Source organism: Bombus affinis, chromosome 7, assembly GCF_024516045.1.
Source record: "Bombus affinis isolate iyBomAffi1 chromosome 7, iyBomAffi1.2, whole genome shotgun sequence".
In the NCBI taxonomy this organism is placed as follows: domain Eukaryota; kingdom Metazoa; phylum Arthropoda; class Insecta; order Hymenoptera; family Apidae; genus Bombus; species Bombus affinis.
In genome coordinates, this window is record NC_066350.1 from 4,127,271 (window position 1) to 4,568,032 (window position 440,762).

General features: G+C 38.3%; 13 protein-coding genes across 22 annotated transcripts; 8 read left to right on the forward strand and 5 right to left on the reverse strand.

Annotated features, from left to right (window-relative positions):
- Positions 1-575: 575 nt before the first annotated feature.
- Positions 576-374,444, forward strand: LOC126918522 (semaphorin-1A-like). 2 transcript variants are annotated; one of them, XM_050726525.1, is made up of 15 exons: positions 576-993; positions 34,407-34,586; positions 144,694-144,790; positions 151,979-152,030; positions 208,679-208,849; positions 308,163-308,250; positions 336,455-336,559; positions 338,009-338,097; positions 338,488-338,629; positions 359,157-359,505; positions 360,068-360,150; positions 360,233-360,331; positions 360,744-361,028; positions 371,814-371,957; positions 374,100-374,444. In XM_050726525.1, exons 2-15 carry the CDS (start codon positions 34,490-34,492, stop codon positions 374,414-374,416), a joined length of 2,118 nt encoding a protein of 705 aa, XP_050582482.1. In that variant the 5' UTR covers positions 576-993; positions 34,407-34,489; the 3' UTR covers positions 374,417-374,444. The 2 variants fall into 2 exon arrangements, with proteins under 2 accessions (XP_050582482.1, XP_050582483.1); XM_050726526.1 differs by lacking the exon at positions 371,814-371,957.
- On the forward strand, positions 374,444-385,935 carry LOC126918541 (protein PFC0760c-like; the record flags this gene model as incomplete). Its single annotated transcript, XM_050726557.1, has 1 exon — positions 374,444-385,935. A coding segment is annotated over one exon (777 nt), but the record flags the coding sequence as incomplete, so codon positions are not given.
- On the reverse strand, positions 385,921-388,865 carry LOC126918539 (sorting nexin-24-like). The gene is made up of 3 exons (XM_050726555.1): positions 388,515-388,865; positions 386,989-387,182; positions 385,921-386,496 (listed from the first exon to the last, which is right to left on the reverse strand). The coding sequence occupies exons 1-3, from the start codon at positions 388,665-388,667 to the stop codon at positions 386,331-386,333; spliced, it is 513 nt and encodes a 170-aa protein (XP_050582512.1). The 5' UTR covers positions 388,668-388,865; the 3' UTR covers positions 385,921-386,330.
- Positions 388,866-389,651: 786 nt separating this feature from the next.
- LOC126918538 (adrenodoxin-like protein 1, mitochondrial) lies at positions 389,652-391,213 on the forward strand. The gene is made up of 4 exons (XM_050726554.1): positions 389,652-390,205; positions 390,332-390,383; positions 390,505-390,752; positions 390,978-391,213. The coding sequence occupies exons 1-4, from the start codon at positions 390,097-390,099 to the stop codon at positions 391,079-391,081; spliced, it is 513 nt and encodes a 170-aa protein (XP_050582511.1). The 5' UTR covers positions 389,652-390,096; the 3' UTR covers positions 391,082-391,213.
- A 124-nt stretch (positions 391,214-391,337) lies between these two features.
- LOC126918526 (sprouty-related, EVH1 domain-containing protein 1) lies at positions 391,338-399,971 on the reverse strand. 3 transcript variants are annotated; one of them, XM_050726534.1, is made up of 7 exons: positions 399,812-399,971; positions 398,149-398,523; positions 397,029-397,350; positions 396,748-396,916; positions 396,474-396,499; positions 395,857-396,407; positions 391,338-395,637 (listed from the first exon to the last, which is right to left on the reverse strand). In XM_050726534.1, exons 2-7 carry the CDS (start codon positions 398,166-398,168, stop codon positions 395,481-395,483), a joined length of 1,245 nt encoding a protein of 414 aa, XP_050582491.1. In that variant the 5' UTR covers positions 398,169-398,523; positions 399,812-399,971; the 3' UTR covers positions 391,338-395,480. The 3 variants fall into 3 exon arrangements, with proteins under 3 accessions (XP_050582491.1, XP_050582490.1, XP_050582492.1); XM_050726533.1 differs by having other exon boundaries at positions 396,474-396,535; XM_050726535.1 differs by lacking the exons at positions 398,149-398,523; positions 399,812-399,971 and adding an exon at positions 397,471-397,810 and having other exon boundaries at positions 396,474-396,535.
- Positions 399,972-400,069: 98 nt separating this feature from the next.
- Positions 400,070-402,187, forward strand: LOC126918531 (cyclin-C). 2 transcript variants are annotated; one of them, XM_050726541.1, is made up of 5 exons: positions 400,224-400,509; positions 400,581-400,687; positions 400,873-401,079; positions 401,202-401,453; positions 401,535-402,187. In XM_050726541.1, exons 1-5 carry the CDS (start codon positions 400,478-400,480, stop codon positions 401,738-401,740), a joined length of 804 nt encoding a protein of 267 aa, XP_050582498.1. In that variant the 5' UTR covers positions 400,224-400,477; the 3' UTR covers positions 401,741-402,187. The 2 variants fall into 2 exon arrangements, with proteins under 2 accessions (XP_050582499.1, XP_050582498.1); XM_050726542.1 differs by lacking the exons at positions 400,224-400,509; positions 400,581-400,687 and adding an exon at positions 400,070-400,189.
- Positions 402,182-405,036, reverse strand: LOC126918525 (general transcription factor IIH subunit 4). 3 transcript variants are annotated; one of them, XM_050726530.1, is made up of 7 exons: positions 404,019-405,036; positions 403,742-403,866; positions 403,417-403,622; positions 403,160-403,333; positions 402,999-403,085; positions 402,598-402,813; positions 402,182-402,531 (listed from the first exon to the last, which is right to left on the reverse strand). In XM_050726530.1, exons 1-7 carry the CDS (start codon positions 404,530-404,532, stop codon positions 402,525-402,527), a joined length of 1,329 nt encoding a protein of 442 aa, XP_050582487.1. In that variant the 5' UTR covers positions 404,533-405,036; the 3' UTR covers positions 402,182-402,524. The 3 variants fall into 3 exon arrangements, with proteins under 3 accessions (XP_050582487.1, XP_050582486.1, XP_050582489.1); XM_050726529.1 differs by having other exon boundaries at positions 402,182-402,506; positions 404,019-405,034; XM_050726532.1 differs by lacking the exon at positions 402,182-402,531 and having other exon boundaries at positions 402,611-402,803.
- A 744-nt stretch (positions 405,037-405,780) lies between these two features.
- LOC126918516 (cleavage and polyadenylation specificity factor subunit 1) lies at positions 405,781-411,927 on the forward strand. Its single transcript, XM_050726498.1, has 20 exons — positions 405,781-406,044; positions 406,118-406,332; positions 406,441-406,748; positions 406,827-407,077; positions 407,165-407,346; positions 407,429-407,719; positions 407,795-407,968; positions 408,064-408,201; positions 408,285-408,434; positions 408,493-408,654; positions 408,736-408,971; positions 409,151-409,361; positions 409,459-409,625; positions 409,694-409,937; positions 410,058-410,243; positions 410,316-410,564; positions 410,633-410,962; positions 411,033-411,306; positions 411,376-411,505; positions 411,590-411,927. Exons 1-20 carry the CDS (start codon positions 405,876-405,878, stop codon positions 411,774-411,776), a joined length of 4,254 nt encoding a protein of 1,417 aa, XP_050582455.1. The 5' UTR covers positions 405,781-405,875; the 3' UTR covers positions 411,777-411,927.
- Positions 411,928-412,398: 471 nt separating this feature from the next.
- On the forward strand, positions 412,399-414,264 carry LOC126918536 (dynein regulatory complex protein 8-like). 3 transcript variants are annotated; one of them, XM_050726549.1, is made up of 4 exons: positions 412,399-412,755; positions 412,871-413,111; positions 413,229-413,439; positions 413,612-413,745. In XM_050726549.1, the coding sequence occupies exons 1-4, from the start codon at positions 412,746-412,748 to the stop codon at positions 413,735-413,737; spliced, it is 588 nt and encodes a 195-aa protein (XP_050582506.1). In that variant the 5' UTR covers positions 412,399-412,745; the 3' UTR covers positions 413,738-413,745. The 3 variants fall into 3 exon arrangements, with proteins under 3 accessions (XP_050582506.1, XP_050582507.1, XP_050582505.1); XM_050726550.1 differs by lacking the exons at positions 412,399-412,755; positions 413,612-413,745 and adding an exon at positions 414,104-414,264 and having other exon boundaries at positions 412,796-413,111; XM_050726548.1 differs by lacking the exon at positions 412,399-412,755 and having other exon boundaries at positions 412,796-413,111.
- On the reverse strand, positions 413,744-415,761 carry LOC126918528 (delta(3,5)-Delta(2,4)-dienoyl-CoA isomerase, mitochondrial). Its single transcript, XM_050726539.1, has 7 exons — positions 415,405-415,761; positions 415,083-415,233; positions 414,923-415,011; positions 414,726-414,853; positions 414,354-414,634; positions 414,126-414,252; positions 413,744-414,041 (listed from the first exon to the last, which is right to left on the reverse strand). Exons 1-7 carry the CDS (start codon positions 415,451-415,453, stop codon positions 413,943-413,945), a joined length of 924 nt encoding a protein of 307 aa, XP_050582496.1. The 5' UTR covers positions 415,454-415,761; the 3' UTR covers positions 413,744-413,942.
- A 1,722-nt stretch (positions 415,762-417,483) lies between these two features.
- Positions 417,484-419,125, forward strand: LOC126918533 (ATP synthase subunit b, mitochondrial). Its single transcript, XM_050726544.1, has 4 exons — positions 417,484-417,645; positions 418,008-418,172; positions 418,271-418,623; positions 418,787-419,125. Exons 1-4 carry the CDS (start codon positions 417,618-417,620, stop codon positions 418,961-418,963), a joined length of 723 nt encoding a protein of 240 aa, XP_050582501.1. The 5' UTR covers positions 417,484-417,617; the 3' UTR covers positions 418,964-419,125.
- A 786-nt stretch (positions 419,126-419,911) lies between these two features.
- Positions 419,912-422,905, forward strand: LOC126918524 (golgin-84). The gene is made up of 7 exons (XM_050726528.1): positions 419,912-420,161; positions 420,341-420,783; positions 420,856-421,303; positions 421,380-421,584; positions 421,658-421,897; positions 422,016-422,237; positions 422,397-422,905. The coding sequence occupies exons 1-7, from the start codon at positions 420,010-420,012 to the stop codon at positions 422,454-422,456; spliced, it is 1,770 nt and encodes a 589-aa protein (XP_050582485.1). The 5' UTR covers positions 419,912-420,009; the 3' UTR covers positions 422,457-422,905.
- Positions 422,906-423,327: 422 nt separating this feature from the next.
- Positions 423,328-430,288, reverse strand: LOC126918534 (uncharacterized). Of its 2 annotated transcripts, none has more exons than XM_050726546.1 (3): positions 430,262-430,288; positions 429,076-429,403; positions 423,328-428,713 (listed from the first exon to the last, which is right to left on the reverse strand). In XM_050726546.1, exons 1-3 carry the CDS (start codon positions 430,271-430,273, stop codon positions 428,394-428,396), a joined length of 660 nt encoding a protein of 219 aa, XP_050582503.1. In that variant the 5' UTR covers positions 430,274-430,288; the 3' UTR covers positions 423,328-428,393. The 2 variants fall into 2 exon arrangements, with proteins under 2 accessions (XP_050582503.1, XP_050582502.1); XM_050726545.1 differs by having other exon boundaries at positions 429,052-429,403.
- Positions 430,289-440,762: the final 10,474 nt, after the last annotated feature.

Sequence of the window (440,762 nt, forward strand, 5' to 3'; positions counted from 1 at the left end):
CGGTATCGTATTATTTCAAGAAAAAGAGAACGTCTCCAGGTCAAAAGGATCAAAATTATACGTGTCGTATATTAAGTAAAATATCGTTTTCTATACAAACGGTTTTAAGCAAAATTTGCTCATGATAATTACAACGTTAAAAGCACATATAGATTAGTATAAGTACTACTATTTGCGCACGTGTAAATGTTTTTATGAATGTAAATAGACGTTAGAAACGATTATCTTTATAAAGACAAATAGTCGTTAGATAGCGAATTACACGTATTACGTGCGAAAAGCTTATCGTGTAAAATTAATTGTTTTGACGTTTAAAAATTTTCAGGTTGCGCGTGTGCTTGTATTCGTACGTTCGTGACAAGTGTCTGTAGGGTCTTTGTCGCGTAAGTACATACTATTGCGTGCAGGATAGGTATCGAAGAATCGTCGAAGGCCGAAGAAGGGACCAAAGAATGGTCGGAAAGGATAGGAGCAGCAGCAGCAGCAACAGCAGCAGCAGCAGCAGGGCAGAGGGGAGAATGGTTGACTGCTAGAGAAAGATGGTGGGGATCGCGGGAGAAGAAGTGGGGTACAGCGGGAAATAGAGTCGGTAGTGGCGGCAGTTGCGTCTCGAGCAGCGCGCGTATTGTTTCGTTCCGTCCTATTCGTGTACCCTCTCGTGATAGCTACCGAAGCTTTTACGTGCCGATCAAATTCGTTTCTTTTTTTTTCGTTTTGTGCTGCGACTCGCGCCCACACGGCATCGCCAGGGAATTTATAATTACGTGGGACGTCCTATTAAAAAGGACAGTGAGTTCGGTGATGTTTTTTCAGTGTTATTTTTCTGTGTTTAACGTTCGTTTATGGTAGGGAAATAGTTTCATCTCGCGTAGGTTTTACCACGAAGATTTTTCACTAAACACCCATTGGGATTTTTTGTGAGTTACTTCTACGCGCCGAGGGTTGTCCCATACTGGTAGAATACACTTTGTACCGATCCAGACAATATTTCTGGTAAGTTTGAAAAACATGCACTTTTGTTTCCGGCCACATAATTCTCGTAGGCTCGAGTTAGTTGTTTCAAAAGCGTCATTGAATCGTTGATCGTCGACGCGAAGTGCCGGTGATAGAAGACCCTCGTTCCGCCTTAGGGTCTTCTATCACTGTTTCGAAGTTTACGAACGCTCGCAGTCACAGAGTTAGAGTAGGAGGAAAGTGTCGTGAATACGAACCGTTGTCCGGTGCAATTAAGAATGCTGGTAGCGTGCGAGAATCGCATGGCGTTTGGCACGAAGTGCAATAACGGTTAGTTTATTCTCGTTCGTACAACTGCTGTATCCTTTGTCATAAATAGTAAATACACGTGTGCAGAGACGACGCCAACGTCGCGTCGTGTTGTGATATGTGTCAAGTGTTGGTCCTAGCGTGCGTTACGCCTTAGAAAACCGATTCCCCACTCCCTTCTCCCATTATCATTCCCTTTTCAAAGGAAAAGCCTTTTTCTATATCGTTTCGGAAGAATTGGAATAGGCATTTTCGGAGATACGCATCAAGCCATATAAACACGATACATATATACTTGATCTGAACGCTTTCGAACATTTTCATCTCATTTATGAAGGGTGATAAGATTCGCATAAACAGTGTGTTGTCATCGTTCAAAAACATTCTTCGTTTCAGTTCTCTCACCCTCGTTTCTTAGAACTTGTGTCCAATACGATCAAGAATGTAAACAAATAGAGATGAGTGCTTGGAATCGAACGAATATTCGAGTTTATTTGCATATTACTCCGAAATAAACGAATCAATGAAATTCTTAGTTTCATCGTGTCCATAATTTTGATATACATTCTTATATTTGTTTCATGTCGTTCACACTCCATTACGGATTATTGTAACAGGATAGTATAGTATTTTCGGAGCTAGACACTAAACATGCGCGCGTAGCATCGATGGAGTAACCGTTTAACGAGGTAAATTCTTTTGGAACGTTTTCACCATGACACGTCGACGAAGAAAAATGAAAAATAAAGTGCACGGTTTGAACGTACGCGTCTAGGTATACGCGACGGAAGTTTAGAAAGTTGTAGCGAGTCGTATATATACATGCTGACCGGCTACCCAGCCATTCTGTACGCTCAGAACCGGTTTCGAGGTTTTCGCCCGAGGGGCCCCACGATTCGAACGTAACGACGCGTGGTGTTCGAACACGATAAGCTTGTGGTCACGTTGGGCCTGTATCAGGCTACAGGGAAATATCCCAAATTGTCGATTGTGCCGACTATATTTCTTTATATAATGTATGATCGTTATGACGATACGAGAACATTTTTATCAAAAGTTTTACAGCGTCTGCAGTTAAAAATACTAATAGCAGTACGCTTACAGTGTATAATAACATATAAATCGGATTAAAATGTTTGAAATATTTTGATGGTTATAACAATTCGATTACCGGGACTGTAGCGATAAAATGACACTTTAAAAATATTTCCAACAGTAGGAAATTTGTACCGTTTCCAGGTGGTTGAAAGTATGCACAACGATAGTGTCTACAAGTGACACCTATGATTTACAGGCGTGCGCAGTTCACAAACATAAGTTGCGTTTAAATAGAAATAAACGTCGCGTAATAAGATTCGTGATAAGATTTGTGGCAGTGTTTTCACATTGATTACTCGTGTATTGAACCTTTGCATTCTATTTTAATATTCACGGCAAGGGCATCGTTGGATACTGTTGCGTTGACCATATTTTTCACTTTTCTGTACAAATCTAAATTTAGTTCGAAGCATACCAATTATATTCCACGCACTGTACAGTAATTACTGCGTTTGTAGATTTTTATGATTATATGCTACGCTACATTGCCATGATTCGTTATCTTCGTTAGTAAGGGCTTTCTAATAAAGCATGATCTTTATTCGATATCTTTCATTGTGTTTTAATGACAGTCCAGTGGCTGGGAACATCCATAATTGTCTGTAGCAAATCTAAATCGATCGCTACTATAACGCCTATTATTCGAACGATGGCTGGCTGTTGTTCACAATAAGCGAATTATTTTCTTTTGTAATAACTCGAATGATTCGAAGATCGGCGGCACGCTCTTCTTGTTTCTTGCTTGAATTGCTCATCGAGATATAACAAGGTCCATTTAGTATGCTCGATGAATATTTTTAATTTAAATGAAATTTGAAATTTAACTGATAAATTCCTTCTTTAGTAGGTATATATGCTTTCTTTTTTTCTTTACCAGAAATTGAACATTACTTTTACGCAAGCTTAATTTTAAATGAAAATAAAGGACAGTTAATACAAAAGCAACTGGAACTGAAAATTAGCGTTTGTAATTTTGGATATCTAAAAATGCTCGCGTATATCATGGTATTAATAGCCAACTAAATTTTTGTTAGGTTTCCAATTGTGGAAATATGATCCGTTGTTTCAAGTAGGTTGGATGAACGGTAATTCGATAAACAACGGTAATGGAGTCTTTTGTTCTATTTTATATTACGAACAATTAATATTGTAAAATTAATTGGAATGCTGGTTGTACAAAATGAATAACAAGATACGATACGTGTTTGTATATGAATAATTGGAATAAAGAGAGAATGTTTTACGGTTATTTATTAGCATATTTTTCAATGTTTAACGGGTAATATTTTATTCTTTCGCTTATTAGCGATAATAGAATATTACGTATGTATATTGATATTACTAGGAGACGAACTTTTCTTTCATTTGGTCACGTTTACTGTTTCTTGACTTTGTACCGTAAGAAAGAACATGTCGGTAGATGTAAACACGAGATGTGCATTGGGATGAGTAAAGTGTGTCATGTTTGTTAAAGAAATATGTACAGTAACCTTTTGCGTGATCCATGAACTTTCATCAAACATTTACAGACCTCTTCGACGAGAGAAAGCTGTAAAAAAGAGGTATTTATGGAAATATATACATTGCTTTGGATGGATCCCTAGCGAAAAGAGAAAGTAACGATATATTGTCTAAGACGCTGCTTATATGTAAATGCGCGTATATAAATGTACTTTAGTCGAAATATGGAGTTGCACTTCGTTTGCCGCAATTGGTTTTTCGAACATTTTTCAATGTGGACGTTTCGTCCTGAATTATGTCAATTACAACTTACGATTCACATTTTACTATATAAATATCTATAAAGTAGGAAATTTGTGAACACAGCAACAGGTTATAGTTAGTAAAGCTTGTAACCAGTGATCGAATTGTTTTATTTGCACAGTATATGGCAAGTACGTAGCAACGAAACAGGATAATCTATGCTCGCGACTTTCTTAACACTAGAACTACCGATAGTTAACACGAAGCTATTTCTACCAAAACCAGTGAAAATGACTGGTCTTTAAAAAATACGTAACGATAGAATATTTTTATATTTATTGATCTATTACTTTCTTACGGAAGCAATTTCATGTTATGTAGTACATTTTTGGTATTATTAATCCATCTGGGACCATAATCCCTAAACGAGGGTTGGCACATTTATAAAATTGTAGAACCACTTATTTTCACTGGTGTGGTATTTCTAGTGTTATCATCTAGCGATCTAGCGATCGATCCGGAATTTTCCTGATAACTGATATCATCATATCGAATGATACGCAGTAAAAATTTAAAAAACGTGCGGGAAGTTGTACAAAACGAGGAAACTGGTTCATTGAGGTTGGATAAACAGATTGCGGGACCCTTTTATACTTCGACAAGCACCAGCCATTCTGACCGATGTTGGTATAAGTAGCCTTGATACAAAATTATTTTCAGTTTGAATACATAAAAAACAAAATAAAATTCATTATATTATTCGTTTAGTTATCGTTGCGAAAGTCATTACATCACTGCGGGAAAAAAATATAACACGAAGTAAGAATTTTAAAATAAAACTGTAAAACCGGTCGATTTGACTGGTGTGGTAGTTCTAGTGTTAATCGACGTTTCAACCGACCGTTTTCCTCGTTTTTTTAAAACCGAATGTAAAGCAAGAGAATCGAGGATTGTTTATTTAGATGATATTTTCTTCGAGCTGAATTCTTATACGCAACTTTTTCCATTCGTATCGATGCGTAATGTACGCCAGCGATTATTCAGGATATGCCGGCGTGCTCGACAATCTTAATCGCGTAGCGCAAAGTTGGCATTATTCCATTCTGGTGATTTGTCACGAACGAGAGTTGATACCGGTAGTGCGAATAGACGATTCATGTAAATCCACGAACCGAGCGGTTTTCATATTATTCTAATTGGCAAACTTTGACTTCTACTTACAATTTATGAACACCCTTCTTGCTATGGTACACACGTATAAATCCTGTCGTACAGCGATGATTTATCGCGTCGAGTCTTCTTATGCTTGCATTTATTAAACTCGTCCGGCTAAAATACCGAAGATAACGGTATCTCGTCGTCGATTACCAGTTTTCCGAATTATCCGAGACACTCGGTGATTTATCTACGAATAAGTTTAACCGTATAAATAGCAAATTGCGTATAAGAAATTTGACCCTTTTGAATGTCGTAAAATCTCAGAGTTGCGTTAATTTCTAGAAAAAAGAAGATGAAAGATCGACCAAGAAAAAGTCAGGTCGAAATGGTTAATTCTTAGGATTATACAGCACATCACGACACGATGCGCCGTGATGTTTGGTGGTGACGACGTCGTCGATTATTCAGCTTTCGAAGGTGGACGACGACGTTGCTCTTCTCCGGTCATTAATGTCATCGGGAACAGTTGATACCACAACACGAGTAGACTATTCGTGCTAAAGCTGAGAATCGTGTAGGCAGGCTCGCGGAAGAGAAAGTGCTGGTTTTACGTTCACATATTATAACGTCGAAGTGGAAGTACACAGCGGACATTCGCCAACCACGACCACCTCGCTCTATTCTTTTCGTGTTCTCGATTTTCTTCTTGTCTAGACAAAACATTCCTTCTTCCTTTTCTCTCTGCCTGTTTCTCTCCTTCTCTTTGTTCGTGTTGCTATCTCGATGGATGCCGATGCAAGAGTAAAGAGACAAGTGGAATATTCGGAAGCGTGCCAAGTAGATATTTATACGGTAACGAGAAACGTTGGGCCTGTTTGTGTCGCGTCGTATCGCATCGTGTCGGACCGAATACGAGGCTACGGTTCTTTCTCGCAAGTTGCATGTCTTAAATCCGAAGCGTAGAAAAGCGATGTTTGTAACGAGATGTCGTTATCCTTTGTTTCTTATTTTCAGTGTTTCTCGCTTGGATTTCGTTCGCCATTCATGGCTTACCATTCGCGTCTTTCTCGCTCTTTACTTCGCTTTCTTTCTTTATTCGCGTGTATTTTACTAATTTGCAATTGTGAATGAAAATTTCTGATTTCAGTATTCTCGTTTGGAGAAATAAGATGGAAGTTGAAATCGTTAGGATCCATCGCCGAGTGAATTTCATTGCACGCCGTACAGCGCTAAAGTACTTTCTTGCGTGCTGTTTTTTCCTTCATTGAATAAGTATGAGGAACTATATCTATGGTGTTCGGTAGCTGGCTGCTCGCCGTATGCTTCACGGAATAATATCGATTTTCGAATAAATATTCTTGTTTCTCTTTATGCTATCTGGCTTGTATCTACGATTATACGATCGTTACTTGTTTCCGTATCTTATTATTATGATATTCATAATAGTGTGCGATGTTTTTCCATTTGTCACGTCATGCTTTCGTGAAAAGTTTTTAAGAATTATTATGCAGTCATTATGAACGAAGTTGTAGGTTGTAGAGAGTACAAGGCTCGGTCGGAAGAAACAAACTCGTCTCGTTGTTTCCTTTGTCCAGTTCTACGATAAAACCTGTGCTGCTATAAATTAGGAGGAACGAAATTTTCTGTCTTTGATCCCTGTAATGAATAATATCGATGTTTTTGAGAAACAATAAATTGGTTCGGCTTTGATTAATTGTTAATTATTCATCAATTATTCAATTATTCCGATATTTTTTCATTTTGTGTTTCCTTTTCATTCGTTGTAGCGTGCGTAGAAAATGTCATCTTATACGTTACAGAAACACGTCGTTGTATATTTTTAAGAAAAGATTTTATATCAGCCCTATTCTTCCGTTCTCTTACTTCGTTCTCCATCCTGCAAGTATTCCGTAATAATTTCTCGCGGTTTCACATTTTCTCCTCTTTTTCTGTATATTTTCAATCAGTCTCTGTGGACTCAACCGCAATACGAAACTGTCTTACCATTTACCTTGGCTAACGTTTTTATTAGGTCGTTTCATAGATACCGTCGTGTCTATCGCCGTTTAACTCTAAAACGTTCAAAATTTCGAAAAACGCGAACGTAATATTATAGTAATATTATATGTTATTTTCTAGAACCACTAGTCCATTCTTCGAACAATTTGCCAATCGGTCTCTTGAAAAATTGTCAAGTAAATTGTAAATGTTTCATCGATTTCATACTATTTATTTCATTTTATAATTTCATATTAATTACGAAATAACTTTGTATGTATATATTCTGGATGCGAACCTACTGTTTACCCTGTTTTACGTTGTTCGCAGGAGAAAAATTGGAACACAGGTGGTCTGTTGAAAAGAAAAGAATCTGATAGTTTTTCATTCATTTTCGTACGTATTGTACGTGCAGAGGCTTGCGAGTCGTTCTTTTTCGTTGGCTATAATTTCCATTATGGAGTGTTTGTCTCGCTCGCTCCCTCTTTAATGGTGAGCAAGCAGGCGAAGTGAAGAAAGAACGAACGAACGAGTACGGCTACGGGTACGGGTACTTACTAGCAGCTCTGTCATCGGTTGCCAGAACGGTCGAGCGTGAAGGTAGAAGAACGGGGTGGGAAGAGACCATTACCCACCGAGAGTAAGAAACGGGCAGCGTGGGCCAGGTACACTCGACCCGAGAAATCCTCGTACACGTCCTACTACCGTCGAGTGGACCGAACAGCTTTATATTTCCCCTCTACTCCTTTTCTCGCGCCTTATTACATAACGTACATGTGTAGGAACATGTAAAATGATAATTTCAACAGAAATCGTCGAGCGCGCGTGTCGTCCGTATGACCGGATGGTTGAACGTCAGGCGAACGTTTTCGCGACTCGCAGCCTCGCATAATTATGTAACACGCGTGGTTTGAGCTGCGTTATATCGTAATAACGCGACCACGGTGATACGGAATCTACACCTCATACGTTACACGTACTCAGGTACCGGCTGCCGCGTATAGTTTTCGCTGGCATTGATTTACGGAAGATTCCGGTTTTCGAATGTGCTGCGCTCGTGGGCGTAGTCCCGATCGAGACGTCGAGATTAGGATTACCGCGCGAGGCGTATAACGAGCGAGTTTTCGCGCCGGATAATTAAGGCAGAGATATCGGGGGTAAAAGTAGCGCAACGGATGGATAAGGTTTCCTTTACAAGATTCGGGACACGCTTTACACTCGATACTTTGCAACGCGACGACGTAGTTGCACCATGTTGCGAAACAAGCGTGTCCCGATCGTGAACGCGATCGTCGAACAATTTCGGTGTTTAACCCTTTCGCATCGAATGCCGCTTGTAGGCGGCATTATTTATTATTTATAGGCGATCTCATATATCCGTCATTCAAATGATACATATACAAGTGCTATCTGTAGACAATAATATATTTTTTCGTTATCGGCAGAACATTTTCTGTTGATTTTATTGACATATTGGATTAATCACTTGTTAAAGTTACTTATCGTTGAAACAACATTAAAACGTTTCACGCAATATATTTCAAACATCCAAACGATCGTATACTGTTTCATGCTAAAAAATCTATTAAATCCATTGACAGTGAAACGGTATTTCATATACGGTTTTTACAAGAATTATTGTTATTTAGGACTTAGGAAAACGTATATACAGCAACCACTCACACTGTGCGTATTTCCGGCGCGCGTTTCAGTACTTCGGCGGACTGGGCAGCCGAGGCGAAAGGGTTAATTCCGCGAGACTCGGCGCCGATACGAGATCACTCGTCTACGTTACACGATCTTCCCTCTTCTTCTTAATCTGAACGCTTTCTCGGAGAAGGCGATACAGATATCGTTCGATGATGAACAATCATCTTTCTCCAAGTATCGACTTTCACGTACGTTTATCGTGCGTAATTGGCCACTGGATTAGTTTCAGCAGTGTCACGCGTTTACTCGACCAGACCTTCGCAAACATATGCCTTTACGTAATCTTTTACGATTGGATTGGATTGGATTGGATTGGATTCGATCCGTTTCCCACCAGTTTTCGGCCACGTATTACGTAGCCGCGGCTATGCACGAACCTCCGGCCGAACGTTCAACTTTTCCTCCAACCACCTTGCAACCACCTACATCCGCTAGTTCCGTGCTCACTTTCCCTCTTTCTCTCTTTCTCTCGTTCGCTGGTTCGCATTCCAACAGGTGCGAAACGCGTCACCGCGCGCTCTGCCAGAGAGGGAGGACGAGCTTTTATCACGTACAGACAGACGCATAGGTTGCACGTGATGCCAGAGGGATCGACCGTTCCTACAAGGCTGAACAAATCCTTTCCTTTGTATTCGACGGCATGGAAAATTCCTGGTTAGTTGCTAATCCGTCGAATCGTTGCTTCTGGACGAACAATTTTCCATGGAACTTGCGGTCCCGGCATAGTTATGCAAGCACACGCGTCACTCTTACTTTTGTCACGCTTTTGGCCATATTTTCAGAAGCAAATGCCTTCGTAGACTGCGACGATCTTCTCCATGTGCACGGATAGAACAGCGATTTCAAAGGACTTCCTTTCAAAATACAGTTCTTGTTTCGAAAACTTTCTTCCAGTTGTCCCATCCTTTTCGCGATGGAATAATCGTTGCACGGTGTGCACTAATGTCGATGTCGTTTTACCAACAGTTCTTCGCAACTTGACTCGAAAGTTGTTGCCAGGCGTTCTTAGACGTTTTTTTTTTTTTAAATAAAAGGCGGCTTTGCCGTTCGTCAACTTGGCCGAATATGGGAACATTCTGAACTCCAACGTAGAAACAGCCGCGTACAATCGGAAGCCGGGTTACCGTTGACACAGAGTAGTGTGTATTGGAAAATGAACTTTTATCTGAGAGTGACGTAATGTAATTTAAGGAAGAAAGAAATATAAATAGATATATGGACAACTAGAACATAGACAAAACATTGACATTAGTGTCGAATATTATTATAATATCGTGTAGCATAGTATCATGGTTGCCACGTTCATCGAATTATTCGTTAAGACGATTAATACTTTAAAAGCTTCTTACCGTTTTAAACGAACGCTGTTCTTCTTTTCTTCTTCATGTTTATTGTCCCTTTGCGTAGTTTGAAATTGCATTTCTTCAAGTGATAGCACCGTGTAGTTCGAGATATAGCACTTGTTACACAGAATTGGTGGAAATCATACGGAACTCATCTTGTTCGCGAGTGTTGAGAGAATTTTATATTTTATTTAATAATTTTCGTTATGAATTAGCAGTATGTGCTTGTTGTGACCAACTTCACCAAAAATCTATATTACTTTGAAACAATGTTTGATCTTTGTTTCTACTCTAGTGCCAAGCAAAATGTAAGAAAGACAAAGAGCTTATATCCCATATCTCATGCAAATGAGATAGGCTGTATCTTTAAAATGATTAGAAAGAAAATGAATGGTGTAACGATAAAATGGAATAGTGCAGCATTATCTTACATACTTCGTTCGAATCGTACGGCATTCGTTTGGGTTAAAGATATAAAGTTAGTTACTTAGGAGACTATTGAAATGCTTCTAATTTCTATACATATATATTTATGCATTTATAGAGAAATAAACATAGTACATTTCCTATATATATATATATTATATCATTTTCAGTGATTTTTTAAACGTTTCAATGAAGTCACAGTATCGATTTCGTTGTGTATGTGCAGCTTTATTACAACAAGATGTATATTTTACACTGACGAGTTTCCACTATTCACAACTGACGTCGTCTCGTAGGAGTTCCGATTATGACATCGATGCGGACGTAAATTAATATAATCTTGTACCGTTGACGTCGACGATACGGTGAAACACACGAACCGTCCTTTAACTGCTAACTCATCCCTCAACTTTACTCGCACACTGTAAACCCGCTTCTGCACATATACCACGGGTATAACTCAAATTGAACACGAGTTTACACAACCATCCCCTGTAACGTTCAACAAATTTCAGATGCATTAAGCTAATTTCATAATTCGAAGCGTTAACCTGCCAACCTTAGTGCATCAAGCGAGTGCTTGCAATCAGTTGGCGCGACGTAGGATTTGTAACACGGTGCCCTCCGGTATCTATCGCTATCTTGACGTTTTAATCTTCTTTACACCTTACAAGATGTAATATCGCGAACAAGATCCTTCCACTGGCTCGCGAGTAGTATCACCGCGTTCCCATGTGTGTAGATATCGCGTTTGTACGGCTTTCAGGCAAAACGCGCGCGTGGAACATTTTCATGATAGGGCCGCTGCGCTTATGGCTGGACTCGTTGGTAATTTATATCGGGGACTGTACGCAGGCGAACGGTTAGCCTTGAAGTTTACTATAGCCAGGACGGACACGACGCGGAGAGTTGGTTGATGCTTTCCACCATCTCGTCCTCGTCGCTCGCGTAGTAGTACAACACTGGCTGCGGGCATTTTATCGTGTATCCATACGTTCCGTTTAATCTTCGAGAGACTCTGGTGGTATTATGAAATTTTTCAGATCTCTTTCAAACTTACCATGAGAAATTTTTGTCGCCGCGTACGGAGAAAGTCGAAAATGCGGGTATGCTCGTACATTTCGTAGTGCAATTTTAGGATGAATTCCTTGCGAACGAGTATTTACGTTCGCCCTACGAGTCGGTAGAGTCGCTGGAACAATGGCGCGATATTCGTTTGAGTTAGATGATTTCGTTTCATTAGATTGCAGTTAGAGAAGGTAGGGGAGAAGCGTGTTGGAATTCCAATCGAGTTTCTACGATACTTTCGAATAGAGGAATTATTCGTTAAACGAAACACGTGATCAGAATTTTATTTCTCGCTTGTTATTTTCTGTCGGACAAAAATAGAAATGTTTTATAATAGTTGAAATAGATTTATTTTCAAATTCAATTCCAGTTATTACGAATGTTTTATTTAATCGCGCTCGCTACTTCGTTTACAAAATCGAATCTGCTTGAGCCGAGTGAATCGTCCGAGTAAAATTATGAGAGGAGAAGTTTGTATTTGTATTCTCTTTTTTATCACGGATATTCTATTTGTATGTTGGAATATATAATCAATTTCATCTTTCTCAGTACAAGTTAAGCAAACGCTCATTTTTTTTGCGTATATTTATGTCGCCAGGCAAACACATAGGTTAACGAGTATCTATACCCTTTGTTTTACGATATATGTTAGCAAGTACCAAGTACAATCACTTTGTACGTCTCGAGCTCAAGTATGGATGTTCAGATCGGACACGTTGTTCAGCTACGACGTAAGATACGTATTGATCCATGGCGTGGATATGCAATGTGTGCATATATACACACGCCGACACTCCTGTATTTTTCTTGATGCTTGCTCAAGTAGCGTTTAACTTTAGAAGAGGAAATCCATTGTTAGGTAAAAATGGAATTTGCAAACGCGATGAAATAGCTTACGGAAATAGCTGACGTTTCAGCTACTGAGCTGTCATGACTGATTTCATTTTTCAATTAACGTCTTTTTAAATCGTATCCACGTATCGAGTCGACTTACGAAGTTACTTTGCGATATTATAAATGTTTAATCGGAAGAAATCTTTTTCATTTACAATTTAAATCGATAGCAAAATAGCTAATATACATACTTTTATCAAATGTCTTAGTTCTCGGTATGTAATGTGTTATTTATCGAAATTTATTTCATTATTTTCTCGTAAATTCATGTTCGTTTTTAGTTCAATTCTGTAGGTATTTGTCGTCTGTGTGCGTTCCGTACAATTGTCGTTATTATATTTTTATTAATTACTCGCATAGATAACATCGTTTTTGAACGAGAAGGTATTCCACTTTATGCGAAGGCACATTAACGACAAATAATATCGCGCTGAGTCAAAGGAATGATTAAACGCAGGATGTTTATGTTGGAAATAATTCACGTAAAATGCTTGCGGTGTCTCTGTATTAAAGCACTAAGCGTGTTTATTTGAGCGTATAAATTGCAGCCGCTGTTGTCCAAGGTGTTTTCTTATCATGTTGTGTGACACTAATTGTAAGAACGTTATGAAATTCCAGCTGAATTGTCGTTTGTATCGTTGCCTAAATCGTTAATGACCATTTCGACACGTACTTTCTCTAAATCGTTAATAAATAATTACCAGATATGTATACTGTTATAATGTTCATCTCGCTCGAATACAGTATACGTACGAAATATCCAAACAACAGGAATTTTTCTTCAGGACACGATTAAACGTCGCTTCGATCTTTTTATCAAAAGAGACTTCTCATATTTTTCGAGCTTTTAGTAATTTCAGCAATCCATCATATCGACGCAGTTACAGACGTTTTTCCATCTCCTAGCTTCGTCATACTAATTCCAAGATAATTGATTTCCTCCTGACCGTTGCTCGGTATTCTTTGTATTACCTTCTGAATTATTATTATTAATATCGTCGTAGATTACGAGAAAAAACGTCAACTATAAGTAGCAGTATAGTAGTATGTATGCTCAACTTGGTGAAGTGAACCCATATGGAAGTCCATGTAATAAACGTACATCAACGATATAATATCCAGTCTAAATTGATTCCAAAGGAAATTTAATTCGACTAACAGGTTTTTTTTCCCGAACTAAGCTACTTCAATAAAAAGAACTTCTCATACCTTGGGTAATTCGTAAAGTAATTGACTGTGCATATTTAAATTACGAGAGGAACGAAAGTAGCTACTATGTCGATAAAAAGTATCTTATTGGGTGATATTTTCCACCGAACGACCTGCTGCAATAATCAATCCTTTTAATTATTTCGTTGGATCGTTTCAAGAACGACAACGAATCGTTCGACTTGTTTCCAAAGAGCACAGCAACTACGAGCATTATCGTTGCAACAACGAAGCTCTTTACTGTTTATCGTGAACGCAACGTGTCGTTTATTGAGTTTCCCTGGACGACCTTATTCCGGCATTATTACGCAAGATGCCAAAACGTTATCTTGAACGGTGTGTCTCTCGTTATTCATTCATGGTTGCGAGCAAATGCCTGTGTTAACACGTGCCACCTTCTCCAGGCTAGGTATACATATATCTAAGAAGCAAAGCGTAGCAACAGCGCTCTCAAGAAAATACACAGGGTATCTCGTAATTGTTCGTAGTGCCGTGCAGCTCGTCCTCGCATAACAAGGCAATGGTTTTACGTCGAAAAAATTTATCGAATTATTCCGCTGCTTGTAGCAGAAGTTACAAGATCTATATAAAGTTGAATGGTTAGACGCAAGCTACATCGACCTGAAATCTGGGATTTAACACTTGATGAGTCGCAGCCCGGTATTCTTTGAAATTGTTTTTTCTTTTCGCCAATGTGCGCGTGTCATTATCCATTCAGGTGGTATCGCAGGGTCTTTCGTTTCCCATCGAGTCGACCTCGAAGACAGAGGTAGGAAGAAAAAAATATGAATGGTGCTCAAGGCTGATTCGACGAAACTCGCAGAGAAGGTATCGGGAGCCCAAGGAACTCGAGAAGAAAATTCATGATCATAATTCGTACCTTCGATGATTTCGGAGATTTCTGAGATTGAGAAAGAATTAAAAGATCACGCGCAAAGGCGTACTATTTTTTTAAACATAAATAACATGGGAAATGCTTGGCATTAACGGTATCAAATTAATCATAGAGGAATTGTAGATTGTTTGTTGGATGTTAATATTTTTAAAAGTTTCGCAACGCTGGAACTAGATTAACTGACAAATATTTACGCGTAATTGATGTTTTTTCAACGGAAAATATTCAACTGAAATCGACTATCATTTTTGGATGACTTTTTTTTATCATCTATCACATTTTACGCGATTATACCTAAATTTTATTTTTTATTCGATCCTGTTTTTCGTAAGATATCAAATTTAGACGATAAGACAATTTCGAGTTAACACTTTGACTGTTACGTCGAAATCACATGTTTCGCTCAGGACGCTACGGGAGTATTTTTATTATTCAAAGCATATAATGGGAAAATAATAATAAATTGATGATGTAAGACGACATTCTTCCCCAATGGACCGTTTATCTTATTGGTGGTCACGGGTGACCACCGTCGCGCTTTGGTAACAGTTGATAGCGACGTATTATAACGAGGTTTCGTTTATTTCAACAAACTATTCGCATTCGTTATTTCGTTGTAAGCAAAACGTGTAGAATATATTGTTTAAACGCGTAGAAGATATTAGGCTGAAATGATAGAGGTCCGCAAAGAAAATTATGTTTGTGATAAACCAATGGTAGTGGTAGATTGCAACAGAGGAAAATGTGCTGTAGATTTATCAGATCAAATGGTATCATATTCTACCCACATAGAAGAACCCTCAAGTAGTAAATAAAATTATATATTGTTATATAGATCAATTTCAAACGCGATGATACTCTATAAACAAGCAACAAAAATAAAAATCAAAGTATCAGATTTTAGAATGGCACTCGCAATGCACCTTACACAGTGCCATTCACCAGAGCCGTTAAATATACTTATTCGACAAAGATTGCGACACGAAATGCAGAAGAAAGAAAGGCAAGCGTACTTGACATGAAAGTTTTGCAAGAGTACTATAAAGAAAATGTTAAACAGTTAGGATCAAAAATTGCTAAGAATCGGACCACCTATTGTCCAGATTGTATTGATGAGCCACATTTATGTTTAAAGTGTTTTAACACAGTGCACAGTTAGATGCAATTGTTTGATAGATTTGTTCTCATTTGTTTCTAATTAATATTCTAATAAAAATGTTTAATTGTTCAATGGGGCATTTTTCATTTCGAAGTATCTTCTATTTATCGGTTATATTCAAAATGCCCTAACTGTCAATTTTCATTCAATTTTTACAATTGTAAAAAGTCAACGGTCACCAATGACCACCGTGGCGTCACAGGAGAAACCGTTGCGGGTCATATACGATCCATCATAGATCTAGCAAGAAAGCCAGATATTTGAATTTTCCGTGATTCGTGAATTACAACGAGGTAATAATTAGTTCTCGTTGATAACCGACATTTTCGATACGTACAGTTCGTAACTGATTGTCGGTAGCGAAGCCTGTTCACGGGGAGAGATTGTACATCCATCGGTGTACGGAAGTCTAGCGCGAACTCGAGAAAGTTTCTGCGAACGCAGAAGACTACTACGTTGAAGTTATTACCTAGACACCTACTCTAACGCGTTTACGCTGCAGGCAGGTTTACGGAGGTGGATATGGTGCACCGGCTTCTATCGTGCAACCCTAAGCTCGTTACGGAAATTTCCGACGTTGGCGACGTTTGACGGAATTTGAGGTCGTGCAGTTAGTTTGATTCGTTTTCTTGTTTAACTTTACCCTTGTGTCAGCTAGGAGTAGCGCGGCGCGCCAGGTCCACGCGTTGCTAGTTTTATCCTCGCACGCACCGTCACCGCGTCTGTTTCGTGTTTACCTTCGCCGTTTAAAATTAAACTGCAAACGACCGAATCACCAGAACCTTCTGTTGTCTTTTTCAGAAACGACCGGCAATTTTATGAAACTCATGTGTGTTTTGTGATTGCGGGTAGTTCATTTTTATGAAAATCCACCGAATCATTTTTCGGATTAAAAGAGGTGTTTATAGATGCACTTGATCTTTTACAAGTTCGTATTCGAATAATTTCTGTTACCTACCCGCATTATTTGATAAGAAATTTCAGTTAAATTCTCTGTCGAAATTTGGCAAATTTTGTAGATATATTCGCGAATTTGTTCTGTGTTGAATTAAAATTTTTATGTTTCGTTTCTCGTTTTCAAGTTTCCTTCAATTTTTTTTTTATACATTTATATATATATATATATATATATATATATATATACATGCATACTCACAGAAACTTTGTCTGTCTGTATTTCTCTCTCTCTCTCTTTCTCTCCTCTCACTCTCTCTCTCTCTCCTCTCTCACTGTTTTGTTCTGCTCGTTTATACATAAAAGATTTTAATTTCTGCATATTTTTTTACAACACATTTTGATATTGTTTCAACAAGTGCCGTAATAAAGTTATATTGTTACAGCACAGCTTGTTTGATTTCGAGGTTTTCGTGAAAATGTTTTCCCGAAATATTGAAATACTACTACAAACGTAGCGTATGTATTCTTCACGAGTTCGCGTACACGCGTCGTTCAATCTAGAAAAGTGTTGGCAATCCTGTTTGTAATAACGATAAATCGATTGACATTGGCTGCCATGCTCTTTTTGTTTATCGTATCCTGTTGATTAGAATGCCACGAACATCTCGATCGTGCAAATTATTATAAATTACGATATATAAGCGCAGCGAATGGGAAAGTTTGTAACGATAATTCAATTAAATGATCGCGATCAAACAAGAAAATGATCAAATAAATACGTAATTAGGTTCGATATGTTACTTTCTTATATTACTTTCCTCTCGCATGGAACAAAATATACAAACCGTAGAGGCGTTTCTTATTCTTTCTTAATGTCTTGCGTATCTCTCTGTAATCTTTATAATTATTTTTCTCTTCGATATCCCCTATACTAATCTTTTTCGACATTTGACATTTCCAAGTCTCGTCTTTAGCGATTCGTGTAGTTTTTACATATTTCTTCAATTTACAAAATATCGAATATCACGTTTATCCGAAAGTTCTTCTCTCCATATGGCAATTTCAAACGAGCCAATTCAATTGCATACATATGTATGTATATCGTTTGAAATTAGAAAGGAACAGCTGTGTAGACGGCACCGACGGAGATGTAAAAATACAGGAACATAAGGAATATCTGTGAAATTATGGAGGTTCGCCTTGAGAGTTGGAGTCCGATTACGACAACGGTCTACGATCTCCGATAGAATGATTAGACGACAGTCGCAGGAGTTAAGCAACCAAGCTCGAGGAACAGAGGGCAGAAAACTGCAAGCACGAACTCGCGGTTAAGAGGAGAAGAGTAGAAGGACGATGGTATACCGTTAGACGTACTTACTTACGGCTGTAGCTCGGTTGTTTCCGGTCTTTTACCGCGGTTGACGGTACGGAGAAAGATAGTCTTCGCGCTTCGCCAGGAATGTCGGCTGTTCGTGTTAAATCATTCGAAGATCGAATAATCGACCTTCCTTTTCCTAGCTTCCCTAAGAAGAATGTTTTCTCGGTTGTTAACGAAGAAACACGTCGAGCTAACTGTTAAATTTGCAACATTAAATATGTACATGTAGGTACCTGTCAGATACATCTGGGTGATTGATAGTGGTGAAGTTGGCGGTAAATACGATTCAAGAGACGAACATTTTCGCTGCCGATAGAATCCTATTTGTTTGCTGAAATGAAGTTTATCGAATTATCGGAATCGAATGAATTTTTTAGTTAGTTCCACTTCTCTAGTATTAGTTTAGTAATCTGAAGAATAGTGAATGGAGAGAATGATAAACCGGCCGACCGATAATCATTTACTTTGCAGCAGTTTTCTCGAAATCCCGCCGGATGAAACGTTTGTGACTGCGCTTCTGTCGTTTTCAAAGCTACGTACATCGATTATTTCGTTATCGTCTTGTTCGCTTGTTTCTGTTTCGGTTACTCGATTATAATAATTTTGGACACGCCTTTTTGGCTCGTTTCTCAGAATTCCATTCGTGTTGCATGGGAAAAGAACGGGTGGGCGGATGGTTTAATCGTCGCGCGATCGATTCTGTTCACGACAAATCCATTTTAAATCGAGACGAGCATCCTAAAGCAAAGTTTTAAAACAGTTTCAGACTACGACGATCGAACAAACTGTTCCGCCAGTGGGTTAAAAATTACGGAACTCATCGAGAAGGCCGAAACAGCCGCAGCTCGGGAAAGCTGCACTCGTTACCATCGATTTATCGTTGAACGTAAACTTGCCACTGTGAAATATATACGTGGACGGTTCGCAATCAAAACGGACCAAGTCCACCGAGGTGTCAAATTAAAATAAAATAAGACCGCGACAAACACGACGGGCCATCAATCTCTGACCGAGAAAAATATCCAACCGTTTTATGATCGATGACACACATATATAACACCGTCCACTTCCTTAAATTCCGCTTCGGCAAATATCGTTACAGTTTACCGGGAGAAGACTCTGGCGAACCAGCCTGCGAACCAGAAAGTTCGATAAACTTTCAACGTACCCTTAAACCTCGCGACGTAGAAGAAACACGGTTTATTATTCGATGCGAGTAGCTTGGCGAGAATCGTGGCAACAGCATCGTCGTTCTCTTTACGAGCTCGCGTTTAATTCGTTTCGATCTAGCACGAGCGTGGAATATTCAAAGGTTAAGAGAGAAAGAAGAGAGGGCGGAAAAAATAAGCACATTGCTAGCGGTCAGAAGCTGTTGTTAAATAATTTCAGCCCGTGGTCCACACTGGCTGGCCGTTTAGAAAAGGAAAGGGAAAGATATGAAAGGATAGAGGATTTCTTTGAAAAAATCATGAATGGATGTAGGCCCCGCGTTTGCGAAGTGTGTACTTTGAACGAGTATCTCGAAGAAGAAACGACGGCCGGGAGCCCTCGATTCTCACAGCGATTCCACAGCGCCGCGCCGGCGTGCCGTGCCATGGCGCGCCGGCTCTCTTACATTTTCTTTTCCCCTGTTTCTCGATCTGTCTTTACGACAGCCTCTTTACCCCCCATTTTCTTCTCTGCCCCTTCTTCATTCTTGTTGTTTCCCTTTCGCTTTTGTTTCTTCCTGTCCCTTCCACAGCTTTCCTCTTTCCTCTTTCTTCCTTCTCGCTTTCCCCAGTCATTGAGGTAGAAGATAGGCTAACATGAACGTACGCCAGCTGCCAGTTGTATCCCTCTCTGTTCGCGTGTCGTGTTGCTCCAACGACTGGTTTTCCCTGGACATTTCTCTCTATCTCTTTCTCCTCTTTGGCCACCCTTTGGCCGCTGCTTCCTCTTTTTTCAATCTTTTCTCTTTTTCCCCTCGGTTTAACGGCTGCACACGGGTCAGATCATGCTGCAACCCGGCTGCAAGGAGCGTCGAGTGCTTTGGACTGAAAAGCGGCTGATTTCTGCACGCTCCTGTGTCTTCTCTTTCTACCTTTCGCTTTGTACAGCGCGCCGTTCTCTCTTATTCGATTGCAAACGTGCGTTTGAACGAAACGCTGGTAGAGCTGGCCGCACGAGTCTCGTCGAAACTAGGTTGACAAGAATTTCATTCTCGGCGATTCCGCAAGTTGTTGCGGCCAAGCCAGCATCTGTACCGTATATAGCTTATATACCGGGCATAAGGACGCGGGGATGGAACATTATCTGGATAATACGATTATAATCAACGAACGTATTGCATGGGGAAACTATTCCAACTCGAGAGTATCGATTTATACCATCTTCGACTTGCGTGTGGTGAATAAATATTTGTAGAGGCTATTACAGGTAATGTTTGTAACGATAAACGCGCGTTTACGACTTTTTAAGGAGCGACACATCGAAACATTCGAGTATACATACAGTACGTTAAAAATACAAGAGTTACCCACTTGCAAGAACCTGTTAGTCGCAAGAATAGATTCTAGCGGGTAACGTAAAGGCAGCAGAATTTTCTCGCGTTCGATCAAACTATCGGAAAGGCTCTTATTTTGAAGCGTTCCGTGGACCTAAGTTGTTATTGCTTCAAACTAGGTTCGTACACGGAATTTCTAGTTCTTAGCCGATACAGAGTCGTTTAGTTGTAGAAATTTGGCAAACCTTGTAATCATAACGTCGACCAACGGGGTTAAAGTGTATGTATCTACATACGTGACGCCCCACGACCGATAAGGTGCCCTTTCGTTTCTTGGTTCTACCGCACAAACAGATCACGTATATCGTAATGCACCTCCGTAAACTAAGAAGCAGAAAACCACTCTTATCGTTAGCGGAACGTTATGAATATGGATACACGCAGAGTTAGCTTTGGCGAACTAAAATAATCGTATAAATTATACAAGGCAAGTTATACGACGATTTATTTGCGCAGCGATATAAGAAGGATATGTATTGTATAAGAAAAATTTGAATATATGTGACGCACGTATCGCGAGGTGTATCGAGGGCTCGCGTTCCTTTTCATTTAGAATTTAGAATTACATAGCGATTACATTTTCCGTCAGCCGAGTTTTCATTAAAGCTCGACGCATCGCGTTAGATACTCGGCATCGGATAAACGGGCAGATGGAATCGCAAGGAAACAAATACGCGCGCGCTTCTAAAATATCGTTGGAGATGATAAAACCAGAGGCAGAAAATTCTGTTCTACGTGTAAGATTTTCTTCTATTCTTTGAACGCGATTCCCGTGCTCGTAGGGGTTGCCCTCGTTATCACATGGTTATACCATGTGTGCTCGTTAACAATTCCGAACACGTGCCTTTGTGCAAAGTTGGATCGGTTGATCGTAACCAGCCGGCAATAGTCAAAGCAACTCTGTACCGGCAGAGGAACCGTTAGCCAGGTTTCGTCCAACGAAGAACCAACTGATTAACGCAACGATTGATTGCGAATTCGCTGATAATTGACTAACTCGATAATCACAGCGCGTTTATCAGAGGCGATGTAGCACGTGTGCGCGCATCGATTCGCGTGCCGTGGATGCGGAAGCATAAATAGTAGGTGGAACAGTGGTTCGACCCGGTATCCCATCCAAGGAAGAAGAATATGGCTGGTTCGGCACGCTCGCGCTCCCCCGAACCTTCGATTTGCTTAAGCACCCCAGGGCGATCACGCGCCCTCCCTGCCACATCAGTTTAAATTCAGCTGACGGTCAGGAGAAGGAGGAGGGCGAGGACCAAGGGGTGGGAATCCACGATTACCCAGCGGCTATGTATCTATACGTTAACACACGGGGGCACCAACCACCGCGGGACGTGTGCAAGGTACTAGGGATTCGACCGTATGAATATTCAGGGCTTGCCTTCACGGCGATGAAAATTCGATTGCCCCGCAGCTACGGCGTCTGACGACGATGACGGCCGACGGGGAAGGGGACATGTACCATCACTACCACAGCTTTACACATATATAGCGACAGTGCGAGTACCAGTGCGAGTACCGGTACTGGTTCTGTCGTTGCTCTGTCTCCTGCACCGTCTTCGAGCGTGCTTCCGCTTGTGGAAACTGTGCACCGGCGATCGATGACAATCGTCCACAGGCGTGTGAGGTACTTTGAACCAGCCGGTTCCCACCTACGCCGATGTATAGTATACACACGGTCATAGGCGGCGCTTCCCGATCGAGCATGGAAGACGCCAGTGTATGGCGTCGCGTCGCGTCGGCAGGATAAGCTACCCCGACGGAAATTGCAGCACTGGGAAGTTATGATGCATTTGTTCCGAGAGATCGGCGGGATTGAATTTTCCTTATCGCGGAGTAGGTCATGGGTCGAGGCTGGTTAGATGGGTTCATCGATATGCAAGGAATGCGGCTGACACGTTTGGACAGCGCATTTGCCAGTATGATAGATGCGCGTGTGTTTAACGGTACTTGACGCTCCGTTAGAAAACTTTGATCTCTTTTTATCACCGCGGGACCGATATATAGCTACGATTAGAAATGGAAATTCGAAAAAAGGAAAGCGTGGAAAATAGCGCGCGCGCAGTATGTAAGGAAGTTGTTCGATGCACAAATATTATACGTAGATCGCTACACTTATCTATGTATAGGTAACGAAAATTGGATGGCGAGCGAACGCGTTAAGACACGGTGTCCGGCGCCTATGTGCGTAGCTGAGAGAGCAGGGTGCAGGGAGCACCTCCGTGGCACGGACACCTGGCGTATTACACACATTGGTCACGGTGTGTGCACCGCGTACGCTTGTACCTACGTACGAATCACATATCTATAGTTTACCACATCTACCTATATCCATTTATTGCATCGCACGCCGGTTGCAATCTTCTCGTCATTCGTTTATCGGATTGCGAGCTCGTGCTGAGGAACGAGAAATATCGATTCGTCGTCGCTGTCGCGATAAAATGAATTTTGTAGCGTGACGCGAGGTAAACGAGAGAGCGAGAGAGAGAGAGAGAGAGAGAGAGAGAGAGAGAGAGTGGACGCGTGTGCGCGAGATAAAACGGACAAAAGCAAGGGGGTTAGGAATTCGGAGGAAGAGGCCAAGGGAAAAACGAAAGAAGGAAAACTCTGCGATTTCGATAGGTTTCTTTCGTAGCGAAAGAAAACGTACGGGTTGAATAGAACAGTGGCAGAAAGGTTCGTAGGAACGTAGAAATTGAACTTGTTCCGTAGACGTGTTCCTTCCTTGGTTTTATCGCGTTATCGTTCCATCGAAGGGGCGAACGAACGATCCTGTCGCGTTGCTTCCGAGGAATCGACGGGGCATCGACTCGTGGAATACGATTACGTCCTTGTGTACGTCCTACTCTGGACGCGGTTCTCACATTAGGACACATTGTACGACGATGTTACGAGATGATCCACTTTGCATTGTTTTAGCAAATTACAGCTCGCGACGGCTGCATCGAGGATCGATGCGTTGCAAAGTTACAAACGTGTTTTAAATCCCAACTAATCGGTCGTCCATCTAAAGTACGCCTACTTAATGCGCTCATTGTTAAAGACATCGTGAATTTTAAAACCACACGCTGCCGCCTTTCTGCCTTCCTCTTATCTAACGTCACTTCCAATTCGAACAACGGTAAATGAATATACCTAGATGGTAATAATTTTTCTCGATACCGTAACTGGTAGAGCGGCTTTCCAACAAAAGTAAGCCTTTGAAATTCTTCTTGCGGTTTTCCTTCCGCGGATAGACGATCGCGTATAACTCGCCGTTATCTTTCCTCGACAGGAAAAAAACTTGCGAATACCGATTTCCGAAAAGTTACCCCTTCTCAGGTATTTTTTTCTTTTTCTCCTTTTTTTTTCTTTGGCAGGGAAGCGGCGGAAGTTTGTCGCTGCGCGCTATAACTTTTCGATGATACTTATCCTCCAGACTCGAGAAATATCATGCCGCGGAAGACCTCGCGTCGACGAAGAATACCTGTACGTGGGTGAATTGGTTAACTAACGGAAATTACGTGAAGCGCACTAACGCGGTCGTGTTCGCTACGGTACATTCGAGAAACTGGACGCTAAAGCACGGCGAGACAACGTTCCTCGATCTACCTCCTTTTCACGTCGTTTTTCTTCTATCGTTTTTCTCCTGCGTTGACGCTTGGTGCACGCGCGTCCGTCTCGACTCGCGCGGTTTTCGTCTCCTACCGTTAACGCCCACCGTGTATTAATGGTGAGAATTATCCGCGAGAACGCAAACGTAATCGTACGGCCGAATGTTCACTTTTGTATACAGCATTGGAATTCTTCCCCAAGGAAATTACCGGTAGTCGACGAGAGTGGACCTCTTGCCATATACGGTTAACTATACGCGACTGCGAGCTGATTACACGCTCGATTCTCGTTGCTTGTTATTACGGCTTATTATTACGGCTCGCCACCGTTTTCAATGCTACGTTTTTACGCGACAACATCTAGTAAGCTTAATCGTTCTGTACCTATTTTCCTATCGGGCAAAGAAGGTTCGAAGTGGACACTGCAGCGGCGATCTCATACGGGCGATGATTACCTAAGAGAAGTTGAAATTGCCGCGAATAGCTATCGAGGATTTTGGTGTAGCGGAAGATTGGAATTCTTATTATCATGGTATTTTTACAACATCTTACATTAAAGTTACACCGCGCGAATATTTGCCGAACGAATCGATCAAATATTTGCATTTCGAAATCAGGTTCAACGTATTTTCCAATGTAAATTTGGACACTTTGAGGCAGTGCGAGTTTCTCGTATGGATCAGATATGATTTCCATAATTAAACATGTGACTCTGGTTGTCTCGGAGAAACACGGGAAGCAAAGAAATCGGTTGAATCAACTCGATGAAGATCTATGTTCGTGTCGCGGTACGAATTTACGCGATTTATTTCATCCACGCATTATGTTACGTGGTGTTTTCGTGGATGATATGACACTCGTGAGCCGCAGCAGGATTGTCGATACGAGCGAAAAAAGAACTTCGTCGTATATCGCTGATACAAATGGAATAAAAAGAATCTATTGCTGGTTCTGTCGCAATGCGATCTTTTAAGGTTCGAATTGCGACGCGACAACTCGCGTCTCGGAATAGAAAAACGAGAAGCGGTTGCAAAACAGCCTGTGAACGCGTCACAAGTATTTGAATAGCGTAACGATTCTGACTGGCGATGAAATGGTCGAAAATGTCGTTTGCAGGTGCTAAAGTTATAGTCGAGCAGCCACGGTAACGGTTATCTTTGGACGACCTGCGAGACCTATACTCGTAAAAAGCTGTTATAGCAGAGGGTATAAAATTATAGAGCGAACTAAGTAGCTGTGTTAACTTCTACACACGTTTCGCACTTTGTCTTGAAAATTAGAAAAATCGGCCAGTTCGTTATTATACTCGTTGAGCTTTAATAAAGACGTGAATTACCTTATTGCTGGCTGTTATCCTTGCGAGCATCACCGGTTAACACCGTAAAGTAGTTCGATGCTGTTCTCTGGACATACACGTTGGACATTTTTTAATCCGAAGATTAATTATTGTTTTTTTTTTACGCTTCTCTTAATATTCTCTTTCATCAAAGCCCATATCCGATCGCCGTTTTTAACGTCTCGCGCGTATAATATATTTACTCTGTTTAGGTAATTTGGTAACGTTGCTTAAACGTGCTTAGGTAACGTTGGAACGTTTCGTTTAAAAATAAGCGACAAGTTGTTCGAGGTATTCGCTTGAAACCTAGAAGGATGTAAGTTATTCGAACGATAAAGTTTTGAAAACATTGTCTTGGAAAGGGATCCGAACGGACTACTAATGGTGGTTTGGGCTACCGATTCTCGGTATCTACTATGCTGTCAGAAGCAGACTATTTCACTCGTAAGAATGATACACGTTGGAACGTCGGTGAATGCCGGGCGATTAATTATTTATAAGCAATTGAGATTCAGACGGGCTGTTCCCTAAGGGCTGATATCGAACATAACAACCGGCATAGGTATTTGAACGAGCGTAGACAACGCAGTGATTCAAGGAGGCATTAAATTTCCACGTTTCCTGCGATCCGACGAAGTGGAGTTGCGACGTTGGACGACGCGAGACGACGTATTCTCTCTATGCAACGACAGTTGCGAAGAAATTTGCAAGGGGAATCGCGGTTTTGGTTACACTCTTTTACATAGTTTGGCAGTCTCGATCACAGGCATTCGTAACGAGAGTAATTTGCACAAGGACGACGGTAAGAGGGTTGGGATCTGAATATTCGCTGTGATTTGGACCATTTCACCTGGTCGTTTCCACGAGAGGTCACCTGGGGCAGGAAGACCACGTTCTCTGCAGTTTCCGTGTGCTTCTGAATATTCATTCGCGAGAGTTGGCTGGCCCGTTTAAATAGCCCGCCACGTTCTCCAGCTCTGTCTCTTTCCGCTATCACGCGCGGCTCCATCTCTCGATTTCGATCTCTCTCCCTCCCATCCCTTCTTTTCCGCCGTTTTATTTCCCTGCTTTCACGTTCGCCATCGTAGTTTCTGCCCGGCCACTTAGTCTTCCACTTCTCTCGCCCCGATAATCCGCTGGTATCGTGCATCGGCGACTTTGTAACACGACGATTTCGCGGCGGGTCGTTACGCTGATAAGTAGCTACACGGAGAAATGGCGCATAACCGTTTTATCTGTGTGTACCCTTTCACCTGTACGATATCGTATATCTTCGATCATACACAACGCCATCAAGATACTATACGTACTTACACAGCTGTATTTGTATACCGCGAGGAAATGGGCTGCGACTCGATAATTCGGGTATCGGCGATACGCTTCGCGTATCCGAATTACAGATATCCCTGGAATCTGCATACGCGGTATATCTAATCGTCGGGGGTCACTGACTCGCTTTGTAGCTTCGTCACGTTGTCACTCGGATTATTTACCGTTTGGGTGTTTGCCGAGCCGTAAACACTCGCCCACGAATCTTAGCCTTTTCCATGCCGACATGCAGTACACTCGGATGATTAAAAACGTTCGATGTCCGACAGACGCCGGGTACAATTCTTGCCCCATTCTTATCGCGGTATCGTAAGATAGAGAAAGATAGCAGTTATGACGAACCTTTGAATAATTAAGACTTCAGTTCTATTAGCGTATAATTCCAAAAGAACAAATTATTCGCGCGATTGTAATTTCCTTGGACATTTTTTCGATATCGATTCTTTCGTCCATCATAAATAAACTTTCGAGACTCGTAGATAGTAATATTTGTTAAAGTTTAATAACAAACGTCACTGGGATAATGAAGGTAAAAGCAACGATTAGATTTAATGATTAGCAAATTTAGATTTCTTCTAGTTAGAATTATCGACATCGAAAGATCTCAGCTGTTATTGGCAACCCTTTTGACCTGGTTTTCGCGCTTTCGATCAAACGTCGTGAAATTTGCACAAAAAATTTGACAAACGATCGTTAAATATTCTCGTCTATCAATTTCGTTGGAGAAAGTTCAAATCGAAATATCGATTTCCGTGGATGTTGGATCTTTACCTTCGATCGATATCGGCCAACTGATGAAACATTCGATAGAACGTAAAAGAAAAACGAAGAACAGAAAAATAGAATTTGGTGTGTACATACCATGTTGGCACTAGAATTTGGCACACAGTTAGTTTGATCGGTGCGTTACACGTTTGTCGGGCCTGGTTCTATCCATCAGCCGAGTATATTCTGTTTAATTTGTTATACAGTCAGATGGCATCGGGTTACTTGGATCGCTACTTAACTTGTCTCGCTCAACTTCTTACTCAACTTTGGTTTCGTGATGTACTCTGCGAGACACGCGAGAACATTTATTTCCGAAAAATTATTTACACTCGACTAGCTTGCCAAGAAGCGTCACACACAGTCGACTAAGGTTCCGGAAACTCCACCTACTTTAGCCAAGATCGACGTTACTTATTAATCACAGCCTGGTTTGAGCTTCAAAGACCGTTGGTAGACTCATTCATCGGCCTCGTCGCGCGGATATCTTGTGTACTTCTTTTTGGCGCCTTTCATCTACTAGACTTATCACTCCTACCTTAGCTCCCTCGGTAGCTTTTCTACTTTTACAGCGGCTTCCGCACGCTACCCCATCCCCTGACCCTTCTCTCTCTCTCTCTCTCTCTCTCTCTCTCTCTCTCTCTCTTTCTCTCTCTCTCTCTCTCTCTCTCTCTCTCTCTCTCTCTCTCTCTCTCTCTCTCTCTCTCTCTCTCTATCTATCTATCCTGCTCTTTCCTGGCTTCATCGAAACTTGTCGCTGCGAGCGCAATCTTTTTCTCGAAACTTGTCGCAATCGAAGGTAACAAATTCCATTCCTAAACGACCGTATACGGTGAAGGTATTGCGCACAGCGAGCCAGAGAGTCGACGATTACACTATAGATACGACGGTCGGCTAACGCGACCCGTTGACAAATTCGTAACAACCCGCTGTGAAAGCCTATTTATCGGGATTACGTTTGTAGAAACTACTGTGCACTCGTGATTACGTTTTCTCTGCTTTCGATCGATCGTCGCGGTGCGTTACGCCAACCTCGTCTACCTGCCATTCCCTAAATTTGTTTTAGCGAATGTTTTAATCCTTTTAATTCGTTTTGTATACCTTGAGAAATCAGAGAAGGATAAAGTACACGTAGAACGGGTCATTAGAATCTCTTGATAACCTTCAACGCTTACATCAATTTCTCCCAAATTTGTTCTCACAATTCGAGGCTTTTACGCGTAAACTGCATCGCTGTCGGTGGAACAAAAAATGCGAACATCTAAGTACCGTTTATTAGTTATTACACGATCGGACGAGCGAAGCTACAATATTTCGTTTGAAAGATTTCTTCGGAAGAATCAACTGGATGAACGTTAATTTCTTCGGTGGCCCGTTTCGAAAATTAATGTTTTTGCTGTTTGTAAAGGAGACGTAAATCGTATACCAGCGAGCGATATTTGTTTCTTCTACGCGATGCCAACGAGAAGCTGTTGCAATTGTTTGTTAACACTTTGACTGCCACGTCGAAATTTCATGTTTCGCTCAGGACGCCACGGGAGTATTTTTATTATTCAAAGCATATAATGGGAAAATAATAATAAATTGATGATGTAAGTCAACGTTCTTCTCCAATGGACCGTTTACGTTATTGGTGGTCACGGGTGACCACCGTGGTGCCTTGGTAACAGTTGATAACGACGTATTATAACGAGGCTTCGTTTATTTCAACGAACTATTCGCATTCGTTATTTCGTCGTAAGCAAAACGTGTAGAATATATTGTTGAAACGTGTAGAAGATATTAGGCTGAAATGATAGAGGTCCGCAAAGAAAATTATGCTTGTGATAAACCAATGGTAGTGGTAGATTGCAACAGAGGAAAATGTGCTGTAGATTTATCAGATCAAATGATAGCATATTCTACTCACATAGAAGATCCCTCAAGTAGTAAATAAAATTAACTTTAGAGTTATTGTTAAATATATCAATTTCAAACGCGATGATACTCTATAAACAAGCAACAAAAATAAAAATCAAGGTATCAGATTTTAGAATGGCACTCGCAATGCACCTTACACAGTGCCATTCACCAGAGCCGTTAAATATACTTATTCGACAAAGATTGCGACACGAAATGCAGAAGAAAGAAGGTCAAGCGTACTGGGCATGAAAGTTTTGCAGAGAGTACTATAAAGAAAATGTTAAACAGTTAGGATCAAAAATTGCTAAGAATCGGACCAAAAATGTGACCACCTATTGTCCAGATTGTATTGATGAGCCACATTTATATTTAAAGTGTTTTAACACAGTGCACCGTTAGATGCAAGATTTGTTATCATTCTTTTTTTTATTGATGCTCTAATAATAATATGACACTCGCGATATTCATGTTTGGCCCAAGTATCTGGTCGCGAGTCAGACTCGCGATATTCATGTTTGGGCCAAAATCTTCATCGTGAGTCTGACTCGTTAAAGTACGAGAACGAGTTAAGAGAGAAGGAGAGTCCTGATGAAACTTCGAGGTTTCGCCAGTTACATGGAAAGCCTCGATTATAACGTGCATTGCTTTCGATCAGAGACCGTTTACCATTGGTATTTTGGCTGCGAGTTTGTCGCGAGTAAGAAAAAGATTGAAGCCACGACATCTAACAAACTGCAGAATCTCCCGCCAAGATCGCGACGTAACTCATTTTAACATACCGTATATCCTGGTAAGAGCCGATAAAAAGGTGCAAAAAGTTGGTGCTCGGCGAGAGAAAAGTTGGCAGCGTTTATCGACAGGTAATGCTTATGGATATTGATATGCAGTGAAAAATCGGGCGTAACGTAGTATATGTCTGTGAATTCATGGACCGCGAACAGCGCAGCAGTGCAATAGTATTGTTCGCTGGACTAGGTAAAAGTGAGAACATAGATGGATCGCGTCGCTGGGTGACGATCGCACCTTACCGATTTAGTGATCAGATAGATATCGCGATACTAAGACGGAATACCGAACAGGACGCCATACGACGATATAAACGCGTCGCTAGAAATAGAAAAGTTTCGAAAAGACCGTATTGTGATAGTGCAGAAACAAGGAAGAGGAGAAAGGGCGCGATTAAAAGGATACACGCGCTTTCGTAAGTACGTAGAAGCGGAATCGTTGCTTGAAAGTGTCGTCGCTACGAGAGAAACAAACAAACAAGCGATCACGAAAACCATCGAGAAATCGCGAGCAAGATGCGATTTTGCTTCGATCGTCGGTTCGTTGAACCGCGAGAAGAAAAAAAGGAAAAAATAATAACTCATCTCGAGAAATTACAGAAACAACCTAGCGAAAGTGAAAATCCTAGGTTTAAAAGTAGTTTGGGATTGACCTAGTCGTTCTAAACATCGTTCCAAAATATTATTTCGATGTCGTACTTAATTTAGGACATAATTTGTGAAAACTGTACCCACGTAAGACAATGGACATTTCTCTGTATTTTAACAACAATAATATACAGCATAGTTGATGGAGGTGATTGTCGTTGCCCGTGAATTTTCCCTGGCTCGTTTCGTCTCTTTCGCTTGGTCGTTGTTTCCCGCCGAAGCGTTTCGTCAAGCCTCTATTTCCTCTGTAATCTCGCTCTCGATTTTCTCTCGTTTTCCCATGGTCGTTTTCTCGTTGCGTTTCTTGGCCTGTTTTTGGCCCGAAAGCGTATAAACACTATAAATTGATGGTAGATAAGGTTAATGTACCGAAAGAGCCGATCATGTCGTTAAAATCACGTTTCGTTCGAACGCCATTTGGAAACACGTTGTGGGATTGCGCCTGCAGCAGCGTTTTCATTGTTATCGCGATTCTATGGCCCTTTATACAAGGATTCGCCTGTTATTGTTCTTTTTCCTCTTTACGGAATAGCTGCGTTTAAACGGCATGAATAAAAGGTGTCTTTTGTTTTCTTTTTTCGTTTTACGCTTTCCCTACGTTTAGCCGATTTATATGAAGAACAGAATTTGCCCTATATTCTCACGGTTCAACGGCCTGATATTTTTTTACAGACTTGTATCGAAATTCGATGAACGCTATCACTCGGCTAACGTAACCAGTCAAAGTTAACCTTTTCCGGTGACTCTACGTGATTTCTTCCACCCATGTGATGCACGTGGCCGTAAGTGAATTTGAAAGAAAATGATCGAACCGAGAGAAAAAAAGAAAGGAAACGCAAGGAGAAAGAGACGCACGAGTCACCGTGCCTTAATTTTCTTCCGATTCTAGCGATTCACGTTCCGCATCTTCGATTATGTACTTTGCTCCGACCGCGCTCGTTCATCGTGTACGCGTTTGCCTACACATAGAGAAATCTGCCCTCTTTACTTTAAGGCTTTGGAATCCGTTGAACACTGGATTTTTCCAACGTGACACCGATCCGGCACCGATGAGGAAAATTAAATCGGATTCTTTCCTATCTCGCTTAGGGTTTCCGATCGGATCGCGACGATCGTATCGATGCCGATGGCTCGTGATTCGTGACTCGGCCGACGTAAGAGAAGAGAAAGTCGGGGCAGCGTGGCGCTACCATAATCGCGCGGGGAAACGAAGCCGACGCTGGTTGGTGGTGTCCACGATGCTGGAGGGAAGTAAGTCTTGATCCACGGCTCGTCTCGTGTCTCTCGAATCTGGAAAGTAGGCCGAGCCACGCCTAACGGTGACTCGCTCTTTCAGATGCGTATAGCGCACCTTTGTCCGCCACATTTTGTTCGCGTTGCGCTGCACTTTTCCCTCCTGTTCGACCGATCCTCCGCCACCGTTTTGCGAAATCTATGGTCGCGCGGACGAGAAGTCGCGCATCGTTGACGAGCGATTCCTGTCGAAAACGATCGTCCTTGTTTGAGACACGCACCCGCCCGACGAGTTAAATTCGATATCAGATTTTACATTGTACGATTTTTGATTCGCATCGACAAATCTCGTTATACCGATAGCATTTGTCACGAGAGAATTGTAAAAGGAAGAATATAGAACCGCGACAAGTGTGATCGATGTGGAATCCTTAAGCGGAAATTTTGAATAGTAAGCGCGAATTCAGATACGACAAATGAGTGGTAAGGCTGATTTTGCATAGTCGAAGAATGGAAACGAGATTAAGCCGTACATTTTACTCGCGATATACGAAATGGCTGGTATAATGGTTGGCGGCGCGTTGTTAGATACGCGGCACGATTCAACGAAAACCTTGTAGGTATAAGTACCTACATACGTATGCATAGGTGTACATCCGATTTGCCACCTAATCGCGAATGTATTCGAAGTCGTAGCAGAGCAGCACTGGCTGCTGCGAAAGCTGGGGGACAAATAGAAGCTTGAGCTGGCGACCTCTCTGCATAATGCATACCATCGTCGCCTTCTTCATCGTCGTTGCCGAGCTCGTTCGAGTCGGCAGCGGTCTTCTACCGTTCCTTCGTTAGCCTTTTAGCTTGCCTGCTGCCTTCCTTCTCCTCTCCGTTCTCCTTCCTTCCCCTTCCTTTCCCTTCCTTTCCCTTCCTTTCTATTCCTTTCCCTGCCTTTCTCTTCCTTCCTCGATTGCACCGTCTCGGTTGCTATCGTTGGCTCAGCTGTGTAAGAAGTCGCGCGTATAACTTGTTCACGAAAAAGAACAATGATATGTACCGGTGTTTCTTTTTGTAACATTGTTTCATCCACCGCAGCCAGCCTTTGTTAAGAACTGGCATTTTTAACGCGATCGCAAAACTTGTTTTTACGACGGTGACAAACAAGATGTTCTCGGTCATTCAAATATCGCGAAAGAATGAAAATTCTTTGTAACTTTTGCACCATTTCCTACCTTGACGAATACCCGTTTCTTACCTCTTCTTTTACTAAATCGCAGAGAATTAACACCAGAACTACCGATAGTTAACGCGAAGCTATTTCTACCAAAACCAGTGAAAATGACTGGTCTCTAAAAAATACGTAGCGATAGAATATTTTTATATTTATTGATTTATTACTTCCTTACGGAAGCAATTCCATGTTATGTAGTACATATTTGGTATTATTAATCCATCTGGGACCATGATCCCTAAACGAGGGTCGACATATTTATAAAATAGTAGAACCAGTCGTTTTGATTGTTGTGATATTTCTAGTGTTATCATCTAGCGATCTAGCGATCGATCCGGAATTTTCCTGATAACTGGTATCATCATATCGAATGATACGCAGTACAAATTTTAAAAACATGTGGCAAATTGTACAAAACGATGAAACTGATTAATTGGGGTTCGATAAACAGATTGTTGGACCCTTTTACACTTTGACAAATACCAGTCATTTTCACTGGTATTGGTATAAGTAGCCTTGATACAAAATTATTTTCAGTTTGAATACATAAAAAACAAAATAAAATTCATTATATTATATTCTTTTAAAATAAAATTCTGCGAAAAAAAATATAACACGAAGTAGGAATTTGAAAATAAATTTGTAAGATCAGTCGATTCGACTGGCGTGGTAGTTCTAGCGTTAAAACGCACGCGTTAGTATCACGGTCTGATGTCTTTGCTATTGCTATCTTCGTTAACGTTGTTATTGGTTCGTCCGTAGGGATTTCCATATCTCAAATTCAAATTTGTTTCGTCGGGCTTGTTCCTTTCTCAAACGCGAATGGTTTGTTTGTATTTTTTCAGGAATGACGATCGGAGCGGCGATGACGAGGATTGAAAGTTACCGTTGACTCATAGGATACCCTGCAGGGCCACTCGCTACCAAAATGAGCACATCCCTGCGAATTTTGGCACTGATCAGCTTAGTTGCGCAGAACGTGGCTTGGCCGCAAGATCCTGTTCCTAGGCTGCATGTCAAACATCGTGAGTAACTTTGCCTGCATAAGCGTGTAACAAAGGTCGTGTTATTTTATATAAAAAGCGATTGTTCGTCTTATACAGGCGTTTAAGCGCTTTGAAAAAAAGGATGGAACAACGGCTATTTAGCCAGACACATTTTTACCGTATAACGTCGTTTAACGTGTAATGTATCGCTAAATTCGGTTCGTCGTTCGCCTTTGCGTGCGAAAATTTAATGAAACGAAGCCACACACTCACCACGCTATTTTATACCTGTATCGAATTATTAAATTGATCCCGCCCGACATTTTAGGATATATGTATGGATATGAAATTAAAATTAAATCAAAGAGCTATAGCCAAATGGATCTTCCATGCATTTTACGCAAACGCGCGTCGCGCATTCATTGAATGTCATTAACTGCGATGCTGGAAATAATCGCGCGTCGCAATTTACTCTCTGTAGAAACGATCGTCTGTAACCATTCGCTTTCTTTTTCTGCTTTTCCCTTCTTCTTCTTCTTCTTCTTCTTCTTCTTCCGTACCCTTTTCTTTGGCCGAGTTTCTTATCATTTGTCGATCGAGTAAATGCAGTTCAACTAAAAGATGTTCTTTCGGCTGGATCCGAAAACGCCGTTTCACGCCACGGAAACGCAGAGAAATTAATTCCGTGGATTAACGGCCGCGTTCCGTTATCCCAAGAGATTCCCGTTGAATTCGTTCCACTTAATTACTATAACGCGCGACAGATTATCTGGAACAATAAGGCACGTTTCACGGCGAATTCGATGGAAAAGCTTGCTTCGACTCGTCCTCCTCGTTCTCTTTTGTTCCTGGTTCGCGGCCGTCTTTCATCCGCCGAAATCTAATCTTTGTCGCGCAAGAACTACGGAAGAAACTAACAGCGGCATTACGATGACCGATGAATCGATGGCAATGAAATCGGCTCGTTCTCTTTTCCGTTGGTTCGCCCTCCTTCAGAAGTTAATTTATCCCTCGTTTTTGTCCACGTTCCAGTCGTTGCCTCTCGACACGGTTGTGTGCACGCGCTAGCTTACCGAGAACAATAACGCACCATACCGCGACAATTCGCCGATAAGAAAAAGTTACTTCTCTCGCATCTTGTCTGATTCCGGCGCTTCTTTCACGCGGATCTTTTCACACGGGAAATTTCATTTCCTTCGCACGAGATAAAGACATCGGTGACGGCGAGCACTAGCTCGCTAGAAATCACACGTTTACCGATCGGTAGGTGACGCGTCGAAGGTTATCGCCATGTGAATCAAGAATCCTTTACCTGGAAGAACATCATCGAAAGAGAACGAGGGTCAGAGGAAGGGCGAAGCAGAACGCCGGCAAAGGGACTAGGCGGGGTAAAAGGAAAGGAATTGTATACACAACATGTAGAGATACGTCGCGCTTTGTCGCCGTCATCGTCATCGTCGTCGGCTGTTGTTGTTGGCCGTGTTCCGTCGCAGTCGATTCAAAGGCATTTCCGCGCGACATGAGCACGCTTTCGCCGCACCTGTGGATTTGGCGGTCTCGCACCACGCCACGCCACGCCGTTCCGTTCAGTTGTGCAACTGCCGGTATTAAACGCAACACGCCGATAACGCTTCATCCGGCTAGAGACCAGGATAAACGCCGAGCGGATGTCGATGGAAAAGGATAAGAAAGTATCGGGGAAGCGTGGGAAAAAATCAAAATACATTAGACGCTGTCGGATGTTTGAACATGTTTGTCATTGCTGGCAAGTACAAAGCGGCGGTGAAAAGTTAATAGTTAAACGATATTTCCATCTGGCCTCTGTGTATTTATTTCACGGTAGTTTACGCTCTGTAGTTGATAGAACTAGTTCGTTTCTATAGTTGGTGGAAGAGGTAGTATTATACAGTTGGTTGGAGCAGCTAGAAGATTACGTTACAGAGAAGTAACCAGCTGCGAGACAAATACCTCTCGTTTGTGTGCTTAATCCACACGTTCCAAACGAATAATCCAATTCGTTTAATCGCTGTATTTTCATGCTTTTAGACGATTGACTAGCGCTCTGGCTAAAACTCTAATTGCTTTGAACGGTTAATTTAAATAGAGGAAGGAGAAGCGATTGGAAAGATCTGCGTAGGATTGCTAGCAAATGCAAAGCAAACTAACGAATGCCGAAACACACAACTAGAAAGTAATCTATCTCGAAATAATATCCTTTCTCGTAGAAACTGCAACAGACGTAACTAAATTTATTTTCCGAAATAAATTTATCTTGTTTATTTTTACCGCGCACAGCGATATATAACAGCGCAGAAACGTTGGAAATGCCGCAATAATTGGCATATTGGGTGATCCGATGAAAGCAGAGACGTTACACGTGCGACACGAGCGATCGGTTAATAGAAGGAGACAAGCAAATTGAAAACGAAAATTCAAGTCGAAGACAATGAAGTGGAAAGAGGCAGAAACGTAAAGGTATAGAACAATAGTGGGACAGGTGGGGAAGGGAGGGCAGGTGGTCGGCGAGTTTAACGACCCTGCGAAATCCGCGGGTGAATCTGCCTCGAAAGCTTCGAGTCGAAGCTTTTGACACGGATCAAATATTGGCGTGTGTCGTGTCGATCGACGCGGCCACCGCGTTGGTCCGCTTTGGTAAATCCTATTGAGTATTCAATTACGTCGGGAACGACCGGGATACATACGTAGTTGGCTGACTCTAGCTCGGTTCGGATGAAATTGGACGGCCGTGCCGCGTACAAATCTACGGCATGCGATCGTGTGCTTCGTGCTTTCGGATGCATTGCTCCAATTGTGTATATGTATATTATGAAAATATACTCACGGATAATCGGACTATAGTTATCTAGGGCAGATCGAATTTTAGCAGTTTCTTATCCCTTTATTTAAGAGTTTCTTTTTGGATGGAGCGTAGAGTTTAGAGGAAACCGAGAATGGCTGGATGAAAGTCAAGTAGCACGGGCTTTTCGTCGCAACGTCGATCCGATGTTTTTTCAAATGTTGGACGAGTTTCAAGTAAACAGCTTTTTTAAAAGTACTTTTGGAGAGTTGTGGTTGCGAGATTAACTTTTTACGATACCTGACTTTGTCGCTTTTAACAGTTGCCACGCACACCTTGCTCTCGTAGATTTCTCCAATATTTCCAGGCAAATAGTTGCATGTAGCAGCAATTTACATTGAGCCTGTGAGTATTACATCCAACGAACAGTCGTAAATATTAGCTACGTTATACACAAGTTACGCAGAACCATCTAATTTTCTTTCGCTCTAACGACAGTTCCGTAGATATTTCCATAATTCTATGAAAAAGCATCTCTTCGCAGACTGCGAGGAAAGAAATAGCGGGGCTAAAAAACGCTGATTTTTCGCTGAGTCAAGTTACACGATGCTAATTACCGATGATATCGCAACGAGAATTGCTTTACATCTGAAGCTAGTGTTGAAAATTGTGGATCTTAATCGTCGAAATAGAAGTAAAGGAACACTAAGATTACACTTAGAATTTACATTAAAATAGTTTTAGATTTAAACGATTTGCAGGATCTTCGTCGATATACATTTGCACGTGTCTCAACACTCTCCTTGTCTCACCATCTTCTACACCACACTGCTAACGGAACAGTTACATTCATCTGTATTTTGAGATACTCCGCACACACATACTTCCATACACTCATATTCACATACGTGTGCCACTACTTTGTGGCTAATCTAGTTTAGCACACAAAATTATACATATCTCAATAGCTAGAAATAAGGTATCCACGAAAAGAGGAGGCAAATTGGTCGCAGGAACGTGTACTGGCCGCGAAGGTGAAAACGTGGCATTCGATTTATCGGCGTATTATCGTTTCATCGGAAGATGGGAACAAGCGAAACGCGGTGCGGTGGTGCAAGATTGGGCAAACCGAAGACGCTGCGAGTGAACAACCTTGAGGGAATAGAATATATTGTCACGCTTGGTACACGTACATACAGGTAGCGTTCATTGCAGCGGGAATCGGGTGCAATAATATGACGGTATGTAGGTTAGCCATTGCATCGCAACTAAGGAAGCCATACACTCGAGTGGCTTTTGCCAAGAGTAAGCTCGTTAGGACTCGGAAGAAGTTTGTTAAGCTGCGAGAACGCGCGTAGTCGTCAATGGTCGTCCGAATATGCGGCTGTCGCAGACTTATACAGTCATCTCTGTGTCTATATCGCTATAACCATTTCCGATCATGATCATGAAAGCATCTTAACTAGCTTTCATTGGCGCGCAAAGTTACACAGCATCGGTATATTTTGTATCTGATCGAAACGATCGTTCGAACAGCGCCGGTACATTTTGTACGCTTTTCGAGACTCTTTGGTGTAAGATTTTTGTTCGCGTAGAACGAAATTGTATTTAATACTTAGCCAACTAAATAGGGAGATCTCTCCTCTGTGAAGAAGAAGAAGGGAGATCTCGCTTTTTGACTTTAGCAACGTGCTTTCCTTTTTCGTTTCCGTTTTGAATTGTTGCCAATTAATTGCGCCACTTATTTTACTTTCATAAAGTATAGTATGTAATAGAATACAGCAATTTAGTGGTGTTAAAATTAATTAAAAAGTTACACATCAATTATGACTAAACAAAGTTATAATCGAACGATAGCACACTGTAAAAAAGTATTAAAATGCATTATGAATTTTTCATTTTACGTTCAAGTAGTGTTATTTATCTTTAATCATCTTTAACACTAGAACTACCACACCAGTCAAATTAACTGGTTCTGTAATTTTACAAATGTGTCAATCCTCGCTTAGAGATCATGGTCCCAGATGGATTAATAATACCAGAAATAGACTACATAATATGGAATTCCTTCTGTAAGAAAGTAATAAATCAATAAATATAAAAATATTTTTTAAAGACCAGTCATTTTCTTCACTGGTTTTGGTAGAAATAGCTTGGTGTTAACTATCGGTAGTTCTAGTGTTGATGTTTTTAATTTTACCTAGATTTTTTAATATATACTTTTAATTTTGATGTTTTGTATAAACAATATGTTACATCGTTAAATAAAGTCATTACCGCAAAATATAACTAATCATTTAAATAATTTTTTGATTTCTTTGTTCTTTAAGTAGTGAATATTAGTCCTCGATGCTTGGAGAAATGCGCGGTGCAAACGTATAGCTCGTTGTGACACGCGCCATTGGCTAAATGTTAACACAAAAATATCTGAGAAAAGATATGCACGCAACGCCGAAGAAAATCTCTGGCAGAGTTCCAAATAAAACGACATTACCAGTGTTCTATCGTTAATTGGAACTTGCGCATTTCCCTAACGAGTGTCTTTTCGCCAAGAAATTAATCCAACCGATTGTCTTTAAACTTGCCCGGTTTCTGAATTTGTAAAGGGGTTGAAGTTTCTAGGAGTAGACCAAGTCTAGAGAAGCGTAGTTAGACATGGTAGTTTGCATTCACGAGGTATTGTATTTGTTCGATGTTGGAAATTTGTGACGGTGATACGGCCGTTAATCATTGATACATTCATCAATGTAAATTCAAGCGAGATATTAATGCACGTTCGCGGTGCAGTGAAACTATCGCGCAACTAACGGAACTGTCTTCGAACGTGATTCCAACAATAGTTAAATATTAACGCAATCAGCCATAATAATCGGCCGCTATCTTTGCTTGTGACAACGGTTTTGCCCACCGCTCGAATCTCTACGAAATTCCTACAGGTGTACATTTGAAACGATGTTATGTTATTTAGACGAGTAAACGTTCAACGTGTAGGTTGTATTCGCATTTCGATAAAATGACGCGTGATTCATATTAGAACATCTGTAAGCAAGTGGATAGTCGAACAGAACTGGCGCGCGTGGAATGATTTTTCTATCGTTTCGCAAAAAATGCTTCCGATATTTATTAACGATCTCGCGTAAACGTGCTCGACGCAAACGTCGATCGAGAGTTTTATTCCGCGCGTGTATGTACATAAGTACACATACGCTGGCTGAACGAGTATGACGCATGGTACAGCTACAACAGGAACATTTATCCTCGTTATCCAGGGCCAGGCTCGCGCCAATATCGAGAATGGAAAGGTGAAACTACCCTGGTGTAACGTTGAATGGTCACACCTTTCCACTGGAACTCGTCCTATAAATGCATTATCGTTTTGCAAATCTTTTCGCCAGTCTCTCCCCGTGGATTTTCTTGCAATACTACGGAGCGTATTCCTTCTATTCCGTACAGTGTACGATATTTCCGTCTAAATGGCGCAAGAAGTCGTATTTTAAAATGTAAGTCAGCACGACGACGGTTTATACGAGCCGTACAGATGTTTATTCCGATGCAATTCAGCTGCATGCATACACAACGCGTGACAGAACAGGTAGCCCGCTTCTATTAACTGTTCCTGTGTGTAGCGAGCATAACGACCGCGTTGGGTACCTGGACTCGCTGTTTATTTATAGTTGAAATTCAGGTACAAAGCCGTCGACATGCTCGAGATTTTAACAATTATTACCCCGGCGTACAGGCCGAGTTAATTCATTCACGGACCTGCCGCGTCGCTCGCTCGCTCGCAGCCGCGTCTCTGTGTGCGTGTGTCACGTTAAAAAAGAATAGAAGCGAATAGAAGCAGCCAGTAAGATAATTAAATTCTTCGAATCTTGCGTGCAATTCGGAATAATAGATTTAGACAACGCGGTGCCAGATTACCGTTGAAATTATAATCAGACTTTAATTAGTGGCGAACGGTTCGCGCTATGTAACGACGTATCGATCGCCAATCGTGTGATATTTAAATCCGAGCGGAATTCTTGGAAAAATAGCATTCATGGAATCGTGCATTGTACGTTCTCTCGACTAATCCGGAAATAGCATAGTGATCGATGGCAACCGGGCTAGCTTCGTATTTCTACTTACTAGTTAATCTTTCGTATCGCGGTTTAAGATCTCCATCGGAACAGGACCTGATCTGACAGAAGTTCGCAAGTTCTAGCAAGTTACACATGGCTCGTACATCTGCAAATCCACTTTCCTACCGATTCGTATACCGTGTTATCATAACTCGTGGGCTACGTGTTCCGTTTCACTAAGGAATATCGTCGATTTCGTTCGCCAATAGCTTTTCCACGTAATTACCATGTTAGTTAAACGTTTATCGATCGAAGAAGTCATCGATTTTAATTATTCCTTAACTATCGATGAATCTATAATTTCTAGAGTGCGGAGATAAATTTTATAGCGGATACTGCTGGTTGCTAGGCTGCCATCCTTTCTTCCATTTCACAGCCTATTTTCGAGTATCTATTGTTGCAAACAGGTGGCAAAGAATATCGAGAACGAAAGAAACGGTTTGCGAGTTTCAAACGATCGCGAGAGACTCGAAGGAAAACTCTGGCCAAGCTGATTAGATCCGATTTAACTAGAAACCTTAGCCGAACACAGTGGTAACGGGATAGCGATTATCATCGAAAGGGACCGACCGCATCGTGATTTCCATTTGCTTTTTGATCCGGTCAACTTTGACCATTAACAAAAGCGAGCGTGGAACTACGAAGATTCGTTTCGCTAGATTAAGTTATCTCTATGTAGTTAGAGAGTTGATTTAGTAGCTGGAATCGTCGAAGTGGTAGCTCCGTTTAATAGTATCTAAATAATAGCATTTTCTGCCTCAACTAAAGTCTTACGTAAAATGAAAGTGGCAACGAGACGGTAATTATCGAAACTGTGTACTAGCTTTTATCAAAAGCTTTTAGGGCTTTTATTAAAGCTTCCAGTGCAATCTTGCTAACGGTTTTAGTGCTCTCACCTACGGATAGTATCTTACGCGCATATTCTCTTATAGTTATAACAATTATCGATATTATTTCAACAGGAGTTTTTTTAAAACCTTTATTTGTTTGCCATAAAACGTGGAAAGGTTTTTATCGATACGTGGATACTTTTAAATTGGAAATATAATATTCTGCGAGCAAAATGTCAGTAGAATTAACGATTAGTTTTATTATTTATAGGAAGATACGTCACGGAGATATTTATCGACTGGAATCGTTTTAACGCTACTAATTCAGTTTTAAAAGCTCTTTTTCACTATCAACGATTTATGGGCAATTTTTTTCGTTACCGACAAAATTATTTCATTCTATTATATTTGCAAACTTTAAAATATCGGCTTTATGCCGAAATCACAAAGCGTCACTGCAACTTTTGTTCGCGTAAGAATAAATAAATGAAAAATTTGTTTAACAATATACATATTATCTTGATTATCCTGAGATATACCATGCCGATGGTTAAATTAATCGTAGACCGAATTGTCACGGAATTATTTTTTATCGACAAAATTACAAAGCCGAAATTTCACGCGATACAACGATATGGAAAGGTAAATAATTGAATTTTTCGACGCCGAAAGGTTCGTACGCCACATACCCAGGCACTTCATCTCGAAATTTTAACGCACTCGTCCATCAGCCGTATCTTTAGGATCAAAGGTACGCCGAGTTTTGCTTAAGTCGTTGTTGCAACGAGCTTTCACTGTCAAATAAATAATAAATGCGACTACGTCGATCGCTAATTACACATAACGTAAATATGGTTGATTCTACGGAAATGAGAATTATTTGGCAATGATTTCGTTCGTACACTCTTTCGTTCAATTTACGAATCGTAACAAGCTGTAATTTTATGGACGGAGGACATGCTATCAAAGCGCCAACGATGTATACCTTGTAGAAAATCAGCTTTGTCAAAAAACTTGTCAACTCTGTACGAAACTATGTCTAGCGAGAAAAAGCTGTTTATTCCATAAAAGATTCACATTCGGCTAGAGCTTACGCATTGACGGTCAACCGCCGCGGTGTTGAAGCGGAAACGATCGAGTTTTCCAAGTTGAACGAAGCAACGATTTCTATGGATAAAAGAAGGAAAGGAGGGAGAAAAGGAGAGAAAAGGAAAGTAAAGGAAAGAACGGTTTTCGAAGTGATTGATCGTCCCGCGAGAACGACGTCGCTTTCGTCCTGTGAGCCGCCCTGAGAGCCGTCCGAGCGATCGTCGCGTCGCGTCGCGCCGCGTCGCGCCAATCCATGACCCGCACACGTTTCAGGACGCCGTTTCGACGGATAGATTTATTAATGTCCGGGGATAGAATTCTCCGGTGGCAGGACTGACGGGAAATCAATAAGACGCTGCCGTGATAACGTTATATTAAGAATAAATAACGATTTACGAGCAGCTTAGCCGTGGAGTTGGCGATCGACCGATGGCAATAGAAAAACGCAGACATTCACGTTCCACGAAGATCGTCAAGCGTATTAAGCTACTTTTTCTTATTTTTCTTTTTTTCTTTTCGCATATATGCCATAGGCGCGAGATACGCGTGATACCGAGGCTGGAATTTGCCGATAATCAGCAAGCAATAGGAAATCGATCGATCGGTAACGATAAAAGAGGCTATAACGAAAATAAGTATGTATCGACGGAGGAAAATAAAGTTTGTAGTGTCAGAGCAGTGTACTTGGAAGCGGAACGACAGGACCATGTTAACACTAGAACTACCATAAGGATCAAATTGGCTGGTTTGACAATTTTATTTTAAAATTCTCACTTCATGTTACATTTTTTCTGCAATAATGTAATGACTTTTCGCAACTGAAAGAATAATATAACGAATTTTATTTTGCTTTTTATGTATTCGAACTGAAAATAATTTTGTATCAAGGCTACTTATACCAATACCAGTGAAAATGACTGGTACTTGTCAAAGTGTAAAAGGGTCCTGTAATCTATTTATCGAACCCCAATTAATCAGTTTCCTCGTTTTGTACAACTTTCCACACGTTTTTCGATATAACATTCGATATACATTCGATATAATGATATCAATTATCAGAAAAATTCCTGATCAATCGCTAGATGCAAATACTAGAAATACCACACCAGTCAAAACGACCGGTTCTACAATTTTATAAATGTGCCAACCCTCGTTTAGGGATCATGGTCCCAGATAGATTAATAATACCAGAAATATACTACATAACATGGAATTCCTTCTGTAAGAAAGTAATAAATCAATGAATATAAAAATATTCTATTATTACGTATTTTTTAAAGACCAGTCATTTTGACTGCTTTTGGTAGAAATACCTTTGTGTTAACATGATCGGTAGTTCTAATGTTAACTAATCTTGAAATCTCGTATTTATAACGTAGGCGATTCGACCGTTCCATTGCGGGAAATATTTCGACAAGAGAGAAGGGTAAGAAGAATGTTAAATTTCGTACTTGATATGTATTTACGTTACGTCGTAGAACGAACGGAAAGAAGACGTCTAGTGGAAAGTCGCTTTGAGAATCGTCAAGTTATATCAAAGAAACACACACATATATATATAAACGAATAATAGATATGGGATCGTTCCGAAAAGGTATCGAGTTGCAGATATTCGCGTTCCAGTTACGATGGAGCGTGGGTGGTGGAAAAAAGGGGCTAGAGACGAAGACAGGAAAGATCTAGCCTTGTATAATTCAAACATTCCTCTTGGTAACATATCGATTAAGCGCGAAATGGCAAAGCTGCACGGCAAAATAAATATCCGGTGAAAAAAGACCGCCCTAGGAGAAAACCCGGCCTTTTACGAACCTCTGCATGTACACGGGCAGGCGCGTATTTCGAAGATAGATAACTGGGAATATCGAGGTACAGGCAAGCACCCTCTCTGGTTGCTTGTGTGTAAGTAAGCCACGGTCCGAAACATGTAGTAGCAAGCAGTTACGGTCGTCTATGCCAATGCACCGACACGAGACACGAGACACGTTCATAGATATGCACGTGAAATAAGCGGGGATAAACGAGAGGAGCGTCGTTCACGGGTGATAGTACGCGATCGCATAGGTGTGTATAGACAGCTGTGTGAATGGTTGGTTTGGTTGATGTCGGTGTTGGTATATCCAGCGCGTTGCTTTGTGGTAGCTCGTCAGCGACATGCTTCAAAAGTGCCATCGCCACTCGAAAATTTGCAAGCAAACATTTAATCGATGGCTTTTGATATGCTTACTTTAATACACTTCCATTATTCTCTGTGCAATCGTGTTCGACCAATCGATATTTATTATCTTTTCTGTTTGACGCGTTTAGTCGTTCGGTTGGACCGTTGATGGTTTTTAATCGAACAGCTTTTATCGGATATATAGTTTACGAAGCGTTTACGTCGCATCGAAGCGGTTCCCTGATTAAAAATCCTCGAATATATTTGATTTTCGCATCTGCCGTGTGAATTGAATTTTCATGGAAACCTATGATAAGTAGATTTGTAAATAGTATCTCGTGTGTCTCCTCGGAGAATTCGTAGGAATACCAGGAAATTCGTAATGTAGCGTGAATGAAAGAATACCGACAAAAGTAAACACGGAGCCCGTAAAAAGGAACGAGGTGGAGGTAAAGAAACGTCTTCGCGTTAATCCTGCGCATTTCCCAGCAACGTCTTTATCTTTATATCCCCCGCATTAACATCTACCAGCATGAAAGAGATCAAAGTGAATTTTCTGGTTATCCGTGGGCCAACAATCGCACGATCGTAGATCACAGGGAAAATTACGGATGCCATATGGTTGCTGTCGCGCACAGCGCGATGCTAGTTGCGACTAACGATATAATAGCCCAGAGACACGGGTTTTTCTAGACACACCGATGCACAAAATAAAAGAGATAAACGGTACAAACGTGCGATACGGATGACTATGTACAGGTATATGGAGAAGAAAGTTTAGATAACATTGGGTGGATATGCAATAAAGGCCAGAGGCTGATAACGAGCGACGAGGCGCGGTTGAATACAAATTTTCGTTCGGTACCGGTGTGTAACGTGGAGCAGCGCTCGCGTGATAAGTTTGGAAAAAAGAAAATATCACGCGCGCCGTGTCGAATAAGTTTCGATCGGTGGACGATGCAGATTGGTTGGTGAAACAATTTTATTAAATTATTGTCGCGTCCAAGCGTGTTTGCGCGACATGCACGGAGAAAGGAAGCCTTTCGTTTGTCGAATAAACCGCGGCGGACATCGGCCGATAAATATTCGATTATCGGCACGAGGCATCGTACAGGAGAATCACAGTCGAGCGTTAGCAAATATTTGCAAACGAAAAGAAAAATATGGAATCGCGATCGGGCTTGAAATCGCGTGATAATACATAAGTATTTGCGATCGGTCCGTGGCTTGACGTCCAGTTAATTTAATGAAACTCTCGGTCGAGATATTTTTCATTGAACGCTCGACCGACGAGAGATTACGCGTCGATGCAATCCGCGCGATCTGTAAACCAAACGATGGGAAATTGAAAGCTGTACTTGTCTGCTGTACATTGGATTACGGATGTTTCGAGTAGAACGGCATTAAATATGATTCCGATCTTTCTCCATGTCGTCGCGTTACGTAACTCGTGACAAATCAGTTCCTATGATAATTTCCAATTTCTTTTTTACCAAGGAAATGCCGTGTGTCGAGTGTCACGTCGGAGACACAAGAAATCACGAAACCGATAGATCACCGGTGATCTCTTCGCGTCGCAGTTCGAACGTTTCACGAATAAGGTGAAGAAATTGAACTTTGTATATGATAATAGAATTTATTATGCAAATCCAACAGAGTGACGGTTCAAAGTGTTACAACAGAAAGATTCAAAATGTTTTAACAGACTGACTCGAGAGCTTATTTTGGTGGATTCTTATACTGAGGTTTTAGTCCCTTTGGAGGGGTTGTCGTCTGGTGTATCTCAGAGGCGCCTATTTCGTTACTATTTGGTTATTGTTTCGATGGCTGTGGTATGCAGAATGTCTAGCTTATCCTATTACTGTTTCTGAGCGAATGGATGGTTTTCTTGAACGTGTGACACGAGCAAAGGACTACTGGTACACAGAGACGGTGGAGATGATCAAATTAGAAAATGTCAGCGAGTGATTCTGCGAGTTAAACGATGGAAATTGGGTGATTTTTCAATCCGTTGCGTTGACTGCTTTCCCGTCAAAACCGTGTGCCCTTTTTCTCCCCAATTTCTCAACGAGCATCGCCCACTTTATTAGAAGAAGGTAGACGTTCCTCAGTGACAGCGTGATCAACAAACATAATCGCGAACTGTAACGTTGTAAATATCGAGCAAACTTTCTTCGTTCTTTGCGATCGAATCAAGAACGGACAGTGAAAAAGTTGCTCGACTAAATGCTGGCTGCCGTTTAAGTCACTGGAATATCGTGTTGTTAAATGCGGAAATAGGCATTAAGCTTCGTAGCCAGTCAAATTAGTCGCATTAGACACGGAGGTTAATGAAGTTAAAAGCATGACCAAATTCTTCGGGAAAATTTATGTTATTCGAGTAGCATTTTTACAAGTAAAATAAATTCGTATACGTTTCTACGTTTGAAAATTACATTGTTGAAAATTAGAGTCGTATCGTGCGTTACTTTTCTCTTTTTATTTTTCTCACAAGGTTTCTATCTTGTAGCTGTATCAAAATACAGCTACGCGATATTACGAAGATGAAAGTTTTAAGTAGTTCATTTTTCTTTAGAAAATGGTATCGAATGGTAGCTTTTGATAAATCCGTTTTAAGAGTAGATGTAACAGTTGATAGCGAAACTCGTTAATTTTCATCCGACCGAGGCAATTTTGAAAGAGTTACGTAGGTGTACGACAAGCACGGCGAATTTACGAAGTAATTTAATTATATTCAAACACACGGCAAGATTAAAACGTAAAGAGTATTCTAGAGTATACTTGGTGAATTGGGGAAAATTTCACTCGACATAGAAAATCCAAAACGCAGAGGTGCCAACTCCGGCGAGGAGTTAAAATAACGCGGTGAAACAGTGCGTTCTTCTACGTCCACGATCTTATCATTTCATCGAGTTGTCAGCTGGAAATTTCATGTCCAAGACAAAGATTAGAATATCTTTGAACGTTACGTTGTACGTGTACAATCTCTTCGAAGAAACGTATCGTTACCATCTCCAAACGCATGCGCGTTTAATTTTCTGCTTTACTTTTATTAACATAATTAAATTATATACGTCCGCACGTTTCCGGCAAAAAGCAGCGCGTACTCCGATATAATCAACGGTAGTTAGCTTTACAGAAGGAAAACGAACAGATGAGACAGAGTATCCAAAGACCCTTTCGAAAGGTAAAATTTGGCTGGACGTTAAAAATTGCGCAACGAAATGCCGCTAACGAAACGGTGTTGAAATTGTACAGCCGACCCAAGGGGGAAATCGAATACGAGATGCAAATCAGAAATTCTGCGTTGTATTTTACCGGAATGAGAGCCGCGCCGGTTTAAATCGTTGAGAGTATACAGTGTACAATGTACTTTTCCTGATTTCGCGACCAGTGCTCTCCAACGTCACGACGCTACTCTTCTCCAGTTCGTGGACGACAACGAGCATAATCGGCCACCGCGACGAACTGGTGTTGACGTCTTCGTAGTTTCCCTACAATGAAAACTCGTCCCTTTTGCGAGGCAATTTACCCTCGCGTTCAGAGGTGTATCTCCATTAGCGAAGAAAGCAGCGTATGTACGCTTGGCTGGCGGAAATAAGAGAATTTACAATTCACGCGTGGAATTTCAGAAGCTTCGTTACACGCTTAGGTTATATTCTTTTCTCTTTTCCATTTACGAGTCGCGTATACGTGTGTCGAGGATCCTACTCTAGTCGCTTTCTTTTCTTCCTGTTTCTTTCTCTCGTTTTGTTTTGCCGCAGAGTGAGCGAAGAAAAAAGAGGAATAATCGGTACATGTAAGAGGTAGATTTGTTTTGGCTCTTTATACCTTCGTTTCAGTTTACTTGATAAAACATATTCCGAGCTCCTACCTTTCGTTCCCATGAAAATTTCATATCTGCGAAACGAATTAGAAAATTCTGAAAAATTTCTGCACAATGTTCCTATTTCTGATGACATAAGGTACCCATATGTTTCTCGAGATCAATAGATTGGTTTGTCGCGGCATTCATATTTATTTGGGTCAACTTTTACAGAACTTTCGCAACTACCTTTCTCTTTATCGGTACAGTTTATTTTAAGATGGATCATCGATCGATGATTTTGTTGAAAATGACAACGTGAGTTCGCGCTCGCCATCCATATGCAGATGCGCTAGTTACAATAAATAGTAACTAAAAGATAGTTTTAGATACAATCGATAGATTTAATCGCTAGGTTTAAGTTGTTCTTTTGTTTTTATCCCTAGTCCATGTAATTAAGTGCAATAAAAGTTTTTCGGCTCAGTATGATAGATTTATTCAAAGAATAAAATAATAGCTATTATGATCCTACCTCTGAATACAGAAATAACAACAGATTTTTAGATTTGTAGAGCTCGCGACTGAAATTGATCGCGTGAAATGTTAAGGCGATTGTTTTCTCGGAAACTGGAAATAATGGGTGAGACGAACACGTGTCATTAACACTTTGACTGCCACTCCGAGATCACATGTTTCGCTCAGGACGCCACGGGAGTATTTTTATTATTCGAAGCATATAATGGAAAAATAATAATAAATTGATGATGTAAGACAACATTCTTCCCCAATGGGCCGTTTATCTTATTGGTGGTCACGGGTGACCACCGTGGTGCCTTGGTAACAGTTGATAGCGACGTATTATAACAAGATTTCGTTTATTTCAACAAACCATTCGCATTCGTTATTTCATCGTAAGCAAAACGTGCAGAATATATTGTTGAAACGTGTAGAAGATATTAGCAAATAGTATTTCACATTTCTAACTTCACATATATGATTACAAAGCAGCATTTACGATTATTTTCTAAGGTGTGTTTATAATAATATTCGTAGATTACCCCTCAAAGATATGGATGCAAACACAGTGCATCGTTAGATGCAAGATTTGTTTTCATTTTTTTTTTATCGATGTTCTAATAAAAATGTTTAATTGTTCAATGGGGCACTTTTTATTTTAAAGTATCTTCTATTTATCGGTTATATTCAAAATGCAGTAACTATCAATTTTCATACAATTTTTACAGTTGTAAGAAGTTCAAGCGCTCCGGTTTCAAAGACCACCATGGCGTCACAGGAGAAATCGTAGCTTGTCATATATGACCAACGTGGCAGTCATTGTTTGTTTCTAACGAAGAAAAAAACAAATTATGTCATATCACATTTTTCGATCTGAATTTTTCAGGAAGTAAATTCGATGCTTGGTTTTTCGAATGGAAGTCGTATTGAGATAGATGCAACAACGATGCCATATGTTACGGGGTTTCATTGGGAAACGTGCGAATAAAACGTAATATTTGTGCATTTTGGCCATCTCTTTCTGAGAAAGGTCATGTGCAACTTGTACATATATCTGCGCATTCTCTCGTTTCTCAAATACGGTAACATGTTTTATTTGTATATTTTTCAACAAACTCCGTACAGCGTGCGACGTAGTCGATATTGTTATCGTTATACAGGTCTATAGTACTCTAAAAAAGCACGCGGGTTCTATAAAGGATAAGTTTAGCAAAAAAAAAAAAAAAAAAAAAAAAGCAAGAAACGAAATTCCATAAACTATTTAAAAGTTTCACAAATCGTTTGGAAGATTAAAAATAATATTAGGTGTATCAAAGTCACGTTGATAAGGTTACGTACGATGCGTTTACACATACACAAACATATTTATTTGTTTCTACATGGATAGAGAAAAGTCGAGTCGAGGTTGAACTCTTTATAAAAAAAAAAATTGTTTCAATCATAGATTGGGTATTAAATCGGGGAAATCCGTAGGACGAGTAAAAGCCGTGGAAAAGTTCTCGAAGACGGTCGGAGAAAGAAGCTTAGCCGCTTTTTCGATTAATTTATCGTTGGGATTTTATCAGAGAAGATCGTTGTTGCTCTCGTGTCTAAGCTCGCTGCATTCGGGTTACGCTGTTGCACGTGTATAGGCGCACATCTACTTCCCGTTTTTCATTTGCTTCCGACGTGGCATGGTAATTATAAGTAGAGCCGGGTAACGTACTGCAGCTCGTGAGAGCGACGCCTTAAAGCACGCGAGAAGAAGAAGAAGAAAAGGAAGAAGAGGAAGGAGATGGAGAAGAGGCAAGGAAAGAAGAGAAGAAGAAGAAGCAGCCACTCGGTTCTTTAAGCGGCACCCTCGCTCGTATACGTATAAGCGTTGTTTGAAAAGAGGCGCGAGTAGCATGGCTCTCCACTCTCTACTGCAATTGTAGATACATACGTAGCTTTTCAGTTCAATCTCGAGTGCACTTCTTTCCTGTTGTACGCCACGCACGACGATCGAAATTGTTATTAAGTGGCTTTTCTCGCGACACGCTTTTCCTTCCATCACTCCCTTTATAAAACTCTCGTTTTTCTATGTTTTCTGCCTCTCTCACTTCTCCTTTTCTTCGTTTATTAATTTGCCAGTTCGTTTATCCGTTTACTCGTCTCTACGCGCTTTTTCCATTTTCCATCTTATGTATCTGTGTATTTTACAAGCGATTTTTTGATAGAGAGACTTCTTTCAACGAACGCCGAAGTTTCATCGAATCGGTAGAAATCTCGCGATCTATCGCGATTGAATTCTTTGTACGGTGAGCTACGAATAAATTTTCTCTCCTATAAAACGTACTTTATTTTGACGCCGATCATCCGATGGCGCTTTAATTGAACCAAACGCGAGAATTCACGCACTTACATCCTGGTTGCTGATTATTTGGACACGGACACAGACGTTAGTAAATCAGGTACAGTTGAAAAATAAAGTTGTTAGCAAGCTATTGCGACTATATCAGCAACTTGTCAAAATTACGGTTTCCTGCAATAGAAATTGCAACAAGTGCGAAGGTTTTTGTTTGGCGCATATTCACCGCGTCTACCGATCAGACACGTTCGTCGTGGACGACTCTCTCTCGGTTCTCCGTTGCTCTGGTTTTTAGGCGAAAAGAAAGTGGTGCGACACGTAGCATCTTTCTACCGACTTTTTATCACGGGTGAACGTTTCATTTTTTCTTGGTTTTATACGTTATTTCGTGATACAGTCGATGCGAGCAGAGGCTATATACACGGCGTGTTGAATATAGAGTGGTAAAAAGTTTAAGAGGGGCATTTCTAGCAGATTTTTCCAGTCGTTCTGTGTAAAACGTTGCAAAGGAAATACTCGCAACATCTGTAAAGTTTACCGTTTTAGACGCGAAGCGTGTAAGCGTTACTTTAAGGTAAACAGCGAGCCGCCATTCAGTGCGTTTCAGTACGTTCGTATACCTTCTTAACTGTTTTATAAGGCTTCTTAGCATGCGCTGCTTGAACCGAAACGAAACCGTCGCGTTGGTGTGCTTGTGTATTTTTCTATCGCCACTCGTTTCGCTATGAAACACTTTCTTGTATCCAGTGGCGCGTTTTCGCAAATACTCTCGGTCCGAACTCTCCACCCTGTGGAAAACGTACACGTGCGCGTATGTTCTATCTATTAGGTTGTCCAAAAAGTGTCTTTCTTTTACAGACACGTCTTTTGCAACAACGCATCTTTGTACAAACATGAAACCTAATCTGTCGAAAGCTGTGATCTTTATTTTGATAGAACCAAATGGATCATACGTAATTCGATAAGATAATATAAAAGGGAAAATGTTGTGCATCGATTATTTCCTTACAAAACGAAAGAAACTTTTCGGACGATCTAATATAACGCTGTTGTAAGCGTTAAACGCCAGGAAATTCTTTTCCCACGAAAGGACGCTGTTTTCACGGTTCTCGTCTCGACTAGAGCTATTCTTTTCTCGTCGTTGTTTCCATTCGAGAATCTCGAGGCTGATTACGTTTCAAAAGAAACAGAAATATCTACGTGCTTTTTTCAAAATTCCGGCCATATCGAGCCGTGAGAATCGCCATCCTCCGTCTCGAATAATATCTGCCGACTTCCTATTCGCGGACTTTCCACTTCCGACTTCCGACTGCTATTTCGCTCACGCTAGAGCTTCCGGCTATTTAATATTATTACCGACAGTCAGTGGTTCGCGCACCACATATTTTACCTTTCTCCGTGGACCCTCGATTCACGCGGACGATTAAGCTCCGCGTGTATACAGCGTGACGATCAAATACTCGCAATAGGTGGACTAAACTTTAATATCTCGCCGAAGAACGAGAAAGAACCATGTCGTATGTGTTCGCCAAGGTCCGACGAAACTATTTCTTCTCGAGATATAAACGCTCGTTACGAGCTTCGAGGTTCTACGAGACTAGTTACACTTTTTGCGAGTTATTACTGTTATTATTAGGTTGTCCGAAAAGTTTCTTTCGTTTTATGAGGAAATAATAGACGCACAACGTTTTTTGTTTCATATTATTTTGTCGAATTACGTACGGTCCATTTTGTTCTCTTGAGATAAACACCGTGACATTTCACAGACTTGGCTTCACGTTCGTATGAAGCTGCACTGTTGTAAAAAGCACGTTTGCTAAAGAAAGATACTTTTCAGACAACTTAATATTATTATTATCATCGTGATTAGAATTCTGGGGAATGTTAACCCTCTGCACTCCGAATTTTATTTCAATTTCATTAGCAATAGCTGCCAACGCTTTTAAGTGTTTTTTATTTGAAATTTACTTGAACTAAAAAATAAGACAATTTAAATAAGTAAAGGAAGAAGCAGATTCACTTAAATACCAGTTTTATTCACAATATTGTTGTATTTTGTAATTTTCAAGTGTATGATATATCTCGAAACAATTTCTAGGATGCAATCCTAGTTTCCTTTTTACAAGAAAAGGTGGGATTGAAAGAATGTCGAGTGCGACTCGACAAAGGTGCTCCTGAGATAAAAACTGATGTCGAGTCACACTCGACATAGGAGTGCTAAGGCTTAATACTTTAAGCGGTATTAAAATATTAACTACTGTTAAATATACGGTAAAAGAAGCAATGGACACTATGAACGAAACGTTATAGGAGTGTTTTTACATTAGATGCTTGGATAATACCAAACTGTTATCGGTGTATTCGATGTAATATTGGTCGCTTTGAATCTTTCGCAATCGCTTGAAAAACACCTGGGAATTCAGGTTGTATGGTTGTCAGAGCAGCCGGTCCCCAGAGTGTTAACGGGGTAAACTTTGAGATTATAAAGATGCGATGCAGGGGAAAAGACATTACACACGAAAATATATAGAAAAAGAAAAGAAAGAGAGAAAGATATACACGGAGGTCTGAAAGTCACGAGGAATGAAAACTAAAATTCGTTTTAACACTTTGACTGCCACGTTGAAATCACACGTTTCGCTCAGGATGACCAGGGAGTATTTTTATTATTCAAAGCATACAATGGTAAAATAATAATAAAATGATGATGTAAGACGACATTCTTCCCCAATGGACCGTTTATCTTATTGGTGGTCAGGGGTGACCACCGTGGCGCCTTGGTAACAGTTGATAGCGACGTATTATAACGAAGCTTCGTTTATTTCAACAAGCCATTCGCATTCGTTATTTCGTCGTAAGCAAAACGTGTAGAATATATTGTTGAAACGTGTAGAAGATATTAGGCTGAAATGGTAGAGGTCCACAAAGAAATTTATGTTTGTGATAAACCAATGGTAGTGGTAGATTATAACAGAGGAAAATATGCTGTAGATTTATCAGATCAAATGATAGCATATTATACACCACATAGAAGAACCCCCAAGTGGTATATAAAATTAGCTTTAGAGTTATTGTTAAATACATCAATTTCAAACAAGCAGCAAAAACAAAAATCAAGGTATCAGATTTTAGAATGGCACTCGCAATGCACCTTACACAGTGCCATTCGCCAAAGGCCTTAAATATACTTATTCGATAAAGATTGCGACACGAAATGCAGAAGAAAGAAAGGCAAGCGTACTTGGCATGAAAGTTTTGCAGAGAGTACTATAAAGAAAATGTTAAACAGTTAGGATCAAAAATTGCTAAGAATCGGACCAAAAAGGTGACCAGCTATTGTCCAGATTGTATTGATGAGCCACATTTATGTTTAAAGTGTTTTAACACAGTGCACCGTTAGATGCAAGATTTGTTCTCATTTGTTTCTAATTAATATTCTAATAAAATTGTTTAATTATTCAATGGGGTACTTTTTATTACAAAGTATCTTCTATTTATCGGTTACATTCAAAATGCCCTAACTGTCAGCTTTATTCAATTTTTACAATTGTAAGTTCAAGCGCTCCGGTCACCAATGACCAACGTGTCAGTCGTAGTATACAGAGCGATATAACCATAAGGTGGTGCCGTAGAAGAGAGTCGTTTCTCAGCGATCTGCGAGTACGTGAAGAGAGAACAATGGAAGGATCGTGCTCTGAATGTCGTTGATATACGAATTACCATACGAAGGCCAGATAATACTTCCATATTCCAAAATAAATCCAATCAGCTGACGATAGAGTACTCTGAGAGTGTTAGTATTCGGAAAGAATTTAGAGACCTTGCGAATAAGTCCCAAAATGTTAAGACTATGAAACATATTACCGTAACGAACTGTAAGTGACAAGTTGGAATCGAAAGTGATACCTAAATCTCTGCTCAGCGTGGACAACGATATTCTATTTATAAATAGTACAACTATTATGGATTAAACTATCTTCCTCGCGCTTGTATTTAATGACACGGTATTGGTCGAGTCGAGTGACAATTTGTTTGACACATATCAATCGCAAAGTCCATTAAAATCATTCTGAATTAATCGGGCACTGTGATAAAAATTTAACAGGAAAGTTTGAAATATATCGTTGACAAGTAATAGAAAGAGTGGCGGATGCAAATCCGAGCCTCGAGGAACACAAGAAGTAGCCTTAATTTCTTTCGAACGAGGACTCGCTAAGCTAACAATTTGTATCCTGTTAGATAAATAACTATTCAGCTACGAGAGCAAACTACCATTAACTTCTAGAGATTTCAGTTCGCCAACTAAAGTTATTAAACTAACCGACTAACCGATAAACGTTATTTGTTTTCGGTAAAAGCCAGTTGCAATTTTAAAGGAGGGGCATCCTTCGTTTCATAAAGGCAGATTATTAGCGCTACAAATAGCAGAATACGAGAGGAAAGTTGGATTAGTTAATTTCACGCCACCCTGTATGCATATACGCGTATAGAAATAGATAGACGCGTGGAGTAGTAGATATCGGAGAATTTGCTGGCGGCTCGCTAGCTCGCTCGCTCGCCATTCTCTTTCCTGCGGTCCTTCCTGTTCGGTCGGCCAGTCAACGGGAAACTTTACGAGTGGAGCAGAAAGGCATTTCGCCTGGCGCGCGTCACTTTCCTCCGTATCGAGTTTACGATCCCTCGTATTTATACGATCGTCGCTTTATACGCGTGCAAACTTCTTACTCATACGCGGACACCGCGACTACGCGAGAACAGGCTACGCGGAAAACGCGGCTACCTACGACCGACAGCTCGAACGAAATGGAATAATAAGAGGTGTGCGTGAAGTAAGAGAGATCTCGCGGATGGGCATAGTTTACAACTCGGAATAACTTGTCCCTTTGGAACGTTAAACTCGCGCGTACGCTAGTTTATACGCGCGTTGCAATGTCACATATACGCGTGTAGTTCGTGAACCACGACCGTTACTGTTATTTTCCAGCCACGACAACCAGACGAACGCGTTAAAAGGACGCCACCAGGATAAACGAACGCCACGACTCTCTAGATCAGAAAGGTTAATAGACGTGCACGTGCAGCGTGGAATAGGTAAAGGTCGACTGGTATTCGAGGTGGAGGTTCCAGTGCATCGTCGCGCCATTGATGCGCACGGGGGATATATCGTTGGTCGGAGAATAGGTTAGGCTTAATAACAGCGATGTCGAGCTGTTGCTGTTGCTTCTCGGCGCAGCAAGGAGGCGTAACTGAAGACGCGATCGCAACAATGATCTCTCGCGCAAGTACTAGTGGAAAGTGCGCAATAGAATTTTTTGTTATCAGACACGAGTTCGTTGTTGGAAGAAGAACTCGCTGCGAGAGTTTCTCAAGAGTACCAGATAAATCTTACGTTTAGTTTCGTCTTGTTAATTTTCTCCGGACTTGCCATATAAATGGACGTTTATAATTGAGCGAAACAAAGTTTGCAAGCTTTCGCTACTTCGCTTCTTTTTATATCGTATCACGAGCAAACAGTTTAAATCCTCAACCGAACAAGCACCAAATTCCTAATCACGCGGAAATCTTATCTCCCTAGATTCGTTCCATTTACCTTTCGTATCTACTTTATTCCAGAAACGAGGCTTATTGCGTGGGCACAGCCACGGGTAGAGGAGCAGATGCTTAATGTATCGAAATAATCAGGCGAAGCGTACGAGATACGGTGGAGGAGACGAGAACGAGGATAGGAAAGGCGCGAGAAAATTGAAACGTGGGTCAAAAAGGGACAAAAGGCATCGATCGACAAAGCGTCTGCAACATTTTCAACTTTAATTTTACCCTCGGTTCGTTTTGCCGCCTATCGAACGCTATTCCTTCGAATACCGCCCGATAGAAACGCCTTAAAACGATTTCGAACTGGATCTCCTTTTTACATTTCATCGGTTCTACGCGTTCCATGTTTCGCTTTATCGCGAAGAATCGCATTTCGAGCTTCGAAGGGAACAAGATCGTATACGATGTTCTCAGAAAATCGTTCCACGATCGCCTTGCGCATTTTTTCGAATGATCGAGCAGAGAAACAGACAGACAGACGGATAGACAGACAGACAGAGGTGGAGGAAATTAAGCGAGACGTGACTTGGACCGAGAAGGCGAGTCTCGTTGAATTTTCTGCGTGCCAGAGGAGCGGTGTTTAACGATTCTAATCAGGATAAGGGGAAGCAACAACAATGCCTTCGAACGACGCATAATAGCGATGTATTACGTCAACGCGACTAATTACGAAACGCGAACAGCGGAAAAGCAGATCGGTTAGACGGGACGAACGCGAAACATCGATTGCCATAAATCGTCGGGAGCACGGTGCGAAGTTACGTTGGCGTATTTTGTTGGGTTGTATAGCGTAGCAGCGGGAACCGAGAGTACGGTGCGATTAAAAGAAGAGAAAAAAATAGGAAAGGGAGAAGGATGGAAAGAGAAAGAGGGCAGAGATCGGAGAGTGGAGTTTGTTAGTTGGAAAAAGCAGAGACTCGATGATCGCATTCGAGGGAACAAAGCGTGTCGCGAGGTTGCATTCAAATGCAAACGGAGAAAAGTTAATAGGATTTGGCGACTTTACGTCGGTGAAAGTTTGGCGAACGACGGTCGTTCCAGCAATGAAATGCGCCAACTAGAGACAATTTTTGATAAATTATACGTCGTCCGAGGAGTAAAAGAAAACGAGGACGGAGGAAGGGAAACAAGCGCGGATAGAGAAAAAGGGAGACAGGGTGCGTTGTTGGCGGAAGCTGTAAGGCGGAAGCGAGACGATTCTGTTCTCGACTCGGTCGTTTTTCCGTACCTTCGTCGCTGCTTTTTCTTCCGGATTTTCACCAACGCTACGAATCCACGCGTCTCCGGTATGTGCGTACCTACCGAATGCGATTTAATATTAGCGCTGCTGTCTACGTACAGTTGCGTTTACTTACACGTACACACACACGTAATTGTAAGCGTACACGTAAGCGGAGGACCCCGCTTTGCATACCGCCAACTCGTCCGCATTCATTTACACTAATGCACCGCGATTTGCGTTGCATTTGTCGCGGTGCGCAACGTAACGCGGTACGACGAATGTGCGGTCTGCCTTTTATCTTCTGCATGCTCGTAGTCGCGTGCTTTTACCATGGTATTTGTCGGTTACCGCGTGCACGTATACGAATGCGAACGCGCGAAACGATGTCCGCGAACCGAGCAAGCCAGAAACGAGCCGGAAATTGCCATAGTAACGGAAGAATCCGTCGAATCGAGGACGCTTGTTTTCCCGTCTACAACGTTCAACCGATCCGTGGTTGGCCATGTCGAATGCTCAATCCGATCCATCCGGTCCAGCCACGGAGTCAAAGGGACGCACAATTGACCGTTTGAGAATGTCCTCGTAGTTGTGTCGTTCTGTCTAAAAGCGCAGAGATTTTGTTGGCGCTGACGACGCTTTGTTCGCGTAATTATTTTTCCAAGCAAGTATCGTGCGGGTTTTACTTGTCACGATTCGACGATACCCGCTTAATTGGATCTATACGGAGGGGTACGCCATTTCAAAAAAGAAAACGGATTTGTCGCGAAAAAAATAAACGAAAAACCAAGTATAACGTTTCTTCGCTCCAGGCTTTGCTTCCCTTTTTTTCTCTCTTTCGCTCTTTTGTTTTTATTTTCGAGCGGAAAGTGGTTTCAAAAACCCATTGCACCCGTGTTTTGTTAATTGCTATCGCTGCTGGTCGGCAGAACACTCTGCGAACTATTTCCGCTTAAACTGTAGCCTTAGGTGTTGTCATAAACCTAGAAATCTATTAATAGCGGCGATGCGATCGAATATCGTTCGCAACTTTCCGCTGGCTGCTCTTTCTATATCATTTTAACGAAACATTTTCGAGGCATTGGAGAATGTTGAGACGCAGAGTGTTTGATTAATCTCATTTCGGTCGACTGTTGAGTTACAAAGGTAGCGTCGAACCTGAAGCGAGAAGTCGACGTTTCGGGGATAATCGGGACATCCGTCGGTGCAAGTTCTTGGTCGCTTCGTGCAAGTAACTACGAAGGATCGAACTCGAAGAAACTAATTTCTTTTGGTGCCGAGGTCCGATATTTGCAACTGCACCGAACTCGATGAAAGGACCGTGGAACGGTAACGCGTTTTCCTAAAAGTCGATAGTCGGTTGCCAAGCAAGTAAAATGATTTCAAGCAAGTCGATGCATTAAACTCTTGAAACTTCAAAATCGACGATAATCACTTACGTTTCTAGAAATATACGTTTATTTTCAATGTATAAAAATCAAGAGCCAGACGATTAGTTGATATCAAATTTAATTCTGCTTTTATCGTCGCGTTTCTTAAGAATGTTACATATACACAGGCACATGCTATAAATAGCGTGAACTGGATAGGAACGAACCCTCTGTTCATATTGGAAAACTAATTATCTGCGCTTTATTTAACGATAGCGCTGCAAACTTTTATTTAATTGTACTAATCGATCCGAATATAATGTTTTTGGACGCTGGTAGCTTTAAGGGTTAAAGGTCAACACGGTTGCGTTAACGTCAAATCTCATAAAAAATGTAACCTATTTCCTAGAAATAGTTGGTAACTGAAAGTTTGATCACGCACACAAAATTACTCGCTCGTCGTTAGTCGCTCGTTGCAAATGGAAAATATATTTGATAAGACGTACAGTGTTTGTTCGTAAGTATATATAAATAGTAAGTGGCGGCAATTTACGGTGCGGTTAAGCGTGTGAAAGAAGGGTTGAAAAATCATGGAATCGCTCGGTCATGGAATAACAGCAGGGCCTGGGTCCGATTAACCACCTCCTGCTGTATTAATTAACCGTGAGCGCGGGAGTTTCCTTGCTCGCGTCTAATTTGCTCCTGGCCGTTTCCTCCCATTGTGAATATTACGCGCGTGTGCGCGCGAGCTGGCTTGTAGAGACGCGTCGGGGTCGCGAAAAGAGGTGCAACGCTCTCGCGCGACGATTCGCGCGCGTTTCTCTCTTCCGGTGGTTGGCGCGCGCGAACTCCACTCGCTCGGTCGGCCAGCGGTCGCCTAATAGTTGTAAATCATCTAGTCAACGCAGCTGGTTGTATTGGCCGCCGCAACTCGGACGTGATTATACACCCAAGGGTCGACTAAACGCCGCGCTACCGAACGTGCTGCCCATGACGATGGTAAACTGGGAAAGCCTCGTTACCGAGTTAGTAATCGCTCCTCTACCCGCGTCCGGTTGCTTCGAGTTCGTTCGCCGATTCTCGCTGTGATAGACGTTGAAGAAACTGCGAAATTGCTGGCTTTCTCCGCGTGTTGCTCGCTTTTTCCCGTGATTTTCTTTTGCACCGAAGAAAGTCAGATTCTACGAAGAAAGGAGTTTCAGGGAAGTGCTATGAAAGATTCGACAGGTGGAAACGTAGAGACGTTACTTTTCGCTGCGACCACGATTTCCCTTTGTTTGCTAATTTATATATTTTCATCTGTTTTTCTGCAGAAGCTTTGAAAGAAGCTTTCAAGATGTCGTTAAAAATTGCCGCGAATTATCATTCGCGTGCAGGTAAATGGCAATTGTTTCAGATCGAGCGCAATTAAATGCTAATTACCGGCAGTTATTTGTTATCGTACTCGAAAACGTAGCACGGCAATTGTTGCAAATTGATAGATGGCTACAGATGCGCGGCGGACGACTATTTCATTTTCCTAGTTTTCTATCGCATGTACGCGATCGTTGCGACGGTTATCGATTGTAAAAGCCATTAGATATCACTTACGCGGAAGCAAGTTGGTTATGCTTGGTAGATGCGTCGAATACGATATACATATTCCTAGCGTTGCAACGATTTTACGACAGAGAAGTTGCTAAACGGTGGAATAATCCCGTGACACTGGTGATTAGTCGTCGATGTCGGACTCGGAGTTGCACGCGGTTGATTTTTCCTTTCGAAAAACTGCTGCATCGTGTTAATTCGCTCGGTTATTCAGCCACTTGGTTTCCCGTTCACGGTCGATCTGCCCGTTTAATTATCTGACCGTGTATTTACTTAACTAGCCGACTAATTAAGATTTTCTTTTAATCGGTACCCGTACCTCGTTTTCTCCGATATCTACGTACATACGTATCCGAAGAGTCTGCGGTTAGTTTGTTTGCTCGCCTAATTACCCGGTCGCGTATCTCTTTATGCATCAAGCCATGCTATTGCAAGTCGCCAAACGTGTTTGTCAAGGCGGAGAAGGAAAACTCGAGGTCCTTTCTCCTACGTTTCGAACGATGGTGTATGGAGTACTCTGTACAGAGCGATGGTAAATGTCGTTTATTGCGAGGTGTGGTGGTCGCATTGTGACAGCCACGTGCACACAGAAACGTCGGAGAAACGACGTTAAACCCGAAGCGGCGCGATTTGCGTCATTGCTGGCTAACATTCGATTTAACTTTGCGTGTTAGATAATCAGTATGAAAAAATTGTACGGAATACAGGGGGCACGAGTCAGACCTTGAACATACCTACCTACGCATGATAAATGGATTCTATTTTCATACGATTTTACAGGCGTTCGCTTAAAAATAGACTACTCGATGCGAAAACCGTGGTGTCTGGCGCTTTCCAAGAGGATTCCCGTGATCGTCGAGAGGCGTTGTTCCGATATTATTTTTATAACGACACGCAACGAGATTATCGTTGTTACCAACTGCGTGTAATTTACCACGATGCTCGATTTCGCTCGGTTTTAACAAGTGCGATTAAATTAATCATTTTGCGCGTGAATTCGAAGAATAATGGGCGGCGATCGAAAACGATTTTTCGTCGAACGCCGCTGGAAAATTACCTTTCACGGTATCGCTCGGCCACGCTATAAAATGTTAAATCAACGCGATATCATCGCCAGACATTCCAGCCTGTACATATACGTACGTATGTAAGTGTAGGTATATATGCGATTGTAAAAGGAAGCGTTCATTTTCGTTCTGTAACTAGCCGACGATATCGTTGATCGAAGGTCGGATAAAATCTTGATGACTCCGGTGCATACGGGTTTTGATCCGGCGTTACTTTTAAACTGGCCGCGGACGTAACAGCCGCCAACAAAAATAACTAAATGCCATATTATTGGCAAGAGCGACCCATTTTCAGCGAGCTCCACTTGCAGTTCACACTCTCCTCGCTTACCTAATCATTATTTTCAGAATGCTACCCACCACCAGCGAAAGAATTTCTTGCCTATTTCACCATGCGAATGAAACAAGGGTCTCGCGTTAACGACACAGACAAGATTACACGGTCGAAAATCCCCTTGGTGGATAAGCTACTCTCGCTGTTGAAGCGAATCGAGTTGGCCGACACACACGCACACGCACACGCATACGCACACGCACGCACGCACGAAACCTTAACCTCGCTAACCTGTCGGTTTCTTCTTGGCCGAATCTGGTGAAATTCAACCAGAATTCCGGCGTAAAGCGGACCGCAAGCGCGAACCACGCGCACTGTGGCAAGGATGGTTCGCGCAACCATAGTTGCGTAAATATTATGTAAATAACCAGGAGGCTCGTGGACGATGTTTATACCTCGCGTCGCAGTATGTTTCGCATTGGTCTGACCGCACCACTGGCAAAGTGTCGTTGCTTATATCCTCTGAGATATGCACGACTCGCGTGTCTCCCTTATCACTTGCCAAGATAACTTGCACTTTGCATACGCGGCATAATTCAACGCCAAACCTTCTCACCCCTGCCCGTCTGCCATTCACGGTTCTCTGCCTCGTATCTCTGCGGCCCTAGAACCTTTATCCCTCCCTCTCTCCTCCCTTTCTCTTCCTCTCTCTCTATCTGCCTGCGTCTCTCCTTTTCTCTCGATTTAGCTTCGCGTACCCCCTATACGCCCGGCGCTTACGCTTCTTACCTTCTCGCCTAGCTTGTCCTAGTCGGTAGGCTAGCCCCCTTGCGACCTCTTCCCCCGACGGCGTCGTTTCTCGTCGACGTTTCTGCGCAGTTCGATCTCTGCTTGAACGCGCCTCTAGCTTGGGAAACGAGTTGGGCTTAGGGAATGGGTAAGGAGAAGGATGCCAGGGGGAATGGCCGATGAACCTTGGGTGTATCTGCATGCTCGCAGGCCACGGTATCAGCAAGCCGGAACGCGCTCCAGCCGTCCTTACATTTTCGCACAGCTATCCACTCGCAGCCTCCCTTTTCCGCCGAGTCTTTTCATCTACGCGCTATCTCGAAATTGCTGGAGAATATATATGTATATATATACGTACCTATCTATCTGTTATATAGCGCGCGGTGCATTACCGAGAAAGAATCGCGATAAAGTCGTTTACGCGTTGAAACTCTGTCCGAGCCGTTCGAATTTAGGCAAAGCGACTTTGAGCGAATATTCACGCGGAGCCGAGTGAATCGATGAAACGAGGATGACGCTAGAGGCTGGGAAGTATATTTTTAATCAGATAAATACGTATTTTCTTAAATTTAGGCAATCCGAACGAGGAATCACGACGATGCGGCAATAAATAGGGGAATGACGTTTGCACGGATGATGGCCGAATTAGGAAACGGCGGAAGCCGAAAGGATGCCGAGTTCTTCGTTAATATTTTAAATCGTTTCGTTTTATTCGTGTGTTGAATTGTCTCCGTTGAAGCAAACTCGGAAGTTTCTCGCGCAGCCTTGGAACTTTGTTCCTGTAACACCGGCACAAGTGCCGCGCAGCTTTCAAATTATAAATAGAGATTCAACGAATTCTATTTGGTGCGCTAATAGAACTCGTCTCGAGAAACTTGGTCGTTTAAAAAATACAACGTATCAATGTTCTCGCGGAGAAGCGGTAATTTATAAACGAGGGTAGATTGGAATGTAGAAATAGTAATCGCGCTTATTTAAAGCAGCATTTTAGATCGAATTAACGGTGAGATCTACGTGGGCGTTGGTGCGCTCGTCCGCGCCGTCCAAGCGTTCGTTTAGCATTTCCCTCGGAAAAGTCTTTGTATCTTCAGCGCGGAGCCTATTTAGAAATTAGCGAGTACCAGGAAAGTACCGGTAGAGTGATTCAAATATCTACGAGAAGTAATTTTGCAGCAAAATTTACGATATCGGTTGGAGCAACGATAAAGCAAGTTAATTATTATTTGTCCTCTTGTTGTTAACACTAGAACTACCGATAGTTGACACGAAGCTACTTGTACCAAGACCAGTCAAGATGGTTTTAAAACAAGTTTTTAAAAAATACGTAATAATAAAATATTGTTATAGTTATTGATTTATTACTTTTTTACAGAAGAAATTCCATGTCATGTAGTTTACCACATTTTTGGTATATTAATCCACTTGCGACCATGATCGACCTAAAGGAGGGTTGACACATTTATAAAATTCTAGAACCAGTCATTTTGACTGCTGTGGCATTTTTAGCGTTAACATCTAGCGATCTAGCGATCGATTCGGAATTTTCCTGATAACTGCTATCATCATATCGCATGACACGTAGTAAAAATTTAAAAAACGTGTGGCAAGTTGTACAAAACGAGAAAACTGGTTAATTGGAGTTCGATAAACAGATTGCGGGATCCTTTTATACTTCGACAAGCACCAGCCATTCTGACCGGTGTTGGCATAAGTAGCCTTGATACAAAATTATTTTTAGTTTGAATACATAAAAGACAAAATAAAATTCATTATATTATTCTTTTAGTTATCGTTGCAAAAGACATTACATCATTGTGGAAAAATATAACACGAAGTAGGAATTTTAAAATAAAATTGTAAAACCAATCAATTTGACTGGTATGGTTGTTCTAGTGTTAAGGATTCATACGTTTTGTGTTGTTACGTGACATTCGTCGTTCGAATAAATAAGAATATTTTATAAATGGTAAGTAATTATTTGTAGTCGCGTTACAGGATCGGACTTTAAAATTTATTCCATCACGCGATCGATACGATCGATTAATTGAGCGAGTTTTCCAGTTCTCGTGGTTATTTTATTTCTACGAATATCTACCCACGATGAAATATTTCGAGATAACAACTTGGGTAGCTTAGTTGCTCGCGGTCTGTAGAAGTTCATTGTGAAATGTATTTTTAGTTCGAAGGTAGATTTTAGTTGAGAAGACGGACCAGCGTTGAGCGAAATTTTATTCGGCTAACGGATAAGCAACGAAAATAAGTTAAAACATTGAAATTTTATTCGTCGCTACTGAATAAACATACAATCGAACGAGTATTTATTCGAACAAGAATACGTGATGGACGAAGAAACATGCTTAATGTACCGAATGTGAAACACTTTTTCGCACCTTGTTTCACAATTCTCTTCATATTGGCCTTTCTAATTAACGTTTTTTCCAAAAGTTAGGTCTGAAAATTAAGTAAATTTGTCATCGACGTATAATTAAATATCGCTCAAATAATAAATAAATTGTACGGTAAACGGTCTTACACGAATTTAACGCATTGCGGAAGATTTAATTAGTAATAATTATAAATTTAATTAGTAATAATTAATAAGATATAATTAGTTTTTTAACGACTAGATGAAATTACCTCGACGAGTATTTATAACTTGTTATTTAACAGAGCAATGGCCTACCGAAAGTTGGCGCAAACTCGGCTCTCCAAGTAACTCGACCAACAGATTTTGATAGTACGCGTTCGCGCAGAAACAATCGGTGGACGGAGATGTAACGCGTTAGGAAGACCGATGTCAAGCGATAAGAAACACGCGAATTAATCTTGCCATAAATTTCCGTTTCGCGAGTTTGTTCTCCTTTGAGTAATTAGCCTTTGATAATCCTCTCTATTCACGACGGAGTTTACGGGAAATGTTTCAAGTCCCCTTTGAGAATGGTTTCGCGTATTCGATGCATTATGAATGTCTATGCAAATCAAACGAATACGAATTAAACATCTGTTACGATTAGTACGATTTACGCAAGAAGACGAATGGTTCTTTCCCATTAGAGAAAAAAAATAATTGCAAGTTTCCTCGAATCATCTGGAAATACGATTTAAAGAGGAATAGATTATTTCCATTTTTCTTTTTTTCTAATTTCTTCGTGGAAATTTGATCGTCCTTATACTTATAAATTAAATAAAGTCACTCGCTTTTTTGTATGCAGGTTGTTTGCGACGTGAAACGCGTGCCTTGTAAACTGTATCGAAGAAAAATAAGCAACGATGCAAATCGGAGATAAGATTGCCGCGCTGGAATTACATGATCGTAAAAGCGTGTAATAAAAGTTTAATTGGTTAGATTGATACGTTCTTCTTGCAACGTTCACCGATACTTTTACGGATCGCGTACAACGTTCTTCAGTGCGATAAAATTTACTATTTCATTATTAAACGTTTCGTCTGTTAATTTAGATAGAACGACGATTTAATTCCTACATATTTTTCCTATTTGTATTATACGGAGGAAGTGACGTTATTGAGATATATGTAATTTCGTGTGCTACACTGGATTAGCCGCGTAGTAGTGGCACACATATACGAGTATGAGTGTGTGTGGGAGTACGTGCGTGCGCAGCATCTCGTAAAACAGAAGAATGCAACTGTTCCGTACGCACGGTGAAAAAAAGATGGCGAGACAAGAAGGACGCCGAGGCGCGTGCAATGCGTATCTACGAATATCTTGTAAATCGCATATTAAATAAATATGAAACTATTTTAATATCACTTCTACATGTAATCTGAGTGTTTCTATACATTTATTTTCGGCGACTAAGATCCTCAATTCTCAACGGACGTATTGGCCAACGTTCAGCTCAAGTACGAGTGATTTCGAGTATTTATCCAACTCTCGGTTCCCTTCTTTCCAGGAAGATTTCGCTTTTTTCGACGTTAAATTTAGAAAGAAAGATCAGCCAAAAGATTTCCGAGTATTCGTTCGATGAAAGAATTAATTTGGATAGGCTGATGATAGTCATAGTCGCTTTTAATGCGTTACAGATAACGTTCGTTCGTTGTTAAACAAATAGTCGATAAGCAGTGGACGAAGAACCGATATACACCGATTAGCTATTGATTTTGACTCGCGTTCTTATAATAGTTTCGTCTAATTCCTCTGGATCTAAAGCTACAGATACAAAATACTGCTATTCTGTAAAGCGTACTAAGGGAAGATTCTATGCAAATTCCTCAATCGAAGTTTTAACAGAGAAACCAAAGTATCGAGGGAATTGTTTCGCGACGAGACTCGAGTGCAACGTTAGAACTGCTCGAGTGAATGTTTTTACTTAAGTACACAAGTTTTCTACGATTAACGAGTAAGCTACCTCCTTTGGATACGGATGCAACTCGCATCGAAGAAACTTCCGTAACAGCGACAGATGTAAGTGGAACTGGGCTATCGAGTAGCCGGTACATTTATGGTGGTTTAATGTAAATCGAACGGAACCAGGGCGAGTAAGTCGAATAGCAAGTTCTACGGTTTAGTTATTTGCAATGTACCGCGGTAAAATACAAGCGGCTTCCTGTCTAAGACAAACCATTTGCATTTGTCGATACGCTATTACGTTATACCTCTATACTATTTGTCTACCGATAAATTGTTGGAAATAGCGGGAAACCATGTAATTTTAGGATACGCACGCGCGTAAGGAGTTTGTCGAACAGCAGAGACAAAAAGAGAGACAAAGATACGAGAAGCAAAGATGCGTTGGAACGAAAAAGCAAGAGATCGAAGGAAGAGAATTATCTCGGGGAAAGAAACCGGTACAATTCGTCGAGACGTTGTTACGCTGTTTTTGTGGATAAAAAATAGCGGTAGGTACAGAGTATCTTTGAAAGAGGGAAGGAAAGGATAAAGGTAAAAATATGTTAAAACGTAAAAACTTTGAAACTTTGTGGAAAAAGAGAGAGAGAGAGGACCATTTTTGAAAAAAAAAGGCATGCAATTTGTCTCGTTCACCGTTTATTTCCTTCGCTTCCATTAACTCGTCGAGAAGCAAACGCTCTGAATGCGCGTTACGAGCGCAGAAGAGAAAATGATAGTTTAATGATTTCCTTTGCTCTTTAACGTTGGAGCTAAGAGATCGTCGTGATAAAACCAAATGCCGGTCGTTCCCGAGAAAATTCAAACCGAACCAACCATTCCTGAGAGAATTTCAAGTAGGACCACCGACCAACGTTCGCAGTTTGTGCTCGCCAAAGGGAGAGAGAGAAAGAGAGAGGAAAGAATCGTTGGGAACGAACGTATCCAGAGATTCGCCGGAATGCACGGTCTACTACTATTGTGTACGACATTCCAGCAGGCACGGTTTCATGAATGGAGGGCCGGTAAAAAGCAGCCGGTGGGTCAACTCGTACCAGTTGACTCCGATAATTGCGAGACTCGAGCAGAGATCAGAGGGCAAAACGAGTCGACATTAGCCTGTTAGCCTATTAGTCCGAGCGAGTGCGCCCACTGCGCTCTAACACGCAGCACATCGGTCAGCGTTCAGTCACTCTGCCACTCTCTGTCATCCGCTCGTCTCGCGATTCAGCTTCGGTTGCGTAGTAGCAATCCGATGCGTCGCCGTTGCACCTCTTTCGTCACCATCGCCACAGCTACCCTTGTGCAATTGCGTCGCGTTAACCCTTTTCTAGTTACCGTGTTGTTCGAAGCATCGAAGTGATTAGGTGGTTAGACGGCTACCCGACGTTCCTTTCTCTCGTTCTTCCACGCTTTTCGTCTCGTGCTCGCTCTGCTCGTTCACCGATGGCTCGCGAATGCCATTTCACGGCTACTATTTCACTTTACCTTCTCCGCCTCTACCCTTTGCCTCCTCCTCATTTTCTCTGGTATTGCATATACGGTTGTTGCTCGCAGATACGCGCGGCACACGCGCGGTACACACGCGGCTGCAACGTACGAGTAATGGCTGGGTGCATTAGAGGAGTCCGAGGAGAAAGCAGAGAACAAGAATGCGCAGCACGAGCGTATCTCGCTAACGCACGGCATCCGACCTCTCTGTCTCTCAGCCTCTCTCTGACAGCGACTGCAAACGCGTCTGATCGCACGGCATTCTCTCTGATACGCCACGCGTTTAGTATCTTCTCTCAGAGACACGAATTGCGCTGCCCCAACGCTGGAATGCACCAGGGTATGGGACCACCGCGAAACTTACGGATAATAGGGTGAAATACCGGTACATGCGTGCACCTGCGCTTCCACCAAGGTCGAAATAGCGAGCTGTTTCAACTTCTATCGCGCTAACGAGACTTCCAAACGGTACAGAAACACGGTCTTTAAATTGCAAAGACAACGTGTGCAAAGGCAAAGTGTGCGTGTAACGTTCCCGTGCGTAAGCCTACCGAAAGCAGTCGAAGAATAAGGATGGAAAAATAGGTTGCCAGAGCGAGACTTTGACAACGTTATCGATCTAAAGCCGGCTGCCTTTGGCTAGAGGGTTCAAGCGAGTGGAGTCGTCCGAGTGTGTCCCCTTGTGGCAGTAGCCCAACTCGACCTATCGAGATTATTAAACGGAGCTTTGGCAAGAACCGCCAATTTCGGACGGAGCCACTTTCATCCCCTGCAACACGTTGTGGAGAACACGCGCGCGTCCGCCAGCGCACCAGCCCACTGCCTTTACCTCCTTTATCCGTGAGCGGGTTCTACCGGACTTTGTTAGACCAACGATGTCTGAATGCCTCCTGGGTATACTACCTATGCTCGTGCATGCATGAGTCTGTTCCTCTTGACCATGCTCGCCGTTATCGAGTGTCCCTATATTATATATAAACAAATAATTTGGTATTTACGCCGGCTACCGTTTTCTCTACACGTGCGTGGATGGTCGATGCGTATGTTAAATTCTGTCGCGTACACTCGCACGACCGATCGTGTCTGTTTTTTTAACTAGAGACGATATTTTCGAAATTGTACGACGAGAAAACAGATTGAGGCTGAAGGAAGAAATTGAGAAAAGTACGTCGTGGGATTATCGACAACTGATTGTTCGTATTGTTTATACTTTTTTTATACTTATTTTACGAGTGTTACTCGAATGTAAAATCTTTTAATTTACAAGACAAACTCTTCAATCGTTTGATCTTATTTTTGCTTGCTTTTCGATCGTTGTCGCGATTAATCTTCTGCTTGCTTGCCACGACTATCGTAGATTTTCTCCTCTGAGATATTTCTCGGCACCACGATAAACGATTGTGAATGATGGTAAAATTTTTTCAATTAGTCGTAAGAGGCCAGTATGGTATAGAGTTTCGTTCTGATTTCCCCTAGGTATTTCAAAAGAGTTATTAAACGAAAACTGCTTTCGATAATGCGATAATCACGTGCAGATAGGAATGTACATCCTGTTAATTACGTATTAATTTGCTCGTCGTTATTGAGATTGCAAATTTCCAAATCAATTCCAGCTTCTATTGATAAACTTTATCCGGTGTGCGCTTTAACATTAGTATTAATATAGTTTCGTGATTGTTAAATCAATAGTGTATGAACTCGTTGCAACCGTTCTCGATATCGATGCCAAAGGATGGTATTTGTTACGTCTGCTGGAAAACCAATGTACGAAGCCTGTATATTCTTAGCCTATGAACGTCGATCGAGCATGTCGTTTACGAATTAATTTCTCAGTGCTTCGTGATAATTTCTCCACGCTAACGCAATAAAACGTAAATCGTCGTTGATTGCAAATACAAAGTGATAATCGGTATGAACAAAGAATCATCGCACAGTGTAACGATATGACAATGCAGAAAAACCGTGATTCACACGGCGTTACAGAATGTTGAAAGGCGTCGCCTTGTTAGAAGACGATTCGTCATAGGAGTCCGTCGAGTTATCGCAGCTACGTACAATAATACGAACGACTAAAACACAAATGGTAACTTTAAACTACTTCAACGTTTCGGACTAGCCTTCCCATAAAAGAAAAAAAGAAAGAAAATCTCGGAACGCGAGTTACGATTTCTCCCTTACGTCTTCTTAAAACTCAATTTATTATACAGGTGCGTTAGGTTACAATAGCTCGTTTCTTGTAGAACAAGAAACGTTCCCCGCCGGGAATCTATTATCACGTCGAACGAGTAGTAAACGCGAATTAAGCCGTGTACACGAGGGAGGAGAAGTCATCGAAACAACGGCGTTACGATGCACGCGACGATCCGCGAAATTTGCATTATTTAACTTCTCGCTCCCGGGACGGATTGCCACGTACGTATCGACGTGCATGCACGCGGCTGTAGATTCGTGACGCGCCAGAGTCTAACGACTGCCATTACAGCGTGCTTCTCTTTCGCCGTAAAGTTTGGTTTTTCTTCTCCCGAGTTCATCCGGTTACGAAGGAGAAATCCTTGGCGCTGCTATTCGTCTCGGTCTTCGCTGGCAAACGAATCGCACCGAGTCGGGATAAAGACGACGCGAGACGAGCGTAGCCGGGCCGGGTTACGCCATCGTCGTCGCCGCGCCACGCCGCTCCAGTTTTTTCGCGGACAAGATCGAGTACGGTCATTCGAGTCGCACCGGGAAGGCTAAATTAGTTTCATTTCACGGCAACTTTCTTCCGCGTGTTCCCTTCTACCGCTATAGTTGACCGGATAAACTTTTCCAAGATGTTTCCTCGCAATGTCGCTGCATTCGTCACGAGAGTCCCAGTGGAGGAAAAGGTCCGAGTTCCTCGCTTGAGAAACGACTCTGGGGCAAGTTTTCTGCGCGCGGAATGTCGGTCAATTAAGGACAGGATCCTGATTTCTAATCGCCAGCAAGTTGCTCCTTCGATTCGTCGAACGTGGAAGATGGGAAGATGGATCTTGATCGATCGGTGCCGAGTAGCAGCGCGACGGCAACTTTATCAAAGTGCATTTGGCAACGAGCCGCCGATATTGCACGCATCGCGAAGAATTGGACGTACCGCGCCAGACGCGCACCAACTTCCCAAGTAATTGGAATTTTCGGATTTCACGCGGTGCGCTTGGCTCCAGTCGCTCTTCCACGTCGTATGGGCGAGGCTCGTCACGTTCAAACACTTTCATTATCGGGCTCTTGTTCATAAATTCGAGTATACCGAGCATTCAAATTGCAGGAAGCGTTCGTTTTATCGCGATAAAAGTTATCATGAAGTATCTAAAGGTTGTGTGAAAATATATCGATCTTCTAATACATATTAATTAGCGCGTAATAAGTTATCTGGAAAATGCATTCCAACGAAACAGCGCAATTATTTATGCACTTGAAAGAAATTAAACGCGACGATCACGGGAATATCGTGTGCTAACTAGCAGCCTGGAAGGTCTTGCTAGAGTCGATTATTGTAAAATACGAACGAGAATGCAGTGGGCTCGTTTTCGGAGACGATAAAAGATAAAGGTGTTCAATCATTCATCAATTTTGGAAGCAATTTTCTCCGACTTGTTTCTTGTAAAATTAATTATCGCGTAATTACCGTAATAGCGTAGCTTCTCCACTAGCCATGAAACGTTCAAGATGAAAAACTCGGACGGAAGATGTAAGTTTCGTCGGATCGATTCGTTACGTCGACTTGGAAATCTAATAAAAGCTTATAAGATTATAAGAAAGTTATAAGAAAGACAAAGCTTGGAGCAAATACGCGTGGAAGTAGGTAGATGCTGCAAATTAACGAGCAATGTCTATCATTGCCAATATTGGCAACGATAGACATTGGTGAACAGATCGTGACTGGTTTGATTTGCGACTGAAAATTTCCCGCAGGTTGGAAAACCACGTACGTATGAACGCGTATATCGCGTCGCGTAATTTCCTCGATCCCTGGAATCGCATTTATCAACCATAACCGTATCGCGCGTGGTAAAACCAGCGAGTCCCCTGGGCTTCGTTAACTCTGCCAGTAATAGCCGGAATCGGCTTCGTTGCATCCTGCGTAAGGGAGTACATAGCTACATAGTTTCGAACAGAGTCAAACGGTTATCAACTCGATAGTATAGGATTTCCGTGACCTGTCTTTTACGAACGCGTTCGCTGATGTCGAGCACGTTGACGCTTAATTCACGAGGAATTCGCACGTTTCGCGATTCGTGGCGGCGTGGCGTAGCGCGGCAGAACGAATGGCGCGTGAGCGAGCGCGGACCAGGTTGTTCGGTGCCTGCGCACGTATAAACCCGTTTAAACCGGCGTTTAAATTTAGAGGCATTACCGCGTTCGGCTTCTCTCCGCTCGCATATAACTGTGTATGGCGACGGGGCTAAGGCGTTACAATGGGAACTGCTATTAAACCCTGGTCACGGTTCCGTCCAAAATGTCGGCCGGTTGATGTTAAACGCGGACCGAATAAAAATTTTCCAACCGGAGCGACCATCTTTTCTATCCTTGTATCGACCCTTTTTCCTTTTGTCTTCCTCTTTTCTCTCTGTATCTCTCTCTGTATCTCTCGATCCTTTACTTTCTTTCTCCTCGACCATCTCGACCGTTCACCTCTCGATTCTGTATATTCGCACGGTACGACGATCCGGCCTTGCCATGACGTTTTGCAGCGTAGCTCGTTGGCCGAGAAAGAAGCTGTTACTCCTTTCCGGTTAATCGAAGTCCAAGCCGGAAATATTTCTCGTATCGATGTACTCCCTGAGCTTCCTTCTAGCTACGAACGTGCAGGGGGTTAACGTCGAGCTGCCGGATACGAAGAACGTTTCTACTCTGCCACTCTCCCCGGAGATACGACGAGAGACGCGACGGTCACGAAGGGGATGGCTAGAAACTGACCGCAATCCTTTTACGACTTTAAGCGGCAAATGAAAATTCTTGGAGCAGTTTGCACGACTTGCACGCCGCTTTATCCCATGCCGGTCATACAGCCGGCAATCTCCGGAGAAGAATTTCTCTAAGGTTTGATTATCGCTGCGATACGATGCCACGCCACGCGACTGGACAACGTGATTTCAATTTTCGTTTAACGAATATCGATGTCGGTGGAATGTTTTCTTCTTTTTCTTTCTTCTCCGCGCGTCATTCCGTTCGATCGATTTCCCTTCGTTCTCGTGTCTTCGATCGTCGATCGCACGCCAAAAATTGAAACTGTTCCTCGTTCGAGCCCTCGTTCTCCGTCTCTCGGGAATGTTCCATTTACCCACATGGAAGATGTATTTTCCGAATTATTATGTGTGTCGTTCCCATAATTTACATTTTCACGCCTTAAACGATTGAGAAAAGGCAGCGATCATCCAGTAAGAACGTATTGATTTCAGAAATTAAAGATCTGATGCGTGTACGTTACGTTTGTAAAGGAACTTTTCTCTTAACCTCTTAGGTACGATCCGCCACTATAGTGGCTTTCGCGAATGTCATCTTATATTACAACGCGCCACTATAGTGGCTCATTCTACTACTCATTCGCTCACCGTTTCAACTAAACGATCTTTTTCATTTGTCTTGCTTCATACTTTTCTTGTCCTCGCAACGTTTTATAATAACGCTGACAATATACAGACAGAATATGTAGTCTTTGTTTTTGATACGCCAGTGTCCGATATCAATTGTTGCTTTCACTTAACACTTTGACTGCCACGTTGGTCATATGTGACCGGAACGCTTGAACTTCTTACAATTATAAAAATTGAATGAAAATTGAAAATTGATAAATAGAAGATACTTTGAAATAAAAAGTGCCCCACTGAACAATTAAACATTTTTATTAGAATATTAATAAATAAAAAAAAATGAGAAGAAATGTTGCATCTAACGGTGCACTGTGTTAAAACACTGTGGCATCTTGAGCGAAACATGTGATTTCGGCGTGGGAGTCAAAGTGTTAAAATAAATATACCATTATTAGATGCTCTTTTTAACATGTCTATCCGTGTGATTGATGATTTTTTAGAATCTTCAAGCTGAAAATATCGCTACAAAATAGAAAACAAAGAGCAATTTGAAAAACACCATCGCGCTATGAGTGTGAAAATTGTGACGTGGGTGTATGTGTCGTACCGTGTTTTAAAATATATCACACTCAATTGTATTATTAATTATTTAAGTAAATTATTAAAGTTCAGGTATATGCATGATACCTTTAAGAAAAATTATAATTTAACTATCAAAAACTTCATTCCAATGTGTTTGCGTATAAAACAGCATTATCCGTCACACATTGCAGTGCTGTATCGTTTACGCGTAATTCGCGTCAAACTCTGCCGTACAGAGAAACAGCCTCGCACAAAATTCAACCGTAACTAAGAGATTAATAGCTAATGATGATAAAGAGGCAGAGAATGGGGGAGAGAAAAGGAAACAACACGGTTCTTGCTATTCTTAAAGAGCTGCTATAAAGCAGTGAGTCGCGCGGAAAGGGAAGGAAACGTTACCTTTTCTACGGGAAGAAGAGTTCGACAAACGAAAAGGATCGAAACGAACAGGGTCACAGGGGATGAGGGTAATAGGAGGACACGCGCCAGTACTCTTTGATAGTTCTACGTATCGGACGAGCACTTTGCGAGCGGTTTCTCTGATTTATTGCCATGTTTGTTTTCCGCCCTTATCTCGTCCTGTTTCCTACTGTCTCGGTAAAGAACATTAACGACGAGCTTTCCCACGCCGAGTATAATGAAACAATTTTATTAGATCGACGAGAAATAAATGGCATCCCTGCCGTGCCGACGTTCTAGCGTTCAAACGTCATTCGTATTGTGAAAAATAACACGAAAGGCTATACATAAGAAGTACATACTTACGGACCAGCTGGAAAATGCTGTTTTTCGATACGCTATCGTATAACAAATCATTCGCCGATACGTAATCTTGTCGTTATTTATTGGCAGCTTGGAAAAATTAGTTTATCGGTGCAACGTTGATTCGTTGATTAAAGCTACGACAGGAACAACGAAGGAAGCAAGTAAAATGTAGCTTTGTAAGTTTTCGGGATTTGCGTTTCAAGGAAGAAAGAAAACTGCGGCACGGATCGCGTTAAATCGTTATTTCTTCCTGTGATTGGACGAAGAAGGAAAATGGGCGATGAGGAGCGGAAAAAAGACAGCTTATAAGTAGTTGTTGGTCGTTGCACGGTACGCGAAAATGAAAATTTTCTCGACGAGTTTTCGCGATCTCGCTTCTTATTTCGACCACGTTACTTATTCTCGTTTCCTGGTTACCGAGGCTCGCTGTCGCAAACTCAAACGTTAATTCTGTTCGCTTGCCTCGTGACAGTAGAATTTGTAGTCGAAACTTTTGAATTTGTCGAGGTACGAGCCAGTAACTCCGCCTTGACCTGATGAAAAGATTCTTTCTACCACTAGTCGATACGACGCGAAGAAGGACAAACGTATAACAGGAAAGGAAACCAGCCAAAAGTACATTTAGTATTCGTTTTCTAATCTGAAGTCCGTTTCAACTTTTCTGCTTTATATTTCGTGTTTGATTTTCGCTTTTCCATAATCTGCTCATTTTTCATTTCTCCTGCGCTCCAAGTATATATTCTACGAGATATATCTCTCTTCTATCGTAATCTTTGAAATATAGTAAAAATATCGATGTTTCGATTGGAATGCATCAAATGTCCAAATATATTAACCTTTTGCACTCGAGAGGCTATTTTTCGTCACCACGGCGTTCCGTGTGGCAGCTCGAGAGGAGAATAAGAGACGATAGTCCCTATTTACGCTAAATTTCGTCTTCTCCAATTGATTTTCTCTCAGTATTGGTTCGTAAATAGATTCCTTAACTCTCTATATTGTTTGTTACGAAGCGTGAAGTGTTACACTTTAAGATGAAAATGAAATATTTATGCTGAAATTATTCCGAAAATGTGGTTCTGGCAACGTCTCCGACGTTAATTCAGATTCGACGATCGTTGCACAAGTATTACAGTTTCGTAAATTTAGAAGCTCTAAAAAAATGAATTTGGAAATTTGTTTAATTAATTCGTGTATTCTGTAAAAAAACGGAAGAACGAAAGGCCACCTAACCACCTGTGATTTATAAAAATTTTAGTAGACCAGCTGAGAGGAGATATTTTTCCACGTCCACTGCAGATTGTAATGAAATTCGGTTAAATGGAAATCTCCATGTATTGTGTTGGCGACTAAGTGATTGCGGATTTTGTCAATACAATAGTTAGTTGCCAACACGATAATTTTAACAGGAACAAAAAAGGATTGTAAGGTGTGTTCTTATCGAAACAAAGCAGGACACGAAACAACTTATCATTGCGATACTTGTCCCGACAAGCCGAGAATGCATCTTGGCAGATGTTTTATAAATTATCGTAAGAAAAAATGTAGAAAAGATATCAAAAAATGATATGTTCAAATATGTATATATGTAGGAATGTTATATTATTTGTTTGTAGGTAACAGTATGATTAATACAATATCGTTCGCTCTCGCACGAAATCGAATATAATTTCCCGTTTCACGTATTCGTTACTCACCGCTTCTACGACACTACAACACAAGATTCTTCACTCGACAACTAAATATTAAATTCAACTCTGACTCTCTCAACTCTCGTTACAACGTTTTCCACGCTCACTTTTCTCTAACATCCTTTGGTAACACTCCCAACATTCTTTGACAACGTTAACATATCTTGACAACGCTAAGAAACAATCACCCCTCACGCCGTCACCTCCTTCCCTGATGTTACCCTATCCCATATATATATATAGATTATTAAAAGATAATATTTTTTGAAGTTAATTTTTGTATAAAATCAATTACCTACAAGACACTCGTCACATACGCGCAAAATCACCTTGAGTTGCTGTTACGCCCGACCGGAAAGGCCATCGAGTACAAAGGGTTAGTAGAGAACGTTCGATCGTTGCGCAAAGGATCCACATCGGAGAAAAATTTTGCGAATCTTTTCGAACCGATTATTAATTAGCTTTATTGTTACGTTGGATTATAGCTGCCGCGCAACAGGAAACGAAATACCGTGGTGGGGTTGCTTCGGTATAAGCGTTGGCAAAAAGAGGGAAGCTTGCCTGTCGTGTAGAGTGTAGAGATATACAGACGACAAAGAAGAAGACGAATGGAAAGGAAATAGATCAAAAGAAGTCTGAAGAAAGGGAACAAAGAAAATCGTATACAGTTTTCTTTGTCTGACCGGGAAGGGAACGGCTTCCGTCTGCATTGATTTCTCATTTACCTCGCTGTTTGTTCTTCGGCTCGTTTCTCTCCACGGCATCGGTACTTGAAACTTATTGAAGTTTCAATCTATCTCACGCGAGCCAACTTCCGTTGTTTAAACATTACGAAACGATCTAGCCGAAAAAGATTAGTCACGTTCGCGAACTGCAAGCTCATAAGCTGCCATGTGAAACCAATTGCCTCTCTCGTCGCTTTTATCTATTTATCTAGACACGGCACCACTGATAACGTTTTAATTCAAAAGGAAAAATATGTTGTTCGCGTCTGTATCTTTTCTTTTTTTTCAAAAGTTTCTTCCTACATAGGGTGGCGAAAATTTACACTACCTGTTAATCGGGTCAAATAGGAAAAGGAAAATTCATATAAACTTAGGTCCGAAAATGCTTAGTTCTAGAAGTTGTAGAAAGAGTTACAAGCGTTTAAAGATTTCCGGGAAAGTTGCTCTTACGGCTCGTTATACAGAATCGCAGACAGACAGAAATGTATTTACTGCTGTTTCTACAGCAGCAGCAACGTTCGAAAGAGTTTTCGACACTCGTTAGTTGGACGAATGAAAACCTGTATTTTTGCTGAACGAAGAAATTTCAAACGTTTATTACAACTGCCAGGGCAATTGAAAAAAATGTTCAAATGCTCGTAACTCTTCCATAAACCATTTTCGGACACAAGTTTGTGTTTACTTTTTTTTTTTTTTAACTATTTCACCTCGTTAAACACATAGTACAGTGTACAAATTTCGTCCCGACGATTTCGTGTATTCTATTGGGTTGGCAACTGATTGCGGATTTTGTCATTAGGTGGTATTGACAAAATCCGCAATCACTTAGTTGCCAACCCAATACATTGCAACGGCATATGCGTCTTAGGACGTTTCGATTTGAAGATGCCTCAGCGGATTAACACTGTACGACGCACATAATGTAATAAACAAACTCTGGACGAAGCAATTTCGCTTCAACGTGCAATCGACAACCGACGACAAGTTCAAACCTTCTGGTACCCCCCTCCCCTCCCGCCGACCAGTATAAATAGACGACCATGTTCTCCAGACAGTCAGTCGCGCGAATTAATATCAGTATCGAGTCATCCAGATCATCGAATAAGTATAACAATTAGTATCAGTACCGCAGTATCGCACTATCATCAAGCCAACAACGCTTGCGATTAACTTTGTATTTTACATTTTAAAATACCTGTAAATATAGTTAACGAAATTAACTCGTCTCGCTATTAATTTAACCAACAACACGTCTCACCGTCTACCACAACGTATTCTATTTCACCGCAAAGGATCGCAGCGGCTTTTTACGCGTATTACATATTTATATTACATTTTACATACGTTATCTCTGCTCACGAATCGCTTTTACGAAGAGAAGCAACCTCGTTTTCCTTTATCGTCTTCCTATCTTCTTACCTTTGTCTTTGTCTCTTACACTCGCGCTTATTCTTCCGTGGCACGCGAGCAATCGCAACACCTTCCGATTCTTTTTTTCGCTCCAATTCTGTCGCAAAATTTTCCTTTCGCTTCTTTGAGAGAACGCCACAACGATACCAAAACGACACGGTACTAACCCTTAGACTCTACCCCCACCCCATTAAAAAGGATAAATCGTTGGCCATCGGTTTTGGTTCCGCGGTCCGAAGAAGTTCGGTTTACGCTGCAAAGCGAGGAAAAACGTGTCCTTCCGTCGCGTCGCGTCGTGTCGAGATATTCTCTCGGTCGAGCAGAGAAAAAGGAATAGAAGAGAAGGAAGCAGAGCGGTAAGGAAGTAGCGGAAGGGAAAACGTGCACCGCGTTTCTATATAGAGCCAACTTTACCTATTGGAGTAGGCGGATACTTACATGGCGCGCGGCAGTGGCACGCGAAGGTACGATAAGAATTCCACTCGATAAAAAACAAACATCGGCGAGGCAGAGAGGAGAGGAGCGATGGTTTGCCGAGGTTGGCTAGAAAATAGATCTCCCCGAAGATTTTCAGCCGCAGGAGCCACGTGAATCCGAGCGTGACGGGGCACGCTATAAACGAATTCAAATGTATGCCGAGCAGCCACATTTCTTCTATAACTCGCAATCCGCCTGACACAATTGTCTGGCTTCTAGCTCTTTTTAAGTAAGGTGACTTTATCGTTGGAGATCGCGACACGGATGGATCCGGAGGGACACAGCGAGGAGGCTATCGTCCAACGTGTCATTTCTCCTAACGACGTTCCAGTGGTTCGCGTATGAGAAATAGGGCTGTTGACTCTGGTACACCGTGCCACTGGCCTATTGTTTTCTTGTTTGCCTTGGACACGCAATGGGTGGGACGACGGGGATCGTTTTTCCCGGGTGGGATCTTGTTACGTTCTCTCGCGGATCGTACTTTTTATCGCTAATCGCTCGCAGGAGTTAATTTGTCTCTCTTACCGTAAAAATCCTGGAATTGTTCCCTTAAACTTTGTGGTAAATTGTCGTGGAAAAATTGGCGTTGGTCAAAGCGGCGCTTCTGAAAAAAAGAATTTACCTTTGTTTTTTTTTTCAATATAATTTCTCGTTTTAGAACGATGCCAGTGCTTTTCATCGTCAGCTCAATAATAACCCTAAATTTTTTCGATTCCAACGCTTCCATTGTGAAACGGAAGAACTGGCTCGTGATATTCTGTTACGTAGTTTATGGAAAAATCGGTCGTCCGCTGTATATACGAGAACGATAACGATGCTGGTTGAGAGGCTTTGCAGGCGGGTGTTTCGATAAAATAAACTTGGTTTTAGAGCCCGAACAACTTCCCGTTAATTCATAGCGTAATCATGCGTCTATAACAGTTATTTCATTCTCTGTTCGTTTTTCCATACTCGTAAGTGCCCGCGCGCTTTTCCAAAATGGCAATTACTCTAATAGAAAGCACAATTTCAAAAACTACGCGTTAGCGTCGTTACATTGTACGGAACAGACGCAATAAAAAAAAAAGATTCTCTTTGGAAACAATTAATATTCTCAATTTTGTACTTGCGTCTATATCTTTGAAATAGGTTTGAAACGCATTATCTTGTATATTTATTATCGCCATATATGTAATATGTGTAATAATATATGCTTGTAATACCTGGCTATAGAGCGTTAAATAATTTGGATGCTATTATTCATACGTATTTGTTAATCTTAAATAATCTGCATGCTTGATACGAATATTTGGGTAATTCAATTGTACATATATTTGCAAGTTTTATAATATAATTCTGACGCTCTATATAATTTTGCGTTAGGTTCTTTCCTCTTGTTCTGCTCCTCGTTGTTCAATAAGAAATTTTCAATTTTAAATCTAAATGAGAAATTACTATACGCGGATTAATTCATTTTTCGAGTACGAATAAAAGTGCACGTAAACAAACAACCAGTTCCTTAGTTTCTATGTGTTTTCCAACCACGCGTGTTAGCGTTGAGTATTTACTAATCGATTCTCATTTCAACCTACGGAATAGATGGTGGTTGTTCGTAATTTTCGACGGTTGAGAAGCGAGTCTAAAGCTCTCGCTTCGCCAGAAAATTGCTGTTAAATCCAAGCCGAGGATCGTTCCATTTAATCCCGCGCGTAACACGCGGCCGAGTAACGTCGACCAGTAACAAAGATGCCAGGCGGTGTTTGGCCGGATGCACACGTCGACAGAGAGACGCGATTACGCGAATTCGAATGCGAGCCAGCGACGTGTCCTCGAGTATCACCCCGACTCCAATCAGGCTGACGCGAACCGCTGCTGCTTCTTTTCTTTCAATTTTAGCATGCGGCCGCGCGCCGCCGTCTCCCGCAAACGGCAGGCTCGAGGAACGAACCAACGAACGAACGAGTCTGGCCGTCTGCCAACTCTTGCCTAGCGTTTCACTCCGGAGACGTTGCTCCACGCCTGTATTTATTTCGCACGAACACCAGCCGACCGACCGCTTTGTGTAATTCGCATCGACGTGTACCTGTCCGCCTTTCGCATTACGCCGAGCTCGCCTGTAAATTCCTGCGGGCACGCACCGCCATAGACGACCGCTTTCCTACGGTTATTCGAGCCAGTGCCTAGCATCGCGTTCCACGCGGTATTCATCTGGGATCTATGTTTTCTTGCAAAGTGCAGATTCAACGTGCAGACCGATGCTACACCGTACGAGTTCAGAGTGTAGCGTCACGGACCGTCAGCAGCCAAGCGTATGGTTTGAAGTGTAACCTCGAGGCCGATGTAGCATTTCTTTGTACTATCGAACGCACGCTCATACGATATAGCGTAAGTTCAAAGTCACGCAATATGGCATTTCTGCGTCGCATAGCGTAAGTTGAACGTTCGCTGATGATACAGCGCCGTACAAGTTCCGAGTGAAACGACGCAGGATTTCCATGTTGCAAAACGAACATTGTACGCGAGCTGATGCAGCGCAGCATGAGCTCCCAGCTGCGTGCTCTGCATTGCAAAACACAATTTCTGTTTCAATTATCGCGTAGTTTCGAACTACGGTAAAGAACGTATGGAAGACGGTACTCGTTTGATAAACGTGCCGCCTCGTGTTTAACGCGTTAACGTCGTGACTCGGTCGTTTCACCGGAAACGTTGATAATCAGCTTGCAATAATACGATGAAAAAATGTTTAATTCGGCGGTAAGACCATGTTTGTCGAAATTTATAGAAATACAGAAAAGCGAGCGCTAGCGCCATATTTCGTCCGTATTTGAATCATTTTGAATGATTGCGAGTCTAACGTAGCTGTTCGTTGCGTCATTCGTGTCACGCGATAAAATGCGGCGCATACGTAGGTTGCCTGGTTTTACAAAAACCTGCACTGCGCTGTCTGACCCTGCGTTTAACGTCTGCTCCACTTGCAAAGTAGTCTAGTCACGATTACCGAAAATAACGCAACGAAGATAAAATGAGAATAGTCGAAAATAAACCGTAAGTGGAATACAGAAGCATCATGCGAGGTCGGGATCGATCGTCCGATTTGGCAAAAGGGTAGTTATCGATATCTCATCCACCTCGCCGATTTCGATCATTTTTAGATACGTCGTAGAAATCAACGTCTTGAACAACTCTTTCCCGAGACATTTGCAAAGAACTGTTTACACCACTACAGTGAATTCTGTCTATAATTGCGTGACAGCGATGACAAAAGCCATTTTCTCTTGCATTAAAATAGAAGAGTGCAGGTCTTGGTCGATAATTTTCAAAATACGAATGAGGCAAATAAATACACGCGAGACTCGCAGAATCGACGTAGCTTCGAAACGAAGGCAACGAAAAACGCGCGGAAGTTACAGCAAAGATTGGACAGGATTAGTCGGGACTACGTGCATCGAATATGGAAATCTCGCGTTGACAGTCCAAACTATCGCGCTACTAATCCGGCGAGTGTTTACTCTGGCACATAGCAGCCACTAATAGCTCCGAGGAACTTCATTAGCCCGCTAATATCCCGCTGAACGCGATAAATCTTCTTACTGGAAGAAACCCGGAAAGAAGAAGGAGGCACAATTATCCGGCTAATAGATAGCCGCGCCCAAGGGATCGCCGCGAAATAAATAGACCATCTGGATTTAATTGTACACTGGTGCGCGTCGATGATTCTTGGCCTCTGTCCGACGTCGAGCTTGTAACGCGGTCAAGATGAATATTACGTGCACGTTAAGAGACGGATAGTAAGCTGTGGAGACGCGTAGTGCACAGATTGTGGCTCGTGTTTCAAATGTAACTGGAGCTTTAATGTCCGCTTAGAAGCGTCCAAGTATCGTACCGTACACGTACACGTACACGTACACGAAGGTAGGTAGAGTCCGATTCGAGTAAGCAAACTCCAGCCGAACAGCAAATTTAAATACATATTTTTCTCGAGGAAATCCGCGCGGAGTAATTATACCTACACAGGAAGCATGTGAAAAGAACCAGCCATTGTTTGTACGTCGTCGTTTGAATTTCGAGAGGCGAAGAGCAGCCGGCGGATATTCCTATTCTCTTTCTCCGTGCTTCCGTTTCTGTCTCCGGTGGCTCCCGTTGGCGAGATGCTGATTTAATCGCCACATTAATATTTATGTCGGTTTTACTTTATTCGTAACAGTTGCGTAACGTAGAAACAGAGTTGCAGCAAACAGACGGGCCGGAGCAGTTGCTCGAGCTTTCAGATTCACCAATTTCGTGGCGAGTGTCGCGGTAACTGCCGATCGCGAAAGAAAGCGCAGCTCTTGCAGGAGATCAACGACGCGATTGCACAAGATCGTTAATGGAAAACAGAATTTGTTTATCCTTCGATGACGTGGAAATTCTCGCTGGTATATATGTAAATTTCTGGTGAAAATTACGAAATTACGAACCTCTGTTCCATCGAAGAGGAGACATCTTCACGCTTTCGTAACGATCCTTCTCAGGTATCGGACGTTGAGTTTGCAACATTCGTAGCTACAAGGAAACGATATTTCGTTCACAATTTACGGAAGGCAGGGAAAAGTAGAAGAAGGTACGCGGAAGGGAAAAAGCGACTTCGTAATATTCCCGATGACTTTGAAAACGAAATAAAGAACGTATCGTTAGTAGGTGGAATAGCATTACCTCGACAGTTAAAATTGCAAATTCGATTACGCGCTTTGCATACGAGCGTAGACGCGCGTGTTCTCTTACATGCATTGCGTGTAGATTATACAGATATCCGTAATTATAATATACCAAGCTGTTTATCTACATAGCGATATTCGTAAGGTAGTGAAACGACGCGTAATCGATGACATTCTCGAGTTATTATTAGAAAGTGAAATTGAGGTTACGCGTTTTAGGAACTGGACGAAGGAATTGATCGCGTTGCTCGGGGTCAAAGGAATCGACGCGACTACTCGATCGCGTGTCTTCCGCTTGCTAAGACGCACGACTGTGAAAATTGCATTCGAATATAACTACGCGTAAAGGTAAACGTCGGGTGCAAAAGTTATTTAAAGCGAGGCAAACTCATGACTGATTCACGCTGAAGTTTCGGAAATTGGTTACGGGCAACGGTAAACGAAGATAAATCATCGGCACGGAAGTTTAGTCGATAGGGGAAGAGTGCGAGTACCGCAAGATAAACTACCATCGCACAATACCCAACTCCGATCACGCTTGGTCACATGCGCCACTCTCCGTGAACTCTGTAAATTAATTAAATTCTTCAGTTTTATTCGCAGACACCGAATAAAACATCCGGAATGAAAAACGAAGCGACGCCACGTTGCGACAGCGATCAAATTAACACCGCAGCACCGGTTCGCCCGCGTTAAACGACCCATAGAGGAGGCTTGTTTAGAATTTTCGTCCAGCTCAAGTAGCTAGAGTGCTATGGGCGCGTATATGCGTCTGGCGAAAGCTATCGGTGTGGACTAAGGACGCATATATGCGTTTGTCAGTTTTTTCCGAACACCTACTCAGAAGTAATACTATTACGTTTGTGTGAGATAAATATAAATGCATTCCTTAGTAACGGCGGTAAACAAATACCAATAATGCCTCGTTATAACAGTTGTCTACCTGTTTCGCGGACAGTCGCATCTAATTATCAAGAAGAAAATGTGTTGTTTGTGTGAAAAATAAGAGAATGCAGAAAATGCGATGTCGGATTATGTATCGATAATTGTTTTGAAATTTTTCACACACAACTGAATTATTAACTCGTGTTATATTTACTAAATTTAGTTTTGTAGTTTATTGTTTTCTAGTTTATTAACCAAATTCTAGTTTATTGTAAATTTCAATGTTTATAATAAATAATTAATACTAAAAAATAACGCTCTTGAATCATTTAATCTCGTGCAAAAGAATTACTATAACTTATTACGATTTGCGCTTTGAATAGTCAATCAACAGAGTTCAGTCTAACGAAAAAGTATTCCGTCCACAGCGATCGTCAGCGCTAGCCGCGCGCCGTCCGTGCGAACCGCATAGGCCGCGAGTATTCAGTACTCTAAGGGTTAAGTTGTCCGAAAAGTGTCTTTCTTTTACAGATACGTCTTTTACAACGATGCATCTTTATACAAACATGAAATCTAATCTGTCGAACGTTGTGATCTTTATTTTGATAGAACAAAGTGGATCGTACGTAATTCCATAAAATAATATAAAACAGAAAATGTTGTGCATCCGTTATTTTCTTATAAAACGAAAGAAGCTTTTCGGACGACCTAATATATAAACCTTGCTAAAATCAGCTCTCGACATTCTCTGTTCTAACATTCTTAACTGTCACTCTGTTGGATTCGCATAATAAACTCTGCCAGTATATCTAAAGTCTGACTTCTTTTTCTTACCTTGCTCGTGAAACGTTTAAACTTACGCGAAATCATTCGAACGTCGCGAGCAAACGACCAGTGATTTTCTTCATTTCACCACTGCCCGTGTCTCCGATGTGACAGACGGGGCCGCTCGATGAGCGAGCGTCGCTCTGGACGAGACGTATTGACGGGCGCAGTTGAGGAAATGTATACGTTGAACGTTTGCGTTATAAAAATTAAAACTTTATTTAACCACTTGCGATGTATCGATATTCGTTCGATAGCCTCGCATACGAAGCGTGCGAACTGGAATGCGCAGCGTCGATCGCGGTGTCATCCTTGTCCCATTGTTTGCCGCGGCTAATTTTGCAAAGGGACTCACTGTCGCTTGTTGGCCGATAGCTGAAATCTCGATCTTAATTATTTATCGCGAGTAGGCGCGCTTTCCAAGCGGAACAAAGTTCGTTTCCTTTCCGAGAATGAATTTTAATTTCGACCGATTAGCGAAGTTCGTGTTTGCCACTCGCCGGGATTCAGGCTCGCGGATATTAACATACTTTTCTCGTTTGCTTCCCAACTGATTAAAAACTTTCTCATAAATTTGTCTCTGTAAACGAGTACCGGTCGCTAGGGTGGTGTAGCTCTAATTCAATTAAACCAAGTAACACGGTCCATTGATTTAAGATTCCAGCCGAGTTTCGCAACGTTCTCTCTCAGCTCATCCCCTTGGCGCGCCGCTCTCGCAGCTCGTCGCACCCGTTTCTTAATATCGTCCCTGGTTCGTCGCGTGAAAGCGTGCCAGCTCGCGAGATCGACGCGTCTGCAATCTACGCTCCAACACTTGCACGGTAATTTCACCGGTTAACCGAAAAGAACGAGTTGACTCGTCGTTCACCTCGACGGTGTATTCGTATCGAGACATCTTCCGGTTTTGCTACGTTATTGCGTTCCTTTCATATCTCCTTGTATCTCTTGTATACTTTATATCGAATTTTAACCCTTAACGTTTCAAACGAGCCTCTCAAGCATCACCGATATGCGGCGATGTACTCCAAATGTATTTTTGCATCGTTATCGGTAATTGTTTACAAATAAAAAATAATACCCTTCAGTGAATACTGTGAAACCTGTGAACGCAAACCCGGTTTGCAACCCAATGAATGTTTTAAAAAATTCCACACATTACTCAATTATAGTTAATATTGTAGGATCTTACTACAATTAGTTTATTTAAAATGGATTAAACGGATGTTGGTTAAGCAGGAAACGATGGTCGTTTAACGTGAACTAAATACAATAACGTATTATAATTAAGACAACTAAATAGTTAATTTGAAACTTTCGTCACCGCGGTTCCAATGCTTTCACGTGGACCACACTCTCTCCACAACGCAATTCTCGCACTCTCTGACTCCTCAACTAACGCTGTTAATTCGTCTCTCTCCCTTAGCATCCCTTTGTCTTTTCTCTTAGCCCCAGCACGCGCGTGTTCCTCAACCGCTCGTGGCCAAGGTCACACAGGCCTTTTCCGCGTAACTATTCGTTTGAAGGACCGACGATACATTGATGGACCTGTCGGCACTTAGGCTTTCTCGCGATATTGTTTATGGTTGGCCCGATATCTCTTAAGCCTTCCGTCCACGATACTACGCTATAAATATTGTAATCAAAATTATATTACTTCTGAGATGCATAAATTGTTGACTGTTTCGAATGATTTTAATATTATTATTTACACGTCATTGTAGCATTTAAAAACTTGCAAATCGAAGTATGATGAGAATAAGTTGGACTTGCTGGTTGATATTCACAATTAAAATTAGGAGCGTCAACCCCTTAACCTACGATTTACGTTCGAGAATTTTGGGCCGAAAATGTAAACAAGCTCGCGCAGCCTTCGAGTCATTCGCACGACTTGTGTAATACAATGACCCGTACTATGCCCGTAATATTTACGTTTGGCCCAATCATCGTAGTATGGGCTATGCCCGTAGTTGTAGGTTAAGGGGTTAAGGGTTAAGATCGTTGCGAGTTATTTCGAATTCCTTGTCGAAACTGAAAGAGTACTGCGATACTACTACTAGTAACGAAATTCTACCTATTCTTAGTCTCTGCTTGCGCTTGCAGAGCAAGTTCTCACCGTGCGTTGCTTCCTCTTCTGTTCGTCGGATGCATACTCCTCCTTTGTTCGCCGGAGAGAACGACAAGATCTCCATGCGAGGTCGGCTTGCGTGGACGCGCCGTAAATAATATATGGAAGAGTCTGTACGGCGATAAAGCTTCGCTACGCGTTATTACTATATTACACGTGAGGGGCGCAGCGTTCCCTCGTCGTTCTCGTATTTCTCTCTTGCCCATCGTCCGCATGGTTGTTCTCCGACCAACGACGACGACGCCGTTCCTCCCTTTCACCGAGCCGGTACGGCGCGGTCCGGCGACGCAACGCGGTCTCTCGTTCTTTACACGGCACCGCCCCGGGAGAAAGTAGAAACGAATACAGCAGCCGTGCACTAGCCAGCGCGAGCGTGCGTGATCCGCGTCAATGTCGATCACGCGATCTCGCGTGCAACATGTACTCTTTTACTCCCTCTGTCTCTCTACTCGATCACCCCCGAGCTAATATAGCAACCTCCGCTCGCATCTATCCCTCCTTCCACTCTCTTTTCCTCTTTCGCCAGACGCAACTTGCGTATACATCCGACGCGTATCTATCCAGCACATAGAATCTATGACGAGAACCACTTTGCAATCGTTTCAAGATTTCTACTTTATCCACGTTTCGAGATACCCCGTATAAAATTTCTCACTCGAACGTGTATCTTCCGTATGTGCTATATTTCCATTTCGTTATACGTACGTCTTGAACGATGTGTTTTACGTCGTCCAATGAATAATCTTAGATCGAAGCGAACACCGATAAACGAGACGGAAGGTGAGTTAAATTTTTTAGCGTAAAAGAGGACAGTTATTTTTCTGAAAGATCGACCAAGTGCTCGTAACCAGGATCGCGAAAGAGCCGGCGAGGCATCGGACCAGAGAGCAGAGGCGATTATTCGCAAATATTTTCCTTTAATACGAGGCACTCGTGGGCCTCGCGGCGATAAAAGACAAAGGCTGGGAAAAAGTGTTTTCGCAGTTAGTAGGACAGGATTCTACGCTTGTTCGAGAGCACGGTTTTCATAATCGCGTGGAACTGGTTGGCGAATAGTCGCGCACCAACGATTTGCCACAAAGTCGAACAATATGGGTTCATTAGAGAGGAAACGTTACACATGTTCCTGCTTAACGCGCCTCGCGCTTGCCGCCGTACACTGTACAATATACATACATATACTTTCCCTTTCCATGCCCCTCTTTCTCTTTCTTTCCTTTTCTCTTTATTCTTTCTTTCGCGGCTACGAGTACGGGGTGCTAGCGTTCAACGATACCGGTGCTGTTCGTCTAACGGCCGCTCGTAACCACAAGCGTTTTCCGCTCGAGTAAAAACAATTTCCATAATGGAGGGGACACTTGGGCCGAGCCACTGCTAATCCCGTCGGGTTATCGTGTTAGCGAGCTCTGAATCGGCGCGAAGGGTTCGTGCGTCGCGTAAACACGATCCCCGTGCTACCAGCGAACCGCGTATAACACGTGAAATCGAGCCCACCGAACGAATTGGATCGTCCAAGTCGTATGTACGTCGGTGAATCAAATTACGTCCGCTGAATCTGTCGGCAAGGTTCCCCCTTCGTTCGCGCGATAACCTCGGGTAACGCGTAACGCGAGGCTACTGATTTTACGATCGCAAGAGTTTCTTTCGGAGATGGGATCTGACAAGATTCGAAGTATTAGGTTGTCTGAAAAGTTTCTTTCGTTTCATAAGAGATGAACAAGAATTTCTGTTTTATATTATTTTATCGAATTAGGTATGATCCATTTCGTTATATTTTTATTATTATGTTCGTGCATAATTCAATAAACTAATATAAAACAAAAAACATTGTGCGTTTATTATTTCCTCATAAAACGAAAGAAGCTTTTCGGACAAGCTAATACAAGCATCTCGCGAGTATTTTGAAGAAAAGGAACGAAGGAAAAAGCTGATACTTTCGAGTATATTCGAACCTCGACTAGGAGTTTCTCTCGCGCGATAATTATCTTGATCAATGTAACAACACGGAGTAACATCTACGAGTAACAAGCAAATATTAGGTTGTCCGGAAAATGTCTTTCTTTCGCAAACGTGTTTTTTACAATAGTGCACCTTCATACAAACCAAGTCTGTGAAATGTCGCGGTGTTTATCTCAGCAGAGCATAATGAACCGTACGTAATTCGACAAAATAATATAAACCAAAAAACGTTGTGCGTCTATTATTTCCTCATAAAACGAATGACAACCTAATACATATATTCGTACGTTTTGTAGCCCAAGCTCTAGTCTAGAAAGTCTTGGGTAAAATCGTTTTATTTCAAACTCGAAACGAGAATGTAGTATCAGGTGAGAGAGATGCCTATTGAATGAAACGCGAATTTATCACCACACTGTGGGTATTTTATCGCAGAACGTGGTCCGGAAAATGAGTTAACGGAGTCAGATAGACAAAGGTAGAAGAGGAGAGGACATTTTCGGGTTCGTACGAATCATTTCTGTGATAGATAGGACTGTGTCCTTTTAACCAGCCGGAAGTCAGCCGATGGTAATACATTTTTCGATGAAATATTTTTGGTAAACCACGATGTTGAGTTTGACTGATAGAAGAACTAATGAATGAATTTGTAATAGAAAAATATATTGAAATAAATAAAGGTATAAGTATAATGTATGCTGATCCAGATCATCACTCTTATAATGTTACAATACAATAGAAGAAGCTATGATAGGGAGCATGTTCATATATTTATAGCAAAGAACATTACCAAAAAGTTAACCTTGTAGCTCTTTAGCTGAAGGCTACAAGAAACAGCAATAGAAATCTACTTACAGTTCCTTCGTTTCTAGACCTTGTAACCCAAAACATATTTTATATTCAAAAGCACAATAATATGGACCTCTCCTTATTTCAAATTTTTTTTGTTTCACTAAATTCTATTCTCTCCGTAACAGCGATCTCCAGGTCACCGATATACAAAATTAAAGATGTAGAATTTTTTTTAAGTAATTACTTCAACACACGAAGTACAGAAAAGCGAAAGAAATTTTCGTAGGTGCCAACGATAATTGGAACAGCCGTGTAATTCTTCGATCTTTCTTTGTACATGGTACGCGTATGCGGGTCAGCAGAGCGGGTCGCAAAACGATGAGAATTTTACGACGACTGGAAGGAAATTGCGCGATACTCGCGTCTCTTTTTCCCAATTACTTCCGCTCGTTCTGATTTGCGCGATCGTTCTCCGAGAATTACCCATCTCTGCACGCGTGACGGCGAATCGGAAGGATGCACATTCAACGAACATTTTCCACTTAAGCTTAAGCTAAAGTGCCGTTTTCGTAATCGACTTTGCACCGATATATGCACCCTAAATGGGTAATATCGGGGCAATATCAATACGTGTACAAATCCTTCGAGTTTCATAATACGCATACGCCTGCGACTCTTAAGACGACACGCGGTTCCAAATTTTCTAATAATCCAACGTCGATTCAGCCCGCACGCCTTCTCTTCCCATACTTTCATCTTCGTGCTTCGTTACTCGTAGATTACTTGGAGATTGTCCGGTCGACACGCCGTGTCCCAACGTCCGATAATTTCACGCCACTTGCTGAGCACCTGCGAATTTATCGCTAATCTTTAACGAGTTGCTTAATCTCATCGGTACTCTCGTTTACCTCGACATGTTGTCATTTGCATCGACGAATAAAAGCGTCCGAATTTATGGTACTTTGGAAAAGATGCGATATATATACATGCGCATATATGTTCGGAATTTTGGGTGGCCGTCTGTTTAGGCCCATTCCCTTCTTTAAGAAATTCCAAATTACATGTCCTCCCCGAGCTGTAAACCTAATGACTTCGAGGTTAGGTAAAAAACCCCGGGAAAGGACCAGCCGGAAAGGCACGATGGACAGACGAAACCCAACGGCTGGCAGGGAGAATCAGCAACGTAGAAGGATAGTTCATCAACAGACATCGTACCGTGCGGGTGAAATACTTCACTGCCAACATCCTACCACCGTGTTCATAACATCAAACGTTACTTTTATGCAACAAGTGTAAAGTGCTAAATTACACTAACACTCGATCTATTAAACTTCCTTCATCTTGAGCGTTAATTCATTCGAGGTATGCGATATCGACCGATCGGTTTGACCTGACCGGTTGCCCTGTAGTCGAGAATTCGCAACGATATATCTTATTTATATGATACACATAAATCGAAAAACTTGAACACAACGGATTGTCGCGTATATTCGATTTCTTGAACTTCGCAACAGATACCATTCATCGTCGCTGTTGCTAACGCAAAAAGCCTTATCCTGACTACGCTTCCCTGCGATGTAAAAACGTATCCAGCAATCGCTACTGAGTAAATCCAGATTGATATTACCCCGTAAAAAGCCAGACGACCCAACTCTTCTGCCTGCAATAACGCTTTTCCTGCCCATTTCTTATTCGCGTTCTTCCATATTTCATCGGGAAAAGTAAGTACCTTATCTTAATTTATTCCCTAGACTTCGAATCGCTTGATACTTGCGACGATCTACAGCGCGTCTGTTGGAGCACGTGGCAAGGTCCGCCGATACGTGGCACACCATGTCCCTCGTAATTAAAAGTTTTATTCCGACAATGACGCGTACAGCAGCCTGACGCGACAGTCTCGTTAAAAATCAACGCGCGATTCGCGGAATATGTAATGTCAAGCCTATAAAGGTAAAGGTATATATGTACCTATACCTGTTTGATAAATGATCGCACGATCGGTTCTTGGCTAGAACGGTACGGTTATTATATCTGGATTATATATCTGGCACATCTCATGACCAGAACCTCATTTCCACTCGCTTGGAATTATAACGTCACGATATATTATCCGAGGCGTATGATATACGGTGGCGGTTATTTTTCGTTTCGATCGGAGCATTCTATTCGTAGTGGAAGTCGACTTTTTCGTTATCATTCTCTCCCTATCATCCCCGCTGACTCGTCACGACCCTGACTAATATTGGCGACCTTATCGCCAAGCTGTAACTCGGCTTTTTTCGCCCAAGATTTCGCCAAGGTAACCCGCCGAACAAACTTTTAGCGACTGCTTGCTCTAATATTTCAGCGCGTTTCCCTCTGCTTTCGCGAAACTCACGCCTTCCCCGTGCTGTTGCTTAAAGGCGGATAAGCACCAAAAAAGGTCCATCTTTTTACATTCGCTGAAACACGTGCGCGTTTCAAAAACCTTCTCTCTTGAACCTTAGAAAAAGTTCGTAAAAAGGTGCGGGGTTTCCCGGGAAGCGACGCAAGGTTCGCCATCCTTCCTCTCGTTTTCCTAAAGTCGACGATCGCACGATCACGCTGTGCTTCTTTGTTCGACTATGCGTTATCACGCGAAAGCGAGTTGGAAAAAGGCGCGACATTAGCGGAACGATTACCCGCGCGGTGTAAAATTGATATCACGCTGCCAGTCACCGTTAAAAACCTCTCGTCCGTGACATCGATCAACCTAATAACACGTACACGGCGTACTCGTTCGAATGGAAGCGGAGGAGAGATCCGGCCGCTAATGACAGCTCCTTTCGGTGTGTCGAATATGATCGAGTTCGCGTTACAGAAATTCGCCAGCCCGCTCGCACGGATCTCCCGCTAACGATCGGTGCTTGTCGACTGTGGCGCATTCGCCGACACTTGTCACCGGAGAAAATCGGCCGCGTTTCAGTGTCGACTGCACCCGTCGCCGATCGAGGAAAACCGAAGTAGCACGTATGTTTACCGCGGTCAGGATAAAAAGGATATACACGAAGATGTATAGCGGATACGAGAAATGGACGCGAACGATGTATGTTTTTGGTTTGAAGGAGGAATTGCTCGTGATCGATACCATAGATTTCGTAGATAGGACGGAAACTTTGCAAGAACTCGGCTTTTAACACGTTGGTCGCCACGTTATACTTCCGTGGGTGCCCTGTAACCCAAATATGGGTGACGCTCTTCTTCTTCGAGTTAATTAAATATAGGATATTATATATAAGATATACAACATAAAAATATTCAAAACACATTATACATACTTTTTATTAATTTATATTGTGGATAAAGTATTACATTATGCTATGTCGCATGGTATTCGTTAGAACATTCCAAACACATTTGGGTTGATTTTGGACACATCGAACAATATGTTTTACTTTTTTTTACGTTTCTTCTCGCTTCTTGGCGTGCGACACTGTGCCTCTTCTTCTCGTAACGTAGGGTGCACATCCTTCTTATAGGCTTGCCCTGCTGATTCTTGCGAATCTCCAAATGGTGGGACACCTTCTTCGTTTTCTTCCCATGGTTGTCGGGCACAGTATTTTCTGAGGACACATCGGACCACTCGGAAACGAGAATTTGCCGAAATTTTCTTATCTGTATTTTTTTGTTTGTGGCTGTTTGGTATTGTTGTACAATATGAGCATTTACTATAGTTGTTCCTAAGAATAAATGCTAATTTCCTATACCACTTGATGCTTTTCCGTATCATAGTGACATACGAGACCATCTGGTCACTTCTGTCGATACCAGTTTTTCCATTATTGTATACTACTCTTCACACTTTCAAATATATTTTCACGCTGTCTACTGAACATTTTGAGGATGAAAAAATCATGATGTGCGTCTCAAAAGAAGTATGCTTTTCGATTAATACGTTACCAGTTTACCACTACGAACTCGCCAATTCTTAAACGCACAGTTTTCTATCCCTTAAAAACGATCGTCGAAGATCGATTTTATTTGCTGCTGTATGTGTATTTTAAATATACTCAGCATACGTATTATTAGGTTGTCCAAAAAGTTTCTTTCGTTTTATAAGGAAATAATAGACGCACAATGTTTTTTGTTTTATATTAGTTTATTGAATTATGCACGAACATAATAATAGAAATATAACGAAATGGATCATATTTAATAAAATAATATAAAACAGAAATTGTTGTTCATCTATTATCATCTTATGAAACGAAAGAAACTTTTCAGACAAACTAATACTTCGTTGCTGCTATTTTAAAGAAAATAATTGCCATACGATTCGTATCTGTCGATGAAAAGGATAAACTGGATTTTGAAATATCGTACGAAGCAAAGGTTTGAAATGGGCTGCTGCGACAGATCGGTTGGTCGGTTAGTGACTCTTCCGAGTCACGAGCTGCAGAAATATACTGGAAGACCACAAAGCCATTGACGATGCGAGGTAGGATGAATCGTGGTTTGCACTCAGTCATCGCCATCGCTGAGCCGCGACTGCTCCAACTTGCCTGGCGAATCGTGTCGGACGAGATTGTGGGATTAACGTAACCGGTTGCGATTGCGAAACTCGCGCCGGCACGTTCAAACGCGATTGGATCTCTTTCTTGGCTGCGACCCTTTTTACCGCTTCTTTCGCCAGCGCGTTAGCTCTCGGCGAAATTAGTCGATCGTATAGAGACGAGACGTCCTACCGGTTGATGGCCCTCGTTCCACTTCCTAGCAAAACGAACGCTGCCTACTTTTCTGTCGTTTCTTTATTGCTCTTTTTATCGCGTATATAGATTCGCGATCGAAGCGTTTGCCGCGAGAAGGGAACGGGTTTGACTTCCGTTCTTGTAGTTTTTAAATCGTCTAGCTGGTTTTTACGCGATTTATTAACGCAACGTTCGTTCGAATAGGGCGCGCAGTTACAACCAAGTGGAAACAACTAACGACAAGAGACGAAAGTTTTGAGACGTTTCGCCCGCAAGGAAGCGGTGCGTGCTCGATTGCGGCTACACACTGTGAACGCACGAGTTTCTTCAGCAACGAAAATTATTTCGATGTTGTTTTGGATATCCGACTTTCGAACAGCGAATATTTCGACGAAATCGAAATCGTATCCTGAGAAAGTTTGTTTTTAAGTCATTATATTCATATCGTTTTAATTCACTCCTGATTTCTCGAGAGGTGCTTAATTATTTAATTAAGAGACGATTAACATTTTCCCTGATTGTTTTCTTCTTTTTGCTTCTCGCCAGCAGCGATTACTTGGAAACTACTGCCAAATAACGTTTCGTCAAACTCGTTTCGCATTTTCGCTCTACTCTCTTTCTCTTTCTCCTCGCTTTTAAACCTAAAAGTACCTAGAAATATTTTCCAGAAATAGGTACGTTTCATTACCATTATAAGACGCGATTATTATAGCGATATAAGAGCGATAGCACGCATAGCCCACAACTATCGTACAGTGCCATGCGTACAGCTTTACTCAGGAAAGGTAAAGCTCGTGAGAACATCTGCGCCAGAAGAGCAAAAGATACAGAGTGATTTTTAAGATATTCTCGTTCTCGCCGATCGGTCAATTGTAGAGCGAAAACTCCGTAATCGCAGTCGATTAAGTCGATGAAGAGAATCAGAGGTGCTCTTAACCAAAGATAATACGCGAGACGACGATAGAGCGGTAAAAGCCAGCTCATTCGGCCTCCTCATTCTTTTTCCTTTACATATGCTATGTATTAGGTTGTCCGAAAAGTGTCTTTCTTTCGCAAACGTGTTTTTTACAACAGTGTACCTTCATACAAACCAAGTCTGTGAAATGTCGCGGTGTTTATCTCAACAGAACAAAATGGATCGTACGTAATTTGACAAAATAATATAAAATCTATTATTTCCTCATAAAACGAAAGAAACTTTTCGGACAACCTAATATTTAGCCTTCTTGGCGGAAGTTCGTCTAATCGTCTGTTTCGCCTTTTTTCATCTGAAATCGCGGAAGAAACAAAATCGCGCTGCAAAACTGATACACGTACTGATAATGTTCGTTTTATGCAAACAACGCAAACAACGGGTATTCAGTTCGAAAGGCGGAAGCCTAATTGACCGGACTGTAACGAACTTGTATAGCCGAGGACCATTCATCGCGATTGCATTTCTGAACGAGTGTTACTCGTGTACAGGTTGGTTGGAAGCGTGGCCGATTATCGATCGGTATTGCGCCAGGGGAACGATACGTTAAATCGACTTTGAATAATTCCGTAGTTTGCCTGTTAATCTCCGTTTTCACCTGGATGATGAAGAAAAGGGACAAACAAAGGCAGGGGGAAAGAAAGCGGAAAAGAGGGACAAAAAAGAAGAAAATATGGGAGACAGAAACGAGGTTCGAGCAAACGAATCCTCATAGAGACTAATCGATTGGGATTTTTTGGCGATCGAAAAAACCGCGAAACGTGGTCCGAGAATGGATGGCCCAATTTTCCTGGCTGAAACACGCCAGACGTTTGGGAAACCGTGCACGGTGACACGAATCACGTAGGTAAACCAGATCTCCGCAGCTTTTACAGGTAGGCCGCGTGTTGGGAACGCGACAGACACAAACACAGAGAAATACAGGGAAGGAGATGGAGAAAAGAGCGGCAAGAGGAGAAAAGAGACAAACGGGGACAGGACGAGAACAGAGAGGAAACTGGTTACGGACCCTGACTCGACTTCGAATGCGGCACAATGCATCGCGCGTACGTGTATGCGACATGTACGGAGTGTACACGAGGAAAACAAGGCAATTCGTGATACGGCGCCGCGCTACAGAGGCGCGCGCGGACCTCGTTTCGACTCTCTTCTCTTTTCTTCACTTTTCTTCCCTCCGCTTCTCTTTCGCTTTCCCTCCCTTTTCCACCATTTTCTTTCTATCCCGTGTTTATTTTCTCCGCGGTCCTGTATCTCATTCTACAGACATAGCGTCGTTTCGTCGCGACCATAACGAGAGCTGCTGTTTTTCCGAGATCGCGATCGTTCTATCGCAGGGGACGAGGACGGTGCGTTAGTTGCACTAACAGGAAATCACGCGGTGGATGCGACAAGAAGGATGCTAGGAGATGCGATAAATAATGCTACTGGGAAGGATTGAGGACTGGTTGTGCCGTGGCATCGCTAACCTTCCATAATCTCGCAAATAAGTAAACTAAATCGATTATTGTTCAAAGATGGTTCGTGATAATTTATTGGAAATTCATATTTTTTATTTAACCGCGACATTCGCTGTCGCGAATTCTTAACTAAATAGCGATCAGTCAGGTTCAACCAATCGGTTGATATCGCGAACCTTGAGTGAATTAACGCTCAAGGTGGAGGTACATTAAATATATCGAGTGTTAGTATGCAGGGACGAGTTTAAAAATTTTGCGGGACCTGAATACACATTCAAATCTTACGCTTAAATTTTACAACGAGGAACTATTTATTTACAAATGCTGTTACACGTTATATATTTCTTATAAGCAGTTTTTTAAACAAATCCAAGTAATATCTTTTCGCATCCATAATTCGCTTTCAAGGGGCAAAAAATTCAATGAAAGTACAAACTCTGTAATCATGTATGACTTTTGCAAAAAACTATTAATGTAGTTTAATTTCTCTAAAAAGTACATTTCTATGAAAGCGCTTGGATCTTTTTATCTAAAGTAGTTTCCAGGATATGAGGACTTTATGGAGTTACACTGAACTTTGATGATTTTTCTCACTCCTTTAAACTGAATCATTGCTACTAAAAAAATGTCTTGCATCTGTTAATAGTATCATTCTGTAAAAAGTTAATCAAAATCGGTATTTTTTAGTTGGGTAATTTTCGTAGACCGCGGGACCTCTTAAAACGCGGGAGCGGATTCCGGCGAACGCGCTGAACCTGCCTTGCGCCGGCCCTGTTAGTATGGTTTGGTAATTTTTCCACTTTTAGTATACACGCAGAGTTCGATGTTCTGATCACGACGGTTGTACGATCTTGTTGAGACCGAAGACGGTGTAGTAACACGAACAATACGAAGCTCCGATGAAAACTGTGGTAGGATGTTGTTGTTACTCTTACCAGAAGCTTCGTCTCGTCTTTATATCCTGACATTCCATCCCCGGGTTTTCCATCGTTTATTGTTCTCTCGTGGGCGCACATCCTCTGGTATTGCCAGCTGTTTACCTTTGCCCTGAACCATTGGGCACTTAAGGTGTTTTTAGCCTCTTAAATCAGGTCCACATCGTGAGGTTACAGCTTGGGGAAGTAGGCAGTTCGGACTTTCCCAAAAAGGGGAGATGTGTTGTCCGAGACATAAACTGACGGCCACTCGAAATTCCGAACACTCGCATGGAGGCAAGCTACGATGCGTGCTAATACGTAGCAGCGTGTCGAGAATGGGTAGGTAGGTAGATAGGTAGGTTCTAACCCTTCGCATTTGAGGACTTTTTCAGTTGGACGTAGCAGCTACTCCGGATGATTTAGCGTATACGTGACGCGTGTCTTACAACTAGCGTGAAATGATTTTATATACAAATAAACTTAGAAAAACGTTATATTCTAATAATTCATCTATATTTACATCTTTGAAAATATGATTTTGTAATATTAATTTTTGTATTTCTTTTGTATGATAATTTGCAAAGCATTCACCAAAATGCATTCGTGAATATAATTGACCTCATTTTTCAACAGTTCCAAATCAAGTTCATCTTTACTTCAGCTAATTTCACTTCTGAAAACCATTTTTTTTTAGGGTTTCTAAACCATAATACTTTTGTCATGATCGTCGAATTTGAACTAACAATAGTTTTGGAGGCATATGGAATTAAATGTTTTATCTCCATTTTAAAGTCTAACACTTTACACTTCCTTGCAATGAACACAAAGGGCTAAGGAACCAATTTATGAACCAATATTGCACTCTCATCAATTACAGATGTCGAAATCTAGCATGAACAGGCACAGTCGCCTCTCGCTCGCCACTGGAGTTGCAGCACGGAACGCCGTAGTGACTGAGAGTCGCCTCTCGAGTGCAAAGGATTAAATGAGATGGTTATAACGTGCAGGCTAATTTAACACATTGTTAATCGGAAATTTTACTGGGAATTTGTCTCATATTACTGGCTATTATTTCGTAATTGGATATGGAAGTAAAACAATATAAATAAACTTCAATAAATTTTATTATTCAACTTTTAATATACATTGAACAAGATGCAGTTTATCAGAAAAAATGCTAATTTTTTGGACAACTAAAGTTTTTCGTAAAATACTGCTGTTCGCCAAATACTGATCTGCACCATCTACCCCTTTCATGTGCTTATTGTATTGTAATATGCACGTAGGTTTAATGATATTTTAGTGGCCTAATATCAGATTCACTATCTTCCGATGCAGTATCATTTTCCAAGTCACCACAATTTGATTCACAGTCACTCGGACAATCAGATAAAACTTTCGCGTATAATACATTGAAGGATTCTTCATTGGTACGTTTCGTCATCGTTGAAATTTTGTTTACAACAAACGCACTGTACAACAATTGCACTATATCATCTGCAACAGCGCACTGAGAAAACGACGCTGATGCGAAAAAAAACGCATCACGAGTTTACTCGTAACGTTTGGCCATGAGAACACGAGTTAACTCGTGACCGGTCAACAATGTGTTAACACTTTGACTGTCACGTCGAAATCACGTGTTTCGCTCATGACGTCACGGGAGTATTTTTATTATTCAAAGCACATAATGGTAAAATAATAATAAATTGATGATGTAAGACAACATTTTTCCCCAATGGATCGTTTATCTTATTGGTGGCCACGGGTGACCACCGTGGTGCCTTGGTAACAGTTGATAGCGACATATTATAACAAGGCTTCGTTTATTTCAACAAACCATTCGCATTCGTTATTTTGTTGTAAGCAAAACGTCCAGAATATATTGTTGAAACGTGTAGAAGATATTAGTAAACAGTATTTGCTCATTCTCTATATAATAGTAAGGTATGTGCACACTTCTAGCTTCAATTATATGATTATAAAGCAGCATTTACGATTATTTTCTAAGGTGTATTTATAATAATATTCGTATATTACCCCTCAAAGATATGGATACAAACACAATGCACCGCTAGATGCAAGATTTGTTCTCATTTTTTTTTATCGGTGTTCTAATAAAAATGTTTAATTGTTCAATGGGGCATTTTTTATTTTAAAGTATCTTCTATTTATCGGTTATATTCAAAATGCCCTAACTCTCAATTTTCATTCAATTTCCGGTCACCAATGACCGTGGCGTCACAGGAAAAACCGTGGCCGGTCATATAGGACCAACGTGGCAGTCAAAGTATTAATAAAGTAACGAGTGGATGAATTTGTAATAATCCTAATGTATTAAAATAAGTACAAGTACAGAGATAACGTGTGCCGGTTTTAATCGTCGTTCGCTCAATGGTACTATACCAATCGAAGAAAGGATAGTCATATCATAGGAAGCACGTTCATACATTTACATCAACGAACGTTACCACGAGAAACAGCAATAACAACCTATTCAAAGTTTTTTTGCTTCTAATTCTTGTAACCTACGTCTTGTAACAACGTTAGTATTCAAAGGTATAACAATAATATGGGTCTCTCCTAGTTTTGAATTCTCCGTTTTAACTTGAAACTTTTTCTATGCTACATAAGTATGGGAGGATTTAAAAAGTTGGAATCGTAGCGAAGTGTGACAGGCAAGGAGATGTATATCTTCCTTCTGATGTAAAAATGGCCTATCTTGAAAATTTAGAAAGATACCCGCGACTCTTTTCAAGTAACTTCAAAGCGATGGCAGAACTTTGGCGACTATTTCCCCTCGAACCAAATGACTGCGTTATATTCGATGGAAACCGTGACACGATGGACGCTGATAAATGCGCGATACGCGTCGCTGAAAGCTTAACTCCGTCTCTTTTATCCTTTCGCCTATTTTCCTCTATCGATTTGATCGTGGTCGCGGACACGCACATGCGATATCGTGTCACCATGAACCGTACACCATAGTACATACATACAGATACAGATACGCGATTTATCGCGAGTAATCGTTACGGCGATTAACAGATTAGAGAACGATTACACAAGACTTTAAAGTTACGTCGAATTCGTTCAGGTTTTCAACATTCTTGGACGAAGGAAAAAAAGGTCGGAGGACGAGATATACCTATTGTATCTTTAATTAGCGCATCGATCGGTGCTGCGATACTTTAAGTAGCGCGCAACGTGTAACGGGTAACGCGAACATCGAACACGTCGCAATGAGAATCGAAACGAAATCTGGCTTTTCGTTTTGTACGATCGTCTTATTATTTCAAACTTCAGCTATATGCAAAAATTAAACAAATTCGTGGAAAGAAGCAGAGCGAAGAATAAAGATTAAATCGCTTCTTACAATCGATACACCTATACTTTTATACTTTCGTCGATACATGAATTTTCTATCTTTACATTTGTGTTGTGGAGTGCGACAATGTAGCAAAGAGATAAATTCTATGGGGTTCGTAGATTGCGCGAGATGTTCGTACTTTACCTAGCCAATGATAACGCAAACATTGTCGTAGGGATCGATGGAGCTTTGAAAATATAATTAAGCCGAAAAACAGGAAATGGCAGGAACGTACCGCGTCGCTTTCAATCGTCCTGTGACGTGTGATGCGAACGAGCTCTGAACAAAACCTACCGCATTCCATGTCCTGCGCGAAAAAATAATTCACCAGCCGCTTAATTGAGATTCGTGTTTATGTCGTGTCACTGCAGCAAAGCTAAATAAAGCAGAAATTTTCCAATCCGTCGGAGCGCGTGTGCGGCTGCTTCGAATATCACGTAGAAAAAACCAGCGAGATCAATGCATCGATGCATATTCAGTGGTTCGCATTCTGATAATTACGTGTATTTCGCAGCGTTAGCGAATCGTTCGCATAACCTGGCATCGGATCAACTCACGCACCCGTGAACGAATAAATTAAACAATACGTCTACGTAGATCTCTTCTAGGTACGATCCTTTTCGATAATTCTAACGATTCTTCTTACGCCACCGACTACTCCCGATAAACTCTTCGTTAGAGGTGCAAGGGTTATTAACATTAGAACTACCGATAGTTAACACGAAGCTATCTTTATCAAAATCAGTCAAAATGACTGGTCTTTAAAAAATACGCAACAGTAGAATATTTGTATATTTATTGATTTATTACTTTCTTACAGAAGCAATTCCATGTTATGTAGTACGTTTTTAGTATTATTAATCCATTTGGGATAATGATCCCTAAACGACAATTAGCACATTTATAAAATTGTAGAACCAGTCATTTTGACTGCTGTGGTATTTATAGTGTTATCATTTAGCGATCTGGCGATCGATGCGGAATTTTCCTGATAACTGATATAATCATATCGAATGATACGCAGTAAAAATTTAAAATACGTGTGGCAAGTTGTACAAAACGAGGAAACTGGTTAATTGGAGTTCGATAAACAGATTGCAGGACCCTTTTACACTTTGACAAATACCGGTCATTTTCACTGGTATTGGTATAAATAGCCTTGATACAAAATTATCTTCAGTTTGAATACATAAAAAACAAATTAAAATTTATTATATTATTCTTTTAGTTATTTCGAAAGTCATTATATCATTGTGGAAAAAATATAACATGAAGTAGGAATTTTAAAATAAAATTGTAAAACCAGTCAATTTGACTAGTTCTAGTGTTAACGATTATATCGTCGATGAATTATCGATAGCTTGCCGATGATTTTCATCGGAGCATGATGGAGGAAGAAGGATGAAGACAAAGATCGAGGAGTCTCGTGAACGCAGCACGTTGCTACTCGCGACTTCGCATTGCGTCGCCTGTACAGCTGATTATCAATCAACACTGTCACACGATACTGTTAATAACTTTAATTGGTAGCGGTAATTAGGCTGTTGAAAAGCGACGTATCGACGGCTATGTGAATATATAGAAGCACAGCTATATCGTAACGAGCATTCACGTGCAAGTAGCTTCTTATCTGAAAGTATGGTATAGCGAGCAAGCACACTAATACGGTTCAGCGGTATAGGTAAACGACACTAAGGTTACAGGCGGAACGCGAATGTAATTAGTTCTGACCATCATCGGGTTTCCGGTTATTATATACGGTCACGTATCGGCCGGCTTTTACGCAGGTCGACGATCGTTGCGAATGACAGCGCCCTGCAGGTAAAAAAGCAGGCGTGTGTGTGCTAGGTGAAGGAGGAGGGGCAGGGAGGGGCTAATACGTGTATCGATTTCACCTGGATTATGGTCGGCTACAGATACAGCGTGCGGCTGACGTACCACGGTCGATGTTGCGAAGCAAAAAGTGAGAGGGAGTTGAATAAAATATCAATGTCGCCGCCAAGTTGAATGAAATTGCAGCGTGGAGCGTGGGGCGTCGGCGGTTACGGCTACGGCTGCGGCTGTGGTGTTACCATGAATCCGATGACTACCGTGCGAGATAACGATCGCGCCGTTGTTACTTATTGTTTAACGGAGATACCGACAGATATATTTCGTTAGTATGTCGCAAGTGACTCTCGGTCGCTAGTTTCCTAAAAGCTTGTTTATACAAGGCGATATAAGTTTTCAAACCGGCTGTGCCCATTGAATCTCTTTCTTTTTTTTATGCCGGATGGTGGTTTTGAAAAATGATTGATTTTCTCTTTCATATTGGATTTCGAAGGAATTCGATATCGTGAAAAAGTAAAAATATCGCTTTGGCAAAGAAGTACTGGTCGTAAAACGATTCGATCCTAAAGTATTCGATTGTAGGGCCACTGACTGATTGATCGAGGCGCTTGTAAAAAGAACTTTTCATTAATTAGCTATCTATAGCTGTCGGAAATTTGTTGGAGCAAAAAGTTAACTACCAATGGAAGGCGAATGTTACGCACCTACTTACGTGCAAGTATGTAACGAACGCAATGATAAGATTCTACGAGTATTTCGTACTTCTACGTTACTCTTTGTCCGAATATTTGAAACGGTGCTTAGAATGCTGAAAAATCTCGAATTAGATCGTACTAAGTATGATGCTGTTAGCTCGGTGCTTCTGATTGATTTGCTGATTGAGTTTGCAAATTTCTACCCGGAGAACTTGCAAAGGTTGCCCCGATCGGTTGATGCAACGAAATAGAAGCGGTGGCAGTAAGGTAACTACATATGTGGAAAGTAAATAGCGCATAGTTGGAAGTGCGACTATACGTCGAGTATATCGAGGATTTCGACAGCTGAAAACCGTGGAGAAAATTGGAATCAAGCATTTTCCAATTTACGTACAAAGTCTGCTCCTCATGGCTGCCAGTGGTTTTGGTTTTTCTCTTCTTCGCTTTAACCTAACTTTAATTCTTTTCGCAAATGCAAATATGACGTGCTTTTAATAGAAATTTAAAAATCCGCTAAAAGAAACCGAAAGATTCAAAGTTTGCACATGTGTTGTGTATCATAAATATGTATATTATTTTAAGTTTTCGACTTTCTCTCAACTGTGTGTTGGTCATCCTAATTTTCTCAGTCGTAATGTTTCAGAACAAATCGCTCGTAAATCGGAAAAGAGAATTAATATAATTGTACGTGAAGTTTTTGGCGGAGAAATATTCGTCAACTATTCTCGCTTAATTTAATTGGTAAAATCGTCAGCCAGATATCCACTAAATCGATTGCTTGAATTCGATTAAAAACCAGACTGTACATTTATTTATCGTGTTGATTCAAGTTTGGTATCTCGCGAGTCGACATGTAACATTTGTCAAACTGTTCTATCCGTAGGCGACAGTGGTTTTACTTGTAAAATACGAAAAGAGGGTTCGTCGATAATCCGATCGACTTAATTGGAAGTCGAGCCACTTGACAAGCGATAAACATAAATTTTAATTTTACCTTTCGATTACAAGGTAAATCGACCGTCCACACGTTGACGAGTTGTCGGGCTTCTAAATTCGATAACTGCAGGATCGAAGGTCGAGCTTGCCACGTAGTTTTATGTTCTTCCACGTAAAAAGAGCACAGATCTTTCCCTACTTCTAAACGAAATGTACCAAAGTTGGAAAATAGAAAGAAGAGAGGAATCTCGGACCGATTTTCCGAAAATATTCCAAACTTTCGTAATACAATTCGTAAACCGATAGAGAGATACTAAACGTAGCAAAGACTACGCGTTAATACGACGCAACCACTGCATATGATCGCGCGGAAGAAAGAACGCAGCCAGAGATGAACGCCGATCTTACCTCGAAAGGAATAAAAAATATTTTGCATCGCGCTCGTCCAGTTGATGGAGCGTTCCGCAATGCGGCAGCATTAAACCGCAAGAACCGGAACAACAAAAGCGCGCGATACGATGGTGACCAGCGAGCGGTCGAAAAAGTCGGATCAGCAAGCCAGCCAGTGGTCGAACAAGAAACCGGAAGGCGAACGGAGAAAATATCCAACAATGAGACACGAACAACGAACAACTAACGGTGCTCGTGCTAGAAGAAACGACAGGAAATTAAAGCAGAACTAAACTGATAAATAAGACTCATTGTGAATCATCAAAGCGAAAGGGGTCGAAGAGACGAAACGAGGGGATTAAACCGGGGGTTGAACCGGGCCGTCTATCAAAGAGGAACGAGGAGAGAGGCCATTGCCACGAGTAGGAAAACCTTTAAAAAATAATAAAGGCGGCAAGGACAAAGGGCAGAAGGTGGAGGAGAGTTGTGGCCCGGCGGTAGGGAAACGCAGGGAAGGAAGAACGGTCGGTTTCTGTCTCCAAGGTAAGGTTAGGATAGGTTAAGGGAGAATGGCACCGGTTGGTACCGAGCTGCCACGGTGGCCGACGGTCGACGGCCGACGGTGCAAAGAGGGTTCGCGTTGGTCGCGTGACCCGATGATTCACCGAACCCATTCTCTCGCTATCTTGCTTTCTCTGGTCGTTTCGCAACGATTGCCCTCTTCCCTCGACGCGACGGTGTCCCTGCCCTTCTTCCGTCGACCGTCCGCCGGCTCGTGATATCCCTACGGGCCATTCACCAACACCGTCGCGTCGTTGCCATTTTCCATTGCATCGGCTTCTCTCTCCGCGTTTCTCTCGTTCGCGACCTAATCACGAATTCATCGTTACCCTGAACATACGCAGCTTCCCGACAGCAATATATTTTTGGCAATGCGTATGCGCGCTCACGTACGCCACTCTCGTCGTGGCGTTCGATAAGATGCGCTGTCGCAAATTTATCATGCAGCCGAGTACTTCGGGTGATGGGCGGCGACCCGATTATTAGTTGTGGCTGTTGCGAAGGAGCGTTTAAGTTTAGGGCTTTGCAACTGAGTACATCGAAACCACGCAGCAGCAGCATTTTTCGTGCGTTGTTCGCGCGGTTCGCGAGTTTCTGCGAGATATCCATCTACAGGCGGAATGAGCGATCTTCATGAAGTTTATTTTTGTATCAGCCTTTCACGTAGCTCCTTCGATCACCGAAACAGGTTGACGTAATTATAATATCGAAACACGCTCGTGAAATGAGTTAAGGCTTGGAGCGAATGGCGGGCCAGGTCATTTCGTATTCATAGAACAAACTTTAAGTTTCAACTGCGAGTCTTCGGATCTAGGATCGTTAAGCATGAACGACGTAGGCGATATCTCGATATTTTATGCGTCGAATACGATAACGACGCAGTAGATTACAACGTTTCACCAATGGACTGCAAAATAGAGTTTGTCCAATTATTCACACAGAGCTCGTGGTCACGAATTAAAATTTAACCGAGAAATGGACGCCGTGATGGATGTTGGTAGGACGATCCGCTGGCTCCTTATCATTTCTAATAACTTTTTTAAATATTCGGTGAATTATTCAGTCCCATGGCTGTTCTAGGGCAATGACTCCCTTAGGATTTTATTTTACGAACCGTCTGCCGCTCTCTCCGTACGTCATGCATGATAAACCATGATCCATGAAGGGGCATAAATTCACCAGAAAAAGCACTTCGATACGCTTTTAGGATTATTATAAAAACCATAAACGAATAAACATCGTAAATCATGCACACTCGGTTCGATCCCCAGCTTGTTGTCCCTTAAACGATAATCTCGTAAAACGTTGACGCGAAATTTCTCGCGAAAAACCTCATCACCCCCGGAGCTGTTCTATCGCGCCGGCTGGAGACGACGTGTTTTCTTGCAACCGTTGGTTCCTTGTACTTTTAAAATTCCGAACAAGTCTGTGGCAGTTGTCGTGGCGCTGCAAAAATTTCGTTAATCGCGGCGATGTACGATAGTTGGCGAGTCGATGGACGCGTTGGGCGACGGTAACACGTGGCGCGCTTGGTCGTGCACGTTATTACGTGCGTGCAGCTTCGACGAGCGATGCCACAATCGATGACAATGCCACAAATTCTACGGACATTCCGGTGGCATAACAACGGGCACCGCGCCTCTGACCGCTATGATTCACCTAAACGCTGATCACTGATTCGATGGAATACCGTGTCGCAGTTTACCCATTAGACTCTATGATTCACGTAAATACATCGGTAGTTTCCGATCTCGTCTTGTTCAATTCTCACTTCTCTCTAACTTGCATAAATGCTCCATACAATTCGTCTTTCGCTCCTAAAGATCGCTACAGATAGCGATTCCTTAGCCAATGCAAAACGTTTGCCGATCAAATTCCTCCGAATATCTCATGATCGAAATCTCGTTTGCTCGTAGGAAAGCAGATTTTTAGCAAACGAAATTGTATACGGCTAGCGTATTTTTCCGTGACCCGCGTAAATGGTTTTCTGTCTCGGCCGAAGGATACGATTACTCGAAGAAGAGAAAGATATTTCCTTTGAAATCGATGGCCGACACAAATTACATAGCGATGGGTCGAGCACACGAAAATCAGAGCGATACGAGCCGATACATTAATGAATTTACGCGTACGCGAAACGTGTTGGAATCACGGACGCTGTTATTTCAAGCGTGTCCGAGATATATTTAAATTTGCCGTGCTACTTCGCGGCCGGATATTACTCGAGCATTGGAATGCCATTAGCCCCGAGCTACGTTTACAAAGTGACGCGAAACAATTCTGCGAATATTCAAGCAAATAATGCGATTAATGCGGTTGACAGTGAACGGTTGCATCTAGCGAATCTTCTTGGTTATACGGCTTAGCTGCGATACATCTCTGGCGAATTAATCTATTCCAATTCTGCGTATGGAATAATCGAATATAATACGATTATGAATTAACAAGCTAGTTGGATTTTCATTAAGCCTTGTTCTTATCTTGCTCTCCGGTTATAGATGGCTTTCAATTAACGTCGAATTTAACGAATCTTTCGTCGCGACGTACCTATTTAATGCACGGCGTTATTTTACTATTTATTAACTATTAATCCTTCTTTAGGGCTTCGCGAACTTCCTTCTAGCACGTTGACTGCCACGAAACTCGTATTCGGGTGTCAGCAAAGTTTCTGGTAAGGCCATGTCACCCGTATACGGGTGTCGCTTATTTGACTACTTGCGAAGGATCGTCGTAAGTATTTGAAAAGATATCCCAGAGGAAATAATAAAGCTATTGAATTGTTGTAAAAGTAAGACAAAAATGGTTTATTAAAAACATTATTTTGAATGTAAAACTTTAAAGCATTCTATACATAGCCGAGGTTGGTCGGGACAATTTGGACAATAAGTTATTGTTTTCTTCAAATTCTTTTGTGTCTTTGTTCGGTCCATTCGACGTCTTTTATTTGCATTACATAGTTTGCATGCGTGTCTAATGCTTCTTCCAGAATCATTTTTCCAAACGGCGATATTATGCTAACTCCGTAGAAGACAAGGATGTTTTGTATTTTTAGACAAACCTAATAATTTTCCAGCTAATAATTCTCTAAATATTCTAATATTTATATCCTTCCTTATTGCAATTTTGTAAACCGCTAAAGTGTTTACAATAGAAATTTCCAGAAGGAGTTGAATGCCAAGTTTTCTGTACAATTTGATTCCTTTTCTAATTGTGATGGCATAAGAAACCATTTTGAATGATCGGAATGATCTATACCGCACTTTCCTTCATTACATTCAACAACAGCTAGTGGTTTTAATATTGCGATTAAACGAAACGAGAGATCATTCTTGAGACCACCACTTGAGCGATTCACTTGGTACTGCGGTACGCGTGGCCTGACGGCGACTTCATTGAAAACACGCGTGGCAGTCAACGTGCTAGTAGAATTTAAAAGTAACGCGTGAATTTTCATGACGGTTATCCCAGCGGCTTTGAAACTCGCCGGTGTCACGTCGGAGACGAGGAGTAGTGAAATTAAGAAAATCACTGGTCGTTTCCTCGCGTCGTTCGAATGATCTCGCGTAAGTTTTTAGGTGATTTTGGTGTAGGATGTGTATGGTGCCAAAGAAATAATCGGCGGTGTTTAACAGTATATTTGTTGGATTGGCAACTAAGTGATTGCGGATTTTGTCATTAGATAGGATTGACAAAATCCGCAATCATTTAGTTGCCAACCCAATATTAACACATTGTTGACAGGTTACGAATTAACTCGTGGTTTTTAGCCAAACGTTACCGACCGGCCACGAGTAAATTCGTGATGCGCTGTTCCTTCGCATCAGCGTCGTTTAACTTTAAAGTGGTCCAAAAAATTAGCATTTTTTCTGATAAAATGCACCTTGTTCAATGCATATCAATTGTATTGTATTAGATATATTTGCAAAAGCTGTTGGGTACCATTACACGTAGGTGATTATTACACTGTTTATCACACGAAAAAGAAATATTAAAAGTTGAATAATAAATAAAATTTATTAAAGTCTATTTATATTGTTTTACTTCCACATCCAATTACGAAATAATAGCCGGTGACATGAGATAAATTATCAATAAAATTGTCGGTCAACAATGTGTTAACAATTCTCTCCAACTGACTCGCACTTCTCGGCTACAACTCAACTGTTTTCTTGATCCAATTCCTTTCTTTTTGTCGTCTCTGTTCGTTAGACGTCCGCGACCGTTGCCATGTACGTCTTCTTCCAAATATTCGGCGGAAGAACCGTAAGGTATCGATGGCTCATTAGGCTTGTCGACACTTATGCTTCGGTGATACATTAGGCTGTCTGGAAAATGTTTTTCTTTTGGAAACGTGTTTGTGACAACGATGCACCTTCATATAAATGTGAAACCAAGTTTGTGAAATGTCGCGGTGTTTATCTCAACAGAACAAAATGGATCGTACTTCGGCGAAATAATATAAAACAGAAGACGTTGTGCGTTTATTATTTCCTCATAAAACGAAAGAAACTTTTCGGACAGCCTAATACTTGTTTTGTAAGTTTTGTTGTCGAGTGCCGCTACAGTTTAAACGTTTCACGAGCAAGTTAAGAAAAATTCAGACTTTAGATGTACTTGCAGAGCTTATTATGTGAATCCAACAGAGCTACATTTAGCACATTGCGTACGAGTCACGAGATATCTCGTTTTTAGCAAGCCGAACGTTGTGGTCGGGTGACGAGATATGTCGTTTTCATGTTTTTTCGACTGAATCGATGACTTGAGCAACCGGAGACAAATGTTTTTGTTACGTTACCAGGGTAATAAAGCCTTGCACATTCCTGTGACAAATGATTAACAAAACAACTGAATGTTGACATTTCAAGCACGTAAAAACAATCATTCGGTATAGCCAATACATCGGTAGATCTGTGCCGATCGTCTACCGTGTCTTATAAAGTGTTTTATTGTTGTACATTTTGTTATTTCAAAGTTTGTGTTTTAATTTGTAACGAAACAGCTTTTTAAAAATCATTTATATCTTCAATCTGTTACTGATAATTTATAACAAAAATTATTTTATGAAATAGGCCCTAATTCTATAAAAGTAGTCTATAAAAATGACACATAGATGTAAAAAAAATGAAAGTCAAAGTGAATTGTTGTTCGATGATTTATCTGATACACGAAACAACACTTGCGAAAATGAATTCAGTGATAGCAGCAACATTCTTGAATTAAGTGATGCGATTAAACATAGAAGAAGACTGAATAAAAAATATAATACCAAATGCAAATTAAAAATGTGCATATATGCATCCTATTGTTTGCCATGCATGCTTCTGCAGCGTTCAAAAATGTTTTTTTTGTTACTATTAATTAATTTGTACTGTACAATTTGTCCAGCTGGATATTTGGTAAAATTTTCTAACTTAATTGCTAAATAACATATGGATGGCTACCCCCAGCGGTATACCATCTTCAAATTTGACTATTTTATTTCTTCAGTGAGGTCAGTATTTTCTTTTTAGTCTTCTTTCTGTGAGAGTTTTGCTCGCTTCAGTAGCCAGCTGGTTTGGATGTGTTGCCATTCTCCCCTTGTATTTTTCTACGTACCTGCCAATTTCTTCTTTGACTCTTGGTATTTTTAAGGCTTTGTGTATATGCTCGTTTCTGGCATACCATGGGGCGTTGACTATTGTTCTCAGTATCTTTGATTGTAGCGACTCTAGTTTATTTATGTGCTGCTATCCCTCATACTGGTATTCCGTACGTCCAAATTGGTTTTATTATCGTTTTGTATATTTTTAATTTATTTTCTATGCTGAGTTTAGAATTTCGACTAGTTAACCAGTACACTTGTATTCTTTTTATCCGTATTTTGTCTATAATTGATTTAGTATATTGCTTCCATGTAAGTTGTGTGTCTAAGTGGAGTCCTAGGTATTTAACTTGCCTTCTTTGCGTTATGTGCGTGCCATTCAATTGAATATTTGGTGGTTTCCGTTTTCTTAATGTAAATGTAATATGCTTGCATTTACTGGGCTTTGCTTTTATTTGTTCATCTCGTAGTCATTTTTCTATTTTTGTGATGTCCTCTTGTAGTAATGTGGCTGCTGTTTCTGGATCAGTGTGCATGACTGTTTAAAAATGTGCGAGCCCTGGGAGCGCCGTACGCAATGTGTTAAGAATGTTAGAACAGAGTGTCTGAAGAGCTGATTTGGGGAAGGTTTATATACCATAGGTTTGACTCTTATGAAGAGACTGTCGCCGGAGGTGTCGCCGGGGCCCAGGTCAGAGGTGGCCATGCTGTTACTGTTTTCTGACACTGGAACACTCTCTACGTTGTTGTTTCGATGGCCTGCGGGGTGTTCGTTAGACTCCCTTGGTTTCTCTATTGCTAATTTATGGCTCTGTGACAAAGTTCTATACTTGTTTCCTTAGGAGACGTTAAGTTGACGAAATGTGCGTAATTGTTCCACGGATACGATAAAACGATGAAAATAGAATTAGCAAATGCTCGTTAACCTAGTTTACGAATGAATTGGGATAAAGAGGAAAGTAGTGGCGGAAAGAAGTTACGAGTCGATAAACGCGCTATAAATCGAGCAACATGATCGGCAAGCGTTATCGAAGTCGCAAGTCGAGCGTTTATCGGGTAGAAATTAATTTCAATTACAGTGAACGTTCATCGAATCCGTGGTACGCGCGTTTCGAATCACGCTCGTGTACACTTTCGATTTGATGAAGCGTGCGATGCAACGCTATTAATAAATAACGCGATATACCCGGGACAAGAGAGTGGAATCGCAGCTTATTTCTCTTCCCGTTCGATCAGCAGCAAACCAGTGCGAGCAACTTGGATGATACAAATGATAAAAAAAAAACGTGATTCGAATTCTTCGGACGCCTTTGACGCACAGCGATTATTCTTCATGGTTCGCGCGAAACTTTTTTCGCTGTTATTGCACCGCAATGGGCGAAACGGAGAAAAAGAGATGCGCGATCTCGTCGTCGAGGGAAGATGCAGCAAGGTTGTTAGAACGTTACGTTATAATTTCCTTGATTAAGTCGCGTTTCAAGTGAGATCGATGGAAAAGTGGCACGAGGGAAAAGAGAGGAAATAGAGACAAGAAGAGATAAAAAGGAGAAGAAGGTTCTATCGCTTCTACGCTATCGTTTACAAGTGTCTCGATAGTTTGCTCAATTTTTACCAACGACGCGCCAATCTTATTAAAATGTACGAATTATTAGCTTACCGCGTGATAAACGCCGACGAGAAAAATTTGCGATATGTTTTGTATAAAAGAAAGAAAAAGAAGGTAAAATTATCGTTAGTCTTTTCGATGGAAATTTTTGTATGGAGTAGGATACTGTAAAAAATGAACGAGTCTTGGGATACTTTTGAAATATAGCTTGTACGTATGTAGATGCGTGTACGCGATGGAAGCGGTGAATACGTAGAAAACGCGGTGTACACGAACGTCGGTGAATTTATGCCAGGCGCGCAATAGAAGTTTTTATTTGAGGAAATTGTATCGAAACGGCGGTTGATAAAATCACTGCACGTTTCAGACGTGTTTCTCGGCCACATGCGCCGATAAAAGCTAATTACGTAAATCATGCGTCGAAACGAATACGCACGTAAGTTACAGCGAGTGTGCGTTGCTCGCCTGTTTCTGCGACAACCGATCCTCCTCATTTCTGCCTTTACAAAGATTGGCAAACTCTAAAAGAAATTGTGAAATTAGAAGCTTCTTCCACGGTTCTTTTTAAAATCAATAAAACAAAGACGTGTGTGCGAGAAGAAAGAGAGAGTGTGAGTGAGAGAAAGAGAGAGTAAGAGAGAGAGGGAGAGTAAAGAAACGGAAGAGAATGATTTAACGTTTAAACACGGCCGTGTTTAAGCGTTTAAACGTAGTTCTTTGGAGGGCAACGTTCGTGAAAGAGAACTAAAACGCGGCTAGCTTGTCGATTCATTCTCCTTTTCTCTCGTTTTTGTTTCTTTCTTCTTCATTTTTTCTCCTTCTCTTTTTCTTCTTTTTTGTTTAGTTCGCGCCTTCTTTCTCCCCGACGTTTTTCAATTATCGTATTTCGTACAATAATTAAAACGAAAATATTTCCAATAGGTCGGTGAAAAATACGTACGATACGTATAGTTGGATAGCTTTTAAGCGATCGATTCCGTGATTTCGACCGCGTCTTTTGAAACCCACACACGAACAAAGGTGCAACTACATACATACATAGCTTTGCGTGCAGTGTATTAAAAAGCAAAATTCGATAATGTACACTGACCGAAAGAAATTGCAAAAGAAAACCATTGTCAGAAGGAAACGGATGCGAGTAAATAAATTACGTAACTCGTATTCGACGTTTCTTATTTTAAATACTCGTTGTTTTATTCCGTTCGCATTGTGTCTTCCAAATTTTGGGACACTCGTATACTTACACGTATCAATAAAGCGAAGAGAAGTTTACGTTCGACGCGACGAAGCGATTTCTTTTTATATAATTTTTGCGCACGTTCAGACGGAACGAATCGGCCAGAATTAATTCGCAACGAAACACGTGCGTTTTTCATTAATCCTGAAACCAACGTGCGCCGAACAATTTTTACGCCGCAAAGACCGTGCAAATTATTGAAAACCTACACGCCCCGTTCATCGTTCAAATTTTCAACAATGAATTTTTTATGAACGAATATCGCCCCGCCGTTGTACCTATATACAACATCGATAACATTTATTATTGAATTTTCATTTCGCCCAGCAAATATCAGAAAGTATATTCGAACCGATTGTTTAGCATTCGACTCGATGAAAATTGTACGAGCCATTTTGAGAAACAGCTTTTTTTCATAAGAAGGGGAAAACCCATACGCAATAATACGCATAGCCATGGACTCGAATCGGTGGGTTACATGGGACTAGCAAAAGGTGTTATACGAATATATCAACTAAAAATGTTTCATGTTTCGAATGTTTCAACAAACATGATTTACTTTCTTTAACATGTTCTTTTCATCGACCACACGAGCGTCGACTCGATTATAAACGAAGGTCAGGCGGATCGTTAGCGATTGCAATGCACATCGATTAAATCAGTTCGATTCGAATTAAATTACCTAATTTCGACAAGAATTTTAATTGGCATTCGGCTACCTAGAAACTGCGATAATTGCCACTGACGATCTTTCTCTTTGAAACGTGTACGAGAGATCCTCCGATCTCGATGAACATTCGATCTCCGATAGGAACCTTAGACTGCAGCCAGATAAGATACTCGTGCAGATACCGGTCGCTGATACCGGAAATCGATAGGATTAATCGAAGGAAGGTTAAACGACCGAATGTGTATACTGTACCATCTTTGTGCTACTGCACATAGCGCGGTAAGCTATTTGCTCGATGTCGATCAAAGTTTACTTTACGACGACTCACGCCAAAAGAGAAATATAAGAAGGCGTACCGTGAACGGCGTCGAATGACCCGCGGAACAAACGAATCGGCCCTAAGCACCGCATCGAATTGCACCGCTGCGATGTAGGTGGCTGAATACACGCCACGGAAGCCATGAAGCACAATGGTCGTGCACGGACAAAGCCAGATAACAAAGAAGCTGGCTCGATAAGAAGAAGCGAAAGGAGCGGAACTTAGTAACGGGTTGAGGCAGCAGCCAACCCTGATTTCGGCTTGCATCCAGCGTAACCCATTTAACCGCGATAACGAAACCTCCTCCTTGCTTTTTCCTGTTGTTCCTCCGACCATCCTCCTCTTTCTCTCTCTCTCTCTCTTTTTCTCGCGGCCGCGCACTTGGCAAACAACTATTTAAAAATACATTTATCAGTTTTGTTACCGCATATTAGCCGTTAAAAAGAAATTTTGCCGCGCTCTAACGTTCTACGTATTATACGCGTTCGTAACGACGATAAAAGCTAAAACGTTGGCAGATCTCTTTATCCGCAATTGAACCGGCATACTTTTGCTACCGAGCAAAGCTACTTTGTCGTACGTGGAATCTTTGGCGGCGAGAAGACGCGGTGACGGTTCGAAAATTGCGATTTTTCGAAAGTTTTGCCGAAGAAGCGTGTCAACGTCCTCGATTTCGCCTGGGAAACTTCCCTCTTCTTGTTGCTTTCCTTTTGTTAAACGGCTCGGAGAAATTGAAAGCTGTACACGCGCGGATCGGTTTTTCATTTCGTCGAAGATTTTCTTCGCGAGGGAAAAGGATAGCATCGATTTGATGTTTACCGATAACGTTCGCCCGGTTCTCCAAACGGGAGCTGTCTCGGTTAGGACGAAACGTTTTGACAGATTCGATATCGACTGCAGTAATTGATGCGTGACAGCGAAATCGGCGATGTCGCCGCGACGCGACGCGTCGGCGTGCTAGCTGGATTTCTTCGCGAATGAAACGCCAGTGAAATATTAATCGGCGCCGATTCGTCCCGTTTGTGTGCTTCACGTCATAGAATAGAAAAAATCGAAGGTGGATCGGATGGAAACGTCGATGAGACTATTCGATCGAAATATTTGGCGCGCTAATTTATAAGTAGAATTGTGTCACAATCTGATTCTAATCAGGAAATTGTATTCCCGCTATAAAAATGAAAAGAAATAACAACGCGTACAGTGTTTGGAGCAAATTTTCTACAACTACAGTTAAAACCATGCAACTTTTATGCCACGAGTAGTTGAGAAACTCAAATCGTTACTTTTTCCAACGTAGATATTCTCAGGAATTCAATCTTATATTCTGTTTTATCTTTGCTAAGGTTAAACACGCGTTTAATCTTTTTGTCGCGTCCGTAAGAGTTTAAGTTTCTAACGCAAATATATCAAACCGCTTTCTCTGTTTTTACGTATAATTACGAATATATTGTTAGAGTATACGTAACGAATATCTTTTTACGTAATACGAATATTAATACTAGAACTACCGATAGTTAACACGAAGCTATTTCTACCAAAACCAGTGAAAATGACTGGTGTTTAAAAAAAAATAGAATATTTTATATTTATTGATTTATTATTTTCTTATAGAAGCAATTCCATGTTATGTAGTATATTTCTGGTGTTATTAATCTATCTGGGACCATGATCCCTAAACGAGGGTTGGCACATTTATAAAATTGTAGAACCAATCATTTCGACTGTTGTGGTATTTCTAGTGTTATCATTTAGCGATCTAGCGATCGATCCGGAATTTTCCTGATAACTGATATCATCATATCGAATGATACGCAGTAAAAATTTAAAAAACATGTGGCAAGTTGTACAAAACGAGGAAACTGATTAATTGGAGTTCGATAAGCAGATTGCAGGACCCTTTTACACTTTGATAAGTATTAATCATTTTCAATGGTATTGGTATAAATAGCCTTGATATAAAATTATTTTCAGTTTGAATACATAAAAAACAAAATAAAATTGATTATATTATTCTTTTAGTTATCGTTGCGAAAATCATTACATTATTGTGGAAAAAACACATAACATGAAGTAAAAATTTTAAAATAAAATTGTAAAACCAGTCAATTTGACTGGTATGATAGTTCTAGTGTTAAGAATCGTAACTTAATTGAAAGCATTTGCAACGCGAGCATTTTGCAATTATTTGCTGCCAAATGGAAGTGTTGGTCAACGGTGTTTTGCCACGAACAACATACGACGTTCCAAAAAATTATCGAGTGTATTGTATTTTCAAATGTTCTGATAATACATTCGGCTGGTGTTGAAACTGCGCGAAAGTGTACAGACTACGATCGATGGATAAGTTATATGATATTGTTATATGATAATATGATATATATAACAATTATGGACAGTATCTGTTTTATCAGAAAACTTTTGTTATAAATAAACGGTTGTATCCACGTGTGTTTGTGAACACGTGGCTGTGAAACCACGGTTCGTCGCTACTTTAACTCGTTGCACTCTGAATTTTATTTCAATTTCGTTAGCAGCAGCTTTCAACGCTTTTAAGTGTTTTATTTGAAATTGACCTTGACTAAAAAATAAGGCAGTTTAAACAAATAAAGCAAGAAACAAATTCACTTAAATACCAGTTTTATCTACACTCTTGTTGTATTTTGTAATTTCTAAGTGTATGATATATCTTGAAACAATTTCCAGGATGCAATCCTGGTTTTCTTTTTACAAAAAAAGGTGGGTCTCGAAAAAGGTGCTCCTGAGATAAAATCTAATGTCAAGTCACGCTCGATATAAGAGTGCAAAGGGTTAAGAAGGAAGAGAAGGACACCTGCTTCGAATTTCGGACAACCAACAACAATCAGAGAAGAAACATTAAATCAAATGATAAATCTGCAGTTGATGGCATTTTCCTATATCGTCAGGAGGAATATGGAGCGGACAGCTTGTAACGGGGTTGGCTACAGTGTACACTGTACACAATGTAATAGATGGGCACACGAAGATTGTACCGGCTGAGGAACAGAAGAACTTAATCATTTCCGATGTTATCGTTGTTAATTCAGATTAAGGGCAATATATAGTAGGTAGTGCGAATAAGTACGTGGAGCAAGTAAATTTATTCTCCGATTCGTTGCTAGGGTGCAAGAAAATCTCATTGAATATGCTTTAAATTTATGTCTATGCTTCTAAATTATACTTATATATATATATATATATATATATATATATATGCGTGTGTGTATACATGCAGTTGACTAAACTTTGTACAGCAATTCTCGTCTGAACAGCAACGTTATTTTCTATCGTGCATTATTTTACACGTAGAGGGAGCCATAAATAAGACGAAATTAACGATCGTATAGTGTATACGGCTATACTCATCCCAGCGGGCAAAATCGCAAAAGGTACAATGGTCATTTTAAATACTAAAATAAAATTTCTTCGTTTTATTTAGTTTGCTTTTTGCTCGTTACGAAAGTATGTGATAATGATACAGTTTGGTCTGTACCATTTGCTTCATTAATTGCAAAGCTATAAACCTAGTTAAGCATAGTTAAGTATGTGGTTTCGTACAGGTTGGTCATACAATGTACAAGTACTAGAGCCGAGATATTTGTCTTTTACTTACTATCGTTCACTTGTCGACTTGTATATTAATTTTACAAAGGTAGCTTCACTGAGACGTTGAAGTAGAAGTTCCTTGAATCCTCTTGGTTCGACGAGACTTTCATTTGATCGTCGTTTCTCGGATTTTTCGGTGTATCCAGCCAAGTCTGATTATCCGACTGTCCAGCCGGAACGTTAACGGTGCTGGCAGGCCACCAATTTATAGCTACCCATTCAAGAAAACTCGCAAACGTCGTTCGGTATCTGTCGCGTTATAAAAACACTTAAGTAATTTTCAAACCAATGAAAAAGTTTGCGACTCGGTGCTCGATCGCGTGCGCGTTGAATTTTTATCGTTTAAATTTCACTAAAAAATTTTAATCGATGCTGATCTCTTTTCTACTTTAAGCGAACGAAATTCTGGTTACCGAGGATTAATTTGATCTTTCGCTGATTCGTTAGAATACGACACGGATCACTCGAAAATCATCCTACGAACGATATATATCGACAACGATTCGGGTTAGGAAGCTGGAATTTCATAGACGCGAGTGAGCTTTATGCAGCTAAAGCTCGATGCCTCGAATTATAATTCATGAAAGGGTGCCTTTGAAACTACGGACCAAGTATTTGTCGCTTTACAAATGATCCTAATTACCCGAGGGAAGCGCGACGCGACGCCGTCTGGTACAAAGCTGCGAATTAATAATTCGACTAATTTATATCGAGGAAAGATTTCATCGGGTATTTGTCATGTGCCTCGTCCTCGCGAACGGCCACGCGTTTCTCCAAGTAAAACTCGATTGGGCTTAGGTTATTATTCAGGTAATTTGATAAACGCGCGTATGACACGATTCGAGAATCGTAACGATACAACATCCAAGTGTTACGATAAATCAGAATCTACGATGACCGAGAAAATATGTTATTGACGTAACAAAATTACAATTCAACGGTGTATAGATATTTATATCGTTAGTTAGTCGAATTAACGAACAGGATCGATGGACCAATTTCCAATGGTAATTCATTTCACGACGTAGACTCGTAGGATAATGCGAAGGTATTACACGAGCTGGAGCACGCGAATTAATTACGTTACAAACAATTTCGCTTTAGAAAAGAGCTGCCAACGTGTAAAAAGGACCACGTTTTGACGAATGAACGCTCGATCCAACGAATTACTCTTCGCGATAGAAAAGATATCGCGACGAAGATCGGTCTTTACGGCACGCTCCATCGAGTTATGAGAAGATCTTGGACGAGTACGATTCGCGTAATAAATGATACTTGAACGTTGATAATCTAGACGATTCGTGTCGGAAAGGAATTTCAGTAGGTCTGGTCGAGCGGTTTATTCCCGGCAGCGTTCGATGGTTGAACGATTTATCACGTTCGGTGATAAAATGGCAGCGGATACAGTGAAAGAACGCGCGTGCTCTAGCAGAACAAAGAAAACAATTCGGATTGTTTTATCGAGATCTCGACGAGCGCCGCTGTCCGATAAAACTGACGTGGATTCGTCTCCGGTCTCGGTGCATTAGAGAGATGGGGAAACAGTAGCCAGCGAGAAGCAGAATCGCTTCTTCGGTGAAAGCTGTCGTGAAAGTTCGCCGGCTTTATTCCAGTTGATAGAAAGCTTTGAAACTCGCTATCGTATGGTATAGGTTGCCGCTGCGTTTTTCCAAGTGACTGGAGTGCAGAAAGGTGTCTGGAAAGCCGCGCCACTAGAGAGCTGCAAAAGGTTACCGTGTCCATTCATTGTGGTGCGACAAGCCGCGGTTGTGGCCTCACCCTTTCCTTCCTTCCTCAGAGAAGCTCACCAACGAGGGTGCTCGCTTTTTTCCCTCCCCTCTTCGCCCCTTTTATCGGCCGCGTGCACTCGTTGCGCCAACGTTTGAAACAGGCTTTTTAACGGCTCTGTACTGCGAGCTTTCTCGCGAACGAGCCCGTTTACGCTCGTCAGCGATCTCTTTAGACTCTGGGTTTTCGTATTCCGTGCTCTTCGACATAGACGGCCGATAAATCGTGACATTGCGCCGTTAACTCGAACGCGCGGCAGACGTTTATCCGGCATACGAACGACACGGACGTGACTCGTCGTCCTGACGTCTTCTCGACTCAATCTGCTCGTTCCATCCGAGCGGCAAGAAAATATATTTGTTGTCTAACGCGACGGCGACTATCTTTCGACTTCGTTGCGCGCGTATTCGCACGTTATCGAGTTCTTCGTATCTTTGCAACGGTTAGCTCCGCTCGGATAAGTAAAGTAATTGCGATTAATAGGTTTCGACGAATTAACGAACGAAATAGCAATTCCATTAGTTGAAATTTCTTCCAGCAACGTGCTAGCTTCTTCTTTAACGTACGCAACGTGCGTACGTAACTTATGTAGGTGCGTTTGCACGGGCACAGATCGGCCGGAGTCATCGCGACGAGAGCGTAATCTCATCTCAGCTGGAGGCGTGTTCGCATACATGCTTGATGGAACTTGCATTGTATTCTCATGAAGGGACAACGGTGAGAAAGCAGTATTCTTGTGGGAAAACGTAGGTAATGCCAGCCGCTGAATTTTTTATTCGTTAGTTCATCCATGCAACCGCTATTGTCTCTGTTTTCTCGTTGCGAGTAAATTCGCGAATATCTTCGTTCGCTTACCAACGACAAGAATGGTCGTCGTTTCTTGTACATCGCTGTTTTATGCGCGGTCCTTGCTTTTTCACGAGCGAAACTAATTCTTCTACGCGATACGCGCGTTTCACACGGCACTCGATTTTCCTTCAATTTTTCTTCTAAAAGACACGCGTAACAACGTGCCTGGAATTCTTTCCTCGTTTCACGACTAGCAATATAATTATACGTTGTATGATTTCACAAGGACTGCGACTGATCTCATGTCGACGCGTACTACGTTCTCGAAAGCAACGATGCGAAGAGTCAAGCACCACGTGATCAGCGTTTCGACGATCGACCCACGCATCGTATACGACATTTTCTTTCCTTTTTCTGCACTTCGTGACACGCTATTCACGTGACCAGTCCCCGCACGAACACTCGTTTCGAAAGAACAATACACAATGCTCGATTTCGCTTATCGTTCTACGCGAGAGAACACCGAGCGTAGAAGATTTAATATCGATATTAATATCGGGAACTTAGGTTTTCCGCGATAGGGAAATCGTTCCTTGGTAGAAAAGCTTCAACGCAGAAATCGTAATCGATCAAGTCGTCGTACGAAAAGTTCTAACAAATTTAAATTGCTTCGAAACGAAGAAATTGCAAAAGCAACGTTCCAAGAACTTTTCAATCATAGAATCGATTACTTTTACAAGCAACCATTTTAACACCTTGACTGCCACGTTTTCTCCTGTGACGCCACGGTGGTCATTAGTGACCGGAGCGCTTGAACTTTTTATTATTGTAAAATTGAATGAAAACCAACAGTTAGGGTATTTTGAATATAACCGATAAATAGAAGATACTTTGAAATAAAAAGAGCCACATTGAACAATTAAACATTTTTATTAGAACATCAATAAAAAGAAAAAGAACAAATCTTGCATCTAACGGTGCACTGTGTTAAAACACTTTAAACATAAATGTGGCTCATCAATACAATCTGGACAATAGCTGGTCACCTGTTTGGTCCGATTCTTAGCAATTTTTGATCCTAACTGTTTAATATTTTTTTTATAACACTCTCTGCAAAATTTTCGTGCCAGATACGCTTGCCCTCCTTTCTTCTGCATTTCGTGTCGCAATCTTTGTCGAATAAGTATATTTAACAGCTCTGGTGAATGGCACTATGTATGGTGCATTGCGAGTACCATTCTAAAATTTGATACCTTGATTTTTGTTTTTGTTGCTTGTTTATAGAGTATCATCGCGTTTGAAATTGATGTATTTAACAATAATTCTAAAGCTAATTTTATTTACTACTTGAGGATTCTTCTATGTGGTATAGAGTATGCTATCATTTGATCTAATAAGTCTACAGGACATTTTCCTCTGTTGTAATCTACCACTACCATTGGCTTATCACAAACATAATTTTCTTTGCGGACCTCTACCATTTCAGCCTAATATCTTTTACACGTTTCAACAATATATTCTGGACGTTTTGTGTACAACAAAATAACGAATGCGAATGGTTTGTTGAAATAAACGAAGCTTCGTTATAATATGTCGCTATCAACTGTTACCAAGGCATCACGGTGGTCACCCCTGATCACCAATAAGATAAACGGTCAATTGGGGAAGAATGTTGTCTTACATCATCAATTTATTATTATTTTGCTATTATATGCTTTGAATAATAAAAATACTGCCATTGCGTCCTGAGCGGAACGTGTAATTTCGACGTGGCAGTGTTAAGGAAATTACGTATATTCAGGTGAGATGTGATTTGTAACGTACCTAATATTTCTGTAACAAATGAATTCTGTTACATGTATATACAATAAGAAAAGAATATAAATAGAAACGTGTAAATTGTATCTAGGCACGCTATTATATTTTCCGCACAACGTGTGTATAAAGACAAATCGATGAACCGAACGTTCTCCTTGTAAGCAATGGCCGTGGCTAACGCGGCCGAACTTGGTCGATCAAACGAGAAGCAATGCTTCCTGTTCGGTGCTGTGGTTTGCTTCTTTCTTCGACGTTGAATATTCGATATTGAAAAATTTACAGCTTTCCGTTGCTCCGAAAATCGTTTACAATGTACGTCGTTGACGTTTGGTCGTTCGTCGATTCATCTGCATACTTTATTCGTGAAACGTTCGTTAAATGAACAACGAACCATGTTCTCTTTTTTTTTTTTTTTTTGCTTTACGGAAAAATACATCCTCGACCTACTTCGGATTACAAGGGAAATTTGTAACGTTATGTCAAATTAAGAGTAGGATGGTGCACGTTCAAATGTAAGGAAAAAGAGATTAAAAGGCGGAAAATAAAGAAGCTAAAGACGTGCGTATTTTCGCAAAGCGTTCGATACAGTCCGCCTAATGCAAAAATATTTCGTTTCACTTACCACTTGTTATAAACAAATAACGAAAAAGGGAGCAACGAGTCGAAGCTTAAGCTAACGAGTTTTCCAGCTTTCGACTTGGCTGGAAAACAAAATTTGCTGGAAATGTCGAAAGCAGCAAATATATTGGAAACAATGAATTCTTTACCTGTATCTCTTGTACTTTTCACATCGATATTTCTTCGTTTCAACGAAGATTTTCGAAGTATACGAGTATGTCTAATCTTGGATGTTTCAAGGCGGCAAATTTCATTGCTAGACGAACGCGAAAGGATAAAATGCGATTACATTTGCGTAACGAAATAATTACAAATAGCTGTCGTAAAGTTAAGTCCTTTGGATGGAACAGGAAGGACACCATCTCTTCTTTCTCCTCGCTTTTGCATTTCCACAAATGCAAATATTTTGGCCAAACATATCATTATCAGTCGGCTGCTTGCTCGCATATTGTATCTTTGCCAAAAACAATGGCGAATTTCATTTACGAGTTTAATTTCTCCTCCGTAGATCGCAGTTTTCGCTCAACCGTATTTTCTTTCCCAAACTCTTTTTCTTTCGCCGTTTTAGTTGAGATTCAGCAGCTGCGGTTTTCTTGCGGTCTCGCAATTTTACCCTCGGAAAAATAAGACGATATCGCGAGATTAAAAATCAATTTTCTCTTTTCTTTTTTTTTCATATTTATATATAACACTTAAATAAGAAGATTTCAGGTGAGTTTCAAATATCACGGGAATTTAAACGTTTACGAGATTCGTGGGGTTATCGGAGCGTGTAAAATTTCAGGTTGCACAATTATCAAAGAAAGTGTGGCAAATCGAATAATTGGACCAGCGTTATTACACCGAGCTGGGCACGGAGAACGAACGTTATACGCGTTCGAAATTATTCGAAATCGTTGGAATTGCCAGGTGAAAACGTTGGATTTACGACGCGGCGAGAGATAGGCAGTTTCTCGGCTCTGATTTCGTCGTTATTTTTATCGAGGAATTTTCGATCGTGGAAAATCATCAACCGGTAATATTGAACGATAGCTTTAACGATTCTCGGATGAGGATCGGTGAAAAATGACTGGTAGTGGAATCTCAAGCGGATAAACTAGCTCGAGGTGGAATGGTACGCGGGGATAATAGTTTAATGGATTGCCAGACTGTTTGCAGAGGCCGCAAACAAAACATTTCTCCGTGCTTTCTGCCGTTTCGATACAAATAGCGCGATAAATCACAGTACATAACGTTAATAGGATCATGTCGCAACAGGTCTGATTTATTTGTCATGGCCGAAACGAGATTTTTGGTGTTACCAGTGCTCGTTGTCGCGACATTTTCACGTCGAGGATCGTTTCTCGCTTGGATAAGGTCGCTGCTTCTTTCGAGACACCGTTGTCGAGATTTTCCACGTCGAAGCGGAAATCGAGGGAACCGGTAGCAAACAGCCATGTCCCACGATATTAGAAATTCACAGAGAAATAAATTTTAACCACCGTCATTTTCTCCAAATAAACGTTAGAACGTCGAATTATTCAAATTTACTTGATTATCATTCTATTTATCGCCTGTATCGTTTACCGCCGTATGATTATTCAAATTTATTACGAAGGTATAACGGGGCTAAAATTACGTATTTTTCGCTCGCGACGGATAATTTTGACGACAAAAGCGAAAATATATTTACGTCATACACCGTGGCTAATCGTTTTATAATTACGTGCAACAATCGAAACGTCCTATCGCGAGATCTGTAACAACTTTCAATAGTTTCCTCTGCTTAGCAGAGCAACGGGTATTAAACTCGGTGTACCAACAGCAGCGGATATTTTATTGTTAATGGAATCGAATCGCCTATAGCGAAGCTCGTTGATCTAGTGTACTTTAGGCGAAGTGAGTGAGAGTATGACCTTACTCCACGTCAACTCGAGCGTCTTCCAAAGACGCTTTTATTCTTTTTACGCTCATCAGAGACTACGCTTTGCGCTTCTTTTCTTTTACTTTCGCCTCCGCTTTTAAAGACCCCTCACTTCTGTTTTCTTCTCCGCCACCTCTTACTTCCACTCGTTTACCATTTCTAATTGTCACCGCCATCCGATAACCCGGTGAAACTTAACGCCGCGTCGATACGACGCATTCCAATTACAACGAAGTTTTGTCATTTCTTCGATCTACCGATCGAATTAACTCGGAAAACGCGTTGCGTCTATTGCGGTTAGATTACAAAAGGAATCGTACCGGAAGCATAGACTTTTCACGATCAACGATCGGGTGAACAAAAGGTCATGGGCAATACCTAATTGAATAAAGTTATATTTTTAAAGAAAAATTTGAAATTTTCCTTCTTATTTAACATACACAATCACTTAGTTGTCAACCCGATAGAACGTGCTTGCGTTGCTTTTGTGTGTTTGTCAAGATTGAGCCTATTACAAAATCACTGAAATAGTCACGTTTGATCGCAATTGGTAAATGATCAACGGTAGGAGAACATTTAACAAGTCAGGCTCACATTTTGGAGAAATGATATCTCGCGCGTATATTTGTAATTAATGCAACCTTTATGTAAACAAACGGATGTTATGCTACAAAATTAGATATTGCAAACTCTGTACAGAGTTATAGGAAACACGTAACCATAGCGAAATAATAGAAGATATAACAATAAAGACATAGTAACGATAAAACAACGATATATAGTGAAACCTGTGTAAAAGACGTGCAATTTTGTGTGACCATTAATTAAATAACAGGATGTATTTATAGAATATTGACAAGATTCTCATTAGAAGTTGAATGATAAAATATTATTCTCTCCAAAAATAAAGCAAGAGAATACGAAGCTTTAAGTTATAATAATTTTAGAGTTATAAAACTCGTGGTTATATCTACTTGTAATTGAACTAGGAAAAACGAATTATTCTAATTAAACGATACAAGTTGATGGTCGATTAATATTAATATCGAATATACTTTGAATAAACAACATTCAATTTAATCTGTGTATTCGTAAGGCGAGAGAAAAGAGTTAAATTTAAGAGTATACCCTATACGTATGGAAAATATTGTACAGTAACATAGTGGAATTAAAAAAGTCATAATTCTTACGTTCCACGTTTAATTTGCAACTTTATACGATTGTAAATATATTAGTTTGTCGGAAAAGTTTCTTTCGTTTCATAAGGTGATAATAGATGAACAAGAATTTTTGTTTTATATTATTTTATTGAATTAGCTATGATCCATTTCGTTATATTTCTATTATTATGTAAACTAATACAAAACAAAAAACATTGTGCGTCTATTGTTTCCTTATAAAACGAAAGAAGCTTTTCGGACAGCCTAATACATTATGACAGTTTTGATAATAATCCATAAAGTACATGGTGCTGGACAAATAAAAAATTATACACTTTAAACAAAACGATCAAGAGATCACAGCTTTGAGCGGTTCGAAAGCTAAGAACGAAGAGGAGAAAAGACGATACAGAACGTTGACGACAGAGTAACGGTTGAATATCTCCGATAAAACATAATTTCGTTATGCCTTCTATGTCTGTTTAAAAGTAACTATAAAGAAGAATTCGTAGATATCGTATGGATCGAACACAATCTCTTCAGCGTCGATCAAACATGTTCATTCTGGAATATAAATCTATTTTCAAGGTATCTTATCTTTTCTTACACCACTTGGGGAATCCATCGCCACCATCGTCATCTATCTTACCCGCAAGACCCTGATCCCCGTTGTCGATACCTCGCGATATTTCTCCTCTCGATCGAGTAAAACTTCACCGATACGCTGTACGAGCATGGCCGTGAACACGCTGCAAAAACGTCATCGACTCGTCGCATGCACTTTGCATTTTTTGCAGGAAATCTTGTAAAATAGATTTCTCGATCGATAGGGTAATTTGTCGAAGCAACGCGACGCTCCGGCTCTTCCGTTTTATTTTTCCACGCAGAAATTACGTAAAAAGGAAGGCTTTTCTAACGGCGAGTTCAGCGAGCCACGGAATGCCTGTCACGTTGTATCTTGATATTTTCATGGCTGGATGTTGGAGCGAGCATGGCACGCTGACGAAATTCCATTTCGCGCTGCGGAACGTGGCCGCGTGGCTCTAAATGAAAGCGATCGTGCTACCGGATCACGGTATTTAACGCTAACAGGCTCGGGCACAAGCTGACGAAACTTCGTTTCGCCAGCCGACGAGGATAGTCGTCGGTGGCGCGACGTGCACCTAGAGCGGACAGATGGCGGATACAGAGGCTTGAAAATAAGCTAAGTACTGCAGCTACGTGTACGCGTATGCGCGTTTCTTGAGAAAAAGGGAATAAATTGGCAGCGACACGCGGACGGGGAAAGTGAAATGGAAGATTAGAGTGTGAGGCAGATCGGAAGGAGAAAGTGACGATGTAAATGGAAGCGGCGAGATGCATAGAGAAGGTAGGAAAAGGCGTATGGAAAGAGCGAGAGGGGCAGAGAGCAGCGACGTGACATTTTGTCGGTCGTAGACAGCCGAATCGATCGTCACGCTTGCCTTTGTTTGATTTAATTGACACAGCGGTAGATCGGTAGATAGGCCGTGCACGTCGCGTCAGTCGAATCAAGCCTCGGAGTACTATCGCGTCGAGCTGGCTGGAATTCTGCCGGAGGCCAGACGCTCGGTGAATATTAGGGGCGATCGAGAGTGCTGAGTAAATTTCATCTTCTATGCTTCCGGCCGGTAAGCTCTTAAGAGCGGCATACATTTAGCGGTGTACGACGAAGAAAGGGACAAGCGAGAGCGAAGAAGCAAAGAAGAAAGGAGAGACGGTTGAGGAACGGCATGGTGTGAGTAATACGACCGCGGGAATAATAAGCCAATATAAATGTAAATGCGAGGAACTGAATATATCTCGTATTTAGTGGTTTAAGTGAAATAACGCGACCAAGTTACGCGAGATCCTATTAGGACGTGGAATTAGTGGAAAAATTGCCGCGAATTAGACAGCGAAGCGCAATGGAAATAGTATACGCCGCTTTTGTCGCCACTTCGCTCACCGGTCGTTCAAACGATCGAAATCGGTCTCGTGGCATTAGCTCGAATCGTATCTCGCGCCTGCAATCGCCTAAGTTTGTCGATATTCGCTGTGGACGCGCAAACGACTTTTTTTACTTTGATTCTGTACAATACCTAATTGAATGTGCGAATGTGAATTGATGTGTACATCATTGTTCAGAACGACACAAGAAATCAGTTAATGGGAAAAATGGAAAGGTTCTATCAGGGAAAGAAGTTTGGTTTTACTTTGTTATTGTATCGACGTACGCCTGGAAAAAATTACATCACGCTATGATAGACCTTGATAAATAACGCAATATTTTGTTCCACAATTGTTTTTCTATCCGATTCCGGTCGGCTAAGCTATGTAGCGGCTCATGGCCGTAGAAAAAGTTGAAAGGGAAAATTCAGAACTGAAATATCCATAATATTGTGCCTTGGAACACTAATGGTGTTTTGGGTTACGAGGTCTGGAAGCAAAAGAACTTTCAATAGATTGTTTTTGCTGTTTTTTGTGTTAACATCCGTTGATATAAATGTATGAACGAGCTCTCTATAAGTTTATTATTCTTTATTCGATTGACATAGCAACATTGAACGAGCGACGATTAAAATTGGCACACACTATCTCTGTACTTGTACTTGTACTTATTTTAATATTGGGTTAGCAACTAAGTGATTGCGTATTTTAAATAAGAAGGAAAATTCCAAATTTTTGCTTAAAAATATAACTTTATTCAATTAGGTATTGTCCGTTTTCGTCGATGACCTTTTGCCATCTTTCAGACAGTGTCATAATTCCATGTTCATAAAACTTATGATTTTCGCCAGCAAAAACTGAATTAAATGTGATTTTACATCATCAGAGTCATTAAAAATTTTACCATTTAAGGAGATCTCCATGGAACAAAATAAATAGTAATCTGAAGGCGCAAGGTCAAGGCTATATGGTGCATGTGACAACACATGCCAAATTATTTGCTATAATTTTTTGCGAGTGACCAAAGATGTGCGAGGCTTTGCATTATCCAGCTAGAAAACAACACCCTTGATGTTACGCCGGGGACACTCTGCCTAGATCAGGCCACACACCGCGGGCAAGATGGCAACCAGATGTCCGCAGGTCCTTCCTGCGTACCCTCGATAGACTCAAGTACCCTCCATAAATCCCAGGAATTTGCTAGTTAAGGTCCTTCAGACTGGACAAATATTCTTTCATTGAATTGTATTCGAAAGTTTATTGTCCACCTATGACACATTTTCTCACGTATGAGTCTTCCCACTAGCAACTTTATCTCGAGGGCGGTTGGCATCCTTCCTCACCCACTAACATAACAAATCACCGATTAAGAACGAAGCCTATTTCTTTCACTCTTCTAGCCAAAATTGGCATTGACAAATCCGATGGTCCCGTGCGCTGGACACACCCATCCTTAGCTTTCCTTCGTCACGGTATCGTCGCCGAGCTTCACTGATTTTCCATCTTTCAAACAGTCAACATGCCTTTGACCGGGTTTACACCCTTAGATCAGTCACTTACTTAACTCATACATACGCACCAACGTAACTATCTTCATTACAAAGTTGTTGGAACAACTGATTTGGACAAAGTTGTGGGAAATATAAATTTTATAACCCTGTTAATCGCAGTGTTGTATTACATCAACCACCCCTATTATCCTAACCGAAATAAGGGGGTCGATCTATTCGCGGTGTCGATTATTACAATCGTAACGATAATTTACGACTCCCGTTGACGCGTTTTCTCGTGACCGCGTCTCCCCGCGATTGGTCGAAAATACACTTACGATTTGCCAATTCCTTGCGAATTGTTGAACGTACACATTTGAATCAATCGTTTGGTTCTTGGTAAAAGTTCAAAGAACAGAATTCCTTTATAATCCCAGCAAACTGACAGCATAATCTTTTTTTTACAAATTCATCCACTCGTTACTTTATAATAAACTAGACTTACTTCGTAATATCTGTAACTGCCAGAGATTTCGTAAATAGTTGCACAAGTTTGCGAAAGCTTATTCGTTCGCCGTCGCTGTTCGATCTGGCCATATTCGTAGAATCGACGATTTTCAATAAACAGAATTATTTGATAATTTAAACTCGAGTAAGCAATCGTTGCTATCTAAAAATTATAGAGCGTGTCTGTCACGCAGTGGTGACCCGAGGGTGTGATCGTCGATCTCCCGTCACGAATACGATAGTCCTACGAGCAAGATTATAACACGGCAATTGCCATCGAACAGGCGACAACGAGACCCTAATTATATACGCTAGTTACGGCTCGTTCGTCATCCCTTCGATCGTGAATTTAGTATAGCGCACATTTCTGCAGTAGCACGACAGCGTAAAAAATGGCAGACGTGCGTGTCCCTTCTCTGAACATCGACGAATATAAAACGTATTGCCCGAATGCTCGTTTTTCCCAAATGTTGGCCAGCAAACACGAAAAGTCTCGTATCAAGCAATCTGACAATCTTTTTAAAATCAAACTCGATCGCTTCTTCGAGTATTTCAAAGAACCTGGTTCCGTGACACGGTCGAACGTAAGTTCTTCTCGTGCGTACGTTAGACGCAAACTCGAGCGTTTCGTTATTCAACCGACAAGGTAACGCGATAGCGGCGGATGAACTCGTTCGCGACACGCGCCGTCTCGTGCAACCAACTTTCCCCTACCCCGACGAATCAACTTGCTACGTTACATGGTTAACTCGGAGTTTCGTTAACACGGTGTATTTGGAACGCGGTTAAAATGACGCGTGATTAATGGAAACAGCGGTCGGGAACGGATAATTCGACCCAGCAAATTACTTGGGTCCAAGTTGTACAGCTCCTTGCTTCGACCAACTAACTACGACCGAACCGGTGACGTATCACCGAATCCAACCGAAAAATCCAATCGTCGAGCGTTAAGGAAATTCGATTAACTTTCTCTCTGTGCCTGTCTGCAAATCATAGCAGACCTTGAGGATTAATATTCGACGAAACGTTTGCCAACCGGACGTGGTAAACCAGAGTCACCGTAACACGATCGAATCGATATTCGAAAATATGCACCGGTTGATAATAGCGGAGTCGTCGTTTAGTTCTAACGGGATTATCAAACCTTTGTTAATAACATTTTATTGTCCTTACATTTATTTACGGAGTCCTGAAATTAACACTGGAACTACCACACCAATCAAATTGACTGGTTTTACAATTCTATTTCAAAATTCCCAGTTCATGTTATATTTTTTCTCCGCAGTGATGTAACAAGTTTCGCAACGATAACTAAAAAAGAATAATATAATGAATTTTATTTTGTTTTTTATGTATTCAAACTGAAAATAATTTTGTATCAAGGCTACTTATACCAACATCAGTCAGAATGGCTGGTGCTTGTCGAAGTATAAAAAGGTCCCGCAATCTGTTTATCCAACCCCAATTAACCAGTTTCCTCGTTTTATACAACTTTCCACACGTTTTTTAAATTTGTACTGCGTATCATTCGATATGATGATATCAGTTATCAGGAAAATTCCGGATCGATCGCTAGATCGCTAGATGCTAACATTAGAATTACCACAGCAGTCAAAATGACTGATTCTACAATTTTATAAATGTGTCAACCCTCGTTTAGAGATCATGGTCCCAGATGGATTAATAATACCAAAAATATACTACATGACATGGAATTGCTTCTGTAAGAAAGTAATAAATCAATAAATATAAAAATATTCTATTATTACGTATTTTTTAAAGACCAGTCATTTTCACTGGCTTTGGTAGAAATAGCTTTGTGTTAACTATCGGTAGTTCCAGTGTTAAGACGATAAACTAATCATCAATGATTGACGGACGATGGGTTTAAGTATCGCTGTGGGAAAGATCGATTGCTATCGGCACGGGTCGCGCGTGCCGTGGAGAGGCGGCTACTGCCGTGGCTCGCGAATAAGAAATTACGTTGTAAGCGTTCGCGCGTGCCGAGCCTCGTCGTCACTGCACTTCTCGTCTCGTGTATCGCGAATACGCCGCTGCAAAGTACATACTCGTAGCAGCAGCCAGTCACCGCATCCATATGCATCGGCCGCTCGTAAAGAACAGCGGTGGCGAAATTAACGGAGGCAAGCTACGCTCCGCGGCGGTAGAGGATACGAGCGGCTTGCAAATGCCTTTAGAAAGTTTCGCTCCTTTCCACGTGCCGCGCCGTGTTCCTGCTCCATTGCGATCGTGCGGATACGCTGTAAATATGCGCCAACGTAAATTTAGCCACATTATCATTTTCTGGCAAATTGTTTCGATCGTCGTGCATCGATAGCGCACCGAGGAAAATTTCGAGCTACGCTTACAATCTCGCGGTCTTTGACTTTGAATCGTAGTCGATGCTGCGCTTCGATAAGCTGCCTTTACCCGAGAACAGTTCGCTTCGCTTGTTTCCTTGATTCGTGGAAATTCGTTTCTTCAAAAACCCATGGAAAAACTAAGAAAGAATTAACACAGAAAAACAGTGGAATCGCTCTGTTACAGAGAGAATAAATTTTGATTCGAATAACCAATAAGGTTTGATCATCGTCCTGAGAAGCTAGCGATCTGCCATCTGCTTACAAAGCTGTGTGTATCGAGCACGTACGTCACCATGATATCGAAACGGGGGAGAATAAACTCGAGGGTTACGATAAATTAGAAAGCGGCACGGTTCAGCTCGCGGCGTGCGGGAAATTTAAGGAAGCAGTTTTTACTTCGGCCGGCAAAGATTGCGAAGGAATGTCCTTCGGCGCACGATTTATAATCCCGACCCAAGAATATTAGAACCTTTTACGGGCGTTCGTGACCGAAACAAATTAGGCGAGCACTCGAGTGTAACCGTTGCCGACTATGATTCCCGCGGATTGCTGGAAGCCGCAACAACACTGAAAAAAATCCTGATTACGATGGCGACGTTGACATTAGAAGCAGTTTCTTCCCTGCTATCGAGGCCGCGAGTACAATGTACTTAGACAGTGAACGGAAATTTACCGTAACTAACGGTTTACCCGTTGCACTCGCGATGCTCTTCAACTGGCAACCTGCACGGTGCGTCGCATGCCACTTGATCGCACGTCAGACTTTTATTTTCCTTATTTCGATAGAGTGCAATTTTGTAACAGTGGCGATGTTTCTATTCTTTCGTCATACGTTTTAAGAATCATCGATAACGAAGAATAACTTTCCATTCGATTCTTACGAGGCACTCGTTACAGATTATTCTTTATTTCGTATTTTATCCTGTATTTTATCTCGTTGGAAATTTGATTTAGCGACCTACCCTGTTCATCGTTGTCGTTCATCGTACGTTTATATCCGTGGTGTGCGCGTTTGCTTTTAATATAACATAAATTTATTAATATTCATTGTGTTCTTTCCGTTTACGAATGAAACCGAATATTCAGATAACAGTATATTGCCATATCGAAAAGTGCATTCGTATAATAACGAGAATCGAAATAATTAGTATAAGTTGCAGCATATACATTTACAATATGCGACCGTGGTTTTAAATTGCAAATAATAAAATCTGCATTAACGTTACAACATTATAATCGCTGTTGCACAGAGATATCGCTCAATGATTTATCTTGCATCGTATTTATTCGGAATTTACCAAACGATATTTTTTTAATAGTCGTCTTACCGAACGAAATCTTTCAACGAAATTATGGAAGCATAGACGGGCAATTAAGATGACCATCGTTCATCTTGAAGCGACGTCTGATTAGAGTAATTAACTACTAACTAACGTACGTCTGTTGTAATCATCCATTCGGTAAATTCTATGAAACTCGCTTCTCCTTGTAATATATGGAAATTGCTTGCAGGCCGGGACATACACGGACGTACTACCTACATGTGCAGGCGCGTTGTAAGGTGGAATGTGCTCGTAAAATGGTATAAGGAAGTCGGTTTGGCTGGAATCGTGCATCTTCTAGATCCATCGACTTCCATTCCTACCTTAATGGAATCTTTACCGAATATCTGCAACGAAAATCGGTCGTTTGTTTAGTCGTACGGTTAACGGATCTTGCAACTTTAAATCGCCAGCGACACTGCTCGCTGATACCTGTTCCTATAGTCCGCCATAGACCTTGAAACATTTGAAATCTGAGACTCGAGTATAATTTCTTGTACGTCAATCCAGAGTAAATGCTTGCTATTTTCATTACGATCCTATGTTATTAATTAGGTTATATTTTTCAGACTACGATATATTATGTGTCGATCGAGTTACCGCTGTGAAAGAAATCTAATTCCGATAGTTTGATAAAAGCTAATTCTACACCGATAGATGCAAACGTTTTTCAACGAAAGTAGGCGAAGAAATAAACAAATTCATACTTATACGATATAATTAGCAATGCTATAGGCAACGCCGCGTATCTAATCTTCGAATAGAATTTGAATAAAACTCGTGTACTTTTACGTTTCCGCGACGCGATTATTTCTCCGGCATAAATGTCTCTCAACCCTTAATCAAAGATGAAGTTCACCATTTGAATTATTATTAGCTATACTGTGTTTCTTTACATCAATTACATCAGTACGCTAATTTCTATCGAACGTAAGAACACCAAACATAAAAATACTCGTTGCAGGCCGATGGTTTATCCGATACGATATTTTTTTTTCTTATAAATACCACGATTCCTGTTGTTTATTGTGCTTTAGGTGTTTCTATTTTTCTTTTACAAGATTTAGTAAAAAGTAAAATTACAGAGTAAAATTACAAGATTTGCGACAATTTTCCGCGCGTTGAAAGCATGACGTCAGGATTATAACTCCTGCTGTATACTGATCGAGTTCAGTGATAAGGAGACGTCGACTACTTAACCCCTACGAATCGGTGAACATAGTATATAGTAGCCTAAAAATAATGGACACTTTGCACGCAGCAACATTGTATAATTAACGCCACTACTATACTTACTATATCTACGAAAACACAGTGTAGGAAAGTTAGCGAAACATTCCAGTAGAACGACCACGATTTATGTGATTATTTTTGCGCTAAAAATCAAACAGCACCGAGATTCGCGTAAAACTCAAATGAAAAGTAAATGTAAGTACGTGAAACAATCGATCGTCGAATATTAAAGGATTAACCCTTTGGATTCCTATGTCGAGTGTGACTCGATATTAGTTTTTATTTCAGGAGCTCCTTTGTCGAGTTTCACTCGACATTCTTTCATGTCCATGCTTTTTTGTGAAAAGAAAATCAGGATTACATCCTGGAAATTGTTTCAAAATATATCATACTTTTAGAAATTACAAAATAGAACAATAGTGTGAATAAAACTGGTATTTAAGCGAATTTGTTTCTTCCTTTGTTTATTTAAATTGTCTTATTTTTTAGTTCAAGTAAATTTCAAATAAAACACTTAAAAGCATTGGAAGCTGTTGCTAACGAAATTGAAATAAAATTCGGAGTGCAAGGGGCTAAAGGAGACTGGGGTTGGGGGTACGCTACATCTTGGAGGAAAAAGATCGTGTAAACGACACTAAATAATATTTTAACGATCGTCTTGTACATTTAAATTTAGCGTAATATTCTCGCGTAAACATAAAGTTGAATTTTTTTTATTTAAACGTGGTACATGTTAACCTTAAAGAAAGAAGAAAAAACACCGTAAAAATCAATACACAGTGATTTCTTAATTTTTGTATCTTTATATAAGCGAGATAAAAATTGATATCTCGCAGCGAGAAAATGCCCTTCTTCCAATAAACAAATGTCACATCGACAAATTTGCTTGAAACAATCGCAACTTATCACGACTTACTTGCAGCGCCGTATACTGTAGCGTACGGTTTATCCATCGTCTATTATATGGGCAATATATTAGGTTGTCCGAAAAGTTTCTTTCGTTTTATGAGGAAATAATATAAGCAAAATGTTTTTTGTTTTATATTAGTTTATTGAATTATGCACGAAGATAATAATAGAAATATAACGAAATAGATCATACCTAATTCAATAACCTAATTCAATTGTTCATCTATTATCACTAGAACTACCGATAGTTAACACAAAGCTAATCAAAGCCAGTCAAAATGACTGGTCTTTAAAAAATACGCAGTAATAGAATATTTTTATATTTATTGATTTATTACTTTCTTATAGAAGCAATTCCATTTTATGTAGTACATTTTTGGTATTATTAATCCATCTGGGACGATGATCACTAAACGAGAGTTGACACATATATAAAATTGTAAAACCAATGAATTTGACTGGTGTAGTATTTCTAGTATTAGCGATTTAGCGATCGATTCGGAATTTTCCTGATAACTGATATCATCATATCGAATGATACACAGTAGAAATTTAAAAAACGCGCGGAAAGTTGTACAAAACGAGAAAACTGGTTAATTGGGGTTCGATAAACAGATTGCAGGATCCTTTTACACTTTCACAAGTACCAGTCACTTTGACTGGTGTTGATATAAGTAGCCTCGATACAAGATTATTTTGAGTTTGAATACATAAAAAACAAAATAAAATTCATTATTATTCTTTCAGTTATGGTTGCGAAAGTCATTACATTATTGTGGAAAAAAATATAACACGAAGTAGGAATTTAAAAATAAAATTGCAAAACCAGTCAATTTGCCTGGTGTTGTAGTTCTAGTGTTATCATCTTATGAAACGAAAGAAACTTTTCGGACAACCTAATAAAACTGTATCGAGCTCCCTACGCGTCAGTCCTCCCCAATCTGCCTTAAAATTGAATTTATCAATTACGTCGCTGGTTTAACCGATCCCCGTTCTAACTGGCTATATTTTCTTCGAGGTCCAGTAACGCGCAACACAATATTAAGCATTTTTCCCTTTCTGCCTGTGTCTCGAATAAAAAGCTTCTTGTATTCGGTTTTTCTTTATAACCGTTTCTCTCTAGACGTGCAATGTACTTCTCGTACGCTGTCTGATACAGAACTAAAGCCGTCCTAAAAGAATTCAAAGGATTACTCCATTTACGAGTGTCTCAGCGCTCGTCGTAACGTCGTGGCTCGGATCGCGCGGCGAAAAACGAAGATTTTCCTCTCTCGGTAATTTACGCACCACTTTCCTTTCTTTTTCTTTTCCTTCGCAGAAACGTTCGATACAGTTCCCAGCGAGATAAATAACGCAAAACGAAAACAGACACGGGCAATTGGATTTTTTCATCTTTAATTTGTGCGTCTACGGAGAGAAAAGGTGGCATGTCAAACGGCACAGTCCGATCAGATTAAATGATTTAGCGAGCGACAAGTTGTTAATTACTGAAACGAAGAGAGAAAGAGAGAGAGAGAGAGAGAGAGAGAGAGAAAGTGAAAGATATGAAGTTAAATAGTAAGTATTAGTATGGATTACTTTCACGACACAGAGCAAAGCGTATCAGATTTGCAACCAGCAATCAAATACAACTTTTCTCCTCCTTTCTCTTCGTGTGTTCTTAAAAGTCCGGGCTTTTTATACCAAGTGAGGATCTATGAGCGTCGTCGAAAGCACGTACAATATAAAATAGGCGTGCACGCGCCTACAGAAAGTTCGAGGGAACTTGAAACACACGGGCGATCGTGGTCGAATGAATGAATCAATGCACGTCGTACGTTCACGAGTAGATGAATAAGCATTTCATCGGAATAAATGCACCGTCAGTCCTACGCTAAATGAAAAATCGTTGCGTTTAGATACTGTTACCGCGTTTTTCATCGAACAGACGCGAGAACACGTGCGATAGATACAAACGATCGAACGTGTTGTTCTACAACGAGTTTATCGTTCGTACGCCCTGATCTATATAGAGTTTCATCAGCTGCTTTGTTTCTCCACGGTTATTGCCTCGCTTTCTATAGGGTTTCCGTTTGAAAATAGAACGAGACGTTCCTTTAGAACCTACCTATATCTTCATACTTATATTTATCGTTGTTATTTTGAAAATGTATCACGCTGTAATTTCTCTGTGTACCGACGTTAACAACTCTATCGATTAAACATTGTCGTTGATAAACGACGTTTATGTTGATCCGTGCCTTTCAACTATCCGGACGTTAATACAACTGCGAGTTTCCACGTTTAGAGTATGCAACAGAAACAGCTGTGTCGAATGTAGTTATAAAGATCATTCACTATTAGGTTGTCCGAAAAGTTTCTTTCGTTTCGTAAGACGATAATAGATGAATAGCAATTTCTGTTTTATATTATTTTATTGAATTAGTTATGGTCCATTTCGTTCTATTTCCATTATTGTGTTCGTGCATAATTCAATAAACTAATATAAAAGAAAAAAACATTGCGCGTCTATTATTTCCTTATAAAACGAAAGAAACTTTTCGGACGACCTAATATAAAGTCGTCGAAATTGCAGGTAGTTGTTCCCGATATTTAAGTACGCTATCCGATATCGATAAATCTCAATTCGTGGAAACGTTAATTATTCACGAATGCGTTAAAATTTGCATAGATTTTCCAGTTGGTAGATTAAAAATACACATTGGTAAGCGATTCGAGAAATCTTTTTGCAGTCGGAATGATTTCTAACGAGAGAGCGCGTATTACGTTGTTCACCGATTTCAACGAAACTTTGTGTACAGTTAAGCAACTGTGGAAATCTCGCGTTCGATCATGTGTCTGTTATCCTGCGCGTGAAATATTCTTAAGATCGTTTATTCGTTTGAAAAAGCAGAATTATATAAATTAAGAACAGCGCGTGTCACTTTATTAAGAATCGAAGCTTTGAGTATCGTTTCAATGGAATTTGCTTGGTTCTGGGAAATGGACGACTCAAAACAGCACCAGTTTTTTTAATTTATTAAATCCTTAAACATTAAACATTAGATTAATTGTAAGCGCAATTATAAATTCCACCTTTGTCGTCTCTCTACCTAAAAGCACGTGTTTTCGCATCTCCTAAAAAGTAAGCTTCAACAAACTGTTCGTAGACGTTCGTTGAATTTTAAAAAGAGTTGCAAAAGGAACGAAGACGAAAAAGAAAATTAAAGATATAAAGAAGAAGACACGGTGTTTAATCGCGTCTCAATGTCACGCATCATCGTATAACATTTCGTCGTGTGTAATAAATAAATCACGTCACCGCGATTACTTCTCAATTCGTGAAAGATCATTTTCTAAAAGCCGCGTGGATCTCGTTATCCAGGAACCAAGGGGACACAAGTTGAACCACGTAAATCAAGTTCAGTCGCTGCCAAGTACACAAAAATACGGGCTCTCTCCATCCTGTCGTACGCTACGGAACTCTTCAAACTCATAAATTCGTGGTCGGTCGATTACTCGGCTCTTACCATACTCCGACCATTTTTCCTCGCTGCTTGCAACGATTCGCAGTACTCTTTCCCCGAACATCTCTAAAAGTGTCGAGCGCAGAGCCTTCTCGATCCATGCGAACTTCCCCATTCAGAGGATGATTTCTACAATCGGACGAGTACCGATCAACGCTCCTATGGTCCCCTCTCTGACGTCTGGCGAGCGCAGCCGAGTCTTTATCGCGGTTACGTTTGTGGACTGCGTGCATGAAAAAGTATAACGTGAATAACCGCGTGGTGAAGGGGAGAGAAACGGACAGATGGAGAGGAAAGAGACGAGGAGAGCAAGGGAGATGGAGATAGAGGAAAAAGGAGAGGAGAGAAAAGTAGCTCGCGCGCGGTGCAGCATGCAGCGTGTGTACCAGCATGGAGCGTGCACCAGATATGGGGACGGGTAGCAGGTTGAGAGGAGGCCAGCAGAGGAGAAACATCGAACGGAGAGGCCGAGTCGTAAAACGTTATAGCGCAAGAAGTAGCCTACTGGCAGCAGTCGCGAGTGAGAGGGCTTTAGCAGGGCGAGAAGGGTTGAGAATGGAGGAGAAGGCAGCCACCACAGAGTAAGCGCGCACCGCTTGATCGTCGACCAAGACCTGAGAGACACTCTGCCGCAATCTCTTACGCGTGTGTTCTTTCTCTTCGCTTCTGCATAACCGTTTTCCTTCCCTATCTTCTTCCTTTCCATCTGCCTCCTTTTCTTGCCGGTGATTCTTTTTTCCCCTACCTCATAACTCTTACCTGCTTTCCGTTCCACCGTTCACTGTTTATCTCTCTTTCCTCCGGCTAGTCCTCCTACGCTCTTCATCCGTTCCTCTCTTCTTCTTCTTTTTTCGAGCTGGTCTTGTTTGACCAAGACGTTGCTCCTCTTCTTTCTTCTTATAACCCGTTTTCCAACACTCTCCTTGCCCCGGCATCGTGCACGAGTGCTGGTTTCTTCGGACTTTTTACTCTCCGTTCTTCGACTTACTCTTTCTCGTCTTCGATCTGTTTCTCCTACTCGCAGCGAGTTTCTTTCTTCTTTCATAGGTCGGTTTTCTTACGCATTGGATCGCGCGTAGCCGTAAACGTAGCCGTTCCTGCTGCGGTTCTATCGTACGTAGCAAGTGACGAGCGAGCTGTTTGTCCATTGAGACGCGCTGCATCGCCGCCGATACACCCACGCATCTATATCTGGCGCATAAATCTAGCTGCGTGGGAGTGCAGCCATCCGGGGGACGACGTATACGGGCAAAATCCATTCATGGACGTAGGACGCGGGCTGGGAAGCGCGAGTATACGCGAGTATGACGTGGCGTTTTATAAGGCGGTAAAACGCGCCGTAATCAGCAGGAACCTTGAGAGAGAAGCACGCCGGGCTCGATATATAATGGGCGGCGCGACCAATCAACATTCTGCTGCAAATCTCCCGCTTGTGTGTAATTTTTGACGCGAGCACATAGGGCTTCGATGACTCGAGCACGAAGGGAGAAACAGCGATTCTATGGGGATCGCGAAGAAACGAATCGAGGCAACGGGGCTCGCCTTTCGTTCGTCACGGTGTTAGTCATCGCTTCCGATCGTTATCGTTCCACGGAATCGCCGTTCTCCAAATGTAATCACCCAGGGGATGATTTATCGTCGGCTATTATCGTGGGTAAATGGAGGCGCGTTTGACGAGAAGTAGGATTTAGATTTTGAGTAAATTATGCGCGAAATTGGCGAAATAGAGCGCGTGTAACCTTGTGTACACTATACGCGTTATAATAGTCGTCGAACTAGATTCGATGACGCGTAAATAATTCCACGTTCCTTTTAGCTTCCCGCTAATCATCGTTTCTTTGTTTTTTCCTTGCGACCGTTTCGCTTGTGTTTCACTTTGTCTTCTAATTCACTTCCGACGATACAACGTTTCAAACGTTTCACAGTTTCCTCGTGTACTTTCTACAATTCTTATTTTATCGATGAATTACGCTTTTTAGCACGACAGGATACATATGTCGTGTGACGAGAACAGCGATACAGCTATGATGGACAAGAGAAGGCAGATTTGTGGTGGAACTACTTTCTCAAGAAATCCGTTTGATCTGTTTCAGGCGAGGTGATTGGCCAGCGGTTCCTGGGAAACGAGAGCCACGTGGAGCACTTCAAGCTCCTAGAGCGCGCGACCACTTCTATCCTGATTGGCGCCAGGTAATTGTTACGTGATTCGATTCTTTACCGATCGTTGCTGCTGTTGGCGCGCCACGCCGCCAAGGGTCAGCAGATGGTCATCGGCTATATTCCCGTCGTTCGATCCGGGTTCCCGTCGAGTCACTCCCTCGATTACGCGGCACCAAGCCCGATGACGCGGTTCCACCCTCGCACAACCCCTTGTGACGTGTCCTCTTTCATTTTACATGAGTCGTATTCCCTTGGATCGATCCGACCCGACCACCACCGGTCTTTTTCATATGAAATAAATTGCTTTCAATTACCGACACGAGGGAATAGAACGGAAAAAACGCGAGGCAATTGTCGAGGTGTACCGTGATCGTCTCCTTTCTACCTTGCTTTCTTCCTACTTACCACCTGTTCTGTCTTGCATTCTTCGTCGTTCGTCGAGTCTTTAACCCTTTTGCAACTGTGAACGAGATCGTTTTCGCGAAACAGTGTAGCGAAGCGCTTTGTTTCCGACGAATAAACCTTAACGGTTAAAAGCGAAGTCAATTGTCGTCGCGTGGGTTGACTCGAGAAAGTAATTATAAGTAATCGAGTTAGGAAATTCCGTAATTTTAAAATTGTCGCAGTGAAGATATTTAGAAGAAGATAAAACAGCACTGGATTATATATTTTAATAATTATCACGTCGTTGTGGGTACTGTTGTTCTGCTGGGAGGTAGCTTGACTCAATTAGATCTCGAGCTTATTAACGTTTATCAGAATATAATTGCGTTATGTTAATAAAATGCAATCACGTGGGCGATATTTCAGAGCGTAAATTTTAAAGCGTTTCTTAAATTAATATGTAAATCGATTGAAATTGAATTAAATCGAATTAAAATTAATCAAGTTAATTTATCATGCATTATATATTGTAATAAGATTCGCGTGGAATTTTAAATAAATATTAATATAATAATAAATTCAGTAATACCAATCAATTTCCTTTGATTCTTATTTTTAATTTTTCCGTAAATTTCAAAAGATACCGGTAACTGTACCAGAAATTTCGCAGAATTTTAAATATCGAAATTTTTTACAATCACAAAAGCTCAAGGTGTTTTGCGATAAATGTTCGCGGTAAAGGAAAAGTGCGTATTCGATGAATATGAAAAGGATATGCATACGTGTATAAACGGAATAAAGGCGATATAATCGATTATATCGAACCTCTAGTACGACCAGTAACTGGCAAGATGAGAAGCGCAAAAGTACCTATGAAAGAAAAGAGAAAGAAAAAACGAAGAAGAAAATCGTAAATCGTAATGGCCGCACCGAAGACCACTGAATTTCGGCAGACTATATTTTACGTTTTCGAGTTTCACCGGTGATGTATTTCCTCGCTATGGACCACCGTATTTCGCTGCTTTTAACGCGTCCTTAACGCTCTTCTAGTGTGAATATTTTTCACTTTAAAGATTAAAGTCTGTCGAACAAACGGCGAAAAGCACAAAATAAAAGGAAGATCGAATTTTCCAAGACTAAATTTTTACGTTTCGAATTGCATGCTTTTACTCTCTTGAATACGACCCTTCTCTTGATCCCATTAATCTCTTTCTAGTTTTTACATCTTTCTTGTCTCTATCGTCTGTTTAAAAACTTCAGCTTTTTTTCAGTTTTGATTCGTGGAAAAGTATAAAGGAAAACTGCTTTTCAAGGACGTAACGTTCCTCTAAACTCATTAAAGACATTAGCCTTCGTATAACCTCGAGAATGACAGATGAAATTAACGCGTTGTTCCGTGCGAGAGGTAAAATAAAATTCTTTTTTTAAACAGACGAAAGATGTGTTTGTGAAGAGATAGAAACTGAAGACTGGCAAGTCTCCGTTAAGATCGCCTCTCTAATAACTTCAATGGTGAGAGTGAAAAGAAAAGAAAATGCGAGAGGCAATTATCCTAGCGACCTCGAGTTTTATCAGCGCAATGCTGGCCAATTGTCTTTAAAATAGACGTTGTATTATCCGCGATAGTCGTTGCATCGCGTAATCGTGGATTTTTCCGAACGACACGACGACGATGTCACAGAGTCAAATTAGCAATAGAAAAACCAACGAGGTCTAACGAACATTCCACAGGCCATCGAAACAACAACGTAGAGAGTGTTGCAGTGTCAGAAAACAGTAACAGCATGGCCACCTCTGACTTGGGCTCTGTGACACCTTCGGCGACACCCTCTTCATAAGAGCCAAACCCATGGTATATAAACCCTCCCAAAATCAGCTCTCCAAACACTCTCTTCTAACATTCTTAACACATTGCGTACGGCGCTCCCAGGGCCCGCACATTTTTGAACAGTCATGCACACTGATCCAGAAACAGCAGCCACATTACTACAAGAGCACATCACAAAAATAGAAAAATGGCTACGAGATAAACAAATAAAGGCAAAGCCCAGTAAATGCAAGCATATTACATTTACATTAAGAAAACGGAAACCACCAAATATTCAATTGAATGGCACGCACATAACGCAAAGAAGGCAAGTTAAATACCTAGGACTCCACTTAGACACACAACTTACATGGCAGCAACATACTAAATCAATTATAGACAACATATATCACCGGTATATACATCAGCTCTTGACATTCTCTGTTATAGTTTTGAACCGTCGCTCTATTCGATTCATACGATAAATTTTCCTACTATATCTAAAGTTCAATTCTTTACCTTATTTGTGAAACGTTCGAACTGCGACGCGAGGAGATCACCGGTGATCCGTCAATTTCGTGATTTCTTGTGACTCTTACGCGACACTGCCACAGATGCACAACTATAGGCAAAATTCACTGCAGTGGCACCGACAGTTTTTTGCGAATATCTCGGAATCTGAAACCGAGCGATGGTTACATGCAAAGGTATAAAATATAATAATAAATATATAAAGTAATAAATATAAAAAGGTTATATAAATATATATATAATAAATATATAAAGGTTGTCCAAAATGTTGATTTCTACAGTATGTTAAAAGATTATTGAAGTCGGCGAGAATGGTATGATTCCGAACATTACGCAAATTTTTAGCTCATGGCATATTTAACCCCAATAAATCAATTTGATGATTTCATGTGTCTCCTACGTGACATCGACGACGATGCTACAATACGTTTCTAATAGAACGTAACGCGTGATTTCGATGTGTGGCAGTATCGAACGCTACAGATGTAATAACGAGTCGATATCAGCTTGCGTAGCGTACGATTCAAGGTTTGCAATTTAGAGCCGCGAACGATTGGTATGGCAGTTGAGCGAATAAATCACGCTCGGTAGTTAGTCGTTGTTATAATGTAACAGTTATTACTACGGTGTACGTTGGATAATTTGCTCGGCTAACCGATGTAACAATAATAACAAGCCGGACGCTTTGCCTTGTTAACTATCGTAGAGGCCATTGTGAGGAGGTGGTACAGAAACTTGGATTGCAAGTCTCTGTTTTTCCAAACAATTCCATATCGATCTAGATTAGCTCGAAATTTTCTAGTGCAAGCTTCGTTTGAACTTTTCCTTTCGCGATTACCGCGTGTCTCGGTGATTTCAATGGTAGAAAGTTGGAGCTTGTGAATGGGGCACAGATATGATAATGCTCATTATATTTTAATGTATCGTTGTTTCATGAGAAACGAGATCACGGTGTCTGCTGGCGTTCGTATCTGATCGTTTGGGAATCATATTCAAAGGATTTCTTCTCTCGTGGAAATTTCTATTAACTTCGTATCTTTTCAAACGTTGGAAAGCGAAACGGTGATCGCGCCAAGGAGGCGTTTTCAGAAACGCAACGTTTGCTTGGAAGAAGTTGTTAATCGACGCGGTAACGTGCTTTTTCTTTTTGTGCTTTCGTTATAGAGTCAGTACGTGTGCATTCAGCGTTGCGTTTTATCTCCAACGACCACGGAATTGGATTGCAGAAAGAGAAAGAAAAGATACGAAGTAGCGATGTTATACCCGTAAATCGATTCTCTTTGATCACGTTGCAAACTTGCATACATGTTCTTACGAAGATTTAAACTCGTTCTAAGCTGTCGGATGTAACTGTCGGTTAGTAGAAAATTATTCGAAGCAAACAAATTTGCGGCCGCAACGCAGTCATAAAATATCAGTCGGTGTTGCTGTTTTAGTATCTAGTTTTAGTATTATATTAGTATTATTATTAAATATTTAACGCAAATAGGATAGTGTGGGGAAAACGGTTAAATTTACCAAATAAATCTGATTATGTGTGATTTCGTTAGCAAACGAGAAAGTTACAATAACAAGAAACCAAGATAACTGAGGACTATTTGAAGACGCGATCTTTATCGTCCATAATCCAAAAAATAATAAAAGATAGAGATAAAGAGAAGACAATTTTAGTAAATGATATTTGATATTAAACACGTGATTGCTTGGAACGAATGCATTCAATTACGTGTTAATTATTCGGCTAATCGTATTGATATCGTGCAACAATAAACACGGTGTGCATAAGCACGTGCATTGTCCAAGTAACGTAAATTTTTGTGTCGCTGTTATTTTCATTCGGATTGAATGACTTTATTTTTCCGTTGTAGTTCGAGTATCGTGTGGCGTTTTCAGATAAAGCGATGCTTTTGTCTCGCTGATATATAGTTCGAAATTGTACCGGTGTTAACTTCAAAATAACTTTTATTTTTCCACCCAACGTGTATTTTTTCTCCAGTTTCCGTGCGACCATCTTTCAGTACTGCGATTGCAATTAACAACGGGAACATCTACATCGCCCTTAACACGAGATTATAAATGTAATATTTTTAACACTTTGACCAACCACGGTTTCTCCTGTGACGCCACGATGGTCATTGATCAACTTCTTACAATTGTAAAAATTGAATGAAAATGGACAGTTAGGATATTTTGAATATAACCGATAAATAAAAGGTACTTTGAAATAAAAAGTGCCCCATTGAACAATTAAACATTTTTATTAGAGCATCAATAAAAAGAAAGAGAACAAATCTTGCATCTAACGGTGCACTGTGTTAAAACACTTTAAACATAAATACGGCTCATCAATACAATCTGGACAATAGCTGGTCACCTGTTTGGTACGATTCTTAGCCATTTTTGATCCTAACTGTTTAATATTTTTTTTATAACACTCTCTGCAAAATTTTCGTGCCAGGTACGCTTGCCCTTCTTTCTTCTACATTTCGTGTCACAATCTTTGTCGAATAAGTATATTTAACGGCTCTGGTGAATGGCACTGTGTATGGTGCATTGCGAGTGCCACTCTAAAATCTGATACCTTGATTTTTGTTTTTGTTGCTTGTTTATAGAGTATCATCGCGTTTGAAATTGATATATTTAACAATAACTCTAAAGTTAATTTTATTTACTACTTGAGGGTTCTTCTATGTGGTGTAGAATATGATACCATTTGATCTGATAAATCTACAGCACATTTTCCTCTGTTGTAATCTACCACTACCATTGGTTTATCACAAGCATAATTTTCTTTGCGGACCTCTATCATTTCAGCCTAATATCTTCTACACGCTTCAAAAATATATTTTGCACGTTTTGCTTAAAACAAAATAACGTATGCGAATGGTTTGTCGAAATAGATGAAGCTTCGTTATAATATGTCGTTATCAACTGTTACCAAGGCGCCACGGTGATCACTCGTGATCACCAATGAGATAAACGGTCCATTGGGGAAGAATGTCGTCTTACATCACCAATTTATTATTATTTTGCCATTATATGCTTTGAATAATAAAAATACTCCCGTGGCACTGTGAGCGAAACGTGTGATTTCGACGTGGCAGTCAAAGTGTTAAAAGATAAATGTGGTGATCATTGGACGTTATTACCTGTCATCCGTTTTCAGTCTATCGGAACATAATTTCTAAATCATCTTTTCAATGAAACTAAGACTACTGAATTAATTAGTATTATCTTATTACACATTCAATTTTTGAACTAATCTTATTCGTCGAAAAATACTCTCTCGTTGCACACTTCGTACTAATCTCTCTAAAGTAATAAAAACAAGTGAGTTGCAAAAATCTGGAGATTGGCCGAGCGATTAGACCATTAAGGAAAAGTGGCAAGCAACTTTGTCGTTGCGATTAAATAAACTAATTGCAGTGAAACGCGGCTAAACGAAGTTTCCAAGTTGCGTTACGTGTGACATATTAAAGGCGATGCATTAGGGCTGGCTTAATACCTGTTCTAACTTAATATCGAACTTAATTAATTTAGCTTGAAACTTATCGCCTCGCGTCTAATACAAACACGTTTGATTGAAAATCAAAACGTCAAAGATAAAGCACTTACATTTTTAATTCGATTGAAAAGTCAATTTATCTTGCCCGCGCTGTTCAATGCTGTTCCAAAATGGTCTTCAACTTGATAGGACATTCATATTTCAAGATAATATCCTCTTCAAAGAACTTATCTGGATTGCACTTTAGGTAGATGTTCAAATAGCAATCTTAAGCAAGATTGGGACGAGGAAGGGATTAATATTTTGTAAATTTATGGCCTATGGCGTTTTATGACTATACAGACACGTGCAAACGTTCTGTCTCTCTGTGTATCAGCAGCAGTCAGTCAAACAACAGCAAACTAAGTATTTGCGCCTCGGTAGAAAAAGATATAGGACACGATCGAATCAAAGATGATTCATATTTCTAGTATCGTAAACGACGTGACATGACACGATTCTTTTATTATTCATCAACATTCCTGTTGTGCAAATGTTCTTAGAAATAAGAGCTTCGCTTCTTCTTTCTTTCGGTGTTTAATATTTCAGCGATTCGTAATTCGAACACTTAACCGGAGCAATTTTTTCAAAAATAAACACTCTTTTTTTCCTAAGGCAGAAATCTATACTTTCCTATGATAATTCGATAATCTATGAAAATCCTCGAAACACTCTCGATCCAAGATTTCGGACAAATGTGGAAAGGAAAGGACAAATCGAGGGATTACGCCGAGGTCAAAAGTTTATTCCCGTTTCATGAGAAGCATCCCAGCGCTTTTACTCGATTTTCAACCGTTGTTGTTCCATCAGGTTGATCGTAATTACTAATGTTTATCCCGCGTCCAACTCGAGATCGTTCGAGGGCAAAAGAATGCGAGATACGAAGAGATTAGGCGAAAGATTTACGAGGCAAACACTTAACGTTACGTTTCATGTTTTTTCTCTGTTTCAGGAACGCCATTTACAACATAAGCCTGCACGACCTAACGGAGATCGTCGATCAGGTGAGTGAAATGTTTAAAAACTCGAAACTCGATAAAGAACGATCGAATGAATTTGGATTACGTTGCTCTTCTTGAAATTCGCGGGGGGCGGATGATCATCGCAAAAGCTTCGTAGAACGGTTTGTCAGAAACCAGAACAGATTCCCATTGCCTGATTCCAAATTACGGTTTTATCCGATTTATATGTAGCGAGTGTTTTTAGTACCGCGGAATAAATACGATCATCGTTATTCCTGCGCGACAAACGCGATCGATAGAACGTTATTCGCGTGGAATAACGTCCATCTACTCGCGTACTATCAACAATCGGAGCTTGGGAAAATTCGTTTGGACGAAGACTCGCTGATTTTCCTCGTTGAAAATGGACAAAGTTCGAGATTTTGACAAAGTTTACGATATAGGTACGGTGAGTCGCACGATTCATCGAACGTTTTTTTCAATCTTTCTGTTTGCAATTTTTCTATAACCATTAGATTCAGCTAGAGTCAAACATACGATAATCATTTATTATTCACGTTATAGTACCACGTCAGAATAATTTACTTATAATTCTCAATGAGAATTGATTGTAAACTACTTCCAAATAAAAAAATTTTTTTTTATAAGAAAGAAAACGTTCCAACGATCGTGCGAGTTATTGTGTATCTTTGTAGAAGATCCTGGACATACAGAGCGGCAAACGATAAGCCGCGAAGCAAGCGATGGCACAGCCAACGCGAATTTTGCTACTTGCCGCTGTCTGTACGTCCACTGCCCAGGGCCAAAAAATTCCGCTCGGGAACATTGCGCGTTTCTACTCGTGGATGAAAATAGGGAAGAAAAGAGGGAAGAAGATAAAAATACTTGGGGACGGGCGAAAAGAGGGAGTTTCCTCCTTCCGCTAAAAAATGTAAAATTAGCCGAACAAGAGCGCGAATAGAATTTGCATGATAATAGGTGTTTTTCAAATTGCGCGTGTAATCCGAGCAACTGGAATTCCTTTGCAAAGAGCAAAGAACCGTTGATCGACTTTCGCCACGACTAGACTTTCTATCGTCTTTCTATCGGCTTATTTTACCGATTTCGCGCGTCCAATCGATCAAACCGAGTCTTGCCATAGCGGAGAACAAGTGGATCGTCGTAATGTCTCCTGTGGCCGCCTGAAATCGATGTAACACCCGCACGGGAGGTGAAATGGAAGCTGCAATCGCAAACTGGATATCGGTTCCGCAGCGAGAGTTGGCACGTGAGTTGCGAAACTGCTAAGGGAATCGAAGAAGTAGCTTGAGAGATAGAGAGATACATAGAAAAAAAAGGGAAGGATGGAAAGAAATCGATGCGACATGTTCGTTGGCCGTAAGATTCGGTCGTTTGGGAGAGAATGGTAAAAGTCAGCGAGTTCTTGAGCCACGATTCGTTTGCCTTTATAGCTCATTCGGTATATCGTGATCTCGAAACAGTTCGAAACGGCTCGATAGTTTCTTCGATCCGCTAAATTTAAACGTTACGAAAATAACACAGTCGACGAAGTGGCTATTTGCTCATAACGGATCTCGTATGTGAACTCTGAAATCCAGCAAACATGTACTCGGTTTTATCAATAAACGAAATGTAAATTGATCCACTCCATCCGTCTTTCGATAATGATCGATTCGATACACTTAGCTTACGACCGCGAGCTTACGCGTCATCGTGCAGCTCGCTTGATAGAACGGTGACACGTATTAATCGACGTTTCTATCCGTGCACCGTAGGCCTCGTGCGCGCTGTAACAGATTGCAAGCGATTATTCTGATACCGGAGCCGCGAGATGCGCGCGTAAGCGTTCCACGATCCACGCAATTGAATTTACTTTCATTGATATGGACAATGGAAATCGGCGTGAAAGAAAGTAAAAAGGTTCTCTTTCTAAAATTTCTTAGACAATTTTTCTTTGGCAATTAATTTATAATTTTGTTAGAAGATTTATGAAAAACGTTTCGCTTCCTGTTCCAAGGTAGACACGAACGATTCGTAATTTCGCAAACATTCAACCGTATTTTTTACATTTTCGCCTTGTAATCTTCTAATAGTACTTTCTGCAATTTATAAAATTTTGCATGAATCATATTCCGAATCATCTCGGAAAGAACGTCAAGTTAGTCGCGCAATCGAAGAATTTACCATTTTTCATCCATAATCGATGAATAGATAAAACAAAGAAAGAAATGAGATGAGCTGGGATATCTAATAATGAAATCTGCATAAAATTGACGATCTCGATGCTCGAAAACCATCTTGCGCGAGTGAAAATTACGATATCGAATTACCAAGAAGTGCTAATTAATATTTGAAAGCATAGCGCCAACTATAAACTGCTTCGTTTCCGATACGTTTGGGAATTGTACGTCGATTATATCATATTCTCCTATAGTTCCTATAGGTCGACATTTTCATGGTACGCTTTAGATTTCGCGGTTACAGAAACAATTTCGTCTTGCAGAAATGGATTTCCAGATAAATTCACACCGTTCGAAATATCGACGCACCTTTCAATCTAATCTACTATTTGCGCAATCCTAAATTTACTTCGATACTTACTTGCTACGTCCGACCTATATTTCGAGAATTATTAGTTCGAAAGAGCAAAGACAGTGAATATTTTCGGTCGATTTTTAATCGACTTTTTATTCAGTGCGCGATCTTCAAGATGTCGATGCTATTTATTTAACACTTTTTATTAATTTCCGTCGTGCAAACGTATCATCCATTAGCGTGCAAGTGTTAAAAAAGCGTTGATCGACGTTGTTATTGATACCTGCCTCGGTTGTTTGACGACGACGAACGGTAATTGACACTTCCGTCTACGAGTTTCAATTACAATTATCCCTATCGTCGGATCAACTAACCGATCGATCGAATCATTTACGTTTCGTTCGAGCTGCTGTGTCAAGTCTTTGATTGTCCTGCTTTTATGCGCGGCGATAAAACGAGTACGAGTATTTCGAGTACAATTATTTTGAGTAGACAGGTTAAAGCCGAGTGTGGCTCTTCAAATTTAATTCGATGCGACACTAGGGTTTGATCTTTCTGAGAGCTGATCATCTTTAACTCTACAACTACCACACACTTAGAACGACTATTTTTACAATTTTATTTTAAAATTCCTACTTCGTGTTACATTTCTTTTTCCGCGACGATGTAATTACTTTTGCAGCGATAACCAAAGCAATTATACAATTTTTTTTTTTGATAGAAATAACTTCGTCTTAAGTGCCGGTAGTTCTAGTGTTAAGTTACATGCGAAGCACCGACGATCAGCAGATTGAAATTATCCGAACTGTGATCGGCGACTCGAATACGATAGAGATACAAAACGTTACGATTTGTAGCCTTTTTCTTTAAGTTCTTTTACGTTTACGTTGCAGCTGCGCTGAACGACAAGATCGGCGATGAGCATGAACCGTAGAAATACATGGAATTGTTTTATAATAGAAGCATATAACGGAATTGCATGTGTTTCTATGGTTCGCTCTCATCGCCGCTCTTATCGTTCATCGCAACTCCAACGTAAACGTACCCTAACTTCGATAAAAAGTCTGCCGCTAGATGAAGCGAGCCGGCCGTTGTAGGAAAAACGGGCAACGGTTCGTTCGTTCAATTTGTTCGTGCCGATGTAATATTTCATGGAACGACACCGACGATGTTGACATTGTTCTATGAAACGCTGTGTAATATCCATCTACCCATACGCCTATATTCGACGCTATAAATGCCATTGGTTCTTCGCTTTCAAATTAACCGTTTTAGTGCCAGGGGTTTTTAACAATAGAACCAATACACTAGTCAAATTGGCTGGTTTTACAATTTTATTTTAAAATTTCTACTATTATTTTTTTGAGGGGGGAGGGAGAATTTCAATTCACAATCAATTCTCATTGAGAATTATAAGTAAATTGTTCTAGCGTGGTACTATATTTGATGGTCCTATGTTTGATTCCAGCTGAATCTAATGTTTAAATCTAGAGGGTATTGTCTTTTTAGCCTACGGATCTGATCCATCGGGTCAACTAATTATGTAACTAATGGGTTTTAGTGGTTGTTAATTCTTATGTTATATCTATTACTGAATTTGGATATTTCTTCTTTAACTGTAGGTATCTTAAGGTCGCGATGTATTTTTCCGTTGGTAACATACCAAGGTGCATATTTAAGGATCTTAGAGTTTTTGATTGGAATCGTTGAAGAATTTCTATGTTGGAATTACTCGCTGTTCCTCATAGTTGGATCCCATAGGATCCAAACAGGATTAAAATTTCTGCTTCATGTTATATCTTTTTTCCGCAATGATGTAATGATTTTCGCTAAAAGAATAATATAATGAATAATAATATAATGAATTTTATTTTCTTTTTTATGTATTCAAACTGAAAATAATTTTGTATCAAGGCTACTTATACCAACATCAGTAAAAATGGCTAGTACTTGTCAAAGTGTAAAAGGGTTCTGCAATCTGTTTATCGAACCCTAATTAACCAGTTTACTCGTTTTGTACAACTTGCCACACGTTTTTTAAATTTTTACCGCGTATCATTCATCAATTATCAGAAAAATTCCGGATTGATCGCTAGATCACTAAATGATAACACTAGAAATACCACAGCAGACAAAATGACTGATTCTACAATTTTATAAATGTGCCAACCCTCATTTAGATATCATGGTCCCAGATGGATTAATAATACGAAAAATGTACTACATAACATGGAATTGCTTCTGTAAGAAAGTAATAAATCAATAAATATAAAATATTCTATTATTATTATTTTTTAAACACCAATCATTTTCATTGGTTTGATAGAAATAGCTTCGTGTTAACTATCGGTAGTTCTAGTGTTAAGAATCCGTGTCGGATTGTGCCATGCAGCGCGATAGCGCTTCGTTCATTCATTTGCGGGAAATGCCGATTCACTCTGTGATCGCGCTGTTCTTTTTTTCGTTTATGCAGGTGGTTTACGATTATTTGAAAAAAAAGTAATTGCGAGAGGAAACTCTGATACGACTCGCGACGAGCTACATTGGGAACCGAGCGCGTTGCGAATTGACGATCGTAATCAAACATCGCGACACAGTTCATCGCAGTACGTGAACAACGTGATCGCGCTGCGTGGCGCTAAAACTATTAAGGATGTTGGTATCCATCTTTCGTACAAAGGGATGGAAAAGTCGATCGAGTTACTACAGGAAGCTCGCCTTTGGGTATTTAACGTTCATCCGCTAACCACCCGAAATGGAGTCAACGTTTCGCGAACAGCAAGGCGAGTTCACCCTTGTCTTTCTGGTTCCTCGTGTCTACGTTTACAAACAATCGATTACAAGCAAAGTCCCTACGGCAGGTTTCTCCATTTGAATGGGCACACACAAAATTTCCTTTCCTTTTCAAAAATCTTATTCCAAGAAGTTGAAATAGCAGGCGGAGTCGTAACGTTGTGTTTCGTCGTAATGGAAACTAATACCACTAGAGAAGAATTATTTATTCCAAGTTGTGTGATAAAATAATTTTCCTTCTTCTTTCTAAATATCGATAGGAACACGATTGGGAAATTTGAGAAATTATTTGGACACTGGTAACATAAAAATGGTAACTGACAAAAAAAAAAAAAAAAAAGAAGGAATGGTAACAATAATAGAAACTGGTAACATGAAAGTACGTTCTTGTGTTTGTTCTATATTTCTTATATATTCTGTATCGCATTTTTGTCGTTTTCTTACAAGTGTAACAAATATACAGATATTTATCCTCTTCTTTCTTCAATGCACGTTAACATTTGCCAATGTTTTTTCGTAACCGATTCTTTTCGTTCGTATGGAGTTTCTCTACCAGAGTTCGGTATAAACTGTAAATTGCAAATAACGAGAGCGATCGCGAGGCCATTCGCGAAGACAATCCGATCGTCCAACAAAGTGACAGAATCGCGAGAATTCTCGATTCAGCTTAGCTACGTGACTCTGTTGTTCCGCCGATCTTCCGCGTTCCATGTCGCGTTACGCTGTGGGGAGAAATTTCTTTGGGAGAAGTCACCGCATCGAAGGCCCAACGAACAGATGCGGTACAGAACTGCCAGAAGATCGAAGGCAGAAAGAAGGAGAGAACGCGAGAAGAAGCGTTCGAAAGAACGTTGCCGAGAGATTCGATAATGAAAAATTAAACCAAGTGATAAAAAGTTAAACCAAGCAAGTTGCGCTGTTAATCGAGCTAATTAGACGAGAAAATCTTAATATCAGGTTAATATCGAACGCTTTTTACAGCGAAAGATCGCCTTGTATCGGTGTACGCCACTCTATTTCGAAGTTCGAGCAGATCCGTGAAACGAGTAATCTGTAAAGATTTTACATTACGTTACATGAAAATGAATTAAAGTATCATCGAATCTAATAAACGGTTCGCCGAAGATACGGTTTAGTTTCGAATTGACGCGATTAAAACGCAAGATAAACCGATTTTAAGGTATTCTTAGTTTCCTGAAATTTTAGCTTACTTTTGTTATCGCTGATAATTGACGTTGATGATGGATCATAATCGCCGAAATATATGTGCAGGATCACTTAGATTACATTTAGAATTGATATCAAAATAGATTCAGATTTATTTAATATGCGATTTACAAGATATTCGTCGATACACATTTGCACTCGTCTCAGCACTCTCTTTGTCTCACTATCTTCTTTACCAACAAAATAGTTGCGTTCTTCTGTCTTACGAGACGCTGTACACACACATATTTCACACATTCATACTCATATATGTGTGTCACACGGTTAATTTAGTGTGGCACACAAAATTACACATATCTCAATAGTTATCAAAGGTAATCTACAGTTACTTACATTGTTGAAAGATTTTTCCTACCGATCGGATCGTTTCACTTTCACAAAACGAGAATGGATCTTTAAAAATGCGACGAACATTTCGAATAGATGTGGATGGTCGATAAAAGAAACGCCGATGGACCCCGAGATAGGCAAGTGTCTTTCAGCCGAAGATAATTCGCTTGAAAATTGGTCGAGTATGCCAGAAGAGTCGTCGGCGTGGAAACGGTGGTGCGACAAACACGGAAACTTACTCGAAGTGAAAAAGATGCCGACGAGTCGAAGTCAGAAACGAGACGCTGCGGCGGAAGCTGGCACGGAGAAAGGAAACGCTGGCTGGAAACACCGGTTTGCCGTCGAGATCAGCGGACGACATGGTCTCGTGCTGTCTGCCGAGAGTCGAGAGAGAACGCTTTTTCGACGAACCGCAATTTCGCTGGTAGGCGCGGAACGTCGGTTGGCCAGGAACGACGTTGTTGACGTCGTAATCCCACAACGAAAGTTTTCCGCGGGGCTAATTGAGTCTAGCGACTCCTATCCCTCCACCCATCCTGGCCACGGCCTCCTTCTCTCCTCTCCTCTTCATCTTTTTCCCCTATCTGTGACTGGAGCTGCAAGTTTCGTGACTCGAGTGTTACCTCCGAACTCGACGGTGCATCGTTATTTCTGACGACAATGAGGCCGAGATAAGAGAAGGATCGGATCTTACCGCGACTCGTCCTCCGTGGCTGTCTCCTTTTTCCTCTTCTTCATGCTCTTAGTATTCTCTTTCCCTTTTTGCAACGCGGCTCTTCAGCTTGTTTCTTTTGGCAACAGCTACTGCTGCGGGCCGTTGCGACGACTCGATTCGGTTTAGAGGTATTTCGCGACGTTTTAAGATTTCCTGGAGACGGTGCTCTATTATTTAGATAAGGAAGATGTTGTTCTGCATGGAAATTATACCTCGGTATGGATAGCGTTGCAAGCAGAACTTTATTCCAGGAAAAGAATTCTTCTCCGAGGAATCGACGGTTAAGAAGATTACACTTATCGGTATATTGAATAATAATCAACTTTCAGATAGATTCGAATATTTATTAGATACTGGAAAAATAGCCCGTTATCGTGCTGTTTTCTTAACATTAGAGCTACCACACCAGTCAAATTGACAATTTTATTTTAAAATTCCTACTTCATGTTATATTTTTTTCTGCAATGATGTAACGACTTTCGCAACGATAACTAAAAGAATAATATAATGAATTTTATTTTGTTTTTTATGAATTCAAACCGAAAATAATATTGTATCAAGGCTACTTATACCAACAACAGTCAAAGTGGCTGGTACTTGTCAAAGTGTAAAAGGATCCTGCAATCTGTTTATCGAACCCCAATTAACCAGTTTCCTCGTTTTGTACAACTTGCCACACGTTTTTAAAATTTTTACCGCGTATCATTCGATATGATGATATCAGATATCAGGAAAATTCCGGATCGATCGCTAGATCGCTAGATGCTAACCAGTCAAATTGATTGGTTTTACAATTTTATAAATGTGTCAACTCTCGTTTAGGAATCATGGTCGCAGATGGATTAATATACCAAAAATGTACTACATAACGTAGAATTCCTTTTGTGACAAAGTAATAAATCAATAAATATAAAAATATTCTATTATTACGTATTTTTTAAAGACCAGTCATTTTCACTGGTTTTGGTAGAAATAACTTCGTGTCAACTACCGGTAGTTCTAGTGTTAATATTCTATACAGGTTACTGTCACAGTCTACAGAGATACAAAGTAGGCTTTGTCTGGAAAATCTTAGCGTTACATACAGTTGCAGCGCTGCCTGGGAAAGTTCGAAGAAACAGTCGAATAGCGAACGTGTCCCGGTATAACGTGAGCAAAATTGACGTTGCCCACCATTGGCTGACCATTGTCGGCAATTATTATCTCTTTGTGAACATTACCAGATTTGATTTTCAACCGCGCTGTAAGTTGTTCCTGTTTTATTCATCTCGCCCGTCGTGTCGCTCTTTTTCAAACGAAGTATTCGGTTCAGCATAGAAAAATCTGCGGTCGGAGGAAGATTTTTCCAACGTGGAACGTGAAACCAAGTCTGTGAAATGTCGCGGTGTTTATCTCAACAGTACAAAATGGATCGTACGTAATTCGAAAAAATAATATAAAACAAAAAATGTTGTGCATCTATTACTTCCTCATAAAACGAAAGAAACTTTTCGGACAACCTAATATAATACACATACGTAACGCAATACTCTTGATACGTCGTTTCAAAAGGAACAATTTAGCGCAGCGCTGCCCACTTAGATTTATCAATGCCGATTTTGCTTCCATTATATCGCTATTTCACTATTTCTCTGGACTTCGCTAGGGAGTAATGGTAACATTTCTCTGGTAAAACCGACTTCGCACGGCCTGTGGACTGCGTTCCTAACGTATACACATGTTACGCGACTTCAAGGTTGTTGGATCGAACGAGTCATTGGTTTTCTTATTTTCGATCTATTTTTCAACTTTTCTGTAAAGTTTATCCTATAAACTGTGCTTCTTCGACTATCTATCGACATCTATTTCTTTGCTGTTTTCTCGTGGAAACGAGCAAGATACGAAAACGTGGCAGAAGTTTGCAATTACAATGATAGCTGGTTGGTATTATAGATGCGAATATTTGGAAAAATATAAGACAATTCTGCGTCCAATATTTTCTTGTATTGAGATTCACAAACCTTGATATTATATCGATAAAATATACAGATTGCCCTTGTTGATGCTAACGATATTTATTTGAAGATCGTACGAAACTAAAATCAGTTCTGCAAAGATTGGACAAAACGCGATGGAGGCTTCGAAGCGTTAAATGGAGGCTTCGCGTGCGAATACTTAAATAATTGAAATTTTAATAAAATGGCTATATTGGCGAAAAGAACGAAAAAATGGAATAGTTTATATCGCAGGCTGTCGGAAAACCAATAGTTACGAACGCAATTCACCAGAATCGAATCTTGGGTAACCGAAGTTACGTGTATCGGAGCATTCGTATGCAGTCCCATACTTTTGAGATCCCGACCAGATTCCAATCAAAATATTCGATGCTATCTGACCCGAAATTTTCGGCTATCCGCATAACCCTGGACCGCAAATGGATTCTAGAATCCAACTAAGAAAGCGCAAATATAATAGTTTGCCAAGTGCACTGCAACCGTACAATTTCATTTTTGTCCAGACTTGGTCAGAGTCGACGAAAAGTCAGTCAGTCGCACGATCGAACAGTACGGACAATAAACGACATTACGTGATTGCTAAAGTTAAAAGTAGCCGAGCGATTAAAGATGCAGGAAAAATTATCGAAAGGTAAAAATTAAAAAGTAAATCGATAAATTTTTTATCGCGTCGTAATAAATCTTATTTATTTCTGATCGATCGATAAAAAATTCGTTAATAATCGTTATCGGTATGATATCTTTCTGTAGTCTTTTTTCACCGTCTTTTTTGTTTCCTTCGTCCTTTTACATCGCTCGATATAATAAACGTAGTGATGTAGACAGCATATTTCGTACTGTTCTCATTACCATTTCATGCTTGTTTATCGATTCTCTTGCAGAATATATATTAGGTTGTCCGAAAAGTTTTTTTCGTTTTATGAGGAAATAATAAACGCGCAACGTTTTTTTGCTTTTTATTATTTTGTCGAATTACGTACGATCCATTTTGTTCTGTTGAGATAAACACCGCGATATTTCACGGACTTGGTTTCACGTTTGTATGAAGGTGCACTGTTGTAAAAAACACGTTTACGAAAGAAAGACACTTTTCGGACAACCTAATATATCGTTATTTTCATTCCAAGCTACATAGTTCTAAATTGCTTTTAAACCAGTGGAAAAATATTCATTACGAAGTTAAATGGAATATATCGTTCTTTATAGAAAATCTTTCCAACTATACGTCTGTGTGGTAGATATCGTTTTGCCAAAATTCTATTGTCTTGTAAAAGATTGCGACCGAGTAATGAGTGTTCCCTTACACTGTGTTCGTTCGATGAATCGTTTGAAACGTTTATGGACGTCGTAGAATTCATCGGACTCGGTGTAAAGGGTTGCCCGAGAATTATTTTCCCTTACGGTACAAAAGTAAAATTGTAATAGCTACCACGTATGTACCTAATTTTTCTAGCAGAGGAACCTTGTTAAATTAATATTTAGAATGCTGTGTGTGTCTGGCTTTGATAAACTTTAACGAACAGATTAATTTTATTGTACACGATATGTTATTCGTTATAGATGTTGCAGATTTTAAAACGTTTTTACCTGTTCTCTTTGAACAATTTCATCTGCGAGTAGATGAACGATCAGCTTTCCTTTATATCTAGAGCCACTTGAAAATTAACGTATGATATTAAAAGCTGAGTTACTAATTTGAATTTTCCGTAAAAATTGCATGTTCTGTCGCTTCACGGTCATTAAACGGAAATGTCGGCATTTTCATTTTATCAGACGAGTAACATTTTTTGCAGTTTCACCGTATGGTTGGAAGTTTCGCGTACCTGTATTTATGCGACTGGTACACGTAATAGTATTATCCGCATGATCCGATAACACGATTGTCCTGCTGGAGCATAGTACGGAGGACCAGCCATTATCGAGCTAATATGTAAATACGTTGGAGATTCGATTTTCTGATCCACTCGCGCGTTAAGATATTTCACTTTTTTTTCGATTCTCTGATTTTTTAATCTATAACTATCGGCATTTCGCTAGATGATTTTCTTCTCTTTCGGCAAACATTCCCTATTTTTTCAATTGTTCAAATTGGTTAAAATTGGTTTTTTGTTTGCCAAATTCATGGCTATATACTACAGGATATCAAACAGCGATCGATAGAATAAAGAATACAGTTATTTGCGCGCAAAAATAAGTCGGAAGTATGCAATAAAATGTATCAATTTAAAATTTTATTTTCGAGACGATCGGAATTAATAATTGTTTACAATTCTCGATAAGTGAAAATAATTTCTGGTAGCGAAGGATGAGTCGAAGTGGATTACATATTTCAGTTGTAGGTAATAACTTACCTTTTCAGAGATCCTTTGTTTTTTATTGCGTTATTGCATTCGCATGAAAATCTCGTTATGTTATGTAGTATGCTTTCATTTTCTTGAATTAAATTCCACGTAACTCAGTTTAATTCTTCTCTGTACATTTTAAACTTACGCCTATAGAAGTTTCCGATCAGCGAATAACTCGTTCAAATCTACATTTAATTTAATTTGATGTATGATATTTATAAAATTAATATTGTATGATAAATATTTAATATTGAATATGTAATTGTGTGCTGAAATTTAAAATTCTTGTCGTTTCGCTGTTCGTTATTTTACTTATATATCGATTCAGTCGAAATTGTAAAAATTAATTTTGTTGCATATTCTCGATTACTGAACGTAGTTTCCGACTGTAACATTAATTGTCGGATAGCCTGTATTTCTTAGCTTTATTTTATTTCCATTTAATTTATTATTCTATTTTAATTTATGTCACATCGTTCAAAGATCAGAGATCGCAAGTTAAAAATAAAAAATCACATCGTTTAATATCTTTCTTCTTATTTATTTTTTCCATAGAAGAAGACCATAGTTTAAAAGTAAAACAATTACATTTGTATGTTTCTATCAATGAAGCTCTGATTTTGATGCATATCTCTCGACCTGCATGTTTCTCGATGGTTTTAGAAATTGTAGAAATAAGATCGGGAAGAGAAATTTGTTAAAATCTCATTCAGAAAATTTACACAATTTTAAGAATAATTCAGTATAATTAAAAATAAGAATATTTCATGGTACAGTGGTAGCTAGGTATTTTCTGCTAACTATACGAAACTCTTCACAATTCCAATTCTTTTATTCCTTATGCTGCGTATTTATTACATTTAAACTTAAGCATTTCTTTGATTAAATCATGCTTTAATAAGTTGCTAACCGATCGATCGTGACACGATTAGCATGAAAGAAAATGAACGTGGCGGCAAGTTGCAGGGAATTTCACCGACAGCCCCGTTCTATTTGCGCGCGCTAATAATTCAAGTACCCTCGAGAGACAAGTTTTATCATCGCGTCGTAAGGGTCCAGCCGGTATAAAGAAACTTGCCTCGTACAAAGGCGGTCGTTTATCGGATGAATTTATTCATGATTCATCCAACTTCTTAATACTCCGCAACCGGCCATCGCGTCTGATAGCAGCAAAAGTTGAAACGAGTTCAAATTCCGTGGTTGACAACAAGCTGCTAAACCATCGATGCTTCTCATCCTTATCGATACTCTGACATTTTATTTCACCACAGCACGGTAAGTCAACAAGTAGCGTAAAGTACAGATGAAAAGGGTTTACTTTGAGATTAGATTAGATATCAAAGCTGCGTTTTTATTTCTTTTTCTTTCTAATATAAGGAATATCTTTAAGGAAATGGCGAAGGTGATAAAAGAATATTTGTTTCTCTCGTTTGGTTGTCGTATTTCTGCGTTGATAATTTAATAATATTAGAATGAAACAATATCACTTTCTATCTTTCAAATATTTAGGACGCGAGTAAATACCGATTCGAAAATAACAGGATTTTCAAGCGGCCATGCATCTTCGAGTTTCACCGGCTTACTGTATCGCGGAATTTTTTCTCCCATTCGAGCAAGATTGATATTACGAAGGAAATCTGCAAAGTAAATATATCAAGGTCTGGTCTAGTATCACGCAATGGCTGCACGCATTGCTTTGATAAGATTACCTGTCGATAGATAGAGAATCGCGTGTTTCTACCGACCGTAGACAGTACATAAATCTCACGCGGCGGTCGTTGAAATTTATTTCACGAAGCGAAGGTGTCGACTTGCTATAGGCTGGCTCGTTCTCGCGCAAACCAACTAGATGAATCGCGGAGGACGTCCATTTTCCACGAATTTTTCAAATCATCCAAATGATTTGTTTTCCTTCGCTGCGATATTTCGCCGGTTAAACGTTGAAGCGGATAAAAGGTATTCGTAGCGAATGTTCGTCTAATTGATAGAGAAAATCTTTGATCGTTTTTTAATCATTTGTAACGACACGATCGTATTTCTACGAGAAAATTACGGATTCCTCACGCGATACCATCTTTTTCTAAGGTTCGTGCGTACCGCAAATTGTTGCGAGTTTCGCACGGATGAGACTCTCGACCGGATACGTGGCTAAAACAGCCATTGTCTCGCATAATCAGCACGTAATGGCGCGTTGCACGATGTACTTGTTGTTGCCGCGTACCGGAGATAAGGCGCCTCCGGAAACTGGCCGATCGCTCGTTCCTTCTCTTCGAGTGTCTTCTCTCTCCATCTCAAGCGTTGCACGTTATTTTGTCCCGCTCGAGATCTTGACCCTAGAACTCGCCACGGTACTTGAGCCGCAAGGTGGTTTGCGATCACAGCTTCTTACGATTTTTCGTTTCGTTCGTTAATCCTTCCGTTCGTTTGAACTCTCAGTAACACGCAGCTTTTTCTTTCAAATTAACAATCGATCTCTCTCTCTCTCTCTCTCTCTCTCTCTCTCTCTCTCTTTCTCTCTCTGCAAATTGTTCAATCGATGCGCGGAATTTGCTCGTTTCGTAGAAATTTTGCGATAAAAGCGAGGTTACACGTATCGAATTGGCCGAAAAATTTATAGCGGAAAATTTGGAACATTTTTCTAGAATCAGCGTTTTGTTAAGGATATGCAGGTCCGGCGCAAGGCAGGTTCAGCGCGTTCGTTGGAATCCGGCCCCGCGGTCTACGAATATTACACAATTGAAAAACCGATTTTGATTAACTTTTTATAGAATGATGATACCGTTAACAGATGCAAGACATTTTTTTAGTAGCGATGATTCAGTTTAAAGGAGTGAGAAAAATCATCAAAGTTCAGTGTAACTCCATAAAGTCCTCATATCCTGGAAACTACTTTAGATAAAAAAATCCAGGCGCTTTCAGAGAAATGTATTTTTTAGAGAAATTAAAGTACATCAATAGTTTTTTGCAAAAGTCATACATGATTACAGACTTTGTACTTTCATTGAATTATGCATGCGAGAAAATATTACTTTGATTTGTTTAAAAAACTGCTTATAAAAATATATGATATGTAACAGCATTCGTAAATAAATAATTCCTCGTTGTAAAATTTAAGTGTAGGATTTGAATGTGTATTCAGGCCCCGCAAAAGGTCACGCCGCCCCTGTCGATATGTATACGCTTTTTCTTCAAACGATTCATTTATTTGTTAATGTCGCTATAGCGCAAGGATAATTTCTCTGGAAATGCAATTTTATCAAGAAACTATAGAGTTCGTAGAAGAAAAGACGATAATGAATTTACTTCTGACAGCACACTTGCAGAAGATTTGTACGGAAATAGAGTATTTGGTCAATGTCAGCTTTGTATCGATCGACGTCCCAAAATCGATTATTAATACCAAATGATTACACAGAATATCGACGAATTCTGATCTTATATCGCGCTAATACCAAATCAACTATCGTCTCGTTTATATTACGTTTTCGAATCATAAGTTTTTAGCTGTGAGATGCCACAAAGTTACATACACGTGCATATTAGTTTTAAATTACGTTCATTTTATTTTTTAACCTTTGTTCATCACTCCGCTAATTGCGCGCGACATCCTCGACCGTATCGCTTCTTGCGCTTTGGCACCAAAAACGAAATAAAACAGGTTGCTGTAAACTGGACAAGAAATTATCTGTGTCAGCCTTTGTATTCGTACTCCTTCAGTTGTGAACTCCGTACACTGAAATATTTGCTTGAAATATTTCTTGTTAACATTTGGAAAGATCCAAGTACACGATCGGATTCTCTTTTTTCAATTTTGTAAGTGACGTGCTTCTTACGATATCTTATATTTCGCGATCGAACGAATTTCTGGTGGAACTTGGTAGAATCGTCGATTCTACGTATATTACGAAAGAAACGATCGACAAATTAAAATGCTCGATGTTCCTTTGATCGCTTCATTCCCGTCAAACCTTTTCCGTTTCGTTTCCTCTTCGTACGATCAATCACAGCACGACGAGAAAAAGCTACACGAAGTATCCGTAAGGAAGAAGTTACACTCCTGAGATTTAAAAAGAATTGGATTAAAAAGCGGAAGAAACGCGGAAAGGTGTGTATCGATAGCCGACTGGCCAAATTCGACGTGCCGAAGTGGAAGCAAAACGCAGTTCACAGACGTACCGTATGGATCGACCTTAAGACACAGGATGCAAGCAAATTGAGTATGTGGCAACAAAGTACGGTATTTGGTATCGCCGGAACCTTCGGTCTCTTTAGCGCTTAAGCTTTCCTGTTGTGCAATAGCCTTCAGGAATACATAGGATGCGCGCTGAATCCTGAACCTTTGCAGACAACGAAAGAAAGACGGAGCACGTGAGAGTAGAGGGAAAACAAGCAATACGTTTCTTATGGTAACGCGCACGTTGAATACATATGGCGGTGGCGTTGAATGGAGCCGAAGGAAATTGAAAAATTTCACCAAGGATGGAATAAATAAGAAATCCGTCGGAGGTTTAAGGGATATAAATGTGCCCCGTCTTCCGATGCTCAACGATAACAATATGGCCGTTTGTATTTTCTCGCGCGGCACAACTCTTCTCTCTTACTGTGAAACACCTCTTTTCCCTCTTTTTTCTACCGTTTGTTTCCCATCTGCTTCTTCTCTAAGCGGTTTCATTCATGCTGGAAGCGAGAGTTGAGAACGTACGAATTTTGCAACAATTATAAAATGTCCGCGACGATGATAGTACTAACGTAATCGTAACGAGATACGAGAAAAAAGGAAACGTTGACAATCTTCTGAGTGAAAATTATCGCGGATCGTACGCGACGATACGTCGGAAAAGAAAGGTTTTTTTCCTCGGCGAGAGCTTGTCGAATGACAAAAGTTTAAAGCTGAATTACGCGTACGAGCTGTACGAACTGTAACGATATAGCTGTTCGTATTTCGCCGTAGTATCCAAACAGTAAAAAGCGATATACCGAAGTTTCTGTCGATATAAAAATATCCGTGCACGATATCCGCGATACGAAAGTAAAACAGGAAGCACACGTGTACGTATACGTGTGCATGTGTGTAGAGGTAAAAACGCAACGTGCGTTCGACGTCTTTCTACTTTCTAACGTTAAAGGCGTTTCGTCGCTTCGCTTCGCGTTGTCGCCTATCGGTGGAACTTGAACGATGAAACGGTGGCGAAAAGCTGGCGCTTCCATCACGGCCGATGACAGCAGAAACAAACGAGACAAGAAATACGTGTCGCTGGCTAAAAGATTTTAATAACGCCGCGACATACATAATACGCTCGCGTCCCGCGCCATCGTCGTCATCGTTGTGGCCGAAAGGATCCGGGACGAGAGGCGCATCCGACAGCTTGATATCTCGACGACGTGTCACGAATTAACAGCTACAACGGCGGAAAGAAAAACAGAAAAAAAATATGGACGAGGAAAGGCAGCGAAACCGTAGGAAACAAGAGAGAAAAAAGGGAGAAAAGAGGAGAAAATATAAAAGTAGGAGAAACAGGGGGAAGGCTGTTACGCGAAATATTGAAACGCGAAGACAATAGGTTTCCCGTAGGAGGCGAGGAAGCCTTGGTTAGTCGGCCGAGTTCCGAGAGGATCTGTTTCGGTTTCGACATGCAACACGTTTGTCTATGCAGCCTGTTGGCCGTTTTGTAGTGTGCACGTCGCCTAATGCACCGTCGCGCCGCGTGGCCACAGAAAGCCACAGAGAGGTACGTCGCAGTCGACCGACTGCATCGGCTTGCTCGCGTCTCCTTCTGTCTACTCGTTCTGCCGTTCGATCTCCTTCTCCCTGTCCGTTTCTCCTCTCTCGAGTCGTGTTCTGTCGAGAGTCGACGCTCTCTCGAGAGGGAAAGAAACAGAACGAAAGAGAGACAAATGAATCGGAAGAGAGACGAGAGTGAGAGGCGGCTCTGACCGGTCATTCACTCGAGCTGCCCGCGTAAAAACTTGCCGCTACCTTCCATCCACTCTCCTCGTGTGTACTTTATGTTCAACGTATATACATTCATACATTTACCTTCGCATATTACCTATCCTATATGTTATATATCTGTATGCATATAATAATATCGTAGGATCTTTACTACGATTAGTTTATTTACAATAAATGGATTAAACAGATGTTGATCAAACAGGAAACGATGGCTGTTTAACGTGAACTAATCACAATAACGTATTATAATTAAGACAACTAAATAATTAATTTGCAACTCTCGTCACCACGGATCCAATGCTCTCCCTTACTCTCTCGACAACGCTAGCAACATTATCTCGACAACGCAGTTCGCACTCTCTGACTTCTCAACTAACAATGACTGTTAATTCGTTTATCGTCCCTTAGCAACCCCTTGTCTTTTGTCTTAGCCCCGCCACGCACATGCTCCGCAAACGCTTGTTTATAATTCGCCCGATACCTCCCAGACCCCTCGTCCACGGTACTACAATATTTATACATCGACGTATTTTATATACGTGATAAATGTAGAATAAAAGGAAGAGAAAGAGAGAGCGAGAGAGAGGAACTAGGGGAAGATACGTACGGCTAGCCGGTCGGTCGAGCTTTCGCGCGCGTTTCGCTACGAGACAAATCGTCCCACTCGAATATCGTTGACGACGACACCCTGCACGCCGCGCGCCTATCTTTCTCTCGTTTTTGCCCGTAACCGTGAGTCTGGCGGACAGGTTGTGACTGGCTTTGTACGGCGCATCGGCGCAGTCGTCACCGCTCTGGATCGAACGGAGAGAAGATAAAACGTGACAAAAAGAATAGAGAGTAAAAGGAAGAAAAAAAAGATATAGGAGACTGAAAAAGAAAGAAGAAGCGGTGGGAAAAAAGGGCAAAATGACCGCGTCACCGGTGTACCGGTGGATTTCCGCGTGCACTGGATTTAGGGGAGCCGTGGCGCGTCACCGTATTCGCTCCATCGAATATAATGCCCTCCTCGTTAATCCTTTCATCCCAGTGAAACGGCGGCTCAAATTTTTGCCCCTTTTTCTCTCGCTGGATCGAAGGGTGATTGATACGTAATATTCGGATATCAAGTTACGATGTTTATCGCTTTGCCTTTTTTCCTCCCCTCGTGTCCTTCTTTTTCCTTTTCTTCTTAATCTGTTTCGACGATAGAAACGGCGAGAATCATCCCTCCTTCATCGAATCATTTCGCGTGCTGTATTGGGTTGTCCGAAAAGTGTCTTTCTTCCAGCAATCTAATTAAAGAGTCATTAGCGATCCTATTTTACGACTTATACACTGTACGAGCGTCTCAGTGAATATTGTCTGTACATTAATTTATTTATTATATTCGACGGTTTCAACAACGAACAATCTCGTCATGGAACCTCACCGACCAACTATCCTCTACACATGAACTTCTATAAATTGGTACTTCACAGGTATAAATTGGTATTTCACAGACACGTCTTTTACAACGACGCATCTTTGTACAAAGATGTAACCTAATCTGTCGAACGTTGGAATCTTTATTTTGAATCATACGTATGTAGCGGCACATGAGCTCGAAGACAATTCGAATCATGTTATTGTTTTGCTATCAACATCGTTAGGACATACATAGTGTAATAATAAATAAACTCCGGGAAAAACAATGTTGCCGCTACGTGCAACCGTCAAACAAAGACGAATTTAAATGTTAAATTACATTAAAACAAGTATAAATAAACGAACGCGATCGTAAGTTGACCTTTTTCTCAGTTTCAGTCTCGAGCGATTTTATTAGCGATCAATACACAGTCTTTAGCGAATCAGTTAGTACCGAGCATCTTAGCGAACATTCTCTGTATTTATTAATTATTTTTAAATACATTTGACGGTTTCAACATCGACTTATCTCGTCATTTAAACCACACGACCAACCATCCTCCACACGTAATTCGATAAAATAATATAAAACGAAAAATATTGTGCATCCATTATTTGCTTATAAAAAACTTTTAAGATGACCTAATATAACCAGCTATCGAAATCACGACGAATATACTCGTGCACGAGTAACGATTATGACTTCATGAAAAGAGTTCGTCACGTGTTGCGATAGTTTACGTTATGTTTGTATGTATGTCAAGTTATGTACAAGTATATCAAGGTAAATAGGTATTAGGTATTATTATCTGGAGCATTGGGATAAAATGTAATAGTAGTAGTAGAGTGGTTAAAATTACGATGCGGAATGTACATATTATGAGATTAAATTATGCGTGTAGTGTGTTATACGTGGGTTTTTAAATTGCGTGGCGCGTGTTATTCTTGTTCTCTTTTATACAAACTTCTTGCATTGTTTGTTTCGCTTAATAAAATGCAAAGGCAAGCTTTTAAAAGAAAAAGAATCTCGCGAAATATTTCAAATTTTTTAATGGAGTGGTACTCAAAAAGTTGAAAAAAAAAGAAAGTGTGCGCGTAGCCGTATATTCCCGCGGAAGGCTTGAAAGCGCGGATTGAAATGCACTCAACGAAAGTAAGTCTAGCGACTACCTCAATTTCGTAATGAAAGGTGCAAAGATACACGAAACGCTTGTTGCGCAATGATGAAACGGTTAAAAAAATACCCGGCCAAAGCGTAATACTTTGTTATGCTGTTTCTTAAAACGTTCTAACCAAATATTTAACTTCTCGCTCTTCGATCGAAGCTCTTTTCTAAAGTAGAATTTACGCCGGTGCTTAAAAAATCGACAATTTGCTCTAATTTGAGAATTCTTCGATCTTCCTAATTGACAAATTTCGTCCAAGCATTTATCTCTTAGCTAGTTTTTCTTCATTTACGATAAAACGAGAAGAAAACGCCTGGAGAGTACAATGATATCGAACTATCTAAGTGACTTAGCGGTCCATCAGTGTTGGCGCTGGCTCCGCGTAGAGATCGACTTGGCAGGATTTCGTCGTAAAATAAAATTGACGAGAGCAATTTACATATTCGTTCGCTTCATTTTCCAAAGATATTTCGTCTCGAGACAAATTGGTCTTCCGCTGTTCTCAACTGTGCAACCCAGTTCAAGCAGGACAATAAGTCCAGCCAGTCAGACAGACCGACTAGCTTCGCGCTATTTCATACTCGTAAAGCAAACAAGAAGTCGAAAAGAAAAACGCAGAAGAAGGTAAAAAGGACGAAAAAGAGAGAAGTTGGAAAAGAAAAAGAAAAACAACGCGATGCTATTTCTCGATATGGCAGTAAATTTCGCTGTGTTGAGTATTCGAGTTCCTATGGAAATCGAGAGCCAAGGTGAATCTGGCTGTCGCGTCCCTACATTTTCTTTTTTCTTTTCCTTTTTTTTTCTGTTCCTTATTTTTCCACGGCACGAAAATGGATTCGAGAACGATTGATATCAGAGCCCGTGTGTTTCTCGCGGCTTAGCAATTCAAATTGCCAGGTTTCCGTTCGTCACCTCTTACAGCGTCCTCGATTCGTCGTTTAATCGTTTTAACCGGCATCCACCGGGTCGCCTGGTTTCTTTAAAAGCCACTGTATTTTCATCTTTGTCGATTTCCGCAAGAATCGCGGATTCGGTGAAGCGAAATGCGACATCTCGATGCTAATGACGTTCTTTAATCCGCTTGATTGTTAGCTTAATCGGACTGAGTATTACGTAAGGAGTGTTTGCTCGCACAATTGTTCATCAGCTGAAAAAATAAGCCGTTCGAAAAATGAAAAGAAAACAATTTGCATTATTACGCCACACGTTTTTCAAGGATGTTTCGAAGCGAGGCAAATTCTTCCTGTACAGCGATTCCGGTGAAAGGATACCTTCTGTCTTTTCTTTTTTGCGTTCGTTGCGACCGACACCGGGAATTCTAACGAAAAATTGCCGAATTTATTACGAACAGTAGCTGGAAACAACCCTTCTCGGAGTAACATGCTTTCCAAACATCAACTTTATCCGCTATACCTAACTATGTGATTAATAGAGGAGAACGTAATCGCTGCTCTTTTCGTCTATAATTTTCTAATTAAATTGCATCCTGTTAAAAGAAACAAACGTTCGGATGCTTTTGATAGTAGGTGTATTGTAAAAAATATTAAGAACCGCTGCACCATTTAGACGAACGATGTCAAAGTTGGCCATGCCAAACCGATTAACACAACTTGTATATTGTCAAATAGTTTTAGCCACAGCAATCACGCGCTCGTAGACGCGGTGTATATATTCGTTTAGACAAAGTCTGCGCACTATTGATCCAAGTATAAACCTGAACCACGAGTCGCAACATGTAAATCACTTGAGAATAAGATGGAGGAAATTGGGAAAATGTTCGACTCGTGAAAATAGATGGAACAAACGGGAAGGTTAATTTTTATTATCTTTTACTTTTTACTGATTTCTGCAGGTATTTTTTAATCACCTTCTTTGAATCTGCACACGTTGGAATTATTTATAATCGCGTGTTATTTATAATCGATCCATATTTCCTACATACTTTGATGCTTTTAATTCTTTTCTTGCTTCCTTTTAAATCGATACCTATCGTTTTGTGAAGGTTAAGATCGCACCTCTGACTGTCTATTAATTTACAAATTTCGTTAATGGTTTTATAATCTTATGTCGCTGTACAATGTTGATCCTGTTTGTAACAACGTTGAGCGTCGATGTTTGTCGATAATTGCGAACGGTTGAACGCGCAAGTAGCAACGTAGTGGCAGGCATCGCAGCCTTCAGCAACATTTCCCTGCATTAATGTAACGCCAAGTGCAAAAATAACAAATTCCATGACATCGATCTGTCGCTAGACAGATAACGAAAGTTGAATAATAATCGCTGTTAACTTTTACATTTTTGGTGGTAACAAACTGGCGACAAATCGGTATCATTCTACAATTCTAACGGTTAAACGATTCTCACTCGATGGATGAAACTCAGATGAAGAAACAAAGTCGCTCTGTTTGTAACAACGACTGTATACGTAACACGAACTGTATAAAAGTTAAAAATCTACTGTTTTTCAAATAAAATCGCATACCTTTCCCATGGATAAATAAATATCCTGGGTTATTTCGCGTATAAAAATACGAAACTCTGAAACATTCTTGGAGTAAATAATCTAGCAAACGCTGCGACTTTTGTCAGGAAAATACTGGATATTTTGAAATCGCAATTTTCTATCTCGTTCTCGTCGAATAAGACACATAGAAACGCGAAAGAATTTCGGAGAGAAGTTAAATTGGCAAGAGGGAAATATCTAAAAATACGTCTGAAAGTCGTTTCATCTGCATGTTTTGATCCGATATCAAGCAACGAATAGGGCAGATAGAAGGATTTACGGATAGCGACATTGAATTTCCAGGTGAATTGGTCGAGTTAAGAGTGACGCGGTGCTGTTCCTAGCGATCAAGAGGATATCTCGCGTGCAAACGCATGGTATACACAGAGTGTTCCTTTTAAAATTGCTCGTTTCAACGTCGTGTTGCGAAAGAAGAGAAGAGAGGAGAATTTATTCGAGGCGCGTTCTTCGCTTTACTCGCGCCGTGTCAGCGAGAATTGATCAGCTTTTCATTGGCCAAGAAAGCGGCTCAGCGCGGTGCAGCGCCGTGCCAGAACGTCGTTCAATGAATTAAGGGAAATTCATCGTGGGAAATTATGTAGATTTTTCAATTTTTCCCGCCTCGTAGCGCCGCTGCGACCTCGATTGCGACAGTCTTAATCGCGATTGTTCCCCGATGGTTTATCGTTTGGTTAAAAGTTTTCCCGATAAATGAATTTTAACTCCCATTAATCCGCAATAAGGGAGACGAGAATATTTTTAATAACGCGCGTAAGTTTCTCCTGGAAAAAGCAAATATTTAGACTGTGCGTCGCTTTTATCTATTTATTTTATTTTTATCATTTTGAGGTGTGTACGTACGTTTGTATAATTTATCAAGCAAAGAATTCGAAGAAATTGCAAGATGATATCGCTAAACGATTTCCTGAACTTTTTAAACCTTTGAAATTGGCAATTTAGTATTTTATACTAATATCCAAAATAATTTTTTTGCCCGCTTTATCTTAAAGGGAAGCTTTGTATTCGTCTCTTGGCGCTACAAAGTGCATCGACGTACCGAGACGCGATGACGTCTCGTTGCTTTACAGTCGGTGAAGGATGAAATCAAATTTAAAGAAAATTCGCATTGGAAAAGGACTTTGATCGATCTTTTTTACTTGAAACCTTTGAATAATGTCTCTACTATATTGCATTGTAAATTTTATTATAAAATAACACCATCTACTCGTTTATTCATTAGTCATTAGTAATTTCGAATAAGCAATAAAGGATGCAGCGTTTAGTTGTTTCATTAACCAAGAGCAACGAGTATAATTGAATCGAATTGAAATTGAATTTCGTTGTTTTTCCATTTACAGTTGGAAATAACTTTAGCGAAATAGAGCAGCAGTGGCTAAAACTTTGTCGTAAATACACCATTTGAAATATTGAAACAGCGGACCAAAATGGAACGAAAGCTCGTCTTATCCGTTTATTCGAAAAGAATGTAAAATAACTTGGCTGTTGCAACGTACGTATATAAAAAAGTAGAATTTACTACTATTTATGGTAAATCTAAATTAGAATAGAATCGTATTAACTTGACAAAGTTACACCTGTAGAGTACAAGGAAATTATGAAATGCATTTCATAATGATTAGAAAGGCGGTGCTCTGAAAGTCTGGCTAGCTGATAACATTAAACTCACGTGCTCTTAAAGAGCGCATAACGCTGAAACAAGTCTGCACTGTGTCATTTTTAAGATCTACCGCTGTGCAATGCAATAAACTCGAGCTCTGGCTCGAACAGGAAAACAGATTTTCCGAGCCAGTGGTCTGCGAACTTGTGTACCTTTTTAACGTTACACCGCCACCTTTGCCGTTTTAAATGGAACATCCTAACTTCTTTCTTTTTTTCTTTGGTCGTAATCTTGTCCTTGTGCGAGCCTAGAGCATATAACTAGAAACGATGAAACGATTAAGAGAATAGAGAATTTTCAGCGGTGCTATTTTCAAGGAAGAAGATTTTTAAGGCGAATGAGAAGCGTTCAAAAATGTAGTCACGTGATTGCAGCAAAGCGAAAACGCCAGCCATCATTTGCTACACCGTTCGCGTTCTCGAAAAAAGAGGTTTCGAAAGTACGAAATCGCTAAACGTCATTAGGGTAATTTAGAGAAAGTACAATACGGTAAAATTGTAGCAGCAATTGCGCACAATAGAAACAAATCGTTCGTGTACGGAATCTTCCTTTTTATTCTTTCCTCGAATGAAAGACCGAAATTTGTTAGAGAGCGCCATTATCTGTACAACTGGGGGAAGGGAAAAAAGGCTGGCAAATATCGGGTAAATCAGACGTTCAGTTCTCTTGTGAACTATCGGCTGCAAAGGTAATGAAGACACTTTTCAAAGCGGTAATCCCTTTAGACGCAGCCGGTAACGATGTGCTTCTTCGATTAAAACGCCCGGAATTCCTTGGCGAAGTTCATCGGCTAAGTTTCTCGAACCAGCTCTGATAGACCTGAAAATATTCGATTCCTGTTAATTATGTGGAAATAACTGGCTTAATCGCGGATCGCCCCGATGCTTTCGGACGATCGTCGACGAAACGTCTCGGTCCTCGGATTTGGTTTAACACATATACACATACACGCACTATCTTTCTCTTTCTCTCTTCGAAATTAATACCCGGATTAACGTCTAATGCGACTTCGTTGAAATAAAAGCCTGTAGAAAAACTCGCAATAGCCACCTGTAGCTTTGGACTTGGGTACGAGGCTTCGCGATGAAAAACTCGAATATACGCGAATACCGCGTAATATTCGGAATACATTTCTATAACCGCGTTTGTATTCCTCCATGGAATTTTTGATTTCGAAATACGCGTGTTTGTAAGAATGTAATTTCACGATGTAATGATAGATACATGTGTATAGATCGTTTTAATTAAGGCAGCTTTATCACTTTTCATCGAAATTTAATTAACTAATGGAGAAAGGATCGTACTAGTACTTGACATTTTGTTAAACGAATGGATATAATTTATCATTTTGCGTGGCTGAAACGGTTTATCGTGTTTGTAATTTCCCATTGATATAATTAAATCGAACATAAACGAAGTTATAAACGAAGCGATAATTTAGATCTTTGAATGATTCAGCTTGTTTCAACTTGCATATATCTCATGGAAGATTCGCCTGCCTCTCTCCTCTTAGCAAGTTCGCTTGAATTTTTCATTCGGTGTTATTTATCCCTTAAGCAAGGATGACGAATAATTTTCCGACCGAAGTGAAAAAATACATCCAGGGGAGAATCCCATGAATTTCCCTGGTGTTTTAAGGTAACAGGAATCATTTGCATGTAAATTTGACCAGCGAGTTTCATTAATAAGGAATTCCAGAAACTATGCTACACCCGTGGTGTTCTCTTCTCGATCTTGGATAATATTAAAGGCTTTATAACGTAAACGAAAGTCCCTTTTCCAGGATACGCTTTCGTTTACAAAAATAGTAGCAGACTGGAGAGCAAAGGAGATAAATATTACTTCGCTTTTGTGATCGCTCTTCGAAATGGATTGTTCCATTCCAAAGCCGGTTTCTATTTTTTTCTTCCTTTTCTCCTCCTCTTCCTCCTCCTTCTCTTCCTCCTCCTACTTTTTCCTCTTCTCTCCGTATCCAGCTTCTTTTTCCATCTTCATAAGTGCATCTACAGGGTGAGGCGAAAGACAGGCTGCATTGCTGGTCTATAGAAATATCTAGAGTGATATTCTATAAACTTCCAGAAACTTTCACGGAATGGAATATAAAACTTATCTCCAGTTGTAATCCCTTTCGAACTTGTGATTAGTGTGCGCTTTCGAATTACGAAGTCGTTTCCCGTAGCCGGTCGTTTCTAACGTTTCCACTGGAATTTCATCGATCGATTATCGTTCACATATATATATATATATATATATATATATAACCTTTTCATCATCTGTTTTCCAACTGTGTGCAAGATGGTCTAGAAATTTAGCAATATCATAATCGTGAAACGGTTTGTTGAAAGTAAACGGACAGGGCTTGCAGTAATTTCATCGATTTATATAACGCAGTTTCCGAAACGATATAAATATATATTTGTCTATGTCATCTCTCTTAAAATCTCTCTTGAAACATACATTTCATACGTTTAAACGGTATACATAATTCGTTTAACGCAGGGTTATGTAACGATCGTTTAATATTTTATTCATTGATTTTGCGGACACATGGACGCGACGATAAATATAATTTAACCGTTTGGATAAATTTATCGCCGCACGTAAAATTTTTGGAATTACGAACTGTAGTAGATTTGTAGTTTAATAAGAGACGTAAAAATTGACGACCGCCGTGGTCGTTAACGCCTGGTCAAAAATATTCTAGCACTTGGTGAAACGATCTGAAGCGAGATTAAGTCGTTAAGAAAAGAAGGAAGAAACGGAAGAATGCAGCGAACAGGAAAACGTAGCTGAAAACGTGAATTCTTCCGGGAAAATTAAAGTAAAATAGGGATTGTTTACCGCACCTGTGACGACTGAAACTCGCTGACTAACTTCTCATTTTTCCTCCCTCTTGCTCTGCTCCTTTTTTCTTCCCTTCTATCCTTTCCCCCTTTTCCATCTCCGCTTTTTTCTTTCTCTTCTTTTTTTTTTTATTATTATTTCAAGAAACCGGCTCATCCCGCAAAGTGACTTCCGTTCTTGCCCATCCGAGTTTCCGCTGGTCTTTCTGCCTCTGAAAAAATTGTTCCTTCCCATCGTCTTTTTCCTCCGCCATAAAACGTATCTTACATGTGCACACTTACACGAACACGTACGTCTGCGGTTTAATGCAAAAACGGATCGTTTCCAACGAAATCCACTCAATATTTTACGAACTTGAAAGTCCTAGCTAAAAAGACTCGTGTTTCATCAAATTTCACTGATACCGACGAATCTTGCGTTCGTTTCTCTTGAAGAAAATTATGTTATCGTTAGAGTAGACTTTGTAGCGAATCAATTCTCGAAAGTTATATATAGCTAATTATATAGCGAATTTCTATTTCTTTCATTCTCACAAGTCGATTTATCGTCGTAAAATAAAATTTCTAATGAAATTTGATCGAGATTTAAAAACAATGTATATGTATATTTATGGCGAACATGATATTACGATATTAAAAATTAAAGCGTAACGCTAATTTTCCCGAATGAATAGTTTAACGATAAAACAATGGTAATTCGTAAACAGTCAAATTAGCGATTATTATTCGTCAACGAGGTATGAATTTTGCAAGCCATCGAATCCAACGAACGTTGAACACGAAGTAGTCAACCTGACGATCCGATCGAAGCTTTCGCTTTAACGGGGATGGTTTTAACATTTTGAATGTTTGTGAAATAAATCTTACCCAGTGCCGCTTAATGATTCAATCAACGTATCCCGTTACCTTTGCTCGTCCCATATCTGTTGCACTTGTACGATAAAACAAACGCAGAATCGAGTTACCAGAGACAAAAAGTTTAATCGTTCCACTCCATTTTAATCTTCCTCCTTACGTTACATATAAAGGGCGCTTGTGAACGTATCAGTTGCTTTAAACGCAGGTTATGGTGCCGTGCAACGTGAGTCGTTAAAATAATCATTCGAGCATTTTCGAATGGGAAAAAATTATCTTAACACTAAAATTACCACACCAGTCAAATTGATTGGTTTTACAATTTTATTTTAAAATTCCTACTTCATGTTATATTTTTTCCTCGATGATGTAATGACTTTCGCAACGATAACCAAAAGAATAATATAATGAATTTTATTTTGTTTTTTATGTATTGAAACTGAAAATAATTTTGTATCAAGACTACTTATACCAATATCAGTGAAAATGACTGGTACTTGTCAAAGCGTAAAAGGGTTCTGCAATCTGTTTATCGAACTCCAATTAAGCAGTTTCCTCGTTTTGTACAATTTGCCACACGTTTTTCAAATTTTTACTGCGTATCATTCGATATGATGATATCAGTTATCAGGAAAATTCCGGATCGATCGCTAGATCGCAAGGTGATAACACTAGAAATACCACACCAGTGAAAATAAGTGGTTCTACAATTTTATAAATGTGCCAACCATCGTTTAGGGATTATGGTCCCAGATGGATTAATAATACCAAAAATGTACTACATAACATGGAATTGCTTCTGTAAGAAAGTAATAAATCAATAAATATAAAAATATTCTATTATTACGTATTTTTTAAAGTCCAGTCATTTTCACTGGTTTTGGTAGAAATAGCTTCGTGTTAACTATCGGTAGTTCTAGTGTTACGAACTCGTACGAACATATTACCTCGGATCGGAATAGATGGAAAGACTATTCCGTAAGAAACGTCAGCTGTGAAATTTCCTAGAAATTTGACTGGCGAAGATCCCGATCTCGTTTCTCTTTTCTTTTTAACTTAATAACGCGACCGTTTCCAGTCGAAGAAGCTTTCAACGTTTTTAATATCCCGTTTGGAAGATGCGTCTCCTCGCAGACGAAACACGCAGACTGCGCCTTTCCGCTTGGCTTTGCACGAGGAAAAAACAATTGGCAGACGAACAAAGAAAGGGATTCGACGAAAACGGTCACTGTTTATCGTCGTTGGAAAGTTTGCGTTTCATCAAAAGTAACTCGCAGAATCGAGCGTACCGGTTTCCCATTGAAATTACCATCAGACTGACGTCGAAAACACTGAATCCGTGAACTATATCCGTGAATTAAAAAAAAAAAAAAAGAGTGATCGTAGCTACGCGAAGGAAATATGGACGCGACGCGTTTCAGTTAAATTGAACTTTGATGAAGGATCCGTCTGTGACAATGAATTGTTACGTACGCCTGGATGTTCGCAAACGGCTGCTGTCGTGCGTGACTATGTATTGATTCTTTCGGTCGTGTTTCACGCGTACCGGTCAATTTCCAGGTGCGAAAGATGGCCATAAAACCGCCATGTTTTTCCTTTCTATCGTTTCTATGTATTTTAGATCCTCGTTTCGGATATCGTTTGTCCTTTATTCTTTATTCGGGAAATCCTTTTTTTCGCTCTTGCTTGATTTACTTAATTTCTCATCGACGAATCATAAATATAAAGCAGATCTTTGTTATTACAGGTGAAAGGTTGGATATCGATTTATCGAATCTATCTATCAAATTGATGGGAAATAGACGCGTGAATAGGAAAATGTATTACATTTAACCAAAGATTCTACAGACTGGTTTAGAGAATCGACGTAAACTATCATCGAATTTAACTGTGATAATATCTGATAATTATCGCAATATGGATCAAATTTAACTGATTACGAACATTGAAATTGGTTTGATCATGACTTACGGATTCTATGTCATTTCTGAAAATGGATTTATTTGTTACCCGGCGAAAGATATCGGAACTTGGTTACGTAAACGTATCAGGAACACGATTCGCTTCAGTTCAACAGATTATTCGAATTGCAGATCCGAAATATTTTATTTGTAGCTTGTTATTTTATTTCCTATCGAAATAGAAACATCAATGATGGTTTTGATCGCAGCAAGCGCGTATATAATTTAATGCGAATCTAACAGGTTGTTATAATAGAATGAGTTTCGATTATCGATAACCGACGCTGTTGCACACGACATGTTGTGAGTTTGGAGATTGCAACGAGATCGTATATGAAAATTATTATTAACCTTTTACCATTAATTAATAATATGTTTTCTCCATCTTTTCTCTTTCAATCTCATAAAATAAAATAAAAAACTGTCGTTATTTTAGATAGTCGAAATAAATTGATGAATGGAGAAAGAAATATAACGAAGATCATGAACACGAATGGAAATGGAATTGTGCGGAAAAGCAGTGGCAAAGGGAATCGAATTCCTACAAAACACGGATCGTTCCTCTTCAACGTGCGCGACGGGTCAGACTCATTGTCCGACTGGCCATAAGTCCGACAGACATGCCAGGACCGTCTGGTGCGCCTTTACAATCGGTCCCGGGGGAGGGAAAAACGCGCGTTCGATTCGAGTCGAGTCGAGTCGAGTCGAGCGCCGTTGGTCGGCCGGTGACAGATCGAGCTTTAGGAAAATACAATTCGGGATCGGTCAGAACGAATCGGATAGAACGTCGAGTCGTTCTACCGTTAGAATAGAGATGTCCGTTCTATAGGCGGATGGCTAGAGCTAAAGTCAGAGGATAGAAACTTCAACATCGCGAGCTTGCACATGACTTCTTCGATTCGTATTCACCGCGTCTCTCCATCTCTCCGAGAGAACACAACACGACACGACACGATACGACACGACACGACGCGACGCGACGCGATGTCACTCGTCCCATTCTGGGTTACCTTTGTTTCTTTCTTTCTTTCTCTTGTCGTTGCACTTCCGTTTCGTTGCTGTGTCAATCTGCAAGGCAACTCTTCATGCTGCATAATGGCGGGATATCGAACGCGAGGGACGAAGCGGGGATTAGGAGGATGAGGAGCGGAAGGCCAGGAGAAAGATTACGCTCCGTCGAGTTCGCTCGTTGTAGCTGATTGCGGTTCGACCTAACGGAAGTTCGATTCGAGTTAATACCGTCGCGATAACGTCACGACCTAACCAAGAACATCCACTTTCCGTCGGTGAACATGAGCAAAGGGAAATACTTTCCCGTGTTTCGTCTACGGTTCTCTTCTCCCTTTCCGTTCCATTCTATTACTCTTCACTTCTTCCTGTCCTTTCTCCAACTCTGCTGTTTTGTTCGCCGTATCTGCTTGTCCTCCTCCTACGTAACGTGTCCTGGGTACTGTGATTGCTTTGCATTTACCTTTCTTCGCTTCTTACTTTTCTCACTTCTTCTTGCGTTTACCGGTCTCTCCCTCTTCATTTCTATGCGCGTCTTCGTTACCGTATCGGTTTGTTCTCGTTCTTCCTTCGTGCTTGGACGACCAACAAAAGGTTTCGCCAGACCGCGGAGAGATCGCCAGCGACAGCAGTTCGTGGAGAATCGAGGAAAACGAGTCGTGCCACGCCGGCTGACGAGTGTCGTCGCTGCTCTCCTTGCGAGTGTCCGCACTCGATGCTTCTCGCTTTAAGGAGAACGATACGCTCGCGGTCAGGCACCAGATTATTTGCACGCGTATATATTAGGTTGTCCGAAAACCTTCTTTCGTTTCATAAGTGAAATAACATTTTTTATTTTGTATTATTTTATGGATTTATATATGATACATTTTGTAGCAATAGAATAAAATAGTTCAAACATAATTCAATTTAATTCAAAAAAAATGTTGTGCATCTACTACTTCCTTATAAAACGAAAGGAACTTTTGGAACAACCTAATATCTATGTACGCTCGACTCGAGCTACTGCCACTGATATTGCCACCGACTGGAACGTTCACGATATATATGTCGTTTTATATCTTTTCGCGTCGCTTGGATTTAGGGACGTCGATGTTCGAACGATGATCGTAATGCGTTAGGAAATATGTCTGTTCTGTAAATGTCGTACGACTAGGAAAGCTGAAGCTATCGTTTGTATTGTACGTATGTACGTACAGGCTAATTACAGTTAATCGTGCGTTTTCTCGTAGTAACATTTTAGAAGGGTTCTTGCCGTGTTTCTAAATTTTCCTCATGGAAATTCTTAATCTTTAAATGTATCTTTACATCGATTTACGACTTTACGGCCAAATTCAAAATAATATCCGACTCTATCCCATTCTTGTCGCTAACATTTTGACTGCCACGCCGAAATCACACGTTTCGCTCAGGACACCACGGGAGTATTTTTATTATTCAAAGCGTACAATGGCAAAATAATAATAAATTGGTGATGTAAGACAACATTATTCCCCAATGAACCGTTTATTTTATTGACCACGGGTGACTACGTTGGCGCCTTGGTAACAGTTGATAGCAACATATTGTAACAAGGTTTCGTTTATTTCAACAAAACATTCGCATTCGTTATTTCGTCGTAAGCAAAACGTGTAGAATATATTGTTGAAACGTGTAGAAGGTATTAGGCTGAAATGGTAGAGGTCCGCAAAGAAAATTATGTTTGTGATAAACCAATGGTAGCGGTAGATTACAACAGAGGAAAATGTGCTGTAGATTTATCAGATCAAATGATAGCATACTCTACACCACATAGAAGAACCCTCAAATGGCATATAAAATTAGCTTTAGAGTTATTGTTAAATACACCAATTTCAAACGCGATGATACTCTATAAACAAGCAACAAAAACAAAAATCAAGGCATCAGATTTTAGAATGGCACTCGCAATGCACCTTACACAGTATCATTCACCAGAGTCGTCAAATATACTTATTGCAGAGGAAATAAGGGCAAGCGTACCTGGCACGAAAATTTTGCAGAGAGTGTTATAAAAAAAATGTTAAACAGTTAGGATAAAAAATTGCTAAGAATCGGACCAGGAAGGTGACCACTTATTGTCCAGATTGTATTGATGAGCCACATTTATGTTTAAAGTGTTTTAACACAGTGCACCGTTAGGTGCAAGAATTTTTTTTATTGATGTTCTAATAAAGATGTTTAATTGTTCAATGGGGCACTTTTGGGGTTAAAAGGTCTAACAAACAAACAGATTTCTGTTTGTGTTCCCTGTAGCCCCTAGCCAAACCTATAAGCTTAACTTTTTTGGTAATGTCCTTTTGCTATAAATATGTGAACGTGCTCCCTACCATTCCATTGTCTAGAACACTAAGAGAGTAAGGATCTGAGTCATCACAAACTCATACTTATACTTATACCTTTAATTATTTCATTATACTTTTCTATTACAAATTCATCCACACGTTCTTCAATCAGTCAACCCCAACCTCAACAAAAGTGCTAAGAAGGGAGTTCGTAAAACTGGATAACGAAAAGAATGGAAGATAGTGAGGTACGAGGAAATATTAAAACATTAATATGAGCGTATATTTTTATTAAGCATGCGAGCGTGTCTTTATCACGCGAGGTAACTTTTTCAATTTTCCGCTCCAAGCTTCGTATCGAGGCAATTTCTTTCTTTAAACGCGAATTCTCATCCATCTTCTACGAGCACGCACGCTGCTCCCATTAGATTAAGCAGATCCTTTTGAAACTATTTAAGACGTCGGACATTTTAGGCTGAAGTACATTAGCAATTCTTTCCTAATCCTGCGACTTGCAACGCTCTCAAGAATTTTACGATGCTATTTCGTCATCGTACGACACGAGAAAACACGTACAGTATTTTACTCGTATATCATGCAGACGTGTGTATGTATATATATCTTTTACTGAAATCGAAAATTTTTCACGAAATATATTTTCGTTGGTATGGAAATATATTTGCCATTGAGTTTCGTTACTTTTTTAGGAAAAAAGACGAGGAAAATCTAGAAAATTATTTAGTATGTTATTATCTAGTATTTAATTAATATGAACTTGAAAGTAATTAAGGCGTAAGTATATATACGTATAACGAATTGATGTAACTGATTCGTAGGGTAGTTCGTCATATTACTTTTTCATTAACGTAAGTAAAGATTTCGACTGCCAGCTTGTAAGTAAAATAAAGAATATTTTAATCCGACATAAACCAGAGATTATGGTACGTGCCAGGTACGTTCATTTTTTACATTCGCTCTGTGAAATTGCTGCGCACTTTCATGGTGGCCATGGGCAGATATATTCATACGGCGCAAAAAATAATTAGCAATCCACCTACTCCTACGACTTTATTACTCTGGCGGAGACTAGTTTTTTAAAACCTCCGTACGTTGCACGACCAATATGATAAAACGCGAATGGTCGGAGGGAAATAACATCGCTGAAAAAAATGCAGGATATTTCGTTTACCTTTGATAAACGTTCAAAGTCGTAGTTCAACGATGTTACGAAGCGATTAACATTGTTTTCGTTAATTTCTGTGACGCAGTTTTACATCGGCCTTTAACAATTTTTAAACCTCATTCGACGATATTTCTTGTGTTCTTATCCTTAGTAATTATTTTACGATTACCGTTTCAATTTCTAAGCTATTTTCTGTAAAAACAGAACAAAGTTTTACGTTGAATCCTAAGTTAAACGAAACTTACGTTAAACGAAATCTTGTGTAACTTAAAGAAGAATCGATGAAAAATCTTTCACCGACCGATCTAACCGATTACGAGTGCGCTTGAATATCGCGGAAATGATGCGAGTTCTTAAAGAGCGAATAGTATGTCCGTGAATTCGAGAAATTAAATTAGAGTTCAATTGTATTGCATATGATCCCGATACAAGAAAATTAGAAAAATCGTTCGCGCACACCATTTTATTATTTTATTATTTTCGAATAACGTGCATATTGCGCGAATAATTTCTATCTTCGCATATCGATCCTCGTCTAGAAATCGTGCACTTCAAAGGCATCGAGTAAATCGACGAGCAAGATCGATAATCTTCGATTAATTTGCCAGGTTGCGCGTGATTCTCGAAGAAATTGCGTAAGAATTGAAAAGATTTTCTTTCTATGTACAGAGTTTTTTCTTGAATATCCAACATCGTACGTCATCGCGTTACGACAATCGTGGTGAATCTACGCCTCTCCTAATTCATCTATCACAATCACAAACCGAGAAATGCGAATCTACATTATTCATAATATAGGGAGAAGTTGGCGAAACGGAAAATCTGCTGGGAAAGGCGAATACAGCGTGTACCTATGCACATTGTTGTGCCATTATTCACGCGCCACTTTCTAAAATAATTTTAGATTTTCATCGGTTCCAGCGACTCCGTCTACCGCGGTTCTTCTGATCGCGTATGAAATTTGGATTTCACGCACTCGCAAGCATGCAAAATCCGGCAAAATATTCAACGAAGGATTTCCTACTGTTCCCGATGATCTTTTCAACCGAAAATTCAAGATTCCTTTATTCATAACGTGTATTCACTTTTACATTATAAATATTATCCTTGCGAAATTCCTGCTTAATTAATTATTCCTCTTTGTTGATGTCAACAATGGGAGAACCGTGTTCGTTGATATTTCACAAATTCATCTCAAAATATTTCTTGAAATTTTGACGATATGTTATTTGCCATATTATCTATACACGATTCAATTTTTAGAGAGCCTAGCCTTACCTTTGAGAGCGATGAATCGAAATAAATATTCGTCTTTAGCCGGTTGAAAAAATGACTGTTTCATTAGTTACAGAAAACCCGTAAAAGCTGTTCTTAGAAGGTTGATAAAAAGAAAAACTAATATGTTACGTAAAATGGCTGGAAGAATCTTTTTTTAAAGAGAAATTTAGTCCTGGCCTCGGGCCGCATTTTTCGCGTAAAAGTAATGTGAAATATGCAATATCGGTAATTAAATAATGATCATACCTGAATCGTTCGTTAATGCGCGCGCATAGAAAGTACAAACGGCAAAGAAATATCTTGCTGCATGGAGAATCTCAGATATGCACGAAGAATATGACTTTCGAGTCTCGGCGTATTTTATTTTTAAGGGATACTGCCGCGCTATAAATACCTTGAATATATTACATATTAAGTATACCGTATTATATTTTAATAGGACGTGTTTTTTGCAAATAGTTTAAAAAAACGTGCAAAGCATCGGTATTTCATAGTCTCGGAATGAGAAACGAACGAGCAACACGATGCAACTTTCGTTCCGCTTGCGATGATCCGCACTTAACCGCTAGTTCTCCCCTTTTTCTTGCGCTCGACAATTTTCTATGTTTTTCCTTCTCAATCACGACGGATATAAATGACCCATTCCACTCGAAAAGTGTTAATAATTCGCTTGTATTGGGGAAAGAATGATTAAAGTGGTCGTGGAAAAAGATCGACGCGATATTCGTTACATAAAACACGTCGGAACGCTCTTGTTTACTTTCACATTCTTTTTTGCGGCATCTTGCACGCCCCGATCGTTCACCCACTTCGATCACTGTAATTTCAGTGAAACTCGTCAACGCGTTTCAACGATCAAAAATGCATCGGTAGATATTTTTGCAGGAATGTTGCCTGTATAGAGAAAAGTTTGGCGAAACTGAAGTAGCCAAGTTGCGGAAGCACTCGACGATCGAGGGATTTCTCTGATCCCGTTTGGATCTTGTTACAGGAAATACATATGTAGATCGTTTTACGAAAGTTATCACGTATTTTTAACGGGAATAAGTAACGTTTGGAGACTGACCTCTACTTTTTGCTAGACACGAGATAATTTTTAGCAGTCGAAGGGTAAACCAAAAATAATATTTATATGTAAAATTCTAGTACCGACAAATATATGGTAAGAATAAAAAGAAGAATTATTACCACGCAAGACTTGCTCCAACGTCCGCTAAAAGCTGACTCTTTCGAGTGTAATCTTCGCATCTCGCAAATCCGTTGGTCGATCTTCGTTCCCTTAAAAGCTTACGTTCACGTTCACATTCATCGCTTCCTGGGCGTTGCCCAACATACACGTTCCAACATACATATTGGCTTCTATATAACAGGGTTGCGTTATACTGCAATTTTTTCCCAAAGAAATAAATATGTCCTTGGAAATTGCTCAAAGATAACCACGACGCCGTTCTTCTAATTGTCTACGTTACCACGACCATCTTCATCTGTCCCCTATCTAGCCATAAAAATCTCTCAATTAACTCGAATCTATTATCGCGTGCATCCTCCGTTCTTTAGGCCAGAAACACGTTTACAGCTAGTCTTTCGCTATTCTCCGTTTGTCGCGGTGTTTTAACACTAAAACTACCAGTCAAATCGACTGGTTTTACAATCTTATTTTAAAATTCCTACTTCATGTTATATTTTAGTGATTAAAAGAATAATATAACGAATTTTATTTTGTTTTTTATGTGAAAATAAATAATGAAAATTGAAATAATGAAAATAATTTTGTATCAAGGCTACTTATACCAATACCAGTAAAAATGACTGGTACTTGTCAAAGTGTAAAAGGGTCCTGCAATCTGTTTATCGAAACCCAATTAACCAGATTCCTCGTTTTGTACAATTTGCCACACGTTTTTCAAATTTTTACTGCGTATCATTCGATATGATGATATCAGTTATCAGGAAAAATCCGGATCGATCGCTAGATCGCTAGATGATAACACTAGAAATACCACACCAGTGAAAATAAGTGGTTCTACAATTTTATAAATGTGCCAACCATCGTTTAGGGATTATGGTCCCAGATGGATTAATAATACCAAAAATGTACTACATAACATGGAATTGCTTCTGTAAGAAAGTAATAAATCAATAAATATAAAAATATTCTATTATTACGTATTCTTTAAAGACCAGCTATTTTGACTGTTTCTGGTAAAAATAGCTCCGTGTTAACTATCGGTATTTCTAGTGTTAAAGACAGATGATCATCGAAGGTAGCGTTTCTAGATTTTTTATGTCGTTCTCCAGACTTTTAATTCTTCCTAAAAGCTGCTCGTTTATAGCACCTTGCGATCGATATCACACTGTCAGATAGCTGGTCCGCAGATGCTAAAGTGTTAATAAACGGAGGATAGTCGATTCCGCTTTACCAGCAGAGCTAACAAAAGCATCTCCGATCGTACGACGGAAGCAGGCAACGGATCGGTGGAACGTTGTCGCGTTATCTCACAGCGGGATGACGTTCACGGTGAATCTATTCTAACGATCGTTTTAACGAGGCCCGTTAACTTATTATCAGACTTATAATTACGCGTATGTTGTCTGCTGGTTGCCGGAAATAAGTCACACGATCCGACTCTTCCTGGCCATATCTCGTTTCGCCGCGCGATATAACCTTGCGAGTACGATCGCCAGAGATTCGCGGAGGATAGCGTTCCGGGAGTGTGGCGGAGATATTACGCTGCGAAATGCATCGCGGCTCGATTATTAGCGTGCCGACGGTGCGGTAATACCGGTCGCGTGCCATCCATCTATTTCCGTTGAACGCACCGTCAAAAGGGGGAGTCGAGGGGCAAATTTAATCTATTTATCGCAGGTTCCAAGCGGTTCCCCTCCCTCGTCGGCTCTCTTTCCACCACTGGCATATCCGTGATACACGTGTATTATATGCACGATCGAGCCTTTCTCCTTCCCTATCTGTTTCATTCTCGTTGTCACTGTTCAACGAACGCCATGGCGCGTCTCTAGCTGTTTTCTGGTCCCATCTAAGGGGGTGTGCAGGCTATGTGCGCTAGCAGGCGGCACAATTAGCGCACGCCATTAGTCAGCAACCTTTTCCTCCTACGTTCAAAATCGTATGCCTTTAGTAAAGGCGCCTCTGTGTCTAGCGAAGGGTGGAACGGGCTAGATAATACGTACATATATGCGAGAGCCACCCCTTCTTTAAACTCTTCGCCAAGAGAGACTTTTATGGATAGAAAGGGTTCGAGGTGTTCGACCAAACGTTGTCGGAGCTGTAGTACGTTTAGGCGTCTCCTTTCAGCGAGACTTTGAGGTTCGAGTGCTTGAGATTTTTCTTCCCTTTCTCTTCTGCCTTCCTTCTCCTCTTCTCTCTCTTTCTCTCACTCTGTCATCTTTCGTTTTTTCTCACCCTATCCACAGACCTCTCTGTTTCTCTTTCCGGTTCTCCGGCGTTCTTTTTGTTCGCGAGAAACCAAGTGATACACGCGTTTGTCGCTCTTTTCATGCTGTGTCCCTTTGTTCCTCGAGAACCCCATCCACGAGAACATTAACGCAGATCTCGTATTTGTCGCGCCTATTACGTCTGAGGATTCTCCCGGTGTTTCATCCCGGCCAGAGTTAAAGTTGCGTGCATTAAGTTTCAACGTTTCTTGAGTAGTTTGCGCGCAAGCTGCGAGAGGGTAAGGCCGAGCCACTTCCGTAGACACGATGCAATTACGAATCAATAAAGACGATGGGAAATTCTAACCCAAAGAAGAGTGGCATTTATTCGCTCCTCGACGTTGAATACAGCTGTTTCCATGGTCTTAGTAGATTCTTAATGGCAATACGCAGGTTCCTACCGGCTGGTCGTTAAAACGCCATCGTAAGGAATGTTTCTTCAATTTATTAATTTTATCTTACAATAAGATCGACTTGGACGTTCTTCGTAAACTATCCGACACAATTATCCAGATTGTTATCGCCGTTATTAAGTTATACAGAAGAGTAAATTCGGTTACGAGTATCGGCATTGGCCGTTTTATGAAAGTCCTAATCGATGCTGAAATATTCACATTGCGTGGGAAATATATTTCCTGGTAAATAGCAGTAGAAATCCTTTCAATCTTGAGATGCAAATCACAAACTACGTTGAAATCAAAGCTTTTGCAACGAGAGTTTGCGGAATAAACGCGTGCCCGTACATCTCGATCCTTCGCCACGCTCCTCGTAGCCATTACGAGCCTCATTATACCGAGTCGCTGTGGAACCCCTATTTTCTGTGCAAGGTTCGTTTTATGCAATTAATAAACATCGTAGTATCGCATTACGCGGCACGTTACACGCGGTTAGAGCGTCGAGGGTTGTAGAGGCTCTCTCCTCGGCCGAGAATCGTTGCGAAGAGCAGGCTGGTTTTTAAATCGCGAAGGCGAATTCCTACGAGCGTAAAAAGGGTGCCGACTCAACGTCCACGCGGAAGAGCAATTCTCTTTTTAACGCGGAGAAACAAATATCGCACGAAAGAGTCGCGTTCCGTTCGCTCGAACGTTGAAAACACGCTCGCTGGTGTTTCCAGTGGCGCCCGATGCTTATTCTTTGCCTTCGGTCGGTGTGCCGTGCATCGTTAAATATTTTTTCTCTTAACAAAGGAATTCGATATTCGTGTCACGAAAGGATGAAAACGCGGACAGTGTTTTCGCGACAACTGTCGTTTTTCCCGCGACCGTTCGTTCGATTGTTAGGCACATAATACGGAGCGAGGCGCTTGAAATTACTAGCTAAATTTACAACGCTATTGATATTTCTGTAAAAAATTGGGTCGAGCGTAAATTGCGTGGCTTAAATTACACCTTTGCTTGCTTTACTTACTTTTTATAATTGGATCGATGGAAAAGTCGATTTGTTTCAACTACAACCACCTTAATGCGATATTTCAAATTTTTATGATTTTTTTTTTTTTGCATTGCAGATATATCATTTCTGTATTTCAACATTCAAATGTACGTGTTACCTTTAGAAATCGAGAATATATAGGGTAGGTCGGAAAACGGAGGACGATCAAAGGGGCGTAACAGACATTTTGATTATCTTTTGAATTTAGACGTCACAGATAAGCTTATCCACCTAAACCACGCTGATTTGAAGCACGTACGTGCAGCGTGTAACGTCGGTTCGCTATATCCGATTCTGCGAGAACAATGAGAAGACGAAGAAGAACGTTAAAAAATCGAAAGCAGATTGTTGGTAACGTAACGAAACAAATAAATTCAGGATAGATAACATACGAATGTGGTTCGATAACTAGACCAACTATAGAAAATCGCGACTATATTCGTTTCGGAAACTTTATTTGGAAAGGTTGGTCTAATTCGACGAGAAAAAGTATCATCGCGTATCTTTCCCAGCTAAATACAAAACGATCGTTCATCGAAGGCACCTTCGTGTCTATCGCGATGGAAAACACAAGAGGAATATCGTTTGTTTCGCGAGAAGAAAAGGAAAGAAACGGCGGTAGGATCGCGAAAATATCGCTTGATCGGCTCTTTTATAACGCCCGACCGTCGCATCGTCGAGATAGCTGTCGCTGTTCATGTGTATAAGTTATACGCTACATACGTATATCGACGTACATTGAAACATCGCAGGGATCAGTCGTCGAGTGTCCGAGAAATATGAGAAATCTTAGTTTTGTAAGAAATTGCGAAAGAGAATTGATCGGTGGATGCATTTAGATCTATCGACGACCGCGCGAATGTTAACGACATTGTTTCCTATCGTAACTTTATTATCACAGCAGCAAGTTTTCTAATTTTCCTGTTCGGCGAACAGCATATCTCGTGGCTTCACAACTTAACGCCTCTGTATTGTTCGTTACGCAACTTTTTTGAACCGAGCTATCTCCGACCGTTACTTTCCTAGAAGCATCACCACCGTGCACGCGCTTTTCTTTGCGTAAAAAAAAAAAACGATGATTTAATTACAGGCCGTTCTTGCGATTCCGTGCGATTAAGTAGCGCGTTCGGACGTCGTAGTTTCGTTTATTAAGAAAGTTGCGGGAGCTGTTGGGAAGGACCCCCGCCAGTTTGTTTCGACGGTGCGAGAGGAAAAGTCGATAGAGAGAAGTTGGAAGAATTTTTATCGCAGGGATAAAATGTGGATTGAAAGTAAGAGAAAACGTCTGGGATGAATATGCAAACGCGTTGCTTTCGTCCTTGCGTACCTCTCATAGATTCAACAGAATAGATTTTGGTAGTTCCGTGTGCTGCTGATATATTTTGTAGATTTTGTAACTTTCGTATGTTCGAGGGCGATACGGGATATTACGATGCAAAGCTCGCAGTGTCAAGGAAAACATCGCGTCGGTACACGTAGCATGTCGATAACTCATGGTTCAACGTGTATAACGTCTATTTATAGGGTCAATACGTTAGGCATTCTGATCAATGGACGATATTGATTTAGCGTATATAATTTAAATCTTGTCGCGAATAAACATGTAGTCGAATCAAATATGTATCCACAGCAATAGATAACATAATAAATATTATTATATGTATTATGTATGTATTTGTATTGCGTAGAAATCCAGTACCTTCGTAACGTACTTATTCGCATTTCTTTATCCAAAAATTGCTTGAAAAACGTAGTTATCGAAGTAACAACAGAGAGCATATACAGTTGCATTTCCTGCTTCTAAATATACAGTCACGCGACTATCGTGGAAGCAAGAGGCTTAGCTACACCCAAGACACACCCGGTAGAAATAAAGCGCTATGCCACTTTTTCGCGTCGGTGTTACTTTTCCCAAGACGTTTCTTCTCATCTCTGAAAGCGTACGATTATTCGAGACGACTCGTCTTCGGAGACCAACCCCGTATAATTTGATACAGGTCCTGGCTGGCTGGGATACCGCGAACCGATCAATACGATACGATGAATAATTTTGTAATACTCTTGGAGAAGAGCGACGCATAGTACTTCCGCGGTGGAATGACAATTGATCATGGCGAGACGTCGTTCAGAAAGACGGTACCCGTGCCAAGTTATACGTCAGGATAGTTGGAATTTTCATGGGAACGTCTTTGTTCGCGAATAAAGTGTTCCGCGTACGTGTCCGTGTCGCGACTTTACCCTACGAATACATAGTGATGCGTACGCTTATCAATGGGAAAAGTTTATCGAGCCTTTGTATCGGTGAGTTTTTTCAAGATCAGTCGCGATCGATACGTGTGTTTGATCTAAAAAGCACGTGTTATGGTTGGCGGCGATCGGTGAGAGCGAGCAATATTTGCAAGTGACGGAAGATAGATCTCGTCGTGGGGATATATCGTGAAAAGTTGACCCGATAAACTTGTCCCCTCGTTGTCGAATCCCATTTTCGATTACACTTTTTGCCTTTCCATTTAATAGTCCGAGAGATAGTGTCGCGTCGTTGTTGGCAAGCGTTGCTGTTGAATCGATAAGATCAGAACTTGTGGTTTCTATGATGCCAGGTAATTTAAAGTCCGAAATGTAGTTTGCCTTCTTTTGTACATAGTACGCATCTGAGGAAATATGAACGGTTTTGGAGATACGGTAGTAAGCAAAGTTTGCATCGAGGAAATTTATTTTTAGTTAGTCGATGGAACTTTCTCTATTCGATATAAATAACTTCAAATCTATCGATATTCTTCGTATCTATGTTAAATCTACGAACAAATTATTCGTCGGTACAGTGGTTACTTTATAGAAACGGAACGCTTTGCCTGTGATTATTTCCTTTAATTTGAACAGATAGTTGTAATAGATACGCTCCGCATCCTAAATTTGCACATGTAACTTTATATTTGCGCAATAGTAAATTTCTACAGACTTCTCCGTGGCTTATAGTAGCTTACGTGTATTTCAGCGAACGTTTAGCATTCAAAACATTATTTTAACAAGCTTGTTATTAAGTTTAATAGTATTAAACTTTTTGCTATAAATCTAGCTGTAGCCGTTGAAACACGTATATAGAGAGGTAAAATAGTTTTGTCAACTCTCAGCTTAATGACCAACATCCCTGCATTATGATGTATATATTATAATGAATAGCTTCAATCCTCGTATCGAAGTTGTAATTACGAACATTGAATATTTCAGGGTAAACGTTGCTACAGTGAAATTTAATTCCAGATTGTAAAGTTTGTTCTATGTTACGGTAAAATCTGATAAACGGACATTGTGCTCCTCCTATGTATCTTAATCGAATCGTTTTCTATTTGTTATCGATTCTATAAATACGCAACACGTGAAAAGAGAAACATTTAAACTGTTAAAATACTCCTGAAAATTTTAGTTTCTCCTGCGTGTAATTTAAATACGTTACGTGTAATAGGACGATAAAAAGTGTAAAATATAAAAAATATGGTGTCTAGACGAGGAATTCCCATCGATATCAAAGAGAGAAAGAAAGATATCGCGTAAAACTTCATTTCCTGTTTCACAAGTACCGCTGCATTTATTATCGCTGGAATGTAAATTACGTGTAATTTTCAAATATCCCTGACATATCATATTGTCTAATTTACATACGATATGTGTGTAATTTATGTATTTCTGTCTTTTGTGACGAGCCAGTGAATCGAGTTCGTTAAGTAAGTAGAAAAACTGCGTTTCATCAAAAATATTTTACGACCTATGTTGATTAAACTTATTTTCTTCCTTGCTACGTATAAACAACTATAAACGTTCGGTTATGCTGATACTGAATTTCTACAACGCAATATTTGATAAAAGAAAAACATCATTATTACAGATGAAAAGCGCTATTTAAATATTACGAAAATTCCGTCTACGCGATTTCACTTGTACGTTCGAAACGACGTTGAAACGATATGTCAAATTTATCGGTGAATTAATTTATACGATCGTCGAACTAACGACTAAGAGAAATAAAATTTAAATATTCCGTAATAATAAATTTGTCTGGTTTTTTTAAATTCTAATCAGCTCGCTGGTTATCGCGTAGGCCAATACTTATCCTACTTCTCGTAAGAACGGAAAAAAGTTTGTTTGCTCAGTTCGCTCGTTTCAACGTAGAAATTCGTAAGTTGGCAGAAAACTTTGCGCTCATGGGGAAAGGGTTCATTTATGGTTACGGTAGGTAAGAGACACTTAGAACGGCATCGTAAATAAGGAGTGGATTATTACTGGTCGTAGCGTACACGTGGTAGGAATGTTAACGTCAGTACGCAGCACGCGTAAACCTAAGGAACGTAGCACACTCCTCTGTATGCACGGGTTCTTTGTTTGTTTTCTCTGCCATGTCGTCGTACTTACGTTATTTTTACACTCGAATTTTCATTTTACTTTCATAATATTCGCGCACGTGTAATTGCAACGTGAAATTCTTCACCGGAGTTTGAAATTTATTTCGTTGTTGCGAACTATAATTCGAACGTTGCACGAAATACATAGGAAAAGTACAATTTTCTCGCGCTCTCGTTTCTGAAAGGATTAAGAAGCGACGTCCCGTCGCAACGAGAAAGCACAAGTTGCTTGAAAACGTATTCAACTGGAAACTTCTCGATCGTGGAAAGCTTCGACGAGGTAGTCCACCTAGGTCGCGATCGCGTTCATTATCCACGTTCACGTGGATAAGGAATCGCGTTCGTTTAATCTTGGCGAATGAAACGGAATGCAAAAGCAACGCGATGGAAGTTGCCAGCTGAGGGTGTTTAATTATTTCGCTGTTTAGAAAGTTCCTAATACATTGCGCCGTATCCTTCCTCGATTTTCTTCAATTTGCCCCGTCAACTTGGTTCCTTCCATTTCCGGTGTTTCATCGTGTATGTCAGCTTTTGCTCGGTTTAAACGTCTGCGTCGGCCGCAGCGGGACACGGAACTACTTGGTTCAACGCACACACAAATATACGCGTTTAAAAGGGGCAAGGAAACTGTGCGTCGCGTCGCGTCGTTACATCTTCGTTTTTCCATACGTTGTAGACACACCAAAGCCACCACCGTGTGTCGTTACCGTTTCTGTGGCGTGCGGTGACAGGCCAAGAGTTGCACGTTGCGAAGCATCGAGTTTAAAGCGGAGGAACACTCGGACATTCGCTTCAAAGTGGAGTGGAAACTCGGGTTAAAATATTTGAAATGTCGTTTCGTGCGTTATTTATGCCAGGTGCGAAGTATGTGTTTATCTTAAATAATTGTAATTCTCGTTCATTCGATAACCAAATTGTGTCGTATCGGATATGAATTGCATCTTCTCGCGGTTTCGAACTGAAATAGTGCAAGGACGCTGATCAAGCAATCTGCACGGTTCGACAATTTTGTGTATTCACTGCTGGTTTCGACGTCCAGCGATTCATTTACAATTCAGTTTCTGCCGCGACATAGGCGACGAATGAACGTAGGTCCGAATATTAAAGCGATGCTGGATAATTGAGAGACTCGTTTGCTCCCTGTTTCTATTACGAAGGACACAGGATGCCTAGAGTTTCCTCTCGCCGACGCTTGTCGCTTTCGTTTCACACAGGTACCGATACGGTGTGTCGGATTGTCGGGAAAATCGTCAGCGAAATTTCAGAAAAACTTGTACAACATATTCTCATAGAGTAGATATTTCAGCAAATACCGTTGTTGATAATTGTGGATCTTAATCGCCGAAATAAATGTATAGGAACACTTAGATTACACTTAGAATTAATATCAAAGTAGTTTCAGATTTATTTAATACGTGATTTACAAGATATTCGTCGATACACATTTGCACGCGTTTCAACACTCTCTTTGTCTCACCATCTTCTTTACCACACTATCAATGGAACAGTTGCATACTTCTGTTTTACGAGACTATATGCTATGCACACTTATACTTCCACACACTCGTACTCATATATGTGTGTCACTATTACGCGGTTAATCTAGTGTAGCATATAAAATTACACATATCTCAATAATATGCAATATCATGCAACACCTTTCCATGTCTCGGAATCTAACGCGTTGAAAAGCAACATCTTTTCCTATCTTTATCTTAACCGGTTCTGGATTCCTCTTATTAAACGTTGAATTTACTGTCCAACTCCGTGACTCTATTCGTCATATCCGAATTTAACGTTTCGTTATTTGATCGAAGTTTGCAATAAATAATTCTCTTCCAATTCCGTGAAATATACAACGAAATGTATCGATTGTCAAAAACAACGTTACGAACTACCAAACTGTACTCTACGCTTGAATCAATCTCTTTCTTTTATTTCTTCTTTCAACGATTCCTTTGTAGGCGATGAAAAAGCCTTGATGGTTGATGTTTAATGGCAAAACCGAGTAGCGTTTTTAATCGGTGTGAAATGTGAAATATTTAAACTGAATAGTCGATATACGAGCGCTTTTTGCCTGACTGTCTGATTCTGTCTCATCGTGTAACAGCAGGACGTGGTATATCTGGGATAACGAAACGAAGTGCCAGTCGACCACGGAGATTGTCGAATGGAAGAAAAATTGCCGTACACACCCTACGGTCGCGTGTCATTTCGAAACGGTTACGATCGGGTGATTCGTTTCGATTGACGATTTCGCGATCCTCGGTACACTCGTGCGCGACCGTCCATCGGACCGATGCAGATTAAATTAAAGTGGAAAGAACGTCTTCGAACTTCGATATATCGTATTTCAATTCTACTATCGTACACGCACCGACCTGATCGCATATGCATTATACCACTGATCGATTCGCCTGTATGGCGAAGCGTGTCACTGATAGATAGCCAATTTACTATGAGAACCGTAACTCGTGTGTAAGCCTGTGCACGGCAGCCAGAGAGCTTTGTAAAGCGCGACTGCGTTGTTAAAAAGGGAAAGAAGTTAACGTTCCAGGATACGCGTATATGTAGCTATGTAGCTAGAAGTGGATTACTATCCCGACTCAATGGTGAATGGAGATATTTGTAATCACGGTTACCATTTCTAGTCATGGTAAAAGTGAATAAAAGTGAATATTGGAACGATATGGGAACGTAAATAGAAAAAAAAAAGAAATAATATCCTACGAGTCATGTGTCTCTTCACGAATTAAACGACGGAAGATAAATATTTTCGATGCTGTATAAAAGGTATATTTAGTTGGAATGCGTGTAGAGTGTAGCTGATTGCATATGTATACGGATTGCACTGTTTCCATCACTCGAAATGCTGAACCTCGAGTATATTCCACGTTTCTCTTTATGTTAGTACGTATGTATGTGCACGGATGCGTGTATTTCGCATATATCCAGCAGCAAAGCAAAATATCGCGCTTGTAAACGTACGGATCCGGGGCGAATGATCGAACGTTTTCCTGTCGTTATTCTTACGTGTTTGTCGAGTGTTCCCTAGGCGGTCTCTGTCTTTCTCTGTCTGTCTCTCTCTCTTTATTTCCGTTGCTCTTTCTCTCGAGTTGCAGCCCACGTCGGAATTAGGAAAGTTTGCAGCTAGAAGGAAGTTCCGTGGCCGGAAAAACTTTTCCACGGCGGGGGTAGGTGATGACCATCGTGAGCCCCATCCAGTCAAGGGCTAAAGCCAGCTGTCGCCACGGTGAAATTGAAAAATCTGCCGGTTCTTTCGTAGTTGCGCTTGGCTAGGAAAAATCGTCACGAGGATTACGACATCTTTATTACGGGGACGTTGATACGGAGCGACTGCTATGATGTGCTTTATGGTGATTACGTAGATAGCGATGATAAGGAAGCGTCGCTTGTTAGTAGTCGATTTCGCCGGGCGCAGATACGTTCTTCGTTGATTCGGACGTGTAATTGACCGGATGCTGGTTGATTAATTATTATCAATTCGTTGCACGATGTCTGTTTTGCGCAGTTACGCGCCAATTCCCGTATGAAACTGCTCGGGAATCCGGGAGTGCATCAGCTGACGACGATGTATAAACGGGCACGCTGTGCTTGCAAATTAATGAAATATACTCGCACGGCTGATAACTCGCGCGTTTATTGCTCGCCCGTACATTCCGAAGTTTATAGAATCGTGCGGATTAAAGCCTGATTTACAGTTCGACGGATCAAGCGATAATTACCGAGCGTGGTTACCAATTCAAGTTGCGAGCTGAAGTTTTTCCGTGCGAGAAAAATCGATAACGCACGCGTCGTCTCACCTTCCTCGATCTCAAATCCCGTTAGACATTTTGTAGATGTTGAAAGTTCTCATGAATTTTACGTTTGTCGGGGCAAACTGTTAATTAGAATTTTGAGTAGCATCGCTTCGACCGATTCGATAATTTCAGTAGACTTCCCTCCGGCTAACGTCGTCTCTCGCTTTGTCGATGCCGCGTCGAATTTAAATACAATATAAATACGCGGATTGCCGCAAAGGATTACGTAAGTAAAGATTAAAAGAACAACGTGGAAAGGTTCAAAGGCTGTGAAATCGTGGACGAGAGGAGGAAGGAATCCTTGATAAATAGCGCTACTTTCTGCGACTCCTTTCTGCCCATTAAAAATACGAATCTCCATTGAGTAATCTACGGAGCTTTGTCAGGCGAATCGTTCCCCGTCGGTTCAATCAGATTTTAAAACGCGCATGAGAATAAATTGAACTGGAATCTCCCGCGAGACTAATAATGGCAGAAGCATGAATATTAATACCATTTGAACTTCGTGGAAACTTTCAGTTCGGCTTGACAAGGAAGTTCGTCTGTAACCGAACGGAGGTAGACGGGAAAGCAAAGAAAAGAGAAAAAAAAAATGAATTCTTGTTCGGTGGATCGTCGGTGGAACAACGTGCATGAGCGTTCGCGGAGAGTAAAACACGTTTCGTAGATATTTCATTGGAACCGACTTGAAATATTCTTTCAGTTTTGAACTCCGAAATTAACAAAGAGAATGGAAGAAAATAATGGAAAGAAAGGAGGGAAAGAACTCAAAAAGTACGAATGTTATAAATGAAGTCTATCTTTTACGCGTTTTGGTTGAAACTCATCCGATTCAAAGGTCGAGAAAAGTCAAAGAGCCTCGGTTTCGAACGAGTTTTTCCAGCAATTTCATAAGGGGAGGGGGGGGGAAGCAACAGCATGAATTAATTAAACGTTTAACGTTATCTTTTAAATGTAACAACGAAATTTATTGTATACAGGAAGTATGTTGCGAGATACGTAAATGCGAAAGCAACATCATTGCGGGACGAACAAAACTGTAATTCTTTGAACTCGTCCCTTCGTTTTTCCATGTTTTGCTGTTTTTCCTTCCTCCCAAAAGCCGGAGGCTGCATAAACCTTTTCGATTAATTGCTTTATCTTACGAATATGCATGAAAGCGGACGCGGCGTTTAAACAAGCCTGGGATACGCGTTCCATCGATAATTTCAAAGTTCGTTTCTGGCCAAATATGGAAGGCAATGACCAACCGAGTCGCGCGCATATTTCACGTTTTCCGGTGGATTTATTTGAAGCACAGAATATCGACCGGTGGGAAATTGAAAAATGCAGATCGCTTTCCCTCAACCTCGTGACAAGGAAGCCAATGCGGAGACTCGAGGGAGGAACAGAGGAACGGGGTGGGGACGTGGTATCTTTGTTCGTTGTAGCAAGAGTGTTTTGCATTGCGAATACGTAATAGTTTCAACGAATGTTACGCGTTTGAATCGTGAATATCGTTTTATCACGTAACAGATGGCAAAACATGGAAAGCTATACCTTACTTTAATTAAAAATATCGGAAAGCTTTGTTCGTACACGCGTTCTTAAGAAATCGAACAGATAGTTTCATCGTTCGATCGTTAAAACACGTACAAAGATGTTTTGCTAGAATATTATTAATTATATCGGCATCTCAAACTACCTAACCAGAGCAACGGAAAAGACACGGAACAGGCACACGATGTTCCGATATTGAACGAGATTTAAAAAGATAATTTCATCGTAGACGGCGGCATGTAGTCGTGCAAAGACTAAAATCCCAGGAAACTTGGCGTTCCGATTCTAATTATGGCGCGGGACTGGCGATTCCGTGAATTCCAGCACATTCTCCCTGTTCCGATTAAACGAAAATGGAACGACGTATGTGAGGTCGTGGAAAAAATGTTCTGTCGAGCGCGAATTGCTTGATTAACTGGTAATTCGTGGGCAGTGCGTTTCGAGAAAGGACGTGACCCCGTGTCCTTCAGGTGTACACGTTAACCGGTCATGGGTTAATCCGCGGGTTCAAGCAGAGCTGCTAGTGGCGCGGAGAAATGGAAAAGAGAGATCCTCCGGTTTCATCTCTGTCGGGGAAATTAAACCACGTATCCAGCTGGCGTCTATTCATACATACGCTTTCGCGGAAAATGTTTACGGGAAAGGAAAACGTATCGTTGCGTCTATTAAGGATCGGCTATGTAAACGGAGTAATTAAAATTTCATTTTACGCCTGGAGACGGGCGAACTGTTCCGTGAACGATGCTCCACCGCGAAGATTCGTTAATCGCGCGGAGGCGCAATTAAACCGTGGCAAATGCGAATTAACACGGCGCTCGAATGGCTTTTTATCGCATGGAATCTCGTTGCACCGTCTCGTTGACACTTTTTACAATCCCTCGCTTTTCAACGCTCGCTTTTCATATTATCGAAATATTATCGACGTACGTGAATTATACTTTTTACGAAGGATATCGACGTAATTTTTCATTTTGCTTCCCAACGTACGTCAGCGTGAACAGATTTGAGACCATACGTTGGTCCAGAGCAATGCTCGGGATTAGATTTCCCACTTCATCGCTGGTATGTACGTAAATAAGCATCGGTGGAAAAACCGCTTCACAAGTATCAACGTTACTCCTAACTCTTTCTCGAAACATCGATTATTGTTACACGGAGAATCAAATGTTTTCCATGGAAAAATCCAGCAAATTTCAGTCGTGTAATGTTCACACTAAACACAACAAGGAGGAAGTTGTAGGTTCTCTTAGAAAAAAAATACACGCGCATTGTATATGTGTATTCGAGAGACTAAATTGCGCATGAAACTAAATATGAAATTTCATATTTCGCATAAACTCTGTATAATTAACCTATACCGTTGGAACTTTTTAAATATAAAAAATCTAGTTTAAATACGTTACTTTCTCGTTATTTCGGACAAGCTCATATCTTATTTGATATTTTCTCTATTCGCGTATTGTAACATGTTGTATAACATACTCGTACATACACGTGTACCTACCTTTAAATACAATCGACGCGGTACGTTGCAACTACAGCTTATGTAAAAAGTATGAAGCAAAAGGGGCAAGTGAAATGGAAGAAAAGACATGCGATCGAAGGTTTGCTTTGCAAGAAAAGAAGAAAGGGCGGCTCGAAAAAGGTAGAGAAACGAACACGAAGGAATCTTCGTGAATCGTTCTTATCGCAGCAAGAAGTCCAAACAGAGCGGCTAACTTTTTCGATAGCCCAGCCAGGGGAATCGTTACCCTTTTAAATGCGAAAAGCGTTTGGTATGATCCATGCGCGGCCATTGCGGGGCGGCGCGGCCCTGGTCAAAGTAAAGGCGGAATCCGACAGAATGTATGCAGTGCCCCAGAAAAAAAGTTTGGCTAGTGGATAGAGCGCGCGGAGGATTAGAGCCGTGTCCGGGGCCGAATTTATCCGCGAGGTTAGAGCGTGAAACCGGCTCGCAACCGGAGCCTCGAAACTGTGTGAAATCGTATTACCCGATGAATATGCAGCGCGATTTTGCGGTCGAAAGTTTTCGGTTCCGCTTGTAACTCGTAGGCGGTCTCCGGTAAGCGACGACGGAACTGTGGAACCCGAATCCTCTAGACGTATTCTAATTAGTACAAAAACCAGAGGAGAACAAGGTGACGGCATGGCGGCAACACGCGGAACCGGGAAAAGGAGATAGCAAGAGTATAGGGAGAACGCAAGGCTGTTCCTAAATCACACTCGACCGAAATCTGCGTTCGGCGGTTTAATTGGTTTTTGGCTAGTAGAAAGTGCGGCAAGAAATCACCGGCCAGCCGGGAATTAATTAGACATCGGCCCTGGAATAACGATTACATCAAATTTAATTGAACAATTCCATTTGTAGATTGGACAGTTTTGAATACGCGCCGCGTAAGAAGCGCCGTTTCCGTGGAAATAATTGGTTTTCTTCGACTACGGCCGAGAGAAGGGGTGTGGCTCTCTTTGTCGTTTCTCGAATAGATCTTCGCTTCTTCCTAACCTTTCTACCATCTTTTCCTTTAGGATCTACTTTTCATGGTAAGCCAAACGGGAAATTGCATCGCGAATGTCTGATTGGCTACCGATGTCTGAACGGATGATTAAAAGTTGATCGAATTATCGAATTGACACGGTTCGATAGATGATTTCGAGCAAATGTCTCTGTTGGTCCAGTTAGCTTAAGTTTCATCGTTCGCGAAATAATCGGTTTTCTTGTCGCGACACCGTGCTATCGGTTCGTCGAAGCTATCTCTTTGGCTTCGATGCGATTGTTTTGATCATCGATCGAAAAGCTGAGAGCGAAAAAGGAAAATATTCTCGTGGTGGCGACGCGTTCATTCAGACGTTTCATCGTCAAATGTCATTTCTAATCGATTCGATGATCGGATCGCGCAATTCGATTTCGATAATTCATTCGTATTCGAATTATTTTGTTTCATAGCGCGTTGAATACGCGTATTCGACGCAGACACATCGCAAGACGGTTCTAAAAAATCACAATGCTTTTGCAATTGCGATAGTGTCCAAAGGAGCGAAAGGATTCGAGTTTGAAATGACAATATTGCTTTGTTCTACAACTCGTTCTGCCACGCCTTGTTTCATGTTTTCTCTTCCAACAGTATTGTTGTAGTAACAAATTGTTATTTTGCAATTGTCCGATAAAACGGACTTCTGTGCGTAATCCATGTGTAAAGTTTTCAGCTACGCAGACGATGCAATATTGTTGAAATATAAAATTGTAGTAGTCGTCGTGATAGCATCGTTATTGGATTGGATACTATTTTAAAAAAACGTTTTGTAATCTGTAACCACTGAGATATGTAAAATAGTCGACGAGTATGTATGACTAGGAAGAAGAACGCGTAATAAAGAAAAAACTAATCGAAAACGTATTTCGTTATTTCTTTATTCCGTTAAAGGAAAAGAAAAGGAGAGTGGACAAAAGGAAGGAGGAAGCTACGTAACGCTAAATGATAAAATTGATTCTTACTTTCTACCACTCGTGATACACTCGAGCTACGCGGAACTACGAGATAAAATGAAATTTCACGGTAGACAAAATTTCCGGGTCACAGAAAGGTATCAGAATAAATTTTCAAGTAATCTATTGAAACTTCACCGGTATATCGTAACGTCGAGGAGCGTAGCTAAGAGACCGTCTAAAGTAAGTAATACAAGAATATTAAAATGACAAAAGGAAATGTGTAAGGCAGACAGAAAAGAATGCAGGTATGGAAGCTACGTATATATACGTAAGACCACCCATGACGACATGGAGATTGTCAGAACAAAATACGATGTTAGATAATGCACCGTAACGAGATCGGCTAATGCCATTGGTCTACTCTACTCGGAAAAGTGCATCCACGAAGCAATCACGCTGATAAGATTTATCTTTCGTGGCGTGCAAGTATCCTTAACGGCCGGTAGGTCCGAAATTATCAAAGGAAAAAATTTCTAGATCGACCACGAGAAGTCGTAAAAAAGATAGTACGAAATGCGTGTGGATACTCACGGAGAAAAAACGTGATCTAGAGATTCCTGGGGCTTCTGGGTAACTTGCTCATGGATTTCTGGTCCGATAGTATGCAGCTGCAGTCCTTGTCGTAACCTCGCTACCCTCTAACTTTTTCGCGATTTCCAGCTTCCGTTCTACCTTGATTCTCGTTGTTTCATACGCTGGATCTTTATGCATTCGCCTTGAGCGATCGTCGGTCCGTGCAAGGAAATCCAGAATTTCCAGTCAGGGTGAACGACGTTCGATTTTTCAACGTGTATAAGGCACGTGTATTGTATATCTGTATATACTTAGCTGGTAACTGCGTTTGCAACGTTGTTCGTTCATTTGCTGGCAAATTATACTTCTCGATTTTTCTCGCAGCAGTACTCGTTTGCATCGAGCTATTATATATATAGCTGTAGTATGTAATTATTAACGCAGGTCAACAGCCATATTGTGATTTTGGTCTCTCGCGTTTGAAAAAAGAACAAATGCCGTACGATAAGTATCTATTAGGAGAATGAGTTAAGATTTTTCAAAGGAAAGTTACGAATAAAAATTTCATCGTACGGCTTGTTGAATTACGTTTGGCAAAATTTTATAATTATATTGTCCATGTACGTTTTACTTTGAAACATCGGAGGTTGCGCGGAAAGAGAGAAATTATTTTACATTAACTCGTCAAGCAAATCTCATTTCCCCTACTAAAGTACATTTTTTGGAACACGTGAAATTTTTCTCAAAACAGAATTCATTCGGTGGGATTTAATACGTCCCTTTGCTTCTCTTGAAATAACTGTTTGTACATATATTGCGTATTCTTTCGCTTATAACGAATATTTCACGAACGACATCATACAACGGATTGCACATTCTATTTTACTTGCAACTTTAGATATATTTTACTTTTAATTTGCTTCGAAGTAAAATAAACTGCCCTTTTTTATCGAATGAATAAGTAAAAGTCTAATTTTTCATTTGAGATCGTATAATTTAATAACTTCTAAACTAGTCTGTCTGTTTAAATATCCTGTTCGATAAATGTATAATAAACGTAGGATGGAAATACCATTTTCGAAAATCTTTCAAATCTAAGTAAAATAGTTCGGTTAGTAATAATTTAATGATTTCTATTTCGATAAATAAAAGCCAATCGAATAGTTGAAAGAGAAATGGTTGAAAGAATGTGAAAGAATAATCCGGAAATGTCTAGTGATTTATTAATTACATTTGCTGCTTACGTTTCTTTATCTGAAATAAAGTAAGACGTACTATACGACATATTTCATGTCTTACTTTGTCGTAGGTACACATACGTACGCTATACATATCTTCGGCAATTCAGTTACTACGATTAGTGAACGATAGAAATTTCTTAATTTGTCCGCTAAGCAGTAAGCATTTCAATCGTGGTGTACGTTTAAACTGCGTATGTAACATGATCCTATACCTATACAATCTATACCGTATACATGTCATATAGAGGACTCTGCTTGAGTCAAAATTTGGCGCGCAATAGTTTTTCAATATGGCGTCTGAGCGTTGGATGTTTGTAACGCGTGCATCGTAATTCTAATATTAATTACTAATACTTGACGTCAACGTCACTCTTGCTTCTCCAACTATCGTTCCGATGGATAAATTTTTATCGGTGATACGTTGTTATTAATAATATACGTGTATTTTTATAGTAAAGTGGCAAAAATCATATCGTTTACTGATTGACGTTATTGTATTCGAAGAAGTGACACAAAGAAGAAGGTTTATCTCTGCTGTTCGTTAATGCTTTAGCAGTGTTATCATAATTAGGAATTACGACTTAGGAATTAGCACTTAGTAGGTAAATATGTATGTGTTCGGTGTTTCGATCCGACTTGGCAGAATTTCATTTACAATCGGATGTTTTGGCGTAGCTCGTAACGTAATACGAAATACTACGTTTTAGGAATTAGATTCTAAAGTAACTCTTGTTTGATCTGGTTTGTTATAGAGGTTGCAGTGGTCCAGCAGCGGGGCACATCGTGAACTTTGTTATCTGAAGGGACGTAGCGAGGACCAGTGTCAGAATTATGTACGAGTATTCGGCAGACAAGGGCCTGATCGATTTCTTGTTTGTGGAACGAACGCATACAAGCCGCTCTGCAGGCAATTCACCATCAAGGTAAGTGCTTTAGATCTTTTTTTTAATCGACGGAAATATCAAGGTCGTTTGATAAGTAGTTCTTTGTTTCAAACTACCAGATTCCAGTCACTTTAATGTTCGACCACCACAGTTAACCGCGCATGCGAAAGCGAATCGTTAAGTGAAATTGAGCTTTGTGGCAAACCATGCTTGCCTGTACTGTACAGCCTTTCTATTTCTATTGTTGGCATAAAAGCTATTATAACGTGATTAGTTACAAATTACGCGCCGGCAAAATAGAAACTAAAAATACCAATTTTATGTTTTCGGAAAAAGATTTTCGATCTTTACGTGCAAAAAATATTTAAATATATATTTTTAATCAAATTTGCCCGATGTTCACTCGTATGCCGTTGACAAATATTCATTGCTTCTATACCTTCTTAATGAAAGCTCGTAATTTTTAAATCTGATTATCCGATTCGATCGAAAGATCTCTATATTGAAGAGTATCTATTACAAATAATATTCTGTATTGTTCGTTTGCTGATACTTGATTGAAACGCACACAGTACTTTTTAAATGATTATTTAAATAATGATCTATATTTTGACATTGCTGAAATAATGGATTAATTAGGGAACATCGACCTAAAGTGAAATATCTTCATAGAAAGTTCATGGGACAAGTGTACTTTTTTCGTATCGTAACAAATTTTACCATATTTTTTGAACATTAACATCGAAAAATGATGATAAATCAAAAAGATACTTAAACGAATATGCAATATATTTTTCCGGCACAACGACCCCGATAATGAACCATGTTTTTAAGAAATATTTGCTTATTATATATTATATTATATATATTTATTTATTACATTTAAATGTGTAATTGCTCCAAAGCATTCTGTTCTTCTTTCTATATATTATATTGTATAATGTGCGTTGAGTTTCGAATTACTACTAACATTATCAAAGAAATTTTAGTCTTTGTTTTTTTTAGTCTTTGAATTTTTGCCTTTTGTCTCACTAATAAAGGATGGAGCTCAAAAATATCGTGACGCTTGGATATTTAAGCGATACTAGTTAGTTGTATATAAAAAGTAATAAAAATACAGTATATATAGAGAATGTATAGTTATATCAGAGGCAGACGCAATTCTATTTAATTTATGACAATTAAAATGAATAAATATTAACACCGTCGTGATCGTTCGATTCGATAATTATTTAAATAGTTTTTGATTCTGAATAATTGAACATTCCCATAATTTTCTACTCATAGATATAACGATATCAGGCTTACGAATAGCATCCATTAAAATATTGCTTATTTAATATTAATTGTACGATTGATGTATTGCGGTTTGTTTCCATTTTATTATAATGAGAGTAATTATTAAATCAATATCCATTAAAATTCTTACAAATGAGAATACCAAACAACAACGATAATGAATGTAATAGGATTGAAACAATCAACTATATGCACACAAATTGATCTAAATAATATCGAACTCTGATTAACGTTTATTATAAAATATCGAATAATATTAGGAATAATTATCTTCAGAAAGTACTCGTACGCGATAAGTTCCTTAAATTTCATACCAACGTATGCAACAAACGATTAAGAAGCTATACGAAGCAAGTTAAACATCTTAAGTGGTATATGCGATCAACAGTTGTATATATAAAACACTTTTGTTTCGTATTGCAAAATCAAATAATCTATAATTTCATAACGTTAATCTGTTTCAACAAATAGACGCAGTAGGCCTATATTTCTACCTTCTTTACATTTAATTGATTACACGATATATAACAAATTTTATTAGAGTCTTGTCCTACATGGAGATAAAACTGTTCGTATTAATTTACAATGTTTCATATTTTAATCTTTATAGATACATTAATGTATGTTGGTCGTTGTTCTCGAAACAAAATTGATTATCTAGAATACAACATGGCACGGCCATACATGGATACTTAATGAGCAAGCGTTCAACAAAGGCGGACGATGGTCAGATTTTGGTTTTGCTTCGTTTGTTTATTTAATAATCAGGCGCACACAGCTGTGTACGCACACACATGTTTCAAGGCGAAGCGTAACGCGAGAGGAAAGGGTGGCATTTTAGCAGCGTTACTGCAAAGTCAGACAGGGAGAGCAAACTGAACAGCAAATAACGTTAGAAACGTAGAATTTGCGGATAATTTATTGCTCGATGTTAAATATTAGCGCAACAAACAGAACGTGTAATACGTAATAAGCGAGAATGATATGAGAATTATAATCAGATTCGCGTCGATTCTACTTAATGATAACCAGGATCAAGTTGTTTGAAGATTGGTTTAACTTACGTTAAGCTAATGAACCGTGGTGTTTGTCATTTTAGATTAAGAAACTACTAGAAATTAAAATCACACACTTGGCTTGATTCTCTTTTCCCTTTTTAGTATCTACGTATTTTATAAATTTCCAGTGTCATAATTATCTTCATAAATATATTATATTTGCATCATCGTCCGTTATTTCCAGCAAACATATAAGTATAATTTTTATAATATCAATCACTGAAAAAGTTTTTACTTAGAACAATTTTATACAATTTTACAAAGTTACAATTAGCTTGATGATGATAAAATACGAAACATCTCATTGATCGTCTGTTATCTATCAAATTTCGGTGATAATTGTTGTAACGCGTGTTAATGTTTCGACGGGAAAGTCGATTAAAAAAGTTCTGATTAGAAAAAGAACGAAACTGTATCGGGTTGTTGACTCGGGAAAATACAAGCAGTAGAAGTTGGGCTTTTTATGGCATCTTTTACGAGGTTAGAGTAGACCGAAGTTCTTCCCAACTTTTTACTTTATCACGGTGCACTACTAATATCATATAATAACTCATAAAACACGGTTAATACTGTATCTATCTGTACTAGTTTACTCCTGCAAGCTATCGTATATTGCTCGCTTTCGTATTTTTCTTTTCCTTCTTTTCTCAGGAACAACGATCTTTCATAGTAGCATAATAATGTATTTTTCTAAATATATGTTCCATTAACCTTTCTAACTATCGACTATTTATCAAGCAATCACATAGCGTTTGCTTTCTAATTTTCAATAGCTTAGATCAATACTTGAAACAATTGAAATAATAATTGAACGTCTTTGAGGAAGGTATCTATTTTACGGACGTTCGATATAAAAGGTATCGTAAGTCTTTGCATTGAAATTTGCGATAAAATAGAAAAGAAAGGAAGGGAGTAGGAATAAAAATCAGGAAATTAAAAAGTGAAGAAAATAATTCATAAAATGTTATTTATGAAATATTCAAGTATACCTAGCGAGCATAGACGTAAAAGGTAGAAAAATATAAAATATGATTTAGCTATGTAATAAAGAAGGGAAAATTAAATAACTTCAGTTCGAAGATTTTTGAAGAATATCTTTCGAAAAATGTAAGAATTTTAATTATGTAGGTTGCACGAAAGTAATTTGTTCGCAGGGAAACTTGATATTTTACGAAATCTACTTATGGTCTCGAGTTGTGATATAACATTTCGGCAATTATGCTTGTGAATTTAATACATTTCTGGAGAACGTTAGTCAGCTAAACGAGTTTGCTGTCGTTATCCTTTGCGATATATTAATTCTCTCGGTCATTAGCTCGATACATCTGTCAGATTAAACGGTCAAATTTTAATGCAAATTTCATATCGAAGTTGACGTTGTTCACGTACCAGTTGCGAAATTAATAATCTCGAGATTGACCTCGTTGATTTTGATAAAAGCCTTCATAAGTTGTGAATTTTATATCTTCTGAATTCATTGCTTTGATCATATGAGATATTGATGATTATATTACCGGAATACTTGTACCTTATTTTCGTTAATTGTGTTACTTCAAAGCAATTGCAATATTTATGACATTTCGTTTTAAAAACGTTTCTTTGTAATAATATTAAAAACAGAAAGAAATATCTTGTGCGTTAAAATTCGTTTAAAATACAAATTGTCGAAAATCAAAAGGATATTAAATTTCTATCTTTTAAGAGTTTTAAGCTTTGTTGTTCTTCATAGAATGCATGTTGCGTTTTTTTTTTATTTTTATAATATTTAATCATTTGTCGAAACTACAATCGCTACGAATTTCCTAACGCTGACAAATCTTGAATTCAAACGCCTGTTGTATTTTAACTGTAGAAACGATCCACTTGATCTGCATAGCTACTAAGTTTACTGTCACGTTTACATGTTCCTAACTGAATTAATTGCTACAAGCCAAGCGTGTAGCATACCGTTCTACATTTATTAAAAAAATTACTAACGAAAAATCTATTCATTCCATTTCTATATTTAATTCATGTATCAATCTTATATTCGTGTAATGTGAAAATTCCTATGTCATATAAAACATGCTACATTATAAAGAATAAGCTAGTAAGCTTGTTGAATCGTTCTTGACGACACATAACACCGGAATCTTTGAAATTTTATCAGTGGTAAAAGGTATATTTGAAAGTATACTTTATCGGTTTTCCATATTATAGCTTTTAATCAAATTTATTGGATCGTGTGCACCACATTGCGCTTTAATATCATTTGTTGCATCGAATTTTCGCTCCGTTGCATTCCGGATATCCGCTAAGACCAAAGAAGTTTTAACAGAGGGGCTATAAGATTTTCAAAAGGACTTTTAAAACGCGCCGTTCTCTGAAGAACCGTAGGCAGAGAGATGGCGAGAGAAAGAGAGAGAACGACGAACAGCTTCCAGAAAAGCGCGCTTCAGCTTGTAATACACTTTTCCCCTCGCGTTTACAGCCGACGAATCGTTCCTCTTCTCTCCCTGTTCGCCTCTTTGTGTTGTTAGCTTCGCGTGCTCTACACAACCTGCTATCGCTCGAAGGCACTATTTTTAATCAGGGATACAGATAAAAAGAGAAATTAACCGTCGATTTCGCCGATGGGCGTAACGACTTGTAGCGCATCTACATTCGGTTTCTAGTCGTCCGCTTTTAAGTCTGTGAGCCGCGTATATCCGCAGGATTCGTTAAACTCCGGTCTTCTTGTTCGGACATGTCGCGTACAGACCGATAAGAAAAGAGATCGCTAGGTTTATCACAGTTTTACAACTACGATAGATTCTTTGTTTCGACCGCAATTCGTTTCGCGACTCTAAAATAAATCAGACAATTTTACTGGTTCTTTTGAAAATGATACAATCGTTTTTATTTCGTTCTTGTTTCTGATGCAGAATTTATCATGATGCGGTTATAGAAGCGGTATTTTTTACAAACTGGTTTATCGTTATAACAACTGTATAATGGTTCTTACAATCCTCTTAATAAAACATTGTAACTCAAGTCGTTGTTTTTACTTGTGCACATAAATCCTTCGCGAATTGTTGTTATTAATTGAGTAAAGGCGTAGCTAATTCATTTATATGTATCGAAAATAATCGGACGATTTCTAAGAGAAAAAAAACACAATTAAGGTAATGGTGTGCTGTTAAAAGTTAATCACATACTGTAGTTTCTTCGAGGTACTTTGTCTAAAAATATAGAAAGCATACTATGTTTATAGAGAAGGTTAAAGTCGATTGAAATAGTAACTCGAATCGATACTGAAAAGACATGTTATCCAAGACCGTTTTATCTTGATCCAATCTTATACGTCGTCTTTCTAATCAACGCCAGGTTTATTCGTACAATATAATATAATAAGGTAAGACAATTTTTCTTGAATTTAGAGAACGAAGAAACGTTCCATCAGCTTTACGTCAAATTATATCGAGGTTAGGTTCGCGGAAGCATCGTAGATCCAGCATAGACGTCTATATATATACTATATATGTATCTTTATAGCAGAATATATGGTTAAACAAGGAAATAATGAAAAAGCAATATCTGAACCGGTTTGGTATTTCATGGGAAAACGAACTTGCCTATTTTTATCGATATATAAATTGAGCGTAAACTTTGTAGCAAATAAATCGCAACGGTAAGATAACTTCTTTATGCGACCGTAGAGCGCGCGACAACGACTAAGGCTAAAACGCTGGAAGAAGCAATGTAAAGGGGCGCAGGGAGGAGGCGTAGCATCGTGGCGCCCAGCGTCTTAATAATGGCACGTCGTGGAAACGCGTCGTCATGCCGGCAAGGGCGGAGAATGAGAGAGCAAAAGAAGAAGACGAAAAGTGGCATGAACTCGTGATTTATCTGCTCGCATATCCCTCTCTCTTTCTCCTGATCTCGCCAGCAAATAGCACCGGTGTCTCCTTAGGACCTCGTTAAGTGACATTTTAGAGGAAAGGCAGATAAGAGCGTACGTACGTGCTTTGATGCATGTTTCGCGGCTATTACAGTCAGTTAAAATAGCTTCTGAGTAGGCCTCCTAAAAATAAAGATATTTAGCCCAATTTTTGCATAAATCAACGCCAACCAACTTATTCCACTTATTTAGGCGCTGTCAATCTGAAAAATGCAACGATTCGTTCGATGTAATGTCATTATCTCTTGAATATTACTTTCGATGTAGTTGCGCGTGTTTACGTTTCATTGGTCGATGATAGAACGACAGTAGGGAAAGTCGGTACAAGCGACCGACATAAAGCTCGGTGGTTGCTAGCGGAACGTAATTACGGGAACGTAGCAATCGACATTTTAGAGAAAATCGAGATAAGGTAAAGAGAGAAAGTGAGAGAGAGAGTGTGTGTGTGTGTGTGTGCACGTGTTACGATGCATGCTTTGCACTTATTACACTGGATTATACCTTCGTAAACGAAGGGGTAAACGGATAAAGGTATTTACGGCAACTTTTTCATTATAGGCCAATACACGACAAAAACCAACTGTTTTCTGGGAAGGGGGGAGAGAATCGACGCGAACCAGTTCCTTTGCCTTTCTTATCTCATGTCAAACGATACTTTCAACGGTTCGCTCGTGATCTGTACTCTTTTTTCGGCGAAAAGGTCGTGGATTCAAAATAATCGTTTATCGCGGTGCTTTGGTGTCCGTTTACAATTCGACAGCGACATTAACACTATCGATACAAAAAATGAAAATGTCTCTCCTTACATCGTTGGCAAACCTGTCGCTCTACGTGTGTCAATAATCCGAAATTGCATTAAAGACAGTCTACGGTGAAGTTTGAGTTGCAGTTGGAGGAATGAGAGACGGAAAGAAAAGGGATGGGAATGGTGTCGAGCGCTGGATGTGTAGGATATCGCGTTACACAATTACCGCGCGGAAGGCAAACTTGTCGGCATGTGAGAAGAGAAGCGATCGCACGTGAACCGATATCCGCGAGAGTAGCGAGAATGGACCGATCGAAGGGACAGAATGGAACGTCTGATTCTCACGTGAGCGTCAAAGTGTCACGTATCGGTCGTTTGCTCGAGTGCTTGGTGAAGTCCTGGTGTAATCAATCGAGGTCGGTTCTCTGTCTTGACACGAAAGTCTTATCGAAGGACTCGGTCGGGGCGAAGACGTCGTCGGTGTCTCCTTTCCACGACATCGATACCCTATCATCCCTTGGCCGTCCTAAAACATCTATCTTGCACGCACAAGATTCGCGACTCTTATGAGAAAGCTCGAGCGCTTTAGTCTATAGGGAATTCGATCCTGTCGTCTGAACGCGAAACTCGTCAATTTTATTTCCGCCGCACTAACGTCCTTCGGCTCTTGTCCATTGGCTCGGACAAATCGAGCCTGAGGCCTGGAAATTTCGTAAAATTGATTAATTAAGCCAGTACGGGTGCGAATAGTGGAAGAACGCGGGAACAGAGAAAAGAGGAGGGAGGGGGGAGAAGAAAAACTGAGTGATGGAATAGTAAAGAAATTATTGAATGAGAAACGATTGAAAAGAGTTCTCCGGGAAAAGTGGAATTATATTCGACGGTGGGATAATATCGCGGTAGATCCGCACGCGAAGAATGAAAACCAGTTCAAAATTTAGATGAAGTTTAATCTGATCGATTCTGTCGCTGCTTCTGTCTCGCGGATTTTAACTTGCACATCATTATGAATCGAGTTTTCAGATTTTCTTTTTCTCGTTGCGAACTCTTATTTTTATATTTTGGATAGACTTTGATGTAAAAATGTAAACTTTCAAATATTCAAATATTCTCGGTACGTAGATTGAAAATTAACAAGGTGGAAGCAGATCTGACGATTTTAAAAATGTTTCAAACGAAATCTATTCACTGGAAAATGTTTGACAGTTGCAGCAATCGGGTGAAACGCAAAGGCAGCACGTCGCGTCGTAGAAATGAAACGCGTCATCTGTATAGAAATAAACTGGCAATTCAAATTTAAAAAATGGAAAGATCCGTATCGAAAAATCCATAGATTCGAGATATTGGCTGGCGAGTAAGTCATGTATCAGGGACTCGCTCCTCTCTTGATATTGTATATCCTCGAAGGAAAAGGTGAAGTTCCATTTCATCTCAACAGCGACTTTCTATTGTCAAAGAATTTCGTAGCCACTTTACTCGCCAGTTATTCCGCTGAATCGCAAAACTCGCAGTTCGCGGATTTTTTTAATGAAAAACCCAATCTTCGTGGTTAAAGACGAACCTCTATAATAACTTCGTTATAATAAATTGGTACATTTTTCTCTCTCTCTCTCTTAAATATAATATACAATATATATTTAATATATATAAAATATAATAAAACGGGAGACGGATATTTAGAGAGAAGCACGTTAATTATCAAGTTAAGTAACCGAGGTTTATTGCGTACTCCGATTCGAAGTATCCGAAACAGTCTGTTCGCAGCGAACGGAGCGAAATGTTTGAAATTCCATCGGCGACAGGGATAGACCGAATTCTCAAAATCGTGGATGACTCGGTATCGTTTTTGTCGAAGTTTATCGGAAATATTTTCTCTCCTATCCAAAGAATGAAGAACGTATCCCTTCGTCCGCTTGCAGACTACATCCGAAAGCCACAGAGCATCAGGTACTGATCCGAGCTGTCGTTTGACGCTTTATCGGAAGCCTAATTCTCACGTCCAGCTGAAGAAAAATTCGAGTAGCCGCCTTTATTCAGGTCACGTGGCCTGATATGGCTTCCGAATGCGAGCCCGTACCTTTGGCCCATCTTCTTTCAACTCCTTTTCCTTCTATTTCCCCTTTCTTTCATCGTTTCCGTCGAGTCCTTTGCTAGAAGGAGTCGAGTTCCTCCTGAAGCTATGGGGCCACGTTTCTCCCTCTACTTTTTAGCTGCTTCCTTCCTCTGTTCGTAGGTTGAGTACTCTGGAGTTGGTCCAACGTTTCTTCCTACCTGGCCGGGCTTCCTTTTCTGAAATTCACCTCTTGTTCATCGAAAGACGAGTCCTATGCACCCCTCTAAGTGGCCACTCTGAAATCATCAATTTCATAGGACCTGCCGAACCACGGTTGACGCTTCCTCTTTTTCATTTTGTTTTTCTCAGTAACATTCCATTTAACCGTCCAACTCATTCCCTTCGAAACGGTCTTTTTCTCATTTGGATCTTCTACGTAGATTCTCCGTTATTGCTCCTCTTTTCCTCCCCTCGTTCAAGATTCTTGGACTTTCTTCTTCCATATTTGTTCCATGCTGTCATTTCCCGGGGTAATTCGCCCACGTTATTCCTCGCCCGCGGATAAAACTTCATCGATGTTCATTTTCGTATGTCTTCTGATCGAAAGTTTTTGACATTCTCGCCGGTTGCCCGAGGAATATCTCATGCGTTTTATACAGAGTTTTCAGGCGATCCAGTTACTCGAAGATCCTCTTCTCACTTGTTCTCCGGCTCGATGATGAATTTTTAGCGCTGTTTGCCATTCGCTCATCTTCTTCTAAATTCGTCCCACGCAATCTTCGTCCGAGACTTCGGCAGGCTACAGTATTTTCTCATAACCAGGCTCTCCGTGTAATTGAGTTACCAGGGAAGCGCGCGACGCAACATCTAACCTTACGTTTCTTCGAATGCTCTCTCTATGATATTTCTCAATCTTAGATCGCTGATTGATTTTTGCATCGCATTGAATTTAAACAGAAATTCATCTGTTCGATACGAGAAGGATTTTTAAAAGTTCTCGCAGCAGTCCTTTCGTTGGAACACGGTGCACGGTTTCATTAGCTCGCTATACGATACGTAGTTTTAAAACAGCACCGTTAGATTTCCTCTGATTATTCATATCTCGTTTCGTTACATTGTTTCCGCTTTACCGCGTTCCCGCTCCTCGAGTCACCCTTTTAGGTTAGTCTTTTGCCTTGTTTACTCAACGCTCCTCTTTTATGCGGTTATGAGCTTCAACTTATTTTTCCCTGTTACTTCTGTTGCCTCCCTCCTCTCTTGAGAGAAGGAGCATCCAGGAAACTTGTAGCGACGTCTCTTACCGCGACTACGCGATCTTCTGTCTCGGAATTACAGCTTCGTTTCAACTCCACTCTCCTGCGTTTTACATATTCCCTCGACTTCCATTCTCTTTCAGTTTCTTTTGCCTCAATTCGATATCGTTACTCCATGCGATCCAAGGGTAAGGAAATTGTTTAGTTTAAGAGGAACCTAACCCGTGTTGGGTGTACGAGTTCAACGAACTATTCGGCATACAGGTATGTATATCACAAGTTGTTGTTATTTTAGTGTTACGACGTTTCTACGCGCAATGTTCTAACCTCTTTCTCGGTTTGCCCTGCAAATCGTGCGTGCTGTGCACCGCCGTATTCCTTTCTCAGTTTCTCCAAGTTTTCCACACACTGGTATTATGTTACCCTGCAGGCTTCTAGTTAAAACGTGAGATTTTTTACGATTATTCTTTCTTCTCTTATTTCCTAGAAATCTAGTATCTACGAAAACATAGATCTGGAGATCTTTTTTACGTATGTCTAACGAGTTTAATTTATTCATACGAGCAGATAGGAATACATATTTGAAGATACGAGTATTAGGTTATCCGAAAAGTTTCTTTCGTTTCATAAAGTGATAATATAATAGATGAGCAACAATTTCGGTCTTATATTATTTTATTGAATTATGTATGATCCATTTCGTTATATCTCTATCTATTATGTTCGTGCATAATTCAATAAACTAATATACAAAACAAAAAACATTGTGCGTCTATAATTTTCTTATAAAGCGAAAGAAACCTGATTTTTTTCGGACAACCTGATATATCGATTATATATGTATGTAATAATTTAAATATACGAATCTTGTATTAATCTGCTGCTGTAAAAAGGGAAGTAAAGTTTCTTGCTTCGCTATGTTCATATATAATTGTATAATTGACGATATCAGTGATATAATGTTTTCATTCCATTTCGTACGTTATTACGAAACTCGTTTCAGTTTCTTGCAAATATGTAAAATTACACATTGCCTTGAAAAACTAGTTTCTTTCTTTCAATTATTAATTTTATAGTAGAATTTTGTTCAGTAGTATCATTTGTTAGTATCAGTTTGTTTTTCTAGTTGTTTCTTAATCAATGTATATTATTACGCATCTATTAATTCGTGATATTTTTGATAAGAATCTTGCTCCGTGATCCGTTTTCACTTTTTTGCATTCGTTATCTTAATGTAACGAGCATTCGTCCCGGCATATTCTGTACCCCTTTTCCTCGATTCGTAACTCGATTCTTCATCCTTCCCTCTCTCAATATTTGACACTGAAACCGTGCCTTCGTTCGACCTTTTCTCGTCTCTCGTTTGCTACCTGATCTCATATTCCCGAGGGAGTTGTCAATCAACATCCCCGCCACTCTCGTGGCTCGTATATCAACAACCAGAAGTATGTAACTATGTACCGTAATTATTGTCCCGTATGCAGGACCATTGTTCGATTCTTTCTTCACGAATCTGACGAATTAATTTTTCCTATCTGGTTTTTCATCTCACAGATATCTCTGACACCTTTAGTTAGGTATTTAAAGCTCTTTAGATATTTTCCATACTATACAATACGCGAATTAAATCGAACTGCAGGAAAATTAGTTCAAACAAATAGCAGCGTATATAGCAACAAACTCAACTCTTTTTCATCGTTTCGATGTCAAAACCTTAAAGGATAGTTGGAAAGAAAATCTCAGGCTGTGCCTTGTTCAAGGTATTCTTGGCATTGTGTTGTCTCACGAGGAACGCCATTATCGTGTTTGCTTAAGATAATCGCTGAATCGAATCAACACGAAGCCGAACTGGGCTTAGATCTGAGGCAAAATCTCATTTAGTTTAACGATAGATTCATAAGTCAGGCTATATATATATGAGTTATCGTTTTCTGCTTTACAGTTATCTCAACTCGATAGGTATCGTCTGTGAGAAAATGGGAATCCATTAGATGCCGTAACGACCTTCCGATATCGACTATTAATAAGGAGAAAATTAAGCACGATTTAAGCACAATGTAGAATCGTACAGCAGTTAATAGGCGTATACGATGAAAGCGTTGCAGAAAGTGGAATAGAGTATAGAGAACTCGTCGATTGGAAAATCAAAGGAACGTATTGAATGGTAGAGACGCGAGATGAATTGGAAAACAGTGTATGAATGAGAGTGGACGGTGTATCGTTGTTACGGTGTCTCGAATCTTTTCCCGAGGTTGCGGACCGAGTTGTTGATCGAATAAATCCGTTTTCCATCATATGGCGCCTATGTACTGCGGTGCTTGGATTCCCGGTTTCTATCTTACAGGTCATCCGTGCTTCCATTCTTGCACTGTATTGCCTTCTATTTCATTCGCTGTATAAGGCGAACCCCGGTACAACGACGATCGTTCCACTTCCGTTTCCCTGATTTTCATTTTCAATCTTGGTTTTTTGCAATTCAAAACTGTTGGCCTGGACGACAGGCAATAACTTACGATTCTCGAGCCAACCGATTGGCCTTTATTCGGATCTATTTTCAATCTTGAAATTCTGCCGAAGTAGTTGTCCGACGAACAACTTGCTGCTTTCCGGATGTATTTACCGAGGCTATCAGATCAGGCATGTTGATATACGAACAGAAGGATAAACGTACGATACAGATCTAGATTCTCGTGTGTACAAGTATCAAAGCTAATACCCAAGTTGCAGTTGCAATTTTCAAGGGAATATGTAAACCGATGGCCGTAATCGCCTCGTTTGCCACTGTTTTCCATCTAACCTTTACTTGTTTCCTATTTATTGTTCCATGCAGAAGAACTGCCCGCGAGCAATCTATTCTTTTAGCCGTGATTGGAAAATATATGTACATATTTACGTAACATGAAAGTTTAACATTTTGCACGAATTGGAAATTTGATAAAAAATGACGAAGAAGCTTTTACTACGATGTTTCCATCAAATATATCAAAATATAATTACCATTTCTAGCTGCTGTTCCATCTTTTGTCATACGATTTTCCGTTTAAAATTTCAAATAAATACAGTAGCTGTGGAAAGTTTATTTCGTTTTAAATCATACGTTAATACGGATGATTCGTCCGATAAAAATTTAGTAACGTTATATTTTGTAAGCTTACGGTACTCTCTTCTATTATACTCGTTCGATAAATCTTCGTTTCACTACCAATGCACTTGTATCTCTGTATGCGTGTTTATTGTAATCCACGTTAACATCCTCATAGTGTACTTTCCATATTCCACAATTTTGCGCAATTCTCTTATCGAACGACAACCATGTAACGTTAAAAAATATAATTTCCGTACTTCGTATTTCGTGGATTTATCGAACGCTATAATAAGATGGCGCGACACAGCGCGTACTAATCGCCTTTATGCTTTGAAATCGCAGCTCAGAAGCTGAATGTCAATATCCCGACTCTATTACTCTATCCCCTTCTTCCTTTTGTTCCATTCTCTTCTATTCTTATCACCCGTTCCTGTGGGAGCCACCGAGAGAATAGGAAAGCGTCGTGTGGCGAAGGTTACGTACACACTTTTCATTGTCCTGGCGTATCAACGCACATCAATGGAGTTCTTCTAATATTTTTCTCTCATTTCCTTGCTCCAATGTCGGCAATCCTATCGAATATTCGTTTGAAGTTAACCAGTTTCCATTGTTCCAATTCTTGGTTCAAAGGAACCCATGTAAGCGTTTTCTCTCTCTCTCGCTCTCTCTTTTCTCGCGTGTATCCTTCCCTTCCCTTCCCTCGCTTGTTCCAACTTGTACCATAGTCTTCCTGAGGGAGTTGTCGGGACGAATACTGCTCGTGCTCCCTTCTTCGCCCGATGTATACGTACATGAATGGTGCAGCGAAGATTTTTCATACCGTCATACCGCATTTCCAGAGATACAACCGAAGAATATTGCTTTCTTTCATGTTGCACCGAAACGCGCAACTATTCCGACGTCTACTTTAATTTTTTCTTTATTTTCAAACACGTTGGTTATCTTCTCTCTCGAATTAAAAATCATCGTGATAACCATTTTACCTTTGGTATTTACTATACGTCTCTTTCTTTGAACGAGGATAAATCTACTGCAGCACGTTCGTTCGAGATAAGAATTCGCAATTGGAGTTCACTCGATAGCAAGTAATTGCGATTAATAATTAGAAGAAAGGAAATTTGTTCCTGCAGTGTGATTTCGAACAAATTGCAAACGTAACACGATAGTTCGCTCGTTGCTCGATATTATATGTTAATAGAATTGATTTGAAAAGTTACCGGCGCTTCGTTACCTCGGCATTGTTCGCGCAAAATTGCCGCACTGAGTTTTAATTCGCCGCTTTTATTTTTATTCCGCGCGGTTGCCGTACGTCTTGCAGCGAGTTCCTTGCTCCCTTGCATTCCTGTGGGAATTATCGTGCGAACACCACACCTCTTTCTCGTTCGCGTGAAATGTAGACGCGGAATTCTCCCTTAGCGGTTGTTCTCCGGCGCTCATTGTTGCTCCGCACTTACAGACCCAGCCTTTTCGCTCTGTGAATTTTACTTTCTTTAATTTTGTATTAAAAACTTCATCAAATATTCGTGGTTTCATATTTTATTCACTTTCCTCCGCGTTCCATGCTTTTTCTCCCCCTTAATGCCTTAACTCTCCCTTAATCTTGGTCCACACTGCCGCGGCAATGTTCTTGCTTTTCACGCGGAAAATACACGTACACCAGCCTGTCTTTATCGATTCTGTACCTTTTATTTTAATATGCAGGACAAATCAAGTAACTGGAAGTAGATGCACTCTGTGTTCGTTTCAAAGCCGGTAAAGCTGGTGCTGGAAAATCGAGTGCTGCACTATCCCCTACTCTTTTCATCCTTTCATCGCGATCTCGTTCGTGTTTCCAGTGAAATTGTGTTTTTGTTTCTCGTACAGAAATTTCATCGAAACGAGTACTTCTCCTCAAATCCTCTTCTGAAAACGACAAGCACGCAGAGACAAAAGCGACAACGAAATTCGTTGATCTTCTATCGGTCGTGTCTTCTACATGCAACACCTTAAGTAACGTTATTAATACCAAATTTGAGGCATTTGTTAGCTTTTTTTTTAACTATATCGGATTCGATGTACTTCTCAAAATGCACGTTTCTCGAACGAAGAGAGAAGAAAACTGAAACATCTCTTAAAATATACAACTGTGGAGCAAGTTGCTCCGAAGGTTTTGCTACTTTTTGCAGAGAGAATGCGTATGACTTTCGTGTAAAGAAAGGTGGAATTGCAGGTTGCGGGTGTGTCGTTACTCTTATGAAAGACCGAGGCCACGAAAACACAAAACCTTGTTATACTGTTCAGCTTTTTGTGGCAATTACGTGACTCGTTTCGTATACAGAGATGTGCGATTACCTCTGTTTCCTGCGACATTAAAAATTCGACTAAATATCGTCCGCTTGTGATTTTCCTCTATTCTTCTTTTCAATCTCTCCGGCTCGCTGTTCTTATCTTCTCGTTAGTAGAAGACCCTCGTATTCTCGGGGGAAGCTGCGAGAAAACCGCTCTCACTACCTTCATAAAACACATAAAAAGACAGAATACCTTTCGTTATTGTAGCTGCAATGAATTCCATTGTTACATTCGTACGTTTTCAATTTTTTATCGGCGACAATACAGATGCCGCGGAACGTTTTTCCATCGATTCGCAATTGCATCCAGATTCCCCATTTCCTCAATTAATATTTTCTCCGTCCTTCTCGTTCTTCCTTTTCCTTTGTTCAATACCTACGCTGCGCCAACTTCCGCTGAAGATTTACATCCTCTTTGTTATCACGAGACAGCGGTTCGTGATTTCAGGGTTATTATATGGTCGAGAAATGTGCTTGAAAAAAAGGCATACATCGCTAAAAATTAAAGAAGTTCCGGATAGAGAATCGTTGTCTTCTTTATTTAGGTGTTTAAAGATTTTCTATGCACCGAGTAATTGTTCGAATTTAACAGCTAACTACTGTTTTATCTGCTTTCTCCTATCGTTAATAATCCCCATTTAGCGGAAAAGTTTGAAATTACAGAGAAAATTTTCTGCATTTCTGTTTGACTAATCGTTTAAAAATATTGAAGCGTAACGAAAGTAGGGAAAAGCTTTCCGTTTCCTGATGGGAGTATATTTTTCATCGGTACGCGGTAGAAAGCGATCGTTTTTTAAAAGATAGACTGGACATTTCAAGCTTTATAAACAGAACCCATTTGCCATTCGTACGCGTATGCACGTAATGTGTGAAAATACGTTTCAGAATGTTGCGTGCACGCGTATTTGGGCTTAATTGAAACAAGCTACATTATATTCGAGAGAGTTGCATTCGACGGATAGAGGTGCAAATCAAATTTAAACAAATATCGAGATTTTAAAAGCAGCGCAGGTGTACGCAAAAACTTCGCGACACCGTGTTGAAACGAAATTCCCACTTGCTATCTGGTTGTTTGTTTTCGCCGCAGAGAAAATCTTTTACGCAGATCGAAATAACAACGTCTTTTTTCTTATGACTTCTTACGCATAAATTAGGCGCTTTTAAAATTCCGTCCAGATGTTAACCTCTTAGGTACGATGCATCACTATAGTGGCTTCCGCGGATGTCATCTTATATTACGCCGCGTCACTATGGTGGCTCACTCTACTACTCATTCGTTCATCGTTTCAACTAAACGATATTTTTCATTTGTCTTGCTTCACACTTTTCTTGTCCTAGCAAAGTTTTATAATAATGTTAACAATATACAGAGAGAATATATAGTCTTTGTTTTTGACACAGTATCGGATATCAATTGTTGCTTTCACTTAACACTTTGACTGCCACGTTGGTCATATGTGGCCGGAGCGCTTGAACTTCTTACAATTGTAAAAATTAAATGAAAATTGACAGTTAAGGAATTTTGAATATAACCGATAAATAGAAGATACTTTGAAATAAAAAGCGCCCTATTGAACAATTAAATATTTTTATTAGAATATCAATAAAAAAAAATGAGAAGAAATTTTGCATCTAACGGTGCATTGTGTTTGCATCCATATCTTTGAGGCGTAATGTACGAATATTATTATAAACACACCTTAGAAAATAATCGTAAATGCTGCTTTATAATCATATAATTGAAGTTAAAAGTGTACACATACCTTACTATTATATATAGAATGAACAAATACTGTTTAATAATATCTTCTACACGTTTCAACAATATATTCTGCATGTTTTGCTTACGACGAAATACCAAATGCGAATGGTTTGTTGAAATAAGCGAAGCCTTGTTATAATACGTCGCTATGAACTGTTACGAAGGCGCCACGGTGGTCACTCGTGACCACCAATAAGATAAACGGTCCATTGGGGAAGAATGTTGTCTTATATCATCAATTTATTATTATTTTGCCATTATGTGCTTTGAATAATAAAAATACTTCCTGGTCGTCCTGAGCGAAACATGTGATTTCGACGTGGTAGTCAAAGTGTTAAAATAAATGTACCATTATTAGATACTCTTTTTAACATGTCTGTCCGTGTCCTTATAACTTTTTCGAATCTTCAAACCGAAAATGTCGCTACAAAATAGAAAACAAAGAGCAATTTGAAAAACACTATCGCGTTATGAGTGTGAAAATTGTGACGTGAGTGTATGTGTCGTACCGTGCTAATATATCACGCTGAATTGTATTATTAATTATTAAAGTAAATTATTAAAGTTCAAGTATATGCATGATATCTTTAAGAAGAATTATAATCTAATTATCAAAAACTTCATTTCAATGTGCTTGTGTAAAGAATAGCATTATCCGTCACACATTGCAGTGTTGTATCGTTTACGCGTAATTCACGTCAAACTCTGCCGTACAGAGAAACAGCCCCGCACAAAATTCAACCGTAACTAAGAGATTAATCCAATGGAATGAAAGTACTTGTGCGTTCCTAACTGTTAGACCCGCTAAATTCTCAAACTCCGTTTTGCCATTTAGTTATCCTGTCTCACCTCTAATAGCCTCGTATTGGGTGTTTCACGCGATCCGTCAATAACGTGGTTACCGAACAAGTATAAAATGCAAATTGAAAATAAACAGCATCATGACCACCTACTCTACGGTGTGATGATATCGGTTGAAAGTGCGAAGAACGTAGCCGTGACCAAACCTCTTTTCCATTAATTATTAGCAGCTTGACAAGCAAAACCTTTCACTCGTTGGAAACAAAGTACAGTGGTTCGCTCATTTACAATGCCATTCACAATTTCCTTTATTATCCAGCCTGTATCGAATTTTCTATCGGCTGCAGAGAAAAGCACCGAGGTCATATTCGAATTATTCTGTTTCGAATTACGCGCAGCGAGAGACGATCCCCCTCGCAGACTGTGTATGGAGAAGGGTAGGTTCTCCGCTTGCACAGGATCTATGGGTTATTGTCGCAACGTATCTATCCGCGTTACGCTTGAATCCATGTGTTGCCGCAGTTGGTGTCGAGTTTCGTTGCTGCACATCCCGCCACATAGGCGCAACTGTGAGTGACCTCCCCACGCAATTGCATGCAAGTTATACAGCTAATGCGAAATGGCAAGTGGTAGGACCTCGTCGAAACTCCACCATAAGCGCTTGCTTGTAATTATAAACAGACGCTCGTACGAGTAGAAATTATCGACCGGAGATGGGCTGTTGACTTTTACCGGGGCGGAGGCTGTAGGATGTATACGATGGCTTAAGAGTTCATTTTCCCGTAGCTATCCGAGGGTTGCGATATTTTCGAGTTCGGACTTGTTCTTGTACCACACATGTTTTTCATTTCGTTATTTAAACACGACACGCAAGTTTGGCATTCGTAAATTTTGCCCTTTGCGCGCCTTTTTTCTCCTTCCGTTGAAGGAAACCTTAGTTTTTATTGAAACACATTTTCGTTACGAAAACAAAGTCTCAGACAAACAGAGTGCACGCAGCTACGTACGCAGTTAATTTGTAGAAATTGAAACCTGAAGCTTTTCAAATTCTACGTGTCGATTGGTTTGCTTATTCTATTCGAGCTGTGTTTGCCGAAGCGATACGCGGCTTCGTTGCGTGATTACAGAAACTTCTCCAAGGAAATATGCTTCTGGCAATTGTCTCTTTCATATTATTTGTCTAGCTTCTAAGCAAATTTCTTCAATTTATGAAAAACAGCTTGAATTTCGTCGAACGACAACTACCGATATCTTTTAGCAGAATTGCGGATAATAAAGTGATTTAAAGGATTGTCAGCGTTCGACTTGTGACAATCGGGACAGTTCTTTGCTCGATTCGTTAGGTGCGAGCCAGTTTTTCTATTTTTGGTAACTCGTGTAACGTGTTTCGATGCAATACAAGGATACAATATGTAGAAAAACTAGCAATCCGCGCCGCTTGTTCCATAGAAAATGCACAATGGTACCTACATAGCAAATGCTGAAGCAAGTTGGAAAATCTGCATTTATGCAACACAACGCTAGACGTTAATACCACGCAGTTTCGAAGCTGATTTGGCGATATTTAAATTTGGTTAATTAATAAATTCATTTAATCAGTTGATAAACCGAACGATAATTTCATTCCGCTCTAACATCATTCTATTGTTATATCTATCGTTATATTTCATCGTACCTAGTACTTATTTAAACAATATTAAAAAAGTGTTTTCTTTAAAGAACGATTTAAACTTTCCTTGCTTTTATCTTTTGTGATTTACGTCTAATTTTATTGTATAGTAACTGAACAAAGGTCACTTTTTTTATATTATCAACTCGTACTTATAATACAAAAAAACACGAAATAAGATGAAACAAATTACGCACCTACTCTGCCACCTCACATACTCTAAGCCTAAGCTTTGCTTGGTTATGAATTGCTACAATGTGTCGGATGTTTTAGAAATACTTTTAGAAATCTCGCAAACGGTTAGCCGAGTGTAACGCTCGTTGTTGCGGCGTAACGCTCCAACAACGATCGCGTGCGGTAATTGCCAGCAAATCGCCCATTGGAAAAGTTGAGGTTGCTCGTTCATTAGTAGAATATATCGCGACCGATTTTCAAAAGCTTCTCTAGAGGCAGCCGCATTCGTGGATCGCGAGATCGTTGTTTATTCTCTCTGTCGCCCGACCACGAATAGGACAAAGATTGACAGAGATTAGCAGAATATTTTACAATTTCGTTACCGCGGTAGCGAAATTCGCTCAAAACTCTTCGACGAGATTATAATCTAGGCGTTTTCCAACGAATAGCTACGCGGAATATCAAGCATATCAGCCAGCACTTGGCAAATTAATCAAGCCCCGAGCCTCTTCCTTTTCATCGTTGAATAGTTACCCTTTGTCGTATAATAAGTAGATTCAAGAGCAGCAAGATCATCCCTCGCGGTCTAACATCGCCTGATACGTGGTGCACGGTCGAAGGTTTTCAAATGATTTTATTAGCCGACTGGTAATTGGCCCGATATGATTTCCTGGCCGCACCGTTCGCGTTTTATTATCATCGTATTTCCTCGTTTCAAAGGATACACTTTCGATTGCACGCTCCCTGCGGCGTGCCGATTACCTGCGCCATTTCTGTATAACATCGTGCTTTATTTTTATAGGTAGATTAAAAATCTTTCTTCCCGCGATGAATTCGCTAGTGTATCCCTTCCGAATAACCATATATTTTCTTTTTCGATATTGTGGAGAATTGTGGATCTTAGTTGTCGAAATAAATATATGCGAACACTCACATTACATGTAGAAATGATATTAAAATAGCTTCAGATTTATTGAATATGCGATTTACAAGATATTCGTAGATACACATTCTCAGCACTCTTTTTGTCTTACCATCTTTTTGTCATCATGCGTATGGAACATTAGCATTTTTCTGTTTTACGAGGCGCTGCACGACACCCACATACTCCCACACACTCTCATATATGTGTGTCACTACTACGCGGCTAATTGTGTAGCACACAAAATTACATATATCTCCATAGATATATATTAGGTTGTTCGAAAAGTGTCTTTGTTTTACAGATACGTCTTTTACAACGACGCATCTTTATACAAACATGAAAGCCAATCTGTCAAACGTTGTGATCTTTATCTTGATAAAACAAAATGGATCATACGTAATTCGATAAAATAATATAAAACGAAAAGTGTTGTGCATCCATTGTTTCCTTATAAAACGAAAGAAACTTTTCGGACGACCTAATACCTTCGTTATCTTCAATAAGTTTATTGCTATCACTGTTTCTTCCATTACATCGTCGCGTCATGTCTGTCTTTTGTTTTTAGCGACAATGCTGTGTCGTTTCTTTTATCTTTCTCTTCTTCGTTTGCTTAACTCGTACAATTTCAGAAATTACAGCCTATTGAGTGGCAACTAAGTGATTGCGGATTTTGACATTACCACCTAATGACAAAATCCGCAATCACTTAGTTGCCAAGACAATATTTCACAGAGTCGCAGACCGTCTCCGTGGAACAATTTGCTAAATATCATAACGTTCTAATTTAATATTTTACCGAACAAACGGATAATACCAGCTGACCATTGGTCGTTGAATAGACGATGGGAAAAAGTTTTCAGGGCGCTGAGGTGAGCACGATTCTAAGCAGACATTCGCCGGAACTGTGATGCGGGATATCGATCGCCATTATCGCGGACTTAATGAACCTCGAGGCCCACACCTTACTCGCTGAATATGACTGTTCTGTGCAATAAATAGACAAGTGGCACACTCGATTCGCGTCCAACTGTCGTCCTTCGAACAGCGCTTATAAGTTCGTGCTCGGTAATTTCGATATCGAGTGTCTCTATTGACAATCGGATCGTGCGCTGGAGATACGATCAAACATCCAACCAAGTTCGTGCAACAATCGTTGGCGACAACGATGCTCGTTAGACTGCTGTGAATATTACATCGATGCATCGGTTATTAATGCCGAGTCGGTTTTAAAAGACGACATTTCGCGTTATTAATTTAGGTTGGAAAGAAGAACACGGATCACCGTTAACGCGGATTTAACGAGTCCATTTGAAAGTTGCCGCTTTCTTATTCGTTATAAGCTCGTCTCGTTCGAAAAGTGGCTCTCCGTTCACTTTGTCTCGCGGTTTTCAACTCTCGACGCTTGTTCGTTTCTTCTTTCATATCGAGAGCCGATCGTCGATCGTCGTTCCGCGAATTATATACCTACCTCTTTAAGAAAGTTATCCTCGTTAATCTCAACTTTGTGCTCGTAAGTTGGATTCCGACAAGCAGCAGGAAATTCTCTGGTGATATTTTGGCATGCTTGTCAATGACTTTTCTTTTCTTTTTTTTTTTTTTTATCAATTCCTCTGATTAATTAACTATTTCAAACGGTCGAAGAATTCTTTTCAGCCAAGTCTGTCATGAGTCGTTACAAATGGACCGTTTCCATAGTCGTGTCCTGCCAAGTAATTAACTCGGAGCTCTGGTTCATCAAAGTTGAATAGACATCGGGCGGAAACTTTGATCGCGTAAATTCTCGTCGAAACCGCTACCGGGCCAACCAATTCTAACTGCAGAAAGCCACGTCTAACGTCGCGTTCCCGAGGCCTTACCATTCGTTTCGAGAAACATTCTCGCCGAGAGCGACGTGCAGGCTATTAGAGGAAATCTTGAGAAAATTTCTCGGCACAGAGTCAAACGTTCGATGAAAATTATGATTAACGAAGAAATCGATATCGCAACGGGAGGTGCCTGGCTGACTTTGCCGCGGAACGTTCGTAAGCTGAAGCGTACGATCGATTCTAAAGAACGCGAGTATATCAGATCGCTGCGGAATATAAATTACCATTAGCTCGACTATAATAAATTAACTATCATCGCGGAAACTATGCGTTGAACGGTGGAAAAGGAGCGCGGAGGTCGGCCGACTAACTGCGTCTCTCTCGCGGTCAGCTGGATTAATTCCACGAGGTATGCTGGCGATTTATATAGGAATGAGGGAAATCAGCGTTGGCGGTCACGGAGTGATCTCCAGGAAACGCCGCGCCGTGCCGCTACCTCGCCAGCTTTTGCTCGCGTGACTCGCTTTGAAACTATGTTCGATTTTAAACGATATTTACAACACAGTTCGAACAAAATATCGACCACACGAACCGTCGACTCCGAATGAATCCGAGTATATCAGGCTTTTCAACGCTCCAAGTTCAAATATCATCGAACGCAGTCGGATCTCTAAGATGTCAGGCTACGTTAACACTAAAACTATCGCACCAGTCAAATTGACTGATTTTACAATTTTATTTTAAAATTTCTACTTTATGTTATATTTCTTCCGCAATGATGTAATGACTTTCGCAACAATAACTAAAAGAATAATATAATGAATTTTATTTTGTTTTTTATGTATTCAAACTGAAAATAATTTTGTATCAAGGCTACTTATACCAATACCAGTGAAAATGACTGGTACTTGTCAAAGTGTAAAAGGGTCCAACAATCTGTTTATCGAACCCCAATTAATCAGTTTCATCGTTTTGTACAATTTGCCACACGTTTTTCAAATTTTTACTGCGTATCATTCGATATGATGATATCAGATATCAGGAAAATTCCGGATAGATCATTAGAAATACCACAGCAGTCAAAATGACTGGTACTACAATTTTATAAACGTGCCAACCCTCGTTTAGGGATCATGGTCGCAGATGGTTAATAATACCAAAAATGTACTACATAACATGGAATTGCTTCTGTAAGAAAGTAATAAATCAATAAATATAAAAATATTCTATTATTTCATATTTTTTAAAGACCAGTCATTTTGACTAATTTTGGTAGAAATAGTTTCGTGTTAATTATCAGTAGTTTTAGCGTTAACTAATTTATTTTGGTCTACTTGGTCAAGCCCGCGTGCCAAAAGACACGGTAATCTCGTATTTTAGTATGACGATATTACAATTTGCTTTTTGTTCGTGCGCTCGCACGTTTTTCACGAACTTCCTCAACCTCGAGGTCGAATTTATGCCGCAATAGGAACGACGGAAATGTACTATTTTGGAAGAATTTGAATCGCGACCGCGTTGGTCGGTATAAATAATTTCTAAAACTATGCCGTAGCCTACAGAATCGTAACGTCAAGGATAACCACAGAAGTATAGGAATCAGCGTGTAAAAGTATCTGTTTAGAAAACTTGTTCGACAGATTTCGTTCATTTTTCAACGAAAACGCGAAGTACGAGTGTTCATGAGCTGCGATCAACTTTAACCTTGATTCGTTACAAACGTTAAAGTCAGGTTTGTTGCGAGCGTCGAACTCATCAGCCTCGAGTAAGATGCATCTAGTTTCTACGATTAAGTTGCAAACGAGGAGCAACGAGGTTTTACGATAACTTTGTAATTTGTTGCACATAGATATGATTTTCTTGCAAAGCGTATAATTTTAGACGATACTTGAGATGTCAGTGCGTGAAATTATAGGGCATGATGCGAAATCAATATTACATCGAGCATTACGAAGACGATAATAGATAATAGAATTGAAATTTTCAAACTACTCGCGCTATCACGCTCGACTAAACCTTCCTTACTTTATACTAGCGTCGATAATAGTAAAGTAATTCCGTCTATTCAAATTGCACTGGTTAACCAAGTAACCAAGATAAAACTGATCGAGCATTTCATTAAGAAATTCGCAATTATGCTGAAATAATCGCTTAAATTTGATTGATATCTAAATGCGCATATCTGTAGTTGCCGGTTCAAGACAGACGAACAGAAAATCGTATTTAGATCAGCGTAATACGTATTCAATTCTGTACCAACCGAAATAGACGTTAACCGCTACCGTTCTACGGAATATCGATCATCATTAGCGTGAACGCAGTCTCTTCTCTGCTGGTAACTAAGCAGAAACTAGCGGTGCGACCCTAAATTGATTCGAGATCAACCAACATAAAGAAAGTTAATTTATCTAGATTCCAACGGAATTTACGGTTAAATGAAATTTCTATTCCGGTAGACTGCAAACTTACCTCGCAAGTCCTCTTGGAGTTTGTCGGATTCGCGAAAGTCGCCTGATTAATCGATAGAAAATAAATCATTCGTAATTTCGAGGAATTATTAGCATTGCACGATTAAATAAACCACGTTATTTCTAGTTTTCAAACTCGTGCAACGATTCTAACGATTAGGAGGAATGTCGATTGCCATTACCAAGAAATAGCTGCTGGCTCTTGACGATTATTCGTGAACCTTCTTATTGATATAATTACATACGTACAAGGTTGCGGAATAGTTCACACCAGCGTCGAGCTCTCGTTACGACCATAATTTCCGACGACGATGCCACAGGTACGGCCCATTCCAACGTAATTCCAAGTTGACAAATGGTTTTCGGTTTTTCGTATTTCGCGCGAACGCTTGCGTTTGCTTTGGTCAACTTAATCCGGTTTATGCATTTCACTGACGTGTTTGCTGCGTGTTATTTCCCACGCGAACGTAGCGTGCCTGTTAATCGCTTTTAAATATTATTATTGTTCTACCGTTAACATTTCCATTTAATAATGTCGACTGATTTATTAGCTGACTTTTTGATCCACGTAACATTTTCGTAATTTTGATGTTGCACGCTCGCTTTCGTCCTTTATCAATCTATTAAATTCATCGTTTTAACGGACACGGGGTGGGAGCTGGTCTTTCATCTTTTATAAATCGCTACGGGATATATTAATATTATAAGAGGCTTGCAAACATAAATTATAACATTGATAAATTCTCGCGTAATATCGTTCGCGATTATTCGATTCCACACGAACCAGGCAAAACATTTTATTCGTTTAACACTTGAACTACCACACCAGTTAAATTGACTGGTTTTACAATTTTATTTTAAAATTCCTACTTCATGTTATATTTTTTCCGCGATGATGTAATGACGTTCGCAACGATAACTAAAAGAATAATATAATGAATTTTATTTTGTTTTTTATGTATTCAAATTGAAAATAATTTTGTATCAAGGCTATTTATACCAATACTAATCAAAATGACTTATATTTGTCAAAGTGTAAAAGAGTCTTGCAATCTGTTTATCGAACCCCAATTAACCAGATTCCAATTAACCAATTCCTACACGTTTTTAAAATTTTTACTCCGTATCATTCGATATTGTGATATCAGATATCAGGAAAATTCCCAATCGATCGTGAGATCGCTAGATGCTAACACTAGAAATACCGCAGCAGTCAAAATGACTGGTTCTACAATTTTATAAATGTGTCAACCCTCGTTTAGGGATCATGGTCCCAAATGGATTAATAATGTCAAAAATGTACTACATAACATACAATTGCTTCTGTAAGAAAGAAATAAATCAAATATAAAAATATTCTATTATTTCGTATTTTTTAAAGACCAGTTATTTTGACTGGTTGGTTCTAGTGTTAACGCTTATTTATAGATAATTTGGTAACTATAAAGTTATAGAAATTGTATATAGCTGGCGTAATTGTTTGGTAAATCTGAAGGTTAACTAGTCGAAGGATTGAACAAGAACGGCGGTTCCGAGGAGACACACGATACAGTCTCCCCATTGTGTACTCGACATAGCGTTCTAAATGGACACCTCCCTCGACAGCGGTTCGCGATATAGGGCACTATTACCTCAAACTTGCTGAACCCTGAATTCTACCTCTTTATCAACGAACGAGAACCGCCACATCGCAATAAACACGCGAGGCTACAAATTGACTCTCTAGCCGAGTTTCCTTCCGAGCGCAACTATCAGGTTCCTGTCTGGTATGTAAGAATTCCTAATTTTAAATGGCACAATTTTCCTCCAAGACCGAATCATTCCAACTTTCCAACGATATTTGAATTTTTACAGACGTATTGTCTCTCGCAAGATCGTAACCTCATTTTCGTCAAATTGGAGTATTATGAAATTGGAAGTTGAAATTGCCGCAATTACGAAGTAGATATTTTCTTTTAAAGTCAAATGGAAACTATCGCAACGAAAGCCTGTCGAATCATCAAATCTACGATTTCGTATTTTATTTTGCAGTATTAGGTTGTCCCAAAAGTTGTTTTCGTTTTATAAGGAAATAATAGATGCACAACATTTTTTGTTTTATATTATTTTATTGAATTATGTACGATACATTTTGTTCTATTACTACAAAATGGATCATACGTAATTTTGTTCTATTACTATACAATGGATCATACATACATAAATACAAAAAATATTGTGCATCTATTATTTCCTTATAAAACGAAAGGAACTTTTGGGACAACCTAACAGTTAGCGCTAGGTGTAACAAACAGCTAGATATTTTCTATCGGAACGTCGAACAAAAGCAATGCAAAGAACGTTTGTAATTTTTCCGCTGCAGGGAACGTTACCGTCGCGCAAAACGGTTCAATTTATGACGCGATTCCAATGTATTCGAAATTGAGCGAAATTGGCTGCGTTTGTTCGTCGGCAAGTGCGTCGATTGAACGTACGCGTGACGTCGCGATATCAGCGTAATGAAGTTAATCAGCGAACGATCTCTTTGCGAGCTGTACACGTGTAACGATCGATGAATCAGTCCCATTGAGAAGATTTTATAACGTCGTTCCGGCTGATTCTCTAAGTCGCCGGATGGAACACGCTGGCCTATAGACCACGTTGTGTTCTACGTTTGATTCTAAACAGGCGTCTCAAGCGTGTTTCGCAAGAATACCAAGCAGTTTTTCATCGCTGCACGTTCAACGCTCACCAGTTTAACAATCTGGTCACGTAAAATAATCCTTCGAATAGCTATTAATGTACGCCATTTTCTGCAGTTCCGTATAAACAGATCCTTTGGAATTTGCTCCAACAGTATACGCTCGATTCAGTCTCCAGTTTCTATATAATAACGATACGACGTGTTATATTTGAAATTGGCAATGTTGGGTGTCGAAGGGTACAGCAATGTTTTCTGCTGGCGAGAATCTTGAAACTCGTATACCTCGAATCGATATTACACAGTTTATTAGGAAATACCTATTTGAAACGAAGAAATTTAGTCACATTTTTCATGAAACTTTTCAACGCGACGCAAAGTTGATTTCTATTTGCGCGTTTGATCTATGTGAAACTGTACTGACATTTTACGGTTGACGCGTTACTATTTACGTTTCTTGGAATTTTCAAGGCAAGTAAGTCTTCGAATCATCTTTTCAATTTGCGGCTCTAATGCTACTTTTCCAATTCGTTTCTATCGAAGGCAAAGAAGATTTTATGTTTCCTCGTGAATTCAGGTTTGATGCGATAAAACGCCGCCCCGGAATGTCTCTTCGCATTCTCTGAATTCCCGCAACATAACGTCCTACGTTTATGTGTATCTGGAAAATTGCTTTGTTTCTCGGTCGTTAGTATTGGCCGACAGTCAAGAAAAGATCAAACACTTCGACCATAGCTGAACGTATCCTCGCATATAACGGGTGGCACGTGCAGTCACGTTTACCCGCGTGTGTATCTCTGGTTTCTATATTTTCTCGACGCATTTCAGGTTGTCACGTTGCCAAGAATTTGCAGAGCAACTTTGTCGGTAAATGAAATTCTAAACAAAGCCGTGAAATCTACCGTGCAACTAACCGCTGCTCTTTTGTCAAACGAAACAAGACGAAACGCGAGGTGAAAGTTGAAAAACTAATCTAATGCTTCGACTTATTAAAACTTTATCGATGTCTCTTTAACCGGAATAATTTTTTTCCGTGTTTATAAGTAAATAAATAAGTAAAAATACACTAACTGCTAAAACTGATGACTGCTAAAACGGTGGCCTTGTCGAGAAAAGTTCTAGGTTTGAACTTCGCGAAACGTACTCTAGGATTTATTTATTCAGAAACATCAAAAACTAGGGTTTCCAATGATTTCTATCCTAAATGATTAGTTTATTGATAGATTTATTGATAGATCTATTTATTAGGTAGTCCGAAAAGTTTCTTTCATTTTATGAGGAAATAATAGACGCACAACGTCTTCTGTTTTATAGTATTTTGTCGAATTACGATCCATTTTGTTCTGTTGAGATAAACACCGCGACATTTCACAGACTTGGTTTCACGTTAGTATGAAGGTACACTGTCGTAAAAAGCAAGACACTTTTCGGACAACATAATACAATGGATTAAATAGGAAACGGTGGGTATTTAACATGAACTAAATACAGTAATGTGCTATAACTAAGACAACTAAATAGATAATTCACAACTCACAACTAATAGTTTATAACTCATAACAACTTGATAACTCGACTCTCGATTCCTCACAACCCGACTCCTAGTCAACGACTGAGGATTAATGCGTCTTGTCCCTTAAGCATCCCTTTGTCTTTTCTCATACCCCCACCACATACGTATTCTGTAATTATCTGCGATTATGATCACGTACGCCTTCTACCGCGTGACTATTCGACTGAAGGACCGACGACACATTCAAATTTCTTTCGGCCTGTCGGTACTTAGGCTTTCTCGCAACATTGTTTATAGTTCACCCGATATTTCTTAGGCAGTTTGTCCACGATACTAATTTGGATATTTCCAATATTTATACGATCCATCCTACACTCGATAGTTCGATATTATGTCAAAAAGTACGCGCAAATCGTTTCTTTGGCAGCGGTTCGGAATGCTTGGTGCCATCATGAAAATCGCTCGGAGAAGCCCGTGCAATCGTTGCCATAATTTCGCATATTTACGAGACCGTGGACAAAAGCTGACCATTTGTGAAATTACGCGAATACGCGCGCAGGTACGTGTATGTAAAAGTTGAATATGACCTACATACATATATATATATGTTAACTCCATAAATGACTGGAGTTACATCCGAATTTCCATATACTCTGTTTCCTGAAAAATTCTGGTTCGTCGTCGTAGCGCTTTTATTCAAGCAGCGAATAAGTTTCTTTTTTTCTGAATAACAGGCTATTCGTATTTTGTAACGATCCTCCTTCCAATATTGCTGGTCGAGAAGAAAACGTTTATATTAGGTGATGGTTATAGGTAAAAAAAACTACGCATCCGGGATGCAAGTGATATCAAAATTTCATTAAGCATTAGTTTTTTGCGGGTACAGACGAACGGTTTTCTATTTTTACGTCGGCAAATCTTTCAGTTCCCGGACGCATTACGTGTAAGCAGCGTATATTGCACGCAAGTTGCTCTAATCGTACCGCGATTATCTTCCTGCCGTAAAGATCGTACAAACTTTTTCTTTTTTTTCTTGGACGGATCTCGTTATAGTCGTTCATTTGCTGAATGAGCCGTTTGATCGAGGATGATGTTCACTGGCATTTCGAGCTATAATATTTTTCCGTGAATATCATCGGACGAAGTCAGATTTTCCGAACATCGTCGACGATGACTCGTTCCGTTCTGTCTTCTTCTTTCTTTGGAATTCTTGAACGAGCGTATTTAGTCACAATAATCAAACTGTTATTTCTACCAAGAAAGAATAAATTAGCGCGCTATCTGGAAAATCCGAACAGTCGAATCTATTTTCACGAATCACCATCGTTGACTCATCTCGTTCCAGCATTGGCATGCATTAGCACGCTTCGTTATGCTCTCGATCTATCATTCCACTTACGAACGGAAGCAACATAATTGTATTATCATGACAATGGCGATTCAAGTTTTCTCACGCCATACAACGATACGGATGATGCATTGTGCGAACGACGAACACGTGGCCGTCATACCGTAAGGGGACAATACGAGAAAGCACGATAATACCAATTATAAAATATCTCGTGTGTAATTACAACGGGAAATTCACCGACGGAGAAGTTCCTTTTTGATTCGCGTGTGGAAGTTTCGCGATATGCTACGCTCGGAGATGGGAACAGAAAGACAGAGAGAGAATGAGACAGACAGACGGATAGACAGGGAGAAAAAAAGAGAGAAAACTCTCGCGTAGAACCGAGTTTTTTCTCGAAGCACCATCGCCTTTTCCTCTAACCTTCATTTACGAACTGAAAAGATTCGGCTGAAACGCAAAACAGCAGCTGGTCTGACGTATCGCGAAGGATGGCCGCCTTTGTTCGCTCGTTACATTCTTCTATAATTTACATTAGAGTCTGTTTACTAGGTACTTTCGGCTAAAGCAAGCTAATTAAGTCGCAGTACGTTAATTAACGTACACGTTCCTCGATATCATCTATACCGGCTCGTGCGATCTTTCGTTTTTGCTATTGCCTGCCTATAACGTGTCTTAAGCACGATACTTGGTCTTTTGTAGCTAGAATTTCCTACGGATTGAAAAATTAGTTTTTGTTCCTGCAATGATGCGAGCACGGGCAGATTGCGAGTCGCGTACACGATGCCGCAAAAAGTTGCGGTTATTAATTTTCACTGCGGCTCCTCTTCCGTTCGGAATAACCGGGGACTCGGCCCATCGTCTCTTCCCTTCTGGTAAAATTGCGCGGATAGCTATCATTACGAACGCATATCCGAGTTCTTGCATCGTAATATCTTCCGCGTGTCTAGCAGCGCGTGTTGCCAATAGGTTGAAAGGTTTTCGCTATACGGCACGTTCGATGGCTTCCACAGAGTCGTAGGGTGCTTAATATTCGCGTTTCTTTTTGTATTCGGTTGAATTTATACGAGGCTTAGTGGCAGGTGAATTATCCTGAAAATTTATACGTGTGGTTTATCAAAGCACCATGTATTGATAATTACGTGCATACGTATATGGTACATTTTTCAAGTGTTTTAATTTCGGAAAATTATTAGAATTTTTCGAATATCAATATCGGCAAAATTTGTACGGTTATCATTCGAAATGGTGAGGGTTTTTAAAATCAGCGATTCTTATTAATTCTGGGCCGTGCAAAACCGCGATGCAGGTGACAGGGAAATCGGACCGCCTGCTGTGTGTGTCTATTAATGTGACCGACTGCATGTGGGTACTCCGTCATAGGTTCATGGCAGGTCAATCGCTATCGAGAACAAAGCAGCGGCAAGCCGGAAGTGAATAATCAACAGAAAGTACGAAAATTACGACAAGCCATTTGTTCGAACTCGCTTTTTTATTTTTCGCTGTACCACAGGCATACATGTGTGTATATTGCATCTACATTTTCTATAGAGATGGACGATTTATTTTCGATTTTATCGTGCCACAAAGAAATTTCATAATTACGTTAGTACGATAACTTGAGGATTATTTTATCGTAGAAATACTTGGTACATGGAATGATAATGGTAATTATCGACGATATTAGGTTGTCCGGAAAGTGTCTTTCTTTCGCAAATATGTGTTTTACAACAGTGCATCTTCATATAAACGTGAAACCAAAATGATATAAACCAGAAAACGTTGTTCGTCTATTATTTTCTCATAAAACGAAAGAAACTTCTCGGACAGCCTAATATTTCCTACTACTATATTTATATTATACATAGTATTATATTACTTGCTGTATAAATGTATGTTTCACCGGCGTTGCCAGAACAACCAAAGGCTGTTTCCAAAGGTTTTTTGAAAGATGTCGTGCTCGAAACGTGTCATAAGCTTCCAACAACGGTTGCTCCGCTAGATATTGGTTAGGCAAAGTACAGGGAGATTCAAGCGGGTAACCTGTCTCGGTTAAATAAAGAATCGCGGAAGGGACACTGGCGGTTAATTGGAATAATTAATAAGGTCGTTTCATTGTCCATTTTCTCCGGTAGTTCCGTTGTTAGCTTGAAAGGAACGTGTTGAGCCATTGAGGATGAACCACAGGGACATCCGCGGTTCCCAATTGAATTCCGTAGAATTCCTTGGCTTGTGGACATTGCCTTTTACCCAGCAAATCTTCCATCTTTATCTCTTCACAGAGATATCGTGAATATTCCACTTGAATAGCTTAAATCTTGAGACTTCAAAGATATATGCGGTCGCGAGAATGTCGTTGTACCACGAACAGGTTCGCAGGATTTCTGTGATTCAGCGCGATGCTTCGCATGCATGTAAATGGTAAAACTGTTATGTATAAATTCAGTATTATTTAAGAGCAACTTAAAACAGTAATATTTGTTCTTCTTTAGAGAGAAACTTTAGTTTGTCGCTTAATTGTTGCTACTTTCGTGATTTACATAGTACTATGGTTTTGAACCGTGAAGGAAGGAAAATTAATCGAGCCGATAGGTAGCGTTCGATGTCGAGGTGTTGAAAGTTGGAATTCAAGCAAAACTTTGCCTGATTATGGAAGAAATAATATCACAAGGACTACGGTACAGTAGCGCGTCGTGGCTCGAAACAGATCGTAAGGTAACGAGACGTGGAAAATGGGTCACGGATGACCCATCGGTGACAAACTATATCCAGCGAACAAACATTTGTATTTTTCGTTGGAAGATCGACGAGAAGCAGCCGTGCGTTTCTCTATCGGATCGTTACCGCTGACCAAAAACGAGTTTCATTCGGCAAACCTAAACTTAAACCACAATGGTTATCACCAAGGTGTCTTTACCTGAGCAGAACTTCACATGGAGAACATTTCCCGAAGAAAAAATGAAAAGCTGATTTGCAAAACTAGAAATGTAAACATAAATACTGCACACGGCGGTATTTTGCAATGAAAATTTATGTCATGGAACGACGTTGCCTATCGAACGACGCTATATTTCAAGCCAAACCACTCGTAGCACGTTTCGTTGCCGATCGAATAATCGCGTTCACGAAAGACTGGAACGCGATCGTACAGTTGCATTGCCCGTGCACGAGTCCCGGCCCTGTTCCTGCAGGTACCGACGCGTGTCGAGCAGTTAAACCGACACTGCTATTTCATCTATTTGAAATGCATCGAACTTAACTGGAGAACTAGGGAGGCATTGGTCGCGAGTCGATTCTCTTGGTCGTTGCAATTAGCAACTAGCACACCGGGGGACGTTAATTACTAAATCGACGTCTCTTCTAAATTTCACCGGAATCCGCCACGAAATCCACGGCTAGCCTTAAATCCAGGTGATTCCAGCGTGGATTGCCGATAACAATCCGGGCAGCGGATTGCGGCCGTGCCGCGTTCGAATTGAACAGGGTGCGCGAAACTTGTCTCGCTCTCTCGCGTGGTTCCGCAGGCAAAGCTCGCGTGTACGCGCGCACCACACGCCAACCGCGGCTGATCGATCGATTGGCTGTTTACCGGAAAGCCCGGTGACTCGTATTTTTCCGTCATTTGCTCCGGTTTCCAGCGAGATCCTGACACCGCTATCGCGCGTAATCGCGCGCGTATAATCGCCATCTCCCGACGTCCCTACAAATCCGACGCGTTCCATTCGGCGAGCGACCCTCGTCGATTGTTTACCCTCGTGTATTGCTGTCACTGGCCAAAATTCGAACGATGCGGTCGTTCGGTGATTGCTAATTGGCCATGCTGTTCCAACCGATGAAATCAAATTCTCACGAAATTTCACTTCCTAAGATCACAGTGTAGATTCTGTGTATCGACTCTAACGCGGGTGAAATGTGATGTAATTTATGCGAGCTAAAAAATACACGTTTTAATTACACGTTTCGTTGAGATAAATTCCTTTCTTAGTCGAATAAAAGCGTTATTTCCATGGAATTCGATATCGAACTGAACGTAAAAATCTTTCATTTGTCATTTTTAAATGGTAAGCGCAACGAAGGTAAGATAATGGAAAGCAAGCAGTTTGAGAACCACTGTTGCGGCTTTGTAACATGCTGTGATTTCAATTAGCGATGATGCATTTTACGGGAGTGTCAAACAGGTGTTACCCGAGTGGATAGAGGAAGGTTCGATAGGTTGATCGGGATGCTATTTTGAGTGAAAGATGTTGTATGAACACGAGTTTCGTTCAACAGTTTATCAAAGTTTAATCGAACTGGTAATAAAATTACCTGATGCTTTATCACGCGCATTTTTACAACGACTATTTCCTGTTTCATTTTGATCCTGACAAATATTACGTAACGTAAATCGACAAATATTAGCGAATCGTTAAAAACGTATATACACTTGTATTTTATCGCAATATTAATAACAATCTTATATTAATATTAATAATAAACTTATTACTAGAACTGGGATTTTTTCCAAATTTAAATACAACTTGTTACATACGTATCGTTTAAAACTTTTGAACAAATGTTTACCCTTATTTTTAACGAGGTATTTGTCTTTTGAAAAATATACATATCATTTTTCATAAAAAATTCACCCAATGAATGATTTCCATTAGTCGTTTGTTTCGTACAATGACTCGAGTTGTTTCTTACTTGGATCCAGGCGATATTTGCTTGCGTTGTATTCTCTCGCGATGAAATAATTTTTCAGACCGCAAATGACATTTATATTTTACAGAAGCAAACAGCGAAACCGAAGCAAACACGTTACATGTAAGTAGTTTGCAAGGCAAGGAAAACGTAACGTCGCGATAAACGTTGATAATTATCCAGGAGATGTTTCTTTAATCGCAAGTCAAAGACTTTACTATATTCAATTACGAGCTGAATTTTGTTTACGAATAGTCGCGATTCTAGAAATTAATTTTCCGGAAATGCTGGAACAACGTTTGAAGTTATGAACATGATCGTAACCGTTGACACACGTAGAATTTTAGAGGAAATATTCGTGCAATCTGACCGATGGATTTTGCTGCAACATCGCTGTACCACGCTTTGTTCATACAGTTGCATAAAGTTGTATGTACAGCGAATGAATCATCGACATTAGCAACGTTGCGTATTTCTTCTATCTTGTTTAAAGGCAGATTACAACAAACCAGAACTTGTATTCAGATTTGTATGTGAATTTGTATATCGTATAAGAATTTCTATTTGTTAAAAACTTGACTGTTTCTAAATAATAGAAACTTCTATTTTCACGTGCGCGAGGATATGCGTGTATTTTTAATAGCGAGCATTGGTCGCGGCGTATGAAAATCTTTTCGCCACGCAATTTTATCGTAAAACACGCGAGATCATCTTTTCGGGCATTTCGTTTTAATTGCACGTTGAGAAAGAAGCAGCACGCATAGATTTCTGAGAAAAAAATATTTGCATAGATGCACAGGATAGATTGCGAACAAGCGTATGCGACATTGGTCGTCGCGCTGCGTTCTATTTTCAAAGCTGACGGTAACGAGGTTTTCTATCGTGTTCGCCGTTAAAACGTTAAATCGATCAACGAAGACTAATAGATGTATCGTTGTTGCATGCGAGATGCATCGTCTTCGACGGGGCGAGTGTGCGATTAATTTAAGGACGGTGCGGTGGTCGCGTTAGCGAATAAGACGGAGCACGTGGTTTCTCCGTTATAACGACAGAATCGCGTGAGCCCACCAACGAATAATTGCGATTTATTTGCCTGAATTAACCGATACATTTGACGTGGCCGCTACTAGCACGCGCTTCGCTAACTTTCTATGACATCGACTGATCGTATTCGGGGAATATTCTTGCACCATTCAGTCGTGCCTATCTATTATTCACAAACGTCGCTTCACCTATTCGAAATCGCACGTGCTGCGCACAAATTTATTTATGGATTATACCAGAGATTAGAATAGAACATTTTAACAGTTGACAGACTGTTGAAGCGCGGATCGATGCTTAGCATACCGACTGAAATACTCTATTAATTGAAAAATTAACGAATAGTACGAATCGTTATAAAATTAATAGAAGACCGACACGGTTTCAACGTGATTCAACGTAAAAAGACGGTCCGTTAAATTTCGTAGGTAAATTAGTGTAGTAGGGGATGGATTACACAGGGGTAAAACCGGTTCGAAAAATATCGTGATACACGAGGTTAGATTTTGTGGAACGATAGCATCGCAGGATGCGGGGAACACGAGTCATAATGATTTATTTCCACGAATCGGCGAACGCATTTGGCGCGGCAACACCTGTGCACGTGGTTAATTTATATACCATACATCGTTCATTGGTTGAATTTAAGAGAGCATTTTTTCGCTATTCTGTGAAACCAACGTATGTCCAAATAACGTTGCAACATTAATCGGCTATTATCTTTACTCGTATATAGCTTAATTAAAGCGTAAATGCGCGACGATAATGCGCCGGTTAATTTCGCAAACACAATACGGCCGATTTGCACGATCCCACGCTCTTGTTTCGAAACTTTCGATGCAGATAGTCGATCGCTGGATCGTTTCTCCTCGTAACTCGTTCGTATTATCTAGCGTTGGTGTTTAAAGAACATCTGGAATATCACAAGTCGGCGTACGGCAAAAGTTGCATGCTAGAAACGATCAACTTATTAACTTAAGCGATATACCGTCGTATTTAATAAGCAACCACGGTGAAAATGACAATATTTTTGTTATTAATTTTATCTCTACGATATTCGAAAGATTATTATTGTTATCGGTCGTTAATTTAATCATGGATTATGTTTCCAGGACCACCAGGAGAATTTATTTTATTTACAGAGCCGATGATATATGACATACTGAAAATTTATCATCCCTCTTTAATCTAAAATAATACGTTTATTACAAGTGTCGTCGAGCTGCCAACGAGTGAAACTTCCCACCTTCCATCCCCTGTCTATCCCCCCACTCTCTCTTCTCTCTCTCTCTCTCTCTCTCTCTCTCTCTCTCTCTCTCTCTCTCTCTCTCTCTCTCTCTCTGCATCTCTGCCTCTGACCCTGTTTTTTATGATAGAGTTGTCGCCCGACAGAATGATAGAATAATCCCAATTTATTCGGGAAATCGGCCGACACAGTTGGCTCGGTTACAACTTCGAACTTCGTTAACTTATGCGCATCGTCACCATTTCGGATAACATACCGTCTCGAATATTACACACCGTTAAAACGTCGACGACCTCGTTTTTAATATACACCGATTTATGCACCGATTCACACGCCACGAAATAACAATTGATCGCTTCACACACTTGTTTTACCGTATAATTTAAAAATTGAAAATTTATTTCCCTGTTATTGCTCGCGTTCTGCGTCGAGTAGAACTTTAAATTGAATATATCGTCGTTTAAACCAATTGCTGTTGTTGGTCGTTCAATTAGTTTTTGTTAGTTTAAATTCCACGATCAAGTTCCGGTATAAAACAATAATAGCGAAATCATTTTTATGCAGCGTTTCGATTGAAATTTTAGCCCTGATTACTGACATTACACGTAAATCTTAATTACTAGAACAAATTGCGGCCATTCGACGGCAAAATTGAATTAGTTAAGTAAATACGGGGATTATCGAGACCGAAAGTTTGTTAGTGCAATTTTCATTTGCATTTTAGATGGAATATCGGAGAAAATTTCGTGATAGCAATATCACAGCCCCTTTTCACCATTTCTTTACTAGGGCGCAAAGTTTTAAGATTCGTAAATTTCTACGTTTTATGATTCGCTGTATTTTCACATGTGTCGAGTTTCTTTGTTATAAAATGAAAAGGACGTTTGTTTTACGTCTGAAACTGATCAATTATAAATTATTTCCTATAATATTCCTATAATAAAATAATATAATAATTTTAGAATAGAAATATATTTATAATATAATGTATAAAATGTAATATAATTATTAATATAAAAAATACAATAATAAAATAAATTTCCTACGATAAAATAATATAATAATTTCCTATAATATAACATACTATAATACAATCACTACAAAGAGAATGTAATTCGTACATACACACGAACGTTTCTCTTCTATTTCTTAAGAAAGCTCGGCACACGCAAAATCTTTCGCTGTGAAATTGAAATCGTTTCGATCGAATGATCAGATCGGCAGCATCAAATAGAAGAAAGCAAAGGAATCCGCACGAATACATCGATTCTAACTGTATACATATGCATATGTACGTGTCTACCTACGAATCGCATAGCGTTTATCCAACGAAACTCGGTGAGCACGTTGAAAACACGAAATAAGGGGACCGATGCGCATTAATCGTTGGACAAGTGCGATCGGTTTTTCATTGTCACAGATAGACCAGCCATAATGGCGGATTTATAATCGTAATTTATTTGCATGCATTATGGTCGATGCGTTTTCCACTGGCTGGGATTCACACGGGTCTCGTTTGTTTGCTCGTTCATGACCGATCGATCGTTAACGGGGAAAACGCGATTATAAAAATTAATCGACGGCTTCGTGTTCACGTCCGCGTACACAAGTTTTTGTTTCCAGTATCGCCATGTTTCATATTGTACGTATTATACGCGAAGACTACGCTGGCTATTCTCTTTCGAAACAGACGTTTATACATCTGACGTGTTTGTCCAGTTTGCACGATGCGCACGTTATCTTGATTTCATTCGCATTCATGCGAACCTGTGTGCCATGTTCCAATTTAACGAAGATCGTTAATGTGATCGGAGTACGCGAGAACGCACGTTCCGCTGCAAAAATATAATTAATATATCTGCCAACTAATTTTTTCTCGCCGCTTTTAGCATCCGGAAATGTCGAAATGCGAGTCATATGCATATCGCGAGCTTCCAGTTTTCCTTTCATGCGTTTCGAAACATCAAATGATCATGTTTTTTCAACGAATTTCCCTCTGATACTCTGTATCGAGTATATTTCTTAGGCAATTCGAACACATGGGAATTGTATTTCCCGTTTATGCGAATCTATACAGTTTTCTTGTTAATCGTATGAATGCATTGTACGGAGTATTGTAGAAAGAGATACGACGTGCGAAATATTTAAATCGCGGACAGTTTCTATAACGATAAGCGTCTGGATAGATAGATTCTCATGATTGATAGATGAAATGATAGATTCTCATAATTCAAATTCTGAAACAATTTTATTAGAAGACGCGTGACATTCGGATTGCTCCGTGTTATCACTAACAGAGATTTAAACATAGAATACGGCCAGAGTATAGAAGCAGCATTCAGATTTAATTCCTGGTGTCGGTGATTTTCTTGTTCTCGTTTTAAATACGTTAAATATTATTAAACGTCGTGAATATTACTAATCCGCGAGAAAGGTATGAAAGATATAATTTTCAGTATAACGATAGAATGATCAGCTGGAACAATTGTTTAAAAATGTGTTCTTATATAAATTCGTAATTTCTCGGCAATTATTTATCACAGTTGAATAATATAACCATCGTTTTAACTGCTAATTATCGTGCCATGAATGAACGATCTGTGCAATTTAAGAGCAGGCTTTAAAAGCCCTGCTTCGTACTGCATCGAATAATTAGATCTCAGAATAATTAAGTTTCGACGTAACGATATCGCAGAAATATTTTTTAATCGTGGCAGATTTATTCGGCGTATTACTCGGGTAAACAGGGAACCGCGAAAATTAACGTGGCCGTGGATGCACGAGCACGGTCGCCGACCAATTTTCGAATCTTACAGTGAGAAAACACCGGTGGCGCGGCCGAGTTCTCGTATTAATCTCGCCTGTCGAATTTTTTAACCTTCCGTAAATGAGTTTCTCATTGTAACGCCGATATCTACAGGGTGGCGCGTTTCGTTCGCCTGTTACGCTGATCCATGTAATTTATACTCGCGTTATTGCTTCAACCTTCTTTTTCCTTGTCTTTTTCTCCGCTTTCCCTCTCTTCCTTTGTGCATATTTTTTCTTTTTTATTTCGTAGAAAAACGTACTGCTTTGTGGCAGATGTATTCGGTAATCCGGCTACGGGAACTGGATTTTCCGTATAGCTTTCGTTTAACATTGCTGTTACATTCAATTACGCGTTTCGACGAATAAACGTCGAAACTCGACGAATGAACTCGAGCTCAGACGTTATCTTGACGTTTTACGTTTATGTTTCTCCACGATCCTCTCTTGTTAGGGATTTCTCTTTTCTCTTCTACGTACGTATTTTTCTTCTCCTACAACGAATATTTAAACTAGAAATTGTCCACTATCAGAATTTAATATGCGAAGAATCTGCGGGAATAGTGGAGGAATGTCAAGTTTTGGTATTTATTGGAAAAGGAACATTTATTTTTTAAGATATAATGTCAAAAATTCGTATATTCTATATGTCAAAATAAAATATCTCTTTTATTCTTCATTTTATTCCGCATCAATTCTACTTTCTTACAATTTTACTTTTCTTCAAATTTTCTTATAATTTTAGATAACATATAGGTCATGAAATTCTAACAGATGAAAAGTATCGAGATTTCGTTGAACAACTAAATTTCTTAACGCTACTGTAAAACTCGGGAAATTTTAATTCGTAACGCGACATAGTAATATACAGAGCATACACGAGCATACGAAAAAATGTTAAACTCAAAATTCGTTAAAAATTGCCGTTCTCTTTTTTCCTCCCTTTCCATATACTAAAAATTCTCGACTAGCAATTTTATGAACAAACTATATCGGCTTTACGGGCAGGGAGTATGAAATTGTAAATTTGACTTTCAATTTTATTTCCCCTTTCGTTGCGCTAACCATTTTGCATATTTTTGATAAATACTTGCAGGATAAGATGTAAATTATCAGATTCGTGGAAATGGTATTGTAATATTGACGTTATCAACTTTTGGCCAACGATGATAAATTAAAAAGTGTGTATTCGCGTTTGAAATTGAGTAATCACCGTAATTTTTCGCTGCAATGCACAGCCTTAAAATAGCTTTCTATCCTTCAAATTGTGTACATTTACAAATCTTTTTTTTTTTTTTTTTTTTACAAAACGTTTCTCTGTAGATAGAAATTGAAATTTTTAATTATGTCATTTAAAGATACAAATTGTACGATTATTATCGTTATTATTTTGTCATATTATGTTAACAATTAAATGCAAATCGATACATCGTGTGCTGCTCAAAACAAACGCGATAGCTTTTTAACACGGTCGAATTTAAACGAACACATTAAACTATGATCGTTGCTTTCGAAGGCTGTCATGTACACCTGTGCAAAGATCATAGACTGTTGCGAGCTTATGATATCGACGAATGTGCGAATCATTTTCTCGTTTTTAGCCGTGTAACGAAGAAACATGGTTCGCGTTTGTTACAGGTTTTGTTTCGCGCTCACGTAACCGGAGAAAAAGCTTTGCGAGCTGCAGTTTTGCTCACATCCGATCGCGGAAACGAATTCACAGCAACGCAATTATCAGCTTCGATTGAGCGGCGAGAATATGCCTCGAACTCACTATAATTTGCCAGCTAACATTCGAATATTTTACTTCCCCTTTTTGTTCTCGTTCCTTTGTTCTTTGCTTTTATTCTCTCGCGTGCACGTCTCAACTGATATGTAATATAGGCTACCGGGTAATAACGCGAACTTCCATGTCTGCTGAACACTTTCCGACCCGAAACGAGTTAAACGGTCTGCAACGTGTCTGTACCTGAAACATTTTTCTGCTCCGGGTTCGATGAGAAATTACATTTCGATGGACCGTACGCGACTTCTTATAAATATCGTAGACAAATTTACAGAATACCGGGATATAATCTTTTTGCAAAGCAAACTTTCCAATTGGTAGAACGATGTCTCTGTAAGCGTTATTGAGAACGATAATTATAATAATGACAGAAGCGAGAATACTAAGTTACGTTCAGCTAGAGTTAATGAGGTTCTAAACCAAAGCACTTTTACAAATGCGAATATCGAATCCAAGGGAAAATATCGAATGATAAATATTTAGCGTTTTCTTTTAAGTATTTTAAGGGAATTTTTGGGTCTATAGAGTACATTTTTGTGGATTAAAAGGAACTTGTATGGAATTATAGCTACATAAATAAATTAATTAGCGAAATTACATCCATAGCTTCATGGAAGCTTTCGTTATTCTCTTTGATCGCTTATTCTGTTTGAAATGTGATATAATTTTGCGAAGAAAACCAATGTTGCCATTTGCCTTTTTTAAATAAAATATCGAAACCACGAAACAAATACATAATACAAAGGATTTCAAACCAAAATCCAATCGGCGTGCCGAAGTATACAAGCAGAATTTGCTTTTGATTAATCGCGGCAGCCGCGGTGAATTTTCTATAATATTTCAGCTCCAAGCTGTCTCTCATAATCTCGTTTCGGTTTGCTCTCGATATACATCGATCGTGTTATCGGCAAATAATAAACGCGTCGAAAAATTAACCGTATCGTGATACAGCAAAAATACTGGCAAATTGCAAACAAATTTGCAAACGGACGATCGTTCTTTTATTCGATTGTATAAACGCAATCGAATTCCTCGCTCGCCCAGCGAGTAAACAGCCGTCCTCAGCCAACCTATTTGTCTTGAAATTCCACGTTCCAAAATGTTAATCGGAAATCCGCAGGTTATTATAACGGACCAGGGGACGCGTTGTAAACGTCACCCCATTGTCGAGTATGCGTACCGTTCATAATTAACTAACTGTAATTTAATTAAGCGATCCGTTACGCGGCCGATTCACTGCCTATGCATATTTGTTATCGGCAGCAAATTAGCACGGTCATTTCTAAATATCTCTGAAAGTGACGGATCGCGTGTGTGTGCGTGTATATATGATATACATAAAATATCTTGTTCGTACAGGTGAAATATATATATATTGGGTTAGGTTTAGGTGGTAATGACAAAAGCCGCAATCACTTAGTTGCCAACCCAATATATACAAACGTCAGGCCGTATAATTCGCCTTAAATCTTTCACCAGTACGAGCAAGATATTTCACGACGAGAGAAATGCCGGCCGGAGTATTAAGGGATTACATATTGGGCGAGGGTTGAGCCAAATTCGGGAAATAAGCAAATATCGGTTTCCTCTTTGTCTGTTCCGTACGAAATGCTTAAATGAGACACGGAATAACGCGTTCTAACTAAAATCTTTCGGGTATTCTCTTTCTTCGTACCCGATGCGGGATAGTTGTATTACAAACCATCATTACACCATGCTGGTCGACTCTCTTTGTAAGTAACGTACAGACGAGTATATCGAAAGAGGAGAAGGAACGGAGCTAATGTAAATAGATATCGAGTATAGCGAAACTAGGAAGAAGCACAGAGAGACACGACGACGCCAGCAGGCGGTTATACAACGAATCGGTATTAACGATTAACGAAAATGCTCCTCAGTTGTGCGTATACGTATACACACTATTCCCGGGGTTTTCGGCAAATATCCCTCACGACGCGAAACCAGTAACGTCAGAATCTCCACGACGAAGAAATTACGCGTTTTCCACGTGTCCTTTCTTATTTCTCTTTATACGTTATGCTACCACGGAATGATTTAGCAGGAAAATCAGGAACGCCCTGTATACGGGTGTAAGAAGGAAACCTCGCAATATTAGCAGGCTCGTTCTCGGCGATAAGTAATGCACCGATAACCAGCCGGTTTCACGGTTAACTTGAACGTTGTTGCTGTTGGAGTATCGTTAACAGCAACGCCACTGCCACTCGGTTACCGCTGTTCTTGCTGACGCTGACTCTGTTATTGGCTGTAGTTCGCTACCGTTAATACGCAATCGCGTAGCCCCTTCTTAATTAACCGGCCGTTAGTTATCGACCAGGGATCGGGACACAGGACACGGGACACGGGACACGGGAGCCGGGCCAGAACAGAGGCGTGGCGAGGCGAAAACCGTCTCGTGCTCACGCTAATGACGATCGGTTCCATGGGTCTCTAAATTTCGACGGAAACGACAGTCCGGATGTAAGGGTAGATAATACGGGTTACATTGCCCGGGGGAGGGTAAGCGCAGCACGAAGCAATATCGCGCGCTTCTCTCCGCGAGCCAAGCTGCTACGAGATGCCAGATAGGGGGCGTACGGCATGGTGTTTTGGAGCGTAGCCAGCTAACCTGGCTGGCTATCGTACGCTACCTCCGTAAAGGGTCGCAGACCCGAGCCACCCTTCCGCTTCTCACCGCTATATACGGCTATCTCTTTCTCTATGTACGCCAGCCGGAACATACGGGGTGGCCTGATTTACCTTCATCGCGCGCATCTAATTTCTTTCTTTTTTATTTTTTTCATTTTTCCTACGACGTTACTCAGGCGTTTGTCTTAGGATTGGCTGTTTACGCCGAAAGGGAATAAAACGTGTCTCAGAATTCGGCGATACGTTGTCGGGAGTCCAACGTTAAATTTAACTCGCGTGCTTCGAAACGACTAAAGGCGCCTAAGTAGATACGTTGTATGTTTATCGGATGATTGTAAAAATGGAGGTAGCAGTTTCGTATTCTGTCGAAATATTTGATTAGGGAGTGGGGTGGAGACAATTAAAACGGATCGTCCTCTGTTCGATATGAAGTTATTATTGACCAAACCACCCAGTATGCACATCGGACTGTATACCCGTGGACGTATATAGACATGTATAGACACTGTACTTAGATGCTAAACGCTCTATCGCTTACAACCTACGAATTATGCTATATACTTTATCACGAGAGTACCCTAGTTAATATACTGCTTGATCTTTCCACTAATGCTGTCGTTGACTATGATTCGTGCACACTTGCACAGGTGTATCTTGATTAACCGCCGTGGGATACGACGATTCTTTCGACGTTTTTCCTCTCTGCGCTTTAAATTATCGATCGTTCGCCGTACATTTTGTAAATTTCGACGCTTTCTTCGTTACCGTTGTGTCGCGTCCTATCGTTTGCAAATATTAGCTTGTCCGGAAAGTGTCTTTCTTTTACAGACACGTCTTTTACAACGACGCATATTTATACAAACATGAAACCTAATCTGTCAAACGTTGTGATTTTTATCTTGATAGAACGAAATGGATCACACGTAATTCGATAAAATAATATAAAACGGAAAATATTGTGCATCCATTATTTCCTTATAAAACGAAAGAAACTTTTAGGAAGACCTAATACATATTTTTGCAACTTTCTGAAAATATCATAGTTTATCGTTTTTATGACGGAAATAAGTAAAAAGCCTGTTGCTTTCAGAGAAAAATTTTACCTTACGATTGCTGCTACCAAATTAGATTTACGATTTGATCGATATAAATGGAAAGCAATTGGTCAGTCGACATCGTTGCTCGTCTTTTCATATTTTCCGTTTACTCGAGAATATTTGAGAAATTGCAACTTCAAAACTCAAGAAAACCGACTCACAATTAGTCCTTTAATTCCCCGTTTTACTCGTTTACTTTCTCCTCTTCCAAGTAGATATGTACTTACGCTAGACGACTCATTTCGAAGGTTCGTCCTCTTTGCTCGGTCGAGGCTTCTAATAAATACGGGCACCAGGAAGGAAACGAAGACAAAGGGTAGCAAAGGTTAAAGGATCGTCGAGACAGCGTCGTGTCTAAATTTTTACTTACAGCTCACTGTTAACTGTCAGTTGTATTTCCTCGAGGATGTTCACTCGCAGGACTCCAGTTTTCCATGGTTGCGGAAGAGGATTGGTAAAGGACAACTTCGCGAGCAGCTCGTATCTTTCCTTCCGACCAGGTCGATCCGTTTCCTTCTAAATTCGATGTTGTGATACCAGCTGGAAACTTCCGCCTCCAGAGACAAAAGAGGAAGATAACAAAGGAAACAGAATCGTACGTCTCTTTACTTGCGACGCACAATGTCAGTTAATCGGTTTTAATTCGAGTCTCGTGTCGTTTCATTTTACGAATGACCCGATCGGTGCTCGTACAGTGAGAAAATTATTAACGAGATCTATCAAGGTCTTTGAAGTCGATAAGTAAGAAACTGATTGCAAGCAAAATAAATGCAACGTGGTTCGTAGCAATGCTTGGTTATTACAGGGTCTGAATTGAACCGACAATGAGTCGACATTGGACATACAAAAAATTGTCTATGGAAATTCCCATGTAGAGACTACTTGACTTTTTACGCCTTACGAAATCGAAGATTCGCTGAAGAATTGAAAATTCATGCGATGAATATTTTTGTAGTGATAAGACAGGTATCTTGGTATTGAAGCGCGCGCCGTATTAGTTTCAGTTTAATGAAATCAAGTAAACTTTATCGAGAACTAACTCTCTGGTATAGCGGATACGAACGTTTCATTGAACTATCATAGAGTATATCATAGAATAGGTACAAGTTGGCGAGTGCGAAGCGAGCGGAAATCTCAAAAGTAAACATTCCATTGAAACTATCATAAAGCGTGATAGTTCCGTGATAATTAAACAAGTAGAAATTGCGACGACCGAGCGTCGTTTCGCTTTAAACTACGCTCTAAGCGAGCTTGGTACGACGAGTCGCTTCACCGGACACGTCATTTTGTCATTTTCCATATTTCTTGTAACCTCGCGAATTTCAGAAGAAACGAGTGAAAAGCATCGCATCGTTTCCACCACCATACAACTTCAAATGCGTTCTCATTATAAATTTCCCTTTGTTAAAAGCTTCCACGGAATTCCCTGGTTTTCCCACGGGGCAACGAAGCAACAAGCTTCAATCTTTCGATTCATGAGAAGCAGAGACAGGAATTTGCGCAAACAATAGCGAGTTGGTTATTTCGCATTAGATTATGAACGTGCTTTCTACCTTGTCAGTGTGTCTATGCGCGTTCGTAAGGACAAAATCTGCTTCCTTGCTTTATAAACTTTTATGCGTGTAATATAAAACGAATATCCGATTTTAGAGACTCGCTGAGGCTAGAGCAATAAAAACATACGTTTCCTTTTCTTTTCTTTTTCTTTTTTTAACGAATCCGATAGAACTTGCGTTTAGTATCGGATGGAGGAAAATATTCGAAACGGAAATGGTACGAAATCGTTTATCACCAAACGGCCTCGAACTCTCGTGGAGCGATTAATCGGCACCGGGTGTATTTAAGCCGCGCCGAATAAATCTTCATTAGAAGCGGAGAGAAGTTTCTAACCCATTCGCGCTTCGCCCAAGGACTTCCTCTTTCATTCCGCCTGACAGGTTCCTAGAGTTTTGAAAGGAGGGTTTAAAGTCGAAGCAAAAGTTCGCTCTCTCGAGCACATTTCTTTTTCAGATAATCCGTTTGGATAATCTGTTTTAATTTGTGATTATTCCTGAAGCTTACGTTACAGGATAACTGTACTAGCTTTTCCGAAGAAAAATCAAAAATTGATAAGCGATATTCTATCCTCGATTTTCATACGAACGATCGATTTCTATTTACGGCAAGCGTCTGTACGACAAGCTAACGCTGGATTTCCTTGCGTTTGCTATGAATAGGAAAAATGATTCGTAGAATTTAACAAGCATTAGGTTGTCCGAAAAGTGTCTTTCTTTCGCAAACGTGTTCTTTATAACAGTAGACTTTCGTACAAACCAAGTCTGTGAAATGTCGCGGTGTTTATCTCAACAGAATAAAATGAACCGTACGTAATTCGACAAAATAATATAAAAGAAGAAACGTTGTGCGTCTATTATTTGCTCATAAAACGAAAGAAACTTTTCGGACAATCTGATACCTACTTTTGGCTAAGAGAACGAGCATTAAGAAACGAAGGATGGCGGCAGCGCATAGCAAACGAGGAAAAATTCCTTATTAAAATTGATTCGCCAGAGTCGAAGGCAGGTTTAACAACTGAAAATGAACGTTGCAGAAATGGAAGTTACGGCTAATTCTAACGAAACGCGTATCTCGTAACCGGGTTTTAATCGTTTCATTTTCCTGTGAAACGAAGCTCGATCTTAGGACGACGATAAGAAGCAAAAAGCAGCAGCAAGGCAGAAAGAAGAGAAGCAGGCAGAAGGCAAAGGTACTCTTCCTTGCAGCACTTTACCTTTAAACTCACGTTTGTAGCGCAACCAAGTAATTTCATGGTCGGCGATTTTATGCGTTAACGTAATCCTGAATTCACAATGATGAAAATACAGGTATTCTCGTCAACTTCTGTCGATTGGGAAATAGCGACGTCGGTAAAGACAGAAATATGTCGGTCGTCCGTTTCGTTTTTCTTTTTTTCTCTTGCCCCCGTCCCTCACACAGCCTTCTCTTTTTATCCGACAGCTTGAAATTCACGTACCGGGATTTCCTTCGAGATAATTTCACTGCAATTTGCGCGCCAACCTTGGAATGTTTCTTTGCAGACGCCGCATGGTGATTACTTTCCTTCCTATTTTGCATTCTCCGCCAAACGCATTGTGCGTCGACCGACATTCGAATGGATGCGTGAAATATACGGGCGACTTTTACGCTGTCGCGCGCCATCAATTGTTCACGATGATTCGACGAAATCCTGCTTTCAACGTTGACTTTGAACTACCACGTGAACGCTGCTCGAAATTGCTGTACGTTTTAGTCGGAAATAACCGAGTAAAATTCAGGCCAAATATTAGTCCTGGACTTGCCTTTACAAATCATTTACGCGATTGGTAAATTTGAAATACGTATTTTGTTTATATCTAGTCGTTTATAGATAGATAATCGAGCATCGAATAACCGAACGCGAATAATCAAGCAATTTGGCAGGAAAAGGGAGATCGCTAACGTTGAAAGTGACTCTGAATGGTATTCTCAGTTAGTCAAAATTCGGCTAACTGTCATAAATTGGCTTTAATCGGCACCTTTCTCAGATTAAGAGCACCTGGACGAAATTAGCTTTAAACGAGAAGCTTACCTTTCGTTCGGATTAAGCGCACCTGCGTTCCTGACGTTCAGGAAGTTGCGTCGTTGAAATGGAAATAAAATTCCAGAAGACCAAAGTCCAATTTAGCGCTAACCCCATTTTGTATAATTTCCAACTCGTCCCCTTCTAGAACTGGAAACCACAAAAGCGACCATAAACGACCATAAACGACCGGATATGCGACTATTAAGATTCGAGCAAACATCGAGCATAGTTCCTTTTCACCACAATTAATATTCCTGTTCGCGTATGAGAAATGTTAGTTGAAATTTAATTAAAGGTGTCTCGAAAGAAAAATGTTAAAGATCATCGATCGACAAATTCTAACGATAAATATTCGCGAACAATTGTTCGAGGATTTCAGTCGATGTTTCCATCGAAAATGAATCGCAAAATTTCACAATAAGTGAAATCGGACCGGTCGGATTCGCCAAATTTCATTCGACTCGAATTTCAAACTATCCGAATATTTCGAGCATCTAGAACAACCCTGTCAACTTGGTGCACGTAAATCGTTGTCACTTTCATCTCCATAGTACTATATCTTTTATCTCTAAAAATTGCATCGAACAAAGTGTCAACGCTCGGTCGACGAATACATTCACCGATTCCACTGATCAGAACAGACTTTTTGTCAAAGCTAATCATATCCCGTGCAAGCACAGAATCCCGATAAAAGCGGTTTTCGATCAAGAGACGAGGAAATTTCAATTAGAAATGGAAACTAGCCACGAACAATTCAGAAAACGCTACGCCGTATATCAAAAACATTGGAATAATTCACGATCGATTTTTCTTTTAAGCGTGACATGTAAAGTAGCGACAAATTTATCGACGAACGTTTGCTTCTGACAATAATCTGTTCGATAATAAAGTTGAAAAATTAATAGAGTATTATTATAAATAGTATTAACACAAATATAATATAAACAACAATTTCTGTTTTATATTATTTTATTGAATTAGGTATGATCCATTTCGTTCTATTTTTATTATTATGTTCATGCATAATTCAATAAACTAATATAAAACAAAAAACATAGCGCGTCTATTATTTCCTTATAAAACGAAAGAAACTTATCGGACAATCTAATAATATAATACGATTGTGTGCGTTCGATCGCTTGTTTCGTACTGTCATAAATAAATTTAATTACTATCGCAAATGCGTCACGAGTATATGTCTCCGTAAATCCAAACAATCTATTGGGTAAAATTTGCGTTAGAACATTATTACGGAAAATATGTGACATAAAATCAGTATCCTTTAAACTTCGCATTAGGCGAGATATGTACTTCGTTAAACATTAGTCGCTATATCGCACAAATAAAGTGCAATATAATGTTCAAATGAAAGTAAAGTAACAGTCGAACGCCAAGTTTATTACGTTCATATGCAAATACATTGCTGTGCTAATTTTTTATTACCGGAAACGCGAAATATAAAATTTTGACTATGTTGTAATACAGCGACACAGGAATAATATAACGTTATCAGGATAGAACATATTTTGTCGGAAAATGTCGCTTATTAAAATAGAAATAATTGAATTTTAATTGATTCGTTAGCTACTAACGAACCAAAGTTTAAACGAGCCAAATTTTTCAACAAAAAAAAAAAAAGAAAGGAAAAAAAAAGGAAATCGTATCTGACTGTAATAATAAAAAGAAGTTATCGTTTAAATATTACGTCATGCCAACGTAAAACCAGCAACAATTCTAATTAAGATATATCTTGAGCAGTATGGACAAACCAGTCTGAAATCTCGTCGAAACGACGCATTCGAGCAAACATACTGTCGCTACCTCGGATGATACTCATTCGTCGTTATTCAAACGCGAATAGTAAAAAAAAAAACGAGAATTATATAGTAGCAAAGTGGCAGTCCTCTAAACTAGCCGGTTCGGTTCGTTATACGAGTAATTGCCAGGAAACCGGTCGTCACGAACGAAAACTCGATGTTCTTTTCTTATCACATGCATCGTACCGATCGTCCGTCCAGGCTGTTTATGCGGGTTCGTATGCAAATCTCTATGTAATAAATTAAAGAAGCCTACGCGTTACACGAACGATCGCGATTCGAAGGATCAGCCAGTCTGTGATACTCTAAAAATATTTCTCGCGCGAATCGTACTACGTGCTGCGATCAATTTCGGATATTCCGGTGACACGCAGAAAATGTTTCCGATATTCTACGTTGCACCGAATTTACGATAAATACAGAGCTATGGCGCGATGTAATTTCGGGAAATGTGAAACCTTCAATTAAGAGAAGATACGTATTGTTTTACGAAAGAACGCGATAGGAACTGGTTAAAAATTCCGTAGAAATCGTATGTTGGGAGAATTGGATTTGCCTATATCTGACTAAGTACGTTTGTCACGAGGACGATACTGGACAAACTAGTGTTCCCATTCACCGACTCGGTAAACTCTTCGGAATTTCCACGGAAAGTCCGATCGTCACGGTAATCCTCGAATACGTCGTCCTTCTATCCGATCACGAACGTCCTTGACTAGCCGAAGCTTCGCAAGGGCTCTCAAAAACCGCGCTTCAAGATATCGAACGGTCTAGATTCGTTCTTTCCTTCTATCGGACCGTACTCCCTATCTTGTAACGTTGAAAGATTTCTTTTCTTCTCGACTTTTCTCGTTAATCATATTTCCTTCAAGCGAATTCATATGCTCGAAGAAAGAATGCAAATGTATTAGGTTGTCGGAAAGTGTCTTTCTTTCGCAAACGTGTTTTTTACAACAGTGCACCTTCATACAAACCAAGTCTGTGAAATCTCAATCTGTTGTTTATCTCAAGAGAACAAAATGGACAAAAATTCGACAAAATAATATAAAACAAAAAACGTTGTGCGTGTATTATTTTCTCATAAAACGAAAGAAACTTTTCGGACAACCTAATAATCGATTCATAAACGACGTACGACTAAGTAATGCAGCCTGAAACCGACGAATTTCCAAAAGCTATTTCGCCTAATACCAGCGGATAGGAACGAAGAACCGCTAATATTCAATTCCCATTGGCTTCGCTAACAATTTAGGTTGTTTAACGTTACTCGTCAGCTCGTGCTGCTTTAATTACTTTACACATAGCAAATTCCAACCACCCGTTTCTAACTTTAATACACTCGTCATAAAACAAACGAGCAACTGGCTACTGTCCACGTTCGTACTTTCTAATCGAAGATTTTGATTTCGATTTCGCGTGTCAATCGCGAATACAAATTATCGATGCACAACAGGTGGCTGAGCGATTATAATTTTTCAAAGCTGACCACGCTGCGATTCTGAACGTCGTAACCTCGAAACCGAGTCGTCGAATAGCACGCTAGTAATCCCTAGCAATATTCCGATCGGCCAGGTAATCCAGCGACGTATCGGCTTTTCGCTTTAGCCACGAAAATCCTGTTTCGATTTTAACGCCAAGAATGTACTCGTCGAGGACGCGATTGAGACGAGTCGATTGGTCGAGTCGGTTGGTCGGGTCGAGTTTTTCTCTGCTTTCACCATCTTTGTTTGTGCTACGAAATCGCGTGATAAATTGGTCATACGTAATAAAAGAAGAAATAATTAATCCGTAGAGAGAGAAGCGAAGAGCTATCATCTTGGATCGACGGTGAAAGTTGCAAGCAGAGCTTTTAATGTTTTACGACGAGCATAAACACTCGAACGTTGCACGCTATTTAACGATACAGCAAATAATACAGCGTTTGTTAAACGTTCAAGAGTTTCAATTTATGCCACGCTCGGTCGTAAATCTATTTTCGTATTTTCCACGGGTTTTCTAACAGCTAATTTTCGCTTGAACAATTATTTGTTCGCTGTTGTCCAGGTTAAATGTTTCTAAACATTCCCAATAGAGTATTTCGTGCGATGGCTAATTCCTAATTAACAACTTTTCCAGCCCGCAAATTTGCTCACTAGCCATTCGTAGAAATAACTTTCTACCGTTCGTGTGTAACTTTCATACAGATACGCGTTGTATAGATTTAATTTTATGACGACGTTAGTTTGTCATGGAATGTGCTAGCATTTACAACATCCGCTAAGCTTCGGTTTTTTAATTAATTCAATGATGTTGCCATCGTAAAACGTTAAAGAGCGTTTTCTTCGTAACAAAGTTGTACAAAGTAACATAATGTTTTTATAATGGTTTTCTGAATATCACTGTAAGAAAGTTCTGCTCTCTGCCTCTCTCTCTCTTTCTCTCTTTCTCTACTCTTCTTTTGGAAAATAATTTTAATTGAAATTTGAGATAATAACCACTTTTCTAGAGAATGTGGCTTACATTTCGGAAGTGGCTAATAGCCTTTGCTTTCGTGCACTCGGACGTTCTCATTTATTCGTTTACGACGATGGAAACTCTAAACTTTAATTAGGACATGGAAGACTCGCAGCTTCTTTCTGTTTTTCCATAGCGAGTGCCGTAGTAACAGAACTGCGAAAACTCTGGATTTTAGACAAAATTGAAATGTACTGAATCGCTTGCTCTCTTCGCGAATTAAAAACATGTGTAGCCCTGTAACTACTGTAACTACTGTATATGTAAAAAGTACAGGCTAAAGACTCTGAACTTCGTTCGAACTTTGAACTTCTCATTACGGTATCCTCAAATTGTACAGTTATCGGGTAGAATTCTCCGATCTGGAAAATCAGTCGCTCTTCGAACTTCTAATCTTCCAAACGCGTTTTTTCTCGACGAAATTGTACGATGGGATTTTCCTTCAACATTACCGGAGACAACGATTCTACTTTGCCTCGAAATGTGTGCGTGGGAAACAAATTGCGGATACATTTCAGCATCATTTCGGAGCTAGAAAATCCGAGAAATCTTCATCTGTATACACATACGTAGAGTACGTACGAGTATTTTTACGTTATCGTGCAATTTTCTTCTTCCGTAGACTACGCGACGCGACGCAGCGACGCTTCGTTTAACGTCGCGCGAGTTGGCGAACTCATAACCGAATTTAGATAAATATCGAAAAGTTGGTCGGCGCGGCGTCATTGTAATTTTGAAAACTTCGCCAAGTGGAGATTTTAGAAAATCCTCTGAGTACGGCGAAACGAGTCTTGTTAGCTACTTTCTCAAGCGTCGAACGTCTTGATTTTCCGACGATGAACCAGAAACTCTTACTAGTCGCGAAAACTATCGGTGGTTTGCGTGGTATCAGCTGCAATGTCAATTCGAAGAAAGTTCGCGAAACTGATTAGTTCACGGTTAAAATTCGATCTTTGTGCAGCAAAATTATACTAAGAAATTGTACGAGTATCGTCAAACTGTAGATGATTGTTTAGGCAAAAACGAAAGTTAGGAAATAGCAACCTTTGGTAGCTCGAAAGAGTCGCCGAGCGTTTCGGGTCGTCGAACGAGCGACGCTTTATCTCTGGACACAAAACGAAAAATGCTTCCGACGTTTCTTTGTAAAAGGAAGGGTTCACAAAGACGGTTCAAATTTATCAAAATAACGTAGGATCGGACATTCGATGTGTTTTACGTTGTTTCCGCTGTGTTTTACAGCACGGCGTGACGCGGACGCGGCGAAGGAACGAGCAGGGATTAAGAAACGATAAAAGACGCTGCTGCTAGACGCTGGAAACGTAGGCTCAGCTAATGCTTCTTTATTCCTTCTGATTTAATAATGCTCCGTTCTTTCTTCTCCTCCGATTTAACGATCCTCCCTCTTTGTGTGCCGGCTTGAAGAATGCAGATTCTGTTTGCAAACTGTTGCCGTATATCTTGCCGCTTTTGAGGAATCGCGGGTTTAAAGGAGAACAAGAAACACGAGGATTTATGGTGCTTTCGGTGAGAAATAGAAGGTCCTTACTTTCTTCTTTAAATCTCTCGATCTCTTTTTTACGTAGTGAATATTTTTCTTTATTCTATTTTTTTAAAAAAAAGCCTTGTGTCTATGACCTTTGTTATGTTATTTTCAATTATTTTTATTCGGACGGCGTGATTGTAGAGTTAATTAGAAACGTTCGAGTCGAAGAATATTCGATTTTTGAACAGGAATCGCGTAAAAACTGCCTAAACTGTGAAAACGGCTGCAATAATTTTGAACGTGAGAGGGAAAAAAGTAAACGAGGCACGATACCGTAGAAGCAAATGGAATTTCCCGAAACGAGAGACATTCGTCGGTATTGTAACTCTTTCAAGCTTACACTGGATTCACGGACAACTATTCAAATTTCGTGGAACTCGATTCCGCGAATACAACGCCTGTACGTGTGCCGCGTAGTTTGTATCACAGCAAAGAACTGGCTCGAGCCGAAATTTGTTTGTTCCACGCTGACGTTCCACGCGACTTTCTCGAAAATTATCCAGTTTTATTGGAATTTCATCGGAATCGATTGAAACAAACGCGAAAGGAGATTTTCGTAGTGAAAAGTTTCAAATATCTGGAACGAATTGGCTGCTGAACAAAATCGCAACAGCGACGGAAGACACGGGAAAGATGCGAATGGAAGCCGATAAACCACGCTGCATTCTTGCTGGACGGTAGAACGCGAAAATTGAAGAAACGTCGCGTTGCGTCCGCGCCACTGACACCGCGAAATTTCTTCTTAGAAATCGAAGAAGAAGAAGAAGAAAAAGGAGAGGAGAAATATTCGGAGCGGTTGAACGCGACCGAACGTCTCGAAAAGCGGCGACTGGTCTCCTCTGTTGGTCAGCCAACGGCCGGAAAAAGGAAGCTGAGAAAAAGCGCGGAGAAGAGACCGAAGACTGGTCGGGATTTAGCGATTTATGTCCCGGCCACGCCCGCTTTTCGTTCCTCGCGTAAGGAGAAGAACGAAATTGCCAGACAGAAAAGTGGCGCTGACCAGGAGGGGCGGCGAGGGGACGGATGAGGTGACTCGACGTTCGAACAGAAACCGTTTCTCGTGTAGACACCGGTATACATACGTACGTACTTCCGGTGCACGCGGACCTTTCGCGTAAATCTCACGCCGGAAAAACTCTCTTTCCAGCCGGCTCTTTTCTGTTCGTCTTCCACCTTCGTTCCTACCTCTGTCCGTTTCGTTCCCTCCGCAACCCCTTTCCTTACCACCCACCCACCCTCTCGTTCGCTTTTCTCGCGTTCGTCCGTCCGGCTTTTAGCTTTTAGCGAGCCATTTCGGCGGCCAATTCGCGTGGCAAGAAGAGCCTCGTTCACGATCGCTCGATTCTACGCTGCCCGACGAGAATAAACTGATTCGTTTTTCAGCGTCACAAGTCTATGGAACCCTTTTTCATACGTTCGTTTGATTTACTGGATAATGTCTTTCTGATGTAAACTGAAACGATACGTAATCTGAAATTTATTGCGAAAGGAGAAACAATGAATGAAAATTCGTTAATCGTATTTTTGACAGACTAAGTAAATCTATTAAGCTGTCGGAAAGGTTTCTTTCGTTTCATAAGCTGATAATGGATCAACAACAATATCTGTTTTATATTATTTTATTAAATTACGTATGATCCATTTCGTTCTATTTCTATTATTATGTTCGTGTATAATTCAATAAACTAATATAAAACAAAAATCCTTATGAAACGAAAGAAATCTCGGACAACCTAATATTTTGGACAGATCTTTTCAAAGCAAGTGATCCATCGTAATTTGTGTGTAACATTTTGTACGCATCGTGAGACTGATTCTTTCCACAGAAGGTGGACACGTGGGTAATCTTTCGTACGGAACTTTTTCGTATGACTCAAAGTATTAGAAAAAAGTAGTTTTAAAGGTACGTCTTAAAAATATCGCGATAGTTGATGAAAACTTGTACTAAACGTATTCCCATCGATCGTGCGATGAAATTCATGTGCGATAGGTAAATTATTACGAGTTCACTCGCAACATCGTGGTATTCTTATTATTTAGAAACTTAGGTCTAGTTGAAGTTTTGACAGGGCAGACGCCTGAATTCGTTCGACAAATCGAGCATCTGTAAACCTTGCAACGTTTCACGATCGAAGGTCTGTCTGATGCAACAGCATCTGACGATAACGCTGTCTTATTTAAATGCAACGAAGCAATACCGCACGTACGATCTTAGATTGCAGATTAACGCGTGGCAAACAAACCAATTGAACGATCAATTACTTTGACGTTGGATTTTATGACCAATGCGATTGACGAGCGACGATTGCGTACGTTCTTTAAGCAACTAAAGATATTCTTCAACTGCGTCTGTTATCAAGTTGCCTCCTATCAAAACGAACTACATCTTAGCGTTATTAGGACAACGAGTAATTGTATTTAGTTACACTAATGACAAATAACAGTTTGAAAAAGAGGACAATTCGGGCTAAATATTAATCCCAACGCGAATATCTCAGCTGCGTTGTTAAAAATTGTATTAGCCAACAACACCTGCAACCCCGAAGCCGAAGATTTAAACTGTCACGGGGAATGATTTATTCAAAATTCAACGTCTACAGAACATGGCATAAATCTCCATTGGTCGAATTTTCCGCCCAACCATTTTCTCTCTCTAAACAAGAGATCGCTTCCCTTCGCTCCTTTTCTCCCGTCTGCCGCCTTTCCATCCCCCGCCGTTCGGATTACACAGCGCACGCAATTTTCCACAGAAATTCCGAGCAATCGAAGAGCGACAAAGACGCGAAAAAATATCGTAGTTGCGTAGAATCGTTCACCCCGTGGCAGATGCCTGTTCTCGTCGTTGGTTCGTATCTTCTTTCTCCCGGTTCCCTCCCCCCTTTCCTCCTGGCTCGTCTGACGATGCTCGTTTCTGGCGAAGCACGATAAGCTCGGAGGATATTTGTCGCGACGCTCGTAGAAGGATCGCTGAAAGAGGCCCAGTCGTATCAGCAATGCAAATAAATACGTGCGCGCAATATAATTCGAGCCAAGCAGTCAAGGTAATTCGACGACGATGTATAAATTGGCACGATGGCGCGTAAGGAATTCGAAGGAATCGATCGTGTTTATTTAAAAGGAAACGCGCCTCTGATCCGGGAAGGAAGAAACGCTGGGAATTTATTTCCTACGTTATACTTGTCGCAGACGTGATTCCTATAATGTGTAATAATGCGATTCAACTGATGGCAGGATATTGCTTGCTCGTGGTTCACTGTCAATTGCGATTTCAGCTCGTCCACAAGTGGAATCCTTAAATCATGGCTGACCCGATAATTGCTACGATTCTGTTTATCCAGCTGTTAACAGCGGTTTAATTAAATATTAGGAATTAAATTGACCGTCTATGTACAACATTTTTAACCAGATTTACCTGCATGACGAATGTACGAAATTATGTTTGGTTGCTAAATGTTACGTTTAGGTTTATTGCATTATATGTGACATTGATATCTTATAGAAATATCATTGATACATGCTGAAAGTGAAATATGCCTGATGATATATCATTAGAATACGTACAGTATAATAAGGAATATGATGATAATACATTAATGATGCTTGCGGGGTAGAAATGTGATAATATCGAAGAATAAGAAAGTAATTGATCAGAGAATAGAATTACATATACGTCACTTGATAATATTATAACTTTAACATCGTGATCTTCTTTGTTGTCGGTTTAAGCGACCATTTGTTTGGCGGCCAACGTCCTTTACGATAAAGAATTAATTAAAAGTAAGTCTGATATATAAATAATAATTATAGCTTTTGTAATTGTGTACTGCAGAAGGTAACGAACGAGACAGCTAGAAAGAATTATATAAATTTTCTATCTTTTTATAACAAAACATATCTTCCATTGCAAACATATCTTTCGCTCAGCCTCGGTGTGAATGACTACTTACAGTAGACAACTGCCGAGTACTTACGTTACCACGGCCGAGTATCGACTAAAGACATTAAAGTTTTGATATCGTATCAACTAGGAAGTTATTAGCAACACTATGAGTAGAGGGGGTGTCAGATAATTCGCTTTCCTGCTAAATCTCAACAGATCGTGTCTTTTTTGTCTTCCAAATTATTCCGAAGAAACTGCTTCGGTGTACGTTTCTCACAGAGCTTATATTAGGTTGTCCGAAAAGTTTCTTTCGTTTCATAAGGCGACAATAGATGTGCAACAATTTCTGTTTTATATTATTTTATCGAATAGGGTTGAATATCGAATTAGGTATCATCCATTTCGTTCTATTTCTATTATTATGTTCGTGCATAATTCAATAAATTAATATAAAACAAAAAATATTGGACAACCTAATATTTTGGACAGATCTGTCCAAAATAAGTGATCTATCGTAATTTGTGTGTAATCTTGTACGCATCGTGAGGCTCATTCTTTTGACAGAAGGTGGGCACGTGGGTAATCTTGGTGTGTCCTATTTAAATTCGACTGCTAATTATTTTTATTGTCTGTTCATGGCCGTTATGTTATGGTCGCTACGTTATGGTAGCTGATAACGATGTGCAGAGAAGGTTAAGAAATATTATACCTTTCTTCGAGCTTACGCTACTGTTCGTAACTTTGAACTCGATACCTTGAACTTGTTCGTATTCCGTCGTATCTTATAGCATCCGAAGTGTATAGACTTCGTATTACGATCTTAAATATTCGATAGCGATAGTTCCAGGTTTTCTTGTTTACTGTTGATAGTTTGCAAACGAATTACAATTGTACTTGTAATTTGATTAACTGGACAACGATAACGATTAAAGTTAAATGCAAAATTGTATCTTCGTTTCGATAACTTTTGCAACGTTATTCACGATAAAACTTTGAAATTCATTTTGAAGTTTAATTGTAATCGGATGGGAATTGTTCCATCGTGGGATCATTAGCGTCGAACCATGTCTTTCACACGTCATGCGTTTTTCATAATAGGATGTACAATGACGTGGCAAGGATGTCAGACGTAAAACAGTTCAGCAACTTTTTATGGTTGTGGTTAAATACGCTTGATAGTTAAAAATATTCTAATTTTTAATTAGAATCTAATCGCTATATAGTTTTAATTATTTATTGTGGTCTGTTGATGAGGTTCTAGTTGAAATATGATATACCCGTCACGAAGCGTGCTGATGTAGTAGTATATGTGTTCGATGTTTTACGTTGATATTACAGTATAGTATAGCACGTAATCTACAACTTGGCGTAGTTTTGCAAAGCGTAATCTTCGGCTATCGGTTATAAAAAGATGCCTGTACAAGCAGCTTAGTTCGTATCAAAAGACTACTACTAACTTACTTTCTTTAACAAGAAATACCACTACAATGGAACTTCATTTATACGAATTTCATTTGTACGAACGAAATTTTAATTCTGTCTGATTAACAGAACTTTAACTGAGTTTCTATTATCTGAAGTAACGTTGCACGTCAGTCGATACATTTGTAATAATACGAAGGTCTAAAGGACCGCCTAGACGAACAATATAATTGTCGATATTCAACGTTCTCATATTCATTTATAATATGAGTATATAGATCGTCTATACGGTCTCTTACGTACCATAATGTTGAGAACCCAACGATCATTGACAATCATATTGATAATAACATTGAACGTCTGAACGTTTCTTAACAATAAGATGTAAACGGTAGGGACACGCGTTACGTGACACGCTATTATGTTTCGCGGTCGATACAAATGTGCAGCACTATTATGTATTTAACAACGAATGTTTCGCGAAATCCTCTTATATAAACATAAACTCCTATTATATGAACGAAAAGTTATAGATGGACTTCTATTGTATCGTATTAGGTCGTCCGAAAAGTTTCTTTCGTTTTATAAGGAATTAATGAATGCACAACATTTTCCGCTTTATATTATTTTATCGAATTACGTATGATCCATTTTGTTCTATTAAAATAAAGATCACAATGTTCGACAGATTAGGTTTCATGTTTGTATTATGGTGAACGTTGTGACGTATTGTTGGTTAAAGTAATAACGAGACGAGTTAATTTAATTAACTATATTTACAGACATTTTAAAATGTAGAATACGAAGTTAATCGCACGCGTTGTTCGCTTAATGATATTCGTTATACGATAGTGCGATACTGCGGTACTGATACTAATCGTTATGCTGATTCGCTAGGCTGATTCGTTATACTTGTTTGCTCGACTGACTGATCTACTGAGTCGATACTCATATTCATTTGCACTACTGACTGACTCACTGACTGACTCACTAATTGACTGACTAACTGACTGACTCACTAATTGACTGACTAACTGACTGACTAACAGACTGATTAACAGATTGACTGACTGACTGACTGTCTGACTGACTCGATACTGATATTAATTCGTGCGATTGACCGGGGGACGACATGGTCGTCTATTTATACTGGTCGAGGGGGGTACCAAAAGGTTTGAACTTGTTGCAAGTTGTAGGTTACACGTAGCAGCAAAATTGCTTTGTCCAGAGTTTATTTATTGCAGTATGTACATCGTACAGTGTTAATCCTCTGTGGCAAAACAACTACGTGAGACGTCCTAAGACGCATATGCCGCTACAGTATAAAGATGTGTAAAAGACGTTTCTGTAAAAGAAAGACACTTTTCGGACAACCTAATAACTCGTCCTCCGACATATTCATATAAACGCGGTATTTGTGATTAAATTCAATCGGTTAAATGCGTTATAGTTTATAAATTATTCGTAATTTTGTAATACTTCCTCTGTTTGTCAATTTTTTTACACCAAGCTATATTAAAATACCTTTTTTCTCTTTTGTTTCAGGTAAGAGCAAATAGCAGTTATCAGCCCGACTTGTTTACTTCCAAGTAGGTATAGCGTCGTACTAATATTATACGATAAATTTTATTTAGTTGGATCGAGAAGACAAGTACGATTAGTAGTGGATGAAAAGTTAGTAGCAAAAAGTTATCTCCAACCCTTTTATAGAAATAGAATTAAACGATAATTTACAACTTTACTCAAATTAGACTGAGCTTCACTCGTCGAATTGTTAGAATCAGTCGTATAGTTACAGAAAAATATTTTCAAAAAGATCTCTGGAATCTCAGCTCGGACTAGAACAAGTGTAGAACTTTCAACGCGTTAAGTATGTAATTAATACAACGTATCTCTTTGAGAACGCGAGAATGTACACGGCTAATTCGCGGTCTCTCCTCCATATTTCATCGAAATGAAAATGATCGAGACGCCCAGGAGGTGCTCTATTAAATTGTCGATAAGAGGCTATACGACAGAAGATGGTGGCGCGATGTAGCACAGCGCGGTATAGCTAACGCCAGAGTTCGACGAGAGAGAAGCCAGTTTCGTCGACTAGTCTCGGTCTCGGCTGCCAGCCAGAAATCTGGTTCGAGAGTTGGAAATTGGTATTGACGAGCGACGACTATGAGACCGGACATAATTTATTCATTTCGGTAAAAGCCATTCCATATTTACACGGAACATTATCTAATAGTAAACTGTTCGCCTAACTGTTGGTTTTCTACCTCGGTTTCTCTAACTCGGCCAAATGATGCTATAAAATGTTTTTTTTTCTTTTTTTTTTTTTTTTTTTTTTTTGTTGGGCAAAAGAATCGACGAAACGGTCCAACGCATGTTGAAACATTTCTGCATTCCTTTTGCAAAGTTTCAAATGATTTTGTTCGCCGAATGATTGATCGGTTGAAATGAAAATGTTACGGTTTAACATCGAAGAAGTTTCGATAGGAGAAATTTGATCCGCATTCTCCGGATCGCTGCTCGTGAAAATTTCAAAGTTACTCGCCTTTTTCATCAAACCCATTATTCCGCTATGAACGCGATCTACAAAATGACGTTATTTATGAAACAGGGAATGAACATACTTCTAGAATATTCTAATTCAAAGTTACCTATTATATTTGACATTCGCTGCCAACGTTACCTACATAGGAACGATGTTTGTATGATTAATTAGGGATATTTGAATAATGTATTTTATCAGGAATTATATGCGTTTCTATAATTATGTAACAATAACTTGATTATTCATAATTATGTAATAGGATTAAATTAATCCAACATCGCATAGTACACATTTATTATTAAATTTCAATTTTATCATTACACGACTCTATCATAAATCAAATTTTTCGTTTAGTTTTATCAATCTCGTATCATTGCTCAATTGCAACACTCGCAATAAAAATTACTATTAAATTTCCAAACTTCAAACTATTGCAAATACCATAATTTTCGTTCCTTAGACTATAGTCCTTTATATCTACGTTACGAAAGAACGCGTTTACTATTTCTTCAATTCCAGTTCGAACTTATCGATAAAATAAAATGTTGTTTTATCGTCTCTATTTGAAGGATAAGATTAGCCGATAAATCGCTGGAAAGTATTCTATAGTATTTTCGAGCGGTGTGACGTGAGATATTTTCCGCGCTCGTGCATACTGTGTTTCGTTTATTTATTTACGATAAAATCGCATGACTCTGGTTGTCAAGTCTTTTTTCATTCCTCGATTTCTCTCCGCGGAAGCAAACTTCCTCACGGCGCTTGCGACGCAAAGAATTCTCCTTGTCTCACAAAGTACCTTCTTTCTGTGTATCTCTAATATGATATGCACTCGAAAACAATTCTTCCAAAACAAATAGAAGGATCTCTTCAAACGATGCAAGTTCCTTTTTACGCTCAGTCTATCAGTTGAATTTAGTTGAACGTACAGCGAAATAAAAGGGAAGAACGGGAGGGGGGGAAAAGGAACGACAAGAGTTTAAATTAATTTAAAAGAACGTTTGAATGTATTTTCACAATATTATTAAACAAGGTAATAACGTTCTTAATAAGCTATGGCAATTTGAAATTTCGACGGATTATTTATTAAATTATCGGATCAAATGTAGAAAAACAGGCCGAATTACGCGAAAATGTTCCGCAAGAATACGTTATAGTCGAATTGTGGATTTTCGTTTGTCGTCTGCCTGCATTTCCGTGAAATTCTATTAATCAGTATATAGAAAGTCAACTTTCTACAATTTCTACAACACCTTTCTAATTTTCGAGGGAAAGCGAATCAATCGAATAAATATTTGACCACTTTTGCAACTCGGTGTGATGCCGTGTCAAAACAACCAAACTAACCAAGTGGCCCTTGATTCTGCGTTTTAAAGAGAGGATTGCATCATTGGAAACCTTTTAACAGAATAACGTTTTCTGCCTCGCGTTTCAACGACAAACAAGTTCTCGTAACGATGGACAACAATTTTTCGGTGAAGTCAATTTTTCCACATTCTACACCGAAACGTCCGTGTAACGTTTTTCCACGTCAAACGTTTTTCCACGAGATTAATAAATTTAAATTTACGAATAATTCTCAACTTCTGAAAGTCTGCAAATTCTCTAACGTTCTCTCTCTCTCTCTCTTTCAAACTCAACACAGATCTCAATGAAATGGTGCATACTCGTAAATGTAAAAATTTGACGTTAAAGAGAAGAGGACCGATTCGATGTTCCGATGAGAACCAAAGGCCACTTATTATGAGTAATTGCGACGAAATAGCCGAGCATAGAAGCAGCATCGAGCCACGAAAGACAGTCTATCGAGAGAAACACAGGGAATCAGAGAGAAAGAGGAAGCACACGACAGAGGATAGGCTAATTTGGAGGGTAAGCCTCGGTTTCCAGGTAGCACGCCAGACTGCAACTATAGATTGGTATCAAGACACATTGGCGAGAAGCTCGTGGAAGTGGTTGAGGGTGGGGTCGGCAATGTACAGCAAGTATATTCGTTAACTCGATTAGCCTTAATTAAGCGCCGGAGCTTATTTCGATCTGTCGGTTAATCGGGTCGTCTGTGTCGTGCGGCGAGCTTGTCGTGACTTTGAAATAGACTCGAGATGCGGTTTCCATCGTGTGTGCGCGCTCGCGCTCGCGTTCGTCCTCCGAGTCGTGAAAGAGACGAGGACCGACCGCTTCCGGAGAAACAGACGGTAACTTCCGCGGAGAATCTCCATGGATTCGACGCTGTGCCAAAATTACGAATTAATTAACCAACGTTTGGACCAACACATCCACCACGTGTATTCCGTGAAAAGGGAAGATCGAGTGATCTTGCCTGTGCGAGGCAACCAAAGTGCAATATAATACGCTTTGCGTAGAAAACAGCAGCAACTTCGATATCGAAATGTGAAAGTGAAAATAAGAAAAGCGTCGTGGTATTCGCTCATCGTCGAATCGATAAACGGTTAATCGTTGTTGACGATTGTGGATCTTAATTGCTGAAATATAAGTAAAGGAACATTAAGATTATACTTAGAATTCATATTAAAATAGTTACATTCATACAATACATTCATCTGCTTTTCGAGACGCCGCGCACATACATACTTCCACACACTCATATTCACATACGTGTGTCACTACTACGCGGCCAATCTAGTTTAACACACAAAATTATACGTATCTCAATAATCGTATTTGTGAATAAAATTATAAAGTTACTCGGATAATGGCAGCAGGTAGAAAAACTATTGTGCTATCGGTAAAAAGAAATCTTATTACCAAAGGAACAGGCTTATTACGCTCATGTAGTCCTTCTGTGAAAATAGCTATAATACTGATGCTATTGTATAATTCATTTGTTAAAGCAAAGCAGTTTATATACGGAAACTCCAGTTAATGTTAGATAGAAGGACACAGATTCTGAAAGGAAGTTTTCAAGTTTTTCAACAAATTGGTTCTTACTACATTAAAAAAAATACTCGTTCTCTGACTTGTCTTTTATTTCGATCATTTTTAAGAGCTAAATGCATAGGTACGAGTATTTCTTTTTGTTAAGTGAATATTTCTTTTTCTCTCGTTTTACCATACTATAGGTTGTCCGAAAAGTTTCTTTCGTTTTATAAGGAAATAATAAACGCACAATGTTTCTTATTTTATATTAGTTTATTGAATTATGCACGAACATAATAATAGAAATAGAACGAAATGGATCATACCTAATTTAATAAATATCAAACAGAAATTGTTGTTTATCTATTATCACCTTATGAAACGAAAGAAACTTTTCAGACAACCCAATATTAACGCTTTATTAGAGTTCACAAATTCCTCAAGTTCGCTGTTAGTTTTCCGGTTGTCACTAAGCTACTTCGCGATGATATCTTGGAAAGTTTGTGAAGGCATATTTTACCGTTGTCTTTCTTTCTGTAAATAACCGTGTTTTGCCGCTGCATGCCTCGACATAAGCGTATTATCTTTTATCGACGAAATACTAACAATTGCCGTCCATTTATCAATGGACTAATAAATGTATCGTTATTTCAAAAATACAAGCAGGTTCGTCTAATCTGTTCAGCCGATTCACGGCGCGTATATCGCGCGTAAAACAACGCTGGGCTTGATTTAAATGTTTAACTTGGCGACAATTCGTCGGCATTTGCCGGTCCATTAAACTTTCGAAGATGACTCGCCATCGCGATACTTTGAACATTTTCTCCGAAGTCTTGTCGTAATGAGGAACAAGAAAAAAGGGAACATAAAATCGGTATGTCGGTTTTGAACGATGATTTACGGATCCTTCGGAACCGAAACGCTTACCGTGATCAACATAATTCACGCTACGTAAATGTATAACATATATTAGGTTGTCCGAAAAGTTTCTTTCATTTTATGAGGAAATAATAGACGCACAACGTTTTTTGTTTTATATTATTTTGTCGAATTACGTACGATTCATTTTGTTCTGTTGAAATAAACATCGCGACATTTCACAGACTTGGTTTGTATGAAGGTGCACTTTTGTAAAAAACGCGTTTGCGAAAGAAAGACACTTTTCGGACAACCTAATACGTACATTAATGTACACTGCGAACATGATTTGGAGAACCATGAAATGCAGGTGCGAGGGAAGCAAATTATATTTGAACTACAGCTGTAGAATAAAGAAATACGGTGGAACATAGTGAAAATTCTCATTGAATTTTTACGGAAATTTCAAATCCCAAGGCTATAAAGCTAGAAAAAAGAGAAAGAATTATTTACATATAATTAGAAATTGCGATGATGTAGAACGTTCTTTGCACTGATCGAGGATGAAAAGAAATGAAAGAATGTAGACTTAAATCACGATTAAAGGAAAAGCGTTAAAACGAAGCGTTATAGAGTGTAAAACGTACTCGAGCGTACGTAGAGAAGAAAATTGCGTCCGTCTAATAAATCGTGCCTAACTAGAAAGAATGTGGAGTTTCGCTTTAACCAATTTCGTGGCACGAACATCAGCTGCGAGGTTGTTACAACTCGTTCATGAGGAACTTTCGAAATGCTTTCGAGCTAAGAAGAAGAAGAAGGAAAAGCGCGAATGCGTGACAAACGCTTCGTAACAATTAAACAACCTTAAACCAGTTGCAAGAAAATTGTCGAGAATTATAGCAGGTGTTTGCGACTGGCGTTCAGTTGTATTTGCAACGAGACTTTCCACTCTCTTTTTGGACGACTGTATTTCATGGCCGTCTTCACGATACGACGTCAGACGACGTCAATCGCCCATGAACGTTAAACTGGCCGAATTAAATCGACTCTAAATTTAAAATACCTGACCCTTTTGATGCTTTTGGCGATGTCGAAGGTTTATAAATTTATAAGGTGAACTATATGTATAGAGTATAGTCGGTGGAATAAGAATTCGAAAGTGAATTTCTCGTTTCGATAATGCGTTCCAACGAAACTTAAAAATAACGTGAAACGTTCAGGCGCGCGAATTTCTTCTATATCCTATTATCATTTCTAAACGATGTATTCACCTTTGAAACTCGATACGTTTACGCATTTATTATTTACGCGCGCATTTCTATGCATTTTCTAAAAGTATCGATCGTAGGTTATCGCGTCAGTGTTTATATTCATCGGCACGCGTACCGAATTGCTTCCTTTTGGACGAACGTTTTCGCTAAACCTTGTTCAATTTATAACCTTTTGATAATCTTTCATTTTCTCCGAGGCTTCTAAATAGAAACCACACGGCTGTTACTATATTTTCAACATTTGAGGAAGGGGCAGCGTTTTTCGAATCAATGAATCGTATTTCATGGAAAATTGAATTTCAATCTCGTAGTGATGAACGACACGAAAGCGAAATTACACAATTGTTGCAAAAAGTTCGTTTTTCACCGAGTAAATGTTCATATACGAACATACCGGCGAACTTTCGTTATTTTATCAGTGGATGGAATATAGCGGATGGAAATTAATGTTTGAAGGGATGCGAGATATCGAATGCCAGTCCTAGGAATTTATTGCGTTCGATAATTACTGCTTAAAAAATGAATTACCTATCGTTCGATATCGAGGCAGACGAGACAACAGCGAAGCGATAAATCGCTGATGTTATGAGAACGATTAGCTGGCTAGTGAAATATTTGCCGAAGGCTAATTTCTGTGACAGTATGTTCACTGTTCACGTGTCAAATCCACTGGATACTAGATATTTCGAATGCATCAGAACGCAAGGATAATCTCGAAAACACGTGATATCTCGAACAATCTAAACGCAGAGACGTGCCCGCTTCGGTCTTGAGCTCGCGCAACCATTGTACGTCGCGATATTGTTCTTTCCCTTTGTGTGCTAATTTGACACGCCGCATCCTCGATCCGGCAGCCAGTTATTAACAATAAGTTAGCAAGCGGAGGTGCGGTTAGCCGGGAGCGTGGTCGCTTTGATCGCCACGTAACAATAGCGCGAGTAAGCGCGACGCGACGTTGCACGCTCGAGTTTTCCCGCTGGCCGCGAATTATGTCCGAAAACAGAGGACCCTGCGGCTATTCGCCAACGGACGATTATTGTTTCATCATAGAATTTATCGTGTACCGCGCAACTTTTCCATGGCTCGCAACTTTATCGCCACACAACACGATTATGCATGTTCGCGATTTAACGCGGCCGCCTCGCCCGTTGTTTCATTAATTTAATTTAATTAGCCGAACGAGGGGGCGGTGCGATGTGAAACGCGTGTAGCGTTTGCCAATCGAGCTGCGGGCACGCGTGCAATACGTTTGAGGAAAAGCGATAAAAGAGCTTCGTAATTGTGCAGAGTGACATGGGGAAATAATGATTCGTCCCGCTGCTGGTTTGTTTGACGATTTTTCAACCTCGTAGCATACGAAAATGGAGCACAATGAACGTTTGGAAATTTTACAGGACGTTTCTTCCTTTGATTATTCCGGCTTTGGTATCATAATTCAAGAAAGAAAGGCAAATGGTTGTATCGTAATTGTAAAGTTCGATTACAAGTTAAAATTCGATAGAAATGAAATTGAAATTCTGATATGCGAGGATATCAGTGAGATATAAAACGTTTTGTTAAAAGCTTCGAAGGTACGCGCGTAACCGGCCAAAACGTATTACCGTCAATTGTAACGAATATCGAAAAGAGGAGCAACGTTGCGTGTGTTCGTTCCGATTCACGAAGGTCGTTTAACGTTCGAAGCGTGGCAACCTTATCTTCGTCTAACAGCAGTGATAAAGCAAATTCTACTTCAAACAAGCTGCGGTAGATCATTGGAATACATGGCACGCAAGTAAATGGATTCTACGTTTACAAGCGTACCTAACACAGAATGAAGTGTTCCGTCGGCTAATTACTTTCTATCAATTAACGTCTTAGAATGCGATGGTAATAGGGTATTAGAAACATGGCAATCATCGTCGCGTTAGAAACGATTTTCTGTTATAATTGAAAAATAGATGAAAGAATGAATTTTGCTGGAAAAAAAAGATCAGCAAAGCTACGGTTAAACCTTAATAACCTCTTTGTTTTATATCGACTGTGGACCGCGTAATAGAAAACTGAGGAGAAAGGAGGGCAAAAGGAGAATATCAGCTCGTTGAAATTCCGAGAATTACCGCGGTTTATCGAGACATTATAATTCTCAGCACCTAAAGCGAGTATAATTACTTGGACCGTGGTGCGTAAAGCAGCGAAGAAGGTATATTAACTGCTATTTGAATTATATTTTGCAATTAAAGCCGGCCTCTTCGCTGCCGCCGGCAGGAATTTAATTAGACGCATTAGATGACATAATACTTGATTCTACTTCATTGTGCTTATTACAACTCCCCTCGGGTTTAACAAAGGACCGACAATTCCAACGGTGCTGGGCTTTTGCAATTGTACCCACGCGCAGTTCCTCCCTCGTTCCTATAATTCTCCAGCAGGTTTCCGTAATTTTGAGAGTGGAATCAGACTCACATGACACATGGCATGAATCTCCGAGTTAATCGTTATTAGTGCCCACTTCGTTTGATTAATCATACGAATGAAACACGGATACAAATAGCGAGCATATTTTTCAAACGAAAAGGATAACAAAGAGAAGGAGAGAGAACGAAAGCACATTTATGAGCGTTGTAAATAGCGATTACGACTAACAATAAGCCGCGACGTTAATAAAGACGAACAAGAGGCGTAAGGAGATTGGAGTTTCAATTGGCCGCAGGTGAATGTCGGCTATCGATCGATTGTGTATAATCGATGGGAACGGCTGACTTGCGGCTGTTTGAGTGACGTGTTTCAAAACTCTTCGTTTATGAACGCAACATCGAGTACACGTAGCGAAATGAAATTTTACTTGCAAGTTAGAATAAACGCAGCCCATACGTCTATACGTATAGTATGTAATATATTTATCAAATTATTTGTCGACAAAAATCGAAGCCTGGTTTGTATTATTTTGTCTTAAAGAACCTTTACAAAGCTGTTTTATGCCAGCAACAACACACGTATACGGATTCTGTATATCGTATATACATAACAAGAGCGAGGCAAACCACTTTGCGCTCGTGCGGCAATCGCCTTTAATCAAATTATCTCGTGACGCGCAGCCGGATGTCTGTTCGCAACGAAACAGAGCGAAGGTTCGATAGCTTCTCGAGGCTTTTCGATCGTACTTTTTGGTGCACGCAGACTAATTGATAACTCTTGATATGTCTCGGAAGATGTACACAATTTTGCATCGCAGCATTTTCGCTTCGATTGCGAACAACAACTGTAAGAGCACACGGTCTTTGCTGACTGATGCGCGCGAGGACACGCCAGGCCTTGGACCTTTATATCTCCGGATGTGTTCTATAATTATTGTTTTAACGCGAAAATTTATCACGCGGCACAACTAAAATCGTATGCGTCGCCCCCGCAAACTGCTCGGATATTGTAATCTGCGATTGTACCGACCACGGTCGTTCTACACACACACACACGAACACGTATGTACATTATGTTGTACATATATCGTGCTGGTTTCTGGAGTAGCAGACGTGGTGTCTGTTGTTTCGATAGAAGAAGATTTAGTAAGATTTAGTAGAAGTAGATTGAAGTAACTACTTCAAGAAAAACTCTACACCTTTATTTATGTATATTCGTGACCTGGAGACTGCTATAATGCTGCATATAATGGCAAAATAATAATAAATTGATGATGTAAGACAACATTCTTTCCCAATGGACCGTTTATCTTACTGGTGGTCACGGGTGTCCACCGTGGCACCTTGGTAACAGTTGATAGCGACGTATTATAATAAGGCTTCGTTTATTTCAACAAACCATTCGCATTCGTCATTTCGTCGTAAGCAAAATGTGTAAAATATATTGTTGAAATGTGTAGAAGATATTAGGCAAAAATGGTAGATCCGCAAAGAAAATTATGTTTGTGATAAACGAATGGTAGTGGTAGATTACAACAGAGGAAAATATGCTGTAGATTTATCAGATCAAATGGTAGCAAATTCTACACCATATAGAAGAACCCTCAAGTGATATATAAAATTAACTTTAGAGCTATTGTTAAATTTCAAACGCGATGATACTCTATAAACAAGCAACAAAAACAAAAATTAAGGCATCAGATTTTAGAATGGCACTCGCATTGCACCTTACACAATGCCATTTACCAGAATCGTCAAATATACTTATTCAACAAAGATTGCGACACAAATGCGGAAGAAAGAAGGGCAAGCGTACCTGGCAGAAAAATTTTCCAGAGAGTGTTATAAAAAAAAAATATTAAACAGTTAGGATCAAAAATTGCTAAGAATCGAACCAAAAGGTGACCACCTATTGTCCAAATTGTATTGATGAGCCACATTTATGTTTAAAGTGTTGTAACACACTGCACCGTTAGATGCAAGATTTGTTCTCTCTTTTTTTTTTTTTATTGATGTTCTAATAAAAATGTTTAATTGTTCAATAGGTCACTTTTTATTTCAAAGTATCTTCTATTTATCGATTATATTCAAAATGCCCTAACTCTCAATTTTCATTCAATTTTTACAATTGTAAGGAGTTCAAGCGCTCCTTCGGTCACCAATAACCAATGTGCCAGTCAAAGTTATTGAAGTAACTACTTCAAGAAAAACTTTACATCTTTATTTTTGCATATCATTAACCTGGAGACTACTATTACGCAGAAATATTCTAAATAAGGAAAGGTGCATATTATTGTACCTTTGAATATACATTATTTTATTTATGTTGCAAGGTCTAGGAACAAAGGATCTAATAAATAGATTTCCATTTGTGTTCCCTGTAGCTTCTAACCAAAACTATAAGCTTAACTTTTTTGGTAATGTCCTTTTGTTATAAATATATGAACGTGCCCCTTATCTTTCCATTGTCTAGTAACACTAAGAGAGTGATGATCTGAATCAGCATAAACTTATACATTATACTTATACCTTTAATTATTTTAATATACTTTTCCATTACAAATTCATCCACTCGTTCTTCAATCAGTCAACTTCAACCTCAACAAGAGTAAAGATAGATCGCCAAGTATGAATTCTATTTTGAAATTTCTTTTCTAAAATAAAGTCTAGGGTTTGTAGATAATGAAGAAATTAATACAAATAGAGACATTTATAGAAACGAATGATTATTCGCAGCTTCTTCTCATTTCCATCAAGCTCTCCTCCAACTCTTGCAGATATTAAGATATTAATGATTATTGGACGCCGCTGCATAAAGATTCATATATGTACATGCAAAGTGTAGAGTGCATAACTTATAATATATGTCACAGAGAATGCGCGCAATATCAAGTATAAAATATTTGTACGGAAGGTAATGCGAAACTATTTTATATCTCGCGTTTACTACTGTACATTATCGTGTTATTTCACCCCTATTCTACGGTGCTTAGAAATTGTTTCATTGCAGATTTTTTCAATTTTAGTATGGTGAATTTTTGTAAAAGTATAAGAATCGAGATCATTTACTTTACGGTTTAATTACATTTTACTTGCACAACTTTGTGCGGGAAACTTGTAAGGTGTTAGGAAATTAATCACAGACTGTTCAGCATTAAGTGTCCTCCTTTGGTATTCCGACACGTGAAATGGGGTGAAATTAAATAGAATGATTCTGTACGCCTGCTACAGTTATTTATCAAAGGCTTGGATATTTAGGCAATACTTTCCCTGTAACGTAAAGTATATACGCGTGTGCAATCATATAGCAGAAACAATAGAAAATGGAATACGCAAAACGTAAATAAGGCAAATTAATATCTTAAATATTATCTGCGTGTCCTAATGTACGTAATAAATAATGTAAAATGATTTTGTTAAACGATTCCGTTTCGTTCGTTAAATGTGTTATTCATTTTCATGAGACGTGAGAATTCATTTAATAGGAAAGTTTAATTTCGAATATCAATTGAATTTAACGTTAGGTAGTAACTGATCAAACAAATGCCTACAGCATATTATTATGATCTACCTGTAATTAATTCCAAACTCGTGATCTTCTCGTTAAATCGTAATTACGACCTCAAACGATCGACCAAACGTTCAATTTATATTCTCGTTGAAGAATATCTGGGAATTTTGACACACTATCCTTAGCGCGATACTGCACTGATAAATAGCAAGTAGTCGGTTCTTCAAAAGGAATCAAAGGACACGTTTGTAAACCTTTGACGAGCGTCGATCAAAGTCGAGGATCGTATCGGAAAGATAAATTTTCACTCCTCTCGATTCAGACGATCTCCCTCGAGTCTTTCTGGTAATCGTCTTTCATAGGCGACGAAACTGGTTTCCAGGCTAATGAAACGTATCAGTCCCTGTTGGTCATACATCATCGCATGGCCATAACAACGTATGCAACCGTCCTCTGACCGTTTACGAATTTAAAGGGCCACATAGTTGAATTTCCAAAGGGAAACCCCGCTCCGGGGGTTATTAATGATATGTTATCACGCAGGCTCGTGTTGTCGCTTTGATCGTCGCGAAACAAAGCCGTAGGGTGGCTCGTTGTGCAATTTGTAACCGAGTTTTCGTACTTGGCAGAAATTGCCAGAGAAGATGGTCCCTGTCTCTCGCAGCACACCCTCCCTTTCAACCCCACTGCCTGCCACCCTATCTCTTTTGAAATAATTATCGTTTTATCGGGAGATTTATGAGGCCGAGGCTTGAATACCAGCCATTCAAATTTTCAGGCTGTAGCTGGAATAATTGCAACATTGTTTACAAAGACAACGACGAATTATTGTTCGCGTTGGTGTTCACGCGTGCGCGCGCTCACGGGACACCCCTATAATTTGCACTGGCCGTTTACTGATTTCGGGCAAATTAGAGAAGACAGCGGTCGTGACGCGGGTAATTTGTTACAGCTCCCCCGGTGAAACTCGTTTCCAAACGTTTTTCCTCTCTCTCTTTCTCTCTCTCCCGCTCGCTCTCTTCCTTTCTTCGTCGAACGAACGTGGCAAAAGTTTAATACTACGAGCGTTTTCACAGAGAAGATTTCGAAGTTTACTGACGGTTATGAGCAAAACAGTCAATGGATAAAGACGAGTGTCTTCGTCTCGTTGTTTGTTTCCTTTATCTGTTTTGATTTTATTGATTTAACTATACCGCTCTTTTTAAACTCCAGCGGCAGAATTTAAAATTACGTACAGACAGAGCGAGGCTGTGTTTGGCAAAGTATACGTCTGTCTCTGGTGATGGTCGGATTTTTGACGAGATTAAAGTAGCCTCGTAGCAGTCGCAGCTCGTCTTGTCGTTGTTGCTTGCCTCGCGTAATCTTCTCTGTCTGGTTATTAAGTTATAGATGGAATTGTTTTTAGAGTTTGCAGATCAACTTCCACGCTAGGCAGTTACTTTTTTCTATTTGAAGTAGCTGTACTTTTTTTTAGAAAAGAAGAAAGAAATTTTTGTTTAGATTACCAACGTATAGGATCGTTGTCAATGTTCATGGTGAAAGTGAATAAATTTTAACAGCACGTGGATTAAAATCGAATCTCTTAGCGAAGAGAGATACAGTGGTGTTGGATTACGTCGGAGCGCGAAAATGAAGAAAATTATAATATAATAGCTGCCATGTAATTGCAATAATTCACAGGTTCCATACAGAATTGGCAAAAAATTGATATTGAAGTCAGTTAGAATTTTCAGAAGTTCGATGTAACTTTTTCGAGAATCACACTCGATTAGTTTTAAGTAATTTTGTCATAAATAATTGCCTCTACTTTGTATTATGTTTACACGTCGATAATTTATATTCATATTTATCGTCAGTTCGAAACGAATACATGTATGATAACTAATTGCACTCGTTAACCTTTGAATTAAGCGTTTATTAAACACAACGTTACAAACGCGACATCAAGTATTGGTAATATATTGATCATATATTTATCTATTAACCGATATTGCGATGGCTTCCATTTATATCTTTATATCATCACGAGAGTAATTACTTTTTTTTATTTCGACGGATAATATGTCAGTGAAAAAAAGGAAAAACTGATCTTTCAATGTATTATGACCTATTACCTTTTACCATTCATGTTGCTTAACAATATGAAACTTTCTCTATTAAAAATTCACATATTTGAGAAAAATTTCATAGAAATTGTTTAAATAAGATAATTGAATTTACGTAAGATAAAAAAATCATCGTGTTCAAAATTGAATGTCTATTTAAAAGGACAAAGAATGCAAGCTCGAAAGATGTAAGGTAAATTATCGTTAGAGATTATTTTGTGAAAAAACTGAAAGATTTCGTTTCAACCTACTGGAAGAAACAAAAATAATTGCTGCATATAAAGCTCGATAGTGCGATCCAACTGCATCTTCGCTATTTTCTCTCCTTTTATTCTATGTTTTTCATCTTTATATAGCAGAGAAATATTTTTCTTGATAGAAACGCGAATATTCCTATATTTTGATAGTCTGCTTTTCGAGGCGAAATTGTCGACAGCAGTCATCTGGTGCGTGCAGCGTCGTGTCAGTTTCATTCGCAACGAAAACCACAGTGGCGCATTCAGGTATTTTTATTTCTATTTTTATGTTTTCTCGCTTATTCTTCCCATTTATTTTTCTCACTTGAAACGCAAATGGAACGCTATTGCGAAAGTACACAGATTCGCGATTATCTACCGGTACTATCGATATTGGTTTATCACAAAATTTGTAACAGGATCGCTGCCTATCGATGACTACAAATTAATCGGCTATCAACGTAAATACGGTTTATGTTACATGCGATTTTAAGTGGAACATTGTTGGTAAATTTTACCAAATTACGAAATTATTGGTCGAATCCAATGGAAAGCCACGATAAACCCGGATTGACACTGTTCCGAATAACCAAACGAATATTAATTGAATCGAATCTCTAGAACACGATGCTAAATGTTACAAATGTAATTTGTTACTTCTCGTTAATATAATTCTTCTTCTGATAAAACCTGAAGTGGCGTATACTTTGTTTTTACTGTTACAGCTGCTATAAATTACGTTTCTTTCCGATAACTCGATCAATTTGTGATACCACGTTAAAGGCTTAAAGATAGCAACAGTTATACAGATTTAACTACGTCTTTTCGCAATTTTATACATATACGACGTTTTAGGTAAACAGATATTAGAATTTTATGGAAATAAATTTGACGATGTAATTATCTTTCACATATCCTTCTTCATGAAGTTACGGTAATTTTTTAAATTTCCCGTTATCTCGCTTTCGGGACCATTGCTCTGTAAACTGATAACTCTCGTATCTGTTCGTACATGTTCAATGTTTTTCGTAAACGGATGACCTAAACGTACGTTCAAAAATTGGTCATTCGAAAAATATTCGAGCTTTCAGTTTGCAAATCATTCAATCTCTATGCGATTACAGATAGCGTAGATTGCATTGCAGGTATTGCATACAAAGCAGTCCATTTTTTTCCATGAATTTCATGTGTACAAACATTTTTCCTGCCTAACATCTTCGTTTAAACTTCGATAGAATGTCGGCTATCGACAGCACTGAATTTCAAATTAATTAAATTCAACGCGACATACGTACGTCGTATCGTTAATTAGTATTTTGTTCGTTTTTATCGTCGGTCCGATGATATATCCTCGACGCAAACACCGTGTTTACAAAATTCCACGACCGATTGTCCACCGATTTCGAGATCGAATCTCACCGATAACTGAGAAATGAGGAAAGTGGAAAGCACGGTACGCACGAGCGCAGAAAGAAAATGAGAAAAACGTGGCTTCCGTTGGCTGCCGTTTTCCTACGGCGTCTAAAACGCCAGAATTAAATCCACGGTGAACACGGAATGCAGAAGCATATTTAGCATCGTTAATCACGGCCGTGTTTATCGTTCGCGAAACGGTACCGAAAAGAAACCGCGATGTAAATGCGCATTGGCTTGTGCTCTTTTTCTTTTCGCCTTGTTTCTCCCTGTTTTTCTCTTTTTCGCCCCTGCCGCCATGGGGCGGCGTTGCTCGAGCAATACAAATTGCATCGTTCGCGGCCGTGGCGAACCTCCAGCGGCTATCTCCGCTGGCGTTTGCAATTATTGTTTCACAATGAAATTTATCACGAGCCCTCTCGCCGCGAAAGTTTTAAGGCCACGCGAAAAGCGAACGGCCCGCCCTTTCTTCTTATTCTTATTTTTGCCAGCGCGCACGAGTAAAACTTTTCTAATTAATGATAATTAGCCGGTCGCGAGAGGAACTTTTTAAGACCGCGATAAGAAACGGATCGTACGTAAACGGGATTTATACGCAGCCATTGTTCCAATGCCATCATTCTGATTTGCGATCATCCGCCTGATTTTCTCTTCCTTCATTTTTTTAACTTTAACTCGCTCATATATCTTTTTTTTTTTTTGTAGACATTTTGCAATCAATTCTCATTGAGAATTGTTGAGGTTATTTGGTGTATAAAAAGAGAAACGCGTGGATAAATTGTGAGGTAGAAAATATAATTTAATACAGAAATGTAATTACAAGTAGGAATACAATTTGAGCTGGTCCCCGAAGCCAACGTCGCCTGTCTACTGTTTATGGTCTGCCTTCGTCCCAGTCTTTTATCTATACGCTGTCGATGGCTTCAGTGCTTGAGAAAACTAAAAAGACCAGATGTGGAGTTTTCTTAGAAGTGGTAACCACTTCAACAAGAATTATAAGTAAATTATTTTGGCGTGGTACTGTAACTTCGATTATAAGATTTCATAGTATGTTTGATTCTAGTTGAATCTAATGCTTAAATCTAAAGGGTGTTGTCTTTTTAATCTGCGGATCTGATCCGTCGTGTCAAGTAATTGGGTAACTAATGGATTTTGCTGGTTGTTAACTCTCATATTATATCTGTTACTGAATTTGGATTTTTCTTCTTTAACTGTGGGTATCTTAAGGTCGTGATGTATTATTTCGTTGGTAACATACCAAGATGCATCTATTAAGGATCTTAGAGTTTTTGATTGGAATCGTCGGAGAATTTCTATGTTGGAATTACTCGCTGTTCTCCGTAGTTGGATCCCATAGGTCCAAACAGGTTTTAATATGGCTTTATATAACATTATTTTACTCTGCATGTTTAAGTTGGAGCGTCTGCCAATAAGCCAGTAGAAGCTCATGTATCTAACCTTGGAGTTTTATTCCAAGCATTTTATTTACCGTATCTTCGTTTCCATTCTTCGTTAATGTTCGACGAGATTCTTATTTATCGAATATAAACAGAAAAATAAATTTAGATTCGATTCGTCGTCTTCTTTTTCTATTTTATTTGCCTTATAGACTCGTTGTAGAACGCAAAGAGCTAATGACTCGCATCAGTGTGTTGTAGCTCTTTAAACGTCTAATTATACACACGACGTCGGGTTACGGTATCGTAGCCATCGTTTAACGTCGAAACGAGCCATGAAACAAACTACCCCATGACGTGTTACCGCGAGATGTTTACGCTTTTATCGCCTGCAAACGGCGACAAAAGGGTTACAATCTTATTTCCTAACTTAGCAACTGTAATCACACTCTCGTTGCGAACTTCTCTTCGACGTGACGTTACGTCTTCATCTTATCTCGGCTTGTAAGCAGTTTAATTTAAAAAAAACCGACCAGTGCGCATACTTTAATTAGCGTTCTCGTGTTTTCTCAGAAACAATCAGGGCCGGTGTGACCTCATGCGGGGCCGGGTTAAAAAATTTTACCTACATCAAATCCTACACTTCAATTTTACAACGAGGAATTATTTATTTACGAATGCTGTTACATATTATATATTTTTTATAAGCAGTTTTTTAAACAAATCCAAGTAATATTTTTTCGCATGCATAATTCGCTTTCAGGGGGCAAAAAATTCAATGAAAGTACAAAATCTGTAATCATGTATGACTTTTGCAAAAAACTGTTGATGTAGTTTAATTTCTCTGAAATGTACATTTCTCTAAAAGCATCTGGATTTTTTATCTGAAGTAGTTTCCAGGATATGAGGACTTTATGGAGTTACACTGAACTTTGGTGATTTTTCTCACTCCTTTAAACTGAATCATCGCTACTAAAAAAATGTCTTGCATCTGTTAATGGTATCATCATTCTGTAAGAGGTTAATCAAAATCGGTGTTTTTTAATTGGGTAATTTTCGTAGACCGCGGGGCTTGTTAAAACGTGGGGCCGGGTTCCGCGCTGAACCTGCCTTGCGCCGGCCCTGGAAACAATTGTTTCTTCTGAAAATTACACCGCGGTAGCATTTTCTGATGATATTTTTTCCTCAGGTCACCTATAAACTCGTCGTCGATCTCCGTCGCCGAGAAAGAAACGCAGCTTTGCCGTTGCTGTTGTTTTATAAAATTCTTCTGTCGATAGCCCGTTTGAACTGACGTTGTAGCCAACGGTGTTTGTAAAATTTTCAATAGAAGAATCGTTGAAAAGGAAAGACGAAGCAGGAAGCAGATTAATTAGTAGGACAATCGTGTAATAAATAAAGAATTCTTTCTAGAGAGAATAAAGGCAGGTTTAAATATCCTCGGCTTTATTAAGAAATGCAATTTAAAGGACTCTCGAAGCTAGTACTTGCAGCTTTGATTAGTTCCAAGTTATGTTGAAAAGCTCCGTTTAGTTCGGTGCATTTGTTAGTGGAATAAGTGAAGTAGTAAGTAGTGGATTCGAGAAGACAATTGAAAGCGAGGGAAAACGATGGAAGAAGAAGTTGCAGGGAATTTTCTTACTGCCAGCATTATAGCTCTAACGAAATGTCTGCCTTAATCAAGTCCGTAAATTGATGTTTGCCAACGCTTCGATGACCCTGTTATGGGAAAATTTCGTCGAATAACAAAGCGATTCTTTCACTGCGTCAAAACGTTCGACACGACGAATTCACCGAATAGCGAGAAAAATCCACAAACACAAAGATACGAAACGATGTCATTTTCAACGTAAACAATCTTTGCGTAAAATACGTTGCCGGCACATGCCAAAGCGCGTATCATAACGCAGGCACCCGAAACAAATCGCAAAGACATTCGCGTGGAACAATTAGATGAACCGACATTGCGGCGCTAATCGTTCAAACGATCAATGCAAAATAAGAGAATAGAAAATCAAAGATAAACGTTTCTGACGCGCAAGCTGATTCGGTTCTTAAGGCAGAAAATCGAAAAGGCGTAGCAAGTCTGTCGATTACACGGAATTAGCGAACGGTGCCTCGCAACGTGACACACACGCCGTTTTTATCTCAGATCGCCGCTCGTTTCTTCTAGCTGGTAGCATCCGTTTGCTCGTTTACCTTCTGGATAGTGTTTCTTGAACCGGTCGCAATTACACGGTTCCTGCTAAAGTGGTTGGCAATGCCTGGTGCACGAACCAACCGAGAAAAGTATTCTCATGAAAAGCGGCGCAGGGAAATGAAAGAAAGCGGATCGAGCCTTTTTTAAACTAGCTGCTCGCACGAATACCTGCAGTACGAAGTCTGGTTGGCTGAGTTGGGATAGGAAAACACACCGACTGCTTTCCAGCGACTGTGGTTACCGGCTTAGCTGGTTAATAGAATTCATAAAGGAGAATACAAGGCTTCATAAACATGGGATTGCTAGGCGATCGTTGGTAAAGTAGATCGTTCATTTTAAGTGGAAATTTTAAGTGGAAGTTGCCATTGTTGGACTTGTTGTTTGTATAATATAAGTAAAGCGTACGGTGAGTTAGCCAGTTACTTATTTCGAGTTGGATAAGTGAAAAGTGACGGCGTATGATCGATCGATTTAAAGTAGTCGAAAAATATGTCAGTGATTAGTAAATAGTAATCAGATAAGACTTTAATTGCATTGTCGGATAATGTTCTGTGTTGGGCCGCAGTGGTTTTACACGTCGTAATAATTATTTTAATATTACCCTTCGTGACACGAATGATTTAATAAATAACTTTATAAGCAAGTTTGTAAAACGCTCTGAGTTTCGTATATTAAGCTGGTAAATAACTTGCTTTGCTACATTTTATTTCTATTTATATTTCCTAAAATAAATGTCTCTGGATAATTTGAACCAGTTTTATCGGTACTTTCTTAAATAACTCGAGTTAGAAACGTTACTTTGAAGGAAGAGCTAGTAAAATCTGCCACGGGAAACATATTTATAGTTCATTTCGGAGTAAATTTGCTAAAAAGATGTTTATCATTTTGCTCGTCCGGAAATTTTAATGAAATCTGTTTCATCGAGGAAAGATCATTTTTTAGAATAGTCAAGATTATAACGTAAACGACATCCATAGAAGTATAGAGCTGAACAATACTCGATGCTTTAACATCTTATTGCTAAATTAACCCCTTGACCTACGATTTACCTTCGAGAATTTTGGGCCGAAAACGTAAACAAGCTCGCGCAGCCTCCGAGCCATTTGCACGACTTGTGTGGTACGTACTACGGGCTATGCCCGTAATATTTATGTTTGGCCCGAGCTATGGTCGCAGTTGTAGGTTAAGGGTTAATTCGCGAAATATTTAGATTAACTAGTTCCGCTATTCACTCGTTTCATCGAGAACAGACACACTTTATCGCCGGTGAATTAAAACGGGAAACATGATGTTAAATATCAACCAATTTTATAAACAAACCATACGTGCTGTGTGATACTGTACGATATTATTATACTTGAAAAAACTTGGAAAAAATATTTAGCGTCTGATACAGTCTAAAAGAGGATTAATAGAAAATTTGTCAATATGCGAATAATAAAATGAACTATTAAAAATTAGCGTATTCTTAGCTCTATTTTCTCTTCCACGAGAGAAGAAAGAAAATTTCCACGACAACATGTAGACCTTCTCAGCTGAAAGCGAAACGAAGAATAGCAAACCATCGCGAAAACCAAGCCAGTGCCCGCAATGACGTCGGTGATTTTGCGCAGCGAAAGAAAGAGAACGATGTTCCTGAAGCGCACCACAAGCGAGCAGAAAATTTTGCATTCGCCTCACGCGATTGCCTTTCGTCATTCGTACGCCCGTGGACAGCACGCGCTCGTGCTCGTACAACAAAACTACAATACAGATGAAATGTTCGAATAATTAATGTTTCTCGTCATAGGCGAATCGTAGGTTTTTTCCACGCCGATTGGCCTTAACGATCAAATTCACATGGAATTTGAAATGAATTCGTTTATCGCGATATTTCATTAGGTTACGGTAAATAGAAATCCAACTGTTACGCGTTTTCTTACCACGTTTTACAGTTTACAATGGTTCGTCGGTCGATGATGAACAGGTGACGAATGCGAAAGACTTTTTTTATATCGAATGTATTCGTTTTTAATTGGACAAAGCTGAGAAGAGAATCCATAAAATAACGACGATAAGGATGAAAAGGAGAAGGGTGGCGTCGCAACGAACAATGGTTGTTCCACCATTGAACTGGTGGCTCGACCGATCGACAACGCGTTGAAATTATAATTGAAATTTTTTAACCTGATCCATTATGACCAGCGTGAATGAATTTTCTCCCTCCCGGGGAATTACGATCGAATCGATGAGCCAAGTGTCCGTTGATTCATTAAGTTCTCGAATCGCGTTTCACTCGGATGCCAGCAGAGTCTAACAAATGAAATTTTCTACGTTCGATCGATTAGCCTGAACGGATAATAATATAACGAAGTCTGGCTTCGGAAATGGAATCTGTTGTCAGATAATTTGGGATGGATGATGGAGCTTAAGATTAAGCGGTGAAACGATAGTTAATTATTGGATCCTGTTTCATTTCCATTACGAATTTTGACGCAGAAATTGTATTAAACGTTGAAATCTATTGTTATTCGATATAAAGGAATTTTTCTTTTCTATACCTGGAAAGTGCTGTTTTATTCTGTTAGGAAATGAAAAAACGCTTTTGTATCGAAGAAAGGATTAGCTAAGCTTTCTGAAAAACGTCTGAAAATACGCGTTGATATTTTCAGTTCTCATTTATGGGCTGGTGAATTCTTCAAAATAAAGTCAGAAGAAAAAGCGTTATATTTACATCGCCCGTGTACGTATATCTTTGAACATTGCTTGGCAGAGATATTATGCGATGTATTGGGTTTAGCAACTAAGTTAGTTGCCAATAGTACGTTTAGAAACAGTCAACTTCTTCGTTCTACGTACATTAAAAAATTTATTTTCATAAGCCAGTAAATTAAAAATTTATCTTCCTTCGCGATGAAACACGTATTAGCTACGTAACAATGTTTCTACCGCTCTACCCGTTGTAACGTGCATTTTTTTCGTATCTGACCATGATAAATTATTAATATTAATAGGATTCGTATATGAAAAACGATACGACAAGCCAAGTCTGATCTGTGACATAGGATAGAAGAGAGAAATACGTTAAAATATGTGTATAAAGGGCATAGACATCGTTTCTGAAAATGGTTTTATGGTTTGAAAGGACAAATAATTACCAGTGCGTATCAATCACTAATGTCACCAAGCCGACACTCTCTTTGTTCCGATGCCAGTTTTCTGAACGCAAACCGGCCGTGATATAATTCGATTATTCCAAAGAGTAGCATTCCTGACAGTTTTTGCGCCGCGTCACGGATTAACGAATGACGTCGCTGTGGTGAAATGAATCAAACGATAATATTGTGACGGCAAATTAGTGGAAAACCGTACTCGACGAAGAACGTGGTCGCTGGCTCGTAACGGGACAACGACGTTAATCGTACATAATTCTTTTACGGAAATTTAGTAGACTGTGAGGAAAATTTCATTGTTTCAAGCATCGAGAAAATAGCTGTTTTATCTGTGCACAATCGTCATCACTGATACACTTTGTTTTCGTGTGTATTATGAAAAGTTGTTTCTCTATTCTAGCCCTTTGTAACAAACTCTGTGTAGCACGTACTTGTGAACCATTTAATTGTTACTTTTGACAATTGAGATGAAACGAAATTTTAGAGAAATTTAACAAAATTACGTGCATATTGCTCGATTTAACTCGTGAAATTATATACCTACTGAATATTTCGAAAAAGTGTTCAAAAGGGATTTCAAAAAGTCTACGGACGTTAACATATTTTACTTCATTCTTTCAACTCTAACTCGGTGCATCCACTCTTATGTAACCTGAATAAATCTGTATATATTATCTCGCGAGATTCCCTCACGATCTATCCATGCGATCACATTTCCGCATTTGCTTCTTTCCACTTTTTTCATTCCCTTCGAGTGCCTGAAATCTTTTGTATTTTCAACCGTTAACATTTTCCTCTATCTGTATAATACCGATCCAGATATCTAATGCAAATTAATACTCGCGGTAGTTTGAAACAAGCTGTCGTAATAATTTCCAAACTAACCACATATGCTGTTTCATCGACCGTTCGCGGAGAAACGCGATCTCAAGGAAGCGTGTCAACGGCAGTCGTAAATTCCCGTTACGATTAGACAATCGACGCCACGAAATGATCGATCCCTTATTTCGTTTAAGATAATAGAGGTAGTTGGATGGATTATAACGTAACAAGTTATAATTTATTCTTTATTCAACAACTTGTGGACAACATGATTACGCTCGTTGCATAGATATATATATGTTAATTAGATGAATAATTAAAAGTAGATATAGTTAATGAATAGATGTTGACTGAGTAGCGAACCCAGTACAGAGATCTTGACTGTTCTGTAGTCGTAGAAGCAGTAAAGTTCGTTGACGATGTTGTCACAAAGGAAGACTCTTGCTGGGTGTTTGTCGCCCCACCACCGGTCGCTTGCGGGTGAAAATTCCGGGAAACATGGGAAAACCCACGTTTCCCCACTTTTTACCTGATGGAGCAATAACCATACGGAACATCTTGACTCGAAGGTGTTTTATATCACTTAACGATCAAATCGAAATGCTTCGTTTTACGACAGTTCCTTCTGATTGTTACGGTCCAACTAATTATATTGACGTAGCGAATGGCTGCCTCGACCGAGGGATAGATTCCGTGCTACGTAGAGAGTCACCGGACGAAACATACGCAAAGACTTGCTATATAAAAGAAAACATTTTGCATGAAAATTATTTTTTACCATACAGATAGCAGAAGCAAGGTAGGATATTATAAAACGAAAGTCGTTGAAACGCAATCTACTGGTACATCCCAGGAACAAAGTCATCCAAGCGAAGTCAGTGTCTGAAGAACAAGATTTTCCATACGAAAACCTGGTGTATGTAGAACATGGAGTATCGGTAGAGCCAAGTAAATTTTGCGAAAAGCTCGAAGAAACGACGTTGAATTTCCGGCATGAGAACACGCCAGAGACCGTGTTCCTGTAGCGTAACACAGGCACGTTGCAAATTAACAATCGCATGAAAGAGACGCTTAATAGCGGCTAATGAATTCCTGAAAGCCGGTGGTCGTGGCGTTGCCAGTATTCCCGGCGTTTTCCCATTTTAGACGAGCGACTAAAAGCAAGCAAGAAAGAAAGCTGGAAGAGTGGTAGGAAGTGGAGAAAGGGGAGACTACAACGGGGCAAACAGGCGCCAAGAGAAATCCGTGGCACGGTGCGACAAAGGTGGAAAAAGCTCGTGATATCACGTATTCATCGGCCTTCGTCTCGTTCGAGGCCTTTCGCAGCAACCGTCCGATTTTACGAGCGATTCGCGTATACAGCGACCCATCGCGAGCTCGGCTAACTCAATCAGGGACAGGCGAAGCGAACCTTGCTCGAGACCGGCATACGAATTCCTCCTAAAATGCTTCTATTGCCCTTTCGTTCCGTTGCGTCGGTTACACCGAGTTACACGCCGCGCTATCTCGATCTTTTCTCCTGTCCTCTTTTCTTTTCTTCGTTCCTTTGCGAGCTACGACGTTGCGTTCCCAACGGAGGATATGCGATCAGGAAATCGCGAACGTTATGCCCTGGCGTGCGAGTCAAATACGTCGCTGCCGAAACTTTGAATGATAACGAGATGGTTTGGGTTGTAGCGAGCTGATGGCAGGTTTGACAGTTGATCGTAGGCTGTTTGAGCAGATGGTAAAGTATCAGGTATGGCGGATCGAATTGTAACATTCTGCGTTAGATGTTGCAAAGTATTGGGTTGGCAACTAAGTGATTGCGGGTTTTGTCATTAGGTGGTATTCACAAAATCCGCAGTCATTTAGTTGCCAACCCAATAATATGGGTTTTATTTGGTTTATCGTGGTCGATCGTTCATGTGTTTTGAAAAAAGATACGAAAGCGGTATAGAAATTTTATCGGTAATTAAAATAGGCAAATTATTAGCGGAAAGAACCGGCGTACGTTTGATTCGTTATTCCTAAACCTACACGTCGTTGTCGAAACTTTCGAATGATAACGACTACGATTTGGATTTCAGAGAGCTGATGACAGGTTTGACAGTTGATCGTAGGCTGTTTGAGCAGATGGTAAAGTATCAGGTACGGCGGATCGAATTGTAACATCTTTCTGCGTAAGACGTTGCAAAGTATTGGGTTGGCAACTAAGTGGTTGCGGATTTTGTCATTAGATGGTATTCACAAAATCCGCAATCATTTAGTTGCCAACCCAATAATATAGGTTTTATTTGGTTTTTCGTGGTCGATCGTGCATGTGTTTCGAAGAAAGATACGAAAGTGGTATAGAAATTTTATCGGTGAGTATTAGGTTGTCCGAAAAATGTCTTTTTTTTTTACAGACACGTCTTTTATAACGACGCATCTTTATACAAACATGAAACCTAATCTGTCGAACGTTGTGATCCTTATCTTGATAAAACAAAATGTATCATACGTAATTCGATAAAATAATGTAAAATGGAAAATGTTATGCATGCATTATTTCCTTATAAAAGGAAACAAACTTTTCGGACGACCTAATAAAATAGGCGAATTATTAACGAAAGGAACCGGCCTACGTTTGATTCGTTATTCCTATATCTACTGATTCACGATTTTCATTGGTGAAAATACGTACTAGGCGATAATAAACGACTAATAATATTTATAATCTTCGATCGGTATCGTACTTCATATGCTCTATTTTTTATAAGTTGTAAATCTTCTAGTTGGTCTATTAACCGTGCTTCTTTAATATAATGATATGTGTTTTAGACTGTGGAAGTTAAGGGTCATGGAGGTAGTTCTACACGATTTCACGTAGCCAAGTTAAAGCCAAGAGTACTCGACGCACTCTATTACAACCTTTGAAATGCGAAAATTAGAAGCTCTCTCGGTGTAGGTACAGCGTTTCTTAGTTGTGAAAATTAGAAGTTCTCGGCGTAGCGCTAGATCTCTTAGTTTGCGGAAGTTAAAAGCTGTTGACGTAACGTCGCTTCATAAGTTAAATCTAAAGAGCACTTCAAGTACCGTTGTGTTCTTCAACTTTTGAACGCCTGCGAGTCTTCCTGTTCTTCATTTTCAAAGTTCCACGCCTTAATGTAACCCTGTGTCTTTGAAATTGTAAAAGTCGGCAACAATTAGTTTAGCACTAAATCGATTGACGAGACAAGCGCATCTATAACGTAACGATAAGTCTCTTAGGTCGCGTAACGAGGTCGTATAACATCGTGCATCGCGTATCTCGATTTACAAAAACTGTAAAATATCGTAGGGATATTTTTGTAAAGAAAGAAAGAAACGTATATTTCCAAGAGAATTGGAATATTGGAAAGTTGGACAGCGGAAATTTATTCAACTGTATTCTTCTTGTGTTCTCTGATTAATCTGTTTTCGTTTTCCGATCATTGCCTTTTCGAAAGCATATCAGCACACCAACACGCTCGTCGTATCCATGCAAAGCAAACTTAAATAGCTTTAACAATTAAAAATAAAATAGACGAATAAATTAATGGTCCACAATACCCAAACACGATAACAGTCGTCGATATTGTTTTCACGGTATTGTCATGTTATCACCGTCTTATTCGATAACCAGCGAAAATAACTGTTCCAATATCCTCGGTGTATTGAAATTTTCATTTAATAGTCCTAAATTTTTTCTAATTTGTTTTAAATTTTTGAAAAGTTTTTAACAGAATGTTGGAGATTGAAACGATTATTCAATTTGTTTGAAAAGGAACATTTCGTGGGGATTATTACTTTCGCTTAATGTAGTTGAAGATAACATCCCTGACCATTCGCGGGGGAAAAGGTATTTAAAGTTGGAGCTCTAATTTATAGTATTAGTCGGAAAAGTTACGAAAGGAACTTTTCTCGCAAGAATGAGAAAGAAAAGCGAAACAAAGAATGCTTCACCGAAGGATTACATATGACAGAGATGAGAAACGTGAAAGGAACTGTAACGAATTTATCATCAAACGAACAAGTATGTTTTTTATTTAATATATTTTAAAATCGTGAAAATTCATGAAACAGCCTGATAACAAAAATTGTTGATCGTATCTATAGCCATAATTCTATGTTCTATTATAAATGTATTTCAACTTCATATCGCCTTAACGTCTACGAGCCCTGGCAAATCCCATTTTCTATTACGCACCTGTTATTATTTCCTGTTTCCCCCTTTTCGTGCATCGAATTGAAGTGATGCGCGGCGTTTCGCATTGCATGCTTCTATCAGCTTTCCTAATTGGAGTTAGTTGGATGAGAACACGGCAATTTTCTAGGCTTCGTGGGGTAGGCTTCGTGGATAAAGCCTGATCCGAATACGCGAATTTTCAACGTTAATGTCAGTCGGCGAATTGCGAGATAATTAATAATATCGCGTGATACTCGGAAATTATTTTTCCTCCGCGTTTCACTGAAGTATACGTATACAACACGAAAAGATCATTTTTCTTACACGCCTCGATATCCAAGTTTTAAGATCGATGCAACGCGATCCAATCGAATAAAAATTTATTCCTACATTCCTGTTTGTTGTAATAAAAAGTATATGGTTACTCGCGAGATAAAATAATTTTCAGATTATATTACGCAAAATAATACGATATCTTATCGCGAATAGAATTTCTTCAACAATATTATTGTACAATTTAAAAAACCGAATAACGCGGACGATATATCAAATTATTGTAATTTTCTAGGTAAATACATTTTCACTCGTGATTTTTCCTCGTCCAACTTTTTATATTTCAAACGTATGTACGTAGCTTTTCCATAGTCGCTTATCATTCGACTACGAGCTCCGCTCGTCTAATTTAACTGGCCTTCCCGTCGAAAATAATCTAATTGCCATAGAGTATTACTCTCATACGTTGTTCGTTAAAATCCCTTTACTTATATCAGATCCATCTAGAAATCGCGTAAACGATCGAAATAAACGAATTCAACCAATTTCCAACGAATGTTCGTCTACTTTTCCTTCTTCTCTCTTTTAAAACTGTTTCGCATTTCTCAACGGAAGCAGGTGCGTTTGCTGTAGCTGGCTGCATTTCTCGAAAGCTTGTCGCAAAGATGATTCGAAAAATTTCACGTACATAGCAGAGAGATATCAGGGTGGACAAGCCCGTAGTAACGCCGCGAATGCGAACGTAGCCGCGTTCTAAGCGTCATGCATATAAAGAAATTGGAACGGCAGACCGTGGCGTGTTGCGATGCGACAGTTCCCTTTTCGTGCATCCAGCAACGTTGTCGCGGGTCTCACGTACCAACCCAGGATCAACTTTTCTCCTCGTGTTCGCTTATATCTCGTTTATACCTTTTCCCCTGCTTCGTGTTCTATGCTTTCCAAGCCAAAGTCCTGTGTTTCCGCGTTTTCAGCGGCTCCTTCTTCGCCATCCTCTTTTTGTCGTTGACGTCCGGCGTCCCTTGCTTCCAATGTTTGTAACGCTCTTCCGTTTATTTCTCTCCATGTGGATTTACAAGATAATTTGCTTCGAGAAACTCATGCTTCCGTGACGCCCATAGATAAGTCCAGACCCAAATCTAAGTGACGTATAACGCACATCGAAGTAAAGGTGTCAAGGATATGTTGATGAATATGTCGGAAACTAAGGCCGAGCGGAGGTTATATGTAAAGGAAAAAATTGTTCAAAATGCTTATTTCTACGACATATTAACCCCTTGGCCCACACGCTATCTGCCGTAAGCAGATCGTTAATACACTTTGTATTAATCACTTTTTAAGTACGTACGTTACTGATAATCAAACGATGTTGCATAATATCGAACCACGTGGAATCTTCATTCATTCGATGAATTTTTATCGGTGAAATTTCACGATGAAACTTTGCTTTCTCTATACGCAAGCGAAACGTTTTGATCGAAGAACAGCCTCGTCGTTCGATATTTGTGATAACCGACAACGTTACTTTGTAGCGTCAAATTCATATCGTTAACCCTTTGCACTCCGAATTTTATTTCAATTTCGTTAGCAGCAGCTCCCAGCGTTTTTAAGGGTTTTATTTGAAATTCACTTGAACTAAAAAATAAGACAATTTAAATAAATAAAGGAAGAAACAAATTCACTTAAATACCAGTTTTATTCACACTATTGTTGTATTTTGTAATTTTTAGGTGTATAATATATCTTGAAACAATTTCCTGGATGCAATCCTGATTTTCTTTTCACAAAAAAAGGTGGGACTGAAAGGATGTCGAGTGGGACTCGACAAAGGAGCTGTTGAGATAAAAACTGATGTCGAGTCGCTCTCGACTTAGGAGTGCAAAGGGTTAATATCATATTGTGATTCAACGATTCAACATCATTGCGATTGAACGAAGCCTCCTTTTCTACGATACGATCTTTCGAACAATCGATTAATCGCCAGACATATTTCATATAGACTTACATATGTATACACGTGTACGCGTTAGAATAGAATAACGGTTGTCTTGCTCCATATACAGCGAGTGTTTTTAGATTTAAGGGTGTCGCTATGAAAGGAGTAACGATGCTACTCCAATTTTCTCATGCATTCCTCTAGTATACTTCTCTCTGACTTTGTTTTTTCCTCGTGTACGTACTTGTTTCCTTATTTTCTTGCGCGTGTTACCTTTCGCGCTACGTCTTCCAATTACCATTTTTTTTTTCTTTTATATATTGCTACGTTTGCGATTAATATGTTATTTGCAGAAGATTATAGACAAACGCGATGTTGTTACAATGTTTTGGCAGGAGCAATACACAATGTGTTCCTCTATATGTTTTCTGGCTACAAATATTGGGTTGGCAACTAAGTGATTGCGGATTTTGTCATTACCATCTAATGATGTACGATGCAAGGGTGTGTTTGGCTGATTTGAAAAACAGCGGCATGATGAGACGCGTGGTATCTTTTAACGCTGCGTATTTGTCGAGCTATTGTCGAGCAGATTAGCGCAAGATACTCAGACATATTAGAGATTCGTGCGAATCTAATATGTCTGAGTATTTTCTGCTAAATCTCGCCATTTCCTCTTTCATTGCTCGTGTTCCGAGGAATATTCGTGTTAGAATATCTCATTTGTGACGTACTATGGCGAGTGTGCGATAATTCTTAGTGCTTCAGACTGAAACGCTTGTAATATTTCTATGTTCGAATTACTAGCAGAACCTGAAACTTGTATCTCATACAGAGGTCCACACTGGTTTAATTATAACTTCACGCATATTACAATCTTATTGCACATACATTGTTAACTGAGATTCTTTTCCCTAGCAAACAGTACAATTTTTCTCATCCTAAGACTACGTTGTTTCCATTTAGTTCTGATATGTTTCTTCCAGATGAGCTGCCTATCGAGATGAATGCCCATGTAGATATTTTACATGGTCCGATGGCGAAATTTCCTTTCTATTGAGCTTAACCGTACGCCAGGTTGTGCTTCTAGTGAAAGTAACGCGTGTTGATTTCGTTCTATTTACTTTTATTCGCCATCCATTACACCGTTTAATTGTGATATGGCGTTACACTCTTTAATTACCGATATCGATACTTGTATGCAATTTTCATTATACGTTATATGTAAAGTGAATCGCTTTTGTTCCCTCGTTTGTTCTCCTGAATAACTCATTATCTACTTATTAACTTTCTTTTCCTCTCGTTAATCTAGCGGACTCGGCCTTTGTAAAGGTTCTTTCAAGCATAAGAATAATTGATCAGGTGTTATTAGTAAAATTTTACAACTTGCAAAGTATTAGTATCGATAAATTCTTCGCTGTAAGGCTAACAAGTTTGATAACGAACAAAGTGAAGTTCAATAAGTAAATTTTACAAATTACGAGACAACTAGGTGTTTGTAGCACAGTAACGTACAATCTACAATCAATAAATAAATGTTATTAATCGGTATATTATCGTGTGCGAGATGGATGAACGTTTTTGCCCCAGAGCAAGAAAACAAATGTCCATTGGACGTTTTCTTGTAATTACAAATTCGCATGTATCTTTTCGTCTGTTCGTGTAAATATTCCGTTAAACTCTGAATTAAATATTAAACTCTGAGCAAATAGAAAATCAATTAGAAATTCGTTAAATCGTTAACTTTCTTAGATTTTAAAGCAATGCTCGCAAAATTTCCTCACTAACCCTAATACTCGCTAAAATATGCGCTTACTCGTGGCTCGTGTATGTTTAACGCGAATGATTCGTGACTGTAAAAGAAACAATCGAAGCAGTTCGATAGCGTTCGACTTTCGCCAAAATTATCCCAACCTTTCCAACAAAAGGGACGAATTATTGGCCGAGCGTGCGGATTTTCTCTCAACTCGCCGGTTCACCGGTGCTCGGTATACGTCACCGGAAATACAAATACGAAAAAGGTCGAAGCGAGATGGGAATAAAGCGCTTGGCGAAACGGGCCAATCTCGACAACGCTTCTTCACGTGCACACAATGTATCGATTGTGCGCAGCTAAGCAGTGCCACTGGATGTCGGCGATTTTTCCCATTTTCTCCCTCTTCTCTTTTTTTTTTTTTCTTTTTGTTTTTCTGACCATGTATTAGTAGTAGTTGCTGGCTACGTGTACGTATACGTGACCGCATGTATCTTACTGGTACAAGTGGAGAATTGGGAAACGGGGCGATGAGAGTGGTCTGGAGCTGTTTCGTGTACACAATTTGACTCGATCTCTTTACAATCGTTTTCTATGAGATTTTTACAATTCGTTTCCCATCATTCGATGATATCGACGAAATAGCGCGATTCGTTCTTAGCTCTCGATATAAATAATAAATAGTAAAATAGATACAACGATAATTCATATTAAACCACGTTATAACAAATAGGCAAGTTAAATAATGGATCAAGTAAGGACCCGTCTTTTACAACGATGCATCATTATACAAACATGAAACCTAATCTGTCGAACGTTGTGATCTTTATTTTGATAAAAGAAAATGGATCATACGTAATTCGATAAAATAACATGAAACGGAAAATGTTGTGCATCCATTATTTCCTTATAAAATGGAAGAAACTTTTCGGACGACCTAATATCTATAGATCAATTAAATGGAATATATTGGGATGGAAACTAAGTGATTGCGGATTTTGTCGATACCACCTAATAACAAAATCCGCAATCTCTTAGTTGCCAACCCAATACATATGTATCGTGTAAAAATTGAAAATAAACATTTAATATTTATGATTATCGTTCGGAGGAATAAATATTTGCTGCACGATTCAATATTTAAAGAGAAAAATATTCCTTCTTGTCAGGTAGCAAAATAAGTCGGTGAGAAAATGATTCCCCGAGAGAAAAACGGGCAATGAATAATAGAATAATCCTGTTTTCTATGCTGAGAATGTATGATTTTGATAATAGCACTTTTGAATTCGACAAGCTCCTACATATTCATTTACCTATTCTCAATTACTATTCTTGCATTCCATTAAAGCAATTATTTACGAACACGAACCGATACTCGAATAAGAAAACAGTTACTTCCACATGCTATCATTCGTGTCAAAGTAAATGCATTACACTTGATTAAACGCCCCAGCAATTTTTCAACTTTCGCTATGGTGCATAAGTTAACAAAATAATTTCGAGATTTTATTATCATTTAGCGGTTTTATCGGACAGTGCTTTGTCAAATTTAGCGACGACTCGCGATATTTTCATATTTTGACGTACGGTTACACCTATTAAAGCATAGATGTTCAAGATACTATTGTTCTAGTACTCTCAAGTGCTGTATTTTCCTGAGCCTTCAAGTCCTATAAAAATATAACGCATTGTAGAGCAATCATAAACGCTCTTCTTACTCTACACTGTAAATTATGTTGAAATTACATTCTCCATTGGAACAATAATATCTATACAGGATATAACTAAAATTGACGATGAAGATTCGCCACTGTACTTTATTCGTTTTAACACTTTGACTGTTACGTCGAAATCACATGTTTCGCTCAGGACGCCACGGGAGTATTTTTATTATTCAAAGCATATAATGGGAAAATAATAATAAATTGATGATGTAGGACAACATTCTTCCCCAATGGACCGTTTATCTTATTGGTGGTCACGGGTGACCATCCTGTCGCCTTGGCAACATATTATAGCAGGACTTCGTTTATTTCAACAAACCATTCGCATTCGTCATTTCGTCGTAAGCAAAACGTGAAGAATGTATTGTTGAAACGTGTAGAAGATATTAGGCTGAAATGGTAGAGGCCCTCAAAGAAAATTATGTTCGTGATAAATCAGTGGTAGTGGTAGATTACAACAGAGGAAAATATGCTGTAGATTTATCAGATCAAATGATAACATATTCTACACCACATAGAAGAACCCTCAAGTGATATATAAAATTATCTTTAGAGTTATTGTTAAATACATCAATTTCAAACGCGATGATACTCTATAAACAAGCAATAAAAACAAAAATCAAGGCATCAGATTTTAGAATGGCACTCGCAATGCATCTTACACAATGCCATTCACCAGAGTCGTCAAATATACTTATTCGACAAAGATTGCGACACAAATGCGGAAGAAAGAAGGGCAAGCGTACCTGGCAGGAAAATTTTGCAGAGAGTGTTATAAAAAAAAAATATTAAACAGTTAGGATCAAAAATTGCTAAGAATCGAACCAAAAGGTGACCACCTATTGTCCAAATTGTATTGATGAGCCACATTTATGTTTAAAGTGTTGTAACACACTGCACCGTTAGATGCAAGATTTGTTCTCTCTTTTTTTTTTATTGATGTTCTAATAAAAATGTTTAATTATTCAATGAGGCACTTTTTGTTTCAAAGTATCTTCTATTTATCGCTTATATTCAAAATACCCTAACTGTCAATTTCCATTCAATTTTTACAATTGTAAGAAGTTCAAGCGCCCCAGTCATCAATGACCAACGTGACAGTGAAAGTGTTGAGGACAAGGGAACGTCGCACACTAACTCGAAACCGTATAAATCTGCATTAAATTCTTGTTTTTCACTTCATTGAAAACCTATGAAATTCCGGTCATAGATTCAATGTATACATTCAATGTATAGACTAACTTATGATACGCATAAATCCTATTATATTTATATTACAATGAATTAGATTCTATGACTCCAGAAACTCCTGAAACTGTTTCAATTCTAACAAAGTATTAATTATCAAGTTTTTAACAATTTCGGGCTACTGTGGCCACTCGTACGAACATAACTTCTTTAAATGATATAAACGCCTCTTATTCGCGTTGAAATTCTATTGGCTGTCATGGGTTGAAATATATTTTCACATAATCAAATTATCGAGTGTTACATGTTTCGGAATAGAATTTTTGAACATTTTCAACAAGAGCAATCTGCGAAACGTCGGTACGAATCGTATATTTGTACGAAATGAAATCATTCCTATCAATATTAAACGTTTTTACGATACTCGGACACGAACAAAGAGTTATCGATACGGTGTAAAAAAAATTTGTTTTTTCACGAATCACCGCGAAGATAAGTTAATACTTCGCACGGATTTTTCAGCACTCTGCATTCACAGAAACAAACCCAATAACATCCGCGTCCGAGGTAAATTAGAAATCTATCAACGGCCAAAATGGCACGTGGAAACGTTTGAATTCTTCGAATGTGTACTGTCATCGCGTGTTAACTGTGCGTTGCTTTCGCAAGGATAATAAGATGCAAATTATTCCAAACAATAATTCCGTGTATTATCGTCGAAATGACGCTAATATCGTTCGTACGTATAATATCCAATGTTCATTGCGATATTTCGCGTTTATTTGCTCGTTCTAATCGCAGCCGTATTGTATTGTAACTTCTGACGTTTAATAACGCATCGTCGCATCGCGTCGCGTTGCGTCACGTTTGTGTCGCGTTGCCTCGTGGCAACCAATAATTCAATGGGAGAAGAGCTATGGAAAATTACCTTCGTTTCGTTATAACAAAATGTGCACGAACGTTAAAAGACAAATATCTAAAGAAAATTTTGAAAAGTGTAAGATTCTCTCTTTCGCCGACGTTCGCGAGAAGAAGAAACGATCTTATAATGGCAAAAAGTTTACGAACGGTCTAGCGCTACAGAAGAAACGCGCATAACGAGATAATCCTTTTGCGAGGCAGCGTGATGGTGAAAGAAACGTAGTTACAGAGTAAATTGCAAGGTGAAATTTGAAGCCAGTGGGGGAATTCGCGTCGTGAAGTTGTAATTGCGCGATATTGTTCCTTCAAATTAAAAAGATTCGGATGCGAAAGGTAAACAAATTTAATCTTTGCCGCTGTCTTCTCCCTTTCCCCCTTTTGCGGTGTTCTCTATAGATTCGTTTCTCTCGATGGATATCTTCCTGCAAAGTTTTATTAATATTTCTACTGTACTAATAATAACAGAGTTATGCGTTAAAACGAAGTAGGACGGTAGTCGAGCCGAGTTTCACATGAACATCGTCGTTATTTATTGGTTGATTTTTTTTATTAGAAATCAGATTGAAAAAGGCCACTTTACTGGAGAAAATTTCTGTCAAAGAAATTTCCCTGGGGTACTAACCAAGGTATGTAACTTGGACCAGAGTTAACTACATGAAACACTTCATATACTGTGCGCTCGACTTCGATTAATAGTTAGGTGGTACATTGAATCGAATTGATCGAATTGGCGTTAACTAATACGATTGTGCTCATAGTATAGAATTCGAGGCAGCTGGTAAGTTGGTTTCTCCAACTTAATCGAATTCCCTTCTTAAAACGTTGTTACGCGGTATACGTTGCGAACAATTCTACAAAAGTGCATTGCCTTTCGATTCTTTCCGCGTTCCCTAAAAACTAGATCGATGTTAATAGATTAAACTTTCCTTGATAATATAATAAACAACGTGTACGAAAGAACCGAGGGTAATTAAGAAATGTTCAAAGTCGAACACATAGTCGTATTTTTGAAAGCTTGCAAAAGCTTGAAAACAAGTCACTGTTTTTTGTATATTCCATACCAACGAACTAACGAACAAACAATAAAACTGTACGAAACAAGCTCTTTACGCTTCATTAGGAAGTTGGAAATGCTGCATGAAATATTCATTTCTCCGGGCCAGCATCCTAATTTCTTGATATGCAAAACAGAGCGACTTCGTTAAAAGAAAACGGGGGAAAAAAAAGAAACGAAAGGGAAGGAGGACAGGAACCGCGGCTAAACATTGTACGCGCGTTTCTGCACCTCGCCGAAAAATAAGGTCGTTTTCTAAACAGGAAATACGATTCCTTGGAATTGCGTGACTCACCCTCTATCTTCATTTTTCTATTCCTGGCGGTTTACTTCCGATCGTGGCGTAAGCATGGAACGACTATGAAAATCTGTAAAACGTAATAAGAACGCTGATCCGTAACGTTCATCGCGAACGTTTCTGTAATTACAAGGAAAAAAGGTGTTTGGAGCGGCTAGTGGAAGTTAATGAAGCGATCAAGACGTTAAGTCGTCGTAGAAGTTGGCGCACATGCAACGCTGTTAACTACCGCGAAATACGATTGTTGACCACCGAACGAAAAGGTGCGAGTTTCTCACGCGATTTCTAACGTTGATATTTGCGATTCGTGTTTCAGGATGGAGCGTACGCGCAGGAAAGCGATATGGATGGACTGGGACTGTGCCCTTACGATCCACGGCACAACAGCACTGCGGTGTTCGTCGGTGAGTTAGAATCAAATATATCTTCTTATTTATTTGCAGCGAAATATCGCGTAAAAATGTCTGCTCGAATGAAATGCGATAAATGGCTGCGGAAAATCCTTGTCGTGTTGTTATCTAGCAATGGAATTTATTTTACGGATCTGCCTACGTAATGTGCCTTCTACGTATGTATGTTCTTTCGAGCTTATTCGAGAATTTCAAGGGTTTTGCAAAGCGTAAGAAGAATTTTGACAAAACGTCTATAAGTTTACCGGGAACGATTCATGGAAAATTGTGGTAGAGGCAAGCGAACGACGAGAAACGAAGGTTAGCATCGAAAATGAATATGGAAATCAGCAGTTGTCCGAGAAGGGAACGGTTGAACTATTTTAGGGTTGCCGTGCGACGATACGATCGTTTTGCGTAACAATTTCGCTGGGTTTCGCGATCACGGAGAACGATAAGAAAATACCTTTTTATGCATAAAAGGGGGGCACGTTTTAAAGGAGTTTGTTCTTCTGGGAATTTCAGGAGCTTACGGCAAAGTAGGTAACTTTCTTTCCGTTGAATCGCGTTTCGTACGAGAAGGCATACATCCCTTTTCTAAACGTCTAGCGAATTAAAAAGATTATCGTATCGCCGATATTAGAACTATGCTTTTCTAGGCTCAGTTTAGTATGTCGCCTACTCTATGAAAATTTCAATGAAAAATTTCTCTATACCTGTACGTTGATCCCATCGTTTGCTCCAAACCAAACCAAACCAAAACCAAATGCCTAGTATCGTAACAAAGATTAGAGTTAACGAGAGATAAAAAGTAACAAACTTTTAATTTTATCGGTGTGGATAAATGTTCGTCAAACGCTTAGCTTCCCTTCGAACTGTCTGTTTCGCAAACGGTTAAAGAAATCGACGGTTCTTTAGCCAAGGATTTCAGATGGCGACAGAGTCCTTCGAGCCTGAAGCGTGTTCTTTGAGAAGAATGTTTCGATGTTTCGCCAGCATCGTACTTATTGTTAGTTTCATCAGGACTCTGAGAATTCGCCGATACTGTATAATGTATAAGATCTCTTGGATCCCTAACGAAGTTAGCTACGATACTGGCGAAACTTGGAAACAGTGTTCCAAAAGGGTATAGGGTTTACACCCGTAAACCTCTAACAGTTTTAACTACAAGAACCCTAAGGATCTCGTTTAAAGAAAATTCGATTCTACCATCGAATAACTATATTCTGTTGAATTGTGTTAGTTGCAGTTCGCTCGCTGTATAAATAAGTATCTTTCTCGCGATACTTACTCTATGACCTGAGAGACGATCGAGCGTCTACGACATTTCGAAATTCCATGGTTATTACGGTTTTTATTGCAATTATTTTACTGCGAACAAGAGAAACTATGGGAAACTGTACACGGTGACGTACAAAGTAATTTTGTTCTCGAAAATATGTTTCAGAAAAATCGTTTGCTTTTAGAAAAATCACTCAACGTGACGCGTTACGAAACCAACAAAACGTTTTTGCCTCGTAGTGCATAGGCAAAAGTTGCTACAAAACTTTCTGATTACCAATTGCATATTTAACGAAACACGTAGTCGCAGATTTGAGAAGCGGACGGTCGCATGGCTTTGACGACAGAAGCAAAGAGCAACGGTTGCTCTCTCTCTCTCTCTCTCTTTCTCTTTCGAATGACCCGATCGCTCTACATGTGCATACATACGTATAAATACGCGGATGGAGCACAGTGACCGAGTCACGAATCACTTCTGGCTTTTGACACGTGTACGCGTGCAACCCGCTGTTGCCACGCGGTATATGCAACAACACGCTGCCTCTTCGCGAGTTTGATAAACACGCTGGACTCGTCATCTCTGCCGTCACCCCGAATTTCCCTGAAACAGCGTACGATCGTTTACGAAATGGTCTACAACGCTCTGCTATACGGATTTTTCGCGTGATTATGAGCGTCGGGTCTTATCGGCAGATATAGCGTCATGGTTAAAGTATGGTATGGAGATCATGGTTAAAAGCGAGTTTCACTGGAGCACAGACATATCGAGTATAAAAATGAAATGTTTAATAACTCTTATTAGCTTTAATGATCTTGAAGTTGGTGAAAGAGAAATGTATTTTGCTTATAACGCACCAAAGGACGGAAATAAAAATTACGTTAAACGAGTAGGTGTGCGATAGAAATAATCGGTGATTTTACGTAAGCAGTGTTTTATTGGAAAAGAGGATTGCTCATTGCTTCATTACCGCAGAAACGATGCATCTGATTCGAGAATGTGTTCATGCCATGACGTAGGTGGTATAACGCGTGTAAAACGTAATTTATTATTAAATCGTTTAGAGAGAATTCTTCTGCGTCGATTGGAATGTTTTTCTAACAGTGATTATTTTATTAACCTTGTTACAAGGAAGTCCTATCGTTTATTTCGAAATTCAGGGAATTGATTTTTTGTTGACGTGCAAATTTTGCCGATATCTTTTTCGAGAAGCAGAAACAATGGATGTTTGAACAAAATATATATTACTTGATAAAGTAGTAATTCTACAGAAATGTACTTTAACTTCTGCTTAAATCTCGTCATGAGCTTCCCAACAGCTCGATAGTTTTCCCAATACGGTGGAAGTTGTTAATATTAATACGATTCTTATCTTTCGTTTAAGCTGGATATTCTCTGTAGCGAAGTTGGCATAAAAAAATTGTTCGTTAATATCTAAACGCCAAGAATTCTTGTTCTCCAGCGAATCTTCAACGTTACGTAATCGATTGAATTAATCTGATAATGATTTTAATCAATTTTAACAAATAATTTTAATAAAAAAAACTCGCATATAGCGATTGGCATTTTGAGTGACAATTAAGTTAAGAGAAATAAAAAGACGCGGAATTTTTGACAAAGTTATTCGAACAACACAGAAATGCATAATACGCGTATGTGACGCTTGGACGTAATCGACAGCCGTCCATCACGCGCTACCACCGTTTTGTTTAACAAGTTGCGTAGCCCACGTTCGGCTAATTTATGCTAAACGAACTGTTCTTATCGCTGTGAATAAATAACGCGTCTCGACGCTGCCTACATTTTGCGAATCTACAACGATTCGTTCTGGTCGGAGCGCGATCGCGACTGTAACTGAGTTTTCAGAGCGTAACAAATACCGCGATTATCCCTTTTTTCTTGCTGTTCGCTTATTATTCCCGATATTTCTCTAAATCGCGTAGTTACTTTTTCTGTTTGATATATCATACACACAGGAAAAAGAGAAATTTTTATGTTAAATAGAGAATATATCGCATAAAAATACAGCGCGTTATTTTCGTAATTTTATTCACAGCCGAAGATATCTCTCCTTTAAACGAAGATAAATCTGTAGAGGACTTGTGTGGAGGATGTTTGATCGTGAGATTTATTAGACGAGATTGCTCATTGTTGAAACCGTCAAATATATTTAAAACAGTTAAATAAATTAGTATACAGACAATATTTGCTGAGATGATTTGAATTGTTCTCTAGCTCGCGTGCCGCTACAAATCTTAACAGCCTGATTCTTCGGTTTCGTTATCAAACGATATTTCATGGCACAGGCTGTGCGTAATTCGCTTATAAAATTACGTTAGGTTGTCCGAAAAGTTTCTTTCGTTTAATAAGGTGATAATAGATAAGCAACAATTTCTGTTTTATATTATTTCATTGAATTAGGTGTGATCCAGTTCGTTCTATTTCTATTATTACGTTCGTGCATAATTCAATAAATTAATGTAAAACAAAAAACATTGTGCGTCTATTATTTCTTTATAAAATAAAAGAAACTTTTCGGACAACCTAATAATATCTTCCCCAAATCTTGTGAATAGAAAGTTATATAAAAAATACGAAATTGATAGTAATAATTATAATTAATAAATAATCATATATATAAATATATCTATAAGTAACAACAAATATTAGTAATAATCGAACAAATTCGGTTTAAAAACCACGTAGTCTTGCTTGGAAGTTATTATAGTAGATATTATAATAGAAGATACTACGGTAGAAGCGATTGCGTTATTTACGCGTGCAGTCTTTCCTATCGTTAATAAGGCAAACGTGTATGCGAATGTGTCGGCCATATCGAACATGTGGCGTCAATGAGCTTCAACAAAGGAGAAATATGCGGAAGTACAGTGTGGTTACATCGTTCGTGGCATATCGATATCTTGCGTGAAAGTCATGTCACGAACGAACACGTATGAAGAAATCGCTGACTGTGAGGCTTTTATGAAGAAACATAGGAAAATGGTGAAAAAGATGAGCCGAATTCATTAGATTTATCAAGTTACGTTCGCTGGACGTAAGTTTCTTTTTAACCGTAACAACGTTTCTTTAAAACGCGGCTGCAAAATCTACTTTATCTTTGCTGTCTTATGCTCTACTATGCTTTGTAGTTCGTACGCGGTAAGTCCTGCTTGTAGACATACGAAGACAGTCACGAACGCAGCTTCAGAGTTTCCATTTTCTTTGCTGAAATATATCTTACTTTATGCCTGTAAAATTAACCTACGCGATTACCTCGATTCCACCACCCGCCATTATTTCAATCACAAGGAAAGAGCCTCGATTTTTTAACACTAGAATTACCGACATTTGAGACGTAGCTATCTCTAACAAAACCATTCAAAATGATTTTCAAAAATATGTAATAGTAGAATATTTTTATATTTATTGATTTATTATTATCTTACAAAAGGAGCTCCATGTTGTGAGATCATAAAAACTATATAATAACAACTATAATAATAACAATAAGTACAATAATGGAGAATATTTAGTACCAAAATCTTTGATAACAAGAGTATTAAAATGAATTTCCATTGGTAAATATAAGAAGTATAATATAATAATATAATAATAAGCGTAATGGAATAAATGAAATACAAATATAACTTGAATTATTAGGTGCAAAAGTTATTATTTGTCATATTTCTTATAAACGTGAATGTTCTTCTGCGTGCATTTTCCGCATACATATTTTTTGCAAAGATTGCAAATGATGGTGGTCTTATTATTATTACAGTACCCTATCTGATACCATTTGCGTGAATAAGGTGAGTTCTTTGACGTACTTCGGATCTCAGATGCTCTTTGTTCTATCCGTGATTTTTCATTGTCAGCGGCAAGTTCATCTGCTAATTGAAACATAAAATCTTTTCTGGATATCTGCTCACCTGTGGTTTCCTTGTATAAAATCCAGGAATCTACGTCAGCTAAATCTAAAATATTAAAGCAATGTTCTTGCCATGTATTTAGTGTTCTTACCTCACAGGAATACAAAATGCCGATCAATTAATCGTTTCCTTGATCATCTGTGTCAATTATCACGTTTTGTACGAAGCCAGCAGCAGTCTTAGTACGTTTGAACGAGCATGTACATGCAACATAGTGATTGAGGATTATTTACAAGGTTGTTGTCTCTCAGGAAGAATCGAACACGAAAGGAAATATGAATCGTTGCGACGTGTATCGCTATTAGTATTACCATCCGAAAATGATAAGAATTATACCAACTTCGATAATTTGATGGATAATATTATTTTGTTACTTGCGTACACTAAATACTTGCAATTTGTTAGCGTCTGTAAAAATGTTGTGAATATTCCGGTGGACGAAAAGATCGTGTCATGTTGTACACTATGGTAAGAGCTACGAGAATACATGTGATCGTGAGTTACGAACGATATGAAAAAGACGAAGAAAATTAGAAGGGAAATGAAAAAGCAATTTGTATGATAGGCATTAACCAAAAACGAACGTTTGTGGTAAATAAACCAGGTAGCACGCACGTACGTGTAGAGTATGCATACTTTCGATAGTATCGTTAATGCAAAATATGCAGAAACATTATGTATCTTGTATCCGATACAACGAAAATATTGGGTTGGCAATTAAGTGATTGCGGATTTTGTCATTAGATTGTAATGACAAAATCCCCAATACAAATGATATAACAATCGATATCGCGTAGTCGAATGTATATCGCGTTCAATGAATTAGACTTTTAACGAACGAAATCTATATGATATGATACGACCTTTAGTTTTCTAGAAAATTGCCCACGATTTTAATATTTTCACGCCATATACGAGGAGGAGTTTGAAGGAAAAGTCTTCCAAGTCACAAAATCTTTAATTTGAAAATTTTTTGGATGAGATTAAACCCGGTACAAAAATATATCTAACATCTACAATGTATACACATATTTAAGGTCAAAAATTTATAACGAAATCCTCTATTTTAATACAGATGGCACGTAGATATAATTTCCTGGATCTACGAGAATTTTAGACAAAAATTACTCTCGTACTACCTTGCGTCGGATTCTTAGGATAAATACGTTGTTCGAATCTCGGCTGTTTGCCTATAGCATAAATACATAGATGAAATTTCACAAGCGGAATCGAAGATTCTCGTAGATGCGAACCTGGTACGTTTAATGAAAATTAGACTATTTTTTCAGCTCATTCGAATCGCGTACAAACGGCGAACGCGAGCAGAAAATTTAAATATTATTCCAAATGTAAGTGAAGTTTTCACGGTAACGAAGTTATTCACGGCCAACAATTACGAGTTTTCGCGTGGAAAATTCCGAAAAGCCTAGAAAGCGTCGCTTTAAACCGGAGGACCGCGAACTTCCGCCGAGAGACGCGATAATATTTTGTAAAGCGCTCGAGTCTACTAGACTAAAAGTTTTTCCACTGCCTTTTTTTTTTACCTGTTTCAATCTAATTTTAAGATTAAGGTATTCTTAACCGCGCGCTCTTTCGTTCGTACGCGATAGGTAAACGACGAGCCATCGTATAACCAAATCTGTAAAATACAACTTCACAGTAACTACAAATACGAAGGAAAAGATATCTAAGGTTCCTGGACGCGGATAATGGCCTAATGCTAGTTTTCGTTTCGATAGTTCTGTATCGTGTATATCTTGTTTACAAGTAATACATCTTAATTTTTGCATTTAACCAACGCGATAGGCGGAGGCTGGTGCACATAAAACTAGCTTGCGTGACTGAATCGCATGTTAGGCGACCTACTCCAGAAAAAGAAAAGATACGGAGCCCAGTGTAATTCAGCCACAATGTACGACAAAGAAATATGCAGAAGCGTGACGCGGTTGTATCATCGTCGCACGATATGTAGTTCGTCACGCGGGATACCCGCGAATTTTTCCATCCTCTTCACAGGCCAACGTCTTCTGATATTATTAAATTACCCTTCGAAAATTTCCCTGCTAAATGCCCTGTGCTCTGTTTTCCTACGGTCGTTTTAAACATCGTTCTCATATCAATGAGAAAATCGAAAATAGGAAGGAAAATGCAAATTCTACGAAACTGTGTGGAATTACCTTCATTTTTGTCCTCATGTTCCATTTACGGTTTCCTACATACACGTGTACGTGCAAACACGTTATTAAACAATTTGAATATGTATATGGTAACTCGCATAATCACATATATTTCTAGGAAACCTCAACTATCTTAAAATAATGTTTCGTCCGAGATACGAGATGGTAGTGGAATTTAGACGATAGGAGAAAAATCTTGAGATACGTGTACGTTTAGCAAAACGAACGCTATTGTACAATATTATTTAACATTTAATAAATTTTGAAGATTTTTCTAATGATTCGTGGTAGAAGCTAGTAGCTATCGCATCGAACGAAGCTACTTTTCATATTTGTGATTTATTATGTTAATTAATTAACGTTGTCGTTCTCCTATATTATTTTTATGTACTTTGGTTAATTACACTGTGATGAATATTCCAGTTAATAACATGTTAACATGAATTTTATTATAATATTTTTAGAGGAATACTGTATATTTATTACTACATTTTCATATACGGTGATAGAGCGAACTGATTTATGAATATACGATGTACGATGATGGATTTGCTCTCAAAAAATCTGTACTATTACACAGGAAAAGACGTATAGTTTCACTTAGAGAGATACAGGTAATCTTGATTGGCTGGAAGAAAAATTACTTTTAAAAAAGATTATCGCTAAACCTCATTCGGCGCCGTACGGAACTGCCAACTTTCGCCTATAATGTTTTCTTGTATTTTTAGCAACAAAGAAGATAATTAGATGTCCTGATTTTGATGGATCGCTCTTTATATAGGATTGTTGGAAAATATGATAAACCGAAGCTATTTCCAAGGTATACATTGTAAATGCAGACTTTCTCTACAAGGTGAGATGTAACTTTCGTTAGAAATAGTCGCCAGACTCGAGTACAGAGAGTGTAACTTATGGATTATGCAGAGTCAGATAATTTATCCATCCGTGTCAACGTAATTTAGATATTTCATTTTTTAAACTTGCTACCAAGCACGGCGATATCATTTTTAATCGTAAGCTATCGCTTCGGTTCATTTCATAAAACAACGATATAACGACGTTTATTAAACTTCGTCCAAGATTCTACCAACGTATCCTAATTTCTTCCGCGAAGCTTATCCCGAAAATAGACGTTCAATTAACTCGACTATCGAGCGATTTCTTTTTTCCAACTCTTATCTAACCGACGTATTTTTAATCCGTTTTTCGAATGAAAATCACCAACATCGTAGACTATACATTATTTTCAATGAAGAACACGGTATTTAGAACGCGAGTTGAGAGACCGTCCGAACATGACGCGTTCAACGTAATCTTGATATGACGTAAATTTCAAACGTTCTAGAAACGGTAAATAGCAGATAAATTCGAAAATTACAGTCGGAAAAACTCGGCGACCACAAAGTGACGCTAATTTCAGCACAAACCGCGAGAGAAGTCATCCTACGCGTCCTAAAACTCTGTTTGACCGTGTAACCAAACGAACGTTCACCGTCAGCGTTTCGATATGCCTGTCACCAGGTTTTCTTATTTCATTGTGTTATATGAAAGAAGAGAAATGGACACGCTTGCGCCGTCTCTATTTCCTGGTTTAGTTTCGTACGACGAGCCAAGAATGGAACAGAGTACGTATTTTCTGCGTAAATTGTCATTATTCGATTTATTTTCCCAAAATGAAAGAGGTGATTTAGATTAAAGCGATATAAACAAACTGGTATTTTGATCAAAAGGACATATACGTCCAGCGATGGTTTTTCGCCTGTTAATAAATGGAATAAACGAACGCAAACAATAGACTGCAGTTATCGGTGATTTAATCGATGCACGTTGCTAACTATAGTCGTTCGAAGCTACGAAATTGCCAAAAAAAAAAAAAAAAGAAGAAGAAGAAGAGGACATAATCGTCGAATTATAAATGAACATGGAACGACTAACCGGATAGCGCGTTCTATCTTCGATTAAAAGTCATTCTGAAACATTAGGGTACAAGTGTACACGTGTGAAATAAACGATGAAATATGCCATTTCGCGAAATAAGCAAATATATCGACAACTTATGCGCGATATTTGTAATAATTCCTGTATCGGTGCGTAATATCTCTTTATCTTGTAAATAATAATCAGCACCGTGTTTTGACGTAAGCGTACAATTTCGTCGAGCAACGTTTCATTAGAAATTCGCGATTACCCTCGCTATTCGAGCGTCAAGGGTGGAAAGTAGGAGGCCGAAAACTCAAACAGTAGCGGCCATAGTTGTTAAAAGTTCGGCAGAATCCCTCGTTTATAATCCCTTTAATATATATTAAAACGAAGAGAAAGAAAAGGGGATGGCGAAATGGACGACGCTGCTCGTGCCGTGTTTCGCGCTATTTAAATTTGAAATCATTCGTTTCCCCGAAACCTGAACTCGATGAATCAAAAACGTCCATTACATCAATAGGCGAATAGTATCAATGAATAGCCAGATTTTTTGAACGTTGTCCAATTATAATTGAATTGGAATTGTATAAATGTTAAATTGTAATACAACGTTAGAAAATTAAATCTACCTTCGTTATAGACGTCTTCGAGATATATACGCTATTATTAGGTCGTTCGAAAAGTGTCTTCCTTTTACAGACACGTTTTTTACAACGATTCATCTTTATACAAACATGGAACTTAATCTGTCGAACGTTGTAATCTTTATCTTGAGAGAACAAAATGGATGCGTAATTTGATAAAATAATATAAAACAGAAAATGTGCATCCATTATTTCCTTATGAAACGAAAGAAACTTTTCGGACGACCTCATATATACCAATTTATGAAATTTCTTGTCTGGACAAATTGTAAAGATTTTAGGATATAAAAAAAGATATTTGTACGGAATATTTACGTATAAATACGTATTATACATCGATAGTTACGATAGCGAAACGTCGAACATTGTTCGTAATCAGGCTTTTTGTTCCGAACAAAATATTACCTTTATTCCACGAGCTGGGGCAAGTATTGGGTTGGCAACTAAGTGATTGCAGATTTTTTCGATTCCACCTAATGGCAAAATCGGCAATCACATAGTTGCCAACCCAATACATCGATATCCCGAATCCTGATAGACAGCAAAACCCTGTCTATTCTACGAATGTTTGATCGACTCGACTGACAAGAAGTTTCATGTTGAAAATTAATCAAAATTATCGCACGAATGGAACGCGATCGGTCAGAAACGAAGATGAGGAAGGAAAAGAGTTTGCATGCCAAGACCAACGCTATCTCGGCTTCGTGACAAAAGAGAATAGAAGACGAACAAGGTCCAAGCACGTTTTATAACGTCGTAACCGATACTTTTCCTGTCTGTTGCCTGTCGTTTTCATCTTTTTACTCCATACGTCGGAAACTGTTGGAAATATAGTGGAACGTTAGATCGCACTTCGATCACGTACCACATACGCGATAGCTTCTGCTTCTTCACGTTGCGTTCATACGGTGAAACATGCTTGGATTTTCGTTGCGGCTGAAAACTTCCGGCGTACAAGGTCGACGCGCAAGAAATCGTTTCGGAAATCGAAAACGAGAAATTTATTAGAGCAGAGATCTGTACTTTTGACTGTCAGCCTTTCCACCGAATATCTGTCTCGCTGCGTCAGATGTCATAACGGCGTGCAAGTTATATTCTCTCCTCTTCCTCCCTCTTTACCCCTCCCTCTCTCCCTTTTCTTTTTTTTTCTTTTCTCTTCGTGTCATATCAATCTCGCGGCTATTATACACGAACGACGCGTTTGTCTGTAGCGAATATCGATTTCGGTGCGTCGATATCTGACCAAGCCGTCTGTTGGTCGTCGATGAAGTTGTACGGGTATCAACATCAAACGATGTAAAAACGCGCGTAAGCAGGAAGATACGATTCGCGGGTTGCCCGGCTCTCGTTATCGCAAACACGTTGATGAATGACGCGTGCAATGGGCCTTCATAAATCAAGTTCCGCGCGAACATGTTAACGGAATCATAAATATTCACCACGCACGCTCTCGTGTTGCTGGTACGTTTTAATCGCCTCGGTAGTGGTACGTTCGCAAGGAGAAACGGCGGCCGACTCTTCGAACAAAGAAGAGACCTCTGAAACCAATGATCCGATTGATTGTACCTCGAGTAACTTACGTGTGATGCGTGCCGTTCGAATGTGCAACACGATTACTCAGCTGATGTAAAAACAGCAATGAGCGATCGCTGAATCGTGTTGTTGGTACGCCAGGATACATTCGGTGAAATAAATTTCCCTCGGATAATCTATCGCAGCCACATAAAGTATGTGTGTAATTTGAAATAATTAAGAGATTGTTTAGAACGCGGTTGTTCGGTAATCCTGTGAAATACGTTCTATGCGTAATAGGGCATTTACATTTATTTCTGAAATTTTAGTTATTCGTAAATACGTATATGAATTATATTTTCTACGAACTTATTAGCGAATGCTTATGTTATATAAAATAATCGAACCGCGTATCGAAATATATATCGAATATAATTTCGCTGTAAAGAACTTGTTATGAACGTATTATCGATATCCACGTAATTCTTTTTTTTACTGGCAGAAGGACGTTTTTATTTATCGAAGAGAAGAGATTCTGTGTGTTAATTTTCAACGATGTAATTGAAAAATCTGTAACAGAATGCACGCAAAGTTAGAAACAATTAAAAATTGCAAACTTTTCCTGTTAGAAAGAATCTAATATTTGTTTGTACGATATATAGAACAAGTGTGAAGATTGTAATTATATGGGATAAGATTAGTAATTAGATGAGATCCTTGATGCTTACAAACTTAATTCTTCGATCATTTAAAACGAAGTTTAATTCGAATAAATTATTGCAAGTTATTAAATAAAGGAAAATTAATGTTTCACTAATTAATTGGGCGTACTTGCAGAAGATAAAGACGTTATACTAACTTTTCGAAAACACATATCATCGCAGAGTTGTACGCGTCCTTGACAAATTGGACAATTACATGCACATAACTCGCAATTAATTCATATAACTGACATCGTGTTAGTAATTATCACATTTCATGCTATGTGGGTCACGGGTAAGCCACGACATTAACCGGAAACGTAGGAGTTTCCATTTAGCGAGGAAGGACAATAGATACTCAAATAAAATAAAAAGAAGAATAGTTAGTGACATAATACGAGTTTCATATTACGATAAGAAATATTAAATATTATTACGTGTTACAATTGAAACATTTTTCATAGTAAAGACCAGTCAAATATCGAATACAGAAATAAATTACTTATTGCACATTCTCAGAATCTGCAACATCGTTGAATCCCCTCTCGTTCGAGCAGACAGAAAAGAGGAATTCAAATGATATCTACGTATCGGGATCGATATTAAGCGTGAACAGAAATGAAACTTGCGCCAAAAAAAGATCCAATCCATTTACAAAATTATTACAAAGGGGAATTAATTTTGCCGATCCACATCTATGCTCTCTCGTGTCGTTGTTCGAATCATAAAACGATTGAATGTATCGTTGCCTGACGAACGTTTGATCAAAATTCTCACGAGCAGAAGAAAAACATAAGAAATGAAATTCAAAAAGTTGAACCACGAGTCGTAACAAAACATTGTTAAAGGGAAGTTCATCGCGAAAAAGTTTTCAATCTTCTAATTGCAAAAATTCGATCACGGTGTACGAAGAAAACACGTGTTATCGTTTAGGTTGAATAGGCAAGTTTCATTAATTAACGAGAGAAAAATAATGGCAGGAGGTGGAGAAGGTTTAGAGACTGCGATTCCCAGCATCAAAGTTATTGCCTTGGATTAATTGCATCAATGACGCGATATATCGAAGAATAGGCCATGGAATTATCGTTTTGCGACAAAACAAGGTTTGAAATGCAAGCAAGATCGATATACCTTGTGGATAAATAGCGCTGTACTATAGAAATTGGTATATGGTCCGATAAAGTGGTCTCGGCCACATTGTAATACATGGGGAAATATTTGTCAGCCGTTTTCCTGTGTCATAAATCAAGCTTCTCTCTGCCGTTTGGGATTTCGGGAAACATTTTGATTGATCGTTAATTAGAGAACGGAAGGTGCGTGCTAGAAGTGGATTTTAGCGTGGTAGATAGTAACATTCGATTATTAATTGTATTATACGTAGAAGAAGGATGTACAGATTGAGTTAGATTCGAATTTTCGGATATTTCGATTGTATCGTCGACGATAACATGGAGTTTCGCGTATGGAGCAAATTATAAATCGGACGTTGATAAACGCGAATTGGAATATGATTTAGTTTTGATTTTCTTTCGATTTTTAATTTTGAAAACGAAAGCGTGAAATATGCATTAGACGTGTTTTAATATTATTCATCTGCCGAGGTGTTCGAATTTAATCGAATAATAAAATGTTACACGCGCGGTTATTAAAAGTATCGTACAGTAAATGACAAATCATCGAGAATGTCAGAGACAGTTGAGAATAAAATATCATCGACTTTAAAGTTAAATTTCAACTGCTCGTCTTCAAAAGAATATTTAACTTGACGATAGTTAAAAACGTACTTTCCCTGGCAAAATTATTATCGCTTGCTGGCTAAACCACGCGAATCACTAAATATCTTATAAAATTCCAATATGAATAGGATGAATGTATAATGTGATAAAATAAAGAAGGTAAAAGTTACGAAGTAAAAGGTAGGCAAAAGTATATCCGTTAAACGCGGAAGGTAATGTTTGCGCGAGATTATTCGATCTAAATCAAAAACCGTTGGTGAGGTTCGTTTAAACGATGGTTTAGATTAGAGCCAAGAACTTTTTGTCTGTTCGTAAATCTTCTATCAGATTCTGTTTAACCTTAATCAGCTGTAGTCTCTTTCTGATACGGTGTATCGGTCGTCGAATCGTTTAATAGGGGTGTGGTTAATCCTGGAAATCTTGGACAAACTTGACGCGGAAGTTCATTCGAGACTTGGCTGGAATCCGATTTAAAAGGCAAAGAGTCTCTCGGCTTGATCTCTCGGTTAAAGCTTCCTTTTCAATCATGAACCAGACTTTTTCCGTCCCAGGTCGATCAGAATTCACGTAAATTTTTGATCTCACCGCCACGCAAATTTTTTATCTCACTACCACACGACCGTGGCAAATATTTATGTTGTTTCGTAAATATTAAACGAACTAGTTGGTCCTCAACGTTTTGGCAAAGGAACTCCCGTTGGCTTTGTCGGCTCCACGGACTCCCTTGGCGCATCAAGGATATTATTTCCTTGTTAATTTACAAAGGGCACAGAGTAACGAACAAGAACAGGTAGTGGCATCTCGTCCAAGGTACCGCCAAAATTCGTTCCTATGCGGAGTTTGCTACAACACTGTCCGCTACATACTCGCCGAAACAGCGTCATCTCTTTTATATTAAACGTTTCTGAAAAATTTCAAGAATAACCGTAGCTTGCTATCGAGGAAGATGGTTTTAATTGAAAACAGACGCGTACGAAATTGATAATTGAATTTAAGGCTGTTCCATTAACAGGATAAATATCCATCCGCTGTGCAAACCCTTGATGATCAAACGGTAAACTGATCTGAATAAAACCTAATGGTCGGAATAGGTATTTGCCAGATGACGACTAGTCACATTCCGCGTGCGTAGCGAGTTGAATAAAACACAAAGGGATTTTACGATGCCCGAAGCAACATTATAGCAACGTTGTAGCAACGTTCTGCCGTCGTAACCAATAACCGATCATTCGATAACTATTAGATTACGCATATCATATACCCAACGAGCAAACGTGCAAATTTATAATCCGACTGTTTGCCAGCCTTGACGCATAACCGTTAGTAAACAATGCAATAGTTTAATAGAAAACGACGCGATTAAATAAAATAACTGTGTTGAGAATTGTGGATCTTAATTGCCGAAATAAAAGTAAAGAAACACTAAGGTTACACTTAGAATTCAAATTAAGATAATTTTAGATTTATTTAATAAACGATTTATAGGATCTTCGTCGATATACATTTGCACTGTCTCAGCACTTTCTTTGTCTCGCCATCTTCCATATCACATTGCCAACGGAACAGTTACACACTCATATTCACATACGTGTGTCACTACTACGTGGCCAATTTAGTCCAGTACACAAAATTATATATATCTCAATAAACTGTACTGTAGAAAAGCGAATATGTCAGGTATCAATGGATAATATACGACACACACTCGGATGACTATAATTATCTCTGTCTCTCACCCCTGTCGCTCCTAATGCCAAAATCGATAATCAGATTTTTTTAAACTTTGCTTTACAAACTCCGTTGAGCATGATTTTTCCTACCAGAGCCGCGAACATCCGCTCTAGGAGAAATTTAAGAGACTCTACGGGGATCCGTTCGATCGTAGGATCGCAACGTGCATTCTGCCGGAACGAACGGTTGTATTTCGTAGACGCGAATCCACCATGAAATCCAGCAAACCGCAGAAGCTTATTTACCGGAACGATTGCTCGCTTTCCACCCTCTCGCTTTCCGCCTCTGCAAGACAACGCGCCGTGTCTGTTCAGTTCGTTCGAATCTGGAATCTAATCGCGGCTGTGGCCAAGTCCGCGGTTCAATTTTTCCTTGAGAATTAACGCTAACATTCCGATCCGCTGAAAACAACCGACGGTTCTCATGATCGTTATTTTCGTTTGTTGGAAAGAACCAGCGCTGCGATATTTTGAGTGATTGCTCGAGTAGTATCACTGTCTTGTGAACTTTCCTTGTTCAACTCGATGGTACTTTTATGTTTTCTTCGCAAGTATCAAAAGAATGGTTTGCAGATTCTAAAGAGAGTCCTTTGCCAATGACCAAGGAAAAGAGAAAACGAAAGGAGCAAAGTTTCTTGTTGTTCTTTTGTAGAACGAAGTAGTTGGAGCTAATTTGGAGAGATTGCAAGAGGTTTGATGTTAGGAAAGAAGTTACGTAGAGAATTAGAAGAAGGTGCTTTAAATACTGTTTATTAGCATTTTATTAGAAAGGTTTTACTTAGTTTGTACTACTAAAGTTTATTAAACCACGAAACTCGCTAACAATACTTGGTTATACGCTGATCGAGGCATTGTCCGAGCGTTTGATTTACAAGTATCTTTTAATTCTGTAACATAAACGTTTTCCACTTTGTACGTCGTTTTACTATCAAGTATGAAAACTCGAGAGAGCAAGTTTGAAAATATGATTCCCCTTGGAACGTCGAGAATTTTTCAAACGAATTCCGTTTGTTTAAAACGAAGTAAAATATACGCCCTTGTGCATTCTGACTGAGAGCTCGGAGTAGCATCATCGCCGGGTCGAAGTTCCAGCGATTTTTAAACAAAAAGCGTGACTCGAAAGAGCTCTCGAACCGAGTTGCTGCTCCAAATCGATTGAATTTTCCCCGTCGAGAAAGTTTTATGGAGTTGGAAATAAATGATACTCGGTGAACCGACCGTCTGACGTGTTCTAAATAAACGAGGGAATTCCGTTTCCGTTTCTTTCGAGCTTCTTCCTTGATCATAATTGCGATATACACGCTCAAATATTAATCGAAACATCGCCGACTAGTTTTTAATCAACTAATCCACGACGAATCAAACTTTTTCCTAGCCCCAATGCGTTATACTTCTCTAAACTGTCAGTGGTGTCATTTTTCTCTACTTTGTATTGTGTACTTAGAACTCAAAATCGTTTTGCTCTGCTAAAAATCTCGAAACGTCTCGTTGCAACGTGTTAGTCCGGCCAATTTATCATTATCGTACGTCGATATTTTCTATGTGCAAAAAAATACGTAAAATAGAAAGAGTGTGAAGGAGAGAGAAAGAGAGAGAGAAATGGAAGATGTATGTGTATATTTCAGTCGTAACGTAGTATCTGGAAGCAAGACAAAATATACGAGTATATAAATGTATGAGTAAATAAACTATGGTCGTAAATATCTCTATCAAACGTTCCTTTTCTGCAAAAGCCTATAGTTCGTGAACATGGGCGTGTTCGGTTAACGAAGACCATTCGCAATGAATTTATGTAACAAATCATTCATTCATAATTCGTTATCCGATGACAGCTACCGTGCGACATCCGTTCACGATACGGAAAATCGGGGAAGTCTGTGTTACGATTTTATGGCCAAGAAACTCGTAATTAATCGTTCGGTATTACGTTCGATGTTTATATCGATGTTGGGAAAGACTGGAGAGAAAAGTACGTAAGTTTTATGGCTAAAAACTTGTGAGAAAGTCTTGTAACAAGCGTACGTTCTGCACGGATGTAGAACGTTTTTATTCATTTTACACGATGTGTTCGTATTTCGTAGAAACTTATTTCTCCTATTTCATTATTTGTTTCGTTATTATCATTAATTGGTCGATACAGAAACAACGTATATCACTGGAATATGAAAATCCAACGATCGACGATTGGAGAACGATCAAGGAATCGAATAGAAGCGAGCTACTTACGATTTTCGTTGTCTCGACGGAAGAACTTTCGCCTGTCGGGTTTGGCCTGATTCCCGTGCGCTTCGATGACGAGCTCCGTATTCAGGAAGTTTAATTAACCTTCGACCGCGACAACGTTATCCTTGGAAATCACGTTTCATCCTGTGTCGAAAGAAGAAATTCCACGCGAACTAGCAACGTGTTTGTCACGGTCAATGCGATCAGTGTGTAACACAGCTTGTGTACACGTGTATGTAGTATGTCCTGTGAGTGCCGTAACCAGTGACAGCAAAGTATAAAATCTAACAAGCCCGCGCCTTTCGTCGCGCGCGAGATTGGTTATCCATATTTCATGGACGTGTAGATTTATCGCGCAGGTTGCGGCCAGCAGTTTGCTTTTTACTACGTGGCCGCGTGTACCCAAAAATGGCTAATTTTATAACGAAGCCGGTTACGAGCGTGCTAAATCGTTCGCACTCGTTGCACACGGAAAATTCATTGAACGTAACGTTCCTTGGAGTTTCGTATTGCGGATAATGCGAGATATGCCTGCTAGATTAATAAATTTCTTCGGAGGCTAGGAAAGAAGTTAAGGAATGGAACGAGGTAGGTTGTTTCGTTGAATGAAGTTGAAGGAAGTTGGTGAATGGGTGATGAAGTCAGAATGCGAGTTTCATTCGGTCGAATTGCAGAATAACGTCGTAACGCTTAAAGTATTTCAACATAGTATATTAAAATCTATTTAAGGAAAGATTTCCGTCGCGAGGATTTCAAAATGTGAACTAATTGAGAAATATATAATTTCAAGAAGAGTAACTTGTGCGTTTCCGCTCGTTAGTAAATACAGTAATTATGTTTAATTAGAAAACTCGGCTGCCTTCGTATCGAGATATGTACGTCGTTAAGACTTATTTAATCGTTATTAGACATTTTATCAAAGCAGAGCAAAGATTTAGAAGTTGTAATACGATTTCTGCAAATCCTCGAAATCTCGCGACGCGCCTGTTGCCTCTCTCGTTTATTAGAACGAGCAATGAGCTCGACGTATAAATACGTAACTTGAATAATGACTATTTATGACGTCTGTACGGCATATATGTACGAACGATAATGCCATAAGCAGCGTATATACTGCGGACAAAGTACTTACACAATGATTATCGCGAGTAACAGACGCGAGATGTTCGTCGTGTTATCGTATTTCTAATTTATACCTTCTAATACGCGAATCGATTCATTTAAATTTATTATTTCCTACGATAGCCGAGAGTTTAAAACTCTAAAAAGGAATTCAGAAAGCTTTTTTCACCGTTTTCCCCCGAGTTTTTATTTCTTTTTTCTTTCGTCTGTATTTTTTCCATTTTTTTCTTTTTTCTTTTTTGTATTTTCTGAACGCGCAATAGATCGTACCTTATGCTAGATATTTTTTCTCTAAAATTTCTATTCAGTTCGATTTAATTAATGCGAAATTTCCGATTCTGTAACTTGTTATTTCGATTCTCGAACTGCTTTGATCCTTTGAAAATATTTCGAAATTTCCTCAGCGTCGTTCCGCATTCGAGCAGAGTGTCTCGTCAAACGTGAAACAGCGGAAAATACTTACAAAATTATAAACTATCTTTCTTTTCTATTTTTCGTAGCATGTCGATATATGTAATTAACGTTCTGCTAACTGAGATAAAATACCGCAGTGAACGGGTCAATGGTAGTAAAATATGATACGCGTCTACGATTAATAATAATTTGCAACGATCAAAGCAACAACGGCTTGTTCTCAATTAGCTACGCGATGATACAAACCGAAACAATCGCGTAAATTATTGGCAAAATTACGGATCCAGAATTACCGATAAAGTTGTTACTATTTATACAGACTACGTCAAAATTGATAAATTGAAAGACAATTCTTACGTCATTGTCCGAAACAAAGTAATAATTACGCCTACTTAACAGGCTCTTTCGCTATTCGTTACAGCAATTAAAAGTTTTCCATGGTATGTCGTATAATTATGTTGAAGGAGAAAATACCTACGTGGATGCGCATGATGTTGAAAACATAATTACTATCATCCCTAACCAGCCACGACGCCGTCGCGGCATCGAGCTTCGTGAATAGTCGAGACACGTGTAATATGCGTAATACCAGCGTCAGATGAGGACTGAAGCAGCTAGGATGGATAGGAAACCTTGTCTTAGGTATTACGAATCCAAGCGTGCAACGTGTATTTAAGGTTTAGCCTGGTAAGTCTGATGGATCCAGGGAGGAGCTATCGTTGATCCTCATCGATCTGAACCCTTCTGTTTGCCATTCTATTGCTCCCTTCTGCCGAGCAACAAAGAGGAAGAACAGAAAAGTGAAAAACAGTGACACGATACTACCGAACAACGGATCGATCTTCTTGATACACGACAGTCTCATAGTCTGTTAATACAACGCTTCGAGCTAATAAACTTCGACTGACTTTTGTTTACTAATCGATGGATGTCGTTGGATCGTAGACGATCCACGATCGTTTGACTTAAACTTTATGGTCAGGTTACTTATTTTTTAACCGTTCGAAGAGGTTTGATTAATCAGAGTATTTCGGAAGCGAACGAGGGAAGTTGATGTAGGAACGGGAAGCTTGGAACACGATTTCAACGCGTGATTCAATTTAGTCGACGTTCTACTTAGTCCAGTTTAGGGAAACTACGATACGAAGTCGGCGTTTATCAGCGTAAATCATTCTGTCGCGTTATTATGGCAAACCCGAGTTAATACACGGGCGTAAAATTTATATGGCGGAATAAAGCGGGGGCCGGACCTTAGTCGTTAGTCGTTAACAAAGCCGAATCAACGTGGCTGCTGCCGTTCCGGCCGCTCCAAGTGCAATGTCCACATACCGCTCTAATAATAGTGACACAAATAACGCGCGTGTACCACACAGCTGAATTCAGTACGAACATTCGCTTGTTATCGAACTGGCGATTCGTATTTTCGCGAACTTGCACCAAAAGCAAGGTAATTCGCGCTGAGTTCGCCCCCTCTACACTACGAGTCCTTAACTTTCTGCCTCTGTGTGTTTTCACCTGATGATCCTGCGGTCGGTTTTCTCCAGATTCAAGGGTAGATATAATTTGTAGCCTGTACAAGCTGAATACAAAAGGCCACGATAGCTACGGCGAAAATAGTACGTGCAATTAAGAGACACGTTAATTAATCTGATAAACGTAAGTGAAGAGTTACCGTACAAAATAAAACATAAAAAGAGAGAATCGTTATCATTACGGTCCTACAAAAAGTTTTGCGTATATAAAAGCGATTATTATTATTATTGTTATTATTGAAAGTTTATTACAGAAAGACGTTTATTATCATCCTGCTGCAAGTTAAATAAAAGTATCTCTTTCTCATCGCGATTCGTATTGTATGGCAGAGACATACATCAAAAAGAACCCTCTGAAACGACTTTCTTTCAGATAATCTTTCAAATGGCAATGCATTTTTCCATGTGAAAAAGAACGATCATCCACTACGTTCAATCCGAGTGAAGACGTCATCTTGATCGGAGGTTTCCCGATGTTTAAACAAAAACCAGGGAACAAAGAAATGCTGGTTGAACGTTAAATCAATCAAAGTTACCGCGTGTAAAAAGTACAAATATCGTGCACGATAGTTATCGAACTGTCGATTCATGATCCCATAAGCTTCTAACAGAAGAAAAAATAAAACGTTTCTTAGGTTAACGATCTTGTCATTTTTATTCGCAATCGTATCTTTCTTATCGACCAATTCAACCTTCCTTTCTAAAGCGTCTTCAACGTTATTGGACACGTGCATTTTAAACGATCGTTAGGCTATTTTTCTGCCATCCTCTCTTTTTCCTCTTGGCAACCGCTTAAATAGTTTTTATCAGCATAATTTCGGAAATGAAACGGTCAGTAATTAAAAGTTAAGCTTCTGGCCACGCTGGTATCGCGATCTTCTTTACAGCGAATCCAGGTTCGAGTTTTTCCCACGAAAGAAACGAAAAGCTGACGATTAAATTTTGTATCAATTTCGTTTGAGTGGTGAAGTCATTTCGTTTTAGCGCCGTTTTAAGATAATTGTCAAATTTCAAATTACGTCATATACCTCCTGTTTCAAAGCGCGTTCTATAAACGTCGCACTGAGGTGCTGAAATTACGTAGTAACTTGTAGGTTTTATACGTAAGTTCATCAATGTAGCGACGTCTACGAGTGGAATTAAACTACTTGAACTATGCACACGGACGAAAGAAAAAGAATAAATTGAAAACAATAGTAAACAAAGTGCATACATCGCAAATAGAATTTTCCTTTAAAATTGCTATTTGGTAATACAATTTTCCTTCAAACTAATCTCAATGGCGGTGAGATACCAATTTTCTTCGACTTTCTTTTTAGTTAATTTTCGCATTTATCCTGATTTCGTGGCGTCGATAGTTCCTTCGCTAGCTCCAAAATTAACTGCGTCGATACGCGAATTGCATTCGTAATTAGCTGCGATCTGCTGCTGCATTTTAATTACGCGTTATTATACGACCAATTGGGCCAATTCAGGGATATATCCGCCAAGATTAGTCAGAAAACTTCTTGTCGATTTCGAATTAACACGTATTGATTTCGATTAATTTTCTGTGATACGCTGTACTTTATACGTTAATACAGTTATAACAGTAAATCATTCAATAAGATCTGGTAATTTATACTATGCTGTCAAAAAGTTTTGTATTATAAAACAGGAATTTCTATTAAAAGCTGTCGATCCTTTTTAATTGAATTCTATTGCCGAGAATGGATTAAATTTTCACCAATCTTGAATTACAATTTGATGAAGAAGTCGAATATAAAGTAAAAGATTGAATTCTTATGAAATAATTTTGATTGAAATCTCCTATTATGAATTAACTCTAACATCCGTATATAGCATAACTTTGTTCTAAGTACAGAAGCTGCTCTAAAATTAATTAAAAAAGAAAAGAAGAAAAAACAACCAATTTTTCTTCCAGATAAAACGAAATAAGTTTCTTGAAAATTTATCGCCTTGCAGAACGAACGAACTCCATGTGTAGAAAATGGTTTAGAATTAATTAACAAGAAAGATTTTTGCACCCTCTGCATCGAACCGTCCAATTAATTTCTAATAACCGATTCGCCTATCAATTAGGAAAAAATTCTTAATTAATGCCACAAAAGCTTGCGTCAACACGAGAAATTCGATGCTTCGTGTTGAAAAATAATAATTCGTGTGTCGTGTTAATAATTTCAAGGCAAAGTACGTCTGACTCTTTAACGCCTCTAATTGATTGAAGCCAGTGCTCATCGAATCGAACAGTATTATCGTAATAAAGCTTCTGAGAGTGAATTTCGTCGCGGACAAAGAAAATTCCAGAGTGGTTTTGAAACAATTCGGAGCCATGAGCTTTTGCTCGTCGAGGTATCCAATTAATTTCGATTAATCTTCGAAACGATTCGATCGAAATTAATTAGTTAGCGAGCTTAACAAGTTCCTGTTCATGACCAAATATTCGATCGGTAGTAGCAAAATACATTCTTCGAAGAACATCGGTAATATTTACTAGGATGTTATTTTATAAAAGTCATCTTATTAAAACGTATGAAATTCATTAAACGAAATATAATGCGCGCATCGCTGTATCCCGCTTCTAACAGACATTGGATATTATAAAAATTAGCTTTGCAAAAAATAATGAAAATGCTCATTAGACGCTATGTGGTTGGATATTTGCTTTTAGCGGAAAGTGTATCTAGAAAATGATACTTGTCGTATAAAGCTTATAACGCCAGGAAGCACGTAGCAAGATGTTACTATCGCGTATAATTTAGTCGCAGCAAATGGTCTATTTCTGTGGTAGAATGTGAATTCAAACTAAAATCGCTAGCATAGACAATATCGTGAGCGATTCTTTTAAACGCCTGGCGAAAGACAATGGCTAAAACAGCACGATGAAAATTCTAGTTTTCTAAATTTGACGAACAAAAGTGCATGAAACGAATGGTGAAACTCTGATAAATATTTTCGTTTTAACGAGAGAAAAAATGTTTTTTCTACGTGAAATAAATAGCACTATGATAAGTCCTGTATTTTTTTAAGACAATTTCGCAATATTTTTGTGGAGGTAGGTTTAGATCTTTGCGATAAATATGCTAAAGTAATAAACGAAGCTGAACTATGTATTGCCGGCTGAAGGATTTAATCAACCAACTAGAAATCCCAACGCAAACATTTTTCATTCATCGTTGAGCACTTCAAAGCTGCAACAGCATAACACATCATTCAAGATAGGCTAGCATGAAATAAATCCTGCAGCTTGTCAACTATAACGAAAGAACCATGGACAGCTAACGTATCGGACGTGTCAAACACGAACATGCATAAATTTGCAATTCAGGCGTGTCTCTGTGAGACACGCGGCCGACCTCGTTAAACAAGATAACATTAGCTGAAAACTCAACCGCTTTCTTCTCCCATAAAACTGACTAATCGATGGCAAACAATGTTCGGTCGATAGAATTGCAGGAATTTTTCCATCGCTTTAGGTTCAATCCGAACTATTCGTCTACATCTCACCCTCAGACATTTCAGATTTTCGATCGGATCCTTTCGCTATCTTGAATAATTCCAAATGAAACAAATCAGCTTGTAACGCGTTGCATATGCCATTCAGCCTGTACTTTTTACTCAAAATCATAAACTCAAGATATTTGAAACAGGAAGCCCGCGTCCGTGTCTCTTGCTCGAGTAGCCGCTCAAAGAGCTCGTAACGCGGCATTTTTTGTTTCAAAATTCCAACTACTAGCGTGCATAGCGGTTTTACGACGTCGTCATATCCAGGAAGCCCAGTGTGCAGCAAATGTATACATAAAATCCGAATTGTAATCGAAATCGATAAACCGAAGGCGAAGCTACACGTTCCTTGGAACATAGCAATCGCACGGTCTGCGATGAAGCGACGTCGGTCGAACGGGCTAATAATGTCGACAGCGCGGCACAAAGAAGCCGGCACGTAGTAGAAAGCTTCCTTCAGTCGCTGGGTATTACCAGGACGACGACGGTACAGTATTCGCGAGCTTCGGCGTTGCTGGGCTCAGCGTAGATTTGTAGCCTGCAACGGGCACGTTCATCCCCTAAGTCTAACGTCTACTTTGCCCGGTTATATATGACCAGTCCGCCACTATATACACTTATCGCGCGCATACGTTGGCCAGCCTCAAATCCCATCGTGCTTTTTGAACGTGAAATATGGAAGGCTCGCGAGAAGCCGGAGGAGGGTGCATGGCCTTGGTAGATCTCTTGGTTCGCGAGAGTATCAGGTAAAATGCTCCCTCGCTCTCTCTCTCTCTCTCTCTCTCTCTCTCTCTCTCTCTTTCTCTTTCTCTTTCTCTTTCTCTTTTCGTGCGAACGTTGGCTCGTACATCGGCGTAGGGTATGGCTCCATCGGTGTACTCTGATGCACAGGAAAGCCGCGGCTTCTTGCGGGATTCCACGACCACAGTTTCTATGACACGGCGAGAAAATTGGTCACCTACATGAGTTCACTAGGGACAGATCTTGTTGTCAGCCGCTCTATCCTGCTTTCAAGTAAATTCGTCGACCTTGTCGAATCCACTTGATCCTGGAACGTCTGTCGCGCGGCAACAACAGCGCTTTGTTTTCTTCTTCGTTACTCCGTTCGATGGTTCTGTACAGATTCGTGCTGAAAGATTGATAAGACACGTTCAAAGAAAGTGTTTTAGCGTTTATCAGAGGTTGCTGCTATTTAGTCGTATGTAAAATAAATGTTATACCGACGCGAGTTACATCATTGAATGTTCTGAAGAAATACCTGTGCTATAGTACCGCTTGATGTTAACACTTTGATTGCCACGCCAAAGTCACATGTTTCGCTCAAGGCGCCACGGGAGTATTTTTATTATTCAAGGCATATAATGGGAAAATAATAATAAATTGATGATGTAAGACAACATTCTTCCCTAATGGACAGTTTATCTTATTGATGGTCACGGGTGACCACCGTGGCGCCTTGCTAACAGTTGATAGCGACATATTATAGGAAGGCTTCGTTTATTTCCAAAAACCTTTCGTATTATTTTGTTTTAAGCAAAACGTGCAGAATATATTGTTGAAACGTGTAGAAGATATCAGTAAACAGTATTTGCTCATTCTATATATAATAGTAAGGTATGCGCACACTTCTAACTTCAATTATATGATTATAAAGCAGCATTTACAATTATTTTCTAAGGTGTGTTTATAATAATATTCGTAGATTACCTATCAAAGATATGGATGCAAACACAGTGCACCGTTAGATGCAAGATTTGTTCTCATTCTTTTTTATTGATGCTCTAATAAAAATGTTTAATTGTTCAATGGGGCACTTTTTATTTCAAAGTATCTTCTATTTATCGGTTATATTCAAAATGCCGTAACTGTCAATTTTCATTCAATTTTTATAATTGTAAGAAGTTCAAGCGCTGCGTTCATCAATGACCACCATGGCATTACAGGAGAAAATGTGGCCGGTCACATATGGCCAACGTAGCAGTCAAAGTGTTAAAGGCTATTAAAGGAATGTACGTACATACTTGGCATCGATACGTTGTTTCAATAATATGCAGAGTGGAAATAATATACAGAATGGAATGGAGAAAGGTTGGAGAAACACTTTACGAGCGTATGCATAGTTATTCGTCAAAAGAAGGAAAAGAGTGTCAATAAGCACAGCTTCAAAAAATACTAGCTCCTGAGTTACGACGTTAACGACGTTAAACACTTTATCCTTAGTATACGTGTGTTCGATATGACGGTCGTTCATCTCAACATATACGTCGATACGTTTTCTCGGAGAAGCACCCACACGTTGGGAAGATCTCTGGCATTTCTTTTGGTTACAGTTTTCTATTCGTTGTATTTAAGGAAGCAATCGGTTCATTATACACCAAACATCTCGTAACGCCGAAATTAATGATTTTTTTACTCATGTTTGTTAGGATTTTGCGTTGTTCTTTGCTTGTTTCCCAAGTTTCTCATAAGATTGCCCATATCTGTGTGATATGTGATAACTTGCGATCGTTATTTTCCTTGGTGATACTTACCACGCTGAAACGGTGGTTGCGAATTATTTTTGACGTTGAATCTCGTGCAGTCGCGTTTGATATATCGGTAATCTCAGTGTATCACGCCAGTAGCTAAGTTTCCACGGAACACGAGCAATAACAAAGCCAATCAAGTTCACAGTTTCTACGAGGAAGAAGCCTTTGCACCGAAGGCCAATCTAGTTAGCACTCGCTGACACAAAGAGCTCGCTTTCCATCTTTTCTTCGCTTTAATACCCGTAACCACAACGGTGGCGAAGAAAATTTGTGTACTTGAATCGTGTTCCCGGCTGTTGTTCCACGCGAAATCTACGATTCTTGGTGTAATCGCGTGGCTACCGTGTTAATTAAAACGCCTTTCAAGGCACGTTTAATTAAACCGCTTCTAATAAATTCCGTAATATCGTGGCGGCGTTTTGTCATTTATTCAACGTTCGCGTACAGTTATCAAAGATCGGCTGACACTCGATAATTCAGCGACGCCGTACTAAAACCTGTCGTCGGTTAGGCTCGTGTGAAAAACGAGCATAAAAAGATACTCGTGCAATTTAGCTTATAAATGTGCGTTATTAAACAGGATGCTTTTTACATGATAACGTGGTAACGTAGATGGGTATAATAAAAAGATGTGCAGGTTTGTTATTAAAGCCAATGCAAATTGCAATCTGACAAGGAATTTAAACCGAACATCGTTTTCATTACATCTAGCTCTACGTATCGTTACAGACACGGCAAAGTGATTATTCCAATTCTGCAATCTCTTTCCCCGTTGATGTCAGAAATTCGCTCGATCCCGATACCATCTCCGCCATCGTCGCGTCGTTACTAAACAGTTGCCGTAATTTGCATAAAGCGACACGCGTATCTTAGATTACGCGTCACAGAGTGACAAGCTGTGCTCGCGTCTATAATCCCAACAGCGAAAATGAATACGATGCACGCGCGTTCGCGAGTCCCTCGTGAAATTCGGTACTCTTTAATTGCCAGGCTCGAAGCCTGTGCGATTCCTCCACGAGCACTCGCGTAATCTCCGTGAAAGAGATTCGCTTTGCGCGAGCATAGAACAGAGAACGGTACACTGGTGATTAGTGCTGACGCGTTTCCAGAACGATTTGCAGCGTGACACGAGCGGAACGTTGAAAACGAAGTACAAGGTGTCTTTGGCAGAATCCTTCGACGATTGCCGCAGACACGACTGCTCGTTTGTCTAGCAAATGTTGTAAAGTCTGACTCGACTGACAGAAACGCGTTTACTCATGTTTCAGAGGGGCAGCTGTACGCAGCGACAGTGGCCGACTTCTCCGGTGGCGAGCCGCTGATTCACAGGGAGAAGATCCGCACCGAACGCTCCGATCTCAACCAGCTGAACGGTAATGGAAGTCATGCAAATTGCATTGGAATATTCGCGCGTTGAATTCTAGCGAACGCGATACCAGCTTTTCTATCGCCATACTCGCCAGCTTCTATTTTCCTGCCAGCGCAGGATTTTGCCGCGTTTCTAAATTTTAATTGCGCTCCATCTGATCTCTTGCTTCGTTTTATGTATCTCGGGAGTATTACGTCGACAGGAGTTTGCATTGTATTATTATTAACTATTATGGTTAACTGAAGTACAAAATAAAATAATTAAAAATATCAGACGCCTACCGAGGCAAATAATTCTGGCCTTAATTAGGTAACAAAACGCAGAGCCGTAAACAGCGATCAATTTAACCGTAAAATATTGAAAGAAAACAGAGAGTTTGCGGATAAGATTGAATTTTAAACTAGAAAATCATTTTTACGCGAACTATTGAACTCTCGAGTTGCCTCTGGTAATTGAAATATTCGATATTTATTTAATCGACGTTTTAACGATCGCACTTGGAAAACCGGTCGCGACAGAATGTCCAGCAATTGCCGTGCTATTTTTGAATTTCCCGTATCTTCTCATCGTGCCGCGTCCATATAAAATTTTACGACACGGTCGCACGTGAAAAGTTATCGCATGGCATTGTGCTTGTTATACTCGCAGCTCGTATACAATGGACGATGCTTAAACGATGTAAGAAGCTTTGCATAAATTATATGCTGCAATTTGCGTATCCACCCAGACGTGCTTTTTTTCCTTCCTCTCTTATTTTTTTTTTTTTCATTCTTCTCTTATTTATCGCCGATTGCGAGTTGCGAATTTGCGATGCAAGTTTTGTATAAATTATATAATCCATTCAAAGCTTCGGGAATTTTTGATCGATCGCAATTTCCACGCCGCGATCCCGTTGGCAATTTATCATACTGCCCGCTCTTTCGAAATTACCAAGTTATTGGAAGATCCATCTAGGATCCGAAACGGCCGCATAATTTCCTCTGCATTGTAAAATACGTGGAACGTTATCGAACGAGAAACTTAATTTAGAAAGAAAGGAAAGGATATGAGAAGAAGGAAATAAAGACGGAGATGAAGATACTCGTCGAAACAAACAACAAACAGCGATGAATTTAACCCTGCAAAATCTTAAAGAAGCATATGCTCCCACGAACAGTGTACCGTCGCTTCACGGTTTGATTGTGTTTTTTTATTATTATTTGATTTGTACTGTACAATTTGTTCAGTTGGACATTTGGTAAATTTTTCTAACTTTATTGCTAAATAACATGTGGATGGCTACCCCCAACATCTTCGAGTTTGACTATTTTATTTCTTTAGTGAGGTCATTGGGGTGTTTTCTTTTTAGTCTTCTTTCTATGGGAGTTTTGCTCGCTTCAGCAGCCAGCTGGTTGGTTTGTTTGTTTCGAACGAATCCCATTGCCCCTAACAAATTCGAACGTTATTGTTACAGGGCCGAACTTTGTCAGCTCGTTTGCATACGAAGATTACGTCTTCTTCTTTTATCGAGAAACAGCCGTCGAGTACATGAATTGTGGCAAGGTAAGGCTTACGAAATATTAACGACGCGCTACCTACCTATTTATATTTACCTACTCGATATCAAAGACCGTTTTACGATGCGGAATTTCCAAAGCGACGAAATTGCAATATCGAAATGTCAGTCTTTGTCAGCGAAAGCACTTTAACGAGCGATTTCTTAAAAAATGGCCATACGTAACGTACGCTTTACGATCTCTACTATTCCCTATATTCTCGGTATTCTCAAATTTTCACGCACCGACAATTTCCTTTCCTTTTGCCCCTAATCCCAGTGGCAAAGTAACGCAGTATAATAGCGCTGGATGCAGGGTAGAGTAAGACGGTCCGAGTAAAGAGGAAAGAATCGAAGAAGCCGATTGTTCGAAAGCTCCGGCTGCATTTGTGTTTTAGGCAGTGTACTCGCGAGTCGGTAGAGTGTGCCAGCACGACAAGGGCGGACCTCATGCGTTCAGCGACAGATGGACGAGCTTCCTGAAAGCGAGGCTCAACTGTTCCGTGCCCGGCGAATACCCTTTCTATTTCAATGAAATACGTGAGTATGCCTGCATGTACACACATCGTATATACGTGCGCCAGTAAGTTCGCCATGGTATGACGTTTGCCGAGACCCTCGTCGAGTGCTCTCCAGTCCCTATGTGCCGGACAAAGGGGTTGGCCTAACCGGTGTACTACCTTGCAGACGTATCGAGTGGGATCCGACCAATTTTACAAACAAACTGCCTCGTTGCGAAAGGCACGTGAAATTTATCGTTCGTCTGGAGAATTTTTCCGCGGCATTGGTAGGAGACGGTAGAAAATGGAATTTTTTCGCTAGTTGGTGATACGGACAAACATTGTTTATAGGTATTGTTGTGCTGTATTAACACTAGAACTACCGATAGTTAACACGAAGCTATTTCTACCAAACCCAGTCAAAATGACTGGTCTTTAAAAAAATACGTAATAATAGAATATTTTTATATTTATTGATTTATTACTTTCTTAGGGAAGCAATTCCATGTTATGTGGTACATTTTTGGTATTATCAATCCATCTGGGACCATGATCCCTAAACGAGGGTTGGCACATTTATCAAATTGTAGAACCAGTGATTTTGACTGCTGTGGTATTTCTAATGTTAGCATCTAGCGATCTAACGATCGATCCGGAATTTTCCTGATAACTGATATCATCATATCGAATGATACGCAGTACAAATTTTAAAAACATGTGGCAAGTTGTAGAAAACGAGGAAACTGCTTAATTGGAGTTCGATAAACAGATTGCAGGACCCTTTTACACTTTGACAAGTACCAGTCATTTTCACTGATATTGGTATAAGTAGCCTTGATACAAAATTATTTTCAGTTTCAATACATAAAAAACAAAATAAAATTCATTATATTATTCTTTTGGTTATCGTTGCGAAAGTCATTACATCATTGCGAAAAAAAATATAACATGCAGTAGGAATTTTAAAATAAAATTGTAAAACCAATCAATTTGACTGGTGTGGTAGTTCTAGTGTTAACAGGGACGAGAAACTATTGGAACGTTTATTTAGATGGTATTGGAGCAGTGGCGCTATGAATTTGTTGAAGAATTTTGTACGATCATTCGTTCGAATTAATCACCTATTTACGTATATCCGTAAATATAATTATTTGACACAACATCGTTTGATAGTTTATAATCGCGAGTGCAATTAGCGTAGGAGTTGAACGCTTGAAATTAAATTTCGTTAAGAAAGGAACTGGCAATTCGGCCCGTGCAATTTATACGCGAAGAATCTGAAATGGTGTTCGTAAGTACAAAGGTCTGGCAACGTAATCTCTAAATAGAGATCAAATTTTGGCTAAAAGCAAGCTTGAACGTGTGCATAGTCTAATTGGGCCGGAGTCCAAGGTCCAAATAGTCTAACAATTCTCAAGGATGATGCTCTCCAATTTTGTATCTCGTGTACGATCCACGTGTAACGCAACTTGATTTCACAAATTTCCTTGTACTTCCATTACTCACTCCCATTAACGGAAAAACAGACCAACGTTTACGTTTCAATGTTTCGCGTTCGAAACGTCGCTCACGCTCTGTTCACAGATATTTTGTCGCTATAGTAAAATTGGTTTGCACGTTGTTACAACAAATCGATCAAAATATCTGAATGCCCGCCAGCCAATTGCTAGAATAATTTTATTTCAAGGTTAAATTGCTACCGTTAACGCAAATAAAATTTTTCTCTCTCTCTTTCTCTCTGTTCATCCGTAGTCGAGATAATAGTTTGCCCGGTTGAAATTTCGTTGCTGAAGACGAGAAAATCTGGATCCTGGTAGATACTCGATAAACCTACTCGTTTATTCTTCATTCTTACGTCAGTACGTCTGAGTAATTGCTAGCTGGCAATTTCGAGGATGCAACGTAAATTGGCAAGAGAGAGGATCGGGCTTCCCGGTTATAAATATCGTCGCAGATAAGACGCCTCCGATATTCCTTACGGAGCTTACTAGAAATCCATTCAGCTTCATCTCTCTTTCTCTTAGCCTCGGTATCTAGCTGTGTATCAACGACTGCCCGCGTAATTCTTCTTCTTGTGGAGCACGCTTTATCGCGGCCGATCGTTTTCAACGACCCTTAGCTGAGAAAATAGCGAACAGAAGAAAGAGCACCAATCGATCGGAGCGGAGCGTGCAATTATAACTTAACGACATGGTGACGAGCAAATGGATTTGATTCGTTGCTTGGTCACCGCGTACTCGATTCGATATCCATTACATTCACCACCATCCTCCTCCCCTGCTCTGCTCTCTCCTCTTTTCCGTTTTCGCTTCTGCTCAGCGATTTTCCTTTGCTGACCCACCAATTTCCCAGGGCGCTTCTCGTCCGGCCAAACTAGTTTTCCTTATCACCGCCACTTATTACATTATCATTCCGTCGGCCCGCGTTTTATACAACCTCCCGACCGCCTAATATCTTTCTGCTGCGTCACGCGAATAACAACCGAACGATTTTTCTTTGTTACGTTGCTCGTCTCATTTCGTTCGCTGGGTCCGCTCCGATTAGTTTCGCGTTGTTCTTATCGTTCGATGGAATAGAATGCTGGCTGGGTATCTGTAAGGAGAGTTTGCCGTGCCAAGTACCTGTTTGATAGAAACGATTGCTGTGAATAACACCTTCCCACCGAGAATCAATCAGCAGCAACGCTCTTTACGAAATCGCTGAGAGGAAAATCGTTGGAACAACGAAAAATAGAAGGAACTTGCGATTATGTAACTCTTTTACGATTACGAACTTGTATACTAGATGGAGAAAAACTTGCTGCGTCGCAAGAACAGTACTCAATTGAACAAATATTTACGATCCTGCGTTAAAAGCGTCATAAACGTTTGGCTCGCGATGGCCACTGTCGACCGACAAATTGACGAGAGCAAAGTGGCTGGTCTTATTGTCAGACGGATATTGCTCGATTGGCTCGGTGCATTACCAAAAGATTAGGATGCTTTTGGAGTTTTTGTTGCGCGAACGAAGAACCAATGGAGCGGATAAATCACGAGAACGTGATTTTGAAGCTTTCATTTTTGATAGCCACTCGCGCGGATATCTCGTGTCATAAACAAAGTTTTTAATCAACGAATTTTCCAAGTCCCCTTCGAAAGAGGTCAAGAGTTAATTGAACGAGAGAACCGAGGTGAATTTGTTGCGACTATACGGTGGACCAGACGTGTCGTTCGGAGCGTTATCTGAAACGTACGCCGAGATTAGTTTCGGTGAAACGTCAGATAAGAGGAAGAAAGACGGGTTCAACGGTGATATTACTGGCAACTTTCAAGCATTTCGTATAGTTATTCAAGGTTAGGCCAGCGTTTACCGTTTCGTAGGTTGGCTCATCGATCTCGTAAATTACGCGTAAGGAAATTTCATCTTTAACCGCGTTTATTAATCCGGTTATTTAAGAGTGAGAAAAAAAAGAGGAACGAATACGATGATAATTTTTTCCTGCTTTTGATTTTTTGAAGATCACTTTTTGAACGCGAGTGAAATTGATTACGTATCTGGTGAAAAAGTTGTATTTCGACATCTGTATAAAAATACCAAAAAGCACGGAAAGATATGAAGAGGCACTAGACGTCCGATACATTGATACCTATTTTGTTTCCCTTTGAACGAGCGCTCGATGAGCGTCAATAATATTGTATAAAATCCACTGAAATATACACAAAATACACAATACACATATTCAAGCGTATAATACAAAACAATATAAACCTTAATATCCAATTATCGAATAATTAAGTTTTCACATGCCGCATATGATGCATAATAAAACGTTGCTCGTTTTATTATAAATCGAATTTTATCAAAAATATCGACAGGATATATTTGATTTATTTTGAAATGTTACTCGTATATACGTGAAAAATACTTATCTTTCATCGTTAACTACTACCTATTATTCTTACGCTGGTATACAAACGCGGTAAAAAGATTAAAAAAAAAAAAAATAGGGGAACATTGAAGCTCTTTTGAAGTTCACTGCAACAATCTCGAAAAATAGCCATTGAAACAAGGAGAAAAAGAGAACAAAGCGGAACCAGCACACAGCGGACAACCTAGCCCTTCGTCGGATCTTTAAAAAACGAAGAACAAAAGTGTCGGTCTAAAATCAACACGAAGACGATGCATCGAAAACAACAATGAGAAAGCCGGACCGAATAAACTCCCTTTCCGCATCAAATTCCGCCTCTTGAAAAAAGGAAAAGAAAAGGAATCAAGGCGTTTCGAAAATGTGCCTCTGGAGGGCAAAACCTGAGAGCAGAGAATCATGTCGGAAGCCCCGACAGGGATCCCGGAGGAAGAGCCATCAAGCTCGGTTCCCGCGGTGTCGGACACGCATTCCCTTCGCCATCAGTTCCACGATCACGCTCGGAATCTCCGTCGTTCTCCCCGTCTCCTCATCTCGCATCAGTGTGGTACATATTCTAGGTACATATTCACCGGCACGTTCAGCGGTTTTCAGAGCTCGGCGCGCGCGCGCCTATGTACTTTGTCACTCGATAAGTCGGCTGGGTTGGTTATGGAGCAGCGGCGAAATGAACCAGCAGCAGCAGCCTCGAGTGCGGAACACAATGGTCGCTCCGCGCACCGTCGACCCGCAGGATCGAACGAACCGTGTGGACGGGAGACACGTCGCGTCGCGGCTCCGGAGCGGTAGAGGGTGGCAGTGGATGGCAGAGGATGGCAGAGGGGAGACACAGACTGCTGGTTCTCGTATAAACGTAGAATATTGTCGCCGCACATCGAACCAAAATCCCTATCCGGCCGAGGAAAGTTGGCTATGGTCCAGCTCGGAGAGCCGCCGGTGGATCGCTGCCAAATCGCAGCTCCGGACTATCCCGCCGATTGCTCGGACAACCTACACGCCCACCTCCACCGCCGTCTGCCTCGTCCTACGCTCATCTGGCTGCCGAAGGGCCCCGTCCAACTCCCTTCCGACCCCCTTCGGCGTTGCTGTCCTTTCCAGATGACGGCCGAAGAAAAAATGTCGGACGTGGCCGCTGGGCAACCAACCGGGAAATATAGACGGATAGATGGATAAAGGTACGCGGGAAAATAAACCGCCACGGCATGGGCAGCATGGAAAGAGAATAGCTGTCCGCCGAGCGACCGACGTTGAAACGACTACGAGTAGACTGCTGCTTTGGGTGAACGGCGGGAGATAGATTGGCTGTATAAATCGTTGATGATGGACTGGTCGGTTTCGGTCGAATATGGCGGTGGTTTGGAGGAGGTGGTCGGATCATATAGCCACGAGGATTTTCGGTTTTCCGTGTTGAACGTTTTCCAGAAACAAGAGAAACCTTAAAATCCTTCGAGTCTTAAACACATTTTCGATGTTATAATCTCGTTTGTGGATAATGCGTTGCGATTTACAGAGTCGGTGACAGTATATAGAAGAATGTAAGGAGAAACTTAATAAGTTAAATATATAGATTTCTCGAATATTAACAAGATTTACAACGGCGATATCAGAGTCTTATTATCTGGATGTAATATTGAAAAATATATAACAAGCTAATAAGCAGTGTGTTACCATTCGTGAAGCTGAAGATAAGTAATAAGAAGCGTAAGAAAGCAAAGTACGGGAAAGAAATATCAGATAAGAGCTGAGTAAGGAATATCTCGGGCATTCTTGGAATTAACATAAAGACATTTTCCGCTACTATAGTCTAGAAATGAACAGAAAGAAAACAATTCCGGTGCTCTGTGTATGATATTCTTTGCAGCGGAATCATCTCCTTTCGCGGGATTTTAAAGGATTCTTTATTCAAATATCAATGCACTCTCTATTGACTCGTAAAGACATTGAGAAAGCGTAAAATCAAAAGAATTGTAGCTGCGTGAAAGCTTCGAAAGGTGACTATTATATAATTCGGATGGAGAAAAAAATACCTGGAAATTCTTACGTTAAATATTATAGAAATATAAGTTGGAAAATGTGAAAGACTATCGGGTTTGTAATTTCTTGTCTGCAAGTTATAAATGTTGGATCGATTTTAAAAAGATTAATATAGGAACATCGATTCCCCCGACAAGAACTAGAAATGACAATTTTATTTTGTACAAGTTACAGAAATCAGATCGACGTTAAACACATTTATATCGAAACATTTATTCTACTGGAAATAATAAAAAGTATTGCAATTCGCTCGAGATAGTTAATCGCTGTGTTAACCACAGCTTGTTCGCTGCAATTGCAATTTATTTCGAATAATATAGATTTATATCGAATGAAAACACACATGAATTTTATGAAAGCTTTTGCTCCGTATCGTTGCGTCGAATGAAAAGAAAATGCTTATAGTTTTAATTAAAAGCCCTTACGAGTATTTTAATGAAAACTAACGATACACCGATTTCTCGATAAGAAAACATCTTGTCTAAAAAATCATTGGGTTTCTCTTCGTGAACAAAGTTTCAGCTTTGTGTCTCTTACCGTTTGTAATTCGCTTAATTCTTCGATGCGCGTTGCTTCTACTCGAGTTTCTCTCACAACTAGAAATTGAAAACTTTCCTCGTTCTTCGCCATTACGTATCGTGCATACACGGAGGAAAGTTTTTAATAAATGATATTTTAATCGACAGTCTGCCAAGCGCGAATTGCGCTTATTATACTATGCATCTTAATAAAGTTCGACGTGCGTTTAAAGCAACGCGTTTCTTTTATAAAATAATATCGATTCAATAATCTATAAAGCGTATTTATAAAATGTATTTTCTTCCTAAGTGAATATTTTCGACGTAATGGGAAATTTTCTATCAAATCGTTTTTCGCACGATCAATTTTCTCTTGTTATAGCTCTTAATCGATATCTTTCGATCGTAAATAACCGGCCACGGTTTGGTCCGATTATTTAATTTTTATTTTATTTTACTTTATTCGTTATATCGTGTGTGACGGAAATACCATTAGTGATACAAAAGAGAAAAGACACGCGAGCAAGTGAATGATCCATTAATAATTTTATAATTACTAGGAACTTATTAGCTAAGGCTGCTTCTGACTAATACGTAATTAAACGAGAACAGAAAACTAAGCACACGCTTAAATAGAATTTAGATACCAAGAATTGCTAACTAATGAAATAGGAAGAAAAACAATGACACGCGCAAGATCTAAAACGATATACGAGATCGTTGGTATTTAAGTAAGCGAGATGGTTGAGGAAAAAAGGATCACTAGATATATGTTTGTGTACTATTGACATGTTTGCGTCATACCATTGAAGCAGCTAAAATAGCCATGCAATGTACGAGAATGTTGAACTCGTAACAGTTCAGGTTCATGGAAGTCTCTGAATGAGATTCCCAAAATGTTGGACAACCAGGCGAAGAAATTTATGTCGACAGAATTTGAACAGATTATGGAACCGTATTGGTCTAACCTAGGAGCAAAGAAATAAAATCAGAGTACCGCCATTTCGAAGGAACTTAAAAATTTTTGCAATGAATCCTAAGATTCTAAAAACACTATATATCTCTAAAAATTTTATGTTGTTCCGCGAAATTGAAGTCAGAGGAGATAAAAATACCAAGTTCCTGTACCGACAAAGAATTCCTTTGCATCACGACCAAATCTTATAATTTTACATTTAGCTATGTTAAATAATAGTTTGTTTAAATTTTACCATTTTTTTTTTTTTTTAATGTTATTTTTAATGAAGCATTTTATACTTTACGCGATAAGATCGTAAGTTGAGGGTTAACATCCAACGTTCCGCGTAATGAAAGTCAGAGAATTATTTAAACGCGACAGCTTATCAAACGGTTGATTGTTATTGGTGCATAACAATTAGATACCAAGGCAACCGAGTCTAGTCGTCATTGTTTTCGTTATCAAGTTGAAATTTTCAAACGCTCAGGAATTCGAGCTACTTTCAACGATAGCCCTGAACTCGTTTCGTTAATGTTACATCTGGCTATCGTTAGCTCGTAGCATAATAGCAACGTGGCTGCCAAGAGAGACCTGGACACGGTTGACAAGTCAACCGGCATACGTTCGTTCGTTTCTCCCGCTATTATAGATAAATCGTGGATAGATTTCAAATAAATTACGATTAAATTATAGATAAATTAGCGTTGGTGATAAGCACAGAAAAGTTGGATCGTACTTATTATTTTAATATTAATCAGATATATCAATTGCGTATCTTTGCTATTACAAATTACACGCAAGTCCATTCGTTTCATTTCTCGATAACGTGATTGCTTAAACGTAAAAATCAGTAGAAACTACTTAATGTCGTCGATATTCGTTACGATAGTAGCTACAAATGGTGGTATCCAGACGCTGCACTCGAAGATAGTTTATAAGTAGACACGTTCGATCTTTCACCCCCAATACTAATTGCAAATGCCAGTAAACTGTAGCAATCATGCACCGAAGCCATCCATCAGTCGCCTAATTACCATTCGTCGATTTTTAATCGTCGTTAAGAGATTAGTGGTGTAACGGTGACGTTAGAAATAATAGATTATCCAACGACATTGGCAGCGCCGGAAACCAAGAAGTCGAGGAATCGATACGAGATTAAATTCTCGGAGAACGACAAGGGGCCGCCGCGCCGCAGGGACATATCGAGCGGATAGAGAAGTTGCGCGAGAATACGTTTCCTGGGGCACGGAAACACGATACGTCTAAGAAACGTAAAACTAACGGGCTCGAGGTGTCGTGGTTTTCGGATAAATCGAACAAGCTTCCTAAAGAATTTCCCAAAATTTAAACCTCTTCTTCCTACGACTATAACCGCTCGCCGCCAAACAATCTCCGTATAAAATGTGACGAGTACTGTTCTGGCGAATACAATTTTAACACTTTACTGACCGCTAGCGGTTCGACAGCATACGCACGTCCGACTGGCAACTCAGGCGCAGATTCTCTCTGGCGCCGGCTCTGTTTCGGTTTAGACTCTCCAATACCATTCTTTTCTTTCATCGCAAACGGTAAGTTTTTCAAATTGGCATAAAACCGTGGGAGCTTACAAAGTAACGCAACTGACGCAACTGAGCAAGGTAACCTAGTACTAAATAACAAATTACTGCTCAAATAATGAGAAAGATTGTCGGTGACAAAAAGCTGATTAATCGGCTATCGGTCGGTAAAGTGTTAAGAAGACGATTGTCCTCCATCGATTAGATCGATGATCGATGGTAACACGAGCTTCGCTCAAACGTGTCGTACCACTGACTTTCGACAGAGATAACCGTTACGAAAAGCCTAACAACAACCCTCTTTCGTTCCCGGATGAAACTAGCTGTAACTAGGTTTGTAGGTGGCACATAGGTAAACTAAAATAAAGAGATCATTAGTATACTTGTGCATGCAAAGTAGCTGTAACTTTTGCTTCTTTATTGATCGTAACCCGTACCGAGGTGGAGCCATGCGCGAGAATTCGATATGTTCTGGGAAAATTTCGGTCCTTAACGAAATGCCGATATAAAAGGAAATAGAAAATCGTGGTAGAAATTCGAAACGCTATTTTATGGCTCGATGCCATCGATCGATATACGTATAGGGTATTATACTTGTAATCGAAAGGACGATAAGGGATTGCGTTTCTTTTCAAGTTTATGGAAATGATCTCTAACCCTTTGGATATCACGCGTCATTGTAGTGCCATCGACACGTTCACTATGTAAGGAAAGAATATTAACGACATTACTTGTGGGGAAATAACGAGCGAGTTTAGTGGGCAAAAATTTCTTCGTATTAAATTCAACAATACGATACAAATAATATCAATTTGTTGAATAATTTAGTTCTTTGTGGAAACGTAGTACGTAATTGTTATTTGCATCGTTAATGGAATTGCTTTCCTTTGTTTCATAATATGAAATTATTCTCATAACGCAGGCAATGATACACGCCTAATAAATAGAAATTAATTTCTACAATTTAATTCATATTTTTATTATATTACCGATATTCGTTACTTTATAATGAACGTGCAAAGGCAATTTGATATTTTTTCAGAAATATTTCACGTTGTAGAATTGTGATTACAAAGGGTAAAAGATTAAATGGGAAAATATCTTCCCACGGTATTTTAATGCTCGAAAACCATAACAAATTTTACCGCAGAGTACCGCAAAAATTAAATTCGTTGATACAAGTAATGATAACTTGAAAACTCGAAAACAGATACATCGCGGAAAGGAAAACACGCGATTAATTAAAGCTATATCGCGATTCTTTCCACGATGTCCCATTACACGCGAATCACAATATTTCACGATCGAACGTAAACGCGAAACGAAGGTAACTGAAAACAGCTGACTTTTCCTGCAACTCGTTAAAATAATCAAAAATGTATTAAACGATCTCCAAATATGTGGTTTGTCTCGTCGCCCAGTTTCGAAAAGCTCATCTAGTTCCTCCAACAAACTCGTACTTTTATAACGTATTAACGCGTGAATGCTACGCGCTCGCACTCGTTGGAATTAATCAGTTTTCCTTTGAAAACGCGTAGAACAAATAACGGTATCGGCGATCCTTTACGGCGTATATCGTGATTAAAAAGCCTGCCTCAGGCATACACCATCGATTTTTGTTTCACCGCGAAAACCAGCTACTCAGCCTGTCGGTGCGCGATTCTCGTCCTCGTCATTATATCAGAAAGAAGGTGGAATTTCCTCGTTTCGAAAAGAACAAACCACTTTCGATTCACCTTGATATTCGATTCTTGTGTATTTATACGATTCTATTAGGTCATCCCATAAGTTCGTGCCGACTTTTATGTATACATTTCATGCGTCGATTTATAAACATACGGCGATAAGGGACCAATGCACTTGAAAAATGGGAAGAAGTTGTACAACGAGAGGGGCATTACATTTTTTCATGAAACTGAAAGGTATGTAAACAATCTCAACATATATAACCGTTCGAAAAACGGAACGAACTTATGGGATGACCTAATAATTACAAATCTAATCGCAAATATTTTATTCCTAAAAACTGTTCGAAAGTTTGAAATATTTCTGACAAATAAATAAATCGCTATAAATTTTACGCGTCTTTTCGAATTGAACATCGGTGTAATCATTCGAGACTCGTGTATTTCGCGCGAGAATTTGTAGAATTTCTTTCACGTTCGATCGGTTACAGCTACCATTCGTATCTTTGTTCCTCGACTGTTCCTGTTGAATTTGGAACAATAGTGGGAATCCTTTCAATGAAAAACTGAAATTTACCATGGAACGTATACCGGTTGAATCCGTTTTTCTTAGCGAAACAAGTTTTCGGAGACATTGTACGAGTATTTGAATTTACTTACAAGTTTATGCACATTTGCTTATATACGCTCTACGTATCACCAAAGTTCTATAATTTTCTGGATCTCCGGCTTGGATATGTACCTTTGTTAGCTGAAAGTTTTTTGTCAATGGTGTTAGCCACGCTCCAGCTATTTCCAGTTATCGTTGAATTTAAGCGAGCACCAAAAAAGCTGTTGAATCTTTACTTTTCCTAGAACGTGTTGGCAATCGAGGATTAAAAATTAAAAGTAATTTCAGGATCGAGTCTAGGAGTCGAAAACAGTCTGTCGTAACGTTCTCTTGATGTTAGATCCGTTGTATCTTGAAAATGATAATTATTACTATAACACGCTCCTCGGTGATTCACAAAAGAATTTGAGTTAACCGATACCTTCTGTAATTAAATGCTATCACGACACGTTTCATAACAGCCTTAATCAATACTTAATTATCGTCTTTAATGCACGTGATGTATTATAGGTCAAAGATAACTCAACGCAAACTACCTCTTATATGCAGAACTAACTCTAACAAATTCATCTATGTCTGCCGTATCTTTGCGTCGAATATTTTACAAAAGCTACGTTGTTTCAATAAAAAAAAAAAAAAACGTAACTGTGTCACACTTTCAGTAGTAATCGAGAAACAATTGAAACGTGTTATTTGTACAAGTTGAAATATTCCCGTGATTCTACTACGAAAAGTGCAACTTTTGATAATAGAAATTTGCTTGCGATACTGATTGCTGTTCGATAGCAACTGAACTAGCAAAAAGAAAGGAACGAAATATTTTGCAAGTAGATCTGCAGTCAATGAAAGCAGAATTTGACGTACACGAAATAAGTCCGGCTTTGTCATACGATGAGAAACGTCTAGTTAGCTCGATAGAAGTAGAAATCGATCGTATTAAATTACACAAAATTATAGCTGTTCGAATGTGTCAAAGGAAGGAAACATCGTCGATGTATTCCACATGCGATAAAACCGATTCTCTCGGCTGATATTGTATCGCTATAAAGTCGATTCGCGTTCGACAGAGGATCGAGTTTAAATCCGAAAATAAAGACTTGACACGGAAAGTGTCAAAATAAAGTATGTCCCGCCGAATGAATTATCAGCGGCCACAATTTCGTCAAAAATCTCTATTTACTCGTGGTCTCTAATAGTCGAGACCATATCCGCTCGACTATCATAACTATAAAGTCTATCTACGCCTTGAAGGGAAACCCCCGCCCATTTTGACTTATCTAACGAAAAGCATCGCTGATCGGCCAGTTCGTGGATCAGCGATTTTCTCTCGATTAAACTTTCTTCTGACCGAATTTAAACGGTCGTCGCTGCCTCGTTGTAATTGATGAAGATGTAGTAACCCAAAACCGCGTATCTACTTAGAAGTCATACCGGATATGATCTTCACTTTTACAGATTTTCCCCGATTTCTCGATTGATTAGATTTACGACGCGTAACGTAATATACGTAGCTATTTCTGAGGGCTTTGCTTACACTTTGACTGCCACGTTGATTATATACGACCAGCCACGGTTTCTCCTGTGACGCCATGGTAGTCATTGGTGAACGAAGCGCTTGAATTTCTTACAATTGTAAAAACTGTATGAAAATTGACAGTTTGGGTATTTTGAATATAACCGATAAATAGAAGATACTTTGAAATAAAAAATGCCCCATTAAACAATTAAACATTTTTATTAGAACATCAATAAAAAAGGGGAGAACAAATCTTGTATCTAACAGTGCACTGTGTTAAAACACTTTAAACATAAATGTAGCTCATCAATACAATCTGGACAATAGGTGGTCATCTTTTTGGTCCGATTCTTATCAATTTTTGATCCTAACTGTTTAACATTTTTTTTATAACATTCTGTCTTACATCATCAATTTATTATTATCATGCCATTATATGCTTCGAATAATAAAAATACTCCCGTGGCGTCCTGTGCGAAACACGTGATTTCGACGTGACAGTAAAAGTGTTAATAGCTCAAGCCTCAACTGGCACGAAGCTTTAATTAACTAAGTCAATATAGGTGACCACATTGTTTTCTTATACAATAATCAATGATATCTGTGATCATCTTGTGCGACTGAGAATTGCCCTGTCGACAAATATTAAAACGGTACGTTGGCACTGAACTGGGACGAGTGTACGAATTCTTAAATTGCTTTTCCATCAGCCTCGGCCTCTGGCTGCCTTTCAAAAGGAAAGAAAAAGCGAGGAGATTACTCGTTTCGCCAACGATCTCGCTAGAATCCTCATTGATAACCGAAAGAACGTGAATTTGACAAACTTCCTTCGACCATACTTTGTCTCTGACTAAAATCGAACGACCGAAAAAATATCACCTATCGTATTTTAAGGGGAAGAATAATTCGCCGACGAAAAGTTTTTCGCCAACGTAGCCGAGTTTCCACTTTCACGCGTGCTTTTCCGAAGAGAGGAACGTAAGCGGAAGTTGGTTGGCTTATTCGACTTTTAAACTTAAGAAGGGTAATGGACGAGAGACGAGCAACAAGGACAAAGCCACGTTCGCTCGCCCCTTCGACGTTCCCAGCCGGTTCTCTCGTTGTTCGCCAATGTTTTCACGATCGTACGCCACACGTTCATCCGCGTGGCTTATTTAAAGTAAGAACTAACCGGCTCATACACACATCGTTCCTTTGCAAATACCACATCCCAATACCAGGAAAACTTTCACGTACAGATTTATCGTACGACGAAAAGCCGAAGATTATTTCTACACGCTCACAACTAGAATTTTCAGCGAATAACCATGATAATCGTAAAACGAATTTTCAAAATACTCGTAAATGAACGAAACCAAGATTAACGTTTTAATAATGGTATAATTATGGATATTCTATTAATATTCTATTAGTATAATACCATACTTGCATATGCATAATATATATAATAGCAACATTATTATATCGTACAGTATTTCGGGGCTTCGTTAAATTTGCTTACATATAATCAAATAAATTCATCAATCGGTGCATTTCGCAAGCTAATCATTTTTAAAATATATTCAACTTCTCAGTTTAAAAGCGGGAAGAATTTTCATAATTTCGTGCATTGTGCATTGCAGCGGTTAGTAACACTGTGTAGCAGTTTAACGAAACTGAATCTCGGTGTATAGCCGAAAGTATAAAATAATTTCTAATGAAATACATTCGTTCAAAATATAAAACATTTTAGGTTTTCGATCGAAACAGTGAGATACCTGTTTCCAAAAATTATTTACTTAATTAATTTATTTATTTGTTTATTGATGGGAAAATCCATTAATAAAAAACATTGTACGTGTGTGAGATACAGAGTGATAAATAAAACAGCGAGATGGAACAGATAAGAATCTAAAACAAAGTACGAGTTGGCTTAACACGTTCACGTTGGCGCTGCTATTTTATTCCTGTGTTCGTATTCGTATTTGTAATAAGTTTATAACATTGAATGGTTATTTTTTTAAATAAATCCTACTTTTTTCAATTAATTTACGTTAAATTTCCATTATTTAAATGTTCAACTGTATGGCAATTTGTTCTGATCACTAAACGAACTACATTTTTGCTGATACGCACCGTTCGATGGAACATTCAAGCGTGAGCCACCGGTGGCGCACGCCGGTCTGAACGTGTTAAGAAAGTAAGGCGACTGATAAAAAAAGATCGGTGAATGCACGAACATTATTGGCGCGTATTATCCATTCAATTAAAGTATCTAAATTAGTCATAGTTCGTCGTATTATCATATTAAAGATTATCGGAGGATCGTATGAATTAAAAAAAAAGTGTTCCCTCGATAATTGAAAAAGACACATTTGCATCTCGGTTAAACGAACTTATTCAGGTTACGAGCGAAAGAAGGTCCGAAAGAAAATATGTTCTATAGATGAGTGACATACATGTTTGATCGGCTTCGTGGAAAGTTTGTCGAATGCAGAAGAAGATTTCCGAAGTAGCACGGTTGCTCGTGTATATTCGCCTCCGATGTATTGGCGAGGAGTTTTAACATGGGCCATTGGGTCGGAGTAAAAACATTTTGTTACGTAACATTGGAACGGAAACTCACGTGGACGTTTAGAAAGCACCGACTTGGAAAACATATTTCGAAAAGAACTTAGACTGAAATTCGGAAAGGAAACACATACGGATCAGAGTTTACGACAAGTTTTCCTCTTGCACCGTTACCTACGTCGAATCGCGAGAAAGTGCTTGTTTTTCAACTAGTAGGAAAAGTGACTTCTCGTCGCGTAAAATATTAGATGTATAAAAGTGAAATAAACATAATGGCGAATAAATCTTTGTTTCAGATCGTTCGCTTTCCCTGCAAAATGATTTGCGCTTCGAACCTTATACGATATTGCGGAAACGTACGAGTTGGTTTCATTTTGTTGGTTTAGTATATTCATTCCGTTCGATTTTTCGTCACAGATGAAAATTGAAAAGTTTCATCCAACTGGTATTTACGTACCATGCGTTTGTCAACAAACAGTTTTAATATCCAGGAGCTTTATTTGCATCTTTGTTAAACAGAAATCATTATTCCCTGCACGCTAGTGGATTTCGCAAAGAATACGTACACAATTTTATGCTTCCATCGTCATCCTTTGCTTTTAAACGAACATCTCTCTAATAATTTGCAGATTTTTCTACACTTTAGTAATGTATTTTTTAGTACATATATTCGCTTAAAAAATGTTCATTATAATTTCTCGACGTTGCTAATCGAAGCCTTAGAAAGTAAAAACAATACCCTTTTCTACTCCGTGCCGCGTGCTACGAACAACTTTTGATTTTAGACGCAATAAACGTGTACAATAAAATCCTATATAGTGGCACCTGTACATGGATCACAAAGAATTTTTCAATTTTTAAAGGATTACGTAGAATATAAATTAAAACGCCGAACGAGCGTTTGTAACGTGTATTCGTCGAAAGCGAATTCAAGTAAGCACTAAAATATCGTGCAAACTTTTTAAATAATTTGAAACCAGTTTAAAAGCAACTGGAAAACGCTTTTTGTAGATATCTTCATACTTACTTCGTACTCTTACCTCCCCTATTCGAGCTACTTATATAATAGCGGAACAATGAATTAATTAAAATTCATCGATCTATACCATCAGTCTGTGACTAAATAAAAATAGAAGCGCTGGGTTAGCATCGTTCTTTAAAATCCGGACCCTACAAAAAACGAAAACAATTAACCGAACCTTTTAAAGAGGCTAAACCTGGTAACACTGACGCAGCCTCAACTTAGTTCGTCTATTCAGCTGGTCGAGTGTTTTCGTGATCAAGGATGCGGAGCTTTATTAAGGCTAGCAGTGTATTTACTAAAAACTGCTTCCGTAAGCGCGCAACTTTGAAAGCGAGGTGCTTGCCGCTTTGACAAGAAACGAACAACAATTTGCATTCTCGAAGTCGCTGCGTTTTCGGCCCGTTGATCATCCTTCCAGCTTCTGCTTTTCCCAAATTTCCGTCGACGAATTTGTAATTACATGATTCCGCTTAACGTACACGGCATGGCGAGTTCTTTCAGCAGTGGAAAACCGTTTTACATTTCGCACCTTCTCGCAAAATTCGCTTTTGAATTCATCGCACCACGGAGAGCACTTGTGGACGTTTCCTCCTGTTAAATGTGACTATCCGTTGTCGTGATTTCCCTTACGTTTTTCCAAGCTTAGAATTCCAAGAATTTATGTATCTTTTCATCGATTAGATTTTACTCGATAATAATTTTCACGATAATATAGGTGTATATTCATAAATAATAAGCTTTCAAATTAACTTACACATGGCATATTGAGTTTCCTAGATTCCATTATTATTGATTAAATCGGTTACTATATGAAATATCGACAAATAAGACGCTTCCGTCTTCTTCTTCCAAAACATTCAGGAAATTACGAGAATCGTCGAATTTCAAAAATAATTTGCCAGTGCGTTCCGACATGTGGTAGCAGTTCATGGTGTACCGTGCCGAAACTCATAAAAAGCAAATAATAGAAAACGATTAAAAATTGTAGCTATCTAAAGTCTGGTACTTAGTATTTGATTAATCTTGTAAGAAATATGCGAAAGTTAACATTTATCATAAAGAGAGAGAGAGAGAGAGAGAGAGAGAAACAAATATTACACGTTTTTTGAAAATTCCTTATTAGTTTGACGAAGTCATTCCGAGTTTCCACCGAGGTGATTTCTTAAGCTGATAGAAACTGGGACACTGGCCTTTAGCGGTAACTTTCTAGCGAAATTAGCTTAGTTCCCGGAGAAGTTTACTGCGAGTAATAAACTCGTAAATCCAGTGCAGCAAAAATTGAGAAATTTGTAAACATGGTGGCCAACGAGTGATAACTGTTGCACAAGAATGAGTCGAGCGCCAGCTCGAGCAAAGGAAACTAAACTTTTAACTCTGATAAACTAAACTCGATTTCCCGTAAAATGTGGATAGTTCTTCGCTAAAAATCGTATTAAAATTCACGTAAAATTATTTCGAATTAGTCGAACTTGCTATACGAAACGTAGGAAACTTAATTCTCGAGAAAATTTAATTACACAAAAGTAATACCTATACCTGCTGCTCCGACTACCTCAACGTGTTTGTACCAATAAGCACGACAATGCTTGGTGATCTATTAATTATATAGCGAAACGATAATATCATTATCTGATAACAAGTTGATTTTCGAATCGATATACCTACAATAAAAAAAAAAAACAATAAAATGTTGGTCATTTCTGGAAGCTAGCACCTTGGGAGTTTTCCAGCATATCGTAACCGGGAGACGTGAGTTCGGCGTTTTATTCAATGTTTTATCGAACACGAATTACCCTTTCTTCGTGCTAATGCTCCCCAAAGAATGGCCGCATTAATGGTTTTTAGCCTCGCTCGTGCGGAATTAACGAGCAAGTGACAGAAAACTTTCGCTACGTTTCCTTTCAACCGACTTCCATTCAGTCTTTGCTCGCTTGGATTACGGTTCTTTAACGTTATTGTTCCCGGGGAATTTTTAATATTAATGGCCATCATCGGCTACCGGTGTACCAGCGCAGCGATTCGAAACGTCCGTGATTTAAAGGCTAACATCAAGGCACGGCTCGTGTCACACGAACTATGCATTAAGGGCAAATTTGAATTTAAGATGACTCAAGAGCTCTTTGTGAGACCGATCCTTATTTTTGTCTATGCAAGCGGGCTGTGAGGGTAACTCGTTAGACGAACCTCTTTAACGTCATACTCGATCCTATGTTTTGCAACGATTGCTCTTTTCCACTTGACATCGATTCTTTTTCATACTTCTTGCCTCTTTCCTTCCTTCCTTCCTTCCTTCCTTCCTTCATTCATTCATTCATTCGTTCGTTCGTTCTTTCCTTCAATTTCTTTTCCTTATCCGTTTTGGTCCTTGCAAGTTCAAGTAGAGGAAATTATGGCTACAAAGTGGTATAACAGCACAATATTATACTAAAGTAACAGAATTTTTGTAGAACAGGATGGTTTACGTAAGGATAGCGTAATGTTTAAACGCACAAGTAAATAAATAAAACAGAGTAGAAGTTGAATAGGATTAATTGATAACGTATCAGATTGTAAAATTGCAAAAAGTTATAAAATTGCTTTAAAAGACACAAAATGGAACATCTTGTTGCGTGTAATAGTATTCAGGTGAAATACAGTGACCTTCGGTAATACGTGATTTTAGTTTTCCCTGAAAATCGCAAACTAATTCACAGGGACAAACATATGGCCGTTATTATTTCGTGTCCGCTTAATTAACAAGAACTATCGCGTTAATGTAAATTAGTAATTTTCAATGTTCCAACGATGACACTGAACATGAATGATGAAATGATCTATAGCGTTCGTAATACATTAACCAACGACGTATTAGCGAGTGGTTTTCAATTAAATCGAATACGTGAAAATGTTATATTAACATTTTACGTGGGGAGCGGAGCAGCCTCGAAAAGGACATGTTTTCCTACATATACACACACGAGTTAGCATAATTGATATTACGCTATGGCGTAACGTCATTCACCCCATTATGCAAGAGGTCGCTGTTCAAATTAATATTAACACCTTATTAGCAGCCAGCAAATTACAATTTCTCGCATGTACCACCCACTTGAACTGTTAGTTTTATAAGGATACTAATTTTATAATGCGCGTTATGGACAAACCGACACAAAATTGTTATTATCACTTAACGATAGTATCGCATTAATGGAGTACAGTACCGTGCGTATACTGCGTGTAGCAATCGTTGATTAATAATTTCTACCCTCCTAACCAGTTAATCGAAAATTGAAATTCTCTTAAAATGCCGTACGTAGAATTTAATCCTTGTACTGTGTATAGTACATATGTATACGTATCTACATACATATATGTATTACGCGATGTCGGTTTCATCGGTAACATGGAGGAGTAGAGGTACTGATAATAATTAAATTATGATACTCGAAGTGCTTCGAACGTTGAACTCTTCTAAAACGTGTAATAGAATTATGTAACAACAGGTTTTCGTATGTTGCATAATAAATTGTTAATGTTAGAGGGAACAATGTTAGGGAAAGTTTCAAGGAAATTTGTTACGTTTTTAAAAAGGGGCTGATTTTGTGATACTGTTGCTTTAAATAAACCACTGAAACTGGTAATTTTACTTGATAACATCGTTACACAAAGTTATATATGTTAAGATTGTTTACATACCTTTCAGTTTCATGAAAAAATGTAATCCCCCTCTCGTTGTACAACTTCTTCCCATTTTTCTGGTAGGGCCAATATTCCGTCTTGATAAAAGTTCTCTTGTTTTTTTTTTTAAATATGAAATGTATACACAAAAGTCGGCACGAACTTATGCGATGACCTAATAATAATATTGTTTTATACGGAATAAGAAACTTTGAATACGTTTGTATTACAATGAATAGTAACGCAAAGAATTCTAGAAACATTCATTTTCGCCATACCGTAAGATATTCGCGCAACTCTTTCCTCACAGAGAAACTTGCAAAAAGAAAAAACACGTCTATCTAAATTGAAAAATGTCAATTGGATATTTAGTTAAAAGAGAAGCAGCGAAAGAAAAATTACATAGCCACAAAAGCAAGCAATTGGAATAAGAAACATGACTAAATCGATGGAAAAAGTGGTAATGGTCGAAAATCGATGCCACGCGTGAAACGAAGCAAAAAGCGCGATATGTGGAGGACGAGCGGTTTATCGAGCGATTTACAATTATTTCAGAGTCAACGAGCGACGTCACGGAAGGAGTTTACGCCGGCGAGCGTGCCCGTTTGGTTTATGGGGTGTTCACAACCCCCGTGAATTCGATCGGCGGTTCGGCCGTCTGCGCTTTCTCCATGAAGAACGTCCTCGAAGTCTTCCAGGGTGCGTTCAAGGAACAAGAAACCATAAACAGCAATTGGTTGCGAGTACTTCCGGAAAAGGTGCCGGAGCCTAGACCCGGTGCATGCGTAAACGACTCCAGGACACTTCCAGACGTGACCGTAAATTTTGTCAAAGCGCACCCCCTCATGGACGATGCGGTCCAATCCTTCTTTTCATTACCTGTGATAACCAAAGTCAGCTTCAAGTAAGTGTTTGCTATTCGTTATTCGTCATTTCTTTGTTTGTGATTCCAAGCGCTGTCACGTTGTAACAGGATTTTTCTCCGTAAATACATTTTTCTTTTTTAATGGAATTATATATTTTCCTTGGTTCTTCGAGTTGCTCGAGTTATCTTACGAACAAAAGACGAATAAACTTTATTATTTTCGTGAATATGTTGTGAATATTTGAACATATCTTTGCTTGATAGCCGCTTTATCGAAACACTTATAATAGCAGTAGTGGTGGTAGTAGTTGTTGTAGTAGTAGCAGCAGTCGGAAAGCGAACTAGACAGCAACTAACTTTACGTTCAAGTCAAACATTGCTTCGTAACAACTTACTATAACAAGCAAGATTGCTAAATGAATGGAATTATACAAAATGGCAACGCAACTTGTTCAACATTAATTTCCGGTACAGTCACAGCTAACGTAATCTCGTAGAGTTTCCAATTATTTGGAGTGTCGAAAATGATACCAATTATAAGAGTACGACGTTGGAATGTAATTCGAAAGAGCGACGATCAAACCGAAGTGTCGTATTCCAGTTACAGATTTACCAAAGTCGCCGTGGATCCTCAAGTGAAGGCGTTGGATGGCAAAGCCTACGATATCCTGTACGTCGGAACAGGTGAGTTACCGCAATTGTGCACCACGGCGAACAAAAGCACTCGCACGGCATTTAATTATGATAATTTCATAATTATTCGTAGACGACGGCCGAGTTCTCAAAGCGCTCAATACTCGAGCGCCGGATTCTCTGAACAACGTTAGCCAGGTCATCGTCAGCGATGTTCAAGTACTCAAGTACGGTAAGCGGTCCTCGAAAATCTCCACGCATTTTTTCCCTGCAAATGAAACGCTCGAAGCCTCGTGAAATTCAACGTTCGATCGTTCCACATCCGATAAGCATCGATCCAATTATGGAAATCACATTATCTATGTTCAAATTCTAAAGCAAATAATTTAATCAATCCGTTGAATTACCATGTACAAAAATCCTAATAATACGTATTACGAAGATCATAATAATTTTAATTAATATTAAAGTAGTAGTTTTATTAAAGTAATCTTCGTTGATCAAATTTCCAACATTGGTTAAACGTTGACCGATAACGTCGCACGAACCGCAGCAAACACGTTTTCTTCCGAACGACGAGCCGATATCCCTTCGTGCTTAATCCCTACACGAGAATTAAAGCGTCCAATTCCGTTCACGTTCAGGACAAGCGATCAAGGATCTGTTGGTGGTCCACCTGGCCGGCGAGGCGAGCAAGTTGGTCGTGTTTGCTGACTCCGAAATTCGTGCGGTACCACTGCATCATTGCGACGCGGCAGCGGCGGTCACCTGCGCGTCTTGCGTTGCACTTCAGGATCCACATTGTGCTTGGGACGCTACGAAGAATCTGTGTGTGGCCGTGTCGACTAAGCTGCACGACAGCGATGCTGACAAAACCCTCTTCCAGGACATTATGAACGGCAGACACAAGGGCTGCGGCTACGAGCAAGGTAATTCCCGTTAACGCAAACTCTCCTTAATTGAGTTGAGAGACATTTAAAGGTCGATCTCTTGCGAGATTATCAAACGTTATCGACCTGTCTCTAATGTAAACTTGTCGTTCTCGCTTCAATTTTTATTTTTCCGTTTTCTTTTTTTTTTTTTCAATGAATTCACGCTGATTGGTTCCTTTCTTTTTTCTCTTTTTTTTCTCTCTCTCTCTTATTTTCTATCAAAGGATTGGCAATCCTGATAGCAGCGATTACTTAATACGATGAGTCTCTGTGAGATTTGTAATCCGTGTTCTCGTAACAAGCGAGAAACGTTAATTTCTAAGCAGAATTTAAACGAAAGGAAAAACTAACGCTTTCAAATTGGTAGAACGGTATGATGATACTCATATACTAAAAACGTATTAACAGGAGATCTATCCGTACAACGATTAATCAAGGACAGCTAGATAAAAGATAAAGATAAAAGGGCCTATCGTCTTTTCGCTGAAAAAGAATAAATATGTAATTCTATAGCGCCATGACGCACTTTGCGAAGGTCACGCCGAAAAGGTTAGTTGAATTAGATTGAAAAGTGTCATCGCACAATCTCCATATTCACTAGATATTGCGCAATCGAATTATGGTTTCTCTACAGCACTTCGACCTTTTTAACCGATAAACAAGTTTTCTTACGGAGATAATATCAAAAATGCTATATGTCAATTTACTGAACTGCAAAAATGTAAATTTTATTCGTTAGAGGAATTAGATCCCTCTGGTATACAGGGTAAGTCAATGAAAACTATTATTATCTAGAACAACTCGTTATCTATTGATTATACGAAAAAACGTTTTATCTAAAACGAATTATAATGCGTTCGAAGGGACTCGTCGAATGGATGAAATTCGATTTTTTTATATCTTAGCGGTTTCTTCGGCTGTACAAACATTGGAATAAATCACTGAACGCAGTTTATCTCGCACAGGATTCCTCCTATAGAATTGACCTTCTTCTGCTTCTTTATATTACGCGTTCTCTAATAGTATTTTTGATTAGAAAAATAGTAACGTGTACCATAGAAACCCCGACAGAGGGTTAAATCGAACATACTGTGTATACCTCGAAAGGCCTCGACGTTGTTAGGAAAAATTATAAAAAATAATCTTGCTAAAAGCTAGCTTTTAGACGTAATTATGCCGCCAGTCTCGAAAGGGTTAAGTGGTACTCGATTCGACGTTTGCCAAGGCATTTTGACTGGAAGCTGGATTGTTGGAAAGTTACACGGTACACAGCCACATGAATCGTGTAGGAGTTTTCCTCGTTCAACGAGCGTGACGGTAGCTCGCTTACTTAGCCATGGCACGGTTAAATTCGCCGGTTTTTCGCGTTTACACCGAGGCTAAAATGCCGGGGAAGAGAGCTATCCGTGAGAATTGGCTCGCCACGCTCCTTGATCGGTTTCACAGCCTCTCCTCTCGAAGAGGTCTCGACGGAGAAGTTTCGCTCGCCGGATGAAACACGCTTCCTAGAGAGGAATTTTCAACGCCTTTGCCGCGTAACCGTACGATTGTGAATACAGTTATGAATGCGGTATGGTTCGGGCTTCGTAGATCACGTTACGCCGAGCAGTCGAGAGACTCGTAATTGGAATTTCGAGGAAAAATGTTGGCAAATTCGCGTGGATGGTATACTTTGTCGTTCGCGAAGGTTAATAGCGAAATATAGTTGGTCAAATTTCCCTTTAGTTTTTTATCCAGTGCTGTCAATTAACACGTTGACTGCCACTTGGTCATTGGTGACCGGAGCGCTTGAACTTCTTACAATTGTAAAAATTGTATGAAAATTGACAATTAGAGCATTTTGAATATAACCGATAAATGGAAGATACTTTGAAATAGAAAGTGCCTCATTGAACAATTAAACATTTTTATTAGAACATCAATAAAAAAAAAATGAGAACAAATCTTGCATCTAACGGTGCACTGTGTTGAAACACTTTAAACATAAATGTGGCTCATCAATACAATTTGGACAATAGCTGGTCACATGTTTGGTCCGATTCTTATCAATTTTTAATCCTAACCGTTTAACATTTTTTTTATAACACTCTCTGCAAAATTTTTATGCCAGGTACGCTTGCCCTTCTTTCTTCTGCATTTCGTGTCGTAATCTTTGTCGAATAAGTATATTTGACGGCTCTGATGAACGGCACTGTGTAAGATGCATTATGAGTGCCATTCTAAAATCAGATACCTTGATTTTTGTTTTTGTTGCTTGTTTATAGAGTATCATCTCGTTTGAAATTGATGTATTTAACAATAACTCTAAAGCTAATTTTATATATCACTTGAGGGTTCTTCTACGTGGTGTAGAATGTGCTATCACTTGATCTGATAAATCTACAGCACATTTTCCTCTGTTGTAATCTACCACTACCATTGGTTTAACACAAACATAATTTTCTTTGCGGACCTCTACCGTTTCAGCCTAATATCTTCTACACGTTTCAACAATGTATTCTGGACGTTTTGCTTACAACGAAATAACAAGTATAGTTATATATATACGTATATATATAACAAGTATAGTTATATATAACTATTCGTATATATATACGAATAGTTTGTTAAAATAAACGAAACCTTGTTCTAATACGTCGCTATCAACTATTACCAAGGCGCCACAGTGGTCACCCGTGACCACCAATAAAATAAACGGTCCATTGGGGAAGAATGTTGTCTTACATCATCAATTTATTATTATTTTGCCATTATATGCTTCGAATAATAAAAATATTCCCGTGGCGTCCTGAGCGAAGACATGTGATTTCGGAGTGGCAGTCAAAGTGTTAAACGAGATAGATAGTTAAAGTAGGTTTGGGATCTTATTTCAGACGACGACAAAGAGAAATTACGATCAAAAAAGTTGTTTAAAAGGAGATATTTTCGTAACGAATATGTACGTCTGTGAATAATCTCCTACTAAAACTATTACTGATTACTAGTTTATAGCGTTATGTTGTACTTTTGGTTTTGTACTTACTTCCATTCATAAAACATAATCTTTTGGGGGAAAAATTGCAAAAGATGCGAAACCGGTTGCGACAACTTTATCGCCTTAAAGGAAGAATCATTTTGCCCGTAAAAATTCTACTTTTAAAACCGAGAACTTGTAAAAATGTGTAAATCCCCTTAAAAGTGGAGTGATTTTAACCGTAGAATTTTGTTATCCGAAAGATTGTAAAATGTTTGTTATAACGAGGAAAACTATTTTAATTAGTCGCTGTCAGCATCTATTACCTAGAAACGTTCGTAATAAATTCTACAAAAATCCGTAAATTTAGTGCAAGGTATCTCATTTCGTCTTGCGATGGTACAGGCGAACCGAAGTTCGAAAAATGTTTGTAGAATCGAGAGAAAAGAATGACAAGACAAGAACCGTCTAAACAGGATATGTTAAAAATGTCTATCGTCGCTTTAACTTTTTAAGCGGAATTTCTCTCAGGAATTTGTCCATTAAACCGAAGAATTTCTCGGGTTAAACTCACCCGGGCGCAGTTGAAAATTTTACCGTTCCACTCCGGTTGTAGGTTTTGTCTAATTTTTGCCAGAAATGAAAAAGAAGAAAAGTAAAAAGGTAAATAAATAAGTAACAAGAAAAGACGAAAACAGGAAGAATTCTTGAAATCTTAAAAACGAACCGCGCGAATATCTTCACGAATTTTCCATCTAGCGAATATAGCGGTATTTCTGAGCGACGGGATGCGAGAAGGACCGCTTCAAACTTACATTTACTTTGTACGCTCGCGAACGATCTTATAAGCTTCAGCATATTCATATTTCACGCTGGTTATATCAGCGGCCATCAATTTCTGTCGTAATCAAATTCGCATCGGCCAGCGACGTAGTAGCACGTGCGACGTTGAGGGGACGCGTGTTACGTGGATGTATCGCGACCGTTTATAAACGCGATTTCTTTCTCCATCGTAGCCATAACAACTATATATTTTGTTATTTGGCCGTCCATTTCAATCGACCAGTCTTCTTTTGCTTTTTTTCCCATATTCATCACCGTTCACCGTACGCTTTTCTCGCGATAGCTCGCACGATGGTTCAGCTGGCAAATAGCCGATAGCGATCGGTCTAGCGATGGAATCGAATTCTACGCGTATTCGCGAATACAACTAGCAAAAAACATCAAAATACTGTTATAAAGAGCTGGAACTTATCTAGGTTCGTGTTTACTTGAAAATACGTGTGTTTTCTTCAAAGTACTCGCGAGGCGTTGCAAACTTTACAGTTCAATTGGAAGCTACTTGCAACAGACTCGATTCCACCGGTAGCAGGCGATGTAGAACTGACAATACGCTTCTTTCGACTGGTCACCGTGGGCTAGAAGATACGTAGACGCGATAACGGGGCTATCGGCCCGATGCAAATGTATCCTGAAATCGATTTATGGTATTCGACACGGCGCGGTGTGCAACAGCGTCAGATGTGTACCGTCTGGCCTGCAGGATAAATTGGAATTTATGCGTCGGTTTACGTCGCCCGATACGCTCCTAACGAGCGTTACTTGGCCGTTCACCGCTGCTAAAAGTGCTCCAGATCACAGGATCACAATGAGCACAGCCAGAAGCGGTTGTCACGGGGAAAATCGATTTCCCGTACGATCGAACGGGAAACACGGCGGTGATTAGAAGGTAACGTTACATGTCGTGTTTGCTTGGTTTACGTTGACGGGTAAAACCGTCTACGACTTCTCGTGCTAACTTTCCTTCGTTTTAACGAGATTTAGAATTATCGAAGTAGCGAAGCAGAATGTAACATCGGCAGCGCAGAATTACTTATCTGCGGCTAATCGAATAGCGTTTTCTCAAACGCAAATTTTCTCCTCCAATTTATTATCTTCGTTTGTTTTCGTCACATAGAATTCCTGGCTTTCCTCTTACGCTGTTCACCATGAAATAACCGCTACAGTCTCGAAAGCACAGTTAGATGTACGTACACTTTCTCATCTTACGAGCAATCATCCCGTAACGGAGTTTCATTATTTTCTACAACTTAGCTCACCTTCGTCACCTGCGTCAAGCTAAATCATTTGTCCATAGAGTATCGACTTTTGTGGTGTCTAAGATTCAAGTACGTTACAAAGAAGCATTCTACGAAGGAAAGTCTCGCTTTCGCTCGTGTCAGTGCGAACGGAGCGACTGCAAGTTGCGTTACCCTTTGCGCTTTGCTATTTGGTTCGCTCGACCGCTAATGGAATCGACTTTTTCCCCGTAACTGGCCTAGAAACGACCGCAAATGACGCGACATTCGGTTTAACGCGTTCTACGGGGTGTAGATTACCGGTGTGAGTCACAACACCGTGACAAAATGGCGAATTCGCTGGTAGCTCGATAGCTTCGCCCTGTCTGCCGGCATTGATAGCCAGTGAATCAGACGCTGCTTTTACCTCTACTACGGAGACTCGAAGTACGTTTGCGAGTATGATTTGTTGTCTGTGAGGTTGTGTCAGGCTGACTCGTAGGTAGAATCGAAGGTAGTATTTATATGTCGCTTTATGGCAATGAGGCAGCGTCTTTTACCTGCGCATGAATCATCCCGTTTAAGAATATTACGTAAAATTTGAAACGAATGAATGTTGTTTCACATTTTCTTGATACTAAATATACTAGAGCGAAATCTAATCTTATCCGTTATCGCGGAAATCTTGCTTTCCAACTTATAATAATTCACGTAGCTAGTTATAACGGTAGTGCTACACGTGCAAATATTTCCCCTGATAAAACCTGTAAATTATAAAACCTACGAATCTCGATAGCAAGGTAATCGTAGCGATTAATTAATCACGGAAATTTATACACGGAAAATCGTAGGTGCAATCTTTCGCGGTAACAAAGAAAATAACAAATGTCTCGAGTAAATACTAGACCTGTTATCAAAATCTAGGAATTAAATCAAATAATCCCATAAATCCTATCACTCTCACCACGATCACGCAATGTACGGAGTTAAAGCGCGTTAATCACAGACCGTTAAAATTGCTCTCGTGGCTTCAATCCTCTTACGTTCTATGGAACCGATCGCATGTCGATGCAAAGTGCGTAGGCTTGTCTTCGGCAACTAGTTTGACCTATTACTCTTTTATCGGTCGCATGATTTAGCCACAAGACGAAATTGCAGGAAAGACTGGCTCCATTGAAACTCGAGACGCACACGCTGCAAGAAAATTGCCTCTTAAGGCTAAAGGTACTCGCCATTATTGCAGGTAACGCGCGGACACGTCGCGCGTTAAAGAAGCTCCTCCGAATGCCGCTGCCACGTCTACATCGAGGTGAAAGTTTAATAAGAGAGAAAATCACCGGTCCAAACGAGTCTTACTTGTTGCTCTAACTAGCTGCTCTCGTTTCTTAAATCCACACGCGGAAATGGTTCAGACCGCTCGGATTAATTTTAATCGGCTGCAACTGGTTTGCGATACTTACAGCTGCTCGGCCGATTATACGCTGAGAAGTGCCGCTGCATCGATATCCCGCCAGTGAAATTTCTCGTGAAACACCGTCGCGATGTTCGTCGAAACCTTTCTTAACACGTTGACTGTCGCGTCATCCATATTCGGGTGACAGCAAAGTTTCTGATAGGATCGCGTCACCCGTATTCGGGTGACTCTTATTTGACTACTTGCGAAGGATCGTCGTAGGTATCTGAAAAGATTTTCCACGGGAAATAATAAAACTATTGCATCGTTATAAAAGTAGTACGAAAATGGTTTATTAAGAAAATTATTTAGAATGTAAAACTTTGAAGCATTTTATACAAAGCTGAGGTTGGTCGGGACAATTTGGACAAGTCGTTGTTTTCTTTAAATTCTTTCGTGTCTTTGATCGGTCCGTTTGACGTCTTTTATCTGCATAACATAGTTTGCATGCGCGTCTAATGCTTCTTCCGGAATCATTTTCCCAAACGGCGATATTATGCTGACTCCGTCGAAGACAAGGATTTTTTGTATTTTTAGACAACCCTAATAATTTTCCAGCTAATAATTCTCTAAATCTTCTAATATTTACATCCTTCCTTCTTGCAATCTTCTGATACAAGTAAGTTTATTATTTCGCCATCAACGAACAGTTCAAACACATCGTATGGATTGACATCGCCAGGTAATTGCCTAATGCGGCCGTCTGTCTCGGGAAAAGGAAATGACTTCTGCCGACCACTAAATTCATTCTATTCACCAAATTGAATTGTACTTTCCTCGGTATCATTGGTTCTTTTTTCTTCCTCAATGACCTCTTGTAAAATCTCGTCAACAGTATCTTCATGATATTCGGTATCACTACGATTGCACTTATCAATATCCGAATCAGAATCAAACGATATGTAATTCTATTTATATTTCTATTTCTATGAAATCTGATTTCTAAACCTCGTAAAAGCTTTCTTTTTCACTGCTATTTGACTCACTAAGAAATAAGTTTTCCGTTTTTCTCTTCGACATTGTAACGAATTAGGGCATAGATTTTAAGTTATCTAAAATATCGGTGAGAATACCTAGCAGAGTAGGTTTGGTACAGCGGCACTCGTGGCCTGAAGGAGATTTCATTGGAAACATGCGCGGCAGTCAACGTGTTAAGAACACTAGAGAATTTCGGTTACGAAGTGAAACATCGTAAATCCATATTTAATTCAGAACTGCTACGATAAAATGAAAATAGAACTCGGATCAATTATTAACATTGATTGATTATTCCATTTCGAACCACGGATATAGAGGCTCGATATTTCGACGGTTAATATAATATAATATAATAAAAATATAATTCAAAGTTAAACGTTATTCTTTCTACGTGGTGGCGAATTTTTCAGTGTTTCTGTTCCTCTTTCTACGCATATTCCATTATTTCCGACTGGTCTGTTACAAAGATCGCGTTACTCGTGGGATGACCTAATACAATTCATCGCGAATTCTAGGCGTGTTAAATAGGGACGCGAAAGAGCGATTTCTCTGGAGAACAGATTCGAGGGAGGCGTGGCCACGATTTGCCAACATTTTGCCCACAAATGCAAGAACGAACCGCGCACACTGCGCTTATCACCGAGACACATATAATTTCCTCGGAGTGCAGACGTGCTCTCGATAAACTCGCCACGGAATAATTTCTAACTACGGACCTTATTCCTCTGTGCATCTTATCACGCTCGCAGGTTGCCCGACTAACGAGCATCGATCGTAGAGAACCGGTACGACGTACGGTTCTTTGAATTTTTATACCTTTTATCGAGCAGAGAGCAGAATGGAAAGAAATCTCGCGGTGCTAGTCCAGCGCAAAAATTTGTTACCGCTATTTCGCGGGTATTTCGCGGCGAAATGGGAACTACGCGAAAACGAGTAGACTAAGTTGCTCGAAACATATAGAAAGTGTTTTATAATTGATAAGAAGTTGATTTTTTCGCAACGCTGTCCTCGTTCCTTTGTCACGACACGATAACGGATCTCTTTAAAGCTGAAAGGATTAGCGGACAAATAAATTGACTTTGGGTACCGCGATACGTAATAGAGGAACTCGGGACTGTGAAACGTTGGAAATATGCCGCGGACGTGATTGAATCGATCATCTTCGAAAGGACATTTCTCTGTTTTGAAACTCTGTACACAGTGTATACGCAGGAGGAAGAAGGAAAACTGCAGCTGTTAGTTACAATGACTCGTCGTTTGAATTTCACACGACGTTCGAGCTTGGTATTCTAGCTTTATTTCATAACGCTGACGATTCTTCCTTTACACTTTTATTCGACTCAATAGAGAAGAAAAATTATAACGTAGATTTCTGATGCTTTATTATCGAATGCTTTGTTCTTCAAAGGCGCTTTGCACGTGACGTATTTGGAAATATAGCTATACTTATACCAACGCTGAAAATAGTAAAAAGAAGAAAGTATTATGTGTAATAACGATACAAGATCGAAAATTATATCGTTTAACTTTAAACATTCTTCCTTACAGCTTCAAGGTTTATTTTACGGGTACAACTTTATATTGAAATTGAAACACCGTTGCATCTTCGATGATATGTAAAGATTTTGTATTTTATATATAAAGAACTTGTAGAATACGATAAACAAAACAGGCTACTTTTACGTTAGAAGTTAGATATATTTAAACTTGAAACATAAAGGTAGTAGTTATTTACGGTGTTGCTTGAAACTTCAACTTTCCAGCTTAAGTGGTTTTTAAGGTACGTGCACTCTTGTAAAGAAAAATGCAACGTTTCAAAAACTCGCGTTGAACATTGTTTTTAAGTGTTCCAAAGACGTGAACGATATCTACAGAAAATTCGACTTTTGAAAGAAGCTTCGTAGAGAAGCCCTGGAACGCGTAGAAATAAAATCCATGGTAGAAGCCCGATCCGGCAACCTTCTTAACATGAACATCACGTTGTACTTTCCTTTGAACAAACTAAAAACTCAGTAAATTGCTTCTGTCGTCTAAATTAAAATCTAGGAAGCAAACTTTCCATATGTTTCTATCGAATCGATCGTACCTGGAAGCTTCTTAGTTTGCTATTTACGCATAACGAACCTTCCTTCGCCATGTTAAAAGGATAAAAATTGCAGCCTTATTAAAATTCCAGCTTTCGAATAGAGACTGAGATTGTAGATAAAATAGCTGCAACATAATACAACGTATTACGTATGTCCATGTATCGAGCCTCGGAGTCGGTAAAAGCACATGCTGCATATCCTTTTCCGATGGACCCCTTTCGTTCGTTGACCGTGACGACTACTTATATTTATTTTCTTGCAAACCGCTTTAATCCTTTCACCGTCACCTACTCTACGCTTCTCGCATACTACTACCGCTATTCTCTATCTATGTCGTGATGCCGCATTGTTTAACAACCTCGTCCTGACCACTTTGTATGCCCACATTGCGCTCATGCGCGCGTGTTGTGCGTTATACCATCGAGATGTCCGAGTGTCATTCTCAATGGCAAGTACCAGCAAAGTTACGAGATCATATTGGCCTCCTTTTTAAATAGCTGATTCGTACACGATCGTATCTAAGCGAAACGTGTTGTTCTCGTGTCACTAACAATCCGATCAAGTACAATTTTAATTATTAACGTTGATGGTTCACGCCTATGCGTATGCTTGTAGCTTCGAGGACAAATCTTTGATCGTCTTATTCCCTTCCTATGATTTTTTCCAGATTAATTAGACCAATTTTGTTGATTTGTAGTATACCGATTCACTGTTGAGAATGTCTTACATACAGATAATGCACATCGGCGTGAACGTGTTAAATAACAATGGTTTCGGTTATTCGTATTAATCAACTACACACTCGCTAATCTTAATCCATTATCTGGCAATATAAAGTATTAATCCATTATCTGCCAATATAAAGTATATAAATGGACTTCGATATAGAACATTAAAAAAACAAGTTTGTTTAAAAGCATTGAAAGGCATAGAATAGTATTGCACAATCTGTAAAAAGGAAAGAAAAAATTGGCAGCTAATAGATCGATCTCGCAGAAGTCGATGCAAACCAAAGTTGCCATCATTTATTGTTAAATCATGATCACAGACTTAACTTTGCATCGTCCCCTCTGTTAATTGGTATTTTTCAGTCGCATGCAATTCGACCCACCGTGGTCAACTATTGAAAAAGGGACCAACGTACTTACGAATCATTACTTTACGCTCAGAACATCATTTCTTTTTGTTTTGTCTGTCTTAAACTCGACTTGCCATCTGTGCTCTCGTCATCAAATCAGTGAAATGTTGCTTCAGAGATGGTGAAGCCCGTGCAACCAGCGATTCTGCCCGAAAACGGGCGAGGCGAGCAGCCCGATGAACGGGACAATGAAATCGTCATCGAGCTGGATCGAGAAAATCAGTACGGTCGTACGCAGCCACGAGCTAACGAGCCTCAAGGTAATCATTTGCGCAATATCCAGATGGTCCACCCACACCTCGTGTCACGATACATTTTTTCCGTTTCTTTTGTTCATTAATCTCGATTACACGCACACACACATACACGCACATACACGTATATACACACACATACACGCCCTGCTTTCAATCCATCGTCATCCACCAATCCGTACGTATACAAGAGATTAGGCTGTCTCAAACGTTTCCTTCGTTTTATAAGGAAATAATAGATGCACAACATTTTTTGTTTTATATCATTTCACTGAATCATGTACGATATAAAATAAAACAAAATATATAGCACAAAAAGTGTTGTGCATCTATCATCTCTTTATAAAACGAAAGAAACTTTTGCAACAACCTAACGGATATGCAGTTTTGAATAGTCAAATTTTATACGTATACTCTGCTACAAATGATGAAAATAAAAATGTTGTATTTTCAACATTTCAACTTTCAAGTAGAGGATTTTGTATATAAGTAGAGAAATGTTGTATAAGGAACGATATCAACTCTATTGGCACTGCTTTTAGAACATCGATAATGTACAAATTATTTGATTTTGTTTTCCGATAGGAAAACCGCAGATGCTTTTTGTCGATTCTTACTTTGTATGGTAGTAACGGCAAGTCCATTATCGTCCTCTTAGCGTCTGGTATTTTTGACGTAACTTTTTAATAAAGCTTCAAACTACATATGTTTGTATAACATTTATTTCTTACTTATATCAACAGAATATACTTATAAAATTTGATCAACAGAAAAACTCGAACTCCTTGTATATAGTCAACGCGTAAACATACAACTTTAGTAGCCATTTTTCATTGTACACGTACAGATAGTTGAAGCTAGCTCTCTCTCATTCGTCATTCGTTACAATGTTGCGGCTCTCCTCGTCTATATGTATATGTTTCACGTATACAGTGTGTCCTAACTTTGTGCACCGTACTCACCCTGTTGTTTGTAACTAGTTGCACCGACCACTCGCGTCCCTGCTACCTGGTTTTATTAAAAGTGCAGCCAACTAGAGGAAAAGAAACGCGTGGAAAAACTCGTGGACATGATCCTGCCTGGCATCCACCGCAACGAACGAGACTCGAACCATGAAATTGTGTTTCTGCCAAGAGAATTGCATCCAAGATGGTTGTTAACATCGCGATCCCCTCCAGCCGATGATCCAATTTCATGATTCGATTTCTTCGTGCTAAATGTAACGGTGAACGCAACGGGCGATCGCTAAATACTGTCCAAGCCGAGAATAGAACGATCGGTTGTTGCCACGCTAGATAGAATCGCGTTTTTCGACCAATGCAAAACGCTCGGACACGTTTTTCAAGATCGCAAGCATGAGATCAATCGATCTCACACTTGGACGTCTAATACGTGAAATTCACGGAGATTCGGATGAACGTGTAATATCTACATCGTCGCTGTTGGGTGATCGAATACTTTGTTCTGACAGAAACTTTATGACACGCTGATTTCGTGGTGTTCGTCGATGTGCGAACGAAGCAATCGATTCTTTCGTTGCTACTTTGACGCAACACGATCGGAGATCGTACGTTATGGTAACGAAAGGCTGACACGAGTCGAGCTACTCCATTTATCGCTGTTGTCAGAAATTTGTAATTGCTGGTATAATTGGAGAAAAGAGGAATTTATTAGAAAGTGCGAACAAGGTGTTTACGTACAAGGCTTCGTTTGTGAAAACAGCGATTTGAAATATTTATTAGGTGCAAAAGGATGAGAAATTTCTTTGTAAAACGAATTAGGAACATTTTCTCCGTTACGGAAGTTTATCGTACGATAAACTGCTTGGATTGTCGGAAAAGGAAAACACGCGCTAAAAATTGAAAACGAAGCCGCGTACTAAATATTTCGAATTTTTCCTTAGGATCTCTGTTCTTTAGTTACCTTCTTCTTCACGTAGAATCCAATCGTATCATCGGTTACAAAAGACCCCGTGCAACGAAAAACACGTGCCGCGTTCCTCGCCGAATAAATCTGTTTCCTTTCCGTTCCTCTTCTACGATTTCTTCTTCCGGCGAACAATGTCCATGAAAAAGCCCGTCTTTCCATCAAGAGACGATAAATCGTGCTATCCAGTCCCCTCCGATACTGATTCAGTTTTCATTGCAGACGTGATCGCAACACCGGTGGTGTACTCCGCTCAGACTCTGACCGGTGCCCTGATAGGAACCTGCTTCTTCTCGCTGGTAGCCGGATTCGCTTCTGGTTTCTGGTTCTCCCAGAGGCTACGCAGTGCCCCTTACCCGGAACCGTCGGAGCAACGACAACAACTGAACCGATTGACGGAAAGTTCGGAATCTCCGGGTTTCAACAACAAGTCGATCAACTTGGTGCTGAACGTACCACCTAAGAATCCAAATGGCAAGAACGCCAACTCGTCGGCGGAGAACAAGCCGGTGCAGAAAGTGAAGAAGACGTACATATGATATAGAAGACGACACAGGGCCGTCTGAGGCTTGCCGCAGGACCCCACGGGTTCCGGCTCTTCTTCTTCCTCCTCTTCCTCCGATCTCGCGGAATCAGACGATCGCAACGACGACGATGACGACGACGACGACAACGACGACGACGACAACGACGATCATCTGGATAACGTCGACGAGGAGAATCGGTTGGCACGTGTCACCGCCGGTTCCCTGCTTGACCATCTGGCCAGACGTGACGAGGACGCCTATGAAGGCGTGGCCAATGAGGAGAGATCGCTCGAGTTCCTTGCCACCCACAGGGGGGTGCCTTACGATTCACGATCGATGTCGAAGGTGACCGATTACGACAGAAGATACGACCACCAGTTCGCCGCGCGAGAGTATACGGAGACAACGTTAACGGAATCGGTGAACAGGCTTCAGGATTACAACAGCAGTAGCAGCAGCAGCAGCGCGAACAGTCTCGATGGTCTCTGCCAGGGACATCAACGAATAATCAGCGATTTAAATCGCGGCAACGAATCGAGCACGCGCGATCATTATATGGTACCCACTCGCGATCCCAGGGAACTCAACGAAAGAATCTTGTCACTGTTTAATCCACAGTTCCTGCCGAACTTTAACGATATGATGATGTACGTGGGGAATCAGTACGACGCCAGACGAAGCCCACCACCCAGATCACGATCGATGGCCGACGGAGAGAGTCGTTTGTTCAGGAGCTCGAGTTGTCGAAAGAAACGCGTCGGTGCGAGCTCAATGTTCTTCCGCCGTGGATTGACGTACGAAACGGCGCGCAAGTGACGCAAGTTGTCTCCTTTCGGATTCAAACGAAGAATACAGAGTTGGATAACCCGTGATGAAACGTAAGACGACTCTCGGAGAACACCGTTGTCCCGCGATCGAACGAGAGAAAAAAGATTTCGATCGGAAGGAGAAACGCGTACCGAAAGACCGAGCGGATTAGCTTCGGAACGGTTTAGTTAGTTCTCTTCCTCCACGATCGCTCTTGCGTTTCCTATTGCAACTATTCTTCGTGATCACGAAAACATCTTGATCCGTATGCGTTCTTATACGAAGAACGAGTCTACGAAAGAAGACCACGATGTTATATGCATACTTAGTGTCGCCGTTACCTGAGATACCTCGAGAACGTGTACTCGAGATATGTACGTATTTCTTTTTTGTCGTCGTTCATGATCGTGTACAGAGCGACCGTGTACGTTGCAAGACCACTTCCGGTGTCACGTGTCATATCGTCTGAGATGTATCGCGAGAACAGAGACACGCGGACTTTGAAAATATTTTTTTAAGGTATATCACTTCAGGCTCTTTCCGATGTCTTTAAGCGCGACATCGTGTATCGGACGCTCCAACCACACCTTGAGCTAATTTTTGTACGGAATTCGATCGATTTTCGAATTCTTCCTTTCCGTTTCTCACCAGTACGGCAATGGAAGGATATGGGAAATGAAAGGCCACACAAAAAGGAATATAACCATGCAACAACGACGATGGGACAAAGGATCGACTCGTAGCTGTGTAATGTGATACGATCAGAGGAGAGACTGTGTTCGTAGCAGTGGCCTGCTTAGGTGCTTAGAACCTAAGAACGGTGATTTAAGGACGAAGACGAAGCGTCCAGCACTTGGATCCTCGTTTCTCAAACTACCTTCTACGAACTTTGGCCCCCATGGCCCCTTGACCGTTGACAAGCAACCAAGAAAATCCCGGTAGACAAAAACTCGCCAAAAAAGACAAACTACTCGTTTTACACGAAGAAAAAGTTGCTTGCTGCGCAATGTCTATCAGTTTCACTTTGTTCACGATCCTCGAGACAAAGTTGGAGATAGTTCCAACAGTTGAAACGTAGAGAGAGAAAATATTCAAAGAGACAACCGGAAAGGGTGAAAGTTTGAGAAACGTGGTCCCATGGAACGACGTTCCAAGCATTCGCACGAGACGAGGCGTGCCTTCCGTATATTAATTGTTGGCAAATTTCTGATTTATAAAACAGGAACGGGAGAATGCGGCCGGTATAGATTCGGGCAAGTGCCTCATTTATGCGTTTCGTTTAAAAATAAATATTCGATAGTGGAAGAGGACAATGATAAGTTGGTAAAGATGAAAAGAGAGAGAAAGAGAGAGCGAGCGCGCGAGAGCGAAAGAGAGAGAGAGAAAGAGAGAGAGAGACTTATGTAAGACTTATTCAAAGTATTGTTGTGCACTTATTGCCGTGCTGTGAGTATATTGGTTATTAGCAAGAGAGAATCGTGGTGTTGAAGCACGTGTATGGTTATTAAAATGAAAAGTAATAAGGAAGAAACATTTACCGCGTTGTGGCGCCTTCGAGAAGTTATGTATTTTTGGCTGGGACGTGTTACGAATCAATTTATCACTGTTAACGGTGTTCCGGGCGAGGTGTGGAGGTGTATCTTTTTCTTTTCTTTATTTTTATTCTATAAGATAAACGAAGTGATACTACGTTGCGAATGAATCGCTCGAATCCGATTATCGATGACTTTATTTGACTGCAGGATACCTCCGTGAGGTCAAGATGGTTTTAAGTTTTATAAATGTGGAAATGAAAGATAGAACTTTCGATACCCGAACTGCTAATAGTTTTTATACGTTTTAGAAAAAATACACAGGAATATTTATAACGTAAGTAGAAAAATGTAATACGAAAGTTTCTATCTTCCTTTATCGGTAATTTCATCGCACAGATATTTCAGAATTTTCATTTGAGTTTCTTCTAAATTCGGTATTCTTCTTCCAGTGTTAGGTGAAACATTAAGAAGAATGATCTCTCGCGTTTTATTTTTCGCCGTTGGTAGAAGTATTAGTTTAATTAAGAAAGGTATTTAGAGAAAGGAAACCGTCTTAAAAAAGAGATCGTTTTTCAACTTATTTTAATTGTGTATATACGTACTATTATGCTATGCTACGCTATACTGTACCCTAATCAAATTTAAAGCAGAGCAAAGTACATTTTCGTAGAAGAGACGATCAAATAATAAAATGTTCAAGATATAAAAATTCGGATAATAAAGATTCTATCGTGCGGTATATAGAGATATAGTTTTAAATGAATTTAATCGTTTCTCCAAACGATTTGATTTTGTGGAAAAATGTTGCAAGAAGCTAGAAACTGGAGGAAAAGTTCCGGTGAATTCCTTTCGCCAAGATCAATCAGTATATAATATAATAAAATCAATGAAGAGGAGGACGCGACAAAGGTTCAGATAAACGCATTCGCGCGATTCGCTTCAGCTGGTATGTATTCCTTAGAGCCGGTACTGCGTGTTATCCGACACCTTAGCGAAAACTTGGTAGCGTGTACGACAGTTCTCTACGACAAAGTATCCTCGAAGAAAGCTCGGGAGGAGAGGAAACTTGAAAGAAGAAGGGGAGTCTTGGCGTGTTTGGCAAGATGTCTTTGACAATGGCGTAAATCGGTCTTACTAGCGCACAATAGCGAACACTGGGCATATTTCCTTTACAGCTTAAGGGCGGATAGAGCGCCTGTAACAAACTGCGGCTAGCGTTTGTCCCAGATATCGAGTAAGATGGAAAGAGAACAAAGGAGGAATCTGAATATAGAAAGTCAAGAAACGTAACCGTGATATCGCAAAAGTAGAGCGATTCGATTTTCTAGTTCTTCGTGAAATTAGCGTGTCGGTATAGAAAGATGGAACGATTGCGAAAATTAGCTTTAGCCGTGCTTTTAGACGCCAGGAAAAGCGGATATTCGAGATGTTTTAGAAACTCATGGACTTTTAGGACGGTTGGAAAATCGTTAGAGACCATCGTCTTTCGTTTGACAGATGTTGTTAAGAGGATACATGTAAGCTCTGCTCTTTTCATCGTCGATTTTAATATCAATGGGCAAACGTCCGGCTGCTCTAATGAACCAACACTGCCACGCTGATTCTGATATGCTTCGAACAGTAAAGGAAACGGTAAGACGAGTTCTAAGTAGATACATCGATTTTCACTGATTGTCACTGAGCGTTACCAATAATAGCACGGAAAAGAAGAAATAATAAACGATCGATTCGAATAATGAGGAAGCTTAACGCAAACACACATGCTAGATAGAGATTATAACATACGCGTATTGAAACGGCCATTAATAGAGAGACACGGTCTGAATACAATGAAGGAGCAACGTAGAGAATGGTCTGAAGTTGCGTGCTGGAAGAAAGAAGAAAGTCGTGTACATAATAAGTAGAAATTGTTTTTTATCGTTGAAATCATTTAGAAGCAAGGTCGAGAACATTCATTCGCTACGCTACTCGTCACGCGGACAGCAGTGGTACGCATTAATATTGTTTACGTATACATGTATACGCGTGTGCCGCATGAATCTTTGATACATGTATATGTAAACATCGCATTTCCATTATTGCATATGTCTATATATGTATACACACACATATACATATATACATACATATACGAGTGTATACATATATGTGTGCATGTGTGTGTATATGTATATGTATATACACGTATATACAAAAAAAAAATATATATATATATTCATATATTTTTTTTTTTTAATCCGCATAGATAAAATATACTATACGAATGAGAAAAAAAAATCGCGTTAAACGAGAAAGGCAGCTAATTACACACTTTTTTCGACGGTCTTTATGAAAGCCCGCGATCTTTTTTAATTAAAATTCCGCCGAGCACCCACGATGATCTCGTTAATGTTCGACTTCGCGAAGAACGACTAACAATTGAGTGTTCGGCAAAAAAAATATTTTACGAAATATGATGTTTATATTATACAGAAAAAAAAAAACACATCCAACTTAGGTACCTTGTGTCGAGATGAGAAATTATATATATATATAAAATTGAAAGTTATATATGTATATAATTTTTATATAAGTCATATTGGCGGATTGTTATATGCTATAATATTTCTAAATTAGAGGAATCGAGGAGGCATATAAATATATGTATATATACATATGTATATAGATATATATATATATACACATATGTATATATATATGTATAAAATATTATGGATGTACATGTATACAAAGCGGTTTATTAGAGTTTACGTGATTAGTTATTGTAAGGACGATTGTACATATTATTACTCCGTTTAAAATTGACTTGATCGCGCTAAACTTAGAACGAGATTTACCCTGTTAGGGGAACACTAGATTTTGCTCGATCATGTTTTCCTACCCGTTTTTCTTTTACTTTTATTATTTCTCTCATTTAATTTTTAAGACAGAAACGCTTGCACGCTAGCCCTATTTCCGAGCATGTGCATTTCATCGTTTATACATTATATTCGAGTTCACTTTGAATCGAGTGATCGTAACGATAAGATTATTTTTTACGTCGAGGAAAAAGAATACGAAACTGATCATAAAAACGCGCCAAGAGTCACGTGCGACGCGAAAATGGTATTTGTACGATTTATTACGCGCAGTTTTATAGAAGTGAATCGCTGTTTTTAACATAAAGCTATTTAATTTGACGAAAATGAAACTTTCGATGTAGGAATATATTCGAAGAGATTTACATACGAATTTTCACGCTGAAACAAAAACGAGATTGCGACATAAAAATTCGAAAACTCTTACACGGAAGAACGTACAAGTCGATTCGTTACAAACATTGATCCGAACGTTTACATACACGATTGTCGCTTTCTATTATCTACGTTTCAAAAATCTAGCTAACCAACGTTTCCCTTTGTCACGAATTAACAATCAGCACACACAGCGACAAACATTTCAATATTGACTCAACGAAAAATCGAATTCACAAGGCAGAAACCGATTCTCGAACGACGTTAACCTGATGCTAATCTTCCGCACGGTTTGCGCCAGGGATCGACGGAAGAAATCCATTTTGCGGGTGGCAAACGAATTCGTAAGGGGAGAGTCGACCGTTTTACTCAGAAAATCGGTCTTGCCATAGTTGGAAAGTTTCGAAGGATTCCGCGATATCTCGCGCAATGGGTCAAGTATTCAAACGATTCGAATAATTTGGACGTATTCGAGTTATTCCAGTGAACCGGGAACGTTTTCTCTCTGCATAGTTCTTAGACGCTCCCGCGATTCTTTCCCTCCCGGTACATTTGAAAGTCGAATCGACGCGACGTTCATCCGACGAAAGAAATCTTCACCGAAAATTTACCGACGCATATTGTTAAGCCAGAAACACGTCACGCGCTAGCGCTAGGTTAGAAGGTAATAACGATCGCATTAATTAGGTAAAGTAAATACAACATTCCAAGTAGAAGCCAGGACTGCCAATCAATTGATAAGCAGCAAACGAACTTCCGAAAAAGTATTCACGTCTGATAACTTTGAGCTTGACGTATGTTACCACGATCACCTTTCTGATTGAAAAACGTACCGTAATCTTCCCAGAAATCTAAACTTTGCCATACCAAGTACGGAAATATTTGCGAAATATTTGTCGCATTTTTGCATATAAACAAACGCGAATAATATAAATATACCAAGTTTGTACCCACGACGTATGTGTCTTGTCTAACGTTCAGAAAATGTGGAATTAGGTTAGGTTAGACCCTAGTTTCTTTTGCGGTGGATTTCAATACTAACATAAATAACTAATATAAAAGCACTTGGTGCGAAAAAGTTCAGATTTCTAAGAAAATTACGGTAGGTTTTCCAATTTTTCTTCGCTAATAGTTTTTTAATAACCAATGATCGGTGGCTTAAACCTGTGCAAGGTTACTGAGGAGAGTGAGCTTGGTGTCGTGTGTCAAGGTTAAGGTCATCGGGTGTGGGTTTTTCCGGAGATTAATCAATGAAAACTCGCAACGATTGGCGAATTTAGAATCATGTCAGTTTGAGTCTATCATGTTTTGCGTTTATTATAGAAAGTTCGATAATTGTTAACTCCTCGTAAAGCCGGACAAGTTCTACCGTTCGTTCGTTAATGATCGCCTGTTCCTTTACAAAGTATTATTGTAGATTCGAATAACGTGCGTGAAAGTAGCATTTCCTTTATTTTTTATATCGCGTAGCCTCGTTCCGTATGCTGTAACTATCCCCTTTCATTTGATATTACACAATGACTTGGATAAAAATATTCTGTAAATGAATGACGAAGATGGTCGTTGGAAGAACGATCCATTGGGAGTCCAGGATACTATCGATCTAGTATCGAGACTAGACATAGTATCGATACTATGCCTTGCAATTAATTAAAACTACTAAACGTGCAGTAAGATTTAGAACAAATAATAAAGATTAATTCAAAAGGCACTTTTGTACGAACGTAAATCATATTTCTTAAATACCTTCGATATTATTCACAGAAGCTACGAATGATATATCGAAAATCGACTGAATCGATGAATTTCTCGGATAATCCGACATTTATGTTCCCACAAGCTTTCTCCGATCTCCGATAATCCTATATCATCAAAATTATATAATTCGTCGTTAATTCATCATTAAAAGAGACAAAAAGATATACGTAATTCTTAAAAGCTTAAATCTTAAGTCATAACGTAGGCTTGTCAGGCTTTACAATTGATATTTTCAATTATGATAATCCGCTTGAAATGTTTTATCAAAATGATTGGTCAAACTCGATAAACGAGGTAATTATTGGTTAAAAATATTAGTTGATATGTCTTTGTAATTACGTGGATCGGTTAAACTCTCTGTAATCTATTCTTTGCAACGTTCATTTTGTAACATCGTCAACATTGGCAGATATCTGTCGTAGAACCATTATCACGACAAACATATACCCATTAAGCTATCCATTTTGACAACAATAATTCATCGACACAACGTCATTTTTAAATAGTTACAAATGAAATATTCTCTTTCATCAATTATTGTAACAATAAAAACTCGCACTTAGTTGTTTCGTTCAGACTTTAGAAATTACTAACACGTACACGATAAATGCATAGACCTTGGTTAACTTCATATCATAAATATATATAGAGAACGATGCTTGATAAGTGAACCGTTTGTACTAGAAACTATCTAATCTCACCGCAATCTACTGTATTTTATAATTAATCACGGAGAACGTTGAAGATCGGTGCCGGGAAACACCGATCAGTTGATTTTACCATATGCATGGAATGCTGACGCCGTTTTTTTTTTTTTTTTTTTTTTTTTATTTAGTTTTACGTTCTGTAAAAAATATTAATCAAACGATTGTATCTTTGCGAAAGACTCGTAAATAAACCAAAATACTACCGCTCGAATATAATTTCGAAAATAATCGTATCGTATAGTACAAACGGATCTGCCCAACTATAGAAAATAGCAGTGACTGCAAAAAAAAAAAAAAATATAGAAAATGTTTCTTTGGCCCGAAAAAAAAAATGGTAAACTATAATATTTTGCTAAAGATGTCAGTAACATAACTTACTACCTTTAAACGAAACATAGCGAGTGTAGTAAGCTGTAGAAGTTGGGCAGAGATATTCTCATTGGACTAAAGATAAAATTGAATGAAAAAAAAAAAGTATTGTTCGAATAGAAAATCGATAGGAAATATTACAGTAGAATGGAAAAATCTTTAATGTATACGTCACGATTATTTCGCTATGATAAGATACGAGAGCATGACGAATGAGTAGCTAAGTACACGGGTGTACGCTATGCGTCGAAACGATGGATGGCAGTCCAGGCACACATGTTTGCTGTGCCAATGCAATGCGTTTTCTGTACATAGTATCGTAGCCCTAATTAATATTAGTTAGAGTGTAGCTGGAATCACGTTGACGTAGACGATGGCATATACGTAGAAGTAATCGATAAAGGCACATAAAACGAGTCATCCAACCGCGCTGTTCTTCAGCTACACTATGCAAACATCGCTGATATCGTTCTCTACTGGTTTATAAAACCATCGAGAACTTTTCGTTCGCGCGTTCACTGTCGAATAAAAGCGGAGAAAAGTTGCGAGTGACGTTAAAATTACGGTCACTTCGAATTCTGAAAGCAATAGGCGATTCTTTGAGTATTAGTAACGATAGTTTAAATATTTGAATAGTTTAGATCAGATAATACGATTATTCATTCTCATCACGTGTAATACCCTCAAAATGTATTCATTTCAGGGCGTTGCATTTATTATTTATTGAAGTCATCGTCCAAGTGTCGATAAGAAACGTTAATAAAACAGTCGACGCGTGAACGAATCATTAAGAACGGTTGGTTGCTCAAAGTACGTCTGTTGTTGCGCCCAGAAACAATGATCTACATTTAATCCTTTATTTGATTAATGGAAAAATTCGAGCAGCGGTATGTACGTACGTATAGTACATACAACGATACGACGAAATAAAGCAGCCAGAAAGATATATAGGTGTAAGAAGACCGCTGCTTAAAAGTGACATGATCAGATAAAGGGTTAACGTTGTACGTCATCCAAACACGCGTGCAAGTTGTATGCATATGGAACGGCATATGAAATTTCTGATTTGTACAATAATACTCATTTCATTTGGAAAAATCATAAGTATTACGTATATGTATATACGTATAGGAATGATAATAACGGCTCCTTTGACATATTACCATTAGTATTATTTACTACCGTTTAATGCTACTGTTTTCTTTTCTTTTTTTCTTTTTTTTTTATTAAGTTTTATCCATGAACGACAGAAATGATTTTACCATATCGTTTTGAGAGTACATTGCCTTGTAAAATGATGCGTTGACCTATACTGTCCGCGATTCAATGGCGACCAACAGCTCCATTTTTCTCTAAGTTACACCTTGAGACTTGTATGATATAAGTAATTCATTAGATGTTAGAGATGCATTATTGGTACTGGTAATAATAAAAATCACGCCCCTCGAAAGTCATAAAGGGATTGTATTTGCTTATTTTGAAAAGAGATCTGCATCTTTTTTCTATTTTCTTTATAATTCTTTTATAGTTAGCGAATAAATACACGTGTACCTATCGTTTAGATTTTCCCTTCGTTTCGTTTCGAATCATAGAAAGATATATAAGAAAACGAATGTAATCGAGATCGACCGATAAAATGAGGATCGATTGAAAGTTCAATGAAACAAACTGCCACGCACGGGCAATAAACTTCTAAATTACGATGTAACGTTTAACATTATAAGCTGTTCAACGATCAATTTTGTATATCCCGCCAGTTCGTGACGAAAGCACAGGTCATATTATAAAAAATGGAAAAAGAATCGTCTTTCGACTGGTTTGCTCGTTATACGGTAACTACGATTACGTATAACGAGATAGCGAGAAAATACGAACGGAAAAACGATCGAAACAAGAGGAAAGAAAAGAAACGAAACGTTTGACAGAAAAAGAAATGATTCGAGAAGTAATATAATATTCGTCATGATTAGTTTTCATCGAGGCGGAAGTGCTAGAACCTAAAATCGTCTAACACTTCGCACAAGACTGAGGAGCTTGTATATAATTGCATACACATTTAATGCGGTACATTTGATATAAAAAAAAAAGAAGAAAAACGAGGCGTTTACCTTTTGGGAAGTTCAGTTTATTATCATAACGTAATAATTGTAACAACATAAAAACGTTGTATGATTGTACATACGAAGCAAGGTCCTACTATCGCCAATATACATACATACACACATACATACATACATGGTTACTACCGTTGTCACAGCGTCTCCGGTTTGCGGTGTTTACTCATTTTTCCAAGTTTTTCTAAAAAAACAGAACGCGAGAAAGAAATCTCGCGACCGCGAAACCGAAAGAAACAGAGATTTCCTATTTTTCAGCAAAGGCCCGAGTACATACATCGAGAATGAGAATACTGCGCGTCGAGTGCAACGCAAACACGCCCGATCCAGTGGACCAAACAAATTACATCGCTTGAATTCACCGTTTTCACCCGTTTCATGCTTCTGCCCGTCTGTCTACTCTTCTTTAGCGTTCGACAGGAAGAAATTTAAGGATAGGGAATCGATAGGTCCGATTTCATGATAATAACAAATTAAACTCGAGGCTATAATTCTATCAACCAGACGCTAGATGAATCACTCGCTAATCTATCGCGTAATCGCCTATCACCAATAGCAACAACAAAAAAGAAAATTGATAAAGGGGGAAAAAGAGAAGCGCATATCGTTATCTGGAAACAGTAAGAAACCTGTACTTTTTTCACGGTAATATTTGTAAAATCGTTCGACATTAATCGTTGCTCGAAGCCAAACATCTCGTAGGGAAAAGAAAAACGCTGTGTCCCCGACGCGAAGGAAATGCCATCGTGATACATCTAGCAATGACCTAGCGGGTATATCGACGATGGATTTTTATCGAGTGTCCGTGATATCTACTGTAAACGGTAGTAAACGAATTAATGCGAATAAAGAATACCGCAAGAGATCCGCTTATGAGTTACATTTACATTTACAATCCAGATATCCAGTACGATAAAGTTAAATAGAATTAAGATGAATGTCACAAGTAATGTAAACTCTGAAAATAATGAGATGAAATAAACAAGACGATGATTCAAATATATCAAAGCATATATTTCTTCTGTGAAATCCCTTAATTACATAGTTGTGTATAAAATCCTTATTTTTAAATCCGGTCTTTTTACATTAGTATTGTACAAACGCAATCGCGTCACATGCAAGCTCTATTTTCTCTCTCTCTTACGTTTTTCGTTAATCGAATTTCGAAAGAGATTACACATTGTCGCGTATCCTGACAACGAAGCGCTAGTATATATATATACAAGATGGAAACGCTTTATTTTTATCTCTGGCGAGATAAGGAGGAACGAGCAAAAACCGCCTTCCTAATTTTCATCCGAATTATAATAATATAGAGCTGCAGCTTTTCACGAAGCGTGTGTAGTCCTTTCTATGCTTTTAGTAAAAGATATTGTAACAAGCTGAAGCTTAGGATAAGCTTCTCAGGACTTGTATACACCTAAAAGGACTCCGCTGATAACGATATCTGGAAGACTGTTCGATGTAATGTTCGACTGAACATATGGATCACAATGGAAAGTTAGCACAGGTTGATGGCCAAGAGCACTGGTGTCGACGTATTGTTCTCCCTCCGTATCCTTGTACGTACTGAAGCAGAAAAATATTTCCAACGATGCAATGAGATTTTCGAAATGGCATACAATTTTAGAAAAGAAAAAAAATATATTGAAAAATACGTTTGTTATATAAATTGGATAATAAGAATCTGCTGTACAACTTTCTATAGTAACAGACTGTATGACGCACCAAAAATTATTGAGTATTAAAATTGGATGCATTTATTATTATGTAAAAGTTGCAGAAACATTAAATTTAGAGGGTGTGATATCGTTTTGTCGCGGAATGTACTAATACATGGTTAAACTCTTGTAAGGATCAAATACATTTCTATATTTAGAACCAAGTTTATTACATTCACAATCTAATAATTACACATATTGGAAAAACCATATTACTTATAAAATCATCTAATAACGTGATCCGAAAATAAAGTAACAAAATAACGAAGACAATACCTAATATGATATAATATTTCACAAAGTTAACGAGTCTTATAAATTCTCTTGCATGAGTACATACTTTTTATACGGCACACCGGGTGTTGGACTTTCTATACCCAGAAAATTGAGAACCTGTTGCTTGGTGGCTGAGAGCCTTAACATTTTCTGGATGTACAGTTCCAATGCTGCTCGCCTTTGCTCAAGCACCTTCGGTTGGGAATTTCTTACCTTCTTCGGCGGAAACGGAGCAACATCCGCGTTTTCTTTCTTCAGCTATAATCAAACAAATGCGAATAAACTCCATATACGATAATGATACCGATATATTAAAATTTGGGAAGTACTGTAGCAGAAGGATAAAATTTAAATATTTTGAGAAATAAAGTTTAGTAGAACTTTGAAGAGTTAAACATGAAAAGCATAAAGTATATTGGACAGTCGGTATGTTATTAATTTGTATGCATTTATACGCATACGTTTGATTTTGCGTAAATTATAGATAATTAGTAAAAATACGTAAAATAACGATAAATAACAATAGCGCAAGTGAAACTGCTACTTTTTAAATGATTATACACAAATAAAAATTTATACATTATTTGAATGTATAAAAAGAACTTGAAACACTGTAAATTCTTCATGTAGATGTAACTTACGATTTGAAACATGATTGAAAATAAATAACTGCACACACGTATTAGATATTTTTACCACTAACTTTATTCCGCATGCAACTTTCACGCAATCCAGTTACGCTCTAAAAAAGCTCGAAAATACTAACTGCGTATACGTAGGAGTTTGACAATATAGTTAGTTAATACATCGTATATCGCTAAAACGCTGATAAAACAAGTTATTAATATGACTAATAGTACATTATCGAGAGAATATTATACCGAATATGATGAGGACAAATTCAATTTTACTTTATTCCCTAAATTACATATGCGTCATATTAAGAACTAAATTAACTGAATTGAAAGAAGTCACAACATAAATATTATCACGTAGTAAGTATTCTCGCAATAAAAACAGCGTCAATGCATCAAACATAATTCATGATATAAATATAAGCATATACGGTATTATGTGATGCGTACATATTATTTAATATTTTGTAGTAACGTACATCCTCGTGGATACTGGTCTAACTTATTCATGCCAACGAAATTGAATGGAGAAAGAAAGCTTCATAAAGAAATCGCTATCCTTGTACATGCGAAGCAGAAAATATTCTAGGCATGGATAAGATACATATGTTTCTCTCTTTCTTGCATCGCAACATGAGAATCATAACGAAGATAGAAAGTTTAACTACTTACAATTCTACGACGATACTTATTATACATAAAAGGAATACCAACACGATCTCCAAAGATATTCATATGTATTATTGTTTCATTTAAAGAACGGAAAAGAATTAAAATTGAAATTAAGAAGAATAATTAAAAATATTGATGTTAAAGAGAGAGAAAACGAACAATGTGACTCTATTTGCATATTATATACTTAGATATTTATCGGTGATATATTTATTTGCATAATCAAAAACATCATTTTGATACAAATATTAAGACTTTGATATGAAACAATGAAATAACATACCGTGCGATGTAGCGCATTAAATTCGCTGTATCTTCTCTCAATAAAGTATCGGGTACCACTTTCGGACTCCAGAACCTCAATACAGTAAACATAATAAGGCTTGCCGTGTGACACTTCGGCCAAACGGTATCCACTAATGAAAACTTGATACATTGCATCGCTAGCAATTTTCTAGGTTCTTAAAGCACTTACAAAAAACTAATAATACAATAATAAAGTTAAAATACACAAAAGGTGTAATAATTCGAACTGTATACTTTCATACTTTGATAGTATCAGGATCTAGAGTAGTATTTATCGCACATAAGTTCATTGAAATATGCACTACTACAAAAAGCATGTGCGCGAAGTGATACCAACTTTCCAAATACATTTTACTCTATATGCACAAGTACTTTTTAAATATCTCATCTTTCAATGACAAATTACAAAATCAGCCTGAACTTTACTTTAGGGATCTGAAAGTTGTTGACCTTTTTATTTACAATCTTCTGGTTTTTAATGTATAGAATACTAAATTGCAATTTTTAAGGCGCGGCATCCACTAATTTAAAAGTTATGACTATGTAAAACAGAGTCTTTATAGGGTATTTTATAGGTTAGGTTGACAGCACATTGGTTTCTATCCATGATTCGTCCAATAAGTAGAGTCCGTGGAGTTACTGACTGCATGCGAGTGGCGGTTATTTTGACGCAGTAAGTCAAATGTGTTTAGCTGCATATGTTCTGTATATTGGTGTTACCTGGTTGATTGCAAAAAGATACGTATATAAAAGAATCAATTACAGTGTAAAATGTATAGGTAAATGAGTTTGATTTTGGTTTCGTCTAGAACTTATTTTCCAATCTCCTTACGTTAGTACAAACTAATTTTTAGTGACTTTAACTACCGCTTCCGAGAGTTTGCATATTCAAAAAACAAAATCGAATTCGCGGCCAGTTAAGGATTGGATGAGGCTTAGTTTGCTGATCGCAAATTTTTATAAACAACATTAATATAATGGTATCGTTGATGAGAATGATCCAAAGATACATTTTTGAATAAGATAAGCGAAAATCGAGAGCATGAGAATGCTCATTTATGCGGTCCAATCAGATGTTAACTATGCGATCCACTCATTGGATTAAACATGGATAGAAACCAATATGGCGTTATCATAACAAAATACCCTAAAAATTCTCAGTTTGACATAGTCGCGATTTTTGAACTAGTAGATTCCGCAACTTAAAACTTACATTTTCAAATTCTACACGTCGAAAACTACAAAATTGCAAATAAAAAGATCTATAATTTTTAGACCACTAAAGCAAAATTCAACTCAAAATCAAATTCCACTTGAAAAATTAATTTAGTTCTATATATAAGCTAAGAAAAAATTAATTTCTTTGAATTTACTAGTAATAATATAAAACAATAGTGTGTACTTATTAAACACTGACGTTTGCAATATCTTTATGGTTTTTACTACAAGTTTTCGATCTTTCTTTTCTATGATCAATGAAATAAAAGTATTTTGTTTGTAAAATGTGCATGGTACTATCACAACAGTGTTTAAAAACGTAGAATTAAAGTTATATAAAAATGACACTTCTTCTGAAGCTTTCAGCATGGAAAAATCTAATAAAAAGATCATTTTCACCAAGGAATCAGATAATAACAATATCAAAATTCAATATTCATACGTCAGAATGTAACTATAATTTTATTAATCATATATATATAAATATTATTTGCTACAAATAATCTTAATGTTTAAAGTATATATTTTAATCACCTAAAAATAGGTTATTTTATCTGATTAATGGATATTTTTCAGATTCTTTCCATGGTGAATATGAAATGCAAGACCCAAAATCTGAAGCTGATATGTAGGTAAAATTACATATACATTCCTTATATATAAATATTATAATTCTGTCATATAAAAATGAAAAAATAAAGATTTTATTGTGTTAGGTCTTAACTAATATGATTTTTTAAATCTTATAGTGTTAATGTTACTTTTATTGATAAAATGGGAAAAAGAATACCTATAAAAGGGAAAGTGGGAGATAATGTACTGTATTTAGCCCATAGATATGGAATTGAAATGGAAGGTGCTTGCGAAGCATCTCTTGCTTGTACCACTTGTCACATATATGTACATCATGATTATATAGATAAACTCCCAACAGCTGAAGAAAAGGAGGAGGATTTATTAGATTTAGCTCCATTTTTAAAAGAAAATTCTAGATTAGGTAGGCAAAAACAAGTTTAACATATATAATATTTAACATTAACACATTTGCACTGAGGAATTTGGAGCTCAATCTGACACCAGAATCAGAGCATTTTAGCACAATCAAAAAACTCATACATGTGTAATCCAGGTTCTAGTAAAGGAATCTGAATGACACATATGTAACTCATCTAGTGCAAATGTGTAAATTTGATCAAATGTTGAAACAATTTTATATTTTTAGGTTGTCAAATTATATTAACGAAAGAATTAGATGGTATAGAATTAGAACTGCCTCAAGCAACAAGGAATTTCTATGTAGATGGCCACACACCAGCTGCACATTAATAAATGTTCTCCTTTGTATTTAGCTTAATATGTACATATTTTATTCATTCAATTAGTATAGTTGTAAATTTATATATTATATATAAAATGTAAATGTATAATAGCATAAATTGAATATTATGTAGCACATAAGTTATTTCTTTCTTTTCTTTTGTTTTTTTTTTTATATATTATATATTTTAGTGATCAATGATTAATGAAAACATATTTTCAGAATGTACTGTAATGTATTTCATAAACTTTTAGAACAACAAACTTGATTTATATGACATTTTGTCATGATACAATATATTTATTTCTTATACATTTGGATTATGATACATATTTTTAATTACAATGATACAAGATTTAAACATTTATGATATAATGAATCTGTAAATTAAAATTGTATTTGTTAATCTTGCAGCATTTACATTATCCATGAAAATACCCTATAAGTGTTTTTGCAAACTGATCGTTTTTGAGCACTGCCACTAATTTGTTTACATGTTTTCCATTTCTGGCAGGCACCACCTTTATGCATTTTCCCAGTTTGACAACTTTCACACTAACTTTATGTATACATATTCGTATCTATATGTGCATACGTTCCCACGTTCATTAGCTCGTTATATATGCTTACGCAACTTGCGCTTCTTTTCATGCATCCATACATATCAGTGTCGATAATTATTATCATCAACATTGTCATATAATTATCGTACAAACTATATTTATTTATATTTTCTGCACATTATTGATCACTATAATTATAGACACGTTATAATATCTCAGATCAATCGCAACCTACAGTCATACTTCATAAGTAAAAGAATTTAAATAGAAGTACATTCATACAATGTCATACAAAACTACACTGTGAATATGATTATATATGTATCTCTCATTTGGTATGAGTCATCACAACGGACTTATTGAAAAAATAATTTTTTGTACTTATTTGTAACTAAAAATGGGTCATGATATTTAATTAAATATTGTACAGAAAGAGACTGTCTACATTACATAATGTGTCAATGGAATACTTTGAATCAATAAAAATAAAAAATTTGTTTGATATCAAAATTAAACTATCGATTTTGTATGGCAGTAAACAATTTAATATTCATATAGTTTGCAAATTTTTAAATAAAATTCTTCCGAATTTTGTGAATTTGTAATTCTAAAGATCTTTATATAAAATTTCCTGTATAAAATAAATCCTGACTGATATTAATTGATTTATGATAAACGCATATTGTATATAGGAAGCCTAATTATACCACTTTTGTTGTATATCTCCCTGAGCTTATTAAATAAAAGTATAAATACAATTTTTCATATTATCAAAATGAAAGATCATTATTTTCTTGGAAGTATCTTTATTATAAGTTGTATTTAATACTCTCCTTCTCTTCTGTTAAAAGAATTAGCATGTACAAATTTAAATTTAATTTAGTAGTTATATGTACTATATTAAATGTATCTTATCTTATATAACACAAAACTGTTGCTTTCAAAACTAAGATCTATACTATATTTATTAGTGAGATATTAATATATGAAAAACGAATATATTGTAATATAAAAATTGACTTTATGAATAAGAGAGTGTTGCTGTCTAGAGATATTAAATCCATTATTAAATGGATATTTCTGCCCTCTGTCCATCTCTATTTAAATTTTGTAGATTTTTACAAATTATTTGTGAAGTAAACAAATATAATAAAATTATTATAAACATTAGGAAACCACAGCAATCATATATATGTATATATATATTAAAAAATGATATGAAGCTCAGAGAGATAAAATATTATGATATCATTAAATATAATCTTGAAGTAATCAACTCACAAAAGCAGATGTAAGATTTGTTATGCCAATGCAATTTGTAGTATTTAATCATGTCATATAAGATTAGTAAACTATAAGAGATATTTTAATATCTAATGTTAAATAAGAAATATAAAAAATATTTTAGATCGGATTAAGAGTAAAAGAGAAATAAAATAATTAAAACTAATTGAGATTAAATATGTATAATACATTATGTCAAATAATTTTAACTATTTGTTAATAAAACTACATTAACTGCACAGATATACAAGATTTATACATACATGACTTAAAATTTTCAGCATAAGACAATTTTGACATAAAAAAGTTTTAATTAATAAATGAACTAAACACATAAATTATTATTATTGGACTAGAAACGTAAGACATAATGAAACTTATTAAACAATAATAATGAATTCTTCTCTTTATGTATGTTTTTAAAATACATATTTCTCCTTTTAAATTAATTAAGTGTGTTTGCAAAAGTCTTATTAATCAAGCCATTTAGTAATTAATTTACTTTGTTATTCCAAAGCAGCATCTGACTTTATCGCATATGTATTAGAAATTGTATTTCAAAAATGATGTAAAAACACCCTACAACATTTAGATCATGTTCATTGATTCTATCTATCGTGTCACTTTAGAAGCTTCAATTTTAAATTATTAGTTTTTCTGCATTACCATTTATAATTATGTAGTATGAACCAGAAAACAACTACGCTTTTGTGTTGCGCTTAAAGATTTATAGCAATTTAATGAGATCAGAATTAATTCTTTGTCAACTAAAATTTGAATACAAAATATGGATTCTTAAAACAAATAAACCTTTAAAACCACACATTATGGTTTATAAAGCCAATTATTTATAAAGCATACATAATCAGATCATCGATAAGCGGAATTATTGCTAAAAACCAACCACGACCTTCTTTTAAAAATATCTTACTCTCCTAAATATGCAACAATGATATATTCATATCATTCAATTATTGTAAAATATATAGAATGAAACGAATTACCTCCTAATTACTAATGTAGTTAAAAAAATAATTAGGTATGCAAATAATACAATAAATCAGAATCTTTTAAAAAATGCCATATACATGTATGTATAGGTATCTTAAAGAACTATAATACACTATAAAATAGAAAGTTTCACGTTTCTGTAAACAATCTATTTTATGCAAACCAAGTTTACTATCCTTCAATATAGATATAGTTAGTTTTAAACTGAAAATATATTCCAATATACATAATAAGCCTCAAACTGACAATACATGTACTTAATGTTTCTTATACTTATTTTCATTGTGCATGAAGTAACAATAAAATTGGTAGTACTAAAAGTACTATGCTAGTAAATAGTAAATACTGATATTATTTAGCATTTAACACTGTGCCAACATAGTAGCGTAAGAAGTTCCATTTAACAGATAACTGACTATGTAGTTTATATAAATATTAATATTTTGTAAATACAAAGAGCACAATACAAAAGGTCCTTAAGAACAGAATTGCATGTTAGTGATATATAAACAAAATTATATTCTACTACATATATTCACAATCATTCCCGAATGATCGTATAATTTCTTTATAAAACATGATACAATTTTTAGTCATTAATTTCAATACATATTTGTGAAAGTGCAACTAGCTTTTACCAACCAGTTTGTGCTAATTACCAAAAGAGATTCAAAATCTGTACTTGAATAAAAATAAATTGAATTTGATTCAAATTACTTTTTCTAGTAAAATTATATAAAATGCCAAAAAAACAAATTTGTCAATATTGGCAATATTGGATTCAGATATACAAAAAATATACAAAATCTTACTTTAAAAACAAAAAAAAGAAAAATGAAGCTAATTTAAGTAATGTGTATAATTTCTTGTGTATAAAATTTTATACATTATTTTTAATTTTTTTCATGAAATTCGAAATACAATACAAAATACAAATTAATAAATAATATCTTTAATTTATTTATAATAAAATAAAAACTTAATTTATTTCTGTCTAATTCTCTTTCTCGATAATAGCAGCAGAATTTAATCTTATAATACAGCAAACATTTTCTTTATCGTTTTTATACGAGACGAAAACTAGCTTTCAAACTGGGAATAACGAATTACATTTCGTTTCTTGACTGAATTCTCACAGTGTGCACCATGTATCACAAATACTTGGTCAGTCCAGATAATATTATTATGGACCAATCATTCAGAGTAAATACTAAACGACGTCCATTCTCAAATTGTTAATGTACAGATGTGTCTAAATAATGCATTTGCTAATAAAATATACAAAATGTATGGAATATACATGATCTCAGAGCTAAATGCGATAATTTTCGCTCCTAATTTTTTGTTTCTTTTTTAAAAACAAATTATTTCAGAGATGACGCTGATGGATAAGTGCATGTACTGGAAGTTGTCTACCCCTTTGATACCTCTGGCAACGGCCCATACTCAGATCATGACATTCATACACATTAGCCACAGCACCGCGTGATGAAGAAAAGTTAGTTGATTCAACTGAGTATGAAGCAGAGATATCAAAGGGTTCCTCCAGTTATTCCATCGGATGGTGACGTCCTCCACACATTCCACAGGACGTGCCACACCAATGAACAGCTCTTAGTGGAGGATAAATCCACAAGCAAGGAACGATCAGTGATAATAATGCCAAACCAAACCATCTGCGTCCACATCCTTCTTCTGTACTACAACTGCACAATTCAATATTGATTTATAATGTATTCTTAGCTATGTCTTGATAATCATCCCAAAAGTAAATAATAACGATTTAGTTATTGAATAACTATCGAATACATTATAGATATCAAAAACCTACATTTGAAAGCTTCTTTATGATACAACTGAGAAAGTAGTTCTAAAGAATCGAAAAAAATAGCTTAGATAAACATATCAACAAAAATTTTACTCACCTGCAAGGATTTTGGGTAAAATCACCTTCAGCGTCACTCATACAGTGGTATAACATACCCTGAGCACAAGACAGACACGAAATTTTTGCGATTCCTCGTCTAATAGGATCAGGTGCGTATTCACAAGACCCCCTAGGATTGTGCTGCTCTGTGTACAGCTCTTGGCAATGTTTACATCGTAATCGGATATTACGTTTCATAGTATTTTTAGAAGGTTGGGATACTATAATATCTGGTTTCTTCAAAGAACTGCCGGTATTATGTCTATTTAATCGGTCTCCTTTATGATCACCGATGATGGGATATAAATATTCATGATTAAGCGTTGTGAGCTGCACATAAGAGTAGCTATCTGATCCAACATCTTCAGTTGATGCCAAAGGATGCTGAGATGGTGGCACTTTTATAGATGGTCCACCAATATAATGAATAGGTTTATGTGAATCAGGAAGATCTGAACACTGGGAATGATAATTGGACACTCGTACTATTCCATGAGGTGTATCCGATGAGGGACGTGGTTCTGGTGGTTCCACAGGTAAATTTAAAGTCTGTGAAATAAATTCAATTTTAAATGTGTTGATATATCTTATCTATTTCTTTTCAAAATAACATACCATAAAAACATCTTCATCCCCAACATCTAACGAGTTGCCATATAATGTTGTATTGGTCAACCCTAAATTATAGAAAATATATTGTTAAAACCTTATTTGAAGTAAACATTTATAAGTTAATATTTAAAATAACATTGGTATCCTTACCATTTGTACATTCCACAAAAAGTAGCAAAAAAATAAAATTAATAAAAATTTATGTCATTATATTGTAAGATATATTAATTCTATCGTTATAATGGAAGTAGATGCTATAGTTAAATTAACAATTTACCTTCTAACAATTCTTCAACAGCTGTACGAACACCTTTATCAAAAGCTCTTGCATCTGCAGCTGTTTGAAATGTTAATCCAAACTTTTTCTCTCCTGTCCTCCAGTGATGGAAAGTTGGCATTACCTTATTATATTCGAAATCTTTTTTAATTGTACAGCTAAGAACAACCTAGGAAAAGAAAATAACTCTGTATAATATTTTACAACAAATACACATATTACAATATATTTAAATTACTAATAAATATATTTATATATATATATATATATATATATATTACTGATTGATCAGTGATGCGTTTCCCATAAATAAGGTACTCATGCATCTTCTCAGTTGCACCAGGTGGAGAACTGTTAGAAGATCCATGACTTTGGGTATTAGTAACACTTGTAGTTGATACAGGTTGTATACTGCTAGTAATAGAGACAGTCGTAGTAGAAATACCAGATGCATTGGTATTATTAGACTGATGTCCACCTGAAGAAGTTGGTCTTCGTCTAACCGAAACATTTGCTAAACCACCGCCACTTAGAGGAACCCAACCACCTGAACTATCATCCCTTGTCATTACCTGGGCACGAACCCTCACCAAATAGTTACCACTAAAAATAAAATTTCAAGAAATTATAAAGTGACCACTAATTAACAATAACATTTTTTAACATAAAAAAAATTATTAGAAATTGCTTAAAAACTTTCTTAGAAAAATATTTAAAACTTACATATAATATTATTTAATGCAAAGTAAAAGCATATTTATGGCGTTTTATATTATTATTTTTATCACGAACAAAACTAATAATATATTTAAATATTAATTAACAATATTACACAGCTGTATAAAGAATTTGTTTCTGTCACATAAGGTTTATAGGAAATGAAATTTTATTCATAAATTTACACTTGGTAAGAATTATTGAAACTAATAAAAGATCGAGATTGGTTTAAAGATATTGTAAAAACGCGCAAGACCGACATGTACGCGAAAGCGAAGAATCGCTATTATGTACGAGATAGCAGATGTTACGCGCTGACATCGATTTAATGAATGAACGGTCACCCCTACACGGACAGAGGATAACACACCAACACTTGAATCGAAATCATACGTTTACTCGTGTAAATTTTTATAGGTGTTCAGCGATCATGACACGTTTCTAAGAAGGGAAGAATCGTTTGAAGGATCATGTAAAATTCGAGGAAATTGAAATGCAATGATTGATAAGTGTCGAAAATGTTGACAGGAGAATGAGTAGGACGAGGTCAGACAGAACTGTCAGGTGCCGCACTGTAAACGTGATATCAAAGGAGCACAAAACTTAAGCCATAGTCACGGACATTTCAGGTTTCGGAGCGGAACAATCGTCAGAAAGTATCACAGACATTGTAATATTACTTACTCCTCTGACGCCTCTGTCATGGTTCGAGCTGTCGAAGCCTTTACTCAATGCCCACTTTTTCCCACACTTCACCATTTTCGTTGCATTGAAAAGACATTCGGCCACGATTCTGTTTATGGAGCTTTTTTAGGCTAGTGCCAACCACAGGAAGCGCCCTAGTCCTCCTCCCTCTCGCATTCCCCGTAGAGTTCATCCCCACGCCCGACTCGAACTCGCAGTCCACGCCTGCTCCCTTTAGGTTTTACCGACCGTCGCTTTCGTTTCGAAAACATCTCTTTTTCTGTATCTTCTCCAATACACCTTCCACAATTGAAATATCAATCATTTTGCCAAAATATAACCGTACCGTATAATTTCTTTCGTTCCGATTCTTCACTGAAATCACAAAAAACTATACTGGCCAAAAACTCGCGCATCGACATTCACCCCGTAAAATTGACTAACTATATGCTAGCTATCGACGCTTTTACAATGAAAGCTACCGGTCTGCGCAACAGGATTCATTCATCGATGCTGCCCATACAGTCTTGTTAATAATTAAGCGCGCTAACGTCTCTATGGCGGACAATGTACGTTTAAGTTACTCATGATCCTGCGAAATTACTTTATTACTTATCAAATATTTCACTATAATCCTTATCCTCTTTTATTGTGTAATTTTATCATGCTTTAAACCTTTGAATTCTCGTGTGACATTATTTTTCCATAAAATTTACATAAAAATTATTTTGCATTATAATTTCCTGACTTTCTGATAAAAGTCTCTTATAATATTTATCTCATTTTATTAAACTATTATACGATTTCCTATATTATATCAAACATTAACGAATAATACCTACACGTTATTTTTAACTTTATATTTCAATAAATTATAGTTTAACAATTAATGTACATCACAGGATGTTACCATATATATAATAATGTCATATAATCTAATAATGAGTTATTTTATAAAACGCGGTATTGACTTTGTTACTTCTATCGGTTGATGTATCCTTATTTAAATACGTCCCTGAACTTGAGGCGTTCATTTTCCAGTACATTTATCTAGTCAATGTTAAACTGTAATTATGAATCGATAATAGAACAAATTTTTATTATATGTACCATATAATGCTTGATTTGTTTTATAGATACAGAATTCAATGATATTTAAAAAAACGTTTAAAAACTAATATACATACATGTATATGTATATATGCTATTTTCATAAAGAAGCTCAAGGAAAAATGTCAGTAATTTTAGTAGCGTGTTATATTAATAAAGTAACTGAATAGATGAAAATATCGATTTTATAGAACAATTCAAATAAAAAACAAAAGTGAAACTAAAACACTTTAAGTATTATAAAATAAATGAAAAAGATGTTTATTAATTTAATTAATTTGCTTCTTAAATTAAATTTATCTAAATAATTTTCAGACGTATAAAACTTTTAAACACTACATTTCATAATTGTTAAAAAAAGAAATGTCTATAGAGTATATTTAAAATACGATAAACAATGAAAATAAACAGTATACAATAGTATACAAATTCACGAAACAAATGTTAAATTATAGCAATATAGTTTTAAGTAACTCTTTAACTTATTTTTAAAAAATTAACTAATTATTACAATTAATGATCGATAAGTGTTGACGAAGTGAAACATACATACATTACTTCATCCTCATACTCCCACGCATAGAAAGAAACATTGATCCATATTTTTCTTTAGTTAAGTCATTTTATGTGTGTTTATTTTACACAAAACATGTACTGTGTAATATATTTTATCACGTAAAATATCAGAAAAGCTTTACAAGTATGTTATATCTGAGATATTAAAACTTCTATTTGTACCGCGTTGCATTATCAGTTACATTCGGGAAAACGTCTTTTTAAGTATTTCCGGTACTAAAAAGTTACTGGTATAGGATTTAACATGGATCTAACCATGAATCTAAGTTATCGGAGGTTAACCTTTAACAAATAGCGTTGCAGAAAACATAGGGAAATTTGATGGGACGATATGAAGAAATGTTGCATCAAATAGGTACAAGTCACTAAATCTATTGAAATTGGTAAATTTTCAAACACAAGATTACTTAAATCACGTTAAAGTTGTTTTGGAAAATATAAATTTAAATAATACGAGTGACCATGAAAATATGTTAACATTTGTGATGTTCATACTAAATTTTATAAATATGTAGTGACTAAAGTAAATAACAACTAAATGAATAAATGCAAACCGGCATATTTTAGAATCTGGAAATAATCGAGAGACGTTTACAGTGATATACAACTTGCTTATTTTTCCGGCAATTAATTTAATATTAATATGGCTGGCAATTTTTGGCAAAGTTCACATCAGTAAGATATTCTCATAAGCCCTTATTTTGCAATTTTATTTCATAATACAAATAAATACTTCATGCTTTTAGTCAACAATGGCTTCTAGATAAACAGGATTTAGTGCGAGAACGACAACATGATCTTTCAATTTTCACAGAAGAAGAATATCAAAAATTATTCATCTTTTTTTCTAATCGTAAGCTAAAGTTCGATTAGTCAATTAATCTAAAATGTTGTCAATGTGACTTAATATTGCGAAGATTAGGAAATATTGTTATACCATGAGTTCAATGTAACTGTATTTGTATCATTTATATGCATCACATGCTCATATATTTGTTTATTAAATAGTTTAAATAAGTATTTTCTGTACTTTTTCAGTAATACAAGTATTGGGTGAACAGTTGAAACTAAGACAACAAGTTATAGCCACAGCAACTGTTTATTTTAAAAGATTTTATGCTCGCAACAGCTTAAAATGTATAGACCCTTTATTACTAGCACCTACATCAGTTTTTCTAGCTTCAAAGGTAGAAGAATTTGGAGTTATTTCTCACAATAGATTAATTGCAGCTTGTCAAACTGTAGGTACGTAATTGTATGTATATTATATGTGATAAATAGAATAAGATAAATATCGAATGAAATAAGTCTATATCAAAGAAAAGAAATATGTGATGATTTAAGATAGTTATTATTTTATATTTCAGTAAAAAATAAATTCAATTATGCCTATTCACAAGAATTTCCTTATCGTGGAAGCCATATATCAGAATGTGAATTTTATCTTCTGGAACACCTAGATTGTTGTTTAATAGTATATCAACCATATCGACCTTTATTAATCCTCATTCAAGATGTAGGGCCAGATGAACAATTACTTACATTGGCTTGGCGTATAATTAATGATAGTTTACGGACAGATGTATGTTTATTATATCCACCACACCAAATAGCTATTGGTAGGAAAATATAAAAAGTACTTTAATAATAGATTGTATTATATCTTTTATATCATGATATATAATTGAAAATATTTTTAGGATGTTTACAAATAGCTTGTGTCATATTGCAAAAAGATTTAAAAGCATGGTTTGCTGAATTAAATGCTGATATGGAAAAAATTCAAGAGATCGCACGTTACATCATTAATTTATATGAACTATGGAAAACATATGATGAAAAGAAAGAAATTCAAAGTTTATTATCTAAAATGCCAAAACCTACACCATCGCCACCACAGCACTGACAGCAAATTCTTTTATCATCTAATATTTGGGACTGATACTCTATAAAAAATATTGAATATTTTTTCTTTCATTAAGTAAATTTAAATTACATACAAATGAATTGATTTATTTTGTTTATTAATTTTTGAATATTTCATCACATTTTTACATCATCTTTTTAAATAAAGCTATAATACATAAAATTATCTTGTATATTTTATCAAAATTATTTATATTTTATTAAATAGAAAATAAGTTTCAAAATTATAGATATTGTGTACACGCGGATAATCTGTAACTATATAATAAGAACAAAATTAGTTTCTTTTTAAAAATCTCAATATACAATATGTATTTGCTTGTGTAATTTATTACGATGAATTGTTAATTTTTATTTGGCAGTGATTAAACTTCTTCATTAAAATAACCTGAGATGTTAATAAATAATTGATACAAACTGATAAAAATTGATCATATTTATTTTTCGCCTTAAATGACTTAGATTTTTATATTCTTACACTTTTTTTGTTTTTCATTTATAATATTTAAATTTATACTTTATACACTTTGCGGCATATAACAAAATATTTAATGAATCATTTATTTTGCAAATATTAAAAATGAAAAATAATTATAATTGAAAATGAAATTTTACTATATGAATTGTTTGTAAACAGTAGTTTTCTAGCACTATTCTTGCTGTACTAACTGGAGCCTTTGGAATATCGTTTCCAAAATTTTTTTACATCGTCATGACCTGCTTTCGTAACTACTATAGTCCGTTTCCTACAAAAACAAAACATTTCATACTCTAAGCATTTGTTTATTTAATTCTTAACAAATATATATAAATAAGATATTTAATATAGAAACAAACCTTTCGTTTTGCCAAATTAGTACTCCAGTAGAAAGAGCATGATCTCTAAGGACTTCAAAATCAGTTTGAGAAAGAAATTGACTATATAAAACTCCTTCACTAAATATGAATCTATTTCTTTCATTTTCCCATAATTTAATTTGATCTACTATAGTTGGTGGTAAAACTGGAGGACCTGCTTCTATCATTTTACCATGAGCATGTTGCTGCAAATAACTGTTGATATAGCAGAGTTCAAATTAACTGTTTACTTTGATAGCTTAATATATTATATATTATATTATATATATATATTAATATAATATAATATAATTAATATAATATATATATATATATATATATATATATATATATATATAAGATAAGATAAATATATAAGAATTATTTCAATAAAGACATACCCTACAATTTGGGCAGCAGTAATTCCACTTTTCAGAGCTTGACGTACAGAATCTCTTGTTAATATTGACACAACCAGGTTTGGAAACCTATAAACAGAATAGTTTAAGCTTTTATATGAGTGTCAATCAATAGGGAGTATTTGACTTTTTCAAATACATACCTATATAACATCTCACAAAATAGTCCAAGTAAAGCTACTTGTAAATTCGAGTTTGTATAAGCATATACTCTGTAATTTGTTTCAACAACAATGTAACCCTCCTTCTCTGGATCTCTAGACAATGGTTTATTTTGTCCAGTTGCAATATTTAATGCTAATCTTGTGGGATAAAATCTAAACATATTTATTGAATATAACATTATTATTTATCTTAAATAATTAAAACTATTTTAATAAAAAGAAATGTTACATTTTACCTTCCAGCTTTTCGTTTTCTTTGATAAACCAAACCAAATTCTCTTAAATGTTGTAAAAATGTTGACAGACCTTCGGACATTCCTTCAGTACTGTAATCTTTACCAAGTGTCGAGAAATTTAATTGAAATAAAAAAGTAAGACATTCAACTAGGTCAAGTCCTCTTGCTTCTATTGTATCTAGGTATTGTAAAATAAAATACCACACCTACAATGTATTTAAAGTAATAAATATAGCATAAAATTTACATAGTTTTACTTTTATTTGGTAAATTTAATCTTAGTTTACTAACAGTATTAGAAGAGGTAATAATTATGTTTAGGTACCTGCGATGCAGTTTCCAATAACAAAAATTGAAAACCTGCTTGTGTAATAACTGGGCTTCCATCAGCTTCATCACGCTTCATCAAGCCAGCATGTAAAAGAATTCTAACAGCATCAGCAGATATACCTATAATGTAAAATAATAGCAATTATTCATATCAAAGTTCTAAAAAGATATATTTTCAATATCAAGATACATATATTTTAAAATATTTTTCATTAATATATGAAAGAATATATTCATAAATAATAACACTCTCTTTAATCAAAATAGATTACCTTCTTGCTGTTGTGAACCAACCATGTAATGTAAAACACATTCCCACCTTTCTAATGCATATGAATCTAAAAATGCAACATCTCTAGGTTTACTATCAGTTTCTAATTGGTTTGACATTGTCCATGGTTTTCCACCTCCCAAAAGAACGATTTTTAAGTTTTTCTTGAATGTAGTATTTAAAATCCATCCAGGTAGTCCACCTGGTATTGATGCTTCTTTCCATACATTTAGTTCATTTAGTATCAAAACTACTTTTTGATGTTCCTCAAAATGAAGTTTAGAACACCAGGAGGCAATAACCGCTTGAGGTACAGGTTGTTCAACAAATAATAATCGCATAACATAATGTTTTGCTATTACTGGCAATTCCCGAAACACAGCCAAGCAAATTGGAGGATTATGATATAATTTGTTTAATACTTCTGGTGGACGTGATTTTAAATATTCTTGAAGATTTTTACATTGCAATCCAGCTGGTCGTAACAAGTTTTTTCCACTTATTGTATTTGACATTTTTTATATTTAATGAAGAATTATATATAACATCGAGTAATACTTGTATTTATATTTATTATATTTAATATAAAAATTATCTTTTATTTGTATTTAATTTTAAATATAAATATATATTTATATTTATCCTTTTACATAGATAATAATATAAACTATCTTAACAAATCACACAAGTAATATTATACCTTATATAAAAATTACATTGCGTATGATAACTACAAAGTTAATATCTACAATCTCGTATCTTTTCTACAATTCACCGTTCACCGTTCTTGCGGTGCTTAACACTTAATAGCTTGGTTTAAGACATAACATAAAACATATAAAAGATACGCAAATTCATTTTAAATATTATTTTATTTCTCTTTAATCTTATTGGTTACAAAAGTAAGCAATTTCATATTTTTGCGTACTTCAGAAAATTATGATTATAGCTAAATTATTAGGTCAAAAATAAAATTCTAACAAAAGTAATACAATAATTACGTTTATTTTTTATATTTAATAAACTTAGAATCATAAACTATAGATTGTAAGTTATGTTGTGTGATCTTTCCAAGATTTTGGGGAATTTAGCGCGGTTGCAGCCTGTAACTGCTCGAGTTATAACTTCAAACAATTCGAAAACTAACTCAACGTTTGAATGAAAAAATAAACAACGAGAAAAATTAACTTGAAAAATAATTTATATTTAAAAATGAATATTTATAATAGATTGACTACTTTAACAAAGATTTGCGCTTTAATAAAATTTATTTAGACTCTGAGCTCAGCGTGACAGTTCTAACGGTTCAACGTTCTAACGATTCTCCCTATTCTTAGGTTGCAGAGTAGCCCATTTATCTGTTGATTAGCCAATTTATTTGTTATTCAATAAGATAAATTCTTATTAACTACTGCTAATAAACATTAATTTGATTGGAGTTTATAATATTAGAAAGCGAGCGATTTATGCCTTGGCAATGTTCTTTCCCATGGTCATGAAAATAAATGCGAAATTTGAGAGTGATCACAGTTGTTACTGATAAATAATTTTGACATTTAATCAATAAATTTGTTAAATAACTTTTGTTCGCTGCTTCGGCTACGCTGCTATGCAGTTAAATTCGTAGCGCTAGAATTTACCCTATTATCATACAAGATATTCACGTTAGAGGGAACCACAGATCTATACCAGTTCGTAATTGTTACATGCAACTAGTTATAAATTGGAAGTAGTGCATTTTGTATTTGAGTAGTGGTACGTTATATCAAATAGCATGTAACTTCATACAACAATAAAGGAAGTATTACACTGTGTATACTAACCTTTATAGAATATGATTTTGTAATGTCATAACAAAATGTATTCAATATGTAAAAGTACTCATCCGGCTACAGGAGTAGAGCACGCAATAACGTGTTACTTTTTTAATCGTTCAGAAAAATGTCTCGCAGTAGCCGGCGCAAATATTATTAGAATATTTCGTTTAATTCCAGATGTGGATATAACAAAGAAAGAAAAATACACAGGTATATTCGATTAATTATTTGTTATTTGAAATGAAACAGATTAAATAGCGTAGTTAAATATTGCTTTTTTTAGAATCGCGTCCACCAAAAATGAAATTAGAATGTTTATCTCAATATACTTTACACGGAAATGTAATGTCAATGCAAGCTGTAACTCTTGTTGGATCTCAAAGAGATTCTCTTTTGTTAAGCTTTCGTGATGCAAAATTATCAGTTGTAGAGTATGATCAAGATACACATGACCTTAGAACAGTATCTCTACATTACTTTGAAGAAGAAGAAATACGGGTAATTAACATTGTAATATTTAAAAAATATTTAAAACTTATATGTTTTAAAATAAAGGATAAATTGCAAATCCAAAACATGACATAATTATTTGTATCATTTTTTTAGGATGGGTGGACAAATCATCACCATATTCCAATAGTTAGAGTAGATCCTGAAGGTAGATGTGCAGTAATGTTAATATATGGTAGAAAATTAGTTGTCTTACCTTTCAAGAAAGATCCAAGTCTTGATGATGGAGATTTATTAGATAATTCAAAAGCGTTATCCAATAAAACTCCTATATTATCATCATATATGATTGTACTAAAAAGCTTAGAAGAGAAAATGGATAATATAATAGATTTACAATTTTTACATGGTTATTATGAACCAACATTATTAATATTATATGAACCAGTAAGGACATTTTCTGGGTAAGATTTTAAATATGTTTAATTGAACTTGTTTGATTCAACTTTTAATAAAATAATAAATATAATGTAAAATTTTAGACGTATTGCAGTTAGACAAGATACTTGTGCTATGGTTGCAATATCATTAAACATTCAACAAAGAGTGCACCCTATAATTTGGTCTGTGTCAAATTTACCATTTGATTGCTATCAAGCAGTACCAGTGAAGAAACCACTTGGTGGTACTTTAATTATGGCAGTAAATTCTCTTATTTATTTAAATCAAAGTATACCACCTTATGGAGTATCCTTAAATAGTCTAGCAGAAACCAGTACAAATTTTCCATTAAGTTGGTATTAAATAAAATATATTTCAAAATACAGCTAAGTTTATTAATATTTTATTAATATTTATTAATATCTTCTTATTATTATAGAACCACAAGAAGGAGTAAAAATAAGCTTAGAAGGTTCACAAGTTGCATTTATATCTTCAGATCGTTTGGTCATTTCATTAAAAAGTGGAGAATTGTATGTGTTATCCTTATTTGCGGATAGTATGCGTTCAGTAAGAGGTTTCCATTTTGACAAAGCTGCAGCAAGTGTATTAACATCATGTGTAAGCATAACGTAATTTAATTTAATTTTATTATACTTTATATAAAAACATCTTTCCCTGTATAAAATATCATAAAACTTAGGTGTGCATGTGTGAAGATAATTATCTGTTTCTTGGATCACGCCTTGGTAACTCACTGTTATTAAGATTTACTGAAAAAGAACCAGAAAATTTACAAAATACGAATGAGAACGAAATAATACTCGAAGAAAATGAAACTGAAGAAACTCCAGCAAAAAAAATAAAACAAGATTTCATAGGAGATTGGATGGCATCTGATGTATTAGATATAAAAGATCCAGAAGAATTAGAAGTGTATGGAAGTGAGAGAGAAACGCATACTTCCATCCAGATCACATCATATATATTTGAAGTATTTTTATATATTATGACAAGTAACTGACTGAAAACAATAAAGTATTACAAACATGCACTTAAATTCCTGCAGGTATGTGATAGTTTGTTAAATATTGGTCCATGTGGCAACATATCTATGGGTGAACCAGCTTTTCTATCAGAAGAATTCTCACATAGTCAAGATCCTGATGTTGAACTTGTTACAACTTCTGGATATGGTAAAAATGGGGCACTTTGTGTCCTTCAACGTTCTATTCGGCCTCAAGTAAATAATTGTTTTATACTTTGAATAATTTGTGAATTATTGAAATTCAAATATTTTACAAGATATGATAAAGATACTGTTTATATTTAAAACAGGTTGTTACTACATTTGAATTGCCAGGATGTGAAGATATGTGGACTGTTATTGGTACATTAAATAACGATGAACAAATAAGACCGGAAGCAGAAGGAAGCCATGCTTTTTTAATTCTAAGTCAAGAAGATTCAACAATGGTACTATACTTTCTATGTAGCCATAATTTTGAGTTTCTAAATATAGTAGTATATTGTTTAAGATTAAAATATCTTATATTTAGATACTGCAAACTGGTCAAGAAATTAATGAAGTAGATCAAAGTGGATTCAGTACACAAGGAAGTACAATATTTGCTGGAAATCTTGGTGCAAATAGATACATAGTGCAAGTTACTCAAATGGGTGTGCGCCTTCTACAAGGAATTGAACAGGTACATACAATGTTATTCCAATTGTACTTAAATATAAATATTCATATCACAATTACAGATTCAACACATGCCCATAGATCTTGGATGTCCAATTGTACATGCAAGCTGTGCAGATCCTTATGTGACATTACTTTCCGAAGATGGACAAGTCATGTTATTGACTCTGAGAGAAGGGCGCGGAACTGCAAAATTGCATGCTCAAGCAGCCAATTTATTATTCGTAAGTTTATAATGCCATTATGTGTTTACTATTGTTCTATTGTAGTATTTGATTAACTCTCTTATTTTATCCAAATTTTAGCGTCCTCAGATAGAAGCATTATGTGCTTATAGAGACGTTAGCGGAATATTTACAACACAATTACCTGAAAATGTAGAAGATGAAGCGCCTGAAGAAGAACATAATATAGAAGAACCACCTATTGTTGGTAATATTGATAATGAAGATGATCTACTGTATGGTGATGCACCAGCTTTTCAAATGCCTACACCATCACATACTAAAACATCCGAAGGGATATCTAAAAGAACTCCTTGGTAAGTTTATTTCAATTCAAAGTTATTCACTAATATTATATTAAATACATATACATATACATATTATTACATAACATATTTAGAATATTCAATTCAATATGTTATATTCTCTTCATATTAAAATATAAATTTAAATATATAAAATAAAATATAGATTTAAATATTCTTGACATATATAGGTGGCAAAAACATTTACAAGAGATAAAACCAACATATTGGTTATTAGTATATAGAGATAGCGGAACGCTAGAAATTTATTCTCTTCCTGATTTACGCTTATCCTATCTTATCCGCAATTTTGGATATGGACAATATGTGTTACATGATAGTATGGAATCTACAACATTACAAACAACGCCTGTAAATGAAATTCCTAACCCTGAAATGCAGGTATTGTAAATAATCTAATTGAATTTAATATTATATTTTAACATACACATAAAATTAAATAAAAAATATAATTAATTAATTAACTATGAACTATTAGGTGCGAGAAATTTTAATGGTAGCATTGGGTCATCATGGAAATAGGCCAATGCTGTTAGTACGACTTGATTCTGAACTTCAGATTTATCAAGCATATAGATATCCAAAAGGTCATTTAAAATTAAGATTTAAAAAATTAGATCATGGTATAATACCAGGACAGTTAAGGTATATATATATTTTTTAATTGTAGTGTTTTTATTTTCATGATTTGTAATTATTAATTTCTTTCATAGGCCAAAACTAAGGGATGAGGATATACCTATGATGAATGAAACTCGACATTGCATGATGCGTTATTTTAGTAATATCGCTGGATACAATGGTGTATTTATTTGCAGTGATTATCCTCATTGGATATTTCTTACAGGACGTGGTGAATTACGTACTCATCCAATGGGTATTGATGGTCCTGTTACCTCATTTGCACCTTTTAATAATATAAATTGTCCACAAGGATTTCTATATTTCAATAGAAAGGTATCATTATTCAGATTAATATAATCTATATTTTTTATTATTATGATTAATAATTATTATCTATTATAATTACTAAAATTGAGTTAGAGTGTAGGTGTACATTTTATATTTTAATTTTAGGAAGAATTGAGAATATGTGTTTTACCAACTCATTTATCATATGATGCTCCATGGCCTGTTAGAAAAGTACCATTACGATGTACACCACATTTTGTTACATATCATCTTGAAAGTAAAACTTACTGTGTAATAACAAGTATAGCTGAACCACTTAAAAGTTATTATAGATTCAATGGTGAAGATAAGGTATAAATAAAAGCATAACATCCAAAATAAAATCGCGAAAATAAAAATAACATTTTTGTTATTATTTTTAAGGAATTTACAGAAGAAGAACGACCAGAACGATTTATTTACCCTTCACAAGAACAATTTTCAATAGTATTGTTTTCACCTGTTTCATGGGAAACTATTCCTAATACTAAAATTGAACTTGATCAGTGGGAACATGTTACTTGTTTAAAGAACGTTTCTCTAGCTTATGAAGGTACACGATCTGGTTTAAAAGGTTACATAGTATTGGGAACAAATTATAATTATGGCGAAGATATTACAAGCAGAGGAAGGGTGAATTTTACTTTTATATGAAATGCACTAAATATATATTGGATTTTATTTAGAGTTCTATTTTATAGATACTTATATTTGATATAATTGAAGTTGTACCTGAACCTGGTCAACCTTTAACAAAAAATAGATTCAAACAAATTTATGCAAAAGAACAAAAAGGTCCGATTACTGCAATTACACAAGTATCTGGCTTTCTAGTGTCAGCAGTTGGTCAAAAAATTTATATTTGGCAATTGAAAGATAATGATCTTGTTGGAGTTGCTTTCATAGATACACAAATTTACATTCATCAAATGTTAAGCATTAAAAGCTTAATTTTAATAGCTGATGTATATAAATCTATTAGTTTATTAAGATTTCAAGAAGAATATAGAACATTATCTCTTGTCAGTAGAGTAAGTACAAGTGTTTTTATAATTTTGTATTTCTTCAGTAGGGACATTTTTAAGAGAATATCTTTCTCAGGATTTCAGGCCAGCTGAAGTTTATACTATTGAATACTTAATTGACAATACTAATTTAGGATTTCTTGTGGCTGATGGTGAAAGTAATATGGCTTTATTTATGTATCAACCAGAATCGCGAGAAAGTCTTGGAGGACAAAAACTGATTAGAAAAGCTGATTTTCATCTTGGACAGAAAGTAAACACATTTTTTCGTATAAGATGCAGAGTTTCAGATCCAGCAAATGATAAAAAGCATTTCTCTGGTGCAGATAAAAGACATGTTACTATGTATGGTGGGTTCAACTTAAAAATTTTTTTCACTTAAATATTTAAATAGATTTGTAATAATTTTATTTTGTTAGCATCACTTGATGGTAGTCTTGGTTATATCTTACCCGTACCAGAAAAAACATATAGAAGACTACTTATGTTACAAAATGTTCTTGTAACGCACATTTGCCACATTGCTGGTTTAAATCCCAAAGCATATCGGTAATTATTATATTTAAAAAGGTTATTTATTAACATTTAAATAATAAATATTTGTTGCAATTCATTATTTTTTATTTTTTTTAGTACTTATAAAAGTCATATTCGAACTCAAGGTAATCCTGCAAGGGGAATTATTGATGGTGACTTAGTCTGGCGTTATTTTTATTTACCTAACAATGAAAAGATAGACGTAGCAAAAAAGATTGGAACACGTGTACAAGAAATAATAGAAGATCTTACGGAGATAGATCGACAAACGGCTCATTTTTAAGATAGTGCCTTTTCATCATTTCAAAAGAAGAATACTTTAAAGATTCTTCCATTTGGTTCTTAAATGGTGAAAAATTTAACTGAAAGAATATTTTTCCTGCTCCAAATAATAATAGTTACTTATATTTATACTTTTCATAAAACATACATGGTTAAATTAAGATTTTTGTAAACATAGTTGAAATTGAAATATAAATCATTATAACGAATGTGAGTGTATATAAATATTAGGTCATCCCATAAGTTCGTGCCGATTTTTGTGTATACATTTCATATTTTAAAGAAAAACAAGAGAACTTTTATCGAGACGAAATAATGGCCCTACCAGAAAAATGGGAAGAAATTACAACGAGAGGGAGATTACATTTTTTCATGAAACTGAAAGGTATGTAAACAATCTTAACATATATAACCGCTCGAAAAACGGCACGAACTTATGGGATGACCTAATACATTAAGTAAATGAATTTTGTACAGATCATGAATGTAATGTTTTTTTAACTTGCTAAATTCACGATTTATTTTGTCAAGGAAACGTATACAATATTAATTTAGGCAATAAATTTTTATAAAGTTTGAAGTACATTTAAAATCTTTTCTATATTTCTATAACTTGGTATAAATTTAAAATATACAATGGAATCAGCAGTACAGGAACTTGCAACTCAACCAAGTCGAGAATCTGTTAGACAAAGCATTATGTTACGGCGATTAACGAGATTTGAATCTGCACGATGTATGTATAATTTATAGATTATAGGTATATAAAATATTATACATTACTATGAGAGAGGAAGGTTGATTTCACATACATAAAAATGTATAGGTGTGTAAACGTGTATGTACTGCAACATTATATTGATCAAACAATTATTGAAAGCTAATTTCATATATGTATGTATGTATATAAAAGAATGTAAATAAAATATAGTTTATCATATAACTTTTATGTAAGAGATACAAAAATATAATGGCGCAATGTAATATATTATTTTACTATTATTATTATTATTTAATTTGTACTGTTTGCTTATTCTAATTTTATGTTATACATTTTTCATATATTTTCATATCTAATACATATTTTTTATACAGTGCCAGTTTCAGAACCAACATTGCTGGAGAAAAGACTGTGCGAAATATTTGATATATTTGATACTGCAAAGACTGGTGAAATAGACGTTAGAGATTTGGGAACCATTATTAGGGCATTAGGATGTATTATCACCGAAGCAGAATTACAAGAAATACAAGTTGAAGTGGAAGATGTAGTAAACAATTGTGTGCCATTAAATAAGTTTCTAGAATATATGTCTAAAGCTATTAATGAACGCAAGTAAGTTTCTTATAAATTTTAGTTTTACTAAAAATACAAAATTGTGACTTGTGATATTTACATTCTTGATATATATATATATAATCTCAAAGCTATTAATTTTGAATTTCTATTTAGATTTAAACCAGCAGAACCAGAAGATTTATTAAAAGCTTTCCAATTATTAGATCCCGAAAATCGAGGGTATATTATGCGAGAAGATCTAGAAAAAGCAATGATGGAAATTGGAGAACCATTTTCAAAGGAAGAAATAAGTAACATGATGGCTATTGCATGTGATCCACAAACAAGAAAAATTAATTATGAACATTATATTAACTTACTGCTCGTATGTATTGATACCTTTTAATATATGCTATTATATTTATAATTTTATTACACAATACCTATCACAAAAAATGGTGAAACTGTTATATTCAAATTTAGATGTAAATGAATTGAAATTGAAATGTGTAATTAAAATAAAATATAGAATATTCTTCTATATTTTTTATACATAGGTAAAAATACCTGATGAGATCAATGTATATTCCATTATGGATGCATTGGATGCTGCTAAATTAGAAGTCATGCCTAAAAAACCTAGATTGGACAGTCTTTTATTAACTTACCAGACACTTGTTTAACACTAATTTGATCAATACAGTTGTGTAATTTATTGAATTAACAATTTATTAAAGGAAGTACAATTTATTAAAAAAAGGTGTTAGTATTAAAGTAATTGTAAAAGTATAAAAAATATTTCTTATTTTTTCTTTGAAAGGACATGTTAATTTTCACCTTGTATGCATGTATTATTATATATATAATACGTATCACAACATTTTAATTTTATAAGTTAGAAAATATTGGTGGATCACCCTTGGTAGCTTGTGATACAGCGGCAGTTGCAAAATCTTCACTTAGAAGCATACTTTGATTATACATGGCCTGTTAATATATAATTTAGAAAAGATGTATAAATATATATATAAAAATAATTGTTATTGCAGGTGGAAAAATATTGAAGCTTACAATATGATCCAAACCCTCCTGAACAGAATGATCTCTTGAATAAATTAAACTTAATTTTGAACCTTGCACTGCAACTGGACTCTTATTTGCTATCTCTTCTGCAAGTGCAAGTGAGCTATTTAATAAACTGAAAAGAAAAGGATATATCTTTAACTGAATTACTTATTCTCAAAAATAGCAAGAATCTCATTATCTTGTTACTTGTATAAAATATAAACATTTTTTTACCTCTCTTGATTATCAAGTAAACGACTCACAAAACCTTGTTGTAAAGCTTCAGCAGCTGAAAATTTCCTTGCAGTATAAACAAGTTCTCTTACTAAACTCTCAGAACCTATAATTTTTTGAAATCTTTGCAATGTACCAACATCAGCAGCCATTCCAAAAGCAACTTCTTTTATTTGAAACCATGCATCTGAAGAACAATAGCGAATATCTGCTGCAGATATCATATCTACACCACCTCCAATGCATGCACCATGTATGGCTGCAATCACTGGCTTTGGGCACTAGAAGATAATTTAAAAAAAAAAGGGAAAAGAAATATTAATAAACGCTGTATAAGTAATTGAAAATTAACTTTGAATACATTCATACAACCTTTTCTATTGCAGTAAAACTTTCTTGATACTCTTTGATCCTTAATCGTAGAATTTTGGATTTTCGTGCAATATCTTCATGTTTTGCCAAATCTTGACCAAATTTCATTATATCTTGTAGGTCAATACCTACAACATTTGTCTAGTATTAAATTCTTTTTCAACTATATTGAATATTTATAAAATGAAATATAATACCTGCACAGAATGTTTTACCAGCACCTGATAGAATTATTACTCTACATTCTGGTTCTGAAGCTAGTTGATCGAAACAAATCTTAAATTCTCTGTACAATCACCAAATTAAATATATCAAATCTCAGATGTAACTAAATTAAGATTTAATAGAAATATATACCTCCACATAGTATCATTTAGCGCATTAAGCTTTTCAGGTCTATTTAACTGTACCATACAAATCCATTTTTTGGGTACTGATATTGTTAAAGTCTTATATTTATCAAGATTTTTGATACTAGAATAATTCATTTTGTAAGCGTATTGAATTCCTAAAAAAGTCATATATTGTAGCTCAACATTCTTAAAAAAACACCTGTTACTATGAGCAGTTCAAAGTACTAAGCTAAAATTATAATTTATATGTAGATAGTTTAAAAATTAGTTTTTAGTAAAATTTATTAGTCCGTTGTATAATTAATAGAATTATAATATGCTCTTACGTGTTTTTACGTTTCCTAAACAATAGCGTGTTGTATTTAGTAGAGCCATACTTGTAAAATAATACGGCAATAATAAAGAGTAATAACTATTAATTTTATATTTTATAACTATTTGTTACAGATTTATGGTGATTTTCGAGAAACGAGAACGTGGGTTGGTACTCGCGGGCGCTGACCTGCACTACTTGTCGAAATAAGGGAAATATTCAAATAAAAATCTTTCGTTTTACTAAAATGAGTAACTTTTATTTGTAAGACCGTAATAATTTTTAGAAGTAGTTTTGTATAGTGCCTGTTTACGTATTAATTGACAAAAGTAAAATCAGATTGGAAGCCATTATAGCACATGCATGTGAGTGCAAAGTTAGCTAACGTATTGTTGGTTGTTACATTTGCATGTAGCAACGATCTTGTGATACTTCGGATTTGCTTGATTCCAAACTTCGGAATCTCCAAGTTCTAATTTTTCCATCGCTGTATTACACATTGACCTCTGGACAGTTTCCATATACATTCTATTTAAAAAATTGTAAAACATTTATACGTGGTGACAACATTGCAAGTATACATATTAATCTTTTTAGATTACTAAAGCTATATGTAAGACAAGGATACGTTTACGCGATAGCGTAACATGCTTTTAGAGATTTATACATATAATTTAAATATGAAATTCAGTCTCTTGATATATTACACGTTTCGTCTTTACAATCTTGCGTTTTATTTTGGATTTTTTCAGGAAAAAGGTACGTGGATTGATGCTTGTGACTCAAAAGATTTAAAAAGATTGATATTTCCAAACGATCGTTTATTCCAACTTGTACTGAAAGGAGTTAATACTTAAAAGTAAAAAATTGAATTGAATTTAGAACCCAACTTTATTTACCAAGAAATATCAAGAAATTCGGATTGTTAGTTCATGCGTTAATAAATAATCTAAAGTTGCAGCTTAAATCCTGAGAAAGATTACACGAAAGTTGTCGAGGATAAGATAACAAGAAATTATATTAAGAAATTCGAACTATTAATTAACAATAATAAATAATTTAAAGCCAGTTTACAAAGTGTTTATCTGTCTTCCAAGTCAGTGCCTTCCTTTATCCGGCCACTCTCGGCGATTACATGGTTGGACAAATGTACAATTTTTCATCCGCGTACAAAATCGATCAGTTTAAATTTCGTTCTTAGTTTATACCGAATATTTCTATGGTAAGTGTAAATAAGATTTGATTGTTGCGGCTGTAACCATTAACTGTCGATTAGTGTCACTCAACTTTCAATGTAGACTGTTTTTAGATACGATCATTGAGTCAACTTCGCATAATCATACTAAAGGCAAGTTCACGCGATATCCCTATGGCGTTATTAAAATGTTATTTTTTGTTACTTTTTATTTTTCAAATTAATGCTCATGCTTCATTCTAATTCTAGTAAATTCCTTATTTTACATTACATAATTAATACGTTTGTATTTACATCTATTATTTATTATAAAAAAATTTCTGAAGTTAAAAATAATAGTTCACTAATATATAATATTATTGTTATGTATAATTTAATAATTAACATATACATATATAACGACTAAACATATTTAAACCAGTTACATATAAAATTCAATATTTATAGTAAATTACAAATTAGTCCTTTTTCATATATAAATAATTTAATATATGTAATACGAAAAACTAAAGGTAATTTAAAAATAGTATTATAGAGCAAACAAAATTAAAAATATTACTTTAAAACATAAATATGTTAAATATGTATTTTTCGAAAGTGTCTATTTATATCATATAAACTTGTACATTGAAATTGCATATTGGTTACTGAAAAAAAATTTACTTTCTTTTTTAAATTTGCATAATTTTAAGAAAAACCACAGTAATTTTTATTAAGGAGTTTACAAAATTTGTAAATTATAAGCATTCTAAAGTACTGTTTTCAATTAAAAATATGATATAGGGACTTATTAATAATGAATTTATAATATTCTAAATAATATTAATTCATATCTATACAATAAAATGTGCACAGTATTATAATAATATTTGATGAAAATTTTGCTATGCACAATGTATGATTAATTTGTTACTGTATTAGATGATAGATTGTTCTACTATCTATTAAATGCTTTAGAAACTATCGTGCAGCTAACTTCGTGCATTCGTATAAGCTGTCCTCGATTCTTCCGTGACAATTAGGGAGACAGAATGTTGTCAAGATTAAATTTTCGTAATAGTAAGATAAAATCTTAAATATAACAAATTACAATTGTTGTTTTGCAAAAGATTTCATGTACTATTAATTTTATATCATTTCCGTATAATATTTCTTTTATTGTCAAATTTATATCGATTATTTTATTGCCATTATGTAATAATGTAATATCACTTGTATGATATTTTACTTCTAAAATATCATTGTACTAATTTTATTGTTATAATAATGTTTCAAACAATATGTTGCATAAATTGTAAAATACATTCATATTTGACAGCATGAATCGCAATCAGTTTTTTAGTTAATATTTAATTTTAAGTAGTAGGTAGAATATATTTCTGCACTTTTGTATTCTTTTATCTCTATAATTTATTTTATAGTTTCTTCACAACTGAAAGCTGTAGCTTCTTGTGGGATCCAAACAACTGCAGTTACCTCATCTAATGTACCACGTCCAAAGCGTCCCATCGAAGCACCTCCAGTTAGGTTTGGATTCATCCCAGATGAATGGTTTCATTTTTTCTACCCTAAAACTGGTGCAACAGGTAAATTGATAATTTGTAACATACTTATCAACTTCTTTAATTTAAGATGTAATTTTTAATTATAAAATTATAAAATGTAACTTTTAATTTGTGTTTAGGTCCATATGTATTTTTAACGACTTTTTCAACATACTTACTATCCAAGGAGTGGTATATCCTAGAACACGAATATTATGGTGGAATTTGTTTGCTTTCTATTGTTCTATATGCTTCATATAAAGTTGGACCCAAACTTGCAACATTCCTAGATAAAAAGATTGATGAAGTTGAAGATGATCTTAATGCTTCTAAAGATGAAGTTATACAAGGACAGAAAGATGCAATTGATAATTTGGAAAAGGAAAAGTGGTATACAGAAGGACAATTGATGATCTATGATATAAAAAAGCAAAATATTATGATGCAGTTAGAAGCTAGTTATAGGGAAAATCTGACAACTGTTTACACAGAGGTAACATGCTTATTTTTATGTATTTTTATATAAATTTTAGTAAATTCTTATTATTTACTGTATTTTTTTGTAATATTAACATTAAGACAAATAAAGAAGCTAATTATATCATAAAAAATTGATATTACGATAACATTTGTTACATAGTATATTTTCTTTGCAGGTAAAAAAAGTCTTGGATTATCATGCCCAAATAGATAATATAGATCGTAGAATTGCTCAGAAACACATGGTACAATGGATTACAAATAGTGTATTAAAAGCTATTACACCAGAACAGGAGAAAGCTAATCTTCTGCAATGTATCAAGGATCTTGAAAGTCTTTCTGCAAAGGCTTAAAATTTTATTTTGAATCAGAGAAAATAAAAGTACTATTAGTAACATGGACTAGTTCATTGTAAAAAAGTTACGAAAATATCCAAAAGTTGTTGAAATAATTATATAAATAAAATAAACATAATCTTTTAAGTTGAATAAATGTCATTGAGAAATAATACTAAATTATGCATAAGTGACTTTTTTCATTCTTAATATAAAATTCATATGTAAATTTTATTTGGATTTGATTTGGATTAATTTTGTAGATTTGATATGTTTTATTTATAATTTTATGTGGAATATATATTCATAATAATTTTTTATTTTTTTTTTACTAGTTCTGGTTTATATAATGTGACTTTAAGTCACATGAACCACTAAGTTGGGTCATTACTTATATTTATATAATAAGGTCATTATATGTAAGGTCATTTAACTCAATTTATATTATTTATAATATTCATAATTTTTGAAGACTGGTATTTTTTAGAAATTTCAGTAGCTGTTGTTTCTTCTTGCTTTGTTACATATAATTCTTTTTTTTCCAATAATTTTTTATTTTCCAAATAGTTAGTTATTATCAATGAACTGAATTATGATTAAACATCTATAAAAAGTCATGTAAATACATATATATACCTAGTTAAAGTGTATGACATATATTGAAATATTAAACGTACGACTGTAGTATATCTAACAGATTTATCAGAAGTTCTAAAAATAATCACTTTCTAGTTTCATTTTTTTATTTATAACAACATAAATCATTTTTCTGTTTAATAAAATAATAATTAATATTTGTTAAATCATTAGGATACCTTTCGTTAATTGAATTAAGAAATTTAAAGAATTACAGTATTAAAATAAAAGAATCGCTTGATAAATGTTAAAGAATTATAATAAAGCGAACTGATTGAATGATGGATATATATATATATGTATGTATGTATGGATATTTTGTTTTTTTAGGTTAAGTTTCTACAGTTCGAGGACATGAATTCTGTCAAGTGTTAAACGTCATCAAAGATATAATAAGTATATATATAAGTGTATATTTTCGTTTTTATATGAAAATGGCATGGTTGTCAGGTCTTGCTGATAAGGCAGAAAATTTATTAAATAAAATAGATAAAAACACTGCAGCTGTTTTAAATAAAGACAAATATGAGTTACCCCAATCTCAGTTGACACATGTTACATGGATTTCTTCTGAGTCATGGTAAAAAGTATTAATTACTGAAAATTTAGAAAAATATGTATGCATAATTGAAGTTTATTCAAAGTTTACTTAATTAAAAATAAATTAATTTCTGTTATTTTTTATCATTATTTATTTTAATCTTTATGTGCATCAATAATTGTTAATTAAAGTACAACAATTCCTTTGATATATTTCAGTGTTAACACACAAGATGATACAATTTTGAAACCTTCTACAGATACAGAATCATTAAAAGAATTTCCTTATGTTCGTTCAGTACCAAATCTTTCATCATTGACAACAAATTCTGTTATGTCTAAAGACGAAGAGCTTTTAACTTTCTTAAATACATTAGATTCAAATCCAAAAAATAATGTAGCAGAAGTTTCAATGTCACCATCAACACCTTCATCACTCATGGTTGAACATCCAACAGATACTACAGATTCTATATCGGACTTATCAATTCATAGTGGCCGCTCTAGTCCTAGTTTTGTCCATACATCTGTAGAAATGCCAGATAATCTTAATCATGATGATGTGAATGTAGACAATGCTAATTTTTGTAAAAATGTAATAATAAATACCCTAAATAATGAAATAATGGAAAATCAAACTTCTGATATTGTTTTGAATAATGGTAAATTTACACTTTGAATTTATTTAATTTGCATCAATTTTAAGATTCAAAAGATTTTCAAATTTGTTTCAGATCATACTGTTATGGGAAAATCTGATAATATAAAACAAGGATACGAATATGATGTGAAACAAGAAAATACAGAAATAGATAAATTGATGAATTCATCTCACAATAAGTATATAAGAAAGTATTTGAAAGAAGTAGAAAGAAACTTAGAAGAAAGGAATGAACTACTTGGAAAACAAGAAACAGATCATCAAAAAGAAATCATAGTTCTGAATGAAAAATTGCAGTCTTTATATACAGAAAAAATACAATTATCTAAACAAGTAATAGAATTACAATCAGCTTTGGAAAGAAGTAGATCAGAATTAAACTCCACTAGATCTGATTTAGAACAACATAAAGCTAGAGCTCTAAAGACATTGCAAGAAAAAGAAAAATTAATAGCAGAATTAAGGTGCAATGAGTCTACAGGGATGGATGATATAACAATTATGGAACTAAACCAACTCAGGTAAATATAAATTTAAAATGTAAAATGGATAAGTATTTAACAAGGTCTTTTCAATATATATTATATTATATGGCAGGCAAGAACGTGATATACTCAGAGAAGAAAATCAACAAAGTTCTGAGCAATTAAGGATAGTACGTGAAGAATTAATGAATGCTGATGTAAAATTGGAAAAAATGAGACAAAAATCTGCTGAAGCAAATATACAAGCTCAAGAAATTCTTGCTACAGAAAGGCGTAGAAGATTAGATGTAGAAGAAGATGCAAGATTACATTCAGATGTAAATTAATTTATTTTTATCTTTTATATATGTTATATTTAGTGCAATCGATTAATACTAATCGTTATTGTAGGAAATAAGATCATTAAAGGATGAATTAATTCGTCAACGTAATAATTATACTACACAACTACAAAAAAGTGATTCTGAAATCGCTCGGCTTAGGGTGCAATTATCCGCAGCTTCGACACCAAGCAGCAAAGTAGAGTCAAGATTGACATCTCTGACCCAAACATTGGTTTCAAAACAACAAGCATTAGAAATTTTAACGACTGAAAGAAATGCTTTAAGATTACAATTAGAGAAAATAGAAGTAAGTTAATTAATAGAAAGTGCTTTCATTCGAGCTAAATATAAGGAGGACATTCTTTAGTTAAATATAACGATATTAACAATTTAAAACTAAATATAATGAGATATTTTCTTTACAGCATGAATTTAGGAATAGTCGACGTAACGTTTCGTATAATAGCATAAACGATACAGATGACGCTAAAGCTCAAGTACCCACATTTTTGATAGAAACTCCATTTGATACTGGAGTTACTAGAAGAGTAAAACGAGCTTATTCATTGTTAGATGCTATTAGTATTCGTACAGGAGTATTTTTAAGAAGGTATCCTCTTGCCAGGATTTTAGTACTAATTTATATGGTAAGTGGGAACACTTTAACTTAGAAGTACTATAGCTTCAATAAAAGATAATCGAAATTAATATCGAATTAAATATTAAATAGTTCATACTTATTGATAAATATATTTATTGTAACTGCTAACAAAAGTTTGTTTTATATGTTTTCTAATTTTTTACAGGCATTACTTCAGTTTTTAGTTCTTATAGTTCTTCTATCGCAATCGCCAGAAGCGCATTAATGTATAATATTTATAATACATGTAATAGAACATTTTTGTAAATATTACATTGGGATGGTGCATACATATACTAATATTAATTACTAATTATATCAGTAACTTTTTATAAACTATTAAATGGTAATGTACGAAAATTGTATTTCTAAAGAGATATATATGTTAATTTTTATAAATGTATTTGTTTTATTGAATCTCGTTTATAATATATGTATGTATACCATGTTGATCAGTGTAGTATATCCCCTTGTACGTAATTGTTGTTAGAATAGAACAGAAATAGAACAGAAATCCTATATTTACAATTAATAAGCAATGAAATATTCTTATTTATTCAAATTATCATTTATTTTTTCATTATACAGAAAAACAGATAATACTATAAATATAATGAACATAATGTATTTAATTCAACCTAACCTAAATAAATAAATAAATAAATAAATAAATAATTGCTTGTATTATATTTTTTCTACATGAAATGCTTTAAAAAAGAGCACTTATTATTCTTTATTCTTGAAATGGATAATTTTAGATATAGGAACAAAATTTTTTATTTATTGCTGGAAATAGTAGGTAAGAATATTGTAATGAGCAATAATGTTCGAATGATAAAAATGATTTTTATGCGTGAAAGTTAATAATGAATTTATGATTTCATTACTTTTTATATGATAATTGTAATTGTATATGGTATCATTGATATAAATTTAACACTATTTAATTAAATATAGTAGTTAAATGTTTATTTTATGCAAGCTAGTATCTGTTAAACATATGGAATTGAACATGATCACATAGAGGATTCAAATCTTTTTGTGAAGAATTTTTAAAACAGTAATTTAGCAGATGCGCTTTTAAGAAGTTAAGATCATTTCAATGTATGTCCAATAATTTATTAATAATTTTAAATTAAAATTTTTTAAATGTGTTTTACATATATCATTACAAAAAGCGGAAATATCTAACTAGGTATATCCTAATTAATTATTATTATTGATTATCTTTACATTTCCCTATGATTGTTAATTTGATTTGGTTGATTCTTATTGCTATGGATTATTATGATATCCTAAACGAAAAGAATTTGATATGCTATGCAAAAACAGAGATATGCGAACAAACAAAATTCTGTATATTCATTCGCGCTTCTACTTTTCTGTAGACATGCAATATGTTTTGTTTAATTGGAACCATTTAAATATCTGGAATGATACGAAAAAATATTTCAGACTGAAGTTGTATGGTATTGAGGGAGATATACTATACTTTTATCTGTTTGATCTTGCGAGGATCTTGAAAAGTCCTGTAAAGCTGACATTAAAATTTTTAGATCGATGCCTTAATTTTTTATTACATATTCTTGCAGCTGACATTCAGACGTTTTTAAAATAGTAGAAACTTGTGTCTTTCGCACCATCCACTATCGAAATTTAAACTTTCAGATTCGGCTGAGCAATACAAAGAATTACCGAAAAATGACTGTTCTCAACTATTTGGCTATTTTTGAAACATTAAAAAACTATAGCCTTGTGTTTCTTAGCATCATGAAAAATATCTTTATGCATCTTATACATACGGCACGGCGAATTTTAAAATTCATATCTTAATAGTGGGCGGTGCAAAAAAATACGAGTTTGTAATGTTTTGAAAAAAGTTAATCTGAATGACAACTACAAGGATAATAAAAGATAATAAGAATAATGTAAAAGTAATAAAAAATAGAGGTATCCATCTAAAAATTTTAATATCACTTTTACAGGATGTTTCAAGGTCGAATAGATAAAAGCACAATATGTCACCCTCGATACCATACAATTTTTGTCTGAAACATTTTTTCGTATCACTCATATTCTTCAAATATTTGAGCGTTTCCATTTAAACAGGATATACCGTATACATATGTATATATTTTACGTTTGATATTCAAGGAATTGCTTTTTCATTTGAGTGGTTGGTCGCATTTAAGAAATTTAAAGTTAAAACAATGAGCAGTTTCTTACTGATTGACCTAGTACTGTCTAATGCTACGCCTCTGTTGAAAGTCATCAAATTACTATTGTTGAGCACATAATTTGTAATCTACACTATTCTCTATCGTATTATAATTTACCTTTATAAAGATATACAATTATATTGAACGTTTTCGCAAAAAACGCGACACGATCTAATTCCTATGTAATAATTAGAATAAAGCTTAAGCAGAATAAATTACAACTAGGTATATTGCTTTAGCAACTGGAGAATAGCATATATGATTCCTATACTTTTTAGGCACGATTTTTGTGATTTAATAGATACGTTTAAACGGTGGTCGATATTCGGTTTAAATGAAAACTGTTAGACTATTCGGATAAGATCTTTTTTCTTTTCACGAATGTTCTAATCGAAATGCAATCTAATATTGAAATGCAAAAAGGTTGATAATTATGTCACTTTTTTATCGATTGGATCTGTCATTGAATCATCGGTGTTAAAACTTGTTTCCTTCTTTTCGTTTTGCGTATTATTTTCAATACTGATACAAATTTTATAGGGACTTTCGTTTCATCAATATGATATGTTGTATCATTTTGTCATTTTTTAGCGTTAGATTTTTATCGACCCCATACAAGGAGACAATCTATATAGGTATAAAGTTGGAAATATTGCGAGATACGTGCTAATGCATACGGTGCAACGTACCGAGCGAAAACGTGAGTTGTAACCCTAATTCGGTCTTCGAATAATTTCTGATTCGATCATTTCAATTAAGCTAGAAAATATTTCTTTTAAAAAATGTACTAATTTCAAAATAAATGTACAAGTTTCTTATTAGTACATATAGCTTTCCGTCATAATTCTATGTTAAAGGTTTACTTTTATTTAAATTAGTAAACATCTTTCGCGTAAATGTAATTTTTCGTACTTTGGGAAAATCGTGATTTTTTTGTTCGTTTTTGTTTGTATAGCGTTGGAAGAACAATTAAATCGGATTCTTGTATAGCGTTGGAAGAACAATTAAATTGGATTCTTCGTGATATATGCAGTTTAACAGTGTAAGAATTTAAAGTTATCGAAGGTGAAGATGAGAAGAGCCTGAATTGAAATTATTATGATTAATTAGTAGATTTCCGCGGAAGAATTATAAGTAAATCTCTCCCCTCTTTTGAAAAATATGATGCCAGAAAAATGCTCATGATAATATGGACGCTAAAACAAGAAACCCAAGTCGGAAAGACTTGGTATGAGATTTCACATGAACCACATTTTCAAAATACTATGATTAGTAGACGATCACAATTTGATTTTAACGAATCAGTACAATTAACATTGCTTTTAAGTTCGACTCTTATGAAATATGTCAAAATATATGTACATATAACATATGCATATATATACAAGGTGGTTGGTAACTGGTGGTACAAGCGGAAAGGGGGTGATTCTACGCGAAAAAAGAAGTCGGAAATATAGAATAAAAATTTTTCGTTTGAGGCTTTGTTTTCGAGAAAATCGACTTTCAATTTTCGCTCGGTACGCGTGCACTTTATCACGTCTCGTTATAACGGATCTTACTGTAGATCGTTGTCTCGATGGATATTATCGCAGTTTGTTTGTTTTTGCCGTAACGGAAAATTAGGAATACATAATGAAACAATATGAAGTAATCATAAAATTTATTATTACAAAAATTGCTGAAAATGTTGCCCATTCTGCCGAACACATACTTCTGCTCTTCTAATTAAATTTCTATGAACACTTTCTAACGTATTCGATTGTTTTAAAGTATGAAAGGCTACAATAAAGTGCACGCGTACCGAGCGAAAATTCAAAGTCGATTTTCTCGAAAAGAAAGCCTCAAACGAAAAATTTTTATTCTATATTTTCGACTTCTTTTTTTGCGTAGAATCATCTCCTTTCCGCTTGTACCACCAGTTACCAACCACCCTGTATATATATATATCACTTATATAATCGATAAACAAAGAGGTATATTACTTGAAAACTATAATATTAGACAAACCTCTCTTAAGAAGATACGTTAGTGGACACAATGCGGGCTAACACTGCTAATTTTTTTTGCATGTGGAAAAGATTACAGGTATTTAACATCAAGCAGATCAATGTATACTATATGTTTCTAACTTGTGCTTGTTATATTATCAACATAAACGAAATTTAAAAGAAGAAATATTTCTCTTCTTAAAAATACTGTGAATATTTTTTGATTATTTTTTTTAAATTAATATTTATCGCAATAGGTTTTTACATTTCGAACAACGACATTGTTCGTATGATAGTAGTTGAAATGAGTAGAAAGTGGGCGTTTATTTTACGATACACTTAATCTGCAAATACCTTTTTGACGCAGTATTAATTAAGTATATAAGTATGTAAGTGAAACATAAGTCGACCAACGAAACAAATTTAGTTTAATATGAAACGAGTTTAGAAAATCTGTACTGCCTAGATTAAAAAGCTTTTATCACTTAATTCTATACGATAGGATTGTAGATTTCTTAAAAGTATATTCGTCGATTGAATGTGGACACTTCCGTTAACGGTCACACGATCTTCTTGAGACAATGGCGCGATTTTGTTCGAAAAAGACGAGTAATTTCTAATTTAATTAATCGCGAAATTGTTGCACAGAAAAACGAGAGAAAAAGGCAGAATTACAGACGCGAATACAAATTTCACAGCCACCAAATTTGCAGGGCATTTTCATTTGCTTTTTTCATTTCTTTAATTCTAATTTATTCTAGTTCTAACGCAACTTTGTCTAGAAAAGCTTTACGCATAAAACTTGAATACTAAAATTAAAACGTAAAGCAGTCCTGCAATTTTATTTATATACTACAACGCCTTTTTCTGAATGTAGCATTGAAAATGTTAATAAGTATCTAATCGTGTATATCAAGTAATTGTAATAATTCTACGTTATATGTTACATCGATCTTGTAACATTATATCATTTCACAATTTCTCCGAGTTACTTCGTCGACATGTAAATTTCTTTAACTAACTTTTGTATCAAAAGTGTGGCTGAGATTTTTTCTTTTCTTTAATATTGAAAATATTGCATTTTTTGTATTTTACCTTGTGTCGAATAATTTTAATGGTCTTTTTCTTAAAGTGCAACTAATACAGATAATAAGAGGTAAAAGAACGGTCGATAATAAGGAATTGCGTATCTTTCATTGATAATGTAGATTTTCCTACGACTACTTCGTAAAACGAGAAATGAGAGTTTACGAATTAGAAATGTAATTTTTTGAAGGAGAAAAAAAAGAAAAAAGAAAAAAAAAAGAAAAAATTATCTTGGGGAACTCGATCTTTGTTTAGCAGAACAATTTCTTTTGAGTTCGTTATGATATATATATATATATATATATATATATATATATATATATATATATATATATATATATATATATATATATGACGTCATATATATATATATATATATACAATTCTATGTAATCTCTCCTTTATTAACGAATCATTTGTATTTTGAAGTTTTACTTTTTGAATTCTAATCTACGATATAGGTAGTCTTTATCGGTCGATAGAATTTTTGATAATTGAGATGTATAAGATAAAATGAATGAAAATTATAATCCTCGTGTGGATCAATCTTTAAATGCTTAACATATCTAAAATACAAAGATAACATAAATTCAATATAAATTACATATCGATCAAACTTATATGCAAATCGATTAAAAAAACAAACTTTAAGAAATTCATCGGTTTCAACTTCATTCGTATCATCATCAGTAAAACTTTCATTTCTCATCTTGTTCGATCAGGAAGCGATCGTATTAATCGTTTAATTGCTATATTACGTGTACCGACAAAGCGACTCAGGCTACTCAAATCAAGTAACCGATCAACATCTCATTCCGTTTGATTTCGCTTCGAATCTTATATCTTTCGTTTGCGCATGATTCTCAAATATTATGATTCGTCGTTGGAGAATCGTTCAGAAGTGTTTTCGCTGCCATCACAGGTCGATGTGATATCATTCGACGAAGAATTCGTCGAGTCCGGCGTAGGCGGAAGGGACGGTCTTGCTATGGTTTCCTCTGTCGACGAGGACACATCCGCTTCCTTGCAGTCTATCGCGTCCAATCTCTGTTGTATGCATTTGTTTTCGGGATTATTCAACACCGAATGAATGAAATCTCGAGTCTCTGCACGTAAAGCATTCACTCTTTCTTGAAGGATGTTGTTTCGTCGAATCAAAGCCATCGTACGTACAACGATATCTAAAAGACCTGCGATTTATGATAATATATTTTAGAGCAGCTTGTATTTTGAACAAATTTTCTACACTTAACGATATATAATAATTTCCGCAATTCACAAATTTCTTTCTCAATGATCCCAAAATTAAATAAAATTCTCCTTTCTACAATTTCTATCGGATGAGTAAATTCATATTCGACATAGATAAATGGTTATTTGGAGTCCCTTTTGGAAATATTAGAAATATTTAAAATTATTATTCAAGCGATTATTACTCGCCGAAAAAATGATGCAAATAAAAGATCACTTCACTTTTTAATAAAACTTTCACTGCAAAAACTACTCTTTTTCTATATTGTCCATTTACCGTCAATTACACTAAAAGGCACACCTTTCCGTCTCGCTAGGAACACCTTCCAATGTTCCTTTATGTCCGCTGGAACTCTAGCCGAAACGTTCGGAGAGGAAGAAGTGACAATGATCGGGGCACAAGAGACACTGGGACTCTCTGGATCCCATAGAGGACTTTCCGGTGGCGTTAAAGATGTATCGTCACGAGAGGACTCGTTCGTTTCCAATCGTCTGAATTCTAGCCTCTGCTGCTTTGCTACAGCCCCGTTACGAACCCTTTGTCTTCGTCGCGAGCATGGAATTGTCGATGTTCTTACAACTGGTAGTTCCGACAAGTAAACAGTCGGAGCCATTTCGTGATGAAAGATCTGAAATTAGAAGAAATAAAACAAGACTAGAAATAGATTACATATTTCAAGAGAGAGAGAGAATAAAATTATAAAAGTATATTCTCGGGTTCCAATGATTTGTCTTATTTGATGACATTCTTTATAACACGATTGTATTATAATTGCAGTTTCTTTTGCTATACTCGTGAATATATATATTATACATATGTACATACGTATATGTGTGTGTTACAAAAATACACAAATCTTGTCTGAAAATTTTCATTTAACTTTGTTTATCTTCTAAGTCGATGGAACAATTTTTACGAATGTTCGTCGCAATTAAGCCATTCATGAAAACATCCACGTTTTCACAAAACTACGTTTTGTTATGTAATTTTTGTTACGTTTCTTACTACGTACGTTAAATACGTTACAGTCTATTGATTGCGATAATTGCACTGTCTGTGTAATTTAACGAACGGAGAACGATCGATGACCCACATACGCATCAATGATGCGCTTTGTTGCGCGAAAGTACTTTCTTTCATCGATGACTGATCCATGTGACTCGTATGATAGATTTGTTAAAAAATTACAATGCAATAGTACTAATGTTTGAATTATGATTCATCTGTGATAAGTATGCTTGAGTTGCATTGTACAAAATGTCTTCAGTAGTTTATCGTCAATATAAATTTTAAAAAGCTATTATTAGTAAAACCAGTTTTGATAACATGAAACTGAGCGACAACATATTCAATTTTTAAGTCGCAGCCCCATAAAAGACGAAAAGTGTGATAAAATATGCTGAAATAAAAAGTAACAGCCTTAACCGCTAGGCTTAAAAATCACATCCTCGCCTCGTTATAAGATTAATGAGGAATAATTTAATACCAGGTCTGTCATTGGCGTGGAAACATCGTCTCACTTTGTGATCAGGGAATTATTTATAAACGAAGGACCAAGAAGACTTTCACTTGTTACAGACGTCTAATAATACCAGCCAGGTCGGTGTGTTGCACCTTGACCTCAGAAGGCACGTGTGCACCTGCGTAATGCTCGATGTAAAGCAAGTACTTTACAATGTTCGCACGTGTGAAAGTACGTGAAACGATTTATGATAAAGACAACTAAACGCGATAAAGATACAAACATGTGAATCATCGAGTTACACTTATTAACGTTATTAGTATTGGCTTAATTAATCGAATGAATTTGTAATTACATTAATTCTCGCAAGGTATTTTACTTTGTCATTTACTGTTTAGACGTACGCGAAAAAGAAAATTCTACTTAATTCTTTAACAGATATATTATCATTATCACGAATAATTTGAAATGCATTTTAAAAAACGACAATCTTGGTATAGTTTGAAGATAAGAACACGGAAGAATGCAGAATTGCCGGTTTTACTGAGGAAACTAACGTGTGTAGTATGATTTGGCTATGAATTACACGTGTTCGCTCGTACCGGTTGACGACGCGATCGATGCAGGCGATGACCCGATTACTGTGAACGTCGGTGCACGTGCCTGCACCGAACTAAAGCTATAGAGCCTCGGCATGACTTCTCGTCTCCCCTCGACCGGTTACCCCGACTACTTTGACCTCAGATTTCGTCGCACCACGTACGACTATGAAACAATACTGATAATCGCTTCAAGAAACATGCATAATCCAATTGCGGCTACAATTCTCGTGATATACCATAAATGAATGAATGAATAAACATATACATGTACATGTATATACGTATAACGTATATAGCGCATGTATGGACGCGTATGTACATCTTCTACTGAATTTTATTATACGTATACTCATCGGTATAAGGAGGATAAAATACTCGGAATATACTCATTTTTACCTTCACCACATATACTTATCTACTTAATTTGAAAGTTACTTCAAAATGAAGTTTAGATAATATATGTATAATTACGTTCTTTTAAGCAATTTCATATAAATCTGTAAAACTTTAAACACCAATCATCGCAGTTGATTGTGTAATTTACCAAACTACCAAATTACGTAAATTATCAGTTATTATATTATATTCTCATTTCTAGACTTAAGAGAACGGACGTAAGTTATCCTTTAGGCTTAAATATTTAGTCGTGAAAGTGTAAAAAATCCTTCCTGCGATCATCCGACATTTCTGTGCCCTCCGCGAAAGTCCATCGAATTCGATGAGCTCGAGTTTAGCAGTATGATCTTTTCCATTAAATGAATAAGCCTAAGTCGTCGATGCACGTGGCTCAAGATAAAAGAAACGTAACGGTAATTTTGATTCATGACGAATATGCCCACGATATTTCACGAGGGGAACAGCTGTGACATATCGTAGGTATCGTATCTGAGCGTTCGTGGATTCGCACCCAACACGCGGGCAAAAGCAAAGTGGTGGCATTACAATACAGACATTCGTCAATGGCAACTTCCCGTACGAACGAAGGTCAACTGGGAGCTCTACAATCGGATTATTCCAGAGGGGTTGCATCGTGGGCAAATAGAGAAGGAGAGAAGAAGAACAGGAGAGAGTAAAACAGTGAGGAAACTGGATGGCCTTCAATAAGGGTACACGTGCTAAATTTTTGGTTCATCTACCGCCTTTCGCTTTGCGTCTCCGATTTCCGCAGATTCATTGCGTTCGTCGATTCTGTAATCTGCGCGCTCCGCACGATTATTTTTGTCGCGGAAACGATAGCAATTTTTCATTTAATCCTACATAGTAACAACGTAACTTGGAAGTTAAGTTCTTACTTTCTATGTTTCTCTTTGTATGTCTATATTTTTTAAATGTTATGTTACTTATTTATTCAAACGAAATTGGTTTTTGGGAATAACTGTAACTATTATTTAAATATTTTATATTTTACATTTTTTATTATTTCTATATTTTAAAGTTTGTATCCCATTTCCGACGTTTATTTTTCAAATATAAAATTATCGAAATCGAAAAATTATTCGATTTATCCATGAAAATGTGACAATGATGAAATTATAGCCAGGTGATGGTAACACATTTTTGATACTCGCAATAATCGGCACGTTCCTGTAAAGTTTTCGAGATAAAAGTTAGATAGGGAAAATAAAATTGTTTGATAATATGATGCAACTACGTGAGAATCACGAGTGCGAAGCTAGGGAGAAGTGCAAGGCCTTCGACGAAGAAAGGCACACGTGTATCTCGTTTCGTCGATATCCGCTATATTTACGGCTGCACAGTGCACACTACGGCCACGTGTCATATTCGAACTCTACGGCAATTTTCCAAGAATTTATCGTGAGTCAACGTGATGCGCTGAATTTCTAGGACATCGTTAAAAATTGCACGTGCGCGTCTAGAAATCCTCTTTTAAAGGAAGATCCAATTTATTATGTTGGGAAACGCGTTTCGATCCACTCTCGTAGTGGCGATAAATAACAGGATAAAAGAATGAATGTAAATGCATAATAATGTAAAAAGGAAGAACACGAATTAAAAATGAAGGTACCAAAAGAACTGCGTTGACTAAAAAGTTGCATAACAATTTTTAAACATTCATACACGAGTATGCATGAAATTCGTAATAAACATGTAATAAAAGTATGTGACTTAAAAGTTGCATTCGTATTTTCTATAAATGTATTATTTTACTGATTCTTGCTTTTTAAATTAAAATAAGAAGTTGTAATCAACTGGCAGCTTTTTTTCATAAGTAAGCAAAATTTTGGCGTTAAATGATTACCTCACATTCTTCAATGAAACTTCAACGATATAATCACGTACTAAAAATTTGCAGTTAAAGCATAAAATAAAAAATATGAATTCTGAAACAATATATTTGACACGGAGAGCGAAGTTTGCAGTAATGTAAGGGAAATCTGTCCGAAAGCTACGAATCAATCGCGTTTTCGTGAATTTTTCTTTCCAGTTGACTGAACTGGATCTTAAAAGGGGCGACGAAAGGTTCCATAGGTATTGCGCCTACCTATATAAAAATTTCACCGATACACGTGCTGAACTTACAGTTCAGAGGCATAGTTATATTTATCGTTGCGGCCATTCACGGCCTTTCCAAGGGTTACACGTGTAATACAACCTTCGTGAAAAACTATTTTGATTTTTTTCACCCTATTATTTTAAAAAAAGACCAAAAAGAAGCAAAAGGGAAAGGAAGAAAACCGCGTCGGCACGTGTCAGCGTTGAACGTTGAGAAGTAAAAATATTGTCCGTATAACAGCATGTACGCCCATTCTCACATGTAGTGAGAAATAAACCATAATTACATTTTTATTTCTGGAACGGAATTTGCTATTTTATGATGAAACTAATTATTATATGAGACTGAATAAAATATTATTTAGAATGTGATAGTTATTAGTTATAACGTAATAGTTCTTAAATGCAATATTCAACAAATATTTATGAACAATAAGTACAACCTCTGAAGATTACACGAATCGTTCATCTTCCTTTAGAACATTGTATTATGTCTCTTTCAAAACAAAGATAAACAAATGTATGTACATAACAGTGTATAATTAAGCTGTAGTCAGTAACTTGCATTTTCAAATGGAATAAAAAGTAAACACGATTCAAATATTGAAAGAATTGAGAGAATAGAAGAAAAAAGGTTGGGTTAGGAATTTTAACAACCGGAAGTATTATATTAACGATTGCGCAGGATAGGCACATTCGTTAACTCACTGTTTTGATAAAGCAGAATGGCTTGACGATAAAATAATTGTAAAAAAAAGCAGATAAAGTATAAATAATATTTTATATTAAATCAAAGAGGTCATTGCGTAAAATAAAATTCTATTATCGTTCTTTCGATTAATTCATTCAGTCGACATTTAAAAAAACATCTCATGCGAGATTTCGCGACACGCATGGAGTTCGTTTTACGTGCCACGTGTCGAACGCTCGAGGAAAAATGATCTTATTAAGTATTCCATTCAGGCATGCACAAGCTGTCGGTATCAGAAACTCATAAGAATGACTAGATTGCCTGTGTGACAACATTATCGATTGTTTATTACCGTTTCACGAGCTGTACGAGATCTTGCATGAGATACATTCGAAATTTATCACTCTATAAATGACCGTGTTACCGAGACTGACAATCTGCATACAGAATTTTAATTGAGAGCCTAATTTGAAATGGCCAGAATGTCAAATTCATCTTTCGTCGACATTTACCGCAATGTTGCGACTACGATTACAATTTGTAAAGAAATGTTAATGTTTGGCATTTATCATAATCTTAATTTTGAAGGTGAAATTATGAGATTCAAAAATAACTGTATCTATAAATCTTTCAAGAATATTGATAACCTAACAAATCATAAATTATAAAAAGAAGAACGAGATAAATTTTAGACTAAAAAAACTACACGCGCTCCGTTTCTTGAAATTATCAACGTAACCGCCTCTGATATCATCCCTAAAAAAAGAGTTATTCAGCAAATTGCGATGAAAATCGATAAAAGAAAAGAAAATTCATCATTTATTAAAAGAAAAATATTGTAATTTCCTGCGTCATTACAAGATTTTAAGCATAATTTTAATTTCGATTTATTTCCCTTTACAGGAAGCGAAAATTCGGCCCAGATAAAACATTCTGCAATCGCGGTACACACATTGGACCGAGATAAAAGGGAGTTAGTAAATATGACGCAAATAATCGTATCCATACGCCTTTAATTCAGACATTATCATTAAACGCGCTTAACGTAGCTATCAAATAAGTAAATATGTATGCAGTCATCCAAATGGATATGATCATCAAATATGCAAAATAAAACAAAATCAAGAGATAAAATTTTATTAATTTTATTAATCTATCTATGGGATGATTTGTTTTTTCAATTACTCTGTTAATTATTTCTTGTGATATATTCTTTTCGATTATTTGTCAGAAAAAAATAATATCATAAGATTTGCAGTTTTCAAACTGCACCGTTAGCAAAATATCGATCCATTAAATGTGAAAGATTAGCGAATTGCAGGTCGCTGCATTCTGTGACTTCTACTTCCACACTCAAGTACAGCCACGTGCAGCTTTTCCCCCACCATCGAACATCTTGGTGTCTCGCCAATGGGTATATACCATCCCCACCCCGTAACCCGTGCTGGCTGACGATCGTGTCTCTCACACTCACACTACACGCACCCTTCGCGGTAAAAGGACGGGATATTCCCGTGGATACACGTGGCTACCGCTGTTGGGTTCGACGACCTCGCTTGTGCGTCCTCACGCAGTGCTTTTTGGTGATGTACCGGTGGGGGATGCGTACGATGTCCCCTTGTTTCCCCCCAGGAGGTACCGACTCTGCCGTCTGGCAACGTTTTCCTCGAGTAGCGACGGCTACCGTCGACTGTCTTTGACTACGAGTAAACGAACAAGCTAGTGCTTACTGCTAATCTTGATAGTCACGAGATGTACTCTCTGATGATAGACTGAGTCATAGCAAAAAAGCTAACATTCATCTAATTAAAGAAAGACAATAGCAGGAAAATTGGAACCGAATATTTCAAAGTCTTGCCGTTTATCACAAAAGTAATATAGCTGAAATTAAAGATCTAACAGTTTACAAAATTAATCACAAAACTAAAGATTCAAAGAATTGCAAAATAAATCGTAACGCTGCGTTTAGCTCTTAATTTTCATTCCGTTATAGCTTTCATAAAAATGAAAAGGTAGCAGAAATAGTTCTAGATTTGCATAATTTAGCATTTTTAAATCATTGGATATCTTTTTGATGTTGTAGTATATTTCAATTAGTTCATTCCCATCACTACGTTAAAGCAGAACATTGCAGTCTGCAATCAACGATCTTGCTCCTCTCGTTTTCCTCTTTCCTTTGGCCACCCACTTACTACTGTTCTATCGTCGTAACTATTTTTGCACGCAGCTTCGTCCATCCCTTTTGATCCTTACTTTTGGTTCCCAGTGGAGAGGGGGGAGGGGGAGAGGAGAGAGAATACGAGCGTGGAAAAAAGCACTGATGCATAATGCACACTTTGATCGCAGCAAGTATTTAAAGTTCCTATGAAGCTGTGTGAAATTAGAATATTCGAGACAAATAGTTTACCCTATTCATTAATTAATTTTTAAAACGTCCAACATTTTCTACAGTCGAATATTTCTTTCTTCCTTAAATAATTTTATGATTTATTTTATTTTTCTTTTCAAAAATCAATCTCAAATAATCTATCTTTTTAAGTAAATATTATCTCTGCCCATAAGAGTTATTAACTTCTCTTTATATGACAAAGTAATTATTCGAATAAACAGAAGCTTTATCAAATCTTTTAATTTTCATTAAGAGCAACTTCAAGATATGAAAAAGACGCGGATTAATCCATCACGTAATATCGACAATTTATCATTAAAATTATGAAGAGAAAAAAGATATATATGTATATATATGTTATTTTATTTAAACAAGAAAATTCCTCGTTCTTTTTACTAGACTAGTGCAAACAAAAGAAACACTTATTTATCTGTAACATCGTTCGTAGAAAAATATGTATTACTTTAAAGAACACGTGCGAATAAAATTCATGGGAGATAATACAGATATAGCAATGATAACACGATTTTTATGCTAGTCAGTTGTTACACGTGGATTCGTGCTAACAAGAATGGAAGAAATTACATTCTCATCCATGAGCGCGTTCGAGTACAGAATAGAATTTCGTTGTTCGATAACATGGGTGAAACAAGTGCGTGAACATGTAGGATAGCATTCTACGACGCGGATCACAATCTTTTGTTTTCGTTTATTCTTAGATAACATTTTAAAAGAAACTTATTAAAAATCGTAAGTGGGGCCTGGTGAAGATAGAATTTTCGAATGAGAAGTTTGCACGAAGTAAAGAGGCACGATACGATTTTCCATATAATATGCCACTTTAAACATAAAGAAAAGAAACGAAGATCGTGATTCGTTTAAAAAGACTGCATTGTTACTTTGTTTGAGTTCTTAGCCGTTACTTGAAACGTATTTCTAAGAAGTACCACTCGAGTACTTCATTCATAATCCACAAAATAAAATTCTTTGAAAGAACCTTACGATTCACTTACGAGATGCTTCTTTTAGAATATTTGTGTTGAATTTTATAATACTTGAGATGTATCTTGATTTGATGCATATATGTAAAATATTTATAAAGTTAAATAGATATTTATGTTTTTCTTTTCAAACTCCTCTTCATGCAAATTGATTATCAGATACACTTACGTTCATTTAACATGGTTACAATAGAAAATAATATCCTCATACTTTCTGTATTGTATATGTTTGTATGTGCGATGCGTACTATTCATAAGAATTATACCGGAATATTTTACCAGCAATCTAAACTAACTGTACCTTCTGTATAGTTTTTACAGTTCAGTTCTTTCAAGTACAAGCTATAACGTCTTACAGGTAATTTCGAACATTTCGTTGGTACCACCATTAGCATTGTCAAAGAATTAAATAATCGTATATAGATAGAGATACATACTGTACAAGAATTGGCGATATCATTACAATATTAATCATTCAATAGTAATTTCATATGACAAAAATGCACTTTGTATTAAAATATTGTCAAGATCAGTGCACCAGGAGAATATACCATATCAGTATCGCTCTGTTCCTACTATAATAAGATAATATATATATATGTATATTATCAATGCATCTGCATTGCAAGCAGTATCTATGTTTGATGTATTAGGATACTATGGATATATCTTTCTCACGAAACACGTAACAATGGTAAATGCAATTCTGATGAAACGTTAGATCGTACTTGAAGTAGAATAGAATAATTAGGATAATACATTGACTCGAGGAAATGCGACTTGGATCACAAAACGCGAAGCACAGTCGTATTTTGTAATATAAGAGAACGTTAAAGAATTTTAAATATTTATTGTTCGAATCATAACATAGGAAGAATCAAAAGAAGAGGAAAAACGAATACGCAAATTAAACGTGACCGAATTTCCGCTAACAAGACGGTACACGTAATATGAAATACGAAAGCACGATTGTTACGTGTTTAAACCACTTAACGAAATTAAAGCGAAGGAACTGCTTCTGCTTTGCGTGAGATATCCACTGAGCGGTTACGTTGCCTCACGTTGGCTACAATTGCGATCACACGTCACGTCACGTGGGTGTGCACGGCTGGAGTAAGTACACTGCAGTATGATAGTTCGTGTATCGTCATCAGCACTACGAAAATCGGAAAAACGGGGAGACATTCTTACCTTATTCACTTCTCAATTCTTCAGAATTTAAGTTAATACTATTTAACGTTTCAATGAATGTAATTCATTGATATTACGAATAGGTTACTTACTGAATCGGGCAGGATACGAAAAGCTTATATACAGGATCTAGTCGATTAACATGTAAAAACGGACGCAACGTGATTTCTTATGGAAAATAGGAAAAAAATACAGGATAAAATTTGTTCATTCTCAGCTTAGTTCCCGAGAAAATCGAGTTTGAAAATTTATCGAGTATATTTAAGCATGGCTAATGTCGGAACTAAATAATCGGCAAGAGGTTGTTCTACGTGTGAAAATAGGTCGAAAATTCAGAATAAAATTTTTCTGCTTAAAAGTTCATTTTCAAGCAAACAGAATTTGAACATATTTATTAAAGAATCAGCCTAGTAGATTCGTATGATAAATTTTCAAATTTATTTTTCTCGGAAATAAAAAGTCTTGTGAAGAAATATTATTCTACATTTTCGACTTACTTGTTCTCACACGTAAGTGACCTCCTGTCGATTATTTAATTTCGTCCAGTCCGGAATTAGCCATGTATACTAGCTAAACTTTCAAATTTGATTTTCTCGAAAACTAAGCCAAGAATAAAAAATTGTATTTCATATTCTTTTCTTATTTTTCCGCAAGGAATCACGTGAAGCCCGCTTTTACATGTTATTCGGCCGGATTCTGTATATGTATATAACCGCAGTTCGCATAGAAAGATAAGTTTACCGATTCTTTCTATTACATATGATTTGTTATATTTTGTATATCTGTATCATATACCTTATACCATTTGTATATGCCACTGAATATGTACTTTGTACTACGTTTAAGAATAAAAATAATATAAATTAAAATATTAAGAAAACGATATTTTCAAAATAACAAAATAGGATCATAAATGTTGTTTAAAATTGAACAACAATACCAAGAGCAAAAGCAAAATGTTATAAAACTTGTAAGTGTGAATGCAAGCCAATTTTAGATCAGAAAATGTGTAAATGCATTTTCGTTAAATTAGTGACTCGTGCATTTTATAAAATTAAATCGCACAACTGTCGGAAAACCTTGATTTTCTCAATACATATACCTAACAAAATCGAGGATTAGCTTCAATTACAATTGCCTTGTCTAAACTGTCTCTGACGTGACGATTTACTTCGTGATACTATACCAGGAAATTAACAGTATAACGTACACGTGTCTCCAAAGCAAGTGACTCAATGCCAGCCGATGATTTAACACAACGATAATGGGTATTAATATCAATGCTCGATAGACACGTTACAATTTTAACATCGTAATAAAAGAAGGAAAAGCAGATAAAAAGAATGAAAGAGAAACAAAGGAATTTCGCTATTATCGTTAAAAAACGATACAGCAGAATATAAATATCTTCATCTTATATAAGGATTATAAAATAACAGTCTATAGTCTATAGTCTATAGGAATATATCGTTATTATGTAACACTGATGATCTAATAATTGACGTATAATTGTACATGTATGCAAAATTCCTTTTTTTCAGCTCTATTTCATTAGTCTTAGACGAATTGGTCAATTAGCTTACATTAGTAAACATACAAGTACTTCTTATGCGATTAAACTAATATTATTAGTCGCAAGTTATAAATTATTAATATATTGTAGAAACAATTGCTACAGAAGTCCGTAACGTACAATTTGTCATTTATCAATTTGTTAATATTATCAGCTAGCATATTATCCTGCCAGAACAAGTTTCAGAATCCTTCAAAATATAGGAGGAATATAGGCGTAACGCACGTTCTGAATCGATAAATTGACCTATGACGAAACAACACGTAACACGATCAACGACGTGACTTAAAATCTGCAAGCTTCAACCGATTGTCATACGAGTTACACGTGTTCTGGCGCAAGTAATACTGCATAACCCGTTCCGATGCATTAGCAGACTCCTCTTGGTTATTAAGAACGCCGCCAGCCTAATTGCACGTGTTAAGAATTTTCAAGTAATTACGGTATATAGCGAACGTTCATTTAATATTCAAATAAATAAGTACATATTCGATTTATGCAAGAACTTTTATTGAGGGAATGTTAAAAAATAATGAATAATTTCGTATGAAAATTCAAATGCAC

Coding starts and splice junctions, on each gene's coding strand:
- LOC126918522 (XM_050726525.1), top strand. CDS start 34,490: ATGAGCACATCCCTGCGAATTTTGGCACTGATCAGCTTAGTTGCGCAG. Junction 208,850..308,162: donor GCAGGCAATTCACCATCAAG/GTAAGTGCTTTA, acceptor TTCGTGTTTCAG/GATGGAGCGTACGCGCAGGA. Junction 338,098..338,487: donor AGTACATGAATTGTGGCAAG/GTAAGGCTTACG, acceptor TTTGTGTTTTAG/GCAGTGTACTCGCGAGTCGG.
- LOC126918539 (XM_050726555.1), bottom strand. CDS start 388,667: ATGTATCAAGTTTTCATTAGTGGATACCGTTTGGCCGAAGTGTCACAC. Junction 387,183..388,514: donor TTAATGCGCTACATCGCACG/GTATGTTATTTC, acceptor GTTTGATTATAG/CTGAAGAAAGAAAACGCGGA. Junction 386,497..386,988: donor CCCGGTGTGCCGTATAAAAA/GTATGTACTCAT, acceptor TTTCTGCTTCAG/TACGTACAAGGATACGGAGG.
- LOC126918538 (XM_050726554.1), top strand. CDS start 390,097: ATGACACTTCTTCTGAAGCTTTCAGCATGGAAAAATCTAATAAAAAGA. Junction 390,384..390,504: donor CCAAAATCTGAAGCTGATAT/GTAGGTAAAATT, acceptor TAAATCTTATAG/TGTTAATGTTACTTTTATTG. Junction 390,753..390,977: donor AAAAGAAAATTCTAGATTAG/GTAGGCAAAAAC, acceptor TTATATTTTTAG/GTTGTCAAATTATATTAACG.
- LOC126918526 (XM_050726533.1), bottom strand. CDS start 398,168: ATGACAGAGGCGTCAGAGGA. Junction 396,917..397,028: donor AACGCATCACTGATCAATCA/GTAATATATATA, acceptor TTCTTTTCCTAG/GTTGTTCTTAGCTGTACAAT. Junction 396,408..396,473: donor GGGATGAAGATGTTTTTATG/GTATGTTATTTT, acceptor TTTATTTCACAG/ACTTTAAATTTACCTGTGGA.
- LOC126918531 (XM_050726541.1), top strand. CDS start 400,478: ATGGCTGGCAATTTTTGGCAAAGTTCACATCA. Junction 400,510..400,580: donor TTTTGGCAAAGTTCACATCA/GTAAGATATTCT, acceptor TCATGCTTTTAG/TCAACAATGGCTTCTAGATA. Junction 401,454..401,534: donor ACCACACCAAATAGCTATTG/GTAGGAAAATAT, acceptor AAATATTTTTAG/GATGTTTACAAATAGCTTGT.
- LOC126918525 (XM_050726529.1), bottom strand. CDS start 404,532: ATGTCAAATACAATAAGTGGAAAAAACTTGTTACGACCAGCTGGATTG. Junction 403,867..404,018: donor TGGTTCACAACAGCAAGAAG/GTAATCTATTTT, acceptor TTTACATTATAG/GTATATCTGCTGATGCTGTT. Junction 402,814..402,998: donor ACTGCTGCCCAAATTGTAGG/GTATGTCTTTAT, acceptor CTATATCAACAG/TTATTTGCAGCAACATGCTC.
- LOC126918516 (XM_050726498.1), top strand. CDS start 405,876: ATGTATTCAATATGTAAAAGTACTCATCCGGCTACAGGAGTAGAGCAC. Junction 407,078..407,164: donor CAGTACAAATTTTCCATTAA/GTTGGTATTAAA, acceptor TTATTATTATAG/AACCACAAGAAGGAGTAAAA. Junction 410,963..411,032: donor CATTATCTCTTGTCAGTAGA/GTAAGTACAAGT, acceptor TATCTTTCTCAG/GATTTCAGGCCAGCTGAAGT.
- LOC126918536 (XM_050726548.1), top strand. CDS start 412,819: ATGTTATACATTTTTCATATATTTTCATATCTAATACATATTTTTTAT. Junction 413,112..413,228: donor AAAGCTATTAATGAACGCAA/GTAAGTTTCTTA, acceptor ATTTCTATTTAG/ATTTAAACCAGCAGAACCAG. Junction 413,440..413,611: donor ATTATATTAACTTACTGCTC/GTATGTATTGAT, acceptor TTTTATACATAG/GTAAAAATACCTGATGAGAT.
- LOC126918528 (XM_050726539.1), bottom strand. CDS start 415,453: ATGGCTCTACTAAATACAACACGCTATTGTTTAGGAAACGTAAAAACA. Junction 414,635..414,725: donor GTTTTACTGCAATAGAAAAG/GTTGTATGAATG, acceptor ATTATCTTCTAG/TGCCCAAAGCCAGTGATTGC. Junction 414,253..414,353: donor TTACTTGATAATCAAGAGAG/GTAAAAAAATGT, acceptor TTTTCTTTTCAG/TTTATTAAATAGCTCACTTG.
- LOC126918533 (XM_050726544.1), top strand. CDS start 417,618: ATGTTGTCAAGATTAAATTTTCGTAATA. Junction 418,173..418,270: donor CCCTAAAACTGGTGCAACAG/GTAAATTGATAA, acceptor ATTTGTGTTTAG/GTCCATATGTATTTTTAACG. Junction 418,624..418,786: donor TGACAACTGTTTACACAGAG/GTAACATGCTTA, acceptor TTTTCTTTGCAG/GTAAAAAAAGTCTTGGATTA.
- LOC126918524 (XM_050726528.1), top strand. CDS start 420,010: ATGAAAATGGCATGGTTGTCAGGTCTTGCTGATAAGGCAGAAAATTTA. Junction 420,162..420,340: donor TGGATTTCTTCTGAGTCATG/GTAAAAAGTATT, acceptor GATATATTTCAG/TGTTAACACACAAGATGATA. Junction 422,238..422,396: donor TTTTAGTACTAATTTATATG/GTAAGTGGGAAC, acceptor AATTTTTTACAG/GCATTACTTCAGTTTTTAGT.
- LOC126918534 (XM_050726545.1), bottom strand. Junction 428,714..429,051: donor GCCTTTTAGTGTAATTGACG/GTAAATGGACAA, acceptor CATAAATCGCAG/GTCTTTTAGATATCGTTGTA.